The sequence below is a fragment of the Sus scrofa genome, chromosome 13 (genome assembly GCF_000003025.6).
Source record: "Sus scrofa isolate TJ Tabasco breed Duroc chromosome 13, Sscrofa11.1, whole genome shotgun sequence".
In the NCBI taxonomy this organism is placed as follows: domain Eukaryota; kingdom Metazoa; phylum Chordata; class Mammalia; order Artiodactyla; family Suidae; genus Sus; species Sus scrofa.
Window position 1 is genome coordinate 26,667,713 of NC_010455.5, and position 576,716 is coordinate 27,244,428.

Genomic DNA, 576,716 nt, shown 5'->3' on the forward strand with positions numbered 1-576,716 from the left:
GAGTGACCCAGCAGCAACATTAATACTTTCTCTTCCTAGGGCTTATCTACTGAAGCCATTGTTCTGTAGTTACTGTTCTATCTCAGGGGCTAGAGACCTAGCAATAGAGGCCTTTTAACCACTGAAAATCCTCTGGGAGAGCATTAGAGTGGTAATTTCACCCCTTTACTTGGTGACAGGGTTCCCTGAGTAGTGATATCTCCCTAAGGAGAAAAGTGCAAGGCCTTCTCATTTTCCAGCAACAAAGGAAGGAATTCCATAAACCAAGTTAGAAGCTGTGAGTTATTCTTTCTAAGCCAGTGTTATCCCAGAGTTGGAGCCTTGACTCTGCCCTGAGGGTCAGAGACCCCCTTTAATAGAAAACCTTACTTACTACCCTGAGGGTTTGCACCTCCCAACAATCCACTCCTGCTTCCCAGTCATCTTCAGACACCTGGGAGAGAGTCTGAAAGAAGAGCCTTCTGACATTTGCAGGTCCAAAGAGACTTTTGCTAAAGCTATCTAAATTTCTCTTCTCATCCAGACGATTTAATCAAACTTGGAGCACCTAAGCAGTAGTTTTTGTTTGTTTTACCCCTGCTTGTGTCTTTCACTGCGAGGGTTCCTTTCTTCCGGGAGGGGTGGAGATCAAGGGAGAATCAGGGAAAAGTAGGTTGGAGAAATCTGGCATCTGGCTTGTCACTCCCTTCCAGGAACCCTGGAGAGCCGAACTCCATTGCGCGCCAAGCTTCCAAGAGTGGGAGACGGGAGCCCTTGCTCCTCTTTGCCACCCTCCCAAACCCAACCTCTGGCCTGCGCTAAGCTCCCTGCGGGAGCCACCCGGCTGGTGACCATGCTGCGGAACCATCTAGTGTACGGTTAATGCCCGGCGTGTTCTGAATCCCTGACTTCATGTTTTAATACTTCCCACGACTTTTCACCTTTCCACGCTTTTCCTGAGGAGGCCGCCTGGCTAGGCAAATGCCTCCCGGTGACCTTTAAAGCCAGCGCTGCATTCAAATGCTGGGTTTTTCTCCTTTTGTTTAAATAGCAACAAAATCAACAAAATTCCTTCAAATTGGATTCCCAGAGAGAAGAAACTGTAGAGAGAGAGGAAAAAAAATATATATACGAATACATATTGAACACTTTCCCTATTCTTGCTTAAACTTGTGTCGGGAGATGGGGTGAGCCTTTAAAAGGGTACAATGCCCTCATCCCCGGGGCCCAGGACGCAGAGTCCTGTGAGGATGCGGTCCCTTCTCTCCGATTTCCCCCACTTTTCTGGGGGGAATTGTCCTTTGTCCCTACTGCTTACTCCTTCATCATCCTCTCTCCTGCTTCGGCGCTCGCCCCTTCCTACCGCCAGCCGCAGCGCAGACACTGGGGTCGAGAAGCTGCCAGGATGCCCTCCAGCACCACGCTCGCGGGAGCCCGCAGGTGCTCCCCGCCCCGCCCTCCCCGAGGCCCGGCCCCGGCGCACGCGTCATAGTGACGTATGTCTCGCGCAGGCGCATATCGGCCCTCAGCCCCACCCCCTCCCCGCGGCCCGCCGCCCGCTTGGTATTATGATTAGCGCTGGGTGCGGGGATTCGGCGGCCGGGAGGGAGTCTTTGGCGCCGCGGCCGCTGTGGACTGACGCCGCCTGCCAGCTGAGGTAGGAGCGAGCGCAGAGCTCGGTCAGGCGCCGCGGCCGTGGGCGGGGGTGGGGCCGGCCTCCGCCGCCTAGTCGCCTCGGCGGTTGCCGGGCTGGGCTCTCGGGCCGGGGCGCCCGCCGCAGGCGGAAAGTAAGTTGCGCGCTCCGCGCTCTCCGCGCCGGCCGCGTCTCGGGCCCGGACTGCGGCGGCCCAGACTCGGCGCGGCGGCGGCGGCGGCGGGGCCTGGCGCCTGGCGGCGGGCGGCGGCGGGGCCCGGACGGGAGCGGGCACTGCGGCGGCTGGCCGCGGGCGCACCGAGGCCCTGCCCTTGGGGCCGCAGCGGGATTGCGGCACCTCGGGAGGCGCCCGCATCCCCACGCCCCGCCCCGGAGCGGGCCGAGTGCGGCGTGTATTCTTCACCAAATGTGTTTTCCTTTCTCAAAAGATCTAGCAATCTGGCGCAGCAAGGGAATTCCTTGCTAAAACTGCAGCCGTACAATAGAATGGGGATATTGTTGTCTGTAGAGAAAGGGCATCGGGGTAAGGAAGGAGGAGCAGTGCCATTCCCAAGGGACAGCTAGAATTTTTCAGATTGGAAAACCTCCTTTCTTTTCCATAGTCATCGCCTGTTGATTTCTTTCTGGACCGTTTTGCAAAAGCCTTCCTGACTTTAACTTGGACTTGGGATCTAGGAAAGTGACAACCTTTTATCCTGGGCCGGGAGGGGTGGTCCTGGAGCTGTGCTGTTCCTAACAGTTGGATCAGATAAAATCCAGTCGCTTTATAGGGAGTTCGGTTCAAGTCCAGTATTGGAGAGGTGGGGTTTAGCAGTAGTCAACCGACAGACGTCTGAGAATATAGAATTTTTCAAACTGTCAAGTTACTTTTTCCTCCTTTCCATTTAATTGAGTACATTTTCACAGTCTTAGGAGCAGCTGGTAAAGCTGACTTAATGCGTTTCACGTTTTATGGTGAAAGGTGAAGCATGGTGAGCAGGTGATGAACTGCAAGTGTTTGGCAGCCTGTTTAATTTCCACCGGATTCCTATCAAGCATCAGCTGCTGCAGTTTAGGTTCCTTGTATGGGGTTGGGGAACTAGCCTCAAATCAGTCTAATTTATCGGGATCTGTCTCAGTGTACTTTAAAGCCTAGCGTTGTCAAGGTTTATGTAATCAATTTGTTAATTTATGATCTTGCTACATTGCTCTCCAGATTTATAAAATCATTCCCTTGAGGAAATCTGTCTTCAACGTCTGCTTAAATATTTCTGTTGGAATTGGATTCCTGAAGAGGAATGTACTGTACAAGTGGTGATTAAAGTGTTCTAATTAGACAAGTTTCTTTAAAAAAAAAAAATCATGTTGATTCTTCTGTTTGACTGTCTAATTGTTCCTCTTAGGAAAACAGACGACATTCCCATTTTACAGAACTAGAAATGAAAGAAATTAAATGACATTCCCAAGGTCACATATTGAAGCAGTGTAGTAATTGAAACTGCACTGTGCTAACTTTTCTTAATATTCCATCTTTAAGGCTTTCCAGACAGGGAACTTAGAGTGCTACCTTTCTATTTTTTAAATTTGCAAAATCGACTTTTATTGTTTTCTTTTGTGCAGAAAAGTTACTCTCACAGTATTAATTTTCTACTATTCTGAGTTTTTCTGTATTACTGCAGTAGGATCGATTTGTTTGAAACATACAAGAACCCAGATGTTATGTAATTTTTATTTTTCTAGAACATAAATAAAGATTGGGCCTTTATGGTTCAAATGTAATTTCAAAATCCTAAAATGAAGACTTTCAAATGTCCTTATTAAAATCAAAGGGCTTTCAGATATTTTTATTAGTCTCAAGAAATGCTTTTTGTCTAAACTTTCCTATAGGTGTTTCATACAGAAAGTGAAACTAAATTAAAAAAAAAGAAACCACCCTATTTTTTGAGATACTGAACAGCCATAGGTCTAAGTATTGATATAAACAAGGCTTGATTTCTTTCCTGAAGCAGCTTGTCCGAGCCTAAGAACCCATTATACTGCCCACGAAGAAAGGGTACAAGTATACTTTCCACATGGTCAGAATTACAGGATTTAAAAATGTAGATGAGGACCCCTAAAGACTTGATTTTACTGCATGTAAGCTGTTTGCTTAACAACCAAAAGTTAAGAGTTTTTAGCCAAGATGCTTTGATAAGAAAACTGTTACTCAGAATATAGGTACTTCCCAGTGTGCATGTATGTGCAGGTACAGTCTTAGAGCAATTTAGGTGGAAAAGCTGAGTGGTTTGTGGCAGTTTTGAAGGTAAACCTAACCTCTGATCTTTTATTCATGGAGCCTTTGGCTATTCTGGGGGCCCCGGGTTGGAGGGTAGCAATAGAAAAGTGAATAAAAACTAGTTCCTCCCTTTATGCTATTGTAAATTTTATTTACACTGAGGTAAACAATGACAGGATCAAGTGCTGTGGTGAGGCATTGGCAAAACTCCTGGGCAAGGAATGATCTGACTTGGGACTGCTTCATCTAGGAGGTGGTGGTGAACCCGTCTTGAAGGACAGGTAGAGGGCCCAGGCAGAGAAGAGGGGAAAGGGCTCCAAGGGTTGAGGGAGACAAGGTCAGGTGGTGGAAGAAGAGCTTAGATCCAAGTGGGTAAAAGGGGGTTGAGGAAGTAGAGACAGTGTAGCTATTTTTGTTTTTGTGTTTGTTTTTTTAAGAATCTGGAAAGGAAGGGGGAGGAGTGGGGCAGTAGCTCTGGGGATGGAAGGGGACATATTTGGTATTCTTTTTTAGTTTGGGAGCAGCTAGTGCAAAAACCTCTTGAACCTAGGGGCTCAGGAGTGAACACTGGAAATGTGTTGTCTGTTCTGGATGATCTGGAGCTGCATTATTCATGCTGTGGATCATTTCCTCATCTTGTTTTTCTGTATATCTGCTTTGGGTTGAAGCCTTACGTCCCATGGGAGAGCCTTTGCTGCTGGTGGTAGGGGAGGAACCTGACTAAAGAGGATTCTTGCTTTGCATTCCCTGAACATTTATTTCTCTCCTGTCACTTGCAGAGCCTCCTGAGATTCTGCTTTGGCACCTCCAGAGTTTGGCCTCTGCTCAGGTAGGCTCTTTCATGACAAAGCAGGCCTCTCTTCCCTCTCCTTACTTGTTATGTTGTATTCCCCAGACTGCTTCATGCGACTACTCAGCAGTTCCTTCAGAGTCGGAAGGCCTTGTCTGCACCATGATGTGTCTCAAAGCAAGATTGGGGAGAGGGGTGTCTGTCTTTCTGTCTCTTTAAACACAGACCCCACCTCAGTTATATGTTGGCCTCAAATGTAATGTGGGTTATGAAATCAGTGCTCCAGGACTTGTAACTGGTCACATCAAAGCCTCACTGGGCCTCAGTTTCTCAGTTGTTTACATGCAGTTATCTTTCTCAAACCCCAAAGACCGTCAGCTCCTCGAAGGCAGAAACCTCTTCTTTGATTTCTGTATCTCCAGGCTAGTGTAATACCTCATGCATAGTCAGTGTACCCAAGAAATGTCATGATGAAGAAACTTAAAAAATCTAAACTTTAATTTGTTGCCCATTAATGGAAACCATAACCCATTTTAATCTGTTTTAATTCAGATGGGTTGGATTGAAATTGTTTTTCAATTAGAATTCCAGAGCTAGCAGCGAATCTTCCACTCTGTACTAACATGCAGTAGATGCCCAGGAAATGTTTGCTCCTGTCCTGTATTCCTGGTCTGAGTGAATGGTCCCAACTGCTGCCACTCTCTACTGGAGTCATTATAGATTTCCCTCTTTGCTCTTTGCTTTGTGACACCCCCACCCCCTCCGCTGCCCTGCCCTGCATTTTGAGTTCCTGGATTCTGCTTCCTAGACCTGTCTCTTCCGTTACATCCTCATCATCACCTCCCAGATACAGGCTGCCCTCATTTTTAAGTCTTTCATCATTTGTCTGGAGACATTTTCAGTAGTCTCCTTACCTGTGTCCAAGCTCTAGTCTTACCCTTCCAATCTGATCTTCCCTTTGCTGCCAGAGTGGTTTAACTGTCATCTCTGATTGCTGTTTCCCTGCTCAGGATTCTTCCTTGGCTACTTAATGCCAGCTTTCATTTGTTCATGTAATACAGTGTATGTATATATTTTGGGCAGATGCTATATTCGGTGGGTCCTGGGATGCAGAGCTGAATAAAATGACATGGGCATTATGTCGGCTGAATTTTTCATGTAGTCTAGTCAGGGACACATTATTAATCACGTAATCACACAAATAATTACATAACCACAGTTGTGATAAGGGCCGTAATGGAAAAGGACATGATGCTGTGAGAGGACACAGGGAGCTGGTGTGCAGGGGTGTGGGAGGGGAAGGCAAGGTGATAGTCAGGAAGGTGACCTAAGCTGGGCCCTAAAACATGGTAAGGGCGAGCCGTATGTGAGGAATATCCAGCTGATGTGCATGGGATACAAGGACGTTTGGCTATCTGGCCCTTACCTACCTCTCTGACCTTGTCTCCTATGCTCCACATGTTTGCTGTCCCAGTCACACTAAGGCTTCTTGCCCACCACTGCCAGCTTCTTCCCAAGGCAGATTTAGGGGAAAGAACACCTCTTGTGGCATCCTTGTTCCAGTCAGAGATGTAAACAGTGTAGGGCAGCGGCCTTCCTGTTATATCCGGTACAGGCATTTAGGGGCAGTTTCATGGGCTAGTTAGAGGTGAGGGGATAGATGATACCAAAATGAGATGGGGAACTTAAATATACAGCCCCTCTCAAATATCAGACTCTCCTGGGAGGAAGCCAGTTGTGAAAAGCTGAGGAAAAGACTCCTTGGGTGATTTTGATTCTACTCACACCTTGCTAATGTGTACCATCCCATTTAGCTTTCATAATAACTGTCCAAGGTGGTGATTATCTTTGTTTTATAGATAAAGACATGCCTGTTGGCAGAAGTTGAGTAACTCCTCGGGCTCCAGATTCTGTGGTACTCTGTAGTGCTATGATGCTGCTCCTCATATTTGCTGAATAAATTTGATCATTTTAAAATCATTTTTAATGAATTTTGGTCATTTTTGTCTTTTATTTATTTATTTTTAGGGCCACACCCACAGCATGTGGAGGTTCCCAGGCTAGGGGTTGAATCGGAGCTGCAGCTGCTAGCCTACACCACAGCCAGAGCAATGCCAAGTCTGAGCCCTGTCTGGGACCTACATACCACAGCTCAAGGCAATGCTGGATCCTTAACCCGCTGAGTGAGACCAGGGAACGAACCTGTGTCCTCATAGATGCTAGTCAGATTCGTTTCCACTGAGCCATGACGGGAACTCTCTAATTTTGGTCATTTTTAAAGTGCGTCTCAGAAATTCCCATGTGGCGCAGTGGGTTAAGGATCCCATTTAGCAGCTGTGGCACAGGTCCCAACTGTAGTGCCAGTTCCAGGGAACTGCCACATGCCTCGGGTGTGGCAGACAAACAAACAAACAAACCATAAAGTGCATCTCTATGGTGAAGATAATAAGAAAAGTTGACTCTCTGGTACTTTGAAATGTGACTCTTAGCTGCTGTCCCAGCTTTTCTCTGATGGTCCCTCCCCTTCTATATACATCTTAGGTCATTATATTGTCTTCACATTGAGTAGCTAGGGAAAAACGAATAATGTATCTAACTAGGTTTAATATTCAGCCACATTGGTTCTTCTGTATTAAAGAAATTATATTTTAGGTAATGTAAGATTCACTATTACAGTATAACTTATCTAGGTACAGTTCATTTTAGATTTGGGACACTATACTAACGAATACTTGTTGGGCAGATTATGGAGCTAAAGTGTCCTGTATTCATGGATCTCTTTAAAGTAGCCCAAATATTATTGAAAAGTCGACTATAATTTTGTTATAAGACTCATTTCTGTATAAACCTATTTAGATTTGTAGGAAAGTAGTATGGGTAATAATGAGAAAGATATAAATCAAAACAAAAATTGATGTTTTATGGGACTTTGAACAGTGAACTGTGTAAATTGGTTTACATTTTCTGAGGACCTTTTTTTTTTCCCCAGCATTGGACGAAAGTAGAGCGATTGAACTTTAAAGTTTAGTTTTCTGTTTTACCTCATTTTCTACAGGTTAAACAGTTCTTTTTTTGGCATAAAGCATCATGAGTACTAGAGAAGAAATTTGGGATGAGAATATTCAATGTATAGTTTCAAGGCTTGATTTTTATCTTTTGTTCTTCTATTTTATGAGTATTTGCTGATCCTTTTGTGAAGGGAAATGCTTTTTCAGAAACAAATGAAGAGAATGTAATTTGCAGAGTATATTAAAATTGCAGGTAGGGTAAGGATAAATTTTTTAGAGCAGAAAATAGAACCTTCCTAAATTGTACTGAAATTACTTGCTTGGCGTTGGCTCTTCTGTGCCACTGGGGAAGAATCTTGCCATCACAAAATTGTATGCAAACTCTTAAAGGTGAAGTTATATTCAAGGTGCTATTCAATTTTAGATGACCAGTACTTATTTCACTGTTTTTTGAATGGTTATTTGTCTGTAATTTCCTTTCTCAACTTAAAAAGCAGTTTCTGAGCATTTCAGAAAGTTTTTGCTGGAATTATTTGTTCATAATATTTATTAGGTGGATCTTTGATGGCACTAGGGAAGTTCCTCTGTTTTAAATCTTTTTTTTTTTTTTTTTTTGCTTTTTAGGGCCACACCCGAGGCATATGGAAGTTCCCAGACTAGGGGTCGAATCAGAACTATAGCTGCTGGCCTATGCCACAGCAACTGGAAGTTCCTCTTTTGAATTGATTGCTGGGTCAGGTAACTTGCGTGGCATGTTAGAATTGGCAGAACAACAGAAATGTCAAATTGGATTCATTTTAGTGCTGTTGTTTCCATGGGAATTAGAAAGGCTTAGGTCAAAGGGAGGCATTGCATTATTGCAGGAAAAAATGCAGGCCCCAGGAGTCAACTTAAGCATCTCTTACCTGGGCGTAGAACTGGTGCATAGAAACTCCTTAGCCTGTTTGACCCTGCTTTCTTATCTGTAAAACGTAATACTTCCATTATATTCCTGGTTGTGAGGATAACTTATATTACACATGCAAAGAGTCCAGTGCATACATAGATTCACAGTAGTTGAATTGCTTACTTTTTTTGAAACCTGAATTAAAACTAGAATTCTAAAATGGTCATTTGTGGCAGTAAAAGACATTTTTAAAATTTGAAATGAGACAATGAAAGAAAAGTTGACTGTAGTTTTATTATAAGACTCATTTCTATAGAAACCTATTTAGTAGATTTGTAGGAAAGTGGTATGGGTAATAATGAGAAAGATATAATAAGTCAAAACAAAAATTGATGTTTTATGGGACTTTAAAGTGAACAGTGAACTTTGTAAATTGGTTTACATTTTCTAAGGACCTTATTCTTAGGTTGCTTTCATGTTAATACCTAGAGTTTTCTTCCTCTGTTGAGGCCTCATATCAGCTCTGATGTGAAGCTGCTTCTGTGCATTTTAAACTCTTTAATGACACTTTAATTAACCTTAAGTATAAGTCAGAAATATGTGGTGAGAAGTTCCTGTTGTGGCTCAGCAGAAACGAACCCAACTAGTATGTATGAGGATGCAGGTTCGATCCCTGGCCTCACTCAGTGGGTTAAGGATCTGGTGTTGCTGGTGAGCTGTGGTGTAGGTCGCAGATGCGGCTCGCATCTTGCATTGCTGTGGCCATGGACAGCTGTAGCTCCGATTCGACTCCTGTAGCTAGCAACTTCCACATGCCACAGGTGGGGCCCTAAAGAGAAAAAAACAGAGGTATGTAGTGCATTATTTAATCTGGCAAGTTTTCCATTGGTTTTGAGAAGGTAAGAGTTCCTCACAGTGCCCTAAAAAGGGAGCCACTAGGTAGTTTTCAGGATCATCACTCTTAACCCCTTTAAACTTATCTTGCTTCTACCCCACATCCTCTCTTCACCCATGCTGGCGTTCTCCTTTCTGAAGCCACCCAGCTGTATGCACTCACTCTCTGCTGCCTGTTGCCCTGCTTTCAGGAATGATGCGGGCTGCCCTGTCCTTTGGGATCCTGCCTTTAGTATCCTCTGCTCTTGCTTGACACAACTTGCCTAAGTTAACCTGTGTAATTATATGTAGATAACTTATTTATAAGATTCTAAAGGGACAACGACTCTGTTATGTTCTACACAATTAGGGCTCAAATATTTGCTAATAAAAACAGACTCTGTTCCTGTTCCTTCCTCAGCCTGAAGGAATTGCCTACCTTGTTCCACAGGGGGGGTATAATATTTCATTCAGTATGTTTTATTTATTCAGATTACATAAATAGGCTTTAAACACTACATTTTCAGGAAAATTGATTTATACATCTCCATGGAAAAATAAATTGGATGAATAATTATGTATAGAAATTCAAAATTTTGTTAACCTCTGCCTTTCCTAGATTATGAAGGCACATTTACTGCTTAAGATTTGAAAATAACAGGAAAGCGTAAAGAGAAAAAAATTTATAATCTTACCAATTTAACATTTGGTATTGTATATATGCAGACAAATTATATACTTTAAAAAATTGGGGTCACATGCAATGAAATTTGGTATGTGAATTTATTAACATTTTATTGTGACAATCTCCCATGAGATTAAATAGCTTCAAAATAATAGCTGTGTAGTGTTAATGTTAGGTATACCATTTCCTTATTGTAGACCTTTTGGTTGTTTCTCATTTTTTTTTAATATATAAATATCACTGAACATTGTTAAATATAAATGTTTGTCCTTGTCTTTATTTAAGACTTAAATAAATCTAGTAATAGGAATATTAAATCAAGGATATTAATTATTTTAAGGGTCTTGATACAGGTATTGCCAAATTGCTTTTCAGAAAGATAATTTGCAGTCCAAACAGTGTGAGAGACTCCCCAAGTGATTCTGCCTTTTAAGTCAAAGTCAATGAAATGTTAGCTGCCAGTATTTTTGTCCATGGATTAGTTCCCCCCCCCCCCCAGCATTCTTTTTTTCGACTGCTATTTCATGACCATCCTCGTCATAATATCATCAGGGGGTTAAAAAGATGATAGGGAGTTAAAATGAATTTTGACAGTGTTAATAAAAGCTTTGGAAGAGAGATTTAGATATGTTTTAAAATTCTCCATAATTCCAACTTGTGTTGCATTTTCCTGGCAAAGGAGTAATTGTGGGTTGGCTTTATTTATTTTGGAGTAATTTCTACACACCAGCTTGTGCTTAAGTCATTTATTATGTGGGCAGTTTACGCCAGGGCTGTCACTGTACTAATTTTTTAAGTCAGAGTTATCCTCAGGTAGAAATGGTGACATGCTTAGCATTTTTCATCACTTGATAATAAGAGACAATTCTCTTTAGAAATTTGAACGTAACTGTCTGTGCTGCTAGTCCAGGTTTTGTGGCTTGGATGCTAACCCCTTTTGCTCTTTAAATGCTAAGTACTACCCTCCATTAGTTAATAGATTGCCTGACTCCTGAATACATTCAAATTCCTTGCTATGTCCTGGAATGTAGCTTATTTTACTTAGAAGAAATAAAGGTTACTTAAACCAGCACTTTAGGGATTGATCTGCACTGATTGGCAACCCAGTCACTGCCTGGAGAGACTGGAGTTGGCTTTTCAGCCTAACATTCCTGGTCACCTCAATGGCCCCAAGTCCATAAAATTGACTGCCTGGAAGAAATTTTACAGAACACGCTTTAGTAGGTAGTTACCTCCCCTTGGAAAACACTTTATTAGACATTTGGAGGTACAGTTTTGCCTGTTATGACATTTCTTATAATAAGCGATTGGCTGCAGTCTTCTAATTTGTGGTTTCCATCTTGATTCCGTCCAGTGGCTACAATCTGATACCACCTGATAGCTAACGTGGTAATGTTCAACCCATCAGCACAGAATTCTGGATTCTTCCATAGTGGGGGATCTGTTGACTGGTTTGCGGTTTTTTCATCTTAGATTTATAGCTTATACTGATAACACCCAGGAGGAGTAGAATATTGTTTACTTTAGATGAAAAGAACAGCAGTGGCAACTGCCTGGCAGGGTTGTGTTTATTTTGCTTGCCCTGGAGGTTATTGATATTTCTGGAGGATTGAGTCTCCTGTCTCCTTGTCAACCTGTACATTTTTGTGATAGGTATTTTTGAAGTTTTAGCAGCAAGATCAGTATGGTAGTTTTCATGGAGAGAGTGTTAAGTTCCTCCACTTATAAGTTGGCTTTGCTCTAAACATGTAGTTGAGTCTGATATTTCACATGAGTAAGAGTTACGGTTTTCTTTCTTTCTTTTTTTTTTTTTTTTGGTGTTTGTAAAAGATACCAGGTGATTTCCATGTGTAACAAGCTTAAATACAGTTTTATTGTGGCTTTACCAATACTCATCTTTTAGCTGTCTGTATTGGAGGGAGGATTTTGGAACAGATTTTTTTTTTAAGCATGTGACTTGTTTGGGAGGGTTTTGTGTGTTTGAATATTGGTCATCTGGTTTAGGAGGGAAATTTAAAATATCCCAAGCAGAGTGTAGGGATGCTATAGAAGTAGCCGAATTTTTGTACATGGCCCTTTCTGTGTGATCTGCTTTCTCATTCCTTGGATTGGTTCATAATGATTACCCATGCGGAGCCACCTTTGTTCAGTGTGCTCTTCCCCACCTCTCCTGGGGAGAGGTGTGAGTAGGACACCTTTGTTTGAAACACAACCACACTGCAGAGGTGATGATGTCAGTGAAAAGCTATAAGTGAATTTTGACAAGAATAACAGGGTGAATTCCAAATTAACAGTAGGTTTAACAGAGGCTGGTTCTACAACTGTTTTCAGCAGCTTACAAAATGTGTGTAGGGCCACCCACACTTCCTTCCTCTTCTCCAGCCACACCCGCACACTTCGGTTGCTTCTCTCTTTAGTAAACGGGGAGACTATCAGTGTATTCTTGCAACACGTGCTAGTACTTGTTTCTCAAACGTGAATTTTTTGACTGGGTGGCCTATTTCATTTAGGTCCAGCCTAGTTATAAGCATGTGTGAGCACATGCGAAATGAGAAGACCACTTTAGAATGGCCTAACTTGCTTTGCACTTTTAAAAGATGCCATTTTAGCTATGTTGTTGCTTAAAGTAGTGATTTAGAAGAGTTTAGTGCTTAGAAAAATGTTCTTCAGGTAACAGAGGAAAAAGTAGTCATAAGACTTCATGTGCAATATCTTAGCTTTGTAAAGAAGCTAGATGTGTAGAATATATACTCAAACTTTAAGAGAGGTCATCCTAGATGAGATTATAGGTGTTTTTTGTTTTGTCTTTAATCTATGGTGCTTTTCTGCAATTTCCAAATTTTCTAAGGTAAACTTTGTATTGTTTTGTGAGAGAAATACTTAGAAAATTGTTATAGCCCTCCCCCCATGTGTATGTGTGTGTGTTATTTTCTAAAAATAATTGTGTCCAACATAAATTATACATAGAAAAGAATTTGGAGGGCTGTGTAACAAAATGTTAACAGCATTAACACGTTATCACAGGGTAGAATAATGGATGATTTTTTAAAAACTTCCCTCTTTTCCATTGTCCATTTTTCCTATACTGCACAGATATTTCTTTCATAATTGAAACAAAAACACTAAAAGGAAAGTAATAGGTCTGCTTTTGGGTCTCTGCCTTTGCCTTTAAGTCCAGATGTGACTTTTTTGCCCTCAAGGTTGCTAATTAAATAATACAATTGAAAAGAAAAAAAAAAAAAAGGAAGTTCCTTGTGGTGCAGTGGGTTAAGGATTTGGCATTGCTACAGCTGTGGCTTGGGTTTGATCTCTGGCCTGGGAACTTACCCATGCTGCGGGCTTGGCCAAAAGAAAAAGTTGCTTTGTTAGGAAAGCTATAAAGGATTATTTAGTCCTTTTTTGCAAGGATAGATTTGATAGAATGTCATCTTAGTATCATTTTAAAAGCAAATACTTAGCTTTTGTGGGATACTTTAGAGAAAAATCATCAGACTTTGATACCCAACTAGAGATTAATTTCTGTATCAATCTTTATCACCCATTTCCAGTTAGGTACATTTAAGGAAACTAAGCAGTAGAATTTTTCTGAAAACAGAAGCAGGATGATAGGTCAGTAAATTCAGTCTTTTGAAGTAGAAGACTAAAAGAATTTCTGCTTGGGTGGGGAGGTCACCATCAGTGTAACAATGAGATGGTGGTGGTAGGTAGTATTTATTGAATGTTTTCTCTTGCTAGGCTTTATTTTAAACAGTGCCTTTATGAATTTATTTAATCCTCACCACAATCTGTGAGGTGCTTTTACTACTAACATTTTCTAATATGGAAATGGATCATAGAGAGAGATGAGGTTTTGCTCAGGTTCAGTGGATAGTGAGCTGAGATTCAGAGCCAGTCGTCAGCCACACTGGATTACTGCACTGCCTTGCCAGAAACTATGGATAAAACAGGCTGTTGGAGAGGGAGAAGCAGGCACGGGTAATGGGAAGAGCTACTATATTTCACTTGGAGCTGAAGGAACGGGTAGGCCTTCCAGGGTTTACCTGTTGCTGGACGTGGGCCTGTGCCCATGACTTTGCTGGCTGTATCTGTGTTGTAGCTCTCTTTCATCTCTTCATCCCCTCATTCCTCGAAATAAACTTATTTTCACATCCACGTTTCCTTCTCTCTTCTTTCACGTTTCCTGCTTCTCCCAAGTTTCCCTGGGTGAACTCACTTGTAGTATTGTGTAAGTGCCTTGGCCTAGTTTGAATGTTTAGGACTTTTAGTTATTTGTGTGGTATTTTAGTGTTATGCAAAGGCCTGCAAGGCCATGTCAGTCATTTTTCCCTCACTGTGCCACAAATTGAGATATCAGTGATCCTCTTACATTCTCTCTGTTCATAGTTTCATTTTTACTGTCAGATGGAAAATCTCTAATGCAAAGGTGTTTTGTGTTCCCTGATGCTGGCATTGATTTCTGCTGGCCTGCTTGAGGCCATTGTGTTGCAAAGGTTGTCCTCCTTGGCTATTGGACTGAGTGTTTCATGAGCCCAGAGGGGACTTCTGCAGGCAGTTGGGCTTTGAAGCCAGGCTGAGCAGGATTGGAACTGCAGACTGCTACTTATTGGGCAGATTGAACCTCCTTGTACTTATCACGCAGGCTCCTAGTGAGAGTTCAGTGCAATGTGAATTTGTGCTTGTTACCCAGGAGGCATTTGGAAAATGGTGACTTTATTGTTGCTTATTGTTATTCTTTCCTCCTCCTTCCAGTGGAATAATTTTTTTATTTGTCTACCTTGACCACGTCTATGTATCTGTTCACTGTGAAATATCTGTTGACTTAAGAATCCATGAATGGGTTGTAATTCATAGAGAGGAGAAAGATAATGGGAGGGTCACTGAAGACACATTTTCCATTTTTACATGTTTGGATCCAGCTTAGAGTTTATATTTTAACTTTAAACACAATTAAAATAAACTTTTAAACTAAAAAAATTTTTTTGTATTTTCTTTTAGGGGAAAGAAGCAACCAACAAAATACAGTAATAACAAGGATTATTCACGGTGGCATTTGGAGGGTATGTCTTGGAGCTGGAAGAATCACCTTTATATAAGCCACATCTGAACAATTGGCATTGGTGTTCAGAATGATTTTCAGGCATTGCAATATCCTGAAAGATCAAAAATGATTTCATTATTTCCTATGCTACTTGAAATACACTTCATAGTGGATTAAACAGTACTTAAAAAGATGTTCAATAACAAGGATCTTTTTCCTACAACTTTGAGTTACTCGTAACTTCCTGTTTTTAGATATACAGTTGGAGTTTCATAGGCAGTGAAAAAGGGTATGTATACCCAAAAAAGTACCAGAAAATTAATTCTTCCATATGTTGTGGGTGAGGCCTGAAAAAGAAAAAGGAAAAGAAATGTGATTTTGTTTCTGAAGTTAATTTGCAGAAACAGTGTAGCATAGTGGTTAAAGCACCGATTTTGATGTCAGGGTAGCCCTGAGTTCAAATCCCAGCTCTTTTACACACTGGCCTGTAGCCTAGGCCAGTTACTAGGCTTCAAAATGATACTAATAATTCCTATCTCCGAGGGCAGTTGTAAGCTTTAAATGGGGTAATATAAAGCATTTGGTAGGTGACTAGCATATTGTACTCATTCAGTGAATGCTAGTTGATATTTGTCATTAATTACTGAAATATAAGAAACATTAATAAACATATTAACATTGGCTTTTTAAGCATAGATACGTATATGTGTGTCTATATATGCACATATGTGATTTTTTTGTGTGTGTCTTTTTAGGGCTATACCCACGGCATATGGAGTTTCCAAGGCTAGGGGTTGAGACAAAGCTGTAGCCACTGGTTTGCGCCACAGCCACAGCAATGCCAGATCTGAGCTGTGTCTGTAACTTCACCGCAGCTTACGGCAACGCCAGATCCTTAACCCACTGAGCAAGGCCAGAGATCAAACCTGCGTCTTCATGGATACTAGTGAGATACTAGTCAGGTTGATTTCGCTGAGCCACGACGGGAACTCCTTATATATGTATTTCTTGAAGTGACCCCCAAATACATGATTATTTCAGTTTGCATGGGAAAATGACTGTGCCTCTTTCATGGTATTTTAATTCTTAAGATATTGTTATCCTAAATTTAATAACCTTTAGAGTGGCCGAATGTTTGTAAGAGGTGTATGCTTTATAATAAGAATTCATTTGAATCTTAGCTGCAGCACTTACTTGGAACACAGTGATTTCTTGGCTGTAAAATGGGAATAACACTGACCTCTTTGGATTATTACGATCCAGTGACACAATCCAATTTGATGCATTTTGACCAAATACATATAGTAGGTTTTCAAGAAATGTTAGCTTTTCTTTTGTTCTTTTAAGCAAAAATGAGATGTAAAGGTTTTTTAATGCTAGTACCTTTTAAACTACTTTGTTTTATGTACAGTTTAGTTTTTTGGGATGTTTTCATCTAAATGGAATAAATAAGTACTGTTCTTAACAAAAAAAAAAAAAAAAAAAGAAAAAATGTGAAACTATATACTGGGAGCATCAGAAAAGACTTCCCTGAAGGGATGAATATACACAAGTAGGAAAGAACATCTTTGGAGATTGTTCTCTTTTCATTAGATTTTGTTATTTAATTATTTTAAATTTTGTTCAGAAAAAAATGATAGTGGGAGTTCAGTCTGAGATTCAAAGTGATGTCTTAATTTGTGTAATTATATACATTAAAAATTTTTTTTGTCATTATCATTTGTGAGAATCTAGTTCTGTATTTTAAGGTTTACCCTATAAGGTTGAGAATTTTAAATTCACTATGAAATGATGTCTTTAAAGACAAATGTTTTTTAAGACATAAATGATTTAAGAATACATGCTTGTCTGTTCTTGAAATATCAGCACATCATGGTAGGTTTTGTTTGAGATTTAAAACCATAATAAGGATAAGCATAATTGCTAAGAACAGTGATTACCAGTCAGCAAATATTTATTAAGCACCTACTGCATTCTAGGCACTAGTGTATAAGAGCAAACAATTGCTTTGTAAACATTTTGAAAAAAAAAAAGTAGCAATTTAAAATTCAACAAAATTTTAATTACCTGTGACATGTAAAACACTGTTCTAGGCATTAGGGGAGGTAGAAGGAAAAGAAATAGAACTGTAGAGTCCTTAAGAACCTTGTGGTCTCAAGATAAAGATAATGTATACAAAAACCTATTGGATAAGACCACCTGGGATGGATGTGTCCGTGGTGTTTTGGAGATACAGAGAAGGGAAGGTGATCTCAGCTGGGAGAGTTAGCGAAGACTTCACTGAAGGGATTATATAGGAAACAGTGCTAGTTTTGGAAGAATGAAAAAATTGTTGGTTTCTGTCCAGATGTCTATCCTATGTGTTTTTTTCTTGTCAGTCCCTGACTTGTTATTAAAGATGCCAATGGAAATTACTTTTGTAAAATTTTCTTTTAAAACATAGCTTATCAGAGTTCCTTGGTGGGTCAGTGGGTTAAAAATCTGTCATTGTCCTTGCTGTGGCTCTGGTCATTGCTGTGGCGTGGCTTCGATCCCTGGCCCGGGGACTTCCACATGCTGCGGGTGTGACCAGTATAAGTGAATAGTATCCATTCCAAAGCTTAAAAAAAAAAAAAAAGACACATAGCTCATTAAACTTGCCAGCTTTATTTCTGCCATCACCAAAAAATCGTTTCAACAAACTAATTTTTTATCAGCTCATAAAATTAAAATGGTGTTTAAATTCTCAACCTTTATAATGTAAACCCTAAATATTAAATAGGTTATTATAAATGCCCCTGACATTTTACGTCTCAAATTTACTTCAAGCTTCTCTGAAAATAAAACTTAAAAACAGAATGAAGCTCTAAGAGGAAAAGTCACAGAAACTTAATTTTGTCTCTCTTATTTTGTAGATGTCCATGGCAACATTGAAAATGAATTCCTTATTTTCACCAGATATATGAGAAGATTCATTTTAAACAGTCTAAATACTTTTTCTTCTGTTGGAACAGCATGGCAGGATTCAAGCGAGGGTATGATGGGAAGATTGCTGGATTATATGATCTGGATAAAACCTTGGGTCGAGGTCATTTTGCGGTGGTTAAACTTGCCAGGCATGTCTTTACAGGTGAAAAAGTGGCAGTAAAAGTTATTGACAAGACAAAATTGGACACTCTAGCCACTGGTCATCTTTTCCAAGAAGTGAGATGCATGAAACTAGTGCAGCATCCCAACATCGTACGCCTTTACGAAGTTATCGACACCCAGACCAAACTGTATCTTATTCTAGAGCTTGGGGATGGAGGAGACATGTTTGATTACATAATGAAACACGAGGAGGGACTTAATGAAGACTTGGCCAAGAAGTACTTTGCTCAGATAGTTCATGCCATATCTTATTGCCATAAGCTCCATGTGGTTCACAGAGACTTAAAACCCGAAAATGTGGTCTTCTTTGAAAAACAAGGTCTTGTAAAGTTGACAGACTTTGGTTTCAGCAACAAATTTCAACCAGGGAAGAAGCTCACCACAAGCTGTGGATCTCTTGCATATTCTGCACCAGAAATTCTGCTTGGTGATGAGTATGATGCCCCTGCAGTAGGTAGGTAACCTTCCAGTATTTGCCCTCTTGAATTTTTCTGGCTAGCGTGTAGTTGGTTATATTGGTTATTGTTTATCTAAAAGAGAATCTCTGTTAAATGGGTTAACAGATTGGGTTTCATGAATGCCATGTTTCCCTAAAACTGGCAATTTGTTTATTTTACCCTTTAGAGAGCTAATGGCCGAAGTGTATTTGTCAGCACAAAGGAAAATGAGTAAGTTACCTTTCAGGGTAACTTGTCACCTGCCCATTTTAGTTTTTTTAAGGTCTGAGTACTTTTCCTGTCTTCTTAGATTTCTTCTAGTCATCTCTTTCCTGTGAATACTTTTTAACAGTCATGAGACCCATATTAGAAAGGTGCTGTGAATATTACAGAGCAGTGTGAAGAATTGGTCATTGGAATAATTTATTGTGACCTTGAACAGTGTGCCTAACTTCTGTTTGCTTCATTTCCTCATCCATAAAATAGAATTAGATCAGATACAGGTGTCATACATTATCTTGTTTACTTTTTACAATGACCCATGCAGTGGTTATTGTCCATTTCATTGTGCAGGATAGGAAATTGATTTACAGAGTGCTTGCTGTGTGGTAGATTCCAGAAGAGTGGTAGCACTTGGCATTTCCAACGACCCTCTGCCTTCACCCCAACATATTTTTGCAATCCTACTCACTTGTCATGAGTAATTTGTGTTTTTCTTTTTTTGCTTTTTAGGGCCACACCCCCAGCATGTGAAAGTTCTCAGGCTAGGGTTTGAATCAGAGCTATAGCTGCTGGTCTACACCACAGCCACAACAACATGGGATCCAAGCTGTGTTTGTGACCTACACCATAGCTCATTGTATCACCAGATCCTTAAACCACTGAGCGGGGCCAGGGATCATACCCACGTCTTCGTGGACACTAGTTGGGTTCATTAACTGCTGAACTGAACCACAATGGGAACTCCTAGTTGTTCTTCCTTTTTTTTTTTTTTCTTTTTTTCTTTTTAAGGCCTCACCTGTGGCATATGGAGGTTCCCAGGCTAGGGGTCTAATCAGAGCTGTAGCCCCCGACCTACACCACAGTCACAGCAGTGTAGATCTGAGCCATGTCTGTGACCTACACCACAGCTCACGGCAACACCAGATCTTTAACCCACTGAGCAAGGCCAAGAATCGAACCCACAACCTCATGGTTACTGATGGGGTTCGTTAACCACTGAACCATGACAGGAACTCCCCTAGTAGTTCTTTATTTAGTTTTTTGAGGAACCTCTATATTGTTCTCCAGAGTAGTTGAACCATTTATATTCCCACCAGCAGTGTTGGAGGGTTCCCTTTTTTCCACACCCTCTTCAGCATTTATTGTTTGTAGACTTTTTGATGATGGTCATTCTGATGTGAGGTGACACCTCATTGTAGTTTTGATTTGCATTTCTCTAATAATTAATGATATTGAACATCTTTTCAAGTGTGTTTTGACCATCTGTATGTTTTCTTTGGAGAAACGTCTATTTGGATCTGACCTTTTTTTGATTGAGTTGTTTGTTTTTTTGATAAGGCTGTGTAAGATGTTTGTGTGTTTTGGGGATGAATTCCTTATTGGTCACTTCATTTGCAAAGATTCCCTCCATTCTGTGGGTTGTCTTTTCATTTTTTAAGTGATTTTCTTTGATGTGTAGAAGCTTTTAATTAGGTCCCGTTTGTTTGTTTTTGTTTTTATTTTCATTACTTTAGGGGTGGATCTGAAAAGATATTCCTGTGGTTTATGTCAAAGAGTATTCTGCCTGTGTTTTCCCCTAAGAGTTTTATAGTATCTGTCCTCACATTTAGGTCTTTATCTGTTTTGGGCCTTTTTTTTTTTTTCCCTGTGGTGTAAGATAGTGTTCTAATTTCATTCTTTTATGTGTAGCTATCCAGTTTTCCCGGTATCGCTTATTGAAGCGGCTGTCTTTTCTTCATTGTATATTCTTATCTCCTTTGTCAAAGATTGATCATAGTGCATGGGTTTATTTCTGGGCTTTCTATCCTATTCCACTGATAATACCATACTGTTTTGATGGCTGTAGCTTTGTAGTATAGCCTGAAATTAGGGAGCGATTTCTCCAGCTCGTTTTTCTTTTCCTTTTTTTATTGTCTATGTTAGTTGATGTACAGTGTTCTGTCAATTTCTGCTGTACAGCAAAGTGACCCAGTCATACACATATATAGATATTCACTTTTTTCACATTATCCTCTATCATGTCGGCTCTGCTTTTCTTTCTCAAGATTGCTTTGGCTTTTCATGTTTGTATACAAGTTTAATTATTTTTTTGTTCTAGTTCTGTGAAAAATACCATTAGTAGAGATAGAGATTGCACTGAATCTGTAGATTGCTTTGGGTAGTATAGTCATTTTGACAATGTTGATTTCTTCCAATCCAAGTTCATGGTGTTTCTTTCCATCAGTTTGTGTCATCTTGTCTCCTTCATCAGTGTCTTAGAGTTTTCAGAATACAGGTTTTTTGCCTTTTTAGGTAGGTTTATTCCCAAGTATTTTATTATCTTTGAAGTGATGGTAAATGGGATTGTTTCCTTAATTTTCTTTTTCATCTTTCATTGTTAGTGTATGGGAATGCAAAAGATTTCCATGTATTAACTTTGTATCTGGCAATGCAGTTTTTTTTTTTTTTAACTGAATTCATTGATGAACTCCAGTAATTCTCCCATTGTGTCCTTAGGGTTTTCTATGTATATATCATGTCATTTGCAAACAGTGATAGTTTTACTTCCTCTTTTTCAATTTGGATTCCTTTTATTTCTTCTTCCTCTCTGATTGTCATAGTAGGACTTGCAAAACTATGTTGAATGACAGTGATGAGAGTGGACATCCTTGTCTTGTTCCTAATCATAGTGAAAATGCTTTCAGCTTTTCACCATTGAGAATGGTGTTAGCTGTGGGTTGGTCGTATGTGTTATGTCCTTTAATATGTTGAGAAAGCTTCCCTGTATGCCCATATTGGAGAGGTTTTTATCAAAAATGGGTGTTGAATCTTGTGAAAAACTTTTTCTGCATCTCTTGAAATGATCATATGGTTTTTGTTCTTCAGTTTGTTAATGTGGTATATATCACATTGATTGTTTTGTGGTTATTGAAAAATCCTTGCATCCCTGGGATAAATCCCACTTATGGTGTATGATTTTTAAAATTTATTGTTGGATTAGGTTTGCTGATAATTTTGTAGTGGATTTTTGCGCCTATGTTCATTAATGATACTAATCTGTAATTTTCTTTTTTTGTGGTGTCATTGTCTGTTTTTGGTATTATGGTGATGTTGTCCTCATAGAATGAGCTTGGAAGTGTTCTTCCTCTGCAACTTTGGAAGACTTTCAGAAGGATAGGTGTTAACTCTTCTCTAAATGTTTGATAGAATTTGCCTGTAGGCCATCTGGTCCCGAACTTGTGTTTTTTGGAAGTTTTTAAATCACGGTTTCGATTTCAGAACTTGTGATGGGTTTATTCATATTTTCTATTTCTTCCTTTTCAGCCTTGGACGGTTGTACTATTCTAAGAATTTGTCTATTTCTTCTAGGTTGTCAATTTTACTGGTATATAATTGCTTATAGTATTGTCTTGTGATTGTTTGTGTCTTGTTGGTGTCAGTTGTAATTTCTCCTTTTTCATTTCCAGTTTTATTGATTGGAGCCCTCTTCCTTTTTTTTGTCTTGAGTCTGGCTAAAAGTTTATCAATTTTGTTTACCTTTTAAGAGAACTAGCTTTTAGTTTCATTGATCTTTTCTGTTGTTTTCTTCATCTCTATTTCATTTATTTCTGCTCTGATCTTCATGATTTCTTTCTACTAACTTTGGGTATTGTTTGTTCTTCTTTCTCTAGTTGCTTTAGTTGTAAGTTAGGTTATTTGCACTTTTTCTTATTTCTCAAGGTGAGATTGTATTGCTATAAAATTCCCTCTGAGAATTGCTTTTGCTAAATCCCATAGGTTTTGGACCAGTGTATCTTCACTGTCATTTGTCTCTAGGCTTTTTTTGATTTCCTCTTTGATTTCTTCAAAGAGCCATTGGTTGTTGAGAAGCACATTGTTTAGCCTCCATGTATTTCTGGGGGGTTTTTTTGCATTGTTTTTCCTGTGGTTGATTTCTAGTCTCATAACATTATGGTTGGAAAAAATGCTTGATATGATTTTATGATTTCAGTTTTCTTAATTTTTTTCTTCTTCTTTTTAGGGCCGCACCTGTGGCATATGGAAGTTCCTGGGCTAGGCATCAAATTGGAGCTGGAGCTGCAGCTGTCAGCCCATGCCACAGCCATAGCAATGCCAGATCTCAGCCAGGTCTGCAACCTGCACCACAGCTCATGGCAATGCCTGATCCCTAACCCTAACCTGAGCTGGGCCAGGGATCAAACCCACATGCTCATGGATACTAGTCAGGATCATTACTGCTGTGCCACAATGGGAACTCCTAGTTTTCTTAAATTTACTGAGGCTTGATTTGTGGCCCAAGATGTGATCTGTACTGGAGAATGTTCTATGTGCACTAGATTGAGAAGAAAGTGTATTCTGCTGCTTTCGGATGAAATGTCCTATAAATATCAATTAAGCCTGTCTGGTCTAGTGTGTCCTTTAAGGCCTGTGTTTATTGATTTTCTGTCTGGATGATTTGTCCATTGCTGAAAGTGGGGTGTTAAAATCCCCCATTATTATTGTGTTATTCTCATTTTGTTCTTTTATGTCTGTTAGCAGTTGGCTTATATATCGAGGTGTTCCTGTTTTTGGTCCATATATATTTATAATTATTATATCTTCTCCTGGGATTGATCCCTTGTTGTTTGTAATTCTTTAGAGAAGATTGTGAAAAATTCCCCAAGTCTTTGTCTGAAAATGTTATCATAGTTGAATGATGATTTGGCTGGGTATAGAAGTACATATTCAGAATCATTTTCTTCTCAACTTTGGAGATATTTTGCTGTCATCTTTTATTTCTGAAATTGTTGGGACAAAGTGATGTGAGATTAATTTTCTTTTCATTGTTGGTCTATACATTTCATTTATCCTGTAAAGCACAGTTCAACACTTCTGGTAATGCTCCATTAAGTGGTTTTTCTTGGGTATTAGTTTTTCTTTTTGATATACTTGATTCCTCTCTGATGCTAGTCATTTTTCCTATGTGTTCAGGGATTATTAGTTGTGTGTTTATCTCTTTTTTGAGCTTCCCTAATAGTTATGAATACAATGCCTCTGTAACCTCAAGTGGCTGTGGGAGAGAAGCAGAGTGTAGCTTGGTATCTGGCATTACTGTTGATAGACTGTTGGTACGTCTCTGCCACTGGTGCCCACGGTTACTCTTCCCACCTGGAACAAATATCTGCTTGTTCGTGCTTGGTGTGTTACAAGGTGGGAGGGATTTACTCATCCCTGTAATGGTTGTCTTGGTGCAATTCCTTCCTGATTCCAGTCTATATCTTCTAGAAAGGAGCACCACAGAAGTTCCTACCAGCTGGTTTCCTTTCAGTCTGATCCCGCGGGCCATCCGCCTTTGCTGTTACACCTAGGAATTTGGGGGAGAAGGAGAGCTAGCTCTTGCTCAGTGAGCTATTGGTTCAGTCACCTTTGTTGGCTTTCAAGAATGTGTATTAAATTGACTTCAGTGAGTTAGAAAGGAAAGGGAATAAATGATATGTGTGAAAAATCCTGAAATCTCTCATTGCAATCTTAGGAATTCCTGTGGTAGAGATTGCAGTGTAGCAGTGTATGTGGTAGAAAACTCATTGCTGGTAGTTTTATCACTTTAGGTGATGGAAGGTCAGGCAGCAGATGAACCTGTGTGTGCTGGAGTGGGGCACATCCGTGACTTGGCTCTGCTGGAACTGCTGGCCTGTGGGGTGGCTCATCTAGTGAGGCTCCAAGTGAACTTCTGAGTACCTGAAGTTTTCTTTTCCAAAGCAGCATTGGAAAAGACCTTCCTCTGCTTTAAAAAAAAAAACTAAAATATGCTTTAAGGATTTCTTCTTTATAGGAATTCTAAGGTGGGAAAACTATTTCTTAGATCATGGACAGAACTTTTCAGTTGTTATAAAACCCTGACGTTGTTTATGACTTCTTTTCTACTTCACTAAATTTTTAAAGATTATCTTCCAAGTTAAAATGAATTAAATTTGTTATCAGAAACTTTGTTATGTCACTTGAGATTCAGAGGCTTCCCCGGAAGTTATAGCTCTGCAACTGAAAAACCCCTATATTAGATTCTTTCTAGTTTATAGACAAACCATTTCAAACATAAACTCTTCAGTCTCTGCATTAGTTTACTGTTTGCTGAATTAATATCAGGAGATATCATTGAAAGCTAAATTACTTAAAACATGGGTCCATATTAATACATCTCCAAGGCTTGGATTTAGAGACAGTGTGTAAGCTTTTGGGGATAGAAACAGAAAATCTGTATACACTCTGCGATTTGTAGTCCAGCATTTAATGAAGATTATTCATTTATGGACTTATGAGGAGTGTCCTCATGCAAATGGATATGCCAAAAAAGAGTTCTTTCCATAAATCTGTATTTTTCCCTACATTAAAATATAACTCTTTGCTGGTTCTTAGTAAACTACGAATAGAGGGCAACATCCTCAGCTGCATAAAGAGCATCTACAAAAACCTACAGGTGGCATCATACTTAACGATGAAAGACTGAGTGCTTTCCCCGTAAGTTCAGAAACTAGACAAGGATGTGCAATGCCTAGCAATCTTATTTAGCATAGTGCTCAAAAGGCATACAGATTGGAAAGGAAGAAGTCAAACTATCTCAGTCTGTAGCTGACATGATTGCCTACGTTGAAAACCTCAAAGTATATAGCTACAGGAAAATTCTTGGGACCAATAAATGATTCGGCAAAATAATAGGATACAAGATCAACACATTAAAAATTAATTGCATTTCTATATAATAGCAAACGTGGAGACTGAAATTAAAAACCCAGTAGTATTTACCTTCATGCCCCCAAAATGTATACATCTAACAAAACACATAACAAACTAATTTATGCTAAAAATTGCAAAATGCTAATGAAAGGAATTCGAAGAAGACTTAAATGAATGGAGAGGCAAATCATATTCATAAATTGGAAGACAGTATAGCACAGATGTCAGTTCTTGCCCAGTTGATTTAATGCATTTCCTTTCAAAAGCCCTATAGAGTTTGAAGACATAGACAATATTCCAAAATTTGTATGGGAAGGCCAAGGACCTAGAATAGCTAAAACAATTATGCAAAAGAATAATGACACTGTTTTCCCAGTTGCTGTTGAGCCCCAGCCACACTGTCTGTTGTCACCTTTAGCTCCAGTTCTGCCTCAGGAAGAACTGGAGCTAAAGGTGTTTCCCAGCCCGTGGCCCAAGCCCTCACCTTCTCCTCACCCCTGTGCGTTCTCCCTCTGCACTTGACTCTTCTCTCTCTGCAGTGGGGGTGGTAATAGTTCCTGCCTTTAGTACTGTCGTAGGGATTAGATGAATGAATACCTGCGAAGTACTGAGCATAATGCCCGTCATAGTTGACCTTCAGCAGTGGCTGTAACTGTCTCAGCATCCTCCTTTGGAGGAGAAATGTCTAGTGTTTCTGTGGGGCAGCAGCGCTGCCAGCCCAGAGAGTTTTCAGCTTTCCTGGCCTCATTTTCCCTCCTGAGGTGTTCCCACCTCCTTTGGAAGTTTGGCCTGAGGGAATTTCTAAAATGTTGGCTCCTGGGCATGGAGGTGGTGGGGTGGGGGAGTATGGATGGGGGGAGCTGGCCCAGGACCTGTGTGCATCTGCTTTCTCAATAGTGTTTTTAGTTGTGTTTAACTTTCAGAATGTTAGTTTGTGCTTAGGGAATAGATTGACTTCTAAAGAGGGGATTTTTCTGTGTGTGTGTGTTTGTTAGATTTAGAAACAACTAAATGAAAGTCCTGGTATTTATTTGATAACTGGTTAGTTTCTTGGAATTTTAGAAGAGTTTTTCAAACCTCCCAAAAAAAGTAACTATTTTAATGCAGAAATACTCTTGAAACTGAAACCACTTATATTCACTTCAGGTTGTAGCCTTGGAACCCTTCGGCGAGTTGAAAACGTCATATCTGCTTGGGTGCTGTTTAAGCTTTGTATTTGTGGGAAGAAACATAAACCTGTAAGAAAAGACTAGTTTTCAAAACAAAAAAAATCAGCGGAACAAACTTGTAACAAATTTGGAATCCTTCTGGTCAGAATGCACATTGGCTGGACAGACTCAGAGCTCTGATTGGTCCTTGGAGTGACTGTGGTGTGTTTTAAGAACTGCTGAAGAATATGTGTGTCTGCTTAGGTCAGGGTGCTGGGCTTCATCACTCTGCTGTGTACTCCCTGAGGTGGGCCTGGCAGGATGGAAACTCTACCCAACTTGTCCTGGAGTTGTGACTGCCAGGATGGCTGCTTGGGGAATGCTTTCACCGTTACCTTGACACACAGTGTGGTTTACTTCCTTCAAGGGCTGTGGTGTCTGTCAGCCCTGGTGTCTCTGGTGTGTTAATGTTGTCTTTGGTAGAGGAAGGTGGAGAGCAGACATGGCACAGGGCAGGGCAAGGCCAAGGTCATCCGCATAGACCACTGTAGAACCGGTGCTTGCTTATAGCTGTGATTCCTGTTCGTGCCCTTCACTGTTTTTCTTAGTCCCATCATTCTGTATAACTCATTTTCTGTATAACCTACTTTGTCTTTGGAAAACATTGATGTGTCTTAGTTAATTTTTATTGACTTGTTATCCAGATGGTGATGTGTTTAAAATTATATCTAGTATAGTGTAAGTGCCTAATTTAATATTTTAAAATTTTAATTCAGAATTATTTTAAACCCTGGAGCCTTTTGGGAAAAAATGGTGGGCCTTCAGCATTTGTGGCAATGTCTGGTGCATAGGAAAAATAGACTGTATGGAGTGAGACCCTCCTTATAGACACACCTAAATTCTAGTGCCTGTGATGCAGCCAGGCATAGAGTAGGCACATTAGTTTGTGGATTAAAAAAAAAAAAAGGCTAAAAAAGAGGATGATAAGATGCAGGGAACACATGCCCTGATTGCCTTTTTCCTTTGGAATTGGATGGGGTGCTGCCAAGCCTAATCACTCCATGTGGCTCACTTGCTCCCCTTGCTCAATAGTGAGATCCTTGAGAGAGGGAACTGTGTGTGTGTTTGTAGTTTATCTATGTCCCATCCTCATCTCTTGGTAAACATGAAAAACTCTTAATGTTTGTTTAAATGAATAAATGTTACAGATATTAGCTAAATGAGAGAAAATTTACATTCTTGTAAACTTTACAAAGTTTGTGATTGCCCTCCATGGCTCTTCCTGATCTCTTTGGTCACATCATAATTCCTTTTTCCTGCCTTTTATATGTATATTTAATGAGTCCTAAACACATCATGAGTCAGATGAAAGCTGTTGTTCCTCATGTTGGAGTGCTGCAGAGGTACCTTTTCCAAAGTTTGTGGACCATCATGAAGCAGCCCTTTTTTAGATCTGATCTTCCACATTTATGGGGACCCACTACTTTTTGACAGAAAAGATGAGCACAGGCACTTTTGAAATAAGCTTTTGGGGTATAAAATATAAGTGTGCAATACTGACCTCATTTTTTCTGTGTATCTAACTCATATACTGTATTTGAAATTTCCTAGCTATGACTTGGGAACATTGTAGTGGAAAATTGGAGGTAAGGTTATAGACAGGCCTGCTTCCCAAAGGAACATCATGTTATTGTGGGTACAGTGTTCTTTTTATTTTTTAAAGTCAAAATAGACTTAATTTGTCGGTATTTGATTTGTTTGATAGGATTTTTTTCGAAACAATTTTATGTTAGTAGCAGAGTTTGTATATATTAACTTTTCACTGACATTTGGAGGTCCTTGTTATAGTTTAAAACAGACTTAACATGAATTGGGAACTCCAGTAGATGGCAGGGAAGCCCCCAGATGGTGTGATCCCTGTGTTCCAGGGTGCGATTCTCAGTTTTATACTCAGTAGTAATTAGTCTCTAGAGGACTGACACTGTTTTACCAAATTGTTAAGAGACTAATGTATATGAATACAGGTTGATTGATATATGAAATATTGTCAGTTCATTATAAGCTTATATTCTTGCATCAGAGTAGCTGTATTTTCCTAACTTTGCCTTTTTTTTTTCAGATTTTTAAAAAGATGTTATACCTAAGATCTTCTTTTAGTTATAGTGTAATAGAAGTTGATTGAATTTTTTTTTTTTTTTTTTTTTGTCTTTTTAGGGCCATACCCAGGGCACTTGGAGGTTCCTAGGTTAGGGGTCCAATCAGAGCTATAGCTGCAGGCCTACACCACAGCCACAGCAACGCTAGATCCGAGCCGTGTCTGTGACCTACACCACAGCTCACAGCAACCCTGGATCCTTAACCCACTGAGCGAGGGCAGGGATCCAACTTTCGTCCTCATGAATACTAGTCAAATTCATTTCTGCTGAGCCCTGATGGGAACTCCCAAGTTGACTGGATTGGACCTTTTTCAGCAACATTTGTGATTTTTTTTTTTTTTTTTTTTTTTTGTCTTTTGTCTTTTTAGGGCCACACCCATGGTATATGGAGGTTCCTGGGCTGGGGTCAAATCGGAGCTATAGCTCCTGGCCTACACCACAGCCACAGCAATGCCACAGCCATAGCCATGCTAGATCTGAGCCACGTTTGCGACCTACACCACAGCTCAGGGCAACGCCAGATCCTTAACCCACTGAGCGAGGCCAGGGATTGAACCTGCGTCGTCATGGTTCCTAGTCAGGTTCATTTCTGCTGAGCTGTGATGGGAACTCCCATTTGTGATCTGTTGACACCCTGGAGGTCACATAATTCTTGTTTGGATTTCTGCCTCAGCTCTAAAAAGGGCTCTTTCCAGTCTGGAACTTTAGTTAATCTATTCCTGTTACTTCCAAGGCTTTTAAAAACATGATTTCTGCAAATTATTTGTTTCTAGTTGCTGCAACAGGACCCTCAGTCTGCCACAACCCATTGTATTTCCCCTGGAAGCAGAAGAGTCCCCATGGTTTTAGTTTAGTCCTGATTTTTTTTTCCCATCAATCATCAGTTTGTGGGTGGGATACAGTGCTATCTGTCCTAAGGACAGTTGTATTATCAAGTTGTCAGTAAACAGATTGATAAAAACTTCTTGGATTTACCATCTAGTGTCAGTATTAAAATGAATTCACTGATCAGTAGAGGCAAGACTAGGTAGAGAATTTGTGTTCCCTGACTTTCTAACCTTTGGCCCTTCTAGCTGCTGTCAGGGGAATAAAGGGAGCAGCTTTTCATGTGGTTAGGAGGCTTTCTGCAGTTTTTGTGTTACTTTATGTAGGATAAATGAACTTCAGAATCCTTAGCTAACAGTGTCTCTTATCCGTGAGAGATCTTGCTATTGATTATTAATTTTTTTTACATTAGTTCTTGACTTGTTTCAAGCACAGTAGAGCGCCAGGAAGCAAGCAAATAAAGTATCCTGGGATGCTGAAATGGACTGCCCTAAGCCCCTGTACAAAGCTCTTGTATTTTGTAGTTATCATCCAGGGTCTCACTCAGATCCTTATTTAGTTAATTTTACATAAAACTCTAGTAAGTTCAATAAATTATTTTTGTAGTCTTTAGCTGATAGGTAGGTCACACAGGGACTCACTCCCTAGAGGCTGGCACACTGATAGCAACAAAAGAAGAGGAAGAATCATGAAGTCATAATTGAAAACTTTAAGAATATGATACGGCCCTTTGTTTGCTACCTGGCGTCCAGGTTTTTAGCAGGGCTTATGGATACTTTTGGGTAGGGTGAGATATATGCTTGCTATGGAAGCATCTCTAAAAGAGGATCCTAGCTGGAACTATTTCTTATAAACCAGTGGTGGTTACTTTCTCTCTAAGTGAATGAACAGAGATGAACTGTGGCAAGGCCCAGGACATAAAGGGCAGGGGTGAATCTCTCCTGGAAATTCATTACCAGCCTCTATGGTCTCATTTTGATTATATTTCAGCACCTGGCACAGTGCTTGGCAAAGTGGTGCTGTATACTTGTTGAATACATGTATTACTGTCCGCTTTACTGTGGCTCTATAGTGTATGGTCTGATGTTCAAGGGCACCCAGGTATCTTAGTGTGATTTTTTTTTTCAAGTTTTAAAAAATATTATTAGCATGGTTCTTTACCTATCAAGTGATGTAGAAAAAACAATGGGCCCTAATAATTTTAAATTCCTCTATTATCAGAAGTCATGAGAGAAAGAATTACTGAATAAATGATATTAGAATAATTAAATATTCCAGGAATAAGAAATGATAAATTCCCTACCTATGTCATATGTTATAACAAATTCCAGGTGAATTCAGTATTTGTATATGAAGAATTAAACCCCACCCCTGAAAGTTGAATATTCACAAGATCTTGGTCTATCTATTAAACAGCAATCATAAGGAAAAGATGATAGATTTGATTTCATTTTGTGGGTATGATGCACGTATGTTAAACACAAAATTGTAATGGAAACACTGGGGAAATAATTTATGATATAGATGATTACTTTTCTTATTCTAGAAAGAGCTCTTACAAATCAGTGAGAAAACTCCCCTAAAGTTGGTGAATTCTAGCGTGTGTAAATTATACCTTATGAAAATTGGGGGAAAATTATCAGGGCAGTGCAAATAAAACAAATCTTTTATATCTTTACCTATCTAATAGGCTCATGTATAAAATTGAGGAATTAATGCATATGTATGTGTATAGGGGGGAGCTTTCCCCAGGCTGCTAATAGAATCTTACTGTCATTACACATGTATTTCATACTCTGAAAAAGTAAATGTCAACTTTTAAAAACAGGAAATGTGTGGTTATATTTGAGAGAACTTTCTAGCTAAAGTTTTAATCTGAAGGAATCTCAAAGTTGTAATCCTTTGTGGAGCCAACCAGGTTGTAGGTTTATTGTAATCCCCAGAAAGATATTAACACATTGATTTTTCTTTTAATGTAGGAAAGTAAATTGGTGGGTTTTTTTTTGTTTTTTTTTGTCTTTTTTAGGGCCGCACCTGCCGCATATGGAGGTTCCCAGGCTAGGGGTTGAATGGGAGCTGTAGTCGCTGTCCTGCACCAGAGCCACAGCAATGCCAGATCTGAACTGCATCTTCGACCTACACCACAGCTCACGGCATTGCTTAACCCACTGAGCAAGCCCAGGGACTGAACCAGCAACCTCTTGAATACTAGTCAGTTTCGTTTCTGCCAGCCATGGCAGGAACTCCCAAATATACTGTTTCAAAGTTTATTTCTCTTTGTCCTCAAATGAGAATGTTAAAAAGTCTTTTAACAAGTTCAACAGTCTGGGATAATGCTGTGTCTTGTTAAAGGACACACCTTATTTTGATTTTGTAGCTCCCTGCCCAGAAAGCTGTGTTTGTTGCATTTTGAAAGAGAACCTGCAAGAGTCAGCATATGCAGGTGATTGTTATTAACTGGTATTTTAAAGGTTTATATATTTGTCTTAGGTTAGCACACCACAGTCTTATGCAAAAGAATCAGTGTTTTTAAAATCAGTTTTGAAAACATCAGAGTACACCATTAGCTATTACACTAAAGCATCAAGTTAGTGCAGACTTCACATTTATCTCTAGTCTGCATAATTGGTATTGTTTGCTTAGATAATTGAATTGGTCATTTTTATGTTTCGTACTGAATCTAAACATTGCAGCTTTCTAGATCTGAGCCTAACCTGTGAAATTGCTTTATATTTTTCATAATCATGTAAAATTGCATCTTAAAATGAAATCAAAGCCCCTGAGTGTCCATGATGAGGCAGGGCTCCAGTACACCCCCTCTTTGAAAAATATCCACATTGAAATTTGTAGCAGAGGAATGTACTCTCATGCATGTTGCTGGCCAACATCCTGATGGCCTTGTTTCCACATTTAAAAAGTATTTCTGGTATATTAACGTTTTAGATTTTGTAACTAATGTTATAATAAAATTGGACAAAAATTAGAAATTTTTCCCATAAGCTTGTAAAAAAAAAGTATTTAGATTTCACAAGACACTTTTTTAAAGGATGTAATTTTGGAAAGGTATGAGTTCGTAGCTGATTCTTGCTTCACCAAGACATATATTTATTTATTTATTTTGTCTTTTTAAGGCTGCACCCATGGCATATGGAGGTTCCCAGGCTAGGGGTCATATCGGGACTGTAGCTGCCGACCTACGTCACAGCCACGGCAACACCAGATCCGAGCTGCATCTGTGAACTACACTGCAGCCCATGGCAATGCCTGATTTTTAACCCACTGAACGATGCCAGGGATTGAACCTGCGTCTTCATGGCGGCTAGTCGGATTCATTTCCACTCAGCCACAACAGGAACTCCCAAGGTATTTAGATACTTGGAGGGATTTTTCTGAGGGTGGCAATTCCTAGGAAGTCAGAGCATCCAGACTGACTTTGTCTGGGAATGTACTGAGGTGGGTGATTTTGGTGGCTCTGGCTTCAGGGTCACCTTTCCCTTTAGAACCCTCAGGTTTGTCTAGAAGCAAGAACATAGAACTAGAGGGTTGTGGCCAGCAGCACTATCCTGATGCCTTCCCAGGCATTAGGGGACCCCAATCCTCTCCCTAGGCACTGTAGAAATAAGTTACCACCAGGAAAAAGGTCACCCAGGGAGTCTGTGGACCTATAACCCTGCCCCCCCCCCTTTTTTTTGATCACACTGTGTAATACTGTCAGGGATGCTTATAAACATCAGTGAGTTTAATATTTGAGTTTTCTTAATCCTTGAAGGAAGTTGTTTGCACTAAAAATTAAGTATTTCCTACTATAGCTATTAATGCTAAGTAGGGTGAGATTGGTCTATGCAGACATTAAGGGGATCTTGCAGAATGAAGGACCTCAGACCACAGGTTGAGAATCACTGGCCCACTGAATACAGACCATGTCTAGACTCCCCCCCCCCCTTTAAAATTAAAGTGTAGTTGATTTACAGAATTGTGCCAATTTCTGCTGTACAGCAAAGCGACTTAGTTATATACACACACACATTCTTTTGTTCTTTTCCATCATGGTCTATCCCAGGAGATTGGGTATAGTTTCCTATGCTATACAGTAGGACTTTATTGTTTATCCTTTCTAAATATAATAGTTTGCATCTACTAACCCCAAACTCCCAGTCTATCCCTCTCCCTCTCCATTCCCCCGTGGCCGTCCTCACCAGTGTCAGGTGGTACGTCATTGTAGTTTTGATTTGCAGTTAGTGATACTCAGCATTTTTTCATGTGCCCACTGGCCATCTATACATCTTCCTTGGAGAAAAGTCAATTTAGGTCTTTTGCCCATTTTTTGATTGGGTTGGTTTTTTTGTTTTTGCTGAGTTGAATGAGTTTTTTGGTATTTTGGAGATTAAGTCCTTATTGGTTGCATCATTTGCAACTATTTTCTCCCATTCAGTAGATTGCCTTTTTTTTTTTTTTTAATGTTTTCCTTTGCTGTGCAAAAGCTTGTAACTTTGATTAGGTCCCATTTGTTTATTTTTGTTATTACTATTGCCTTGGGAGACTGACCTAAGAAAACATTGGTACAATTTATGTCAAAAAATGTTTTGTGTCTTCTAGTAGTTCTATGGTGTCATGTAAAGAAATGTCTTTAAGCCATGTTTAAGTCTTTTTGAGTTTATTTTTGAAACAGTTAATTTCTAATTCAAGTAATAAACAAATGTTCTTGTGAGATAATTCAAACAACGCAGAAGTATATTTGATAAGAAGCATGAAATCCCTTTTGCTTTTTCCTGCTGGTCCTACTCCTACAATCTAGAATGATACATATAGTATTGTTTGCCCAGACACACTTTTAGAAAGAAACAGATAAGTAGTGGTGTCCACATTTTAGAGGAGAGAGAACTAAGACATGTAGAAGCCAGGTCACTTGGCCAAGAATATGTAGCTAGTTAAACGGCCCTGGTGGGGTTTGAACCTTGGTCTCTCTGATGCTTTAACCCAGGCATACTTTTTTCACTAGGCCATACTGAGAGAATTCTCACAGCTCTTAGGTTTTAGCCTGGCGTCTATAAAGTTCATTTCCTAACTGGTATCAGAATGACTTAGGAAGGAATGTTGAGCTGGAAGAGTGTCTACTGCTTGTCTGGTTTGGATGTGTGTGAACGTGTATAGTCCCACAGTGTGTGATTGATAACCTTTGGGTTCTTGAACTTTTCCCTGTTTTCTCTCCACTTGAAAAAACAAGTTTGCATAATGCCTTAAACAGCTGACACTGCAGCTTGTCCTTAATGACTCTCCCTCCCCTCACCCCACACACACTACTCTCAGCACTTCTTAGTCCCCTTTCCCTTTCAGCTTTTTATTTGAAGTACATGAAGTACACTCACTACCCATGTACCTTAAACCTCGACTTCTGCTGCTTTCTGCGGGGCTCTACCTGAACAGTATTTGCAGAAGTACTGCTTTGTCTTTAGTTTCAGGCTCACTCCGTTCAACACACTTCTGTCGAGCAGGCATTACCTGGGTGCAGGGGACATATTCTGCACTCTGGGAGCTCTGAGCAATGGAGGAAGACAAGAGAGCATCTGTAATTGCAGTGTATTATGGTGATGCTGAAACTACCAGGTAGCCCAGGTCGCCAGGTTGGCAGGCGAGCATGGGGAGATCTCAGGGAGGGTGAAGCACACGTTGGAATTGATGGGATTTCCCTGACATGGAAGTCAGAGGACCACAAAGTGTAGAGTCTGGGATAGGTGGGTGGTGGTGCCAGTGACCAGGTTAGAACACAAATGAGGACAAATAGGTTTGGGTAAAAGATGATAAGCCTCTTTGGGGCAACATTTATTTCTGAAGTCCCCAAGGTGTATTTAGGTGCATTCAGGTCTGGGAAAGAAGTTTTTTGAAGTAGGTGCGAGATGATGATATTCATTCTCACTCTTTTTTATAAAGAGAAGAAATGATTCCTTGTTAAATAATAAAGGTTTGCTTCTAACTGGAGTGTTGATAAACCAGGAATAATAGAGCTATTCTAAAACATGGACTTGTCCAAATTCTTTACTCCTCTTCTGCCTCACTCTTACACTGTTCAGATTACCTGACAGTTTTCTACTTTCCCTATGGTTTCTAGTTATGTCCCTTAGATCCAACTAGTTATCTTGTTCAGAGCAGAAAAGAATCTTTAGTAACCAGAGCTCTAGCTGATTTTGAACATAGGTGAGTCGTTCGTACTGTGTGGGTAGGAATTCACATCAGTAGACCATAGAGGTTAGGTTTCTGAATATCATACAAGAAGCAAAGATCCATGGAGTTCCCATTGTGGCGCAGCAGAAACTCATCTGACTAGCCTCAATGAGAACACAGGTTCGATCCCTGGCCTCTATGCCTTGCTCAGTGGGTTAAGGATCCAGCATTGCCACGAACTGTGATGTAGTTTGCAGATGCGGCTCAGATCTGGCATTGCTGTGGCTGTGGCATAGGCCGGTGGCTACAGCTCCAATTAGACCCCTAGCCTGGGAACCTCCATGTGCAAAAAAAGAAACAAAGGTCCTAGGTTTCATTATAGACCCCCTGGAACCTGCACACTTCTACTATAGCAGTACTTGCTATTCTGAGAAAGCATTCCCTTTAACATTAGTATTGGGTCATATGTCAGTTGCTGTTGACCGTAGTTGGAACTGAAAAGTGATTGCATAAATTCTGCCACTTGTGAGTGGTATTGTAAAAGGTGCTGGTCCCAAATTCATCTGTAGCGGTTTTAGAACATTCTGTTCCTGTTGATTTCATGACTTATTGCTACACTGATAAAAGAAATCCAGAGGGAAAAATAGAAGTTTCTACCTAAAACCTTTCTTCTGGTTTCCCTATTTTTATTACTTTCTAATCCCTCGTCATTCTTTTGCTGTCTAGATAGTTCACTTCAGAAATGATTTTTCAGAAAACCTCTCAGTAGTCGTGACATTCCCCCTCCACACCCTCTTGCAGTTACTTTTCCTCAAATTAATCATTCTTTTATTCTATTTTGTTTTCATTTTTTTCTTTTGTTAGCTTGCCTAAATGAACTTTGTAATATCAACTCCACTTCCAACTCTAGAAATAGCATAATTCAGTTGATCATCATAATTATGATGAATTGACCTACTGAATGTCAGCAGATGAGACGGGCGCTCATTTTTGAGATCTTATTTTCAGCTAGCCTGAAAGCCAGTAAGGGGATCAGTAATTCCCATCCTTTGTACTAACAGAGACTTTATTATCTTTCCACCTCACCCACAGTTCTATGAGTTGAAAGTTTTTGTTTTAATCAAAGGAACTGTATTCTATGAAGTGATATTTTCTTTTTCTATTATTAACCAAGGGTCTATAGCCAGGTCCAAAATAAAAACAAATGCTTCAGATAGTATCAATATTAGTATCATTTTTCAGATGGTTGATGTTTGTTAACCTGTGGACCTTTAATATGAATAAACAATTCCACTAGTATTTTTTAAAGTGAAAATAATGTAAAGTCCCCATTCCATGCTCTTTCTCTAACTTTCCCCACCCATCTTTACCTCTCCAGTTACAGACTTGGTGGATTCCCTTGTGGTCGTAGATCTCAAGTTGAGGCTATGATCTTATACTTTGTGAGTTCGTAGTTTTAGTAGCAAGTTATTTTTTTTAACAGAAAAGATAATTTTAAATATCCACTAAATGAATTTTTATTAGGACAAGTACCACCTCCCTTCCTTTGAAGCAGTTCTTAGTCCTGTAATACCAGGTGTCTAGTCCTGGGAACCAAACCCCTGAGTTATCACCTTTTCCACGCTGAATTACTGAAAAGGCCTTCCCTGTTTCTTTCCCCCCATCTCCATTAGTTTTTCTTCTTTGTGTTGGCTTTGGGCCTTCTTAAGCTTACTTGTTTCTATTACCCATTGTCTGTTTCTCACAATGAATTAGTAGCCCTGTAACAGCAAGGGAGTGTCTCATTTATTTCTGTGTTCACTGTCCAGAATAGAGCACAGGTGAACAGGAGCAGGGCAGCAGCAGCAGCCTCCTTGGGAGGGCTTTCTGTATGCTGGGCTCTGTCTTGTTTATATGGTTTCTAGCCCTTCTATAATGCCCAGAACATCTTTAAGAGGAAGCACCTCACTGTTACTAACTTGATTAAAGGCACACACACCACTTTGTGTTCCTTTAGTGACTATTTTTATCTTTTTCCTTTGGCCCTTAGGATGAAAGGTTAATTCTTTTGGATGCGATGGTAAACGGGATTGCTTCCCTAATTTTGGGGGGTGGGGGGTTGTGCCTGGGCTATGGGATGGAAATCCTGTGAAATCAGATTGTTATGATCATTATACAACTACAGATGTGATAAATTCATTTGAGTAATAAAATAAATAAAAAGGATGAAAGGTTAATGATTCAAAGACAAGAAATAGAGTAAGAAGGAAATACAAAGTATGGACAATAAGAAGATGGAATAAACGGGCCCTTGAATAATGTTGTCTCAGTAAGAGGGTCATTCACCCTTTCCAAAACTTTACTGCCTCAGTTCTTCTCCAGTTTAAATGCTTCAAATCATGTTATTTAGCTAGGTTTCTCAAAGTATAAGCATTTCCACGTTCAGAAATTATTTGAACCCTAACTGAAGTAAGTGGAAACATGTATATCTATTCCTTGTCATTTTTTTACTCTTCTAGTCATGCATCACTTCCTAACTAGCAGAGTGTGTTAGTTTGCTTGGGCAAATGATCTAACGTTTTCAAATAATGGACTTCCTTGTTGCTGTTCTTTTGGTTTTTTTTTTGTTTGTTTGTTCCGGGCTGCACCCACAGCATGTAGAAGTTCCTGGGCCAGGGATCGAACCTTTGCCACAGCAGCGACCTGAGCTACTGCAGTGACAGTGTGAGTACTTAATGTGCTGAGCCACACAAGAACTCCCTTTGTTGCTGTGGAGGTTAATACTTAACGGAAAAAGAAAGTTTCTCTAACCAAATAAGAATTTGGGGTCATTATTAGTTGATATTTATATTATTTGTTATGTTTTTAGATCATCAGTTTTGTATAATTGTGCTGTCAGATATTATCTCCACTTTAGCATAGAGAAAAAATAAAAACCCAAATTAGTTTACCCACAGTTAAATTATGAGATGGTGGAAGAAATAGTGTAACCAAGCTCATTTTATAGAAGTTATTGTTTTTTAGGATTTAAATGGAAAGATAGGAATATTCACATACATATGTATTAATGGTTAGAGTTGGTTATAGTAGTAGTATTGGACATTGTCAATATTTTAACAATAGGAGAAAGTTTTTATTTCAACTATCCTGATTTTTACATTTATGCATTTTTATAGTAAGCCATTTACCATACCCCCCTTCTTTGGAAAAGAGATAGCCAAGAATATATTATAAACAAAAACTTGAATTTCCCTGCTTGTGTAATGAACATGGGTGGGTTTACTTTACAGGTAATTTGTAGATTATGAGTATTTTGTAAAATGCAGGACACATGCATTAAAGAGAGAATAATTGTAATTGACGCTTTTTCATAGTGGTGGCCTGAGAATTGGAGCAGGTGACCAGAAATAGCAGATTCATATTGTACAAAGAGGGTTTAAGTTAAATATCAACTATATAAATTTCCTTTAAAAAGCTAATAAGGTATATTCCTAGAATTGAGATTATAAATTATTCTCACTGAATATTTAAAAAAGCAGGTTCAGTTAGTTACCATTACTCAGATTATTTGACTTTGAATGTGGATGGCCTCTGTTCCAAGATGGAGATAAAGAAGAGTGGGTCAGTGAGTGGAGGGGAGTCCTGAGCCAGTTTGCTGTAATTCATTGCTAGGGTAATTCCTGCATCCAAGTAAAGCCAGGCGACCTCTTAGGGAAGCTGCAGAGTCAAGGGTTTGAACTGGGTGATTCTCAGGTCCCTTTAATTCTCATTTATGTAAATGGTTTAATTTTAGCAGATATTTCCATCTCCTTCACTAATTTCTTTTTTTTTTTTTTTTGTCTTTTTTTTTTGTCTTTTGTTGTTGTTGTTGTTGTTGTTGCTATTTCTTGGGCCGCTCCCGCGGCATATGGAGGTTCCCAGGCTAGGGGTTGAATCGGAGCTGTAGCCACCAGCCTACGCCAGAGCCACAGCAACGCGGGATCCGAGCCGCGTCTGCAACCTACACCACAGCTCACGGCAACGCCGGATCGTTAACCCACTGAGCAAGGGCAGGGACCGAACCCGCAACCTCATGGTTCCTAGTCGGATTCGTTAACCACTGCGCCACGACGGGAACTCCCTCCTTCACTAATTTCTATTGGAGCATCCTTAGTAAAATTTATTGTTTGTATAAAAAATATCACTGTGTATAACTTAGGGGTTTCTGCCTTTCTTGCCATCTTTGTTTACTTTGGACCAAGTAAAAGATACATTATTAACAAGTTTTAGTTCTCATGAACCTATATAATTTTGGGTGTTGAAGCTTAAATGAAAACAACAGTTGAGTGTTTACAGATGTAGTGACAATGGCCATGAGGCCTTTTCCCATACTCTGTTTTGCTGGTCTAGAAAGCTTTTTAAAAATAAATACATGTTATTTTATTTATTTATTTAATATAATACGGAGTTCCTGGGCCAGGGATCAGATCCAAGCTGCAGTTGCAACCTGTGCTGCAGCTGTGGCAATGCTAGATCCTTTAACCCACTGTGCTGGGCTGGGGATCAAACCTGCATCCTGGCACTGTGGTGATACCGCCAATCCCATTGTGTCACAGCAAAAACTCCTAGAAAGCTTCTTGATGTCTTGTTATATGAATGTTCATATAATCATGGCTATACTTTAATTTCTGGAAAAAGGAATTACTTGTGTTGTCCTTTCTAAATGGAGTCATCCTTTTTTTTTTTTTTTTTTAAATCTAAGAAAAGCATCATTTTTCCATCTGAGTGATGGCTTTGTTCTTTATTTAGTGGCAAGAAGTAGGGGGTTATTTGTTATTACGGTATTTACCATAATGCTGGCGGTGAGAGGGTCCTTAGAAGTCAGCTAGCCCAACCTTAAAATCAGTACAGGAATGTCATATGCAGGAAATTAGGCAGGTGGTTACCCAGCCTTTGCTAGAATACCTACATCGATAGGAAACTTACTATCTTTTCCAGTGTTTTCATGGTTTTATTAAGTAACTTATGCTGTTTTTTAAGTCCAAGTGTGCCTCCTGGTTACTTAGACCTTCCGTCCTAGTTATTTCCTCTGAAGTAACGCATAACCAGTCTTTTTCCTCATTGACATCCCAGCCCAGGAGTATTGCTCTTCTCTCTGAGCTTTAATTTCTTATCTATGATGTGATCTGTTTATCTGACCAGGATTGAGGTTAAAGAACAACCTGGACAATTGTGACTTTAGGCAAAATTCTTCATATCTCAGAGTGTTAATATCTTAGTTTTCTCTCTAGTAGATAATGTAATGGGGAAAATAACAGTGTGTGTCTCTTGGTTTGGGAACCTTGTTGGGTACTTTCCAGTTGATGTTCTTGCCATTAACACATGAATTAATTTATTTCTTCATTGAACATTTATTGACCATTTGCTATGTGCCTGATACTTGCTTGGGTCTTAGGTGAATATAAAAACAGGGAACAAGACATATACCTTCCCTCCCTTACTGGGGCTTTTCTTCCCTAGATCTTTTTACTTTCAGTTATAAATGCTTTTAACTGTTCAAAATAAAATTAGTTTGGTAGTGTACTTTTACTCCTCTTAGTGTTTTTGATTTTCTAACTAATTCAGTATTTAACAGTATGTCTTTGATTTGTAGATATATGGAGTCTGGGAGTGATCCTTTTCATGTTGGTGTGTGGGCAGCCACCCTTTCAAGAGGCCAATGACAGTGAAACATTGACAATGATCATGGATTGCAAATATACAGTACCATCCCATGTGTCTAAAGAGTGTAAAGAGTAAGTACAAAAAGATACACATGTGGGTTATTATCTTTGTTTATTTTAATTTTTGAACTTAATATTTCTGCTCTTGTTAAGTATGTTTTGGGGAGTTAACCCCAGAATATGATTTGACATTTAATATTGGTGTATAGAATGTATTAGTCTGTGTTTTAGATATGCAATTTTTCAAGACATCCATCCATTCTATGCCTCTTACCCTCCAGGAGTGATGGTTACTTCCACTTGAAGAATTACCATAAGAACTGCTTTCCCTTTTTGCATGAGCAAAAAGCAGAACCACCTGGAATTATTTGGCATTCCAGAGACGAGTTAGGGGATTTTGTTTCCTGAAATAGACCATCAACACATCATTTTAGGATTTACAGAGAGTGTCATAATTTTATTCATGCACTCCTCCCCCCGGTTGACTAAAGAGCTCTGTTTGGAGAAGCTCCCCTGTAGCACAGCAGGTTAAGAATCTGGTGTTGCCACCGTTGTGGTGCAGGTCACAACTGAGGTGCGGGTTTGATCCTGGCCCAGGAACTTCCATATGCTGCTGGTGCGTCAAAAAAACAAAAAAAACGAAGAGCTCTGTTTTGGTTCATGTGGCTATGGGAAGAAGTACGTGCAAGTTATTTGGCATTTAAAGTATTACATAGTACTGTGATATGTGTAGAGATAAATACATAATAGAATAAAAGAACTGTTTGAAGTTCAGTATTTCACTGATATTGTGGGTGATACTTTAAAATAAAGTCAGCTGAGATTATAGCTACTACTTGAAGGATTTTGCTATAGAAACAGAGTTTTTGGTTTCTCCCATTGGCTGGTAAAAAGGAAATCTGATAGCTTGAAGATGCTTAACCGTCTTTGGCCATGGTTAAGAACTTAGGTATTCAAACACTCTGGGTTCAAGTACTTGCTTCTCAGTTTATTAATGATCTTAAGAATGGTGGATACCTCACAGGGTTATTGTGAAACTTAATAAATTACTGTGCATAAAACTCATGGCTTAGTCCTTTAGCACATAAGTAGCTCTCAAATGAATATTAATGATTATCCTCATCATAATCCTTATGCCTTTACTATTATTACTCGCTACCCCAGGAAGCAACGCCACGGGTCTGTGGGTATACATTATGTTAGGTGTTTGTAATTCAAGGAGTATCTCCATAGCACCTTCTGAAAAGAACTAAAGCAGAGTAACTTAATTTTATGTTCATATATATCGAGAAGAAGGGATAAAAAGTGTATGTAATAAAATGAACACTTTTGTACTCATTATCCAGCTTAAAAACAGCTCTAGGAGTTCCTGTCATGGCTCAGGGGAAATGAATCTGACTAGCATCCATGGGGACGCTGGTTTGATCTCTGGCCTCTCTCAGTGGGTTAAGGATCAGGTGTTGCTGTGAGCTGTGGTGTAGGTCGCAGACATGACGGATCTGCTGTTGCTGTGGCTGACATAGACTGGCAGCTGTAGCTCCAATTCAACCGCTAGCCTGGGAACCTTCATATGCCGTGGGTGCAACCCTAAAAAGACAAAAAAAAAAAAAAAAAAAAAAATTAAAAAAGAACAGTGCTAACATCTTAGAAGCTTACTTTTGGTGTCTTCCTCCTAGAGGGATTATCTTAATAACCATAGGACCATTCAGTTTTCTCTTTTATCCTATGTAACTTTTACTAAGTTTTGTTTTTAAGGAACTTGGCCATTTTATTTAAATTTTCAAATTTATTGGCCCCATTTATTTATAACATCCTCTGAAGTCTAAAGTGGGATTGCCACCATTTTTCATTCTGATGTTGATTTTTTGCCTTCTCTATTTTGTCTTGATCAGTCTTGTCTGAGGTTTGTTAATTTTTTAATCTTTTTCAAAAACTACCTTTTGTCTTTATTAATTTACTATTTTTTTGTTTTATGTTATTGATTCTTTTTTCTGTATTATTTCCTTCTACCTACTTCATGGACCAATAATCCTTTTGTTCTTTTCCTTTTTTATGTCAGATATTCACATCACAAATTTTCCTTTTTAACATAGTAGTTAAGGCTATGAATGCCTCCTAGTATCATTTTAGCTGCATCCCACTAATTTTGATGTGTAGTCCTTTTGTTATTTTTCAGTTCTGATTGTTTACCCTTTTAGAAGGTATTTAAAATTTCCAAATGTATAGAGTTTTTAGTTTTTTGTCACTCATTTCTAACTTAATTGCATTGTGATCCAAGAATATAGTCTGTATGGTACTAGTTTTTTTCAGATTGATAAGGCTTGCTTATGGCTTAGCATGGAGTCAGCTTTTGCAAATAATCCTTTTGTTCTGAATTCAAAGAATGTTTGTTTTCTAATTGTTGGGGTCAGTTCTCTATAAATCCTTAAGATTAAGCTTGCTAATTATGTTATTCAAAATTGCTTACATCCCTTCTGAGTTTTTTTGACACTTGACCTATCACTTACTGAGATAGTCTTCTGCTGTGTGAAAAGTATTTCATGGGCAACTAAAAAGTTATTACCCCATTAATACACCATAGTAAATTTATCTTTTTAATTCTAAAAAGTCCATCAGTTTTTGCTTTGGGTGTTTCGGGGGAATGTTGTTCCAAAAAAGTTGAAAGCTATTGTATCTTACTGGTGAATTGAAGCTTTGTATCACTATTTATCTCTAATAGTGCTTTGTGCCTTAAAGTCAGTCTGTGTTATCTAGATAAGTTTTAGCTAACCATACCAATCTTCTCTTGGTTAGCATTCATGTGCTGTATAGTTTTCCATCCTCTTACTTTAAATCTTTTATTGTCTTGTTTGGGGGTACATATTTTTTAAAAATTGGGAGTTGGATTTTTGTTTAATCTCCTCTGACCATCTGGGCATTTTTGGCTTTTAATTGGAGAGTTTATTCCATTTATATTTATTGTGTTCACTGATAGATGTAGAGGTATTTGAAGTCTTTGCATTCTGATTTTGCCATCATATATTTTAGTTCTTGCAGTGGTACCTTGGTTCCTTTGTATTTTTTGACTGTGAGGTCAAATTTCTTGTAATATTACATAGGGAGTTTGCATTTACTTTTCTACTAGTTGCCTAGGGGTACTTCCAGCCTGAAACCTCTTAAAATTAACTTATTCAATATGTATATCACACAGATATGATATCACTAATTTGGACTACAAACTTGTATGAGGATCAGCTTGTAGTTCTTAAAAGAAATTCTCCCACTCCACCTCCATAGCCAGTTTTGAGGCAGGCAGTTTTCCTTCTTGACATCTTAGCAGTAGATTTGTTTCTCATTTCTCATTCACCCTCACACTGAAGGGTGAATCAAGAACATCTATCAAGTTCTTTCCAAGAATTGCATCCCCCACCGTCAGTAGGCCTTACATGTTTTATTCTGTTTCATGCACTGAGTGTTTAAACAGAAACAAGCAGAAACAATCAGGCCAGAGGGCAGCTTTGTCCTTTGCCTTCTAAGAATCTTGCTTTTACTCTGTTTTTACCTGATGAGTAGTTCATCTGTCTGTCCTTCGGTCTGCCCTCCTTCCCTCACCTCCTCCCTCCTACTCTTCCTTCTAGCCAACACAATGCCTTTAAACAAAATATATGTCTTAAAATATATGGCATTTTGTTTGCTTTCATCAGGATGGTCATTCATTCTTCCTGAAATAGAAGTTGGCTCATGCACCCTATTCTGTATGTCATTGCTGATCATTGTATCTGGTTTTGCCACGGTTGGTATCTGTTGTTTTGCCACAGTTAGTTCAAGGACAGATGTTGGTACCAGGAGTTAATTCTAGATGATAGGAAACTGCGTTTGTGTGTTTGGCTTATCGGCATATCTGGTGGTTGTGATTTTTTTTATGAATTTTATGGCACTGTATTTTCTTTATTCCCATCTGCCTCACCACCTCCACTAGTGAATGTAATTAAATTGATGGTATAAGATTAGGAAACAATTTTGATAAATACAGTAACACACGGTTACTAATCCCCCACAGCTGTTTGCTTTAACATGGACTTGCTTTCCTTTCCAGCCTGATCACACGGATGCTACAGAGAGATCCCAAGAGAAGGGCCTCTTTAGAAGAGATTGAAAACCATCCTTGGCTTCTGGGAGTGGACCCTTCACCAGCCACGAAGTACAACATCCCCCTTGTGTCATATAAAAACCTCTCGGAAGAGGAGCACAACAGCATCATTCAGCGCATGGTGCTTGGGGACATAGCAGATCGGGATGCCATTGTCGAGTATGTTGGCACTCATCAGTATAGGGCCGTGGGCTTTGGGTCCTTGGAATGAGTTCTTTTAACATGTCAGGGCCCATGGACACTGTGTCATGGATAGAATTCCCACTTGGCAGGGGTTATGTCATTTATCTCTAGAGTTCCTGGCCCAGTGCCTGGCTCATAGGTTTTGTTGGTCTTTGTTTTTATTTTTGTACCAGTGAACAAGTAAACCATTGTTAGTGGTGTCACTGAGTCCCTTCCTGCAGAGGTGGATTGGAATGGACTTTTGTATCCCAGTACATGCCTTGTCCATTGCTATATCCTCTTCATTCCCTGGTCTCCCTCTGGTCCCCACAGAGAAGTAGGGACACTCAGGGCAATACCACAAGTCCTCTAAATCAGGGGTTGACCAGTCACACATTTTCATGAGTAAAGGTTTAGTGACTCACAGCCATACCCCTTTGTTTACATATTGTCTGTAGCAGCATTGTGCTGCAGTATCAGAGTTGTTGTGAGAGAGACCGTATGACCTCCAAAACGCAAAATAGTTACTGTCTGGCTCTCTAGAGCCCTTGTTGCCGTAACCTGGAACCCACAAAATGCACACATTATTAGTTGTATTCTTTAAAACCCAACCAGTTTGTAATAACCTAAGAAGTTTGGAATCAATGATTACATAAAGATGCACTTGCTTTAACATCATTTGATTCACTTCTATTAGAGGTCCATCTATAAAAATGTGAATCATTTCCACAAATGAAAAGTTGAAAGTTATTTAACCTGTTGGAAGAAACACTTGGGTATGCTGGAAAGAGGATATACTTTAGGGGGGGCAAAAAAAGTGTTCCTATCAGGAGGGGCACTCTGGCCTGTGTGATCTGACCCTGATAACTGACCTCAGGGGAGAGGAGGCTGGCTGCAGGCCAGACTGACCTCTGTAGCATGTCAGACTGTCACATGCGGCACTCAAGGATCTGGTTCCCAGGAGTTTCCATCATGGCTCAGTGGTTAATGAACCTGACTAGTACCCATGAAGACGCGGGTTTGATCCCTGGCCTTGCTCAGTGGGTTAAGGATCCAGTGTTGCCGTGAGCTGTGGGGTAGGTCGCAGAAATGGCTCGGATCCCACATTGCTATGGTTGTGGTATAGGCTGGCAGCTATAGATGCGATTCATCCCCTAGCCTGGGAATCTCCATATGCTGTGGTTGCAGCCCTAAAAAGACGAAAGACAAAAAAAGAAAATAAAAAGGATCCTGGTCCCCAGGAAGGTATCCACACATAGGACATGTATCTTTAGGGTACACTGGAAAGGATTTACAAAAATAAAGTCAGGTTCATGATTTTGGTTTAAGTATAGATTTTTACAGGTTTCAGAGTGTGTTATAAGCTTTCACAGATTGACCCATAGATACTGAGATGACCTAAACAGAGAAGAGTAGGACACTTGCCCTTTCTACCAAGGACAGTCACTTTACGAGTGTAGAAAATGATTATTTTTGAGTGAATGAAAGGTTCTTTGCCTCTCCCTGAAGTGGCTTAATAGTCTTGTCTTAAATACATGCATATTTGTATAGAACTATTTAACTCATGTAAATTCAATTATAAATCCAATAGAAGGGGCAGTTTGAATGCCTCAGGTGATTCCCTGAGCCCCAGTCCTTCTAGCTGGTGTCAGGCAGTTCTTGCCTGCTACCCATGTTAAGAACAGCTCCTCACTGCAGGGTGATTCCTGAGTTCAAAGGTATATTTGTTGGTTGCCTTCACACAAGCCTACAGCTTTGTCCAGTATTCGGCTGAGGAAACCACTCTTGAGAAGCCCTTCTGGCCCCCAGGTTTCCCTTCGGGCTCTGCCTAGAATCTCTCACTCAGCCCCACCCGCCCTCATTAGCTGTGGCCCCACTGCACATGTAAGAAGTGACCCCTGTATTGCTTCCTTTCTTAGTGTTCATTGTGTATATTCACTAGCTACAGAAGGTTCCAGAAAACCATAATTACATATTTCTGGACCTTGTGGATCCTCTGTGACATTACTGCCATGTCCCATAGCAGGCCAGCTGTAGGAGAGTAGCAGGGCCATGTGCCTGATGGGCATCGTGCCCTAGCACCTGCCAGCGCATTGCCAGCCAGACTGAATACTCAGAGAGCATTACTTTTGAAGTGGATGAATGAATGCATAGATTTTATTTAAAGAGGCTAATGACATGCTTTTAGTACATTAATAATTTATAAATGTCTAAAAATGCCAGTAAAGACAGAGTATAAAAATAAAACCTTTTTCTGATTTTTTTGATTGCTACTAGTGTTTCAGTGCACATTCATATAACTCATTTCATAGTTCTTTTGGAAGCAAGTAAGCCAGTTTAATAAACACTGACACAGACATTAAATTTTTGGATAATGCATACATCCTTGAAAGCTTCATTATCTTATGCCTTTAAAACTGATATCCAGCTCACTTGCCATCAACATTTTGAGTTTTCCTCATTAATTGAACATTTTTATGCAGTTGTTTCTTAGAATTTTAGGAATGATCTAAATCACTACAAGGATGTTTTTTCTTATATGTGTTTTTTCCATTATTTTGAAGATTCTAGGTCATTGGATTTCATTTGCTTGTATTTTAAGGAAAATTAGTTCTGTTTGTGAAAAAACAAACCTGCTGATGTGGCTTATATTCACTCTCCCTTATTTCTCAGAGCCCTGGAAACCAACAGGTATAACCACATCACAGCCACTTACTTCTTACTTGCTGAAAGAATCCTGAGGGAAAAGCAAGAAAAAGAAATACAGACCAGGTCTGCAAGCCCTAGCAATATCAAGGCCCAGTTTAGGTGAGAAAAAAATCTTCACTGATTTTAGTAAGTTAACATTTTGAAATAGTGAACTTTTAAAAAACTGTTTGCTAACTCTGTGGGGTGAGAGTACCAACTGTGGTTATAGGCTCAGTGGAGAGGCCATGCGTGGGCTCCCCACATGAGTGAGGAGGGTCTTAGTCACCAGGGATGCCTTTCTCTTCTGGGCTCAGTGGGGAGAGGGGCTGCAGCTGCTGGTTTGGAGAAGCAGCCTCAAGCCAGAGTGTCTGTCAGCTATTTCCATTAAACTCTCCCAGGTCTAACATGTATAAATGTGTTATTTTCTTTAATTTTTTCATTCCAGGAACAGGCTTCAGTATTTGGAATAATTTTAAAAAACATTCAGGACGTTTCTGTGGCATGATGTTATCTCAGGATTTCAGGAATTTCACAGTCAGATCAGCTAGTTGATTTATTAGCTGCCTGACCCTGGGAGGTTACCTAACCTCTCTCTGACACCTTCCTGATCTGTGAAGTGGGTGTCCTAATGCTGTTTACTCTCAGGGTTGTGGTGGGGGATAAGTGATCAGTATACGTGGAGTGCTTTTCTCCCTGTGTCTGCCTTCATCACTGTGAACGATTCGCTGTCTTTGTGAGCAGCAAGCTGCTCTCCTCTGTATCCCTTCCCTGCTCTTCCTGCCCTTCCTCCGACCTTCCGCTCCCTTCCCCTCTCCTCCCACTTTCCTACTCTTCTTTTTCTTCTGCTTTATTAGCTTTCCATTTAAAATCAAAGCTTGAGAAGGGTTACTTTTTTTGGTCACTATTACGAAATTTATTTAGAATTAGTCTTTACTCAAATAACGTAATCAATGGAATTGTAGTGCTTCAAAAAGAGTAGGATGCTCCTGATTCTAAGTAATTCCCTACTAGTAATTCCAACTATATATGAACATATGTGTGTGAATATGTAACAATAATAACTTTTTAAAGGAGGATGAATATTATTGGATTTTAAATTATTTGTAGTCAGTGTGCCATGAGTAGGTTGTTGCTTAGTATGGAGCAATAGAGATAAGAAAACATTCCTTTAAGGATCTGGCGTTGCCGTGAGCTGTGATGTAGGTCACAGACACGGCTCGGATCCCGAGTTGCTGTGGCTCTGGTGTAGGCCTGTGGCTACAGCTCCAATTGGATCCCTAGCCTGGAACCTACATATGCTGTGGGAGTGGCCCTAGAAAAGGCAAAAAAAAAAAAAAAAAAAAAAAAAATTCCTGGATGATCAAAGACTATTTAGAAGTCTGTTCTAACTGGAAGATGAATTTAGTAACTTATATCCTAGAGGTATTCTTGCATTATGAAAACTAGGCACTCTGTTGTCAGTTTGGAGGAGGACTGGGCCCCAGGGGGTGGAGGGGACTCTTGCACATGGGACAAACCAGAAGAGTGACAATGAGACTTAGTCCAGACCTGAGCCCTATAGAGCAAAAGAGCAACCCCAAAGCAGAGTCACTGCCACTCAGCCTGTAGCCACCCTAGTCTTGGGAGAAGGGAATATTTGCAGTTGAACTATTTTCTGTTCAGTGGAACAAATGAGAACTCAATCTGAAGTTGATCAGATATGTAAATGAGTCAAATTGGCTTTACTTTATTATAGAAATTATAAAGCTAACAGTAGCTATAAAGAAATATCAGGGAGTTCCCTTCGTGGCGCAGTGGTTAACGAATCCGACTAGGAACCATGAGGTTGCGGGTTCGGTCCCTGCCCTTGCTCAGTGGGTTGACAATCCGGCATTGCCGTGAGCTGTGGTGTAGGTCGCAGATGCGGCTCAGATCCCATGTTGCTGTGGCTCTGGCGTAGGCCGGTGGGTACAGCTCCGATTGGACCCCTAGCCTGGGAACCTCCACATGCAGTTTCCTTTTACCTACCTGGGGATTATGGAATGGAGATGCTCTCAGAGCTTGTCCTCCTCCTGGGACCCAGGGCCCACTGGCAGGTGGTAGATGTCTGCTTACTCACCTTCTCTTTATTGTCGAAACCCTAGACTTAACTCGGTTCCATTGCTGGGCGTGTCTTGGGGTCAGAGTGACCTGGGATGCAGAAACCTGGACTTAGTCAGGAGACGTGTTTAATCAGCATAGTTCTGGGGCAGGGAGTAGGTAAGCCAGGGAGAGCCAGCCTCAGAGCAGATACATTCTTTGAGTCCCGCCAGCGTGGGATGGAAACGTGTGTGCTGTGCTCCATCTGTTAGAAGAACCTTGTAAAGTCCTCTGGGAGTTGACCTCCACAGGGGAGGGGCCAATGCCCTCATCCTTCCAGAGAAAAACTAGGAAGTGAGGAAAAGCACTGAGGCCTGACTGCAGAGGCCCTCTCCATTCAACAGGCAGTCATTCAGAGGGCTTCCTGGGTTGAAGAGTGAAACCACTGCCCTAGGGGTTTAGTAACTACAGAACTCAGCCTAGATGTCACTGTCTTCAAGCCTGTGTGGCCTTGGGCAGGTTGCATACACTCTCTGTGTTTTGGTTTCTTTGACTCTTGAGGGACAATAGAATTGTGGTAGGATTAAATGAATTAAAGCCTGTCAGGCTTGGACCACAGAGCTGGTTCTAGTAAGCTGTCAGTCAGTGTGTACCATGCTGTCAATATGACTCATTTATAATTCTTGTTAGCAGTCTGTTGTCTTTCGTTAAGATAAGCCATGATTTTCTTACAGTGATGTGGCTGTAAAGATTGCTTGTTTAGTCTAGCACAGCGTTGGGCCCAGATATATTCTCAATAAATGTGAGCTGTTTAATAATTTGATTTACTCATATAAATAAGAGCCATTGGTTCAGAAGTAGTGATTAAGTTACTGGTACAACTATAGAGATTGCCAGTTTTGTTTCTGGGGGTGGGTTCTGAGGATGGTTTGGGCTTCTGTTAGGTTGGGGGTGGGGGGAGAGAGAGGCGCCTCCAACACCTTGTGCCCTGCCCCTCTCAAGTGGCAGGTCAGATGGACTCTCAGCACCTGCCTCCCACCACCGGACTTCCCCAACATTGGCCAGGGTGACATTTTGAGTGACTGCTTTTTGAGGAACAGCCTGCAAGGAATGTTGTGTACCATTTCCCAGGACCTCCAGTCTTACCCAGAATTGGCATAGTTGTATTGTGAGGACAGACGACTTGTCCAGAGACACTGCTTGACCTCAAAAACATTGAACACTCAGCTTTTATAAACTACCAAGCAGTCACCAGCAAACTGACTCATTCCATCCTTGAGAGAGAGGAGGAGGCTCCAAGTGGGGAAAGCTGTTGTTGTAAATTCCTACAGGTTTTTTTAAAGCAATAGATTTAATTGACAGATTTCTAAGGTAACCTAGTTGGTGTGAAGTGGAGGTGTCAGCGTAGCAGTGGTGGTTTTCCATATCTTTGGTGTCTACTATTCCCCTAGGGAGGGGCTAGTTGAGAATTCAAGGTGTTTTTTCACAACAGGCTGGAGACTTCACTTTCAAAAGTCTTTTCCTTTGGCTACCAAGCAGTGTTACTACTTAAGTGACTCCAGATTGGGGGATAAAATCAAAATTTAAATAATAATGGATTTTGCTATCTAGTACTCCTGTGTGGACATTTTAAAATATATGTATTTATATTTAGCTTAGAGGGTGCATTTTTTAATTGGTGAAGAAGAGATTTATATATGCCACTATTCACTGACTTTTCTCTCTAGTAGTCTCATATTTAAATTCATTAAACTATTTCCATTTATTTTTGTTAACACCAACTTTAATAACATCCTGTAAAATCTGGAGAACTGGAAATTTCAAGTGAATTTAGAAGCAATAATATACCTTCAGCGGTTGTGATATAAGGCTCAAAACAAAATGTTTTGGCGATAACTCCCTTGTACTTTTTAAAAAGGTTTTTCTTGTAGTATGAAACTTTATATGGAAATGATGTTTGCCCCCTTTTCAGACAGCCGCAATGAAGCTTTCATTTGGCCAACAAGCCACAAACTGAACCATGTTTCAAAACCACATTTGCCCTTCTAAAGTCCTTGTGATGTTTACAGGATGTTGAATGGGTTTGCAAGGCTGCTGTTTCTTTTTGTCTATCTATCTTTCTTTCTTTTTTTTTAAACTCTGTGGATGTTGTCCTAGTAAGTTTTATATAATGTTACTTGGGTAAAGTGTACATGTTATCACATAGCTTGCCTATTTTTTTTTCAATCTGTTACACAGGCAGTCATGGCCGACCAAAATTGATGTGCCTCAGGACCTTGAGGATGACCTCACAGCCACTCCTTTGTCCCATGCGACTGTCCCTCAGTCTCCTGCTCGGGCTGCGGACAATGTCCTCAATGGCCACAGGAGTAAAGGCCTGTGTGACTCAGCTAAGAAAGAAGACCTCCCTGAGTTGGCAGGACCCGCTCTCTCCACGGTGCCACCCACAAGCCTGAAACCCACGGCCACTGGGCGCAAGTGCCTGTTCCGAGTGGAAGAAGATGAAGAGGAAGACGAGGAGGACAGGAAACCCATGTCCCTCTCAACACAAGTGGTTCTCCGCCGGAAGCCGTCTGTGACCAACCGCCTGACGTCCAGGAAGAGCGCCCCGGTCCTCAACCAGATCTTCGAGGAGGGGGAGTCCGACGACGAGTTTGACATGGATGAGAATCTGCCTCCCAAGCTGAGCCGCCTAAAGATGAACATCGCTTCCCCAGGGACGGTTCACAAGCGCTACCACCGGCGGAAAAGTCAGGGCCGGGGCTCGAGCTGCAGCAGCTCGGAGACCAGTGACGACGACTCTGAGAGCCGCCGGCGGCTGGATAAAGATAGCGGCTTCACCTACTCCTGGCACCGCCGGGATAGCAGCGAGGGCCCCCCTGGCAGCGAAGGCGACGGCGGGGGCCAGAGCAAGCCGAGCCACGGTGGCGGAGGCGCGGACAAGGCCAGCCCCAGCGAGAACAGCACCGGCGGGGGCAGCCCCGCGGGGGGCTCGGGCGGCGCCCCTGGTGGCACATCGGGCAGCACGCGCCGCTGCGCTGGGCCCGGCACCTCCACCTCCACGCAGCTGGCGGCGCGCAGCGCCGGGGAGCTGGTGGAGAGCCTGAAACTCATGGGCCTCTGCCTCGGCTCCCAACTGCACGGGAGCGCCAAGTACATTCTCGACCCGCAGAACGGCCTCTCCTTCTCCAGCGTGAAGGTCCAGGAGAAGTCCACGTGGAAGATGTGCATAAGCTCCGCTGGAAGCGCAGCGCCCGTCCCGGCCATGGGTGGCATGAAGTTCTTCTCTGACCACGTGGCGGACACCGCGGCGGATTTGGACCGGATAAAGAGCAAGAACCTGAAAAATAACGTGCTCCAGCTACCTCTATGTGAAAAGACCATCTCTGTGAACATCCAGCGCAACCCCAAGGAGGGGCTGCTGTGCGCCTCCAGCCAGGCCAGCTGCTGCCATGTCATCTGATCCCGGCTGTTGCCGCTGTGCGCTTCCTGCTCAGAGCCATGAAGACCGGCTCACTTCACTGGTCCCTTTTTGGTTTTTACTATTTTAAAGCGGACAATTATTTATTACTTTTTCATTTGTTCGCCTGACGATGTGACAATGCATGGTCTTTGTGCATGCTGCTAGACACTTCTTTTCCAGCTGAAAAGTCTCTTGTGTACTTTTTACATTTATAATTTTAATGTGGATGATCAGGATTAAATTAAATGTATATTTGGAACCTAATATAAATGGAGCACTTAGAAATTTGATGTTCTGCACTTAACCTAGAGAGAAAGAAATGCTTTTGTTTCCTTGCGGAAAAACCTAAATTCCTGCCCCGACCTTCTGTGATATGGATATTCAGTGTTCTGAGGCACACTCTGGTGTCTGAAACAGAACCAAAGCAATAACATTGTGATGCCGACAGGCCTGGAGCCCACGAGTGTGTGCACAGGCAGTCTTTCTGAGGCCTGTGCACAGCAGAGTACAGTGAGCGTCTGCACTGACAACCTTGAAACCCTGATTTCAACATACCCACACCTGTTTGTCTTAAGCTATAGTGTGAAAAAAAAAAAAGTCTGGGCTCTTAAAATTTAATTGAAAAAGATTTTCTTATTTGTAATAGGTGAGATAAAGTGCTTAGATTTATAGGGCAGCTTCCCCCGTAGTGGTAAATCACAAGCAGACAATCTCATTTTGTAATGTGATGAAGTGAACTGATGATGTCTTAACTCTACTTATAGAGTGCGTGTCTGTCTAACAGAACAAGATGATGTTCCGTGTAAATTCCTTCCCAGAGGGCACACCCCAGGGTTCCTTTACAACCTCTTGTAGATAGAAGAAACTATCGGGCCTAACATGGAAAGCAGAGGTGCATGCAGATGTTGGCAAAGTCAAAACCCCATAAATTAAAAAAAAAAAAAAATTATTGGCATTTGATAAAAATTTGATAATTCTGTTTGATAATTAGGTTGGCTCCTTTGTCATTTCCATTCTTTTATGTCCTTTAGCTCAGTTACCTATGAAAATTGGCTGATTAAAAAATACACATAAAAGGATGAAATTCACACATAGAGCAATCAGAAATGCACAAAGCCTGCTTTGTTTTTTTTTTCTTTGATTTTTTTGTTTTGTTTTGCTGAAAGTATTTTTCACTTTGCCGTCCTGCCAAAACAATAATCAAAGAACTCTTGCTTTAAACTATTCTTGTACAAAGACTACTTTTGACCAGATAATCATCCTTTGTGGCTTTTATCTTGTAGGACCCAGTATCATTTTGGAACGGGCCAGATGCTACTTTTTCATGCCGTGCCTTGGGGTCTTAAAAGCAATGCTTAGTGACATTGGTGATAGGATGTGGCTGGGCCCCAGGGCCTTCCCACACTCATCAGCCTCCCCTCATGTCTCTGCAGTGACAGTCGCCTGGTCCATAGAGTGGGCAGAGCACCAAAGGACAGCATTCCATTGGTCATGTTTTCTCCAAATACACACTGACTCTGCTACTTTAGAATTCATGTATTTTACTCAGAAATCTGAATTTCACAGTATACTTAACTAAGCAAAGATGATACTCAAAACACTTTACTTTCTAGACCTAGGCTAGATATGTTTTAAGCTACAGCTCTAGTTCATTGTGATATTTATAATTGAAAGCTATGAGAATAGAAGTGTGGGTGAAGCCATAGAACATGTTTGCTTGAAATTCGTGAGCAGGGAATATCTTATAAAGGGCCAGAAATAAGATGTGTGGTTCACATAGATAGTGAGCGTAACATCTGTATTAAACGTAGGAGAGAAGTTTATAAAGGGCATTGGCAATAAACTCTTTGTTGCAGCTGTTTTCCAAGTAATGTAAATACTTTTTCCTGTGATTATGTATAGCCTTGGAATGGCACCTTTTAACTAACCCGTATGTGTTTGGTTTTCAATGATTTTTTATATTCAGATGTATATATGGTGCTCACTTTTAGGATCAGCAGTGTTGACCATTTATGCTGCATAGCTGTATCATAGCCTTATTAGTTGTGTGTGGTTGTTGACCCTCTGGGTTTACGAGATGTTAGTCTGAGTGGCGTCTTACTCATTTGTTCGTAAGTGAATGATTGTGCATGTGTCGTATGTCATAGTATGTCGTCATGTAAAAGGGAGGGAGCAAATAACCATTACATTAAGATAATATTGGACCAAACGACTTACTTGCTCTAAACAGTTTCTTGTACCCCCTTAACCTGTCCTCAGAAGTTGCATAGAGTTGCAGTAGTGTGTAAATTAAATATTGTGGAGAAACAATTAGTCTTGTATTTTTCTGTATGTGTGTATATGTATATATATATACATATATATATAAAATTATGTACTTCTGGCAATTCTGTCTGTATTTAAAATTGTGACAATCTTGACACCGATTTTAAGAATAGTCATGAGACTGAATCAAATTAGAGATATCCCTTCCAAGTAAGAATTGATGTCTGTTAAGAGGGTACAGAATTATCAGCTGATTTGGTTGGTTACTTCCACTGCTGGCTGATTTTCCTCATTGTGTAAACATTGACAGGTATGTGACAAATGGGAAAAGAAATCCGAATAATAAAGTGGCATATTGGTGTTCAGCAATATAAACTGTGTCCCATGTTCTGTTTCTTCTTGTGAATGCAGCTGGCCTAGTTAGACTGACGTTCTGCATGCTGTGTGCCCCTGCACTGCCAGATGTGATGGAAAAAATGCAGTTGTGACTGTTCTCACTTTAAACTCGTGATCACAAGTCTCAGGTGGGTCCCAGGACTGCCCATTAATTAAAATTTATTTCCCCAGTTCATCTGCTTTCTGCACTCAGCCGGTCCCCATGCTCCCTAATAAATAAACCAAAGCAGTTAGACCTGCCCCATGCTCACCCTTCTACCTTCCTGCCTTCCTAGGTATCAGCATGCCCTGCTCTTCCTCTTGTTAGTGTGGTTCAGTTCCTTCACCTGGTCATTCTCTTCTGCCCCTTGTACCACCAATCTTTGCTTCTCTACTAGATCATTTCTAACAGCAAACAAAGCACATGTGATTTTACTCCTTTCATTGTTTTTGTTGTTCTCTCTAGCTGTTGCCACATTTTCCTGTTCTTCTCCTCTGCATCCTCTGAATCCTTCCATTCAGGCTCTGCTGCTGTCATTTCACCAAAACTGCTTTGCTCAAGGTCAGCAGTGATCTTCATGTGCTAAATCCAGTGGTCAGTTTTCAGAGCATTGAGGGTTAATCCACATACCACATAATTCACCGATTTAAATTGTACAATTCAATGGGTTTTGGTATATTCACAGAAGTATGCAGCCATTATCATAAACCCAAAAAGAAACCTCATACCTGTTAACACATTCTTCCTTTCCCCTCAAATCCTACCCCAGCCTCAGCTGGGCAAACACTAATCCAGTGGTCAGTTCTAGTCCCATGTTGATTACTTATATTGTTAAGGACCCCACTTCTACCTTGCTGCTCTTCAGTCCACTAGCTCTACATTCTCATACCTGCTAAACTTGGAATAACCCATGGTTCAATTCTGGGTTCTTTATCTACATGAAATCTCTTGATAGTCCCATTCAGTCCTAACATTCATGTGCCAGTAGAAGCTCAAAATATATTTAGCCCACGTCTCTCCCAGGAAGACCAGATTCCAACTACCTATATTTGATTTCCTTATTTGGATGTGCCTAATAAGCACCTCAATTTTTACAAGTCCCAATGTCCTGATCCCCCTCAAATCCTTGCCCTCCTAATGTTCCCTATCTCATAAACGACAACTCTAAACCTTCATGTGTTTTGCATAAGTCAAAAATCTTGGTGTCAACCTTGACTCTTAATCTCAACGTCTAATCCAGCAAATCTTTTCACCATTCAAAAACTGACACTTCGTTGCCTCCACTGCTAACACTCTGGCCCATGACACCATCATCACTCATCTGGTCAACTGTAAGGCTCTTAAAGGGTTTCACCAGTTTTGCCCCTGTCTCTAATCTCCTTTGAGCATTGTGAGTGACCCTGCTAAAAGCTAGATCATGTCATGTTTGGAAAGGTGTTTACTTTCCAAATATTTGAGGATTTTCCATATAAGATTCTGTTACTAATGTCTAGTTTAATTTTGTTTTGTCAGAAATCATGTTTTGTGTAGTTTAAATCTTCTTAAACTTATGGATATAAAATATGGCCTAGCTAATGGCCTATCTTGGGAATGTTTCTCTGAGTGCTTGAGAAGTGCTGTGGTTGGTAAAATGTTCTGTGTGTTCTATACCAGGCCATTAACTCAAGTTGGTTGATAAATATTCAAGTCATATATTCTTACTGATTTTCTGTCTCATATATACATTACTGAGGGAGTGTTGATATCCAACTGGTTGTGGATTTGCCTGTTTCTTCTTTTAGTTCTGTCACTTTCAATTTATAAAATTTGAAGCTCTGTTATCAGATTTGATTGTTAAGTCTTCTTGATGAAGTGACCCTTTTTATCATTATGAAATGGTCCTCTTTACCCCTGGTAAATTGTTCTTTGTCCTGAAGTCGACTTTGTGTGGTATTGATACAGCCATTCTAACTTATTTTTGACTTGTGGGAGTATATTTTATTTTTGACCAATCTGTATCTTTATATTTAAAGTTGAGGTTTGGGGTTTTGGTTTTTTAGTTCTTTTTGTAGACAGCATTTGGTTGGGTCTTGTTTTTTTATCCATTCTGCAAATCTCTGCCTTTTATTTGGAGTATTTGCACTTAATTACATTTAGTGTAATTATCAACATAGCTGAGTTTAAATCTACCTTCTAATTGTTTTGTACTTGTTTCATCTGTTCTTTGTTTCTTTTTCCCTCTTACTACCTTCTTTGATTTAACTAAATACTTTTTATTGGCTGTGTGCCTCTTAATTTTTTTAGTGCCTGCTGTAGTGACATATATAGATATGTTTTTAAGGTAGATTGTGACTTTATACATACATAATCTACCCTAAAAATAATAATCCGGGAGTTCCTGTAGTGGCACAGCAGAATCGAATCCGACTAGGAAGCATGAGGTTGTGGGTTCAATCCCTGGACCTGCTCAGTGGGTTAAGCATCCAAGCGTTGCCATGAGCTGTGGTGTAGGTTGCAGATGCGGCTCAGATCTGGTGTTGCTGTGGCTGTGGTGTAGGCTGGCGGCTGTAGCTCAATTAGACACCTAGCCTGGGAACCTCTATATGTCAAGGGTATAGCCCTAAAAAGCAAAAAAAAAAAAAAAAAAACAAACAAAAAAACCCCCGCAGATTTCTGGAGCTCACTTGATCCTTGTACGGTAGGATATGCCAGGCTTCAGGCTTTGCTCTGAAGTCCAACAGGGACTGGGTTCCTCAGGCCTCTAGATCTGGCGAGGGATAGATGAGAAGGGGAAATGGAATCTGCTAGGGAGTCATTTGTATTTTTGAGGACCCTGACTTCCAAACCTCTCACCCCCAGCAAGATGTGAGAGGGTGGGAGGTTAGGAAGAGAAAAAACAGAATCTTGGTCCTTGTGAGTTTATAATGCCCTTGGGGAGAAAACAGGGGGTTTAATTAGCACCAGATGATGATCAGAGATGGTGACTTGTCCCAGGACATGAGATTCAGGAGAGGTCCAAGATGGGTGGGCAGGAGAGGACAGGGGATGGAGAATTGAGAAGCTGAGCAGGATTCAGGTCATCAGCTCCTGTGTGAGCCTCGGGAGACAGGCGTGGACTTTGCTGAGTGAGAAGAATCCATTGTTTTTGACTTCTTTGTCCCTTCATGGGGACTCCAGGATTTCTGGATTGGAAGACTGAAAGAATTGGAGAGCTGGGAGGCACTGCCTGAAAGAGTTGCCAGGGGGAACACCAGTGTGAGTGCGGAAAGGAGACAGATTCACTATCCCACTGTCATTCAGGGGCCCTGCTCAGAAGGGCCATCTCTTAGCTTAATGCTCTGTTTAGTTTGTTGTCTTGAAATTCCGGATAACTTTTGAAAAGAAGGCCTGCATTTTCATTTTGCCCTGCACCCCACATCTTATGCACCTGGCCGAGGGGCCCCCTTGTAGATCTGTATTCTGCAGGTACGGAGGAAGTGATCTCAGCCCTGAGCATGGGACGCTTTGGTGAGAGCAGAGCAGCCAGGGCCAGAGACAGAAGCCTGGAGCTATCTCAAGTGTAGTGAGCGAAAGCATTGAAGAAGCAGAGTGGAGGCTACAGAGTGGGAGAGCAGCAGGTAAGCTCAAGAACTTCTCACTGAGGCTGTGGTCTGGATCATCCGTGAGCAGCAGAGACTGCTCTGAGGTTGAGGGGAGTGGGGGGTTGGATGCAGGTCTTACAGAGGCCCGGCTGAGAAGAGAGGTGGGAGTGGTAACAGTGAGTGTGGGCGTTACTTTGATAGCCAGCGCCCCACAGAAAGGGATAGGCAGGCAGGCACATGGCCCACTTCCCTGTGGGGTCACGGGGCTCAGAAAGGTACAAGGCCTTCACGTGGGCAAAGCACTGGTCTGACCTCAGAGTCCACTTCTTAGGTTGTCCTCCTGGATGGGGAGAAGTGAGACAGTGGATGACCTTTGAGCTTCCAGCCTTCCGGAGAGCTGGGCAAATCAATATTAAAGCACTGGGCTATGGAGTCCATTTCCATACTGAAGCTCTAACAAAACAAATGTCTTTGCCTCTTGTTACCTTTCTAATACCTGAACAATTCCAAATTCTTTGACACCTACGGACCTGAGGGATGCAGACATGTAGATGAGACCAGGTGGGGCAGTTCACTGTACCTCATGATGAGAAGACGTTTGGAGTCAGGGCTTGAGACTTGTTCTGACAACATGCCCCAAGGCATTCCCATGTGCTGAAGCTTCTCTGGGTTGGAGGGATTCTCCCTGGGACCTGCCATCTGGGAGCAAATTGGTACCAAGGAAAAGTGTCTCTTGGTCCCTGGGATGCCTGTAGTCAGTTAGGAAGCTTCAGTGTGTTTGTGTAGGAAGCACAGCAAAAACCTGGACCAGAGGACACACAGTTTAGGTGGGAGTTAGCACATCATTGGGTTGGTTCAGATTATTAATGCAAATTCCAACCTGTATCCATCTTTCAATTGTGGCCCAAACGCCAGGGGCTGTTCAACCAGGGCACTGCAGACAGGCAGGGTGCCCTGGATGGCAGACGGTTGGACAGGTCCTGGAAGGCAGTTGTTGCTACTGTGCTTGGTCTCCCCATTTATTTAGTTGACTCCATCTGCAAAGGACAAGCCCCATGGTGCCAGTTTTGGGGATTGGAGGGGCAGAGATTACTGTCGCTCTTTGATCTCCCGTAGGGTGAAGACACATTTGGTTTCTGTTTTCCAAACCAGCAGCTGTGTAAAGGGCAGTGTGTATCTGTGTCTGCACTCCTGAGTTGCCCTCTGGTTCACTGTTCAGCGCTGTGACGATTTTCCTGGTACCGAGTAGATGATTGGCTGTAAGCTCTTCACACCTCGGGCTGGTTATGTGTGTGTGTTTTGCTTCCCCCATGAGGGTCAGCAGACCTGGACATGGTCGGCCCTGCCCTTTCTGCACCCTCCTGCATGGGCCATGGTGGCCTCGAGTATGAACAGATGACAATGGGTAGTAGAAGGAGCCGTGTGATCCTGATACTTTGTGCTGTGTTTTTCCCGTCCCCAAGGAAGTTCACCATCAATGTGAAAGGTCCAGAGAGAAGGCCACATGTTGTCCGCATGATCTGTGCCACAAGCTCAAGGGAGAATGCCACCATGCTTCTTTGACTTCAGTTGACAATGTGAGGCTCACAAGTCAATCAGCAGGAAGCTCAGAGTCCCCTCCCTCCTGGGTGGAGGTGACTCTTCCTCTGAACTGCCCAGGTATCCCAGGGGCTTCCACAGGGTTGGGGGAGATGCCACTTCTCCAGTGCTAGGCGTTGAGGGAACTGGAAAGTCTCTTCGGTCCTGCACCCTGTTGCTCCTCTGCCCCAAGTCCCGCTCAGGCCAAGGGGTGCTTGTCCAGTGCATGGGGCATCCTTATTGCTCCAAATCTCTGCCAGACCACAGAGGCCCCTGTGGGCACCGTGGTAACAAAGCAGCAGGGGAGGAGGCTGGCTCTGCAGGGCCATTAGCATCAGCTCCTTTTGGAGAGAAAGCAAGGCCTCTACACCCCACCCCCCACCCCGAGGTTCTCAAACTCTGGGGTGAGACAGTGCTCATTGGAGGCATCTCAAAGATATAGAGTCCTGGGCCAGACTGCCAACAACCCAATCCTCAGGCCTGGTGGTGGCACCCAGGCCTCTGCATTGACAAGGTGCAGAGGATTCTCTCCTGGAGCGGGGGTTCTGCAGCCACACCCCGAGGGCTCTGAGGCCCTGTTGCTGATGCCGGCCTCACTGCCCACCCAGCTAGCTCACAAGACCCCCTAACTCTGACTCTGAGAAAGTTGGGAAGAGCGGCATCCCATACCCTTCCCAGATGCCTACAAATGGGCTCTCAACAGGACCAAGGGAAGCACCTTCCCTCCTGGAGAGGCTGTGGCCCCTCGTGGTGGTGATGAAGGGTGCTCCCAGGCTGAAGGAGTCCTGAGGACACAGCTGCCCTGCAGAGGGCCATGTCTCTGCTCCAGGCCCTGGCAAGTGTTGGTGGCTTCTGCCTCTGTCAGGTCCCCTCTCTTTAGGCTACTCTAGGGTGGGTTGTGGGGCATGGAGGGAAGTCTTCAGACCTAGCTGAGCAGTGAGAAGCTCACCAGGCCCATTACCTGCTGTTGAACTGGTTTGGGGGGCTGTTCTTGCAGGACATGGGTGAAACTGACTCTTCTTCCTTCTTGCTGTCAGTATCCTGCTGGAAGGAGGGCAGGAGCTCAGGAGAGAGCTGGGGCTGGGGCCTGGTAGGGCTGCAAGCACCGTCTTGGCAGATGTGGGCCATGCTGCTGTGAGGACTTGGGGAAGAAGTATAAGCTCCTGGTGCCTCAGTTTTCTCATCTATAAAAGAGGGACAATATGAGGAAACTGAGGCCCAGGGGAGAGCAGTGGGCTCCCAGCCTCCAGCTTCTCTGTAGGGCTGGGTATCCTTAACCGTGTGCTTCTAGGTCCCTCCCCAAAGCCAGTAAGTCTGAGCTTTGGAGCTGCTGGCAGGGAGTGAGCGTGGCCACCACGAGGGAGAGAAGGGCTTATTGCCTGTCATCTGCTCCCGCCTAGGCCCAGGCCTGAGCATTGAGACCAAGGGGTTGCCATGTGGAATGTATTGGCCCAGCCCCTGCCCCAGGGGCCCAAGGAATGGCAGTGGCACAGGACTAAATGTAAGGCTGGTGGCATGAGAGGTGAGAGGCTGAGAAGTCAATCAGGCCAGGACCCACTGGTGATCTGTGGACTTGGTGACAGAGGAAGGGGAATTGGGGCAGGGGTGGGGAGGTGGCAGTCAGAGGAAGAGGCCTGGACTGGGGCCGTCCGCTTGGCAGGCAAGGCGTGGGGCTGTGGCCTGGCCCTGCCCAGCAGCCTCATGTGTGCAGTTAGAGAAGCAGCCCTGTCCCTGAGTGTCCAGCACAGCAAGGGCCACCTGTGTGGCTGCACATGCCTCCTCTGATTGGGACCCTCCCAGCAGGGATGGCAGGGCAAGGATTGTGTGGGAATCGGTAGTGTCACCTCCTTGTCTCTGGCTCTCCTCTGGTGACCGAGCCTCTCTCCTGGACCTACTGATGCAGCAGCTCCCACTGTCCCCCTTGACAGCCATCTGGTGACGGGGCTTAGGTGCAAAGACCTGGGTTCACCACAGTAAGGGCCAGGCCTGACATGCCCTTGAAGACCGAGGCGGGTGTGCACACAGGAGACTCAGGATTCCTGTCCAGCTTCTTCCTGCCGGGTGCTGGTCTGGAGATGCTGCTGCCTCAGGCTCCTCCTGGCACTGTTTATTTATTTTTCTTTTCAGGGCTGGACCTGTAGTAGCAAATAGAAGTTCCCAAGCTAGGGTTGGAGCTGCAGCTGCCAGCCTATGCCACAGCAACACCGAATCCAACACCTATCCACTGCATCTGTGACCACAGCTTATGGTAACGCTGGATCCTTAACCCATTGAGTGAGGCCAGGGATCATACCCATATCCTCGTGGACACTAAAGCAGGTTCTTAACATGCTGAGCCACAGTGGGAACTCCCTGGTGCTGTTTCTTGATGCACCTTTTCTTACCTGGGCCCAGGCTCCTGCCTCTGGGGTCCTTATCTATTCCATGCAGGTGGGTGCCTTCAGCTCTTGTCCGTTCTGTGGTTTGGGAAAGCAGGCTAGGAAGGATGAGAGAAGCACTTTCACCCAGCTGGAGCCCTCAGGGTGTCCAGGAAAACTGGGGGAACAACTCAGGGAAGTCCTGTGGGTCACCACGGGGGCTATATGAGGCTGAGGTGAGGCCAGAACAAGAGGACAAGGGCCAAGTGTCAGAGGGGAAGGTGCAGGGAACTGGCTGCTGTGGGGAGTGGAGCCAGGAGAGAGGGACCACACGGGCCGAGGGAGCACCCTCTTCACACATGAGGCCATGCATGGGACTGCATTGTCCTGCACGTCTCCCAGTTCAGTTAGGGTGACAAAATGTGCAGCAGTGAAGGACACCTGGTTCCTTCCATCCCTGCTCCTGGGCCCCTGCCAAGAGCCACACTACTGACTCAGCACTGGGACACAAAGAGAAGCTGTGGGGGCCTAGCAGGCCCTATGCAGCAACTCCGTCCTGCCAACCTCCCTCCTGACACGCCCTGACGGGTTCCCAGGTCCATCCTCTTCCTCCCTGTGGCCCAGGCGTCTGCCCCAGTGGAGGAGGGTGCTATGCATCCAAGCCGACCCCAGAGGTGCAGTCTCCCCCGTGAGTGACTGGCTTAGTCTAGGTTAAGTGATGAGGTTCTGCTGGATCAGACTGAGGAGGGGCAGAGGGAGTGCTCTGGGAAAGACAGTCACAAGTGTGGGGAACCCAGGGTCGGCGCTGTGGTTGAGCGGGGAGGGCCAGCTGGAGAGGCTGTGGACTCAGAGCAGGTGGGGAGAGGAGCTGAGGGGGGTTCACATCCAGAACCCTGCACCTCACACCCCACTGTACTTGTGACTGGTCCCCAAAGCCCAGTCTTGGGGAGATGGAGCTGGGTCCAAGGACCCACCTGAACTTTCGCTTTTCCCAGAAAATACAGGTCCCCAGGCTGGGATTGTGAGGAAGCTCTTGGGGACTCAGAACTAGAGTGGTGGCTGCCATTCCCTGGAGTTTTAAGACACGAGCGTGCTCTAGAAAGCATCTGTCAGGCATCGAACAACCCTGGAGTACTTGTGCATGGAGTGCCTTAGACCAAGGCAGGTAGAGCAAGACTGACCACAGATGTCCACGTTGGCAGACACAGTGGTGGTCTGGCAGGACCCACAGAACAACCTCGCATGGCAGACGGGAGTCTATTTTCTAGAAACACGTGTGCTGGGGGCGGGCCTGCCGACTACCCCTGTCTTGAGGTGAAGGAGGGAATCAAAGAGCCAGGCTCCAGAGTGGCAGAGACAGGTCTAGAAGCTACAAGTACCTTAGGGCCCGCCACCCTTCCCTGCCTTCACCAGATGGGTCATGGCACCTGTAGTTTTGTATGCAAAGGGACCATGGGCCTGTGGTGCCCTGGCTGTGAAGGCCCTGGGCCCTTGTGGGGTGGAGCTGGCTGTTTCTTGAGGCAGTTGGAACAGCTGGCAGGAAAGGAAGCCAGGCTCTCCCCAAGTGGGTTGGTTTATGGCTGGACCAGGGCCATCTGCCTGGTGGACCAGGGGCCATGAGCCTGTGACAGAGGTGTAACACTGCACAGGGACAGGCCCCCTTCCACAGGTGTGGGCCCAGCCAGGCACCAGGTATGGCTGAAAGCAGCCCCAGGGGTCCCTCCAGTCAAAGCAGAACCTCCCAAGAACCACCTGGGATTCGGTGGAAGCTTTGGAAGTAGCCCAGCCTTGAGCCAAGCCTGGCCCTCTGCTCCCCTTTAACAACCCGGCCCTGGAGTTCCCTTTGTGGCTCAGTGGTTAACGAACCCAACTACGAACTATGAGGATGGATTCAATCCCTGGCCTTACTCAGTGGGTTAAGGATCCAGCATTGCCGTGTAGTTTGCAGACATGGCTTGGACCCCAGGTTGCTGTGGCTGTGGTGGAGGCTGGCAGCTGTAGCTCTGATTCGACCCCTAGCCTGGGAACTTCCACGTGCCACCGGTGCGGGCCTAAAAAGTAAAACAAACAAACCCAACAACCCGGCCCAGGTCATGTTCAGAGCAGAGGGCCCGGCTCAGTCCACACACTGGAAGAAGAGTCAGACATGCTCGTGGCCTTTAATAGCTCTGCTACTACTGTTTTGGTTGATAGAGGAGCTGTTAACATTGCAGAATAGAACCAGAAAAGAGGTATTTCGAGTTCCAAGTGTTGGAAACACTGCCTCACTGTGCCTGTGACTCTCACTGGAGCGCGGCAGGAAGCCCCTTCAGAGAGGAGCCTGTGAGGGAACTGGGTGCGGGGCACATGCCTTGACCTGCCACCCCCCCACCATAGGCTGACAGTCACTGTGAGGAGTGACATGGGGAGCTGGTGGTTCATCCATGTGCGGGGCTGGAGCAGCAGTGGTTCTGGAGCATGTGGTCAGGCAGCTGGAGTGGCGGGTGGGGCTCAGGCGGGAACCTGGAAGGAGCAGGGCCGGGAGGGGCGGGACCTGCAGAGGGAGGTCTGCACTCTGCTGCACTCAAGGCGTCTTCTCCTTCCCACCTTCCCTCCATTCCTCCTTCAGGTTCTCAGCCACGAGCTTCATCTGCTGTTGAGAGAACACAGGACACGGGTGAGACACATGAGCCTGAGCCTGGCACCTCAAGGGCAGCGCGGGCCATACCCTCTTGGTTCTATAAGCTCTGTTGACCCAAGGAGCTATGACCTCTGATGCTGCCAAGGCTTCCCGGGAGTCCAGGGTTCCTGTTTCTGACCCAGAGGGATGGGAAATGATGGATGTGGGTGGAAATGTTGTGTAAACCAAGCTCAGCAGGGATTTTTAAAGACATTGCAATGAGAAGCAGCTGGCATGTCTTCCTCCTTGGACCTCCAGGAGCAGAAGGGGGAGGACAGAGCTGGGGGACTGGAGCACTAACTTGGGGCCAAGTCCTTGCTCTGCCGCTGCACACTGAGTGACCTTGGAAATGTGACTTCCTCCAGCCTGTGTTGTGCAATGCTGCACATTCTGCAAGATGGCGGGTGGGGTGGGGGTGTTTCTGTACATGAAGTCCCTGGCCCTGAGCAGATGCTCCAAAAGAACAGACATTTTTACCAGTCCTTTGTCCCAACAGCCACATCCAATACCACTAGGGACAGCTTGTGAAGGCCCAAAGGGACATGTCAGAAGGAAGGACCCTGTGCCCAGGATCAAGGCCAGGTGGGCAGAAAGTCCTGCTGCTCCATCCCTGGGGCCACACCTTCCCGCAGGCCCCAGCCACCTCTGTCCCATGGGAGCTGGAAAATGTGAGTACAGCTCTGCTCTATTTACTGACTCAATGAATAACCCCTTTGGAATTTGGCTTAAAACACACATACACACAGATTTTTGGTAACAGCTGTTTACTTGCAGGAAAAACAAAACAGCACAAACACTGCTGGTGCCCGGGGTACCTGGCTGCCCCTCTTGGGAGCCCCAAGCACCACATGGACTGGACAGGATGGCACACTCCCTTCACTTTCAAGGAAAGGAGGCCCTTTCAGACTTTAAATTGAAAGCCTCTGCCTCCTGCTCCAAACCATTTTCCTCTCTGAAGGCTCCTTAGATCTGCAGTATCCAGGGAGCCCCCCCTTCACTCCTGTCTCATCATTTCTGAGCCTGGTCTGTCTTCCACAGTGTGGCTTAGAGGTGGGCCCTGGGAGGCTGACTCCTCCTTATCTGGGTGACTTCTGATGGGAGAGGGTGCTGCGGGGGCGGGAGGAAGGCAGGCTCTTCCTGTAGGGGACACAGCATTTCAGCAGGCTTAGAGCAGGGGGTGGGCATAGGAGTTGACACTGGGCTCAGGCCAGACCTGTCCAAATGACCCTCAGCTGCGATGATTTATGCAGACTTCAGCCTGACGAGGTGATGGAGCCAGTGTGATTTAGTTCACAGTCCTGGGGAAGCAGAAAGGCCACGCCATCTGAATCTTTCTAGAAGTCATTTTTTGTATCTGCTACCTTTTCCATCACTCATGTTTCCTGTCCTCTCAGGAGCCCACATCGCTTGCTTGCTACTGATATAAAATACCTCCACGCAGGAAAAATGTAATATTTTACCCCAGCTTCATTGCAGACTCTTCTAGCTGGTGTCATTTAATACTTATGAGACCTTTTGAAATGTCTTTTTATAAGGTAGGGGGACAGAGAATATGAATCTATTTCCTGGTTTGACAAGTAACTGCAAGAAATTAAAAGCTAAATAAATTTAGCTAAACTAGCCCCATAATGAGGATAAAATATTCCCTAGTTTGTCATAGAATCTTCTAGCCACACCTCCCCCTTCACATGGGGAGGAAAATAATCCAAATGGGTTTTGACCAAATGGGTTTTGATGGAAAGGAGCCTTTGAGGCTCCCTGCAAAGTACAAATAGCTCCCCCACCTGTGTGTGGTTGTGGCCAGAGCCCCTCGCCGTCAGGCCAAGGACTGCAGAGTGTCCGGCAGACCTCTTGCCCACGGTAGCCAGGCCGAGGGGATCCACGTGATGGGCCCCTCTGCCCTGAACAACTTCCCAAGTGAATTATCTGACTTTTTGGAGACACCCCTTCTCTCAGGGCCAAGGTCAGGGGCTTGGCCCATGTGGGGAGTCCAGAACCCAGTGGGCTGGACTCCCACCCTGTCAGGGCAGCTCCTAAGGGCTGGGGTGTCCAGGACATCATGGGGTCACCTGCAGTGAACTGTGCTGCTGGAAGCAAAGCAGGGACCCATCCCCTCTTGCCTCAGCCAGTCTGCACAGAGCACCTGTCTCACTGATGCCCTTTCCTTATCCGTCCTAGAGCAAGGATGCTGCTGCTTTTTTTTTAAAAATTGGAGTATAGCTGACTTACCATGTTGTGTTGGTTGCAGGTGTACAGCAAAGGAAATCAGTTATAGATATATATACGTATATTCATTCCTTTTTAGATTATTTCCCCATGTAAGTTATTACATAGAATTGAGTAGGTTTCCCTGTGCTATACAGTAGGGCCTTGTTACTTATCTATTATATACATAGTAGTATGTATATGCTAACCTAGACTCTCAATTTATCCCTCTCCTCAGTGCCTCCTCTTTGGTAACTCTAAGTTTAGTTTTGAAATCTTTGAGTCTGTTTCTGTTTTGTGAATAAATTCTTTTCTATTACTTTTTATTAGAGTCTACCTATTAGTGATCTCATATGCTATTTGTCTTTGACCTCAATTATTATGATAATTTCTAGCTCCACTCATATTGCTGCAAAAGGCATTATTTCTTCTTTTTATGGCAGACTAATAATATTCCATTGTGTGTACGTACCATATCTTCTTTATCCATTCCTCTGCTGATGGACATTAGTTTGCTTCCATGCCTTGGCTATTGTAAATAGTGCTGCTATCAACACTGGGCTGCCTGTACCTTTTCAATTGACGGTTTTCTCTGGATATAGGCCCAGGAGTGGGATTGCTGGGTCATATGGTAGTTCTATATTTAGTTTTTTAAGTAATTTCCATATTGCTCTCCATAGTTGTTGCACAAATTTACATGACCACCAAAGAGTGTAGTTCCCTCTTCTCCATACCCTCTCTAGCAATCATTGTTGGTAGACTTTTTGATGATGGCCATTCTGACTGGTGTGAGGTGATATCTTATTGCAGTTTTGATTTGCATTTCTCTAGTAATTAGTGAAGCTGAGCATCTTTTCATGTGCTTTTTGGTCATCTGTCTTTGGAGAAATGTCTATTTAGGTCTTCTGACCACTTAAAATTTAAAAAAATTTTATGGCTGCACCTGTGGCAATGCCGGACCCTTTAACCCACTGCACTGGGCTGGGGATTGAACCTGTGCCTCTTCAGTGACCCAAGCAGCTGCAGTCAGATTCCTAACCCATTGTACCACAGCAGGAACTCCAGCTCTTCTGACCATTTTTTAACTGGGTTGTTTGGTTTTTTGATATAAAGCTGTATGAACTGTCGGTATTTTTTGGAGATTAATCCCGTGTCAGTTGCTTTGTTTGCAAAGATTTTCTTCTCCCATTCTGTGGGTTGTCTTTTCTTTTATGGTTTTCTTTGCTGTGCAAAAGCTTTTAAGTTTAATTAGGTCCTATTTATTTTTGCTTTTATTTTCTTTACTCTAGAAGGTGGATCCAAAAAGATATTGCTATGATTTATGTCAAGGAGTGTTCTGTCCATGTTTTCCCCTGGGGGTTTTATAGTATCTAGACTTACATTTAGGGTCTTTAATCCACTTCTAGTTTATTGTTGTGTATGGTGTTAGAGAATGTTCTAATTTCATTCTTTTACATGTAGCTGTCCAGTTTTCCCAGTACCACTTATTGAAGAGACTCTCTTTCCTCCACTGAATATTCTGAGCAAGGCTTCTTTTGAAGCCAAGGAGTGACAGGTCCTATAGCCTCATGGGTTGGGCCAACCCTATCCTACCTACCCCACCTGCCCTCATGGTGGATGGGGAGGCTTGGGCTCCGTGGCCTTTACCTGGCCTTCACCCAGGCCGTGGGGGAAGCTGGGGCTCAGCCTGTTTCCCCGTTTCTCCTGTACTCCCTATAGGACATGGTGATTGGAGGGCAGACCTATAACTTAAGACCTGTAGCTGAAGCCTCAGCAGCTAAGAGGAAAGGAGCTGCAACAGCCTGCCTGCCCAAGGTGAAGAGTTAAACTGGATTTGCACACATGGGGCAGGCATCCACAGCTCCTGTCTGAAACATAGGGTCAGGTATCATCTGGCCTTGAAATGGCTGCTCCTGGGTCAACCAGATGCTGTCCACTGCTCCTGGGTCTGGTTCCCCTCAGACTGTGGTCATGTAACTTTCCCATCCCCAGCGAGCTTCCCACATCCTCTCCTGCTGGTGAAACAGAGGCCCATGGCAGAATTAGCTCCAGAAGCACAGAATTTCCAAGCTGAAGGAAATTTGATGATCATTTGGTCCTGTGGCCACTTAAGAATCCCAAGATATTGTTTAATGCGGAATCTTGGTCCCTCCCTGAGATGCTAAGATGTCATTATGCTAGTTTGCAGAGGGGCCCAGGACTCTGAATTTTTAACAAGCCTGCTCGGTTTCTCCATGGGCAGCCCTGGGCTTGGGAGTCTCTGATTTGTCTGCCATTTTTCATAAATAAGCGAGCTGGAATCTCAGGCCACGATGGGCAGATCCAGTCTGCGGTATGGGCTCCAGTTGAGGGTGCCGGGGTGGAGTTGAGCACGTGCTGTTCCTGCCAGGGGCCCAGGCTGCCTCCTGCAGCTCAGCTCTTTGGCATCTTCTCTTTAGCTCCCCTTCCTGGAGAGTAGGGTAGGAGGCAGCAACATTATCCCCTTAAAAAAAATAGACTGTCTTCTTTGGGGATTCTCAGATCAAAACCTTATTAAAATATAAGCAGGTTAATAGTGCTGACATCTTCCCCATAAAAAGCATCAGAATGAAGAAAGAACAAAATTTTCCTCAACTCATGAATCATTAACACATTCAAGCTCCAAATGGCTCTTCAAAAAGCATAGACTGATTTTTGGCATCATTATTAGTGATGATTATATAGCCCAACCTTATTTTATTGCACTTCACAGATATTATGTGTTTTACAAATTGAAGGTTTGTGGCAATCTGGTTTTGGGTAAGTCTATTGGTGCCATTTTTCCAACAGCCTCATTTTTTAATTAAGGTATGTAATTATTGTAATTATCATGTTGTGAGCATTTTTTTAAAAACATAATGCTACTGTACACAATAGACTACAGTATAACATAAAGGTAACTTTTACATGTATTGGGAAAACAAAAATTCACGTGACTTGCTTTATTGTGGTGTTTGCTTCCCTGCAGGAGTCTGGAACTGAACCCACAGTATCTCTGAGGTCTACCTGTAACGGGAACCTAATCACTAAGTGTGCAGCCAAACGTGTAGCTTATTCTGAGAAAGGGTGAGAACTGGATCCCTCTTCCCTGCGTAGACATGCAGAAATGCTTCCTGAGGCCCGCTGTGTTTCCCACAGTCCTCAGACGGTGCTTCACCCCAGGCCTGGAGCAGAGACTCTCCCTCGCTGAGCCCACAGTCAGCTTTGGGGTCTTTCTAGTCACCTCACCCAGGAAGCCACAGCCAAGTAATTATACCATCGCTCCATTTTCAATCTGTTAGCAATTACTCCATCACCCCTTCCCCCAAAGGAACAACACCCACTGAAGGACTCTACGGGCAGCTCTTGGCTTTCATCTCCTATTTACTGGAGGCTGCCAAGCTATCTAAGTGCAGAGTTCAGGGTCTGGGGTAGAGCTGGGCTGCTGTTCTCTGGGGCAGCAGCTTTATCTATTTGTTTATTACTCAGTGAACTTTATTACATTTATAGTTGTACAGTGATCATCACAACCCGATTTTATAGTATTTATATTTCCACCCCCCCCCCAACCTGTCTCCTTTGGAAACCACCGAAAGATTTTCAAAGTCTGTGAGTCAGTATCTGTTCTGTGAAGAAGTTCATTGTGTCCTTTCTGGTAGATTCCACATGTAAGTGATAGCATATGATGTTAGTGTCTGTCTGACTGAGTTAACTTAGCATGATAATTTCTAGGTCCCTCAGTGTTGCTACAAATGCCATTATTTTTTTCCTTTCCTTTTTTTTTTTTTCCTTTTTAGGGACGCACGTGGCATTATGGAGGTTCCCAGGAGAGTCGTCTAATTGGAGCTACAACTGTCGGCCTACACCACAGCCACAGCCACAGCCACGCCAGATCCGAGCTGCATCTGTGACCTACACCACAGCTCACAGCAACGCTAGATCCTTAACCCACTGAGCGAGGCCAGGGATCAAATCCGTAACCTCATGGTTCCTAGTCAGATTTGTTTCTGCCGCACTATAATAGGAACTCCTATTTCTTTCCTTTTAATGGATGAGTAATAGTCCTTTGTGTATATGTATCACTTCTTCTTTATCCACTTTGTTGATGGACATTTAGGTTGTTTCCATGTCTTGGCTATTGTATATAGTGCTGCAATGGACACTGGAGTACATGTAGCTTTTTGAGTCATGGTTTTCGCTGGAAAACCATGAGATGCCCAGGAGAGGGACTCCTGGATCAAATGGTAGTTCTATGTTTAGTTTTCTGAGGAATCTCCATACTGCTTTCCACAGTGGTTGCACCATTTTACAATCCCACCAACAGTGCACTAGGGCTTCCTCTTCTCCACACCCTCTCCAGCATTTACTGTTTGTAGACTTTTTGATGATGGCCATTCTGGCCAGTGTAAGGTGGTACCTCATAGTGGTTTTGATGTGCATTTCTCTAATGATGAGTGATGCTGAATATCTTTTCAAGTGTTTTTTGGCCATCTGTATGTCTTCTTTGGAGAACTGTCTGTTTAGATCTTCTACCCATTTTTTGATGGGGTGTTTGTTTTTTTTTGGTATGGAGCTGCAGAAGGTGTTTATAAATTTTGGAAATTAATCCCTTGTCAGTGGCTTCATTTGCAAAGATTTTCTCCCATTCTGTGGGTTGTCTTTTTGTTTTGTTTAGGGTTTCCTTTGCTATGCAGAAACTTTTAAGTTTATTTAGGTCCCATTTGTTTATTTTTGGTTTTATTATCATTGCTCTAGGAGGTAGATCTGAGAAGATGTTGCTGTGGTTTATGTCAGGGAGTGTTTGGCGTATGTTTTCCTCTAAGAGTTTTATAGTGTCTGATCTTATATCTAGGTCTTTAATCCATTTTGAGTTTATTTTTGTGTAGGGTGTTAGGAAGTGTTTTAATTTCATTCTTTTCCATGTGGCTGTCCAGTTTTCCCAGCACCACTTATTGAAGGGGCTGTCTTTTCTCCATGGTATATTCTTGCCTCCTTTGTCATAGATTAGTTGACTGTAGGTACGTGGGTTTCATTCTGGGCTTTCTATCCTGTTCCACTGATGTATATTTCTGTCTTTGTGCCAATACCATATGGTTTTGATGACTGTAGCTTTGCAGTATAGTCTGAAGTCAGGGAGCATGATTCCTCCAATTCCATTTTTGTTGTATTTTTATTTTATTTTATTTTTATTTTTTATATCCCCAATACAATTTTTTTTTCTACTGTAAGCATGGTGACCCAGTTACACATACATGTATACATTCTTTTTTCTCACTTTATCAGGCTCCATCATAAGTGACTAGACAGAGTTCCCAGGGCTACACAGCAGTATCTCCTTGCTAATCCATTCTAAAGGCAATAGGTTGTATCTATTAACCCCAAGCTCCCAATCCACCCCACTCACTCCTCCAATTCCATTTTTTATCTCAGGATGTCTTTGGCTATTCTGGGGTTTTTGTGCTTCCAAACAAACTTTAAAATATTTTGTTCTACTCCTGGGAAAAATGTTCTTGGTAATTTGATAGGGATTTCATTGAATCTGTAAATTGCCTTGGGTAGTATACTCATTTTGATAATATTGACTCTTCCAATCCAAGAGCATGGTGTGACTTTCCATTTGTTTGTGTCATCTTTGATTTCTTTCATCAGTGTCTTATAGTGTTCAGAGTGCAGGTCTTCTGTCTCTTTAGGTAGGCTTATTCATAAGTATTTTATTCTTTTGGATGTGATGGTAAATGGGATTGTTTCTCTAATTTCTCTTTGTGATCTTTCATTGTTAGTATAGAGCAATGCAGTCTGTTTCTGTGTATTAATTTTGTATCCTGTGACTTTGCCAAATTCATTGATAGCTCTAAGAGTTTTCTGGTAGCGTCTTTAGGATTTTCTAGGTATGGTATCATGTCATCTGCAAACAGTGATAGTTTTACTTCTTCCTTTCCAATTTGGATTCTGTTTATTTCTTTTTCTTCTCTAATTGCCATGGCTTGGACTTCCAAAACTATGTTAATAGTAGTGGAGAGAGTGGGCATCCTTATCTTGTTCCTGATGTCAGCGGGAATTCTTTCAGCTTTTCACCATTGAGGATGATGTTAGCTCTGGGTTTCTCATACATGGCCTTTATTATATTGAGGTAGGTTCCCTCTAGACCACTTTCTGAAGGGTTTTTATCAGAAATGGATGTTGGATTTTGTCAAAGGATTTTCCTGCATCTATTGAGAGGATCATATGGTTTTTATTCTTCAGTTTGTTCATGTGGGGTATCACACTGATTGATTTTCAGATATTGAAGAATCCTTACATCCCTGGGATAAATCCCTCTCGATCATGATGTACAATCCTTTTAATGTATTGTTGAATTCGGTTTGCTAGTATTTTGTTAAGGATTTTTGCATCTATGTTCATCAGTGAAATTGGCCTATAATTTTCTTTCTTTGTGGTATTTTTGTCTGGTTTTGGTATGAGAGTGATGGTAGCCTCATAGAATGAGTTTGGGAGTGTCCCTTCCTCTGCGATTTTTTGGAATAGTTTCATAAGGATAGGTGTTAGCTCCTCTCTAAATGTTTGATAGAATTCACCTGTGGAGCCATCTGGTCCTGGACTTTTGTTTGTTGAAAGTTTTTTAATCACAGTTTCAATTTCAGTTCTTGTGATTGTGATTCATCTTTTTTATTTCATATTGGTTTAGTCTTGAAGATTGTCCTTTTCAAAGAATTTGTCCATTTCTAGGTTTTCCGTTATTGGCATACAGTTGCATGTAGTAGTCTCTTATGATCCTTTGTGTTTCTGTGATGTCTGTTGTGATTTCTCCTTTTTCATTTCTTTTTTTTTTTTTTGGTCTTTTTGCCATTTCTTGGGCCACTCTGCGGCATATGGAGGTTCCTAGGAGGCTAGGGGTCTAATCAGAGCCGTAGCCACCAGCATACGCCAGAGCCACAGCAACGCGGGATCCGAGCCACGTCTGCGACCTACACCATAGCTCATGACAATGCCGGATCCTCAACACACTGAGCAAGGGCAGGGATCGAACCTGCAACCTCATGGTTCCTAGTCAGATCTGTTAACCACTGCGCCACCACGGGAACTCCTCATTTCTAATTTTATTGATTTGAGTCCTCTCTCTTTTTTTCTTGATAAGTCTGGCTAAGTGTTTATCAATTTTGTTGTTTATCAATTCTTTTCAAAGAACCAGCTTTTGGTTTCATTGATCTTTTCTATGGTTTTCTTCATTTTTATTTCATTGATTTCTGCTCTGATCTTTATTTCTTTCCTTCTACTAACTTTAGGTCTTATCTGTTCTTCTCTCTCTAGCTGCTTTTGATGTAAAGTTAGCTTATTTATTTGAGCTTTTTCTTGTTGCCTGAGGTAGGCCTGTATTGCTATAAACTTTCTTCTTAGAACAGCCTTTGCCACATCCCATAGGTTTTGGAGTGTCATATCTTTGTTTTCATTTGCTTCTAGGTATTTTCTAATTTTCTCTTTGATTTCTTCAGTGATCCATTGGTTGTTTAGTAGCATGTTGTTAAGTCTCCACGTGCTTGTGGTTTTTTCAGTTTTCATCTTGTCGATAGTGTTATGGTCAGAAAAGATGCTTGATATGATTTCAGTTTTCTTAGTTACTGAGGCTTGATTTGTGGCCCAGAATGTGATCAATCCTAGAGAATGTTCTGTGTGCACTTGAGAAGAATGTGTATTCTGCTGCTTTTGGATGGAATGTTCAATAAATATCTATTAAGTCTATTTGGTGTAATGCTTCATTTAGGGCCTGTGTTTCCTTGTTGATTTTCTGTTTGGATGATCTGTCCATTGCTATAAGTGGAGTGCTAAAGTCTTCCACTATTATTGTGTTATTATCAATTTCTCCTTCTAACACTGTTAGCAGTTGCTTTAATATATTGAGGTGATCCTATATTGGGTGCATATATATTTACAATTTTGCTATATCTTCTTCTTGGATTGATCGTTTGATCATTATATAATGTCCTTCTTTGTCTCTTACAATATTTTTTATTTCAAGGTCTATTTTGTCTGATATGAGTATTGCTACTCCAGCTTTCTTTTGATTCCCATTTGCATGGAATATTTTGTTCCATCCTCTCACTTTCAATTTTTATGTGTCCCTAGAAGTGAAGTGGGTCTCTTGAAGACAGCATATATATGGGTCTTGTTTTTGTACCCATTCAGCCAGTCTATGTCTTTTGGTTCGGGCATTTACTCCACTAATATTTAAGGTAATTATTGATATGTATGTTTTTATTGCCATTTTATGAACTGTTTTGGATTTGCTTTTGTTGCTCTTTGTTTCTTCCCTTCTTCTCTTGTTTTCTCCTCTTGTTTTCTTGTTTTCTCCTCTTTAGTGTTGTATTTGAGTTGATTTTTCTTATTTGTGTGTGTATCAATTATAGATTTTTGGTTTGCAGTTACCCTGAAAATTTGATATAGGAGTCTATATGTATATGAGATTGTTTTAAGTTGTTGGTCTCTTAATTGCAAATGCATCTCCATTGTCCTGCATTTGTACCCTCCTCTTCACACAATGTCTGATTTTGGTAGCATATTTGTGCATGGATGATTTCTTACCTTTAGTGTATATATGCCTTTACTGGGGAGCCTTGTCATTTGCAGTATTTTTGTTTCTGGTTGTAGCCTTTTCTTTTCTGCCTAGAGTTAATATTTGTTGTAAAGCTGGTATAGTGTTGCTGAATTCTCTTAGCTTTTGCTTATCTGTAAAGATTTTGGTTTCTCCTTCAAATCTGAATGAGAGCTTTGCTGAATAAAGTAATCTTGGCTGGAGGTTTTTTCCTTTCATCACTTTAAGTATATTGTGCCACTCCCTTCTAGCCTGCAGAGCTTCTCCTGAAAAATTTGCGAATAACCTTATTGGGGTTCCCTTGTGTGTTATTTGTTTCTTTTCCCTAGCTACTTTCAATATATTTTCTTTGCCTTTAATTTTGGTCAATTTGATTAATATGTGCCTTGGGGTGTTCCTCCTTGGGTTTGTTTTATATGGTACTCATTGTGCTTCCTGGATTTGAGTGAGTGGTTCCTTTCCCATGTTGGGGAAATTTTTGGCTATTATCTCTTCGAATATTTTTTCTGTCCCTTTCTCTCTCTCTTTTCCTTCTGGCACCCCTATAATATGGATGTTGGTGAATATAACATTGACCCAGAGTTCTCTTAGACTGTCTTCATTTCTTTTCAATCTTTTTTTCTCTCTTCTGTCCCACATCAGTGATTTCCATTAGTCTGTCCTCTACCTCACTAATTTGTTCTTATGCCTCCTGTATTCTGCTTGTGGTTGCTTCTAATGAATTTTTAAATTTCAGTCATTGCATTTTGCATCTCTGCTTGCTTAATCCTTAAATCTTGTATTTCTTTGCTCAGTGTTTGCTGTAAATTATCAATCTTTGCCTCCAGTTTATTTCCAGTGTCTTGCATCATCTTCAGCATCATCAGTCTAAAGGCATTTCCTAGAGGCTGATAATCTCCAGATCACTTAGCTGTTTTTCTGTGTTTTTTTTTTTTTCTTGTTCCCTTATCTGAGTTATAGCTTGCTGCCTTTTAATTTTTATTCAGTTCTTCGTGTGGTCTCTTTTTAGCAGACAATAGAGTTGTAGCCTCTCTTCTGCTGTCTGCCCCTCTTGTGGCTGAAGTTGGTATGGGGGCTTTCTGTAGGCTTCCTGATGGGAGGAACTAGTCCAGGGCAGCAGCTTTAAAAGGAACTGGATTCTTAGGTCAGTTCAGCTCAGCAATGGTACCCAGGACAGCTGGCCCTGGAGTCCACTAGCCATCTGGTGACATCATAGGGTCACCCATCCCTACATGCACCTACCTCCTTCCATTCTAATTGGGCTGGGGCATGGCCTAGGCATGGGGGCTTTGAATGCACCCCCCCTCCCATGATTCGGTCATGCAGCTGGGGTGGAGAACCACTTCCTGGAAGGCAGCCACTTCCACAGTGCTAGCGACGGGAAGGAAGGGAGCAGGAACAGGAGCCTCCATTGTGCAAGCTATGCCCTCACTACCTGTCCACCTTGGCAACTGAGCATGTCTCCCCTATTTGTGTCACTGATGTACAAGTTACTGATGGGCCTAAGCCACCTTTTTGAGGTCAGATAGGGTCAGGGCAAAATTAAGCAAGAGTCTGGCAGTTCAGGTGACAAAGGAAAGTAGAGAATCAGCCTTTTGAAGTACCATGTTTTCACAAAAATGATTTTTTTATTAGATCTAGAGGAAAGTCCCTCAAACAAGCAGCATTCTGAACACGTTTTAATAGAACCATGAAAAACTCCAGCTCTGTCCTAGACTTGGCAGTGCTATCAGGCCCTGATAAGCCCCCAACAGGGTGGAGGGGCAGGAAGGCACAGGGGCAGCACCTGGGCAGAATTACAGCCACCCCCTCTCCTGTTGGAGGAGTTGGCTCATTTTACTATTTGACAACTGTAAAACTGTAAGAGTTGCTGACAGACTCAACAGGGCTCTGAACCCCACATCCCACCCCAGCCAGCTTTCCTGCCATTCATCCCTATCTCAGGAACAACTGCCACCTGGCTGTGCAGACCCAAACCTAGATACTACCCTGGATGACTCTCTGCTCCATCCAGGGGTCCTGTCACCTCCAACTGCCAAGTACACCCCACTCCTCATTGCCCAGCTTCGGGCTCTCACCCTTGCTCTGTTGAAACCATTTCCCAGACTCTCCCATGTCTGTCCACAAACTACCCTCACCATGTTTCAAGATAGGAGCCAGAACATGTACCTACAGAGCTTTCCCATAGGTCTGGGGACTGAAAGTCAAGCCCGCACTTTTCTCTCACTGCCTTCCCACCACTGCCCCCCTCCAGCCTTGGTTCTGTTCCCTAACCACCAGATCCTGCCTCCTGCTGGCTCTTCACCATCTGTCTCACCTGCCTTGCCTCTGAGGTTTTCTCCTCAGCCTGTCTCCTCCCAGAGAGGCTGTCCCAGATCATTCCACTCGGAGGAGCTGCCGGTCACCATCACAGGCCTCTATTTTAATTCCTGCACTTCCCTCTACTGTCTGTTTTTTTATTGTTTATATGCATGGTTTTTCTACTTTAAATGTTCTAATCCATCTAGTATCTGGCCTCATGACTCTACCCTCAGGGCCCATAACAGCTCTGGCACAGGGTTGGACTCCATAAATAGCTACGCAAGAACAGCCAACATGTCTTTGAGCCTGTAGCAGCAGTCAGAGAGATGACAGTTCAGCTGATAATCTTAGCAAGAGCAACATGAACAGGTAAAGCCTCCTTTATGGTGGGTGTGTAAATGAGACATATCCATGTTCTTGATGTCACTGTCACTCTGGATCATATGTGCTGGTCACATGTATGGGATAACAGAAAACACACCATAACATGGGCTGTGAGAAGTTACAGGGTTTCAGCATTCCAGATGGCCACCTGCCCTGATAACAGTGTAGGCCTGGGTCCACCCCTCAGATTATCACCCAGTGGGGACAGAAATCAGCCCCCCAGGCTCTCGAGTGGCTCTGGTGAAGGGGAAGGCTGTCTTCAGGTGGAGCTGGATGGAAGAAGGGTGATAGAGGAGTCAAGGGCCACCAAAAGGTTGCAAAATGGTCAGCTTGGATCAAGCAGAAAATCAAAACTCTTCCAAGAAGGTACAAACCCAGCTCCCAGACCTGGCAGCCAGGGCCGGGTTACCCAGGTAGGGAGATGCTGTGTCATGAGTTCATTAACTGCATGGGCTGACTAGGGAAAGTAAATGTCAGTTTAGTTTAAAAAAGAAAAAAATTAATGTCTACTTCCTAAATCATCTTTTTTGGGGAGGAGACCAAGACAGCAGGGTAGAGGACATGCAGCTCGCCTCCTCCCACAAATACATCGAGATACGTGGATAATCAGAACAGTTCTCACAGAATACCAACTCTAAGTAGGCAGGTCTTCTACAACTAAAGCTGCAAGAAAAATCCCCAGGTAACCAAGTAAGACCAAAGGGGGAAAAAAGGGGAACTGGGGTGGGTCCTGTGCCCCTGGGAGCAGGCTGTGAAAGAAGCAAGGTTCCTTCATTCTGGGACCCTCCTTTGCCAGCTAGGAGGTCTGCTGGGACAGATCGGCAGATACAAGGGTCTAGAATTTGCCTAAAAGGAGTGTGCCAGGCTGGCTTGCTGTCTAGCAGGATAGAGAGGGACCAGCACTGATGCTGCTGTGTCACCCCACCTCCCAGCCTGGGACACATGTCTGCTGGTGTGTGTGGTGCCTGGGTGCTGAAACTTGGGCTTTGGCAGACAGACCTGGAGAGGAGACAGCCCAAAGGGCCTAGAGTGTGCACACCCAGGCTACAACAGGGAGTACACACTGGGCAATGTGGGTCTACCCTAGGAACCCCAGTCAGCATACTCACAGTGGGATGCAGCTTATGTGGGCTTCAGGAGCTCAAACTTTGTGAGCGTGCATATACTGAAGGCAGGTGCAGCTGATACATGAGCTCTGGCAATAGAGACGAATCTGACTTTTTGGGCGCACACACCAGGTAACAGGTAGCATCACAGAGTCACATGTCCCAGTGGACAGATCCTGGGTAGAATCATGCTGTGTCTTCTTTCCCAGTGGGAGAGCTCCAGTCCTACCTACCTCACACTACAGCTTAGAACCCAATCTGGGAGCTTCTATTCCAACAACTGGTGAGCAGACCCTGCCCTTGACAGAGCTGTGACAACCACAGAGCAAACAGGAGGCCCTACCCAACATCCAGTGCAGGCTCCAGTCACCACAAGAAGGAAAGTCACACACCCCCATCAAGGGGACAACAATCAGCACACTCTGAACAAAGACATAGCAGCCATCCACACTAAATACAGAACTCATACCAAAAATACTGGACTTACAGAGTCTACACAGGGATGCTCCACATAAAAACAGCCTTTCAAGATCATAGTAGATAACTGTTTCTCCTCAATTCATGGAACCAGAGAAACATAAATAAAAAAGCAGAGGAACTATTCCCAATTAAAAGAACAATAGAAATCCCTTGAAAGAAAAAACAGTGTAACAGATATTTTAAGTCTACCAGACCCTAAATTCAAAAAGAAGTTAATAAAAATGCTAAACAAATTAAGAAAGACCATTGATAGAAATGCAGATCAGAAACCATGAGGAGGAGCCAATCAAAATTAGACAAATTCTGAGACAAAAACTGGGTTAAAGGCTTAAATAGCAATGTAATAATGCAGAAGAAAGGGAGTTCCTGTTGTGGTACATCAGGATTGGTGGCATCTCTGCAGTGCCAGGATGTTGGTTAAATCCCTGGCCTGGAACACTGGGTTGGAGGATCTGGCATTGCTGCAGCTGCAGCATGGATTACAGCTGTGGCTTGGATCTGATCCCTGGCCTGGGAACTACATATGCTGTGGGGCAGCCAAAATAATAATAATAATAATAATAATAATAATAATGCAGAAGAACAAATAAGTGATCTGGAAGAAAAAATAATGGAAATCACTCAATCAGAACAGCAGACCAAAAGACAAATTAAAAAAAATACATAGAGGATCTATGTGATAATATAAAATGTGCTAATCTATACATAATAGGGGTTTCAGAAGGAAAAGGGAAAGGGGGATCAAAAATTTAGCGGAAAACTTCACAAATCTAAGGAAGGAAAGGGATATCCAGGTAAGAAGCACAGAAGGTCCCAAACAAGATGAGTCCAAACAGACTCACACCAAGACATACTGTAATTAAAATGGCAAAAGTTCAATATAGAGAGGATTCTAAAGGCAGCAAGAGAAAAAAAAAGTCAGTCTCAAGGGAACCCTCATAAGGCTATCAGTTGATTTCTCTACAGAAACTTTGCAGGCCAGAATAGAGTGGCAAGATATATTCAAAGTCCCAAAAGTGAAAAGTCTGTAATCTACGATACTCTACCCAGCAAGATTATCATTTAGAATAGAAGAAATTTGTTGTTTCTCTGATAAGCAAAAACTAAAAGAATACAGCAATACCAAACCTATTCTAAAAAAATATTGAAAGAGCTCTAAATAGAAAACAAGCAAGAATCTATAGAAAAGGGAATATCACATTAGGAAAGGTAAATATATAGAAGGATTGAAGATCACTTAATAAGCCAGTACATAGATTAAAAAATGATAAAAAAAATTGTGAAAGCAATTATAACTACAATGAACAGCAAATGGATAAACATGAGGATCTAAAATAGGTCACCAAAGTCACAAAATGTGGAGGACAGCATAGGTCACATTGATGGCTTGGATCTGATCTCTAACCAGAGAACTCCATATGCCATGGGGCAGCCAAAAAAGAAAAATGAAAAAAAAAAACAAAAAAAAACCCCCATACGATAGACTCCCAGAAACCATTAAGCAGAGAACTCAAGCACAATACATAAGAAAACTGTGAAACCACAAAAGGAAAAACAAAAAGAAGCAAAAGCAGAAATACAAAATCAACTAGAAAACAAGATTAAAATGGCAGTAAATACAAAAATACATAATGCCTCTTAATAATTACTTTACATGTCAATGGACTAAATGCTCTGATCAAAGAGTGGATAATAAAACAAGAACTTGTGATATGCTGCATATAAGAAATCCTTAGTATGAAAGACAGACATAGATTGAAAGTGAGGGATGAAAATATTTCATCCAAATGGAAACAACAGGGATAACAATACTCATATTAGACAAAATAGACTTTAAAACAAAGGCCATAAAGAAAGACAAAGAAGGACACTATATAATGATAAAAGGATCAATACAAGAAGAGGATATTACACTTGCTAATGTTTAGCACCCAATATAAGAGCATCTAAATACATAAAACAAATACTAATGGACATAAATGGAGAAATTGATGGGAATATGATAATAGTAGGAGATTTTAACATTCCATTGACACCAATGGATGGATCTTCCAGACAAAAACTAAGGCAACAGAAATCCTAAATGACACAATAAAACAGGTATCTATAGGACCTACATCCCAAAACACCAGAATAGACATTCTTTTTAAGCCTGTGTGGAATATTCTCTAGCATACACCTCATCCTAGGGCACAAAACAAACCTCAACAAATTTAAGAGGATAGAAATTATTTAAAGGATCTTCTCTGACCACAATAGCATGAAACTAGAAATCTACCACACTAAAAAAAAAAAAGAAAAGAAAAGAAACTTGATTATATGGAAACTAAACCACATGATACTAATAAAAACACCATGAGTCAATAATAAAGTCAAAGCAGAAATAAAAAAAATACTTTGAGACAAACGACAATGAAAATACAACCATACAAAGTCTATGGGATGCAGCAAAAGCAGTTCTAAGAGGGAAGATCATGGTGATATAAGGCTTCCTCAAAAAATAAGAAAAACAACCTAATGTACTACCTAAAAGAATTATAATAAGAAGAACAAAACCTAAAGTCAGCAGAAGGAAGGAAATAATAAAGATCAGAGAGGAAATAGAGACTAAAAAATAGCCAGCAGCACTATTCACAATAGCCAAGACATGGAAGCAATCTAAATGTTCACCAATAGAGGACTGGATAAAGAGGATGTGGTACATATATACAATGGAATACTACTCAGCCATAAAAAATAATGACATAATGCCATTTGCAGCAACATGGAGGGACCTAGAGATTATCATAATAGGTGAAGCAAGTCAGGCAAAGAAAGACAAATGTCATATTGTACCACTTATATTTGGAATATAAAAAAATAATACAGCCTATTACACTGTTGGTGGGAATGTAAATCAGTGCAACCACTGTAGAAAACAGTATGAAGATTCCTCAGAAAACTAAAAATAGAATTACCATTTGATCTTGCAATCCCACTCCTGGGCATCTATCCAGAGAAAACCATGACTCAAAAAGATACACAGACTCCTGTGTTCATTGCAGCACTATATACAGTAGCCAAGACATGGAAACAACCTAAATGTCCACCAACAGAGGAGTAGACAAAGAAGAGTGGTACATATACACGATGGAATATTACTCAGCCATTAAAAAGAAAGAAATAACAGCATTTGCAGCAACATGGACAGGCCTAGAAATTATGCTAAGTGAAGTCATTTAGACAGTAAGACACCAACACCATATGCTATCACTTACATGTGGAATCTAAGAAAAGGACACAGTGAACTTCTTTGCAGAATAGATACTGACTCACAGACTTTGAAAAACTTATGTTTTCCAAACAAGACAGATTGGGGGGATGGGATACGCTGGGGGTTTAGGATGGAAATGCTATAAAATTGGGTTGTTATGATCACTGTACAACTATAAACATAATAAAATTCACTGAGTAATTAAAATAAATAATAAATAATACAAATCAACTTATTTACAAAGCAGAAACAGTCTCACAGACATTGAAAATAAACTTCTAGTTGCCAAAGAGGAAAAGGGAGGGGAAGGGATATATTAAGACTATATTAACAGATATACACTCCTACATAAAAAATAGATAAAACAATAAGGATTTATTGGAACTATATTCAGTATCTTGTAATAATCTATAAGGGAAGAAATCTGAAGCTGTACACCTGAAACTAACAAAATATTGTAAACATCTATAGCTTAATAAATAGAGTTTAAAATATCTTTTGAACCCTGTGTTTTCTGTATATTTGGGTTTCAGAGCACAATTTCCAAAAGTTAAAGGCACTCCAAAGGAAAACTTCAAACATCTTTCGAGAATATAAATTATTTCCATGGAGTTCCTGTCATGGCTCAGTGGTTAATGAATCTGACTAGAAACCATGAGGTTGTGGGTTCGATCCCTGGCCTCGCTAAGTGGGTTAAGGATCTGGCGTTGCCATGAGCTGTGGTGTAGGTTTCAGACGCGGCTCGGATCTGGCATTGCTGTGGCTCTGGTGTAGGTCGGCAGCTACAGCTCCGATTAGACCCCTAGCCTGGGAACCTCCATATACTGCAGGTGTGGCCCTAGAAAAGACTAAATAAATAAATAAATAATTTCCAGTTGAAATGGAGGCAGAAGCCAGTATGCCCTTATGCTGATGCTTCAGTAACAGGGAGCCACATACATCTGAGCAACTACAGTCAATGAGGGCTGTTAAAATCATTATCTATCTGCCAATGCTAGCGGCCATGAAGCTCACAAGTGGCTGAAAGGCACTGGATGCTAACAAAAAATAACAAAGTAAAACTGAGGAGAGAGTGACCCACCTCCCTGGGTTTGGGAAACATTATTAGGAATAAAAAGCCCTTATCAGAGCTGCTCATCGCCTCTGTCCTTTCATACTCCACCAGTGGGTACTGATATCTCCAAATTATGCCGCCCCCCCAAATGTGATCCTTCCCATTTATCCAAAGTTCACACAAAATCACAGAATGAGAAGTATAACAGACCCCCTCCTCAGGCACCCCAGGCCTCAGTGTGGAATGGATACACTCCGTATAGACTGTTTCCCATGGGCTATGGGACCCAGGCAGCGTCCCTGGGTCTCCATGCTTCATACATGGTCCTCTATGCCAGCCTCATGGGAATCTTGCCCCACCCCTGCACCTCCCCATTTCCTCCATTTCTAATTGTGCTTTTATGTCAAAACCTCTTTTTTTCTCCTGCTCTGTTGACATAACTTTTAATGTATATTACATTCTACTATGTGCATGTAACTTAATTAACAGTGACCGACACATTACATAGGAGGTGCTGTTCATATACTAACTCATTTGCTCCTCGTAACCGCTCTAAGACACGGCACTACTGACATTTTAAAAATGGAACTGAGGCACAGTGGGGTTGAGAAACCAGCCCAAGGTCACACAGCTCAGAGGAGGCTTGCACCCAGGCCATCTCCTGGGCTGCTAAAGCTGTGGCTGTCCAGCCCTTGCCTGATGGTGTGTCCTGACTCCGTGTTGGGTTTGGACTATCATCACATCACCCAGCTGTCCCCTGGGTTTACCTGTGCTGTGAGATTCAGCTTTGGACAGATCATGCTCCCATCCTGTGAAGGTTTGCCTGTGTTTTCAAAATTTTTGGCAGGGCTTAAGTTTTGTCTCATCCCAATTTTTGGTTCAGACTTTCTGCTGCAGAATCTTTCAACTAAGGGAGCCTGGCTTTAGAATACACCACAGTAACCCCATCCTGACCTGTAAGCAGAAGTTTAAGCAGGATTTTAAAAGTTGCTTAAAATTCTAGAAAGGAAATTTAAGAGTTAATTAAAAAAAAAAGCAAGAAATCCATGTGAGTGTGTTAAATAAAGGCTTCTGAAGGGCACAAGAAAATGGAAAACGTAGTGGGAAAATCACAGATGCTTGACTAGCTTAAAACATGGAAAAGAAGGCTAGTGATGGGTTGACTGCTTACAAGAGCATCTCCAAGGATGGAAAGCTTGAAGAATGAGCAAACCTAAATATGGCAGTGAAGTGCAATTTACTAAACACATACAGGGGGAGTAGGAAAGTTTGTAAATTATCCAGGACAAGAAAGGTTAAAAGGGATACCTTTATAAGATGAGGAAGGAAAATTGGTAACAATGGATGCTACTTAAAAGGCAGCTGCTGAGTCACTGAATGGGTATAATTTGGAAACAGCCAGATATGAAGAGTGGAGAGTAAGAATGTGGGCTCTGGAGGGCCTTGAGCATGTTTATAAATGGGCACAGCAGAGCAGTGGCCTGAGGCCAGGCTTAGGTGGACAGTGCCTTAATGCTGGACACCCAGGGACCCAGATCGGCATACCCATCCCCCTGTGTATGCTCAGGTCAGCATGTAGATGGAATCTGTAAAATAGAAGTGTAGTTGGAAATAATAATCACTGTCCATATCAAAAATAAGCAGTGACTAATCATAAGGAAATAAAAATGATATATGTAAAACCTTGATCAGTACTTATGGAATGGGCATCAGCTTTGTGCACCATGACCACATAAGTAAGAGGGTGACAAAGGCAAGAGTGACATGGAAGGGATGGCTCCAGGTGGCAGGACAAAAAAGACAGATGAAGGTGATACCAATCTTATGTAAGAAAGGGAAAAGAGCATTTTGAATTTTGGCAAATAATCACACAGAAATAGTGTGATGATGAGTCTGCTTCCAAATCAGAGGATTAATGACTAAGAATAGAAGAAGAAATAAAGAATTTCTCCAACAAACAAAAGCTAACAGAGTACAGCAATACTAAACCCATTCTAAAAGAAATACTGAAAGGCCTTCTCTAAATAAAAAAGAAGAAATAGGATGGAGGAAATCACAATTGGAAAGCAATCACTTAAATAAGCCAGTGTACAGATCTAAAAGGAAAAAAAAAAACCCTACTGTAAAACTGATGAGAAACACAAGGAATAGCAAAAGGACAAACATGAAGATGTTAAAAAAGGACTTCAAAATCATAGAATGTGGGGAAGGAAAGTAAGAAAACATAGACTTTTTTTTTTTTTTTAAATAATGTGTTTGAGCCTGTGTGACTATCAGGCTAAAGTAAGCTGATATAGGAAGGGGTTAACATGCTTAAAAACCAGGGCAACCATAAATAAAAACCAAACATTATATTCACAAAAACTAAAAAGAAAAGTACACGAGCATAAAATAAATGGAAATCATCCAACCAAAAAAAGAAAGGAACAAAGGAGAAACATAGAATCAATTGGAAAACAAGGTTTAAAATGGCAATAAATATATATTTATCAATAATTACCTTAAATGTCAATGGACTAAATGCTCCAATCAAAAGACACAGAGGGGCAGACTGGATTAAAAAGCAAGAGCCTACAATATGCTGTCTACAAGAGACTCCCCTTAGGGCAAAGGACCCATATAGATTGAAAGTAAAGGGATGGGAAAAGATATTTCATGCCAATGGACAAGACAGGAAAGTAGGAGTTGCAATACTCATATCAGACAAAAGAGACTTTAGGAGCTCCCATTGTGCTGCAGTGGAAACGAATCCGACTAGGAATCATGAGGTTGTGGGTTCAATCCCTGGCCTCACTCAGTGTGTTAAGAATCTGGTGTTGCCATGAGCTGTGGTGTAGGTCGCAGATGCAGCTTGGATCTGGCATTGTTGTGGCTGTGGCATAGGTCAGCGGCAACAGCTCCAATTAAACCCCTAGCCTGGGAACCTCCGTATGCTGCAGGTGCGGCTCTAAAAAGACGAAAAAAGAAAAAAAAAAATAGACTTTAAAGTGAAGGCCATAATGAAAGACAAAGAGCGACACTGTTTAATGGTAAAAGGAACCATTCAAGAAGAGGATATTAGAATTGTCAATATATATGCCCCTAATATAGAAGCACCCATATATATACACAAACACTAACAGACATAAAAGGAGAAATTGATGGGAATAAAATCACAATAGGAGACTTTAACACCCCACTCACATCAATGGACAGATCCTCTAGACAGAAAATCAATAAGGCAACAGAGATCCTAAATGGCACAATAGAAAAGTTAGACTTAATTGACATTTCAAGACAATACATCCAAAAAAATAAGAATATACATTCTTCTCAAGTGCACATGGAACATTCTCAAGGATTGACCACATACTGGGACACAAAACTAACCTCAACAAATTTAAGAGTATAGAAACAATTTCAAGTATCTGCTCTGACCACAATGGCATGAAACTAGAAATCAACCACAGGAAGATAAATGAGAAAAAACCTACTACATGACACTAAACAACAGGCTACCTAAAAAAACCAATAGGTCAATGAAGAAATCGAAAAGGAAATTAAAAAATACCAAGAAAAATGATAAGACACAACTACTCAAAATCTATGGGATGCTCCAAAAACAGTGCTTAGAGGGAAATTTATAGCAATACAGGCCTTCCCCAAAAAAGAAGAAAAATCTCAAATCAACAACTTAGCACACCACCTAAATGAATTAGAAAAAGAGGAACAAACAAAACCTAAAGTCAGCAGAATGAAGGAAATCATAAAGATCAGAGAGGAAATCAATACTGTAGAGACTCAAAAAACAATAGAAAAAATCAATAAAACCAAGAGGTGTTTCTTTGAAAAGGTAAACAAAATTGACAAACCTCTGGCCAGACTCACCAAGAAGAGGAGAGAAAAAACCCACATAAACAAAATAAGAAATGAAAAAGAAATCACAATGGATACTGCAGACATACAAAAAAAGTAAGAGAATACTATGAACAATTGTATGTCAAAGAATTTGACAACCTAGAAGAAATGGACAACTTTCTAGAGACTTACAGCCTGCAAAACTGAATCGAGAATAGATCAACTGAATAGATCATCACTAGAAATGAAATTGAATATGTAATAAAAACACTCCCTACAAACAAAAGTCCAGGACCAGATGGCTTCACGGGTGAATTCTACCAAACATACAAAGAAGAACTTATACCTATCCTCCTTAAACTTTTCCAAAAGGTTGAAGAAGAAGGAACACTCCCAAAGACATTCGATGAAGCCACCATCACCCTAATACCAAAGCCAGATAAAGATACTACCAAAAGAGAAAACCATAGGCCAATATCTTTTAAAAACTGAGGTATTTTTGGAGTTGCCACTGTGGTGCAGCGTGTTAAGGGGCAGGAGCCAGCATTGCTGCAGCTGTGGTGTAGGTCACAACTGTAGCTTGGATTCAATCCCTGGCCTGGGAATTTCCCTATGTCATGGGGGTAGCCAAAAAAAAAAAGTACTTTTTTAATGGCATCATTCACTGTAGTAACTAGATCTCAAGGAATGATGTTATTTTGCAAACTGAAATGCAGGAGGACAGCCTCCATCTAGATTCTGCTACAATACAGTCCTGGGCTGTTTATCAAAAGAGAGAAGTTGACAGTCTGATCCATTATCATCAGCCCAAGATACTGACACATCCAGTGATGCACAGGACACTAACCCAGTGGCTCGAATCATCCCGATGACCAACAGCATGTGCTCTGCAGGAGGCACTTCCTGGACAAGACTTTCACAGCATCACATACTCAGGAAACAGACCACTCTTGATCTGAAAGCAGGCAGTGGCCTGGGAGGGAGAGTAGGACCTGCAAGATACCCCTCCCTTCCTGTCTGGATGCCTGGGAGCCAAGGACAGAGGCAACAACCATCTCGTACAGTGTGAGTCTGCTGAGGTCACGGAGCCTCATGTGTGGCACCCAGGTCATGAAGGTTTGACGAGACATGAGACCCAGAGGGGTATGGGACCTGCCAAGGCTGCGACAATGATCTGGTCAACCCTCATCCTTAATGTGGATCCTAAGGTGATAGCTAGGGACACCGCAGCTTTCAGGGTTCAGTCTTGGGGGTGGGGTATGGACAGGCGTGGACACGGAGGGATAACAGACACCAGTGTCAGGGGCTGCTCCACAGAAACCCATCCCCCACCTCTGGCTCCTTTAGTGAGCCCCGAGTCCCAGAGTATGAGGGGGACACGATTTCACTGTGGCATAAAAAATAAACCCAGACCTTAGAAAATAAAAGGCTGAAGCAAACAGTCCACTAAATGAAATGCAGGAAACAGTTTACTGCCCAACACTAGGGTTTCAAACAAAAAAATTTTTAATTTAAAATAAACATTTTTCTTAAATATCAAAGGGGACTAGTGTTTAAGAAAACACTGATGGTCACCACCGGGAAAGAGACAGTGGGGGAGTCTGAGTGGCTCCCTCCAGGGGAGCTGTGCCCACAGCGTCTGCACCCGTTTTTGGCCCCCCGTCTGTGCAGGCACTTGGGCCCTTGCTCCCTGAAGAGGAGGCTCCCGCCTGCAGAAACAACTCAGCTATCACCAAAGAGGGAAAAAGACCCTCATAAAATGCAGATACATCTTCAGGCCACAGAGAAAGCAAATGAGTTTCCTATCACCCTTGCGATCCCAGGCAGAGCTGGCCCTTTGATAAACACAAATATCTGTAACCTCTATTCATATCAAAGTATCTCAAAATCAACATTATAACTAAAACCAATAATTGATACTCTTGACTATGATTTTATTTATTTATTTATTTATTTATTTATTTATTTGTCTTTTTGCCATTTCTTCAGCCGCTCCCTTGGCATCTGGAGGTTCCCAGGCTAGGGGTTGAATCAGAGCTGTAGCCACCAGTCTACACCAGAGCCACAGCAACGCGGGATCTGAGCTGCGTCTGTGACCTACACCACAGCTCATGGCAATGCCGGATCCTTAACCCACTGAGCAAGGCCAGGGATTGAACCCGCAACCTCATGGTTCCTAGTCGGATTCGTTAACCACTGAGTCACGACGGGAACTCCTATTGACTATGATTTTATTGCCTCTGTAGCCAACAGATTAACACGTACCCTCCCCCCTGGGTGAGCCCTGGCCCCTGGCTGGCAGGCATGGCTGTCTGGGTGCCCGTGGCTGTGAGTGGAATTGCCGGCACTGGTGCCCCTTCTCAAGTGCCTGGGTCAAGTCGGAGCCCGGAACAGTTGATCTTTTTCTCCATGAAAAATACCCTAAGTGCTAGGCAGGGACTCGAGCCTTCATTCTCTCGACTTCCTTTCCCTCAGAACAACTAATTCTCACTCACTCCCACCTCTAAGCCTCATGAAGTAGGACTAGCTTCTGCTTCGCCCCTACATCTTTCATTTCACTTTAATTCCCCATCACCCACACCCCTCCTGGGTGAGTGGCAGGCCCAGTCCCCAGAACTGATGGCCCACCCTGCACTGCTCTGTCCAGGGCACACTTGGGCAACCAGAAAATAGTCTCTGAAATCTAGAACTGAGGTGACACAACACTGTCCCAGTTGGTGACAAGAGGCCACTGAAATCCATCCAGGGTACCCACAGCGCTGAACCACCTTCTGCCAAAGAACTACTTGCCACTAACCTCTCCTCCAGGTGGAGATTCCAGGTCAGACATTTTAACAGGAGGAGTCAGTAGTAAGCTGGATGGTTTTAAAGCTCATGCCTATTTGTAATTGATTAAAGATAATATACAGGCATGAGGTCCCTCCTCATGTCCTTGGAAGATGCCCATCTCCCCCTACCCTCCGGCTTCCTGTGGACAAGGAGGGAATAAACTCTCCTGCTGCTCTCTCTGCCTTTGGAGCCCAAGGAACCAGTGTGATTAGAGCCCAGAGCCTGCTTGAAGAAATCACAGCATCTACAGCTGACACCCACGTACAGCCCTAATCAGACCACAGTGGGTTTCTCCTGAGGGTGTGAGTGCTTTGGGGGGACTTGGCCTGTGGTGTGTGTTGGTGTTAGATGGGCTGAGAAGGGGTTTTCAGGACTGCAGTGATTACCGAGTTTCACTGAAATTAATTCTGCAAAGAATCATGGGTTAACTGCTTAGTGCATTACACACGTGCTCCTCTTGGCCTTGAAGGGCGGTGCTCCCAGGATGCCAAGATCGGCTAAGTGTGGCTGGAGTGAGGCACTGAGAGGTTACATTGCAAATGAATGGGCTCATCCCTGTTTTTGACCATATTTCCAAGGACCGTTTTGGTTCCTTCTGAAATAATAGAAATATAGTAAAAGCAGGAGTTCCCTGGTGGCACAGTGGGTTAAAGATCCAGCATTGTCACTTGCTGTGGCATGGATTTGATCCTTGGCCCTGGAACTTCCACATGCCACAGAAGTAGCCAAAAACACCCGCCCCCCCAAATATAGAAAAAGCTAATTTATTGTTCAGTATGTAATATCACAGGTTCAAACTTTGTCCACACAATGGAAATATAAAAGTTTTGATTTTTCTCAGGCCCCAAACACATGAACTTAAAGATGTTCTTGGTGCTTTAGGTGAGGTCACTACTACCAAATACAGGTGGGTTACTGAAAAAAAGAATTCAGAAAGAGAATACAAGCTAGGACTAAAATGCTGTAGTTCTATCCACATGCATATCCAGTAGAGTGTGCCTAACAGGAGAAGCAGCGGTAAAACAGACTTTGTTTCACTGCAGAAAAGCAGCTAGTCAAGTACCCTCTTCATTCTAACTTCACTGCTTCTAGTCACTGTTTGTAAGCCTGAAAATGGAGCTGCAGTTCATGCTTAGAGAGCAGCAATGGGTTCCTTCTCTGTTTCCATCACAGCCACAGTTTAGGTTAAGATGTCAGCCGGCACAATCCTGTTTAAGCCCCATGGCTGCAGACAAAGGTTCTAACCCAAAGTCACAGTATCTCAGGTGGGTGAGAACTCAGCCTCCTTGCTTTGTTATTTAGAAACATGAGCTGATCCATCCAGTAGATGCTGAATTAAACATGCCTTCAACTATTCAGTTCTTCCTTTACCATTACTGTGTGAAGCCAAGAAGAGCAGAGAGCACAAGAGATAAGCTATTTGCTAACAGGGAATCTCCTGGTACAAGACATAAAATATAGATGATTTTTGCCTCTTACCCTGAATGACCTGCAAGTCATTTTGTTAAGAGGAGATGGGATAAATGTTTTATGAACACATGGCCAGGTTTTGGTGAAGTCATTCTGTGACACCTGGCAAAGCCCACAGCTGATCCACAGTTAAGTTACACGGCTCTAGGGGTGGGAAGCAAACCAGTGTTTCCATAAGTTGTTTCGGACAAGTCAAACAAGCTTGCACCAAATAAATAACCATGCCATTGTACCAAGTTATGGGAATGTATATTTCTTGCCCTTTGAACCAAGCATTCCAGGTAAGTACGTGGCAAGCCACCCAGATAAATGCTCTTATTTATACAGGCTTAATGAAAAGGGCATGAAAATCACTGGAAGGGAAGGGAATAACATCCATGATGATTAATAAAATAAGCTCGGGGACAAAGCCTCACCATCCTATTTTCAAAAAGGAACTGGCACCAGTATCAAGACATCTCAGTGTGCTAGAGAAGCCAGTCACTAGCACAGTGCAGCAGCCACATGTACTGGTCTGGGAGGAAGTGTACATGTGCTGATGGGAAATGGGACAGAACAAAACAGTGGGGTGAGTCAGAGCCCAAAGGCCTCAGCACAAGGTGACAACAGCACTTTCCCCACAAAGCCCTCCTCAGGTGCAAAGGCTCACCACAGGGGTGTAAAGAGAGCTCCCCACAGATCCCCTCACAGCTCATGCCCTGGAGGGAATGCTCTTTGTCCTCGGGAAGCAGAGTCCCAGGGACCCCACCGACCACAGGCTCAGCATGCTCTGTGCCATGAAGAACCTGCAGCTCCCAGGAGAGTGTGGGAGACCCCTGGGCTTCCGGCCAGGTTGACTGGCCCTCAAACCCACCTCTCGGGTCTCCTTTCCCAGACTTCCAAGTGGGCCCCCACCCCCGCCTCCTTCCCTGCTGCCTTTCTGTGGGCCCTCAGTGCAAGGCTGCTGGCAGGGGGCACACTGAGGATGGAGCAGCAGTGAGCTTGGCCCTCACTCCCCATGTCTGAGACCAGCGTGAGGACCTAGCTGCAGGTGGCTAGACTCAGGGTCCCATGGCTTTACAACCTGTGAATTCCTGCTGCTCTTCAAAGACACACATCACACCTTGCACGAAGACCCCCTGGCCTGCCACAGCAGGCCCCACCCTGTGTGCTCCTGTCGGGCTGTACCCTGGTGCAGAGGACGCTGCCCGTGGCGTCCTTACTAGATGCTGGGCTCCCAAGGGCAGGGTTACTCACCACGAGGTAAGCTCAGGTGGGGCCCCCCGCACGGGAGTGGTCAAAAGCTCTGAGCTGTGGCCCTGAATTGTGGGTAAGCCAAAGAGGCAGGCTGGGCGTCCGCCCTTCAAAGTGACACGAGCATATCCCTGGGGGGGACTACTTTTGTCCCCAGGAGTCCAAATTAGAGTCCCCTCTGCCATCAAACCTTCTTCCCCCAGGAGGCCAATTCTATACGGGGAGGAGAGCCAAGGGTGGTATGAGATGAACTCATGAACGACCTCCTTTTCCTAAGAATCAGAGGTCCACTTGGCAATTTCAGATGCTCTGAGTAAAACGAGGTGGGCTCTCAGGATGCGGGTCCCAAGCCTTGATCGGTAATCAGAAAGTATCTGAGGGGCTTTCATAAAATGAGTTTCCCTGATCCCACTTGCAATTTTCATGTCACAGGTCTGGAGAGGGGCCTGAGAATTTTTTTTCCTCAAACTTTAAATTGTGCTATTATTTAAAACTTCCAGAAAAACTGCAAGTACTGTATAAGGGTCTTAAATACTCTTACTCAGATTTACCAACTGCTTCCATTTTGCCCTGTTTGCTTATCATTCTTTTCATACTATTTTTTCTGAATCATTTGAGAGTAAGCTGCAAACAACACACCCCTTTGCCCCAAACACATCAGGATGTATATTTCCAAAAAACAAGACCTTTTTCTCATGTAGTATAGGAGAATGTTCCCTAACAATTTTGAAGGGTAAAGTGATGGCCATTTCCTATTTTATCAAAATTTCCAGATTTTATCACATTGATAGAATTCCATAAGTATAAAAACATATGGGGGTCCCTAATGTATTACCCACAAAATGATAAAACAGCAACTGGTCCTTCTGAGGAAAAGCAGACTGTGATGGATATGTGAGTTCCCTTGTGTTCATGGCAGATGTGGTGTTGATGAACTGGGACAGAAGAGGACCCTATCAACAAGCACTCAATGGAGATAAAGTGAGGAATGGGTCACAGGCAGCCTCTAAATGGTGCCAGTGAGCCCGGCCCCCTGGTAGTCACTCCCTGTGGAAGCCTCTCCCCCAGAGCATGGGCTGGACACTCTGACAACAGGACACAGCAAAGTGATTGGATGTCCCTTCTGAGACTAGGTGACGAGGGGATGGCATCTAGTGAGTGAGGGGATGTCTCTTTTGAGACTAGGTGGCAACGAGGCCATGGCTTCTGTCTCGTGGGCTCCCTGTCTCACTCGCTGGCTCTGAAGGGAGTTGGCTGCCTGGTGTGAGTGGCCCCGTGGAGGGGCGGCAGCGGGACGAACTGATGTCCTGCCCTGAGGATGCCCGCAGCCACATGTGAACCTGGGCGGGGAGCCTCTGGGTCAGAAACCTGCAGCCCTGGTAGACACATTGATCACAGCCTGGAGAGGCCTCGGGAGGCCATGTGCAAATGCACCAAGTGAGAGAGCGTGGACGTTTGTGTTGGGGTCAAATCCAAATGGATAAGATGGAAATCACAAAAACTCATCTTAAGTTAAAATACGCTTGACTTCACGGAGCTCTGGCCAGTGGAGTAATCAGAGGTCAAGGGACCCTGACTAGAAGGTGGGGGGTGGTCCTTTCTCTCTCTCTCCTCTCCTGCTCATTCAACCTCTTCCTCAATGAATCCTTTCAAATGCCTCTTAAAAATACACATATTTTAAAACATACACATGTGTTGTTTAAAGGAGCCAAGGACTATAGAAATATCATGAAAAAAAGATTCACCCCCAGCTGCTGTGCCCCAGTGCCTCATCTTAGGGACAGTTCCTTGTTAACAGTACCGATTTCATGGTCACTCTTTAGAAGTTTTTCTTTTTTTTTTTCTCTAAAATATCAGCATTGGGTAGTTCTGGAATATCTATCTTCTGCTTTTTAATACAAAGGGGATATAATACAGCCTGTTCTGCACCTTTTAAAATAAATCTTGGAGATGGCCTCCTATCAGAGATTGTTAAGACATTCTTTTTCTTTCGAAATGTCTGCAAGAATTCTACTGCATGGACAGGACAATTCATTAAACTAGCTTCCCTAAACCAAGATATTTAGGTTAGGGTATATGTGTCCTCTTATGAACATGTGAATATATCTGGGGGATAAATTCCTAGAATTCTTCCCAGTTTATCTTATTAAACAAATAAACAAAATCTTCCCTGTGTCCACCCCTTACCCACATGCTCTCCTCCAGCTGACACTAACTTTCTCCTTCCTTTCCAGCCAAACTTGTCAATAGAGTTGTCTACCCTGATGATTTTCTCACCTCTTGCTCCCCAACCCAACTGGCTTCTGGTCCTAGTAACTCACTGAAACAGCTCCCCTAAAGTTGCCTGAGTGTCGTTCTCTTATATCCAAGGGGCTTGCCCTGGTCTTCACTGGATGCTTTGATAGCTGACTTTGACATTTTGCAACTACCTCCTTCCTGACCCTTCTGCCCTTGACTCTGATGTGACCATTCACCTGGCCTTCCTGCCCCACCTCTCTATCTGATCTTCTGGCCAGCCCTCAAGAGCTGGCATTCCTCAAAGATCAATTCCAGGCCCTCTCTTCTTCTCATTTTTGATCAGTAGTGTCTAAGAAAACTCAAAATGTGGGTAGTGCAACTGAGGAACTGAAGTTTTAATCTAATTTGAACTAAGTACTGTGGCTAACGGCTACCATGGACAGCACAGCTCAACCTGTTCTCCCTAAGAGAGATCCCAGACACTGTAGTCTCAGGGCAGAGAAGCACTCGTTTCTATTTCCAGCCCAGATTTTCCTCTGAACTCACATAACACTCACAGAAGCAATGCTCACTTGACATCTTCCCTTGGATATTACTAAACCAATGAAATTAAATTTGAGATCATCTTAAAGCTAGGCTATCTCCCCCAATTAGTGAAATGCAGAGCTAAGGAATCTCAGAAAACCAAGTTGGGCTGACTCCATCTCTTGACCATTTCTCACCTTTGTCCTCTTCTCCACATCTTGACTACCTTCACGTGAACCCATCATGGAAACTGGTGGTACAGCCTCCTTACTGGTCTACTTGGATCCTCTCTGGGTACCCCTCCCACTCTACCCTCTATGCTAATGTAAATCTGAAGATGTTCCGCTCCATGCCTGAGCCCCTTCACTGGCTTCCTATGCTTCTGGGATAAAGGCACAGTCCACTGTGCAAGGTTTTATCTTGCCAGCCACTGGCCAGCTCTCCATGGCCCTTCCCCAAGCCCCGCAGCCACACTGGTCTTTCTGTCTCCGGCAGCTACCATGGTGTGCGTGTGTGAGTGTGTTGAGGTAGGGAGGGACTTTATCACTTCTTTTTAACCCCTTTCCTAGTTTTCAGTGTCACCATCCATGACTTTGGGAAGCAAACAAACAAAACTGCCCTGCTGGTCACACTATGAAGATTCCTAAAGAGCTGGCTCCTGAGTGATGGACACCATGGAAGAAAAGCACCGCTCACTTGCTTGTTCCCTTACGTGTCTCTATAACCCATGTCGCTTCCATACCAAAGCAGAACTGTGCTGATCTGCCCTTCAACAGCTCTCCTGCCAGCTGGGCAGCAAAGTCTGCTTGAACAGTCCCAGAGGGAGGGCACCCCTCACAAAGTAGCCTCCCTACCTCCCATTCTGGTTCACTTTGATGATTAGAAAGGTCTTCTTTGTATTTTTTTTGCCACCTCTATCCCATTGTTCCTTCTGGCCAAGTCCCAGGTCCCCCTTTTGGAGTCATAACAAAAATGATAGCAGTGAGAGCAGCCACCATTTCCTTTGTGCCTGTCACTTATGCCACTATGGTGCCAACCAGCCTTGCAACAACTCCATGAGCTGGAATCTTGTATTATTGCTAGTTTTTAACACAAGAACCTAAAACTTAGAGCAAACAACCCACCCTCAGTATCAGAGCATTCTGATCACCCCTGAATTCTTCAATGTCTTCACTGTGATGCAGGGCCTAGAATCTAACAGTACTCTGATCCTTGCCCCACTAAGCGTGGTCCAAGGAGCAACAGCTTCACCAGGGAGCCCGTCCTGATGAAGAATCTGGGCTCCATCTCAGACCCGCTCAATCAGCATCTGAATCTTAACATGATCCCAGGGGCACTCTAGAGTATGAGAGACACTATTCTCCATGTGCCCAGAATACACTGGAACTTATTAATTCATTAGACCAGTGAACAGTCATAAACACCTACCACTTGTGCCTGGCCCTATGCAGGTACTAGGGATCCTCAAGCCTCTCATTGCAGAGCTTGTGTCCAGCAGTGATATGTGTAGGGCCAGGGCCAAGAAATGTTGGGGAAACAAGGAGTTGGTGGTTGATTCTACTTGTCACTTGGGTGGCATGGGTCAGGGAAATTCCAGCAGCCAGCACCTGATCAAGCGCTCACCTAGCGAAGGGCTGTGCTGAGCAGTCACTGAGAGGGGCTTTCTGAGCAGGGGAAGCAGGACACCAAAGGATGAAGGTAGCAGAGAAATCTGGGGAGAGGCTGGGCAGGAAAGGTGGCCAGCATGGGGCCTGGAGCCCTCGGAGCCGCGCCCCTTTGTTCTGGACCTGACAGTCCCTGCAGCCTCTGGTTATATAAGCTTCTCCAGCTCATTTGTACTTGCAGCTGAGGAGACAGGCCTGCTTTTTTCACATGTACTTGGTTTGATCAGATTATTTTACCTGTACTTTGGTGATTGATTTTTTTAAAAAACATGCAAGTTTAACCTTCAGTTTAATCTGATTAAATTTTAACTCGGCCTTTTGGACGGTCACCACTGAAGCCTGCCATGATCTTTTCGAATGCCTTCATCCAGCACATCCCCCCATCTTCCCTTTTCCCCTTCATTTCATGCAGCCCTTCTCCCCCTGGGTGTGCAGTTTCCTGACAGTAGAGCTTCTTGAAAACTTTAATCTAGCAGAACGAGGTGCATTCCCTTCTACTGCTACTCAACACCTTCCATCCCCAGCTGGTGTCTACTTCTTCCTTCCTATGAGCCCATTTTTCACTCTAGAGGCTGAAAAATGCCAGCACTGTCAGTTTCCCCAGTAGTCAGGGCATGAATGAGTAACTAAATCCTGGCTGGTGGGGCTTGAGGGTAAGTCTGTTGGGGATTTGGGAAAGGTTTTCTTCCTTAACATAGAGAGACTCTCAAGAGCAGCACCACTGTTTTTTCCTCTTGCCTTTGGACATGTGTGCGCAGACGTGATGCCTGGAGCCGTGGCATCCACCCTGTGGTCATGATGGAAGCCAACACACTGAAGGTGGCGGAGAAAAAAGGCCTGACTGGTACTTTAATGACATCACTGCTGATCCCCTAATGCTGGGATAGGCCCACTTACGGATTTACTGTTGTATTAACGTCAAGTCCATTGAATGACTTGTATCTTTATATGGGAACAACCCAGAAACAGCTCAGGTTATGAAAGTTCCTAAATCTCATCATTGTTATATTCTTCTGTAAATTACCGGGCATCTTCTCAACTAAATGTGTCATGTCGACTGTCTATAATTCTACGTAGTCTGAAGGCTTTGTCTGGGCATATGTTTTTCTCCCTTAAATTATAATTTAAAGTTCCCTTGATTGCGCTGGCCAATTTTCTGACAAGTCCATGCTTTTCCGAGCAGCTCCTTAGTTCCCTTTCTTCTCAGTTACGAAGATTGGCCTTCTCTTATATGCTGAACCAGCTCTAGGCCCCCCTCTCATTAGGGGAACCAGCTCCAGGCCTCACACTGGCAGAGGGTCCAACACAGTCCAGATGCAACTTGAGGCACCTCCTGTGAGCTGACCTCTTCGTGGCCCATCTCACTCAGTCCCAGGACACGGCCGCCCTCAGGCACGCTGTCTCCTTCCCAAGCCACCTTGGTCCAGCACCCAGGGCTCTGGTCTCTGCTCCCCCTCCACCGTTCAGATCTCTTCCTTCCCGGCTGCCATCATCTGTAAAGCAACCTGGCCTGTCACGTCCCTGATAACCCATAGAGATCTGCTGTGCACACATGCCTAGGGGCCAAGCCGGTGGAGTCAGAGCACTTCTGGGGGTGGGGGGAAGGTGTGGATGCTCACAGGTACTGTAACTGCTTTTTTCGATCATACTTCATTTTGGGAGAATCGGGGGTGGGAGGGCTAGGGTGACTAGCAAGGCTGAAAGTGTTGGCATATTTGCTTTTACATCTTGGAAATGTGCACCAGAGAAACAATAACCTTTCCCCTGGGCAGTGCAGGCTGTACACATGAGTCTTCTTGAGTCGGGGCAAGTGGCCTGTGTGGTCAGTAGCAGGCGGCCCCTGACCTGACCTGGCTGTAATGTTCCTTCTTGTTCTCAGGCCTGGTGCACAGCTGCCTCTCGAGCAGGCCAGAGTCCCCCACCATGGGAAAAGCATCTGTCAAAAATACTCCCCCAGGAGCCCTGTGTGTTCCCTTTCCCCTCGAGTCAAATTCTTCCACCCTCACCTCTTGACTCTAAGCCTCCTTGGGATACTTGTTTTCCTGGCTTTCTACTTGAATTTTTTCCATCCTGCACAGGAATGTTTAATCCCTTCTAAGATGTTAGCGCCTAGACCTTCTCTTCGAGCAAGGAGATCAGTGAGAATTTATGGGAAACAAACAAAACAACCACTTTACACTTGCATGCAGGTTCCACATGTGACAGAGTCAGTTCCTGTGCTGGCCAAGAGCACGGAGAGGCTCCACTGTCACAGCATACCTGAGTGGGGTGGGGCTTGCTGAGGCCACCTGTGCTGGCAGCCAGGGGCATGTGCCTCCCCCCACCCCAACCCTAAGCATCTCTAATTCTCACGTTTCCCACTTGACAGATGAAATAACTGTGTGGAGGGCACATGCCAGCAGCTAATAAGAACAGCAGGCCACAAAGCCAGGGCTGCCTGGCACTAAACCAGTTTCCCCAGTCCCCTCCATTTCCATATGTTCTGGCATTCAAGAGAAGTATACTCCTCCATGACTTTCCTAAAAACAGCTGTTTTGATCTCAGGAAACTGATTTTCTGGACTTGCCAGCCCCCCTGCTTCTGCTCCAATCCAGTGGAGAAAGGGCCAGGCTGGGAGGGGGCTGCTTGTCTCCAGCCCAAAGAGGGTCCTCTCAGGACCCTTTTCTTCTTTCTATTTTTTTTTTTTTTTTTTTTTTTTTTTTTGCTTTTTAGGGCTGTACCTGCAGCATTTGGAAGTTTCCAGGCTAGGGGTCGAACCGGAGCTGCAGCCACATCAATGCCAGATTTAAGCTGCATCTGTGACCTACAACACAGCTCACGGCAATGCCAGATTCTTAACCCACGAGCGAGGCCAGGGACTGAACCCAAATCCTCATGGATGCCAGTCAGGTTTGTTACCGCTGAGCCATAATGGGAACTCCAGGACTGTTTTCTAACAGACTCTCCTTCTTTTCTTTTAGCTTTCTCAATATATAGATGTCAGATTTGGAAAAGCATGTTTGTAATTTTGATGGAAGTGCCATTTTATTGATTTGTTCTTTTATGGATCATGCTTTAGGAGCCTAAGAAATCTTTGCCTAATGCAAGGTCACAAAGATTTTATCGGTTTTTTTCCCCATATTTATGATCTGGGGCTTTACATTTAGGTCTATGGGCCATGTTGATGTGAGGTATGGGTCCGTGTTCATTTTCTTGCATTCCAGTTGCTCCAGCACCGTTTGTTGCCAAGACTCTTCTTTGTCAAAATCACTACAGCCTGGTGTCTGTCTGTTGCTCTCTCTCAAACTGTAGGTTCCTTTTTTTTTTTTTTTTTTTTCAAATTTCTGATGCTCCTTGGTGATTTCTTCACATTTTTGAAAGAAGGGACAAGGTGATCTGGATGGCTGCTCACATTTGGGAAAGAAGCACTAGGTGATGGAATGAGTGGCCTCCCGGGCTTTCCCCTCTCCTGTCCCATATGGCTCCAGCTCATTCTCCCCTCTGAATGGGGACGCAGACTGCATTTACTTACTAGCCTCTTTCTGTTTAGGGCATGTGTGCAGGTAGCAGGAGGTGACCTGCGGCCTGTCGAGCCCCAGGTGCTCAGGTTTAGCATCTTCCAGCCCCGGGTACTGTTGCCTTTTGTGGCCCCACTCTGTAGCTCTGAGAAGTCCAGGGTAACCTGGAGACAGAGATGGTTCCAAAGCTCCTTGCTGAGTGCCACCCTGATCTCCTCCCTTTAGGGAAGGGGAGCTCTGAGGAGTTGCCCTGCGCCCAGCCCCCAACAGACGCCTGCAGTGTGTCTGCTCTAGTTCTCTGTCAACCCTTCCTAGTCTGCTTTCTAGTTCACAGAAATTTCTCAGCCTTTTTTTGGTTAGCTTTGGTTGCTTGTTCTCCAACATCTTTAATGAACATACGCTTTTCTCATTTTTCCTTTGGTTGGAAATGGGCTTTGGAGGAGGCAGAAGTAATTGGGACATTTTGAGCTAGGAAGTCCCACTGGATGGTTGTAAGTGCTGAGGACGTGTGAATTCACTTTCCCACGGAACGTGCATGGGGTCATCCCCAGAGACAGACGGCAGAACTGGACAGATTGCCAGGCCAGCCAGTCATACTGTGCAGAGAAAGCTGGCTGGCTGGGAAGCCTGGGAAAGTCCTGAGCATTATGGTCTCATTCTCCATCTGTAAAACACTATGTCTTTAAAGGAGCTCTTCTGGCTGGGCAGCTCTGTGGGAGGGAGATGGTGAGCCAGGGCACAGCTAGAAGCCCAGGACGCTGTAAACCGCAAGTCACGTACCACTGACATGGTCAAGAATCAAGCCCAGAGTCTGTCATGTCAAGAACTTCTGTTCTTTTCCCTAATCATCTTCATGATGGGCTTCAGTCTGCCTCTATCTGTTTTCTGGACAAAAAGTTCACATACCTATGTATTTGTAATATCTAGTCAGTATCTAATAGTACTAGATTTAAAAAAATTATATCGAGAGATTTTGTATTGACCTTAAAAGCATCAATAATCTTGGTCCCATCAACTGGTTTCTTTTCTTTTCTTTTTTTTTTAGTTTCCATTGGAATTTTTTCTGAGTAGGACCAGCTAGCCACAGCATTTATGAAGAACTGCTGGAGTGAAGCACCAGGGACCAGCATCATCAAACATGCAATTTCTACCATCTTCGTGATCACTCATTTCGAAAAACAAAATAAAAAATCTAAAATTTCAGGTTTCCATTTAGACTGAAGTCCTGTCATTAAACCACTCCATGTAAAGATATCTTAAACTTTTAAATGGAGGGGAAAAGCAAACACAAAAATACAGCACAAATATCCTTCGAGGCTCACTTCTCTTATTAATGGGCTTCTGCTTCTGCTGTTAAGACTCTGTTGTTAATTTTGATCAGGCTGTTTACACACATTTTTAATTCCTTCAATCACTTCACAGACCAGCAGTTTCACCATTCAATTTGTTTCAGGCAAAATGGACTGTTACAAGAGATTCCAGACTATTATCAGGTTGGAAAAATGAATGAATTGAAATTGGGATGATTCTACGTGATGACTTTTTTGTTCTAATTATAGAATGGAGTCCTTTACATAAAAGTAAAAATGCTCAGTACTAGTATGACACATATAATAAGTAATATTAATACCAGTATGTTCCTATATTTCCCAACCTTTTCCTTGCAGTCTTAGAAGTGTCCAAAAGCCATCACATGTTTAGAGGCAGGTTTAACTGATGTTTATTCTTTGGTAAGTGCCAGGTGTGGGCACTACTATTTTTTTTTTTTTTTTTGACCATGTCCATGACATACAGAATTTCCCAGGCCAGGGATCGAACCCATGCCACAAGAGTGACAATGCCAGATCCTTAGCCTGCTGTGTTACCAGGGAACTCCTACTGCTCCTTAATCTGCATGGTGGCTTCAAGAAGTTGACATCCTCGCCCGCTCTTCCTGAGGAGGAAGTCTGGCTCTGAGAGGGAGGTGACTGTGCCCAGGGTGACAGCAGTGGCTGAGGGCACAAAGCTGCTAACACCCCCACCCCCAGGCTTTTCCCTCAGCTCAGTGGCCACAGAACTCAGGATGATAAATGGGCTCCCAGTGTACTGTTGCCTGGCTCGTTTTCCTAAAGCAAATGAGCACACAAAAAAAACCCCAATTTAATTCTCAAAAATCTATGAAGTATTACTCTTCCTACTGAAATCATGAAGTATTTCACAAAGACAGCATTGGAAAGAATGCTATAACTGCACCCCATCACAGTCCTGGCTTCTTTAAGAAATGAGCATTGCTGATACAATGGATTCCACCTTGGCAGCTCCTCTGGATCTCATTCCCCACCCCCACCCCAGAGGGGACCCCCTGCCTGAATTTGGTGCTTGTCATTCCCATGTGCCTGTCTTCCCCCAGATGTATTATGCCTAAGTGATGCACAGACTTACTTTGTATATTTTAAAACTTTATGGGTATATTCACCCGCATGGGGCTCCAGGGTGAACTGATTACCAATGTACTGATTCTCCCAGGAAGGCGTCACCTCTCTCAGCAGCCCTCATGCAGGATGCTGCAGAGACACCATCACCTTACTGGAGGCTGAGGGTGTCCTGGTCTTTTCCAAAGCCATGCCCTTGACCTGTGCCCTCCATCCCACAGCTGTTTCACATCCTGGCCCCACTGGCAGGGTGCCCCACAAGCCAGCACCCCTGGGCACCCTTAGCCAGCTCAAGGGTGATGCTGAGATGGGACAAGTGACCAGAGTTCATGTCTTCTTGAGCTAATTTAAAAACACAGCTTGATGTCCTCACTGAGGATAATTAGTCAGCTGACATCTCAAATGGGAAACAAATGCCTTACGATAAATCAGATCACCAAGACCTCATCCTCAGTCTGCCAAGGATTTCGGCTCTGCTCCTGACACACAAGAAGGACATTTTTTTTTTTTTTCCAGGAAACACCATTGCTTCTTTTCTTTTCTTTTCTTTTTTTCCCTTTTTATAGCCACACTTGAGCATATAGAAGTTCCTAGGATAGGGGTTGAATTGCAGCTGCAGCTGGGGCCTACACCACTGCACTGGATCCAAGCCTTATCTGTGACCCACACCACAGCTTGTGGCAACACTGGATCCATAATCCACTGATGGAGGCCAGGGATCAACTCTGCATCCTCACAGAGACTACGTCAGCTTCTTAACCTGCTGAGCCACAACTGAACTCCTGACATTTGTTTTACTTTAAAGCAAACCGCCACCTTCCACAGCAACCAGGATTAAACACGGCTTCTCTGTCCTGATCCCCAACCCCCGGAGGGTCTGCTAAGCCTCTAATCCATCCTGCTCAGTGTTCAAGTCCATGGTTGGCATATTCCTTCCTCCACTTGCTGCTCCAGCCCTGAACACTCAACCTTGGAAACAACAAGCACTAAGCAGAGGCAGGGTCCTGCTCAGAGCACAGTCATGGCTCTCAGCCATTCACTCAGGCAGCCAGAGCATGGCAGCCCCATGAGACACTTCATGTTTTCAAAAGAAACACAGCAACACTCGGTGTCAGGTATCAAACAGGAGCTGGGGAGATCAGTCTTTCTCCACACCTGATGCTTTCGGGCTAATCCCACTCAGTGGCATATCTGGTGAGATAAGCCTTCCTGAGGGGAATCGCTTTGACTGGGAGCAGAACAAAGGTCACCTGGGCACAGGGGGGATCTGGGGCTGGGCCGGGCTTGTGTGGGTGCGACAGTGAGATGCTATGGCAGTTTGAGGGGCTGGGCTGTTCCAGGTGTGTGGGAGAGAGAGAGGCAGATGTGACTTTCCACCCAATGGGACTGCAGTGGGTGAGGTGGGGCGCTGATGGCCTGGAGAACCCTGTGCCCCAGAAGCTGTGAAGAAGCATCTTTCTTGTACCACACGCCCCTTGTCTTATTCCAAACCCAAGGTAAATTGCAGAGTAATATTTTAGATTAGCCACACTTTGTCTTAAATAGGTTTGGTCAGCTCACCTATAAGCTTAACTACAGATGATCACATTCTTATTACAACATGTGTTCTGCACCCCAAATTAATGGCTACAGATCTTTTCAACCTACCAAGCATGCACTGAGCGTCTTTGGTGGGCACACCCTGGGGTATATTCTAGGTCCTCCCACCCCCAAATGACTCCCAACTCCTGGTATCCACACCTTGGACAACCTCCTCCCCTTGAGTGTGAGAGGAGCCTGGGACTTGCTTTGTGTCAACTGACTATGGCAACGGTGATGGGACTTCACTCCTGTGATAGCTGAGTTACAGGACAAAGGTGAAGGGGTTCTATAGATGTAGACAATGTTCCTCATCAGCTGACTTCAAGTCAGCCAAAAGAGACAACATCCTGAGTGGGCTGGGCTTCATAAGTCGAGATCCCTTTAAAAGAGGGCTTGGGCTGCCCCTGAGGTCAGAGACTCCGAGTACAGGGACCCTTCACCGCTGACTCTGAAGAAGTAAGCTACAGAAAACTTGACAGCCGCATGTAAATCAATGAAACTGGAACACACTCACACCATGTACAAAATTTAACTCAAAATGGCTTAAAGACTTAAACATAAAACAAGACACCATCAAACTCCTAGAAGAGAACACAGGCAAAACATTCTCTGACATCAACCTTACAGATGTTTTCTCAGGTCAGTCTCCCAAGGCAACAGAAATAAAAGCAAAAATAAACCAAGAGGACCTCATCAAACTAACAAGGTTTTGCAAAGCAAAAGAAACAATAAAAAAAATAAAAATACAATTTATAGGATGGGAGAAAATAGTTTCAAATGATGCTGACAAGGGCTTAATCTCTAAAATATGCAAACAACATAAACAATTCAACAGCAAAAAAGCCAACAACCCAGTTGAAAAACAAGCAAAAGACCCGAATAGACATTTCTCCACAGAAGATGTACGGATGACCAACAAGCATATGAAAAAATGCTTAACATCCCTGATTATCAGAGAAATGCAAATCAAAACTACTATGAGGTACCACCTCACACCAGTCAGAATGGCCATCATTAATAAGTCCAGAAGTAACAAATGCTGGAGAGGATGTGGAGAAAAGGGAACCCTCCTGCACTGTTGGTGGGAATGTAAATTGGTACTATCACTATGGAGATCAGTATAGAGGTACCTCAGAAAACTAAATACAGAACTACCATATGACCCAGCAATCCCACTCTTGGGCATATATCTGGAGAAAACTTTCCTTGAAAAAGATAACACGCATCCACATATTCATTGCAGCACCATTCACAATAGCCAAGACATGGAAACAACCTAAATGTCCACTGAAAGACAAATGGATTAGGAAGATGTGATATACACACACACACACACACACAATAGAATACCACTCAGTCATACAAAAGAACAAACTAATGTCATTTGCAGCAACATGGATGGAACTAGAGACTCTCATTCTAAGTGAAATAAATCAGAAAGAGAAAGACAAATACCTTATGATATCACTTTTATTTGGAATCTAATATAGGGCACAAATGAACCTTTCCATAGAAAAGAAACTCATGGACTCGGAGAACAGACCTGTGGTTGCCAAGGGGGAGCAGGAGGAAGTGGGATGGATGGGGAATCTGGGGTTAATAGATGCGAACTATTGCCTTTGGAATGGATAAGCAACGAGATCTTGCTGTATAGCACAGGGAATTATATCTAGTCACTTGTTATGGAGCATGATGGAGGATAATGTGAGAAAAAGAATGTATATATGTATGTGTCACTGGGTCTCTTTGCTGTACTGTAGAAAATTGACAAAACACTGTAAACCAGCTATAATGGAAAAAATAAAAGTCATTAAAAAAAAAAGTAAGCTATGAGGAGGGGCTTATGGTGATGACTACATGGGAAGGAACTGTGGGTGGCCTCCAGGAGCCCAGAGTAGCCCGCAGCAGACAGCCAGTAAGAAAATAGGGGCCTCACAGTCTTACTGCCACAGGAAGTGAATTCTATTCAGAAAACCTGAACCAAATCTTTCTCCACTTGAGCCTTGATGAGCCAAAGCCCTAGCTCATCTTGACTGCAGGGTGGTAAGACCCTGAGCAGGTGACCCAGGGAGGCCAGGTTCAGACTCGATCCCCAGAAATGTGAGATGAGAAAGGTGTGTTGTTTTAAGGCACTGAGTTTGTGCTCATGGTTACGGAACAAGAGAAAACAAAGTACCCAAGATAGAAGCTATTTATGCTACATTCTTTTTTTTTTTTTCAATTTTTAAGGTATTCATTTCTTTTTTTAAATTTTATTTTCCCACTGTATAGCAAGGGGATCAAGTTATCCTTACATGTATACATTACAATTACATTTTTCCCCCACCCTTTGTTCTGCTGCAACATGAGTATCTAGACAAAGTTCTCAATGCTACTCATATGCTACATTCTTGATACACTGAATACATGAAACAGGCAGAAACTGGAGATATCCAAACTTTTTATGGTTTTAAGTTAAATGAAGATTTAGAAAATATTTCATATTTGTGCTATAATTTTCATCTGCAAATTGACCCAACATCCTTTCAGTCTTAGGCATATTCAAATTTCTATGTGCGGCTTGGCTCTTTTGGCAAACTCTTCCTGGTTTTGCAGGATTTCGGTGGCTTCCTCTTTTAAGAAACTCTACCGTTTGCTGAACTCTAAGCACTAGAGTTCCAACCAATCCCACCCAGAGGAGCCCTGGGGAAACGGGGTGCAGTATCTTAATTAGGGGAAGGATGTGTGGGTTCCTGAAGCGGTTTGCAGGGAGCGGGCAGGGATGATGTGAAACTGGCCATCTCTACCCACGAGTCCCACTGACCCTCTATGAACTTCTGTGTTACGACTTTGTCAAGATTCAATGCTTTCTGTTAATGCATGAGAAACAGGCAAACTATTCCTTAACATTTTTCAATCTGCAAGCTTCTTCCAAAGGACTAGAGTTTCAACCTAAAATGTATACTTATCATTGCCTAATTTCTCTGATACTGCTATATTTTCATCTGCTACTTTGTCAAAGGTAATTAATTACCTACTTCTTCAGATCTGAAGAGAAAAACAATTTTCCTCTAATTTATTTCAAGTCACAGAGTAGTTAAAGTGAAATAAAGTTAACCATTCTTAAAAGTCTATTCTGGAAAAGGAGGAAAAAAAAGAAACGATAGCAATGGAGCAGGCCCCATCTTCAAGCCAGCAGGCTAACCACCGACCCTTACAGTGATAAACACACACACACTCAGTTATAGAAACAAAGCTCTCAGGGGAGTAGAGGCAAATCCCATCTGCCATGGCAACCACTCCTGGCCACCTTCTGGCACCTTCTCAACCGGCCTCTAGACAGAGCCAGGGCCTGGGTGAGGATGACATGGGGCCCCAGCTCTCATGGGGTCATGTCTGCTGCGTAGAGAGCAGGCTGCCTCTGGTCCTCTTCCACAGGGGAACTGCACCTCCCAAAACAAGAGGCCGGTCAGAGGTATGGGGGCAACCCGGGATGGCGGGGGAGCCGGTCAACACACCTGCAGTGTGTTTCCACTAAAAGCAAAGTTTCACTAAAAAATACCAGCCAAGTCCAGATGCCATTTAAAATCACAACTTAGGGACCTGAATTCTTAACCTGAGCAAAGGAAACCCCAAAACACTGCTTGTTACCGTGATGAGCAAGCAATTCTCCATCAGAGAGAATCCTACAACTATGTAAAAGAACCTTAGTTCTTCTAAAACTGATTTATTAACAGAGTTCATGTATTTAGTATATCTTAGAGGTTTGGATTATATTCTACAGTCCTTAGAATGATAATTTCTGTACTTTTTAAAGCACCAAATGAAAAAATAGAAACATAAGGGAAACCAGCAGTACGTGTTTTTTGAAAATGGGTTTGATTTTCAACCTAAGCACCTGCTCCTTTGAGGAATTCAAAGGTATAATTTCAGGGTCTCGCAAATGGACAATTTTAAGCAGCACTTACAATTTCGGCAAATATATATATCGTGTCCAAATCCGCTCCTCTTACTCTCCCGCACGTTTGGCTTACAGTGTGTTTAAGGCACTTCAAAGGTGCACACAGTGTCTGCTGATCGGGTCAAGCCCGCAGTCTGTGCCCTCAGGGGTGCAGTGTTTCCTGACCTCACCCACTGAACAGACTGCGGTGGGTACCCTGGATGCAGCACTAGGTCACCCTCCTGCCAGCTCTCCACTTACATTCTGGCTGTGGATTCTAGATACAAGATCACACAAGGTGTGAGAGTTTTGTAGCTCTAGATACTTCCTGACTGGTTACAATACCTATCCAACATCAATCTTTCCTTGCTCTCATATTATCTTAACTATGACATATTCAACGGTATCTAGTGACACTGATTTAAACACACATGTCACCACCACTGCCCAAATTATCCAGCATCCATGAAAGAGGACTAGACATGGAGGAGTCTGGGGCTGTGGCTGACAGGAGAAAAGAAGTGCTGTATTTGCTATTCTTACTTCCTTTCTAGCCCAGTATCTTTATCTCTCAGAAACGCATTTCCCCAGATATAAAATGTACATAATTAATACTACTATTAATTAGTATTAATTCATTACCGTAGGGAACTGCAACAGATTTTACCAGCTAACTTTGATATACAATAAAAGAACAATTACAACCAAAAAAAAAAAAAAAAGAAAAAACCATTCAAGAGCATACGATACGATGTTACTAAACTATGGGAATATCTTGTTAACAAAATACCAGACTAACAAAGCACTAGAAAGCCTAAGCGTCTTTAAGTGGTGGGGAGGCTGACCTTTTATAATTGTTTACCTTACATTTGAATATTATTCTTTATCTTTTCAGCATTATTATTCCTGAAGACCCACCCTTTAAGAAGAAAACTGGAGGGAGGAAGGGAATGAGATGGGTCCTTCATTTGTGTTAAGCAAGACACTGAGAGGCTACCATGCTTATCGCTTTGGAAAATGAAGAATAAAACACATGATGTTTTGTGAGGTTATCCAACTTTTTCCTGCCTCACAAAATCTACCATATTTAACATAAGCTGAGAGAAAGGTAAAGGGAATAAGAATGTTACACAAGTTTTTTTTTCCAACTGTATTTTACTAAGAAGTTGTTGCAAAAACTTTCCCCTCCCCGCTCCAAGTAATTTTAAATATGTTCTACTATTGTCATTTAAAAATGTATTTTAAAATATTACTATATTCCTGCTGGCCCCATATCTGAATCTGCAGGATGACACTACTTGGATTCCCTTACCTAGGTTGCAGTGGAATCTTCTATGACTGCAAGATGGTGAGTCCTTCTGCATTTACATTTTCTTAAAGGAAAAAGACATTCCAAGCCTGCAGCATAGTAAACTATTTTTGATGTGCTCTTGAAACCGTAAGGAGATGCATGTGTCTTTTAATCAGGGTACAATTTACATAACTAGCAAGAAGGCAACACTACTAAGCCCATCCCCCTCCCACCAGCCTCATCTAACCGAACACTCAGAAAAATCTACTCTAGCCTACAGTTTAGTTGCATGAGAAAATATGCTTTGAGTACAAGAATGCTATATTTGTGAAAAAGATGTTTTCTGTGACTGTTCCCGGGAGAAGAATATGATTCCAAGTGGTCTGAAGGATAACTTTTCTCTGATAACTCTTGAGTAAATGACTGCAATTCTGGGAACATGGCAAATGAAAGCTAGCACCTTCCTCTCACTGGCTTCCCTACAAAAAATGTTCCCTAACATGGGCATGACGAGGGGCTACAGCCAATTGCTGGTACGTGTACACTTTTTTGGTGTGTGCACTGAAAATCAATGATTACCTCCACATCACGTCTGTAGCCTTGGGCAGTAAGTGTTTTGATTTGCTATTACACTTAAATTTAGTCATGCTGGAAGGGAGTTGGTTATGGAAAATCCGACAGGCACAAATGCAGCATGACTAAGACCTTCATCCAGAATTTACTGGATGCTGCATTAAGAATCAAAGGGTGGCACAGCCTGCTCTGGTGCTGCACTTAATACTACCCTTCTGTCCGGTAATTTTCCTGTAAGAGAAACTTGCCTCTCCACTTTATTTATATTCCTTCAAAAGCAGATCATACTGATTTTGACCACTGTCTTCCAGCTGAGGACTAATTACTTTGAGTGTCCAGGAGACAAACGGGTCCTCGATGAAGGCAGATTAAGTGAGATTTACTCCTTCGGAGGCCCAGGAGGCGAGCAGAGGAGTGGAGCGCAATTTTGAAAAGACCTATTTTTCCTTTGGTTTTTTGTTCCCTAATCAAATCAGTGGAAATACACTTGAAGTGGCTCGCAGAGCAGGCTGGCAGGAGGGCTCCCGTTTGTGCTGCCTCTCTCTGGAGAGATGCCATGGTCACGGTGCTCAGAACACTGGAAAATAGATACTTGGGCTGCAAACGAGCAGACGGTCTCACACCTAATGGAGGCCCATTGAAAGTCGTCTCAGTCTGTACTGCCGGGCTGGGAACCACTGCATCTTGGAGCTTTTGAATCTCAGAAAAATTAGTTTCAAGGGGATTAGCTACAGGCCAACAGCCATTTCTAGGTGAGATTGCCACTGTGTTAACATGTAATTAACACACAAGAACTTCAGTTTTTTTTCTCTCTATAGTGAAGCTGTTTGATTTGAGCACCCTGAGCCTGTCGACAGGATAGGCTCAAGTATTGGAGGGGAGATATATGTATGTCTTTTAAACTGACAAGTCCAAGTAAGGAGGGTGTCTGGACTGCCACAAGCTGATGTCTGATGGCTTAAATAAGGTTCCTAAAACCAGGGATGAAAAACTACCCAGCCACACAAGCAACCTGTGAATGAATATCACACTCTCTCTGCCCTCCCACAATGATACTCAGGACGGCTTCACCACCCTCTAATCAAGTACACATGGCTGGACAGGGAGCCTGGGATTCGGGGGCGGGCTGCTGACAAGTGGCAAATCAGAAATGCTAGAGCAGGGAATTTCAAGAGTGTGGGAAGGAGGCCATGAGGGATGGCCGCCAGCCCCTGGTGGTTTTGCACCGTCCCAGGTATGACGGTGGACAGTGGCTCAGAACAGCCAATAGCCAGGCACCAGCGCATTTAGCAGCCAGCCTATGAAGGGCACGGTCCATGTTCTGGAATGCACTCCAGCACTTCCACAGTGACCACTCATCTCTCTAGTGAGGCCTTCTGGTGTCACTTCTCAGTCCCAGAGTATTCTCCTTTGATCAGATGAAAGAAACCATACACATGGCAAACAATTGTCTTTATTCCCTGCCTTGTTTGAACAACGAACATTATGTGCCCTATGATCTCAAACAAAACCTTTACTATGGCAGAGCCATAAAAAACGCCTATACTTGGGAAAACAGCCATCCTGATCTGGCAGGAGGCAACTTCTGTTCAAGCTCCCAACGCTCCACTTTCTGTTTCTTCTTTCTCCTCATCCTATTTTCTACTTTTCTCTGCCTAAGTCTGTCTATAAAGGAGGCCCCAGGAGAGGAGTGACAGAGTTTAGAACGCATGCACTTTTTGGGTCTAGTTCGATCTAAGACAGGCCCTTTGTTTGCCATCTAGTGTGGCAGCGTTTACAAGTGAATTCATTTATGATCATCAAGAGAAGGGGACCATTTTCTTCAGAGAACTGTGGGCTAAGCTGGCTGGAGGGCTGCAGTCCTGACAGCAGGGTCTGAATCAGATCCATTATCACCTCACCTGCCCTTACCAGGAAGTAGCCTGTGTGTCCCCTCTGCCCCCACCCCCGGCGCCCACAGGATCAGCAGCACTGGGAGGGCTTCACTGAGCAGGCCTGGCCTGTGTGGGCCTCTTGCTGCTGAGATGGGAGGGCTCTGAATCCCCCCAACCCCAAGCCCCCACCGCTCAGAGGGGCCGGCCTCTGCGAGGGATGCCGTTCTCAACACAGAGCTTTCCAAGCAGGAAGGCTGGCTAAGAGCACAGACCTCCAGGCCTGTGACCAACCCAGGAAAGTGTCTGAGAACAAGTGTTCTGAAGGTTGGAAGACAGAACCGGCAGAATAAAAAAGAAAAGGATGCATGAGCACCTGCAAAGATAAACTGAAGGAAGCAGGCTAATTTGTTAAATGGAAGTGAAGCAAAAGAAAAAAAAAAAAAAAGGATGCTGGAGTTCCTGTTGTGGCGCAGTGGAAACGAATTCGACTAGGAACCATGAGGTTGTGGGTTCGATCCCTGGCCTCACTCAGTGGGTTAAGGATCCGACATTGTTGTGAGCTGTGGTGTGATCCTATGGTGTGAGCTATGAGCTGTTGCTGTGATCCTACGTTGCTGTGGCTGTGGTGTAGGCCAGGAGCTGTAGCTCCAATTCGACCCCTAGTCTGGGAACCTCCATATGCTTATGAGAGTGGCCCTAAAAAAAAAAAAAAAAAAAAAGGGATGCATCACTTTGCTGTACAGCAGAGTGGCACAACAATATAAGTCAATTATACTTTAATTTTAAAGTCAAATAAAAAAAGCAGATGCAAATAGTGACACAAGAACAAAGAATGAAGGTGAAAAGGAGGGTATTTGGAAGACAACAAATTCAAGGAATGGTTACTCTGTGCACCATGTCCTTTTCCTTTCTTGAAAAACAGAAACAAAAAGAAGTAAGAGATGAAGATGGGGAGTGGGGAAGAGAGGGCAGAAGAAAGGAAAATAGCAATAGACACGCACACAGAGATTCTATAGAATACTCTACTTGGAGCTTAGTTCTACTGTGTTGAACTAATACCATTATTCTTATTAGAAATTCTAGGCTCTAATTGATTTCACATCTACTACTCAGTGAATTCTGCCCTGAAAGAGCAAAGACATCCTTCCAAGCGTGAACCCAAGAGGAACTAAAGGAACTAGCCAACAAGAGCCCCACTGTAACCTGCCACCACTCTGCATTTCCAGAATCCACTTGAAATCCAAATTAGTTTTGGCTGATTAGCATTTCAAGATGGCCTGTTTGGGGTTAAAATACAGTGAATAGCAATTATTTTTAAGGGATCAGAGGGCTGGGAGGGATCTGAGACTGCTCATTGTCAGAAAGCAGGGAAATCTCCAAAGTAGGTAGTTATTTTTCTTCTGCAAGATCTCCATGGATGGAATATTAAAAAGGAAGATTTTATTTCCTAGTGGTCAAGAAGTTCCTCAAAACAATAGAGAATTATGTTATTTATACCCATTTACTCTGGTGGAAAATGGTAGAAGAGCCACAGAGTTGCTGGCCTGGGCTTCCTGGTACTTACCCCATGAGCTTGTTCCTGAGGCCCCAAAAGGTCTGGTAACTTGCCCAGGTTTACTTAATAACAGTGAAGCTAGGATTCCTGAGACATGTACACCTGACTCCAAAAGCCATTCTCTTAACACTCAAGCCATGCACACTGCCCACCCTGCTCCTGGCACATTTTATGTCCTCAGAGGACCTAGATGCTTCATTTAAGGCCAAGATTTTGGTGCAGACTGAATAAAAAAGACAATGCCTTAGTGCACCGTTCCAACTGTAAATGTTTAATCACACTTTATTTTCACAGGAATGATTTGTACACAGCTATCCTGAATAAAGTTTAAACAGCTCAGACTTATGTTTTTGCAAAGGCTTTTCAGCAAAAAAAAAAAAAAAAAAAAAAAAAAGGTGAACCCATTAGTCCAAGAAGTCAAAAGAAGCAACCTGGATTTATTCTATCTCTAATCAGAACAATATTTATCACATGTGAAAACAGAGGGGGTTAGAGTATGTTTCCCAGACATCTGGCAGCTCATTTTCTCTCGTGCCTGTGACTAAAACCAGACTTGCAAATTAAAAATATGCCTATCATTTCTTTTCCAAGACAATTCCAACACAAGAGCCTGCAAATATACCCGCATGAACAATGCTTTAAGTAACCCGAATGAAGAACTAGAGAGAAACTTAAAATACATTTATTTTCCAAATAGCAAATAAGAGATTTTTTTTTTTTCTCCTAAATTGGTTTGGTTGCGGGCAGGAGATGAAGAATTTAAAGCTATAGCCCTGATAATGAAGTTACCTTTGGTCTATCTAAAAGTACTGCAAGTTATGGAAAGGAAGACAAAGACAGACAGATAGACAGACAGAAACAAAGAAAAAGGGAGAGAGAGAGAAAAAAAGAAAAAGAAAGAGGGAGGCAAGGAAGGAAGAAAGGAAGGAGGAAAGGAAAGAAAGAAGGAAGGAAATTAAGACACAAAGATTTATGAGGGAAAAATTCAATCTCCCCCAATCATATGTTTAGGATAGGAAAACCCATTAAACAGATTTTTGAAAGAAAATGAAAAGAGAAGATAATGTCCTTTGGAACTGAATTTCATCATTCGGTGGCATTTTATCAGGTCTGGTATTCTGCTCTCCCACTACTTTCTTCACCTGTTTACAAAATTTTTCCTCATCTGTAAATGTCATCACCAAGGACATCCGGTTAAATGTACAGAAAGCAGGAGATGTTTGAAACTCAACATTAAACCTAATTTCATGGTTATCCTGGGGAACTACAGGGGCAGAATAATCCAGGCCCATTCTCTAAATCCAACATGTGAACCACTTTGGGGATCAATGCAATAAATTAAAAGACATAAAGTTATGTCAAATATCTATTTCAAGAACCTAAAAACTAGCACAATAAATTGTGTATACTGCCAGTTAAAACCATTATCAGGGTGATTTCCAATTTCAGAGATTTTAAAGGGAAGGGCACCTACTGTGGGCCAAGCACTGTGTGAGGAACTTTCACAGAGTGATTTTATTTCATTTGAAACCAAATTCTACCTGTTTCTCCCTAAGCTTGAGAAAGGCAGTAAAGGGAGGAAGAAAGAACACTGGACCGGGAGTCAGATTCTGGACCCAGCTGAATTTTATTTGTCTGACCATTTAAACTTTCTGAGTCTCTGTTTCCTCATCTATAAAAAGCTAATGAAATAGGCCTACCCCCCCACCCCTGCCCTGCCCCAGGCTGTGTAAGGATTCCCTGAGATAAAGGATTTGCTAGTGCTCTGCTGACAGCCAAGCTCAGTAAGAATGCAAACTGTTAAGTATCATTCTATCCCAGGCCACACTGAGGCTGCACTCTGTAGATCTTTGCACAAGGCTCCATCTCTCGGTAATGACTAATTTTACAGTCTATGATGTAAAGAGATATCGAGAAGTATAAAAGGCTCAAAGTTGGTTCAACAATAGCAGTGGTATCAAAGTCCAAAGAATTATCTTAGACATTAAGTTAGAGGTATTAAGGCGGTAAAGAATTGATGGAAAAATGTAGACAAAAAGCCAAATCGTCTCTGGCTGCTCTTTATGGAGGAAGGGGTCGGGAGAACCAGGACTTCAGAGGTGGAGACCTGGGTGTGCGGCATGGGTTTTGGGATTTACCGATGCTTGATTGTATTTTTTAGGTTAAATTTTATTTTTTATGGCTGCACTCTTGGCATGTTAGTTCCTGGGTCAGGGACTGAATCTGAGCCTCAGCTGTGATCCAGGTGTGGCAACGCTGGATCCTTTAATCCACTGCACTGGGCTGGGAGCAACCCAAGCCACTGCAGTCGGATTCTTAACCCACTGTGCCACAGAGGGAACTCTGATGCTCTGATTTCAGATAGTTATCTAACAGTTTCTTTTTCTGCTTTGTTTTCCCCTTTTAACCTTTTACTATGCAGAAGTAGAGAGAATTATATAATGAACATCCATGTAGCTACCCATCATCCTGCTTCAACAATTATCAACTATAATTATTAACAATTATAGTTGACTGGGAGGACAAGATGGCGGAGGAGTAGGAGGACACGCTCGCCCTCTCCCACAAACACAACAAAAAAAGCACATCTACAGAATAAATGACTCGCATAGAACAGCAACCAATCACTGGCAGAGGAACCTAAACTCCAATAACGGCAAGAAGTTCATGACATTATTGGGCAGAACAGGACAAAAGAGGAGAGTGGGAGAAGGCGAATCCGAGCGGGACGGGCGCTCCCGAAAGGGAACTGCGGAGGAGAAAGGGATCCCGCACCCTGGAAAGTCACCTACCGGGGAAAGATCAAACGAACCGGAGGAATCTCCAGATGCAGAGAAGAGTGTAGCAGTAAGTTGGAGTACGGAAAAGCCGATCAAGAACCGAACGGACCATCTGAACTACGGGCACAGACACCAAAAATTGAGACGCCTGGGAGGGGGCTGGGCACTGAGACCTCGGCTCCGAAGGTTAATCCCTGAGAAAGGGCCGGGGGAAGCCTGGGCGGGAGCTGGGCACCGAGACCTAGAGACCTCAGCTCCAGAGATTAGTCCCCGGGCTAGCGGGGCGGGGCAGAGCGGAAACTGCTTGGGAGGTCTAGAAACCAGTTGACGGGGCAGAGACTGCCTGGGAGACTAGAAAACAAAGTTGTCGCAGAGGAAGGGAGCAATACTCTAGGAGCGGGGAAGTGGAAAGCGCATCAGAGGGAACCTGGGAGAAGAGCCTGGTCTGCGCCCGTGCTGGGGAGGGGAGAGAAGAAGGGGTGGGTCCCCATAGAATACCCCCCACGCCACAGGGAGCTTACAGGACCGCTAGCTAGCTGAAAGCTGTGCTTCCCAGTGCATCCCCTCCCCCCACCCCCGCCACGCCCTACGCTCTCATGGACCTGGGGCTGCCTGCCATCCAGGAGGGCTGGCCTCAACAATTGTCTGAAGCCTACCACCACAGGGGCTGTCCCTGCACAGGCCTGCTTGCCCTTTGGAGGGGCTACACTTCCGCAGAGCAGCACCAAACACCACCAGCCCCCGAGAAAAGGCCTGCAGCCCAGAAAAGCTAGAACAAGCTTAGCCAGGCTGTGAATAGATCGGCCTAATTCTCGGACGGTTTTTCTGAGTCCGGGTTGCCCCGGGGAGGAGCCTCTTCGGTTTCCAACGGCCCTGCTACCCGCCCAAGCCCCCAGGGGATGCTCTAGTGGACCAGCTGCATAGGACTGCCAGCTCCAGGCAGGACCCCCTGCAGCCCAGAAAAGCTGCAACAAGCCTGGCCGAGTCGGGAAAAGATCTCAGACGGTTTTTCTGAGTTGGGCTGCCCTGGGGAGGAGGGTCTTGGGTCTCCAACGGCCCTGCTACCCGCCCAAGCCCCCAGGGGGTGCCCCACTCCCGTGAAATAACTGCTCAGCACCACCAGCCCCCTGGAAGAGCCCCTGCAGCCCAGAAAAGCTGCAACAAGCTCGGCCAGACTGTGAAAAGATCCGCCTACATTCTCAGGCTGTCCTTCTGAGTTGGGCTGCCCTAGGGAAGAGCCTTTTAGGTTCTCAGTGACCCAGATAGCTTCTCCAGCCCCCAGGGGGTGATGCACCCCTGAAGAGCAGCTGCCCAACACCGCCAACCCCCTGCAAGAACCCCACAGCCTAAAAACACCAAAGCAAGCTCTGCATGACCAAGTGAAATCTTCTACCATCGTGGTGTGGACCTCTCAGTCCTGTCTGCCCTCAGGAAGTCCTCCTTTGCTTCAAAGAAACACTGTTAGCCCATCAACACTCCAGAAAAGCCACACTGCCTCAAAAAAGATTGACCAACAACGCCAGCCCTCAGGAAATATTCCACGGCAGTGACAAGGCAAACACTGCCCGATCACGGAGAGTACAACTCCCTCAGGAGAAAGAAAACAACAAGCAAGATGAAGAAGCTGAGAAAGCACCCCCAGTCAAACCAACAGGAGAACTCACCTAAAACAGTCAACAATGAAACAGATCTCTGCAGTCTGACAGACCTGGAGTTCAAAAGAGAAATAGTGAAAATACTGAAGGAATTAAGAGAAGATATGAACAGTAACGCAGATACTCTCAGAAAGGAACTAGAAAAGATAAGGAGGAGCCAAGAAAAACTAGAACATTCATTTGCAGAGATGCAAACTGAACTAGGGGCAGTAAAAACCAGAATGAATAATGCAGAAGAACGAATCAGTGATATGGAAGATAGAATAATGGAAATCACTCAATCTGGTCAACAGACAGAAAACCGAATCAAAAAACTGTAAAGCAATATAAGAGACCTATGGGATAATATAAAGCAGGCCAATCTACGCATAATAGGAATTCCAGAAGGAGTAGAAAAAGATAAGGGAATGGAAAATATATTTGAAGAAATTATCGATGGAAACTTCCCAAGTCTAAAGGATACTGGATTCAAGATACAAGAAGCACAGAGGGCCCCAAACAAACTGAACCCAAACAGACCCACACCAAGACACATCATAATAAAAATGGCAAAAGTTAGTGATAAAGAGAGGATCCTCAAGGCAGCAAGAGAAAAACAGAATGTTACCTACAAGGGAACCCCCATAAGAATATCAGCTGATTTCTCTACAGAAACACTACAGGCCAGGAGGGAATGGCAAGAGATATTTAAAGTGCTAAAAGGAAAAAATATGCAACCTAGAATACTCTATCCAGCAAGAATATCATTTAAAATAGAAGGGGAAATAAAAATTTTTTCCAACAAACAAAAACTCAAAGAATACAGCAACACAAAACCCAGGTTAAAGTAAATATTGAAAGGGCTTCTCTAAACCAAAAAGAAAGGAAGGAAAGGGAAGAAAAAAGAAAAGAAAAAAAAAAAAAGAAGAAGAGGAAAAACTAGGACTGAGGAAACCGCAATCAGAGAGCAGTCACTCAAATAAGCCAGCATACAGATTTAATCATGAACACGCTTCAAACAAAATAAAATTAAAAAGAAAAAAATAAAAAAGAGTCATCAAAACCATAAAATGTGGGCAAGGGATGTTAGGAGGTAAATAACCCTTTTTGTTTGTATGTATGTCTCTCTTCTTAATTTTAATATAGTAATGAAGTGTTTGAACTTACAGGACCATCAGGCTAAAACACACAATTATGGGAAGGGGTTAGCATACTTAAAAAACAGGGCAACCACAAGCCAAAACCAAATATTGCACTTGCAAAAAATGAAAAAAAAAAAATACACTCAACCAGATAATAACAGGAGACCATCCAACCAAAAAAAAAAAAAAAAAAAAAAAAAGAAAGGAAGAATGGAGAACCATAGAATCAACTGGAACACGAGGTTCAAATGGCAATAAATAATCATCTATCAATTATCACCTTAAATGTCAATGGACTGAATGCCCCAATCAAAAGACACAGAGTGGCTGAGTGGATAAAAAGGCAAAAACCTTCAATATGCTGCCTACAAGAAACTCACCTTACGACAAAGGATACATATAGATTGAAAGTGAAAGGGTGGGGAAAAATATTTCATGCCAATAGATATGACAGAAAAGCAGGAGTCGCAACGCTCATATCAGACAAAATAGACTTTAAAACAAAAGACATAAAGAAAGACAAAGAAGGACACTATTTAATGAAGGGATCCATCCAAGGAGAGGATGTTACTATCGTCAACATATATGCCGCAAATACAGGAGCACCCAGATACACACAACAAATATTAACAGACATAAAGGGAGATATTGATGAGAATACAATCATAGTAGGAGACCTAAATACCCCCCTCACATCAATGGACAGATCCTCTAGACAGAAAACCAATAAAGCAACAGAGATCCTAAAGGAAACAATAGAAAAGTTAGACTTAATTATATCTTCAGGACACCACATCCAAAAAAATCAGAATACACATTCTTCTCAAATGCTCATGGAACATTCTCAAGAATCGACCACATATTGGGACACAAAGCAAATCTCAATAAATTTAGGAGTATAGAAATTATCTCAAGTATCTTCTCTGACCACAATGCCATGAAATTAGAAATCAACCATGGGAAAAGCAAAGAGAAAAAACCTACTACATGGAGACTCAACAACATGCTACTAAAAAACCAATGGGTCAATGAGGAAATCAAGAAGGAAATTAAAAACTACCTTGAAACAAATGATAATGAAAACACAACCTCTCAAAATCTATGGGATGCTGCGAAAGCAGTGCTCAGAGGGAAATTTATAGCAATACAGGCCTTTCTCAAAAAAGAAGAAAGATCCCAAATTGACAACTTAACCCTCCACCTAAACGAATTAGAAAAAGAAGAACAAAAAAGTCCTAAAGTCAGCAGAAGGAAGGAAATTATAAAGATCAAAGAAGAAATCAATAAAATAGAGACTCAAAAAACAATAGAGAAAATTAATAAAACCAAGAGCTGGTTCTTTGAAAAGGTGAACAAAATTGACAAACCCCTGGCCAGACTCACTAAAAAGAGGAGAGAAAGAACCCAAATAACCAAAATTATAAATGAAAAAGGAGAAATCACAACAGATACAGCAGAAATACAAAAAACCATAAGAGAATACTATGAACAACTATACGGCAACAAGTTTGACCATCTGGAAGAAATGGACAATTTTCTAGAATCTTACAGCCTGCCAAAACTGAATCAAGCAGAAACAGACCAACTGAACAGACCAATCACTAGAAATGAAATTGAAGAGGTCATAAAATCACTCCCTACAAATAAAAGTCCAGGACCAGATGGCTTCACAGGTGAATACTATCAAACATATAAAGAGAAATTGGTGCCCATCCTCCTTAAACTCTTTCAAAAGGTTGAAGAAGAAGGAATACTCCCAAAGACATTCTATGAGGCCACCATCACCCTCATTCCAAAACCAGACAGAGATACCACCAAAAAAGAAAACTATCGCCCAATATCACTGATGAATATAGATGCAAAAATTCTCAACAAAATCTTAGCCAACCGAATCCAACAACATATCAAAAAAATTGTACACCATGACCAGGTTGGGTTCATCCCAGGTTCACAAGGATGGTTCAACATACGCAAATCAATCAGCATCATACACCACATTAACAAAAAAAAGGTCAAAAATCATATGATCATCTCAATAGACGCAGAAAAAGCATTTGACAAAGTCCAACATCCATTCATGATCAAGACTCTTGCCAAAGTGGGTATAGAGGAAACATTCCTGAACATAATCAAAGCCATTTATGATAAACCCACAGCAAATATAATACTCAATGGGGAAAAACGGAAAGCCTTCTCACTCAAATCTGGAACAAGACAGGGATGCCCACTCTCACCACTGTTCTTCAACATAGTTTTGGAAGTCCTGGCCACAGCAATTAGACAAACCAAAGAAATAAAAGGCATCCATATAGGAAGAGAAGAGATCAAACTGTCACTGTATGCAGATGACATGATACTATACCTAGAAAACCCTAAGGACTCAACCCAAAAACTACTTGAACTGATTAATAAATTCAGCAAAGTGGCAGGATATAAGATTAACATTCAGAAGTCAGTTGCATTTCTGTATACCAGCAATGAAATATTAGAAAAGGAATACAAAAATACGATACCTTTTAAAATTGCACCTCACAAAATCAAATACCTCGGAATACACCTGACCAAAGAGGTAAAGGACCTATATGCCGAGAACTATAAAACTTTAATCAAAGAAATCAAAGAAGATGTAAAGAAATGGAAAGATATTCCATGTTCCTGGATTGGGAAAATCAATATTGTAAAAATGGCCATACTACCCAAAGCAATCTACAGATTCAATGCAATCCCTATCAAATTACCCAGGACATTTTTCACAGAACTAGAACAAACAATCCAAACATTTATATGGAACCACAAAAGACCCAGAATCGCCAAAGCAATCCTGAGAAACAAAAACCAAGCAGGAGGCATCACTCTCCCAGACTTCAAGAAATACTACAAAGCCACAGTCATCAAAACAGTGTGGTACTGGTATCAAAACAGACAGACAGACCAATGGAACAGAATAGAGAATCCGGAAATAAACCCTGACACCTATGGTCAGTTAATCTTTGACAAGGGAGGCAAGAACATCAAATGGGAAAAGGAAAGTCTATTCAGCAAGCATTGCTGGGAAACCTGGACAGCTGCGTGCAAAGCAATGAAACTAGAACACACCCTCACACCATGCACAAAAATAAACTCCAAATGGCTGAAAGACTTAAATATACGACAGGACACCATCAAACTCCTAGAAGAAAACATAGGCAAAACACTCTCTGACATCAACATCATGAATATTTTCTCAGGTCAGTCTCCCAAAGCAATAGAAATTAGAGCAAAAATAAACCCATGGGACCTCATCAAACTGAAAAGCTTTTGCACAGCAAAGGAAACCCAAAAGAAAACAAAAAGACAACTTTCAGAATGGGAGAAAATAGTTTCAAATGATGCAACTGACAAGGGCTTAATCTCTAGAATATATAAGCAACTTATACAACTCAACAGCAAAAAAGCCAATCAATCAATGGAAAAATGGGCAAAAGACCTGAATAGACATTTCTCCAAAGAAGACATACAGATGGCCAGCAAACACATGAAAAAATGCTCAACATCACTGATTATAAGAGAAATGCAAATCAAAACTACCATGAGATACCACCTCACACCAGTCAGAATGGCCATCATTAATAAGTCCACAAATAACAAGTGCTGGAGGGGCTGTGGAGAAAAGGGAACCCTCCTGCACTGTTGGTGGGAATGTAAGCTGGTACAGCCACTATGGAGAACAGTTTGGAGATACCTTAGAAATCTATACATAGAACTTCCATATGACCCTGCAATCCCACTCTTGGGCATCTATCCGGACAAAGCTCTACTTAAAAGAGACACGTGCACCCACATGTTCATTGCAGCACTATTCACAATAGCCAGGACATGGAAACAACTCAAATGTCCATCGACAGATGACTGGATTCGGAAGCTGTGGTATATATACACAATGGAATACTACTCAGCCATAAAAAAGGATGACATCATGCCATTTGCAGCAACATGGATGGAACTAGAGAATGTCATCCTGAGTGAAATGAGCCAGAAAGACAAAGACAAAGACCATATGATATCACTTATAACTGGAATCTAATATCCAGCACAAATGAACATCTCAGAAAAGAAAATCATGGACTTGGAGAAGAGACTTGTGGTTGCCTGATGGGAGGGGGAGGGAGTGGGAGGGATCGGGAGCTTGGGCTTATCAGACACAACTTAGAATAGATTTACAAGGAGATCCTGCTGAATAGCATTGAGAACTATGTCTAGATACTCATGTTGCAACAGAAGAAAGAGTGGGGGAAAAACTGTAATTGCAATGTATACATGTAAGGATAACCTGATCCCCTTGCTGTACAGTGGGAAAATAAAAATTAAAAAAAAAAAAAAAGAAACACTAAAAAAAAAAAAAAAACAATTATAGTTAAGCCTGGTTCATCTGTCAGCCAGCCTCCTATCTTGGGTTAGTTATCTGTTATTGCATTAGTTATCTACTATTGTGTAACAAATGACCGCAAAATGCAGAGGTTTAAAACAATGATCATTGATTATTCTCAGGAATTTGGAAGCGACTGGGTCGCTCTGGCTCAGGGCCTCTCAAGAAGCTGCCTCAGAACAGAGGCGGAGGCTGCAGTCATCTGAAGGCATGACTGGGGCTAGAGAAGGGGACGACAAGCTACTGTCCACAGGCCAAACCTGGCACACTGACTGCTTTTGTAAATAAAGCTTTATTAGAGCACAGCCTCGGAGTTCCCGTCGTGGCACAGTGGTTAATGAATCCGATTAGGAACCATGAGGTTGCAGGTTCAATCCCTGGCCTTGCTCAGTGGGTTAAGGATCCGGCGTTGCCGTGAGCTGGGGTGTAGGTTGCAGACATGGTTCAGATCCTGCATTGCTGTGGCTGTGGCGTAGGCTGGCGGCTACAGCTCCGATTAGACCCCTAGCCTGGGAACCTCCAGATGCCACAGAGCAGCCTTAGGAAAAGTCAAAAAGACGAAACAAAACACAAACAAACAAAAAAAACACATCCTCTCCCTTTCATTTATGGATTGTCCATGGCTACTTTTACACTACAACAGCAGGACTGCGTAGTGGCCATAGAGATGGTACGGGCCCAACAGGCCTTAGATATTTACTACTGGACTCTTTATGAAGAAAGTTTGCCAACCCTGGATTACAAAATCTGCTTCCAAGACCGTTCATTCACGTAGCCATTGGTGGTAGGTCATGTTCCTAGTCACATGGGCCTCTCCACTGGTGGCCTGAGTGTTGGCCTGCAACCTCAGGAGTTCCCCAGGTGAAACTGAAAATGGAGCCCTTAACACGGAGCACGAGGAGAGATGGAAAAAAGGGGCAGACCACTCCAGACTGGCAGGGGACCATTTTCATAAACCGAGACACTTACAGATAAGGCTTGTCTTGGGTAGCTGCAAGACAAGTAGATCTATGCACCTGCCTGCCAGCAACTTAAAAGTTTCTATAGAGGCCTTAACCGGGTTTGGTCACGTGCACAAGATGGTCTCAACAACACATTTACTCCCTCAAGGCTGAGTCCCTGAAACAGCTCCTAGTGTTGGAACAGTGAGCAGAACACTCGCAGGGTAGGGGAGGGGTAAGTAGCCTGGACTGCCTAGGTCTGTCTCTCAGGTCAACCAAGAGTCATGTCCTCTGGATAAACTCCTCACAACACGGCAGCTAACTTTCTAAGAGCAAGTGATCCAAGTGGGAGATGAAGGCAGAAGCTGTGATGTTTTTCATATGACCTAGCCTCAGAAAAGACATACCAACATTTCTGCAGTATGCTATTGGTTACGCAGACAGACCAAGATAGAAGGTGGGATGGGACTCCACAGGGTATAAATACTAGGAGGCAGGGCTCTTTGGGGACCATCTTGGAAGGTAACAACCATGGTTAATGACCCTTTTCTCAGCCTATACTATCAGTGTTTGGGACAAGATCTTTTTCATAGAAATTACATGATGCAAGGAATTTCTGATACTTTATATTTTTGCACTTCGATCACAGCACGTACTCAATATTTATTGCTGAATTTTAATATCTGCATTTTTATTTTGACTAATTATGAATTCAGTATAATTTACTACTTATGTTCTTAAAGCCATTATTAATGTAAAGTGATTATTTTCCTTTAAGTTAGTATTTTGAAAAGTTCTTAAATTCAAACATTTCTGGTTGTCTACGTTCTATTCTTAGGAGAAAGAGGCAAATCACAGTATGTGTTCTTAGGGATTTACTTTAAAGGCTAAATTTCCTACTCTATCAATCACTGTATTTTCAGTCTGATCTCTTAGGTTTACATTTATTACATGATACAATATGCAATCATATCCCTGAGGTTTTGTAGCATTGGAAATCCATGGAAAAGAATGGTATTTATTACATTAAATAAGAGATGTTCCATTATAACAGTTTCATAATTAAAAACAAAAGTAATCTTAAAAAGCCTGTGGCTTCCTGACATGGTAAGTACTCAATGATGATTTCCTGAATCCCAAATCTAACACACAAAGGGCAATTTCAAATTCAAAGGACTAGAATTTAGTAACAAAAAAAAGGCACAAAAGGCTGAGGCTTTGCCCTATTATCCAATTACTGACTCATTCATTCAATAAATATGAATTCTGTGTCTGGAATAACTCTGTCTCTAAGAAGCTTCTAGTCCGGAAGTCACAGACCAATATTTTTGATTTTGATTAAGCCAATATTATAGTCTTTTAATATTCTAAAACATTTGGTAAAATTTTTTTAAAGTAAATAGATGCATACTTATTAGTCAACACATTTACCTGGAAAAGGAAGACCTGCCCTCACACATGCTGGCCCTCGACGCAATATAATTACTAATCTAGTACAGAATCTGAGGTTGGAACTCTTAGAACTTTTAATAACTTACCAGAATATATCATTCTTTTCTTTTTTTTACAGACTTTTTTTTTTTATGGCCACACCTGTGGCATATGGAAGTTCCCGGGCTAGGGATGAATTGGAGCTATAACTGTTGGCCTACACCAAAGCTATGGCAACGTTGGATCCTTAACCCTCTGAGCCCTAACAGGAACTCCATATACAGACATATTTTAATGACATAAGTATATATGGTCCAAAGCACACGGCATCACTTCCTCAGTACAGTGAACCAGAGGTCCTTCTCTATGGAATGGATCTCTGCTTCCAGGCCCCGCTGCCAACACTGTTTCTCGTCCTCATATGGTGACGAGGAAAATGCTAAATTTTATTGTTTCATGGCCTATTCAGTAATTTCCACAGATAAAAATAAATCTGGTTCTGACTTGGCCATGTTGCTTACATCTGGGGAAATAATTAAGATACACAAATTCTGAATTTTGCTTAGATGACCAGAGGAATGAGATAAGTAGCAATTTATACAGCTTGTTTACTAGGGAAGACAGAAATGATCAGAGGCTTTCTAGAGCTTTAGTGAAGCATCTTATTTTAGTGTCTGCATGCCACTGTGCACTTTAAAGCGTTTTTTTCTCTAGTGAGAACAGAAAATGAAGAGGAAAAAACCCCTACCCAAGAGCGGTAAGAAAAGGATTGTTCCAGAGTCTGAATTTGTGCAAAGTACAAACTACTTTAGAACTATATGGTTTGATTTAGGGTTTTTTATGGGCTTTTGGGAGCTACCCTTTTTACTGATATCAATCACAGTCAGCCTTTTTTATTTATAAGTGCTAGGTATGGAGTCCTTCTAAAGTGCTCGCATGCGCTTCCTCAGAATGTGTTCTCTTCCCTAGTGATCTCAGAAAGGCATATGACCTAACTGTTTCCATTTTTGCCAGAGTACCTATTTTAAGATTCCTCTTTTTGTGTCCAAGGGCATCATTTGTCGTTTACTTAATATATTAGCTTCTGAACTATGTATGAGTCAACAAACTCAGTTTGATTAAGCAGAGATTTAGTCAGAGTCCACAGGGCATCAGGCCCTGGGCTGGGTGAGGGGCTCAGGAGTAAGGAGGGCATCACCTGGCCCAGGGTGGAGGGGCGGATACACAGAAATGAGCACCAGGTCCACTGTGCCACACAGCAGAGGGGGATCTTCTGAAGAGGGAGGGTCTGTGCAGCTCACGGTGGAGGGGGGCGTATGGGTGGTCAGGGTTATGACACAGCACGGGATACATGAGCAGTACTAGACCCAAAAGCAACAGGCAAAGTGAAAGCAGAAGGGACTAGAGAGGTGCACAGGAGCCAATATTTGTTAGAGCATTAATCACTTCAAAGAAAGTCATCATTTATGAATTGGAGAGAAATCTACTGTGTGAAATATCAAGCCAACAGACCCCACCTCCAAGAATTGGTCTTAGGAGTCACAGCCCACGTAGAAGGCTTGGAACCATGGCTAGCTCGTGTCATCTCCTGTTGCATGCCACCTATCACCACCCCTGTTATCATTACTACCCAGCTGTGTTCGGGTCGTGAAAATAGGTGGGGATGCTATAAAGGCAGAATTCTGACTGGGCCTCCAATCTGACTTTATGGTACCATTTTGTCCCAGAATTCCCTCCTGGTCTGCCCAGTGAGGCAGGGCCCCCAAGCCTGAGGTGTCCTCCTCCTCCATCACCAAGCTCTCCTCCCCTTTCCTGCCCTGCTTCACACTGTGTCTTACTGTACTGTCACCACAGCCTCACTCTGCCTGTGTGTGTTAGGACCATTTGGGGAGACTATGACAAAGGAGGGTCAAGACACTCGCCCTGAAGGTACAGAGGGCTGTGAGACAAAGTCCTGACACAGGAGAAAGGGAAAAGCCAGCTCAGAGGGCACTCAAACACTCAAAACATTTTAGGCTTCAATTTACCTTTATCTACTGGCTCAGGCTGACTTGGGGCTTGACAAATGGACCATCCCCTCCCCAAGGACTGAGGCTCTGGCACTGATGGGCACTGGCTTTCTCAGAAGCCAATTCTTTATTTGGATTCAACATCTTTTTGCGAACTACATGTTGGCAGATCAACGTGATTACATATTCAATGGTGAAAAACTTTAGCATCCTCATTCTATGCTGTGAAACTTTTAACTTTCCATTAAAAAATGCTTATACAGCTGCCATAACTTGAGAGCACAAATACGCAGGGCAAGACAAGTTCAGAAGCTCTTGAGAAATGTTGGAAATGGTTTAAAAATAATTAACCCTAGAAAACAAAGACATCACTTAATGCAGGCTGACCCAGCCTACCTGCTGGTTCAAGGGGCTCACATTTGATTTGAGGCCCCAGAGGGCCATAATTAGCCATTGTAATGTCTTCTTAAATTCCTTATCTGGAGCTTCTGCTGTGGTGCAATGGGATCAGTGGCACCTTGGGAGTGCTGGGATGCGGGTTCAATCCCCGGTCCTGCACAGCTGGTTAAGGATCTGGCATCGCCACAGCTGTGGCTTAGGTCGAGACTGCGGCTCAAATGTGATCCTTGGCCTGGGAGCTCCATGTGCCGAGGGGCAGTCAAAAATGAAAAATAAAAAAATTCTTTATCCATTCTTTCCACTGATTTCTGAGGCTGTTCTCTCTCCATGGCTCCATTTGGACTCGCTCCCTGGCTTCTGCGGGTGCTTGGCTCCCAAGAGGGCTTGGCTGCTGATTTGTGCCGGTACTCAGGATGTGGTGCCCTTGTGCTCCAGCCCATCCAGTGAGCAAATGCCACCTGGATAAGAGTCTTTTCTATTTTTAACTGGATCTTAAAATCACTGAGAGTCGAAGGCATCAATTTGAAAAGAAATAAAAGGGCATCACTAGGATGATATTTACTGTCTAGAATTCTTTGTAAAGGTCTCACCAATAGAAGTCTAATCATTTGAAAATGCCCTTTGCAAAGCAAACAATTTTATTTTCCCCAGTTCGCCTCTCACCTTCAAGTATATCTCATTTGCTTACATATTTAGGAACGCCGCAGTTCCCCACCTCACACGGAAAAAAGAACTGCTCTCAGTACCCTTCCTCTCCACTGTGGTCCCCACACTCACCACTGCCCCCTCCTGCTGCGAGCTGGATGCAGCCCCAGGACCATGGAGGGAGCACTTCCCTATGTCAGGCTCCACAGCCACCATGCTGGAGTCACTCGAAATGTTGGGTAAAAAAAAAAAAAAGTACATTTCTGGGCCTTCCCATAGACCTTGGGTCCAGGCTTTCATTTTATAAGACAAAAAAAAAAAAAAAATGGAGGCTCAAAGATGTTACTGGCTTATTCCTGGTGGCCCAAAACTTGCTCATTCTCGGCACCCACCTGACCATGCTTGGGGTCCATCTTTGCTGGGACCTGAGGGTGGAGGGGAGGGGGTGTGGAGCAATAAAAAGAGTTTTTAAAATGTAGGTATCTGGGCCCCACTTTAGATTTAGGGGATCAGAATCTTCATAGTGCAGGGCCTAGCCACTTGCATTTTTTGAAGGTTCTACATTCAAGATGCACAGCCCAATTTAAGAACTGTCCAGTGAGTTACATTTTTCAATCATGTTTTGTTCATAAAATGGGAACTGAGTTGAAAAGAAAGCAATTCAAACATATATTAAACATAATATAAGAATTACTCATGGGTAATCATTTCTGTTGACAAGCTTGTTGTCAATTTCTCATCACTTAACAGTGAAAGAGTCCAGGGACAGGCTAGGCATTAATGAGATGTATTCTTAAATCTGTTTTCTGTATCTCCATTTTCGATCGGGGTCCACCAACTGACATGGCAGATGCTCTCTCTGCCTTTGTAATACTGGAGTAGCCCAGTGAGGAGAGGCTCCACTTGTTTATAAAGCAGACAGTTAAATGTCAGAGTGAGGAAAAAAGAAAAAAATTCTATATCCTAGAGATGGCACTAGTTGAGCAAGTAAACAGAAGACAAGTCAGTGAACGTGAGTCTGTGAAAAGCACAAGGTGGGTGGCCTTCCATGTCTAGGACCTTTCAGACCTTTCAGGACCTCTCAGACCTTTCCGGACCTCTGCACAGTGAGGTTAAGCAGGAAACGTGATGAAAATCTTCGTCTCCGACTGGCAGCAGCATAAACTCAGGTGGCCCAGACAGCAGTGCCAATAATACAGGAAAACTCTGGGCCAGCAAGAGAGAAAAAAGCAGAGAACCTTCTGCCCAGCTTCTCCTCTGGCCCTTTTATCCTCAGACTAATTTAACAAAAACAAGCCGTGGCAGCAGGTGCAGGGAGGAATGCTTTTGCTGGTTTGCAGTCAAGTCTCTAGGAAACCTCAGGGCTCATCTCAGCCTCCTGCCCCCTTGCTGGATCTGAGATGCCAGAGCTGCTGGTGCATGAATTGAAGTCACTGTCAGGGCAAGCTAGGAACATCCTCTTTGACGGCATTTGATAAATGGGTTGAAACCTACTGGACATCTCTGTTCCTCCAGAATCTTATCAGCAAAATCAGTACAAAAATCACATTTTCTTACACAGGGATGTTAATCAGAGCATCGCATCTATGTTCTCAAGAGAAAACACCACAAAGAGACGTAAAGCACTTAGATTTTTTCTTCATTTCTCAATGAAGATGAGCTTAAACACAACTTGTTTCGGACTTTAGACTGTGCTTTACTGTTGGGTAGGGCGTATCTGAAGACATGGGAACCCAGGCGCGGAGATGACTGGGGAGGCTATTTAATCACATCCATAGTCAACGCTCATAACCTCAAAGGCAAATACGACAGCTCTAAAGCAGGACTTTTAGTTAAATGTATTTAGTGACGTGAGACATGTTAACCACATCCAATCTCAAGAAAGATTCTTTGCTTTTTTAGACAAATACATGACAGCATGAAATCCTGAGTGAGACGAAAACTTTACCCAACAAGATGCCAGATCTCACTTTGACTTGGACTTAAGGTATGTATTCGGCCAGCCAGGCAGTTGCCTGCCCCAATCTATAACACTGAACCAGAAATGTAATCAATGGGGAAATCTGATTCACCGAAACTCTTCCAAAGACAATGCTGTACAATTAAAATATTTGCTTACACAATCCTGAAATTTTTTGGATGCTACATGCCCATCCGCACAATTTTAAGTTGACATTTAAAATTTTCATCATAACTTCAATAGTTGCAAATATATATTTTCTGGAATACTGTGAATATTGACACAAATAATAAGGTCACTCTTAAAAAGATATCTACAAGGTGCTAACCACCACAGTGATGTGATATCTGCCGTCACCCATTTGAAAGATACATGAACATGCTCTTAAGAAATGGTAAAAATTCTATTTTCCCTTTTTTTCCTCTTTGAAAAATTTTCTTTCCACTTCTTCCAAAGACTCTTATCCTACTAAAACACTTTTTTTTTGGCTTTAAAGTTTTTATGAGTCACTTTCTTATACTTTGATGCCATAATTTTATTCGTAAAATCGAAACTTAAAAAAGCTTTAAAAATTGCCTGTGACTAGAAGTCTTACCATAATTATTTAAAATTTTCTCTGGACTGATTGATCATTACAATTACCATTGGTGCAAAAATGATTAAAACTATATAAACATAGTACACATTTTTATAAACAATTACTGAACATAAATTTCTATTTCAGGATTCTGGTTCCTCATCTCTCTTCCCTTAATGTTTCTGTAGAAGACTGAGAAACTTTGGGGAGTGGCCCCAGCATGATTCTTGGACCTCTGTCTTGCTCTTTTGCTGAATGCCAGCTCTAGTCTTCATGTAACATTGTTTGAATACGTTTGCTCTGCGTAGTTTAGTTTTTAAACCTATTTGTTTGCTCCTATTATTAGGAATTTTGTTTTGTTCTGCCATCCTAAACTGGCATCTTTTATATTTATTTTACCTGGTAACTTCAAGCCTGAAGGAAATGCTGAGAGTGAGTCCTCTGAACTGCACCTCATGGCATTTGCTAAAGAAATACATTTTTATTTTCAGGACAATTGTCATTACCTGCTGCTTGAGTGCCTCCAAAGATTCAAATTCCAGTCTGGCCAGTTTCATCTGGATATGCCGTGGCTTATCAGGGATGGCAAATGCAAGGATGAACTTCAGAGCCAGGAGTGCGTGCTGAGAACAAGACACACATTGATGGGACACGTTATACCATGTAGGCAATGAAACACGTCAGCACCTAAGCACTGAGATCCTTTTCACTAATCTTGGGTCATTCCTAATTACTGGTCTGTGACATATCACAGGTCAACCAGGTCCACGAGTGTTATTTAATCCACCCTGCTGTGGCCCATTCAATAATTACTGACTTAACATTGCTTTATCCTTTAAAAACTAGTTATTCCTTTAAAATTACATCATATGCTATTCTTGATGAAAAATAAAGTTTATTCTGAAGTCTTTCACAAAATGTTTTCTTTTACCCGTGTCTTAATTCCCAATGTATTTAGTGTGTAACATTCATAGGATCCCTCTATTCTTTGTGTAATAACAGCCTCCCTTGTGCTGTGCTTTAAGCTGTTACATGAAACATGCATGTGCCTTAAACAGCAGGAGCTGAGAATCCTCTGCATTCCCAGTAGTGTCTAGTGCAGTTTCCTTCATGACATGACAATCGATTAACACTGATGAATTGATTGACCTCATGCTGCAGACTCCATATATTGGTGGGGCAGAAAAGTGTACAGAAATGTAGTGTCTCCTTTATACTATGTAAAGTGTATCCCTTGCAACTGGGGAAATTTAGAACCTGGCTATTTTATTTCCCTTCTACACCTACACCAAAAACGGCTTCTCTGTAATATACTAATATGAGGCTTATGATTACGCTTCTTTCTCTGTAGAAACAAGCCAACAGGACTGCTTCCCCTGATAAGCCTGCTTCGCAGATGCATAGTCTGGACCCTTGATGTTTCTCTAATTCTCTCTTCATCTTGTGACCCAGCATTGACACCCACAGAAACCTGAACCATCATAGGAATAAAGTTGCCTCTGTGATGACAGCATGGATTACTAAAAATTAAAAGCAGCCAAATAAATTTTAAAGATGGGAAGTAATTAAAAGGCATTAAGAAAAGCAGTGAAGGAGATGGAACAGCCTCTAAGAAATATGACATTGAATTACTGATAGAATAGCTGAAGAAAAAAATAAGTGAATTCCTTATTGTGATATTTTCAAAAGGAGGAGGAAGGATAAATAACATGTGGCTCTCTCCTGGGAGAAGCAAGATATAATGAAGGAAACCAGCATCAAGTCAGAACAAGCTGTAATTCAATACAAAGACTTGAAAATCAGCAGAACCCCAGGGCAGGCCAGGCACTGCCTGATATTAACAGGAGGTCTGGACTGGACTTGGGATGAGCAGTCCTCATTGAAATGCGACTGCCATGACCAAGGAAGGCACTGGGAGACACTGATTAGGTGTCCATAGTGTAAAAATAAGAAGATAACACAGAGAACATTGCATGTTGTCAATCTGAACTCAGTGAACTGAATAAACAGGAACCTAGATATAATCTTCAAGAATAAATGAGTAATTCAGAAAGAGCTATACCATATCATTATTTCATTCCATTGGGGTAGTGAGATATAATTTTATATAACACTTAAATCTTTTCTGTAGAAATGTGAGACAAGAAATAGATGAATTAGTGCATGAAAAGAAGTCTCCTGTACTTCTCAGAAACTGTGTCCTCACACTGCCAGAGCCCTAGCATGACCCAGTCGCTGGCCCCTTTCCATCTGTCCTAAAAAAAACCTGTCCCCATTTTCTCCTCTTGGAGTCTCAGTGGGAATTACTGAGATAGACGACCCTGCCGAGGTCTTCCCTTGCATACAGGGGACCTGTAAGATGTGTCATCTATTCTTGTGGAACCAGGTCTGGCTACTGAGTGACTGGGAGAGGCTGCCACAGACCTCAGTGCTCATGGTTTCCGTATGAGATGTTCATAAAACTCTCTTGAGTGAAAAACAAAGTTGGTATTCATTAGACAATATTAGTTAAAACAGGAAGTCATTTTAACATGGTTAAAACACTTAAGCCACAAGCTTTTGTGAGTAGTTCTCATAGTTTATTTTCTTAAAGATACTCTATAATACATGCTTTTAAAAGCCCATACGAAGAGAAATCATTTTTTGAACTATATTTGCAAAAGAAGTTCCTAGCAGACCTACTTCAAGCTTTTTACTTCCCACTGAACAACTCCAAGGCCCTACTCCTTGAAGAGCCCCCGCAAACCACACAGCCAAGTGCTCTTCAGCTGGCTGTCAGCACCTCCAAAAGCCAGGGGAAAGGAGTGCTGTGTTCCTCTGCTACTCATGTGGCTAGTGTACTGGGCACAGGTAAGCGCTGAAGGACACTGCAGTGAGAGACAGTGCACTAGGTGAAGAGATGAGTAATGACAGGCCACTGCAATGCCACACCTGAGTGTTACTGCTGAGGTACCCACAAGGGACCAGGAGCTCGGACCACCAGGTACCCCAATTTTCAGCAGGTCAGAAAGGGTTTCCTGAAGGAAGGAAGTCTGAGCAGAGACGTGATGGATGAGAAGGACTCAGCTAGGCAAGGAAAGGGAGCCAAAGTGTTTGCAGAGAGAGGACAAATGTACAAAGGGATGGGGATGCCGATGAGAGAGGGGCTGCAGAGGCCACCAGGAGCCCAGTGACAGAGGAGCCAGTGACCGGGCTGAGGAGTGAGAAGGTATGCACACAGGAGTGACTCGAATGGATCCCCTTACTTGTGGCAGGGGGAGTGGACAAGTGTGGAAGTGCAGGCAAGTCAACAGGGGGAGCTGAGCGTGTAGAGGAGCAATGGGAATGAGGGTCCAGGGGTGAGTGGAGGACTCCTTAGCAGACAGGCCACCATGACTCGCACACTGAAATGATAAGCTCAAGTGTGAGCTGGAGGGGAGAGGAGTCTATGGGGCTATACATTTTCAGATGTCTACAGAGTGTCTAGGTGGACATGTGCAGCATGCAGTGAGGTAGAGGGGTCTCGAGTTCACAGGAGGGCTGGAGGCAGGGATTTTGGATTCACTGATGCATGTGTATAAGTAGCAAATAAAGCCACAGGGGTAGACAAGGTTTGCAAGGCTATGCAGTGAAAAGGTGAGGCAAGACAATGGCAGAGGATGGAAAGGTGTGTGACGAGCCCAGGGAGGGCCTGGAAAGCAGTTTGAAAAGAAGCAGGTGGGGACTGAGAGAAATCTAAGATGTTCCAGAGGTATAGAAGCAAAGGGGAGGGAAAGAAAGGAGCCAGTCAAGGTGGGCGTTGGAAGGTCAAGTACATGAAGCCTGAGGAGAAATATTTGAGTTTAACCCCCCGGAGGACTCTGGAGGGAGTGGCTTCAGTGGCTGCAGAAGCAGGACTCCCACTGGCTGAGGGGACTGGCAGGCAAGGCAGGGGGAGGGCAGGGCTGAAAACAGGGTTCAGAGAGTCTGCCTGCATCAGAGACAGGAAGGACCAGGCGGTACCTGCAGGGAGGCCTGGGCCAGCCAGGCGTTTGTTCTTTAAAAGCCTAAGTCCTGAACATGTTGAAATGCTCTGGGAGAGAACTGAAAGCTCAAAGGTGAAGATTCTGGAAGATGTTCCAAGGCACAGAGCCAGGCAGCCAAGCCAGGCAAGGGCTCAGCCACAAACAGGTGGTCTGACACGCTTCCTGTCAAGGAGGGAGGGGCTGACCACGAGGGACAAAAGCATCTAAGGGCCTTCAAGATAAGAATTTGAAAAGATACGTATTGCTTAGAAAATGCGATTCAGTACTTCAGGTGAGGCAGGACAGGCAAGAATTACACACAGCGCTCTCACTGTGCTTTCACACAGTTAACTGCAAACCATCAGTGGGTCAGTGGGTATCCTTTCCTCAAAAGAAATCATCATAATCCTCAGCAGGAAAAAGAGTGCCTCAAGGAACAAAATAAAAATGCCAACTTCATTTACTAGGTTGGAAGAAAACACATCAACATTTTTGCAATGAAATTTTGTTTGAATGGCAGCACTTTGGGCAACCTCTTTCTCTTTAGTCTTTAACAGACTGGCATTACTTTTGTATGGGAAAAAGCACTTAAGTGAAAAAGAACACAGGGTTCCACTCCCCACTTAACAAATGAACTACATGTGCCCTGCCAGGCTCCTAGCCCATCTGGTCACCACTGCCCACATGCCCAGCCAACAGACCCGATCCAGACAATCTGCAGCTCAGAGAGTGTGGCTTTTAATTGTGAGTCCAGGAAGCTGGGGAAAGCCCTCACTTTGTATTCATACATCCTACAAATACAAAGAGCAATGATGCAAGGCCAGGCTGCTTAGATGGTGCCCTTCGTCCACCTTGCCTCTCAAAATCTTCTGTCACACCGATTTTTCCCTCCACTTCGCTAAATTCTCAGAAGTTTCACCAATATCATGTTTAAAAACTGAAAAACACCGATTTTTCCCTCCACTTCGCTAAATTCTCAGAAGTTTCACCAATATCATGTTTAAAAATTGAAAATACCCCCCAGAGCATTAAGGAGCATCACCATTCACAGACACTGATTAATTAATTAATAAGCTAGTGCTGGCAAATGCTCTCTCTCTGTACTTTCTCACTCCAAATAGTCTTGAGTACTTGGGAGTAGGAGGGAGAAGATACCACAGCAGCTTCAACAGCAGGGTATGAGCTGCAAGGAAGAAGGGTACCAACGGAGAGGAACCAACCCTGAACAATCAGGAAAAGATAAATTAGACCCCCTCCCTTTCTTCTTACTGGGTTCTTGTACCCAGGATCTAAAATTCAAGTTGAGCATCTTGATGGATTAAGTAAGCTTCTGTACTCCAGCCTAGAAACCTAAATCACATTTATAGCACTGTGTTTCAAAAGATCAATTTTTAAAATTTTGTTTATATTTTCCATACAGAAAATCTGTCTCAAGGCTGGGAACTACTTTATGCTAACTGAACTGAGAAAAAAATTGTAAAAAAGCATTTTAGCTATTTTTACTTGTTTTCATAAATAAAAGAAAACCTAAGATAAAATACAAATCTGCTCAGATTTGGAAAAAAAAAAAAAACACATTTGAAATGAATAATTGGGTTGGCTTTTGAAAAGAGAAGACATTCTATGGCCCATGATTATGTTTCTTCACCAATAATTTTCTCTTAAAGTGAAACTCACAAAATTTATCCTGAACAAAGTAAATGAGAACAGAAACAATAAGAGGTAGGGTGGGGAGATGGGCAGAATTTTGAAACTAATAAATACAAAGAAGCTGGCTATCCATAGCAATATGCTTCAAGTAATGATTATAGGGTGCCTCAGTTGAGAAAGGGGAAAGGAGAGAGCCAGAGAAAATTAGCACTCAGGAGCTACATGTTTTCTGGTGCCAGTGGTAAAGCACTGCTTACTCTGCCATCACTGTGTCACTTACCTGTGGCTACTGCAGGGCTGTCAGAGTCTTGGGAGTTCCCTGCCAGGTGCACACAGAGTAAGTGGAACCACTTTATTTTATAAAAACTAGAGAATTCATGATATGATTGACAGCAGCAGCTGTGTTTGTAGCAGTGTGTCCCCAACCCTGTCTCTTTTGAAATAGAAAATGCAAATTCGAGTTGAATTCCTGGAATTCTGAAAAGCTAATTTGATTTCTACAGTGTATGTCTGCCATGTTACCTTTTTCCATTCAGAGCCCACTGAATAAAAGAAAGCCCTCCAAAAATGCATCCTCTGCTGATTGTCAGACAAATTAAATGCCAAGTAGCAATTAATAAAAAATGATTAAGTGAGATGAGATTGAAAAAAATTATGGAACTAGGCTTTTAAGGAAAAAGATCCCTCAGGAATTTTCATTTTAAGATAGTGGATCAAGCAGGCACATCTACTTCTTCTACTTCCCCAGGGCCCCCTGAAATAACAGAAATATATAGTCTAAAAAGAACAAGACTGGAAAACATGAGAATTTGCCAGAACTTCTGAATATAGGACTTATGGAGTGGAAAGTGCTGCTCAAGTCTCCCAAGACAAAGACAGGTCCTCCCAAAGGAGACTCAGAAGGAGGCCAATGTCAGACTCAACCCCACAAAAGGAAAGCATTCAGACCAGGAGTCAGTATCAAAGTAAATGCATTAAAGAACTGCCTTCAGAAAAGGTGGGGCCATATGAAGCCCTTTCTCATGCCATGTTGTAACAGACTGACCATAGTTCTGCTCTTGCACCAAAGCCAAAGAGCTGTTTTTTAAAGAAAGCATGTGATCTTCTGGGAGAGCTCCTTGTGTGGGGTCACTAGACCCAAAAGAGGAGCCAAGCCCAAGGTTGTGCTAGACTCCTACTAAAGACCTGAAGGCCAGAGTGCTGTCAGAAAAATGGTGGGAAAGGAAGCTCAAATCTTGTCCCCCTACAGAGATACTGACTTAACAGCAAAATACAGTCCAAAAAGCCTTTGTGACAACATCAGAAAACAACTAAGAAGCTACAGTACTCTAGGCAAGCATAAAGCCAAGAACAGTTGCACTAAACTATGTAAGAAAAGCTATTGGATTTCACCTATGATAACCTTTTCTCCAAATTGGCACAGCTCAGCACAACTGGGATAAAACATCCAACTTGTGGCTTTTCCTTCAAGAGGTACTGAAGAGTGGAACATATATCCAATGTCCCAGCTTTTTGAAGGACTTCCCTAGGAACTGGTTGCTGTCACATTACTCAGAGCACTAGAGAGGATCCTGTATACTTTGGATGACTGGGTGGGTTGTGGGGAGGGCAATGAGGACAAAGGTGGGGTTGGAAGGTTACTGAAATACTAAAGAATGTACAGTACTGAAGCTAGACACCAGAGGAAGAAAGGATAACAAATTCCTGGGGGGAAAAAAAAGAAAAAAAAAAAAAAGCAGACCTTCCTCATTGGCAAACTACATGCATAAACCCAGAAAAGACACATCCCCAGAAAAGGTTTGAGACATTCAAAGAATCTCTAGCAGGGTTGACTGATGGAGGACTTTGCCTGTACAAAAATAGTCTGTAAAGACTGGGAGAGGTTGCTGTTTTTGCAAAAGCCCAAATCTCAACCAAACAAACAAACAAAAACAAAAAAACATGGAACATGAACAAACGGGAAATATGGCACAATAAAGAAAAATGATAAATCTCGAAAAACTGACTCTAAAGAAACAGAAATCTATGAATTACATGACAAAGAATGCAAAAAACAATCATTTTAAAGAAGCTCAATGAACTACAAAAGAACACAGACAACTAACTGAAGTTGGGAAAATGATGCCTGAACAAAATGAAAACATCAACAAAGAGACAGAAGTTATTTAAAAAGAATCAAACCAATTCTGGAGCTAAAGAATGCAATAACTGAATTGAGAACTTCATGAGATAGGTTCAATATCAAACTTGTTCAAGCAGAAGAAAGAATCAATGAACTCTAAGACAGGTCATTTGAAATTTTAACACAGAAGAGCAAAAATTTTAAAAAAAGAATCAAGAACGATGAAGATAGCTTAAGATACTTAATGGATGCCAGCAAGCAGCATTAATGGGAATTTCAGAAAGAGAAGACAGAGGCAGAGAGCTGATTTGAGGAAAAAAATGGTTGAAAACTTCCCAAATGTGAGCAAAGAAATGGACATCCAAATTGAATAAACCCAAAAAACTCCAACTATGATGAATTCAAAGAAGCGCACACTGAGCTACACTGTAACAGAAGTGTCAAAGGACAAGAGAGAATCTTGAATGTGGCAGGACATATGTCACATTATATAAAAAGGAGATTCCTAAAGGTTATCAGAGGAGTTCTTAGCAGAAAAATACATAGGCCAGAAAGAAATAAGATGATATATTTAAAGGACTGAAAGTAAAAACCTGGCAACCAAGAATACTATATCCAGAAAAACTATTCTTCAAAAGTGAAAGAGAAAAAAAGACTTTTCCAGATTAAGAAGGGATTTCATCACCACCACATATCTGCCTTATAAGAAATGCTAAAGGGAGTCCATCAAATTGAAATGAAAGGATTCTAGACAGCAACACAAAAGCATATAAAAATATAAAGCTCTCTGGTAAAGGGAAATATAGAGACAAATAAAGTATACAGTAATAGTGTTGTGTACATCACTTTTGATTCTTGGATAGAATCTAAAGGATAAATGCATACAAATAACTATAACTATAAAATTACATAATTCATAACATCAATAACATAAATTGGAGGGGATATATAAAAGAACAGACATTCTGTACATGACTGAAGTTTTCATCAGCTTAAAATAGGTTATTATAAACATAAGATATTTTATGTACTCTCCATGATAACTACAAAGAAATAACTGTAGAAAATACATAAAAGATAAATGAGAAAGGATTTAAAGCAAGTCACTACAAAAAAAAAAATCAGTAAAACACAAAGGAAGACATCAGGAGAGGAAGAGAAAGACAAAGTAACTATAAGATATACAGAAAACAATGAATAAAATTGCAATAATAATTTTGTTACTATCAGTAATTATTTTAAATATATATAGATTATATTCCCTGATCAAAAGATATAGAGAGGATGAGTGTATTAGGAAAACAAGATCAAACTACATGCTATCCATAAGAGATTCACTTTAGATGTAAGAACATAATAGAATAAAAGCAAAAGGACAGAAAAGGATATTCCATATAAATAGTAACCAAAAAAAGAGCAGAAGTGGTTATACTTATATCAATCAAAATAGACTTTAAGAGGAGTTCCCACTGTGGTGCAACAGGTTAAAAGATCTGACATTGTCACTCTGGTGGCATGGGTTCAATCCCTAGTCTGATGCAGTGGGTTAAGGAGCCCACCACTGCCACAGTAGCAGTGTAGGTCACAGTTGTGGCTCAGATCTGATCCCTGGCACAGGAACTTCTATGTCATGGGTGTTCCCCCCCCCAAATAGACTTTAAGTAAAACACTGAGATAAGAGACAAAGAAGGACATTATACAATCATAAAGGGTTGATTCACCAGGAAGATATAATAATTATATATTAAGAATATCACAGTACCCATATATGTGAAGCAAAAATGGGCAGAATTGAAGGAAAAAGTAGATGATAATGCAGTAATAGTATGAGAGTTAAATATCCCCTCTCAATAATGGATAGAGCAACTAGACAGATGCTCAATAAAGAAATAGAGAAGTTGAACAAGACTATAGACCAACTGGACCTAACAAACATACACAAAACACTCCATCCAATCTTTGAAAGCACACATGGAACATTCTCTAGGATAGATCATCTGTTAGACCACAAAATAAATCTTAATAAATTTAAGAAGACTAAAATCATATCAATTATCTTTTTAGACAACAATAACATAAAACAAGAAATCAAGAGCAAAAGGAAAACTGAAAAATTAAAAAGTAAGTGAAAATTAAACAAAACACTTTTGAACAACAAATGGGCCAAAGAAGAAATCACAAGGAAAATTAGAAAATATTTTGAGATAAAGGAAAATGAAAACACAATATACCAGCACTTATGGAACTCAGCAAAAGCAGAACAAAGAGGGAGATTTATAATCTTAAATGCCTTCATTAAAAAAAGAAGTATCTCAAATCAATAACCCAACCTTATTATCTCAAGGAACTACAAAAAGAGCAATTAAACTCAAAGTTATCAGAATAAAGGAAATAATAATGACTAGAACAGAAATAAATGAATTAGAAAATAAAAAGCAATAGAAAAAAATCAATAAAACCAAGAATTAGGTTTTTGAAAAGAGGAAAAAAATAAACAAATAACCCTTAACTTGAGTAACAAAGACAAAAAGGCTCAAATAACAAAGATCAGAAATGGAGACATTATAACTGTGCCAGAAATAAAAAGGACTATAAGCGACTACTATGAAGAATTATAAGCCAACAAATTGGATAGCCTAGAAAAACTGGATAAACTCCTAAAAATATACAACCTACAAAGACTGAATCGTGAAGAAATAAAAAGTCTTAACAGAAACATAACTAGTAAGGAGATTTAATTAGTAATTAAAAAGACCTCCCAGCAAAGACAAGCCCAGAACCAGATGGTTTCACTTGAGAGTTCTATCAAGTATATAAAGGGAAATTAATACCAATCCTTCTTAAACTCTCCCCCCAAAAATGAAGAGAAAGGAACACTGCCAAAGCCGTTCTCTGAAGTCCACATTACTTAAATATCAAAATCAGACCAACTTACTACAAGAAAACTAAAGACCAATATCCTTGATGAATACTAATGCAAAATCCTCAACAAGATGTAAGCAAACTGAGTTCAGCAGCACACTAAAAGGATTATACACCATGACCAAGTAGTTTTAATTTCTTGAAAGCAAAGATGGTATAACATATGCAAAGGAATCAATGTAATTTACCACATTAACAGAATGAAGGGAAAAAATATCATTTCAATTGGTGTAGAAAAAATATTTGACAAAATTCAATACCCTTCCATGATAAACACAATCAACAAGAAGAAAATAAGGAAAATAATTCAATATAATAAAGGCCATATATAAAGGCCCATAGCTAACATCATATTCAACGGTGAAAAGTTGAAAGGTTTTCCTCTAAGATTGTGAACAAGGCAAGGATGACCTCTCCTACTACTTCTATTCAAGGTATTACTGGAAATGCTAGCCAAAGCAATTAAAGAGCTGCTGTGGAAAACAGAATGGAAGTTAAAAGTAGAATTACCATATGATCTAGCAATCCCACTTCTGGGTATATATCCTACCCCAAAAAAGAAAAGAGGATCTTGAAGAGATATTTGTATACTCATATTTATTGCAGCATTACTCAAAATAGTCAACTAAAAGCAATTTAAATGTCCATCAGTGCCTGAATGGATAAAGAAAATGTATTATATACATATGGGAGAATATTATTCAGTCATTTAAGAAGAAGGTAGAGTTTCAGTTTTGCAAGATGAAAAAGCTCTAGAGATCTGTTGTACAATGATGTGTATATTGTTAACACTATTGTACTGTACAGTTAACAATGGTTAAGATGGCAAACTGTATGCTATGTTCTTTTTCCACGATTAAAAGACTCACAGGCCAAAAATTCCAGGGGGAAAAAAAAAAAGCCAAACAAGGAGGGGTACTGTTGTCCAGGATGGCAGACAGTCAACTTCTTCAGACTCAGAGTGTGGCCAGTCAAATCTCTGGCTGGCCAGTGTGTTCCCAACTCCTGTACCTTCTGGGGAATCTCCTCCTCTAGAACCTCCCACTGTAGGAGAGGCGTTCTGTTCTAGAGAACAGACCTGCATGAGACCACGTCAGCAGAGGGGAGCCATGGTAGCTCCTGTTCTCACCAACCCGACCAACATAGAGTGTCACATGGTTGAGGAGATATTGGGGGGAGCACATAAGAACTCAAAGTTTATGGCCCATATGTGCTATCTGAAAAAACTACTCAAGGAATTACTCCAGGAAAATGAAAATGGAATTTAAGAGGATGACATGGAAAATAAGAAACAGTAGTATCTGATCATGACTCATAAGAGGCTAAAAGGAAGCAAAAGATGATCCTTTGGATTCCAATGCTTAGAAGGTTCTCTTTTCAGAAACAAAGTGTTAGTCCTAGGGTTTTACTTCCTTCTCTTCAGGTTCAATAACACTAATTGGTTAAACACTACATAATATTCATAATATTATAATGTTCACTCTTCTGCTTTTATAATCAACTGGGATTATAATTATAATTATAATCAATCCCATTATAATTTTCAGTATGAAAATAATAAAGGAGCTAGCAAACATGGGGAGATGGCAAGGGCAGTGGAAACCAAAGGAAGACTCACTATGTTAACAGCCTCATCTTTAAGAAGAGGACACAACATTACCTAAAACTGACAAATCAAGAGACACGTGTTTTAAAATTTTTTGAAAGCTATAAGGCAATCTCTACAATAATTTACAAAGTAATATTATAATAAAAATTGAGAGGACAAAGTGGGAGATCAGATAAGTGGGATAAGTAATTCTTTCATGGCAACAGGTATCATTTAAGTTGATAGATCAAGAAAAGGAATACTTTACTTAAAGTTATAATGATGACTATGGGGGGAAACCCAAACCAGGAAGTGTTAGCAGCAATTGCTTCTGGGTAGTGAGAATAAGAACGGCGCAGGGGCTATTCTACAACATCCAAATATGGAAACAGTCTAAATGTCCACCAACAGGTGAATGGATAATGAAGATGTGGTACATATATACAATGGAATATTACTTAGCCACAAAAAAGAATGAAACAATGCCATTGGCAGCAACATGGATGGGCCTAGAGATGATCTTACCAAGAGAAGTAAGTCAGAGAAAGACAAATATTATATGAAATCACTTATATGTGGAATCTAAAAAATGATACAACTGAACTTATTTACAAAACATAAACCGATTAACCAACATAGAAACAAACTTATGGTTACCAAAGGGGAAGAGGGAGAGGGATAAATTAGGAGCTTGGAATTAGCAGATAAAAACTACTATATATAAAATAGGGAAACAACAAGGTCCTATCATATAGCACAGGGAATTCTATTCAATATCTTGTAATAAATTAAAGTGGAAAAGAATCTGAAAAGTATAAATACAAATAATCACTTTGCTGGACATCTGAAACTAACACAACACTGTGAATCAACTATACTTTAATAAAAAAAAAGAACGGTGCAGAGGAGACTTGTGCTTTTCACTTTATTATATTATTTGGACCTTGTGATATTGTCCTCCCATCCCCATATGCATGCATTACTTCTCTAAAGAAAACAAAACAATAGATTGTCTTAGTCCAGAGCAGGGTCAGCAAACTTCTCAGAGGCCCAAACAGTAAATATTTTAAGCGTTATTGCTGTGTCTCTGTCCTGACTATGGAACTCTGCCATTCCCTGTAGCGTGAAAGGGCAGCTGTGTGCTAACATCACTTCATTAACTTCATCAAAAGCAGCAGGAGGCTTTTGTCCTTTGGCTGGGGTGTGCTATCCTTTGGTACAGAGTGTGTACAAAGACTAGAAACTCAAATTATTAACCAATTAATTCATACAAATATTTGTTCAAAAAATGAGAAAGCTGGAGTTATTGTCGTGGTTCAGCAGAAACGAATCTGACTAGTATCCATGAGGATGCCAGTTGGATCCCTGGCCTTGCTGAGTGGGTTAAGGATCCGGCGTTGCTATGAACTGTGGTATAGGTCGCAGATGTGGCTTGGATCCAGTGCTGCTGTGGCTGTTGCTCAGGCCAGTAGCTCGACCCCTAGCCTGGAACCTACATACGACTCAGGTGCAGCCCTTAAAAAAAAAAAAAAAAAAAAAAAAAAAAGACAAAACCTCACAAAGTTTGCCTCAGTCTTAATTACACAATGAATGGGAATCTTCTCTGAAGGCTTCTCACAGCATCTTCTGGCCGTAACTCTGGTGAGTCACTGCTGGGTCCTGAGGGATACAGCTGAGGCAGGGCAGTGCCTGGGAGACCAGCACATCGTGCTCCTGACCAGGGTCTGCACCTGGCACACAGAGGATGCACACACAGGGATGATAGGGAGCCATCATCATCACAAAGAGCCTGGTCCTCTGGCCTGTGCACACGGGCTCTTTCCCAAGATCAGTCAAGCAAATGAGGAGTTGGACTTAAAAGTTTCATGGAAAGCTGAAATCTAAAAGAGGTATAAGGAGTTCTCTTGTGGCACAGCGGGTTAAGGATCTGGCATTGTTACTGCTGAGGCTCAGGTTGCTACCGTGGCATAGGTTAGATCTTTGGCCTGGGAATTTCCACATGCTGTGGGTGCTGCCAAAAAAAAAAAAAAAAAAAGAAAGAAAAGAAAAAAGGAAAAAGAAATGTATAGAGGAAAAAGCAATAGGAAAATAAATGTTATGAGAACCATCGAAACAATGAGAGAGATAAGAATACCTGATTACTACAAAAGCATGAAAAGTGTTTTCTTCCTCTTCCTCTCACCAATTAATGACACAGTGATTTGAAAAAAAAAATGCCAATCAGACTACATGAATAGCAGAAAATCATTTAAAAGGTTAAAGAATTAAGTTGAATGCCACATAGCCCTTTCCTTTTAAAATACAATCTCCATTGTAGGGGAGTTGCTAACAGAAGAGGCTCCTCACAGTTTGTGGACACTGAGTGATGAGGTTGTCATTTGTCACTGGTGTGAGAAAGCTGGCTTTCAAGGCTTTGGCAATGCCTGTGTCATCAGAGAACACATCTCATCCAGTGTTAAAGCTTGATGCCCTTACAATGATGAACTTTAAAGACACTCCCAGGTTCTCTCGGCTCTAAAATCTGTGCATTCCCCACTTGGCAGCAAGCTTGTAAAGCTTGCTACCCACCAGAAAGCTTGTAAAGCTTGTTCTCCTCCTGATCAGAAGCACATTTCACGCACAAAGCTGTTTCTAAGCCAGATTTGATGATTGTGAAAGGAAGTGCAATCTGTAGAGAGAGTTATGTTTTATTTGGAGTATGTTTTGTTTTTTCAACAATTATTTTGATCACTTGACAAGCAAAAAAATCAAGCAACATTTAATAAGTATGTGCCCAGAAATGTTCTCTAAGGCCTGTGAAGCAAAATGATATCCTGAGATTGCAGTTTCATTTCACTATATACTTACTTCATTTACTTTAATTGGACCCTCAAGTGAGACTTTAAATCACACTGGAGAAACACACATTTGTAACCTTTAAATCATGAGCCATGGTGACAAGCCAAGGTGCACTCCAGGGACCATAAGGGTGGTGGCTCTGCCACAGTGCAAGGACACAAAATCAGGCGGCTGGAATCACCTGCCTAATGCTTGGATTGCCAGCAACAGAGCTTATCCAGGAGTCCCGACACTTCAGCTGATCCCACCAGGCAAGGAGAGTGGGGCTTAGGAGACTGAGGCCGTCAGGATGTCTGACATGGCCAGGAAGAGCATTCTTTTCTACTGCTTAGGTATTATAATACACAGTATTAACAGCAGACATACTATATAGCCTTAAAATTAAGACCAGTAGAATAAGAAGAAGCTTTCCTTATTTTCAAGGCATATCACAGCACAAATTTAAAGTTTACAACATCAAGATTGCTCTGAATTATGGTCCCTAGGTCCATTCTCATAGAAAGAGGGACTTCTCAAGAGGTGAATCTCAAGAGGAGCAGCACTCAGAACGTGAGGGAGTTGTAGGGACTGCTGGAACACGCCATCCACATGCCCCAGCAGGACTGAAGGACTGATTCCCCCAGCCGCTCTCAGCTGAAGAGACCCGCCTTGTGGGTGGCCACCCCCTGCCCCTGAAGCAGCCCACACTCAATGGGCTAGTTCATGAGGAGCGAAGTCCAAAAGCCTGGCCACCTTGTCCTAACTTGGGACAACTCTGCGGGGCCAGCCTGAGGAATCAGCTGAGGTCTTTGATGAGACTGCAGTGCCACCCAGCTTCTTCCCCTGCTCATTCCTGCTTCTTTCTCTTTTTGGGTCTTGATTCTCAAGAGCTTCCCCTAATGAATGTCCTGCATACTAGTATCTGTCTCAGAGCTGGCTTACTGAGCAAACTGGTAGCAATGAGTCCAGGAGGCTCTATCCTTATTCCAGGGAACTGGAATTGCAAAATCACAAAAAGGTTTTGGAACTCCCATATGTGCAGCCAGAGCAAGTGAAAGAAAGAAAGCTTTCTGCTGTTGGTGGTTTTCTCTCCCAACTGTATAAGGCAGTTTGGCCACTGGGTAAACTTCTAAGATTTGGTATGAAATTATTTTTCCTACTCTGAAAGTAAAATCTACCCTCAAACGCTAAAGATTTGTTACTAATGAAATGGGCTGCAGGGCAATTCTAAAACAGGTTTCCCTATCACTCTCTAGGCTTGAAAATGTATTCACCTTTAAAAAAAAAAACAGCTTTATTGACATATCATTCTCCCAGTTAAAGCACACAATTCAAAGGTTTTTAGTACATACACATAGAAGTGTGCAAAGACCACCACAATCAATTTTAGAACATTCTCCTTACACCTCCAAAAAGATGGTGTTCTACCTTAGCCATCATCGCTTAACAACCCTCCATCTCCCTGAGCTCTCAGCAGTCGTCTACTTTCTGATTTGCCTACTCTGGACATTTTATATAAATGGAATCTTAAAATATGTGGTCTTTTGTGATTGGTTTTTCACTTAGCATAACGCTTTCAAGTTTCATCAACACTGTATAGCATATATTAGTGGTTCATTTCTTTTCACTGTCTAATAATACTCAATTGTATAGATTAATCACATTTTACTTATCCATTTGTCAGTTGATGGACATCTGGGTTGTTTCCATTTGGGGGCTATTCTAAAAAATACTGCTGTGAACATTTATGTGCAAATGTTTGTGTGGACATGTTTTCATTTCTATTGGGCATGTACACAGGAGTGGAATTGCCACACTGAAAAAGAGTGGCAGGGGAAAAGCAGGTGATATGGGGTTCTGGAAGGCAAATCAAAGGCGTTTTTAGGAGAGAGGAGGCAAGTCAGATGACTGTGTGTTAGCAGCCCGCTGGGCACTAGGGACCTTGAGAAGTGGCATTTTGGTGTAGTGATGGTTCAGGAGAAAATGAAAAAGAATTGGACACAATGATCATGGATAACTTTTTTAGAAGAGTTTTCTTTAAAGAAAAATGGAGAAAAAATTGGAGGGATGCGAGGTCAAGATGGGAGAAATAATGGCAGGTTTGTGCACTGGTGGGAATGATCCCATAGAGAAGGAATGAGATAGTGTAGGCGAGAGAGGGGGACTGCTGGGCACATGCTGGAGAGATGTGAGAATGGGGTCCACTGTGGAGGTGTCCGCAGTGGGGCACAGATAGTTTCCCTGCGGTTTGACCAGGAGAGGTGGTCAAACACATGGACACAGGTACAACTAATACAGGTGATGCGAGTTTTCCTCTGATGGTTCTAATTTCTCAGCAGAGTGAGAAGCAAGGTCATCAGCAGAGAGTGCTAAGGGGAAGGAGGTATTAGAGGATTGAGAAAAATAACGGGCCAAGAAAACACGCATGACAGCCAGACAGCATGGAGGGCCACTGAGGTCAGTGATTGGGAATTTAAACTGAGGCCAGTCACATGGCTAATACGGCAGTGCCAAGGTCAAAGGTATGCCCGGAGGTGAGGGGCTGAGGTCAGCGGGCAGACAGGTCAGTGGAGGAGAAGATTAAACAAGTTGGCTGCTATGGTAGTGAGGGACAGGCAGGGATGTGAATTAGAGAGAGGGTCTGCAGCCAGGCATTTAAATGCTCAAGGAATGGGGGGTGGGGAGGGGGAGACAGGATGCACACGGGAAATCAGCTGGTGGGCAGGAAAAGAGGGCCATCTCCCTGGGCATCCTCTGTCCCACTGTCCCTCTTAGGACCAGCTGAATGTAACTTATCGGACTGGCTGCTTATTCTTTCCCCCTTTTACCATCTGAGAGCCGCTCCTAGAACTGCTTGGGTGCTGCCTGTTTGAGCTTCTCCTTGGAGTCTCCCAAGTAAGCTGTGCACAGAAAATGTCCAAACATAACAATCAAACACCGGTTGCAAACTTTTTGTTTTCTTCGTTTTTTGGGCACCAGACCCTGACTCTAGGTCTTAGGGCACAAAGATGAAAAAGATATATACAAAATGAATTATGATAACCTGTGGTTCACAAGGCAGCATTTATTCTGCAGAGCAATGTGCCCCAGCACAGTGATTGTAGAACAAGGTCCAAGTGCAATAGGAACAAAGAATGGTGTTAACTCTAATTTCTGTTGCATGGAGATGAAAAGCAAAGAGAATATTCACATTTAAAAAACGTACTTAAGTACCTGCTACATGATGAAAATAATTAATTTCTTTAAATAGCATTCTATGTGCTACTTTTGCCCACTCCTCAGATAACTCCTCAGATAACTCAGGTTCCTCCCTGGGAACCATGCGCCCAGCAAGGAGCGACAGTCACCAACACCTGCAGAGCCATTAGGAGAAAAGGAAATGGCTACTACAGAAATAGAATCTTCAGACAGTGCAGTTTATAATTAATGGGAATCTTAACCTCGCTTTTGAATGTCATCTTTTATACAAAATGTGTGTATTTTAAGGCTCCAAAAGTTCTCTATCACACTGGCAGCACTAATTTTCACCTTCGAGATGCTAAACATCTGCTAAACCTGGGCATTCTCTCCACCTGTGCTTCAGTGTAAGCTTGTGTACACCTCCACAAGGGAGCAGATGCTGGGCTGTGCAGTCTTAGGTAGCGATGACTTTCAAGGCCAAGAGATGGAGGCAGATGTCCACCACTAGGAGAATGGGTAAGTAAATTCTGGTATATTCAAAAGATGGAAATTTATGCAGCAGTGTAATGCAATGAGTCAGATTTACATATGGCAACATGGATAGCTATCATAAACATAACACTGAGCACAAAATAATTAGGCAGCAATGCCGAGCCCAGATTCATCCACATAAATTAAAACACACACACACAAACAACAAAATTTAAATAAATGAGTGGTGGGGAAGGACATACACTATATACTGGCATGGCTGCCTATGCTGGGAAAGCAAAATATGCCTGTGCATCAGAGTAGGATCAACCCGATTGTGTGTGTGTGTGAGGTGGTGGTAGTCATAGGGAAAGGAATGGCAGTGCTCTTATGAAGGAAATGCAGTTAGTAAGTATGGATTTTTCATATTTGAAGCTTTCCAGTATTTCCAGCACTCGTAATCTTGCTCCAGAGACATCTATAATGCAATGTGACAAGGCACTCGACAGCCTATCACCATTCTATAAAGTTGCCAGGTTTTGATACAATCATTATCTCAGTGTATGGATGGTATCTAATAGGAATTAGAAAGCTAAATCAGCTAATGCTGGATCTAATGGAGAGTAAAGCTTGGAAATAAATTCAGAGAAAAAAGTACACTAAAAGACTTCTATAGAATTGAGTCTGACACCATGATGCATAACTTAGCACACTAAATACCACACAGCAGACACTGCTAACCTCACATATCTGAGCTCACCATGACAGGTAGAGCTGACTGCAAAATGTGCTCATGTTTCACTTTAAAATAACTGTATGCTTCCTACAGGCTCCTAGTTCACAACATGCTTTTTCTTCTCCATCTCCAAACTACAAATAATATCCTAAAATAAAACCAAACCACAAGGAGGACATCAGTACAGGTGGAAATCAAATGAACTCATGTATTCTGAGATGCTGCCACCTGCAACACCCAGTGCTTCAGAGAGAGCTGTACAATGGCAGATCTGGGGCCTGAGAGGCTTACGTCTGATCAGCCAAGACTCCAGGCCCCCCCTTTCCTGTTCTGATGGGAGTTCTCGTGTGATCTTGGAACAATCACTCAAGTTTCTCTGCCTCCCTTTCACTGAGTGACACTGAGTTTCTGGCAACAAAGACAGTGGATGAATGACTGTTGGAAGAAGGGTCAAGAACTCTATTTTGTCTCCAGCTTATTACCTATAAAAGGGGAGATTACAACAAATCCCCACTGGGCTACATATGACCTGTTACTTGTAAAAGAGAAATATGAAAACCCCAGAGACCTGTTACAAATGCTGATCTTGAAGTCCTTGTCAAGAGACCCCTTACAATGGACACTATTGTTCAACAAGATTGTAGAACAGGCAAATCTCCTTAAAAGGGCTGAGACAGACATGCTTTAGAAAAAGCTGTTCTAAGGAGAAGTCTAACAAAGATTCCACTCAACCTGTTTTCCCATTATCGGAAGGATGTTCTTAGCACAAGACAATGCAGCCCTCAAAAGTTTTCGAATTTAAACTGAGGTTATTTGGTTTGCTCCAGAAAATTCCTTCACATCCTCTTCTTACACACTATAACAATATTCTGAAACTACTTCTACAAAGAAAATATTTCTACATAAACTCTCCCATGAATTATGAATTCCTATTAACAAATGAAGAAGCAGTATATAGGAAATCCACAGTATTAAATCTCTCACCAGTTTTAAACCCATTTCTTGAACGCCATGAGCTTCTGAATGCATGTTTCTGCAAGGGTGAGACAAAGTCTCTGAGCCCCCTGAGTTGCGTGGAGTGAGCGAGAATGGAAGAACCTGAGGGTAGAATGGCAGCACCACTCAGTGCAAAGTGGGTAAACCCCCCTGCAGGCCATTCGGAGGCTGGCTGACTATGTCACTGTCTACCTAGTGTGGCACTTCTCTTCTTTTTTCCATGACTCACTTTCTGCCCAACCACTCTCCACCTCCTCCTGCCATGTCGTTTCATCTTTTGTTCTATTCTGTAGGCAGAATCTGGTCTAAGAAATTCATACAATTTGGAGTTCCTGTCATGGCGCAATGGAAACAAATCCGACTAAGAACCATGAGGTTGCGGGTTCAATCCCTGGCCTCGCTCAGTGGGTTAAGGATCGGCATTGCCATGAGCTGTGGTGTACGTTGCAGACAAGGCTCAGATCCTTCATTGCTGTGGCTGTGGCATAGACCAACAGCTGTAGCTCTGATTCGACCCCTGGCCTGGGAACCTCCACAGGCTGGAGGGTGCAGCCCTTAAAAAAAAAAAAAAAAAAAAAAAAAAAAAGAGATTCATACAATTCATAAAATAGAATTAAGAGAAGCTAGACAAAGAACAAACTAGACCAAATTAAGCAGAATGAAGAAAATAGTAACAGAAATTGCAGAAATCAGTAGAATAGAAAACAAATAATAGTGAAAAAACCAATGAAAACAAAAGTCAGTTCTTTGAAAGACCGATGAAGTTGATAAACCTCTAGCTAAACTGATTAAGAATAAAAAAAGAAGATACAAATTACAACATAAGAAAAAAATAGAAAATCTGAATAGCCTCTTGCATCTGTTAAAGACAATGAATTCATAGTTTAAGAACGTCTCAGGCCCAGATGGTTTTACTGGGAAATTATATCCAACATTTAAGGAATAAATAATACCAATCCTATAATAATACCAATGCTCTCTCAGGAAAAAAGAAGAGGACAATACACTTTGGAGGACAGTATTACTCTGATATAAAAACTTGACAAAGATATCACCAGAAAAGAAAGTTACAGACCAATATCCTTCGCTATCATAAAAAGTCCTTAGCCCAATATCAGGAAATCAAATCTGTACATACATATTAACTTTCTCATGTAAGACCAATCTTGCATTACTGAAATATACTTCACTACAACTGCTACACTGGTGACTAATAATGTTGAATATCTTTTCATGTGATTATTGGCATTTTACATATCCTCTGTGATTGTTCTGTCCTGTCATTGTGCTCATTTTTTATTGCATTTCTTTTCTTATTGAGTTGTAAATGCTCAACATCATTAGTCATCAAGGAAATGAGAGTTAAAGTCACAATATGATATCACTACCTACGAGAATGGCTAAAACAAAGGAAAAAAAACCCAAACTGATAAAAGCAAATATTGGCAAGGATTTGGAGCAACTGGAACTCTCAACCACTGCTGGTGGAAGTATAAAATGTTAAAACCACTTTGGAAAACAATTGGACAATTTCTTAGACAGTTAAACATATAATAAGACAGCTATTCCATTCTGAGGTATTCACCAAGAGAAATGAAGATGTGTATATGTGGAAAAGCATGTACAAAAATGTTCACTGCAGCTTCATTCATAATAGTAAAAACGTGGAAATGACCAAAATCTTCATCAGCAGGTGAATACATAAGAAAATAGTGGCATGCTCCAACCATGGAATACTATTCAGCCACATAAAGCAAGACACTTTATACAACGACATGGATGAGTCTCAGAAGCATTACACTAAATTAAAAAAGCCAGACACAAAGGGGGCACTCAGGGTGTTGTTCCATTTATACGAATTTTCGGAAAGGACAATTTCAATTTATAGTGATAGAAAGCACTTCAGTGATAGTCTTTGATAGGGAGTAGGAGGGACTAATTGCAGAGGGAAAGGAGGAAACTTTCTGGAGTGATGGAAAGAGTCTAAATCTTTCTGTGGTGGTAGTTACATGGGTGTATACAAGTGTTAAGACCCAATCAAACTAAACATTTAAAAGTGTGCACTTTATTGTATGCAAATTATATCTCAATCAAGTTGACTAAAAATAAAAATACTGCACAACAAAATGATGCAGAGAATCTTTAAGTCTTCTAATTTTATCTGTAATATTAATAATTTTGTCTGTTGCAATAGGCACAAGCCAAATTGTAAAGATACAGAGGAACTTAGAGCTTTCCATTGATCTATAGCATTGAAACTACAGGGAAAACCACTGACACTTTATTTAGCTTTCATCACAGCGGTGGACATCTTAGCATTGAGCCTAAGTATTCTTGTGAGTTGCCTGAGGAAGTGTAATGCAAGCATTTGGGGTCATATTTTAAGTTTTAATTATAAATCCTTTCAATCCACAAGCTGTTTACTTCAGAGCAAAATTAATTACTTTCCTGCTTTGGCTATGGTGTCTTACAATTTTTAGCAGTACCTTGTCATACACATTATATAATATCACTGTTTTAAAAAATCAGCTGTGGGCACTATGCTGGATGGGCAGATAATTCTAAAGGATTCCACACTGGTCTATTTTACGAGTTAGTGCCATAATTCACACAATTGTTTAAGATCCTACTGTGTCCCCCATGTGCAGCAAAGCAAGGGCACACAGCCCCTGGGAGATGCCGAAAGGATGAAGGAAGCAACTCTATCTAACCCGAAGACTTTCTGTAGCAGGAAATGCCCTGGAGAAATGGAAGGTTCTTGAGCAAGAGCCAAAGTGACAGAGCACACGAGATGGCAAAGAACAGGGAAATATTGGCCCCAAAGCACCCAGCATGTCTGCACATGGTTCTACGTGGACCCAGGACTGTAGAAAGGACTGATCTTATGGGGTTTCCAGCCCTTGCACAAAGTGAATATAAATCAAGCTTTACAAAGTTCACAGAGTGCCAGTGTGCAGGCAGTTGTAATGAATGCATCCAGGTTTCAAGCTAAGCAATCCCAGGAGGTCAGCCTGTGGTTGTTGGTATGGAAATCTCTTCTCAAAGCCTCTCGATAGGTTTTCAATTCTCTATCAAATGGCTTCTTCTCTGTGATTTGTCCTCCTGACAATTCTGTCAGGTTTATATTGACTTCATCTATTGATTCATCAAATCAATACGGCTTGATGGCACAAGACCAGAGAGAGCCTGCTACTACTCTCTTTTCTGATATTCCAGGTCCTATCAAGATCATCATTTCACCATTTGTACTGTTAGGAATGAAAACTTTAAGTTTCCGGAAGTGCCAAGAACTTTTATCTTTAGAAATGGAACCTCTCTAAGTAAGGGATGCCTGATGGTCACAGGGTAGATGTCACAGTCAAAGCCTTCTTCTCTGGGATCTCTTCTAAGAAAACTCATAGCCTTGGGTCTCTGACCCCTTAAAAATACTTCTGTACTCAATGTTTCATCTCTTAATGACCAAAAGTACTTAAATGGTCTCATAGGTGTTCACATAGTCTTTTTACATACTTAAGTCCTTAGACATATTTTTTACATAATCTAGCTCTTCCCTAGATTGACTGCAAGTTCCATGATGCCAGGGGCTTGACTGCTTTTTGATGGTTAGTACCACCTGGAAACACTCTTGGACCCATTATGGGTAGTCAGTCAATGTAAAGGCTAGAAAATGCAGGCACCGCCTTAACTTAAGAGAAGTATCAGTAATTATAATTGCATTTAAAAAATTACGTTATAGGAATTCCCATCATGGTGCAGCAGAAATGAATCCAACTAGGAACCATGAGGTTGAGGGTTCGATCCCTGGCCTCACTCAGTGGGTTAAGGACCCGGCATTGCCATGAGTTGTGGTGTAGGCTTGGATTTGTCATTACTGTGGCTCTGGCATAGGCCGGCAGCTGTAGCTCCGATTCGACCCCTAGCCTGGGAACCTCCATATGCCGTGGGTGCAGCCCTAAAAAAGAGACGAAAGGCAAAACAAACAAACAAAAAAATAAAATAAAAATAAAAAAATAAAGATAAAAATTACGTTATAGTCTATAGTTGCTTTCTCAATAATTGCCCAAAATGAAATAACCGAGTCCTTCAGCAGATGACTGGATAAACAAACTGTTGGGAACATCTATATAATGGAATATTATTCAGTGATGAGAATAAATAAGCTATCAAGTCGTGAAAAAACACGAAGGCACCTTAAATGCATATTACAAAGCAAAAGAACGCAATCTGATATGGCTAGATATGATATGATTTCAACTCTATGACATTCTAGCAAAGGCAAAACTATAGAGATAGTAAAGAGACCAGTGATAGCTAGGGATTTGAAGGAGGGAAAGGGAGGCATGACAAGGAGCTAAGGCACAGGATATTTCTGAAGATGGTAAAGCTATTTTTTTCTTTTTGGTTGCAGTATACAGCAGCTTAATGTGGTATTTCAGTTCTCAGACCAGAGACTGTATCCAGGCCATAAGGTGGAAAGCACCAAATCCTAACCACTAGACCACCAGGGAACTCCCTGGTAAAGCTATTTTGTACGATACCATAATTGTAGTATTATGCATTTGTCAAAACCCACAGATTGTATGATTGAGAGTGAACTCTAATATAAAGTGTAGACCTTAGCTAATAATAATGTATCAATACCAGTTCATCAATAGTAACGAATGCATATACTAATGAAAGATGTTAATAAGAGGGGAAACCACTTGGGGGAAGTGAAGTAACTCTGTACTTTCAATACAATTTTCTGTAAAACAAAAACTGCTCTAAAAAAATGACGTCTATTAATTTAAATATTATATTGTAAATCAAGATTGCAGAGCTTTAACTATTACACCTTTAAGCAAATATATTCTTTTTGCAAAATTATTTTCCATTAAAATATTTTTAGAAAGATGTTATAACGATTTCCTCTCTTACATAATACAGCTGTAATGGCCCAGAAAATGCCTCAGAAAACACTTTCCCCCAGTTGGAAACCTATTTAAAGTAACATCAAACATTTAATGCCAGTTTTAACTAACAGTGAAAGTGTATCCAATTTAAAAAGAAATATTAAGAAAAAAAGCAGAATAAATAAAGTACCTATTTTTTTTTCCTTACCACAAAGTGTATCATATTTGGGGAATATAAAGTTTCAAAATTTCAAAATTCTATGCTTAGGAAACAGAATGTTCCTTTCAAGTCTAGATTTTCTACCCTTGATGGGAAACCTTGTAATGCCCCTCTCCTGCAGAGGATGGGTGTTGAGGGCCTCTGGGTGAACATCGAGAATGTCAAAATTCTACACTGTAATCAGTTTTACTGATACATTCCATGGGTACTCCCACATTTTGATAAAATCCCCAAAAGTAAAGCCTCACAGTTCATTGAAATTGCTCTAATTGCTAACAATATGCTTCCAACACAATTTCAACTTATCCCACTTAAAACTCATGCCCTCAAGCAGGCTCTTGGTGCTTGGCATTTGCTATTTTCCCTGGTCCATTCAATCACCCACTGTCCTATTTGATTCTACACTTTCTCGTTTCTCTTCAAACATCTAACACGTCTCTTTCCTTTCTCATTTTTAGCAATGAAGATTTAGTTCATGGAGAGAACAGATGCTTTCAGAAGAGAACATATGTGAGCTTGCATCACCACTTATTCCCACTACCTGCCTGGACCCATACTGTCTGCTGTTCCCTCTGTATCAAGGTCCAACCTGTCCACTTGTGTTTGCTCTCATCTGCCCCTTTTACATAGTCCAGGGTATTGTTCTAGCTCCTCTCACCTCTGGGGAAGCTGCTGCAATGCAGTAAGTGGCGTCGTCAAGGTGTGGCTTTGAATCTGCTCCGATTCATTTTAAAAAATCCCTCACAGGAGTTCCCTTCATGGCCCAGGGGTAACAAACCCGATTAGTATCCATGAAGATGATGGTTAGAGCCCTGGCCTCGTTCAGTGGGTTAAAGATCTGGCATTGCCATGAGCTGTGGTGTAGGTCATAGACTTGGCTCGGATATGCGTGGCTATGGCTGTGGCACAGGCCTGCAGCTACAGCTCTGATTCAACCCCTAGCCTGGGAACTTCCATGTGCTGCACGTGCGGCCCTAAAAAGACAAAAAACAAAAACAAAAACAAACCCTCACATATACATCACTCATGAAATATTCTTGCCAAAATTGTTTAAATTTAATCTAATGAAGCCTCTAGATCTAATTTCCACTACAATATAGGGACAGAAGAACTTTTTTTTTGCTTTTTAGGGCCACATGCGGCATATGGAGGTTCCCAGGCTAGGGGTTGAATCAGAGCTACAATCAGAGCCACAGAAACGCCAGATCCGAGCTGATCTGTGACCTATACCACAGCTCATGATAAGGCCAGATCCTTAATCCACTGAGTGAGGCCAGGGATTGAACCCACAACCTCATGGTTCCTAGTTGGATTCATTTCCACTGTGCCACAATGGGAACTCTCAGTTTTTTCAAAAGAAAGAACAGAGGGAGGGAGAGGGGGAGGAAGGGAGGAAGAGCGAAAAGCAGGAAAAAAATAGAGAAAGGAAGAGAGGAAGAAAAGAAAGCGAATAAAATGAACCTTAAGGAAACAACCAGACAGATTCACACTGTAAAACAGTTTATAGGAAAACTGATTTAGATGCTTCATAAGTCAGTGTTATGGTCATTTCATTAAAGAAATATGTAATCAGGAGTTCCCGTCGTGGTGCAGTGGTTAACGAATCCGACTAGGAACCATGAGGTTGCGGGTTCAGTCCCTGCCCTCGCTCAGTGGGTTAATGATCTGGCGTTGTGGTGTAGGTTGCAAACGCGGCTCGGATCCCGCGTTGCTGTGGCTCTGGCGTAGGCTGGTGGCTACAGCTCCGATTCAACCCCTAGCTTGGGAACCTCCATATGCCGTGGGAGCGGCCCAAGAGATAGCAACAACAACAAAAGACAAAAAAAAAAAAAAGAAAAGAAATATGTAATCACAAACACACCTGAATAGATGCTCAGCATCATTAGTCATTAGAGAAACACAAGTGCAGACACCTATTTAAAATGGCTAAAATTGAGTTCTTGCTGTGGTGCAGTGGGTTGATGACCTGGCTCATCTCTGCGGAGGCACCGGTTCAATCCCCCACCTGGTACAGTAGGTTAAGGAGCTGGCATTGCTATAGCTGTGGCATAGGTTGCAGCTCTGACTCAGATTCAATCCCTGGCTCAGAAACTCCCATGTGCCTGGGGTCAGCTAAAAAAATAAAAAAGAATGGCTAAAACAAATAAACAAACAAACAAACCTACCTGACAATACCAAGTGCTAACAAGGATGTGGAACAACTGGAATTCACAGATTGCTGGTAGGCATGCAAAATGTTACAGACATTGTGGAAAACAATTGGCAGTTTCTTACAATTTCAGATATTCCCTAAACATATCAACAGCAATCCCATTCCTAGTTATTTTACCCAAGTCAAATGAAAACCCATATTCACACAGAACACCCTGGGAAAATGCTTACAGTAGCTCTATTCAAAATTACAAAGATCAGAAACAATTAAAATATCCTTCTACAGGGTAAAAAATGGTATGTTACTCAGCAACACAAAGAAGGTATTACTAAATACATGGATGAATCTCAATACTTTATGCTAAGAGAAAGAAAACAGACTCAAAAGGCTATATACCATATGGTTCCATTTATATGATATTCTAGAAAAGGCAGAAGTACACATCAGGGTTTGCCAGGGGTTTAGGGTAGGGGGAGGTTTGAGTACCGAGAATGTGAGCTCTCTTTTTTCTAATCTCTTTCTTTTTCTTAATAGAAAATTGTCAACATATGAAAGAGAGCTCATGGGCTCAAAAGAATCCATCAGACTTGATTATCCAAAACCAATGTTCCTGCAAGTCAATAAGCTTCTCTTGAAGGACTCAAAGCAGGAGAATAAACATTTCTCCAGAAATGCAGGGTTTTCTTGCTGGTGGCTGAAAGCTTCTTGGGAGACAATGAACTGAAACAGTCTCTCCCTGATTACCGTTTTAAGCTGGCTAAACCAAAGCTTTCACTAAGAGGCACATTCACAACTTCTGGTGCTCCACAATACATGTGTGTGTTAAAACAGCTCTTTGCTTCTGAATTCAGACAAACCAAACCAACAAAGACTGGTTAAAGAGAATGAATTTATACATAAATGAAATATCAACTATAATAAGAGAAATCACCATTTAAAATACAGCCTTTTAGTGTTATTTTAGAAGGAATATATACATTTGGCTTTTATGCTTAAAGGAATTTGCATTTATGGTCATGACAGATTCAGGTTGCCAAATAACGAAATGCTGTTATCACACAATAAAACAGATTTGGGGGCAAATCCTCCTGAGAAATACATCAAGAGGGAAGTTTAAATCTGTTTTCTCTCCAATTTCATCATCACCAATTATTCTATAAAGCTTTTTTGTCCTCTATTAACTTTTTTTTTTTTCCATAGCTGAATCCATGATATCTGAAAGTTCTGGGCCAGGGACTGAATCTGAGCCACAGCTGTGACCCAAGTCATGGCTGTAGCAACAGCAGAGCCTTTAACCCACTGCAACTGGGCTGGGGATTGAACCTGTGACTCCATAGCAACCCAAGCCACTACAGTTGGATACTTAACCCACTGTGCCACAGCAGGAACTCCCAATCACTATTTTAAAAAAGAAAGAAGATACAGAAAATTCAAAAGGAAAGAAATTATCCAAATCTTAATAGCCAAAGAGGGAAAAAACTGCTATTAACATTTAGATTAGAACCATCCAGGTCTTTTCCTATAGAAATGCATACATGTAAATATACACATTTATAAGCATTTCCCTTCACATTATATCATGGCCCTCTTTCCAATAATAAAGATTTATATACAGTTTTATTTTATAGTGGCCAAGTATGCCATTATAAAGAGAAGCCAACATTTAATCAACTGTCTAATGTTGGACAAATAGCTCCCTTTTGGTCTTGCACCTTATGTTCAATATGGTGAAGAACTTGTGAGTCTTCAGTCTTAGTTTCTTCCTTTGATGTCATTCTTACAGTAAAGGCAACCCTATCCAAAATATCGGCTAAATAGTCACCTATAATTCTGGTACTTTAACGGCTTTTATTTTTATATTAACATCCTGGATTTTGCTGAATTTAAATCTAAGGTATAACTTAAAGAGGGGATTTAACTTTAACCATTTCCCCCCAATGGCTAGCCAGTGTCCCAACACTACTCAGTAGCTGATGCATCTTTTCCTTCTGAAAGGAAATACCTACCATAACATACACCAAATTTGTGCCTATCTATACTTTTGACAGCTCCTGGACTTTCTATATATTCTGGTGCTGGGACCATAAGTTTTTAGTTACTGAAGCTTTATAACATACAATAGGGCAAACCCCTTCCACCACAATATTTTCTCCAGAAATGTCCATAGTTGTTTTCTCACCATTTCCTCCACCGGACTGACTCTAGAATCATATGTTTTGATGTACTGTTTATTCAATATTATTTTATTTTACATTAACTTGTATTGTCTGGTATTAGATTTAGTGATGTATTTCTTCTTTTAGCTTATCTACTTTTTTCCTAGAATTGTCATGTACTCAATCATGTCTCATTAAAAACCAAAAGGAAACAAAAGTAAGTTCCATAAAATAACTCTTGGTAGACCTGATGGCTGTCTCTTAATTTGTGGTTTATTCTTATGCCCAGTCTCTGAATGTTATTGAATTCTAGGGTGAAAACAGCTCCTGCTTCTCCTAGGCCAGCTCTTGTCTCTCCAGTTAGCAGGGTTTGGAGTGGTCGCTAGAATTTGTTGAAGTGAATTCTCATGTCAGTGCACCAACTTTCTCAGGAAGGGAAGTCATGGATTGGTTCCTGGTGTCTTCCTCAAGTTGGTCTGTCCTTCCTTCCTTCACGTGTTTTATCAGGTGAAAAGTCTGATAAATCACTGCCTGTAGGACGCAGTGGGCACCACTTCCCTACTAGCTCCTTGTGCCTGTACCTTACTTACAAGCCTAGCTCTGAATACCTAGATGGCCACAGTGTGGATTGTGGAAGAAGAAATAAAAGATGGCAAACCTGCTTGCTGATTGGTAAGTAATTTCCCTGGTCTACTCAACAGAGGCAGATCTCCTGAGGGGGCAGATTTGGGGGCCTATCTCAGAGAAAAGCCAATGGTCATTATGTTAAAATACCAACTGACTGAAAAGTCTATCAAAAAAACTCCTTAAAAAAATTTCCAGTCCCCGGAAGTTCTGGGTATGCTCTGAAAGGCAAACTACAATGGTTACCCAACTACTTATATAATTAGCACATTACTTAATTAAGAAGCTAGCCAATCTAAAACCCAAGAATGTAGCAAAAATTACCAAATTCCTAGGGCTCAATGATAAGGAAAGAACCAGAGAAGTAATGACCTTTAGTACAATGTGAATGGGACGTGTGACCTGAAGAGAGCTTTTAAAGAGAGAGAGAATACGAGAATGGAAGAGATGGGACAGGATGGGAAGGGAAAAGAGAGGAGGAGAGGAGAGGAGAGGGAAAGTCTATGGCTGCAGGCATTTGTAAGTAATAATATTAAGTAAGAGAAAAGTTAATTACAAATGGTTAAAATCAATTATAATACTGGGATTTGAAAGACTTCTGAAGAAAAGCAGATGAACTTTCCTTTCTATTCTCTTCTCCTCCAAAATCTCACCAAAAAAAGTCAGCCCACGGTGCCCAGACCCAGCCAAAGCTCAGGAAGCAGGGCTCTGGGACCTCTGCAGGGCCAGCTGAAGGTCTGCAGGAGGACAGGAGTCCCCTTGCCCCTCTCTCCCAGTCTGGAGAGCCAGCTTGCCCAGCCCAGTGACCACAACAATAAAAATGCCATTATACTGAAAGGGGAATCAGGAGATGAGACAAGGCAGGGAAGAGAGGAAAACTTCAGAGAGATGACACTGCCTTCATGAAACTAAGTACAGAGTATTAGTTTTAAAAGGAGGTGGATTTATTAATGATGGCCATTCTGACTGGTGTGAGGTGGTATCTCATGGTAGTTTTGATTTGCATTTCTCTTATAATCAGCGATGTTGAGCATTTTTTCATGTGTTTGCTGGCCATCTGTATATCTTCTTTGGAGAAATGTCTATTCAGGTCTTTTGCCCATTTTTCCATTGATTGATTGGTTTTTTTGCTGTTGAGTTGTATAAGTTGCTTATATATACTAGAGATTAAGCCCTTGTCAGTTGCATCATTTGAAACTATTTTCTCCCATTCTGTAAGTTGTCTTTTTGTTTTCTTTTGGGTTTCCTTTGCTGTGCAAAAGCTTTTCAGTTTGCTGGAGGGGCTGTGGAGAAAAGGGAACCCTCCTGCACTGCTGGTGGGAATGGAAACTGGTACAGCCACTATGGAGAACAGTTTGGAGATACCTTAGAAATCTATACATAGAACTTCCATATGACCCTGCAATCCCACTCTTGGGCATCTATCCGGACAAAACTCTACTTAAAAGAGACACATGCACCTGCATGTTCATTGCAGCACTATTCACAATAGCCAGGACATGGAAACAATCCAAATGTCCATCGACAGATGATTGGATTCGGAAGCTGTGGTATATATACACAATGGAATACTACTCAGCCATAAAAAAGAATGACATAATGCCATTTGCAGCAACATGGATGGAACTAGAGAATCTCATACTGAATGAAATGAGCCAGAAAGACAAAGACAAATACCATATGATATCACTTATAACTGGAATCTAATATCCAGCACAAATGAACATCTCCTCAGAAAAGAAAATCATGGACTTGGAGAAGAGACTTGTGGCTGCCTGATGGGAGGGGGAGGGAGTGGGAGGGATCGGGAGCTTGGGCTTATCAGACACAACTCAGAATAGATTTACAAGGAGATCCTGCTGAATAGCATTGAGAACTATGTCTAGATACTCATGTTGCAACAGAAGAAAGGGTGGGGGAAAAACTGTAATTGTAATGTATACATGTAAGGATAACCTGATCCCCTTGCTGTACAGTGGGAAAATAAAAAAAAAAAAAAAAAAAATAAATAAATAAATAAAAGAAAATTGGGTCCAGATCTGTTTAGGTAAAAAAAAATAAAATAAAAATAAATAAATAAATAAATAAATAAATAAAAGGAGGTGGGAACATTCAGAGAACAAAGAAGAGCTCTTGGATGCTAAACATTTGATAACAGAAATAAATTCAATAGATGAATTAGAGAATATTGTTGAGGAAATCTTTGCAAATAAAAACAAAAACAAAGCAAAACAAATAAAAAAAGCAGACAGAAAACAAGGGGAGGGTTAAATACACAACAAATGATAAGTCCAGATAATGCAACAGAGGTACAGAAACAGAGAAGTTAGAAGATGGGAAAAAGATGACTTTCAAAGAAATAACTAAGACATTCACAGAACTGAGGACCAGGAGTTGTCAAACATCAAGTTCCACTGAGGGGAAAGGAAAACAAAACAAAACAACAACAACAAAAAACCCCACTAATCTACAAAGGCATTTTACTTGAAACTTCTAAACACCAGGGATAAAAAGGAGACTGTAAAACTTTCTAGAGGGAATGAACAGGTCACATGTGAAAGGACAGGGGTTAGACTGGCATCAGCCCCTCTGGCAATGCTGGAAGCAATGGAACTGTGCCTTCCCAATTTGAATGGAAAATGGGCATGAAGATGTTTTCTGATAAACAGAAATTTTCTGATTCTGAAATTTCTCTCACGCACCTGCCAACTCAATGAAGGGGACTACGAAAGGATCTGGGAGCAAAGCACAGTCAATTCCCAAGAAGCTGGAAGTGAGGATGAGAACTATGCAAAACATTTAGTGAGTAGCCTGGCAGGAACAATAGGACAATGGATTCCAGGACACCCTCTCCAAGGAAAACAACAGAACACTGACAGGGCATCTGATGTGCTTAGCATACTAAGCTTAGGCAAGGAGCAATAATTGGTGCCTAGGAAACCATGCAAATAAAAAAGAAGGTACTGATCAACTCAATTATGTTTTAGAAAACATGACCATGGCACACTGCATGCTTATGTGTAAATAATATTTGCATAATGATATAATCATTTGAAGATGAGTTTAAGAAAAAGTTGTGATGTAAAAGTACACTGGGAGGATGGAGAAACAGAAGCATATGGTAGGTGTTATACATATAAAACTGAATGACTTTTGCTGTCCACCTGAAACTAACACAACATTGTAAATGAACTATACTTCAATTAAATAAAATAATTATGTGGTAGATATAAAAGCATTCCTATTAGATAGTAGGGAGTCAGTAAAACTGAAACACACATTATTTAGAAATGTACAGGTAACTAACAGAAGAAAGGGATAAAATGTTGAGTCACTGACTCTAGGAAATTAGAAAGGGACCTGTTATTTTACTGTTACTTTTATAAGAATATTCAGCTTTTAAAATTATGAATGTGCTATTTTCAAAATAAAATGTAATTAGAAAAGGAAACAATACATAGTTAATTATAAGCAGAGAAAGGTGAAATATCTAGTTTTCAAATTATGACAAGTACTAAAGCTGACACTAAGTTTGTGCCTTCAGAGAAGCATGGGAACTCAGGGCTGGAATCACATGGACAGTCACTCCATTTATGCCACCTGCCCCCCCCCCCCCCCCCCCCCCCCCACCCGGAACACAGCTACTCAGTGAATAGCTCTGCTCCAGGAGCTGTTCCCAGTCCAGCCACGCCCTATGGAGATGCAGTCAATGCAGATGAACAGGCTAATAGCCAGCCCTGGCCCCCGAGCCTCTCCTTTTCTGAGTTCTTACTTCTGGCCGCTCTCTGCTCCTTAGGGGACTCTCTCTGATTCCCAAACTGTGTGACCAAAACGTACCAGAGGAAACAGTTCTGGAGTTCACAACCCCCCTAGCCAGGAAAGCAGACCAAGACCAAGACCAGACCAAGACGGGCGCCCCCGGGGGGCAACTCCAAACCCTCCAAGGAAGGTTGCACAGTGGAGCCTGGGCTGGGTGCTCTCCAGCTCATCAAGGGTCAGGGAACTGGGTGGGGCCCGGCTCCCACCAGGAGCCCTGCTGCACCCTCTGCCCTCAGGGAAGGGGAGGCTAGCTTCCAGAAGACACGGGTAATGGGCAGGCAATCCAATAAACAGGACATTGATGTTAGAGAAAGAGGCTGTTGATTGAATTTATGTCTTAAGAGATTCAATTTTTGGCCATGTTCAAGAATTATTTAATCATATCCTCTCTTAGGAACAAATGATTTTATGCTATAAGCTTCCTGTGCTCTGGGCACTGAGGCGTGATCAGCACCAAGCGGCACAAAGCAGAAATCCAACAAGACTATTGTTTTTGAGGGACGTTCGTTTTCTTCATTGTCTTTGTTGACTGGTGGGTAGTTGAAAGAATGCTCTCCTAAGTGACACCTCCCAGAGTGAAAAAGATCTGCTTCCAGGCCCTCGGCCCTTCTCTCAGTAAGTTTAGTAACCATGCAGGTTTATAGTATTTGGGGATCTTACCATTTTTCCTTCAGGTGGCATGTTGTGTTCTTTTCATTTGCATTTCGTTGAGGGAGCCATATTTTGGCAACAAGATTCCCCCATAACAGTCTTGTAAGTACGGTTAGAGATGCACCCTGGGGTGACACTCAACACTTGACCTGGTTCCTAAACACGCAATAGACACAAACGACTAAAATCAATCACCCCGGTCCTCCAATTGCTCAGCGGACTCATAAGCTAATACTGTCCACACCTGATTACAGACATAGGAGCTGCACTCTCCCCAAAAGCATAACTAACTAAGTACTTAGATTTCCTATGTTTGCAGCATACTGCACTGCTGAGTAGGGACCGGGTGTGAGCTAAAGGAACTGATTACAGATACTGCATGGTGACCACTGAAGACATTGGGGCAAAAGAAGAGGCAGCAAGTTCACAGTAATGCTGTGGAGATGACACAGTCTGACAGGATGAACTCTGCAATAATTTTCATTTCAGGTGCTCAGAACATGTTGTGATTCAATTAGCTTAACCTTGTAAGTACATGCTAGAGAGAAGGAAAAATTGTGTGTGCTAAAGAAGCATTTTGCTACCAAAAAAAGATGGTGACTAAATAAAGGGCATAGAAAAAGTCCTTCTGGAGGAGTTCCCATTGTGGCTCAGAGGGTTAAGAACCTGAGACAGTGTCGGAGAGGATGTGGGTTCAATCCCTGGCCTTTCTCAGTGGGTTAATGATCCAGTGTTGCCCTGAGTTGTGGTGTAGGTCACAGATGTGGCTCAGATCTGGCTTTGCTGTGGCTGTGGTGAGGGCACCTACATCTCCAATTCAACCCCTAGCCTGGGAACTTCCATATGCTGAAAGTGTGGCCCTGAAAGGAAAAAAGAAAAAAGAAAGAAAAAGTCTTTCTCTCTCTGAGAACAAGAAAAAAAGCAGAAAGTATAGTGACACTCAAAAAATTAATAAGCTAGTGTTTTGTTCACTTTCTTTCTTTTCTGTCTTTTTGTCTTTTTAAGGCCACACCCTAGGCATATGGAGATTCCCAGGCTAGGGGTCTAATGGGAGCTACAGCTGCTGGGCCTACACCACAGCCACAGCAATGCCAGATCCTTAACCCACTAAGCGAGGCCAGGGATGGAACACACAACCTCATGGTTCCTAGTTGGATTCATTTCTGCTGAGCCACAAAGGGGAACTCCTTGTTCACTTTCTTAATATTGCTAATGGCACCAGGAATTAAATTGTTTCTTGGCCTGGTTCATTGACATACAGTGTAACATCTTTAAAATTGAGATTACTTAACAAAATTTAAAATCCGTTTTTATTCTCTCATAGTCATTAGTGGTCCTGACCAAAAAAGACTGTCTACAATAAATAAACAACTATCTAAACATTTACAAATAAAAACTTCCTTTCATTGAAGAGGTCTTCTATTATAACTAATCACAGTCCCTTATAAAAATGAATTATCCCAGGAGTTCCCATCGTGGCTCAGTGGTTAAGGAATCCGACTAGGAACGATGAGGTTGCAGGTTCCATCCCTGCCCTTGCTCAGTGGGTTAAGGATTTGGCGTTGCCATGAGCTGTGGTGTGGGTTGCAGAAACAGCTCGGATCCCATGTTGCTGTGGCTCTGGCATAGGCCAGCAGCTGTAGCTCCGATTGGACCCCTAGCCTGGGAATCTCCATATGCCACGGGAGCAGCCCTAGAAAAGGCAAAAAGACAAAAAAAAAAAAAAAAAGAATTATCCCATAAAATGCCCTCTGTATCAATATTTGGAAGTCTTTGAGTACTACTTCTTCTGATCGCCACAGCAACTCTATAAGCAGGTATCACTATGACACACAGATGAGGAAAAAAACAACTTGAAGCTCGGAGAAGGCCTGCTTATCATCACCCAGTTTTCAGGGAGTCGGGACTGGAATCAGGCTTTTGACAACCAGCCCTGTTCTCCTTTTCCTGCTGAACCTACTCACATCTCCAACAGCAAAAGTCTTGGCTGGTATGTGCATCTCTTTGCCCTCCATTTGTTCCTTCCTGTTCCAATAAAGATTCAGCCTGAAAATTACTGAAGTTACAACTTTCCATGTAAAAATAAGCAAAATATTAAAATAAGCCACATCCTGGTAGTTTGGAAGATGAGGGAGGAAACATTTTAGAGATCATATTTGAAAATCATCATGGTAAAGCGTAAAAGCTTGGTAAAACTACACACCCTTATTAACATTGGGCAGTAGATATTATCAGAGAACAAATACTTGCTATGTACTCAAATCAGTCTAGACCATGCAGAAGGCTAAAAAGCTACTCCAGTTCATTCAATAGAATATACTTAATACTAAAACCTGATTTTTTTTTTAAAAAAGGCCAAGGTCCTACTATATACCATAGGAAACTATAGCCAATCTCTCTGATAGACTATGACGGAAAGTAATATTTTAAAAAAAGGATGTATATATATATGTGTGTGTGTGTGTGATTGAGTTACTTTGTTGTACAGGAGAAACTGGTAAAACATTATATATCAATTATTATTTAATTTTAAAAGACCAAATTCACTTAAGAATATAGATGCAAAATTTTGGAATATACTACTAGCAAAGAGAATCCAGTAATGAATTAACTAAATAATACAAAATGACCAAGCAGGGTTTAATTCAAGAATGCATTAACAAATCATCATCAGGAAAGCAGTTGACATAATTTATCACCTTTGCATTTTTAAAAAGTAAAAAACAAAACAAACACTTACCAATAGAACATGTGCTAAAAAAATTGGAAAAATTCAACAGTTATTCTTAACTAAAACAAGCAAGCAAAAACACAATTACCTAAAACAGAAGTAGAAAAAACATGCTTAAATAAGATCAAAGCCATTACCACAAACCTACGACAACTTATTAAATGGTGAAATACTTAGGCTATTACCATGTAGGTCGACTAAGACAGGGACGTTTACTATTCAACATTGTTTTGGAGGCCCTAGCTACTGCACTAAGAGAAAATATAAATAAATGATGTATGTATTAGCAAAGAAGAGAAAACATAATCTGTATACAGAGTTTTAAGTATAAACTCAAGAAACAACAACCAATTATCACTGATAAGAGAGCCTGGTAGTTGTTGGAAACAGATTTTTCTTTAAGTTTTTCTTTATGCTAGTAAGGTATTCAGTACCACCCAGGTGTCATTTGTCCTTTTTCAGAGGGTTCTTAACAGCTTTGTGGCTGAAACCATGAGAAGCTCCAGTTGCCAAATTACGGTACCAGCAATAAGATTCAATTTGCCATGTGTTGACAAGGCAACTACTGCCTGGCATCCACCTGATGCCAGCCACTGTAAAAGGCAGTCATTTAAGAGGGGTTAAAATGTGAAAAAAAAAAATGTGCCCTTAGAATCAATGAAATGTGATGGTCTAACCCATTCAACTTTTCTCCTAAACTATAACTTTATAGGTATTGGTACCCAAACTACCCTCAAATGTAACTAACTTGGAGCTGGCATTTGTTCTCTTCTTCTTCTTCTTCTCATGGCCACACCTGAGGCATATGGAAGTTCCCAGGCTACAGGTCGAATCAGAGCTGCAGCTGCTGGGCTACACCACAGCCACGGCAACACCAGATTCTAGCCTTATCTGTGACCTACACAGCAGCTTGTTGGCAATGCCGGATGCTAAACCCACTGAGCGAGGCCAGGGATTGAACCTGCCTTCTCATGGACACTCATGTCAGGTTCTTAACCTGCTGAGCCACAACTCTGGGATTTGCTCTTTAAACTCTGAGCAGGCATAGGCATGCACACATACACATGCCCCTGTTACAGAAATTATCCCAGTAAGTATCTTAGCTTTATCAGTGTGTGTATTCTGACTTGGCTTAGCATAATCCATGAAGGTTTTGAAAGGCTGAATAAGCTTCCAGCTTACAGGTCAACCTAGGATAGTGGCCAAGAACAAGTAAAAGGTGAACTATGCCTAAAAGGTTTATGGGGAGTGGGGAGAGTGGGAGGGTGTGCTATAACAAACTGAATCAACTCAAATTTCTCAGTAGTCAGTCTATACACTGGGGTAGGAGGTACAAAATTTTATAAATTACAAACATTGTTTAAAAAAGTGAACAAAGTCTTATACTATTAAGGCCATCCTGAGAGATGAACTGTGGCTTTGGTAGAAAAACTAGAAGCAGTCCCAGCGCAGGACCCTGGTTCAGCCTCACCAGGCCTGCAATCCCAGCTGCTGTGTGGTTTACGGCACAAACCGTAGTCCTGCTCCTGTCAGATGAGTGGGGAACCTGGGGTGAAGGAGGGAGTGTAACAACTTAGGATGAGTCCTATCATAAGGGTGCAAAACGTGTTTTAAAATCACTGGGCCGTTTTGTGCTTCCTTCTTCTAACACGGTGGAAATGCGCAACAGAATCGAATCTACTGCTTTTACAGGTCAGATTACTTGATTTGAGTTGTCTGATACTCAGAAGATTCTGCTTGTTAGGCTGCAAGGATGCTCTGCCAAGCTTTTGACAGGTCTGAGCTGGATAGATGAGGCCTGCCAATTAAGCTTAAATGTTACCTCATTTTGTGTTGGGGTTCGTAGTTTAGGGACTCCAATGAGTTTATTGAATAGTAATCAAAATGCAAATAAAATGTACTAGGTTTACAAATAAAATAAGCTTTATAAGTTGAGTGCAATTAACACTTTTTTATATTAACAGGTTTTAGTAACTTGAATGGTAAAACAGGTATTTTGAGTAATCCTTTGCTTGCACGAAGCCAATGAAACACAAACACAACTTCACTGATGGAAAGAGAAAGAACCTGAGGAGTTGAAAAGGATCTGAGAAATCATGAGAAGAAAGCTCCTCAGATGGCACAGAACAGGGAGGAAAGGCTGAAAGAGGCCATAACACAACACCTAAGACCGAGATTCCCACACTGACGAGGAAGACAGTTGTATTATTCACCGTCCAATTATCTGCTGCATGACCAAATCTGCCTGGGGGTCGGTGGAAGGAAGGTGGGGGGAGATGATAGTGAGTGTTACGGGGAGGTTGGAGGAAAAGGGCCAGGATCCCCGCCAAAGAGCCAGCACAAGGTCCTCGCTCAGATGACTACCCATATCCCATCCTGCGACATGGAGCACCAGGAGGACAACACCACCAGTGTAGACAGCGGTTTCCAACTGATGATCTCCCCCTTTCGCCTTGAAAGCAGACTGAAGAGCATTAGCATTATGCATGCGGAAACCATTGAGCGGTTTTTTCTACTGCCAATAAAACCAAAGGGTTAAATGTTACAGGATTCAGAAATCAGAACAATATGGGCTCCCTCTAGTGGTTTAAAACATCTCTCCTCAGATAGTTAAGAGAAAATTTCTACCAAAATAAATTTGGTTGTTATTTTTATTTTATTGCCTAGTCCTTTTCCTCTTGGGAAATCCAAATCCTACAAAAAGTTTACTGCAAATAGTCCTCCCAGTAGAAGAGGAGAGGGGAGTAGGCCCAGAGACCAAATGTGATGGCCCCTAAGTCACAGAGCAAGTCTACCTGCCCTTCACAATCCATCAGAAGCTTTAGGAGCAATGAATGAAGGGGTAGGCACAGACAGAGCTAAGCTGAGTGACGGGGGCAGGGGTGGGGTGGGGAGGAGACCAGAGAAAGAGGCTTGTATTAGGCAAAGGGAAGAGAGCTGCACCGTGACATAAAAACATTAATTTTCTCAAGTGGCTATAGAAATCATCTCTGAGGAAATGAAAAAGGATTCGTTCCTAACGGGTTATAGGCCAATCCCAGCCTCACTCTGCAGGCTGCTATGGCTGCTCTGACAATTGGGTTTGTTTGAATTCTCCAGTGCTGTCATATACAGAAAGCGCTCATCATGCACAGTCATGCCTCCCATTACAGACCGCACTCCAGTGAGGCAGTTTTACGGCTGAAGTAGGAGGATTTTTTTACAAAGCTGAAGTTTTAGCAGAACACTACGGCTGCCATTTGCACTGAAGCTTTGAGTCTTGTTAGATAATGAGGCAGTGAGGTGCTGGGGATCAACAGGCAAAGAAAGTCGACACAAACAAAAAAGCCAAAGAAAGAGGAACCAAGAAAAAAGCATGAAATACCTCTACTAAGAAATGTAAATAACAATTATGAAACAGATGGGCAATGTAATTGGTACCTAAGTGATTACAGGTGTGTCTGTGATGATATCTATTTTCTGCCACTGCTAAGGGAAGTATTGTTTTGTTTCTTTTTAAATCAGGTTAGTTCACCTAGTTCAGAGCAAAAGGTCTTTTTGGAAAATGATTCTTAAATCAGTTTCTCAAAAAACCACCAACTACTTCAAATTCTCTTTCAAAGAGGATGATAAAAATCTGAATGATCTTTTGAGTTCCTTAAGTGCAATGACAGTTTCTCTGATTTGCTTTAGTAAAACTAAGGTAGAATACCTGAAAACAAAAGCAGCTTTCCAGTACGTCTGGGACCATGTCACCATAAGTAAAATTTTGTGACTGGCAACTGGGTTTCTTAATACTGAATAAGGTTTATACTAAAAAGTTCCATTTAGGAGTTCCCACCAAGGCATAGTGGGTTAAAAATCCAACTGCAGCAGCTTGAATTGCTTGCAGAGGTGCTGGTTCAAACCCCGGCCCAATGCAGTGGGTTAAAGGATCCGGTATTGCTGCAGCTGCAGCTGGATTCTATGTGCTGCTAGTGCGACCATTAAAAAAAAAAAAAAAAAAAAGAATTAAAAGTGCCATTTATATGCTGCTAGTGCGACCATTAAAAAAAAATGAATTAGAAGTGCCATTTATAGTTGAAAATAAATACAGTTAAATCCAATGTGTCTGGTAATTTCTATAAAATGTTCAATACCGGGTCCCTGGTCAGAATAAAATTCTCTCTCACATCATTTTTTCTAGGAAAACTCAGAATTGAATTAAAACTGCCTTAATCACCAGAGTATTTTTCCCTGTTTAGCCTGAGGGCTGCCTACTGGCTGGATTCCCTCAACATTATGTCATCAGCTGACTGATTGAGGAACAAGTGTCTTTCCTGCGACGTCGTCATCTCCAAGGGTTTACTCCTGTACCGGTGACACCCCACATTATGCCACATCAAAGCCCTTTACTTGAGGTATGCTTCAAAGCCTCACTCAGCCTCTCACCCATCAGGACTAAGATAAGCCATTTCCTTGTGTACTCTTTTCAGTCAATCGTTTGCAGGTCATAGAACCAAAACATCGTCATGTTGTGACAGATATTCCAGGATAGCAGGTGATACACACACACAGGCCAGATGCCAGCCAGTGGGATCTGCTTCAATCTGGCCATTACTCATTACAGTTTTCACATCTTTTATTTACTTTTATCAAAAGAATATCCCTCAGGCAGAGGTTATACCTTTTTTAATTCCTTCCATAGGGCCAGGATATTATGAATATGCAAAATAGGGACAAAAGATACTCGTAGAACAAATGAATTTTGTTTCAATTTGTAGCACAGATGGATGTACCTTGTTTCTCAAAAGAACTAAAAAAGGTAAAGAATTTAAGATGTATGTAATTAAAGAAAAAAAGAAAAACATTCCCTCCATTTTATGTTGAATAAAACATATAAGACACAGTGTTCCTGCAAAACTGCAATTTAATACACTTAACCATATGCTTGTTAATCCCCAACTTTTAAAAAAGAGAAAATGCTCTTACAGTATTATCTAGACCTTAATTGCCACAACCCTTTGATAATGCTATATTTATCCCAGAAATGACAACTCCTTTCTCTAAGTTGCTCAGGCCAAACTTGGGGGATCCAACCTTGAGGTCCTGCTTTTGTTACACCCCTCCTGCAACCTATTATACCTATTATCAAATTCTTTTGGCTTTGCCTTGAAAATATATCCAGAACCCAACCACTTCTGCCACCCTGACATTTACTACTCCATCTGAGGACTCCACTGCCTTTGCCCTTATCCCATCATTGTCACCAAAGCAGTCAGAATGACCCCTTAACACAGAAGTCCGATCACCCAGCCCCTGCTCAGACTCTTCAGAGGCTCTCGAAGCACTAGAATTACTCCAAAGTTGTGCCCTTGACCTGAAAAGCCTGACATGATCTGCCTTCCCGCCCCTTTGCTCTATTTCTGGACTCATGTCCTTCTACTCTTTCCTATGCTCACTCCGATCTCTGCTTGTCTTGAACACCCAGGCCCATGCCCACCACTGGTCCTATTCCAGATCCTGACTCAGTGTCACCCTCTCTGCACAGCCTTCTCAGACCAGACGCCCTACAACTGCAAGACCACCCCCATCATGACATTCCAACCTGCCTGCCTCACTTCATCTTTCCTCTTAGCACCTACCGCTTATACACACTGCATATTTTATTTACTTACTCATTACCTATCTTCCCCCTACAATATTTTCCATGAGGGCAGATATTTTTCTTCTTTTTTGTTTGCTGCTTTACCATCTCTGTCAAGAAAAATGTCTGGTATTGAGTAGGTGCTAATAAATCCTTATTGAATTACCTGAATGAGTTACAATTCCTACTTATTGGGAGAGTCTAGGAGTCACCTCAATTTCATAAGAAGACAAAATAGGTCAGTGCATTTTTGGCTAAGAGACTTGAGGCTGTTACCTTTCACCAGGAGTTGATGAACTTGTTTCTCTCTGCATCCCTCTGCCTCTTACCAGAGTCCGGATAAAGTAGGAAAAAAAAGAGATGAGGACTTTCCTGAAATGCTTTTTGAGGCAGACAGCATGGGTATTATAGTCCCCCAGCCCTGCTTTACAGGGGGGAGGAACAGGGGTACAGTGAGGCTCAGGCCCAACTGCAGTTGTGGGGCTCAGGGGGACCAGGTATACTCCTTGCCCAAGCTGCTTCCCCAGGCAGCCCCGCACACAGACAGTCAAGGTCATGAAGGAACTCACCGTGAGCCCTGCTATCGCTGGCCCCTGCGAGGTTGACACTGCCTGGACATCTTCACAGCTAAGGCTGAGCCCTTTACAAAGGGCCTGTGGAAATGAAACATCGCAAACCTCCGATGGTGGCTGCAGCATAGAGGGTCACTGCTGGCCAGGGACAATGAATAAACAAACCTAGGGATCTCCTCTGCGGTTCTAGGAACCATTCTGGCACTATTAACTGTGAGAAAGATGAAATGCCACCAGTACATGGGTCTGGTTTTGAAAAGAAAGGGAAGGGTCTAGAGTTAGCATGTGAATACTGAAGAAATACACAATTACCAACAAATGCTTACACACAATGTGGTCACACAAGGAGGAAACATTCTAGATGTCTGTAGAGGGTAGGAAAAAAATGTAAAGGTACTTATATAAGAATAACAGAAATAAATTACAGTTTGAGTATTTCACAATATTTTTCACAGCCAAGAAAAAGTTTCTGATGCTTAAGAGAGAACAAAAGTTGGGGGAGGGGGGAGAAGGAAGACAATAAAAAAGACTAAAAATAATTTTAAGATAAAAATGGTTTAATCCTACTGAAGGTACTTCTCCCTATTTTTCAAAAGAGACCAAACATCAAAAAGCGAGGAAGACGACCTTATCAAAATTGAAAAGTTTTGTTCTTGTGAAAACTTATGTGAATCTACAGACAGGGAGAATATATCTGCTAACCATGCATTCAACAAAGGACTACTTTCTAAGGAAAGAATATTTAAAACTCAACTGTTGAAAAAAAGAAATCCAGTTAGAAAATGGGCAAGAGACATGAACAGACATTTCACTGAAGAGGATACAGAGATGGCAAACAAGCACCTGAAAAGATGTTCAACATCATTAGCTATCAGAAAAATGCAAATTAAAACCAAGACAAGGTATAAATACAAACCCAAGAAGACGGCTAAAATAAAAATCAAGTGATGACACCACTGTGGCAAGGATGTGAAGAAACTGATCATTCACATGTTGTTGGTGGGAATGTAAAACGCTACAGCCACTCTGAAAAACAGGTTGGCAATTTCTTATAAAACAGAACATGCAATGACCATATAGCCCAGCAATATTGCTCCTGGACATTTATGCAGAAAAATGAAAGCTTATGTTCACTTAAAACCTGTAAAAGAGTGTTCATGGAAGCTTTATTCGTGGTAGCCCTAAACTGGAATCAGCCCAGATGTCCTTCCATGGGTAAATGGTTAAACAAGCTGTGGCGCATCCATACTGTGAAAAACTACTCAACAAGAAAAAGGAACAGCTATTTATGCACATAATAACTTGGCTGAATCTCAAGGGAATGGTGCTGAGTGAAAAAAGCCAATTTCAAAAGGATATGTACTGTATGAACTGTATGATTTAATTTACATAACTTTTTTAAGAGACAAAATTCTATAAATGGAGAACAAACTGGCAGTTGCCAGGGGTAAGAGATGGAGAGAGTGGTGGGAGGGGAGGGAGGTGGGTATGGTTATGAAAAGATGAGATTCTTGTGGTGACGGAACTGATCTGCACCTTAACTGTGATGGTGGACAGAAAAACCGACACAGGTGATAAAATTGTATAGAACTAAACACACACACACACACACACACACACACACACACGTGAGCACAAATAAAACTGGGGACATCTGAACAAGATCAGTGGGTTGTCTCCATGTCAATGTCCTGACTGGTGACATGGCTCTGCAGTTCTACAGAATGTTACCATTAGAGGAAACGAGGCAAGAGTACATGGGATCTCTGTGTATTACTTCTTACAACTGCATGCAAATCTGCAATCATCTTAATAAAAATGTCAATAAAAAATCATTAAGTCATCACCTTGATATGGACTGATTAGGCATCTTCTTCCAAGTGCCTGGGACCTAGTTAAGTTTGTCACTGTGTGCAAGAAAAAAGCTTGTAGAGTTGGAAAATGTACTTGATTCAATTGACAGTTAACGACACCTACCAGACTTACATAAAAGCTCCCCAGTAATCCTACTAAGTCAGCTAGAATTTACATTCTGCATGCTATTCATATCTCCAGCTAGACTGGGAAAAAAAAAAAAAGGTTATCTTTTTAAATAGTAGGACACCATCATATTAAGTTACAATCATACTGTTTTCAAGGTGATGAAAATTAACATCGTGTTTATCCACTTCACAGTTTAATTGCTAAACCAAATTAAATTGTTATAAGCAAGAATGACAGTTTGATTGTGACCAATGAGTGAATTTTTATAAGGAACATTCAAAATTTCATGATCACCTTAATGATTTCACTTTTAAATACTACAGCTTTAAGTGATACAAAGACAGTTAATGCAAAGAGTTGATGGCAATAAAATAATGGAGCACAATATGCACAAAATAAAGAGTATTATTATATTTCCAACATAATTTATACATTATGGCCCTTTAGCTTTTTTTATACTGCTTCTCTAGTAATACAAATTCAATTTTTTTAAACTCATAAAATATTGTCCATGTATCAATCTACTGATTTGACAGTATCTGAAAAATCTCAGAAAAATATTCTAACAAGCTCCTAGCCCTAGACTGACATTCCCAATTCTATTTAGTCTGAGAATGGAGTCTGCACAATCTCTTCCATATTAAATTACTAACATCTAATCCCTATCTCTGCCTGAAAATAATATTTCATAAAATAACCCTAAGCACCTCTCTGCACATGTAAATCATGACTGTGGGCACACACAGAGAGGATTTTGCTCAGGTCTCTTAGCATCACCGGCCTTCATTTCCAGGCTGCCAGCTTAGCTTCCATTTGCAGTTTTAGGATGTGAAGCCTGAACTGGCCCTGAGAGCCAAGATATCAGAGAAGCTCATGTCTGCAGAATGACAAGAACGTGATCTGCAGGCTTCTCTGAGGGAGGAAATGCCTTCTTGAACTCAGAAACCTCTCATGAACTGTGGGGGGGCCCCTCACAGTGCCCGTGGGGGTCAGGGCACTGCCCCCTCCAAGGTGTGCTCCCGGGCAGCACAGGCACATGGCAGTGAGGACCGTGGTACAAGGGCTCAACCATAAGAAGCACACTTTGTCACATAATTCCAGGGGTCACAAGCTCTGACTGTGCTTTCCTTAAAGAACAGCACAGACTGTGAGCTGGGGTGGGAGTGGGGAGAAGGGTGAGAGCCCCTGAGGGGAGGACAGGACAAGCGGCAGAGGGGAGGGCTGCAGCCCACGGCCCCTCACTTCTGCGGGTGCCTGAGCCTACCAGACCTCCTGCTGGCTTCCTGCATCTGGGTTCTATCATCCAACTAACAGGCATCTTCTGGAAGGGGGCCGCCCTCTCACTGTTTCATATTTTCCAGCATTGATCACAGCTCTGGGCACACGTCAGGAGCCAGACCAGACACTACAGAGAACCCTGGATCTGGCCCTTTTCATTGAATGAACATAATATAACACCAGGTAGTGTTCTACATACTTTAAAAATATTGACTTCTCTTTATCCCTATGTTGTAAGGGTGGTAAATTTTAACATGCATTATTTTACAGATCAGAAAGGAGGGACAAAGACGTTCGGTACACTGTCCACAGTTACAGAGTGTGAGTGGATCACAAAGCTAGCAGTGGAGGCAGTGAGCAGTGGGAAGGTTCTGGACATATCCTGAAGAAAAGGAGACAAATTTTGGGATTTGGGGTTGGAGTGAGATGAATCAAGGATGATTCCAAGGTTTTGGGCCTTAGCAACCAGGAAGACAGAGCTGCCATTTACGGAAATGGGAGAGATTTTATTTTCATTCTTCTTACACATTTACCTTTATTGAAAATATCATTAAAAAATATACCCTTAACTTCCTAAAAATACATTGATGGGCAACTTTCACTTCCACTGAGACCAAATAACCCTCCCACCTGAAACAACAACTGTAATATTATGAAACAACAGTCTTCAGAACACTGGATGTCAGGCAACATCCAGATGTTTCAGAACAACACTGAAGCAAGGGGAGCATGCAGTCACTCGAGCTTCCTAGAGAGTGTCCAGGATTCAGTGTGGGGAGGGGAGCCCAGGTGGAGGCCAGCAGACTCCCGGAGTTAGGGTGAGAGTCCAGGGAGAACACGGCACCAACTGTCTGCGGGATGGGCACAGAAGAGGAGAGCATTGCACACAGAACGTGACACCTGGAGAGGCCTGCAGCCAGCATCTCCCCAAGTATTCAGTGGACAACTGAGCAGCACGTGCATGGGAGGAAGGTCCAGGGAAGCAACATCCAAATGGGCTAGGTGGAGAACAGTGTGTGCTGCTCACACAGCACTTGGAATGGTGTCTGTTGCCCACCAGCCAGATGAGAAGCCCTAACTCACGAGTCATCACACAGGGTACTCACAGGTCCCAATTCAGTACTGGGAAATAATTAAGAAGGAGAAGGGAAACAGAAGTATACGACTGTGTGGGTCTCACACTGTAGAGCACACTGTGTATCCCTTGATATACTGGAGACTGTGGTAAAATAAAGCTGTGGCCTATATGCCCTAATTAACCACTGCAGTAAACCAAAGAGTTGTGACTATTAATTCCAGCAAAGGAGAAAAATATGCAGTCATACACATATACCCAAACCTCTATGAATTCATAAGGCAGAAAAGGGAACAAATAGCAGATGGGGCAAAGAGTATATAAACGGCAAGATGGCAGACTTAAATCGAACCATATCAACAACCAGGTTAAATGTAAATGCTATAACATCCCAATTAAAAGGCAGGGATTATGAAATTGGATCAAAGCATAAGACCTAGTCATCTGCTGCCTAAAAAAACACCCTTAAATATAGAGAGACAGAAATAAGTTAAAAGTAAAAGGATTTAAAAAAAAAAAAACTGGGATACCATGCTGACACTAGTCAAAGAAAGCCAGTTACTATATTAATGTCAGATAAAGCAGATTTCAAAACAAAGAACGGTAGGGATTAAAAGGTTATATTATAAAAATAAAGGGGTCAGTGAAGAAGACCAAAAAAATGTGCCTAGAAAATGACCTTCAAATAAAAAAAAAAATGCAAAAAGTGATAGAACTACAAAGAGAAACAGGAAAACACAAATTGTAATAGGAAATTTCAAAACTGTTCTCAAAAACTGATAGACGAGGTAGACAGAAAATCAGCAAGGGTAGAGACCATCAGCACCTGGACCTACTGGATGTTCACAGTCTGTTCTTCCCAACTGCAGCAGCATACAGCTTCCTTTCAGGTGCACACGGAAGATTGACCAAGCTAGCGTATTTTAAGTCTCAATCATTGAATAAGTATCAATCAATTTAAAAAGATTCAAATCAGACAAAGTGTTTTCTCTGACTAGAATGGTATTAAATTAGAAATCAGTAGCAAAAGATCGCTGGAAAATCCCCCAAACATCTGGAAACTAAATAGCACACTTCTAAATAGGCTATGGGTCAAAGAAGAAATCAAAAGGAAAATTAGAAAATGTTTTGAACTGAGTGAAAATGAAAATGACACTTGCCAGAATCAGTGGGATATCACTAAAGCACAATTTAGGAGGAAACTTAGCTTCCATCTTGGAGAAACTAGAAAGACAAGAACAAATTAACCCCAAAGTAAACAGACAAAACAATAAAGAGAGCACAAATCAAAGAAACAGAAACAGGCAAAGCACACAGAAAATCAGTGAAAACTAAAGTCTTATTGAGCTTTTAGAAGATCAGTAAAGTTGATAAATTTCTAGCCAGATTGATGAGGAAAAGAAGATACAAATCACCAATCTCAGGAATAAGAGAGACACATCCTGGCGATGGGAAAAAAGTGAAAGCATGCAGCTCAGGGGCTGCAGCTGAAGCTATGCTTTCATCTTAGAATCAGGGGAACACTGCCTGGGACATGTGTTATGGGAGCACATTAATTAAACCTCCACCCTAAATGGGGAGACCAGGGAAAACGGAACTGGTCCATGAAAGACAACAGGGTCTATGACAAGCAGGAGCTGGATGGGAGAAAAATCCCAGACAGAGGAAACTCCAGGTAGAGACAAAGAGCAGGAAAATACAAAATGCAGCTCTGCCTGTGGTGTGGTGTGCATGCTGAGAGGCTGTGATGATGGGACAGCGGTGATGGGACAAGGCAGGGAGCGAGAGGAAGATTACAGGGGACCTTAACTCCCCTGCTGATGAGGCTGGACTTCATTTTACAAGAAAGGGAAACAACAAGAGCTTTTCTGGTTCTAAGTGACACAGTCAGAACTGTGCTTTGCAAACACCAGCCCGCAGAGGAAGAAACTGAAGTCAAGGAGAGCAGCTAAGTGCCCACTGAACGGACCCCAGCGAGGCACCACAGCAGGGGCCTGGTGCCAGGTGGCCAGTGCCTCAGAAAGGAGGAGACTGATGGAGGGGTTTCTGGGGGCAGGACCAGCAGGTGGGCGACAAAGAAATCTCCAACAGAAAAAAGAAAACTAAAAAATGTTTCATGGTTTCAAAGTGAGTCACCATGACGATAATGATCTTAGCTGTTGAAAGAGAAAAATCCAGGAGAGAAGAAGGCATGAGAGTGGGGTCCCAGAGGAAGCAGAGTGCTGTGCTCTCCCCTGAACGGCTGTGGCTGTGTTGCGTGTGGAAGGGCCATGGGGAGATGCCCTCAGACAGCCAGAGGCCAGACTGGCAAACAGGGCACAGATTTACGAGGCGGCTGCACAGACAGGACAGCTAAGCCACAAGAGCAGCTACCGCGCTCTAATTACATCAAGCCCAGGCCTCGGCAGGAATTAACTCCCTAATACATCTTTTCCAGTTTTCAATCTAATTTCTTCTGAAGATTCAACATTTCACACAAAACCATTTTACTGAATGTCAAGATACATAACTGTCATAAACATTCCAACATTTTAATGCTAAAGCAAATTGTGACCTGGCTCTGTATTAGCAGTATTTACTTGTGGTTAGGTTAATTAGCCCCATTTATGTCTCCTGCAGAGCTTCTCAAACATCTATGGTAAAGGGTCAATTTTTTTTTTTTCTTTTTTTGGTTGCCCTGTGGCATATGGAGTTCCCAGGCCAGGGATCAGATTTGAGCTGCAGTTGTGCCCTATGCCAAAGCTGCAGCAACACCAGACCCTTACCTCCCTGTGTTCAAACCTGGGGGTTGAACCTGTAGTCTGGTGCTACAGAGACACCACCAATCCCACTGTGCCACAGCGGAAACTCCCCGAAGGGCTATGCATTATGGACATATCTATGGTCCATACCCCACCCCCACCCCCAGACCAACCAAATCCACATGTTGAAGCCCTAATCCCCAGTGTGATTGTATTTGAAGACAAGGCTCACAGGGAGGTAATCAGGGTTAAATGAGGTTCAGAAGGGTGGGGCCCTGATATGACAGTACTGGTGTGCCTATAAGAGACACCAGAGAGCTCTCTCTTTCTCTGCATGCACACAAAGAGGTCATGGGAGCACAAAGGGAGATGGCAGTCACCGGCAAGCCAAAGGACGTGGCCTCAGAATGGAGTCTACCTTACTGACACCGTGAACTTGGACTTCCCAGCCTCCAGGATGGTGAGAAATTCATTCTGTAGTTTAGCCACCTAGTCTGTGGTTTTGGGTTATATAGCCAGAGCAGACTAATCCATACTGCATGTGACCAAAATGAGCTTGCATGACACACAGTCAGTTGACCACGCAAGTTGAATACTACTCTAATTGGTCTATATCTTATTCAAACAAGATGAGCCCCACTGATTAAAGGTAGCCACAAGGTCAAAATGCCTTAGAAATTTCTAAATGCTTACCCTCTGTTTCTGTGCTTATCTCACCGTGGGCTAGTACCAAACATTTTGTGGACTAACACCAGCCTACAGACCATGCTTCAACTATCACTAATTTATATATAGTCCTCCTGTGATTTTTTTAATGTAATATTTAACAAAACAATATAACTCGAAATAAAGGCATGGATTCTAAGCACATTAGAAACCAGATGTATGCTGTGGGGTGAGGAGAATAACAGAGGGGCTCAGGATTCTCTCACATCATATCTAAGCGAGATCCCTCAAGACACTGCAGAATTCAGGCTCCTAAAAATGAACACCACTAAGCCTAGTTTACGATGCTCCTTGAATTCTATTTCTCTTTAGCTCTTCATCAGTCTCTGTAATCATATCCACACAGCACATTACAATTTGATTACCAACTCACAGCCGGAGTATTACTTCTTCTTCAACTGACAATACATATATCAAACTCACAAAACAGGTGCCCTCAAGAGACTCTGACTAGAGGGATGAGTGAATTAACTCCAAGATCCTGATGATGACACAAGGACCCTCTGGTCCCAGTGCAGAGATGTCCAACTTTCTATGGCCATTCCAGAGGATCTTTGATGGAATCTAATTCATACTTTTGGTTTTTATTCTGAACCACTCTTGGTTTGTTAGTTTGTTTTTTCCTATGAGGTTTGTTCATCTTCAAAACCTTCAGATAGCCTCTCTACCACAAATGGAAATCATCCTTTCCATTCAGAGGAAACAGCCAGAAATCAGAAGTGATCATCATGAGCTCAGGCTTGCATCATGCCTTAGCACACATGTAGGTACATGGGATTACAGATGTATTTTTTGCGAGCAGGAAGGCTGTGAAAAACTGTGCTGGCTGAATTTTACTCTTTTTTTTACGTCCAAAGAAAACATAATTGAATGTTAATGTTCTTACTTACTATAACTGTAGGGATTTTTTCTTATAATTCTTAGTTCTTCAAACTGTAGGACTCAATGAGGGAGAGCCAACATGGAGAAAAAATCAAAACTGTAAAGACCCCAAAGAATAACCATGGCAACCTCTAGTAACAGAGATGGCTTGCTGTTCACCCAAATAATCTCCTCTTCCTTCTGGGCACACAGTTGGACCACAACTCCCAGCCTTCCAGGGTCTTGTGGTCTCCTAATGGCTGTGGCTGATTTTCACAGCCAGTAGAATCTGAGCAGAAATGATGAGTGGTCCATAAAAATCCTCTCTCTTGCCATCCTACATGGCCCTCCTCCCCAGCTCCCACATTTAGGTCATTGGTCCATTTTGAGTTGATTTTGTATATGGTATTAGGTAGGGCTTCCACTTCATATTTTTGTGTGTAGATAGCCGCTGTTCCAGCACTGCTCTTTAAAAAGACTATTCTTTCCCTCCTTGAATTGTCGTGGCACTCCTGTCAAAAATCAACTGACCATAAATGTGAGGGCTTACTTCTTGACTCTCAGTTCTACTCCATTTATCTATATATCCATTCTTCTGTCAGTATCATGCATACTGTATGATACTGACTACTGTAGCTTTAGAGAAAGTTTTGGAATCGGAAAGTATGAATCCTCATGCTTTGTTCTTCTTTTTCAAGATTGTTTTACTAGGAGTTCCTGTTGTGGCGGTGGTTAACGAATCCGACTAGGAACCATGAGGTTGCGGGTTCGGTCCCTGCCCTTGCTCAGTGGGTTAACGATCCGGCGTTGCCGTGAGCTGTGGTGTAGGTCGCAGACGCGCCGATCTGCGTTGCTGTGGCTCTTTCGTAGGCCGGCGGCTACAGCTCCGATTCGACCCTAGCCTGAGAACCTCCATATGCCGCGGGAGTGGCCCAAAGAAATAGCAAAAAGACAAAAAAAAAAAAAAGATTGTTTTAGCTATACTGGGTCACTTGCATTTCCATATGAATTTCAGGATCAATTTCTGCAAATATGTTAGCTGGGATTTTACTAAGGATTGTGCTGAATCTATAGACCAATTTGGGGAGTAGCGCCATCTTAACAGTATTAAGTCTTCCATTTTGTTCTTTTTTATGATATGATAAATGTAATTGTGTTCTTAATTTCATTCTTGGTTTGTTCATGCTACTGTATAGAAACACAATTACACTGTTTTTGTATTCTGTATCCTTGTTGAATTCATTTAGTAGTCCTAATAGTTTTTTAAGTGGATTCCTTAGGAATTTCTATTTACTAGATCATGTCATCTGCAAATAGATAATCTTTCATTACTAAGCATGATGTTAACTGTAGGTTTTGCATAGCAACTCTTTTTTCAGCTTGAGGAAAAGGGATAAATTTTTAAATGCTGCCAACTGTCAAGCCTTGCATAGTATTTACAGGGGAACTTTGTGTTTGAGAGCTGGGCCTGGCCATAAAATGATATATAGTAGAGAACCCATAAGCTTACTTCTAGGAAAAATGCCAATTACAGAAATGGATTTAGCTGATCAAGATGCTCTGGACACAGCTGAGAAAGTCAAGAAGCTCTATACCCATGAAAACATGCTGAACGATAAAGGAAATGAAAATCCAAACCACACAGAGGTGCCACTTCACATTCACTAGGATGACTATTATTTAAAAAAAACAACAACAACAAAAAAAAAACCCCAGAAAATCAGTGTTGGTGAGGATGTGGAGAAATCGGAATCCTTGTGCCCTGCTGGTAGGAATGTAAAATGATATAGCTGATGTGGAAAACCATTTGATGGTTTCCCAAAAAACTCAACAAAGAATTACCATGTCATCCAGCAATTCCACTCCTATGTATAATACTCAAAGAGGAACTGAACCCAGGGACTCAAACTTGTGTGCTGATGTTCACTGCAGCAAATTTACAATTATGCTAAATGAAATAAGCCAGACAAAAAAGGAGAAGTAATTATACAAGTTCATTTATATGAAATGGCTAGAAATGGCAACTTCACAGAGACAGAATATAGAGGCCAGGTTAGGAGAGACTGGGTGAGAGGAGACTAGGGGGTTACCGCTTATTGGATATAGAGTTTCTGCTCAGGGTGATTAAAAAAAAAAATTTGGAAACCAAGAGTGGTGATAGATGCATAACACTGTGAATGTAATTCAATATCACTAAATCGAACACTTTAAATGGCAAATTTTGTTATAAAGATCTCACCACAATAAAATACACACATACATATTTTTAAAAATTAGGTCCACAGCTGAGTATACACACACTTCAACATCTCTAAAACCACAGCAATGTTTCGGTGTTCTTTTCTAGGGAAAGTCCTATGACCTTAATCATGTCACTGCATACACAGCACAAGCTCCTCTTATTCAGTACGTGACTATTCCCTTATGCGCAAGCCAAGAGCTTTATAAAATTCTCATGCACTAGAGATATGTCACTGTCATTATATAAATAACAGCATTCTGGCCTTTGTCCTCGAAGGCAGTGATGCTGGAAATCTACCCGAGTCAAGCAGGGTTCTTATTTGTAAGCCGCAAACACTAATTCTGTTTTACTTGGGCAAAGAAAGGTTTGTAAAAAGGATATCAGGCAGCTCACATACCCTTCAAATGGTCTTAAAAAACAGGGTTGGCTGCCGCAGAGCCAGGTGCCATGCCCACAATCACACACAGAGCTTACCCAGTAAGGATGCCAGGGCTACACCTGCAAGGCATACACAGAACACGCCCCACGACAGCCACTGCCTCGGCCTCCTTGCCCACAGTGGGTTCTGCACAGTACCTGCTTCATGGGGTCACTAGCTTTCAACTCGAAGTTTGGAGTGGCAAGATTATAACTGGCTGAATACAGATCATGTTCAGGCTCCAGAAGCAAAAGAGGCCAGGAAGGCAGCAGCTGGCACCCCCTGCTTTGAGAGTCAGAAGGGCCTCTGCCTCACAAGGTCAGGGGTTCTCTGGACATAGGAAGAGCGTTTAGAAACTTGATGATCAAAGAAAATGACATGTTCCCTGCACTGAGCCTTCAGGCTAACCAATGTGCAAAATGAACAATTTAAGCTAAACATGCCTGCAATGAGTTCCCAGCAGAGGAAGAAGCACCACCTAAAATATTAAGCAAGCAAGAGCTCTGTCCTTTGAGGAGTCACGAGGAGCTGATTATGTGGTAAGGAAAGCGGTGGGGAAGGGCTGCAAGGCTCCAACAAAGGCCTGCAAAACTCAATCTGACTTGAATACTAAAGACGTAGAGAGCCAGGGAAGGCTTTTAAGGAGAGAATAAGATCAGGTTTGTGTTTAGGATAATCATTTAGCAGCAGAGTGGGGTGGAGAGCCCCAAGCCGGGATGCACTTAAGATTCTGGCAAGAAATGGCAAGGGCCTGCTCCAAGGCTGTGTACGAGGCATTGCATGGACAGGGCTTGAGTCTGGATGAAACAACTGTAGATGTGTAGCCGTTTCATCCTGGGGAGTGGGGGTGTTAACTGCCACCTTCTGGTTGAGTCTAGTGGATGTGACATGAGCATGGTCGTGGATGGCCGACTGTGAGAGCGGGATGACATGCCAGTGGAGGCAGTCTGGCTGCAGATACCCAGCAGTGCTGGAGCAAAGTGAAGTCACAGGGAAGACTGCTCACCTGGGCAACAGTGGGTGCCATGGGGCTGACACGTCCCCAGAGTGCAGAGGAGGGAGAAGAGGAAGGGGACGAATCCAAAAAAGAAGCCCTGGAAGAAGGTACAGAAGGAAGAGCCAAAGAGGTGGGAAGAAAACCAGGAGACCAATCTCTCAGAGCCAAGAATGAATTTCTAGAATGAAGTGAGTCATGCGCCTCAAACAAGCGCTGAGCGTGGATCCCACTGAGTCATCCTCCCAGGCTTCTGGTCGAGCAGTTCTCCACATAGATAATGATAAAACACCACATTTCTGTACTGGCTATGTGAGCATGCTTCTAATTGGAAGGACATTTTCTACCCAGTTTGAAGACCTGGGTTCTTGTGGGGCTAGGGTGGGGGAGAATCCAAAGAAAATTTCAAGAAGCGGTTCTATCAAGTTTCTCAGTCAGCACTCCAACTCCCTTCACCCCATCCTTTTCCAAGGGGGTTCTAAGTTGTGACTTTAGTGTAGTTCTAGCACCTGTAGTCCACACATACCACTTACCTAGTATGGCTGCAGTTTTTCTGGAGCCCTAGAGACCAGGAAGGTCTCCCCAAGACACATCTTTTCTTCTCCAAGTGCCCTGGGCACTGCCCAGGTGCATCACTTGGGCCAAGGGAGAAGGGGGAGAAAAGGAAGCATGGATTCCCCATGCAGGCGGTTCACAGACGTGGGTTTCTAGCTCATCAAACTGCCCACTGGGCTCCTCCTGCCTGTGTCACAAATACTCAAGACTCTGCGGGACCAGAAGCAAATTCAGGACTTTCTGCCAAAATACAGTCAGTCCTCTTGGAGCATCCCATCTCAGTGCCAGGTGCTCCACCCAATACCCAAGCTGGAAACCTTAGGTCACTCCTGATATCCCCACTCCCCTGACGCACTCCACATCCTGCAAGTCCCTAAGACCTCTGAATACTGCTTTCCACACGGGCCTCTCCAGAAGAGCTGCTGCCTGCCCTAGTCCAAGCTCCCAAGATCCCTTCCCAGACCCCTGCAGGGGTAATTCATTTTCACTCCTAACCCTCGGAAACATTCTCCATCGGAGCACAAGACCCATCCTCCACTCTGCACCTCAGCCTTTTCTATCCATCTGGGTGACATTTGGTGCCTTGTAGACATACTAGGTAAAGCTCCAAGAGGCCAAAGACCCAGCCTGCCTCTGCTCAGGGCCTGGCACAAGGTGTAGAAGCACTGTCATCTGCTAGGTGAATGTCCTTCAGGGGACATGGTCAGAGGCCAATGAACTTGCTCTCTCTCCAATACCAAATAGCACTGTAACACAACTGGTGAGGAGGAACTAATGTAAAGGGAGTAGAGTTATTAAGTAGGAAAAGATGTTTTGTCTCCTCTTCTTTCCCAGTTCCTAAAATAAACCTGTAAGTGGTAGGGGAGCAGAGCTGACACACTTAGGAAGAGCAGAGGCCCACTGATCAAATTTGCTCCTCTTCAGTCAAACTTTTGTTCTTCTATTTTCAATATCAAAATGCCAGCTATAATATTTGGAGAAATTTATTGGAGGCTGGTTCCTCCAAATCTCAGGTTGTCTGGAAACCATTCCTTTCAAATTCCAGGATCTGCCGCCTCTATAATGTGCCAACATCATCTCTGTGCTTTGGAGTTATTTATTTTGTTTGTTTTGCAACAGAGTTATCACTTCTGGTTGCAAATGACAACATTCAATATACTCTAGCATATTCGCATAATATAGTTAGAAAGTATTAAATTAAAAAAGTTACTGAAATCAGCATATTTAAGGAAATAAAACCAATCGAATGATGAAACCCATGAAGCTTTAAAAAGGCTGCCAACTTATCTCTTCAGTCAGGGGTATGACTACCATATGGAGTGCAACAGTATCTTTCCTGTTTTAGACTGACTTTCAGAATTAGCAACATACTAATTGTCTTGTTCAGTCACCAAATCTTTAAATATCTTCCTATTTTATTAATCTCTCTAATTAACTATCATCTTGACAATTTCTTCCCTGGCTTTAGAGATACAGTGTTTATGATTACTTTTTTATTGCTTGACATGGTGCCTCTGCAGGGCGCTGCAGCTCACTGCAGCCACATGGAAGCATCAGAGTGCACAGCAACGTGGTGGTTCTAGCTGATGAACAAATCAGAGGGGAAAGCTGCTGAAAAGCACCGTCATTGGGAAGCAATTTCAAAAGACTGAGATAACTGGAGAAATTATACTGAGAGAACAGTGCATGCTGCCATTTATACAAAATTTAAAAAGGTCAAAACTAACTGGCAGCAGAAGTCAGGGAAGTGGGTCCTTTTGGTTGGTGGTGAGTGAAAATGGCAGAAGGGGCTTTTGGTACAAGGTTCTATGTCTTATGAATATATTCACTTCCAGAAACTCCAGCTTGACACTCATAACCAGTAAGTATACATACATTATAACTGAACAAAAAGCTCTGTAAAATAGTCTGAATATTAACTTAAAATATTCTACAAATATTATAGAATGTAGCATCTATATTCTTATTTCAGTTCTGCCTTAAGCAGTGATTAATAGCAGAGGTCCCTTAAATTCTCTTAGAGTCTATAATTATTTCTAACTTGCCTTTTGACTTCAACAATAGTGGAAAACAGAATACGTTTATAAAATACAAACATAACTACATACAATGGATATAATATACGCACATATGCACAACCCATGCTGCTCTTTAGTGGGGCTTGGGCAAAGTTACAAAAGATTTAAGTCACAAATTTACAGACTCCTCTAAGTGTAATGAATTTCTGGGAAATTTTTTCATATTTTGTTCAGTGGCTATATATTTGTAAAAATTCAATTTAAAAATGCCCCTTATCCAATTAAATGACTCTAACATGCACAGCATGTTCCTTATAGATGATACATTAGATACATCATATTATGATATATTAGATATGTTATATTAATAAGAATAGATTTTGTAGTGAATTAAGTATGAAATAGAATAAATATAGTGATAATCTAAACACAAAATATGCTGTAAACTTAACAGAAAATGAAGTATTCTTCTTTAGTTCATAAATGAATTATCATAGAATAAAACCATCCTAAAATATCAAAATAAATTTGATTTTTTTCTAGATATAAAATATTATTATGGAATTCTGGGTTCTCATAGGATAATAGGGCCATGCAAATCCAAATCTTTCCATACATCATCCAAAAACAACAACAAAGAGTTCCCTACTGGTCTAGTGGTTAGGATATGGTGCAATCCCTGGTCTGGCAACTGAGATCCCATATCAAGCCACTGCATGCAGCGACCAAAAACAAACAAACAAAAAAACCCAAAATAAAACCGATTGGTGAGGAGAAAACAAATGAAAACATGCCTACAACATAACTAGCAGATAGGGAATGCTGAGAACTTCATGATACAAGAAAAACAAGGAAACACTCAAATCTAGGAAGACCAACTCCAGAGCTCATATTTATGTGAGAAGTCAAGTCAGGGACTTTGAAAATAGGCAGAAAGAAAGAGTTCTAATGGTGTTGGAACACAGGTAAAATCACCCCCAGAAAGAGAAGTTTCCATTGTGAGTGAGGAACCACTGAAACCAAGTCAGGGATCTGGTGCATCAGAGGTTTCCTGGAGAATCAAAAAGATGGGGCTTGAAAATGAACAGCACCAGAGATGTAGTCTCAGGAAGGCACTATTGCTGGGAGAAAGATTTATAGAGGATCAGGCATCCACGTAAGCCAGTGATTAGGGGAAAGAAGATTTACTTAAAAGGTAGAAATCATGGTCCTGCAAAAATACTCCAGAGCAATAGTCACACTTCTCACAACAAAAAACAAGGTTCACATCTAAAAAAATTAGCATTTGTATGATATTAATTTTTCCAACCCAGGAGCATGGAATATCTTTCCATTTCTTTGAATCCTCTTTAATATCCTCGATTAATGTTTTATAGTGCTCAGCATATAAGTATTTCACCTCCTTGGTCAGGTTTATTCCTAGGTATTTAATATGGGGAGGGGGGGGAATTTTAAAAGGTATTGTATTTTTGTATTCCTTTTTTAATATTTTATTGTTAGTATACAGAAATGCAACTGATTTCTGAATATTAATCTTGTATCCTGCTACTTTGCTGAATTCGTTGATCAGTTCGAGTTCTTTTTGTGCAGAGTCCTTAGGGTTTTCTATGTATAGTATCATGTCATCTGAATACAGTGACAATTTTACCTCTTCTTTTCAAGGGCTTAATCTCTAAAATATACAAACAACTTATACAACTCAACAACAAAAAAACCAACAACCCAATTGCAAAATGGGCAAAAGACCTGAATAGACATTTCTCCAAAGAAGATATATAGATGGTCAACAGGCACATGAAAAAAGGCTCAACATCACTAATTATTAGATAAATGCAAATCAAAACTACTATGAGGTACCACCTCACACCTGTCGGAATGGCCATCATTAACAAGTCAACAAATAACAAATGCTGGAGAGGGTGTGGAGAAAAGGGTATCCTCCTACACTGTTGGTAGGAATGTAAATTGGTATAACCACTATGGAAAACAGTATGGAGGTATCTCAGAAAAGTAAATATAGAACTATCATATGACCCAGTAATCCAACTCTTGGGCATATATCCAGACAAAATTTTCCTTGAAAAAGATACATGCATCCCTGTGTTCACTGCAGCACTATTCACAATAGCCAAAACACATAGACAACCTAAATGTCCATCAACGGATGAATGGATTAAGAGGATGTGGTATATGTACACAATGGAATACTACTCAGCCATAAAAAAGAACAAAATAATGCCAGCGAAGCAACATGAAGACTCTCAGACTAAGTGAAGTAAGTCAGAAAGAGATAGGCAAATATCACTTACATCTGGAATCTAATATAAAGCACAAACAAACCTTTCTACAGAAAAGAAACACATGGACTTGGAGAAAAGTCTTGTGTTCACCAAGGGGGAGGGGAAAAGAGTGGGATGGACTGGGAGTCTGGGGTTAATAGATGCAAACTATTGCATTTCAAATGGATAAGCAGTGAGATCCTGCTATATAGCACAGGGAACTATATCTAGTCACTTGTGATGGAACATGATGGAGGATAATGTGAGAAAAAGAATGTCTGTGTGTGTGTGTGTGTGTGTGTGTGTGTGTGTATGGCAGGGTCACTTTCCTGTACAGTAGAAAATTGACAGCACAGTGTAAACCAACTATACTGGAAAAAATAAAAATCATTTAAAAATAAATAAATAAATAATTAAAAATGGCATTTAGAGTTCCATAATGGCTCACTGGTAATGAACCCAAGCAGTATCCATGAGGACATGGGTTTGATCCCTGGCCTCGCTCAGTGGGTTAAGGATCCAGTGCTGCTGTGAGCTATGGTGTAGGTTGCAGACATGGCTTGGATCACGCATTGCTGTGGCTTGGTGTAAGCTAGCAGCTATAGCTCTGATTCGACCCCTAGCCTGGGAACTTCCACATGCCATTGATGCAGCTCTAAAAAGACAAAAAAATAAAAATAAAAAATGGCATTTTACCAAATCAGGGAAAGAGAGCACTCTCAAATTAAGGAACTGAGTAAGCCACTCAATCCTCTTATCCTTGTCAACTAGTACTAACACAGCTAGTCCAAGAAAATTATTCATTTCAAAGTAAACAAAAAAACAGTAGACAACACCTACTCAAAACTACTATGAGAATAAAACAAACACTAAGAATCAAGGTATTTCAATTTTTCATTTTATCCCTCCCCCACACAAAATAAAAAATAAACAAAAGCCAACCAATTAAACAAAACATGAACCACATGAAAATGATAAGTCAGTATTTGAACCTAAATGAAATAATCTTAAATAAACACTTGTAACTGTGAAATGAAATCTATAAATAAAAAATTTAAAAACTCAAAACAAATTTCAAAAAAATGAACAATCAGGAAGATATAAAATGAGAGAGACAACCCATTAAAGAATTAAATAAAAAGACAAACTCATCTTAGAAAAGATGATTAAATTACAAAGAAGCCAAAGGAGAATGGATGGAAATGAAACTATAATAAGGAACATTTAAAAAAGGCTTAAAAAATCTAGAGGACAAAAATAAAATAAAGAGATGTCAGAATGAAAGAAAGGGATTGATACGAAAGACAAGCAAAGAAGATCTAACATAAATATAACTGGAGACCCTGAAGACAAACAAACAACAGAACACAGCTAATATTAAAAACTATAAAAAAGAAAATGTTCCCAAAATAAAAGGAGACCTGAACTGCATTCCATATACCTCTAATTTGGACCAGAAAACTCTGGAAAATATAACTATAAAATGATTATGTTTTAAAGATAAATTTAAAAAGTAATACTAAACTCCTGGGCCTCAAAGCAAAATGACCAAGTCACAGACAAAAGGAGAAAAGTCAGAACTGGCATCAGAGTTTGAGAGTAATAAAACAAAACAATATTGCAGTAGCTTTTCAAGAAACTTTAAGAAAATTTAACCAAAATTTTTTTCTTACACCAGCCATGTTGTCCTTCAAATATAAACGCTATAGGAGAACAGTCCTAAACATTCAAGAACTTAGGTACTCTAATTGAAGAATCTCTGGCTATTCAAAGTAGAGTTCATGGCCCACAGCAACAGCATTATCTGTGAATTTGTAAGGAATAAGAATCTACACCCCACCCAAGAGGTCCAAATGACTAGAATGCCCATTATTATTTGAGAAGCACTGTACTAGAAAACAAGTTTCACAGAAAAAGACATGAATAGGGAAACGGGCAAGATGACTGACAGCAAGAACTGAAGGGATTTAACTGCTTACCCAGGACTAAAAAAAAGATATACGTAAATGTTGGATATTCTGACAAAGTAGGAGTAATATAACTGAAATAATGAAAGGGGAAAACATTAACTGTCAAATAGATAATATATAATCAAAGGATGTTCTTTAAAACCAAATAGTAGAAGTCTAAGTAAAGGCAAAGAGAATTAAGGACATTATGGAAGATAAAAATATAAAAGTACAAAACAAAGCTTCCTAAATCCCTCCCATGAAAAATGAGAGCAAAGAAACATCATACAGAGAAAGAAACACAATAAATAGAGTATAATACCATAGTATATCAAAATAAAATAACATGGCAATGTTAAGACCAAAACACATCATGCATCTCAATTAATGCAAATTGGCTGAAAACATCAATTAAAAGTAAAATATTTCAAACTTTCTTGCAAAAGAAAACCCAATTCTAGTCTGTATGTAAGAGACACACCTAAATCAAAGTGATTTGGGAAGGCTAAAAATAAAGGAACACTAGCCAAGACACGGAAACAACCCAAATGTCCATCAACATATGACTGGATTAGAAAGATGTGGTATATATACACAATGGAATACTACTCAGCCATAAAAAGGAACAAAACAATGCCATTTGCAGCAACATGGATGGAACTAGAGACTCATACTGAGTGAAGTAAGCCAGAAAGAGAAAGACAAATACCATCTGATAATCACATATCCAGAATCTAATATATGGCACAAATGAACCTTTCCACAGAAAAGAAAATAATGGACTTGCAGAATAGACTTGTAGTTGCCAAGGGGGAGGTGGGGGAGTGGGATGGATTGGGAACTTGGGGTTAACAGATGCAAACTATTGCCTTTGGAATGGATTAGCAATGAGATCCTGCTGTGTAGCACTGAGAACTATGTCTAGTCACTTATGACAGAACATGATAATGGGAAAAAAGAATGTATACATGTATGTGTAACTGGGTCACATGCTGCACAAGAGAAAAAAAGTTGTATTGGGGAAATAACTATAAAAAAATTTTAAAAAATAAAAGAAAATAAAATAAAGGAATACTGGAAAAAACAGAAATATTAGGAAAGCCAGGTATACAACTTGAATATCAGACAAAGTAGACTTTAAGTTAAGAAGCACTAAAAATAACAAAAAAATATTTTTATAATGTTAAAGGCCACAATTTAAAATGAAAAATATAGCAGTTATGTTTTATACCAAATAACACACACTATATTCATAAACCAGAAACTACAGTAGATGCTTTTTAATAGGAATTTACCATTTAAAGGTGACTTTAACACCATTCTTAAACCAACACAAGTGGACAAAGAATAAGTAACAATTTAGGAGACCTAAACACTATGCTTAATAGGGTGGAGCTTATAGAGAAATAAGGACATTGATAACATTACATGCTTATTAACAATGTATCTTCTCAAGCATGCATGGAACATTCAAAATCATGATCCTATGTTAGGTCACAGAAATCTCAAACTCAAGTGGCATGTATGTATTTAAAAGACAAAATTCTGAATATTCTTTTAACTAAAAACTAAATGTGCAATACTGTTAATAAACTCTAGGCAAAAAGATTAAAAAATAAGTCGGTAGTGAGAAGTATGAGTGTTCTAACTTTTGACCTGACTTCAGCCCCATACTACTTAACAAATATTCAACTATTGGAAGATAAAACAAAATGACAGGTTCTCAAGAATCAACATATATTTTTAAAGTAAACTCCATTTTACTTTGGAGAAACATTTTTAACTTTATTTAAAAATTACAAAGCCTGGCTTAACTCTTATCCAAAGAAATCACCAAGGCCCATATCATTTTACCCTTAGATTTGTAAATTATTTCAGATTTTCCAAAATTTTTTATGAGAATGAAGGTAAAAATAAGGTCCTCCCATGATTCAGATAAAAATCTCTTATCTTCTGGTGTCTACAGCAGAATTTTTTCTAGCATCCACATTTTAAAATATGAAAAGTTAACATTTTATATTACTGCTTTATAACTACTATTAAAAAACAGACAGCAGGTCTCGAAAATAAAAATATAATGTGTGATCTCACAATTCTATCATTTACTGTAAGTAATTAAAAACATATTAATGAAAGAGCTGATAGCATTGTCACAAGTCCAGTGATGTTCTACCCCATAGTTAGAAATCCTCATATTGAGAGTTACCATGGATATGTCCCCAACTAGTACTCTACTGATTCCTCTGGCAGTACCCATGTGTGACATCATTTGTATCCTGCCAGCAAGAAGAAAATAGCCAAGATTAAAGTTTCAAATATTTCTAGAAGTACTAATAATGCAAAGAGGAGAGTAAAGGTCTAATAGTCAAAGGGACAGGGACTCAGTCTCTCTAAATAAATGGGCAACAGCAACCTATGCTTTGATGATTGCAAATGCTTTTCCTTCACTTAAACTTTGCATATAAATCCTCAAAATTTATATTAATGTAAAAATGGCTCACAATTCCTGTTATAGCTCAGTGGGTTATAAACCCCACTAGTATCCATGAGGATACAGGTTCGATTCCTGGCCCTGCTCATTTGGTTAAGGATCCAGCGTTGCCATGAGCTGTGGTATAAGTCTCAGATATGGCGTGGATCTGGCATTGCTGTGGCTGTGGCATAGGCCAGCAGCTGCAGCTCCGATTAGACCCCTAGCCCAGCAATTTCCATAAGCTGTAGGAGCTGCCCTAAAAAGAAAAATTTTTAAATAAAATAAAATAAAAATGGCTCAAAATTCTTCCTAAGGATTTAGGGAAAAAATTCAAACAGCCATCATCACTGATTTGCTATTTTCACTTAGTATGGAATAGATTTTACACTAAATATGAAAATATGGGCATGTGTCAAGGGAGGGGGGAGTAGAAAGACTGGAAATAGCATAACTAGGTCCCTGGAAATCCCGATATTTATAATAGGGCCATACAACAGTTCATCCAGTATAATATAATTTCTTAATTAATGACATCTCTATTTGCAGGCAGACATAAAATTCTTTAAACAAAGTTGTTTTGTTTTTAGATTTCATATCATATAGTAAAGTTGACTTTTTAGCATACAGTTTCATGAATTTTAATACTTGCATAGACTTGTAAAACCAGCACCATAATCAGGGTAAAGATCAGTTCCATCACCCTCAAAAATCCCTCATATTTTATCTTTATAGTCAGACAAAACAAAATTAATTCAATTTACATTATTTTAATGCTTTATGCCACAAAAGAGTAAAACAAAACAACTAAAATAATCCCCCCAAAAGCATCTGAGAATCACTGACCCAGGGATTCTAAAAAACACAGTGATAAGGTAAAATTTACATGTGTTCAGTCCCTTTTTCAGTACTTATAAAAAAAGAATTCATATAAAGTGTATGCCCTGCTCTAAAGGCACTGCTCTCTGATTAGGAATTTAGTGGTTCCTGTTCTGCAATAGATAGATGTTCTCTGCTCCGGATTTGAGGCCTCTGGCCAGACCCAGAGCCCCAGTCCAGGAAGAGCTTCATATACCTCTGCTTGCTCCCAGCCCAAGATACAGCTCGAGACCTCAGCAAAACAGCTGGAGAAGAATGGAAAAGAAGGAAGCCTAAAATAGGGGGTTGTCAGCAGAAAAGAGGTGGCAATACATTTCAGAGGATGGAAATATGAAGTGAAAGGGAGAAAAAAGCTGAGGGATATGCTGGGGTGAGGGAGAAAGAAGCAGTAGAAAATAAGAGAAAAGGGGGCTGAAAAACTGGAAGGTTAAAGCAAGTTCATTGAGGCTAAGCTAATCCACCCCTAAACTCTCTCTCCTGAGGATAAATTATTTGAAGTAGAATTTCTAGTTCAAAGAGTTTAACTATTCAGTCTCCTAGAGCAATAGAAATAAAAACAAAAATAAACAAATGGGACCTAATCAAACTTACAAGCTTTTGTACAACAAAGGAAACTATAAACACAATGTAAAGAACCCACAGAATGGGAGAAAATATATGCAAATGATGCAACTGACAAAGGCTTAATTTCCAAAATACATAAACTGTTCAAAGAACTCAACAACAACAACAAAAAACAAACACCCAATTGAAAAATGGGCAGAAGATCTAGAGACAGTTCTCCAAAGAAGAAATAAATGGCCAATAGGTACATGAAAAAATGCTTACACTGCTAATTATTAGAGAAATTCAAATCAAAACTACAGTAAGACACCACCTCAGACCAGAGAGAATGGCCAGCTTTAAAGAGTCTACAAGTAACATGGAGTTCCCATCGTGGCTCAGTGATTAGCGAATCCAACTAGGAACCATGAGGTTGCGGGTAGGGTCCCTGGCCTTGCTCAGTGGGTTAAGGATCCGGCATTGCCATGAGCTGTGGTTGGGTTGCAGACGTGGCTCAGATCCCGAGTTGCTGTGGCTGTGGTATAGGTGGCGGCTTCAGCTCCGATGGGACCCCTAGCCTAGGAACCTCCATATGCTGCAGGAAAAGCCCAAGAAATGGCAAAAAGACAAAAAAAAAAAAAAAAAAAAAAAAAGTCTACAAGTAACAAATGCTGCGCTAGAGAGGATGTGGAGAAAAGTGAGCCATCCTTCACTGTGGGTGAGAATATAAGTTGGTACACTCACTATGGAAAACAGTATGGAGTTTCTGAGAAAGCTAAGGATACAGTTACCATATGATCTAGCAATCCCACTTCTGCATATGTATCTAGACAAAACTACAATTCAAAAACATACATGCACCCCTATGTTCATAACAGCACTTAATTCACAATATAGAAGCAACCTAAATGTGCATTGAGAGATGAATGGATTAAGAAGATGTGGTACATACACACAATGGAATACTACTCAGCCATAAGAAGAATGAAATAATGCCATTCGCAGCAACATGGATACAACTAGAGATTATCTACTTTCACACTTAAGTCAGAAAAAGAAAGACATATATCATATGATATCAGTTGTATGTGGAATCTAAAATATGACACAAATGAACCTATCTACCATACACAAACAGACTCACTGACAAGGAGAACGGACTTATGGTTGCCAAGGAGAGGGAGCTAGGGGAGGGATAGAGTGGGAGGTTGGGGTTAGCAGATGTGAGCTATTATACATGGAAGGGATACGCAACAAGGTCCTACTGTATAGCACAGGGAGCTATATTCAATAAACCATAATAGAAAAGAATATTGTTTAAAGTATATATACATATATATTCATTCTCATATATATATGCGTGTGTGTGTGTGAATGACTAGGTCACTTTGCTATACAGCAGAAATTAACACAACATTGTAAATCAACTCTACTTCAATTTAAAAAGTAAATTTTTTTTAAAAGGAGAAAGACAAGTTAATTTTTCTATTTACAAGTAACTCTAAAGTTACTTAATCAGACTTAATGTTCAATTAAAGTTACTTAGTAGGACTCAATTGGTATAAAGTTTCAGCTGTGTGAGATGAATAAGTTACACAGACCTGCTGTACAACACAGAGCTATAGATAACAATACTTAATGTATACTCAAAAATTTTTTAAAAGGGTAGATCTCATGATAAGTGTTATCCCAATAAAGTAAATGCATACATAAAATACATAAATCAAATTAATTTTTTAAAAAAGTATACCTATTTCACATTTGCTTAAAATTTATGAAGCTTATTTAAAAAAAGAAAAACTCTTGAAACTCCCTAATCAGTGTATTTTTGTGAATTAGATTGCTGCAACTGATTCTTTTCCCATACCTGCATGATGATCTGTTCAAATGGACTTGGACTTTAGGAGCCATTCTAAAGAAATTCATCCTTATTTTAAAAAATTACTTTAAAAATACACAAATATACAGATTGCTCCAATGCTTTGGCTCCAGTCCAATCCTGGTACTATTCCTGGCAAAAAGCAGGACAAAATATTTGTTATTCATAAGAAGCTTTTGCTCTTCTTAAACTATAGGTGAAACCGATCCAAGCCTGAAATAACAAGCACACCAGTCATTACCTTTCAAACTGTCATTTCCTCATGCAAGGATTTCTACTATGCTGAAAAGGTCAAAACTGCTTTGTAAAATACAATTCAAGTCATAAATTCTAAAGTTCAATAACACCAGAGGTTGTCCTACATATGCATTCCTTTACGAAATTTTTTTTAAATTACCAATAGCATTCTTATTTGTACTAAACAACTAGGCGTAAAACAAATTCACTAAATTCTGCTCATGAATCCTTATTCTTATGTATGTTTTTGTTTATTTGCACATTAAATATCCCTGGGGAGTATACATAAAAAAACTATCATGTTGGCTGCCTCCATGAAAGAGAATTTTTTGACTGGAAGGTAGAGGGATTTTTTTTCCACCCTGTTTTTGAATCTTTCAAATTTTGAATCCTATAAATGTATTACTATTCAAAGAATAACAAAAAATTTAAATAAAGATCATTACTTCTATAAAGAAATACCTTTGTAGTTTCCATACTGCCAGCTAATAACAGAAACAAAGCATACCAAAAGATACTACCAGATATAAAGCCACATGGAGAGTGAGATCAACTACCACTGCCCAAGCAAAAGGTATATATGGGAGAGAAGAGCTTCTCCAAAAACTTGATTAAAAGTTATATGAATAAAACAAAAAGAACATAGAAAGAATGCTTGGAGCTGGTTCTTTCTCCCAGTGGTTGCAATGCTCAGCTGAATATCTTCTGCTGTTTCTGGATGAAGACTGTGTGTGGTGTGTGTGTGTGTGTGTGTGTGTGTGTGTGTGTGTGTGTGCGCGTGCACGCATGCACACATGCACACCCAAGAGAATGCAGCTAAGGTAATAGCTGAGGTCCTAATAGCACAGTCTCAAAACAGTACAATTTGTTGACCCAGACAATGCTCCAGACAACTCCAATGCACAGAGCCAAACGGCAGAGGTGACCACTCTGTAGGACGGCGCCTCTATCCCTACCCACTGTCCCAGGGTCCACCTGGAAAGAGACACCATGGAGTAGGACCTTGGAGCACCACAGCTTTGGAGTTGAATGGAAACAACCAAATAGGCACTGCTCCTGCTTAGAAGCATGAACGTTCTCCAAATCCAAGGGCACTCTTAGGACGGAAGAGAACGGAGTATTCCACTGCCCTGCTGCAAACCAGTGCAGGTCAGGGCAGTGCTCCCAGTCCATGAGGAGAGAAGGACTTGTACCGGGAGACAAATCAACTCCATCAGTAAGCATACTCATAGCTCAGCCAATACTGTTTCCCCATTCATAGACATTTTCAAGGAAGAAAGCAGCCTGTTGATTCACATTTTGGTATGAGCTCCAAACTTTTCTGCAAACTACTAACAAACAGTTCTCAGACCAGTCCAGTATGTGCACCATAAGGAGCCTAACTAAACTGTGATCAGTACAAATGACAGTTAAGTTTTAGTGACACACAGACCATGACAATAGGGAGAAAAGTCCTGAAAATCCAAATTCCATTAATTTCAGCTAACATACGCATTAATAAATTTGCTATCAGTTGATAAGGGCTGGAACTAGGACTCCTCTCAAAGACTTTAGATTATAAACCTTCTCTCTCTCCCCAAAGATTGATAAGTGGGACTTAGCACCCTAGCTGTAAAAAGTCACTGACCCTTATTTTAAAGCATAGAAACTGTAAGTACTCAATAAATATTTGTTACCCAATTGATAAATCAGCTTTCAATTGAATCACAGTTATACAGTATTTAGTTTTTTATATTTAAAAACTATTCTTCAGGTTAAACCTTTAAACAGCTTCTTGGCTTAGGATATTTTATATTCTATTTAAACATTCCTCATAAAAGTCAAATTCAGGAGTAAATTTAATATTCCAAGTTGTTTAAAAAGGTCCTTTTAGTTCTTTTAGTTTGAAATTACTTATTTAAAAATTACCAAGTATATATTTTATGGTTTTTAATTACTCCACTAACTGACATCAACCTGAAACCTCTCTTAATCATTCCTAACGTGTGCTTCCTATTTGTCCTACAAATCCTGCTGATTCTAGAAACACATGAAAAATATCTTGTGCCTTTAATAGGCTCAACAGCAGTTATTACTTTTCACAAAACTATTTGCATTTCTCTTCATGACCCACATTTAGAAAACAGTCTGAAAACAACAGAAAACAGCTGATCCTTGTTCGTAAGCATGACCAGTGAATTTGCAAATGTCTGAGAACAGTACCTCACCTCATTAATTTCCTCTCATCAGCAAAACAATATTCAAGACAATGGGCTCCTTTTATGTTGAAGTTATGAGAGCTCAAAAAAGAAAAGCCAAAGAAGGCTTCTTCTCTTATTCCTTTTAGCACTATCTCCAAAAATTCAATTATAAAATCTTATTTGGAGTTTGCAAAGAGCCACTTCCTATATAAAATCAAATTTTAGATTAATTGGTATTAGGTTGTTTCATTCTTAATTTCAGGGAAAAATTAGTTCTTTCACCTTGTAAACACATCCTGAACCACAGACGAAAGAGTTTCCAAAACATGTTTTTTAATAAATTTGTATATGCCTTAAATTTTATTTTTAAATGAATACAGAGTAAAAATCACTCATCTTGGTGTACAGCTCTTCCAGTTTTAACAAATGCACTGAGCTGTGAAACCACTGCCATACTTGGAATATAGAATGATTCCATTACTTCAAAAACGCCCTTGTACAAAAGTGGTTGACTACTTTTGTAGTCAATCAACCACTCACCTTACTCTTACTCCGGATCCCTGGCAATCACCCTCAGTAAATTTTATATTCAAATGCAGACTGGATGCATATTACAACAATCTATAGGACAAATCTAACACCAAAGAGCAGACAATGCAATAAGCTCCCCCCCCACCAGAGTCTTGCTCCCCTGCCTTCCTAAACCCTCAGTGGAAGAGTATCATTGACCCAAAAGAGAGCTGCTCTTTTTCCCTGCAGTTCCTTTTCTTCAACAGATTATGAAAGACTATTAATAAATTGCATATTTTCTGCTCTAATCTCAACACCCTTCTGCTGTAAAATACTTCCTCAACCTGAATTCCTTGTGCACCAATGACCACATCACAAACTTAATTATTAGCACAGATGGTGCCAATTAGTTATCCAGTGAAGTGCTGAGGTGGAAAGGATAATGGAAGCACTACAACCTTGTGCACATGTAGAGATGGTTCCAGCTGGGGCCCAATGACAGCAGCGTGGGGATAATCATATCTTTACATTTTGCAGCTCATCATCCACCTTGTGCTCCAGCTGCCAAGGGAGAAACCTGATCTTCAGGCTCAGAATAGTCACATCTTATTAAAATACACACACACAAAACATGACGTTTACATTCCTTCAATTGGAAGATAAAGGTTTTTAACTAAAATATGTAAGATAAAAAACTTTCTTAGAAAGAAATCAGCATTCGAAAACTTCCTTTCCCTTCCTCTCATGGCTCTTAACATCTTTGTAAATAGTCTACTTTTAGTAAGGTGTATAACATAATGGGATTGGGAACACATTTCATCAACAAGGAAGACACTATAGTGGTAATATCAACGTCTTACATTTATAAGCAGCTTGGAGTCTATATATATATATATATATAGACTCTAACCCTAACCCTAACCCTAACCCTAACCCTATATATATATATATGGCTGGGTCACTTTGCTGTACAGCAGAAATTGGCAGAACATTGTAAATCAACCATAATAAAAAAGGAAAGGAGTGATTAATCATGGTCTAGATGCTGACAAACATGAATTTAAGGCACTATTTTAATTGAGGGGAAAAGCAAGAAGATAGGCATCAAAAATGATTATCGAAATGCTCTGCCTGTGAACAGAGGTCTCCTGGGAGAGCCAAAGTGTGATTTCTTGTCTTTGTATTTCCAGTGTAGACAAGAAAACAGAACAGTGGAAATAAAATAAGTTATGTGAAAAGCACTGATGGATAGCTTAAAGAACAGGTCCTCAAGAACAATTATTCTGACAATTTTATTTTTCTGGCAGAAGAAATAAAGGCATAAAGAACTGGGACCAACAGGACTGGAGAGACCAAAAAAGCAAGGCCGGTTGGAGGATAATGGAAAAGAGGACATGGCATACCCTGGCTGGTCTTTTGTCCCTCATGGAAAGGTCAGAGAAACCTGGAGGCTCCCGGAAACCTTGAGACAGAGGAGAGTGGGGGCGTGGCCCAGGGCAGGGGCGTGGCCCAGGGCAGAGGACAGCCAATGCAGTTATCCTACCTCACAGGACCAGCTCCTAAGTCACAACCCACACAGTCCTCTTAACTTGAAGAGGCGGCTACTCCCCAGGAAATAAAGGACGGAAGTTCAGTCTCATAATGGTGAGATGCGGTTGACTCAATTTTCAATCTAGTCATTTTCATGTGTCATTGGAATGGCCAAGTGGAAGTGGCATTAATAAAGAGAAATTAATATTGCAGGTTAAAAGGGACCAATTTGGAATGAAATGTATACACACTGTACAGTTTTCATCATGAGCTCTGAGCCCTCCATCCATTTCTCCAGCCAATGGCCCCTCATCCCCAATTCATGCTCTTCACTCTCCCTAAGAAAACCTACAGATGGCTCCATTCCCATGGCACTGCTGCCTCCGGAGCTACTCCAATGTCCTGAGCTTTCTTCAAAGAGGTCCCCTGCCATAGAAGGCCTCACCAAAAGTCCTCCCCTTGGATTAGGTATTTCTCAACATCCCATCCAACACCATAAAGACTGCAGATTTCTCATGTTCTTAAAGTCTACTTTCAATATTTCTGAAGCACAACTTGCTTTCCATCTTAGGGGAAAAAAATGAAACCAAAAATGCTTTCTAATCTTCCCATTCTCCAAAGGAATAAAACAGAAAAGCAGAGAAAAAAGTAAAGTTTGACTTTGAAATGGTTTACGTATCTCAAAAGGAAGTTCACTGTCATGCAAGGAGACGGTCAGCAGGTAAATCCAAGAGGAAGCCGATGCTCATGGCCTGTCTGTAGTTGAGGGTGGGCAGCACCAGGCTGGGATATAATAGGAGCTATTACAGGGAGCAGGTAATTGACGAAAGGCCTTGAAAACATCTACTGAGAGGAGATCAGAGTGACAGACCTCAGAAACGAATAACCCAATTCATTTTATATTTGGACATTTGGAGTATTTACATTTGAATACTTTGAAATTATGACTCAAGAGTGTAGAGAAATTGTTGGGTTTTCCAATGCTCTTTTTTTTTTTTTTTTCTTTTTACTGTTGTACCTGCAGCATATGGAAGGTCCAGGGCTAGGAATCCAATTGGAACTGCAGCTGTGGCCTAAGCCACAGCCACAGCAACACAGGATCTGAGCCGAATCTGCAACCTGTGCTGTATCCTTAACCCACTGAGTGAGGCCAGGATCAAACCCACATCCTCATGGACACTATTTTGGGTTCTTAACCTAGTGAATCACAATGAGAACTCTGAGTTTTCCAATTCTTAATCCTTGTAATATCTTTTCTGAAAATGACTCCATTCTGAGTATAAACTGATCTCTCCCCCTCTAGAGGTGTGAGGTTTCCCTTTTCCTAAACTTTCTAGGATAAGAAACAGGCTAGGTTAACCACTGTTAATACCTTAAAAGAATGCAAAGTAATTTGCAAGAAAAAATGGACATCAAAAAAGTCACATTTAAGCAGATTATGTACTAACCATCAATTTGAAGGGCACTGGGTCCTTCAACGAAATATTTCCCACCAACTGACAAACTTAAAAGCCAGGCCCCTAATCTCATATTCCCTAAGGACAGAAAGCTCTTTTAGGTCCTATTTCCTCATTTACTGGCTCAGTAATTTCTCAGTTAATCAAAATGAGGAACCACTTAAAAATGACTATTTTTAATGTCTTATTTTAGCAAACATTTAAATGTACATTTATTTGCAAATCTCTTCATGTGGAGCCAAGGCCTTTCCTGAAGGAGTTTCTCAGTCTCCTAGGCATAAACAGCACCCCTGTCAAAGATTCCCAGGTTTGTTTTCTTTAAAGAATAGTGAAAACTTAAAGACACTTGTGAAACAGTATGAAAACAGAATCTGGAAGCTACCTATATTTTTATGATTTTTCCCTAATCTTTTATAAGTGACTCATCTTTATCCAATCTGATCATAATGTGTCTTTATGGAGTCTTTCCACAGGTTTTCATGGAAACAACGGCTCTCTCTATTTTAGCACATACATTTCATCAGTTTTCATTCCACTTAATTAAATTATGCCAATCACAGTAAGAAGACTACCACACATAAACAGATTTGGTGAGCACAGACCTCCTGAGTGGACATCTTGCCTGGGGGCCTGCCCAGCAGGCTGGGAGAGCCTGTGCAGGTTGGAGCACTGTCAGGAGGGGATGGAGAGCCCTGGGTACCTGAGCAAGGCTAGGAGAGGCCTTTTACTACAACTTATCTCTTGGAGATCCTGTCTGTGAACCCTAAAGCCAGGTATCTTGGTAATGCCTGGCATGCTGTAAACACACAATAAACATATGTTCAATGAAAGAATTTACCTGGACTATCTTTAATTTTTCCCCACACCAGTAAGAGAACATAGAGCAATGTTTCAACTGGCTAAAGCTCAAGAGGGGGACAGCCCATAAAAAGAACAGAAAACTACCAAGATTATTGTAAGAATTGAGGAAACAAAGGAGGAAGGAGAAAACTCAGTTCAGTAATTCCATCCAGGGAGTTCCATTGTGGCACAGCAGAAACAAATCTGACTAGTATCCATGAGGATGTGGGTTTGATCCCCGACCTCGCTCAGTGGGTTAAGGATCTGGCATTGTCGTGTGCAGCTCGGATCCTGCGTTGCTGTGGCTGTGGTGTAGACCGGCAGCTGTAGCTCCAATTCAGTTCCTAGCCTGGGAACTTCCATATGCTGCACCTGCGGCCCTAAAAAGCAAAAATAATAATGATGATAATAATAATAATAATTTGATCCAAAAGTAACCTAATCCAAAGGTCAAAAATCTTATTTATCTTTCCAGGAACCCAACACATCTTCTGCCACTGGGAAGTGGAGATCAGATGAAGAGTTTGTTGTGGGTTCCTTCCAGGCAAGTCTTTAAATTGAAACCTCAGAATTTAATCAGACTTTAATCAGGTCTCTCATAAAAGAGACTTTTATGAGAATAGAGATTTTTTTCTGAAATAAAAATAACAAATACCAAATACTTAATCTTGCCAAGCACTGTGGTAAGCATACCACATGCATTTATTCATTTACCTGCATAATAACTGTATTGAACTATTCACATTCATTCAAAGACACACAGCTTTTCAAACTGGAGCCAGGATTTGAATCCAGGGCCCATGTAATTAATCACTATGCCATATTGCCTAACTCAGTTCAAATTTTACTATTTTGCCTAGAGGTTTTTGTTAGTATATTTCCCAAAGGTGCAACAAAGTCTTTTTTTTTTTTTTTTTTTTTTTTTGTCTTTTTTTTGCTATTTCTTTGGGCCGCTCCTGCGGCATATGGAGGTTCCCAGGCTAGGGGTCGAATCGGAGCTGTAGCTGCCAGCCTACGCCAGAGCCACAGCAACGCAGGATCGAGCTGCGTCTGCAACCTACACCACAGCTCACGGCAACGCCGGATCGTTAACCCACTGAGCAAGGGCAGGGACCGAACCCGCAACCTCATGGTTCCTAGTCAGATTCGTTAACCACTGCGCCACGATGGGAACTCCACAACAAAGTCTTTAATTATAAAGTTGGGGTTAATTCTCAAATAAATGCCACTAACTCTATGTTCAGTAATTAAAAAAAAAAAAAACTATATGTAATTTATTCATTCATGCATTAACATTTAACAAGCAGTTGCTTAATCATTTGAAAACAAAGAGTTAAAGTATGGAATGGACACTTCTCAGTTACTGAATATTTATTATGGGCTTGTCCTTGTTTCTGCCCTTAGGAAGCTCAGTCTGGAGAAAGAGATCCATGACTGTGACACAGTTTTAGGAAATGCTAATAGCAACTTGCCGGAAGGGCTCTGGGATGTCCCAGGGTGAAAGGGAGCAGAAGGGGAGGGAAGGGGAAAAGGAGATTGTAAAGAATCTGATACTCAACTTGAGCATTTCTTCTGTGAGCCATGGAGATGTGCGTAAGGACTGCAGCAGAGGAGGAATACGATCAGAGTTTCACTTTGGAATAACCACTCCAGAAGGAGACAGCATGGGACAGAGGAGAGAAAGCATGAACACCGAACAGCTGGTGAGGATCTGCTTAAAAGTCTAGGTCAGAGCTGCAGGATGTATACCTGAAGTAAGTAAACTGTATGGCATGTGATTTATATCTCAACAGAGCTTTTAAATAAATAAGTCTAGATGAGAAATGGTGGGAGCCTAAACCCAAACCATGCCAATGGTAACAGGGAAGAGAGACTAAACAGAAATTCGGAAGTCAGAATGAGCAAGACTTGATGAGTGATGAAGAGGCTGAACTCGGTGTGGGAACAAGACCAGGAAAAGAGAAGAAAAATGGGATCATATCACAAGATGGAAACGGCGCCTAAGAGGAGGCGATTAATATGTAAATAAGAAACTTTAGCACAGACCAATTCAGGGTTATCACCACGAGCCAAGACCACGGAAATGCTTCCAATGAGCTGACAGAGACATATGAACCAACTGCTGAAGAATTAACTCATGAACAAGGGTGGTGCTGTGAAGTTATCACTTTTTACCTCCTCCTCTGTGCCAGACCTGGTGCCATCCCTTCCTGTGTACATTACCAATGCCCTCAGTTTACATCTGAGGAAGCAAGGTGTGCAGAGATGAAGGGAAGAGCTGAAATTCTAACTCATCTACTCCCTGACTCTGATACCCCAAGCTACTTCCATGCTGCTACACTGCCTGCTTAACCAATAATGATGGAATGAAAATAAAGATAACAAAAGCTTCATCCTGCCATTGCAGAGAACCTCGGCTCACATCCCTTGCACCTTGACCAACTGCCCAGCTCTGTGTTTGGCATCTCCCAGGCACAATCTTGTGCATATCTTGCCTTGTGAGAGTGGTAACAAGACCTGCATCTTTTCAGCACCTGCTCATGCCAGACACTTGTGATCAGGGTTATATATGTGTCTACTTTACTCTCAGAGCATCCCTGGAAAGGAAGCTGTACTGGCCTCAAGCAGCAGTCAAGGAAATAAACTTACAAGAAAAGGTGATTGGCCCATGGCCACAATGTATTAAGAGGCAGTACAGAAACAGAATCTCCATAGTTTGAAACAGTCATATGTAGATACAAACACCAATGTAAATCTCTATCAATCTAGAGACAGAGAGAGAGCAAGCACATATATGACAAAATGTTCAAATAAGTGACTGCTACTAAAGGGATATATAGGGATTATCTGCATTATGCTTGAGAATTTTTTTTATTATTATTATTTTCTTTATGTCTGAAACCATTTTTTAAAAACAGGAAAATAAAGGCTGTGAGTCAGGGCATAAAAGAAACATAAGGGCTCAGTCTACTCTCTGAAGACATCTTTAGTCATTACAAAGAGATGAGAATCAACTCTGTTTCTAAGCAGAACTAGAAAAAGTAATCAACTTACTTTTTTAAAAAACTGCAATTAGGTGATATTTCTAAAACTATCAATTAAATATGCACGGTACAGACTGGCTTGCTGGTCACCAGGACTTAACCATTAGAAATGCAGTGCAACTTCTAGGTGAGTAGTTAATACATTTTCACCTTAGAAGCACTGGGAACTATATGTAGTCACTTTATGATGGAGCATGATAACATGAGAAAAAAGAATGTATACATGGGAGTTCCCGTTGTGGTGCAGTGGTTAACGAATCTGACTAGGAACCATTAGGTTATGGGTTTGATCCCTGGCCTTGCTCAGTGGGTTAAGGATCCGGCGTTGCCATGAGCTGTGGTGTGGGTTGCAGATGCGGCTCAGATCCCATGTTGCTGTGGCTCTGGCGTAGGCTGGTGGCTATAGCTCTGATTCGACCCTTAGCCTGGGAACCTCCATATGCCACAGGAGCGGCCCAAGAAAAAGCAAAAAGACAAAAAAAAAAAAAAAAAAAAAGAATGTATACATGTATGTGTGACTGGGTCATCTTGCTATATATACAGTGCAGAATTCACAGAACACTGTAAACCAGCTATAATGGAAAAAATAAAAATCATTATAAAAAAAGAACAGCTTTTAGTAGGTGAATTGTTAGCATTCAATAGATTTGGTGCATTTGGCCAAATTTAGAATTAAAAGAAAATTAAATGCATTTAACATTAAAATGAAAGATTATCAAATGTGATATTTAGAGGATTTTAGAACATTTCTATTTTGAAGGAAATGGAGATCTTTGTGTAATTCTGCACTTAAAATAGTGATCCTTGAAATTACATCAAAGAAATGAAATAAATTTGTCTCAAAAGTGAGGATGATGATTTTTAAGGGAAATCATTCAGATAAGATTTAATCCTGTGGGCTGAACCTTATGAAATCCTCAATATTTGACTATTTTTAACCTAGAACATGGCATTTTCACATGACTTCATCATATGCTTTCATATATTGGTACGCTATTCTCTTGGTCTGTAATAAATTTTTGTGACTGTTATACAAATAAAAGTAGTATTGAAGTGTCATTAATTTTTAAAGGCAACACTAGATGGCAGTAAATACACAAAAGTTGTAACATGACAGTTAACAACCTGAAATAATGATTTTTGTCTTTGATTTTATGCTGCACACTCGATCATGCTTAAAAAAATTTTTTTAATTGAAAAAAATCCTGCAGAATCAAAAACCTAAATAAAAATTACAGTTTCCTGGCTTTGAAAATGTGAACCAGAAAAGCTACTGAAATGTTCAATTCATCCACAATTTAAATATGCAAACACTAATTCTCTCAATCAACTTTATAAAATGGTTACATTGTCTAAGTCTTCTTTGTTTGTTAACAAATTTAATTACATAAAAACAATTTTATTTTATTTTTTATGGCTATACCCACAGCATATGGCAGTTCCCAGGCTGAGATCCAACTGAGACCCAAGCCAAAGCTGTGCAACACTGGATACTTTAACCCACTGTGCCTGAGCCAGGAATGAAACCTGCACCTCTGCAGCAACCCAGGCAGCTGCAGTAGAATTCTTAACCCACTGTGCCATGGCAGGAACTGCAATATATTTTAAAAGTAACTCAATTTGGAAGGGGGTTAAAACAAAAAACAAAAAAAAACCTTTAAAATACAATAAATTGCTTTTTCCAAAAAAAGGCTTAAAATTATATAGGAATTTAATTTATTATACATGTTCATGGCTTATTTATTATGTGCCCTTGAATTAGTGAAATTTCTACTCTTTCATGGGCCACAAATATGAAAGTATAGCATGCTGTTTATTTAATATGCTACTGGGAAAAAAATTTTCTTTTTGTTTTTGTCTTTTGTCCTTTTAGGGCTGTACCAGTGGCATACGGAGGTTCTCAGGCTAGGGGTTGAATTGGAGCTGTTGCTACCAGCCTACGCCACAGCCGCAGCAACACCTGATCCGAGCTGCATGTGTGAACTACACCACAGCTCAGGGCAACGCTGGATCCTTAACCCACTGAGTGAGGCCAGGGATCGAACCCGCAACCTCATGGTTCCCAATCGGATTCATTTCCGATGCATGACGAGAACTCCAGAAAAAAAAGTTTAACTCAATAAATAGTAACACTTGAAACTACAGGAAAAAACAGGAAATAAAATATAATTTTAAGATTTTACTTCCTTACTTGAAAACACGTTTGGAGATCAAAGACAGAAATCTTATAAACAGAAAGAAACACATTCATCTGATTTGCTGATAGTTTTGATGAACTTTATATAACATTCTGAATTAGAACTTTATTATGATTTTTAAAAACAAATATGGCAATAAACCCAAAACTTCTATTTTCTAATGTATTTGTAAACTTTTAACTTTTTGGATTCATTACAAGACCAGATGGCATTCAGCTCAGGTCTTAGCAACACTAGACTAAAATTAACTAACTCACTAATTTTTTGGTTACTTCTAACACATTTTCTGAGCTTGATTTTGTTCTGACACACAAAATTCTCAATTTAGAAACCAAAGCTAGGTCCTCTCAGAGGTGAGAAAGTCAATAAAATAAAAATAAATACATCTTCAAATATATTACCATGGCAGAAAAAGAGGCCTTATTTTAATACCAATCTGAGCCAAAATATCCCAGCTTTTGATCAATAGTTTAAAAAAATCAGAAAATAAACAGCTACAGTTACTAAAAGCACTTAACAAACACACACCCAAACAGCCAAAACAATTTGAAAAAGAACAAAGATGGGGGTCTCATATTTTCTGATTTTAAAACTTACTACAAAGCAACAGTAATCAAAGCAGTGTGGTAGTGTCATAACGATAGCTATTACTTATTTCCAAACTCATCAAGCTGATTACATTAAATGTGTACCACTTCCTGTATGTCAATCATGTCTCAATAAAGTGGTTAAAAAAAAAAAAAGACAGACATATAGACTAAAGGAATAAACAGTCCAGAAATAAACCTTCATATATATAATCAAATGATTTTCAACAAGGGTGCCAAGACCATTCACTAGGGGAAAGAATAGTCTTTTTAACAAATGATGTGGGGAAAACTGGATATCCAAGTGCAAAGGAATGAATTTGGACTCTTATTTTACATAATATACAAAAATTAACTCAAAATTAATTGAAGATCTAAACTTAAGACCTAAAACTATAAAATCCCTAAAAGAAAACACAGGGCAAATTTTTCTGACATTAGATCTGGTAATGACATCCTAGATATGACACCAAATGCAAAGGCAAAAAAAGAAAAAGAAAACAGGTGAGGTTGAACTTTTGTGTATCAAAGGACAGCATCAACAGAATGAAAAGGCAACCCACAGAATGGGAGAAAATATCTGCAAATCATATTCCTAATAGGAGACTGATATGAAGAAAATATAAAGAATTTACACAACTCAACAACTGAAAAATCAATAATACAATTTTTAAAACAGGTAAAAGGGAGTTCCCATTGCAGCTCAGTGGTAAAGAACCCAACTAGTATCCATGAGAATGTGGGTTCGATCCCTAGCCTTGCTCAGTGGGTGAAGGACCTGGCATTGCAATGAGCTGTGGTGTAGGTCACAGATGTGGTTCGGATCAGTGTGGCTGCGGCTATGGCATAGAATGGCAGCTACAGCTCTGATTTGACTCCTAGCCTGGGAACTTCCATAAGCCATGGTGCAGCCCTAGAAAGACAAAAAAATAAAAATTAAAAAAACCAAACAAAACGGGCAAAGGACTTGAAGAGATATTCCTCTGAAGAAGGTATTCAAATGGCCAATAAGCACATGAAAAGATGCTCTACCACCTCACATTCATTTGGATGACTATTACCTTACCAAAAAAAAAAAAAAAAAAGAAAGAAAAAAGAAACATGTGTTGGCAAAGATGTGGAGAAACTGGAACCCTGTGCATTGTGGAGAAACTGGAACCCTGTGCAGGAATGGAAAATGGTGCAGCTGATGTGGAAAAATGATATGGAATTTCCTTAAAAAATTAAACATAGAATTACTAGCAACTCTGTCTCTGGCTACATAGTCAAAAGAGGTGAAAGCAGAGACTCAGATATTTGTACATCCATGTTCATAGCAACATTATTCCTAACAGCCCAAAGGTAAAAACAGCCATGTGTCCATCAACAGATGAATGGATTAAAAAAAAAAGTGTGATACATAGATAAAGCAAGAAGGAAATTCTGACACATTATAACATAAATGAATCTTGAAAATATTATGCTAAGAAAAATAAGCACACAAAAGGACAACTACTGTAGGATTCCACTTATATCAAGTTTCTAAAGTTGTCAAATTCACAGAGACAGAAAGTAGAATGGTGGTTACCGTGGGCTGGAGGAGAGGAGGATGGGAGTTTAACAGGTATAGCATTTCAGCTGGGGAAAGTGAAAAAGTTCTGTACGTAAATGGTGGTGATGACAGTATGAGTGTACTTTATGCCATAGAACTGTACGTTTGAAAATGGTTAAAAGGGTAAATTTCATATTATGTGTTTCTTACAGTAAAAAATTTTTTAAAAGGTTAAAATGGTAAATTTATGTTATATATGCTTTACCATAATAAAAAAAGAAAGAAACGGAAAGAGCAGTACACATATAATTATCACAACCTCCTCACCCCTCACCCTCTGACTTACCCCCGGTGGTCTCCATATTAGCAAAGATTTCCATATTAATAAATATTAGTAATATCACAGTTATCTCCTCATAAAAAACAAGCTCACACCAAAAATAAGCACTCTTCTCATAAGAACTTGGCCTTGGTAACCAAAGGAAATACTTCTTGTTTAGAGGTGTAAGTCTAAAAGTAACGGAATAGCCTAAAAGACCCCTAGCACGTTGGCTTATGGGCATGGATTTTAAGCTGAAAAACACCTTGCTTCCATGTTATGACTGACTCTAAATGAGCCCATGGCTGTGCTTTTGTCTCCTACTCTTCAGGTTGCCAGGTGGCCCTAACTTACATCCTAGGAGTAGATTAAAATGGGCCCAGAATGGGAGTTCCTGTTGTGGTGCAGTGGCTAACAAATCCGACTAGGAACCATGAGGTTGCGGGTTCGATCCCCGGCCTTGTTCAGTGGGTTAAGGACCTGGTGTTGCTGTGAGCTGTGGTGTAGGTTGCAGACGCAGCTCGGATCCTGCGTTGTTGTGGCTCTGGTGCAGGCCGGCAGCTACAGCTCCGATTAGACCCCTAGCCTGGGAACCTCCACATGCCGCTAGAGCGGCCCCAGAAACAGCAAAAAGACAAAAAAAGGGGGGGGGGTCAGAATTCAGAGTGAGACATCTCCACCAGCATGGAAGAAAGGACCTTTTAAACTGCTCTGGGAAATCAGAATTAAGACAGCCAGGACTTTCTAAAACATGCTAAGGAGGCCCCAGAGCTCACCAAAGGAAGAAAATAAAGATACCAAAGGGTCTGCTGTCCTCGGATGAAATCTGGGGATATCTCCTCCGCAGACCATTCACTTGGCATGTCCTTTACACTGTCCAGCTGTGTCTCTAATAAAGGTACTGAACTGCACAGCTCTGGGACAAGGGGGAGCATATGCATGCGTGCGTTAAACAGCCCTATGTTCTCGACTACATTCAGCAGCAGAATTCTTGAAGACAAAAATAAAAAAGACAGCTTTGTCTTTCCTTAGCCCCAGATTCAGTATCATATACATAGCAGCTCTCAACACCGAGTGTAATGTAATTAAGGAATGAAAAAGATGAGCACTTGCCACTCTGTGTTCTACAGGCAGAACTTAGAACATGTGATAAACTAACAAATATAGATATGTAATTAACACTGAATATGAATTTATCAAAAAAGAAATATCTTTCTTTTTCAAATAAAAAAAAACACTGAAATGCCCAGTTTCTTTTTAAATAGTTTATTAATTCAACAGTATTCTAAACACTGAACTGCATATCTATTATATTTTAGTCGCTGTTCTAGGCAGTATTTTGCTTACTGAGATAGAAGAGTAGACATCAATTGGCTCTCTTAAAGCTGATGGTGCACAGGAGAGACAGACAGATATAAACCTCAGGTAAGTGCAGGGCTTATCAGAGGGGTAAATGCCATGAAGGAGAATACAGGGCTTCATGAGACTAACAGAAGAGACCTGGCTGAGGTGGATCAGAAAGGCCTGGGAGTCCAGTGACATCTAAGCTGAACCTAATGAATACAGCTGTGTTAGCCAGGCCCAACAAGGGGACTTCATATGTGCAAATGTCCTAAGCTAAGAAAGGAAAAAAAACAAAAGGTTAATAAATAAGAAAGTGAGGCCTTCTACTTCTGCACGACTCTTCTGCTGAGTACAAACCACAAACATTCTACATCAACACAAGAGGACCTGTAAGGTAAAGAGAAGACAGACTGACCAGGGACCCCACGACCTAAGGAACAACATGGCAGTGAGTTTTTAGAGTTTTCTCTTTACCTCATGTTAGCCCAGACTATGTGCTGAGGAAGCTGGCAACCCAGAAATGAAAATAGGTGCAGACAATAAAAACAGAAGCCCCAAGAAAAGCTGCTCTCTCTAACCAAAGGAAAGGGGTGGTCTAGAGAGAGAGAAAACCCTTAGGAAGCACTCTATTCCAGACCAACAGCGTAGGAATCCAGCCCAGCAAATTCCAGGAGGAGTGCGTAGACTTACACCCTTGCCAGCCTATAACAAGGGGCCTAACCCTGCCAGAGAAAGCCAAGTAGGGAGTCCAGTCTGCCAGTCCCATTGAAGGTTAAGAAGCATCCCCCTTACTTTGCAGCAACAGGTTCCTTTTCTGCTTCCCACTGGGACGGTATCACAGGAATCTAGTGAAGTCAGGACTTCCACCCCCACCCAGCAGGAAGAAGGCCATTCCCCATCAGACTGTCAGTGAAGGCCACCTGGGAAGCAATAATGATGTATATGCTCCCCTCCCAGTAAGACATGCATCACTGGAAGCCTAGCAGGGAGCCAGAACTCCCACTTGCTCTGCAGCAGTAACTGAGACACCTTCCCTCACGTGACAACAGAATCCAAGTGAGGAAAGGGGACCTCTACCACGGACTGGCAGTAACAAGGTGACACTCCCCACTCCCAACCCTCACAACAGTGTGAGGAGGCCTGATAAAACATAAGACTTAGATAGGATCTAGGGTCTCTGAAAATACTACCCAACACATCCAAGTTTCAATCAAAAACACGGATCATAACAAGAACCAAGAAAATCTCAACTTGACCATAAAGATACAATCCATATACCCAAAGACTGAGACAGATCAGAGGCTGGAATTATCTGAGGATTTTAAAGCAGCCATGTTATGGACTAAATGTCTGCGTTTCCCGAATTCAGATTTTGAAGCCTTAATTCCCAGAGTGATGGTATTAGGAGGTGGGGCCTGTGGAAAATACCTATGTTGAGATGAGGTCATGAGGATGGACCCCTTAGGATGGGATTAGTGACCTTATTTGTAAAATATACATGAGATAGCAAGAAGGCAGCTGACTGCAAGTCAAGAAGAAGGCCCTAACAAGATTTATCAGGCACCTTGATCTTAGACTTCCCAGACTTTGGAACTGTGAGAAATGTAGGCCACAGTCTAGAGAATTTTGTTATAGCAGCCTGAGCTAAGACAAGTCACTGTAAAAATTCTTCAATCATCACTTACAAATCCTCTTTAAACAAATGGAAAAATGGAAAATATCAGCCAAAAAAAAAAAAAAGAAGTTATAAAATAAAACCAAATGGCACTTAAAGAACTGAAAAATGTAATAGAAACTTTGAAAAACTCAGTGGATGGGCTCAATAGTAGAGTGGAAATGACAGAGGATAGAATCAGTGAACTTGAGGAACATCAATAGAATTCACTCAATCTGAACAACAGAGAAAAAACAGACTGAAAAAAAAAAAAAATACAGAAGACCCAACATTCAGATCATCAGACTCTCAGATGAGAGAGGAAAAAAAAGAAAGAAGAAACAAAGAGAATATCTGAAGAACTAACAGCCAAACATTTCCCACATTTGGTGAAAAAATAAACCTAAAGATTTAAGAAGTTGAGCAAATCCTAAACAAGTAAACAAGCAAATAAATATAGACAAAGATCTACCATAACTAAACTTTGAAACCTAAAAATAAAGAAAAAAAAAAAAAAAAACATTGAAAGTAGCCAGAGAAAAAGGACACAGTACCTAAAAGCAACTACCAGTTTGAATAACAGAAGATTTCTCCTCTAAAATCTTGGAGATCAGAAGGAAGTGCCAAAATATTTTTCAAGTGCTGAAAGAAAGGAATTGCAATCCATAAATTCTATATCTTGTGAAACTCTCCTTCAACAATGAAAGGGGGGAACAAAAGCTACCAGATAAAGGAAAGCTAAGAGACTAAAGGAATCAGCTAAAGGAAGTTCTTCAAACAGGAAGGACATTGTGTTAGTTTTCTAGGAGTGCTGTGACAAAGTATCGTGAACTGGATGGCTTAAAACAGTAGAATTTATTGTCTCACAATTTAGGTTTATTTTGTTCAGATTGAGTGAATTCTATTGATGTTCCTCAAGTTCACTGGAGAATAGAAGTCTGAAATCACGAATTCTGAAGGCCCTGCCTCCTCGGCCACCTATAGGGGGATCTTTCCTCAGTGCTTCCCAGGTTCTGGTGGTTGATGGCACTCTTTGGTGTTCCTGGGCTTGCAGCTAAAGTACTTCAATTTCTGCCTCCCTCATCCCACGGCATCCTTTCCTATGTTTCTGTGTGTTCTCATAAGGACAAAAGTTATAGTGGATTAAGGGTCTACTCTACTCCAGTATGACCTCGCTGCAACTAATTACATCTGCAACAACTCTACTGACAAACCAGGTCACATTCTGAGGTGCTGGGGTCAGGACTACATCAGATCTTTTGTGGAGACACAATTCACAACAGAAATTACAAAAGAAACGTTTACAAACTGTATGGTTCTATTTACATAACTTTCTTCAAATGACAAAAGTGAGACAGCAAACAGATTCGTTGTTGTCAACAGTTAGAGATGGTGGGTTGAGGGTTAGGAGTGACCATAATGGGGTAGCAGGAGGGAGATCTCTGTGGTGACAGAGTTGTATATTGGTTGTGGTGATGGTTAAATGAATCTATACATGTGATAAAATGACAAAGAGCTACACAGACACTCTACCAACGTCAACTTCTCAGTTTCGAATTCATGTAAGATAAAACCATTGGGGTAAATTGGGTGAAGGGTGCCTGGGACCTCTGTACTATCTTTCCAACTTCCTGTAAATAATAATTATTTCAAAATAAAAAGCTTAAAAACAAAATAAAGTGAAAATTAAAGTCTCAATTACAGGCTAACATTTTCTGCAGAAAATATAAGATTTTTCCTTATATAATTTTTAAATAGAGGCTTATTTCTGTTTAGAGAATGACAGTAAAACTTGCTTTAATGCTATACAGAGAGACTGAAAACCTAAGAGGAGGCATGAGGGTTAGAACCTCAGGACAACAACAAAGGACCCTCAAGAACCTGTAGATTAAGTGAATCCACGAGGATCAGACCAGTACAATCAGCCTGCAACACCTGACGTTAGCACTTTGCAGGACAGTCTTGCAGACCCATTGTAAGTGAGACAAGCCAGGCCCTGGATACCCGATTAAGGCACTACCAGTACAAAAGAAAGCAGGGGCCTAATCAATGGGAATATACAGAAAGACTGGGCCAGCTAGAAGTCTAGAGAAAGTGAAGGCAAAAATCAAGAAGTGGATAGTACTGAATTTACGCAGCATTGCTCAGTTGTGGCAATGGATATCAAGATCTGGCTCACGACAGAGCTACACTCTGAGGGAAAGGATGGTTTCCATGTTTTCTACATTTCTAGAGGCAATTACTCTCCTCTAGCTCTGCTTCTAAATTTACCAAGAAATCTTCTAATAACCAATTCCACTTCTACTTTAACACCAACTATTATAAACACTGGAAAAGTCTCCTTACAGTAATTTAACCACCTGGCATTCTGGTCAGCTCCATATGAATCTCATTATTTTTAAGGATCAGTCAGTCCCCAAAGCCTAATTAGCTCTGGATTCACTGGCCAAGGCAAGCTCCAAGATCTGCAAAGGGCCAGATCCTAAATCAAGAAGATGCTCTGTGAGCCTGGCTAGCTGGTCATCCCCTGTCTAAGGTATCTCTGTTTCATTCTCTCACTTCCACAGGTGAGAAATCAGCATTGCAAATCGCTCTCCAAAATCCTGTTCAACTCAAAAATTCAAAACAGACCTACTTTTATCTGCCAAAGCCATTCTCTTTCCCTTCCCACTCACTGCTGTCTAAAATCATTCTCCAAAATGCATATTCAATATATAGCCTCTATCATGAACACAGATTCCTATTAAACACACTAAAAGAGCAAACAGAGTAAAGCAGAATATATTGCTTTTGCCACTACTGGAAATGTATGAGTTCATAATGTCATTTCTTCTGGTCAGTCCTAAATCCTGAGGCCTTAAGTATGTCAATCACCACTCTATGATCTTACTAAGTCGTGCTTTAATAAACTGCCAATACTGTTCTATTTTTTTAATATCTAAAAAACGAAAGGTCACAATATTCCTGACTACTGCAATCACTGGCAACAATAAAATTCCTGCAAATTCTCCCATTTGCAATTGGTTAATGCTTAATTTCCAAAATGTTACAGTAATCTGTATTCAGAAACATGATAAAGAAGACAAGTATCTAAAAAGTACACACACAGCCTACTTGTACTTTGTATCATGAGTCTTCCTACACATTACATTTTGGAGTTTAGAGTGCTAACAATGAATCCCACACCTGTTGCAAGCGAGACTTAAATCATGATCAAAAACCTTTCTAAGGATTTATTTTCTTAAGAAAGTGGAAATGACAGATCCCTTGAACAGACTGAAGAAACATATTAAATCCACAGAGTTCTATTTCAGGTAAGATTTATCTCCTTAACACTGGAAAGGCCAGCACAATGGCTGGAAAAGTCACTGTCCTGTTTGCATCATGGTGACTTCTTCATATACAGGCAATAACCAGGAATAAATAGCCTCAGTCCTCATGTCTTTCCATTACCAGAACTGCTTGGCTTTCTTACCAGTAAATGCATGTCGCTAATCTGCCCATCACTGACAGCCAGGGACATCACTGCCTTAGAATAACAGAGGCATCTTATGTACAGACTATTTAAAATAGGTTTAAATGTTCACTTACCTCCACTGCTACGACAATCAAAATGAGGTCTGCTTTTGAATCTGGAAAGAGTGCATTCACTTGCGGTGACATTCCAATCAGAGCACAATTAGTGACCACAGATATAACACTCATTGTTTCAAAAGCCAACTGAAAGAAAACAGAATGTGAATTTAAAAACCACATTGACGGCTTCCATATTTCCTTGCATTATCTAGAGTCAAGGAAAAAGCCTTTCCTTAGTTCTAAACATTCCAAGGACATGTAAAAGATTTTTCTCTATAACGCCATGGTTTCCTTTAGCTTAAAAAAGCCATACTATTAGAGGGTATTTCAGATACTTTTGGCTTAAATATACCAAATGGTATGATCCACCTTCCCAACTGGAGGTGGCCAGGGACCATTTGGAACACATCCAAGAATATACTGCTAAAGTTACTCTACTCCAGGTACATAAAAGGGGAGGTAAAACAGGGTCACTGGGGAAAATGCTCCACATTCAAAATCAGTTAGGTATGATTTCAAAGAGAGTTTATGTTCTGAAATGGTCCTGCTTTAACAGATCACACACCACATCTGGTTCAGCTTTCCCAAGGCACTGGTTACAGTGATCCCTTTTGAGCAGCAACTGCCAAATCATCTGTAGAACTTTAGAAACATACAGATGCCAAGCCCCACTGAGATGACTAAGTAGACTTGGGTCCAGGATCCCACGAAGGAGACTCATGCGTATTACTGAGTATGGACAATGGAGACATGGTGACCAGTGTACCTTCTTTTTTGTTTAACTCCCCATCTATCCCACTCCCTCTCCCTTGGCAACCATGTCTGTTCTCTATGCCTGTGAGTCTGTTTCTGTTTTGTAGATAGGTTCATTTGTGCCATATTTTAGATTCTATATATAAGTGATATCATATGGTATTTGTCTTTTCCTTTCTGACTTACTTCACTTAGTATGAGAATCTCTAGGTCCATCCATGTTGCTCCAGATGGTAATACTTCGTTCTTTTTTATGGCTGAGTAGAATTCCATTGTGTATATGTACCACATCTGCTTACGGCATTCATGTGCGGATGGACACTTGGGTTGTTTCCATGCCTTGGCTATTGTGAATAGTGCTGCAATGAACATAAAGGTGCATGCATCTTTCTGAATTACAGTTTTGTCCAGCTATATGCCCAGGGGTGGAATTTCTGGATCATATGGTAGTTCTATATTCAGTTTTCTGGGGAAGCTCTATACTGTTTTCCATAACGGTTGTACCAATTTACATTCCCATCGACAACGCAGAAGGGTTGTTTTCTCCATACCCTCTCTAGCACTTGTTATTTGTAGACTTGTTAATGATGGCCATTCCAAGCAGTGAGAGACGGTACTCTACTGTAGTTTTGATTTGCATTTCTCTAATAACTAGTGGCGTAGAACATTTTTTCATGTGCCTGCTGGTTATCTGTATGTCTTCTTTGGAGAAATGTCTATTTAGGTCTTCTGCCCATTTTTTGATTGGGTTGTTTTGTTGTTGAGTTGTATGAATTGTTTGTATATTTTGGAGAATTAAGCACTTGTCAGTTGCATCGTTTGCAAGTACTTTCTCCCATTTTGTAGGCTGTCTTTTAGGGTTTTTTAATGGCCTCCTTTGCTGGGCAAAAGCTTGTAAGTTTGATTAGGTGTCCCTTATTTAATTTTGTTTTTATTTCTTTTGCCTTGGGGGACTGACCTAAGAAAACATTTGTATTGTTGATGTCAGAGAATGTTTTGCCTATGCTCTCTTCTAGGAGTTTTATGGTATTTTGTCTTATGTTTAAGTTTTTAAGCCATTTTGAGTTTATTTTTGTGCCTGGTGTGAGGGTATGTTCTAGTTTCATTGCTTTACATGCAGCCATCCAGTTTTCCCAGCACCACGTGCCTGGCAGCTAATTCTAAATCCTTTCATGAGCTCATTGGCTATTTGCGTATATTCTTTGGTGAAGCATTTCTTCAAATCTTTTGTCCATGTTTCATTTAATTGTCTTATTACTGAACTGAAGAGTTTCTTTATATAATCTGAATACAAGTTCTCTGGCAGACATATTTATCATGAATATTTTTTCTCCCATTCTGTGTCTTGCCAATTTTTCTCTAAATTTGAAGAGAAAACTTCCTACCCATTTGGAGACTTAATTATCTCAATATTATTAGTGGACAGTCAATGATTTTCTCCACTGAATTGAGATTTCATCTATACCACATACTGAATTTCTGGACTTTCTCTTCCATTGGTCTGATTGTCTAATAATTCACCAACACCACACTACTTTATGAAATGAGGTTATATAACAAGTTTTAATAAGTAGAAATGAGGGTCCCTACTCTTCTTCTTTAGAGATCTACTGCTATTCTATTTTTTCTTTGTGAACTTGGCAATAATTTTACCTAGTTAAAAGAAAAACTTCCATTGGAATAGTGCTACATCTATAAACTAACTTGTAGATTAACTAATTTGTATATTAAAGGAGAAGTGATATATTTAGAATACTGAATCTTCCTATATTAGTTAGTTATTGCTGTGTAACAATCATCCCAAACTCTGTGGCTCAAAATAACCACCATTTATTTAGCTCATGATTCTGTAGGTGGACAATTTAGGCTGTGCCCATCTAGGCAAGTTTTTTGGTCTCAGCTGACATTGACTGGGCTTGCTCATGTACCTGTGATCAGCTAGTGGGTAAACTGGAGATATCACTGGCTTTACTATGCTAGATAGAATTTCTACTATTTCTACCATTCGATAAGAGTATTGAAAGTGCATTCTTCCATTGTTCCTAATCTTAGAAAGCATTTAACCTTTCACTAATAAGTACGATGTTATTAGCTTTAAAGCTTTTTTTACACATGCTCCTTATCAATTTGAAGTAATTCCCCTCTATTACTATTTTACTGGGAGTTTCAAAATTAATGAGTAATATGTTTTATCAAATGTTTTTAAGTACGGATATAATCATGTGATTTTTCTTCTTTGGATTATTAATACGGTAGACTACATTGTTTGATTTTTCAATACTGATCCAGGCTTGCATCCCTGGGCTAAATTCCATTTGTCATGTTGTTTAATTATTTTTATATATTGCTGAATTCTATGTTTTAATCATTGTTAAGCTATTGGTGTATTTATTCACAACAGATATTGGTGTGTTATTTTCTTTTTTATACTCTGTCTTGTTTTACTATCATAGTTATAGTAACTTCATAAAATGAATTGGGAAATATCCCCTCCTCCTCTGTTTTCTGGAAGAAATTGTGTAAAACTGGTGTTACTTCTTTAAATGTGAGAATTCACCAGTAAAACCATTTGGGTCAGAATATGTCTTTTGGGGGAATTTGTAACTGCATATTCATTTTCTTATACTTGTGGGGATACTCAAATTATCTATTCCATACTGGGTGGGTTGTGGTAGTCTGTATTTTTGGAGGAAGTGGCCCATTTCAGCCAAGTTGTCAAATTTACATGTGCAGAGTTGTTCATAATACTCCCTTATTATCTTTTTGAAGTCTGCAAGGTCAAGTGATAGCTGATATTTAATTTTTATACTAGTTATTTGTCTCTTCTTTCTTATTAGTCTTGTTAGACATTTGTTAATTGTATTGATCTCTCTAAAGAACCAACTCTTCGTTTCATTGATCTTCTCTATTTTCAATTTCATTGGTTTGTACCTCATTATTTCCTTCCTTCTGCTTCTTTGGGGTTTGTTTTGTGTTTTGTTTCTAGTTTCTTGAGTAGGAATTAGATTACTTATTCGAGAATTTCCTCTTTTCCAGTGTATGCATTCAGTGCTACAAACTTCTCAGTCAGTACTGCTTTAGCTATATCCCCAAAAGTTTGATATGCTCTATTTTCTTTTTCTTTTTTGTCTTCTTTTGTCTTTTTAGGGCCACACCTGTGGCATATGGAGGTTCAACAGGCTAGGGTCAAATCAGAGCTGTTGCTGCCTGCCAGAGCCACAGCAATGCCAGATCTGAGCCATGTCTGCGACCTACTCCACAGTTCACGGCAACACCAGATCCTTAACCCACTGAGTGAGGCCAGAGATCAAACCCGCAACCTCGTCGTTCCTAGTTGGATTCGTTTCTGCTGTGTCACAACGGGAACTCTGACTATTTTCATTTTTAATTAGTTCAATGAATGTTTTGACTTCACTTGACACTTTTTGTCTCATGATTATTTACAAATATGCTGTCTAGTTTTCAAGTGTTTGGAGATTTTCCTATTATATTTCTGTTATTGATTTCTAGTCTGATTCCATTTTGGTTGGAAAGCATATTGCATAATTTCAGTTCTTAAAAATTTTTAAGTTTGTTTCAACAGGAGATGGTTTATATTGTTGAATGTTCTGTAAACACTTGAAAAAACTGTATATTCTTTTGTTGTTAAGTAGAATGTTCTATAACATGGATTAGAGTCTGTTATTTAATAGTGTTGTTGAGTTCTCCTATACCCTTGATGATTTCCTCTCTAGTGTTCTGTCAATTGCTAAGAAGAGGATGCTGAAATCTCCAACTCTGTGGACTCATCTATTTCTCCTTTCGGTTTCATAATTTTAGTTCACACATTTTAAAATAGGTTTTATGCATATACCTATTAAGATTGCTACCTCGTCTTCATAATTTGACCCCTTTCATCATCATAGAATGTTACTTTCTGGTAATTTTCTTTGCTAATAAGTCTATTTTTATCTGATATTAATATATCAACACTTGCTTCCTTTTGATTAATTTTTCCACGTACATTTTTTTCTATCCTTTACCTCTCAATCTACTTATATCACGTTTTAATTGCGTTTCCTGTGGACGGCATATAGTTGAGCTATGTATTTTAATCCACTATGCCAATTTTTATCCTTAACTGATTTCTTTAGAATCTTTGCAGTTAATGTAATTAAGATATTGACTTAAGTCTACCCTTCATTTTCTGTTTTTTCATTTCTGTTTTCTTTTTCCTGTCTTATTGTAAGTTATTCAACATTTTTTAGTACTACATTTTGATTTGTTTTAAAGTGTATCTTTTATACAGCTTTTTAGAGGTTGATCCAGGTATTTATATGCATGTACACATACAAATATATATTTTATACGTGTGTCTATATATATATATGCACACATATATTCACTCTACTTGTACAGTCATTTAGTTCAAGTGAATTATAGAAATCTTGCCTTCCTTTACCACTTCCAATTTATAATACTTAATATTTTCTCTTCATATATTTAGAACCATTAGATTGCACTGGGTTTTTTAGTTTCAACTATCAAACATAACTTTATAAGAGGAGAGGGAAAATCTATTACATCTACTTGTGTTTTTGCTTATCATGATTTTGCTTTCTAACATTTCCAGATTTGTTCCTTAATCATTTCCTCAGTTTCAGGAACTCTTAGCCCTTTTTTTAGGATAGGTCTGCTGGCAACGAATTATCTTAGTATTCCTTCTTCTTCTGAGAGTGTCTTGATTTCCCCTTCTTTCTGGTAGGGTATTTTCTCTGAATATGGGATTCTGTATTGATAGTTCTTTTAGTTAAGCACTTGAAAAATATTGTGCCACTTTCTTTTAGCCTCCATGATTTCCAGCTTGAAAAACTGGCTATCATCTTGTTTTTCCCCTACAGGCAAAGATATCATCTCTCTCTTAGTGCTTTCAAGACTTTGTCTTTAGTTTTCATATGTTTGAGTATGATGTACTTTGGCATGAAATTCTTTGGGTTTATCCTGTTTGGGGTTCACCTGGCTTTTTAACCTGTAGTTTTAGGTCTCTTCCCAAATCTGATGAGTTTTGACCATTAATATTCCAAGTACTCTTTCAGTCCTTCCTTTCTCCTTTCCTTTTGGGACTCTAATAATAGGAATGCTAGATTTTTGTTGTTGTAGTTAGAGTCACAGAGCTCTCTGAAGCTACATTTACTTCTCCAGTCGATTTTCTCTCTGTTGTTCAAATCAGGTAATGGTAATTTTCTATTGTTCTATTTTCCAGTTTTTGCTTCTTTCTTCTATCCCTTCCATTCTGTTATTGCACCCATTCACTGAGCTTTTTTGTTATTTATTTTCCACTTCCAAAATGTCTATTTGATTATTCTTTAATATCTACTTCTTTGCTGGGACTTTCTAATTCTTTCTACTTTTTCATCTGTTTTAGGTGTGTAATTGCTTGTTTATTTTTTTTATAATGGCTGCTTTAAAATCTTTATATAATGGTTCCAACATTTGTGTCATCTTGGTGCCGAATGCTTTTTTTTTCATTCAGTTTCATATCATCCTGGTTCTTTGCATAATGAGTGATTTTTTTTTTTAAATTAAAGCCTTGATACTTGCGGTGTCGTAAGACTCCAGATCTTGTTGTTTTAGTTGGTTCCTCTGATACCATTCCAAGAGGAGAATAGGGGACAATATCTTGTCACTAGCAGGTAGACCTCCAGCTTTCTACATGGACACCACTGACACCCAAGGTGGGAAGTTCTGGGTTCCCACTAGACCACCACTGATACTTCCTTTGCTGAGAGGGGCATAAATGCTCTCATGAGGCCTTCTTGGGGGTAGTAAAAGTCTTCACTCTCCACTTGGCTTTCTCTGAAAACACTCCAGCAGGGACCTGAAAGGGAACCTCATTACTGCTAGGTAAGAATGAAGGTGGAAGTCCAGGCTCCCCGTACGATCTCCACTGTCAATGCAGTGGGGAGGGTCTCTTCATCCGGTGGGTGAAGCACAGCTTGACTGTCCTCCAAGAAAACTGCTAAAGTTTTACATCTGCAGGTTTTATGTCTGAGTTATAGCTTACCTTCTTCATCTCCATTCCCAATTTTAAAAACAAGAAAAGCAAGAACCAGAGAAAGTTAATGACCATCTGAAATTGCACAGCAAGGATAAAATCTAGTTTCCTCAAATCTCTCCACAGGGTTTTGTTTTGTTTTTTTAAGTCACGATGTCTCATTTTATTTTTTTAAAGAAATAATTTTTTCTTGGAGTTCCCATTGTGGCTTAGTGGTTAACAAATCCGACTAGGAACCATGAGGTTGCGGGTTCGATCCCTGGCCTCGCTCAGTGGATTAAGGATCCGGCGTTGCCATGAGCTGTGGTGTAGGTCGCAGACTCAGCTCGGATCCTGTGTTGCTGAGGCTCTGGTGTAGGCCAGTGGCTACAGCTCTGATTTGACCCCTAGCCTGGGAACCTCCATATGCCACAGATGCAGCCCTAGAAAAGACAAAAAAAAAAAAAAAAAAAAAAAAAAAGAAAGAATTCTTCTCAAATAATTACCTGCCATACACCAATATTAGCTGAAGGTTCTGAGAATGGACGTTTGAAGACCCTGCACATTTTTAAGGCATCTGAATTAACTTCAGTGAGATTATTTAGCACAGCAAAGGCGGCTGCCAGTGGGTAGACACAGGAGAAAAGGCTCACATAACCAAACTGCAGGAATAACTCCAAGTAATCATCGAAGGTGCCCTGGAAATGAAAACATAAACCACAAGAAGAAAACAGGTATTGTTTTAATGTCATTTAATAAGAATAACCTTTTGCAATATTATTCAAGGTATGGGCCTGTAACCAAAACAAACAAACAAACAAAAAACAAATTCAAAGAATTTCTCTCAATTCCTCCTTTTAAAGAACAGAATTTACTTAAATTCAAAGACAACTTTATATTAAAGTTCCTGAAATAAAGAATAAAAAAATGATATAGCTGCTCTTCTCATGCCAAATCATTGAATTATTACATTTTTTTCTAAGGTAAACAACAGCAAAGCTAAAGATGTTTGCTTCTGACCTAGTAAAAAGAAATGATCCAGTATCACTATTAGAAATCTTGTATGATGGTACCTTCACATCATGAGCACCCTAGAATCTCAGTTCCTGACACCCCCCACTAAAAAGCTGATTATACCTCTCCATAAAAGCAAATAACAACAACAAATGGCAAAATTTGTCAAAATCAATTTTTCAGTACCTTGGAAATCAACTAAAGGCCTGCAGCAACAAGGGCGGCATTTAGTCAAGACGAACAGCTCAATTTCATGGTATTTTAACTTATTCTAATCTCATGTCCTGATCCTCAGTTCTGCAGCAGATTCAAAAAGTAACAGCATGCATTCCAACACCAGAGGGAGATAGTAGGGTCACAGTTCTTTGAATGCCTCAAAGACCCCACTCAAAAAGCCTGTTTTACCTCACTGAGTCTTCCCGGTGCTAAAGCTTCCCCCTAGGGATGTTCATTGACAGTTTTAACATCAGTCAGCCTGAGGTAATGAGTAGCAGCTGGGGCAAACAACAGACTAGCCGGGGAGCTCAAAAGGCTTAGGAACCAGATATCCATGGGGGCTTGCAAAGCCCTGACATTTTACTGGGAATTGAGAAGATCAGGTACATGCAGAGGATCATACACAAGCTCAGCAAAGACCTGAGAAAGGTCTAAGGTCTCATCTCTGACTGACTCTGAGGCTCTGCACAAGCAGAAAGTGAATGCTCAGGCAGAATACAAACTTACTGCTTAGTGTTGAAGGCATGCCCTAACACAAAAACAGAGACCTGACAGACATCTACAGGACATTCAGCCCAACAGCTGAATACTTGTTCTTCTCAAGCGTGCATGGAACATTCTTCAGGATAGATAATATGTTAGACCATAAAACAATTCTCAACAAATTTAAAAAGCTTAACAATCATACCAAGTATCCTCTCTGACCACAGTGGAATGAAATTGGAAATCTATAACAGAAGGAAACTTTGGAAATTCACATACTATATGAAAATTGAGCAACATACTCCAAAAAAACACAATGATTTAAATAAGAAATCACCAGAAAAATTAGAAAATACTTTGAGGCAAATGAAACATACCAACACTTATGATATGTAGTGGAATCAGTGCTCAGAGGGAAATGCATGACTATAAATGTCTTTGTAAAAAAAAAAAGATCTTATAATAACTAAAATTTTCATCTTAAGAAACTAGAAAAAGAAGAGTAGACTAAACCTAAAGTAAGCAGAAGGAAAAAAAATAATAAAGATCAGAATGGAATGAATAAAATGGAGAATAAAAAAATAACAATGATCAATAAAACCAAACATCACTTTTTTGAAAAGATCAACAAAATGGCAAACCATTACCTAGACTGTGCAAGAAAAAAAAGATTCATATTACTAAAATCAGGAATGAAAGAGGGGACATTACTACTGACCTTTACAGTCAATAAGGTGAGGGGAGACTTATAAGGAAATACTATGAACAATTATATGCCAAAATAACATTAAATAACCTTGATAAAATGGATAAATTCTTAGAATGACACAAACTATCAAAAGTGACTCAAGAAGGGAGTTCTCTGGTGATGCAGTGGTTAAGGATTTGGTGTTGTCATTGCTGTGGCTCAGACTGGATCCCTAACCTGGGAACTTTTATATGCCGCAGGTGCAGCCAAAAGTTGGGGGGTGGGGAGGCAATCACCACCACCACCATAACAAAAACAAAAATTGACTCAAGAAGAAACAGAACATCTAAAGAGAGCTTTAACAGGTCAAAGGACTGAGTTAGCAATGAAAACACTTTGCACAAAGTAAAACCAAGGCCCAGATAGCTTCACTTGTGAATTCTGTCACACATGAGAAGAATACCAAGTCTTCACAAAGTCTTCCAAAAAGAACAAGAGGAAGAAACACTTCCCAACTCATTCTATGAAGCCAGTATAACCATAATGCCAAAGCCAGATGAAGACACCACAAGAAAACTACAGACCAATATGTCTGAATAGAGATACAAAAATCTGGAGTTCCTGTCATGGCACAGTGGTTAACGAATCCGACTAGGAACCATGAGGTTGCGGGTTCGATCCCTGGCCTTGCTCAGTGGGTTAACGATCCGGCGTTGCTGTGAGCTGTGGTGTAGGATGCGGCTCAGATCCCGCATTGCTGTGGCTCTGGCATAGGCCGGCGGCTACAGCTCTGATTCGACCCCTAGCCTGGGAACCTCCATATGCCGTGGGAGCGGCCCAAGAAATGGCAAAAAGACAAAAAAGAAAAAAAAGGTACAAAAATCCTCTACAAAATATCTGCAAGCTGGATCCAGCAAAGAGAGTAAAAGGATGTTACACTGTGATCAACAGTATTTATCCCAGGATTATAAGACTGGTTGAACATATGAGTATCACTGTGATACACATTAATAATAGAACAGTTTTATCAGTATACACGTATGTATATATAAATATATTTAACCATCTCAATAGACACAGAAAAAACAAAATCTAGCACCCTTTCATGGTGAAAACACTCAACAAATGATAGAGGAATCCATCTTCCTGAACTTGGATTAGGCAATGGTTTCTCAGATATGACACTAAGAGCACAAGCTACAAAAAAGAAAGAAACTGGACTTGGTAGAAATTTAAAACTTTTGTGGATCAAAGGACACCATCAAGAAATTAAAAAGATAACCCGCAGAAAGATATTTGCAAATCATATATCTGATTAAGACATTTATATTCAGGAGTTCCCTCCGTGGCTTAGCAGTTAACGCACCCAACTAGGATCCATGAGGATGTGGGTTTGATCCCTGGCCTCGCTCATGGGTTAAGGATCTGATGCTGCCGTGAGCTGTGGTATAGGTCGAAGATGAGGCTCACATTCTGCATTGCTAAGGTGAAGGCGAAGTCGAAGGACAGGAACAGTAGATCTGATTCAACCCCTAGCCTGGGAACTTCCATATGCTGCAGGTGCAGCCCTAAAAAGCAAAAAAAAAAAAAAAAAAAAAGAAAGAAAGAAAGAAAGAAAGAAAAAGAAATTTTTTTTCCGAATACAGGAAGAACTTTTATAACTCAATAACAAAAAGAGAGATCACTCCATTTAAAAAATTACCAAAGAATATGAATATATTTTTCTGCAAAGAGGAGGTACAAATGACCAAAAAGTACATGAAAGATGATCAATATATCTAGGCATTAAGGAAATACAAATCAAGTCCACGATGAAGTATCACTTCACACCTAGAATGGCTGTCATTAAAAAAGAAAACAAACAGGAGTTCTCCTGTGGCATGGGGGGTTAAGGATCCAGCACTGTCATTGCAGTGGCTTGGATTTCTGCTGTAGCATGGGTTTGATCCTGGCCTGGGGAACTTTCACGTGCTGCAGGTGCAGCCAAAAAAAAACAAAACAAAGCAAAAACAAAAACAAACAGAAGTTCTCTGGTGGCCTGGCAGTAAAGGATTCAGTGTGGTCACTGCTGTGGCTCAGGTTTGATCTCTGGCCTGGAAACTTCCACACACTGCAGGCACGGCCAAACAAAAAAAAAAAACAACAACAAGTGAGGATGTGGGACAAAAAGGGACCCTCAAATATGGTTGATTGGAATGTAGAATGGTACCACTGCTTCTTAAAATAGACTAGCAGTTCCTTAAAAAGTTAAATATAGAGTTAACATATGAACTAGCATATGGCAACATTTGTTCAGACAAAAAAACTTTTACAGAGATGTTCACAGCAGCATTATTCATAATAGCTAAAAAGTGGAAACAATCCAAATGTCTATCAACTGATGAATGGATAAATAAAATGTAGTATATCCATATAATGGAATATTATTTGACCATAAAAAATGGAAAACTGATGCATGCTACAGCATGAATAAAACCTTGAAAAATTACGTTGAGTGAAAGAAGCCAGACACAAAAGGCCACATATTACGTGATCTCATTTATACAAAATGCACAGAATAGGTAAATCCCCAATAACAGAATGTAGGTTGCTGGTTGCTAAACTGGGGGAGGGTGTTGTTCTTGCTAATGGATATGGGAGGGTTCATGGGGAGGGGGATGATGAAAATGTTCTAGAATTAGACAGTGGTGATGATGGTTCCACTTCGTGAATTCACTAAAATCTTCTATACTGTACCCTTGAAACCAGCTAATTTTATGGTATGTGAATTATTATCTCAACTTTTTAAAAAAGTAAAGGAAAAAAAGCTGAGAATGATGAGGAAGCTCTCCAGAGTCACCCTAGCATAAGGAGCAGACACATCAAGGAGGCCAAAGCCAAAAAAAAAAAAAAAAAAAAAAAAGAGTCCACAGCAGAAAATGGGGAAACCAGGGAAGAATGAAGAGACCCCTCTGAAAACTATATTTAAAAACTTTTCTGATGTTTAAAAGGTTTAGTCAAAGGAAGAAAGGAGCAAAAGTCATAATATATGCCCTTGATTCAGAGGTAAGAGATGAAAATGATAAGTAAGGGAGTTCCTGCCGTGGCTCAGTGGTTAAGGAATCCGACTAAGAACCATGACATTGAGGATTTGATCCCTGGCCTTGCTCAGTGGGTTAAGGATCCGACGTTGCCGTGAGCTGTGGTGTAGGTTGCAGACGCAGCTCGGATCCCGTATTGCTGTGGCTCTGGCGTAGGCCGGCGGCTACAGCTCTGATTCGACCCCTAGCCTGGGAACCTCCATATGCCGTGGGAGCGGCCCAAGAAATGGCAAAAAAAAAAAAAAAAAAAAAAAAAAAAAAAAAAAAAAAAAAAAAAAAGTAAGTAAGAGGCAAGTTATATAGTGATTTTTTTTTTTTTTTTTTTTTTGGCTGCATCCGTGGCACACAGAAGTTCCTGGGCCAGGGATCAAACCTGCACCATCACAGTAACCAGAGCCACAGCAGTAACGATGCTGGATGCCTAACCCACTGAGCCACTAGGGAACTCCTAGTGATCTTTAAAAATTGGAAAAAGGAGCCTGCATTGAAGTAGGATGCCTAATGCTGATGACTCTGACTTGTCACCTGAATAACATCAGCTCTCCTGGACAGAACCCAGTGACCTGCCACTCAGACACCTCCCAAGAGGCCTGCTGGTCACAATGCCCCAGTTCACACTGACCAGAGAGGGGCGGACCAGCTCTACATGCTGCAGTGATGGAGTGATGCAGCCAGTCCTCATGACAGCTCAGGACACAGTCGGCAGCTCCCAGCATCCCCACATGCTCTGATGATCATCTAGTACACAGGCAACAACACTTTCAGTTGAAGAAAAACACTTATCACAGTATTTTCAAGCAATATTAAACATTAATATTTTAAATGATTATAATTATTACTACTGTATCTCAGTCAGTCTTTCACCAAGGTATGCATATTGGGCTCAGCAGCTGAGAGCTTTAGTATAAATCAGACCTACTTTTAGTCGATTCTTCTCTTATTTTATATTTTACTAAAATAGGAGAATACCCAAACATAATTACAGAGTATTGGGAATGGCAGGAAGTGCTTCTTCCAGATGCTCTGGATATTTGGATTAAGTATGATTCCACAGGCTTGCCAAAGATTAATGCCAAACACATGTGCTGCGGGAGCTGGCAGGATGACGCTCAGCTGGGGATTCAGTGGTGAGCAGTTTCTAAACTCTGGTTTCATTTGGCTCTAGGAAGAATTTCCTTATGTTGTGTTGCAGCATACAGATGCAGTTTTAAAATATGTTCTGTAGTATAGCATCAATTTATTTCTCTGAAGAGTGAAGAAATCAAGAGTTGGGAAAGTGAAAATCTTAGCAATCAAGTCATTGTTACCACAATTCACTCTTAAGAAATCCTGATAGCTTATGCTCAGCTTTCAAAATGATGTTGTTTCACCTCGTAAAATAAAAGGTTGAGGGGTTCCTGTTGGGGCTCAGCGGTAACAAACCCAACTAGTATCCGTGAGGATGTGGGTTTGAAATCTCTGGCCTTGCTCAGTGGGTTAAGGATCCCACGTTGCTGTGGCTGTGGTGTAGGCTGGCAGCTACAACTCCGATTTGACCTCTAGCCTGGGAACTTTCAGATGCCACCAGTGGCCCTATAAAGACAAAAAAGAAAAGTTGAACCCCTGAGGAGATGTATGCAGTTTCTCTCACGTGTGCAACTGAGCAATCTCCAGGAACCATGCAAAGGTCTTCCTGGCTTTTTTAGTGCCCAGCCCCAGGGAGCCTCTTCTCTATACAGCTGTGTACCCCATATTCTGTGCTTCCATCTCACAAAAGTGCATGCTGAGTGGTAGTATTTACATGGTAACATTATCAGTGTTTTCTGAGCACTTGGGAGTTAATTTAGCAAACCACAGACATAATCCAACAGCAAGAAGGAAAAAAATGCAAATTTAACAAATTAAAAAAATCACACACTAAAAGCAAAATACATTAACCAAGACACTCTCTATAGCTGCAAGCTAGTAAAGACTAACTTACCTATTTATAAACTTAAAGACATTATGAAGAATACTAAAGCAGAAGATGTGGTACATATATACAATGGAATATTACTTAGCCATAAAAAAGAATGAAATAATGCCATCTGTAGCAACATGGATGGACCTAGAGATTATGATACTAAGTCAAAGACAAGTATCATGTGATATCTCTTATATGTGGAATCCAAAAAACATGATACAAATGAACTTACAAAAGAGAAACAGACTCACAGATTTCAAAATCAAGCTTATGGTTACCAAAGGGGAAAGGTGGCGGTGGGAAGGGATAAATTAGGAGTTGGGGATTAACAGATACATACTAATATATATAAAATAGATAAGTAACAAGGACCTACTGCATAGCAGAGGAAACTCTACTCAATATTCTGTAATAGGGAATTCCCTTCGTGATTCAACGGTTGGTTAATGAACCCGACTAGGATCCATGAGGATGCAGGTTCGATTCCTGGCCTTGCTCAGTGGATTAAGGATCTGGTGTTGCTGTGACCTGTGTTGTAGGTCACAGACGAGGCTTGGATCCTGCCTTGCTGTGGCTGTGGTGTAGGCCAGCAGCTGTAGCTCTGATTTGACCCCTAGCCTGGGAACTTCCATATGCCACAGGTTCGGCCCTAGAAAGAAAAAAATTCTGTAATAACAAATATGGGAAACAAATCTGAAAAGAATGGAGATATATATAGAGAGAGATAGATATCTATATATATATATCCATATATTCATTCCCTTCAGATTTTTTCCCATATAGGTTATATGTACATATATATGACTTAATCACTTTGCTGTACACCTGAAACTAACACAACATTGTAAATCAACTATATTACAATGACATATTATTTTAAAAAGGTATTAGAACATACACTATTTTTAAGAGAACTATGATATATCTTTGAAGCGTAAGTAATTTTACATATCTAATTTATTACGTGTATGAAAACAAAGGTTCAGTTTCCAGGGGACCCATCTCACTGGCTCCTCACACCACCCTGTGCAGAGTGTGTGCAGAAGAAAGTGAGGAAGAGGGCAACCTGCAGCATGGAGGTATGGGCTGCTCTTTTCCTAAAACTGTTCTTTAATCAACGTTACATTGCCAGGCTTTGGCTTAGCAACAGTCTCCACAATAATAACACGGAAGCCCTATCCCAGTGACTGAGAAAGGGAAATTATTAGCAAATGGTATAAACCTAGATAAAATATTAGCATATTTAACATAACAATGTGGATAAAAAATATTGAACTAATGGAGTTCATCATTTAAATGCAAACATGGTGTTCCATTAGGAAAGTTATTAATATAAATGAAAACATTAATTAAAGGTGACAATATGATGCTCTCAGCAGAAGCAAAAAAAAATTTTATTAAATTCAACATCATTCACAGTGAAAACTCTTCACAAATAAGGAAGAGAAAGAAGATTCTTAAACTGATAAAAAGTTACCTACCAAAAACATGGAACAAACATAATACTCAATGGTAAGATGACAAAAAAAATCAGAAACAAGATAAAGATTCCTGTTATAACTACTTCTGTCCAAATCATATTGAACATATTAGTGAGCCAAATAAGTAATAAAAAGTGTAAAAACTGAAACAAGAAATGATGGCCATTATTTATTTGTAGCTGAAATAACTATCTACACAGGAGTTCCTGCAGTGGCACAATGGGATTGACAGCATCTTGGGAGCACTGGGATACAGGTTCAATCCCCAACCTGGCACAGTGGGATAAGGATCTGGTGTTGCTACAGTTGGCCTAGGAACTCCATATGCCTCAGGGAGGCCAAAAAAGAAAAGAAAATTACTTTCTACATAGAAAACCCAACAAAATCCAAAAAAATATTGGAAATAATAGGAGTATTCAGCCAAGTTACTGGGTAAGAGATAGTAAAATCAATAGCATCCCCATATGTCAGCAACAATTCGAAACTATTTTTAAAGATCTACCACTTAGAGTGAAGAGGAGGGTCTCAAAGTATCAACCCACAGATAACTTTTCAGTACAAAGTGAAAAAGAACCTCTGCTATCCGCCTGTCACCCAGTCACTCACGTGATTTAACAAGGCAGCCCCACCCAAGGGACAACCTGACATCAATGCCCCCTTGACAGGGTACAACGGTCGTACACCTCCAAAATCTCGGGGCCTGAATCTTGGGAGGCAACAACAGAACCAAGTGGCTTCACAAAAGCTAATGCCTTGAAAAACACAAAGGCAGGGGGATTATTCTAGATCTGTACTTTTCAAACTTTTGGGTCTTCAAAGCCCTAAACTATTTAAAGAAAAGACACCAAAGATTTTTTGTTTATGGGAGTTGTTATACCTAGTGATATTTACCTATCTGCCATTATTAGAAATTAAAATGCAGAACTTTAAAAAATATTTATCTTTGATTCAACAATTAAAAGCATATTAACATATACAAAATAGTGTCTGAAAAAATGATTACATTTTCCAAAACAAAAAAACATTTAGCTCCTCAATGTCTAGCTCATTTACTGTGTAGCAATATGCTATTCTAGTTGCAATATCCATCATGAAAATTCAGCCTCACACAGCAGTACACTTGGAAGGAACTGGCTGTTCCCAGGAGTGGGAGAGCAGTGCCCAGTGAGGATCTGGGGGGCTACACAGCCCAGCCTTGTGGCTGGGAAGAACTGGGTCAAGAGACCCCAGTGGATCACCCCTAGTGGGGACATTATGGGGAATTTTTTTTTTTTTTTTTTTTTTTTTGCTTATACTCCGTCATCCTATACCTGCCATGTTTCCTACAGTGAGTGAGCAAGTACTACTATGATCATAATGTTTTTCAAGTCGCAGTCAAATTGCTTTTTCCCAAATCTTGGTAACATTGTTTTAGATTCATATATAGCACTCCAGGTGAGATTACAGAAAATATCTATTCTAAGCTCATGGACTGTAGTGAGGAGAAAACTGTAGCCAGGGGAAGGATCTGGGCATGGCAAAGAACGATCTAGAGCAAATGAGACCCCGAATCACCTCTCCTTTTTAGAATACATGGAGAGAGTTGAAACAGCCAATATCTGGCGTCACTCCCATGAAGAGAGTAAAGGAGGAACTGTAGGAGATGAGGAAGGAAAGATGGGTTTGATCATGTGGCCCTGAAAGCAGGTTAAGTTAATAAGGAGATGCACTGTCAACCCTAGCATGCACGCACAGGCCCAGGGCCCATGAGAGAAATTAGTACACATTTCCTTTACTGCACATCAGACAGCCCGGGTTGAATAACAGAGACAGAAAAGCAGAGTCTTCAGTCTTATTCTCGAGTTAGTCACCTAGTAATTAATAACACAGAGCTTCAGGTGCCTACTGTTGGCATGACAAGAGCAATGCCTGCCATATCTTCTGTCACAAATGTATTATGGGATGTCATGAAATATTAGAAAGGTAAGATCTAAGATTTTGTCATCTTATCAGCATCCAGTTCTTAGATGAATTAAAACTGCGTGGATGAGGGGCACGCTGTCTGTATTACTGTATACCATTCATTGAGCCTGAGGACGAGGGGAGGGGCTGGTCCAGAGAAGACTGTGAGTTGGGCTTTGGTCACTTTAGGGGGACAATGCTGTCTGCCCAGACAATTCAAAGAAAAAGAGGAGCTGAAAGCAGGTTCTAACTGATTACAGGAAAAGAAGCTAGAAAGTAGAGATAGCAATATGGAGAAGAATTATTTCAAGAAACTGTAATGGGCAAGAAAGAGACATGACACAAACAGAAGAGGATATGAGGGGTTTGCTTGGTGTGAAATAGGACGGAGAGAAGGGGGAAGAGGAGACACGGGAGCTTCAGGTGGGCCTGCTGAGACGTCTGTGTAAGAGCGGGAATGGGATGAAGAACTCAGGAAACACTGCTGGCTTAGTTTTTGTGAGAGAATGAAGGGGAAAAAAATACATAAGCCCCCGAATACCACTCCCCAGGACAAGCAAAGAAAGGATCCTGACACTATGAATCAGACTGAGTTTTTAACCAGTAAGCCAGCACTCAGCCAATGCAGGCAAGGTGGCTCCACATTCTGCCCAAGTGCTATTTTCTTCTCTTAACTGCCTGTGTACATGTGCTCACATGTGCATGTGTGTTGTGTGTGTGTGTGTATTTGTGTGTTTCTCTGACACTTCATGTATAAACATAAATAGTCCTGCTGGTCAAGATATGCTTTAAGTTTATACGTAAAATCATCCTCTCCCCCAAACACAGCAGTAACAGAAAACGGTAGTGCATAGATATTCACTTTAATCAAAAGATACATCATCACTCAAAAACAATAAAAAAATCACCTGCACAGGCAAGACTGGAATGCTAGATAGTAATCAGAAGCCTGTCCAAGCTCCCAGGGCACAGGCTGGCCAAGGTGGCCAGAATCTGAATCCTTGGGGGAGGGGAACCAAAGACACCCTACTCCTCTGGAGTGTAACTCAAACCAGGCTGTTTGAACAAAGCCAGGGCCGAGAGCAGTGGTCCCGTACCCCTAAAGGGGGTACCCCAAAAAGCTACAAGCGCTGCCCTCAATGTACAGGTTGTGTCAAGAGCATGCTACCCACTGGCTCTCCAGAGGCTCCAACATCACAAGATGGGAGGGGAGTTCTGGGCTATGGACACCTGGCTCTAGACTAGGGGGGCCAGGGAGGGAGCTGCAAAAATAAGACAAGGAAAAGTGAGCAGAGGGTAGGGGGAAACAGAATCGATTTCTGCTCAGGAGGAACATACAAACTAAAATTCTTAAGCATACAAGACAACTAAGAAAGTCAGCAAAGAAATTCAGTCCTTAGTACACTCATTCATCCATAATGAAAAACCAGACGGTGAAAGTTTAACAATAATGGATCCTCACTGAAGGATCTACTTCCCTAAGAAGAATATCATACTCAGAAGGAAGGTGCGGGAAGTAAGAAACGATGATCTAAGGCAAACGTGACCCCCCTCCAACCCCTCCCTCTCCCCCCAAAGAAATAATGAATATAGCCAGAGCTCAATAATATTTAAGAACCTCCAATGAGCTACTTGGAGTTCCTAAAAATAACTCCAATTCTCTCTTTAAGGAACGACTTTGTATGGACCATAGCATAAAGTAACATAAGCTATAAATTAATCTTCAGGTTGGCCTTCCATTTTCAGCCATGGGCTTCACTGTCTTCTTTGAGTCTAAAGTGCCAGGAGCAAACAACGCTGCTGCCCCCACGGTCCCCTCACCTCTCCCTCTGTGAAACATTCCCACACCCTCGACGGAGCAGTCTCATCATACACCGGGCTCATCCTTTGGATGTTAGGCACAACTTCAGGTCCAGGACACAGCATGTCAATGCACAGCTCCATCCTGTTAACTTTAAACGAGTTCCTGATGAACTACTGCCTGGAAAGCACTTACAAAACAGTCACATCTCAGACAGTGAGTGTGTACTTACTTGTTGTATACTGTCTGAACATGACTGGTATTCACGTTCAACCAGTGTTTAATTCAGCGATACTCAAACTTACCAAGTAGGTTCCCATTTCCTTTTCCAGAACAACTTGTTCATATAATGTTGCATCGATGTCTGCCTTTAAAGCCTGCACCTTTTTCTTCACCTGGACGTGGTGCTTCTTTTGGAGCCAGTAAGGAAGAAGGGATTCCACAATTTGGTTAAGGATCTGGGAGGTAATCAGGAGAGTGGCCAAACTCTAAAGAGAAGCACATACATGATATGGGGCTGTGTGGCTTAACAAAACCAAAGCACGTGTACATTTATGCAATAAAAAAATCAACCCTTCAACAAGCAGTATACTATTATGTTATAAAAACTAATATCGAGCAACAGAGATCCTAAAGGAAACAATAGAAAAGTTAGACTTAATTGATATCTTCAAGACACCACATCCAAAAAAAGCAGAATACACATTGTTCTCAAATGCTCATGGAACATTCTCAAGAATCGAACACATATTGGGACACAAAGCTAATCTCAATAAATTTAGGAGCATAGAAATTATCTCAAGTATCTTCTCTGACCACAATGCCATGAAATTAGAAACCAACCATGGGAAAAGGAAAGAGAAAAAACCTACTACATGGAGACTCAACAACATGCTACTAAAAAACCAATGGGTCAATGAGGAAATCAAAAAGGAAATTAAAAACTACCTTGAAACAAATGATAATGAAGACACAACCTCTCAAAATCTATGGGAGGCTGTGAAAGCAGTGCTCAGAGGGAAATTTATAGCAACACAGGCCTTTCTCAAAAAAGAAGAAAGATCCCAAATGGACAACTTAACCCTCCACCTAAATGAACTAGAAAAAGAAGAACAAAAAAGTCCTAAAGTCAGCAGAAGGAAGGAAATTATAAAGATCAAAGAAGAAATCAATAAAATAGAGACTCAAAAAACAATAGAGAAAACTAATAAAACCAAGAGCTGGTTCTTTGAAAAGGTGAACAAAATTGACAAACCCCTGGCCAGACTCACTAAAAAGAGGAGAGAAAGAACCCAAATAACCAAAATTATAAATGAAAAAGGAGAAATCACAACGGATACAGCAGAAATACAAAAAACCATAAGAGAATACTATGAACAACTATACGGCAACAAGTTTGACAATCTGGAAGAAATGGACAATTTTCTAGAATCTTACAGCCTGCCAAAACTGAATCAAGCAGAAACAGACCAACTGAACAGACCGATCACTAGAAATGAAAGTGAAGAGGTCATAAAATCACTCCCTACAAATAAAAGTCCAGGACCAGATGGCTTCACAGGTGAATTCTATCAAACATATAAAGAGGAATTGGTGCCCATCCTCCTTAAACTCTTTCAAAAGGTTGAAGAAGAAGGAATACTCCCAAAGACATTCTATGAGGCCACCATCACCCTCATTCCAAAACCAGACAGAGATACCACCAAAAAAAGAAAACTATCGGCCAATATCATTGATGAATATAGACGCAAAAATTCTCAACAAAATCTTAGCCAACCAAATCCAACAACATACCAAAAAAATTATATACCATGACCAGGTTGGGTTCATCCCAGGTTCACAAGGATGGTTCAACATACGCAAATCAATCAGCATCATATACCACATTAACAAAAAAAAAGTCAAAAATCATATGATCATCTCAATAGACGCAGAAAAAGCATTTGACAAAGTCCAACATCCAGTCATGATCAAGACCCTCGCCAAAGTGGGTATAGAGGGAACATTCCTGAACATAATCAAAGCCATTTATGATAAACCCACAGCAAATATAATCCTCAATGGGGAAAAACTGAAAGCCTTCTCACTCAAATCTGGAACAAGACAGGGATGCCCACTCTCACCACTGCTCTTCAACATAGTTTTGGAAGCCCTAGCCACAGCAATTAGACAAACAAAAGAAATCAAAGGCATCCATATAGGAAGAGAAGAGATAAAACTGTCACTGTATGCAGATGACATGATACTATACATAGAAAACCTTAAGGACTCAACCCCAAAACTACCTGAACTGATTAATAAATTCAGCAAACTAGCAGGCTATAAGACTAACATTCAGAAGTCAGTTGCATTTCTGTATACCAGCAATGAAATATTAGAAAAGGAATACAAAAATACGATACCTTTTAAAATTGCACCTCACAAAATCAAATACCTCGGAATACACCTGACCAAGGAGGTAAAGGACCTATATGCCGAGAACTATAAAACTTTAATCAAAGAAGATGTAAAGAAATGGAAAGATATTCCATGTTCCTGGATTGGGAAAATCAATATTGTAAAAATGGCCATACTACCCAAAGCAATCTACAGATTCAATGCAATCCCTATCAAATTACCCAGGACATTTTTCACAGAACTAGAACAAACAATCCAAACATTTATATGGAACCACAAAAGAACCAGAATCGCCAAAGCAATCCTGAGAAACAAAAACCAAGCAGGAGGCATCACTCTCCCAGACTTCAAGAAATACTACAAAGCCACAGTCATCAAAACAGTGTGGTACTGGTATCAAAACAGACAGACAGACCAATGGAACAGAATAGAGAATCCGGAAATAAACCCTGACACCTATGGTCAATTAATCTTTGACAAGGGAGGCAAGAACATCAAATGGGAAAAAGAAAGTCTATTCAGCAAGCATTGCTGGGAAACCTGGACAGCTGCATGCAAAGCAATGAAACTAGAACACACCCTCACACCATGCACAAAAATAAACTCCAAATGGCTGAAAGACTTAAATATACGACAGGACACCATCAAACTCCTAGAAGAAAACATAGGCAAAACATTCTCTGACATCAACATCAGGAATATTTTCTCAGGTCAGTCTCCTAAAGCAATAGAAATTAGAGCAAAAATAAACCCATGGGACCTCATCAAACTGAAAAGCTTTTGCACAGCAAAGGAAACCCAAAAGAAAATAAAAAGACAACTTACAGAATGGGAGAAAACAGTTTCAAATGATGCAACCGACAAGGGCTTAATCTCTAGAATATATAAACAACTTATACAACCCAACAGCAAAAAAACCAATCAATCAATGGAAAAATGGGCAAAAGACCTGAATAGACATTTCTCCAAGGAAGATATACAGATGGCCAACAAACACATGAAAAAATGCTCAACATCGCTGATTATAAGAGAAATGCAAATCAAAACTACCATGAGATACCACCTCACACCAGTCAGAATGGCCATCATTAATAAATCCACAAATAACAAGTGCTGGAGGGGCTGTGGAGAAAAGGGAACCCTCCTGCACTGCTGGTGGGAATGTAAACTGGTACAGCCACTATGGAGAACAGTTTGGAGATACCTTAGAAATCTATACATAGAACTTCCATATGACCCCGCAATCCCACTCTTGGGCATCTATCTGGACAAAACTCTACTTAAAAGAGACACGTGCACCCGCGTGTTCATTGCAGCACTATTCACAATAGCCAGGACGTGGAAACAACCCAAATGTCCATCGACAGATGATTGGATTTGGAAGATGTGGTATATATACACAATGGAATACTACTCAGCCATAAAAAAGAATGACATAATGCCATTTGCAGCAACATGGATGGAACTAGAGAATCTTATCCTGAGTGAAATGAGCCAGAAAGACAAAGACAAAGACCATATGATATCACTTATAACTGGAATCTAATATCCAGCACAAATGCACATCTCCTCAGAAAAGAAAATCATGGACTTGGAGAAGAGACTTGTGGCTGCCTGATGGGAGGGGGAGGGAGTGGGAGGGATCGGGAGCTTGGGCTTATCAGACACAACTTAGAATAGATTTACAAGGAGATCCTGCTGAGTAGCATTGAGAACTTTGTCTAGATACTCATGTTGCAACAGAAGAAAGGGTGGGGGAAAAAATGTAATTGTAATGTATACATGTAAGGATAACCTGACCCCCTTGCTGTACAGTGGGAAAATTAAAAAAATTATAAAAAAAAATAAAATAAAAAATGAAAAAAAACTAATATCGGAAAAGCTAGGTGTTAGAATGATGTTTCTAATTTATTGTTTTGCACAGGGAAGACAGACTGAAATACAAAAAGATTATAATACAAACAAGATTATAATTAAAAAATAAAGTAGTTATAAGTTGTCAGGAGAATGAATTAACTTGAAATTGTGTGTGTGTGTTTTGAGGGTCGCAGGGCTGCACTTGCAGCATATGGAAGTTCTCAGGCTAGGGGTTAAATTGCAGCTTCAGCAGCTGCTCTACACCACAGCCACAGCAATGCCAGATCCGAACCACATCTTTGACCTACACTGCAGCTTACGCAACTCCAGATCCTTAACCCATAGTGAGGCCAAGGATCAAACCTGCATCCTTATGGACACTATGTCGGGTTCTTAACCCACTGAGCTACAACAGGAACTCCAAAATTGTCTTTTTTATTATCTCATCCTGACTACAATATACGAATCTAAATGATGTCACCAACTTAAAAAAAAAATAGTTTAGCTACAAATTTAACATAAGTAGAATCATCTTATGTGTATATAGATTTGTACATTCTTTTCTCACTCAATATACTATAAGCACTTTCCCATGTCATTAATAATTTTTTTTTACTTAGCCCATGCACTGTTGTTGAATATACGCCTCATCTCTGATGGTTGACTAGGGATGGATTATTAAGGTTCTTGGCAAAGCTGCCCAAGTGGTTTCCAGAGGAACTGTGTCAATTTCCACGTTCCCCAGATATATATCAATGTTTCCATCACAAACCACCTTGCTTATATTAAAATTCTATGTTTTAAAGAGTGCTTCCCCACTCCCTGCCCCCTATTAAATAATGGAAACTCTCTAAAGCATAAGAAATGAGAAGTCAAACCCCAATAATATACTAGTGGTGGGACTGGAGAAGGTGTGTACAGCTAACCTATCAATTTCAAAGGTATTACTTCTCAGTTTTCAGAAAAAAAAATTTTAAAGTAGCATTATATCTAATGTAGTTACTAATGGAAATGCTGTGATGATCAATGTACAACTATAAATACACTACATTCATTGAGTAATTAAAAAAAGGAAAAAAAAAGAACACAATATTTAATTTTACCGTTATGTAAACTGTTAGAATCATAACTACAAAAACTTTTAACTTTCTGTTATAAAAATATTTTTCATTTCTTGAAAAATGATCCCAAGCTCTCAGATAAAGATTAAGAAGACTAGGCTTTGAGACTCTGCTTGCTAACGATCACAGGATATTAAATCCAGGAAGGAAAAGCCCTTACTGACAGCTGGCTCAAGTATAGAAGAGACAATTTAGAAAGCAATAATTTATACTCAATTTAATAATCTGTATTTAATTTATTATTCACTACTACTATGGGATCCAGGAATAGTAACACAACAAAATCATATGTGAGACTTTCTTGAACATTTCAGAAAAGATACAACACTGCATAAAATCTGCTGGTCTCTAAAGTTTAACAACTACTCACTTAAAAATGAAATGTGTAAAACATATTTAAGGTTATACTAATAACCACCAGCCTGAGACATGTACAAAAGTTCAATGAATGAATACATTTTTTGCTGTTAAAATTGCTTTTACAAGCTTTGATATGAACTGGGTATTTGATTTTGGTACCTACATGATTTATTTTGCAAGGTGGTTAGCGTCAACAAATTTCTTTCCAGTTGAGTACAACACACAGTGCAACTGCTAATGGCATTTTTTTTTTAGAATTGGGTTTAGAAATATAGGAAATTTAATAATTTCATTTGTAAAGATAATAATGGGGCAACAATTACATTACCTGGGTATAGGAAACACCTCTAAAACCTAAAAAATCGATACCTTCTCACACTCACCTGACGTAAGAGCTTCATATCCCTCAGGACAAAGGCAATGTAGAACAGTGAGGCAAAGCAATTTAGAAAGTTGAACTGCCAAGAAGAGATAGCAATAGTCAATGTTGTGTCACAGTACTTCATTACAACTGTAAAAATCGCATTTAAAGACGTAATGAGGGACTTCTAGTCCAGACATGAGGGCGCAGACTTGTTTCTCCTGCTCGCCTTCACTAAGCACATCTGTGAACTCTGGAGGTGATGTGAGGGGCAACCAAGGGAGAGTTCTGAAAGGTGCTAAGAACAACTGGTTTGGGACCTCAGGGCTGAAGGAACAGCACAGCACCAGCGTATCTTACGTTTTGACTAGTTTCTTACAAAAAGGGGTCCAAGGCCCAGTATCTCCTATCCCTGAGCATGTAACCTAGCCAGAGTCTCCGCTTAGAACAGGATTCCTGGAGTTCCAGTTGTGGCTCAGCAGTAAAACGAATTCGACTAGTATCCATGAGGACTCGGATTTGAGCCCTGGCCTCACTCAGTGGGTTAAGGATCTGGCATTGCTGTGAGCTGCAGTGTAGGTCGCAGACATGGCTCAGATCCCATGTTGCTGTGGCTGTGGTGTAGGCCAGAAGCAGTAGCTCCAATTCGACTCCAGCCTGGGAAATTCCATATGCCATACATGTGGCCTTAAAAAAAAAATGAAACAAAACAGGAAGCCTGACAACAGGCCAGCCCAGAAGCACTAACAAGAGAGACTGATCACGACCCGCACTGTCAATAAGCTTGGAGGGCATGTGCTCTCCTTTCCTTTTTCCCTGCTGGGCCTGCCACTCCCCAGCCCTGCAGAGAGATACAGGGATGGCCTGGCAGCACCAGCAAGAAGGGCCAACGCCCCAAAGCAGACTAGCTCCAGAAACCTCTTTGTGCCCATGTACCAGAGAGACACCTGGCTAGCTGGGTGGCACCAACAAGAGAGACCAGCCATAACAATCAGCCCTGACCTGCGAAGCCTAAGCCACGGCCTAAGGCTGCCCTAACCAAACACATAGGTTAGGGGAGGAGGGGAACCCACCACAAAAAGTGCCATTTCTTTTTTTTTTTTTTTCCTTTTTTCTTTTTGGCTGTGGCTTGCAGTGGCATGATGCAAGATCTCGGTTCCTGGTCCAGGGATTGAAACCCGGCCACAGCAGTGAAAGTGCCAAATCCTAACCACTAGACCACCAGGAAACTCCCACAAGTGCCATTTCTTCAGGTACTTGTAACCACCCCTCGTACTGATGGGTTCCCCTGCCCTAGCCCCATGCTGGCTGCTTCCTGCTTCGCAGCATCCCTTCTGAGACGAAAGACTGCTGCGTACAGCGTGAGCACTTCATTAGTGAGGGGAAGGGGAGTCACCAGAGAGAGTGAGCAGTAAGGTGATACGGCCACAGGGTGGGAGTGGGGTGCCAAGCTGGAGGAGAAATTGAAAAAGCAAAAGCTCAGGAGGGCTGAAAGCACTCTCCCCACAAGATTAAATAGGAAGGGAGAGACCCAACAGAGTGGAGGATGAACAGACTCTAAGGTATGAGTCTGTTTATCAGACATTGTAGCTGGCATTGTCAGAGAATAAGACATTCTTATAAATAACAAAATTCTTTAAGACAAATGGAGGTTTTACTTCTAAAGGCAAAAGCACCATACTGTAATCTTTGTAAATGAAACTTTTCATGCCTTACACTTACTCTCCACTTGCTTTCTCACACAGAGAATACGGAACACAACCTCCTTGCTGACTCAGCACCAACACTGTGAATATAAATGATTTTGCAGGGCTAGAATGAGGCCTTCGGAGCCTTTTTAGAAATGGATGGCCGGGTGCCCCATTTCTAATGTCCAAATGCTCTGACTGTTGAATTCTCATTATCTATGTATGAGAGGTTTTCTATTTCCTTCCCTGCTCTTGCCTCTATAAATTTACCTGCTTCCAGAAACCTAATCACCTCCTTAATGGTGGTTTCTGATCTTCTAAGGATGGAAAGACCAAATAAAAAAACTTCTCAGAATGACTTCTACGGGAATAAAGGATCTCTCTAAGTGAGGGCCTGGATTCCTCTCTCAGGAGTGAAGTACGTGGACTATGTGAACTCAATCCTGGAGGATAATTCAGAGGACTCTTTATGCACCTTTCCTGCTTCTCAGCTTTGTTACAAATGGCCGAGGTTGTCTCCTGCTTTCAAGCTGGTACCTCTTTGTTATTTATAATACTGGTAGAAAGAAGTATAATGTGTGAGCTTTTACAGAAACAGCAAGCAGGTTCCACAATACCTTCCCTCCATCTCTTTATTCCTACCCATCAAAACAGGCTGGAAACCTCTTGGCCTTTGGGGATTTCTTTGAAAAAATTTTTAAAAATAATAATTGAATGTTCTATCACTAAACAGATTGTGGGTAATTGGAAGGACTGTTGAATAAAGAAACATTCAAAGACGTCACCAAAAGGAAAATAATAGAAATATGTCTAGAAAGTAGTTTTTAAAAATAACTGGGAGTTCCCATTGTGGCTCAGTGGTAACAAACCCAACTAGTATCCATGAGGATGGGGTTTGATTCCTGGCCCTGCTCAGTGGGTTAAGGATCTGGTGCTACCATGAGCTGTGGTGTAGGTCAGAGACACGGCTCAGATCTGGCATTGCTGTGGCTACGGCGTAGGCCAGCAGGCAGCTGCAACTCCAATTTGACCCCTAGCCTGGGAACTTCCACATGCTATGAGTGAGGCCCTAAAAAGACAAATAAATAAATAAATAAAAATGAAATAACTGGAAATTGGCTGTAATACTAATTTCTATATTTAAGACCTTATACCAAAATAGATAATCAACAAGGACCTACTGCAGACACAGGGAATTCTACTCAATACTCTGTAACAACTTATATGGGAAAAGAATCTGCAAAAGAATGGATATGTGTATAACTTAATCACTTTGCTGTACATCTAAAACACAACACTGTAAATCAACTATAAAAAAAGGAGGTGCTCAATAAATATTAGTTGACTGCACACACAAAATGAAATAAAGTCTTATACCATGTGCACATTTGTAATTAGACTATTGAACATATATGTAAATATACTTACTAATCCTTGTCTGCTGGTAAAGAGTATATTAACTATCTGATATCTTAAATTAGAAGCAAGTCTTCATATTTATGCTCCTAAATATTAAACAGTATGCATTAATTTCATAAATACAGTAGAGTTGTACATAAAAGCTTTACTTACCACTAAAACTTTCAGAATTAGGTGATTCTGGTAGGCAGATTCCAGTCTGTGATTCTCTACGATATTAAAAAGGAGAGGTAATTTCTCTCAGGTAAGAGAGCAATATGGGGGTATCGTGCTGAGGTAAAGGGGGACTTGTGCTGAGGGCAGAGATGCCCACAGGAGAGCCTCAGTAAGCAGTGTTCTAGGCTGTCAACCATGGCTACTGCTTACAATCAAGAACAGCAAACAAAAAAACCCCTAAATTTAAGACACATTTTTCAAAGTACTGTAATAGTACTGTTGTTAGAAATTATTTTTTTAAATATTACCACAGCAAAGAAATGTAGGCAAATGATCCCACAGGCAGGCACCAGAAAAAGACCCTGTACAAGCAATAGTAGTAAAACTGGTAGCAACTTTTTAAGAGTAGGGCATTAAATAAAGTTTACAAGAATTAACTTAAAAAGGAAGCTCAAATTTCCACCCTCTTTAAGAAAAGGAGACACTGTGCAGGTTCCAAGACAGTAGGGCAAAAGGACAAAAAGGAAGATTATGAACCAAAGTATCGCTGTCACAGGCAGGCAACATGAGGCTGACCTGGATTTGAATCTCAACTCAGCCACTCAGTCACTGTCTGACCTTGAGCAAGTCACTCAACCTCCTGATACTCAACCTCCCTCCCTGATTACAAAACAGGGCTACAGGAGAAAACACCATCCTCCTCCTGGGGTATAAAACCTTAGCCTAGTATCAGCTTAAGAGAATCCCTCAATAAATGGTAGCTGTCATTATACGACTAATAAAAAAAATTTTAAATATCTTTGTGATGCATGAAGTTAAGGCCTAGACATCTTTCTAGGGATTAATATTGCATGTTTATTTGTTTGAGTGAATAAATCAAACGGCCTATTGAGACCGTTTTTAAACTACCACAGATGCACACAACAATACTTCACTGAGTTCAACAGCAATCTGCTACCCCACACAACTGCACAACTGGTTTTCAGATATCAGACATAGTTCTCTCGGCCAGAGAATCATGGAGATAATCCAATCTATTTTACCCTTAACATAAAACAGAATATAGACTAAGGAGCACAGGTTGGAATAGCCCAGCTCTACCATTTGCTGTCTGAACATTCTTAATTCACAGTACCTTTATCCATAAAATGGTGAAATAACTTCTACTCTGTGGTGTCCTGAGGAGGTGAAAATACAGTACTATGAACAGAGTGCTTAGGAGGACACCTGGACCACAGTAGCTAACACTCAATAAATGAGAGCGGTGATAGCCAGGATGTGGGGATCCGTGGAGCACCCAGAGCAAATGAACCTTTCCTTAGGTCTCTATAATTAGCCTAGAGCAACATCTATCTTCTCTGCAAGGCAGCAGTTACCTGAATCTAAGCAATATTTCCTACAGGCAAATAAGATATAAATACAAAGCATCAGGTCTTACCCCATGAAGTTAGAAACTCGGCAGCATATCGATAGAGGCGATTCATGATCTCGATCACGATGGCATAGATGATGCTGGGCACGTACAACAGGATACTCGTCCATTCGGACCCGCTGTTCTCGTGCAGACCCAAGGCCCAGTTCTCCATGTCGAAGTAAATCATCATGACAAACAGAGAAAAGTAGAGACAGAGGCACACAAACGGCAGAGAGACCAAGTAAATGCGCAACTGTCTCTTGTAGCTGGGATAGAGGGGCTCCTCCCTGCCGGTGACGGAATTGATCCCCAGGACCCCGTGATACCCCGGTCGGGGCTCCTCAAACTGTCTCTTCATGACCAGGGTCCCCCACCGGTAGGTCATACTGGCACAGCCACGCTTCCACACTTCCAGGATCACCGTGGACCAGATCAGGTTGAAGGAGGCGAAGATCACGTACTTGTCATAGTCTTCCCACACAAACAAGTAGTAAGGGAGCCCAATGACCGCCATGGGGATTAAGGCAAAAGTGAAATATTCCAAAAATCCAAAGTAAAGAGCGATTGTTTCTCCAAAGTAGCCACGAATACTGTCTACAATGAAAGAGGGGAAAAAAGACCTTACGTACAAACTACCAAAGGCTTGCTTTAAAAAAAAAAAAAATATTTCAGGTAAGCTTATTCACTTTTTAGTTGTGGGGATTATTTAATAATACTTTCATTTCTCAATCAGTGCGTGATGGTAAACCCATCCTTCATGAAGTATAAAGACCCCATGCTTCTGTATAGCAAGCTTGACACTTCTCCCAGCCTAGGGTCCGTCTGCTGGGGCTGCTCTGCCAGGCACCCTGGGTCTGCTTCCTCTTTACCTCCTCATATGGTGGGTATCTTTCTCCCAAGGGAAAACTCACCTCGTGCTTGTCCCAAATCTCCACCGTCCTAGTTTAAATTCAGCCGTGGCCAAAGAACCACCTTAATTTGGGGGTGTATTTAATTTATGCTACTCACTTTTCTCTCAATTTACTATTAGAGTTATAAAGGCTCTTTTCAAAGAACTCTCCTCATTCATAATATATGGCTCCCCCACCCAAAGGGATAAATTTTCATCAATGTGTCATAGCAAATTTTTCAACATACTGAAGAAACATGACTGAAAAGCACAAAACAATATTCAACATGTTAAATTCTAGAACAGCCATGGAATATATACCTTTATGTATGCGCTGGGCAGAAGACAGGCCAAATAGCATCACTGTTAATACTCTGTGAACTTGCCATAAGCTAATTAATCCCAAAGGGGGCCACAACACTGCATCCTTTGACAGCCACATCTACACGGGTTAGTGCCTAGACTGGAAAAGCATCTTGCACTAGGACCAGGGTGGGACACAGGGAATGAGGGAGGAGCAGTGGCTGGAGTTATTATTTCTTGGTTAATTACATGAAGTAAAAATGTTGCATTGCTTTCTCTTTTGTTAAAATAATGTGTCAGAACAGTCTATGAGGATGGCTTAGAGTAAACAAGGATATTATCTTTCCCCATCCTTAATTCTCCTACTGACTCAGGAGCATATTAAAACAGTAAGTATGATGAGGTCACCTCAAATCTGAACCATGTTAAAGAATATCCCAGCAATTTAAAAAAAAAAAAAAAAGAAAGAAAAAGGTGTTCATGGTCTTGGGCTCCTTATCAGACCACCTTCGTCTTGATCTCAAGGATAAGTTCAACATCTTCCTGTGCCCAGCCACTATCACCAGCCCCAACACTCACAGAGGCCTCACAACCGCAACCACAACTATGCTCAGTCTTCACCATCAACTCACTTTTCCCCCTCACTTTCTAAGAAGTAGCTACTGGATATTGTCACTTACAAGTCCTAGGGGCAACATTTAAATTTACTGCTACCTAAATGTTAAACAAAGTGAAAAAACGTCTTAAGTGCAACACAAAATGACTATCAAAACCAAAATTTTTCCTTTCAAAGAATATAAGAAAAAATTCACAATGCAATTTCAAAATTTGATCTTAAAAATAATTTTTGTTCGTTACCATATTATGATAGTTGTTTTCAGAAATGGAAGTTAGAAAGAAAGTCATTTTAGAGGAATTCCTTTAAACAAAGTGAAAAAGGAAGTGTACTTTCAAGAAAAACTGATAGCAGACCTGGGTCTCGGGCTGAGCCACTGTCCTGGCGTGGGCTGGGCCTGGGCGGGTCTTAGTGGGCCCTGGCCAGAGTCACAGCCGAAGGAGCCCTGGCTCGGCTGAGGAAGGCAGCAAGATTCGTGGCCTCAGTGGTATCTGCGACCAAGCTCGTACGCCTAGCGCAGAGTCGGGGAAGAACAGGAGTGGGCCAGGTGCCCGAAGGCTCAAGTAGTACAAATTCCACCCGCCCCCTACCCCTCTTTTCAGGAGGCCTGAAGGGGGACTGTGACCAGCCCATGGTCTCATTGCTAGCTTACTGCCTTTGACACCACTAATCCGGGAGAAGCAAGCTGCCTGCTGTGTTGTAAGCAGCCTTTTGAGAATCCCAGGTGATGGCAAGACTCTTGCCCATAGCCAACAAGGAACTGAGGCACTCTGACCATGATTGCTGAACGCAAAAACAAGATAAGTGCTGACGAAAATTAAACATTCAAGGCTCTCCTACTCAAAATGCCAAACTGACACTGAAAAACAGTTCTCCAGTCTATGAACAGGTACCAGCTGAATTAAGAGAAGCACACCTCCTCCCAAGAGCAGTACTCCAGCTATGACATCAGCCTGGGCAGGGTTCAAAGTAACCAAAGCAGAGAAGAAACAGTTCAGGAGCTGGCATGAGGTGTGGCCAAGGGCACTGTGGGTCCTCACTGACTGGCAGGACGCATGTCTGCTTCTACTGAGTATCAGTTTTTCCTTGTGGTCTCCTGCCTGTAGGGTGAATCCTCCAGCCTCTGACCTCAGGCCTTAAGGTTCTAGATGAGACATAGCAACACTGATGACATGTACAGTTTCCGCAGCAGGCTTTGCTGAGATTCAGAATATGGTGTGGGAACCCACGGGTGGAAACCCTGTAACATATCTTTTTCCCCACTTAATCTGGACATTCAAAATTCACCATTATGTAGCTGCACCAATGCTATGGAGCAAGACCAATAAAAAGTTGGAGATAAACTTGCAAAAAAAATAAATAAATAAAAGAAAATCTGATAGTAAAGCTTATGGTAGAAATTACCAGCTTAAATGCAATTCTTAGGCTGAAAAAAAAAATAAAATAAACCAAAAAAATTAAACATCCACATTGACACCAGTTTATACAAAGTAATGTTCAACACACACCAAATAAATTGATGGTTATTTTTCTAAATGCCTTCAGAGAAAATGGAGAAATCCAATAATACTCACTTATAAACTACCTTAAAAGACGTTGAAGTCTGTCAGTCTGGCCCTGAGAATGAGCACAGGTTGGCCCATTGCAAATGATTAGGTCTAAAGAAACGGAAATTTTCAACTACAAAATATTCATGGTCAAACTAGATTCTCATAAAATTTGATCTATAATCAATTTGACACATACTAATGAAGGTGACTCTGGATTGCCTGTGTCATGGGTGAAATTTAGTAAAAGCCTGTAATTCAGTCCATCTAAAATGGTATTAGAGGAAGTTCCCCCATGGTGCAGTGAGTTAAGACTCCGGCATTGCTGCAACTTCAGCACAAGTTCAATCCCTGGCCTGGGAATTTCCATATGCTATGGGTGTAGCCACAAAAAAATAAAAATAAAAATAAAATGGTATCAGAAATAAAAATCAAGGATACAATGAACTTCTCTGCAGAAGAGAAATTGACTCATACACTTCGAAAAACTTATGGTTACCAAAGGAGACAGGTGGTGGGGGAGGGATGGGCTGGGGGTTTGAGATGGAAATGCTGTAAAACTGGGTTGTGATGATCACTGTACAACAATAAAGATAATAAAATTTATTGAGTTAAAAAGACATTAAAAAAAGAAATAGAAATCAACAAAATAGGTCATTAAACCCATCTTATCCTCCTCACCATTTTTTTTTTCTTTTTTGCCCACGTGCAGCTGGTGAGCTCTGCCTAGCAGACCAGTAAAGATCTACCCAAGAGGGATGGCTGCAGCATCACTTTTCATTGGTCAGTCTTCCTCTCGTCTAAGGAGCAGGCACTGGTACTCACCTATGGGCTGATACTTTATAGTAAACCGAGTATACCAGGTGTCCTCCAGCTTCTTCAGGGCTTCATTGTCATGCAGTGGAAACACCTGAATCACAATGCCAGAGGTGAGCAGTCTCCTCACTGTGGATGGAATACATGAGATGGGTTTGAGGTCACTCATGAAACACTCCATCAAATGTTATCCAGACTGTCCAGAAAGAGAGGAGGGCTACACAAAGATCAATGCCACACTGCCTGCTCCTAAGGTGTGTATTCTTCTGCTCTTCCAAACGTAAATATCTTGACTACTTCCTTTGACTGTGAAAGCAATACAAGTTGACGTAAATTTTTAAACCTTACGGAAATGTACAGATGAGAACTGGAGATGTCCTTGTTATTCTCTCCCTGTCACACAAAAAAATAAATAACCACTACAAATAGCAATTTAGCATATAAGCAGACTTCAAAATATACATCCATAAATATATTTTAAAACAAACAAGGGACCATTCTCTACACATGGTTCTGTACACTTCTCATGCAGCATATGATCAATTTTTTCAATGCCAATATATATATAGAACATGAATGTCCTTTTAATGGTGTCATGTTATTCCCTTGTCTGAAATGCCATGACTTAACTAATCCTCTACTGGAAAATACTTGTTTCCTTTTTTTTTGCGCTATTATAAATAACGTTAAAATTCTTACATACACACCTTCCCTCTCCTGTCTACTATTTCCTTGTTACATACACTTAGAAGTAGAATTGCTAGCTCCAGGAGCGCATGGATTTTCAATCTGGGCACACATTACAAAACAGCCCCTAGAAAATTTTTACCAGTCTATTCTCCCCCTATAGTGAAGGTTAAGAGAATGTTTAGTTCTGTTGCTTCTTGTTGATGTTGAGTATTTTCAAAATGATTTTTATCTTTTCTGATCTGCTAATAAAGGCCTGTATTCACAAAGAGCAAATATCAAAATCAAAAAAGATGTCCTGCCTTCAGCAACCACTTGGTGTGATTTTTAACACTTGTGCACATATCTGAGGTACAGGACAGGCTTGGACCAGGGGCCCTTTATCGGGGTGCTTGCATCTGAACCCAAGTCTCCTCGGGCAACAGTGTACAAACTTATATAACGGACTAAAAATAACTGCATGCAGGCGAAGGTGGGGCAAGTTATGAACAATAAGATACAAAAAGTCACAAACCAAGTGCCACTCATGGAGCACTGGAAGCAAAAGCAGGGTAGTGCCCATGATCCTTGCAAACAGTACCACCGAGGGGTGAGCAGGCCACCTAAGACCCCACTCTGCTCTGACCAACCAATCCACTCCTACTCTCATCCCATTTAAGGGGCCATCTCATACCTCCCCACTCCACCCCCACCTGGGAGCAAGCAAGAGCACCTGTTACTTGTTTTTACTTCCTCCTGCTGCAGCACAAGCCCCAGTAAAGCCTTGCCTTGTCTGGCCTCTTATCAATTTCTATTAATTAATGATTCCAAGACCCCAGATTGGTAACAGAAGGACAAGCAAATTTAACCAAAGACAATATCCCCTAGTGATAATAAATGAAAACGGGGCATTCTCTCATCCATAATTACTTAGAGTGACTCAATGGGCAGGTGGGTCTTTAGGTCTTTAAGAGGAAATGTGTTCAGTTCATGGAGAACTCAAATGCAATGCCTTGTGCCATATTTGGGGAGATGGAATACTTTCCACATAAGTACCTAGCAGTCTTAGTAAAGAATATGGCTGCTTATAACATGGAATTTGCATCAAGAAAGGAAGCTTTGCAGCAGAAACGTATCTGACTAGAAACCATGAGGTGGCGGGTTCGATCCCTGGCCTCGCTCAATGGATTAATAAGCATCTGGCGTTGCTGTGAGCGGTGGTGTAGGTTGGCAGCTGCAGCTCTGATTAGACCCCTAGCCTGGGAACCTCCATATGCCAAGGATGAGGCCCTAAAAGACAAATAAATAAATAAATAAATAAATAAATAAAGGATGCTTTGTTGTTTTCATCCACTGATAAGTTTTGAGCACCTTAAGGTCTATCAGCTCATCTCTTCTGAGGGCTGCCTTCTTTCTCTCCTATCACCAAAGACAAACGATGAACCTATCAGGCAACAGGCCTCTCAGTGAGGGTAGCAGGTAAATGTCTGCAGCGTGGAAGAGAAACATGATTTAAGTTTTCAATGCAGAAATACTACATGTGACAAAGAGTATTCTCAGGACAATGCCCTATTACAAAATCTTCAGGGTAATTTAAAAGAAAGCCTTCTTAGAAACAAGAAAAGGATAATAAAGAGGAGATATCTGATGTTAACAACAGGAAAAAGTCTGGATCTCAGAAAAAAAGATTCTTAATCAATGGTTCTTATTACAGCTGCATCTCATACCTAAATTAAAAGAGAAAAAAAAAAAAGGCTTAACGCTAGGGTTGTGATAAAATACTCTTTTTCAATGACTGAAAAAAGTATATACTCAAAATATCAACAACCAGGGTAAAAAGGTTTATGGTTTAAATTATATCAGCCTCCAATCCTGTCAAATCCATTTTTTGGTATTTTCATCCCAAAGCATTTCGGTGATTTTTTTTTTTTTTTTTTTTTTTTAGTTACCATGAGTTTGAAAGCTGATCACCCACAGCGGTTGTGATTTTTCTCTTATTTAGTGATACACAGCTATACCTTATGCCTCCTTCTATTACTACCCTTTTCAATTACTGTGTCAAGTGTTTTAACTTTGAACTGACTTATGACATCTAAATTATTATTTTACTATTTCTCATTCTTTTTAAAGAAAAGACTCTGTTTAGCTATAGAAGACTTTCCAGGCAAGCAAAAAAAGCCACTTACATACTTCTAAAAATAGGACTGCGGACGGAGGAGCTCAGAGAGCATATAAAGCCCCAAGTCCTAAATTACTGGGCTTCTCCTCACCCAAAAGCACAGTGCCAAAAGCACAGTTCTAGTTTCACCTTCTAAAAATAGAGGCTGCTTTTTTTTTTTTTTTTAAATCCTTCCACTTTTTCCTTTCAGCTAAGAATGTAATGAACATGAGCCTTACCTTCAAAGGAAAAGATGATGCTGTGTGGGCCTATTTAAAGAGAGGGACAATTTAAACCAACATTTTTTTCCTTTAAGAATGCCGTATGATCTATTGTCAAGTACTACAGTTATGACGGCTATAGCCATTGAACAACTGGCCAAACTAACCAAAATCTAATTTAAGGAAGACTACAAGTAACCTGGCTCATAATAGGATCTTCTAAATTAAATAACGCCTAACAACATTAACAGTCTTTGGTTAATGTGACATGTTTACTTCAAGAGGAAAAGAGAACTCTCTCTTACAACCCCTTACCACATATCTGTGCAACAGGGAGGAGTGGGTTATGCTGCCCCCAATCCAGCAGAGGGTGATGAGGGCACAGAACCCACAGGGAGTGGAGACCCCCATCACGAAGGTGGGCCTCATCTGCTGCTGTACCCAGCAGCCCCTCCCAGGACCCACCTGGCTCTCGCACTCATGTGTGACCAGATCACTCCTGTCTTTAGAAGGAAAAAACTGCTTCTTGGGGATACCTGTGTTTTCAAATACAGTTTTATATCCCTGTATTATTTTCATCCCTGCTTAATATAAAAACTGAAAATATGTATGTGGTACAGCATAGTGTATGTGTAGATATGTAGATATATATGGCGCTTTACCCAGCAACACATACACATGTCAATGGCTTTACTGTCTTATATACATGCCTGCTACATATTTACTTGACATCCACTCTACTTCTCTCCTAAAGTCAATAAATAATTTTAGAAGACAGATTATATCTGACCACTCTAACCTATCCTTTTGTGTATAGAAGATATTCAGAAGTAGTTCCCATGATGTCCTAAAAAGTAATATGTATAAAAGACCTAACATGCAATTGCCATTCCCATCAATCAAAACATGATAATCATCTCATAGACATTTTGAGACATAGCTTTTACCTAAACTAAGTAACATCCTTTAGGAGAAAGTTAATACATCAGAAATCCTCAGCTCCCTGAGCTCCTCTTCTAAAGGAAATCTTGCATTAGGTTATAGGCATGACTATTAAATATAGGGGATCAACAGGAGGAAGCAGAGTATGAGGGAGTGAAGAGATGCCAGCTCAGAGACACCTGGAAAGGGGATGCCCCTCAAGATGAACAAAGCCGACCAAGCACCCGTGTAAGCAATTTCTCATTCTCCCGTTTGCTGTTTGATAGAAGAGGCCCTGAAGTGTGGCGCTCATAGCACTGCCAACTGCCCTAAGCTCATGTTTACGACACAAACTGCTCTCTATTTAATGAAAGCTTTCTATCAAAACACAGCATTATGACAAATAAAATGATAATGACTGGGTGTAAAATCAAATTAAACTTAAGGTGAATGAGAGTGTCTCATGAAAGCTAGCTCTCCCCAGGAGGTCAGAGATCACACAGGGCTGGCTGCAACCTCTCCTCCCAATCAGCCTCAGAAAAGAGGCTGCACACCCCTGCCCACCCCACCCCCAGAGTGGCCCCCGCAACACTTAAAGGCAAAGGTAAACCTTTCCATGTATTTGTCTGGATTAACTTTATGAAAATTTAGGATTTTAAGTTACTCGAAGTTTTATTAGTGTGAAATTTTGCACTCTGAAAATAGTTTGTACTTTATCATTATACACACACCATTTCTTCTTCAACCAAGCATTATAATCACATTTTCAAAGACAAAAAGGAAAGGGAATAAAGGCGAATTTCAAAATCCATCCTTCTTACTTTATTTTTATTTTTTGGCTACCTCCATGGCAAGTGGAAGTTCCTGGGCCAGGAACCCAGGCTACAATAGTGACCCAAGCTACAGCAGTGACAATGCTGGATTCAAAACCTACTAGGCCACCAGGGAACTCCAGGGAAACCTTACTTTTGATATGAGAGTAAAACCAAAAAACTATAAACTGAAATCACAAACTTTGAGAAGTGGCCTTCTAAGAGCCCCCATGCCCCTGCAACCTGGAGCTAAGCAGGAAACAGGCAGGGTTTTCCTGACCACTGAGGGATGGGAAACCACAGTCTGCTTGCCCAGAGGCAGGCAAAGAAGTTGCAGAGTAGACCCTTGAAGTGTGTCTGCTCCCTGCCTGACACCACAGCCAGACAAGACAGGTAAGGCTGGAGGGGAGAAAGTGTGGGTCTGCCATCTTGGTTAAAGAGCTGCCTGGTGGAACCCGGGGATGGAGGTAAGCAGCTCAGGAGCTATGGGTCTTGGTTGGCCAAAGACAGACCTAAAGGCCACACCCAGCAAAAACTTCTGTTAAGAACAGGGCTCCCAGAGTTCCCACTGTGGCTCAGTGGGTTAAGAATCTAACTGCAGTGGCTTGGGTCGCTGTGGAAGCACAGGTTCGACTCCCAGCCTGGCACAGTGGGTTAAGGATTCAGCATTGCCGTAGCTGTGGCATGGGTTGCAGTTGCAGCTCAGATTAGATCCCTGGCCTGGGAACTTCCATATGCTGTGGGTGTGGCCATTAAAAAATAAAAAAGAACAGGGTCCCTGTGGGAGTTCCTGTGTGGCTCGGCAGGCTAAGGATCCAGTGTTGTCACTGCTGTGGCTCTGGTTACAGCTGTGGTGGAGTTTTAATCCCTGGCCTGGGAACTTCCACATGCCATGGGCATGGCCACAAAAAAAAAAAAAAAAAAAAAAAAAAAAAAAAAATTAAAGAACAAGGCTCCATGGAGACTCTCTGCAGGGCCTAAGATGACTCATGGAGAACACAGGGCCAAGCAAAATCCAAGCTCCTGACCACCAGAGTTCCCAAGTGGAGGTCCCCAACATCCCCTCTTCTTCAACACACATGCTTGCTTCCAAAAATAGCCAGTCTGGAAAAAATAGGGGTTCATTAAAAATTAAGTAAGTGCGGGAGTTCCCGTCGTGGCGCAGTGGTTAACGAATCCGACTAGGAACCATGCGGTTGCGGGTTCGGTCCCTGCCCTTGCTCAGCGGATTAACGATCAGGCGTTGCCGTCAGCTGTGGTGTAGGTCGCAGACACGGCTCGGATCCCGCGTTGCTGTGGCTCTGGCGTAGGCCGGTGGCTACAGCTCCGATTCAACCCCTAGCCTGGGAACCTCCATATGCCGTGGGAACGGCCCAAGAAATAGCAACAGCAACAACAGCAGCAAAAGACAAAAGACAAAAAAAAAAAAAAAAAATAAGTGCCGCAAAGAAAGTGGCATAGAACTATGGAAAAATACTACAAGGGAAAAAAGGGAAACCACTTTTTTTTTTAAAGGCAGAGAAGAAACAGCAAAAATTACAACACAGAGCAATGAAAAACTGTGGAATTCTTCACAGAGTTAAAGAAATTAAAGCAAGCCACGCTTCTGAAATTAAAACTCAAAGAAGGGCTATGAGAGCTGAAGGTGGGAGCTTGCAAAAACAAAGTAAGATAAAAAAACTATTATAGATACAAAGTTATAATAAAAGCTAGCAAAAAAGAAAAGCAAGGAAAAAAACATAGCCAGGAAAATGGTAAACAAGCCTAAGAAAATTACCTAAAAAACTTTAAAATATTTCAGAGAATTAAATATATATAATTGCACACCTAAAGACAAGAATAGAGAAAATACAGCCAAATAAATCTTCAAAGGTAACTGGAGTAAATGTTTCTGAAATCATGGTTATCTTTAATATGTATACTGATAAAATGTATATCCAACAAAAAACTGCTGCAAAATAATTAACATCAACACATCTGCAGACACCTGGAAATGATGAGTATTTTCATTCAAATTTCCAGACATTTCCTAAAAGCCATACAGGTCAACAAAGAGGGCAAGCAAAAGCACCCATAACACATGTATATACAGCATAGCTCAGAGAGAGGGGAGACTACAAAATGCAGTTTACACATAGGTCAGGAAGTGAAGAAATCAACACTTTCTTAGTTCCTGAGTGCACTGTGGGACATTTTCCAGGACAGACCGTATGTTTGGCCACAAATCAAGCCTCAACGGATTTAAAGATTTATATTATAAAAAGTATACTCTGACCACAATGGGATAAAGCAATAAATCTATAACAGAAAGAAAACTAGGGAATTCACAAATGTGTGGAAAGTAAACAAACAAACAATGGGTCAAGGAAGAAACCACAGGGGAAATTAGAAAACACTTAGAAATGAGTGAAAACACAACATACCAAAACTTATGGGACACAGAAAAAGCAATGTTTGGGGGGGCATTAAATGCTTATATTTAAATCAAGAAACAAACGGACAACCTAACTTTACTATTAATGAGCTAGAAAAAGAACACTCTGAAGCCAAAGCTAGCAGAAGGAAGAAAATTAAAAAAAAAATTAGAACAGAGATAATCAAATAAAGAATACAAGGACAACGGAGAAAATTAAAGAAACCAAAAGTTGGTTCTTTGAAAAGATCAACAAAATTGACAAATCTTTAGCTAGATAAACTGAAAAAAAAAGAAGACATAAATTAACTAAATCAAAAATGGAAATGGGAACATTCTACCAATTCTGTAGAAATCAAAAGGACTGTAATAGCGTACTAAAAACAACTGTGTACCAACAAACTGGATAACCTAGATGAAATGGACAAATTCCTAGAAACAAAAAATCTACTAAGATTAAACCAAGAAGGAAGAGAAAATGTGCACAGACCTATGATTATTAAGGAGACTGAATCAGCAACCAAAAATCTCCTAACAAAAAAAAACCCCTCTGAACCTGATGCCGTCACTGGTGAATTTTAACAAATATTTAAAGAACTAATACCAATTCTTCCCAAACTTTTCTTTCCCCAAGATTTAAGAGGAACATCATTAACTCACTTTTTGAGTCCAGCATTACCCTAACACAAAACCAGAAAAAAGCACTACAAGAAAACTACAAACCAATACTGTTCATGAACATTAATGCAAAAATACTCAAAAAAATACCAGCAAACTCATGTCAGCAGCATATCATAAAACATATCATACAAGAACTATACACCATGACAAGCAGGATTTATTCCTAGAATGCAAGGATGGCTCAACATACTAAAATTGAAATATCTAATACACCACATTAACAGAACAAAGGGAAAAAAACCCCACATGATCACCTCAACTGAGGCAGAAAAAGCATTTAACAAAATTCAACACTCTTTCATGATTAAAAAACACCCAGTAGGAGTTCTTTAGTCATGCAGCAGGTTAGGGATCCAGTGTTGTCATTGCAGCAGCTTGGGTCACTGCTGTGGCTCAAGTTCAATCCCTGCCCCAAGGAATTTCCACATGCCACAGGCATGGCCAAAAAAACCCCTCAATAAACTAGGAATAAAGGGAAACTACTTCAGCATAATAAAATCCATGTATTAAAAGCCCACAGCCAGCATCATACTGAATGGTAAAAATGAAATCTTCCCTCTAGGATCAGAAATAAGACAAAGATGTCCACTTTCACCATTTCTATTCAACATGCTATTGGAAATTCTAGCCTGAACAATTACATAAGAAAAAGAAGTAGAAGGCATCCAAATTGGAAAGGAAGAAGTACAATTATCCCTGTTTACAGATAATATTATCTTACATGCAGAAAACCCTAAAATTTCCACAAAAATATTGTCAGAGCTAATAAATGAATTCCGCAAAGTAACAGGATACAAAGTCAACACACAAAAATCAATTGCATCTCTATACATTAATAGTAAACTATGTGAAAAGGTAAGTATGAAAACAATTCCATTTATAATAGCATCATAAAGAATAAAACACTTAGGAATTAACTAAGGAGGTAAAAGACTTGTGCAATGAAAACTACAAAACAATACCGAAAGAAATTAAACATAAACAAATGGAAAAATATCCCACATTCATGGGACTTAAGGTGTAAATACTACGTAAAGCAATTTACAAATTCAATGCGATGCCTATCAAAATATCGATGACACCTTCCACAGAAACAGAGAAACCCATCCCAAAATTCATATGGAATTTCATGGAACCTCAAATAGCCAAACAATCTTGAAAAACAAAACCTCCCAATTTCAAAACTTATCACAGAGCCACGGCAATCAAAATAGTGTGATTTACACTATATACAGACAGACTACATAGATCAGGGGAAGAGAACAGAGAACCTGGAAACAAAATCACCAGGTCCACTGATGGGGGAATAACAGTTTTTAACGATTAGTGCTGGGAAAACTGGATATCCACGTGCAAAAGAATGAAGTTACCTAACACCATATACAAAAATTAATTAATAATGGATTAAAAGCCTAAACATAAGATTTGAAACTATAAAACTTCCAATAGAAAACATAAAGGAAAAGCTTCAAGACATTATTGGCAATAATTTCTTTTTCTTTTTTTGCCTTTTCTTGGGCCACTCCCGCGGCATATGGAGGTTCCCAGGCTAGGGGTTGAATCGGAGTTGTAGCCACTGGCCTACACACAGCCACAGCAACGCGGGATCCAAGCCGCGTCTGCAACCTACACCACCACAGATCACAGCAATGCCGGATTCTTAACCCACTGAGCAAGGCCAGGGATTGAACCCGCAACCTTAAGGTTCCTAGTCAGATTCGTTAACCACTGATCCACAACGGGAACTCCTTGGCAATAATTTCTTACACCAAAAGTATAGCAAAAAAAAAAAAAAAAAAAAAAAAAAATAAGGCGGCAAAGGACTTGAATAGACATTTCCCCAAAGAAGACATATGCTCAACATCACTGATCATTAAGCAAACTTAAGGCAAAACTACAATGAGTTACCACCTCATCCTCATTAAGTTGGCCACTATCAAGTTATCAGGAAATAAAAACTGTTAACAAGGAAGTGAAGGAACTGAAATGCCTATACACTGTTGGTGGGAATGTGAAACGTTACAGCCACTGTGGAAAAAAGGATGAGGTGCCTCAAAAAAATTAAAAATAGAATTACCATATGATCCAGCATTCCATTTCTGGGTATATATCCAAAATAATTGAAAGTAGGATCTCAAATATGTGTATACCCAGGCTCATCATATACCCATGTTCAGCATTATTCGCAATGGCCAAAATGTGGAGGCAGCCCAAGTGGCCACTGATGGATGAATGAATAAACAAAATGTGATCTATACATACACTAGAACATTATTCTGCCTTAAAAGGGAAGAAATTCTGAATATGCTACAACACCGATGAACCTTGAGGACATAATACTAAATGAAATAAGCCAGTCACAAAGAGAAATACTGCATGATTCCACTTATTTGAGATAGAACAGAATACTCAAAAATGATAAAGACAGAAAGTAGAGAGATGGTTGTCAAAAGCTGGGGAGAGTGATTGTTTAAAGGGTATAGAGTTTCAGTTTTACAAGATGGAAAGAGCTATGGAAATGGATGGTGATGATGGTTGTACAATATTATATACACCTAAAAATCTTCCAGATGGTAAATTTTACATTATATGTACTTCATCACACAAGAAAGAAACTTATGAAATATAACAACCAAATGAAATGGGTGATCTATGATTGGATCTTGGTCTGAACAAACCAGATCTAAAATATATTTGGTGATAAGTCAGAAAATTCGAATATGGACTAGCTCTTGGGCGTCTGTCCTCCCGGGTCACAGTGACTGTTAAAAGGAAACCAGGCTAGAGGACACAGAAACATGTGTTTAAAGAATATTTTAGGCAGCAAAAGTGCTCAAACCTGGGTTTGAGGCAAAGTTGGAATTACACACTGTAGTAAATACTTTTGAGTCCACAAACTAGTATTCTCATTCAAGTGGAATTACACAAAAACCAGAAAGTTTCAAACTGCTTATTTGCATTCAGGTATTATGTCACACTACGAATCGTCTTAAGCCTTTCCATGTTTGCACAGGTTCATACCCAGTGAGATAAGAGGAGGAAGAGAGCCCCAGGAAAAGACCACGTCTTCCAATTTTATTCTTCCACAGATTTTCATTACACTACAATGTTTGGGCATAAAGTAAACTTTGCTATTTTTAACTGAGTAATATGCAAACATGTTCACACTGAATTTTAAGCTGACAATGCTGTCAGACTTTTATAAGCAGCAGAGAATGTAAAGAACAAACATATTGACCCAAAGGTGCAATATAATGCCAGTCTAATGGCAAAAGGTATGATCATAAAAAAATAAGTTACTGTAAAGTTGTGTTTTTCAATAAGAGAAAAAAAGCCACTGTAATTTGTTACTTATATCTACTAAGGAAAAAATAATTGCCTTAGAATGTATATTCATGAAGCTGGTTGATACGATGACTTACATAATGATTTTCCTGGATACAACTTTGCCTGAGGGTAACCAGGGATCATTTTTTCATCTCTGGCTCTAAGATTTTCAAGTTCATGTTTGATAATGAATTGCTGTTCTGCCATTGTAAGGAAATCATCATTATCATCTAAAATAAAACAAAATTCGCAGTTATTTTCTCAGTCTTAGCCAAAATAAAATTAATAACATTCCAATAACCTGAGATTACAAAATAATGATACAGACAATAAATAAGTAAGCAGAGTATAAAACTGGTAAATTAAATAGAATATAAACCTCCTCAGATATTTTGTAAGAATAAAAATATTCTGAAATGTCTTCACATAATACAATTCTTCAATCATTATACTATACTTGCTTGATCTCATTTAATACCAATAAGCAGAAGGCAATACAGTTTTTAATTCTATCAATATTTTTATCTAGGAATGGAAGTGAAGTTTTGCTTATACGGCAAATTTTCCTCCTTCAAACTCTCAAGCCCAGGAGTACCCTGTAGTGCAGTGGGTTAATGATCCAATTTGTCTCTGCGGAGGTGCTGGATGGATCCCTGCCCCAGTCCAGTGAGTTAAAGACACAGTGTTGCCATAGCTGTGGTGTAGGTTGCAGCTCCAGCTCAGATTCCATCCCTGGCCCAGGAACTTCCATATGCTGCAAGTGTGGCCAAAAAAGAAAAAGACAGAAAAAAAAAGAAAGCTCTTAAGCCCAGGCCATTCCCTTTTGGAGTTGAACATCCCTCCCATAAATGAGAGAGAAGAAAGTCTAAGTAAAGAATGTAGTTTTTTGACAAGTGAATCCTCTCAAATGAGGTGAATTTCACCTTAATCATTTATTTATTAATATATAAAAGTCCAGGGTGAGCGAATCTGAAGACATCTAATCACATCTAAGTCTAAAAGCCCTGGAAGTGACCAATGTGATTCTGAAATCAAACTCTCACTCTGATATCAGAGCCACCAAGGCTTTCTCTGTTCTTTCTAGAAACTCTTCTCTTCTGGAACCTCTGTGAGGCTAGAACCAGTGACCCTATCAGTTAACGGGGATTCAAAGATACTGAACCACTACTGTGTTTCTTATTATAAGGTTTTTCTCTATCAAGCCAGAAAATATTCACCATTCTAAGACTAGATATATAAATAAGTCACATGTGTCATCCTAACTTAGGTTCATACATTCCAGGTGTGGCAAAGTAAGGTCAATGGGCCAAATATAGCCTCACCTGGCTTTGTGAGTAAAACTTCACTGGAGCACAGCATCACCCATTCATTTCTTTTAGTCAAAGGCTGCTTTCATTCTACCATGGCAGTGTTGAATAACTGTGATAGATAATATTGGCCACTATAGCCTAAATTATTTACTATCAGGCCCTTTCCAGGAAAAGTTTCCTGACTCCTGATCTAGTCATCAAAATTTTTTTGATGAATTGATTCTGGCAGAAACCATTTTGGAACTTACCATCAAAACCTTTGAAGTTGTGTCGGGTTCCATACGTGAAGGCCCTCATGGTGTTATCATTGCACTCTTTTACCAATCCCACTGCTTCGGCCCCCAGTAACAATCTAATCTTCGAGGCACCAACAAGATATAAGTTCTGATTTTCAAGTGTTTCCTTCTCGTATTTATTTAACAATGGTCTAAACAACAGCTGGGCACCTTTGGAAACAAAAGATAAGCACAAACTTAATATGAGATTAACATAAAGTTTTCAAAAATGAAAACCTTCTAGATAAATGGTTCCAGGAGTTCCCGTCATAGCTCAGCAGTAACAAACCCGACTAGTATCCATGAAGATGCGGGTTCGATCCCTGGCCTAGGATCCCGTGTTGTTGTGGCTGTGGTGTAGGCCAGCAGCTGCAGCTCTAATTCGACCCTTAGCCTAGGAACCTCCATGTGCTGTAGATGCGGCCCTGAAAAGCAAATAAATAAATGGTTCCAGCATGGTAGAAGGAAAACACATGATATTAACAATTTAAAGCCATCTTACAAATAAATAAGTTGGTGATGGCAGTTCTCTAAGCTTTTTGAAATAAATGACCACGCTGGAAAATGTCATAATAAGAGGCAGCCAGTTACTCAAAATAGAAGTAGATACGAGATGAGAACCCAGTATTTATTAGATCTAGATATAAAGCTGCACTAAGGAAATATATGGACAAAAACCATGTGGTTTCATTTAAAAGTAACAGACCAAAATTTAAGAAAGTTAATTTGAAATAAAATAACCCAGTAAAAATGCCACTAATGTAACACAGTTATACTGGACTATAACAGATTTATTTTTATTTTTTAATAGTTATTTCCCCAATACAATTTTTTTAATTTATTTACTTTTTTTCCCCAATGCAATTTTTTTTCTACTGTACAGCATGGTGACCCAGTTATACATACATGTACACATTCTATTTTCACACATTATCATGCTCCATCATAAGTGACTAGACATAGTTCCCAGTGCTATACAGCAGGATCTCATTGCTAATCCATTCCAAAGGCAATAGTTTGTTTCTATTAACCCCAAGCACCCCATTCATCCCACTCCCTCCCCCTCCCCCTTGGCAACCACAAGTCTATTAAGAGATTTTTTTTGAATGTTAAATACAAATAAAGAGCAATATAATTTTGCAGTCTTTTTTTCTCTTAAATGTCTATATCCAAATAGGTTTAATAATATTTTTCTTAAATAGGTTCATAAAATGTTAAGAGTAGATATGGTGATTTGATACTGTATATGTAATTATTTTACTTGAAAGATTATTAAAAAAAAAAAAAATGGAGTTCCTTTCATGGCTCAGCAGTAGTTAACAAACCCAACTAGGATCCAGAGGATGTGGGTTTGATCCCTGGCCTCTCTCAGTGGCTTAAGGATCCGGGGTTGCAGTGAGCTGTGGTGTAGGCTGCAGATGTGGATCGGATCCTGCATTATTGTGGCTGTGGTATAGGCCAGCAGCTACAGCTGCAATTTGACCCCTAGCCTGGGAACCTCCATATGCTTCAGTGCAGCTCTAAAATAGCAACAACAAAAAAAAAAGGTTATAGGGAAGAGTTCCAAAAGTGGCTCATCAGTAAAAACCCAGCTAGTATCCATGAGGACACAGGTTAGACCCCTGGCCTCACTCAGTGGGTCAAGGATCTTGCATTGCTTCGAGCTGTGGTGTAGGTCGCAGAAATGACTAGGATCCCATGATGCTAAAGCTGTGGAATAGGTTGAAAGCTGCAGCTCTGATTCGACACTTAGCCTGGGGACTTCCATATGCTACAGGTATGGCCCTAAAAAATCAAATAAATAAATTAATAAACAAATAAATAAAGATATAGAGAAAAAGGAATTTTTTCTAGTTTTTAATTCCTATCTACACCAAACTTTTTTTTTTTTTTTTTTTTTTTTTTTTTTTTTTGTCTTTTTGCCATTTCTTCAGCCGCTCCAACGGCATACAGAGTTTCCCAGGCTAGGGGTTGAATCGGAGCTGTAGCCACCGGCCTACACCAGAGCCACAGCAACACAGGATCCGAGCCGTGTCTGCAACCTCCACCACAGCTCACGGCAACGCCGGATCGTTAACCCACTGAGCAAGGGCAGGGATCGAACCCGCAACCTCATGGTTCCCAGTCAGATTTGTTAACCACTGCGCCATGAGGGGAACTCCTACAACAAACTTTTTAAGGTACACTGTTTCTTTACTATTTATGCTCTATAGAGGGTTGATAGGAATTATAAAAATGCTTATCAGATGATAACAGGATAATGAGCAGAATTAATACTTCACTTCCCCAATGGATTAATATGTTAAGATTAACATATTATGGCACATATTATTATTTAGGTAATTTATAATAGAAGCATTAAACACTTTAATAAAAAATCAATAAGACATGGATAAGCAATGAGATCTTTCTGTATAGCACTGGGAACTATATCTAGTCACTTGTGATGGAGCTTGATGGAGGATAATGTGAGAAAAATAATGTCTATATGTATGTGTGACTGGGTCACCTTGCTGTACAGTAGAAAATTGACAGAACACTATAAACCAGCTATAATGGAAAAAATAAAAATCATTTAAAAAAATCAATAAAAGATATGTTCAATTTAAAGAAAACACAGATGGCTTTTAAATATGAAATCCAAAACGTCTTTTATATTAAGATAAATACAAAACAACACCAATATGCTATTTCTCACTTCTCATGCTACAAAGATCAAAAGTTTGGTTAAGAAATAGGTGGTGGAATTGCCAAAGCAATTCTGAGGAACAAAAACCATGCAGGAGGCATAACTCTCCCAGACTTCAGGCACTATTACAAAGCCACAGTCACCAAGACAGTGTGGTACTGGTACCAAAACAAACAGAAAGACCAATGGAACACAATAGAGAACCCAGAAATAAACCCAGACACCTAGGGTCAATTAATCTTTGACAAGGGAGGCAAGAACATAACATGGGAAAAAAGACAGTCTTTTCAGCAAGTATTGCTGGGAAACCTGGACAGCTACACGCAAATCAATGAAACTAGAACACACCCTCACACCATGCCACCAAAATAAACTCAAAATGGCTGAAAGACTTAAATATATGACAAGACACCATCAAACTCCTGGAAGAGAACATAGGCAAAACATTCTCTGACATCAACCTTACAAATGTTTTCTCAGGTCAGTCTCCCAAAGCAACAGCAATAAAAGCCAAAATAAACCAATGGGACCTAGTCAAACTGACAAGCTTTTGCACAGCAAAGGAAACCAAAAAGAAACCAAAAAGACAACTTTCAGAATGGGAGAAAACAGTTTCAAATGAGGCAACGGACAAGGGCTTAATCTCTAGAATATACAAGCAACTCACACAACTCAAGAGCAAAAAAGCCAACAACCCAACTGAAAAACAGGCAAAAGACCCGAAGAGACATTTCTCCGAGGAAGATGTACAGATGGCCAACAGACGCATGAAATCAACACCCCTGATTATTAGAGACATGCAAATCAAAACTACAATGAGGTACCACCTCATGCCAGTGAGAATGGCCATCACTAATAAGTCCACAAATAACAAGTGCTGGAAGGGGTGTGGAGAAAAGGGAACCCTCCTGCACTGTTGGTGGGAATGTAAGCTGATACAACCACTATGGAGAACAGTATGGAGGTATCTTAGAAAACTATACATAGAACTACCACATGACCCAGCAATCCCACCCTTGGGTGTATATCTAGACAAAACTTCCCTTGAGAAAGGCATATGCACCCACATGTTCACTGCAGTACTATTCACAATAGCCAAGACATGGAAAGAACCCAAATGTCCATCAACAGAAGATTGAATTAGGAAGATGTGGTATATATACACAATGGAATACTACTCAGGTATAAAAAAGAACAAAATAATGCCATTTGTAGCAACATGGATGAACTAGAGACTCTCGTACTGAGTGCAGTAAGTCAGAAAGAGAAGGGCAAATACCATATGAGGTCACTTATATCTGGAATCTACTATACAGCGCAAATGAATGTTTCCACAGAAAAGAAAATCATGGACTTGGACAATAGACTTGTAGTTGCCAAAGGGGAGGGGGAGGGAGTGGGATGGATGGGGTGCTTGAGGTTGATAGATCCAGACTATTGCCTTTGGAATGGATTAGCAGTGAGATCCTGCTGTGCAACACTGGGAACTATGTCTGGTCACTTATGGTGGAGCATGATAATGTGAGAAAAACAAATGTATACATGTTTGTGTAACTTGGTAACCATGCTGTACAGTAGAAAATTGACAGAACAGTGTAAACCAGCTATAGTAGAAAAAAAAAAATTATATAAAAACAAACAAACAACTCTCCCCCACAATAAAACTATCACCTCAACTGGAAAAAAAAAAAAAAAAAAAGAAGAAGAAGAAATTGGTGATGGATATGGTAGCCATGGAAGTGCCCTGCTCCCCACCAAGAACTCCCTTGAAAAGAATCTGCTGTGAGGAGCCATTGACTGGCAACCTCCTGCTGCCTATCTTTGGCCTCAGTACCCTTACACCTTGGCCATGGTACTATCACACCTAGGCCACAGTACTCTCACATCTAGGACATGCTCCCCAGCTGCTCCCAGCCATGGGCTGAACATGCAGGGGATAATGGAATGAGAGCATCCTTGCTCTACATGTGTTTCCTTTAAAGGGCAACGCTTCAGAACCAGACTGTAGACTGAAGCTCTTCCCATCCAATTCTCCATCCTTCCCTCTTTCCTTTCACAAGTGTCAGGCCTACACCAAAATCTGAAGGCTCTCAATGTCTAAGCCTGCTTCTTCCACCTTTATCTTTCCGCAGATATTCCTCCCAATAAACCTCCTGTGCATTAAATCCCATTTGGCATCTCTTGCTTGGAAGACCCAAACTGACATAGGGTGTGTGGGGAAAAGCAGTCTCAGACATTGTTGGGGAGTATAAACTGGTATATCCTTCACCAAGAACCATCTGTCAATACCATGTTTTGAAGAAGAGCAGTGCCCATCCCTCCACCCCCCAGGTAATGACTTTTAACATGTTCAAGCGATTCCTTTGTGATTTGTTTTCATGTCACGAAACAATAAGCTTTCAGAGTTATTTCTTTATTTTTGTTTTAAGCCCTGGCAAGTGAGGATTTAGTTCTCTTTCCAACCCATCTTTACCATTTCCATCACCCTATTCTCACAATACATTTATATCATCCTTTTCATTTCACCAATATTATTTTCATTATTGTAACTGCATACATCATAGTTAAGGCTTACAATATGCTATGATTACCATTTTCCCCAAAGTTGATAACTGTCTTGTTTCATCATTTGCTTAGTTTATTATGTACTTATTGGTAAATCAATCCCCCAAGCTCTGCCAATTGTTTAAGTCTTCCCTCAATACACAGCCATGCAAGCCTGTCAACATCTTAGAGAAATCTCTTCACTTGGCCCTCACACTCTGTTGGCAGCTGTGTGGATTCAGAATTCTAAATTGAAATAATTTTCCTTCAGAAATGAAGATATTACACCACTGCCTTCTAGCTTCTGGTGTTCGTTAAGTCTGATACTTTGTGTCTAACCTATTTTCTTTTTTTCTGGAAGTTTGTAGAATCTTCTCTTTCTCCAGGGTTCTGAAACTTTCCAATGGTAAGCCATTTTCATCCTCTTTTCATCCACGCATCCTGGGCATTGCATGGACCCTTTCAATCTGAAAAAGTATGCCTCAGTCTGAAAAAGTATGCATCAATCTTCAGCTTTTCTTTGATGATGTCTTCCTCTTCTTTTTCTCTGTTCCTCTTCTGCAACTCCCTTTATTCAGATGTGTACCTCCTGGACTAGTCCTAGTCCTCTAATTTCACTATTTTTTTCTCTCAGATTTTCCCATTCTTTACCTTTTTGTTCTACGTTTTGGGAGATTTTGCCAAAATTATCTCCTAACCCTCTTATTGAGTTTTTAAATTTTGCTATCATACTTTCATTTTATGAGAACTACTTTTTTTTCTAAATGATTATTTTATACCTTTCCACCATTGATTTGTAGATGGTATGTCCTCTCATAACTCTTGGAATCGAATTTTTAATTCTCTTTGGTTTTCTCCTGCAGTTTGCTGCTTTTATCTTTTTGTTTAGTTTCAGCTTTCACTTTCATGTTAGGGATTTTCCTCAGATGTTGATCTTTTGTTGAACTGCTCCACAAAAGTAGTTCTACTAGGCAAAACAGAAGTTCTGATGGTTTAGATGGAACTCATCAAAGCTGGCCTTTAATGCAAGGCAATCTGGCCAGGTCATTTTCCATGGGAAACTCCTTTTTTTTTTTTTTTTTTAAGTGGTTTTGCTTAGTTTTATTTATTTTTTTCCATTAAAAATTTTTTTATTGTTATTTCCCCAATACAATTTTTTTTCTACTGTACAGCATGGTGACCCAGTTACATGTACATGTATACATTCTTTTTTCTTACATTATCATGCTGCATCATAAGTGACTAGATATAGTTCTCAGTACTACACAGCAGGATCTCATTGCTAATCCATTCCAAAGGCAATAGTCTGCATCTATTAACCCCAAACTCCTAATTCATCCCACTCCCTCCCTTTCCCGCTCCACAACCACAAGTCTGTTCTCCAAGTCCATGATTTTCTTTCCTGTGGAAAGGTTCATTTGTGCCATATAGTAGATTCCAGATGTAAGTGATATCACATGGTATTTGCCCTTCTCTTTCTGACTTACTGCACTTAGTATGAGAGTCTCTAGTTCATCCATGTTGCTACAAATTATTTTGTTCTTTTTTATACCCAAGTAGTATTCCTAATTCAATCTTCTGTTGATGGACATTTGGGTTGTTTCCATGTCTTGGCTATTGTGAATAGTGCTGCAATGAACATGCGGGTGTATGTGACTTTTTTAAGGAAGTGTTGTCTAGATATATGCCATGGGCAACTCTTGATTTCTGTACCTTTAGTTATTCTGTCTTGGGTTGCTCAGATTCCCCAAAGAAAGATTATTCAAATTTCCTTCCAAGATGCATCTAGCTGCTAACATTGTAGAAACTTGAGGTATGAGATTGGTGGGAAAGAGCACAGAGGTAATAATATTCAATTAATTACCTCATTTTCAGTACAGAATCTGTTTTCAGCTATGCATAAATTCCCCATGGCAAAACCCATGCATCTGACCCTCTGCAGAGAATAAGGAGAGACTTTGCCTGAGTGGGGATCAATTTCTTAAATAGATCTCAGCTGATTCTTTTTTTTTTTTTTTTTTTATTTCTTGGCATGGCTTTTATTTTCACCTCTACAGGCCCCTAACGTCATTAACTCCTGAGTCCTCAGGAATATTCTACAGTGGAAACCTAACTGCACCTCAATTTTCTCCTCTCAATTTTTTCCTAGAGCTTAAGCTCTAGATTTCTCATCTGAGAAGTTACTTACTCCTTATCCACCTGTTTTCTAGCTTCCAAAATGGCGCTGCTGTTATATCTTCCCCTTTCTTTTTTGTTAATATGGAGTTAGGTCTTTTTTAAAAAAAATCCTTTTATTGTCATCTTAATAGGAGTTTTTAAGAATAAAAGTAAACACAAACGTTAAATCCACTACCTTTACCTGAAAGAACCAGAATACTTTGTTGGATTGTTCTTTTATGATTGCTCCAGCAGTACGGGAAGATGGCCATCCCCTCCCCCATGATCTTACACCACAGGAATTTTAAAGAACAGACTCTGGTCAAGTGAGACACCTCAGATTTCAGCAGGCAAGTATTCTTGTTTTTAAAGTTTTATTTTTTGTTTTTTGGTTCAACTGTATGAAGACAATAAAATTCCACCTTGATTAAAGTTTTAATGTATATGTATGTATGCATGTATTTAATGGCTGCACCTGAGGCATATGGGCATTCCTAGGCCAGGGATTGAATCTGAGCCACAGCTGTGGTAATGCCTGATCCTTTAATCCACTGAACCAGGCCAGGGATCAAAACTGTGCCTCTGCAGCAACCCAACCTGCTACAGTTGGATTCCTAACCCATGGTGACACAGTGGGAACTCCTCCGTTTTACTTCTTTTTTTTTTTTTTTTTTTTTTTTTTTTTTTTTTGTCTTTTGTCTTTTTGTTGTTGTTGTTGTTGTTGTTGCTATTTCTTGGGCCGCTCCTGCGGCATATGGAGGTTCCCAGGCTAGGGGCAGATTCGGAGCTGTAGCCACCGGCCTACGCCAGAGCCACAGCAACGTGGGATCCGAGCCGCGTCTTCAACCTACACCACAGCTCACGGCAACGCCGGATCGTTAACCCACTGAGCAGGGGCAGGGACCGAACCCACAACCTCATGGTTCCTAGTCGGATTCGTTAACCACTGCACCACGACGGGAACTCCCCTCCGTTTTACTTCTAAGAAAGCATTTCCATTTACACTTAAAAACTTTTTTAAAAAGAGTCTATTTAAATTTTGTGCAGTATTTGGAGACTTAGTAAAGTTTTAGGGGTGGTTATATACAGTTTTATGAAGGGCCTTCTCCTATAAAATGCCCTCTATGCTCTCACCCATATCTAGATCACTTTTTGCGCTACAGGGGAGGGCTGACCTTTGGTTTCTTTTATACAATCATTCCATACCACCCAAAAAGCATTACCAAATGTCACCTCTTTCTTACATGCATTGCAAGTATATATACAATTCATGTTTAAGTGTATTGCACTATTTTGTAACAGCTCTTTCTTGTTTTTATTACTCAATGAATTTTATTACATTTATAGTGTTACAACAATCATCACAACCAAATTTTGTAACATTTCCATCCCAAACCCCAGAGCCTCCCCCCACCCCTCAACCTGTCTCATTTGGAAACCATAAGTTTTTCAAAGTCTGTGAGTCAGTATCTGTTCTGCAGAGGTTCATTGTGTCCTTTTTTTAGATTCCACATGTATGTGAGAGCATTATGATGTTGGTGTCTCACTGTCTGACTGACTTCACTTTACATGATTTCTAGGTCCATCCATGTTGCTGCAAATGCTATTATTTCTTTCCTTTTAATGGGTAATGGTCCCTTGTGTATATGTATCATATCTTTTTTATCCACTCTTCTGTCGACAGACATTTAGCTTGTTTCTATGTCTTCGCTATAGTACATAGTGCTGCAATGAACACTGGAATACGTCTATCTTTTCAAGTCATGGTTTTTCTCTAGATAGATGCCCAGGAATGGGACTGCTAGATCAAATAGTAATTCTATTTTTAGTTTTCTGCGGAATCTCCATACTGCTTTCCACAGTGGTTGCACCAATTTACATTCCCACCAACAGTGTAATAGCGTTCCCTTTTCTCCATACCCTCACCAGCACTTACTGTTTGTAGACTTTTTGATGATGGCCATTCTGGCCAGTGTAAGGTGGTACCTCATAGTGGTGCTGATTTGCATTTCTCTAATAATGAGTGATGTTGAACATCTTGTCATGTGTTTTTTGGCCATCTGTATGTCTTCTTTGGAGAACTGTCAGTTTAGATCTTCTGCCCATTTTTTGATGGGGTTGTTTGTTTTTTTGGTATGGAGCTGCAGAAGGTGTTTATAAATTTTGGAGATTAATCCCTTGTCAGTGGCTTCACTTGCAAAGATTTTCTCCCATTCTGTGGATTGTCTTTTCGTTTTGTTTAGGGTTTCCTTTGCTGTGCAGAAACTTTTGAGTTTAATTAAGTCCCATTTGTTTATTTTTGTCTTATTGTCAGTACTCTAGGAGGTAGATCTGAGAAGACGTTGCTTTCGTTTGTTGGAAAGTGTTTGCCCTATGTTTTCCTCTAAGAGTTTTATAGTATCTGATCTTATATTTAGGTCTTTAATCCATTTTGAGTTTACTTTTGTGTATGGTATTAGGACGTTTTCTAATTTTGTTCTTTTACATGTGGCTGTCCAATATTCACAACACCTCTTATTGAAGGGGCTGTCTTTTCTTTTTGTATATTCTTGCCTCCTTTGTCATAGATTAGTTGACTGTAGGTGCGTGGGTTTCGTTCTGGGCTTTCTATCCTGTTCCACTGATCTATATTTGTTTTTGTGCCAGTGTTGTACTGTGTTAATGACTATAGCTTTGTAGTATAGTCTGAATTCAGGAAGCCTGATTCTTTAGCTCCATTTTTCTTTCTCAGGATGGCTTTGGCTATTCTGGGTCTTTTGTGCTTCCAAACAAATTTTAAAGTATTTTCTTCTAGTTCTGTGAAAAATGTTCTTCGTAATTTGATAGGGATTGCACTGAATCTGTAGATTGCCTTGGGTAGTATAGTCATTTTGATAATATTGATTCCTCCATTCCAAGAGCATGGTATGTCTTTCCATCTGTTTGTGTCATCTTTGATTTCATTGATCAGTGTCTTATAGTTTTCAGAGTACAGGTCTTTTGTCTCTTTAAGTAGGTTTAGTCCCAAGCATTTTATTCTATTTGATGCAATGGTAAATGAGATTGTTTCCCTAATTTCTCTTTCTGATATTTCATTGTTAGCATGTAGAAATGCTGTTGATTTCTGTGTATTAATTTTGTATCTTGTGACTTTGCCAAATTCATTGATGAGCTCTAACAGTTTTCTGGTAGAGTCTTTAGGGTTTTCTAGGTATAGTATCATGTCATCTGCAAATAGTGATAGTTCCACTTGTTCCTTTCCAATTTGGATTCCTTCTACTTCTTTTACTTCTCTGATTGCTGTGGCTAGGACTTCCAAAACTATATCGAATAGTAGCGGCGAGAGCAGATATCCTTGTCTTGTTCCTGATCTCAGCAGGAATTCTTTCAGCTTTTCCCCATTAAGAATGATGTTAGCTCTGAGTTTGTCATATATGGCCTTTATTATGTTGAAGTAGGTTCCTTCTAGACCACTTTCTGAAGGGTTTTTATCAGAAATGGGTGTTGGATTTTGTCAAAGGCTTTTTCTGCATCTATTGAAAGGATCATATGGTTTTTATTCTTTAGTTTGTTAATGTGGTGTATCACAATGACTGATTTTCAGATATTGAAGAATCCTTGCATCCCTGAGATAAATCCCTCTTGATCATGATGTACAATCCTTTTACTGTATTGTCAGATTCGGTTTGCTAGTATTTTGTTGAGGATTTTTGCATCCATGTTCAACAGTGATATTGTTCTGTAATTTTCTTTTTTCATGGTATCTTTGTCTGGTTTTGGTATCAGGGTGATGGTGGCCTCATAAAATGAGTTTGGGAGTGTTCCTTCCTCTGCAATTTTTTGGAATAGTTTCATAAGGATAGGTGTTAGCTCTTCTCTAAATATTTGATAGAATTTGCCTGTGAAGTCATCAGGTCCTAGACTTTTGTTTGTTGGAAGTCTTTTAATCACAGTTTCAATTTCAGGACTTGTGATTGGGGCATTCATCTTTTCTGTTTCATCTTGCTTTAGTCTTGGAAGATTGTACTTTTCTAAGAATTTGTCCATTTCTTCTAGGTTTTCTGTCTTATTAGCATATAGTTGCATGTAGTAGTCTCTTATGATCCTTTGTATTTCTGTGATGTCCATTGTAACTTCTCCTTTTTCATTTCTAATTTTATTGATGTGAGTCCTCTCTCTTATTTTTCTTGATAAATCTAAGGGTTTATCAATTTTGTTGATCTTTTCAAAGAACAAACTTTTGGTTTCATTGATCTTTTCTATGGTTTTCTTCTTCTATTGATCTTTTCTATTTCATTTATTTCTGCTCTGATCTTTATTTCTCTCCTTCTGCTAACTTTAGGTTTTGTGTGATCTTTTCTCTCTAGCTCCTTTAGATGTAAAGTTAAGCTGTTTATTTGAGCTTTTTCTTGTTGCCTAAGGTCGGCTTGTATTGCTATAAACTTCCCTCTTAGAACTGCTTTTGCTGAATCTCATAAGTTTGGGAGTGTTGTATCTTTGTTGTCATTTGCTTCTCGGTATTTTTTAATTTCCTCTTTGATTTCTTCAGTGATCCATTGTTGTTTAGTATCATGTTGTTTAGTCTCCACATCTTTGTGTTTTCTGCAGTTTTTTCCTTGTTGATTTCCACTTGTATAGCATTGCAATTGAAAAAGACGCTTGATGTGATTTCAATTTTTTTAAAGTCACTGAAGCTTGATTTATGGTCCAGAATGTGATCAATCCTAGAGAATATTCCATGTGCACTTGAGAAGAATGTGTATTCTTTTGCTTTTGGATGGAATGTCCCATAAATATCTATTAAGCCCGTCTGCTCTGATGCTTCATTTAGGGCCTATGTTTCCTTGATTTTCTCTCTGGATGATCTGTCCATTGCTGTAAGTGGCATGTTAAAGTCTTCCACTATGAGTGTTATTGTCAATTTCTACTTTTAAGGTTTTTTAGCAGTTGCCTTGTATATTGAGGTGATCCTATATTTGGTGCATATATACTTACAATTGTTATATCTTCTTCTTATAAAAATATAACATTATGTAATGTCCTTCTTTGTCTCTTATAATATTCTTTATTTCAAGGTCTATTTTGTCTGATATGAATATTGCTACTCCAACTTTTTTTGATTCCCCTTTGCATGGAATATTTTCCTCCATCTCTCACTTTCAATTTGTATGTGTCCCTAGAAGTGAAATGGATCTCTTGAAAACAGCATATACATGGGTCTTGTTTTTGTATCCATTCAGCCAGTCTATGTCTTTTGGTTGGGGCATTTAGTCCATTTACATTTAAGGTAATTACTGATATGTATGTTCTTACTGACATTTTATTAACTGTTTTGGATTTGTTTTTGTTGTTCTTTTTTCTTCCCTTCTTTTCTTGTTCTCTCCTCTTGTGGTTTGATAACTATCTTTAGTGTTGTATTTGAGTTGATTTTTCTTATGTGTGTGTATCAATTGTAGATTTTTGGTTTGCAGTTACCCTGAAGCTTTGATACAGGAGTCTATATATATACATATATATATATATATATGTGTGTATATATATATATATATATATATTCTATATATAGATATATGATATTGTTTTCAGTTGTTGGTCTCTTAAATGCAATCGTAATTATGGTGTCCTGCATTCGTACCTTCCTCTTCTCATAATTTTTGATTTTGGTAGCATTTGTTCATGGATGATTTCCTACCTTTACTATATATATATATGCCTTTACTGGTGAGCTTTGTCATTTGTGGTATTTTTGTTTCTAGTTGTAGCCTTTTCTTTTCTGCCTAGAGAAGTTCCTTTAGTATTTGTTGTAAAGCTGGTTTAGTATTGCTGAATTCTCTTAGCTTTTGCTTATCTGTCAAGCTTTTGATTTCTCCTTCAAATCCGAATGAGAGCCTTGCTGGATAAAGTAATCTTGGTTGGAGGTTTTTTCCTTTCATCACTTTAAGTATGTTGTGTACTCCCTCCTGGCCTGCAGAGTTTCTGCTGAAAAATCTGCCAATATCTTTATCAGCGTTTCATTGTATGTTATTTGCTTCTTTTCCCTAGGTGCTTTCAATATTTTCTCTTTGCCTTTAATTTTGGTCAGTTTGATTAATATGTGTCTCAGGGTGTTCCTCCTTGTTTATTTTATATAGCACTTGTTGTGCTTCCTGGATTTGAGTGAGTGGTTCTTTCCCACATTAGGGAAGTTTTCAGCTATTATCTCTTCCAATATTTTTTTGTCCCTTTTTTCCTCTCTTTTCCTTCTGGCACCCCTATAATATGGATGTTGGTGTGTTTAACATTGTCCCAGAGTTCTCTTAGAGTACCTTCATTCCTTTTCAATCTTTTTTCTCTTTTCTGTTCCACATCAGTGTTTTCCACTAGTCTGTCCATCACCTTGCTTACATGTTCTTCTGCCTCCTGTACTCTGCTGTGGTTGCTTCTAGGGAATTTTTTATTTCAGTCATTGCATTTTGCATCTCTGCTTGCTTAATCCTTAAATCTTGTATTTCTTTGCTCAATGGTTGCTTTAAATTATCAATCTTTGCCTCCAGTTTATTTCCAGTGTCTTGCATCATCTTCAGCATCATCACTGTAGTTTTTTTCTGGAGGCTGATAATTTCCAGCTCACTTAGCTGCTTTTCTGAGGTTTTTTTCTTGCTCCCTTATTTGAGTTTTAGTTCTCTGCCTTTTCATTTTTATAGGTTTTTGGTGTGGTGACCTTTTTGCAGACAATAGAGTTGTAGCCTCTCTTACTTCTGACATCTGCCCCCCTTGTGGCTGAAGTTGGTATGGGAGGGTTTGCTGTAGTCTTCCTGATAAGAGAGACTGGTGCCTGCCCACTGGTAGGTGGGGCTGATTCCTATCCCTCTGGTGGATGGTGTTTTGTTTCTGGGTGAGATTAGATGAGGCTATGTTCCTGGGGGTTCTTTACACAGCCTGTTTACTGTAGGGTAGGGCTGTGAGCCTACCTGTGATTGTTTGGCCTGGAGCTTCTCAGCACTGATGTGTGGGGCCAGATTTTCCCAAAATGGTCACCTCTAGAGGAACACACACTGATGAATATTCCTGAGATCTTTTCCCCCAATGTCCTTTCCCCACAACGAGCCAGAGTCACCCCTTCTTCCCCAGGAGATCCTCCAAGAATTTCAGTCAGGTATTATCGGATTCCTACGGAGCCTCTGCTTTGCCCAGGGTCCCAGTGCACATGAAAACCTGTGTGCCCCTTTCAAGAATGGGGGTCTGTTTCCCCAGTACTATGGAGCTCCTGTGCACAAGCCCCACTGGCCTTCAATGCCAGATGCTCCAGGTGCTCTTTCTCCCAATGCCAGATCCCCACATGTGGGAACCTGACTTGGAGCTCAGAACTCTCACTCCTGTAGGTGAGTCTCTGTAATACAATTACTTTCCAGTCTGTGGAAATGGAGGGAATGGAGTTGCTTATATAGTGTAACCACCCTTCCTACTGTCTTGCTGTGGCCTCCTCTTTTTCATCTGGAGGCCACATCAAGATGGTAGGAGGCACAATCTTTTTGAAAGTTTCCAGTCCATTTGGTTGAAGGTTGTTGAGCATTTGGTTTTAATTTTGCTGTTTTTATGAGAGAAGGTGAGTTCCACTCCTTCTATTCTGCCATCTTAATCCTGTCCAAAGCTCTTTCATTAGTGCTTTTTCCTATTCCTTCAATTTCTAGGCATTCACTCTCCCCACCCTGAGAGTAACATTCTTACAGTTGGAAACATAATTCTCCCTCCCTTAGCACCATAACTGACACAGAAAGAATACTCAAAAATACTCATTTGTTCATTTGACAAATATTTATTAAGCACCTACCATGCACCAGGCACTGTATACAGGTGCAGAGTTTATAGGTGTGAACAAAGTCAGTCACATTGCTTATAGTCTAACAGAGATTTACAATCTAATATTGATTTATGACCTCCTTTCAAGTCCTAGATAAGTAATAAAGAGCAAAGAAACAGACACATTAGTTTCAAAAATATATAAATTTAAAAACTCTGAAATACCTTTGAAAACACAGTTTTACTTACTGCACGTAACTAAGTCTGAATAGTATTTACTTTACTTACCTCCATCTTTCTTTTTAGTGATGATTCTGCTTTTCAGCCATTCTTTGGTTTCTTCCTTGACATCCTGAGCAAGTTCTATGACTACCAAGGGTGTGAAAGAACTCTCATGAGTATCCAGAGCTGATAAGGTCACTTTCATCTTTGAAAAACTTGCTGAAAATAAAATCAAATGCAAACATGGGTTATAATGGAAAAGATAAATATACAGACTGTGTTTGTATTTTCTTTTAATTAAACCTAATTCTGCATCTAAGACCAAAGAAAATTTCTCATGATCCACAAGGATCACCCAATGGTCCAAACATTTGTGAAAGCCAGCCCTGTACAAAGAGATGAGGGAACCCCACACTTGCCCATAAGCAGTTCAAAATACAGCAGGGGGGACCTTCAGGTAAGTGAAGCATAGCAGTGTAAAATGTGCTTTTACAAAGGATGTGACCTGAACAGGATTCAGAAGAATGAATAAGGGTTTGCCTGGTAGACAATGGATGGCATTTCCAGTAGAGGAAACAGTGTTCCCTTTCAAAATAATGATGAAAAATAGCCAAGAGAAGGACAAGTGACTAAGTATGGCTGGAGTATGAACTATGTAGTTGGGTGGAGGGGAAATGGGAATAAGCTTAGTATCTAAGTAGGGCCCCTGATTGTTAAAAATGAATTGGGCTTTGTCCAATAAACAACAGGAGTCACCAATTCATTATGAGGATGGAATTGAGACAGTCCAATTTCATACTTTGGCATGGAGTTGATATCCCCAGTATCAGCTTCCCTTCCTAGTGTCCCTAACATTCTCAGGGGTATCACCTTTATCTCTGTTATCAAGCTCAAAAAACACTGGAGCCAACCTGGAGACCCACAAATGGCATCAGTCCTAAGGTCTACTGGCCTCCCACTAAAATGTTCCTCATATGAATCTAACTCAATGATTCTCAACAGGGGCGATATGTGTAATTTAGACTTGTTTTAATGTGAGTTTTAATGACTCCAAAGTACAAGTGCAAATCAATTCTTGGGAACAATCACAAAAGCAGTGACCAACACACAGAACATCTTTCCTTTCTCTGGGGGAAATCATGATGTTGCAGCAAGCGGATCAAACAGATCCAGGTTTTCTACCTTGGGCTGATAAGAATCTGTTTTTCTCTAAAACACTGTGTCTTGTTTGGGACAACACAGGTATTACAAATAAATGTTAAATTCAAATTATACTACGGATACATCAGGAATTTTATTTCAAGGTATCTGCCAAATCAAAGTCACATGACAGGTTCTATAAGGGAAACCAGGTTAAAAAAGGACCAAATTCTCACCTCTAAATAGCTAATGATGTGATCAGGAATTATACTGAATGCAAGAATGATAACAGACAGCAATTAGAGCTATGGGAATTCAGAACACTTATGTGCAAAAGTTATGGGTCCAGCAAAGGGAGAAGCATGTTCTACACAGGGAAATTAACATGTGCAAAATCATAAAGCAAGAATAAAGAACACAGAAGACTGGCCTGACCAGAGCAGGGTGGCAGCACATTCGTAAGCCACAGCCATTTAAGGAGAAATTGTGCTGTGGTTTACATCTGACCTGAGTGCCAGTAAAGAGTCACTGTAGGTTTCTCAGCAGAGGAATGGCTATGTGTCAGAGTGATATAAATCTCAACAGGTAAATTTATTTTTATCTTTTTATTTTTTAATTTAAAAATTTCAACAGATAAATTTAGGCGGGTATTCTTCATGATATTCATGATAATTTCAACTCCCCTGAACTCCTGAAATTTTTCATAACAAACTTGTGTACCACTAGACTACACAGGCTTACTATCATAGTCTTTTAAATGTAAATATCAAATACAACAAATATTAATCGTGAAATTACTGAGAGTCAACCTGAAGGTACAAAAGTAAGTAAAGACTACATCTTGCTTTTGAGAAGCTCACCATCTAATAGCAGAAGCAGGATGCATCAGATCATTTTAAAAACACAGGCTAAGTATAACAGCAATGACCCTCTGCAGCAATACAACAGTAGCGACAGCCTGAGAAAGGAGAATTAAGTCTCTGGGGAGGGAGAATGAGAACCAGACAGCCTTCAACTTGGAAAAGACCCACAGATGACTCCAAGGTTTCTAAGGTGGGACGTGGGAAGAAAGGCTGTACATGAACAAACAGCAAAGATTGAAAAAATGGTGAGGTTAAGAGGACAATAAAGGATTCAAAAGGGCATATGTGGCCATGCATCAAAGGTCAAGGTTTTTTAGCCTTTCTGCATTGCCTAATGTGAGTTGTTAATTATGCATAATTACCAGGTCATAAAATAATCTGAGAAACTAAAAGCAGGTTTCGGTTCTCAACATGTATCAGCTTTCAGTACTATCTAGAAACTCAGAATAAATATTTGCTCATTGATTTATTCTCATATGAGATACTATATGCCTTTTACTACCTTAACAAGACTTCCAAATGGATTGTGATGATCATTGTACAACTACAAATGTAATACATTCGTTGAGTAATTTAAAAAATATATTAAAAAATAAAAGAAAAAAAAAAAGACTTCCAATTTTTGTTGTTGTTGTCTTTTTAGGGATGCACCTGCAGCATATAGAGGTTCCCAGACTAGGGGTCAAATTGGAGCTGTAGCTGCTGGTCTATGCCATAGCCACAGCAACGCAAGATCCAAGCGGCATCTGCAACCTACACCACAGCTCACAGCAATGCTGGATCCTTAACCCACTGAGCGAGGCCAGGGATCAAACTTGCATCCTCATGAACACTTGTCAGATTCGTTTCTGCTGAGCCATGAGAGGAAAGAGTTCCAATTTTTTTTTTTTTTTTTAATTTTATGGCCGTACCTGCAGCATATGGAAGTTCCCAGGCCAGGGATTGAATCCGAGCAACAGGTATAGCAATGACAGATCCTTTAACCCACTGCACCAGGCAGGGAATCAAAGAGTTCCAATATACTAAAGACAAAAATGTTACAATTTCTGATACATGAAGAGTTCTTACAAATCAACAAAACCAAAAAACTGAAATCACAAGTCACAAAGGAGAAATATAAGTAGACAACACACATTTGAAAAGATGTTCAAAGTTACTAATAAAAGAAATGCAAAGTAACAATCAGATATTTTTCCCTGTTTAGATTTATTGAAAGATGCATAGAACCGAGGTCTGACACAGAACCCAGGTGGCCATTTTCATACATTGCTAACAGGTACTGTAATTTGATAACCACCTCCACAGAAAGCAGAGGAGCAATATGAAAAACAGTATTAAATACTTATAACATTCAACACAACAATGCTAGTTCGAGAAACTTACACCAAGAATAGAATCAAATATGTATATAGAAGAAGCTCCTTATAGCTTTCTTTTTTCTTTCTTTCCTATTTACTTTTGAGTTTACTTAAGGCAAAGAAAAAAACCTACAACCTGAAAGTCCAGCAAGAGATTGGCTAAGGAATGGTATATCTATACAACAGAACCATTAATACTAGGTTCCAACTACACTAACATGAAGAATATTTCGTAACACGCTATAAGGTAAAAATGCAAAGTATAACCCTATTTATGAATATGTATAAGCCATAGTAATATCAAAATGACAATACTAGCTAATATTTGCTGAGGACTTAACTGAATGAAAAGCACTGGGCTACACATTTTTATGTGAATGAACTCATTTAATTCTCACACCAATCCCTTAAAGAAGGAATTTTAATGCTTTCATTTTACAGATGAGAAAATAAGAGGTAAAAGAGGTGAAGTAGCTTGTCCATATCACAGTCCCAAGCAGGGAAACTGGGATTCAAAACCAGGCAGCTTGATGACAAAGCTCACATTCTTAAGCATGTGTGTGTATACATATGTATTCATTACATGTGATATGCATGTGTACTATACACATGTCTATTCGTCACAGTATATGTGTTTAAAAAAATTCCATCAACAAGGAGTTCCCACTGTGGTGCAGCAGGTTAAGGATCTGGCAATGTCTCTGCAGTGGCGCAGGTTCAATCCCTGGCCAGGTACACTAAGTTAGGGATCCAGTGTTGCCACAGCTATGGCATAGGTCACAGCTGTAGCTCGGACGCCATCCCTAGCCCAGGAACTTCAATACGCCATGGGTGTGGCCAGAAAAAAAAGAAAAAGTTCCATCAATGATTAGTCAGATATATTTCTCCAAACTGCCATTTCTATGTAGTAGGATTTAGGATGATTTTTTTATTTTCTTCTTTACATTTTTCTTTTTCATTTGAATATTAGTGACTGGTATTTCTTATGATTAGAAAAAAATGGCTACTGTATTTGCAAAATAGTATAAAAGCCTCACATTTTAAACAGTAAGTGTAAAATACACACTATAGTAAAGACCAAATGATACTTTTAAAATTATATAATATAGGGAGTTTCCTTTGTGGCTCAGCAGTGATGAACCCAACTAGCATCCATGAGGACTCAAGTTCAATACCTGGCTTCACTCAGTGGTTTAAGGATCTGGCGTTGCCATGAGCTGTGGTGTGGGTTGCAGACATGGCACAGATCCCGTGCTTCTGTGGCTGTGGTGTAGGCCGTCAGCTGTAGCTCCAATTCAACCCCTAGCCTGGGAACTTCCATATGCCGTAAGTGCAGCCCTAAAAAGATAAAAAAAAAAAAAAAAAAAAAAAAAAAGTAATAGAAGATAATATTTTGCTTAATTTCTCCAAATCCCAATGGTATATAAAAGGAAGGGACCTGGTACATAGGCATGTCACCTCCTCTCCAGCTTCTATCCAGGAGACTGACAAAATCACCACAGAAGCTGAACATGGATAGAATTTTTAGAACAGAAAGAGCCTTCGGAGTCAATCAGCCCCCTGATCTCACTATATTATGTTAGTAAGACCCAAAGTTGAAGTTCCCACTGTAGTGCAATGGGTAAATGATTTGGCTTGTCTCCATGGAAGTGAAGGTTCAATACCCAGCCCAACACAGTGAGTTAAGGATCTGACGTTGCCACAGTTGTGTAGCTGCATGCCTTAGCTCTATCAAGTCTCACAGACTAACACATGTACCAGTGTAGCTTGATTCTGCTCTGAGCAAAGCAGTAGAGCCTGGCAAGCCTTGACCCCTTCAAGACTCCTGTACAGAAGATGCTCTTGGAGGTATCATCACTGCTTGTCTTCAGTTGCTCCATATTTGTAACATCCAGTGGGCCACAGCATACTTACAGAGCAGGTGACCTAAGATGTAGGACTCCCTCTTACACAACCTGTGGTCTCTTCTTCCTGTCCCTGCCAGCCTGTGCTCTCTGCTCTGGACATTTCTGTCACTGTGCAGTGACACCTCTGGGGATGCCCTCTGCTTGGGGGACTCCAGCCCCGTTCTGTGCTCCACATGCAACACCACTCTCATGGATCATGGGCCAGTGCAATCCAGGCTGGTTCTACTCCCACTTCCCCACACTGGCTGGCCCAATGGCATGAATACCAAGTGTAGCATGATGAAAATAACAAGCCTTGTGGCAGCCTGGGTTAAGTTGAGTTCTGCAATCCACTTTTACCAAAGAGTCTTAACAAGCACTTGTTCCACCATTCCCATGCACACTAGTTCCTGGGACCAAAATACCAGAAGAGGGACATGAGGGCTTTGAGTGTGGGCACAGCAGAGGGCCTCATGTTCTAATTGGAGCCAATCTAAAAACAAACAATGATTCAACATATAGACTTCTTAGGCACTCGAGGATAAGAGGATTTCTACCACAGGCAGTTTCCCCCTTTTATCCAGACTGTTAGCCAGGAAAGCAGCCAGGAATAACTACGAGGCACAGAGAGGCTAGGTTCTACAGGCCCTGGGCACAGGATCACTAGATTCCCACACTCTGGTCTTCCTCATCATGTGCTGAGCTGCACACAAGGCTGAAGGAGACCCACAAAGGAACTGAGTCCTTGTGGCTTTTACATTAACTGTAGGAATCACTGGCCTACAGTAAGAGCTAAATCCTGCACAGGGTAGTTGAAAGGCACATATGAAGAGAAACACAGTGGGAATTCAATTATGGGGGGTGGAGGAAGCATTCACACATTTTATCAAGAATTAGAAAAAAGTAATGGGAGTTCCCACTGAGGTGCAGCGCAGTGGAAACAAATCCAACTGGGAACCATGAGGTTTCAGGTTCAATCCCTGGCCTCACTCAGTGGGTTAAGGATCCAGTGTTGCCATGAGCTATGATGTAGGCTGCAGACGTGGCTCAGATCTGGCGTGGCTGTGACTGTGGCTGTGGCTGTGGCATGGACCGGTGGCTACAGCTCCGATTGGATCCCTAGCACGGGATACTCCATATGCTGTGGGTGCGGCCCTAAAAAGACAAAAAAAGAAAAGAGTAATGGACCCTTTATTCTCATCAGAGTTTGGGTAAAGAAAAAAAGTCAACGGAATTATAAATTCAAGGAGTAATAAGTAAACACATAAAACTGTCTGCAGGAATCATCTTGTTTCACACTCAAGGAGAAACATAAACCAAAATGACAAGATTACTCTCAGTCACAAAGCAGAAGAGGAACCCATCAGGGAGAGAAAAATGAAGGGCCACATTGATCAAGCTGGAAGAGGAGCAGGACTTCCCAGGAGAAAAGTTACAATTTTAACGGCCAGTGCTAGAAGAAAAAGGAAAAGGTGTAAGGCAACTTAGAGGCCACTTCTGAAACCTGGGCAGGCAGTTAATTAGAGAGCAATTGTGGGTGGGACACTCCCTTCTTGAGACCTAGGGCAGCGGCCTGTCACTTACACAAAGAACGGGCAGGTCTGAGAGTGGAACATCAGCGTTGTACCAACCACCCTCACTAGAATTTCCTAGTGACCCCCACAACACAGGGGAGCTGGTGAGGCCCATGCCCTGAGGAACATACCCAGGAACCTCACGGCCTCAGACCTATAGGAAGGTGTAGGAGAGCTGAGGCAGGACACAATGAAGATGGCCTGGCCACAGCAGCCCAGGCCCAGGCCTGATGAGACACTACATAGACAGTAGGCCACTCCTGCATAGAAGCCCTGAACTTTGCTGTGGACTGATCAGTGAGACGAAACAAGAATATTTCATTCTGTCTGTTCTCACTACCCCAGACATTGCCAAGATTTTGCTTATTTTGGCTGGAATAATGTCCGAAAACCTAGAATAACACGGAACCTCCTCTCCAAGCACAGTTACACAGCTGACACTCTAATATGTGGTAAAAGAATGAATTCACACAATAGAGTTCCCGTCGTGGCTCAGTGATGAATGAACCTGACTAGCATTCTTGAGGACATGGGTTCAATCCCTGGCCTCACACAGTGGGTTAAGGATCCAGCATTGCCGAGCTGTGTTGTAGGTTGCAGATGCAGCTCGGATCGGTGTTGCTGTAACTGTGGTGTAGGACAGCGGCTACAGCTCCGATTAGACCCCTAGCCTGGGAACATCCATATGCCATGGGTGTAGCCCTGGAAAGACAAAAAATAAAATAAAATAAAATAAATTTTAAAAATTAAAAAATAAAAAAGAATGAATTCATGCGATGATCATATCATCATTTAAAAAGATGTTTAAGGAGTTCCCGCCATGGCTCAGTGGTTAATGAATCCGACTAGGAACCATGGGGTTGCAAGTTCGGTCCCAGGCCTTGCTAAGTGGGTTAAGGATCCAGTGTTGTTGTCGTGAGCTGTGGTGTAGGTTGCAGATGCGGCTTGGATCCCGCGTTGCTGTGGCTCTGGTGTAGGTGGGTGGCTGCAGCTCCAATTGGACCTCTAGCCTGGGAACCTCCATATGCTGTAGGCAGCGGCCCAAGAAATGGCAAAAAGACAAAAAATAAATAAAAATAAAAAGATGTTTAAAATATGTATGATTGGGTCACCTGCTTTACAGCAGAAATTGGCACAACATTGTAAATAACTATACTTTAATAAATTAAAAACTGATAAAAAGATGCTTAAGGAGAATTTTTAATGATCCAGGAAAATGCTGGAAAATACAAAGGGAAGAAAAAGCAAAATACAAAGTAATACAACAATATGACCCCAATTATGTAATATGTACATTTGGATACATGGAAAATACAAAAAGAATTAAGAATTGCACCAAAATGTTAAGAGTTGATAAAAATTACATGGAGTTTTAATTTTCATCCTTATACTTTTTTCTTTCAAGTTTTCTGGCAATGAAAAAAAAGTTTCACTGAGTTCACTGTTGCTGTTTTTTAAGTACACATACTCTCCAATTTACCAGGACTTCTCTATCCCTTTCCATTATTCTAGATCTTTTCAATTTCATTCTTCATCTGCAATTCTGATTCTTTCAGTAACAGCTGGTCTAAATAGACATGATCTACCTTCCACAGTTAATTTAAAACTGTTTATCATACTCACTGAATAGGCCCTTAGAAACCATTTAGCTCTCCAGGTTAGTGTGACTTTAAATCGAAAGTAGCCCGTAAGAAAGATTTATAAAATTTTAATACAAACCACATAGAATTCGATTTCTAAAAACTCAAACTCCGCCAAAATTTAAGCGACTGTAATAGACTTTCTGAGTCTAAATAAACCTCAACTCTGAACGTTTAAAGTGTGGGACCTCTATATACCGTCTGGGCTGCTGAAATAGGGTTTTACAAAATGTAGCGAGCACCAATGCCGGCGCTGCGAAGGCTCCCCAGGGAAATTAGAAGCAGCCTATAGGAGGAGAAGCCTACTCCAGCCACATTTCTCAGGTGTCCCCCAGGCACTGCCCCTGATTAGCATCTATTACTTAAACTGTACGATCCGGCCCAGTCGAAAGCATGGAAACTCGATCACCCCGATGTGAAAGTGTGCAGAACTCTTCAAGTTTGCTCGGGTCATATCCATTCGGAGATACCGAACGCTCTCTGCTCCCCGACTGTCCCTGGAAGCCTGAATCATGGGGCCCCGTGAGCTGCTCCCTCCTCAAAATGCCCTTCACGAGGCTTCACTTACTCCTCCACCCCCACACCTTTTGGAGAGTTTGGTTCAAGCTCCCCAAACCCTCGGATGCTGACTCCACACCAGCCATCAGATTTCAGCCTCACCACGTATCTTCCATTGCTCAATCCTCCACTTTCAGATCGACATTCACTCCATAAATCTCGGCTTTCCGCAGCCTCTACCTGAGACTGCCACTCCCCCCCTCACGCCTCCTTTCCCATGCCCCACCCAAACATCAGCCAACCTCGGCGACCCTCCTGGTCTCACTTCCCCATTCCTGGGATTGCCATCCCCGGGAGGTACCCGGGGAAGAAAGGGCGGCGGCCCGAGGAGTCCTGAAGGCGTCGCGCCGCCGCCCGGCAGCCTGGACTCTACCACCCGCACTGCCCCGGGCTCTGCACAGCCGGGAGCGAGGGGGTTCAAGGCCCACCCTCCTTCACCCTCCACTCACCGGCTGCCTCGGCGCTCCACGTCTCCGGAGGCGTGCCCAAGAGCCGGCGAGACCCGGAGGCCCCGGGAGCTACGCTAGAGGCAAGGGGAGGGCCGGGGCCTGCGGGGCGGGCGCCGCCGAACCTGGGCGTGGCAGGCGTGGCGGGGCCTAGAAGAGATCAGGCGCAGGCGGGGCGAGACCGGGTGGGAGGGGCGGGGCTTAGCCCAGGGTCGCATCGGGAGGGGCGGGGCCTAGGGGCGAGTCCTTCCCCGCCGGGATCAGGTTGCTCCAGAGAAACGCGAGACAGGCCTAACTCGGCTGTCGCCTGGAGTGGAAGCGAGCCTCGTAAAGAAGAGGCGTGCCTTGCGGGATGTCACTCCGCGTGGGGGCGGGACCACTGTAGGAGAGGCGGGGCTTCGGGGGGCACTTTGTGAGGGGGCGCCCTGCAAAAAAATATTCCACTTCACATTTCCCTATTTTCCATCTCTTAAGGTCTAGAATCCAATTTTCTTGTCATTTTCAAATATAAGAACAAGTTTAATTTTAGTTGTAATTCACCTTCAGGTAGTGAAAATCCAAATCCAATTTATTATTAAAACCTCATATCCATCAAAGCCAAATTCCTTCCAGTGGTCTACCAGGTCTCCGAGCCCAGCCTCGCCCCCCTCTCAGAAAACTTATTACTCTCCCTTTTTCTCCACCCTAGCTATATTGGTTTCCCCGCTGATTCCATAACTCATCAGACACCCCCATGACCACCTACACCCTCGGATCTGTGCCCTGGGGGGTTGTTTCCTCTGCCTTAAAAGCTCTTTGTTACCTCCTTTCCCTCAAAAGAATCAAACCCTGGCTTCTCACTGACGCCCTTTCTGACCATCCTATTTAATATTTGCTCCCCACCCTGCCATCTTACTTTAGCATATTTCTTTTTTCCATAGCTCATCACCTTCTAACGTTTTATATTGTTATATTTATTGTTACTCTTTCCCTCGCGTGTAAGCTTCACAGGGGCAGGGATTTTTGTCAGTTTCATTGATGATACATTCTCCCTCTGTACAGCGTTGGAGTCACAGTAGGCTTACAATGATTATTAGTGGAGTGAAAGAAAACAAAGAATGAATGCTTCCTCCCTCTGAACACCGGGCTTAGCCCAGACAGATGCCAAAGAAGTGGGGCCTGCTTTTCCAGTCCCCTGACCACTTTCTCCAACTTGCAGCAGCTTTTTTCTATATTTTTTCCGGAGGTTTTAGCAGTAATCAGTGGGGGACATAGGCTGCAGTGCACTTTCTCCATTTCGGCCAGAACTGGAACTTATTAATTTATTAGATGAAAAAATGTTTTAATTTGTGTTTCTCTTATTATGAGTGAGAAAGAGACATTTGTATTTCACTTGCCATGGATTGTTTATGTATTTTGTCCACTCTTCTACTGGATGTAGAAACAATTTATACAGCAGTAAAAATAGTCCTTTTCTTAGAAATGAATGTCAAAATTTTTTTCTCAACTTGTCACATCTTTCGGCTTTTTATTTGCTTGTTTTTTGTTTGGTTTTGGTTTTGGTTTTTGGCCATGCAGACCTTTCCCATTTCTAATTGGTCAGTTTTGTTAAGCTTTTGTTTTACTGCTTACTACTTCTAGAATGTGTTGTAGTTAGAAAGGCCTTCCCCTCTCAGATTACTTTGAAAATTCCTTCATGGTTTCTTTCTAATGTTTCATGATTTTACTTTTTCCTCTTAAAATTCAACCCATCGGGAATTTGTTTTAGTGTGAGTTAAGGGAAACGGATCCAACTTCACTTAATATCTTGATAGCTACACATTTGCCCAACCTCATTTACTTAATCATCCATCTTTTCCCAAATGATTTTAAATGCCACTGATATCATATATTAAATTAACTTCTGTATTTTTTTACTTTCACAATTCATCATTTTCTTTCTTCAAACTCTCCAATATAGTCAGAAAAGGCCAACCCAACAGTTATTGAGTTCCCTCACTCCCATCATAGCTGTTTGTATAGCATCCACTGAAGCCTCACCCTAAGTAAACTATTCACTCCAGGTGATTAATTACAGAATATTTTTTCACTGCATGCCCTGGATCCACAGTATCCTACTTTCCCCTGGTGGTAAGGTCACCATTCTCTCAGGCCTAGCCAGGTCAGATCCAATCCCAGATTCCCATCTTGAGGACCTGATTCCTGCAACCACTTCCAAAATCAAATGTCAGACAAATTTCAGTATAAAAACCAGAAACCACTCTGTGTATTTTACAAAGGAAGAGTTTTTTTTAACATTTTGATAACTTTATTTTTTTATTTAATAATTTTTATTTTCTTCCATTATAGCTTGTTTACAGTGTTCTGTCAATTTTCTACTATACAGCAAGGTGACCCAGTAACACATACACATTCCTTTTTCTCACATTATCATGTTCCATCATAAGTGACTAGATATCATTCCCAGGACTATACAACAGGATCTCATTGCTTATCCATTCCAAAGGCAATAGTTTGCATCTATTAACCCCAAATTCCCTGTCCATTCCCCTCCCTCCCCCTCCCCCTTAGCAACCACAAGTCTATTCTCTAAATCCATGAGTTTCTTTTCTGTGGAAACATTCATTTGTGCTCTATGTTAGATTCCAGATATAAGTGATATCACATGGTATGTCTTTCTCTTTCTGACTTACTTCACTTAGTATGAGAGTCTTTAGTTTCATTCATGTGGCTGCAAATGGCATTATTTCATTCTTTTCCATGGCTGAGTGGTATTCCATTGTGTATATGTATGAAGTCTTCTTTATCCATTCCTCTGTGGATGGACATTTAGGTTGTTTCCATGTCTTGGCTATTGTGAATAGAGCTGCAATGAACATGTGGATGCATGTGTCTTTTTCAAGGGAAGTTTTGTCTGGATATACACCCAAGAGTGGGATTGCTGTGTCATATGGTAGTTCTATGTATAGTTTTCTAAGGTACCTCCATACTGTTTTCCACAGTGGTTGTACCAATTTACATTCCCACCAACAGTGCAGGAGAGTTCCCTTTTCTCCAGACCCTCTCCAGCACTTGTTATTTGTGGAGTCATTAATGACGGCCATTCTAACTGGTGTGAGGTGGTACCTCATAGTAGTTTTGATTTCCATTTCTCTAATAATCAGTGATATTGAGCATTTTTTCATGTGCTTTAGGGCCATCTGTATATCTTCTGTGGAAAAATGTCTATTCAGGGCTTTTGCTTGGGTTGTTGGCTTTTTTGCCATTGAGTTGTATAAATTATTTTTATATTCTAGAGAGTAAGCCCTTGTCCATTGCATCATTCAGAACTATTTTCTCCCATTCTGTAAGTTGTCTTTTTGGTTTTTTTTAAGGTTTCCTTTGCTGTGTTAAAAGGAAGAGATTCAATAAAGGGAATTAAGTCCTTCTCAGATCCTGGGGAAGCTTGGAGAAGCACTTGCAGGCTGGGTATCTTGGAGTGAACAACACTGACAAACTGGCTCACCATGGGGAGTTGCTTCTTTTGAGGCTACTGGAGTCACACCTGGGTTAGAGTCACAGCCACTGCCTGAATGTGTGGAATGGATACCTTATCCTGCAATCCCAGGATCTCAGAGTGGGATCAAGAGGCTGCTCCAACCACTACTGCCTCTTGACACCCAGAAAGCTTGAGAATAAAGACAAGAACTTGGGAATTCCTAGTGGCCGAGCAGTCAAGGATCTGGCTTTGTCACTGCTGTGGTGAGGGTTCAATCCCCGGCCAGGAAACTTCTACATGCCATGAGTGTGGGGCGGGGGGGGGGAAGAGGAAGAACTTTCTGCAAAGAAACCACATTTCTCTCCAGTGGGAGGGCCAGGAGCCACAGGAGGATGGTTTCCTAACTCACCTACCAGATCTCAAGTGAGTGCATCTAAGTAGAGATGCCAATGTTGTTTTTAGGTTTCCAACCCAGAAACCTAGCACCTCTTCATATAAATCTTGCCCATTTCTTATGAAGTTTATTCCTAGGTAATACCTTTTTCATTGCTAATGTAAATGAGATCTTTTCTTCCATGATGGCTTCTGTTTGGCTGTTACTTCTCCTTGGTGAAAAAATAGGCAGCTGGATGGATGCTCATAGTGCAGTCCTCCCTGCTCTCTGCTCACTGGAGGGCTGCTTCCTGCAAATATATGGTTTGTCTCCTTGTGTCCTCACTGAGCTCTGCCCTTTTTGCTTCTGCCTTCGTTCTCTATGTGCTGCTCCTCTGGCTGGGGTTTGTCTTCGTGCACCATGCACCCTGAGCCCTGTATCTTGGAGCGTCCACCAGCCCTATATAAGATCACCTCTCATGATATGAATGTTCTCTCTCCACTTATGCCAGTGTCCCTACTTATCCCCACTGCCATCAGTTTTGTGTGGTTTTGAGCTCCAGATGTCTCCTTGTTGTGTCAGAGATGAGTGTTTTAGTCAGTTCTGGCTGCTATAACAACAACAACAAAATTATAGACTGGAGATTTAAACAAAAAAAATTGGGGGGGGGATACTTTCCATTTTGATACCTAAAAATGAAAAGCAGAAAGTTACTTTCATGTATTAAAAGACCTATATCATCCTCCTAGAAGGAAATGTGTCAATTGTTTGCATCCTTCCTCTTAGTGTTGAATACAAACACCTATTTGCTCTAGTAGGTGGAATATCATATAAGTATTTTAAATATCCTGGGGAAGTGTTGTTTTATTTCAACTGTGTTTTTACCAGAAACCTGTAACACAGAGTAATGACCATTTGCCATCTGCCAAATAACCAAGGACACAATTTAACTCCCAGTGTTATTTCAATTTCTTGTCTTAGCAGGGAACAGGCTAAATGGCTTATGGGTCTTTTCTGTGTCTTCTGTGTATCTAATACATTCCTGGAATAAAGCCATTGGGAGTAATAGAATTCCTCTATGAAATTGCTCACCTGAGGAGAACTGCTCATCCTAAATATTACATTTTGATTAAGGTGATTACCTTCAGCTGTCAAAATCTATATCATTAGTGTCATGAACTACAAAGGGTATGACATTTAACCATACTCATGAGCTAATAAGTTAACTTGTCAGTTTCATAAACACTAACAGAAGACAAGGGATTCCTGGGTCAGAGATAAAGGACTTCATTACTCATTGTACAGCAGTCAGTGTGAGCTCAACATTGTGACAGCTCCCCCTTTGTCCCCAAGTCTCCTGGGCACAATGAGAAGTAGCACAGGTGGACTCTACACACTCACTGGGTTTGCATCACAGCTAAGAAACTGAGTTCAGGGAACCCTGGACTTCTAAGGGTCTGGTAGTCAGCTTGCTCACCCTTTGCCACTGAGGGAGACATTATCTTTATTACACTAGACAGAAAAGAGATCTGCCCTCTGCTCCAGTGGAAGAAACCAACTCCAACTCAAAGTTGTTTGCCATGCATGTGATGGATTCATGAGATAGATTAGGACAGCCACGCCAGTGCCTTTACACAGAAACTCCACATGGAATTATCCCCTAACGATTAGGAGTAGCCTTGCTACCAGCATGAATCCTGAGTTTTCCCAACACAAGTATATTCTACAACCTGCCCAAGGAGCCCAACCTCAGAGTTACACACACTTTGTAAGAGGACAGAAGATCATTGAATTTCTTTAATTTGTAAAAAGTTAAACTAGATAACACAAGAACTTCCTATCAAAGTAGGCAGTAGGTCTCTCTCTTGCTAGGCCCCAACCACTCAATTTATCTGCCCAGAGGAAATCAGTTTATTTTGAATTTCCTGGAGATTTTCTTTCTTCCTATCTATCTCTCTAGCTACACACACACACACACACACACACACACACACGCATGCACGCATGGGTTGGATGTGTATGTATACTCATGTTTTTCCTCTACTTGGAATTCTTGTTTATTCCTCCACACTTCCCCACTTACCAGAAACAAATCAAAATTAAACCAGATAAAAAATCTAAGACCACTCCAGGAGTTTCCATGTTGGTGAAGCGAAAACGAATCTGACTAGTATCCATGAGGATGCAGGTTTGATCCCTGCCCTTGCTCATTGGGTTGGGGATTCGGCATTGCCATGAGCTGTGGTGTAGGTCAAAGACTCAGCTCAGATCCCTCGTTGCTGTGGCTGTGGTGTAGGCCAGCAGCTGTAGCTCTGATTTGCCCCCTAGCCTGGGAATTTTCATAGGCCATAGGTACAGCCCTAAAAAGCAAAAAATAAAAAATAAATAAAAAATAAAACCCACTCCAGTTCCATCTAGTAACTTTCAAAATTCTTACATTCCCTTACTCATGCATTCTCCATTGGTGACCACTTACTGAGCTCAGACGCATAGGAAAGCAAGGCACCTATACACACAATTGCAAGATAAAGATTGCAGTTGACCCTTGACCAACACTGGGGTTACGGGCACCCACCACCAGCAGTCAAAAATCTGTGAACAGCTTTATAGCAGTCCCTCTGTATCTGCAATTCCGCCTCTGCAGATTCAACCAACCAGCTTTTGTAGTATTATAGTACATATTTATTGAAAAAAAAATCATATGAAAGTGGACCTGTGAAGTTCAAACTCGTGTTGTTCAAGGGTCAACTGCAGTTAGAGCAGGAAAATAAATGCACTATAGGAGACCAGAGAAGGGATAGATTACTTGGAGCTGGAGGCACTGCTGGGAGGATTGATGGCATATGTGACACCTGAGGTGGCTTTGATGAAAGGAGACGTAGACATGTGTGTGTTGGGTAGGGGTTAGGGAGTAGAGGCATAGACAAGCATTCAGGAAGAAGGGAGACATGAGCAAAGGTTCAGAGGCAGCAAAATAAGCATAGACTAAGTAAACAAGGAGCAGTCAATGGAACTGAGGAAGAAAGGGGAGGAAGGAGGAGTCAGTCATGGCAAGCATCAAATGTGATGCTGCTGCCAATTACACTTTCTTGAGCATGAGTACAGCAAAATGATTGCTTTGGTCCCACCACAAGCCAAGGGCCCCTGAATTCATGTGTAACAACTCTTGCATTATTTAGGACACCTTGTTGCTGGCATATACTTCCTTCGTGGCAAGCAAAATATTCTGAGCCCCTGAGCCCCCACTGTTGTTCACCATTCATATCCAGTGTTGGTGCTCTGAACCCTGCACAGCCCTAAACATCTCTTTGTCTTCTTTCACGTACCCTGGACACAATTTAAAATCCTTCCATCTGACATCTTCCAATATATCGTAGAGATATTTCTCTGCTATTTAAGTATTGTCCAGGATACCTAAGTCCATAGATGAAAACAGATTATGACTTTTGTAAATAAATATACTCCTTTAATCTATAAAATTAGAAATGGGAAATGAAATAGATGAAAGAGAAAATTGGAATGTTTTAGAGGTCTTTGACTTGATGTGACTCACAATTTTGGTTTATTTTGTTCCTATAATCTGGAATCTCTGACAGCTTCTTTTTGAGTAGCCCAGTGCATGGGAGGTAAACATTTTCATAACAGTGAATCCTTACCAAACAAATAAGAAACAAACAAACAAACAAAAAACCCCAAACCATAATAATGTTGTCTTAGTGTGGATTTCCCCAGAAATGGACCCTGAGATAAGGATTCAAGGCAAGCAGTTTGAGAGAAGAGACAGAGAGCACAGGTGGGGGAGTGACGAAAGGAGACAGGGAATAGAAGGTGTGTGGTCAAGCTGGTCTCTTTGTGGGTGGTGGGAGCTGAACCCCACCAGACCGAGCCACTCTGGGAACCAGTGGAGAAAACATTGCATGTCTCTTGCCTAATGGGTAAGGGAGCTAGCTGAGGACTGCTGGCTGGAAGAAGTTAGTTCACCAGTATTTTTAGCTGCAGTTTCTGTTGGGAGCACCAGGGGCACCAGCGACAATGAGATGCAAATGCTGGCCACTGGACAATCCTCAAGGGACAGGTAGGTTTTGCCTGCATCTGCTACAGGAATCATTACAAGGCCTAGGGAGTCCTTTGGTGCATATTCTACATTCAGGAATGTCTCCGGATTTAGGTTAAAACATCATCTTTTTGTTTTGTTTTGTTTTTTGTTTTTTTGTCTCTTTAGGGCTGCACTTATGGCATATGGAGGTTCCCAGGCTAGGGGTCTAATCGGAGCTGTTGTTACCAGCCTACACCACAGCCACAGCAGCACCAGATCCGAGTCATATCTGTGACCTACACCACAGCTCACGGCAACACCAGGTCCTTAACCCACTGAGTGAGGTCAGGGATCGAACCTGCAACCTCATGGTTCCTAGTCAGATTCATTTCTGCTGTGCCACTCCTAAAACATCATCTATAAGAGTACAGAAGTAGTTACAGAGATACACACACAGGATTGAAAGAAGATGTCTATCAAGTAACTTTCAGTTTGTGTCCTTTTAATGGACTGCAATAGTAAATTTTGTATACAATGAATTTAAATTTTTCCATAAATCTTGTCATTATCTTGTAATTAGTATAATTATTAGTCTAATACTTTTGTGTTAAAAGATGTACTTCATTAAATTTGCATATTTAAAGTATTTAACAATTTAAATATTTTATAACCCTGTTTTGACTTTTTTATTGTTTAATATATGGGGAACCTCAAAAACTTAAGCTGAGTCTCAGTCTCCACTAGAAAGATCTCAATTAAAAATAGGAATATCATGGAGAAGTTAGGGGCAAAACTAAGAAAAATGAAAGCTCCTAAAAGATAAAGTATAGGGCACTTTGCTCCCACCTAATAGATGACTGGAATAGCTGTCAGTGTGCCTGCACTGAGTGGTTTCTACTTGGGCTTCCAGACACTTGGTGGGTCAGAGATGGAGAATGATTGCCAGAAGCTCCACTTTGTAGAACTAAACCGATTGTGCCAAGTGATCCATGAACCTCTCTCATATTCTGCCTTTTTTAAAATGATTTTTATTTTTTCCACTATAGTTGGTTTATAGTGTTCTGTCAACTTTCTACAGTGCAGAAAAGTGATCCAGTCATACATACATATATACATTCTTTTTCTCACATTATTCTCCATCATGCTCCATCACAAGTGACTAGATATAGTTCCCATTGCTATATGGCAGGATTTCATTGCCTATCCATTCCAAATGTGATAGTTTTCATCTATTAACCCCAGTTTCCCAGTCCATCCCACTCCCTCCCCCTCCCCCTTGGCAACCACAAGTCTGTTCTTCAAGTCCATGAGTTTCTTTTCTGTGGAAAGGTTCATTTGTGCCATATATTAGATTCCAAATATAAGTGATATCATATGGTATTTGTCTTTCTCTTTCTGACTTAGTATGAGAGTCTTTAGTTCCATCCATGTTGCTGCCAAATGGCGTTATTTTTTTCTTTTTTATGGCTGAGTAATATTCTATTGTGTATATACCACATCTTCATATCTCGCTTTTTAAAATTGAAGTACAGTTGATGTACAATATTATATGTTATAGGTGTATACCATAGTTTTTCACAATTTTTAAAGGTTGTACTCTGTACATAGTTATTATGAAATATTGGCTATATTCTCCATATTATACAATATATCCTTGAAGCTTATTTTATACCTAATAGCTTGAATCTCTTAATCCACTACCCCTATATTGCCTCCCACTGTCTCCCTCTCTCCACTGGTAACACCAGTTTTTTCTCTACATCTTTGAGTCTGCTTCTTTTTTGTTATATTCACTAGTTTGTTGTATTTTCTGGATTCTACATATAAGTGATATCATACAGTATTTTTATTTCTCTGACTTATTCCATTTAGCACAATATCCTCCAAGTCCATCCATGTTGCAAATGGCAAAATTTCATTCTTCTATTTTTTTTTTTTACAAAATGTTAAGAAGAGAACTTTCTCAAAATATTTTTTATGCAATGCAAATAAAAATAATACAAATTGGAAAGTTTAGATTTCCTCTTAAAGGGTGTGACATATTCATGGGATTTTTAACTGTCAAAATCAAAACAATAAACACACGTAATATTGGCTATTCAGTCTCCTCAATGGATATGGATGGGATATGATAACAAATCTTTTCGTCCTACTGTAGTATTTCTGAAAAATGAAATGCTTATTAACATCAAATTGTGTATTAAAGGGGGGAAATATTTAACTCACAAGTATGCAGAGAGCAGCCTCTTGGCACACAGTGTGAAACAGTGGTCAAGGAACTGATTCCCAGAGTATGCTGGGCAGGAGCCATGTGGCCTCTGCAGGGTGAGACGGTCCTCTTCACAGGCATGTGAGGCTGCCCAATGGCCATTGAGTGGAGGGAAGTATTTCAGGTTGGTGCATGTAATACCTATTGCTGCCTAGAAAATTACTGACAGGCATAGCAACTTAGAACAACAAGTATTTATTATCTCGCAGAGTTTCTGAGAATCAGGGATGTGGGAGTGGCTTAGCTGGGTGGTTGTGGCTCAGAAACTCCTGAGGTTGCAGTCCATTGTCAGCTGGAGCTGCAGTCCTCTGAAGGCTTGATGAGGGCTACAGGATCTGCTTTCAAGGTGGCTTTCGTCTATGGCTGTTGGCAGGAGGCCTCAGTTCCTCATACATAGACCTCTTCATAGGACTGCTTAAATGTCCTCCTGATATGGCAGCTGGCTTCCCGCAGTGAGAGGGATCAGAGGACAGCAGGAGGAAGCTATAATGCCTTTAATCACCTAATTCCCAAAGTCATACACCATCATTTCCACTTTGTTCTATTTGTCAGAAGCAAGTCACTAAGTTCAGCCTACAGTCAAGTGGAGGGGAATTAGACTCCACCTTCTGAAGTTTGGTCAAAGAACTTGACCCACTTTTAAATCACTGTAGCACAGCTAGCCCAGGGATCAGATGACTCAGCCAGCTTGCCACGACATACTGGAGCACTCACATCCACACCTTTCTAGGTGTTTATGGTACATTCCTGTCACTCATGTTTAAGACATAGATCCCAATGCTGCAAATCTAAAGTTAAGGAATGAGTTTGTGATGAAACTATGGACAAGTCTACTGCTCTAGAGAGTAGAATCTGATATATCAGTACATCAAATATGAACCTGTTTAGATGCAGCCCAGTTCACTCAAAGAACTTCTCCAGCATTATTTTGTCATATCAATACAACCAGATGAGCTCACAGGAATGTCACTAGCTTAACTAAGAAAGCCTCGTGATGAGAGTTGGGGCTATAGTAGTGTATATTAGAAAGACAAGGAGAGGAGGATGCTGGGCTGGGGTGGGTGTGGGGGCTGAAAACACTGTTTCTGTACAATCACTCCAAAATGAACTAGTTTACAAAACTTTTTTTAAAGAAATGGTGTTTGAGCATATCCATCACTAGACAAGTTTATACTGAGTGGATTTAAATTTTGCAGTACTCATTACTGTTGTGTGTTTTGAGGGATGGGGAAGAGACAGTTAAAAATTATACTCCCAACTTATACTATGGAAAGAGTTTAGTGAAGCAGCTCCACTCAACCGAATCCATTTGGATAGCATTTTTCAAACCAGGGCAAAGCATAATAAAGAGATGGCATCTGATCAATGTTGGCTGAATTATAAAAAGCAATTGGCTAGAGGGCAAAGCATCACCCTTGGCTAGTGGAGAACTTGCCATATCTGCCTAGCACCAACTCATTCCACCTCCCCCTGACTTCCCCTGCCCCCAGTCAGCATGCACCCTCTCCTTCCAGGCACAAGAGTTTACGAACAGGAGTTCCCTTCAAGGCTCAGTGGGAAATGATCCCTACTAGGATCCATGAGGATGCAGATTCAATCCCTGGCCTCGCTCAGTGGGTTAAGGATTCGGCATTGCCGTGAGCTGTGGTATAGGTCAAAGATGCGGCTGAGATCCCACATGGCTTGTGGCTGTGTCTTAGGTTAGCAGCTGCAGCTCCGATTTGACCTGTAGCCTGGGAACTTCCATATGGCATGGGTGCACCCCTAAAAAAAAGAAAAAAGAATTTATGGAGAATGGGATCCTTCATAAATCCTCCCAGCATCAAAAGATACTAAGAGGTTTGCTTCTAATGTTCCCATTTTCTCATCATGTAGCAGAAGGGTGGCTTCACACCTGCCCCCCCCCAAATAACATGATGACTTCTTTTACTCACAATATTTTACTAAACAAAACTCTTTGAAAACAAACTTTTCCAATGCCATATTGCAGTGATCATCAACATTCATAATTATGACCTTGAAGGTCCATCACACTCTGAGGAACCTAATGAATAATTAAGAGAATGAAATGGTTTTCAATATGATTTCATGCTCAGTGTTTTTTGCATTCTAACACTTCTGATAGATGGTCATGGTTAATTGTCTAATTCCCCAGCCATACAAGTAGAGAGAGGATTTATTGTGTTTCAATGGCACTACCATAGTAAGTTTTTTGGGTAGTATTGAGCCAAAATCTGAGGTGTGTTACAAATCCTTAGCCAACTCTAGCACAGCCATGAACTGCAGCCAGAGGGAGGTTTTGGATAGCTGGAACCATTCAGAATCCATCCTTTTCCTTCTAGATTAACAAATAATAATAATTGTTGCACCTAAGGATTATTATAAGTAAAATCACATGCCAAATTATTGTTCTTATTGAGGAACCACTTGTTGCCCTTATTCATACTAACATGTTTAAAGAATTTGATAAATGATTGCAGTACAGGCCTTGCTCAAAAAAGGAGAAAAATCTCAAATCGACAACTTAAGCCAACACCTAAATGAATTATAAAGAGAGGAACAAACAAAACCTAAAGTCAGCAGAAGGAAGGAAATCAATAAAATAGAGATTAAAAAAATAGAAGAAATCAATAAAACCAAGAGCCGGTTCTTTGAAAAGGTAAGCAAAATTGACAAACCTCTGGCTAGACTCACCAAGAAGAGGAGAGAAAAGAACCCAAATAAACAAAATCAGAAATGAAAAAGAAGAAGTCACAACTGAAAGTACAGATATACAAAAAACCATGAGAGGAATCTATGAACAATTGTGTGCCAACAAATCTGACAACCTAGAAGAAAGGGACAACTTTCTAGAGACTTACAGCCTGCCAAAACTGAATCAAGAAGAAATAGATCAAATGAACAGAACGATCACTAGAAATGAAATTGAATACGTCATAAAAACACTCCCTACAAATAAAAGTCCAGGACCAGATGGCTTCACAGGTGAATTCTACCAAACATACCAAGAGGAACTTACACCCATCCTCCTTAAACTTTTTCAAAAGGTTGAAGAAGAAGGAACACTCCCAAAGACATACTATGATGCTACCATCACCCTAATTACGGTCCAAAACCAGACAAAGATAGCACCAAAAAAGAAAACTATAGGCCAATATCTTTGGTGAATTTAGATGCAAAAATTCTCAACAAAATTTTAGCCATCTGAATCCAACAACATATCAAAAAAGATCATATGCCGTGACCAAGTGGGATTCATCCAGGTTCACAAGGATGGTCCAACATATGCAAATCAATCAACGTCATACACCACATTAACAAAAGAAAAGTCAAAAACCCATTATCATCTCAATAGATGCAGAGAAAGCATCTGACAAAGAACAACATCCATTCATGATCAAAACTCTTACCAAAGTGGGTATAGAGGGAACATTCCTCAATATAATCAAAGCCATTTAGGACAAACCCACAGCAAATATAATACTCAATGGAGAAAAGCTGAAAGCCTTCCCACTAAAATCTGGAATAAGACAAGGATTACCACTCTCACCACTGTCATTCAACCTAGTACTAGAAGTCCTAGCCACAGCAATCAGACAAACAAAAGAAATAAAAGGCATCCAAATAGGAAGGGAAGAGGTAAAATTTTCACTGTGTGCAGATGACATGATACTATATACAGAAAACACTAAGGACTCAACCCAAAAACTACTTGAACTGATCAACAAATTCAGCAAAGTAGCAGGATATAAGATTAACATTCAGAAATCAGTCGTGCTTCTGTATACTAACAATGAAATACTAGAAAAAGAATACTAAAATACAATACCTTTTAAAATTGTACCCCCAAATATTCATCAAGGAAATTAAAGAATATGTAAAGAAATGGAAAGATACTCTATGCTCCTGGGTTGGAAAAATTAATATTGCAAAAATGGCCACACTACCCAAAGCAATCTACAGATTCAATACAATCCCTATCAAATTACCCATGACATTTTTCACAGAACTAGAAAAAACAATCTAAAAATTTATATGAAACAATAAAACATCCAGAATTGCAAAAGCAATCTGAGGAACAAAAACCATGCAGGAGGCATAACTCCCCCAGACTTCAGGCACTATTACAAAGCCACAGTCATCAAAACAGTGTGGTACTGGTACCAAAACAAACAGACAAACCAATGGAACGCAATAGAGAACCCAGAAATAAACCCAGACACCTAGGGTCAATTAATCTTTGACAAGGGAGGCAAGAACATAACATGGGAAAAAAGACAGTCTTTTCAGCAAGTATTGCTGGGAAACCTGGACAGCTGCACGCAAATCAATGAAACTAGAACACACCCTCACACCATGCCACCAAAATAAACTCAAAATGGCTGAAAGACTTAAATATACGACAGGACACCATCAAACTCCTGGAAGAGAACATAGGCAAAACATTCTCTGACATCAACCTTACAAATGTTTTCTCAGGTCAGTCTCCCAAAGCAACAGCAATGAAAGCCAAAATAAACCAATGGGACCTAGTCAAACTGACAAGCTTTTGCACAGCAAAGGAAACCAAAAAGAAACCAAAAAGACAACTTTCAGAATGGGAGAAAACAGTTTCAAATGAGGCAACGGACAAGGGCTTAATCTCTAGAATATACAAGCAACTCACACAACTCAAGAGCAAAAAAGCCAACAACCCAACTGAAAAACAGGCAAAAGACCCGAAGAGACATTTCTCCGAGGAAGATGTACATATGGCCAACAGACGCATGAAATCAACACCCCTGATTATTAGAGACATGCAAATCAAAACTACAATGAGGTACCACCTCATGCCAGTGAGAATGGCCATCACTAATAAGTCCACAAATAACAAATGCTGGAAGGGGTGTGGAGAAAAGGGAACCCTCCTGCACTGTTGGTGGGAATGTAAGCTGATACAACCACTATGGAGAACAGTATGGAGGTATCTTAGAAAACTATACATAGAACTACCACATGACCCAGCAATCCCACCCTTGGGTGTATATCTAGACAAAACTTCCCTTGAGAAAGGCACATGCACCCGCATGTTCACTGCAACACTATTCACAATAGCCAAGACATGGAAAGAACCCAAATGTCCATCAACAGAAGATTGAATTAGGAAGATGTGGTATATATACACAATGGAATACTACTCAGGTATAAAAAAGAACAAAATAATGCCATTTGTAGCAACATGGATGGAACTAGAGACTCTCCTAATAAGTGAAGTAAGTCAGAAAGAGAAAGGCAAATACCATATGAGGTCACTTATATCTGGAATCTACTATACGGCGCAAATGAACGTTTCCACACAAAAGAAACTCATGGACTTAGAGAATAGACTTGTGGTTGCCGAGGGGGAGGGAGTGGGGTAGAATGGGAGTTTGGGGTTAAGAGATGCAAACTATTGCCTTTGGAATGGATTGTCAATGAGATCCTGCTGTGTAGCACTGAGAACTATGTCTAGTCACTTATGATGCAGCATGATAATGTGTGAAAATAGAATGTATACATGTATGTATAACTGGGTCACCATGCTGTACAGTAGAAAAAAAAATCGTATTGGGAAAATAACAACTAAAAATAAATAAATTCATAGAAGGAAAAAAGAAAAAACGAAAAAATTATTCTACACCAGATGCCACTTCATATTCCAGTGAAGGCTTACTCCTATCTCTCTCTTTCTGCTCCTATTATTTGCAGATGCAAAGCCCTAGTCATAGAAGATTCAAAATCACAGTTTGTTGTCAAACTTTTAGATTCAGGAGAATTTAAATTCACACTTCTTTTATTATTAGGGAAACTGAACATCGTTTCATACATATAAGGGGTGACTTACATTTATTTTTCTCTCTGTTCTCACACTTCTCTCTGCTCATGACTTCTGCCTGTATTTTTAACTCAATTTGGAGACTTCTCCATTTTTAAAAGCTCTTTGTGTACTTGCCCTTATCTGCGAAATAACTTGCAAATAGTCTCTCCCAGTTTGTCATTTGTCCTTTGACTTTGCTTAGAGTGTTTCATTTTGTGTATTTGTTTCTATGTACTAAAATTTATCAATCTTTTCCCTAGCTTATTCCTGGATTTTGAGAGGTTTTCCTTACTTCCAAGTCACAAAGTAATTCACCTGTGCAATACCTCTTCTGTTTCCTGTTTTACACTTGGTTCTTTTATCCATTTGGAATTTATTTCAGTGTGAAGTTTAGATTCACTTTCATCCTTTTCCAGATGGCTTTCTCTCTGTCCTAATAACATTTATGAAATAGCCCATCTTTTCCTCAGACAGGAATAACTTGATTTATTTTTAGACATGAACTTGATATAATGCAGCACTCAGAGACAAAGAAACTAACATCAGAGAGAAATGAGATCCATAAATAGACAATTTAACTCTAGTGTGGAATAGAATGCTCCCTGACTATTTGGAATAGAGAGGAAAAGTGCCTACAATGGTGGGCATGAGTTGTCCTCCACTGGTCACTCCATACTGCCCAGTTGCAGTCTCACTCCTGCCTGCATCAGTGTAAAAAGTCCCTCCTAAATGCTTTTCACTTATGCTCCTTTGCCCTTTGAGTGGGTAGTCCTATGTCCTGCCTGAGTCTGACTGATACCAATAGCATCACAAATACATACCAACCTATCAGTAAAAAGGTAGGCAGTATGGTCCCATTCCATCATCCCCAAATTAGAAATTTTACAGAGTAAAGCTGAAAAACACTCAATTGGGTCACATCTCATTTGGAAATCCAGTGTGGCATAGTTGTCCTGATTATCTTCCTTATTCATTATGCAAGGGTCTGGTCTAATTTGCTATTGGTTCCACAAATCAGATCTGTATTCAAAAGTTTAAGGTTGAATTCCTCCTATGATACTAAAGACAATTTCACTAAAGGCATTCATGAAAGTACTGGTATTTTCTCTGGGAGTGATTGCTTTGAAGTTGGACAGGATCAAGTACAGGCTCTGGTATGTTTGCTTAAAAAACAAAACTCCTATTCCCATTGAGCCCCAAGTGGTACTTCCTGGAAACATTTCTTTACTCTAGTGTTTCTATACTTAGCTTTTAAAAGGCTCTTGCAAAGATTTTTAAATGCCTCTGCCTATTAGAAGTTGCTTAGCTGACCAGAGGGAAATTTGCATGGGAGCTTTATTATTTTACTGTTAAGTCAAGTTCAGAGCTATGATTCACCTTTGTTTCAGTGAATATTGACCTCGGGAATAAACTCTAAGTATCTCACTATGATATAACACAAACCCCAAAGGTTTCAGGAGTTCTATTTGCCATGCTTGTAAGAGGGACACTTTCCAGTTCCCTATTTTGAGCAGGGGTGATGGGGAAGGGGAGAGAGCAGACCAAGTGCACTCCTGCCTGGTGCCTGTCCTGCTCTTTCTATACTCTCATCTTACAGCAGGTGTCACTCTGATTCTAAATTTGTCTTTGAGTTAATAGATTAATAAATCAATGTTATGGTGAAAGGAACCTTAGAAGTCATCTAATCCAGGCTCCATATTTTACAGGGAAGAAGCTGCAGCTCTAAAAGAATGTCATTCAGAAAGCCCCGGTTATGCTGAGTCGGAAGTCTCTGCTTTCTTTATGTGGATCAGTCTGAGTGTTTACTTCCAGCCCAGTTCCCAAAGGGGAAATTGGTATTGGTTACACAAAATCCTTCCTTTTTAAGTATTGCAGAGTCACCCTTGTTTGCAAAGTAGAGACTAGCTTGTTGTGAAAGATGACAAAGAGGGAAAACACACTCTTCTTCCAAAGGAGAAAATTCTTTCCTACCTTCCAACTATTGATGTCTAGAATTCTGTCATTAGAGCATCATTCCTTCAGCTGTTGAGTCCAGCCCAGGAGACTGGACTACTCAGAATTCAAAGTATTCAAATCCCTCTACTGGTTAATTCCAAATTACTTTTCAGTCATATTCCCTCAGGCTAGGAGACAAACTGCAGAGTTTTGGATTCTGATGCAATCACTGTGGAGCAGTGTGACATATGCATAGACTTAACTTTTTGGATCTCAGCTTCTTCATTTGTAAATGGGGTAATAATAGCTCAGAATTCATGGGTTTACATAGAGATTACACAAACTTAATACATGAAAAGTGACAGTTATTTAACATTGAAGCTTCCTGGGGTCATTTATAGCTAAAAAGAGGCTGACCAAAAAACTTAAAAAGAAAAACCGGGGAACGAGATGCCCACATACTCCTGGGAATCTACATGCCATATGCACATAGAGATCACTGTGCATCTCTCACCTCTGAGAGAGCCTGAGGTCCTGTGCAAGAAGGAAATGAAGACCAAGACCAACATGCAAACCACATGTTCCAACACACACACACACACACCCCTCAAAGAAAAGCTGGGAGACTCATTTGATACAGGAGTATAAGGAAATCATTGTCCAGTTATTAGCTTATCATTAAACTAATAAAGCAGGATATCAGTTGCCACACATGACAAAAAATATAGACTTTAAAGAATTAGATTAGGGGAGTCATGAAACCACACAGCAGCAGCAACAATAACAGCAATGAACGGCAAGAACTATAGCAGAACTTGGAGAGGGAGGACAATAATCTGACTTCTGGAGTTTCCATAATATACTACATGAAATGTCCAGTTTTCAACAAAAATTATTTATCCAAAAATAAAAGACCCCAAACCAAAAAAACCCCAAAAACAAACAAACAAACAAACAAAACAGTGAACTATGATCCATACAGGGAAAAAAAAAAAAAAAGGCAGTCAATGGAAACTGAGGAAGCCCAGATGTTGGACTTACTGAACAAAGACTTTAAACCAACTATTATACAAACATTCAAAAAGTTAAGGAAAGTTAAGTATGAGGAAGATATCTCACCAAGTATAAAATTTACTAAAGAAACAAAAAATGTAAAAAATAATCAAGTCAAATTTCTGGAGTTGAAAAATGTAACAACTGAAACAAAAAAAATTACTAGATAGACTCAACAATATTTGAAATGGCCAAGAAAAATCAGCCAATTGAGATTTGAAGCAGAATGGGAAAAAAATGAGCAAAAATGAAAAGCATATCAGAGACATGCAGGAGAACGTCAATCATACCAAAATACATAATCCAAGTCCCAGAAGGAGAGCATAGACAAAAAAGGGTGGCAGAAAGAATATTTTTAAAAATACAGTCAAAATGTCACAAATTTGATGAAAACTTTAACCTATCTATCAAAGCAATCCAATAAACTCCAACTGCAAACTCAGAGGTTCACCACTAGACACATCAGAGTTAAACTGTCAAAAGTCAGAGAAAATCCTGAAAACAGCAAGAGAGAAGCAACCTGTGCAAGAAAGCCTCAATAAGATTAGCTGTTGACTTCTTCTCAAAAAAACATGGAATCAAAAAGGCAGCGTGTTGATATATTCAAAGTACTGGAAAAAAAAAAAAACTACTGTCAACTAATTCTATTATCCAGCAAAACCTCCCTGTAATAATGAAGGAGAAATTAAGACTTTCCCAGATAAACAAAACCAAGAGAATTAATCACTAGCAGATGTATATTACAAGAATGCTAAAGGGAGTCCTCAGCTGAAATGAAAAGACACTGAATAGGAACTTGGATCCCCAAAGCTATAATAGCACCAGGAAAAGTAAATATATATGCAAACATATAAGACAGTACAAATGTACTTTTCTTTTCCTATCTGATTTAAAAGACAATTGCTAGAGTTCCCGTCCTGGCGCAGTGGTTAATGAATTCGACTAGGAATCATGAGGTTGCGGGTTTGATTCCTGACCTTGCTCAGTGGGTTAACGATCCGGTGTTGCCGTGAGCTGTGGTGTGGGTTGCAGATGCAGCTCGCATCCCGCGTTGCTGTGGCTCTGGTGTAGCCCAGTGGCTACAGCTCTGATCAGACCCCTAGCCTGGGAACCTCCACATGCCACGGGAGCGGCCCAAGAAATGGCAAAAAGACAAAAAAAAATATAAATAAATAAATAAAAGACAATTGCTGAAGAAATAATTATAAAACTATGTTGATGCGTTTATAATGTGTAAAGATGTAATTTGTCTGGCAATAGTAGTACAAAGGAAGGAGGAGGGAATAAAGCTATGTTGAGTTTTGTTCAAAATAATTGTAGGTATGTTGTACTTTTGTATACTATTAAACTTGAGTTGGTATTAATTCAAACTAGACAGCTTTTGGTTTTTTTGGCTGCACCTACAGCACATGGAAGTTCCCAGGCCAGGGACTAAATCCAAGCTACAGCTGTGACCTACCCCACAGCTGCAGCAATGCCAGATCCTTAACCCAATGAGCTGGGCTAGGGACTGAAACTGCAACACTGCAGAAATCCTTAACCTGTTGTGCCACAGCAGGAATTCCCACAAACTAGGCAGTTTTAAGTTAAGATATTAATTGTAATTCCCAGGCAATCTCTAAAAAAAATAGCCCCAAAATACACTAAAAGAAATATGGGAATTAAAATTATATATGATAAAATATTTATTTAACACAAAAGAAGGCAGTAAAGCAGGAACAGAGGAACAAAAAAGACATCAGACATGCAGAAGAAAAAAAAGTAAAGTGGAGCTGGCTTTTGTAAAATGTCTTCATATCTCTCTTCTGGTTCTACTCTCACAGAGGGGCCAGGAGTACATCAATAAGGCAGAATTTCTTCAAAAAGTTTTTTTTTTTTTCCTTTTTGCCTTGCCTGTGGCATGCAGAATTTCCTGCCAGGGATGGAACCTGAACCACAGCAGAAACCTAAGACACAGCAGTGACAACCCCAAATCCTTAACTGCTAGGCTGCCATGGGAGTCTCGGGCTTCCTTTTTATTGTTGTTATTATTATTATTATTATTATTTTATCTTTTTAGGGCCACACCCTGAGGCAAATGGAGGTTCCCAGGCTAGGGTTCCCTATACCACAGCCACAGCAATGCCAGATCTAAGCTGTGTCTGTGACCTACACCACAGCTCATGGCAACACTGGATCCTTAACCCGCTGAGTGAGGCCAGGGGTCAAACCTGCATCCTTATGGATGATAGTCAGATTCATTTCCACTGAGCCATGATGGGAACTCTGAGCCACGACTGGAACTCCATCAGGCTTTCTTTTTATTTTTTTAAAGATGATTTAAATTAATGGAAAGACATCTCACGCTCTTAGATCAGAAAATTTACTATTGTTTACATGGCAATACCCCCAAATTGGTCAATAGATTCAATGTAATCTCTGTCAGAATTTTTTTTTTTTTTTTTTTTTGCATAAAGTGATAAGCCTATCTTAAAATTCTCAAGAAAATATAAGGGATTCAGAAGAGTCAGCTACCCTGAAAGAGAAGAACAAAGCTGGAGGGTTCATACTTCCTGATTTCCAAGCTTCCTGCAAAATAGAGTAATCAAGAGAGTATGGTACTGACATACAGATAGACACATAGATCAATGGAATGGAACTAAAAGTTCAGAAATAAATCATTACATTTACAATGAATTGATTTTCTATAAGAATGCCAAGACAATTCAATGGAGAAAGAATAGCCTTTTCAATAAGTGATGCTCAGACAATTGGATATTCACAAGCAAAAGAATGAAATTGGACTCTTACCTAATACCATATAAAAAAATTAATTCCATGAGTTCCCGTGGTGGCTCAGTGATAATGAAACTGACTAGTGTCCATGAAAATGCAGATTTGATCCCTGGTCTTGCTCATGGGTTAAGGACCCAGTGTTGTTGTGAGCTGTGGTGTATGCTACAGACACGGCTCAGATACCACATTGCCGTGGACGTGGTGTAAGCCAGCAGCTGCTGCTCTGATTTGACCCCTAGCCTGGGAACCTTCATATGCCACAAGAACGGACTTAAAAAGCAGAAAAAAAAAAAAAAAAAGAATTAACTCCAAATGAATCACGTATTTAAACGTAGTCATTGGGGGTTATGAAAATATTCTAAAAGTAGATAATGGTGATGGTTGTCCATCTCCATGAATATATTAAAAATCACTGGACATTATACTTTAAATGGGTAAATTTTAGGGTTTGTGAATTAAAGCTCCATAAAACTAATTTAAAAAGATTTAAATGAGATTCTAGAGGAAAATTTAGTTGGATATTTCCATAATCTAGAGTCAAAGAAGGCCTTTCTAAGCAAGCATGTTACCAAGTTAAAAAACATGACAAAAATGATTTACAGACTCTATTAAAAATTACTTTTATAATTTCTATATAAAAATACAACTAATAAAATTTTGGAATAAATACCAGGTACAGTGTTAATAATATCCTTAATATATGAGTAGTAGTTGAAATCATTAAGAAAACTACCAATGCCCTAATTAAAGACATAGGTAAACAACATGAACAATTTACAAAATAAGAAACAGAACTGGCCTAATAGGATATAAAATATCCGTCTACCTTGACAGGCAATTATTTAATGCTAATTAAAGCACAATGAAATTCTTCTTTCAGCCATTAGAGTAGAGAAGGTTCAAAAGAAGCATAATATCCATAGTTGGTGAATATGTGGGAAAATAGGATTCTCATACATTTCTAGTAGGAATGTAACTTGGAATAACTGTACTGAAGGCAGTTTGGCAACATAAATCACACGCTTAAAAATATGTGAATACTTTGTTTCCTTTCTACAATTATATTCCAAGAAATGGTACAAGAGGTGTTTAAAGTGTGTGGACAGGTTTATATTTTCTTATGAAATCTTGTGAAAATTAAAACCGCCAAAGTGCCTAACAATAGGAGATTAGATTTGGCTTTAAAACTGTTTAGAGGGATTTTAGAGCAGACAATGCTGGTGGTCTACCCAGCAGCTGTTCTCTCTTCATTCCTAGATTCTATGAAGTCCTAGGACTCAGGAACATCTGACCCCCCTGCCCTACCCCATGCCCTCAGACAGAAGCTGGCTGAACATGGAAGTGGTTCATGGATAAGCGTGTCACTCTATAAGAGTCACTGAAAATGCAAACCATTTTCTGGGGCTTTTGTACAGCTTTTAGAAATATCACCTCTTTTCCTGGCCTTTGTCATACCGGATATGAGGCCTGGAGATTGGCATTCATCTTTACTGTATCTGAAGATAAGCCGATACCAAGGAGGGGCAGTGAAGAGAGGATTACGTGGAAATGGAGCCAGATCCACTGAGTTTTTACAGCCCTGAAGCTCCTCTCCTTCCAGATGTTAAACTATGAAGCACTAAATCTATCATCTGAGCTGGATTAAGAGAGGTTTTCTGGAATTTACCATCATAAGCCACATGAACTTTACTCCACATTCCCCGACCCCCACATGAAAAAGAAGGATTGTAAATAGAAAATGGCTTTTATTTTCTTCCTCCCTCTGTCTTTAAAGTATTTTGTTGGGTCTTCTTTCCCCATCCCTGGACATATTAGGCAGGCACCGTAGTCTTTTGGATGGGGATTGAATTCAGGAGTATGAGCTTGAATTACATTTTTATTCTGACTTCTAACTGAAAGTTAACACAACCTATACCAGGAAATGTTGTGATGGAGGGGTCCCATGGGTTGAAGTCTCCAATGAACCACAACTGCTTCTTGTGAAAGAGTCAGCACTGGATGCTTGCCACAATGCAAGGCATGACCGCCAGCCAAGGTAAGAGAGATCTGCTAACACAAATGATACCAGCTAAGTGAAAAGTTTTTGCCCTTTTCCTTACACTCTTCTCTTCCTCTCCTTTGACTACGGAAGGGCCGGAAGATGGGATGGCAAGAGAGATGGTCATGGTCATTGAATTCCCAATGCTAGAACAGGCACTGACTAGTCAGAATGAATGCCTCCCATAAACAAAGATTGCTCTGGACTTGTGGAAGAAAACTGGCCCAACCTCTGACTTCACTCTGTGGCCTATGGATTTTCTTCCTTATGTCTCTAGGTTCACAAATACCAGTTTGCTCTAAGCAAAAGAATTGAGTTGCAGCCTGAGGCACCAGGGATGAAGGATGTTACTTTGGTCACTGACTTTTAAAAAAATTTAAGTACAGTTGATTTACAATGTCATGTTAGTTTCTGGGGTGCAGCAAATATATACACTCTTTTTCACATTCTTTTTCATCATGGTTAATTACAGGATATTGAATTCAGTTCCCTGTGCTATACAGTGGGACTTTGTTGTTTATTTATTTTATATACAGTAGTTTGTATCTGCTAATCCCAAACTCCTAATTTATCCCTCTTCCACCCTTTCCCTTTGGGTAACCATAAGTTTGTTTTCTATGTCTGTGAGTCTGTTTCTGTTTTGTAAATAAGTTCATTTGTGTTATATTTTAGACTGCACATGTAAGTGATTATATGGTATTTGATTTGTCTTTCTCCTTCGGACTTACTTAATATGATAATCTCTAGGTCCATCCATGTTGCTACAAATAGCATTACTTCATTCTTTTTTATGGTTGAGTAGTATTCCAATGTATATATGTACCATATCTTCTTAATCCACTCATCTGTTGATGGACATTTAGGTTGCATGGCTATTGTAAATAGTGCTGCCGTGAACATGTGGGGTGCATATATCTTTCAAATTATAATTTTCCTGGATATACGCCCAGGAGTGGGATTGCTGGATCATACATTAACTCTATTTTTAGTTTTTAAAGGAATCTCCATATTGTTCTTTATAGTGACTACGCCAATTTACATTTCTACCAATAGAGTAGGAGGGTTCCCTTTTCTTCACACCCTCTCCAGCATTTGTTATTTGTAGATTTTTGATGAGGGTGTAAAGTAGTACCTTATTACAGTTTTAATTTGCATTTTTCTAATAATTAGTGATGTTGAAAGGAGCCAGGTGGGAGCTCACAGACCAGCCCTGGAGCAGCATGGCTGCCTCAGTGTACAGGCCCAGAGGCTTTTGGTCCAGAGGAGGTCCCACCAGTCCTTGGCCCTTCATTTAATCCTTCATCTAGACCTTCATCATCTGTGTGCTTCCCTGGCATGGTCCTCTCCTCCGTCTCCAACTGTGATGGCCACTGACTCCTGGCCAAGGACTGCCTCTTCGGGCTGTGGCACTTCTGTATAGCCTCCAACCAGACTGGGCCACACTGCCTCTGAGCCTGAGTCAGGCCTATGTACCCTGCCTGGCCTGGGGCATGGTCTTGACCTGCAACAAGGCCATCTTTACCATGGAGGTTACCATATTTTGCCTCCTCATGATGCCCCAGGTGTTCAAGGACCTCCACTCATGGTGCAAGTGAATCATGGGCTCCATCTTCTTCCTTGTCTCTTTCATCCTTTCTTTTGGGGGCTCTTGAACTCTGTGATCTTTCTCACGATGCAGCTCATGTTTATCAGCCTCACCCTGATGTTCTGGAGTGAGTTCATGGCCTCATTCCTCTTATCCTGAATGCCATCAGTGACCCCACATCAATATCCATATCAATAGCATCACCCATCCATGGTGTCAGCCTATGAAATTTTAGGCTCTCTTTCAAGGACATCAAGTTCTACCAGATAGTGTGGTCAAGACAGGATACTTCAGGAGTTCCCATCGTGGCACACTGGAAACGAATCTTACTAGGAATCATGAGGTTGTGGTTTCGATCCCTGGCCTTTCTCAGTGGGTTAAAGATCTGCTGTTGCCGTGAGCTGTGGTGTAGGTCACAGACATGGCTGGGATCTGGCATTGCTATGGCTCTGGTGTAGGCCAGCAGCAACAGCTCCGATTGGACCTAGCCTGGGAATCTCCATATGCTGCAGGTGTGGCCCTCAAAAGACAAAAAGACCAAAAAAAAAAAAAAAAAAAAAAAAGGGATACTTCCAACATGTGACCTTGGAATTGCTACCTCTTAGCCTTTGCAATCGCCAGGTAAGCGCCTCAGGGTTAGGGTTAGGTTTAGGGTAGGGGTACCACTTATTAGGATGTTGATTTTACAAGAAGCAAAATATTTTAAAACCTTTTCGTGAATCCATCCTGGGATGGGAATAGTCTTGGAAGTAGGTCAGGTAACTGGTGCCAGGCTGGCTGTATAGTCAAGTATAGTTCACACCTGTTTATTGACTCTGCTAGGCTATGGACTCTCGGGTCCCTGGGACTTCTGAGTTGGTAAGAATAAAACATTCTTCCAGTGAATGGTGTCCCTTCAGTGCCTAGGACTTTGTTCTACCAGCTCAGAGGGACTTTGTGCAACTTACCTGCTTTAGCTTTGATCACAAGAGGGAAGAAGAGTTCAGATTTCTTAGATATAGTAGGTCTTCAAAACATTTGACTTTATTGAGCCCTGCCCTTTGGGGGACCCGACAACCCCTGGATAACCCCAGCTTCCAGAAGCTGGCTGTCCCCTCTGGAGACTCTCCCTGTGAATCCTGCCTTAAGCCCACCTGACTTCTAATGCACTGTCCTCTCTGAAAAAAAAAAAAAATTACTGATGTTGAGTATCTTTTTATGTGCCTATTGGTCATCTGTATGTCATCTTTGGAGAGATGTTTATTTAGGCCTTCTGCCCATTTTTTGATTTGGTTGTTTTTTGTTATTGAGTTGCATGAGCTTTTGTATATTTTGGAAATTAAACCCTTGTCAGTCACATCACTTGCAAATACTTTTTTTTTTTTTGTCTTTTTAGGGCCACACCCGCAGCACATGGAGGTTCCCAGGCTAGGGGTCCATTTGGAGCTACAGCTGCGGGCCTACACCACAGCCACAGCAATGTTGGATCCAAGCTGTGTCTGCGACCTACACCACAGGTCATGTCAATGCCGGATCCATAACCACTGAGTGAGCCAGGGATCAAACCTGCAACCTCATAGTTCCTAGTCAGATTCGTTTCCACTGTGCCACGATGGGAACTCCTACAAATACTTTCTGCCAGTCTGTAGGTTGTCTTTTGGTTTTATAGTTTCCTTTGCTGTACAAAAGCTTCTAAGTATCATTAGGTCCATTTGTTTATTTTAGCTTTTATTTCTATTGCCTTGGGAGACTGACCTAAGAAAACATTGGTATGATTTTTGTTTGAGAATGTTTGCCTATGTTCTCCTCTAGGAGTTTCATGGTGTCACATCTTATACCTACTTTTTTAAGCCAATGTAAGTTTATTTTTGTGTATGGTGTGAAGGTGTGTTCTAACTTCATTGATTTTCATGCAGCTGTCCAGCTTTCCCAACACCAACTGCTAAAGAGACTGTCTTCTCTCCTGTATATACTTGCCTCCTTTGTCAAAGATGAATTGACTGTAGTTGTGTGGGTTTGCTTCTGAGCTCTCTATTCTGTTCCACTGACCCATGTCTGTTTTTGTGCCAGTATCACAGTGTTTTGATGACTTAACTTTGTAGTATTGTCTGAAGCCTGGGAAGGTTGTGCCTCCAGCTTTGTTCTTTTCCCTCAGGATTACTTAGGCAATTTTGGGTCTTCTATGATTCTATATAAATTCTAGGATTATTTGTTCTAGTTATGTGAAAAATGTCATGGGTAACTTGACAGGGACTGCATTAAACCTGTAGACTGCTTTGGGTAGTATGGACATTTTAACAATATTAATTCTTAAAGAGCTTGGGATATCTTTTCATTTCTTTGACTCACCTTCAATTTCCTTTATCAATGTTTTATAGTTCTCAGCATATGTCTTTTAACTCCTTGGTCAGGTTTATTCCTAAGTCTTTTTAAATGAGATTTTAAAAGGGTTTTTTTTTTTTTCATTTCTCTGATATTTCATTGCTAGTGTAAAGAAATGCAACAGATATCTGTATGTTAATCTTACATCCTGCTAACTTGCTTAATTTGTTAACCATTTTGAGTAGCTTTGGTGTGGTCTTTAGGGTTTTCTACACATAATACCATGTCATCTGCATATAATGACAATTTTACCTCTTCCTTTCCAATTTGGACACCTTTTATTTCTTTCTCCCTTCCTCTCCCCCACCCCCTTTTTTGTGTGTCTGATTGCTGTGGCCAGGACTTCCAGTACAACATTGAATAGAGGTGCTGAGAGTAGGCATCCTTGTCTTGTTCCCAATTCCAGATTTTAGTGAGAAGCTTTCAGCTCTTTACCACTGGGTGTTATGCTGTCTGTGGTTTGTCATAAAGAACTTTTATTATGTTGAGATATGTTCTCTCTATACCCACTTTGGTAAGAGTTTTTATCATGTTGGGTGTTGAAGTTTATCAAATGGTTTTTCGGCATGTATTGAGATGATCATGTGGTTTTTGTCGTTGGCGATGCAGTGCATCACATTGGTTAATTTGCATAGGTTAAACCATCTTTGTGGTCACTGACTTTTATATCTTTTTCAGGAAGCAAAATATAGGCTTAACATTAATTCCATGAGGCATAGTGATCACAGACTCTGAAACATGATTTAGAAAAGCTTCTAACAATCGTTCTCCTTTTACATGTATACACAGTGAGATCAGAGACAATTTTTTTTTAATGTCATACAAAGATTCCAATAAAAGGTAAGGACTTTAACTCTTTACAGTTAACTAGTTAAAGCCTAAAAGGGAAAGCCTCCCCTTCAATTTTTTGCTAGTATTTTTGTAAACAAAACCTTAGAAGAGAATACAGTCATTAAAAATTTCCATTCTAAGAATGCTTAGATGCAATTCATACCAAGAAATGTGATCATCACAAGGTTCCTTATCCAATTCTGCTTTTCTCTAAGGAGCTCCAGAGATGTGCAATTTCTGATTTTGGTTTTTTAAAAAAATCAGGACAGAGATGTCCAGAAATAGTCTGGGAACAGCAATGATTCTAACAGTCCTAAAGCTGTAAGAAGCGGGGAAATGATAGCAAAATAAACTGTGCATTTCTCAAACTCTCTCCATAAAGCAGGGACTTCAATTTCCACTGTCCCACATTAGATGCAAAATGGATGTCAAGTTGTTGGAGGATGAAGTAGATATTGTTTGTTTGGGGCTTCCTTGTATCCATTTCCCTTTCTTGTCTGCCCCTCAGTTTCCTTTATTAGGATTACCTTTCATTCATTGACCAGTTACTGAAGTTCTCCTCCTCCTCCCACTATCCTCTCTGCCTAGCTATAAAAGGAAGGGATTTGACTCAAGTCAAAGCAATTCTTTGTTCCCTCCTTAGAATGTGAATCTTGAGCTGAAGAACAGACTAAAAATGAATTTAATTCCACCTAACTCATAGCGCTTGCCCACATTCTTCCTGCTATGAAAGAGCTATTGAGTGTCTTTCTGGGATCTAATACGGCCTTATTCTAGCCCCATTATCCAGTCTCCCATCTATTCTATAGCCCCTCGTATCCTTCAGGTACCTTTCTTCTGGCTTCAGATGGCCCATGGGAGTTGCAATGATTGAAGAACTGAACTGATACAGTGTCAGTGTCTCACAAATTTCATCTTTGAAAGCAGCTGTGTTTTTATTTATTGTGTGAGAAAATTAAAGATCTAAACAAATTACACGCTCTTAAGCTTTCCTATAAAATGTGTATTCAATCTGGAAAGTTTGATGTTAAAAATGAGTATTTTGCATTTATATTTACATTTTGAGTTTTCTTTCTCTTTTGCCTACTGGTGCCACTTCCATCAGGTAAAACCCACTGTAAGAGCACACAACCACTGCTATGTGAAGAGTCCATGGAAAAACTATGAACTATTATAATAGCACAAGTTATGCTGGAAATACTAGCTTTAAAAATTCCCTCTGTGAGTTCCCATTGTGGTGCAGCAGGTTAAGAATCTGACTGTAGCATCTTGGGTTGCTGCAGAGGGGCAGGCTCAATCCCTGGCCCAGCAAAGTGGGTTAAAGGATCTGGTGTTGTTAACACTTTCACTCAGATTCTGTCTCTGAAATTTCCATATGCTGTCAATGTAGCCATTAAAACAAACTGCCTCTGGAGAACTTGAGCTAGCTAGCTAGCTATCTTGCTTAAGGTGTATTTTTAAAGTCCATGGGAATAGGAATGGGAGCTCCCATTGTGGCTCAGCAGTAATGAATCTAATATCCATGAGGATGTGGGTTCCATCCCTGGCCCCACTCAGTGGGTTAAGGATCGGAGTTGCCATGAGCTGTGGTGTAGATCACAGACACGGCTCAGATCTGGCATTGCTGCAACTGTGGCATAGACAGGCAGCTGCAGTTCCGATTCAGCCCCTAGCCTGGGAACTTCCATATGCCATGGGTGCAGCCCTAAAAAAAAAACAAGAAATAGAAAATAAAATAAAGTCCATGGAAATGGAAGGTTCACCAAGGCACAGGAAGGGTCAAAAGCTAATATAAAAAACTGTTAAGATATATCTAAAATCACAAAGCAAGCCTTCAAAGAAAAAGCAGCTGCTTGGAACAAAGAAACATTTTACAGGGACCAGAATCATGGAGGAATGTTGTGTGAAAAAAGCCAGACACCAAAGCTCATACTCTGTTTTTTGGCTGCACCCTTGGCATGTGCTAAGTTCATGGGCCAGGGATGGAACCTGCTCCAGGGCAGCAACATGAGGCACTGCAGTGACAATGCCAGATCCTTAGCCCACTGCACAGTATGGGAACTCCCTAAAGCTCATATTCTTGATGAATCTGTTTATGTAAAGATCAAGACCAGGCAAAACTAAACTGTGGTGTTATAAGTGAAGAGAGGAGCTAGCTTTAGAGAGGAGGAGTAATGACTGAACGGCATGTGGGGGAGGTTTTAGGGATGTTTGGAATGTTCCACTTCTTGACCTGGGTGGTGGTTACATGAGATTTTGCTTCATAATAAAGCACTGGGCTGGATATTTGTTTTGTGCACTTTTTTGTACACGTATTTCAATAGGAAAAAATTTAAATGAGGGGAGAAAGGCAATATCTTTTAATTTTTTTTTTTTTTAGTTTTAAAGAAAAATCTTGGCTTTCAAGCATGGTGATTCTTAAGGCAGCTTACTACAGAAAACACAATACATTTTTCTTTATTTACCAGCGTAATGTTACCCTTTTCATTTACTTTCCCCTCTCTTTATCAACACTTCTCTAAAAAAATACACTGCTCCTGTTCAAAGATAGAGTAAGAGGAAATCAGTGAAACCCTTGGGATTTACTGTTTGGCCACCACCTAGTCTAAGGGTGATTATATTATTCAAATCATTATGAGTAAAGCTGGGTAATGCTCTCATTGTAAGCAACACTAGAAACATTGCTATCTTCATTTTTATAATTCCCAACTTGGGATGTTAAATTATATAATGATAAAGAATTTTTATCATGTGCCTTCAGTGTTATTTACTGGGTTTTTTGTTTTATTTTCAGTACATTTCATTCTAATAACTCCAAAGAGGCAAGAGCTTGCATAGATGACAAAAAAATCATATTATTGTAATTAAAGTAATTTACACGTTAAAGAACATTTTCAGTTAAAATAGTACTATATTTCTGTCACAAGTTCAGGGTTTTTAATTCAAATCCTGATTTATATGCTCTTCAAAATGTAAACATTGGTTTTGGAATTAAACCTATATTTTGAGTGCTGAAGAATAAGTCAAAAGGTAGTACTTAATGTCCCTTTGTTTTCTTTCTCTCAAGAGAAAAAAAAGTCTTCCACCCGAATAAAGGCTAAATTTCAGCGATAATTCAAAAAAAATAAGAAAAGATTAATAAGAATTTCAGTTACAAGGAGCATGAGACATCTCATTCTGGATTTGGGGGGTTGAACTGTTAACCTGGCAATCACTTTTCTATCTAGTTTTGGGTGACTGATTTGTTAATGATACTAAAGTAGCAGACAGCAATACACACATTGCATGAACTACTGAAACTGGAAGACACTTATTAACAATCCATTTCCTCACCTGCAGTTGAAGAAATTGTATTAAATCAGAGATGTTATTAAAAAGAGAGGAAGAGGAGTTCCCATTGTGGCTCAGCGGTTTACAAACCCAACTAGTATCCATGAAGATGTGGTTTTGATCTTGCCCCACTCAGTGGGTTAAGAATCTGGGGTTGCCATGAACTGCAGAGTAGGTTACAGACGTGGCTTGGATCTGGTGTTGCTGTGGCTGTGGTGTAGGCAGCAGCTGCAGTTCCAATTCAATCCCTAGCCTGGGAACCTCTGTATGCTGGACATGCGGCTCTAAAAAAAAAAAGAGAGAGAGAGAGGGAGAGAAGAGTAGTTAAGCAACACCTTCAAATTTCAAAGGACAAAGGCCCTAAAGGTAGCCTTAAAGATATCTTCATCAGCACAGATTAAAAAAAAAAAAAAAAAAAAGTCTTCATAAACTGATTTGCAACATCTATTAAAATAAAATAAAAATCCAGAGCGGTTATATTGCCCAAGTCAAATTCCTGAAAATTCATGTGTTGTGAAGCTGCAAGCCAACTCTTCTGCTGCATGCCTTCCTGGATTGCCTGGTCCGTTAATCTCTGTCAGAGTGTTCTATTTTCTCCTAGAAAATTTGCTTAATAACATGGATTGTACTTATGTGGGTATGTTTACCTTGTGATAATCATTATGATCTGTGCTGTGTACTTCAATTTAAAAGAAAACAAGCCAAAAAATAAGTAAATAAATAAAAGAAAACAAGCCTTATTTGAGATTTACTTTCATAAATCATTACCACACTTGATTTTATAACCAGGTCTCTATTTTTCCAATGCTTTCATGGGCTTCTCTATACCCGTGTACCTCTACAGAAAGATGTTAGACCTTGTCATCTGTTGCTTTGTGTATTTTTAGTTGACTTGTGTTCATTTCCTTTCCCCTGTGAAATCTTAATTTCTTGGCCTGCCATTTCTTTTGTAACTCTCCTATATCTAGATAGAGTGGTTGATGGTGTGTTGATAAACCAGCTCTCAATAAAGAAAAAAAAAAAAAAGCCCTGATTTGAAATGATTGCCAATTTCTAGGGTGTAAATACTCCCAAATTCAAAGTCTCACAAGGTTTAACATCCAGCTCACAAAATTCTTTTTTTTTTTTTTTTTAATGGCCACACCCACGGCATATAGAAGTTCTTGGGCCAGGGATGGAACCTAAGGTGCATCTGTGACCTACAATGCAGACGCGGCAACAGCAGATCCTTTAACTCACTGAGCCAGGCCGAGGATTGAACCTGCACCTTCGCAGCAACCCAAGCCACTGAAGTCAGATCCTTAACCCACTCTGCCACAGAAGAAACTCCACAAAATTTGAATATTTAACAGTAGACTCTCATCAATCCACAAGAGCTGGCTCCATAAGCAGTAAGCACTAAGATCATTGCTAGTTTTGCACTGACTCAGGCAGTATTTTCACTAACTACTCGTTCACTCATACCACGACAAAGTTCTTCCAGCTGCAGGCAAACACAATCATAACATATTTCAGTGTGGAATCAATGATGGGTGAAAATTGTTCCACTCTGTGCATCCCTGCAGAGCTCAAGCTAAATAAGCCAATTTGCTGAATTACTTAGAATCAAGTATTTATTGCATTACAAACAGATATTTCCCACTTCTCAGAAAATGTGATAGAGCCAGGTCATCAATTGCTGTTTGTATTCTGCCACAAGCGCAGACTAAACGGAATGGATATTCAATAAACTGTATCAAACTGAAGGATACATTTCCAGAATGGTGAAGGGGTAAATAAACAGGCAACATAAATGTCAAAGGGAATTATGGGTATGAACACTTTCTTTCTGCTACTGTGCAAACCTGCTCCTGATACAAATGTTCAGTGGCATAATGACTACATAGATGAGTTTTGCTCTTGTAAGTTCAAACACAGAAAGGCAACTGACATTTTCAATGTCAACATTTTGGAGGGCAACATTTCCCCTGGCTTATGAGGATGCTTATTATTTCAGCATGGACTGATCAGAAAAAAACAACCAGAATGAAAGGTAAAAGATAAAAATTCCCTCTTAAAAATGTTGATTCTACTGCAAATAAAAATCTAGGACTCTTCTACTATTATTATGAAATGATGTGGAAGGTGGAGGAAAAAGAGGCTTTTAAAATTCTCTCCCCAAATCATCATGACTTCAAATTTCTTGGGGTCAGGGGACATGACCACAAATTGAATGCTAGCCTCTCGGGCTTTGTCCTTCCCTATCCTTCCTGCCTCCAACTTCAGAGACATCTGAGATTGAAATTGGACTGTAACTTCTGTGCTTTTCTTCTCCATCAAAGTTTAGGTTTCCTAAGAAGTCATGAAAAGTATTAGAAAGACATTAGCTGCAAACCAAAACTATAATGAGGTACCACCTCACACTGGCCATCATCAAAAAGTCTACAAACAATAAATGCTGGAGAGGGTGAGGAAAAAAGGAAACTCTACTACACTGCTGGTGGGAATATAAATTGGTACAGCCACTATGGAGAACAGTATGGAGGGTCCTTAAAAAAACTAAAAATGAGTTGCCATATGATCCAGCAATCCCACTCCTGGACATATATCTGGAGAAAACCCTGATTTGAAAAGATATGCTTCTATGTTCATAGAAGCACTATTTATACTAGCCAAGCAACCTAAATGTCCATTGACAGAGGAATGGGTAAAGATGTGGTATACACAGACAATGGAATATTACTCAGCCATAAAAAAGAATGAATTAATGCCATTTGCAACAAAATGGATTGATCTAGAGATTATTATACTAAGTGAAGTTAGAGAAAAACAAATATCATCCAATATCATGTATTATGCAGAATGTGAAAAAAATATACAAATGAACTTATTTGTGAAACAGAAACAGACTCACAGATTTTGAAAACATAGTTATCAAAGGGGACAGGTGGTGGGGACGGATGAACTGGAGGTTTGGGGTTGGCTTATGCACACTGTGGTATATGGAATGATTGGCTAACAGGGACCTGCTGTATAGCACAGGTAACTCTATGCAATCAATATTCTGTGATGATTTACATGGGAAAAGAATCTGAAAAAGAATGGACATCGTTTATGTATATTGTATAGCAGACATCACTATACTGTATAGCAGAAATTATCACAACATTGTAAATCAACTATATTTCAATAAAACTTTGAAAAAAATGAAACCCAATGTATCGATTTGTTTTATGGCTTAAGCTTTTTGAGTTATCTAAAAATTGTTTGCCTGAGTTCTTGAAGATTTTCTCCATTTTTCTAAAAGTTTTATGGTTTTAGATGTTACACTTAAGTCCACGATCCATTTTGGGTTAATATTTGAATAAAGTGAGAGGTTTGGGTCAAAGGTTTACGTTTGTTTGTTGCCTATGGACATCCAGTTGTTCTAGCACCATTTGTTGCAATCACCAACAGTTTTTAATGTATTACTGGGTAGCCTCTTTTTTCTTTTTCCTATTTTTAAAATTGAAGTACATTTGATTTACAATGTTGTGTTAGTTTCAGGTGTACAGTGAAGTGATTCAGTTATACATATACATATATCTATTTTTTTCAGATTCTTTTCCCATATAGGCTATTACAAAATATTAAGTAGAGTTCCCTGTGCTATACAGTAGAGCCTTGTTGATTATCTATTTTATATATAGTGGTGTGTATCTACTAATCCCGAACTCCTAATTATCCCTCCCTGCCACCTTTCCTCTTTGGTAACCATAAGTTTTTTCTTTCTTTCTTTTTTCTTTTTTTGGCTTTTTAGGGCCACACCCATGGTATATGGCGGTTCCCATGTCTGGAATCTACACCACAGCTCTCAGCAACACCAGATCCTTAACCCTCTGAGCAAGGCCAGAGATCAAAGCTACAACCTCATTGTTCCTAATCAGATTCTTTTCTGCTGTGCCACGGTGGGAACTCCCATAAGTTTTTTTTTCAAAGTCTGTGAGTCTGTTTACATTTTTTAAGATAGGCATTTGAATCATTTTTTAAGATTCTACATATAAGTGATATCATATGATGTTTGTCTTTCTCTGTCTGACTTACTTCACTTAATATAATAATCTCAAGGTCCACCCATATTGTTACAAATGGCATTATTTCATTCTTTTTTATGCCTGAGTAATATTCCACTGTATATATGTACCAATACTTGGAGAAAACCATAATTTTCAAAGATACATGTGGAGTTCCCGTCATAGATCAATGGTTAATGAATCTGACTAGCATCAGTGAGAACACGGGTTCCATCCCTGCTCTTGCTCAGTGGGTTAAGGATCCGGTGTTGCTGTGAGCTGTGGTGAGGGTCACAGACGTGGTTTGGATTCTGCGTTGCTGTGGCTATGGTGGAGGCCAGTGGCTACAGCTCCAATTGGACCCCTATCCTGGGAACCTTCATATGCCACAAGTGTGGCTCTAAAAAAAGACAAAAAAAAAAAAAAAAGACAAAATATAAAAAGTTCTCAAAACTTAATAGCGAGAAAATGTGCAAAAGACCTAAATGAACAGAAATTTCATCAAAAAAGATAAACACATGGCAAATAAGCATATGAAAAGATGCTCAACAGCACGAGTCATCAAGGAATTGCAAATTAAAACCATAATGGGACAACACTACCAGCCTATCGGAATGGCTAAACAAAAAATAGAGACAACATCAAATGTTGGTGAGGATAATGGAGAAATTAACTCAATTATATTGGGAACAGAAAATGGTATATCCACTCTGGAAACAGTTTGGCAGTTTTTTAAAAAAACACTAAATTCCAACTATCATATGACCTAGCAGTTACAAATTATAAATGCAAATTCTTGGGCATTTATACCAGAAAAAAATGAAAATTAGGTTTCACATAAAAACCTGTACACAAATGTCTATGGTGGCTTTATTTGTAATATCCAAAAATTGGGAACAACCCAGATGTCCTTCAACAGGTGAATGACTAAACAAAGTGTGGTAATTCAACCATGGAAAACTATTCAGCTATAAAAAAGAATGAACTTTTTGTTCACATGACAAGTATATGAATCTCCGGAAAATTATTCTGAGAGAAAAAAGTCAATCTCCAATGATTACACGCTGTATGATTCCATTTATGTAATACTCTCAAAATGACAAAAATAGAGATAGACTAGTGGTTGCCAGAGGTTAAGGATGGAGGGGTTTTGTGTGTAGGAGAGAAGCAGGTGTGGCTATAAAAGGCAATGGAGGGATTCTTGTGGTGATGGAAATGTTCTATATCTTTATTATATCAACATTAATATTCTGATTGTGACATTGTGCTTTTAGTTTTGCAAAATGCTACCACAAGGGGAAACCAGTAAAGGATACATGGGGTCTCTGTATTATTCTCACAAATGCATGTGAATCGGCAATTATCTTAAAAGTTAAAAAAACAAAACTTTGTAAAATTTTTTTTGTGAAAAAAATTTAACTCAATAAGTCAACTACCTATTTAGCATATGAAATAGCGCATCATACACTGGTGGGGTAAAGGGTTATTACTATACAATATGAGGGTGATTCAATTATCTACTGCTATATGACAATTAATGCAGTGGGTTTAAACAACCACTATTTTATTCTCTCACAATTCTGTGAGTCAGGAGTTCAAGCTCATCTGGGCAGATATTTTAATTCACTTGGTATTGGCTGGTGTCATTCACTCAGCTGATTCAGGTGACAGGTTCACGGGCTGAAAATGTTAAGACTGCTTCACTCACAAGTCTGGTGGCCCTCTCTCCACCTGGATAGCAGAGCTTCCTCACAGCATGGCAATCTCAGGGTAGCCAGACTTTTGCCACAGCAGTTGATTTTCAAAAGGAAATGTATAAATGGGTGAATAACGAAGCTACAGATATCTTTAAGTTCCAGCCTTGGAAATTACAGAGCATCACTTCTGTCACACTCTATTGGTCAAAACAAGCCACAGGTCAGTTGAAGGGGATGAAAAACAGACTCCGATTCTCACTACTGAGAAGTGGCAAAGAATTTGTGGCCATCTTATTCTACCATAGGGGGGCAATTAATTAACTTTTTGAAAAAATATTTTGTGGAAAGTCTTTTTTAAAATTAATTATTTAATTAAAAATAGATATTGAGCTATTCAGGTTTTCCACTGTATCTGGCCAGTTTTGGCAAGTTATGGTCTCTAAATGTTTTATCTTTTTTATCTAAGTTGCCAAATTTATTGGCATAAGCTCTTTGTGATGTTGCCTAGATATATTTCTTATGTTGCTAGGCTCTGTAGTAATATCCTCTTTTCTAAACCTGATATTATTTACTTGCACTTCTTTTTCCTTTGATCAGTTAGCTGGAATTTATCAATTTTATATCAAAGAACCAACTTTTGGCAATTTCATGGATTTTTGCTTTTTCTACATTTGCTCTGGAGCACTTTGCATATTAGTACATATAGATTTACCTCATTTTTCTTAATTGCTACCACAGTATTTCATATCATGGGAGAGGTGGTTTACAGGATTTTATTGAATCACAGGCATCCTTATTAAATTTTCTTTGGTATTAGAATACTGGGGGGAAACACTTTTATATGTCTCTATCTGCATGTGAGAAAGGCCAGACCCCCAGAAGTTAAATTTCTGGACCAAAGGGTACATTAATCTTACACTTTTAACAGGTAACTCTCAAACAATTTTCCAAATGGCTGTTATCAATTAGCACTCCCGCCAACTGGGTTGAAACGTTCTCCACTAACCCAAGTTCTTGCCAATATTTAGAACTATGAGCCTTTTTCATTTATATTATCATGGTTTCAATTTGCATTCCCTTGATTACAAATGAGTGTGAGCATCTTCTGGCTGTTTATGGCCTGAGAGAAAACTGCGGGAATATTTTTTTACTGTTTTCTCAACTTTTCTTTATAAATTGAAGAGATTAAACCATGGTTTTCTAACATGGCCAGATTTTCCTGGTCCATCCCATATTTTTGCATTGTGCTTCAGTATCATTTTTCACACAGATGTTTCAAATTTGGATGTGGTTAAATTCATCACTCTTTTCCCTTAGGGCCTGGCTTTTGCATCTTGCTGAAGGTCTTTTATCAGGTTCTGAGAGTTCAAGTGACATTAGCTAGTCAGAGTCTTGTATCTATGGGGGGCAGCGCCAGCCCTGAGCTCTAGAATCTAGCCCCTAGAAGAACATGCTCCTCTTCCCCTACCCCACAATGGTGGAGCTCTCTACCATTCATGCTTTACTCCAGACTTTAACAGCCATTCTGTCACGCAACTCCTATGCTCACCCTCCACACGCACTTTGAAAATGACAACTTGGAATCACAGAACGTTAGAAGAGACCTTGGGGGAATCATCTAGTCTCAAACTCTCATTCTCATAGATGAAGACTATGAGATTGAGACCCTGCTGTCTAACATGGGAGCATCAGCCACACAGGGCTTTTAAAATTTAAATTAATTAAAATTGAAAATTCAGTCACACTGGCTAAATTTCAAATGCTCCATCGATACATGTGGCTTGTGGTTACTAGAGTAGAAACTGGGGATTTAGAACATTTCCATGGTTTTATTTAAAGGGCAGTCTGCTAACTAGCAGCAGCAGGAATATAGGCGTCACTGGGAATCAGTTAGAAAAAGAGAATCTCAGGCCCCACCCCAGACCTACAGAGTTAATCTGCCATTTAACAAAATCCACAGGAAGTTTGCATGCAGATTTGAGTCTGAGAAGCTCTAATCATGTGGTCCCTCCCCCACCCCAACCCACCAAGATCAATAGCTGATTGGTACCAGCCCCCTCCCCGATCCAGCTACCATTTACCTTTACATCCCATGTCCTTATTTCCCTGCCACGCTTGCTTTCTTACTGTTAAATTACAGAACTTTATAAACATTTATAGTGCAGCCAGGCCATAGAAGTCCTCAGAAAATCCTCCATCCCTCATTCTCATTCTTGTTTGCAAGTGCTAGCTTGGCAGATTTATGATAAAGGCCCAGACTCCTATGATGGCTATGGTATTGTTCAGCCTTTCCCCTGGGGAATCACTGCTGAGGGGGGCTAGAAATTAAAGACAACCTTGAAATTTTCGGGAGTTCCCTGGTGATACAGTGGTTAGGACTTAGCACTTTCACTGCTGCAGGTTGGGTTCAATCTCTGGCCTGGAAATAGAGATCCCACATCAAGGCGCTGCACACCACAGCTGATAAATAAATAAATAAATAAAAGCCAACCTTGAAACCAACGAGGCACCAGTCATCAATCATATGGTAGCACCAGTCATCAGTTCTATGGTACACTTGATCTTGGTTGTATAAGAGAAGCATTAGTTCTTTGGACTCTACAGCTCCAAGGTAGAGCATGCAGAGCAGGCCATGTATTCGCCTTGAGGGCTCAAATTAGGCTGATCCCCCAAAGTAAGTACTGCTTAATCAAGGTAATTGGTTAGCACATTGCCAAAGAGAAACTGATTTGGAAATAAGGCACCAGGTTGGCCTGGAATTCAGGGAGGTCTGCTCTCAGGGCATACAGGGAGACAGTGATAGAGATGATCTGGCCTAAGCAGTGATTGAGGCTGGTGTAGAAGGAGCTGTCCAGGTACAGGTTGCATCAATAGATGTTGGCCTCATTTTCTCCCAGGAAGACATAGTCCAAAGGCTCCAGGGTGGTGTGGAAATGTGGATAGAGCATCAGGGTTCTTTCACTGCTGGCAGCATCCTGAGGGCTAGGCAGATGGTTGATTCCAGTTTCAACTTCTTGCCAAAGTCAAAGACAACTCCTCTACCAGCAACAAGATGAAGCCTGGGCCAGAGCTACCCCCAGATTTGCAGAAGATCATGAAGTCCCATAGCCCTACACACTGCACTGTCAATTTCTGGATAAATATCAGTACCGGATCAATGATTTTTTTAAAACTGTGCAGTAGCCACAGGCATCTATGAGAGCAGACTCCATGTCCAAGACTTCTGAGGGTGCATACTCTCTAGTCCAGTTTTCTGAAGGTGCTGCCATAGTTGCTGTCACATTCTTAGGTTTTGATACTAGAATCAGCACCACTGGATTGGGACTGTACTCTATGCAGGAGAGTCCACAATAACCAGTTTGGCCCATATAGAGAGTGCCGCCAGAAGGATATGATCTGATAGATGGAGATGGTATGCCCAAGGAATTATGAGTTGCTTTCCCACCCCCCACTAAATCACAGAAGGCACCACCCCCATCCTAAAGGAACTTTTAGTGTAGTTGGAAGAATATTCAAAAATGTCCATTAAAAAGCCATAACAATTAGACAAGTCTGAAAATCTGAGTACCAGATAAGTGACATATAGTTTGGATTATTGGGACTCGGAGGAGAGAAAAAGGGGCTGCAGTGACAGAGAAGAGTTAGGAAGAGTGATGAACTGTGTCTAAAACAAAGCATAATATATTAGCGTAGGTTCCTTTAAGGCACAAGCCCTATTTCAATTCACTGTTTCTCAGTGCCTAGAACAGAGCGGGCACTTAGCAGGCGAAAGGTAAATACAAATTAATGACTAGTAGAGAGTGATGCAACTACAAAAGCAGGTAGAAGCTGATGAGGAAGACTCGAAAACAGGTCAAGCGTTGTTGCTATTTACATTAGCGATCCCCTTCAAGAACTCTAAGTACCGAAATGCTGACTCTTTACCTTCTCCTAGGTGCATAGAGCGTGGGGTGGACGGAAATTGCTGGCTTTGGTCATCATTGTAACCCCAGCGCCTGGAGCAGTGTCCCGCACATTGGTGAATATCGAATGACTGAGTCCTAGGAGTCGCCCTCTCCCCTTAGCCACCCACCTGTAGGAAAGGGCCGGCCGCAGGCCACAGCTCCTTCATCAAAGCTTTTCCGTTCGCTATTGCAGCAACTATCGAATACTACCTTGGCTCTTCAGCGGAAGGTAGCGCCTCAGTCCCGAGGGAAATGCTAGGTACCCGTCCAGTGTCCAGCACGTGACAATAAGTATCAGAGAATGAGGCATTAATACAGTCATTATGGAAATTAGTTACCACCTAACTCAACCAGGGAGTCTCACCGGTTCCTCCAGGCTGACAGTCTTGCGCAGCGACCGCACCAGAGCGCGTCAGACGGGATGACGCAGGCGTAGCTGGCGGGTGGGGCGGGATAGCTCTCCAGCGCACGCGCGCGGCCGCACTGCGAGGTCAGGCCAGAGGACAGTCGACGCATGCGCGGCCCGCGGGCTTAAGGGCGGCTGCAGCCCGGCGCATTCCAGTCGGCCTGTCAGCCGGCTTTGGGGTGCGGCCTGACGGCTGCGCGGCGACTGCGGCCATGGCAGCAGAGGAGGAGGAGATGGACTCCGCGGATGCCTGTGAGAGGTGAGGGCGGCGGAGGCCGCGTGGGGGTTCGGGAGCGCGGGCACCCCCGAGGACTCTAACCTATCTGGCCGCTCTGGAGTCCGACCCCGGTACGAGTCCGCGCGGAGCCCGAAGGAAAAGCTCTCACCCCGGCGGGCGCCCTTCGGGTCTGAGTGTGACCCCAGCCGCGCCGAGACGCTCTTGACCTCCGCGCGGGGGGCCGCCCGCGAGGTCAAGGAAGCGGCTCCGCGGGGCGAGCGGCAGGGGTGGCACTTGGACGCGGGCTGGTGGTCCACTGAGGTCTCTTTGGGACCAGGGACGGCTGCGGACCCCAGCCCTGCCCCAGCGCGGCAGGCGGGGTGAGCGGCGTCCCAGCCCCTAGCTCGGGCAGGGGAAACGGCCGACTCCTTCTGTCCTCTTCTTAGCGCGGCTTCTGTCCTCAGGTATGCGCTGTGCTCAGTCCAGCCCGGGGGAGAAAGAAAGTGCCGCGAGGCTAACCCTCTCCGGAGCCTGGAGGAAGTGGTGGCACTTCCTACGGGGCAGTGTCCTAGTTCACGGCTAAAGCCGCGGGTCACAGGGGGTTGTGGGGAAGGAGGAGCCCAGAGTGGGGGAAAGGGGCTCGGGGATGTCTTTAGGTTTCAGAAAATGTTTAACTTACACTTTATGAAAAGAACGTTAACACGGTATGGATAGCCAGTTCACAATCATCTCTCAAACGGAGATGATTTCATCCTTTGGTTCCAAGTGTTCTGGTGTTACAGGAGAAAGGTGTATGTTTGCTTTTCAGAAGACACGTGTGTAGGAAACTTCATGGAAGTGGGAGGACAGAAGTCTAATAGGAAGCTTTTTTTTTCCTTGAGATTTTTATTTTATTGAAGTATAGTTGATTTACAATGTTGTGTTTCAAGTGTAGAGCACAGTGATTCAGTTATGTATACTTTATGTGTTATATAAAATATACTTAAAATATATAAAACTTATAAAAATATGTGCTTTATCAGATTTTTTTCCATTATAGGTTATTGCAAGTTACTGAATATAGTTACCTGTGTTACTTGTGTGTTATGGAGTAGGTCCTTTTTGTTCTTTTTTTTATATATTATAGGGTGTATCTATTAATTCCAAAGTCCTAATTTATCTCTCACCTTGTTTTACCTTTTGTTAACCATGTCTGTTTTCTTTGTCCTTAAGTCTCTGTTTTGTAAATATATTCATTTCTGCCATTTTTTTAGATTCTAAATATAAGTGATGTCATATGATACTTGTCTTTAATTTCCTTCACTTAGTATGGTAATCTCTAGGTCCATCCATATTGCTGCAAATTGCAGTATTTCATTGTTTTTTATGGCTAATATTCCATTGTGTGTACACACACAACACACCTCCCATATCTTCCTTATCCATTTATCTGTTGATAGACATTTAAGTTGCCTCCATTTCTTGGCTATTGTGAATAGGGCTACTATGGACATTGAGGTTCATATATCTTTTTGAGTTAGGGTTTTCATCTTTTCTGGTTGTAAACCAAGGACTAGGATTGCTGGATCATATGCTAATTATTTTTAGTTTTTTAAGGAACCTCCATACTGTTTTCCTTAGTGGTTGTACCAATTTACATTCCCATCAACAGTACAGAAGGTTCTAATGGGAAGCTTTTTCATATACAAATATAAGTTTAAGCAAAAAAAAAAAAAAAAAAGGAGTTCCCTGTAGTGGTGCAATCCTGGCCTTGCTCAGTGGGTTAAGGATCCGGAGTTGCTGTGAGCTGTGGTGTAGGTCACAGACGGGGCTTGGATCTGGTGTTGCTGTGGCTGTGGCTGTGGCTGTGACTGGCAGCTGAAGCTCCGATTAGACGCCTAGCCGGGAACCTCCATATGCCCTAATAAGCAAAAAAAAAAACCCCAAAAAAACAAATATACTAAGTTTATATGAATCTTTTCTACCTATAACTTCATACAGTTGTCAGTAGATGAATAGCAGTTAATTAGGGGAAAAATTAAATTGCTGTGAACATTACTGCCTTATTTCTCAAGGTTAGTCATTTATATTGGAAAGTAAATAAACTTCTGTGCTTCCCCCCATATGTGTTTAATATTTTGACAATTCTAGTTCAGATGTTGGGAGAAATTTGCATATGAAATAACCTAAATGACAGACGATAATGTGGAATACCATGATAGACAGGAGTATTTGGAAAGAAGGGAAAATTGTGAAATATTAGAAATTAGGTTCTTCGCTGGAGTTTTGTTTATATGATAAATAGGTCTGTTGTTTTGGTTTGTTGATGAACTTCCTTGTCATATTGAGGTAAGATGCTGAATGTCATGTGAACACAAGTAGGAACTTGTAGGAAGTGGGAAGCTTGTTACTACCTAGTTTGTGGCAGCATTTTTGGCTCTGAGACTACTTTTATGAGACTCTTTGGCTTCATGTTGTTGTGGGGCTTGGGAGTCCAGGGCACAACTGTGAAAGGAGTTCATGGTTTTGGGTGATAGCAGGAGATCACTGGGTACAGATTGTAAAACATCCTTAGCCCCTTGATGAGATGGATCACCTTGGACTCTTGCCAATACACTTGATCATTATACAAGCTGGTATGGCCTTCTGAACCATACTAGGCAAGTACCTGTTTGTGCTGGGTGTTCCCTAATGTTCATATTAAACCTAAGGTTGACCTTGTGTGCTCAGTATTACTGTTCCCATTTTTCAGTTGGGACTGCAACTGGGACTACTGCTAGTGCCCCATCAGCAAGTAAGAGGGATAGAGTGGATCCCTCTAGGTGTTTGGATGTAGTCTAAGGAGTTTTCCCCATGTTTTTTGCTGCCTCTCACTGAGATTGGGCCTAGTAGAATGTTTGGTTCTTGTTTCTCTTGCTTATTCTACTGACACTTCACTTCATTATTTAATCCTTCATTGATACAGAGGTCACTTTAAATTTTTGTTTGTTTTTGTTTTTCTAGGGTCACGCCCACAGCATATGGAAGTTTCCAGGCTAGGGGTTGAATTGGAGCCACAGCTGCTGTCCTACACCACAGTCACAGCAACTGGGGATCCAAGTCACATCTGCAACCTACAGCACAGCTCATGGCAGTGCTGGATCCCCAATCCACTGAGCAAGGCCAGGGATCGAACCCACATCCCCATGGATACCAGTCAGATTTGTTTCTGCTGCACCATGACAGGAACTCTTAAATTTTTTTAAATAGGTTTATCAATAGTAGAACTATCCCAAGAGTCAGGTGTATTGTGGGAAAACTGAAGTCTTGAATTAAGTTTCCTATTAAGTTCAGATTTAGATGGGGAGATGACATTAACAAAGGAAACGGTTATAAAATGGTCCTCTGAAGGCTTTTTGGAGTATATGATTCTTGTTGTTTCCTTTATAACTTTCTTAAGTGAATACAGACATGCCTAAGGAGCCATTTGGCTTTCAACATCTAACCATTTTCAGTTGCAGTGCAATTGAGAAAGCTAAATGTAACAAGAGTTGGGTGTACTTCTGTGAATTGCTGCAAAGTTATCCCAGAGAATGGTTTTTGTTTTTTTTTTTTTTTTGTCTTTTTTTAGGGCTGCACCCCCAGCATATGGAGGTTCCCAGGCTAGGGGTCTAATCGGAGCTGTAGCCACCAGCCTACGCCACAGCCACAGCAATGCCAGATCCGAGCCACGTCTGCAACCTACACCACAGCTCATGGCAATGCTGGATCCTCAACCCTCTGATCGAGGCCGGGGATTGAACCCGAAACCTCATGGTTCCTAGTCGGAATCATTAACCACTGAGCCATGACGGGAACTCCCCAGAGAATGATTGTCAGTTGCGTTTAGAGGAAAGTTGTAATGGAATTGCTGTTACAGTGTAGACCATAGAATAGGTAGTTTGCAGTGGTGGTCTGGAGTTATTGCTAAATTTTCAGGAAGTTTCCCAGCCATTGGCAGCTTGAACTCAGCCATGGTGGGATTGAACCCACGTCTTCATGGATACTAGGTGGGTTCGTTACCACTGAGCCACAATGCAAACTCCTCTTCTTCCCACTTTCTAAATGTATTTTTCTCCAAGATTGTATCTCCATCTATGTTTTCATTTTTGCCTTGTTTACTCACACTCTTTGAACTATCCTCTCTGTGGAGAGGGCTGAAATCTCAGGATGGAGCCTCTTCAGTAGTCTAGTGATGTTTCTAGATTCACATGTTTGCAATTGAATCCTCAAATGTAACATGTGAGACCAGGATCTCATCTGCACCTCATTCCCCTCAACTAAGTAATACAAAAAGCTCAGTTCTTCCTCCTGATGGCCCTGTTTTTATTACTTAGTTATTTAGGTTCTTATGGTCATCCAGGTTAAGAACTCAGGCACTATCTTTCCCCGACCCCCTTCATTGCTCCAAATACCAAATCTTTTACCAAGTTTAGTAGGTTCCAAGTGCAACATCACCTTTCCATTTCCACTGTCACCTGGGAACCACCTGGTTTAGACCCATGTTACTCCCTTTTCTGGGTTATTGCACGCTTTGGTAACATGTTCTGTTCCTTTTCTTTCAATATAACTTATTTTATAAGTTACTTCTATATCCCCAAGAGGAACAATCTTGTTTGTAGCAAAGCTGCTCAGTGGCTTTATTTTATGTCCTCAGCCTTCAAAGCCCTATCTTTGGAGTCTTATTTCCTCCCTTGGGCTCTAGCCAAGCTGTATCTTTCATTGTTTCCTAAACATGTTCCTTACTAACCTCCTGTTTCCTCGTAACTTGGTTCAAGTTGTTTTCTCTGACCCAAAACAGATTATCTCCCTTCTCTAAAGGTCCATAGGTTTTTCTTGAACTTTCTTTGTGGCACCTATACCATGTTTTATAGTATAGTTTTTGTATTTGTTTTGTCAGCTCATTGAGGACAAAGCTTTTTATCTTACTCAGATGTCTGGTAGAGCCTAAAGGGACTTTATAAATAGAAAGCTTCAATAAATTTTAAAGAATTAAACACTTCAACTATTGTAAACTTATGCTGACACAAACATTAAGATCAAAAACTTAGTACTTGATTAATCATTTTCTATTTTTGACTTAAGTTTTTTCATCCTGAGATATCCAGAGGACATTAGAAGATATATAAGAAATTCAAAGTTTCAACTTGACTAGGGCAAGTTTGAATAATAAGAATCATGAACTTAAATTGTATTGAGGAGGTTGGAAATATTCTTTTCCTTGACCTTGGATAAACCAACAGGGAACCATGCTTCAGTATTTTGCATTACAGACCAGGAAATGCAGATTTCAGTCCTGTGACAAAGAACTTAAGATTTTAAAATCCCATGGATGATACACTTAGTAAAAGCAACATTGAATAATATATTTAAGAATTACAGGTATCTCTAAGTGGGTCCTTATGTATTTGACTAATTTTATTTTTAATAGCCATTTAGAAATAGTGTATCGCTTTTTAGTCTTAACTCCATAGTCCTATGATTTCTTCTCCTGATTGTGAATCATTTTTTAAAAAGTGTAGAAAGGTGATTTTATTAAACCTCATTATTCAGTTTGAGACTTAGAGTTTTTAATTTTTATTTTATCTAGTGGATGAACTTATTTTGAAATTAATGCAGAATGTCAATTGAATTTGTTAAATGAGTAAATCTAAAAGTAACTTGTAGATTCTTTGATTATATATATGTTGTTGATGCTCTGACTGATTCCATTATGGTTTGTTTACTGTAGGAGAGAAAGTAGGAGACAACTGGTAGAAAATATTCCTAGCACATGGCTATGTCTAAACACCTATTCTCCAACTCTAAGTCTTTAAAAGTTACAAGTTAGGAAGGTAACATTTAAAAATTGTATAAATTAAAAAAAAAATAAAAAAATTATAGAAAGTGTAAAAAAGTAAAAATTACGGGTTAGAAATGAAAAAAAGTTAAAAGAATACTAATTAATGTGTTAAAATATATTAGAGGACCTGTGTTGTCATTGATCTAATGGTTTTGGTAATTCAATCACTAGTATCATTTATTTAAAATGACATGTTAGTCACTTAAATTATGATTGTGTGGGACATACTCTTTTTCTTTCTCTTTTCCAGGATAGGATTTAAGAAGTCATTTCCCAGGAAAGGAGTTCTTGATTTGCCCAAGTGTGATAATTTTCATTTTGGAAGTTTTCAGTCATTTGTTAGTTGAGGAATTATTTCAGAGGAACATGTATATTCATACTTCTAATAAATTAGGATTTTTTTTTTTTTTTTTGCTTTTTAGGGCTGCACCCGCAGATGTGGAGGTTCCCAGGCCAGGGGTCTAATCAGAGCTACAGCTGCCAGCCTACACCACAGCCACAGTAACACTAAATCCCAGCCATGTCTGCAACCTACACCACAGCTCACGGCAATGCCGGATTCTTAACCCACTGAGTGAGGCGAAGGATCAAACCTGCGTCCTCATAGTTACCAGTCAGGTTCATTTCTGGTGAGCCACAATGGGAGCTCCTTGAAGATTTATAATAAAAATCAAAACCTCATAGTTTAAATAAGGTAGAATACTGTGCTTAAAGCACTTAGAGAAGTTTATACAGAGAAATAATAAAGGTAGTTTTTCTCTCTTGACAGTATTAGTATAGGGATGGAGACCATTTTAAACAAAATTGTAATATAATGAAATTCTCTTTACTTATAACCTAATTCGAAATGTTATTTAAGTGGCCAAGAGTGTGTGGAAATTGGAAATTGACCAGACTTCGGTATATTTTCTTCAGAAAACTTTGAAACCTCTTTCACTGTTTCACAATATTTGCAGATTGTGCAATTCAGATTTAGTAATACTATAGATAGTCAAATGCCTTAGAGAACAAAATAAGAACTACCAGGAAATTTAAATGTTGATGGCCTTAGATACAATGCTAATAAATTTTTTTAAAAAAAGATTATATTGAAATTTAGAGGAAAAAATTCAGTTTTATCTCTCAAACTTGGGACACTTAAAATCAGATTCTTAATAAACTCTGTTAATGGTAAGCACATCTTGTTTGGCTTTCCTTAGAGTTTCCACCTCTAGTGTAGCGTTTTAAGGCATTTCTTATTCAGAAGTCTGCTCACTAAAAAGATTCTTCATATCTATTATAGGTTATAAAACACGATTATTTGGCTTTTTGATTAGAAGCTTTAGGGTTTAGATACTCAGCCTTCAGTTCTCAACTCTTGGGGCTGTGTAGAAAATCTTGGGTGAACATCAGTAAACCTTCCTGTTGTCATAGATGTAGTCCCTATAATGAATGGCTTATCTTTATATTTGACACTTTTGTGTCTTCTGAAATTAAGGCCTCGGCAATGTGTGATGGTGTTTATTGTTTATCTGCTTAAATAAATCACAGAACTTAATTTTTGCTTTTGGCTTTATTTTCCAAAATTCTGAGGAGGCAGCCCTGTATCTTGTTCACTGTATTATAGCTACGGTGACTTTTATTTTTACTTTGGATTTTATGACCTTAGAATTATGATTGGATATCTGACAGCTGTAGTCTTGTGTCTTTTGTTCCAATCTCATGTCCTTAGTTCCAGGCTTCCACAGACTAATCCTAGAAATGCAGAACAACTTTGAATGGCATAGGAGATCTTATGGAAGAGTTAGAGGGTTTCTTTGAAGGTGAGGTCAGTTTACCCCAAGACAGGAAGTGACATTGGATGGGTGTTTTAGAGGGTTAAAGCAGTGGAAGTGGGAAGTTTGCAGGGACTTGTGAACAAAGCATGATCAACCACAGAATGGAAAGGCTAGACCCCTGCTTTTCACTCTTTAAAAATGTTCTTTTGAAACTATTATGTGCCTAACACTCAGTCCTGTTGAATAAGAAGTGAAGGCAGTTTATATAAAACATTGTCATCTGGTAGGGCAAAAATTGATTAGACAAGAAACATTATTGGGACTTAGGGGAGAGAGATGTCTTTACAAAAGTTCCATTAACAGCGAAAAATACTATGTTTTGTTAAATATAGATTTTTCAGTTTAAATATATTTTAGAAAAATTCAACTTAAAAATATCTCCTTGGATGAAAAAGCTGCAGTAGAAATCTGGAGAGTATTGGTGCCTCTTAGGGTTGAAGAGCCCTAATTTTTAATGTTTAAGGCAGTAGCCTTGCAAACATGAAAACATTATTTTGCCCCTTCTCTTTAAGTTAAGCCCATCACTGGGAGGCAAAATGCAGGAAAAGACAATTCTATCCTTTGACAGTTGTTTTTGGGGTTCTTCTGTGGCATAGTGGGTTAAGGATCCAGCAATGTCACTGCAGCAGCTTGGGTCACTGCCCTGGTACAGATTGGATCCCTGGCCTGGGAACTTTCGCATGCTGTGGGCAAGGCCAAAAAAAAGAAAGAGAGTTGGTTTTGTGATGAGTGGCAAATAAGTGAAGTAGGCAGGATTCCTTTATTACCAGGTAACATATCACATTTTAAACTCCAGTGCCTTGCACATCATATGTATTCAGAGATTGAATTGTTTTTCAATCTCTCTGTTTTAAGACTGAAACTAAGATTGTATTTCTGTTTTCCTTGCCTCAACATGTCTGATGTGAGTGGGAACAACAGTTCAGCTCACTTTTTGTTGTTTTATTGTTACTGATCTCTAATTCTCTTTGGCAAAGAACTGTGCTATTATTTGGAGGATACTTGTTTAAGAAAATTAATGAGATTGAGTTGTAAGTAACTTTCTATTGATACTAGTTTATATATTTGTGGCCAAACATGGACATTCATGACCATCTGATCAAGGACTTTTTTTATTTTAAACTCCAAAGAGTATGAGATTCTTTTTAATTGCTTAACAATTGAAAAAATTGTCGAATAAATTGAAAATTTCATTGCTAAAGCCTTGAATTGCTTTTCCTTGATAATTTGTAATTGGGTATATATATATATATATATTTATCAATATAATAGGTTTATATATTTACAAATTAATATTAGTAACGTTTGACATCATCTTTATCTTTGGTAATAAGTTATAGAGAACACTTGTTGGGTATGCCTAGAGGTCTTATCTCCTGTTAATCCAGAAGATTTGAAACTGGCAGCAGAAAACAATAGAGTTGAGTCTTATTATAATGTAGGCTATTAGGGATCTTCTATCAATCTTTTTTATTATTGAGGTATAATTAACATACACCATTATATTAGTTGCAGGGGTATAACATAATGACTTGATATTTTTGTATATTGCAAAATGATGATCACAGTAAGTCTAGTTAACATCTGTTGCCATGCATAGTTACAGAATATTCTTGTGATGAGAACTTTTAAAATTTAATCTCTTAGCAACTTTCAAATATGCAGTACAGTGTGATTAACTATAGTTGCAATGATGAGCATTACATCCCATGACTTATTTATTTTATAACTGGAGGTTGTACCTTTTTTTTTTTTTTTTTTCATTGATACTAGTCAGGTTCTTTTTTTTTTTTTTTTTTTTTTTTTTTATTTATTTATTTTCCCACTGTACAGCAAGGGGGTCAGGTTATCCTTAGATGTATACATTGCAGTTACAGTTTTTTCCCCCCACCCTTTCTTCTGTTGCGACATGAGTATCTAGACATAGTTCTCATGCTATTCAGCAGGATCTCCTTGTAAATCTATTCTAGGTTGTGTCTGATAAGCCCAAGCTCCCGATCCCTCCCACTCCCTCCCCCTCCCATCAGGCAGCCACAAGTCTCTTCTCCAAGTCCATGATTTTCTTTTCTGAGGAGATGTTCATTTGTGCTGGATATTAGATTCCAGTTATAAGTGATATCATATGGTATTTGTCTTTGTCTTTCTGGCTCATTTCACTCAGGATAAGATTCTCTAGTTCCATCCATGTTGCTGCAAATGGCATTATGTCATTCTTTTTTATGGCTGAGTAGTATTCCATTGTGTATATATACCACCTCTTCCGAATCCAATCATCTGTCGATGGACATTTGGGTTGTTTCCATGTCCTGGCTACTGTGAATAGTGCTGCAATGAACATGTGGGTGCATGTGTCTCTTTTAAGTAGAGCTTTGTCCAGATAGATGCCCAAGAGTGGGATTGCAGGGTCATATGGAAGTTCTATGTATAGATTTCTAAGGTATCTCCAAACTGTTCTCCATAGTGGCTGTACCAGTTTACATTCCCACCAGCAGTGCAGGAGGGTTCAGGTTGTACCTTTTGACCCCCTTCATCCATTTTGCCTACTCTCCACCTCTGGCAACCGCCAGTTTCTTTTAGCTATGAGTTTATTGTTGTTTTTAAAGATTTCACATGTAAATGAGATGATATGAATTTGTCTTTCTCTCTCTCTGACTTATTTCACTTAGTATATTAACCTCTAGGTTCATCTATTTTGTGCAAATAGCAAGGTTTTTTTATTTTTTATTTTTTTATTTTTTTGGCATTTGGCTTTTTAGGGCCACACCCACAGCATATGGAGCTTCCCAGGCTAGGGATTAAATTGGAGCTGTAGCTGCTGGCCTACACCACAGCCACAGCAACACTGGATCCATGCCGAGTCTGTGACCTACACTATAGCTCATGGCAACACTGGATCCTTAACCCTCTTAGCAAGGCCAGGGATCAAACCTGCATCCTTATGGATACTAGTCGGGTTTGTCAGCCACTGAGCTGCAATGGGAACTCCCAGTTTTTACGGCTAAATAATACTCCGTCATACATACATGGCATATTTTTTCACCATTCATTTTTTTTTTTGTATTTTTAATTTATTTTTATTACCATTCTTTTTTTTTTTTTTCCTGTCTTTTTGTCTTTTCTAAGGCTGTGCCCACGGCATATGGAGGTTCCCAGGCTAGGGGGTCTAATCAGAGCTGTAGCCACCAGCCTACGCCACAGCCACAGCAACATGAGATCCGAGCCGCGTCTGTGACCTACACCACAGCTCAGGCAACTCCCAGATCCTTAATCCACTGAGCAAGGCCAGGGATTGAACCCACAACCTCATGGTTCCTAGTCAGATTCGTTAACCACTGAGCCACGATGGGAACTCCTACCATTCATTTTTTTTGATGGACACTTATGTTGTTTCCATATCTTCTCCATTGTAGTAATGCTTTAGTGAACTTGGAGGTGCATATATCTTTTCAAGTTAATATTTTTGTTAAATACCCAGCAGTGGAATTGCTGGATTGTATTGTAGTTCTATTTTTTTGAGGAACCTCCATACTGTTTTCCATAGTGGTTACACCATTGTACATTTCCACCAACAGTGTGCAAGAGTTCCTTTTCTCCATATCCTCTCCAACTTGTTATTTCCTAACTTTTTGATAATAGCCATTCTAACCAGTGTGAGGGGATATCTCACTGTGTTTTTAATTTGCATTTCCCTGATGTTAGTGATGTTGAGCATCTTTATAGGCCTGTTGGCCATCTGTATGTCTTCTTTGATAAAAAGTCTATTCAGATCCTCTGCCCATTTTTTTAATTGGACTGTTTTTTTGCTATTGAGTTGTATGAGTTCTTTATATATTTTGGATATTAACTCTATATCAAATTTATGATTTGCAAATATTTCTCCCATTCAGTAGGTTGCCTGTTCATTTTGTTGATGGTTTCATATTCTATGCAGAAGCTTTTTAGTTCGATGTAGTCCCACTTATTTATTTTTGCTTTTTGTTGTCTTTGCTTTTGGTATCAGATTCAAAATATCAGCGAGACCTGTGTTAAGGAGCTTACTGCCTATGTTTTCTTTTAGGAGTTTTTCGCCTTCAGATCTTCAATTAAAGTCTTTAATCTGTTTTGAGTGTATGAAGATATTGGTCAAGTTTCATTCTTTAGTGTGTTGCTGTCCTATTTTCCCAACACCATTGATGAACAGGACCCCATTGTATGTTCTTAGCTCCTTTGTTGTAAATTAATTGATTGTATATGCATGGGTTTATTTCTGGGCTCTCTATTCTGTTGCATTGTTCTATGTGTATGTGTTTATGCCAATACTATTACTGTTTTAATAACTATAGCTTTGTAATGAGATTTTAAATCAGGGAGTGTTATGTCTCCGACTTTGTTGTTCTTCCTTAACATTGCTTTGGCTATTTGGGGTCTTTTGTGGTACCATACCAATTTGAGAATGATTTATTCTATGTCTGAAAAAATGGTGTTAGAATTTTGATAGGAATTGCATTAAATTATAGATTGCTTTGGGTAATGGGGACATTTTAACAATATTCTTAACAATCTGTCAGCATGGAATATCTTACAGTTTCTTTGTGTCTTCAGTTTCTTTTATCAGTGTCTTTGGGTTTTCAGTGTACAGGACTTTTAACCTCCTTATTTAAATTTATTCCTAGGTATTTTATTCTTTTTGATGAAATTGTAAGTTAGATTGTCTCTCTCTCGCTCTTTTTTTTTTTTTTTTTTTTGTCTTTTTGCCATTTCTAGGGCCACGCCCGCAGCATATGGAGGTTCCCAGGCTAGGGGTCAATTGGAGCTATAGCTGCTGGCCTACACCAGAGCCACAGCAATGCGGGATCCGAGCCGCGTCTGTGACCTACACCACAGCTCACGGCAACGCCAGATCCTTAACCAACTGAGCAAGGCCAGGGATCCACAACTTCATGGATCCTAGTCGGATTCGTTAACCACTGTGCCATGACGGGAACTCCTTTATTGTTTTCTATATGTAGCACCATGTTATCTGCAGATAGAGGCAGTTCTTCTTTTCCAGTTTGGATGCCTTTTATTTCTTTTACTTGCCTAGTTGCACTGGCTAGGACTTCTAATATTGTGTTGAATAATAGGGATGATGGTGGGCATCCTTGTCTTGTTCCTGATCTTAGAGGAAATGCTTTCACCTTTTTACCACTAAGTATGGTGTTAGCTGTGGACTTGTCATATATGGTCTTTATTATACTGAGATTTGTTTCTTCAAACTTTGTTTTTTAATCATAAAGGAATGATGAACTTTGTCAGATGCCTTTTCTATATCTGTTGAGGTGATCATGTGATTTTTAGCCTTCCTTTTATTTTATTTTATTTATTTATTTGTTGTTTATTGTTTTTAATGTTTAGCCTTCCTTTTAATAATGTGCTGTATCACATTGATTTGCAGTTGTTGAACCATTCTTACATCTTTGAAATAAATTTCACTTCATCATGCTGTACGATCCTTTTAAAGTATTGTTGAATTGTTTGCTCATATTTTGTTGATAATTTATCTATATGAATTATCTATGTCCATCAGTGATATTACCCTGTAGTTTCCTTTTTGTGCGGTGTCCTTGTCTACTTTGATATCGAGGTAATGCTTGCCTTATAAAATGAGTTTGGATGTGTTCCCTTTTCTGTTTTTTTGGAATAGTTTGAGAAGGATTGGTGTTAATTCTTCTTTGAATGTTTGGTAGAATTTACCAATGAAGTTGTCTGGTCTCATACTTTTGTTCGTGGAGAGTTTTAAAATTACTGATTTGGTCTCCCTACTAGTAGTCATTCTGTTCAGATTTTCTGTTTCTTCATGATGAGTCTTGGAAGGTTGTAGCTTTCTAGTAATTTATCCATTTCTTCTACGTTTTCTAATCTTTTGGTAAATAATTGTTCATAGTGTATGTCTTACGATTCTTGGTATTTCTGTCCTATCTGTTGTAACCTCTCCTTTTTCATTTTTGATTTTTTTTAAACTCAGTGGATTTTATCATAGTTGTACAACCGTCATCACAACACAATTTTACATTTCCATCCCAAACCCTTCCCCCATCCCCCTAACCTGTCTCCTTTGGTAACCATAAGTTTTGCAAAGTCTGTGAGTTGGCTTCTGTTCTGCAAAGAATTTCATTATATTCTTTTTTAAAGATTTCACATATAAGTGATAGCATACGATGTCTGTTTCTCACTGTGTGATTAACTTCACTTAGCATGATAATTTCTAGGTCCATCCGTGTTGCTGCAAATGCTCTTATTTCGCTCCTTTTTGTGGCTGAGTAATACTCCATTGTGTGTGTGTAGGACATCTTCTTCATCCACTGCTCCGTCAGTCGACATTTAGGTTGATTCCATGTGCTGCAGTAAACACTGGGGTACATGTATGTTTTTCACTAACAGTTTTCTGTGAATAGATGCCCAGGAGTGGGATTGCGGATCATATGGGTCAAATGGTAATTCTATTTTTAGTTTTCTGCGGAATCTCCATACTGTTTTCCATAGTGGTTGCACCAATTTACATTCCCACCAACAGTGTAAGAAGGTTCCCTTTTCTCCACACACTCTCCAGCATTTATTGTTTTTAGACTTTTATATGACGGCCATTCTGTCTGGTGTAAGGTGGTACCTCATTGTAGTTTTGATTTGCGTTTCTCTAAAAATTAGTGATGATGAACATCTTTTCATGTGTTTTTTGGCCCTCTGTATGTCTTTGAAGAATTGTCTGTTTAGATCTTTTGCCCATTTTTTGATGAGGTTGTTTGTCTCTTTGGTATTGAGCTACAGGAGATTATTATATATTATGGAGATTTTTTAATCCTTTATCAGGAGTTCCTGTTGTGGCACAGTGGAAATGAATCCAGCTAGTATCCATGGGGATGCAGGTTCAATCCCCACTGGCCTTACTCAGTGAGTTAAGGATCTGGCGTTGCCAGGAGCTGTGGTGTTGGTCGCAGATGCGTCTCAGATTCCTTGTCACTGAAGCTATGGCAGCAGCTGTAGCTCCAGTTAGCCCTCTAGCCTGGGAAGGATGTGGCCCTAAAAAGAAAAAAAAAAAAAATCCCTCATCGTTAGTTTCATTTGTAAATATTTTCTCCCATTCTGTGGGTTGTCTTTTCATTTTGTTTAGGGTTTCCTTTGCTGTGCAAAAACTTTTAAGTTTAATTAGGTCCCATTTGTTCATTTTTGTTTTTATTGTCATTACTCTAGGACGTGGATCTGAGATGATACTGCTGTGGTTTACATCAGAGAGTGTTCCTATGTTTTCCTTTAATAGTTTTATAGTATCTGATCTTATATTTAGGTCTTTAATCCATTTTGAGTTTATTTTTGCTAGGGAGTGTTCCAATTTCATTATTTTACATGTAGCTGTCTAGTTTTCCCAGCGCCGCTTTTCGAAGGGATTGTCTTTTCTCCACTACATGTTCTTGCCTCCTTTGTCATAGATTAGTTGACCATAGATGCATAGGTTTAATTCTGGGTTTTCTATCCTGTTCCACTGGTATATTTCTGCTTTTGTGTCAGTGCTGTACTGTTTTGATGACTGTAGCTTTGTAGTATAGTCTGAAGTCAGGGAGTCTGATTCTTCCAGCTCCATTTTTCTTTCTCAGGATGGCTTTGGCTATCCTGGGCCTTTTGTGCTTCCAAACAAAATTGAAAATATTTTGTTCTAGTTTTATGAAAAATGCCAATGTTAATTTGATAGAGATTGCGTTGAATCTTTAGATTACCTTGGGTAGTATAGTCATTTATTCTTTCAGTCCAAGAGCATGATATATCTTTCCATCTATTTGTGTCATCTTTGATTTCTTTCATCAGTCTTTTCTAGTTGTGAGAGAACAGGTATTTTGTCTCTTTAGGTAGATTTATTCCTAGGTATTTTATTCTTTTTGATGCAATGGTAAATGGGACTGTTTCCCTAATTTCTCTTTCTGATCTTTCATTGTTAATATTTAGAATGCAGTCAATTTCTGTGTGTTAATTTTGTATCCTGTAACTTTACCAAACTCACTGCTGAGCTCTAATAACAGTTTTCTGGTAGAGTCTAGGATTTTCTAGGTATAGTATCATGTCACCTGCAAATAGTGATAGTTTTACTTCTTCTTTTCCAATTCGAGTTCCTTTTATTTCTTTTACTTCTCTGATTGCTGTGGCTAGGACTTCCAAAACTATGTTGAATAGTCGTGACAAGGATGCACATCCTTGTCTTGTTTCTGATCTTGGAATTCTTTCAGCTTTTCCCCATTGAGAGTGATGTTAGCTGTGGGTTTGTCATATATGGTCTTATTATGTTGAAGTAGGGTCCCTCTGTGCCCACTTTCTGGAGGGTTTTTAGCAGAAATGGGTGTTGGATTTTGTCCAACTTTTTTTCTTAATCTATTGAGATGATCATATGATTTTCATTCTTCAGTTTGTTAATGTGGTGTATCACACTGATTGATTTGTGGATCTTGAAAAATCCTTGCATCCCTGGGATAAATCCCACCCAATCATGATGTACAACCCCTTTAATGTATTGCTGGATTTAGTTTGCTAGTATTTTGTTGAGGATTTTTGCATCAGTGTTCATCAGTGATATTGGCCTATAATTTTCTTTTTTTGCAGTATCTTTGTCTTGTTTTGGTATCAGGGTGATAGTGGCCTCATAGAATGAGTTCGGGAGTGTTCTTTCCTCTGCAATTTTTTGGGAACAGTTTCATAAGTATAGGTGTTAGCTCTTCTCTAAATGTTTGATAGAATTCACCTGTGAAGCCATCTGGTCCTGGACTTCTGTTTGTAGGAAGTATTTTAATCACAGTTTCAATTTCAGTACTTGTGATTGGTGCATTCATCTTTTCTATTTTGTCTTGGTTTAGTTTTGGAAGATTGTGCTTTTCTAAGTATTTGTCCATTTCTTCTATGTTTTCCGTTTTATTGGCATATAGTTGCATATTGTAGTCTCTTATGATCCTTTGTATTTCTTTGATGTCCATTGTAACTTCTCCTTTTTCATTTCTAATTTTATTGATTTGAGTCCTCTCTCTTATTTTTCTTGATAAGTCTAGCTAAGGGTTTATCAATTTTGTTGGTCTTTTCAAAGTGGCTTCACTGATCTTTTCTATGGTTTTCTTCTTCTATTGATCTTTTCTATTTCATTTATTTCTGCTCTTACCTTTGATTTCTTTCCTTCTGCTAACTTTGGGTTTTGTCTGTTCTTTCTCCAGTTGCTTTAGGTGTAAAGTTAGTTTATTTGATATTTTTCCTGTTTCCTTCTTTGAACTGGTTTTGCCACATCCCATTAAGTTTTGGATTGTTGTGTCTTTGTTTTCATTTGCTTCTAGGTATTTTTTAATATTCTGTTTTATTTCTTCAGTGATCCATTGGTTGTTTAGTAGCATGTTGTTTAGTCTCCATGTGTTTGTGTTTTTTCCAGCTTTTTTCTTATTGTTGATTTCCATTTGTATAGTGTTGTGGTCAGAGGAAATGCTTAATATGATTTCAATTTTTTTTTTCTGCTTTTTTGCTTTTTAGGGTCGCATCCTCAGCATATGGAAATTCCCAAACTAGGGGTCAAATCGGAGCTCTAGCTGTTGGCCTAAACCACAGCCACAGAAACACCAGATCCATGCTGCATCTGCCACCCACACCACAGCTCACAGCAACGATGGATCTTTAACCCACTGAGTGAGGCCAGGGATTGAACTCACATCCTCATGGATACTAGTCAGATTCATTACCACTGAGCCACAATGGGAACTCCTGATTTCAGTTTTCTTAAATTTACTGAGGCTTGATTTGTGGCCCAGAATGTGATCTATCCTAGAGAATATTCTGTGGGCCCTTGAGAAGAATGTGTATTCTGCTGCTTTTGGATGGAATGTCCTGTAAATACTAAGTCCATCCGGTCTAATGCATCATTTAAAGCCTGTGTTTCCTTGTTGATTTTCTGTCTGGATAATCTGTCCATTGTTGTAAGTGAGGTGTTTAAGTCCCCCAACATCATTGGGTTTTTGTCAATTCTCTTTTTAAGATTGTTAGCAATTGCCTTATATATTGAGATGAACCTCTCTCATGTGCATATATATTTACAATTGTTATATTTTCTTTGATATCCTTCTTCAACATCCTTTCAAGGATCTTCTTGATCCATTGATAATTATGTAAAGTCCTTCTTTGTCTCTTATTATATTCTTTATTTTAAGGTATCTTTTGTCAATATGAGTGTTACTATTCCAGCTTTCTTTTGATTTCCATTTGCATGAAATATTTTCTTCCATCCTCTCAATTTCAATTTGTATGTGTCTTTAGAAGTAAAGTGGGTGTTTTAAGACAGCATGTACATGCATCTTGTTTTTGTATTCAGCCAGTCCACATCTTTTGGTTGGTGCATTTAGTCCATTTATACCTAAGGTGATTATTGATATGTATGTTCTTATTGCCATTTTATTAACTGTTTTGAATTTGTTTTTGTTGGTCTTTTTTCTTCCCTTCTCTTATTTTGTGGTTTGATGACTCTCTTTAGTATTGTTTTGGACTGCTTTTTCTTATTCATGTGTATATCTATTGTAAGGTTTTTGGTTTGCTGTTACCGTGAAGTTTTGATATAGGAGTCTATATATATATATAAGATTGTTCAAAGTTGTTGGTCTCTTTAATTGCAAATGCATCTCCAGTGTTCTGCATTTGTACCCTCCTCTTCTCATGATTTCTGGGTTTGGTAGCATATTTATATGTGGATGATTTCCTACCCTTACTATATGTCTGTCTTTACTGGTGAGCCTTGTTATTTGTGATACTTTTGTTTCTAGTTGTGGCCTTTTCTTTTCCACCTTGAGAAGTTCCTTTGATATTTGTTATACAGCTGGTTTAGTGGTGCTAAATTCTCTTTTGCTTGTCTGAAAAGTTTTTGATTTCTCCTTCAAATCTGAATGAGAGCCTTGCTGGGTAAAGTAATCTTGGAGGGTTTTCCCTTTCATCCCTTTAAGTATATCATGTTGCTTCCTTCTGTCTTGCAGAGTTTCTGCTGAAAAATCTGCCAGTAACCTTATCAGGGTTGCCTTGTATGTTATTTGTTCCTTTTCTCTAGCTGATTTCAGTATTTTGTCTTTGTCATCAATTTTGGTCAGTTTGATTAATTTTTGTCTCAGGTGCTCCTCCTTGAGTTTATTTTATATGGTACTCATTGTGCTTCCTGGATTTGAGTGAGTGATTCCTTCTCTATGATAGGGAAGTTTTCTGCTGTCATCTCTTCAAATATTTTCTCTGGCCCTTTCTTGCTCACGTCTCCTTCTGGCACCCCTATAATATGGATGTTGGTGTGTTTAACATTGTCCCACAGTTCTCTTAGATTGTCTTCAATCTTATTTCTCCTTTCTGTTTTGCTTCAGTGATTTCTACTAATCTGTCTTCCACCTCATTTATGCATTCTTCTGCCTCCTGTATTTTTCTATTGGTTGTTTCTAGTGAATTTTTTATTTTATTTATTGTATTTTGCATCTCTGCTTGCTTAATTCTTTTTTTTTTTTTTTTTTTTTTTTGTCTTTTTGCTGTTTCTTTGGGCCAGAGCCACAGCAACGTGGGATCCGAGCCGCATCTGCAACCTACACCACAGCTCACGGCAACGCCAGATCATTAACCCACTGAGCAAGAGCAGGGACCAAACCCGCAACCTCATGGTTCCTAGTCAGATTCGTTAACCACTGCACCACGACGGGAACTCCTTAATTCTTAAATCTTTTATTTCTCTGTTTATTGTTTCTTATGACTTATCAGTCTTTGCCTCCAGTTTATTTTCAAGATCTTGAATCATTTTTACTATTATTAAAGTCCTTTTTATGGAGGTTGGTAATTGCCAACTTAGCTGTTTTTCTAGGCTTTTTTCTTGTTCCCTTATCTGAATCATAATTCTCTGCCTTTTGATTTTGTATAGGTTTTTGGTGTGGTCTCTTTTTTGCAGGCAATATGGTTGTAGCAGACACTTCTGGTGTCTGCTCCCCTTGTGGCTGAATTTGGTACAAGGGCTTGCTGCAGGCTTCCTGATGGGAGGGACAGGTGCCTGCCCACTGGTAGCTGGAGCTGATTCTTATCCCTCTGCTGGGTGGGCCTTGTCTCTGGGTGAGATTAGAGGCAGCTGTGTGCATGGGGGGGGGGGGTGTTTAGAAAGCCTCTTTGCAGATGGGTGAGGCTGTGTTCCCATCCAGTTTGTTGTTTGGCCTGGGGCCAAAATGGCCATTGCTAGAGGAGTTCACTCTGATGATTATTCCCGAGACCTTTGCCCCCAGTGTCCTTACCCCACAATGAGCCACAGTCATCCCCAGTTTACCCAGGATATTCTTTAAGAACCACAGGCAGGTCTGACCCAGATTCCTATTGAGTCTCTGCTTTGCCCTGAGACCCAGTGCACATGAAAGCCTATGTGTGCCTTTCAAGTGTGGATTCCCTCTTTCTCCCAGCACTGTGGAGTTCCTGCACACAAGCCTCATTGGCATTTAATTCCAAATGTTCTGGAGGCTCCTTCTCCCAATGCCAGATCCTCATGCATGAGAACCTGATGTGGGGCTCAGAACTCTCACTTGCATGAGTGAGCCTTTGCGATGTGGTTACTTCGCAGTCTGTGGGCCACTCTCCTGGTGGGTATGAGGTTGCTTATATCATGTAATCACACCTCCTACCATCTCTATGTGGCCTCCTCTTTGTCATCTGGAGTAGGATATCTTTTTTGATAGTTTTCAGTCTATTTTGTTGAAGGTTGTTCAGCAGTTGGTTGTGATTTTGTTGCTTTTATAAGAGAAGGTGAGCTCCAGTCCTTCTTACTCTGCAGTCTTAATCCTGTCCTCATTTTTGATTTTTGAGTGAGAAAACTAAAGATTTGTCAGTTTGGTTTATCTTTTCAAAGAACCAGCTGTTGGTTTCGTTGATCTTTTCTGTTGTCTTTTCGGTCTCTATTTCATTTATTTCCACTCTCATCTTTGTTATTTATTTCTTTCTACTAACTTTGGGCTTTGTTTCTTCATTTTCTAGTTCCTTGAGGTATAAAATTAAGTTGTTTACTTGATTTTTCTACTTTGTTTTTTAATCTTCATGCTAGCTGTAGTAGTGATTAATCCACTACCTTTATATATATTTACCTTAACTAGTGAGATTTATACACTTCATATGTTTTCTTTTAAGTAATTAGTGCTGGGTTTTTTTCTAGCTTAAATAAATCTCTTTTACATTTCTTGTAAGACTGGTTTTGTAGTGATGACCTCCTTTAACTTTTGCTTGTATGGAAAACTCTTTCTCTCTCATTTAATTCTGAATAACTTTTCCAGATAAGGTGTTCTTAGAATTATTTTTTTTTTCCTATCGTGACTTGAATATATCATGCCACTCCCCTATGACCTGCAGTTTCTTCTGAAAAATCAGCTGATAGACTTATAAGGCCCCTTGTTTATGAAAAGTTGTTTTTCTCTTGCTGCTTTTAAGATTCTTTCCTTGTTTTTAAATTTTGGCATTTTAATTATAATGTGTCTTAGTGTGGGTCTCTTTTGGTTCACCTTATTTGGAACTCTCAGGGCTTCCTGGATCTGGATGTCTGTTTCTTTTCCGAGGTTAAGGAAGTCTTCATTTTTCAAATAAGTTTTTCGCCCTTTTCTCTCATCTTTTTCTGGGACTTCTAAAATGTGGATATTACTCAACTTGATATTGTCTCAGAAGTCCCTTAAGCTGTCTTAATATTGTTTTCATTCCTTTTTCTTTTTGTTGTTATGCTTGGATGAGTTCTCCTGCCCTTTGAGTTCACCAATTTTTTTTCCTGCTTTATCTTGTCTGATGAACGCATCTAGTATATTTCTTAGTTTGGTTATTATATTCTTCAGTTTTGTGATTTCTGTGTGGAACTCTCTTATATTTTCTGTCTCTTGGTCTGAGTTCTCACTGTGTTCATTCTTCTCCCAAGTTCAGTGAGTATTGTTATGAACATTACTTTATCAGGTATATTACTTATCTTTATTTCATTAAGGGATTCTTCCTCCTTTTTAAAATCGTGTTCTTTCATTTGGAACATATTTCTCTGTTGCTCCATTTTGTTTGATTCTCTGTGTTGGTTTCTGTGTATTAGGTGAAAAACAACTATCAGTCTTAAAGGGCTGGCTGAGGAGATGAACCTTATTGTTCAACCCTGCCCTAGCTCTTGGTTGTCTTTCAAACCTTCGTGATTATCCAAGTAGGTTATTTTCTTTTTAATGCCTCCCAGTAGTCGAGAGTGGTAGTCAAGACTACCACTGTCCCAAAGGGGAGGATCTCAGTCAGCACCTAGATTCAGGCTGATGGGAAGCCAGGTCTTCAGGCATCAGTTTTTACAGAATGCATAATCCCTACTGGCCCCCACATCTGGAGGTGTCCCTGGGCAGCAGTCACACACATCAGGGCCCGGTCCCATGAGAATACCTCTGTAGTTACTAATGTTTGCCTTTAATGTTTGTCAGGCCAAAGCTCCTGGTCAGGTAAACAGGCCTCTTTCTCAGAAGGACTGGGGTTGTGTTTCAGTTAACTTCAGGGTCCTGACAGTGGTAGTCTTCCAGGACCTGTCTTTCTTTCTTTTTTTTTTTAAGAACTTTTTTATTTTTTATTTTTTAGACCTATTTTATTTTATTATTTATTTATTTATTTTTGTCTTTTTGCCATTTCTTGGGCCGCTCCTGTGGCATATGGAGTTTCCCAGGCTAGGGGTCTAATCGGAGCTGTAGCTGCCAGCCTACGCTCGAGCCACAGCAACGCGGGATCCGAGCTGCCTCTGTGACCTACACCACAGCTCACGGCAACGCCGGATCGTTAACCCACTGAGCAAGGGCAGGGATCGAACCCGCAACCTCTTGGTTCCTAGTCGGATTCGTTAACCACTGTGCCAAGGTGGAACTCCGGACCTGTCTTTCTGATTGTTACAGTCCCATAGGACTCAGGAACACAAGCCCAACAACTGCCAGAGGCAGGTGATTAAAGGGTGTCCTCTAGGTGGCAAACATAAAGACTGGGTCATAAAACATATAAAAAAGCAGTACCAGACATGTTGGGAATCTCCCCTTTGGGAGACACAGAGGCTCTCTGGAGCATGTGGGCAGAGGGAGAGCAGGAAGATGGTGCCCACCGGTCTCCATCCCTAGAGAGCATCCCAGCTTCCCCTGCCCCTCAGTCAATGCTTTAAAATTAGGAAATGAGTCTCTTTCACATAAAGCCTGGGTGCTTTCAAAGGGCTGTTTCTTTGTTGGGTAAGTCTGCACATAGGTCCTTTAATTCCTCAGTTTGCCACAACCCCATGTGTTTTGTGGGCTTGAGCCCCATTGGTTTTCAAAGCCAGACATTTTGGGGGCTCATCTTTCAGGTACCAATCTTAAAAGATGGGGTGCCTGATGTGGGTTATGAGCCCTTTGTTCCTCAGGGAGAAGCTCTGGGTTTTGAGTTCCCTCCTGATTATGGGTCTCTTCACCAGGGTGGGGTTTATGGCAAGATTTTGTCTCACCCTTTCCTACCTGATTCAGTTGGGTTTCTCTCTGGTTTGGCTGATGTGGAGGGCTTGCTCTGCCCGTTTTTAGGTTTTTGTCAAAGAAATTATTCCTTATGTAGCTGTGTGTCTCTGGGCAGCAAGGTTAGAATCTTCCGTCTTGAACTGGAACCCCAACATTCATTTTTTCACATAGTATCTCCATAGTTTAACCCACATGCTGTGAAAACTTGAGCAAATGCATCTGTTTACAGTCCTTTCCTTTAGTCCTGTGTTTGTGTATGTGTGTGTACACATACATATGTGTTATGGAACTTACTGGGAAGTTTTTATATGTAAAGATAAAGCGATAAGAAACTTGACTAGCAGATAAAAAGGGGTAACATATATGAAAAAAATGCGAGTTACAGTGTCTATGATAACACTCCTAAATTATTCATTTTGTTGATTACCCTTTTCTTGATTCACTTTTTTGACATTTATTAGTTTTGCATTTTGTTTTAGGGGATTTAGGCCTGTGCCTTGCCCTTATCCTATCCCCTGATAAAGAACCTGTGGTACTATGAGAGCTCTCTGCCTATAGAAATGAACCTCATTTGCCTTCCTTCATTCACTTCTAATGTTTCTTTTTCTTTTTTTTTTTTTTTTTTTTTTTTTTTTGTCTTTTCTAGGGCCGCACCTGTGGTACATGGAGGTTCCCAGGCTAGGGGTCTAATTGGAGCCGTAGCTGCTGGCCTACACCAGAGCCCAGCCATGCAGGATCTGAGCCATGTCTGCAACCTACATCATAGCTAATGGCAATGCTGGATCCTTAACCCACTGAGCGAGGCCAGGGATCGAACCTGCCACCTCATGGTTCCTAGTCAGATTTGTTAACCACTGAGCCATGATGGGAACTCCCAACTTCTAATATTTCTAATGACTGAGGCCTTTTTTTCACACACACAGTTAACAAGAACTCACCTGGCCACCAGCCAGTTACTGTGTTTGACACTGGCAATGTAAGAATGACTTTTAACATGAGGTTAGCATTCATTGTGCTCAGAGTGCAGCATGGCAGATAAACATGTAAACAAATAACCACAGCAGAAGTAACTGTATCTGTTACAAGGGCCAGGAGAGTGACTAATGACCTGCTCTTGGCATCAGGATCAGGAACAGTATCTCAGAAAAGGCAAGGTATATTGGACAGAGGAAAGAGCTGTGCAGAGCCACAGAGGCATAACATAACATGAAATTTAGGAAGTTATGAGGTACTGAAAAAGTACAGTGTGCAAAAGAAGAGTGGGTAAGCTGTGGATGGATTGTAAAGCATCTTCTGTGCAGGTCTAAGGAATGTGACTTAGACATTTTAAGGAAAGGGCTTTAAAGTCACTTAGAATTCAGTACACCTCTACTTATGTCTCTTACTTACTAGCTATATACTCCTGGACTTGGTGCTTAATACTTCTGAACCACAGTTTTCACATCCATGAAATGGATATTGCAGCTTGGACTAAGAATATCTTAGATTGTGAGTGACTTACTTATTTAGCAAACATTCTTATTGAGCACCCATTATACATAATGCCCAGCGGATTCTGCAGGGAAGGAAATGTAGTAGAATGAGCCTATGAAACTTAGAAAAAGTTGGCTGCTGGATCAGTCCATCCAAAACTTAACACATTTCTCTATTCACAGCTATTCTTATTCATGTGTTCTCTGTCATTATTAGTGGCACCTCAGACAGAAACCTGGGAATCCTCTATTGTACCTTTTTTAATAACCAGTTATCAAATCCCACCTGTTTTACCCTTTTTTTGGTATAAAGTTTTATTGTGATTAAATGTTTAAGTTTTTTGCCTGTTCATTTGCTGAATTTTGATATATGCATCCATGTAATCCAGTTGTTAAGATGGAGAACTTCACTATCGTCCACTTGTAATTCATTGCAACCGGTACACTTCAGATGAAGCAATACCTTTATTCATTCATAACATGAATGCATATTAATATGCTGGATTTTGGGGTGGAAACTGAGAATGCAGTGCACCCTTGCCTTCCAGTATCTTACAGTTGGATGAAGATACTGATGAGTAAATATGAACTTTACAGCACAACTTGAGAATTAAGAAAAGAGAGCTTAAGTACACAGTGATAAGTAAAAGGCTGGAGCAAGGCTGAGTTTCCCCTTGTAGGTCAACCTGACATAGCCTTACCTTTGAGGCAAGAAGCAGTACAAAATGGCAATTCTTTATCAAGTCCTATCTTTGAACTCTCTCTGAATCTTAAATAAAACTTTATTTCAATGCCTTGTGTTAGTGAATCATTGTTGTTGTCATCAGTATATCATCTACTCTTTATTGAATGTTTCTACATGTCTTATCCTGGGACATGCTTAATGCTTTAGAAGAGAGAAAGCAGTGGGGCACAGAAAACTGGAGGGGCGCTCTTTTGGGATGTGGAATACCAGCAGCCACCAGAGCTCAGAGGAAACTAAGAAAGGGTTTTCCCCTTAGAGCCTCTGTCAGGAGTGTGGCCCTGTTGATACTGGATTTCAGCCCAGTGACTGGATTTCAGACATCTGGTCTCCAGAATAATTTTCTGTTGCCGAAGCCACCAAATTTGTGGTAATTTGTTAGAGCAGCCACTGGAAATAGTGCACCTGTTTTCTCACAACATACGCAATATACTTCTTTCTGTGGGTGTGCTCATGCCCCTTCCTTCACTGGAAATGCCTGAGCCATCGCTCCACCTGTTGTAATATACTATTTATGTGTGACCATCCAATCCACAAGCAACTTCCTGATCCCTTCAGGGAGAGTTAATCACTCTTTCTTGGTTTGGTAACTGATTAGTAATATGTCCTAACTGATTAGAATAATTTCTCAAAGATAGTGCTCAATAAATAATTGTGGAATAAATTAATTCTATCATGAATTACAAATGTAAAGTCACCTTTTTTTATTAGACCTTTTGTTTTATTTATTTTTAAAATTGAGATATAATTAACATATAACATTGTATAAATTCAAGGCGCACAGGGTGTTGATTTATACTTTTATATATTTCAGTGTGATTCCCATCATAGCTTTAGCTAACACCTCTGTCACATCATGTAATTATCTCTTTTTTGTGTGTGGTGAGCACATTTAAGATCTAGTTCCTTAGCAGTTTTGAAGTCTGTAATAGAGTATTGTTGATTATAATCACTATGCTGTGCATTAGATCTCCAGAAGTTGTTCACCTGCTAGTTGTAAGTTTGTACCCTTGGCCTGTTTTATTTTTAAATATTCCTCCTCTTCTTGTCTCTATTCCTATTGCCAAAGCCTTCCTTCTGACCCTTACCTTCCTTTCATCTGGGGTCTAAGGTAGTTGGTTTCTCCTTTTTCTCTAATTCATTTTCTTTCATGAGAAAGTTTTTTTTTTTTTTTGTTCCCAGGCCATGGGTCAAACCCATGCCATACATGTATGTTTGTGTGACAGTTCAGTATGGTTGATAAAATGTATAGCCTATGCAAATATATCTCTCTGCTCTTCCATTACATTCAATGAATCCCCTGCCCTGGGAAACTAACTAGGTGACTGTATTCCTTAAAAAAGGGTAAGAGGTAAATAGACCTAGCACCAAGGGACAGGATAGAACCGGAGCAGAAAAAATTCCACCCTAGCCATGAGGGACAATTTTTTTTTTGCTTTTTAGAGCCTCACCCATGGTATAGGGAATTTTCCAGGCAAGGGGTTCAAATCGGAGCTGTAGCTGCTGGCCTACACCACAGACTCAGCAATGCCAGCTCCAACCCGTGTCTGTGACCTACACCCAGTTCATCGCAACACCGGATCCTTAACCCACTGAGCAAGACCAGGGATTGAACCCACGTCTTCATGGATTCATTACTGCTGAGCCACAACAGGAACTCTGAGGGACAAATTTTGATCATCATTGCTTTCTATTGAAATATTTATAATCTTTCAATAGAGGGGAATTGATAAAAGAAATTTCCACATATTAAAATATAAGGGAGTCATTCTGGCTTCTATATGAATTAACTCGAGTTTTATATTAGTTAAAATAGCCTGTTTGTGGCCTATCAAAACAAAAAACAAAAACCAAAAACCCTGCACCACAGCAGTGACCCAATCTGCTGTACTGACAATGCAGGATACCTAACCTGCTGTGCCACAAAAGAACTCCAAGAAAGATCTCACTTTATTTATTTATTTATTTTTTCCCACTGTACAGCAAGGGGATCAAGTTTTAAGTGATACTGACCGCATGCTTAGCCCTTGCTGTCTGGTGACTGCTCACACCCTATATTATCTTAGATTCTTAAGATATGCCTGTGGTCTGCTGCTCTGCTGGGAGTTGAAGGCTCACCTTCTTGGTTGGCTACAGGCACAGTGTGTCAGTTCCAGCCTCCCCATAGCTTTCCTCACCTCTTGCCCAAGGCCTGCTTTCTTATTTTGTTTAGCTGTCTTCTCTCAGATGTGGGGTCATTCTTAGCATCTACTGTTTGGTGGCATCCAAAGCTTTTCCTTTAGCAGTTAGCCAGTTCATGCTAGGTAGATTGTACATGAGCCCCTTCTCTGCATTTGTATTAGGAATATATTCTCTTAACCATGAAAATCGAAGCTTTGAAAATATGTATTTTAAGAAGATTTCTCTCAACCCTCATAGTTGGCGTATTTTATACTTGTGAACCTATGATTGAAATGATCATATGGTCTTTGACTTTTCTGTACTTCCACCCTGATAAGAGGCTGTCTTACAGTGGTGTGAGGGAACGACTTTTTTTTTTTTTTTTCCTTTTTCTGCTCACTTTCCGTCTCTGCTTGATTATGTGGAATCTGACTATCCATGAAGGTAAGATGGACTTTGCGATCTACTTGTAGATTCTCAGGTTGAAGGTGGGTATCTGTATCTCAGTCCATTATCACAATGCTTTGGGTCTACCAGAGGAATTTATCACATGCATAGCATCATCATCACACTGACAGTAAATTTTCCATTCTGCTTTTCTTCTCCCTGTGTAACTGCTGGGAGTTGAGAAAAGCATTAACTCACCTATATTTGTATTTTGTTTTTGATACTCTAGGTCTGGATGGCTAACTGGTTGGCTTCCCACATGGTGCCCTACATCGACGTCACACCTTAAAGAAGCTGAAGAGAAAATTTTAAAATGTAAGGTTTTCTTGTTATAAAACTGAGCTATTTACTGAAATAGGTCCAGTATATTGCATTGCCTTAAAACTGAAGATAAGATTCTGTGGTAAGTTATTGGCAGAAGAACTTCTTTTCCTTTTTTTCAGCAAGTACATAAATGTGGGAAAAAGGCAGGGGGTCTGAAACTTTTTGGTCTTGTGTCCCTTTTATACTTTTAAATTAGGAAGTACCCCAGAAACTTTGTTTAGAGATTATAACTATCAATATTAACCATTCTAAAAATTAAAACCAAATAACTTAAAACATGTCATTTTGGGAGTTCCCATCATGGCTCAGCAGTTAATGAATCTGACTAGGAAGCATGAGGTTGCAGGTTCGATCCCTGGCCCTGCTCAGTGGGTTAAGGATCCAATATTGCTGTGGCTTTGGTGTAGGCTGGTGGCTACAACTCCGATTAGACCCCTAGCCTGGGAACCTCCATGTGCCACAGGAGCGGCCCTAGAAAAAGGCAAAAAGACAAAAAATAAAAAAAATAAAAAATGTCATTTTGGGACTTCCTGTCATGGCTCAGTGACAGCAAACCTGCCTGGTATCCATGAGGTTACAGGTTCAATCCCTGGCCTCGCTCAGTGGGTTAGGGATCCAGCATTGCCATGAGCTGTGATGTAGGTCGCACACTAGGCTTGGATATGGCATTGCTGTGGCTGTGGTGTAGGGGGCAGCTGCAGCTCCAGTTCAACCCTTAGTCTGTGAACTTCCATATGCCACTAGTGCGGCCTTAAAAAGACAAAAAAAAAAGTCATTTTATTAATTTAGTTTAAAACAATAGTAATAAACCCACCATAGGTTAAAATAAATAACATTTTTTTTCTGAAAGTAACTACTTTCTAAACAGAAATGGAGCAAGAAAAGTAACATTGTTTACAAATTTACAAATCTCTTTAATGTATGGTTTAACATAAGGCAGCTAGATTCTCATATCTGCTTCTGCACTCAGACTCGTGGTAATCACTTGTCAAGTGATCTGTGGAAAACTCCACTGTGTACGCATCAATGAATGAGAGTGAAAAGGGCAAACAAAGTCTTAGATTGCTATGAATTCAGTTTTGACCTTGCAAGATCTCCTGAAAGGTCTCAGGGACTCACCAAAGGTCCCCAGACTATGCTTTGTGAACAGGCTCTAGGTGCTGCAAAGCAAGCAGCCTTGTCTAGTAGAACAAATACTGACCTTGAACCAGATAACCAGATCTAGGCCCAGGGCTCCAGTGAGGGGCTTCCAGGATCTTGGGCAAGTCCCTTTTCTTGGCCTTCTGGGTTTTCCCTGTAAAACCCAGGCCAGGCGGTTGACCCTTTGACTTCTTTCTAATTCTAGTTTGTAGGATTCTTTATGTTTACATTTGTAGTAGTACAGAAACCTTTTTTTGTTTCTTGTGAGCATTGAAATTTACCCACACTTGTACTGTCAGAGTATTCCCAGGTCTCTGTGGGTATTCTTTCAAGCAGGAGTGTTTACGGTACCATTTTGTTTAGAGGAAGATATTAAGTTGTACAGTTCACATACCTGATTATTGTGTATTTATGTGCAGATATTTGTCCACACCTGTTCTTCATCCTCTCTGCCACAAATGAATTTTTTTTGTGCTTTTGAATGACTGGGGAGTAAATGACCATAACTAGATATATCCACTGAAGGGACAGTTAGCCATTTTACATGGGCTTTTTAATATGAAAAGGAATTTCTACAATGTATGGTTGGCTAATCTTGTCTTTACAAAGCTGAGAAAGTTGTCATTGCAGTTTACTAAATGAAAAAAATAGTTGTCAGAAGATGAAAAAGGGGTGCTAGAACTCAATTCATGCATTTAACAAACATTGTTTTCCTACTGCAAGGTTCTAGGGATGCAAATAGAAGTGAGAATTGGCTCCTGCTCCAGGCTCAGACAGTCGAAGCAAACAACTAACACAGTGGAGTGAGCTCTTTATTAGAGGTCACAGATGGTTTTGGTGGGAATCCGCAGACATCTGTGTTCAAAATGCTGATGTGCTTTGGCTTGGCACTAATGACAGATCACCACTTTTTCTAAACTGGCCGCATTTCTCCTCGCTCAGATGGCATGGGCTCTGTTGGTATTCTGAACAAATGCTGGGCTTCCCCTTCTGCCATTATGTGGTACAAAACCAGAGATTATTTCTTTGGTTAAAGGGTAAAATTCCTGTATCTCCAGGGTTTTTCCACTGCAGATGACTATCCACAAATAATTAGGGGTAGATCTAAAGTGTAGGTATTCAGTTGATAATTTAATGTAAAAGAATATCAGATTAGTTTCATCTTTAGTCAATTTTGGGGAAATTTAAATATTTAGTTCTGTAGCATTGAGGGCAAGTAAGATTTTTTTTTAATCTACAAAATTGTTATTTGCTCTTTCTAGAGAAATTGTTGGATATCAACTCAGACTACTTGGCACCTCATGCTGAGGAATTCCTACCATACCCTGCCACCTTTTTTTTTTTTTTTTTTTTTAACTAAACTTTATAATGACTTAAGATTTCAGTTACATGTTTAATACATACACTATTATCCTTCCCTAAATTCATTATGACTTTTTAAGGAAAAATATTTCTTTCTGAGTCTGACTTCAATCTTCAGCTTCATCTTCAGTTGTTCTACACATACAAGATAGTATTCTTTTGTTACTGTCTGTAAAGCTAGAGACCTTAAAATAATGGATTCAGTGACCACTGAGTTCCTCCCAAATACCCTCAATTGATAGATAAGGAAAGAAGTCCAGAGAATTAACATGACTTGCCAAAAGACATAGGCCGCAAGTACTTGAGACTTGTCTGAGAGAGATCTTCCCATTAAGACAGAAAATATGGTAATTAAGAATTACTTCAATAAAATGTATGCTTTTTTTTTAGGACTGACCTAGTAAAAGCTAACACCATATAGATGAATACCAGATGGTTTCTAGTTTATTAATTTCTTTTTAAAAATTATAGTTGACTTACAGCATTTCTTCAATTTCTGTTGTACAGCAAAGTGACCCAGTCACACACATTTCCCTGTGCTCTACAATAGGGCCTCATTGCCCATCCATTCTGAATGTTACAGTTTGCATCCACCAACCCCAAACTCCCCATCCATCCTGCCCCTTCTCTCCTCCCCCCTGGCAACCACAAGTCTCTTTTCCATGTATGTGAGTCTATTTCTGTTCTATAGATAGGTTCATTTTTGCCATATTTTAGATTCCACATATGTGATATCATATGGTATCTGTCTTTCCCTTTTTGACTTACTTCACTTAGTATGAGAATCTCTAGTTCCATTCATGTTGCTGCAAATGGCATTATTTTGTTCTTTTCATGACTGAGTAGTATTCTCTTGTGTATATGTACTACATCTTCTTAATCCATTCATCTGTCGATGGATTTAGGTTGTTTCCGTGTCTTGGCTATTGTGAATAGTGCTGTGATGAACATAGGGGTGCATGTATCTTTCGAAATTGTAGTTTTGTCCAGATATATGCCCAGAGGGGATTGCTGGTCATATGGTAGTTATATATTTAGTTTTTGGGGTACCTCCATACTATTTTCCATAATGGTTGTACCAATTTACATTCCAACCAAGGAGGGGGTACCCTTTTCTTCACACCCTCTCCAACATTTTATTTGTTGACTCGTTAATGATGGTCATTCTGACCAGTGTGAGGTGGTACCTCATTGTAGTTTTGATTTGCATTTCTCTAACAATTAGTGATGTTGAGCATTTTTTCATGTGTCTGTTGGCCATCCATATGTCTTTGGAGAAATATCTGTTTAGGTCTTCTGCCCATTTTTCAGTTGGATTGTTTTTTTTTTTTTTTTAATTTGTTTTTGTTTTTGTCTTTTGTCTTTTGAGGGCTGGCATATGGAGGTTCCCAGGCTACGGGTCTAATCGGAGCTGTTGCTGCTGGCCTACACCACAGCCACAGCAACAAGGGATCCGAGCCGTGTCTGCGACCTACACCACAGCTCATGGCAATGCTGGATCCTTAACCCACTGAGTGATGCCAGGGATTGAACACGCAACCTCATGGTTCCTAGTCGGATTCTTTTCCACTGTGCCACGATGGGAACTCCGGATTGTTTGGTTTTTGTTGTTGTTGAGTTGTATGAGTTGTTTATATATTTTGGAGATTAGGCCTTTGTCTGTTGTATCATTTGCAAAGATGAAAAAATTCTGTGGATTGTCTTTTCTTTTTTTTAATGGTCTCCTTTGCTGTGCAAAGGCTTTTGAGTTTAACTAGGTCCCGTTGGTTTATTTTTGTTTTTATTGACCTTATTCTAGGAGGTGGATCAAACAAGATGCTGCTGTGATTTATGTTGAAGAGCGTTCTGCCTGTGTTTTCCTGTAGGAATTTTTAAGTATCTGGCCTTATATTTAGGTCTTTAATCCATTTCAAGTTTATTTTTATGTACACTGTTAAGTGTTTTAATTTTATTCATTCAGGTAGTTTATTAATTTCTGATTGCTCTGAGAATACTCCCCTTCTCAGAAGCAGTGATGCTAAGCAGAATTTCTCTTTTATGTTTTCATTAGGTGTCCCCTGCATATACAAAAAAGGACCTGTTCGTATATCTAATGGAAATAAAATATGGACACTGAAGCTCTCTCATAATATTTCAAATAAGATTCCCCTTGTCCTCCTTCATGGTTTTGGAGGAGGTCTGGACTTTGGGCACTGAATTTTGGAGATCTTTGCACCAATAGACCCGTCTATGCTTTTGACCTGCTGGGCTTTGGACGAAGTAGTAGACCCAGATTTGACACTGATGCAGAAGAAGTGGAGAATCAGTTTGTGGAATCCATTGAAGAGTGGAGATGTGCCTTAGGATTGGACAAAGTGATCTTGCTGGGACACAACCTGGGTGGGTTCCTAGCTGCTGCTTACTCACTGAAGTACCCCTCAAGGTAAGTGATGGAAACAGAAGAGAGGCACCCAAGTGCTAGTGTCTAGTTCCCATCTTTGGTGGTTGTTGGCGTCTGAGCCTTGTAAGACAGACATTTTCTCAAAGGACCCTCTAGACCAAACAGCCATAACTGATTGCCAGTTTAGTAGCAGAAGTAATGATGTCAGGTTTTCCTATTATATAAGTTTGAGAAAGAACTTTCTATTTGTACTTAGAATGTACACAATTTAAGCCACAAGTAAAAATTGTGCTGTTATTGTTTACAGTTATCATTATCATTAGACCTATGGATTCAGAAGGCTTTTCCTAACCTTTTCCAGGTTTTAGGAAGCTGTAGTAGGAAACCAGAAAGTTAGAAATTACAGATGTAGCCACTAGCGTTAGCTTTATGGCTTTAAACAAATCACTTAATCTCTAAATTTTTGTTTCCTCATCTCTAAGCTACAGAAAATATCCCTATGTAGAATATCTTATAGAATATTTATTTATTTATTTATTTATTTATTTATTTATCCATCTCTTAGGGCCATACACGCGGCACATGGAGTTTCCCAGGCTAGGGTTGAATCAGAGCTGTAGCCACCGACCTACACCACAGCCACAGCAACGAACGATCTGAGCCATGTCTTCTACCTACATCACAGCCCACGGCAACACCGGATCCCAACCCACTGAGTGAGGCCAGGGACCAAACCCAAGTCTCATGGATGCTAGTCGGGTTCGTTAACCTCTGAGCCACAACAGGAACTCCTTAGAGCTTTTAAATTATCCTGTGCCCTAACCTTTGTTGCTATAGAATTCTTTTTCAGAGTCATTGAATTAATGAGTATTTGCCTCAGAATCTTTGTAGCATCTCCTTTATTTACCTTATTTTCTCATGCTAATTCTTATTTATGTTGCTAATCTGAGAAGAGGTCACATTTGAGTGCTAAGGAAATAGAAGAAAAGCTTATTTTTGTTTTGTCCATCTTTTGGAAAGAAAAAAGATCAACATTTTTATGTTGCCCAGTGCATCTTTCCATTGGACTAATGACTAATTCCAAATTGCAACTGACTTTGACATTGAGGTCTATGACTGGGATGATGGTCATTTTCAGAGTGCACATGAATACCTGTCAGGCTACCCTGTTGTATAACTCCAGGTGTGCTGTCAATACAGAATTTGCCAGGTAGAGTACAGCCCTGTGTACCAGAGGTTATCTTCCGCTGGAACAGCTTACTTTCTCTCTATAGATTCTTTGACTGAACTTCAGCATCTACACTTGTATTTTTCTGGAGAGGCATAATCTTGTGTGTGCTGGGTGGCAAAATAGTTTTGTCAACTGGCAGACTTGCACTTTCAAAAGAAATCTAGATTTTCTTGTTCTAATTGGCTCTTGGGGGTTACTGTCCTTTATTGAGTCCTATGCTCATTGACAAACAGCTAGCTGTATTTGTGGGGGTTGGGCTGCCTTTGTTTCTTATCAGGTGTTCATTATGTGTGCTTGTGGTATTTATTCCCTGGCAGTGTGGCATGGGACTGTGGCCTAGGCTTTGGTTATGAAACCCTACATCTTAGAATCCTGACCTTTCATGGCTATCTACTATTTAGGTCTATTGGTAAGCTTTTCATTTATAGTTGTGAATTCTCTAAAAAAAAGGAGTGTGGGGGGGGGCTTCAGTCATTCAGAAGGGAGTGATCACTTTAAAACTATCTATATAAGAGAATAACAACATATTTTGAATGACATGGGGAGCAGAACAAGTATGTAAAACAAAGCCAATGATCCCTGCATTAGACTGACTACATTTTAGAAAATGATTTTTGAATGTTTGGGCCTAATACTAGAAAAAAACTAAAGTACTGTTTTTTAGGACCAAGAATCACTAAGTATTAGCAATAGATGAATAAGAGAATGCTTGAAATAATTAGTATATTTAAATTGGCTGATTGCTACCAAATCAGCACATGTTGGAGATTCAAGCTTATATTCTGAACTGAATAAAAATTAAATTATTGAACACGAGTTAATTTTGAAGTAATTTGGTTCTTTGGATTTTCACATATCCCAAAGGAAGAATGAAGTCCAGGAATTCTCATTGTGGCTTAGTGGCTTAAGAACCTAATTGGTATCCATGAGGATGTGGGTTCCATCCCTGGGCTCAGTCAGTGGGTTAAGGGTCTGGCACTATTGCACACTGCAGTGTAGGTCTCAGATGTGGTTCAACTCTAGCCTTGCTCTGGCTGTGGTGTAGGCCAGTAGCTACAGTTCTGGTTTGACTCCCTAGCCTGGGAACTTCCATATGTCACAGGTGTGGCCCTAAAAAAAAAAAGGAGAATAAAGTCCAGACAGAACACTGTGCTTGGCACATGGTGGGTGCCTAGTAATATTTTTTGACTAGATTAATTTGAGAAAGAGTGTTGTAAACTAAATTCACCTTTCACTTTATAATTTTGTGTTCTTTTTTCTGCCTTCTCTTTCTATTGTTTAAAAATATCAAGAGCTAGTCACGTTATACATCTTCCTTTTCTTTGTGGGAAAAAAGTTGGTTGCAGACATGTAGGTGTAAACAAAGAAAAATTTCAGTTTTATGTTTTGACCAATTATTTTACATCTTAAGTTACTGTGTCTCATAAAAAACAAATTATAATTGAAATAAAGTTGGGATCATTTTGTGTGTATATGTGAGAAAAGATTAGTGAGAATGCTTTTTTAAACATATACGTAACACATACGCTTACTTTGTGTGATTAGTAAGTATAGACCAGATAATACCCCAGTGTTGCACACAGTATAAGAAGGCAGGTGTTAACCTCTAGGGTGTCCCCTTGCCCCCAGCCTTTTTCCTATGTTGCTTTTCAGGAGGGCTTTCCTTGAAGCACTTCTCTTACTGGAGAAGAAAGAGGTAAATGAATAAGAAGGTCTGTATTGTTTCTAGGTGCATCATCTCCTTGTTGCAGCAGTTCTTACTGTCCAGGTATTTTTCCAGATTACTATTCGTGGTCCCCATTTTTGTTAATTTCTTCCTTACAGAAATTTTATCTGCTTGATCCCAACTAAGCAAATTCACATAAATTTACATAGATGATCTCATGTTATGGTTAATAGAGCAGTTCAGTAGGCTTACAGATTCAACTGTAGTTACCCACAACTGATTGCTACCAGTGTAAGTGTCCATAACTACAGCAAACCTCATATTGAGTGAGCTTTAGCTGTTTCTTCTAGTTGCACTCATACTAAGCAGACTGGTGGTTGTCAGGGTGGCCATCTGTGTGATCTGGGATGTTTTACCTGAGCCAGAAAAGGTGCTTACCCCTTAATGCAGTGGAGTGGTCTGTTTGCTATCAGCTAAGCAAGTAGGAACTACCTACTCTAAATGTCACTTATCCAGCTTTCACTTGATTCAAGTACCTTTTTTAAAAATTGCTTTTTTTAGAGCTGATTTGAGAAGGAGGTACAGAGATTTCCCATGTAATCCCTTCTCTACAAGTATCTTTTTTATTATGCTGTCATGAGATTAAGAGTTTGAGTTTCAGAAAGATGTGGGGTTGGGGGGTAAGAGGAGGGAAAAAATGGTCTAGTAGAGACCAAATGAGATTCAGTTAATTTCAATTTTTCACTCACTGTGATCTTTTCTTTTGTCTCTCTCTTTTTTTCTCTTGGTGGAATTTGAGAATATTATTTTTTTCTTTGCCTTCTCCCATATAACAGTTATAATCTTTACTTTTTTCTTCCTAAGTAAAACAATAGTTCTTTAATTTCTGTTATTTCCTTGCATGGAGGAAAAAAACCCACAAAGGCATTTTTTTACTTGTTGGGATTTATATCCCAATCCACCTATTTCTGCTCTTTTATGGGTAGCCTCATTCTTTCATTCTTTTTTTTTTTTTTTTTTTTTTTTTTTTGTCTTTTTGCCATTTTTTGGGCCGCTCCCATGGCATATGGAGGTTCCCAGGCTAGGGTCGAATCGGAGCTGTAGCTGTCAGCCTACACCAGAGCCACAGCAACGCAGGAACCGAGCCGAGTCTGCAACCTACACCACAGCTCATGGCAACACTGGATCCTTAACTCACTGAGCAAGGCCAGGGATTGAACCCGCAACTTCATGGTTCCCAGTCGGATTCATTAACCACCGAGCCATGATGGGAACGCCTTTCATTCCTTATTTTTATAATACAGTTTGGGGAAAAAGAATTAAAATGCCTAGTTTAATGGAGTTGTTCAGGAAGTATTCTAACGATAGAAAAAAAAAACTAATTTTTTCCAATATTTGGTACATTAGGTCAGCCTGTGTGCTTCATCTCTATGAGCAGCAGAGTGCCACTGTCCAAAAAGTTGCTCCGTAGCCAAAATTGTGGCAGGGATCCTGTATTTTTCCCAGATTCTTGATACTGATTAAAAACTAAATATCCAGTAATTGTGATACTGTATGTTAAAGTATGTGGATGAGTCCTCCATTGAAATATTGGTGACGAATGAAACACTCTAACATTGTAATCCAGCAGGTTGGTTGTGTTTAAGTAATGTTGAGTGGCTGTGTGCTTGTAAGACTTAACAGTGCATTGGGGGAATAGGCAAAACCACATGAGAGGCATGACAGCCATGGTAACTGCTGTGAAGGGGAAAGATGGGCAGCTCTGTGAGAACTCTTGATGAGAACTTGATGCAGTCTTAGGGTCCATTATTGTTCCTTAAAGAAGTATAATTTGAGCTGAGGGTGGAGGTCTCAAAGGGAAATAGCAGGAGAGCATTCTAGGCAGTAGTGACAAAAATTGCAACGGCTCTGTGCTAGGGGGACACCTGGGCCATTCTGGAAAGGCTATGTGGTTGTGGGCTCAGAATTTATGAAAAGATTAATAGATTACTTCAAATGGAGTCACAAACCCCATGTTCCTTCCCCCCAAACCATCATAGTTCATCTCAGTTCTCTTACCAGGATGTGTAATAGTTAGAAATGTCACCTGTAATTTTATTGGTAGATTAATATGCTGCATCACAAACAGGACCACTGTGTGAGGTGTCTTAGGCTGCCATTCCGTAAAATCAGTGTCTGATCACCTTGGTGGAAATAGAGGGAGAGTAGAGTAAACCAACAATAATATCCAGAGATGCCATCTCTTTTCTTCCATCTGTGTGCTCAGTTTTTCCTTTTTAATTTTCCTTCCTTTCTGGTTCCTGGATCCCATACATAATAAAATTTTGAAGATCCACATTCAACAAGGCAAGCCAAGACTATGGCAAAAACAATATAATCACTTCACTAGAGACATGTGACTTCTTCCCTCAAGTTTTCCTTTGTCCTGCCCCTTCTTGGGTTAGCAGATCAGGAAGATCCTAGAGCAGATTGGGCAAGAGCCCATCACAGATTTGTAGCAAAGTATAATCAGCCTTTCAGATAGAGTATGTTTTAGTAAAGAGTTCTTTTTTCTCTTTAGGTAAGTCAATAGTGAGTAAGACTAGCTGTTTCCTAAAATCACTCTTTACTGCCTTCCACTCGATGGCTGTTTCATTAATTCCACTTGTACCTCTGCCATGTTTCCCTTCTCCTCCCCTCCCTCAAATCTCACTGTAGGCTGTCATGGGAGGAATTTAGGAGGCAGTCAAAATATCAGCGATAACTATCTCTGCCAGTAAAGAAGCAAAACAAAACAAATTAGTTTTCATTCCCCTTTCTTCTACACTATTAGAAAATAGTCTCATAAAACTTTTAAGCCGTGAAGATACTTTTAAGTATATGGAAATGTCACATATCAGGTATCTTCACACAGATTCCTAGTTACAGTCTACAGATCTTCTTGATGCTTTGAGATCTAGAATATAGTGGTAGTAAGACTGGCTTAGAGTTGATAAGAGTTAAACTTTACCTTTACTAATACATTTGTCTTACATGGCTTGGCCTATTCTTAGGAAACAGAGCCTTCTAGCCTGCTGACTTTTTGGCATCTGTTAGTACACTGGATTTGGGAAAGAAGGATCTTAGCCCTAGCTCTGCATTAACTGGTGTTAGGTCCTAGAGTGAGTCACATGATGCATCTCAGCTTTCTTCTCACCTAATGAGATGAAATACTGGGTTGAGTATTCTCCAAGGGTCCTTGGAGGTCTGTGCTCTGGGTTGGTGTTCTGAAGATTTCTGTTTGAGAAAATATAGTCAAAGCAGAGGAGTCACTATCAACTCATCCTTATCTGTGCCAACAGAAATGATTGAAAAAAAATACATTAGGAGTAATAGCTATGTGTCCGTATGTTCTGGTTTCTATTTCAATTAAGACTTAGGAAATTGCCTTTAGAATGAATATCACTTTATCCTTGGGAGACTTCTGCTGGCATTTGTTGGCTATTTTGGCTACAGTTGAGTATCATTTTAGGTTCAGGACATTTATGTTTAGTTTAGGACCTTTATGATATATAATACTGTGATGCAGCCACAAGCAGTGGTTCTGGTTTTCCCTCATCAGAAAAACATTTCATAAGACGGAAAAATTAAAACTATTAGTGGTATGAAACAATTTTATGTAAGCTTGGACTGAAGCTTTTTTCTATCCCTTTGATCAGTATAGAGAAGAAAATTAGGAAAGGATTAGGAACAGACTCTAATGTCAGCGTCCCATGATGTGCCAGGTAGGGTAAATGTGTTCCTGTTCATCCAGCTGAATCTCAAACTAAGAGGTGTATATTTTGGCCCTTATTGTTACATTATCTTCATGTTTGTGAACAGTTCATTAAAGTCCTTTTGAATCCACCTGAAGTCTTAATACCTCTTAAAATTTTTAAGATGATTTGGTTCATAGGAGATAACTATTGTGGTTGTCCGAAGTTATTTTGAGTATAATGTTAATCTCCAGTCATTTCTGCAGTGTCAACCTTGCATACATGGAACCCTTGGATTCTTCTGACTGATTAGTGATCTATATACTCTACCAGAGTGTAATTTAAGCAACAACAGATGCTGTCTTTTCTTGTTTCTCAAGAATAACCCCCATTATCATATACCCTTTCATACGTCTGTTGTTATTCACTTTTAGATAAATTAAAAATTAAGCCATTTTTCTACCATACACCTCTCAAATCCTACCACATCTCATCAATTAAGGTGCAATAAGAGCATGATGTAACCTGTTCAGTCATTAGTTTTCTGTTTAATGTAAGATTTTTTTTTGTCTTTTGTCTTTTTAGGGTCACACCTGCGGCATATGGGGGTTCCCAGGAGACTAGAGGGGTCTATTTGGAGCTGTTGCTGCTGGCCTGCTCCACAGCCACAGCAACACTAGGTCTGAGCCACATCTGCAACCTATACCACAGCTCACAGCAATGCTGGATCCTTAACCCACTGAGTGAGGCCAGGGGTGGAACCCGAAACCTCATGGTTCCTCGTTGGATTTGTTTCTGCTGCTCCACAACGGGAACTCCAGTGTAAGATTTTTGAAGGAGGTTCTACCTTTACTTCATAAATCGTGTGAGTTCTTTATAGTCCTAGGGTGAATATGACAAATGAATTTAAATTTGTTCTTCCCCCAACAGGGTTAGTCATCTCATTTTAGTTGAACCTTGGGGTTTTCCTGAGCGACCAGACCTTGCTGATCAAGAGAGACCAATTCCAGTTTGGATCAGAGCCTTGGGAGCGGCATTGACTCCCTTCAACCCTTTAGCTGGTCTCAGGATTGCAGGACCCTTTGGTAAGTGTGTATATCAGTATCCTAGGAAAGCAGACTGTTTATAGATAGCAATACAGGAGTATTTGCTGGTCACCATTGTCAGTTAAAAACCTTAGAGACAGACAAAAACCCTGAACCTTGCTTTTTCCCCACATCCTCTAAAAAGTACCAGTCCATGCATAAAGATGAATGAAACCACACTCTTCCCTTTCAAGAGGAGTCTTTACGTTGTAAACTGCACAGATACCTAGCAAGCAAGGGAGGTGGAAATGGCTAAGGATGAAGGCAGGAGACCTTGAACATTCTGCAGAAAGCCAAGCAGGTAGAGTGTCTTGGGGAAGTTTATCCACCAGCACAGGCATGATAGGACGTGACATGCTGGGGAGCCTTGGCCAGTTGCTGATAGCCAGCTGGCAGGTCCCAAAGCCTGACCTGATCGAAGACCATGGGACAGTAGGAACCATCTCCCAGATTCCTTTCTTACTTCATAATGTCAGAGTATTAAGAAGATAAAGTTGTCCTTTTCCACAAAGATTTGGGAGACTCCTAATTTGTGTTTTCAGTCACATTTTGAGTTTAGTTTCAGATTTAAGTTCGCTTGACTCTGAGCTCCTCTGTCTCAACCAAGGGAATTTCCTTCCTTTGTTGTCACAGTTGTTGCTGGTCTGGATCTCTGCCTTTCCCTCTTACAGCTTGTCAGTTAGGAGGGTTTTTAGCTGAAAGTAACTGAAGACCTAAGTGATTGAAACCATAAGGCCTTTTAGTATTTCCTTAACAAGCAGTCCAGAGACAGGTAGTTTTAGCCTTTTTTCTAGAAGCTAACTCTTTGATATTAGGGTTTAGGTCTATGATTCTCTTGCCCTTTTACCCCACGGTTAGTAGTTGCTCTGGCAGGAAGCATCATCTCACAAAGCAGCACTCCGAGCAAGAAGAAAGGAAAGCATGATGCTCTTTGTCAGGGAAGAAAACCTTCCATGGTAGCTCAGTAGACTTCTTATGTCTCTGCCCAACCCCAGTTCTCCCACCAGCAAAGAAGAGATTTCTATGACTGATCAATCCTCCTTTGTTTCCAGGGACAGAGTGAGCCACCTGCTTTCTTTGGCACGTTACTGTCTAATTAGCATAGAAAAGTCAGGTTCTTGGAGTTCCTGTCTGGCTCAGCAATCACGAATCCGTCTAATATCCATGAGGATGCGGGTTCAATCCCTAGCCTTGCTGAGTGGGTTAAGGATCCAGCTTTGCCGTATGTTGCATATTTGGCTTGGATCCCGAGTTGCTGTGGCTGCGATGTAGGCCAGCAGCAGTAGCTCCGATTCGACCCCCAGTCTGAGAATTTCCATTAAACCTCAAGTGGGGCCCTAAAAAGCCAAAAAAAAAAAAAAAAGTCAGGTTCTCTTAGCAAGAAGGGAAGAGAGGCATGGTGGGTGAGTAGGTGAGTGTGGAGCAGCCAATGCTGCATAGGTGACCGTGAATTCTGCTACCCCTGCCCAGGCCTGGCCCCTCCTTGCCCTAGTGTATCGCCTTGGGCTGTGGACAGCAGGAATCAGAAGAGGGTACAGGGGCTGAATTGGTGACCACACCGCACTCCCTCCGTGCTGGTGTCAGTAGCCTCTTTTCAGCCCCCAGTAGAGCCACACCTTCTTAGGTGCTTGGTCCTCCTTTGATGAACTGCTTCAGAGCTTTATAGTCCTGAGATATAAGTGGATTTTGCTTGATCACAGTTACACAGGTAGCACTTATGGGGAAAGTGAAGCATGAAAAGAAGTTAGGAGATAGTGATGGGGGAGGGAGGATGCCTAGGAGGGGCCTTTTAAAGCCAGGCCCTCTGCCTCCCAGCATGCTCGCCGTGGTGGCGAGGGTTTGTAGAACGTCCACTGTGTCATGAGAATTCTTGGTGGAGCTGTGGCATTTCCTCAAATAGAGGAAGATGGGCACAGTACAGAAGTAAGACCTTGCTAGAATAATGGGCTAAGAAAGCAGAAAGGGAAACTGGCCAGTCCCTGGGCCCCAGAAGGGACAGTAATGACCAGACAGGGGTTCCTGTTCTTCATCCTCTTTCCTTTGGGGGCCTTGCCCCTGCCTTTTACCTCAGGGTGGCATCATGGGAGTCACTGTGCCTATGGCCTTAGCAGGGAGTACTCCTAGTGTCCCAAGCAGAAACTCTGAAGTAGTTTTCTCAAAGAAATATTTATATTCCAGCTCACTTCATTTAAATGCTGATGTATTGTAATTGTGGAAGAAATGCAAGTTAACAGTTAATTTTACGTGTGAACTGCTCTGTTCACCTGCCATGTTTAATGGAATTTATTTTCCTTCACAAACAAGTCTTAGGCAACTGTTTTTGAGCTCCTAAAGCATATCTGTAAGTCAATATATGACAGTCTTTCATTCTTATTTTAGTCTTTCTTTAGGTAACTTGAGAGCAGCTTCTAGACTGTGTGCTCTTTTCCATCTAAAATGCATTTATGCTACATGCATTCTCATTCTACAGGCAAACACTAGAACCTTCTGTATTCGTGTTTAAATTAATTATATTTAAAATGTTCATTTCTTTTAGGTTTAAGTCTAGTACAGCGTTTAAGGCCTGATTTCAAACGGAAGTATTCTTCAATGTTTGAAGATGATACTGTGACAGAATATATCTACCACTGTAATGTTCAGACTCCCAGGTAAAGGTTATCTCAATTTACTGTGTTTGTGTTTTAGACTTCTTTTTTGAAACTATGTGATTAGCCCAGGAGTGTTTTATTGGTATGTAAATGACTAAATTTAAAAGGACAAGTAGTTAAATGACTTAATACTTCTTAATTTATGCATCTATTCATGGAGTACCTACAATGTAAAACATCGTGCTGGACTCTGATGAGAGATTAAAAAGCAAGATGTGGAGTTCCCACTGTGGTGCAGTGGGTTAAGGAGCTAGCATTGTCACTGCTGAGGTGCGGATTCGATCCCTGGCCCAAGAATTTCCATATGCTGTGGGTACAGCCAAGAAAAAAAAGCAAGATGTACGTCCTTCCCCGCTAATGTGCCCTTTAGAGGAAAAATTGAGGGAAGTCTTGGTCTTGGGCATCTCTTGGAGGTGGTTGGAGTTGAGAAGTAAAGAAGCGTTTCAAATAAACAGCATTCCCAAACCGAGTATGAATGTTTTACCAAAAAAGAAGTTCTGGATTGAACAAAAGTAAATGGTTTTCTGTACCTTGGATCTTCTTAGAACTTTTTATTATGCCAAAGGTTTTTAAATCTCCCAGGTGTGTGGGAGATAGCAGGCAGCTTTTTTCAAGTTTGTTTGATGATTGCACCCCTCTTTGGCTCAGCACCTCTTTAGGACTGGGCATTAGCATGAGAAATACTGCTGCCCTGGTGAGAAGTAGGTGAGGGGAGAGGGGAAGGGGATTCTGCATGAAATTTGACAGTGTTTAGGAGAGAGAGAGACCATAGTAGCTAGAGGGAACAAGAAGGACAAACAAAGGTATTTCTTTTTTTTTTTTTTTTAAGGACTTACAGATTTGGGTACAAGGTACCAGTGGAGAAAACAGAGCCTGATAGAGCCTGGACATAGTTAGAAGCTAGGAGGGGCCTGGAAGACAGAGCCTAGTGTCTGTAGGGAGAGAGTGGAATGTGGTGCTGCAAGCCCCAGTTCTCGTGCTGTCTTCTTTACCACAGTTACTGGAGGCGTTTGTCCAAAATGTCATGCCTGAACCCTGTCTCTGAGACTCCGAGTCAGCAGTTCTGGGCTGTGTCTTGAACAAGCGCTTCAGGTGATTTTAGCATAGGTGGGCCATAGACCATACTCTAAAGTGGAAATGGTACCACATTCTTTCTAAGACAGAGACTTAGGGAAAAAACTGAGAGGTGAGATGTAGAGGCAGCCTCCTTCACTCTGGTTTTTTGCCTCGCTCACTTTTGGCAGAGAATATGTACACCTATGCTATTAAAAAGGTTGAGGCCATGGGAGCACTTGAGGTAGAGCTGTAGCTTCAGTCTTTTTTAATAAAGTAGGTTAGATGTTTTCTAACAAGGCGAGGGACGCTGGAGAGGTTTGGCATCCCCAAGAGATCCATGTTTTGTGATTCACCAGGCAGTCAGTCACACTGTATTGACTTGTTCCAACAGTTTTCAGTGGTCTTTCCCAGGGACAGCATCTGTTTTCCTGGATAGTCTTAGTGTTTTAATCTTCACCTACTCACATTTCATGATTACATGTGCCTTTGTAGTCCTAGTTTGTTGACTTTCTTGTGGAACTTGAATTCTTAAAAGGCAATTCAGAATTATGCATAGTACCACAAGGAAAGCAGAAGTGACAGCAAAATGGATCTGTCCTAGGAATTTGCCAGATGTTCTACACTATTTTATATGACAGGTATGACCACAACAGAAGACACAGGATAGGCTCAAGAAAAGAAACTTGAATATACTTAACAGATCCTGAAGAGGGAGTCACTGAATGCCATGAAGGGCCACAGGGGACCCATCAGATTTTGGTCAGGTGGCAGGAGATGGGAGTGGAGGGGATGTCCAGGCTGGAGCCCTTATTGGGTCCTGCGGGAAAGGCAAGGCAGTGTAGCACGGACAGTTTAGAGATGGCTAGTTGAATAATTTCGGTGGACTCTAAGATATAGGTTGGTTACTAGTTGCCTGGCATGTGGCCCTGGGATAATTAAGGCAGAAGAACATTGCCTCCTGCGATGTGCAAGCTGAACAGAAAAGGCCCAGCTCTGGATTGGTTAGTTCCCAAATAAAGGCATTGTACTAGTTGGGTCCTTCACGATCTCTAAGAATTGGCTGGCCAGCTCCGGAAGGCAGTCTCTACCCAGCCAGAAAGTTATTTAAAGATGTCAAACATCATAATGTGCAGAAAATAAAAAGTAAAGCCAATACACAATACTTAATCTGAATTTTTTCTTGGTACTGGTTTTGCCATTGCAGGTAAAAAACTGGTGCCATGAACAGGTGGAAATTCTGCCTCCAAATAAGTTTGGGAGATAAAATATACTTTAACTCTCCCCTCAGGAAGTTTAATAATTTTATGATCAGGACTTAAAGTTGCATGTTTTGATTTGGAAAATGAAAACTTTTTGAAGAGTTTAAAACATCCCTGTTTATCTAACAAAAGCATGTATCTTCTGTGGGGTCTAAACAGAAGCATATATCTTGTGTGGAGTTTGTTCCTTACATTTCCTAGTAAATTTATTTTTATACTTAAACTGTGGTTTTTTCTTAAACAGGGGAAAAGCTAGATAGGGGTGTGTTTTGATAGAGGGGGGTGTATGATCCATGCTCATCTCCAAAAGTCATACCTGTGATTTTTCTCCTTTCCTTTAAGTGGTGAGACTGCATTCAAAAATATGACTATCCCTTATGGATGGGCAAAAAGGCCAATGCTCCATCGGATTGGTAAAATGAACCCTGACATTCCAGTTTCGGTGATCTACGGAGCCCGATCCTGCATAGATGGCAATTCTGGCACCAGCATCCAGTCATTACGACCACATTCATACGTGAAGACAATAGTAAGTGTGTGGCTTGTTTTTTGGTTTTCAGTTGTAGGTGAAGTCTGTCCTATGAGCTTTGCTTTCAGTGAGGCTGCAGGTCACCCCTGTGCTTTCATATCTGAGCTGTACCTGCAGCCTTGGTCAGAGACCTGCTGTCAGTTGTGATGGGGGCATGTCTAGACGAAGAATCTTCTTAGAGGCCTTGTCTGACCCTGGAACCATAGCATCTCCAAGGTGGGAGAGACTGAAACGGACAGGTCTTGTAGCACCTCAACCCACTCCCACCTCCCAAAACAGCACATTTCCACTTTGTGCAGTGTTTCTGTTGGCCCTATTGTTGGTCAGTTTAGGATGTTAAAATTTTAGTTAGGTTCACTAGATTTTCTCTATTCTCAGATGGTTTGTTGGAAATATATAATAGTTGCCACAGATTAGTGTTGCTTACTCTTTTATGGTTTTTTTTGTTTGTTTGTTTTAATTTTGTGGGTTTTGTTTTTGACTGCACCCTCAGCATGTAGAAGTTCCAGGGCCAAGCAGCAACCCAAGCCATAGCAGTGACAACACCAGATCCCCAACCCACCGAGCAACTGGGGAACTTCTTCTTTTATGTTTTATTTATGTGTAGCTATTCTCGCTTTTATCGTTCAGTGTCTTTGTGTCTGTCATTGTGTTTTATTAAATGCTTTTGCTCACTGAGCATCTGATGGCTTTTCCTTTCCTAGGCCATTCTTGGAGCAGGACATTATGTGTATGCAGATCAACCAGAAGACTTCAACCTAAAAGTAAAGGAGATCTGTGACACTGTGGACTGAGTGCAATGCAGATGACATAGGAAGCCCGATGGCTGATCCAGTTCCTCAGCAATAATCCCCAGTCTGCAATGAAGAGTAAGGAATCCAGCATGAGAACCAGGCACTCTTCCTGCCTGTACTTTGCACATGTTTTCTTTATGAAGCTACTCACACATTTAAACCAGTTGGTGCCTTCTAGACGATTGGCTTTCCTTTCTCCTACACAAAATCAAAATATACAAGACCCTCCAAATCTAATAGCTTTAATAAAAGGTTATTTGTCCCTCTGCTGTACTGAAAAATTGTAATTTTTCAACTGAGAATTTAAAAAAATTTCTATCTAACTTTGTCAGGTACTTTTTATATTGCAGTCTGTATTGCCAATTTTAAAAAGTGATTGCTGGGCTTATTATTTTATATACTGTAAAGGTGCACTTTATTTTCCTTGCTTATATCTAGCATCGCTAATAACTGATTTAATCAAAGTCAGTGTGTTTTTATGTAAAACTTTGTCACGTTTTTAGGGTACTTCATTTTTGAAATGGGATGATGAAACATTGGTTTTGGTTAAAAAGATGGGAGTTGATTTCTAGCATTGATTTTTCTGATTTTTTTCTGTTCTCAAGTTGCAAAGCCATGTTAAGTATTTTAAATATTATCCATCCTGACATAACTGTAGTTTCTAACTACTTGGAATCTTCTATGTGTGCTCTATTCTGTACTTCCAGGGAAACGTGACATTAATACTTAAGTGATTCAAGTACTGAAAAGCCTTAAAAGTCTGTCCTTTTCTCCCCTGTTAATACTGTTCTTCTTTTCCATGAGCCAGGATGAGCAAAAGACACAGATTTCCTCACTGAGGGAATATTAAGACTGTTACCTTTCAGTAAGCCACATCATATTTTCATCTAACTCTTGTAGATGGGTGCTAAAACTGGATGACATTTTTACCACTAAAATATAAAAACCAGTGGTGCTGTTATGTCTCATGGCACCAGAAATCAGCTAGCACTTTGTTTTTTGGGTTTTTTTGAGAGTTTTGTGTTGATTACATAAGTTACATACTTGAATTAATATTATGAAAATTATGTAAGGCTGATTGAGCTATTTAACAGTACCATCAAGTATGGCACTTTCTTGATGTTTTAATACAAGGAAAACTTTTTTGAAACTGTGAAAAAACTCCACGTGGTAACTGGCTACTACTGAGAAGCCCCTCCGCAAAAGAAAATTGAATAGGATGGTCACCAACAAGGCATCTTGACCTTGTGTTTTGCTTAATGTTGTTTGTCTAGGAGAAAGGAGGTTATGTAAATAAAACAGTGAACTAGAGCAAATATAATGACTTCATGGTTTTCATTGTTGCATTTTTAAAATGGTTAATTAGCACATTTTTAGTTGTTAGGAAGTGTAAGGTGGTATTGCTATTGATTAACTGTGAGAAAAAGCTTATGTTCTGTTTTCACCACTATCTCCTCTACAGAAAAACAGGCAAATTATACTGAAGTATTACAAGTAGCTCCCCAGTGAGCAGTTTGTCTCGCTTGTGGGCTGGACTAAGTGCGACAGGTAACATGAGAGCCAAGTTAGTTTTTTCTACCTTGAGAACAAAAGTATCCTCTACTTTTTAGTTAGTATCTTGAATGGCCAGATTCAGATCTGTAAGTGGTACAAATAGTTTGTGTGATTTGGGGTATTTTATTTGACAGTTTCCAGTCTCTCTCAATTATCCTTTGCTGGGTGAATGACAGTTTTCAGTCGTACAGGAGGGTTTTAGCATAGGAAATGTGGTCCTAGCCCTCGGAGGGAAGTTACTAGGTTCACTTAGTAAGTGGGGCTTCTGGCCACAGGTGTGCCAAGTGATTCAGGGGTACACCCAGGTGTCAAGTGGAACTTACTTTCCTTTGACTGATTTTGCTCTGTATGAAAAATATTGTCATAATTCTTTTTAAAAGGTAAATTTTACCTTGGGCTATTACTGTGTATGTAATTTTGTGAAATTGAGCTAGCACCGAGGATCATAATCCTTGAATTCCTGAAACTAAGCGGGTCCTAAATGTTTTCTTTTAAAAAATCTATTTCAGTATTTGATCTTTGCTAAATTATGCACAGTGTACTTTATTTTACAGAATAAATTTCACTATGATAGTCACAATAAGTCTGTGGTGTGACCCTGTTTATACTAGGACCATGGATCACTTAAGTGTTTAGTAACACCTCTGGGCATTCCAAGGGAAGGCTGCTCTGCAGTGTTGTAACCTCCATCCTTGGTTTTACCTGTATCCGCACATCCCCAGGTATGAGTTCTATTTTCCTCTAAAACTAATTTTAGAACAAACAACCACTGTAAAGGCCTAGAAGCAATCAACACAGTGGTAAGGCCCACAACTAGCACAAAGACTGTCCCATTAAAAGGGGCAGGAAAAAATAAATAAGATAAAAATTAAAACTGGGAGTTCCCGTCATGGCTCACTGGACACAAATCCAGCTAGGAACCATGAGGTTATGAGTTTGATCCCTGGCCTCCTGCAGCAGGTTAAGGATCCTGCGTTGCCGTGAGCTGTGGTGTAGGTCGCAGACATAGCGTCTTACAGCTGCGATTCGACCCCTAGCCTGGGAACCTTCATATGCCGTGGGTGTGGCCCTAAAAAAGACACAAAAGACAAAAAAAAAAAAAAAGATTTCTATTTATAGAAAGATGTATAGTGATCTCATTCAAAATGGCAAGATGCATCCTTTTATTTATTAGTTATTCATTCATTTAAAAAATGTTTAGAGTCTGTCTACCAAGTGCCAGGCATTATTCTGGAACCCCATGGAGAGATCTGTTAAACTACATAGGTGAGGTTGGAGACAATTTTAAAAAGAGAGAGAGAAAGACATAGCTTTGGAAAAAACTGACAAATATTTTAGACTTTGAAAGTGATTAAGCTTTTTCCATTTTAGCAAAGAAATCTTTCTGGTAAAGCAAAATATATTCATTTAAATTTAGCACACATATTGGGAAGTTATGGCTGCATGACAAAGTACACAAAGCACCTGAAATACAAAACTGAATAGTGTAAAAGTAGGATGCCAGACAGTCCATGCATTTGTGTGATTTGGGGCCTAAGGTCATGAGTATTACCTTTACCATACCCATAGCCTGTCAGTCTCCTCAGCAGGGTCCTCTGGCATGTATGCAGATAGATTATGTGGTCCTTATAGCAGGTTCCTTCTACAAATGATTAATTCTTCCAGAATCTTGTTTAGAAGTAAACAATCACAGAAATTATTGGGTCAAAAAAAAAAAAAAAAAAAGAATCCTAGCTAAATGCCAGAGAATTGGTAGGATTAGGAAATTACCCTCTTGTCACCTGTAGTGAAATAATGGATCTTGGCTGCTGAAGGGGTTAGATGAAAAGTTGATGGGAAATGTTTTATTGGATGGTTCAGGTTAATAACATCTGAACCCCAGTGAGCAACTTTAGTGTTATTAAGAAAGGAACAACCAGAAGTTACATGCCTCTGACGTGTTGCACTAGCCAGAAGCCGACACCAGCCATGATGAACTGTTGCCTGAAACAAACAAACCTGAATCTGAGCCAGCCTTTTACATCTTACCTTCAGTTTGTCAAGGCACGGGATGTTGAGGAACGTGTTAAACATCACACTTAATTCACACTTAGGTCCACAGGACAAATCCACTTCCTTCAACAAATTGAAGATATAACATCAAGATGTTGGTGGTGGGACTTAAAAGATTGGAGAAACTTAAAGGCCTTGTTTGGGTCCTGATTTGAACAAAACCAACTTAAAAAAAACAAAAATTGGAAACAAAAATTGAAGATAGGTTAGGTATCAGATGACATTAAGGAATTATTAATTTCACTGGGTGAAATAATGGCATAGGGACTATATGTTGGTGTTTTTTTGGTTAAAATTATGACTAGGATTTACCGGAAAATATTCCTGAAGAAAAAAAGGCAAGGGGCAAGAAATAGATAAAATGAGCACAATAGGAGTTCCTGTCGTGGCGCAGTGGTTAACAAATCCGACTAGGAACCATGAGGTTTTGGGTTAGATCCCTGCCCTTGCTCAGTGGGTTAACGATCCGGCGTTGCCATGAGCTGTGGTGTAGGTCGCAGATGCGGCTCGGATCCCGCCTTGCTGTGGCTCTGGTGTAGGCTGGCGGCTACAACTCCAATTCGACCCCTAGCCTGGGAACCTCCATGTGCCGTGGAGCAGCCCAAGAAATGGCAAAAAGACCAAAAAAAAAAAAAAAAAAAAAATATATATATATATATATATATGAGCAGAATATTGTTATGCTGAAGCTGACAGATACATAGACACTATATAATGGATTTATTATTCAAATTCTCTGAGTTTTCTACATGCCTGAGAATTTCTCTAATAGAAATTTAAAGAATAAAAGAAACTTGGGGTGTTGCCAGTATAGACACCTTTTTTTTTTTGAAGAAGTAAAAGCATACAAAAGTGGTTAATAGATGGAGCAGGAACCTTATGATTAACTCAGCACGGGGGAAATGAAGGAAAGAATGATTGGGGTGATGTATCAGCAAGGCTGAGGGCAATAGGAATGCTCATATACTAGTGCTGGGACTCTAAGTGGGTGTAGGTAATCACCCTTTGAAAAATAAATGACAGTATATGGTAAAACTATATGTGCTCCATACCACTGACACAGCAGTTTTGTTTCCAATATTCAGTCCCACAAGTACTCCAGTGCTAATGTGCAAAGACAGCTACAAGATGTTCATTGCAACCTTGTAATATTAAATATCTGTAACCCAGTATAAGACTGGTTCATTCCACACTGGAATATTTTGCAGCCTTAAAATGAAGTGGCTCTCAATATATCCATGTATCCAGTCTTCAGGTTGTGTACCTTAAACTTCTGCTACATGTCAATAAACTTGCAGTATAGCTGGGAAAAATGAGGTAGGTGTATCTATAAGTGACAATACAAAAAATTTCCAAAATACCTTTAATGAAAAAAAAAAGGACAACCCCCCAAGATCAGAATAGTATTTCATATATATGCATATGCACACACACACACATATAAACATATGTATACAGAATATACTTACCATGTATAGAGACATTTTGGGGGGGGTAAATATGTGATGAGTTTGTTAGTGGTGGTTCAGCTCTGAAGGGGACAGTTTGCTCTGTTGTATATGCTTTTGTAAATTTTGGATCCTTGGGTATTCCCTGTGTTCTAATAAAAACCCTATAAAATATAGAAAAAAACTCTTGGTTACATATGAAATAGATCAGGAAATAGCTAAGGGGGCTTACTGGCTCTGGTGTTCTCTGTGGATGTGCAGACCCAGATTGAGGGAAGAGGGACAGGTGTTCAGAGTATGGGAGGCTGTAAATCTCAGCAATTTAGTTGCTGAAAATTGAGGTATGAAGTTAGAACTGGTCTTTGTTTGCGCTAAGATAGAAACACAGTCCCAACATGAAATTGCCCTCTTTTGCTTAAACTTATTGAAAGGAGGACCTGAATTAGAATATATATTTCTGTCTTCCTATCTATGAAATTCCACCTCTATTTCTCTCCCTATCTCAAATGTATTCCCATATTTCTCCTATTTCTTCTAAAAACTCTCTTTAGGAAAAAAAAAAATTTTTTTTTTTTTTGGTTACACCTGTGGATGTGGAAGTTCCTGAGTCAGGGATTAGACCTGGGCCACAGCAGTGACAATACTAGATCCTTAACCCACTAGGCCACAGGGAACTCCCAGAAATTTTTTTTTTAGTATTATACTTAATTAGAAGTGAATAGAATATATCTTTTTTTTTTTAGTATTATACTTAATTAGAAGTGAATAGAATATATATATCTTAATTAGAAGTGAATAGTATGATTTTAGGATTATTTAATTAGATTAACTCCCAGATTTAAAATTGAAAAACATTCTTATCAAATAGTTTACTAAAGAAATGGATAAGGAATTTTATTCCACCATATATTTTAATCCTTAAAAAAATTTCTGCATACTCACTTAAGGCTTACAAGGTTCCATGAAATGCCCATTGGTTGTTGGAAAATTTAGAATAACCCAATCCTTTTTCCTTATTAAGCATGGCATCCATCTTAAGAGAAGGGTCACGTAGCTGACATGTGAGGGCTGAGAGTTCTAAATCAGGTTTGTCACATTGGGTGACTCAGACATTGTTATGGACACAGGTATGAAAAGCTGAGTGACTGGGCACATGTCCTCTTTGGAAAAATTTGACGTATTTGTCACAAGGACCAGGATGGAGGGATAAGTGTGTTACAAACATCACTGCTAGGTTTGTTGTGTTTCATAATGAGCTGTTTCCTAGTGTTTACCTAGGAATGTTTTTATAGTTGGCAGTTACAGCAATGGAAACAATTAAATGTTGAGACCAAGATGCCAGACATGAATGACTGGTATTTCCCCTTCCTGTGCCAACCAGCTTGCTGTGTTTCTGCTGATTTGCAAAAACCCCAATAGAGCTTTCACATACCTTTATTCAGGACTTGAAAATGTGGCTTTCTATGGGGTTGAGGGGGCAAGGGGGTGAGGGAGTTCCAGAGAGTAAAAGATGATGGGAGAGGGAGGCCTCGTGCTGCTCTGCAGGAGACTATGGAGGGGCAGCTGTCCTGTCTCTGTGTGACAGGACATATTGTATGAGTTTCAGTGATGATCTCAATGAGCAAGGCACCCCCTCTTTGCCTCCGAATGACTTCGAAGCTTCACATGGGCAGCACCAAAGACGTGGACAGCTGACACGTCTTCCATGGCAGCCAAAGACAAGACACGGAATTTTCAAGTGCAGCCCTGCTTCAGCAAACATCTGAGCATGAGGTTTGGACTACCCCAGCTCTCAGAGCAGCAAGGCTCAAACTCTGTGCTTGAGTCATTGAGGCTGCTTGGTACAAGTACAGAGGTGAGGCGCTACCCCCAGGAGACTGAGATGCTGCAGATCTGTGGGCGGGGCCTGGGAATCTACATTTTTAACAAAGCCACTTCCAATACATCTGCCATAGGAGTGTTGCTTTTAATTTGATTGGACTCAAACTGCTACAAACACTATCTCTTGGTGGCAGCTGAAATCACAGTTAAATTATTTTATCCTTAGCTATAGTCTGGCCCATACAGCCAGCCAGGAATTTGGGCAGAGATTATATCCAGACTTCAAGGCTCCCTTCCTGGCTCTCCCCTTTCCAGGACTCCCATCATTTTGTGGGGATTGTGTTTGCCCTGAACTCTGTCCTCTGGTTCTTAAAGCCAGAGAGATGGCTGGTCGTCTCCCTAGAGTTCTGGGCCCTGGAATGTGGTATTCCCTCAGGCTAACAGGTGGGAAAATGCAGTTCTCTGTTCCAAGTATCAAGTCCCTTCTTGAATCTGCTTGCCTTTGTTCATTCTCTAGTCCCTTCAGGATGTTGTTACCTGGTCTTGTCTAGTTCATAGTTGTTTATAGATGGGCGGGTAGGCCCCTCAGCTGTACTGGAAGCAGAACTCCTGGATCAGGCTTGGAGATCACAGTTGTCTAGTGTTCCTTTTGTACAAACTTGAGACCTGGCTAGGGAGAGGCTTGTATTACTGAAAGGCATACTTTCACCTTGTTTCTGTACTTAGTAATCTATGGAGAGTTCGCTTTACTGTGGAAATATAACCAGAATTAGCCAGTGTAGGAAAAGTGATGTGGTATTTGCACTGGCCTCAAACCTAGCTGAGATGAAAACCAGATATAGTCTGCAGTCAATATCCTGTCTGGAAACTGCCGTTTTATCTCCTCTCCCCAAAGCAGCTTCCATCCCTTTAGCTTTGCTGGCCTCGCTCACTATGCCCACCGGTGGCTCCAGAGCCTGCAGGGTTTTGTTGGTCCATTATTTCGGAGGCCTCTGTCCTCTCTAGAATTATATTTCTCATACTTCCGTTTGAAGCCATGCTGGTTCATTGTTATCTAATAGCCATAGTGCTATACATTTTTACTAAGCCAACCAAAGCAAAATGCTTAAAGTCTTGAGAAATCCCAAATTCTCATAAATAGGGAAGGTTCCCACAACTTCAGGTAGTAAAGCACCCAATATTCTGCATTGCTCAGAACCCCATGGCACTGACTATAGAATAAGAATAGTGAGCTCTTACAGCCTGGAAGTAAGCAAAAATCTTGAGGGATGAATGCTTTTAAACTTCTGCATTGCTTATGGAAACACTTCATAATTCCCCAAACCTAACCCATCATAACCCTCGAAGTAATGCTCCCAATGCATTCCCTCGATACTTCCACTCCCTAATGCTGATAAAAAAAGAATTTGAAAATAATAAGCTGACTCTAATAAGGGGTTTGTTTACTAATGTAATGGAATTTATTTATAAATATGATAGGGAATTTGGTACATCTCATTCTTGTGACCTGTGAGTTGAAGCTGTGACAGCCACCTCATCCTTCATTCATCTTTGGCCTGTGGGATCAGGAGCCAGTTGTTACGGCAGAAGTCACTCACATACCTTTGAGCAACTTCCCCTATTGGAGCCACAGATGAGAACCGAGGAAGAGGAATAAGGCCTGAGTGCTCAAGGTGGACACCAACAAGACCTGCATGCAAAGCCCTGGATGTCCAAAGATTCAGAGCCCTTAGCATCCAAGCAGCTGGCATTCTCATTGTACTTCCAAACTGCTCTTTTTAATGTGTGGCTTAGAATTACACGTAAAAGCAAGGGTTTCCTGGTCCCTAACTTCTTTGTGGGAGAGAGACTGAGCAGCAAGGAGCACCAAAGAATAAGTCAGTCCATTTTAAATATAAGCTTTTTAAGTTTTCATGGCAACTGTAACCATCCTGGCCTTGAGTGAAGCTCCCAAGGGATCCACTCTTGTAGAAGATCAGTCAGTCCCTTTCCTGATAACGAAGGGTAAAAAGAATGTTTAACCTCATTGTCCTTGTGATGAGCGTGGTGGAGAATATGCAATCAGGAAGCAGGTGTGTTTGAGGAATGGAAAGGTCATCTCAGATGACTGGAGGAAGATGGGGTTCTGGAGGTGAGGACAGGAAAGCTCAGCACTTTTACAAAAGCTGCCACAAATACCTTATCCCATCCTAACGGTCTGTTCTGGGTACCTCATAAGCTTTTGGATTTCATCCTAAGGACAGTGTACAGATGTGAACGTGTAGATGGAGAAGGTGGGGCATGAAGCCAGACGTGTTTGAAAAGCAACTCCAGAAACCATCTCCATTTTGCAAAGGAGGAAAATGAAACTCAAAGTGATTTGCCTAAAATCACACAGCTAAAGAGTGGTCAGCCAGGATGTCGGAACCAAAATAGCCTCATTCTCTTTCGAGTTTTTTTGTTTGTTTGTTTTGTTTTGTTTTTTCCATTTGGACTTCCTTTTGCATAATGTTGCCAAATACTATGAACAATAGTGTAGGATGCAGGATCTTTATAGACAGCAACAGACACAGCAAATGTAATTTGGTTATCTAGCTAAGTTTGATCAAGATTTCACAAAACTGCCAGCACTTGAGCAAACCAGAAGTACATTGGCATTTTCAGAATGATTACAAATTTTCCTGAGATAGAAGGTGCACAAGCAAATGTTATTACAGTACAGGCCCACACTGTATTCAATGCCACAGAGACTGCAGTCGAGAAAATGAGTAAGGTGTACACTCCGTCCTACTGGGTCATAAACTCTTTGGGAATCTATTTTTGCTTATCATTCTCTTGTGTATTTTTGTTAACTATACTGTAAGATAAAGATACTGCATTGTTGCAAAGGGAAAAAGATTGCATCTGGCCTGGGGGATCAGGAGAGCTGAAGCAGGAGGTGGCATAGGAAGCTGGTGTTTAAATACTATCCACCTTTCATAAAAACTAACATTATGGAACACTAATAGTGTGCAATAACCTTTGCAACATTATTTTGTTTAATCCTGATAACAACCTTGGGAAGAAGTACACTTACTTCACAGATTTAATTTGTCAGAGCAGATGCTACAGGTGCCCTCACCGTGTGGCTTTGGGGGAGGGGTCAGCTCCTACTGTCACTGGCTGCCAGCTGGTTACCCTGACCTTTCTCATGAGGACTACTATTGGCCCACAGGAGAAGCCTCACCTGGAGACGTAATGTGGAAGGCAAAGTCAAGGAAATCTGACAACAAGAAAATAGGAAAAATAAGCTGATGAGAGACATGACTCTTGGGTTTCCTGGATTGACCTTTTATCATGAACATTTCATTAAAAGAGACTCTTTAAAATTTTTATTTTAGTAGAGAATAGAAAATGGTTCATTTTAAAAATGAATTGCTTTAAAGTGCCTCCAGGTGATGAGAAGAAATAATGGGGGGAAAGTCACCCACAGACATCACCTAGTGAAATTTCAGGCCTTAAAGATGTCAAGAATCCTTGGCTAAATCCTACAACTTTCTAGAGGGAACATGCACACAAAGTTTGGAAGGAAAATGATTCTGAACCTAGAATTCTATGCCCAGTTTACTGGTATTATGTTGAGAACAAAATAACAATGCTCTTGAACATGCAAAAACCCGACTGGACTGGATGTATAATTTGTGGCACTTGGTACAAAATAAAAGTGTGGGTTCCCTTGTTTAAAAATATTAAGAATTTTAAGGAGTTCCTGTCATGGCTCAGCAGAAATGGATCTGACTAGTATCCATGTGGACACAGGTTCAATCCCTGCATCGCTCAGTGGATTATGGATCCAGCATTGCCGTGAGCTGTGGTGTAGGTCGCAGATGCGGCTCAGATCTCACGTTGCTGTGGCTGGCAGCTACAGTTCCAATTCGACCCCTAGCCTGGCAACCGCCATATGCCACAGGCCCTAAAAAAAAAAAAAAGGAATTTTAAGATGACAATAGCACAACATTAAACTAAGTGTGGAACTCTTCTGAAATGCAGGGCCCAAGGGAACTATAGGTTCACATGAACATGAAGATCCCATGAACCCAGAAATCTTGTTGCCCAGGAGATCTTTCTGGAAAAACAGAAAAATTAATTTTAAAAAGGGGGTAAGGAAATAAAGTGAACAAGATGAAACACAAAATACCCTCCCAGCAAAACTATAAGAAATCGTCGTAACTATAATGTTCTCTGTGAAGCTTAAATAGTGACTTCTAAATATGCTATAAACAGTAGTGGAAAAATTATTTTTAAAAAATCATACGTGAAAATTTGATGTCAACAAAATAAGAGAGATGGTGGGGGTAGGAGAAAAGTAAAAGCATTATAAATGACTTCTTTGGTTCAGGTCAGAGAACGTATTAGATACTGTTCACTTTTGCTAGAAAATTTTTTAAACTGATTTTAAATACTTAAAGGAAAGCACTAGATAAAGACAGGATTTCAAACTTCAAAGTCACTAGAAGGGAAGAAAGGAATAAGAAAACTAACAACAACCATAAAAGGAAAGAAAATATAAAAATCCTAAATATAAAACAAAATACAATACAAAATAAGTTAGAACATATTAATTACAATAATAAATGTGAAAGGGTTAAAATCCTGTGATAGGCTGACCCCAAAGCTGTCTACTTCAAAACCCTGGAAAGTGTAAATATGGGACATGGCAAAGGGAGATTAAGGTAGCAGATGGAATTAAAAATTACTAATCAGCTGACCTCAAAATAGTGAAATCACCCTGGACTCTCTGGGCAGGCCTCATGTCATCAAAAAAGCCTTTAATTGTGAAAGAGGGAGGCAGAAGAGTCAGAAAGCTGCAATGAGAGAAAGACCAACCAGCTAGTGCTGGCTTTGAAGATGGAAGGGGAATACAAGACAGTAGGAGGAGTCTCTAGAAGCTGGAAAGGGCATGGAAATGATTCTCCCCTAGAAACACAGCCCTGCTGACACCTTGATTTTAGCCCAGTGAGGCCCTCTTTGGACTTCAGACCTCCAGAACTGTAGGATAATAAAAGTTGTGTCATTTTAAACCACTGACTTACTGATAATTTGTTACAGCAGCAGTCGGAAATTATTATACTCTCAGTTAAAAAGATAGACTCTCAAATATTAAAATCAAAACTAAAATAAAATAGGAGTTCTCACTCTGGTGGAGGGGGTTAAGGATCCAATTGCAGAGGCATGGGTTTGACCCCCAGCCTGGCACAAAAGTTTAAAGGATCGTAAGGCAGCTGTGGCTAAGATTCAATCCCTGGCCTAGGAACTTCCATATGCTGTGGATGTGGCCACTAAAAAAAAAAAAAAAGAAAAAGAAAAAAAAAAGAAATTAAGATAAAAACAAAACTATGGAGTTTAAATTCATCAATTTATAAACAAACACTTCACTAAACAAATTGTGAAAGTTTATTTATTTGTTGAAAAGTACATGTGTTTTTTTAACAAACTGACAAATAAAAACCATACAATCCTCTCAATAGATGCAGACAAAGCCTTTGACAAAATCCAACACCCATTTCTGATAAAAACCCTTCAGAAAGTGGGCATAGAGGGAACCTACTTCAACATAATAAAGGCCATATATGACAAACCCACAGCCAACATCATTCTCAATGGGGAAAACTGAAAGAATTCCTGCTGAGGAGTTCCTGTCGTGGCACAGCAGAAACGAATCCAACTAGGAACCATGAGGTTGTGGGTTTGATCCCTGGCCTCGATAAGTGGGGTAAGGATCCAGCATTGCCATGAACTGTGGTGTAGTTTGCAGATGCGGCTTGGATCTGGTGTTGCTAAAATGAGTGATGTTGTACATCAAAACCACTGTGAGGTACCACCTTACACCAGCCAGAATGGCCATCATCAAAAAGTCTACAAACAATAAGTGCTGGAAAGGGTGTGGAGAAAGGGAACCCTATTACACTGTTGGTGGGAATGTAAATTGGTGCAACCACTGTGGAGATTCCTCAGAAAACTAAAAATAGAATTACCATTTGATCTAGCAATCCCACTCCTGGGCATCTATCCAGAGAAAACCAGGACTGAAAAAGATACATGTATTCCAGTGTTCATTGTAGCACTACATGCAATAGCCAAGACATGGAAACAACCTAAATGCTCATCGACAGGGGAGTAGATAAAGAAGTGGTACATACACAATGGAGTATTACTCAGCCATTACGAGGAAAGAAATAATGGCATTTGCAATGACGTGGATGGACCTAGAAATTATCATGCTAAGTGAAGTCAGTCAGACAGTGAGATACCAACATCAAATGCTTTCACTTACATGTGGAATCTAAAAAAAGGACATGATGAACCTCTTTGCAGAACAGATACGGATTCACAGACTTTGAAAAACTTATGGTTTCCAAAGGAGACAGGTTGGGGGGTGGGGGGAGGCACTGGGGGTTTCGGATGGAAATGCTACAAAATTTGGTTGTGATGATCGTTGTACACCTATAAATGTAATAAAATTCATTGAGTAATTAAAAAAACTATTAGATTTGGGGGAAAAGTACATGTGGTTTGCTATACACCTGAAATATTTTAAATTGACTTCAATTTTTTAAAAAAGTATGTGTTGTGCATTTAATGTGTATGGGGCAGTGAGCTAACAAAAAGTGAACAGTACAAACTCCTTGTCCTCTTGGAACTTAAGCTGGGATGAAGAGCAGTTTAAAATGACTTATTTGTGGATACTAAAAATGAGGATCTTCAAGAGTTGGTGAGAGTCCCTGTGGGCCCTGGGAACAGGGCAGGGCTTCACTTACTTGGGGCCCTCTGTGCTGGGATTCACGGCTCCATAATGAAACATGCTGGCCCCCACCCCCGCCCCTGCTGCTTTGCCCTCTTTTTGTCCCACATGACCTCATCCCCTCACCCCTGGGTGGTCAGGACAGATGGTAGAAACCAGAACAGGAAGCAGAGGTGCTGGCCCGAGACTAAAAGCCCCCATCCCCCACCCCAGCCCTGGACCATCTCTGGCCTAGAGCTGCATTCCAGGCCCTCAGCTGTGGCAACGCAGACAGCACACCCACCACGTGAGCCAGAGGCCTCTGGTTGATGTTCCATGGACAGGGGGTATCCCCTGAATCATAGGACCTATTGTTGGGGACAGGGCCTCCTTGGTGTGGTCACTCCTTTCGAGGGGTGATGGTTTCCAGAGCGAGAGCTGATGTTCCAAAGCACAGCCTCCAGATGCTAAACCAGGACCCTAGGGAGGCCTCAAGGACACCAAACAGCTGCCAGAAAGGCCCCTGGGCGCATCCTCATGCAGGAGGTGTTTGTGGGGTGGGGTGGGAGGGTTGGTCGAAATTTGGGAGGTGGGATAGGAGAGGGGAAGAAGGCAAAGAAAGGCAACTAAGTAAACCAGCAGTGAGTGAGTGAGTGAGTGACAGCCATGAGCCATATGTGTTTCCATGACCCTTGTGTGACCCTCTCAGCCTCAGAAAGAAATCACCTCTCAGACCACAGTCTCAGCACCCATCAAAAGCACTCATTGGGTGAGGTCTCATAGATCATTTCACTGATCCTCACACATGCATGAGGAGGCGCTCTCACCACCCCCACCCCTCAGGGGACAGGGTCCAGAGTGACTATGTGGTTTGCAAACTGAGATGAGATCGGAGCCTGTGGACAGTGTGGGTGTGTCTGAGCCATAAGCCATATATAAATGAATGGGGGTGGCTGTGTGCCATAGGACTTTACAAAACCAGGTGGCCTGTCTGTGGGCCATAGTTGGCCAACCCCTAATTTAGAGTCACATGGATGGATCAGGAGAAGCCAGGGTGAATAGGAGGCATGAAGTATTAGGGTTAGCAGGGCATTGCCTCATTTTCCTCGGGCTGTATAAATGACATCCCATGGAGTTGTGCAGTGCACAGACTGCATAACCATACATGAGAGTCTTGAGGGTAAGATGAAAAGAAAACAGACCTTCCCATCTAGACTGTCCAACCCTGGGAATGGCTTAGTGTCTTAGGTAGAGGCCTGTTTCTTGGTGGGTGGGAGTGACAGATTATGAAAGGGCCTTGGGAGAGAAAAGTGGGCAGGCAGGCACTTAACTTGCCAAAAGGCAATGTACTCCCAAGGTTCTCAGCGGTTGTCAGGATCATGCAATATCTTATTCCCCAGAGGGTGAGGAAGACAGACCCACCTGGAGTCCTGGTCACATGGAATGTGGCCTCCCTGTTTCTTGGGCCTTGGAAGCAGGGCACAGCTGAGTCAGCAGGACAGAAGGAAGACCCTCGTGAGGCCGAGTCACACATCTAAGAATGGGCTAGGAAGGTCATAGTTCTCGCTTTCTTGGCATTCCAATCCTGTATTCCCAGAGAGCTGGGCTCACAGCCTTGGCCACTCTTGGCAGCAGCTGCCATACCAGATTAAAGGCAGAACAAAGTGCAGGAGAGAGATTGAAGCAGGTCCTGCTTTGAGCGACTTTGACCAAGACTGGATAATAAAGATGCAAAACCCATTTGTTTTGATAAGCCCCAACCTGTTGGCAAAGACCATCACGAGGAGTTCTGCTCTAGACAAGGGAGTTGGGCTAAATGATGTAAGGCTAGAGGAATGGACTTGGAGCCCAAAAGGGAGATGTTAGTGAGAGCAAGGGAGGTCCTGGTGGGAGATGTGGAAGGCCACAGCTTTGCAAGGTCCGGCCTGCTTTACAGGGCCACGGGCCTCACCTGCTAAAGGAAATACCCAGGTCTGGCTCTGGTGGAAACAGCAGCATCTCCACTGGGTCCTTTTAAAATCCTGGTCTTGGCAGTGTGGTACTGGTACCAAAACAGGCATACAGACCAATGGAACACAATAGAGAACCCAGAAATAAACCCAGACACCTATGGTCAATTAATCTTTGACAAAGAAGGCAAAATATAAAGTGGGAAAAAGACAGTCTTTTCAGCAAGTGGTGCTGAGAAAACTGGACAGCCACAAATCAATGAAACTGGAACACACCCTCATACCATGCAAGAAAATAAACTCTAAATGGCTGAAAGACTTAAATATAAGATAAGACAACATCAAATTCCTGGAAGAGAACATAGGCAAAACATTCTCTGATATCAACTTACAAATGTTTTCTCCCCTGTCAGAAGCAGAAAATAAACCAATGGGACCTAATCAAACTGACAAGCTTTTGCGCAGGAAAGGAAACCAAAAAGAAAACAAAAGGACAACTTACAGAATGGAGAAAATAGTTTCAGATGATGCAACTGACAAGGCTTTAATCTATAAAATATAAAAATAATTTATACAACTCAACAGCAAAAAAGCCCCAACAACCCAATTGAAAAATGGGCAGAAACCAGAATAGACATTTCTCTAAAGAAGATATACAGATGGCCAACAAGCACATGAAAAAATGCTCAACATCCCTGATTATCAGAGAAATGCAAATCAAAACTTCTATGAGGTACCACCTCACACCAGTCAGAATGGCTATCATTAATGAGTCCACAAATAACAAAGGCTGGAGGGGGTGTGGAGAAAAGGGAACCCTCCTGCACTGTCGGTAGGGATGTAAATTGGTACAGCCACTATGGAAATCAGTATGGAGCTCCCTCAGAAAACTATGCATAGAACTACCAGATGAGCCAGCAATCCCACTCTTGGGTATATATCTGGACAAAACTTCCCTTGAAAAAGACACATGCATCCTCATGTTCATTGCAGCTCTATTCACAATAGCCAAGACATGGGAACAACCTAAATGTCCATCCACAGATGATTGGATCAAGAAGAAGTGGTATATATACACAATGGGATACTACTCGGGTATAAAAAAGAACAAAATCATGCCATTTGTAGCAACATGGATGGAACTAAAGACTCTCATACTAAATGAAGTCAGAAAGAGAAAGACAAATACCATATGATTTCACTTATATCTGGAATCTAACATAGGACACACATGAATGTTTCCACAGAAAAGAAAATCATGGACATGGAGAACAGACATGTGGTTGCCAAGAGGGATGGGGAGGGAGTAGGAGGGACTAGGAATTTGGGGTTAGTAGATGCAAACTGTAGCCTTTGGAATGGATAAGCAATGGGATCCTGCTGTGTAGCACTGGAAACTATGTCTGGTCACTTGTGATGGAGTATAATGTGAGAAAAAATAATGTACACATGTATGTGTGACCAGGTCACCTTGCTGTACTGTAGAAAATTGACAGAACACTGTAAATTAGCTATAATGGAAAAAATTTAAAATCATTATAAAAAATCAAAACAAAATCAAAAAAATGGAAAAAGTAGCATTGAACAATATAAAGATGAATGGGAAAATGCATGCTAGTGATTAAATGTAAAATTTTTCCTTATTGAAAAAAAAGGAGAAAAGAAAAGAACTTAGAGTCACCGTGCTGCACCAGTGGAATCATACTTGGTCATTAGAGTCTATGTTGAATTAATATTGCCTGATTAATTTGTGGATAACATTATAAAATAACTTTTTTGTGATTAAAAACACTAATTTGTTAAAAGTAAGCATTTAAAATATCCTGCCATATAATATATCACACTGCTTTAGTCGTTCTTTGTATTTTCATTTATCAGGTGCTATAAAGATCAGAAGAATCCTGAGCTTCTTTTGGCTCCCAGAGAGAGGCCCATATACCTCCATCAGATTAATCAATAAAGGTGTGCCAAAAGTGGAAAAAATAAAATAAAATAAATAAATTAAATTAAAATAAAATCCAGGTCTTGGGAGTTCCCACTGTGGCTCAGAGGAGTTACGAACCCAACTAGTATCCATGAAGTTATGGGTTCGATCCCTGGCCCCACTCAGTGGGTTAAGGATCTGGTATTGCCACAAATTGCGGTATAGGCCGGCAGCTGTGGCAGCTGCAGCTCTGACTCAACCCCTAGCCGGGACTTCCATATGCTGCAGGTGTGGCCCTGAAAAGAAAAAAACAATAAAATAAAAAGCTATCCAAGAGTTCCTGCTGTGGTGCAGCAGGTTAATGATCCAGCATTGCCACGCTGTAGTGTAGGTTGCAGCTGTGGCTCAGATTTATTCCTTTCCCCAGGAACTTCCATATGCCATGGGTGTGGCTAAAAGACAGAAAAACAAAAACAAAAACAAAAAAACTCTCCAGATAAAGAAGCCTCTCACAGGTTCTGAGACCCAGACAGGTGGGCTTCTGGACTGGAGGTTTCCAAAACCAGTAATGTCGCAGGATGAGGTTGGGGTCTTGATAAAAATTCTGAGGCCCAGACTCCCGAATCAGATTCTCTTGGCATGGAGGCCAAAGATCCATATCTGGGGCTTTAAACATCCAGCCTGGTTTGGGAATCCTGACCTTGGGGACCTCGGGAGATTACTGCTGACCCAAGAGCCGAGCTGTGGTGACTCTCCTAAGCTGCCTGCACTGCCCCACTTCTCCTGGCCCTTTGGCCTGAAGGCGCCACAGTCCAGAAGAGGGAGATCAGGAGCTCCCAGTGAGGGCGTGCATGGTTCCTGCCTCCAAGAGTCCCCAGTGCAATGTGGAAATCATGGCACCAACTACATGCCCCTCCACAGCCAAAGTCAGGAAAAGTAGCCCTTGAATGGCAAAGCAGAAAAGTGGCTAAGAATTGTCTTGCTGTTTGTTGTTGGTGGTGGTGGTTTGTGTGTTTTGTTATTTGGGTTTTTGTTTTTTGTTTGTTTTTGTTGTTGTTGTTTGCTTTTTAGGGCCGCACATGCGACATATTGAGGTTCCCAGAATAGGGGTCAAATTGGAGCTGCATCCACAGCAACACAGGATCCAAGCCACGTCTGCAACCTACACAACTCATAGCAATGCCAGATCCTTAACCCACTGAGTGAGGCCAGAGATCAAACCCAGCTCCTCATGAGTACTAGTCAGGTTCATTACCACTGAGCCACAATGGGAACTCCTGTCATGTTTTGTTTTTAATTGATGTTGGTGAAAATCCAAAGGGGCCATGCCAGGCTACTCTCAAAGTCAGTGGGTACAAGGGATCATTTGCCTATATTTGCATGTTTAAAATTCCATCAGCAAAGTCATAGTATATAGAGAAAGAGAAAGGAAAGGGAATGAAAGCTTCAAATTGAAGGATAAGAAAATATGCTAAAATACAAAATGAATATGGTGATTAAGTGCGCAAAGTTAAAATAACTTCAGCCCATATCCATAACTAGACACACAAACGTGAAGTACATTATAGGTTCAAATGAAAATCTATGGTAATGAAAAGAGGATTAGAACTAGAAAATCATCCAGGCAGAGCATTTTTTAAACAAATCAAGGTTATAGGACTCTTCAGTGTTTGTGGACTCCTCCAGGGAAACGCAGAAACCTGGAGATCTTCGGGGGGGAGATTTTAACGACAGATGCAACTTCTTTAATGGTCGAATAGTCCTCTAACCATTAGAGAAATTGAATTCAGAATTTAAAAACTCCTGAAAAAATAAATCTCTTCTGGTTTCCACTCTGACATGTACAGAACTTGAAAGTCATTACTCTCATCCTTAAGATTTAAAAAAAAAAAGGGAAAGTCAATGACTTTCCCTGGACCCATCACAGAACAAAGGTCACAGGACAAAAAGCTGTTTGGAAACCTGGAGAGAGAAGCAAATCCAAAGGATCCCAGCCAAGATCTGCCTACCTGGGCAGAAGCACATGGTAAACTGGGGCAAATGGTCTTCAAAGACAGATTAGACAAAGGGATATTGCCCCGAGTAGAAAAAGTGCCTACACTTGTGATGGGGAGACAATGCTGACCCCAGAGATAGCACTGGAAAGACTATGGATAGGCAAAAATGGACAGAAGAATGCTCAAAACAGGAGTTCCCATCGTGGCTCAGCGGTAACGAACCTGACTAGCATCTATGAGGATACAGGTTCGATCCCTGGCCTCGCTCAGTAGGTTAAGGATCCTGCGTTGCTGTGAGCTGTGGTATAGGTCGCAGACTCAGCTGGGATCCAGAGTTGCTGTGGCTGTGGTGTAGGCTGGCAGTTGTAGCTCTGATTCAACCCCTAGTCTGGGAAGCTTCGTATGCTCCATAGGGTGTAGCCCTAAAAAGACAAAAAAAAAAAAAAAAGAATGCTCAACACAGTTGGGATAAAATATTCAAGTTCACTACTGATAATAGAAAAGCAAATTAACCCCCTGAGATGGGTTTCGTAATTTCTTGCCAAGCTGGCTGGAGCAAAGACTCTCTCTGGTGGCCACGTCACACTGTTATATCCTTTCTGGAAGGCAGTTTGTCAGCTGATGTCAAGAACCTTAAACATTAGTGTGCCCTTTCACCTGGTAACTCCAGTTCCAGGAAATTGCCCTAGTTGGGGCCAAAGTTCACACACAAACATGTTTGCCTTACACTATGACACGGGGATGCCAGAATATGCAAACTGCTGGCAAGGAGCGAGTGTGTAAACAGCTCATGGTCTCTATTGCAATGGATGAGGAGCAGCCATTAAAATTACACTTAGCAGTTCCCATCGTGGCTCAACAGAAATGAATCTGACTAGTATCCATGAGGATGTGGGTTCAATCCCTGGCCTTGCTCAGTGGGTTAAGGATCCAGCAGTTCGCAGGCATGGTTCAGATATGGTTTTGCTGTGGCTGTGGTGTAGGCTGGTGACTACATCTCCAATTCAACCCCTAGTATGGGAACTTCCATATGCCATGGATGCAGCCCTAAAAAGACAACAACAAAAACAAAAAACTACACTTAGAGGGAGTTCCCTGACAACCTAGGGGTTAAGGACCTGGAGTTGTCACTGCTGTGGCACAGGGTTGATCCCTGACCTGGGAACTTCTGACTGCCATCGGTGTGGCCAGAACAAATAATAATAGTAATAATTACACTTAGAGTTCTCGATGATATGAAAAATACTCATGGTGCAGTTTTTTTTGTTGGTTTTTTTGTTTTTTTTGGCCACACCCATGGCAAATGGAAGTTCCTGGGCCAGGGATTGAACCTGCAACTCCACAGCGACCTAAGCCACCACAGTTGAATTTTTAATCTGTGGCACCACAGCAGAAACTCCTATGGTGCAGTCTTGGAACAAAGAATGAAAAGTTGTATAATCACCTATTTTCACTTCACTTAAAAAAAAAAGCAGTTGAAAGGAAACACAAAATTTTAAGAGTTTATCTGGGTGTAGCCAGCAGGGAGATTGGGTAATACAGATAAATATTCTTAAAACTAGAATTTCAATAAGAAACAAGTAATTTTATGTTGACTTCTACAAATCTTTTTTTGTGGAGCTTAAAAACCTTTTTTGGACTATAAGAGTAAATCAACTCAATGAAAGTTAATTAACTTGAACAATGTGCTGAAATAATTAAATTGATAAGAAAACTCATTGAATTTTTAAAAAGCCCTAAGACTACTTACTGTGATTTTATAAATTGTACAGAGAAAATTATTTTAGTGATGGGAGGCAAGGGAGAAAGGGGTGGACAATTAGCTTGTGTCAAAACAAATGTGTGTGTGTGTGTGTATGTGTGTGGTGTGTGATGGAAGGATTCCTTCATGAATTCACATCAGAGAGCTGTTCTTTTCCATTTTTCTGTCCCTTTAAAATATTTTAAACACAGGAAGAATAGCAGAATTGTAGCACTGAGAAATAAAATATTGCCTGCCATATGAGTAAGCAAAGATGTCACAGTCATCAGCCATTGCAGCCACCTCCAAGGAGGAGCCCTGAGGGAACCCAGGGAGGAAACAAAGAATACCCACCATCCAGCAGCCACCAGACTGCAGCCACTCCCAAGGTGAGCCCAGAGGAAACTCAGGAGGTGAAAACACAGGATACTGGCCCCCGATAGCTGAGGTGCACATCAAAGGAGGGATTTTGGTGAGCCCAGACCTTTGGTCTCCCCATACATGGAAAAGTGCTAATTTCTTAACCTGAGACATCTAGTTGTCTGTTACTAGCAGTAATCTTTTGTTCCTACCACCCGCATTTTTTGCGCAACTCCTATACATCCTAGCTCCCCCCTCGCCTCCTCGAAGCAGTTTTCTCAGGGTTACTTGAGATGCTGGGCTTAAGTCCTCGGTGTTGCCCACCGAATAAAACAACTCTCAACTTTTCAGGTTGTGCATGCGTTTTTTTTTTTTAGTGGCCATAACCCATTCCTAGATTCAACACATGTGAGCATTTTGCCGTATTCAGATTCTTCTGGTTTTAAGGAAATAAACATTGTGGACACATTTGAATTCCCTCCTTAACCCCACCCTCCCCTGCCTCCTCCCTCCCCCTCCCGCAGGTCATTCTCTCCACCCCGCCCGCCCTCTTGCCACACACACACATGTTGGTTCACTGCTTTCCTATCATATGAGAGAAGCAGCCCTCAAAATTCTGGCCATGAACTTCATTTATTTGTGCATTTATTGAGCATAACAGGGGCTTCAGGGTTGTACCCACCACCAGCCTGGCCAGGTACCTCCCTGCTGTGATCCTGTGACCCTGTCCTTCCAAGGGCAGCCCCATCCAGGCAGAGGCCCCAGACCCTCTCCCTGCGTGGCCCCATGGGCTGTGTGGCCTGGAAGAGTCTTCTCTGCAGGACAGCCTTGGGAAGTGGTGCATAACTCGCCTACCGCACTGTCCCCAAGGCAGTTTCCACTTGGGTTTGTTGTTAAATCACAGCAAATGCAAAGGGAGGAGAGGTGGACAGCCTCGCCAGGGAGGGAGAGCCTTCCCCAGGGAAGTGACACGGAGGCCAAGTCCTGGAGGCTGAGGAATAGTCAACAGATGAAGAGGGAGAAGCCCCTGTGAGGCTGTGTGTGGCAGGATGAGGCCAGGTGGGGCTCCTGAACTATCTGAAGCCTGTAGTCAGGAGGCAGGAGCAGAGGGGGGAGTGGCCTGAGATGAGGTCAAAGGTGGAGGTGGAGGCAGGGGTCAGACAGTCTAGGCCTTAAAAGATTTTTCTTACTGTCAATGGAGAGGGTGTAACCAGAGTGACATTTACTTATATTTTTATTTATTTAAAATTTTATTCTTATTCTTATTTTTGTCTATTTAGGGCCTCACCCATGGCATATGGAGGTTCCCAAGATACGGGCCCAGTTGGAGCTGTAGCTGCTGGCCTACGTACACCACAGCCACATCAACATGGGATCCGAGCCGTGTCTGCAACCTACACCACAGCTCCCAGCAGCACCGGATCCTTAACCCACTGAGAGGGGCCAGGGATGGAATCCGTGTCCTCACGGATGCTAGTCGGTTTTGTTTAACCCCTGAGCCAAGACTGACTTTTTTTTTAACTGAAGCCTAGTCGATTAACAATGTTGTGTTAATTTCTGCTGTACAACAAAGTGACTCAGTTATACATACATACATACACACACACACACACACACACACACATATATATATATACACACATTTTTAATAGTCTTTTCCATTATGGTTTATCAGAGGATATTGAACATAGTTCCCTGTGCTATACACGAGGACCTTGTTGTTTACCCATCCCGTATATACTAGTTTGCCTCTGCTAATCCCAAACTCCCACTACATCCCTCCCCCATGGCAAACACAAGTCTGTTCTCCAAAATGACTTATTTTTATTTTTATTTTATTTACTTATTTATTTTGTCTTTTTGCCTTTTCTAGGGCCTCTCCCACAGCATATGGAGGTTCCTAGGCTAGGGGTCGAATCGGAGCTGTAGCCGCCAGCCTACACCACAGCCACAGCAATGCGGGATCCGAGCCGCATCTGTGACCTACACTACAGCTCACAGCAACACCAGATCCTCAACCCACTGAGCAAGGCCAGGGATAGAACCTGTGACCTCATGGTTCCTAGTTGGATTTGTTAACCACTGAGCCAGGACTGACTTATTTTTAAAAGTCCCCCCTTGGCTGCATCATGTGGAGATGACCCTGGAGAGGGCATTCTGACCTCAGCCTGTGTGGCAGAGAATAAGGGCTTCCCCAAAGAGGGCCATGGCTTAATCGCTAAAACCTGTGAATGTGCTGCTACATGGCGAAGGGAATTGAGTAGCAGATGGTATCAAGTTGCCCATCAGCTGATCCTAAAATAGGGAAAGGAACCTGGATTACCCAGGTGGGCCCAGTATAATCACTGAGGCCTTTAAATGTGGAGGTTGGGGCAGAGTGCCAGGGCCAGTGTGATGTTAGGGAGGCTTTAGCAGCTCCTGCTCTTTGAAGGGAAAGGACAGGCCGGCCACTGGGCAAGGAGAGCAGCAGCTTCTAGAAGCTGGAAAGACCAGGAAACGCATCCTCTCCTTGAGCCAGGAAGGAGCATTGCCTTGAAAACGCCTTGAGCTTGCTCCAGGGAGATCCGTTTCAGATTTTGGAACTCCAAGGCTAGAAGAGAGTGAATTTGTGTGTGGTTTCAAGCCTCTAACTATGTGGTCAGCTACACAGCAACAAGAGGAAGCTCACACACCTGGTGGTTCCAGGACATCTTTGAGGAGGTAAGTTGGGGAGCAGGGAGCATCTGAGGGAGGGGACTTGATCAACTATTCTCTCCGGTTTTTTGTGTGTGTTTCTTTGCTTGTTTTTTAGGGACTTACCCGCAGCATATGGAAGTTCCCAGGCTAGGAGTCGAATCTGAGCTATAGCTGCCGGCCTACACCACAGCCACAGCAACTCAGGGTCTGAGCTGCATCTAAAACCTACACCCCAAGCTCCCAGGAGCGCTGGATTCCAAACCCTCTGAGCGAGGCCAGGGATCAAACCCAAATCCTCGTGGATACTAGTCGGATTTATTTCTGCTGTGCCGCAATGGGAACTCCAGACTGTTCTCTTAAGATAACTTGATCCTGGGGTTTGGAGAGCTGGAAAAGGCTCTGAAAAGAAAGCCCTGAGCCAAGAGCCCCAGTGGGCCCTTGGACCCTAGGAAGTAGGAGAAACGAGGGAGAAGACTGTGTTTGCAGGGAAGTAAGGAGAGGACGGTCTTGGCCACCTCCCAGCAGGTGATTGAGAGGGAGGTGGAGGGTGCCCACGTCTGCCCAGGGCATCTGTATGCTGAGCTCACAGGTCTTCACACATTTTATATAAAAAGAATCCATGTTTCAGAGTCTGGGAGAAAGCCCTTTACCCACAGAAGAAGAAAGGTAAGAATTGCATCTGATTTCTTAGAAACCATGAAAGCACGAAGAGCGTGAGGTATTTCAAGTGTGGAGAGAAAGAAACCACCAACCTAGAATTCTTGGGAAATTATTCTTCAAAAGTGAAGCAAGAATACTTTCTCAGACCGACAAGAACTGAGGGTATTTGTTACCAGGAAATCTGCCTTGTAAGAAAAAGCTAAAAGGATTTCTAAGAAGGAAAATAAAAGGTCAGAAACTCGGGTCAACAAAAAGTAAGGAAGAGCATCAAAAAGGAGTAAGTAAAGGTAAATAAACTTTTTTTTATTCTTGACCTAACAGATAAATTTGCTCAGCGTAATAGCGACGATGTATTTGGTATATAACCGTTCAGGCCACACAGCTGAAAGAGGAGCATGGAATAGCCAAACCCTTGTCAGTTTGGAAGGCGAAGCCCTGCTGAGAGCTTTAGCCCTACCTGTGGTGTCAGCCATCACTGGGTCTGTGGCAGCTAGAGCTGAGCTGTCCAGATCCCTCTCAGGAAGCTTTTCTCCAGCTGGAGGATGCGAGCTGGGCGTTTGTTTACAGCTGCTTTGCCCGAGGTCAGACCCCAGCACTTGAGGCACCTGAGCCAGCCAGGGGCATAAAAGCCTGGCCATCATTGCTGCGGAGGCCTTTAGAAGAGCAGAGCAAATCTTCAGACCGGGGAGACAGTCCTTAGAGAGGAAGGCTGTGACCTGGGGCCGAGGGAGCCCAGCTTTGTGTTCCAGGTAATATTTTCTCTGTGGTGCTTTTTTCCTTCTTTTCCTTTTTTTCAGTCTTTCTTAGGGTTGCATCTGAAGCATATGGAAGTTCCCAGGTTAGGGGTCAAATCGGAGTTAACAGTTGCTGGCCTATATCACAGTCACAGCAATGCGGGATCCAAGCTACATCTGCAACCTCCGTCACAGCTCATGGCAACACTGATCCTTAACCCACTGAGCAAGGCCAGGGATTGAACCCGCATCCTCATGGATACTAGTCAGGTTCATTACCACTGAGCCACAACGAAAACTCCTGGGCTGCTTTTCTTTTTAGCCCTGCAAAAGGAGGCTGAGGTTTCCCCATCTTTAATGCTTGTTTTGGGTTTTGTTCTTTCTTTTGAAGGTGAGGTGAGAGTGCCTACACGTGTGTGTTGTCATACGGGAGAAGCAGAGTTCATGGGCCATAGATTGCTGGGGAATTTACATCCCCCTACTCTGGCTGAGCCGTGCTTGAGTCTCTGGCTGGCTGTACGTATCACCTTCCTGACCCTTCTGCCCCCAAATGCCTGCAGGGCGCAGAATGAATTTGGCACAGAACGTGGGCAGGGCTACCACATGATCAACTGATTCATAGTCCAAGAGGGAAACTGAGAGTATCTACTCAAAGGGCAGGGGAAACATTTGTCGCCATTCATCACACCTTCCACCTGGCTCCTGCCTCGACTTGTGAGAAGAAAAGCGGGTACTTCATCTGCATCTACACTGTGGCTTCTGGTGATAATGAAGGGGGTGGGGGTGGGGGGCTCAGGCAGCCCTGAGTGAAGCCTCAAAGCTACAGAGACCATATAACAATAGGGCTGTGGGCAGTATCCATTTTTCCACATGAATCCCTGAACATTTTATCAGAAATTCTGCCTACATATGCAAAGATTTTAGGATTTCAGCTCCGCAGGTAAAGAGCTTGGAAGTCACTCTTCTGTTCTAGTCATATAACTAAACATCCAAATAGACTGAAGAGTCAACAGCTCCTCTTGGATCATAAGAGGGGAGGGCACAGTCAAACCACGGCCCCTGCAATGGGCGAGGCAAACAGGTGAACGAAGGGAGTGCTGGCCTCTGTGACTGGGGACTCGTGTGTGGAAACCACTGTGGCAGCCAGTGGCTGGGTAGGAAAGTCTCAACAGAATTTATTGAATTGTTGGAGCTCAGTGTGGACGACTCAGTTAATAATAAAGGTGTCCCCGCCCCCAGCCCCCCAACACTGTGAGAATGACTTCAGGAGCTCTGCTGGATTCCCACAATAAATAGGAGAAAAACCATACTCCAGCTGCTAGCAGGTGGAGGAGGTAAAACCATTTTGCAAAAATGCCTGAACACTGGGTTCTTCTTAACAAGGTCTGCTCTCAGGAGAAACCAATTTAACCAGAGCCTAACCTGCTGGGGTACTAGCAGAGCCTAAGGGACCTGGGGAAGAGAAATACCCAGCTCCAGCCAACTCAAGTTCTTGTCCCACCTAAGGCGAAAAGAACCAACAAACTCTTGGCAAGTGGCCAGACCAGGAGCCCAGGATCCTGAAGCAGATAGACCTAATCACAAGACAGTCACACACTCCCCCCCGACACCTCACCACCCCGTTGCTAAAGGCCTATTTAGAGCAATTTCTTTTACCCAGTACAACATGTCCCGTGAAGAAGTAAAAAGTACAAGGCATGCTGAAAGACAACAGGCTTATTAAAAGATAATATAACATGAACAAGCGCTGGAACCAGACATGGCAGGGATGTTAAAGTTTAAACCCACTAGGATTCATACACTAAGGGCTCCACTGGATAAAAGAGACAGCATGCAAGAGCAGGTGAGCAATGGAAGTGGAAAGAAATCCTAAAAAAGGTTCTATGGCTAAAAACTACAAGCAATGAAGAATACCTTTGATGGGCTTATTAGTAGACTAGACATGGCAGAGGAAAGACTCTCTGAACTTGAGTTTATCATGGGTCCTTGAAAAGCAAAAAGGACAAAAACTTAGAGCATCCAAGAACTGTGGGACAGCTACAAAAGTGTAGCAAATGTGTGATAGGAATAACAGAGAAAAGGACAAAAAAATTTGAAGAAATGATGTCTGGGAACTTTCCAAAACAATTTCAGACATCAAACCATAGACCCAGGAAGCTTAGGGAATAGCAAGCATGATAAATTTCCCCTCTCCACCCACCCCCAAGAAAAACCCTGTACCTGGATGTATTTTCAAAGTACAGAAAATAAGAAATTTCTGAAGTCAAAGGAAAAAAACACTTTACCTATGGAAGAACAAAGGCTAAGAATTATACCCAACTTCTCAGAAACCATGCAAGCAAGAAGAGCATGAAGTATTTAAAGTGTGAAAGAAACCACCAACCTAGAATTCTGTACCTTGTGAAACTATTTTTCAAAAGCAAATAAAGACTTTCTCAGGAAAATTGAGGGTATTTGTTGCTTGTAGATCTGCCTTGCAAGAAAATGCTAGAAAGTTTTTTCTACAGAGAAAAATAAGATGGGTCAGAAACTCAGATCAACATTAAAGAAGAGAAGCAAGGAAGGAATAAGTAAATGTAAAATAAAAACTTTTCCATTTTTTAAGTTTTATAGAAGTATGGTTGATTTACAATGTTGTGATAATTTCTGCTGTACAACAAAGTGATCCAGTTTACATATGCACACATCCTTTTTCAGAATCTTTTCCCATATAGATGATCACAGAATATTGGGCAGAGTTCCCTGTGCTATACGTAGGTCTCCACTGGCCAAAAATTCCATATATCTCAGTCTGCACATGCCAACCTCAAACCTGCCATCCATCCCTCCACCTTCACTTGTCCCCTGTAGTAAGCATAAATTTGTTTTTATAGTCTAGGAGTTGCTTCTGTTTTATAAGTTCATTTCTATCCTTTTTTTAGATTCCACATATATGACAGCATATGATATTTGACTTCACTTAGAATGATCATCTCTGTGTCCATCCATGTTGCTGCAAATGACATTATTTCATCTTTTTATGGCTAAGTAATACTCCACTGTATATGTGTACCACATCTTGTTTATCCACTCATTTGTCAGTGGATATTTAGGTTGCTTCCTTGTCTTGGCTGCTGTGAATAATGCTGCTATGAACATTGGGGTTGGTATCTGGTCTTTTTGAATTATGGTTTTCTTTGGATAGATGTCCAGGAGTGGGATTGATGGATCATGTGGTAGTTCTATTTTTAGTTTTTTGAGGCACTTCCATACTGTTTTCCATAGTGGTTGTACCAATTTACATTCCTACCAACTGTGTAGGAGGGTTCCTTTTCTCCACATTCTCTCCAGCATTTATTGTTTGTAGACTTTTTGATGATGGCCATTCTGACTTGTGTAAAGTGATACCTCATTGTCATCTTGATTTGTATTTCTCTACTAATTAGTGATGTTGAGTATCTTTTCATGTCCCTGTTGGCCATCTGTATGCCTCCTTTGGCGAAATGTCTATTTAGATCTTCTGCCCATTTTTTTTTATTGTTGGTTTTGTTTTGTTTTGACATTGAGCTGCATAAGTTGTTCACATATTTTGGAGATTAATCCCTTGTCAGTCGCTTCTTTTGTGAATATTTTCTCCCGTTCTGTGTGTTGTCTCTTTGTTTTGTTTATGCTTTCCTTTGCTATACAAAATCTTTTGGGTTTAATTAGGTCCCATTTGTTTACTTCTGGTTTTATTTTCATTACTCTAGGAGGTGGATCTGAAAAGATAATGTTGTGCTTTATGTCGGAGAGGTTCCGCCTGTGTTTTCCTCTAAGAGTTTTGTGGTATCCAGTCTTATACATAGGATGAGCATCAAAGAAAGTATAAGTAAAGGTAAAGTAAAAACTTTTATTATTCTTAGTCTAACAGAGAAATTTGTTCAAAAGTAACAACACTGTATTTGCTGATGTATAATCGCCTTATGTACATATATATATGCTTATATGTAAGTGCAGTGAGTGGTGGCAGCAATGAAACAAGGGATGGAAAGGAGGAAATAGGATGATTGCTTTTATTAGCGTAAAGCAAAACAATGCAACAGATTTCTGTCTATTACTCTTGTATCCTGCTACCTTGCTGAATTCATTTATTCTAAGAGTCTTTGCATACTTTAGGGTTTTCTGGAGTATCATGTCATCTGCAAATAGTGACAGTTTTACCTCTTCCCCTCTGATTTGGATATCTTTTATTTGTTGTCTAATTGCTTTGCCCAGGACTTCCAACAGTATGTTGAATAGAAATGGTGAGACTGGGCATCCTTGTCTTCTTCCTGAATTTAGCAAGAAGGCTTTCAGCTTTTCATTGTTGAGTATTATGTTGGCTGTGGATTTGTTGTAAATAGCTTTTATTACGTTGATATAGGTTTCCTCTGTATTGACTTTGGTGAGAGGATGATTGTTTTTATAAGGGACTCATACTACTATAAAATGATATAGTAGTTTTAGAAAGTAGGACTTGGATTAGCTATAATAGTATACTGTAAACTCTAGGACAACAATTAAAAGTAAGAAGGGAAGTATAACTGATAGGCTAAGAGAGGAGAGAAAATGGAAGCATATAAAATGCTCAGTTAAAACCACAAAAAGCAGGAGTTCCTGTCATGGAGCAGTGGTTAACAAATCTGACTAGGAACCATGACGTTGCAGGTTCAATACCTGGCCTCGATCAGTGGGTTAAGGATCCGGCATTGCTGTGAGCTGTGGTGTGGGTCGAAGATGAGGCTTGGATCCTGTGTTGCTGTGGCTCTGGTGTAGGCCTGTGGCTACAGCTCTGATTAGACCCCTAGCCTGGGAACCTCTATGTGCTGTGGGAGCAGCTCGAGAAAAAGGCAAAAAAAAAAAAAAAAAAAAAAAAAAAAAAGACAAAAAAAGCCCAAAAACAAATAAACCACAAAAAGCAGATAAAGTGGAAGGCAAGAATGAAGAACAAGGGCAACAAATAGAAAACAGTCATGAATATGGCAGATATTAATCCAACTATGTAAAAAATCCCTTTGAACATCAATGGTCTAAATATTACAATTAAAAGATTATCAGAGTGGATCAAAAAACAAGACCCAAGGAGTTGTGGTGCAGTGGGTTAAGAATCTGGTGCTGTCACTGCAGCAACTCAGGTGGCTGATGTGGCATGGGTTTGATCCCTGGCCCAGCAACTTCCTGTGTGCGGCCAAAAAACAAAACAAAACCCAACTATATATTATCTACAAGAAATTCACTTTAGAGACATACAGATTAAGACTAAATTGATGGAGAAAAATTTACTATGCTAACACAAATCAAGAGAGCAGGAGTAATTATATTCAGACAAGACAGACAAAATTTAAAGCAAAGTTATCAGGAGTGAAGGGCATTACATAATGATGAGAGAGTCAATTATCTGAGAAGAGCTGCCTGTCCTTAATGTGTATGTACCTAATAACAGAGCATCAAAATACAAGAGGCAAAAACGAATAGAACTGCAAGTGAATCTCATACTTCAAGTGTTAATAATAAAAACATAATTGGGAAATTTCTTCTGCCTTTTTTTTTTTTAACAAAGAAAGCTCAAAAAGCAGGGGAGAAGAAAGGTAGAAGGGTCAGAGAAAGTGATGTGTCTTCTCTAACTCAACCCAACAGGCAATTTCCCCTGTTACCCCAGTAATATCACCTTTGCATGCACGTGCAATGGTGCTAGTAAGCAATTAAAAGTCTGGATTTGCAGCCTTTGCTGATTTCTGTGTTGTAAACATTCAACAATACCAAGCTACTAAGGTGCCATTACTGAACACAGAATTGGCAGGAGATGGGCAGCATCTCACTGTTGTATATAGTATTTTCACCACACACATGATAAACATGTACAACTTCAAAGCACAGAGAATAGAAAAATGTGGTGAAGTAATTAGGAAGTGATGAATTTGAGCACTACCTTTGTTTTTAATATCATTTAATTGTAAATTTATATAATTTAGTTTTACAATGGTTGTGTTTAACTACTGGCTCATGTAATTCCTGAACACTTAATAGCACTTCTCATGGGCCAGTGAAGATCCGGGTCCATCACAGTGCCACACAGATGGCCATTTAAGCAACTCCAAGTCACTTCATTGTGACATCCTAAAGTGCCACTAGGGTTGAGTCTGTGGACTCAGATACAATAACAGGTGATTTGCGCGTGTCCCTCTTCCCCTGCTATGCTCTGTTCTGCACTATCTGGAGGTAATATAAGATGAACTTCACTTCCTAGAGGGAAAAAGCCTAATGTAGTGGAAAGAGCACAGGCTTTGGAGTTGAAAACAGCAGGGTGTTTCAGTCTGCCATTCATTTGTGGAGTGACTCTGAACCTCATTCTGTTTTTCTCTAAAATGGCAGTAATAGCGATTACTTCACAGGGTTATGGCTATTGACAGAGATTATTGACTCTGAATGGTATCCGATACCATTCTGAGACCCTTCTACAGAGTTGTAGAGTTTTTAGCCAGATACATACCTCTTTGGATGAAAGATGACTTTTCCCAGCCTCTGTTGGAGCTAGATAAACAGGTCCTAATTGATGGTATAAAAGTGGAAGTGATGCTTGCCATTTCCAAGCCATACTCATAAAAGGAAGGAACATGCCTGCCTTTCTCATGTTTGCTTCCTGCTGGCTGGAATGCTGATGTGATGGCGGGGGCAGAAGTAGCCAGCCAGCCAATGTGGGGAAGGCCTCATGTCGAGAGTGGCAGGGTATGTAGGTGGTAGAAGGAGCCTGGGGTCACCTGGGAATTGTGGGGTCACCTTACCAGCCCTGGACCATCTGTTCAGCCTTTTAGGAGTGACATGACTATTATTTAAGCCTTTATTATTTTGAGTTGTCTTAAACTTTTTTTATTGTGGTAAAATATAAATAACACAAAGTTTACCATTTTAAGCATAGGATTCAGTGGCATTAATTACATTCACAACATGTGCAAACCTTCACCACCATCCATTTCCAGAATTTTTGCATCATTCCAAACAGAAACTCTGACCTCTTAAACAGTAATTCCCCATTTCTCTCTCCCTCTGCCCACCCAGGTAACCTCTAACCTACTTTCTGTCTCCATGACTGTCACAAGTCTGGGTGCCTCATATATGTAGAATCATATAACACTTGGCCTTTTCTTACCTTTTTTTTTGTTTGTTTGTTTTTTTAGGGCCAAACCCGTGGCACATGGAGGTTCCCAGGCTAGGGGTCACATCAGAGCTGTAGCTGCTAGCCTATGCCACAGCCACAGCAACGTGGGATCTGAGTCGCATCTGTGACCTACACCACAGCTCACAGCAACACTGGATCCTTAACCCACTGAGCGAGGCCAGGGATCGAACCTGCAACCTCATGGTTCCTAGTTGGATTCGTTTCCTCTGCACCGTGACGGGAACTCCCAAAAACTTGACCTTTTCTGTCTGGTTTATTTCACTTGGCATAATGTTTTCCAGTTTCATCCATGTTGTAGCATGTATCAGAATTTCTTTTTTAAGGCTGAATTACATTTCATGGTAGATATATACTATGTTTTTTTTAATCCACTCATCTGTCGATGGACATTTGGGCTGTTTTCCCCCTTTTAGCCACAGGGAATAATGCTGCTATGAACATTGGTGTACAAATTATTTGAGGTCTTTTTGTTAGAGCAGTAGAACCAATGTATTAATACGAGTCTGAAATTAAATAATGCATATAAATTGTTTTCACAGTGACTGGGTTTTTGTCTCCTCCCCAGTCACTCTTTTTTGAGAGTAGGCCAAGTGGTGAGATGAAGTTTGGGGTAAAACCAGTGGTGCGCCAGAGCTCATTCCAGCGCATGATAGCCAATGATTATTTAGTAAATTTCTGAGCTGGCTGTTAGAATCTTGGTACCTGAAATCAGCCACAATGGGGGTATTTACACCATGGTAATTGGCAAACAGTACAAATCAGGGCTTTTTGGTTTCTGAGAGAGCTGGTGGTTGAACATTTACTAGCATCCCACTGGGGAAAGCCCTTCCTTGCTGGAACAAGACTTTGTTATGACTCAGTCTTAGGTGTAGGAGATTGTAAAGATATTAACTCCATTGCATGAGAATGTGGATTGCTGTATGCGAAGATTATGAAACAGACATTTATTTGTGCATGTAAGTATCTACATACTTTCTGAAACCTCCTTAAGGTAACAGCAGGCACTGCTAGATATGCTGAAAGTTGAGGGCTAAGAAGTGCAGGATTCTTTGTGCTCTGTTGCCTGCCAGGCCACACCTGGAGGTGTTGTGTTACCATGGCTATTCATAACAGTGGACCCTCCATCAGCCCTGGGTCCCTGACAGATAAGAAGTCCAGCTGACCTGTGATAGGTAACACAAAAAAGAAACAAACGTCTGTACTCTTAAGCCCCTGAGATATTGGAGTTCTTTGATCTGCATTGTCATCTAGCTTATCTTGACTGATAAATCTCCACATGGAGCTGCCTGGGGGTAGCTATCTATGTAAGGAAAGAGTGTTGGGCTGCATGGAGGTGGCACTTAAATCTCTGGGGCTAGATAAAGTCACCAAGGGAATGAGTATTAATAGAAAAATAAAATAGGTTCATCAGTGTGTAGACATTCCAGGGATGAGGAAGAATCGGGGAGTCAGGGGGAAGCCAAGAGAATGTGAGGTCCAGGAAGCCAAGTGAAGATAGTGTATCAAGCAAGAGATAAGTGCCCATCTGTCAGGCATGATCCCAAGTTGTCCTGGCACCAGCAAGGTCTCTGGTGCCCCATGAAAGATGGGGTGAGAGGCCTGGTTCACAGTATACCAGCAGCAAGAGGCAAACCAGAGAGAGGATTTAGGTGCAGCTTTTCAAGGACTCGGGGCTCAAAGGGAAGGAGAAATGGGGCAACTGCTGGGAGGGAAGTGGGACTAAGAGAGGGTGGTGGTTTTTTTATTTTATTTTTTATTAAGAATTTTTAAAAATTATAGTTGATTTATAATGTTGTCAATTTCTGCTGTACATCAAAATGACCCAGTTGTACATATAAATGTATACATTCTCTTTATCACAAGTGATTAGATATAGCTCCCTATGCTGTACAGCAGGGTCTCATTGCTTATCCACTCCAAATGCAGCAGTCTGCATCTACTAACTCCAGACTCCCAGTCCCTCGCCCTCCCTCTTTGCAACCACAAGTCTGTTCTCCAAGTCTATGAGTTTGTTTCATTTCTGTAGAAAGGTTGATTTGTGCCGTATATTAGATTCCATATATAAGTGATATCACATGGTATTTGTCTTTCTCTTTCTGACTTCACTTAGTAGAGAGTCTCTAGTTCCATCCGTGTTGCTGTATGTGGCATTATTTTGGTTCTCTTTTATGGCTGGGTAGTATTCAGTTGTGCATATGTACCACATTTTTTTTTTTTTTTAATGGCAGCACCTGCAGTACATGGTAGTTCCCAGGCTAGGGGTCAAATTGGAGCTGTAGCCACCAGCCTACACCACAGCCACAGCAAAGCAGGATCCAAGCCACATCTGCGACCTACACCAACTCCAGATCCTTAACCCACTGAGGCCAGGGATCGAACCAATATCCTCATGGATACTAGTCAGATTCTTTTCTGCTGAGCCATGATGGGAACTCCCCTGTACTACATCTTCTTCATCCATTTATGGACATTTAGGTTGTTTCCATGTCTTGGCTATTTTTTAAAGGCTAGAAGAAATAAGACTGTGTCTGTGGTGTGATGAGGAGAGTTACTAGAGTGCTGAGTATGAGGAAGGGAGCGGGGTCTGGGCAAGAGGTCCCTCTACAGTAACTGGAGGTATTGGGAACTGAGGTGGGGCTCAGAGGATGGGGTTGAGTGGGGCTGGGGCTTCCCTCCAAGGGCTTTTGCCTGTTCCGTGCAGTAGGAAGCTGGTTGAAAGTGAGAGGCGGGGAAGGGAGAGGCACTGGAGTTTGAGGGTCAGTAGAAACCAGAAAAGGCAGAAACCCCTTGAACAATGTCAGAACTGAGGTGGGGGCAGGGCTGCCACTTTACACAGGAAGTACTTGGACCTGCTGCCTTTCCTCCAGCCACTCCCTGTGCAAAACCCTCAAAGGGAGGAAAGTGAAGTTGTCTTGGCTGCTTTCTGCCCCATCCAGCCTCAGGACAATGGGATCTCAGAAGGGAAACTATCAAGAGTGGATAGTGAGGCTAGAACCAGAAATTATTCCTCTTAGACTGCCTATAGTCTGATGGATGTAGTCTGCCATCCAGTAGTCAATCAACAAACATGCAGATTATTTATTAAACACCTACTAAGCTCCAGGCACTGTGTCTCCTACCAGACTAACTGCTATTTAATGTGACTGGAGCTTAGTCAATGATAATTCCCTAAAGAGAGAGCAAGTCTTAAGAGGAGGTGGTAGAGCATCTTAGGAATAGGCTTTAATAAGACAGCCATTGTTTGTATTTTCTTGGAAGGTTTGTATTTTCTTGGAAGAAGGGAACAGCATCTGCCAAGGCCTCAAGGGATGAATCATTCAGGCTGCCGACCATACTTACCATAGAGGAGGGTCCCCACCAAGCGCTGCCAACTCTGCTTTCCTGGTCAGACCCACTCTATTCCTTGTACACACCTGCCTTTCCTCACGCTGTTCCCTCTGCCCAGTGCTCTCTGCCCTGGTTCTTTGCATGGCTGATTCCTTATCTCTTAGGTGTTATCTAAAACTCTTTATTTAGGACTCTCTCCAGAGTACCTTGGTAGTCTGCCTGGAAGGATCATCTCCTAATCCTCTGTGGCACCCTCCCATTTGCTGTTCTTTTATTTCCCCCCAGCCTTATTGAAGTATAACTGACAAATAAAATCATAAGATATTTAAAGTATGCAACATGATGACTTGATGTACATACATATTGTGAAAGGATTTCCCCCAGGGAGTTAATTACCGTATCCATCACCTCACATATTTACCTTTTCTGTGTTGGGGGGAACATTGAAGCTCTCTCTCAGCAAATGTCAGTTATACTCTAAGTGCTATGAACTAGAGGCACAGTCTTTCACATCAGATCCTCAGACCTTATTCATCGTAAGCTGAACATTTATACCCTTTTACTTTTTACCAACCTCTCCCTATTTCTCACACCCCCAACCCCTCCCTGGCAACCACTTTTCTACTCTGTTTCTCTGAATTCACCTTTTTTTTTTTTTTTTCCAGATTCTACATGTGATACCATAGAGTTTTTGCCTTTGTCTGGCTTGTTTGACTTAGTGTAATAACTGCTAAGTTCCTTCTGTCATTACAAAAGGCAGGATTTCCATCCTTCTTCCTTTTGTTCTTTCATTAGCTGCTAAGTTCCTTCTGACATTACAAATGGCAGGATTTCCGTCCTTCTTTCTTTTGTCCTTTCATTCTTTCTTTTTTAGGGCTGTACCTGTGGTATGTGAAAGTTCCCAGACTAGTGGTCGAATTGGAGCTGCAGCTGCTGATTTGAGACACCATAACTCATGGCAACACTGGATCCTTAACCCACTGAGGAAGGCCAGGAATCAAACTTACATCCTCATGGTTGCTGGTCAGTTCATGGATACTGGTTGGGTTCTTAACCAGCTGAGCCACAATAGGGACTCCAGGATCACCTTCCTTTTAAGGCTGAATAATACTCCATTGTAGATATACACCACATCCTCTTTATCCATTCATCCCCTGTGGAATACTTTGTTCAGCTGCTCTTGGGTGAAGTCTCTCTGGCCATGCCCAGCACATCCCCTCTTGTTCCCTCTTCCATCTCCCTTCTCTGCACTTATTCTCTCTGATAAAGTTTCTACCTTACTCACTTTTCCACGTCTCCTACCAGAATACAAGCTCCATGAGGGCAGGTTCTGGCCTCTTTTATTCACTTCTATATCCCCAGGACCAAAGGCCCAGCATGAGTATGTGCCCACTAAATCCTTGTTGCTTCAAGGAGTGAAGGCATTTCAAGGTCAGAGAGACTGTCTCCCTACTCCATGGTTCCTCCTGACCCTGCTCGTTTCCCTTATAGCCCACATCACTCTGGGAAGGTTTTTTATTTTCATTCTCTTCCCATGGAGTAGAGGACCCATGGGGCTAGTTTTTCTGCTGATCTTGTTCATAGTGGTTTCCTCCAACATCTGGAAAATACTCAGCACAGAGCAAGAACTAAGTGTGCAATGAATGAAGGGAAGAACGAATGAGTGGATGCACACTGAGGGAGCAGGGGTCACCCTGGGTGCTGGTGGGGTGTATAGGAGGGAGGGGCTGGCCCTTTTTTTAATTTTTAAATTTTATTACGGTATAGTTGACTTGCAATGTATTACTCTCAGATGTACGGCAAAGCCAATCAGTTATACATACAAATATATCCATTCTTTTTTCCCATGTAGATTTTTAAAAACTATTGAGTAGATTTCTCTGTGCTATACAATAGGTCCTTGTTAGTTATCTATTTTATACATAGTAGTGTGTATATCTTAATCTCATCTCCTTAATTTATCCTTCCTCTCTTCCCCACGGTTTCCCCTTTGGTAATCAAAATTTGATTTCAAGATCTGTGAATCTGTTTCTGTTTTATAAATCAGTTATTTTGTATCTTTTAAATTAGATTCCATATGTGATTTCATTTGGTATTTGTTTTCTCTTACTTCCCTTAGTGTAATAATCTCTAATTGCATCCATGTGGCTGTGAATGGCATTACTTCATTCTTTTTTATGGCCGAGTAGTGTTCCACTGTGTATATATACCACATCTTCTTCTTTTATATATTTACTGATTTTTATTTTTTCCATTATAGCTGATTTACAGTGTTCAGGCAATTTGCTGCTATACAGCATGGTGACCCAGTTACGCATACATGTATACATTCCTTTTTCTCACATTATCATGCTCCATCTTAAGTGACTAAATATATTTCCCAGTGCTATACAGCAGGATCTCATTGCTTATCCATTCCAAAGGCAATAGTTTGCATCTAATAACCCCAAATTCCCAGTCCATCCCACTCCTTCCCCCTCCGCAACCACAAGCCTGTTCTTTATGACCATGATTTTCTTTTCTGTATACCGCATCTTCTTTTTTTTTTTATTTTCCCACTGTACAGCAAGGGGGTCAGGTTATCCTTACATGTGTACATTACAATTACAGTTTTTCCCCCACCCTTTGTTCTGTTGCAACATGAGTATCTAGACATAGTTCTCAATGCTATTCAGCAGGATCTCCTTGTAAATCTATTCTAAATTGTGTCTGATAAGCCCAAGCTCCCGATCCCTCCCACTCCCTCCCCCTCCCATCAGGCAGCCACAAGTCTCTTCTCCAAGTCCATGATTTTCTTTTCTGAGGAGATGTTCATTTGTGCTGGATATTAGATTCCAGTTATAAGTGATATCATATGGTATTTGTCTTTGTCTTTCTGGCTCATTTCACTCAGGATGAGATTCTCTAGTTCCATCCATGTTGCTGCAAATGGCATTATGTCATTCTTTTTTATGGCTGAGTAGTATTCCATTTGTGTATATATACCACCTCTTCCGAATCCAATCATCTGTCGATGGACATTTGGGTTGTTTCCATGTCCTGGCTATTGTGAATAGTGCTGCAATGAACATGTGGGTGCACGTGTCTCTTTTAAGTAGAGTTTAGTCCAGATATATGCCCAAGAGTGGGATTGCGAGGTCATATGGAAGTTCTATGTATAGATTTCTAAGGAATCTCCAAACTGTTCTCCATAGTGGCTGTACCAGTTTACATTCCCACCAACAGTGCAGGAGGGTTCCCTTTTCTCCACACCCCCTCCAGCCTTTGTTATTTGTGGACTTATTGATGATGGCCATTCTGACTGGTGTGAGGTGGTACCTCATGGTAGTTTTGATTTGCATTTCTCTTATAATCAGCGATGTTGAGCATTTTTTCATGTGTTTGCTGGCCATCTGTATATCTGCTTTGGAGAAATGTCGATTCAGGTCTTTTGCCCATTTTTCCATTGATTGATTGGGTTTTTTGCTGTTGGGTTGTATAAGTTGTTTATATATTCTAGAGATTAAGCCCTTGTCGGTTGCATCATTTGAAACTATTTTCTCCCATTCTGTAAGTTGTCTTTTTGTTTTCTTTTTGGTTTCCTTTACTGTGCAAAAGCTTTTCAGTTTGATGAGGTCCCATGGGTTTATTTTTGCTCTAATTTCTATTGCTTTAGGAGACTGACCTGAGAAAATATTCATGATGTTGATGTCAGAGAATGTTTTGCCTATGTTTTCTTGTAGGAGTTCGATGGTGTCCTGTCGTATATTTAAGTCTTTCAGCCATTTGGAGTTTATTTTTGTGCATGGTGTGAGGGTGTGTTCTAGTTGCATTGCTTTGCATGCAGCTGTCCAGGTTTCCCAGCAATGCTTGCTGAATAGACTTTCTTTTCCCATTTTATGTTCTTGCCTCACTTGTCAAAGATTAATTGACCATAGGTGTCAGGGTTTATTTCCGGTATACCACATCTTCTTAATCCATTCATCTGTTGATGGACATTTAGGTTGCTTCCATGTCTTGGCTATTGTGAATAGTGCTGCCGTGTACATCAGGGTGCATGTATATTTCAAGTTATGGTTTTCTCCAGATATATGCTCAGGAGTGGGATCACTGGATCACATGGTAGTTCTATATTTAGTTTTCTGAGGAACCTCCATACTGTTTTCCATAATGGTTGCACCAACAACAGTGTAGGAGGGTTCTGTTTTCTCCACATCCTCTCTAGCATTTATTATTTATAAATTTATTGATGATGGCCATTCTGACCAGTGTGAGGTGGTACCTCACTATAGTTTTGATTTGTATTTCTCTAGAAATTAGTGATGTTGAGCATCTTTTCATGTGCCTACTGAGGGCCAGCCTTTCTTGTTTTAATAAGTTATGAGAAGTGTGAAAAAGTTTTGAGATATGCATGAGGACATGTGTGTAAATATTTAATACCCACAGAAAAATTCGGTAAATGATGGTCAGCATATTTTCAATTTTCTTTCCATCCATCCATCCCTCTTACATAGGTGGGGGCTTCATCAAGAAAATCCATAATTTCCTGGCTGCAACAAAAGGCAATTCAGAGGGTCTCTAGGAAAACTTATTAATTATACAGATGATGAGATTTCTTAAGGTTTATGGCCAGTTAGTAACTGGCCTAAATCGCTTACTGTGACTTTCACAGAGGATTATAAATTGCCTGGTTCTCCCCAGGGCTGGGGCCTGGGTGGGAAAGGCTATGCCTGCAGTTCTAGTGCTTATGGGACATCGCAGCTGCTAACTGCCTCATCCCTGGGATTCAGAGACCTGAGCCTGCTGGGGGGAATTGTTTCTCCCCACTCCCAATACCTTCGGACCTCCATCCACCCCCAGGACTGGTGGATGGCCCTGAGATCCTGAATTTGGGGGTCTTTCTGGTACTGGAGCCCAAGGCAGCTTCTGAGGCACTGTTACGCCTCTGAGTGGTCACCAGTGGGTGGTGGGGAGGGCCCCTAGGGCAGATGTGCAGGTCCCTGTGTCCAGTCATAAGTGGCTTTCCTACATGGTTCTGGGAAAGCTCATATACATCTTTGTAGCTGTAGGGAGAAGGTTTGGAGAAAAATATGATTCAAGAGGCTTAAGTGTGGCCTGGGGACTGGCAGCTTGAGGGAAAGGATGGTAGGAAACCCACTTAACAGGGGAATAGGATCTGATTGGGGTGGAGGATGGTTAACTCCAGAAGGCGCCTGGCCCAGGCACCGTGCAGTGGCTCTTGAGCCAGGAAAGGCAGGGGAGTTAGGGGGTAATTTTACGCCGAGAACCAGACTGGAGTTGAGGACACAGTGTATCACAGATGTGTTGGTGGGAGTCAGGAAGGCAGGGATGAGGGACAGGGCCCCTCTGAACATCCCACCTGATAGTGTCACCATGCTGCTCAGTCAGCCATTGCTTATTTGTACCCTGTCTCCACTCCCCACTTCTCTCCCACCTCAACCCCCCACCCCCCACCTCCCCTGGCTTAGGGGAGGAAGGCAGAGAAAGAGGTTGCATCTCTCTATGGCTCAGAATCCCTGCGAGACGGGAAGAGACTTGTCTGCGCCCCAGATTAGCAGAAACTGTTAAGTCCTAGGACACTGTGATGGACAAGGGTGGAAGTGGGGGCCTGTGGAAGTTCTGCTGTGATGCAACAGGATCAATGGTATCTCTGCAGCTCCAGGATGCAGGTTTGGTCTCTAGCCTGGCACAGTGGGTTAAAGTTTCTGGCAGTTGCCACAGCTGTGTGGCATAGGTGGCAACTGTGCCTCAGATCTAATCCCTTGCCTGGGAACTTCCATATGTCTTGGGGTGAAAAGAAAGGAAAAGAAAGGGACCCTTTGGTCACATTAGGCTCATGTTCACCGAACTGAAATTTTCAGACTCTAATTCTGGATATTTGTGAGGGAGGCTCTGCTGGGAGCCCTCCTGTAAGTCGGAAGGTGGAGGCTGCACTTAGTTAGGGGTGTCACCCCTGGCAGGGACATGTGGTGTGTTTAATTCCTGGGCATTCACATCCCTGAGTTACTCAGTCGTGCAAATATAGGTATCTCAAACCTACAGAGTAGGGGAAAGGAACTCAGGTTTATTGAGGGGCTGCTATGTTTTTTCTTTAAAATAGCAGATATGTGTGATTTTTTTCCTTTAACCCCCAACCATCCCTTCCCACAGGTATTATTATACCTATCAGGAGACAGAGGCTCAGCTGTTGCTTAACTGACTGAGAACAAGGATTCAGACCAAGACGGGCAACTAACCAGGGTTCTTTGCTACACAAGGTTCACAGCCCCTATGCTTGCAGGGGCCATGCAAATAACTCAATGGAGGAAGCAGGTCAGGGAGGGAGGGAGAATTTGTGAGAAAACTAGCTCAGGAGTGATGACATGGTGCCTGCCCTTAATTAGAGGTAGTAATAAGAGCAGGAGGACTGCTTGGCCCTGTAGGAGTATAAGCCAAAGTTTCCATACCCTTAGGTTTTCAAAAGAAGCCAGAAATCTGGATTTTTAATGATATTCTCTATTTAAAAAATATCTTTCCTTAGAGTTCCTGCTGTGGCATAGTGGGTTAAGAACCCAACTGCAATGGCTCTGGTCGCTGCAGTGATATGGGTTCGATCCCTGGCCTGGTGAGGTGGGTTAAATGATCCAGTGTTGCAGATACAGCTGCAGCTCGGATTAAATCCCTGTCCTGGGAACACCCGCATGCTACAGGTGCAGCCATAAAATAAATAAATAAAATATCATTACTTAAAACACTCTGCTGGTCAAAAAAAGATGCATTTTTGAGCCAGCTCTTAGTTGTGAGTTGCAGGTTTCCAGGTGTACTAGTCAGGTGGGAGGAGAGCTGTGTGTGACAGAGACCTGCCCAGGGTAGCATAAGTGTGCAGGACTTGGTTCTCTCTCTACACTGTTCCTTCTTCCTCAGGAGAAAGTCTTAGGCTTCTGTGACAACTCCATGGTGCTGCTGCTAGAGACCCAGCCTTGCTTCATCTTTCTGCTTCACTCTTTTGCATCTGTGGCTTTTATCCTTATGCTCCCAGGGTGGTTACAGCACTTCCAGGCATCACTTCTTCGTTTCAGCCAGGAGGAAGGGAAAAATGGGAAAGGCATAAGCTACTTGGGTCTGTCCCTTTAGGGAAATGATAGATGTCCTGGAAGCGTCACGTGATACATTTTACTTATATCTCATTGGCTAGAATTGGTCTCCTGAGCCTCTTCAGCTGCAAGAGAGTCTTGATCTTTTTTTTTTCTTTTTATGGCCACCCCTGCGGCATAATGAAGTTCCCAGGCTAGGGGTCAAATTGGAGCTGCAGTTACTGGCCTATGCCACAGCAACATGGGATCTGAGCTGCATCTGTGACCTATGCCGCAGCTTGTGGCAATGCCAGATCCTTAAACCCACTGAGTGAAGACAGGATCAAACCTGTACCCTCACGGACACTACATTGGGTTCTTAACCCCCTGAGCCACAGTGGGAACTCCAAAGGGAGTGTTTTTTAAAATAGAAACCATTGGTAATAGAAACCATCAGGACAAAATTAGGATTTCATTAGTGACTAACAAAGGGAAAATGAATATTATATAATGGGGTCTTCCTCACTGTGTTAATTTCAGAGTGGCATTGACTGGTAGCAGCAAAGGAGGTGCTATAGCTCTGTTTGGTAACAATTTTACATTGTTCCTCCTTCCTCTGAGTCTCTGGCATTTGGGATATATAACCTGTGTTGGTGTTTTTATTGCCCAAATCTTCCTCTCAATAAAGGCATCTCTGGAGCCACCCAGATCCTTGGATAAACTAATCTGCATGGCAAATTCTATCCCCTCAAGTTGTTTGCTTTCACCTTTTAATGTAATCTGACTTCAGTTTTGCCTTTTTTCTCCATTTGTAGATTCCCCATGACTATCTCCCTATCATTGTATATTTAGTTATAATTTTTGAACATTCTTTAGGAAGTATCACTTCAACTGACATTGAGCTGACAATGAGGTTGGTTATACAAACTACAGATTACACACTGTATCAGTCAGGGCAGTCTTGGTTATGCCACAGTAACAAAGAAGCCCAAAACCCCAGGGCTTAGTTTCTTACTCATTCACATGTCCATTGTGGGTCATTATGGATAGAGAAAGGCTCTGCTCATAGTAGTCCTTCAAGAATCAAAGTCTAAAGGAAGCACTGTCATCTTAAACATTGAAAGTCATCACACCAGGGGGAAAAGAGGTCTCTGGAGGAACTTACACTGCAATTTACTGGCCAGAATTGGTCATGTGTCCTCAAACAACCACAGGGGCCCAGGAACACAATCCCATCATGTTCACAGAGGACCCTGGAGTTTGGGGTGAGTAGATACAAACTATTACATTTAGAATAGATAAGCAATGAGGTCCTACCATATAGCTCTACCTATTGCAGAGGGAGCTATATCCAATGTCTTGGGATAGACCCTGATGGAAAATGACATAAAAATGTATATATATGTATAACTGGGTCACTTTGCTCTACAACAGAAATTGGCATAACAATGTAAATCAACTATACTTAAAAAAATAAAGAAAAGGAGCTATTTGGGAAGCAAACAAGGTACTCAATGTGTGTAAGCAAGGCAAGATCAGGGGTCTTTGGGGTCGAAGTTGGCTTCCGTGGCTCTTGGTGCAAACCTCCACCGGTAAGGCCAGTCTGTGGTAGTAACTGCTCTTGAAGGAAGCCATGTCTCTCTGAAACCTGCTTGCTTCTGGTTGGTGTGAGCACAGAGAAACCTAGAGCCTGGCTTCAGCATTTCCAAGTAGAATTTCCCCCAAGTAAAAGAGAGTGTTCTACGCTCTTCCCTTCAGCTAATCTCTGCGGTCCTCTTCCCTCACATACCCTCTAGATCATCTCACTCAGGAACCACCTCCAAATCCTTTCCACAAAAGGTCTCTGACTGAGCATGGGGGCTGCGTGGCACTGAAAGGAACAGGAAATGACCAGGATGCGGTCCCTGCCCACCTGGAAGCTAGAGAGCTCCCCCCTGTGTCCTGGAACCCAGTCACTGGTGATGCTTTGGGAATTCCCTGGTCCGATCACATTCCTGGTTACCCACAAGGACCTTCTCCTTCAAGAGGCCCCACGTGGCTATGTGACATGGTATGAAATTATGAAATTAGCTGTGAAGTAGAGGCCAGTGTGAGGAGCTGCCCTGGAGATTTATCTGTCTTGCCTCTTTCCAGATGGGAAGTGTTTTAGAACTTGACCTGTTTGTGTTTCAGGATTGTGTCTGGACTGTATTAGTGAAGGGAAACTTACTGCTGTTGTCCTTAATTTGTGTCGCTACGAGGAGGTTAACACCAGGCTTGACTATTTTATTAATTTAGGGCCACACCCATGGCATATGGAAATTCCCAGGCTAGAGGTCCAAGTGGAGCTACAGCTACTGGCCTATGCCAGAGCCACAACAATATGGGATCCGAGCTGCATCTGTGACCTACGCCACAGCTCACAGCAATGCCAGATCCTTAACCCACTGAGCGAGGCCAGGGATGGAACCCACAACTTCATGGATACTAGTCGGGTTCGTTACCACTGAGCCACAACACGGACTCTCAAGGCTTGACTGTTTAAAGAGAGAAACAGCTATTACTGGAGAGCATGGACTCTGAGAAGGATGGTGAATGAAACCATCTCTGGCTGTCATCTGTGACTCACAGTATGTCTCACTGGTAAGTGGCAAGCACATAATGTTCACATGTTTGTGCTCTTAGATCTTGATAAGAGAGGCTCCTTTAGAAATGTTGTGTGGGAAAAGGGGGAGTGAGCCTGGCAGGTAACCAGATGAAAGGCTGTGGACAGTTATCCTGGCTGCCTCTGCCCACTGGACAGAACATAGCAATCAGCTATTACCTCTCCAGAATTTGAACCAGGAGATACAGACTGCCCTTTGTGCTAGTGGGTGGCCAGGCTGGTGTGGCCCTGTTACAGGGACCTGGGCTGGTTGGGCCAGCTGAGCAGGAGGGTAAAGGAAGGGGGAGGAGACAGAGCTAGCTGGCTCCTCAGGGCCTCTGCCCTCTGGCCCTGCGTGCAGCCTCCCCTCCCATAGCTCCCCCTCCCTGCAGGGTTAGAGGGCTGCTAATCCTGGTGACCCCTGACCCTGGCAGTGTGCATCATTCCTGGCCTTCCCATCATGACCTCCAGAGTCAGGCTGATGAAAGAACCACATGACTCTCTCAAGCAGCATCATTCTTCCTGTAAATCAGCTGCCACCTGATCAAGGCCCAGCACAGTCACCGCCCAGCTCACCTTGCGCAATCTTGTATTAAAACAGTAGCACCTCTGTAGGTATTTAATCCATTATTTGGTGTGTTGAGCTCTGGCCTTGGTCCAGTGTATGATAACATGGGCCTTTAAAGCTTGTAGAATCCCCCATTGTTGCCAAGTACAAACACAAAGCATTATAATTACTATTTGCAACAAGACCACCTGGGTGCATGATACATGATTTAGTGACCATCAGGGCCAGAACTCCACAGCCAGAGGTGAGGACCAGTAGCCTCTGGCTGCTTGGGAGCCTGATGGACATGCACCTACTCAGGCCTCCCCCAGATCTACTGGCTTAGATACACATTTTAACAAGATCTGCCCCTGCTTCACCCCTGTTGCTCACACATAAAGTCTGAGAAGCACTCATTCAGAAACACATTCCATTTCATAAACAGCATTTTGAGAGTTCCGGATAGTTTGCATATTAAGAAAGGGGGGGATGAGGAGGTGGACTTGCCAAGCACACACGTTTACAAGAGAAGAAGGGTCCACGTGGTGGTGCAGAATATGGGCCTGCCTTCAGATGCCACTGCATGACCTGGATGGCTTCCTCACCTCCCTAGGATTCGACTTCCTTACCTGTGAAATGGGAATAATAAGAGCATCTGCCCAAGAAAACGGCTATGGGGATTAAATGAGAATAACATAGAAAAAGCTTGGCACCCCATTTTTACTACATAGGAGCTACTGTTATTTTGCATTATCAAAACAGCTACCATTTATTTGATGTTTACTGTGTGTTAAATATTTTGCTAAGCACTTTAAACCACACTTGCAGGTATTATCAGTCTACTGAAGAGGAGACAGAGGGTCAGAGTAGGTCGAGGTCTTGAGTTAAGATACTGCTTCCCTAAGGCTAGTAGTGTTTTTTCTCACTAAATCCCATTATCTCCCCAAGATCTAGGGAAGAATTTACCAGATGCCAATCAAAGAGGAAACAAATTTCATGGCTGTTGCTATGTTAGGATAAGATAGGACATGGCCTGACCTAGAGTAAAGCATGAATTGGCTATGTATATCCTTTGCCAATTTATATTTTCCTTGTTGCTTTTTAACTTAGCTGCATAATGTGACTTGAGCAGTGACTGGTCTTCCGTAAATATTTAATAAATATTAGCTCTTATTTGGAGTTCTCAGATAATACCAGTAAGTGATACCAATAAACAATTCCAAACTGTTTTTCAATTACATGAATTTCAAGTATCTTTTCCCCAGTCTGTGACTTATCTTTGCATTTTTAAACTGATATTTATTCTACAAAAGGTCTTCAGTTCCAATATTACCAGATTTATCAGTATTTTCCTTTAAGGTTTGTCTTAGTTAAGAAATCCTTTCCTACTCCATGATCATAAAGATACTCACCTATGGTATCATCCTGTATTTTAAAATTTTGGTCTTCTCATTTAAGCCATTTTTAACTTTTTTTTTTTTTTTTTTTTTTTTTTTTTTTTTTTGTCTTTTGTGTTTTAAGGCCCATACCCGAGTCATATGGAGGTTCCCAGGCTAGGGGTCTAATTGGAGCTGTTGCTGCCAGCCTACACCACAGCCACAGCCACACCAGATCTGAGCCACGTCTGCAACCTACACCACTGCTCTCGGCAACGCTGGATCCTTAACCCACTGAGCAAGGCCAGGGATCGAACCTGCAACCTCATGGTTCCTAGTCGGATTCGTTTCCGCTGTGCTATGATGAGAGCTCCCATTTTTAACTTCTTGATGCTTACTCTTCATCCCAACATCAGCCACCCTTTCAAATGTGTTTGGTCTGTATGCTTGCATATGCATATAGCCTTGTAGAGTATGCAGGGTGGTCTTGTGTCAGTTTCTCATTTACATAATGGAACTTTTTCCAAATATCATCCAGGTTCTTAGCTTGATCTGCGTGTGGTTCTCTAGCTAGATGTTTTGGTTCTGACTGCTGTGTATTATTCTAAAGTGTGCACCATCACAGTTTACTTAGCTATTTCCCCTGGTTACAATTTAACAGCCTGCCTCCAATGCCCCAACATAAAACACTGACAAACCACCTGGGGAATTCCCGTTGTGGCTCAGTGGTAACTAACCTGACCAGTATCCATGAGGACGTGGGTTTGATCCCTGGCCTCACCCAGTAGGTTAAGGACCCGTCATTGCCGTGAGCTGTGGCGTAGGTTGAAGACATGGCTCGGATCCTGCATTGCTGTGGCTACAGCTCCCATTCGACCTCTAGCCTGGGAACTTCCATATGTTGCAGGTGCAGCCATAAAAAGACAAACAAACAAAAAAACCCCACCACCACCTGGTATTCTGTGAGAATTTCTACAGGACTTATGTGCCCAGGGGTGGGATTGCTGGGTGATGGAGAAAAAGAGTCTGCATTTTGCTAAATACTGCCCGAGAGCTGTCCAGAGTGGTAGTTGCAGCATTTAGCTCCCAGCAGAGCAGGGTGCCCACCTCCCCTATTTCTCACTTCACCCTTCTGGTGTGTGTAAGAGGACCTCTTGTTTGAATTTGAAGTCGTCTGATCACTGCTGACCTAGAACTACTGCATGTACTTGGCCATTTGGTCTCCCCTCCTGAGTGTTGCCTGATCACCACTTTCCATTTATTTCCTCTTAAAATTATACTGTTGTTCATTTGCAATAGACTTGCTTGAGAGCTTGGATGGGTATCCTTTGATTTTCAACACTGCAAATGCCTTCTCTCAGTTTGTCATTAGCCTTGTGACTTTCTCTCTGTCCTTTAATGAGACATGCAACTGTTTATATATAGTAAAACAAACCAAAAACAAAACTAGCTGAGCATATTCTATGTGCCAGCACCATGTGAGGTCTTAGCTTCCCTCTCCTTGGAGCAGGTCCTGAGATAAGGACATGGGTGGAAGGGGTTTATTTGGGCTTTGAAGGCAACAACTGTGGGGGTGTGATCTGGGGAAGGGGAGGCACCCAGTAAACTGTGTGTTATCCAGCACTCCATACTAGGGGGTTTCATTCTGCTGGAGGCTCCTAGGACTCAGAGTCATCCTACCCATGAAGGAGCCAGGAGGTTTACACACTGTTGCTGTCAATCATTTGTTGTGCGGGGTTGGGAGGGTGTCAAATCCCCAGCACTTCGGGCTTGCTGCTGAGGCAGCTCGGTGAGCTGTAGTAGCAAGAGAGAGGTCTCAGCAAAGCAGTGCAGGTACTTGCAGTCTTCCACTGCCCCCCAGGTGCATCCTGAAGTGGTGAAGGGGGTATGGACAGGGCAGCAGGAGGGCCTGCTACCCTGCTGTGTGACACACTCATCACCCCCATCATCCCCAAACCAAACATCAAACAGAAACAAACCCAAAGCTCATAAGCAGGCATGATTGTGCCCATTTTTTTAGCCTCAAGGGTGAAGTGAATTGCCTGAAGTTAGTGGCCCAGCAGTGGATTCAAACAAAGAATGCCTTGGGTGAGTTTCTAAAATGCAGGTTCCACACCTGGGGTGATGCTCAGAGGTCTACATTTTTAACAAGGGTCTGATTCGGGTATTTGTATTAGTGATCTATTTCTGTAAGACAAATTGCCCCAATACTTAGCAAGTTAAAACAAAAACAGAAGTTCCCCTGTGGTGCAGTGGGATAAGGACCCAGAGTTGCTGCAACTGTGGCACAGGTTCCATCCCTGGCCCAGAAACTTCCATGTGCCACAGGCACAGCCAAAAACAAACAACAAAACATGATCTCCTACAGCTTCTGAGGGTCAGGAATCCATGGTAGCCTGGCTTAGAAGTTCTGGCTCAGGGTCACTCACAAAATTGCCATCAATATGTGATTCACTGTCAAGTTCGCTCATGTGTTCCTCATGGGTTATTGGTGATGGAGCTGTTTAAGGTCTTGACTGGTGTCAAATACCCTACATGAGTGATAAAAAGGGGTCAAACTCAACACATACACAGGTACCACTGGGGAAATCTGAACCAGGTCCTTGCTGGAATACATCAGTGCCAATACCTTGGTTGTGATGTTGTACTGTAGTTTTGCAAGATGTTCTCACAGATGGAACCTGGGTAAACAGCACACCAGGTCTCTCTGTATAATTTGTTAAACTGTATATAGATATACAATAATCTCAAAAAGTTTTTTTAAAAAGTCTCAGGCGAGAATATCTGTAGAGGCTTTATTCATAATCACCTTCAACTGCAAACCACCTCAAAGCCTGTAGAACCAAAGAAAGCGTAAACAGATGAAGGTGTGTTGACATAATGGGACAGTATAATGAACATGGATTGTTTCCTTAATTTCTTTTTCTGAATTTTCATTGTCACTATATGGAAATGCAAGAGATTTCTGCATATTTTGTATCCTGCAACTTTACCAAATTCATTGATGAGCGCTAGTAATTGTCTGGTATATCACCTTTAGAATTTTCTATGTATAGTATTATGTCATCTGCAAATAGTGATAGTTTTTCTTCTTCTCTTTCAATTTTTATTCCTTTTAGTTCTTTGATTGCTGCGGCTAGGACTTCCAAAACTGTTCAATAAAAGTGGTGAAAGCGGATATTCTTGTCTTATTCCTGATCTTAGAGGAAATGCTTTCAGCTTTTCACCATTGAGAATGAGGTAGCTTTGTCATATATGGCCTTTATTATGTTGAAGTAGGTTCCTTCTGTGCCCATTTTCTAGAGAGTTTTTATCATAAATGGGTGTTGAATTTTGTCAAAAGCTTTTTTTCCATCTATTGAGATGACCATGTTTTTTATTGTTCAGTTTGTTAATATGGTGTATCACACTGATTGATTTGTGGATATTGAAGAATCCTCACATCCCTGGGATAAATCCCAGTTGATCATGGTGTATGATCTTTTTAATGTATTGTTGGATTTTATTTGCTTGTATTTTGTTGAGGATTTTTATGTCTAGCTTCAACTGGTGATAGAGGCCTGTAATTTCTCTCTTTGTGGTATCTGTGTCTGGTTTTGGTATCAGGGTAATGGTGGCCTCATAGAATGAATGAAACACAACTATACATATGAGTGAATGCATGTAGTGTGGGGTGAAAGGAGCCAGGCACAAAAAGTACACAGAGTGCGAGTCCATTTATATAAATACAAACCCCAGCAAAACCAGTCTGTTGTGAGAATTCCGGAGAGTGTTACATTGTGGGGGGCTGACTGATGAAGGGATGCAGGAAGAGGCTTCTGGGGACCTGGTGATGTTCCCTCAGTCATCTGGGTGCTGGTTACATGGCTGTGTCCTGTTTGGGAAATTCATTGTCATACATTTATGATATGTACACCTTTCTCTAAGGCTGCATCAATAAAAGTTTAAAAAATTTATATATGTATATATTTTTGTCTTTTGTCTCTTTTAGGCCCACACCCATGGCATATGGAGGTTCCCAGGCTGGGGTCTAATTGGAGATGTTGCTGCTGGCCTGCGCCAGAGCCACAGCAACACCCGATCTAAGCCATGTCTGGGACCTAGACCAGAGCTCATGGCAATGCCGGATCCTTAATCCACTGAGCGAGGCCAGGGATCGAACCCGCAACCTCATGGTTCCTAGTCATATTTGTTTCTGCTGTACCACTATGGGAACTCCAGAAGTTTAAAAATATTTAACATGGACTTGGGGGGCATTATGCTCAGTAAAATAAGAGAAAGACAAATGCTGTATGATTTCACTTATATGTGGAATCTAAAAAATACAGCAAACTAGTGAGTATAACAAAAAAGAAATAAACTTACAGATATAGAAAACAAACTAATGATGACCTATGGGGAGAGGGAAAAAGGGGGAGGGGCATTATAGGAGTAGGTTTATTTTTTTATTTTTTTACTACTCAAATGAATTTATCACATCTGTAATTGTATAATGATCATCACAATCCAATTTCACAGGATTTCCATCCCACAACCCAAGCACTTCCCCACACCCCCAGAACTGTCTCCTCCAGAGACCATAAGTTTTTCAGTGTCTGTGGGTCAGCATCTGTTCTGCAAAGAAGTTCAGTCTCTCCTTTTTTCAGATTCCACATGTCAGTGAAAGCATTTGATGTTGGTGTCTCATTGTATGGCTGACTTCACTTAGCATGATAATTTCTAGGTCCATCCATGTTGCTAAAAATACTGGTATTTCATTCATTTTAATGGCTGAGTAATATTCGACTGTGTATGTGAACCACATCTTCTTGATCCACTCCTCTGTTGATGGACATTTAGGTGGTTTCCATGTCTTGGCATCAGAGTACATGTGTCTTTGTGAGTCATGGTTTTCTCTGGATAGATGTCCAGGAGTGGGATTGCTGGAGGAGTAGGTTTTTAAGAAGTACTATTCTGTCTAAAATAAGCCAAGCTACACGGATATATTGTACAACACAGGGAATATAGCCAATATTTTATACTAACTGTAAATGGACTATAACCTTTCAAAATTATGAATGACTATGTTTGTACACCTGTAACTTATATTGCACAGCAACTATATCTCTAAGAACAAAACAAATTTTTAACATATAATACATTTATACCTAGTGTTAATTGAGTACTCCATGCCAGGCCCTTCCCTAGCCTCTTTATGTGCATTTTGTCATTTTAGCTTTTGAGGAGGTTTCTATTGTTTGCCCCATTGTCCAGTGAGAAAACTAAAGTGAAGGGAAATAGTTTGCTAGGGCCACCCAGCTGCCCTGGGAGGATCTGGAAATCATCGATGCTCATAATCACCTTGGGCTCATAGACAAGGCCAAGCTGTTAGCAACGTCATGGAAAATTGTCCTGATCACTCAGCAACAAATGATTACCCTGGTAACACTAAACATGGCCCTTTGCCCAAGGGAGGGGGCCCCCTACAAAGAACACTTGTGAAATTCAAGCACTTTATCTTTGACTGAGAGCCAGGGTAGGCCCAGGGTAGGGGCTGAACTGTTAATTGATAAACACTGTAATTAAGTAGGGAGGCCTCGGTTCACACCACAGGGATTGTAGTTGACCATGGAAGTGTGAAAGTGACCATGATTAATGAACTTGCTAATAGCATTGTCCTGTTAATGACATTCTTTCATGTTTTAGTAGGAGCACATGTGGTGATTGCAAATCAGCCAGTGGGCAAAGCCATGTAACTTTAACTGTTTCATTTCTACCCTGGAGTCCCATTAGGGTGAGGAAAACATTTTAGTCATTCAGGGCTTTTTCTCTTGCCCTCATCTCTGGGAAGAGCACCCAGGGGGAGAATAGGTTTTGTCCAGGCCTTGGTGGTAGTGAGAGGGCATCTGGTTCTGGGTTGTCATGTGTCCACCCTGATGTCCTTGGATGACAGGCTCCAGATGTGACAATGCAGGGTGACCTCCTGGCACACTGACAGCTGCCGTGATACCCCTGTCCCTCCATGGCTGGCAGTCCTCTTCTGATCGCCTGCTGTGTTCTCTGGTCTTGACCATGAGGCTTTGTCACTGGTGCCTTTGTCACTTGCTTCAGTGCCTCCTCAAGAGGGACTAGGCATGATGAGTATACTGGCTACACCAGGTGCCCTTGGTGCCCTGTCCTGAACTCTTTCTCTGGGCCGGTGCATTCGTCCTCCAGATGCTTGAACACTGAAAGCCAAGACTTCTCAGCTGCCCTCAAGAATTGTCCTTGGCCAGGAGTTCCCACTGTAGTGCCATAGGTTAAGGGTCTAGCATTGTCTCTGTAGAGTGTGGGTTTGATCGCTGGACCAGAGCAGTGGGTTAAAGGATCTGGCATTGCTGCAACTGTGGCCGAGGTCACAGCTGTGGCACACATTCAATCCAAGGCCTGGAAGCTTCCATATGTTGTGCGTATGGCTGAAAAAGAAAAAATAAATTAATAAAATAATAATGTCTTAAAAAAAAATTCACCTTGGCTGATGGGAGACTCCTGACCTGGGAGGGGACAGTTAGGTCTTCCTCCTCAGGGCAGCCCACAGCCAGCACTGACTGAAGAGTGTACAAAGCCCACCTCGTTGCTTGAGAGTGACGTGATGTTCTTTATCCTGACATCAAGCACACTCTTTGCCAACCCTGATTCTGCAGTTCTCCAACACCAACTGCATGACCAACACCGTGTTCTGTTCTGACACTGGCTCCCCAGAGCCAGACTCCATTGGCTTAAAGGTTCAGTTCATAGGACTGCCCTTACTTCAGATGCCACCTTCACATGGGGTGTCCAGCACCCACCCTTCTGCCTGTCCTACTACACAGGTAGGGGATCCCATGACCTGCCATAGGTTGAAAATTTTCTAGAATGAGGCACAGGAAAGTGCTTTACTTACTATACCTGCTTTATTATAAAGGCTACAACTCAAGAAGAGCCACATGGAAAAGATGCAGAGGGCAAGGAACGGGGGGGAAAGGGATTAAGGGGTATGGAGCTTCCATGCCCTCCCTGGGCCACCACCCTCCCAGGACCTGGATACATTCACCAACCTGGAAGCTCTCCTCCCAATCATTCAAGGGGGTTTGTGGAGGTTTCATCACATGGGCACCATTGATTAAATCATTAGCCATGGGTGATTGAACTTGATCTCCAGCCCTTCTTTCCTCCTGGGAGGTTAGGGGTGGGGCTGAAAGTTCCTACCCTCTAATCATGGCTTGGTCTCTCTGGCCACCGACCCCCAACCTGAAGCCATTATTCATCACTCATTAGCACACCAAAGACACTCCTCTCACCCCCTTGCCTCTCTACTCCTCACAGCTCTCAAATCAGTTCTATTGGCTAGGACACGTGGAGCCACAAATATGACAACCTGACAAAAACCAGCTTAAATAATTTCTGGATTACCCACCTAGAAGCTGGGAGGATGGACAGGCTTTAGATTTGGCTTAGTCTAAGTCCCAACTCTGATTCCCTGGGTTCCTTTGGCTTCAGCCTCTTCGAGGTATTGGCATCATCTTCTGTTTAAGCAGAGGTAAATCCTAGACCGCTACAGGCATCACATCTACAGCTCATATTCAGGGGAAGAGAGCCATGCAATAGGGATTTGGGAGGACTTCTCAGCAGAGCATGGAAAACTTGCTCCCGCATCTACTGATGAACCTTGCTTTGGACCTCAGGGGCCTGAATCTGGCCACTTGCCCATTTCCGAACCCATGGAGCCCAGGCCTGGGGATGGGGTCCGCTTCCCTCCCCAACCCTTGGGCTCTTTGTAGGAGGAGAGTGCACAAATAACACATGAGCGTTCTCCTGGAAATGAGGGAAGGGGAGCTTCATGCAGGGGTGAAACTGAAATGACTCTGACCCAAACCAGCCTAAAGCCAGATTGGCCTTGAACCCACAGTTTTTACATTAGAATCACTCACCTGGTGTCTGGGGCTTACTGAGGCTCATATTCTTTGTGTCTCAGTGCAGAAGGAATTCAGTGAGAGGCAAAATGATAGGCAAGAAATAGATTTATTAAGATGGGATGCTTGTGAGAGAAGCAAGATGACAGCTGAGGAGGCTCTGCCCCAAGGATTAGGTGGGCTACATTTTCATAGTCCAAGGAAAGTGGGGAGGGGGGAAAACCACCCTCTTTCTTATTCATCGAGGGGACCACGAGCTCCTCCTTCATGTCAGGTAAGAGTGTATTTAACCCTATGAGGTGAAATGAGGTCGGTCATGGTGCTTATTCAAATCAGCAGAAGGGTGGTAACATACGCTAAATATGTTGAACCATCTCAAGTTTCCATGTAGTGAGGGTCTCCACTTTGGAATGTCATCTTTCTCTTAAATTCCAGTCCTTGGTCTTAAGGATCATTATCTTGCTGAACCTGAATGCAGGCCCCATTTTATCTTTCACTGAATAACCTGAGGCATAATTTATGCTTTTTTTTTTTATGGTTTTATAGTTAAGCAAGCCTGCTTTGTTCCATGATGTTCTGATGGCTTTCTTGAGCCATTATTAACTTATAGTGGTCTCCTAAAATTCCCTAGGTTTCCCTCTCTATGGTCCTCTACTGGGACTTCTACAACTACCTGTGTAGCTATTCTACTCTATCTTTATCAGGGGGACAGACGAAAGTGTTCATACACGATACTGTTGTTCAGGTGACTGGGGTGGGGGCAGGGCACAGGTGGCTTTCCCAGGAGCTCCTTCTCAGATTTAGCATCAGCAATTTTATGTCGCTCAACCAAATCCACTCAGATGCTCTGTGAGTGATCATATGTGTTTAGCTCTAACCAGATGGCTTGAGGTTCTCATTTCCCAACATCTTCACTAGCACTTGGTATTATCTATCTTTCTATTCTCATCATTGCTTTAATTTGTTCTCTTTTGAATTCTGGAGAGATTTGCTTGTTTTATTCTCTAGAGTTAGCCATTTCATTTCTTCTCCAGTGAATTACCTATTCACAGACTGCAGATTTTCTGGAGTATTTCTTGCCTATTCCCTCCATATTCTAGATCAAGTCAACAAACTTATTCTGTAAAGGGCCAGATATTAAATACATCAGACTTTGCAGGCTGCATGATCTGTCACAACTACTCGGCTCTGCTGATGTGGCACAAGACCAGCCATAGACAATTCATAAATGAATAGCTGTGTTCCAGTGAGACCTTATTTACAAAAACAGGCAACCAGCTGGATTTGTCCCTGCGGGCTTTAATTTGCCAGCTTTTATTCTACATATTAATCTCTTCATTTTATTTTAATTGAAGTATACTTGATAACCACTCTTATTAGTATTAGGTGTATAGCACAATGATTTGACACATATACATTATGAATTGATCACCACAATAAGTCTAGTAACCATCTGTCACCACACAAAGTTATTACAATATTGTTGACTATTTTCCTTATCTGTGTATTACATCCCCATATCTTATTTTATAACTTGTTTTTACCTCTGAATTTCCTTCACCTATTCTACACAACTCCCCATTCCTATCCCCTCTGGCAACCACCAGCTTGTCCTCTGTGAGTCTGCTTCTGTCTTGTTTTGGGGTTTTGGGGGTGGGTGGGTTGGTTTGCTTTTTTCTTTTTATGGCCGCACCTGTGGCATATGGAAGTTCCTAGGCCAGGGGCTGAATCAGAGCTACAGCTGCCGGCCTATGTCACAGCCATAGCCACAGCCGCAGCCATGGCAACACTGGATCCTTAACCCACTGAGAGAGGCCAGATATTGAACCTGCATCCTCATGGATACTATGTCTGGCTCTTAACCCACTGAGCCACAACAGGAAATCTGTGCTTCTGTTTTGTTTTGCTTGTTCATTTGTTTTCTAGATTCTGCATCTAAGTGAAAACATGGAGTATTTATCTCTTGCTGTCTGATGTATTTGCTTAGCATAATACCTTCTAGGTCTATCCATGTTTTGCAAATTGAAAGAGTTCATTCTTTTTTTATGGTGCGGTAATATTCCCTTGTGTCATTGTATATGTACACTACGTCTTCTTTATCCATTCATCTATTGATGGACATTTAGGTTGCATTCACATCTTGGCTGTTTCAAATAATGTGTCTATGAACAACAGGGTGCATATATCTTTTTGAATTCATGTTTTTGTTTTCTTTGGATAAATACTCAGAAGTGGAATTGCTGGATCATATGGAAGTTTTATTTTTAATTTTTAATGGACCCTTCATACTGGTTTCCACAGTGGCTGCATCGATTTACATTCCAACCAACAGTGCACGAGGGTTTCCTTTTCTCCACATTCTCACCAAGACTCGTTATTGTCTTTTTGAGAATAGCTATTCCAATAGGTGTGAGGGAATATCTCATTGTGGTTTTGATTTGCATTTCCCTGATTAATCCCTTCATTTTAGACAACGCAAAATCTTTTCCAAGTCTTCCGCCCAGCTGTTAGCTTTGTCTAAAGGCTTTTCTTTCTTTCTTTATTTGAACAAAATCCTTAATTTTGATGTAGTCAAGTGTATCCAATTTTCATCTGAAGGTTGTGCTTTTTGGATTATGTTAAGAGACCCCTCTCCTCCTCCTTCCAACCCCACAAAGATTTTCTGCTCCTTTCTTTCCTATTAACTCCTGGTTTCTGTGAGCTTTCCTATGGAGTGAGGCCTTGGACTTCTCAGGTGTTCCCATTCGTGTGGACTGTGGGATGCAGCTTTATCTTTCTCCCTGTAGTGAGCTCCTCTCCCCATACCAGCAACCAAAGCATCCATCCTTTTCCCACTGATCTGTGCAGATGTTGCCTTTACTTGGAAAGAAGAAAAGATAAGTTGAAAGGCTGACCTCTCCAACCAAATGCTTGTCCTCAGTATTTGCCTTGCTCACCACATGCAGACCGACTGGCCTCCTTCTGTTCCCCCTACACCCAGGGCCTCTAGCCTCAGGAACAGTGCACAAGCTTTATGTGAGCCATCGGTTTGCAACCATGCTCAATTATTAGTCTAATCCATTTTACCCTCCTTCACTAATCAAAGCCATTTTAAGAGTTTCATAGGAGTTCCTGTTGTAGCTCATCAGGTTAAGAATATCACATAGAGTCTGTGAGGATGCAGGGTTTGATCCCTGGCCTCGCCCAGTGGACCATCTGGCATGGCTGTGACATAGGCCAGCAGCTGCAGCTCCAACTCCACCCCTAGCCTGGGAACTTCCATATGCTGCAGGTACAGCCCTAAAAAGAAAAAAAAAAAAGGACTGGCATGTCCCCCAAGCCACATGCAGCCTAAATAATGAGAGGTTTGCAGGAGCTGTTTTTTAGGAACTTGGAGTCAGCTGTGTTGAGTTCAAGATGCACCACTTGAGACTGGATAGGACCCCTGACCCTCCTGGTGGACATGTGTGAGTATCATTCACTGAGCCTTTGACCACACAGACCTATAGCTTAGTTATGCCTGTGTAGATGGATGATAACTGCACGTTTCTCCATAATACCCACACCTCAGACTGTGCTGCATCTTCATTCATTATTCCTTAAATACCTCCATCCCCTTAGCTTGGGAAGGCAAATTTGAGGTTTCTTCTCCCAGCTCCTTGCTTGGCTGCCTTGTGAATAAACCTCTCTTTGTTGCTAGCTTGGCATCTCAGCATTTTGGCTTGCTGAGAGTCCAGCAAGAGCTTGGTTTGGTGACACTTTCTTTGCATGGGCTGTTCCCTCTTTGCATGAAGGGCACTTCCCATGCTTCGGGTCTCACCTCAAATAACAACTCCTCGCAGGTGTCTTACTTGAATACCCTCTCATCTGCTCTGCCACTTAACCCAATTGGAAATTGCCATATTTTCATTTTCTTCCCTGTTTATTGTCCATCTCTCCCTATTAACAATGTGTATTCCAGGCTGGCAAAGACCTAAACCACATTATTCGCCAGTCAGGTCCCCACCCTGTGCCTGATGCATAGCAGGCCCCAATTAGAGTTCTCAGGAAAACAGAACAAATGAGCAATTGTAATTGATTTTTCAGAGGCAATGGGTCATTAGATTGTGCCAGTGTTGTCCAATAAATTCTCTTACCCTCTTTGACAATGTACAGAATTAGAATGAAGGTTTGTCCTTCAACCCCACTCTACACCTTTAGCGCTTGAGAAAACATCTCAGGAGCTAGAGTGTATTTATCACACCTGCGTTTATTCACAGTTCGATGAGAGCCCTTGTTAACTCCCTTAAAATGTCTGATTGAATTTCATGTGGAAGCGAATGCCACAGATTAAATATATGTTGTGTTAAGAAGCTTCCCGTTTTATCACAGCCTGTGCTCTGCCAGAAAAGCATTCTGCATGTTAATTAAGATAGCTGGGGGATTTTTTTTTAAAGATTTCTTTTTCTCTCTTTAACTTTCTAATGCATTCAGAGAAAGGGAACTAAGGCAACTATTTGCAAAGCTGTAAAAATCAGTGTCAAGTCAGATAGCTTGCGGGGTCCCAGTGTGGTTCAGTGACAGGCCAGGGCCCTGTCATCATGCGTCAGCGGCAGGCAGATTCTGAGAGCTGGCTGCAAAGGAGCTGGGGGAGGCTGCAAGGGGGAGGTTCTGACTTCTGGCTGCAGTAGGAACAGCGCCCTTTTGGCTAAGATGGAGATTTCACCCAGGGAACAGTTAGGCCGGGGCGGGGGTGGGAGGGAGTGGTCACATCCGAGAATTGCAGTGGACAAGATGAACTGGGATACAGAGGAAATGGAACAAACTGACCTTCTTCCCAGTTAGAATGTCAGCGTCGCCGAGACAGTGTGGCAAGGCCAAGAGGGCACTGCTGATGCCTGTTTTGGCTGCAGTGACATAAGGGCGCATTGGTCTCCCTAATGGGCCCAGATTCAGAGGTTGTATGGTGACATGAAAAAAAGCAGAGACTTGGAAGTTCTTCAGATGTGGGTTAAAATCCTGGCTCAGCCACTTGATTGGACAAATCACTTACTGGTCCTCAGTATCTTCATCCATGAAATGGGCCTGGGGTCACTGCTGGCTCCGGGAAACACAGGTGCAGCGGGCACCTGGCTGGCCTGCAGCAAACAGCACTTGCTGCTGTTATGTGAAGACCCGTGCTCACTTCTTGCTAGCAAGGACCCAGGGCAATGCTGGATGTTTGATTCCCCTTTCACCTCCCTGCCTCTCTGCTCCAGCTCTCACTCACCTTTAAAAACACAGCCGGCCCTTTAAAGGCAGAAAAAATGTCAGGATGACCTGGGGAATACTTCCAATCATTTGCACAATCCTAGTACGCTCTGGTGAGGGGAAAATACCGTCACACAAATAGTTCCCGAGTACTGCTCCGTATTTGGGAACCCTGACCTGTAGCCTGGGAGTCTTGCAAGATCACAATAGTGTTCCAGCTGGTGATGCTGAAAGCACAGCAGATGTCAGTCTGAAAGCCCTGCAGAGTTTCTCCTCCCTTGACACCCTGTCCCAAGCCCTGTGTATTGCGGTGACTTTCCCAGCTGTGACCAGCAGGGGGTGGCACCCCTCTCTTATCCATTTTCGCCATCCTCCGGGTAGGGTTCACACCTTCCCAAACGGATCAGACCTCCCCTCAGCCTCCGCCTCCCAGCAGCCCCCCCCACCCCCACCGACCCCCGAATGTGGCCTGTCTCCTTCCTCCAGTGGTTGATGGGCTGTAGGGCGGGCCAGTGGCTGTGAGCTGGGTTGGGGTCTCCTGCCAGGCCCTGGTATCCTTGGCCCTTGGCCTGTTGGCCAAGCAGAACAGGCCATGGGAGGAGTTCCCGTCGTGGCGCAGGGGTTAACGAATCCGACTAGGAACCATGAGGTTGCGGGTTCGGTCCCTGCCCTTGCTCAGTGGGTTAACGATCCGGCGTTGCCATGAGTTGTGGTGTAGGTCACAGACGCAGCTCGGATCCCGCGTTGCTGTGGCTCTGGCGTAGGCCGGCGGCTACAGCTCTGATTCGACCCCTAGCCTGGGAACCTCCATATGCCATGGGAATGGCCCAGGAAATAGCAAAAAGACAAAAAAAAAAAAAAAAAAAAAAAGAACAGGCTGTGGAGAGATCCAGGCTGGTCCTTTTTCCAGCTGGGATATAAAGGCATCATGTGTCGCAGATCTGGGATGACACACCCTGAAGATGTGCTGTGCTCTAAGGAGGTGACACGCCTCTCATCCCACAGAGGTGACACACCCCTCACGGGTAATATGGCCCACAGAGGTGACACACCCATTGGAGCTCAGCCCTACCCAGCCACTTTGGGCACCAGAACCTTGCCTGTGGCACAACAGGCCCTGCAGTACCCCCCTACAAGCCTGCCACTCAGTTCGAGGTCCTACAGCCCAGAGAACGCTCCATAGCCAATAACAGAGGCCTGGGCCAGCCCGGTTCTGATGCCCCAGCTTGAAGGTGGCTGCCACCCCAGAGGCAGGGTCCCTACTCAGGAGGAAGGGGGCCTCCTGAACCCTGGCCCTCCTGCCTTTTGGAGGCTGTTGCTGATTTCAAGTCCAGCAGACAGAACTAGAGCCAAGAATTGGTGAGCGGGAGAGTCATTTATGATTTATGAATAAAGAACTAATTTAATCCTGGGTTTCGCTTGGGCCTCCATTTAGTAATTTTTTCCATTCCTTAATGGCTTGAGTTCTTTATCAGGCTGTGACAGAGGGGAGCAGTGAGTCATCACACCAGGTATGTGAAGGGTGACCTATATACCAGGACCCAGGAAGCAGGTCCTGAGAGCTGGGTGTCAGCACACTACCTCTGCTGGGGCAGCATCCATGTTGTCATCCAGGTGGCAGGAAGGAGGCTGGTGTGCAGCTGTCCAGCGAGGGTACCCTGTGGAATTTGTGGGCTGGATTATAGCAAGGCCTCTGCTTGTTCTTAGATTGGATGTTGGGGAGATGGGGATGATAGGGATCTAGCACCCTCCCCACCCCAAACAGGCCACCTTTAGCTGATCTATGAATAAGACAAGACCTGGGCATCAGGCTGCCTCATCCCACTAAATCCCATAGCCACTTTCTGTCTTTATGACCCCAGGGGTGAATCACTGCATTGCTAGGAGCCAGAAAAACTGTGAAGGCTCTCACCTCTTGCCTGGCTGCCTGAATCTGTTCTTTAAATCTGAATCTATTGTCTTCAATCTGTCATTTCTTTACTCGTATTTTCTTGTCTTTTCTTTCTTTTTTATTTTTATTTTTTGCCCTGCCTGCCCCATATGGAAGCTCACCAGGCCAGGGATCAACTGGTGCCACAGCAGCAACCCGAGCTGTGCCCAGCCCTCTGAATAGTCATAAGGACTGTCATTTTAACCTCATTTTGCCTAAAGGAAACTGGGGCATCGAGAATTAAGTGATACCCCCCAGTCTGCTTGATAGCCCCATCAAGCAGAGGAGGCAGAATTCCAGCGTACATCTCTTCATGTCCAGGTTTTCAAATGGATTTTTGTAAAGTTTGGATTTTGATTTTCTTTTGAGAACACTACAATTTAATGGAAAACAGCAATGCTTTTATCTTATTAACTTCATTACCACAGTGGTTATATGAGAAGGAAATCAGGCACTGGAAGTCATCCACTCTGCTGGATTAAAACTCTCTATTTGGGGATGAGAGTTCTGCTGAAGGGGTTTAAGGAGAATCTGCTTTTTTTTTAAAAAAAAAAAAAACAAAAAAAACAAAAAATAACTTGCAGAGTAAAATTCACAGTGAAGTCTGAAGTTTGCAGGCTCAGAAAGGCTCCAGGAAGGAAAGTGTGCCTGCATCGTTTATTTTTGTAACATTTAATTTTAGCAGTCATTATTTACATCAACACTTTGGAATATTTTGAAGAATCAACAAAGCCTTCTTAGAGCGGACTGATCCTCTGCTTGCAAGATTGTGTGGTGTGTGTGGTTTCTTTTTTTTTTTTTCCGGCTGTGAAATGGCTTTTTAAATTCCACCTTTCAGAAGGAGGAAACATTGCTGTTCAGATAAGCGAGGGGAGAGGGGAGAGTCTTCCCTGTGTGTGAGGGCAGAGGACATTGTCCTTGGGACGCTCCAGCCCCTCCTCTTAGAGGAGAAGGATAGGCGGGGGGCTTTCCCTCAAGGTTAAGTGAACCTGGGTGGATTCCCACTTCTCTGTGTTTTCATGGGGCCCCTGGGTGAAATCAGGGGAAGGGGTGCATTAGAAAGCCCCCTCCAGTTCCATGAGAACGTGATTCAGGACATCAGTGAGAAACCATGCACGTTAAGTCAGCTCTTCCCTACAAAGAGGTATCTGGGGACTTTCCAACTGCCTTAGGAGCAGTAGCGAAAAACCCCAATCAATTAGCCATATCCACTGACTGAGATGGACAATGTCTCCATCTGGGAATGGCTGGGGAAGCAGAGCCTAAAAGGAGATCCATCTAGCAGGGAGGGACGATGAATCCAAGGACTGGGAAAGTTGGACTGGCTGGGCCACACGGGGCTTTGCAGACGGGGGTCTTAAGGGCCAGGGGCAGCGGAGGCCACCCCTGCCTCACAGTCCTACCCGCAGCCTCATCAAGACGGGCAGCAGCTGGAGGAGCTGCTCTCTACCCACGCAGGAGGGAGGAGGCTTTGCCTGCAAAACCTGCAAGTCATCCTGCGGGGCTTCGAGGCTGCAGGCAGGTCGGGGAGGGGAGCTTCTCACAGGTTTCTCTTTTCACTTAGAGCTCCCTGGCAAGCTTTCAGCACAGTCTGATCCATGGCTGATCAGACTCTGGACTTTGTCCATCACAAGCACAAGCATTCTGTCCCCACAGCATAGGCTGGTGCCACCCTAGTTCTGTCTGTGGATTCCAAGCACTCAGCAGGTCCACTTTCCTGCAGTCACAAGTGCTTAGAATGCATTTAGGTGGGTCCATGAAGCATTTGCTAGATACTTTTGCTGTCTTAATGGAACTAGACACCAACCTCTGAAAATTAGGAAATTGCGCATATAAGCCCAGTCTTCCTGCTTTTCTTGAAGCCAGAAGCTATGGGGACACTGGGTTGAGTCCTTCCGTAGTCATGGAGGGAGCGTGTCATCCCCAGAGGCCCCAGTCCCCGCTCTCCCATTTCTCAGGGCTGCTCCAGTCAGGGAGCACTCACCTCACACCGGCAGAGGCTGATGGTGAGAAGTGGCGCACTGGCTCCCCAGGCAGGGGACCCTTCTCTGCTCCAGCATCCCCCCACCCACCCCCGGCCATCATGGCCCTTCCCACCCTGTATTGAAATGATCTATTTACTCTACAAGGGTGGTGACCATTTATAGGCAGGCATTGGTTTAAATTTCCTTCCTCTTGCCTGGGGTCAGAGGATTTAATCACTCTGGAGACAAATTTTGAGGTGTGATTCTCTGCCTCCTTGATCCGGGAGGCTGAGTGGATCCAGTTATTTATCTTGTTTTGAAGATGGAGAAACTGAGTCTCAGAGCATTTTCCCCAGGGTGACACAGCTAAACACGCGAGGGAATATTCCTCCAGCCCAGCCTCCCATTGGAGCATCGTCCACTGCAGGGACAGCCACTGCGTATCTCCTTTGCAAAGGGACTCTGGTGGTAGTGTAGCTGCAGGGGCAGCAACCCAGGGCACAGTCACAGGCACACAGGGCCCCCAGAGTGCCCTTCATGAGAGCTCATGTGCAGATGCTGCCCCTCAGCCTGGAGCAGCTGGAGCCCTGCTCTGCCTCCATGTTCAGAGGACTTAGCACTGAATGGGTGATGACTTGGAGAGGGTCCATGATGCTCGCCCTCATTTCCAGTTCAAGACCATCATTCAGGAGCCACTCCCTCTGCAGGACAGGAAGTGGAAAATGGGCCAGGAAAAGACAGCAGGCTGAAGGACTGTTAGGAAAGCTGCTTTCCTCCTCCAGCCTCCTTTCCAGTATATTCAGAGCTGTCCTCAGGGTCCCAGGGCCAGAAGGCTGCACTGAAGCTCTGGGTATCTTGGAGGGTTTCACTGGCATGGAAGATGCCTTTGGGTGTCCGAGAGAGATTCCTGAAGTCTTTGATGTTGAAACACTAGTTGCAAGCCCAAGGAGTGGGGGTGTGTGTGTGTGTGTTTAGGTCAGGGGATAGGTGTCCCTCCATAGGGCTGAGGGTCAAGTTGTCTTCAAGTGCCTCCATGTTCCTCAGGGAGGGACAGAATTCCTGATTTAGGCAGTGCTGGTTGACCAGCTGTCCAATAACAGGAAGCTCTATGTATGAAAATAAGAAGGTATTCTGTTGTTGTTTTGTTGGTGGTTTTTTAGCTCTGCTGTGTCCTTTTTTTTTTGGTTGCAGGGCTTCAGGTAGCACAGCACCTCTCTGTCAAATGGGGACACTCACTCCTACCCTGCCTGCCCTTCCGTTTCCTTGTGACCTCAGCTGGGATGGCATTCACATTGTGTAGGCATTCTACAAGCTGTCCAGGGCTTTGCCAAAGGATGAAGTCCAGGCTTAAAGCCAAATCCTTCATCACAATCATCCGAGGCTCAGCAGGCTGGGTGAGGAGGTGGCCTTTGCCGGAACTGTCTGTCCAGCCTTCTTTTCACGTCCTCTACAATCGGCGTTTTGGCCTCGGCCTCCTCATGCGGGGGTAACAGGAAGCTGCACACCTTCTCAGACTGTCAAGCAGGCTGGAAGATATCATGATTTTTACCTTAAAACAAATATTTATATGATTGCATAGATGGCAAATGGCCCTGAATTTAGTGATAAAACAAGAGCCAGGAAATGCTGTGCTTGTAGAGGGACGGGGAGTGGAGGTTGCTTGGGCGGCTTCCGTAGAGGCCTCAGGGACTTCACATCACCTTCTGCCATTAAAGACATTTTTATGGAAAATGTGAGAAACTCTCTCAAAGTAGGGGTGCTCTGTCCTGGGTCCTACAGAAGGAGCAGCAGGTGGAGGAAAGACCTGACCCTGGGAGCACCCTGCAGAAGGGTGGTTCCTTCCAAGGCTGTAAGGAGTGCAGACAAAGAGATCAGAGGAAGGAGAGCTCTGTCTGGGTACAGTGATGATGATGATCCAGGAGACTTCCTGGAGAGTGAAAGGGCAGGAAGTGATATCTGGGGAGCCCAGGAACACATACTCAGAGTGCGAGTCGAGCTTGAACGTGGGCGGGAGAGCAGACCTGGGCAAGGGTTTGGAGAGCGGCGACACCGAAGATGTGACTGGGACCCCAGTGAGGAATCTGGGTTGAATACAACAGGTCTTGGAAGTCCCGGAAATTATTCAAGCAGCAAAATGACAGTCCAAGGTTGCTCTAGGGTGTGACTTTCATGTTGGAGACAGATTGCTAGTTGTTGAATATTCTCTTAGCTCGAACACAGCACATTTTACAACCTTTTTCTTTTCTTGCTCTCAGTGAGGAACTGTGGTCTAGAGGCCAAGTACCTCCCCTCACGGTACCCAGCAATTAGAGTATGTTGAATAGCAAGAGTCACAAATCATTGGGACAGGTGCATCCTGGCAGGTCCTCCAGAAGTTGGGTGCCATGTATTATCGCACACTATTATCCTGGGACATGAATCTTTTATTTATCATGAACTACTGTGTAAGTCTGAACAGAAAAGAATGCCAATAACCCCCTTCCTCACTGTTTGTGGGGTGGTTTGGCCCCTCAGATCTTCTTGCAGGAGATTTCAGATCTTGCTGAAGAATAAGATCCACACCACACTGAACTCATGTCTGGTCTTCCACCTAGAATGGAATCAAGGTAAAATGCAGCGGGGTTGCAGCTAGAGGCTGGCGCTGGAGTCAGGACCCCGTACTGGGCAGGCACAGAGCATCTGTCACATCTCAGCACCGCCCCCTCCTCACCCCACACCCAAACCACCCTGACCCTCATCCTATCTCTCCTTGCGCTTCACAAGCTATAGCAGGTGTGAATGGCAATTTAATCTCGAGGCCACGTAAAGCGTTCATTAATTGACTCATCAAGGATTTATTAAGTGCCAGTACCAGCTGAATTCCTCAATTGCTCTGGTAGGTGATGATCGAGGCGAGGCTGCCCACGCTCACCGAGAACTGAGGTGAGATGTGGAGCAGGCTTAGCGAATATTCCCTCATACACGCAGATGTCGGGTGAGCTACACGCCGCAGAGAAGCGGCCAGGGCGCTCAGGGGAGACTGCACATGGTCAGGGTCAGCTCAGAGGGACAGATGACAGGGAAGAGCTCTCTGAGGATGGGACGTGACTGCTCAGAACTAGAGGAAGAGAAGAAGTTGGGCAAAGGAAGCAGAGGCTGCTGGGGGGAGAGGAGCATTAGGAGTGAAGCTCTAAGTGGCGCCCCCAAGCTTGGGCACTGTGAGAAACGCAGGGAGGTGGGTGAGGGTGGAGCTGGGACCCGTTGGAGCAGTGTGGGGTAGGGAGGAGGCATGACAAGACCAGGTCTGTACCAGGCTAGCCAGCCCAATCACATGCCACTGCTGCCGACAGAGACCACATATGGGAGCGAGGAGTCCCCGTGTCAACTGTACTGCCCTCCAGAGGAGCAGACAGATGACTCTGGGCTGAAGCTTGGGCTCTGTCCTTCTCTTGAGGCCATTGTGGTGCACACACTGTCATGGTCCCAGTATGAAGCTGGGGGTGGGAGGGAGGGGACTTGGAAGGCCCGAGGAAGAGAGTTTGCGGGATTCCCGTTGTGGCTTAGCGGAAATGAATCCGACTAGTATCTGTGAGGATGTGGGTTGATCCTGGCCTCCTGGATGGGATATAGGTTGTTGCAGCTGCAGTGTAGGTCAAGATGCGGCTCATTTGTGTGCTGTGACTTGTATAGGCTGACAGCTGCAACTGCAGCTCTGATTTACACTAGCTGGGAACTTCATATGCCACAGTGACCCTGAAAAAGCACACACACCACAGGAAAAAAGAAGAGGCATTGGTGAGGCTGCTGCTGGTTGAGCCCCATCCACTTGCCCACCACACCACCGAATGAGCAGGATGATGGTCCCATCGTCTGCCAGGAGATGGGAATAAGCATGGGCTCTCCATCAGGCGGTCCTCAGGCCAGCTGTGCTGTGCTGGGAACCAAGCGCAGACACAGCTCCCACTGCTTCCAAGCAACTTTCCAAGCCCGTGCAGCAGTGGGATGTGCACCATGCAGAAAGGAATAAAGTCACATTAACATCTCTTGAGCATTTTCTGTGAACCAAGCACTGTGCCAGGCATGTGTGGATTGCAGCAATTGTGCCCCAACGAGCCACTTCCACCACCCCTGTCCCTCCCCACCACCATGGCCTTGGCCATGGAACTTACTTTGGCTATGGACATCAGCAGAAGAGGTGCAAGCAGAGGCTTGATGAGTTCTTGGTGTGGATGCTTCCCCTCTGGGAACCTCATTGAAGATGGGCACACCTGGACCCCCAGGAGGGCCCAGGCCCCGGCGCTTCATGCCAGACACTGCAAGCATCGTGACTCTCCAGACCCCCCTGAGCCTCAGATGGTATGCTTCGTGGTATCATGTATGACCGCAGAACCACCCGCTAGCCCAGTCTACTGTAGACTAGAGCATTAAAAAAAAAAAAAAAAAAAAGCTCTTTTAGGCATCCTGGTTTTTGGGTGGTTTTTCCACAACAGTAGCTGATACAGTGCCTAAATCCATGGTCTCGTCTGCGTGAGCACGATAATGCTGAAAGGAAAGTGTTTTCCGCCTTGTAGATGATCCCGATGCACTGGAAGTAACTTACAAAGTCAGGCTTGCAAACCTGGGTCTGTCTGCACAGCTTCTGTTCTGGCTTTTTCCATTGCCCCCAATGAGGGACAGTGTCAGTCAGGCACCAGAAGCGAGGTGAGGGTTGGCCTGCCTTTAACCTGCCACAGCCTAATGAACGCCTAGCTCTGCCCCCGGCAGCCTGGCTCAAGGTTCCTATGGTTTTCTTCTTCTTTGTCTCTGCTTTTGGACTCTCCTGTTACCTTCTCTTTTATTTTTATCCATACTGAGCACAATCCTTCTTGATATTATTGCTAAGCAGCACAAGCATAAGCATTGCTATAAAAAGATCTTATTAATGATTGTGGGTTGTAAAGAGTCTGGTCAAAAGTTGCTCCCAGGCAACCTAAAATCATGCCTCAGGTAGCCTGTCCTTAACCATCAGTTGCTCTACCAGCTACTTTTCACCAGCACCACGCCTGTGTCAGCTTCCCCTCTCCTCTGCCTTCCTCCACCCTTCTCCCCTCCTTCTGGGAGCACCAATGGATGTCCATTCCTGCCCCCATCACTCCACTCCTAACTCCCCAAGGCAGCCCCATCAGGCCAGGGGGTCTTTGGTTTAACCAGAGAACTCTCACTTTAGAAAGAAAGTTGTGGCTCAATGTAGCAGACCCTCTGCCCACCCCCACCCCTTGCATGTGTATGCCCAGAGAGGGGACCTCAGAGGACACCCTCAGATCTGTCATTGTACAACCAAGGTCCAGAGCCCAGAGAGATGGGGTGACTCGCTGAGGGCCCAGCTATGGTCAGAGCAGGGCCTAGAAGGCAGAGTCCTCCCTGTGTGAGTGTGTGGACTGAGTGGTGCTGGGTCAGAGGACCTGGACTGGCTGTCATTGTCCCCGGCCTGGCATGGACTTCCTAGGCCAGCCGAGGTGAGGCTGCTGACATGCTGACCTGTGCTCCTCTCCTCCCAGCCCCTCGGTCCCGTGGTCATGCACACGTGCTCAGCCCATAAATATCTTATTTTGTGTTCCTGCCAGCCCCCACTAATAGGGCTAATGCTTCCTGAGGAGCAGCCCAAAGCTGCATTAGTCGCAGATGTTTGATTGATTTAAAACAAAGAGCCTGACCACCAACCGCTCTCTCTGGTTTCTCTTCCTGCCACTTTGCTTGCAGGGTTATCTCTGAATGCAATTAAGGGCTTAAAAGTACATTTTCAGGAAGATGCAGAATTGATGAGGGAGCTGGCCCCTGTGGGTGCCTCTGATTGTTCTAGTTCAGGGAAGGGAGCTGGACCCTGCCTGGAGTTGTGTCCACACCCACGAAGTCTTGGATCTCCAGGGTCAAATCCACCCCCAGGAGCCCAGGGAGATTTGGTGGGAGGGGCTACCTTCTCTGGGGGACTGCTGCCACTTCCTTGGTCCTGGGCTTTAGAAGGCCTAGTGACTTTGGGGAGGTCTCTGCAAGGGAGCTGGGCTTCAGGGCCCGCAGGCTGCTCTGGAGGTTGCCAGCTATGGAGCTTCCCACCTCTCTTCCTGTGAGGCTGGGCTTGTCCAGGACCAAGCCTGTGGAGCTTGGGGCTCCAGGTCTCTGTGTGTGGGGGTGAAGGGGAGGGCAAGTGTCACGCCACTGATGGGGTCCTTCTGGGACAGAGCCCTGGTCCCCAGAGCCCTGCGGTGTCATCCTCCAGCAGCATCATCGTTCTCAGGCTCCTATGGTCTGAGCACCTCTCAGCCACGGGGATCACTCTGAGTCCTTCCACGTGGGCAGAGTGAGCCATGCCTGCAGGAGTGAGAGGATGAGGTCATCACACAGAGGAGCTCAGGTGCTCCTCAAACACCTTCCAAGGCCGCTGCTGACTGCCCGGTGCTATGCTGGGGTGGGGGCTGAGGTGGAGTCGCAGCCTTGTCAGGCTGGTCTGCAGCCCCAAACCGTAGCCCAAGGGATCGGGAGACTTGCTGCCATATTTGAGCTGCCACAGCTCACAGGGAACACGGGAATGAGAAAATGGGATTTACCGGAATATCTTTTTGGAACGGTTTGCAAGGTTGGGAGGAAGCGTCTGAGGTGGCAGACCTGTGGTTGGAGAATGTCCCAGGGAGGCCCAGGGCCAGAGCGCATGGTTGAAGGGCAACTGCTTTGCAAGCGTTGGGTGGAGTTGGGAGCTGGTGCTGGGCTGGCCCTCCCCTGTCCTGCTTCTCAGCTCTCTTCATGACACACCCCTGCAGGGAACAAACTGTTTGAAAATGGCTGGTTTAAAGGGACACCACATCCTTCACCTGTGCAGGCTGGGAGCTCTCCCCAGTCCCCTTCTGGCAGCAGCACAGGAAGGAAGGCTAGATTGCCTTCTGCCAAGTCTCTGCGCAGGGTTTCACCTGGATGCGCTACTCCAGCTGGGCTGGAGGAATGGGCCAGGTGTTGACAGCTGGAGGTGCAGAGAGAAGGCCTTTCTGCTAAAGGTACACGGGAAGAAATGAGAGTCGGTGGAGGAGGTATGGAAAACAGTAAATATTTGGTTTGTTGAAGCACCTGGTGAGTGAGAAGAGTGGACACATATAGTGGTAGATTTCAATGTCTTGCTAAGACATTCGGGATCCACTTTCTAGCAATGGTGAGCCATAGATGGTTCTAGGTGGGGGGGGCAGGCATGTGCCGGCCTCCTGACCTCCACTGCTCTCTGGAGGAGTGCCCACCTCCCACTAAACAGGCCCCTGGGTCCTTTCTTCTCATTTTAAACACTGTCACAGTTCCCCATTTAAACCAAATCCTCTCTCAAACCCTGTCCCTCCGCATTGCCCTTCCTCCCATCTCTTCCCTTCAGTATCAAACCAATTAGAGGTGAGGCCCCTGACACCTGCCTACTCCTCACTCCCAGGAGACCTCAGACCATTTCAATCTGTCTTTCCCCTTCATTCTGATCAAACTGCTCCCTCAAGGTCAGCCCATGGTGCTCAGTGCAACAGACGTTTCTCACTTCTCCCGAGCCTATCTCTTCCACAGCGTCCAACGCTTTTGCTCACCTCCATCTCAGAAACCCTTTGCCTGGATTGCCACGACATCGCCTACTTCTGTGTCTCTCCAGCTTCTCTGATGACTATTTTCTGCCAATTGAAGGTCTTCTGGGGGCGGCACTTAGGCCTGCAAAGGAAGACATGGCCCTCTCATCTCTTCCCCTACCGGACCCATTCAAACCCACAGCTTTAAGTGCTATTGCCAAGACACATTGTTTTCTGTAGCTTAGATCTGTACAGTGGCTGACATTTCTCTTGCAATCTCAAAGCATTTCAGAGTTCATACTGGACATGGGATGCCTCCCAGCGCCCACAAAAGCCCCTGCCTGGACCTTTTCCGAATCTCGGAGAGTGCAGTTTATTCCTCCAGTGCAAAGGTTAGAGACACCTTGTACCTCCTCCTCTCTCCCCAAACCCTCCCCGTGGCCCAGTCCTTCCCTGGAATGAATGATTGTATCTCCTAGATCTTTCTCACATTGCTTTTCTGTCTCCATCGCTCTCTGCCCCTCTCCCCCATAAGTCAAGCTGCCCTTGTCTTGCCTAGACTCTTGCTCCCACTCACCCTTGCCACCCTCTTTGCCATCGTTTTCACCTTGCAATCAGAGGAATCCTTCCACAGTGAAGATCTGATTATGTCCCACCTTTGCTTATGACCCTTGCCCGGGTCTGATCTCCTGCCCGTGGCTGCAGATCTTGCTGATCTGGCCCACTCTGCCAGTCTCACCACCACCCACCCCACCACACCCCTTCCCGGGCAGCCTCACTGGCCTGTGTCAGCTCTACTTCCTCCCAGCCCTGGGCTTCTTCCATGCCAGGTCCTCTGCCTGGAACATTCTCTTCCTCTCTTCCTTCTTCTTAATTCTTCCGTTCTTGATCCTAATGCAGTCACACTTCCCGAGCACAGTCCCTGAGTGCCCTCCCCTGGCCTGCAGAGGTGAGTTTCTATCTATGTGTGTTTCCTCCTGCCATAGATGGGAGTGGGGGCCATGTCTGGCTCACATCACCATTGCCCCCCATGCCCAGGTGGTATGTGGCCACCGTAGCACTAGACAATGGCCACGAATGAGGATTCCATGTGAGAGTATTCTAATCCAGTAACATTAGGATTGGTCAGTTCACTGAGCATAAAAACCAGTAGTTCATTTTTTTCCTTTATTGTAAAAAAATTTTATTAGAATGTGATGATTACAATTTGGTTTAGCTTCAGGTGTACAGCAAAGATCAGTATATTATATACATCTATCCATTCCTTTTCAGCCCTTATTCCCATATAGTTAGCACAGAATTGAGTAGAGTTGCCTCTGCTATACAATAGGACTTTGACTACTTACCCATTTTAATATATTAGTATTTATATCCAATCCCCACCTTTAATTCATTCTCCCCCATGTTTCCCCTTTATAAACCAAAGTTTGGTTTTAAATCTTTGAGTCTGTTTCTGTTTTGTAAATAAATTCTTTGTATCTCTCTCAAAATTAGATTCCTTGTATTAGTGGATCCATATGATATTGTCTTTCTCTTTCTGACTTACTCACTGGTATGATGCTCTAGATGCACCCATGTGCTGCAAGGGGGCATTATTTCATTCTTTTAATGGCGATAAAATTCCATGTATAATAAGTACCAATCTCTTCACCCAATCCTCTGTCGATGGGTATTTAAGTTGCTTCCATGTCTGGCTATTGTGAATAATGCCAATGTATCTTTCTAATTATGGTTCCTGCAATAGATACCCAGGAGTGGATTGCGATCATATGTAAGGTAGTTCTATTTAGTTTTGAAGGGCCCTCCCATACTATTTTTAATAGAAGATGGAATAGAGACAGAAATCTCTAGAGAAATTCCAAGCCAACATTCAACGGCTTATCTCCGTCCTCAAGATGCCTTCTTGAGGGAAAGAGTGGCATGTGATTATTTATTCCTTTCTCTCACAGAAGGAAGTTATGTATTTAATGCCATGTTTGGCAGTATAAAGTGTTTTTGGAGGCCAAGATTCTGGCATCAGAGCATCTGGTTTGACTCCCAGCTTGCATTTGAACAGGTTCTTTGAATCTCAGTTTTCAAACTTTAATTATGATCAGAACACTTATTCCTTAGGTTATCCAGGAAGATGCTGGCATCCGATGATCCTTGACAGAAGCCATGTGGGACCGACTGCCCTTCCTTCCTGACTCACAGTCAGAAAGTCACTGGTTTCATCTCCCTTTCCCAGATTTACATCCTCTTCATTATTCCTTGAACAAGGTTGTTGAAGACCCATCCAGGAGCTTTATTTCAGCTTCCCCCCCATGCCTTCCTGGGTCTCACTTTGGTCTGTCTCCATTCTGCACAGATTCTAGAGAGGAGGTTGAAGAGAGGAAGATTTTTATCATCAGGGGCTTTTGCTAACCATACAATTGGGTTTTCAGCAGTGATTCATGGAACTGCCTTTACCGCTGAAGTTGTAGATCTTTTTTAGAAATTATTAGCAGGCATTTAAACAAAAACAGCTTTTAATAATTCACCGGAAAAGAGATATGGCATAATATCTCGTAGCAGTAATCTCAATGCCGGAATAAGTATTCCATTTATTTTTTTCTCCTTCAACATAAGAAAGACCCAAATCTCTGAAAACTGAAAGAAAGCAGATCTAAGAGGGCATATTACCAGCAAGCAGAGTATGATTCTGCACTAGAGTGAGAAGTGCAGGACAATTCTGAGGACCCGCTTTTTGAATAAAGTGGAATCATTTGAAGCAAAAGTAGGGCAGGGGGCCTCTGTTAGGATGTGTCATGTAAGCTTTGCTCCTCAGGCTCTGCTTTGCTTTAGCTTCAAGGCCTCATAAGTGCATGAATGTAGCAGGCCCCACAGCTGCACCCAGGGGGATTAATGAATTCCTCCCCCCGGGAGTGGCAACTCTCCACACAAAAAAAAAAACCCAGGGACCGGGAGGGATTGGGGGGATTTAATCCCAGCCTCCTAGCTCTCTGTATACCAACAGAGGTGTGTTCCTATACACTCTCAAAATCTCCCCCTGGGAATTCCTGCTGTGGTGCACTGGGATTGGCAGCATCTCTGGAATGCTGGGACACAGATTTGTCCAGGTCCGGCAGCAGTAGTTAATGATCCAGCATTGCTGCAGCTGCAGCATAGTCTCCAGTGAGGCCTGATCTTATTCCTGCCCAGGAACTTCTGATACCACCAGGATGGCCAAAAAAAAAAAAAAAATAAAAAAAATAATAAATCTACCTAGAAGCACCTTGTTCATTTCTAACGTGTCAACTTTTGGGGGTTTCTTCTCTTCCCTTCTCTTACTTCCCTACACTTACCGGTGTTTCCTGAAGCACCTCCAAATCAACCCCTGCACCCAAGTCTAATCTCAGGTCTTTTGGGGATGACTGGGCTGAGACAGGGGTGGAAATCTAACCCAAGGGTCGCTAAGGAGCAGGTTCCCCCAAGGGGTGCCAAGGGCTCCATCCCTTGGGAACCCCTGCCTGGCTGGGGGAGGAGGAGTCTGGAGTGTTTGTCTCCCCACTCCCACCCCAGCTTGTTGAGGGCTGACCTTGGGACAATAAGCCTCCCTCTTTCCTACCTCTATTGCTCTGGCCAAGCTCCTTGTGTCAGAAAAGCCCCAGGCAGGCAAGAAGAAAGGCAATTCGAGAGGGGAAGGTGTCAGCTGCTGAAACTGTCTACTGCAGGTGGCCGAGTATGGGAACAGTGCTTTGACAATGCTGAGAGAGGTGCCCTCCCTCCCCTGTTCCAATAAAGTGGCAAAAAGGTGGAAGGGTGGGGGCAAGAAAGCAGGAACAGAAATGGAATGTGGCCCACCTATGCATGAGGAATTCGTTACGGCAGTAGCTTTGCAGGGCCAGGTGTGGGTGTAGCTGGCCATCATCACTAGCCCTAATTGAAGCAGAAATCTCCAAGACATGGCAGGTAAGGTTGAGGCACAGCACAGCAGCCACACTCAGGATGCCCAGGCTGAAACTAGAGGATTTCAGAGGCCCGAGCTTCCCTGCACCTTCATAAAGCAGGCAAGATTTCTCAGGTGCCCTCCCCCTCTCATCTAGAGGCCCTTTAGACTGTGACAGCCCCTCCCTCTAGCCTCCCAGGGCCCCCTGTCTGGTCTCTGGCTGCCCTGCAGTTCCTATCCGCAGATCAAACTCTTTCTCCAAGTAGATAGTCCCCCCGCCTTGAAAATTCACTGCCCTCCCCCAAGGCCATTGGCTGCAGGAGGTGAGCCAGGGCCTTATTTCATACTCAATTGTGAAGGCTTGGCAGCTTTAAAGTTCTCTTGGGATACTTTAACCTAAAGGGGAACTTAGCACCCAAAGGAGAGGATAGCTTGCAAACAAGTCCTAGGGTAAAATGCTTGTAACACTTATGTCGAATAAGCCAGATAACCTAGTGGGGGAGACTGTGAGCTCTGAAGTAAGGATCCTCGGTTCAAAACATAGTAACACCTCCTTCCTACAAAACCCATAGCATTGGTGTAAACTCGAGCAAGTTGCTTAACTTCTCTGAGCCTCGGTTTTCTCCTTGCAGAATGAGATATAGTCTTACCCTTGTGGGGAGGATTACGTGAGTTAATACAATCAAGGGCTTAAATGTCTCTGGACCCAGTAAAGCTCAGTGTGTGTCAGCCAAGTTACTCTTGGTCTTCAAGTTCTCAGAAGTGGGTCTTCTCTCTGACTTTGGGCTGGTTATAACAAGTTTTTATGACGAACAATAATCCAACAGGCCCTTTTAGGGGCACCTAGCCAGCCCAAGGATTCTGGGAGGTCAGGATGACTCGAGCCTGAGAAGCAGGCAGGGCTCTCATTTCCCATGTCTCTGAGATGCTGCAGAAGCCAGGCCTTGAAGATTCCACCCTCACAGACATGGCAGGGGGCGCAGGGACCAGCTTTCTGTCTCCCTGAGACCTGGCTCAAGTGGGACTTCAGTCCCTGTTACCTCCCAGGTGATGTTCTCAAAGGCCATCCAGGCCTCAGATCTGAGATTCAGTGAAAATGGCTAAATAAATCCAGCCAGAGGGGCTCAGGGAGGGTGGGAAGACCGACTTTTACTTCTTAGTTTGCATGTGTAAATTCCTCTTTCTCTCTCTCTATGATGATGGATAACAGTCTCTTAAGAAAATCTTGGAGTTCCCGTCATGGCTCAGCAGTTAATGAACCTGACTGGCATCCATGAGGATATGGGTTAAATTCCTGGCCTGCTCAGTGGGTTAAGGATCTGGCGTTGCTGAGAGCTGTGGTGTAGGTTGCAGACGCGGCTCGGATCCCGCGTTGCTGTGGCTCTGGTGCAGGCCGACGGCTACAGCTCCAATTGGACCCTAGCCTGGGAACCTCCATATGCTTCAGGTGCAGCCCTAAAAAGACAAAATGACAAAAGAGAAAGCAAGCAAGACTTGTTCCTTGGTTTTATCTTCCACATTCTCCTTAATGGCCAACACCCCTGCCCTTGGCAACTCTGGTTGATGTCCTTAGAGGCCCCTAAGGAGAAGGTGGCTGAGGCGCTGAGGTGGAGGTCGGTTTGGTACTGAATTGCAAGAGTCTGCCCCGTGACTTAACAATTATACTTGAAGTTTCCAAGTATTTTGAAGATGAATTATAATGTACAGTTTTCCTTTTGAGGGAGCTGGAGGAATGAGCACTCAGGCTCCTGCTCAGACACAAAGTCTCACAGGGTTACCATAAGACCTTAAGCTTTCTGCTCTGTACTTACCATTAGGTACTGACCGGCAGTTAATGACCTTAAATTGCAACATGGGCATTTCTGTGCAGTGATCAACCAGCCCCAAGTGTGAAAATGGGCTGCCCCAGAGTTTCCAGGTCATCCTACTGGCAGAGCCACCTTTTCGTTCTGAAGGGTAGAGCAAAGAGATGTCTACTTGGGAGTTATTTTCCCCCTGGCTTCGCACCTGGAAAGAGGGGGAGGAAATCAGGCCCAATTTGCTCAAATTGTTCCTCACAAGGACAAAGGTGCTGTAGTGGACTTGGAATCCCATAGTCTCAATAGATTATTAGCTACAAAGTGGCCCTCAAAGATATGTACACATCTTCGAGGACAGAGGAGTAAGTGTTTAGTATAATACCACCCACGGTGAGCAGGTGTGGTCCCAGAAATGTGGAAGGCTGCCTGGGCAGGAGACAAGTGCCTGGAGAGTGGAATTGACTAGTGATTAAGAGCTTGTGCTGCCAAGCAGACTTAGCTTGTCCTAGGTCAGTTTCTCAGGACCCAGACTCTGAGACAGAGATGAACACAAAGGAGTTTATGGGAGTTTATTGGGAGTTTATTCCACCCTGTCTGGTGGAGGGAGGTGATGGGATGTGACAACTCGTACATTTGAGCCCTGGAGTTGTCCCAGTGGAGGCAAGCTGCTCCAGGAATGGTATAGGACACTGGGTGCAGCAGCTCCCTTTAGCCTAAGGGAATCCCTGGAGAGGAGCTCAGCTGTGAGTACCCAGCCAGAAGGGGAATCAGAGCAGTCACCACATCATCTATTAAAGGTTTATGGGAGTTCCTGCTATGGCTCAGTGGGTTAAGAATCCAACATAGTGAGGACACAGGTTTGATTCCTGGCCTGATTCAGTGGTTAAGGATCTGGCATTGCTACAAGCTGCAGCATAGGTCGAAGATGTGGCTCAAAGCTGGTGTCACCATGGTCAGTGTAGGCCTTAGCTGCAGATTTGATTCAGCCCCTAGTGTGGGAACTTCCATATGCTGCGGTGCGGCCATAAAAAGACCAAAAAAAAAAAAAAAAAAAAAAAAAAAGCGTTATGGACTGAGTTGTGTTCCCACCCCACACTACACTAACAAATCCATAAGTTGAAGCCCAACCCCCAATGTGCTATTTTTGGAGATAAGGCCCTATATCCAGTAGGATGTGTATCCTTATAAGAGGTGGCAGAGATACCACATACCCCTCTCTCTCTCTGCAAGAGTACAGAGGAAAGGCCACATGAGGACCCAGGAAAGGTGGTTGTCTACAAGCCAGGAAGACAGGTCTCAATAGAAACCAAGCCTGCCTCCAAAGTATGAGGGGAAAAAAGTCTGTTGTCTAAGCCATCCAGGCAGTGGTATTTTGTCAGGGCAGCCCAAGCAGACAATGTTACAGGTGTATTGATATTCACCTATATCCCAGTGTCCCTCCCATAGGGAATTACATGCCCACCCTTCTGAGCTGAGACATGACCAGAGGTTGAGCCTATGAAATATGAGCAGAAGGACATCTGGGAACCATGGTTACAAAACAACACTATTAATCAGGACAGCTCATACCTTTCCAGGGGTCAGTGCTGTGAAGACTCATTTTTATTGCCATAAAACAGCTCAGCTGTTGCCAGGCCTGCTGAAGTTAACCTGCGTAACACAATGGCCTTAAAGATGTGAAGAAGGATATATATCCAAGCACAACTCAGAATCATCTGAAAACGAAGCAGAGTAAGGGTGTATTTCTTCCCTTGATGGTAAAATACATTACAAGACGCCTGTTGTCTGAACAGCATGGTAATAACAAGGGAATAGGTGAAACCAAATAAGGAAACTAAAAATATATCCCAGTATATATTGTACTGTAGTATAAATAATGGGTGGTATTTAGGTGGAATAAGCCCAGGATGTTTTATTTGATAAGTTAGAGTGGCGTCACTGATTATCCATCAGGAAGGAAGTAAAGTTGGACTCTTACATGCCACCTCATACTAAAATAAATTCCTGATGTACTGAAGACCTAAATGTTAAAAAAATAAAAGTATGGAGTTCCCGTTGTGGCGCAGTGGTTAAGAATCCGACTATGAACCATGAGGTTGTGGGTTCGATCCCTGCCCTTGCTCAGTGGGTTAAGGATCCGGCATTGCCGTGAGCTGTGGTGTAGGTCGCAGACGCGGCTCGGATCCCAAGTTACTGTGGCTCTGGCATAGGCCGGTGCCACAGCTCCGATTGGACCCCTAGCCTGGGAACCTCCATATGCCGCGGGAGCAGTCCTAGAAAAGCAAAAAGACCAAAAGAAAAAACAAATAAATAAATAAAATAGAGTTCCTGTTGTGAACAATGCATCAGCAGTATCCTGAGAAGCTGGATCAGGTTGATCCTGCTGGGGTAGGATCCGTATTGCACAGCTGCGGCTTAGGTCACAACTATGCTGGATCTGATCCTGCAGAGAACGGCATATGCTGAGGGCAGCCAAAAAAAAAAAAAAAAAAAAATTGAAGCTTTCATTTCCAGCAGATGCAAAGCCTATCCTCCCAGTTCCTCTCAACTAAAAATATGCAATACATTTGCTTAGGACGACTTTGAAAGGTGGAAAAAATGCAGACTGGCTAAGAACCTCAGTGGTCTGATTCTCCTCCCACGTCCTCTGGTGGTGTCCCAGGGCTGGGCCAAGAGTGAAGTAATTTTCTGTCCCCTATCGGGCAGAAGCAGGAGGTGGCGCTCTAGTTCTCCTGCCAGGCGGGGAGCCTATCTCTTTCCCCACTGAGAGGAAGCAGGCATCCTTTCCCCTGTGGGGGATGAGATGGGAGCTGATGTTCCATCCCCTGCCAGTAGAGGGACGCAGTGCTGCGATTCTCCTCCCTGGGTAATAAATGTCAAGGCAGTTCAGGCATGTGCTGATCCTCTAGCAGCACAAGGTTTCATGAGGTGGTGCCAGGCAAGGCGTGTCCCACCACCCTTCACTCGCTTCCCTGGGTGTCAGCTGGCCCAGTGGAGGGCTGGTCCGCTATCCCCACCTGGCATCATGAAGTGGAATGTGTGGGGAAGGTGGGATTGGTTGGCCCTCTGCCTCCCTCATTTCCTCCCCTGGTGTCTGCAGGGCCAGGTGGGGAGCTGAACTTACACACTTACTTGAGATAAAGAGGTGGTGCAGAGCAGTACCCTACTCTCCCTGGCGCTGGAAGCTCTCCAGGGGGGCCAGGGGGCAGCTGAACATCACCCCATCTCTCTGCAAGGAGGCAATGAGAATCAGTGCTCTACTTTTGCTGAGGTGGTACCGGTGGTGCCCAGAAAGGAGCTCTGTGTGCCACACCTGCCTGCTAAAAAATAAGCTTCAATAGGGTCCAGAGTCTCATAATATCCGAAATGTCCAGGATACAATAGAAAAATCACTCATTACACCAAGAATCAGAAAAATCACAGCGCTAAATGAGAAAAGAGAATCAACAGACATGAATACTGAGATAAACTAGGTGTTGGAATTATACGATAAAGACTTTAAAGCAATCAAGCAAAAAAAAAAAAAAAAAAAAAAAAGACTTTAAAGCAGCCACCATGAAAAAACATCAAAAAGTAAGTATTAAAACATTCTCACAAAACAAATTTAAAAGATAGAAAATCTCAGCAAAGAAAAATACAAAGTGAAATAAAAATTATGAAAATCCAAGAGAAAAATCTTAGGTGAAAACATTTTTAACTGTGAGGAGTATGTTTTAACTAGACAGGTCAGAAATGCAAACTTTTGGTTAAGTTTGTATGGTGCCCACAGATAATATCAAACTTAACAGTGAAAGACGAAACTCTCCAGATAATAAGAAGATGTGCTCTACCATTCATTCAAGCAGAGAATCAAGAAAAAATTAAAAGCATGCAATGAAGAAGAAGTAAACAATTCTACTTGCAGATGATTTGATATAAATAAAATCCTAAGAATCAAAAAAATAGACAACTTATTGAGTCAGCAAGGTTCAGAAAAAGCAATAAGAAAACCAATGTACTTCAAATCTTGAGTTGAATTGGATTTTCTCACTACTTTGTGCCAGAATTTGACAAGATAACAATTAAAAATTACCATAATGGAAGACGAATAATACTATAGGATTATTGGGATGATAAAACAATAAAATACATAGTATATATATATAAATGCCTATAACAATTCCTGCTATGTAGTAAGTAAAAAGTTCATGATATATAGTAGTGCCATGATTTGAAAAAAAATCATTTGTATTTCATGCACTAGTAATGAGTAATACAAAAGTGAAATTAAAACAAATTTACATGAGCATTAAAAATAATAAAACTAGGTAAGGTTAAAAAAAGTCCAAGACTTGTACAGTGAAAACTCTAAAACATTGTTGAAAGCAGCTTAGGAAAAAATGATATAAATTGAAAGATGCCATAAATCAGAAGACAATGTTGTTGGAAATACTGCCCAGGTGGATCTACAGATTCAATACAATCCTCATCACAATTCCAGCTGTTTTATTTGTAGAAATTGACAAGCTGATCTTAAAATTCACATGGAAATACAAAGGACCTAAAATAGCAAAAGCAACCCTGAAAAAGACAAAGTTCCCAATTTTAAAACATCCCACAGTGTTGCAGTCATCAAGACACGACTTAGGAATAGACAGGCAGATCAATGGAATCAAATTGAGAGTTGAGAAATAAGTCCTTCCCTTTATAGACAATATATTTTGACACCGCTACACTTCAGCCTCTCCCTTCCCTTTCATCCTGTTCCCTTGCCCAGCATACAACCAAGCCTCTCTCCCTACCTGGCATCAATGAGCAGAAATGTAAGACAATTTGATGGGAAAAGGAAGACTTTTCTTTTTCTTTCTTTTTTCTTTCTTTGGCCACACCTGAGGCGTGATTGTAAATTCCTGGGCCAAGTATCGAACCTATACTACAGCAGTGATCTGGGCTCTTGTGGTGAGGATGCTGGATCCTTACCCACTGTGCCACAAGTAAACACCAAAAGGATAGCCTTTTCAACAAGTGTGCTGGGACAGCTGAAAGCAAAAGAATGAATTCAAACCCTATCTCATCCATTTACATAATTTAACTTAAAATGGATTATAAGCCTACATATAAAAGGTAAAACTATAAAACTCTTAGAAGATAAAATAAGACCAAATCGTCATGACCTTGGATTAAGCAGTGGTTTCTTAGACATGACACTAAATGTGTAAGTGAACAAAAACGAAAAAAAATTGGACTTCATCAAAATAAAAAAACAAAAAACAGGACACCATTGAGAGAGTGAAAAGAGGAGTTCCCATCATGGTGCAGCGGAAACAAATCCGACTAGGAACCATGAGGTTGTGGGTTTGAATCCCTGGCCTCACTCAATGGGTTAAGGATCCAGCATTGCCATGAGCTGTGATGTAGGTCGCAGATGTGGCTCAGATCTGGCAGCTGTAACTCCAATTGGACCCCTAGCCTGGGAACCTCCATATGCCTAGGGTGCAGCCCTAAAAAGCAAAAAAAAAAAAAAAAAAAAAGTGAAAAGACCAACTCACAGAATGGGAGGAAATGTTTACAAATCACATACCTGATAAGAGAACTGTGTGCAGTATATATTTGTAAAAACTCTTGCTACTCAACAACAAAAAGGCAACCCAATTTAAAAATGGGCAAAAGATTTGTGGTTTGGGGTTTTTTCTTTTTTTTAAATTTTACACACACACACTCCAAAGAAGATATACAAATGATAATAAGCACATGAAAAGATGCTCAACATCATGAGTCATGAAAGAAACATAAATCAAAATTACTGATTTTGCTACAATGGTAATTGTATTATAATATATCAGATTAACTTAAATTTACACAGTGCTATATGTCAAATACATTTCAATTAAAAGAAGAAGAAACTTGGAAGTTCCTATTGTGGCACAGTGGAAGCAAATCTGACTAGTATCCATGAGGATGAGGGTTCCATCCCTGGCCTCCCTCAGTGGGTTGGGGATCCAGCAACGCCATGAAGTGTGGAGTAGGTTGCAAATGTGGCTTGGATCTGGCATGGCTGTGGCTGTGGTGTAGAACGGCAGCTCTAGCTCCAATTCAACCTCTAGACTGGGAATTTCCATGTGCCGCAAATTGGGCCCTAAAAAGCAAAAAAAAAAAAAAAAAAAAAATCTTATGTACTCTAAAAAAGCTACAGGAAGATACCACTTTATATCAGAGACAACAGCAACAGATATTGTTGAGAATGGCTATAATCAGAAAGATACTAATAGCAAGTATGGGTGAGGAATGCAAGGAAATGGAACTCATACACTAGAAATATGAAATGGTGCAGCTGCTTTGAAAAACAGTCTGTCAGTTCTTCACAATATTAAACATATTACCATATGGCCTGACAATTCTACTCCTAGGTTGTATACCCTAGAGAAATGAAAACTTCAAGGTGGACATGAGTGTTCATACCAGCATTATTCATAACAGCTAAAGAGCGGAAACAATTAACTTGTATATTAATGATTTTACAAATATTTTTCTTAATGGTCAAAATGTGCAAACCAGTGTTTTATCAGCAGATGCATGGGTACACAAATGTGGTCCATCTGTATACAGTGGGAAAGTATTCAGCCATAAAGGGGAAAGTACCTTTGCATGCTGCTGCTTGAATGAACCTTGAGAACACCATGGAAAGTGAAAGAAGCAGACACAAAAGTGGCTCCTGTCCTCCTGGAGCTGGCCTGGATGTTCTCCTTAGAATATGCAAATGTTCACATCAATAGCAGACAAGACTTCTCAGTGACCATGACGGATCAAAATAAAAACAGGGTCACTCCCTAGTCCTGTCTCAACACAGACAAAATGTGAGCATTGTTCAAACCACAAAGATGACCAAGCATCCCCTATTCTGGCTGATGTGAGAGATGTCTCCTTCTTTCCTAATTACTCTTTGAGCCTTAGTCTAGTCTGCCATCCTTCTAGATGTGATTTATTAAGATACCCAGTCAGAGACTGGTCCTAACTTCTTGACTGCAGCCAGTCCAGAGCAAAGACCAGCTTCCTCAAACCCTCCCCAAAGCCTTAAGTCCTTCCAAACACCCTCTTACTTGGGACGGCCCATGTTCCACCCATGTGGGGCGCTCTCCCTCCTTGCAATGTATAGTCAGTCAGCTTGTTAAATTGCAGGGGATCCCGGAGGCCTTTGGCTGCAGCACATTGACCAGCCTTCAGCTGTCCCTAAGCCTCCAGCTGTGGCTCCCCTCAGGGAACACACCTGAGGGCTAAGCTGACTTCCCACCCTAAAACTTAGTTTGCAAGAAAAAAATTGCTTTCTTTTCTGTATCAGATTTAACCTGTGATTCCAAGCCTCCATTCCACTAGGCAGGAGAGCAACTTCTAGTCTTTCCTAGGATTCTCCCCACCTCACATGCCCATGGTTGGGTCATCTGGGAGCATCTGGGGCTTGACCATTGCTTACTCCACACAGATTTCCCCAATTCCTTGGCCTTGTTGGCAGGACCCTGCAAGTGTGGTATTCTCTGTTGCTGCTCCTGAGCAAGGCTCGTGCCTAAGAATCCTTTGGGCGGCTATTATGGTTTAATCTAGGACACCACTATGTAATCATCACTTTCTCGGGCCTTGGGACCTCCTGAGCAAGTGGAAAGGAAAAGCTTTAATTATCCCTATCATTCTCCCCAAACACACCTGTAGATTCTCTACACCAGCTTTCTATTGCTGCGTAACGCTATGTCTGTTAACTTAGCAGCTTAAAACAACACACATTTATTATCTCACAATTTCTGTGGGTTGGGAGTGGGGGCACAGCTTAGCGGGGCCCCTCTGCTTAGGGTCTCACTAGTCTGCACTCCAAAGTGTGTGTGCTCTGTGGTCTCGGCTGCCTAGGTTATCCTCCCTTGGGTGGTAAGTCCAAGAGGGAATTCTGTCACTGTGCAGGGACCACCATGGGTCCTGGGAGACCCAGGAGGCCATGAGAGGAGAAGAACTGTGCAGACCCTAGGTTTGCAGGTTTGCAAGGCTGCAGGCCATTGGGCCGAAGGTTTCAGTTTCCTACCCCAATGCCCTCATCAAGGTCTTCAAAGCCAGCATTGGATTAGCATGGAATAATTTTCTACCTGAATTTTCTCGCTAGAGAAGGTCACTTGCTGAGATATTTATGGCTGGACTTAGTCCTCAAATGAGCTGATCAAGGATCAGGTTAACAGCTGATCAGGTCACAAGATGGAATGATATGACCGGCCATAAGAGAGGACAGAGGGGAATTCCTATTGTGGCTTGGTGGGTTAAGGACCTGACACAGTGTCCATGAGGATGCAGGTTTGATCCCTAGCCTTGCCCAGTGGGTTAAAGGATCCGGTGTTGCCACAGGCTGCAACATAAGCATATGGAAGTTCCTAGGCTAGGGGCCGAATCAGAGCTGCAGCTGTGGGTCTATACCATGGCCACAGCAACACCAGATCTGAAGCACATTGCAGGGAGCGCCCCATATGAGGGAACGTGGGGCGTCCCCATAAGAGGATGTTTGAAAGGATTTAAGGCTTTGGGGAGGGTTTGAGGAAGCTGGGCTTTGCTCTGGACTGGCTGCAGTCAGGAAGTTAGGACTAGTCTCTGATTGGGTATCTTAGGGACAAGAACATGTTCTGGTTTTCCTCATGGACCTGTCAAATCTGTCCTCCATGCGAGGATTCCTTTTCTGCAACTTAACCTATATCAACTTTTTTTTTTTAGGGCTGCGCCCATGGCATATGGAGGTTCCCAGGCTAGGGGTTGAATCAGAGCTGCGGCTGCCGGCCCACACCACAGACACAGCAATGTGGGATCTGAGCTGCATCTGCAACCCATACCACAGCTCACAGCAACGCCAGATCCTTAACCCTCTGAGCGAGGCCAGGGATTGAACCTGTGTCCTTGTGGATACTAGTCAGATTTGTTTCAACTGTGCCACAGTAAGAACTTCAACAAATAATTAAAAAACATTTTTTATTAAAGTATAGTTGATTTACAGTGCTGTGTTAATTTCTGCTATACAGCAGAGTGACTCACTTACGCACATATATGTTCTTTTTCATATTCTTTTCCATTATGGTTCATCATAGGATATTGAATACAGTTCCCTGTGCTATACAGTAGGACCTTGTTTTTTGTTCATCCTATATATAATAGTTTACATCTGCTAATCCCAAACTCCCAGTCCTCCCCCACAATCCCCTCTCCCTTGGCAACCACAAGTCTGTTCTCTATGTCTGTGAGTCTGTTTCTGTTTCATAGATATGTTCATTTGTGTCATATTTTAGATTCCACATATAAGTGATATCACATGGTATTTTTTTTCTCTTTCTGACTTACTTCACTTAGTATGAGGATCTCTGGGTCCATTTATGTTGCTGCAAATTACATTACTTCATTCTTTTTTATGGCTATGTAGTATTCCATTATTTATCTATCTATCTGTCTGTCTATATCTATCTATCTATCTATCTATCTATCTATCTATCTATCTATCTATATCCTGAGGGTCTTATATTTATATATATATATTACATCTGCTTAATCCATTCCTCTGTCAGTGGACATTTAGGTCACTTCTGTGCCTTGGCTATTGTGAATAGTGCTGCTATGAAATATTGGGTGCATGTATCTTTTTGAATTATAGCTTTGTCTGGATATATGCCTAAGAGTGGATTGCTGGATCATATGGAAACTATATTTTTTAGTTTTCTGAGGAAACTCCATACTGTTTTCCATAATGGCTGCACCCAAAAAATAACTTATATAAAATTAAAACCCACTGTGTTAGCCTGCTAGTCCCCAGTGGCCATAAAACATGCATGTGGCTGAATATAGCCTATAGGCCACCATGGAGAATTCAGGTAGTCCATGCTGCCGGATGTATTATGCTGGGATTCTCAGAAGTCCACCTTAAGATGTGGATTCATGTGTAAGGTGTTTAAGGTAAGTGTTCCCAGGAAATATTGATAGGGGAGTAAGGAAGCGGGACACAGAAGGGAAGCAGGCCAGGCAGAAAGTGGTCCAAGAAGCATAGTTCCAAGAAGGTAGCTTTGCCTTGTCCTGCAGGATGCTCTTGCTGCAGGATAGGTCTTGCCTCACATTATCCCACCCGGGGGCAAAAGCTCTGAAGGGTCTTTACTCCTGTACTCACAGGTCATTTGCTAAGGGCTGACTCTGGGGGGAGGCAAATATCCAGGCACCTCCTGTTCCCCATGCACACAGGCAAAGGGGCTCCAGAAGCCAGAGGGCAGCTTCCTAAGAAAAACTAGCTGGTGCTGGCTGTTGGGAATGAAAGCACATGGGGGGAGCCAGTGTGTGGGTGGGTGGGGAAGCCATGCAAGGAGCACCCACTGCCCCATGAAGGTAAGTGGGTGTATGATGGGAGCAGTCACCTGGAAGAAACTGATCTTGAAAATTGTGAGTTTTAGGGATTGACTCTCCCTAAATCAACTCTAAAAGATGGCATAGGGCAGGCAGTACTAATAACTAGAAGCCAGTTCCTTTATGACTAATCTTAGCAACCAGAGACAACAACACCTGTCTTTCTTTTTTTTTTTTTTTTTTTAAATAGGGCTACATCTGCCACGTATGGAAGTTCCCAGGCTAGGGGTGGAATTGGAGCTGCAGCTGCTGGCCTGTGCCACAGCCACGCAGGATCTGAACCATGTCTGCAACCTATACTGCAGCTCATGGCAACACCAGATCCTTACCCCACTGAGTGAGGCCAGGGATTGAACCCGCAGCCCCATGGATACAAGTTGGGCTCTTAACCGTCTGAACCACTATAGGAACTCTGGCAATACCTATTTTAAGATGTATTAATGAATTCATGCCATTTGACCCAACAGCAAATAGACCTCTGATTCTCCAAACAAATGAAATCCAAGCCTGAAACCTAAGGGCCATTGCAGATTGAAGGAGATGAAAGATAAGGCACAAACTATGACCATTGTACTAACCCTGTCCTTGTTACAAGAATGAGGCTAAACTCTCAGCCAGCATGTTTGGAAAAGAGAGGGAGAGTGGTGTAAGACCCTCTTTCCACCTCCCAGCTGCCACCCCAGACTCCACGAGAGTTAGGGCCTGGTGGCCCCCAGCACCCTCGGGGGGAACAGTCCCCCTGTATCTCTGCACAGGGCCCTGGAAGGTCTTCTGCCATTTTGAGACCAGAGAATTTTAGATCCCCCATCAGGGAACATAATGGCTTTCTTGGCACTCAAACGGACAGGACTGGGCTCTCTTTGACTTTATGTTTTTTTGGGTTAATGACTCTAGCCTAACGTGTTCTGAAAGCCCAGTTGCCTGCACTAAACAAATATTCTCAGTCTGCCCTTAAGTAATGAACTCAGCAATTATTATTATTATTATTATTTGCTTTTTTTATGGCCACACCCATAGCACATGGAAGTTCCCAGGCTAGTGGTCAAATCAGAGCTGCATCTGTTGGCCAACACCACAGCCACAGCAACACAGGATCTGAGCCGTGTCTGCAACTATACCACAGGTCATGGCAATGCTGGATCCTTAACCTGGGGAGTGAGGCCAGGGATCAAACCTGCATCCTTATGGTAACTAGTTGGGTTCCTTACTGTTGAGTCAAATGGGAACTTCTGAACTCAGCACTTTTGAGTTCAGTTCCACAAACATGTATTGAGCACCTACTATGTGCCTAACATTGTGATAGCTCCTGAGGGTAAAATATTAAGATTTAGGGAGTTCTTTGTTTTAGAAGTCCAGTGGAAAAAAACAACTTGTGTTCAGTTAATTCCACTCCTATACTATAGAGGAATTTTTGGACCAAAGGTGAGTTTAGAGTGAGTCAGAGGTTTTATGTATGTTTGTTAAAGAAAGGCTGATGGGATGCAATCATAGAAGGATGATGAGCCCTTGCAAGGCTATAAAACGAGAATTCAAGTAAAGCCCTTAGGTCAGAGAGAGAGAGCGAGGAGAATTTTACTGAGCTGAAAGAGCAAGAGCTAATCTGGAAAAACCTGTGTGCATTAGATCAGGAGCGATTTGAGGAATTAACTGACAGATATGCACCTCCATATTATTAGTGGTTTTTCTCCAGGGAATGGGATTTTAGTTGAGTTTAATTTTCTTCTTCTTTTTTTTCCTCTCTTTAGTTTCTCCCTCCCTCCATTCCTTCCTTCTTTCTTCTTTCTTATGCTCGTTAGTATTGGACACATTTTCTACCATATGCCTCTGTTTACTGTTGAAATAAAAAGGCCTTATTTGAAAAATGAAGCCCACTGAGAATATAGGCGTGCTGTATTTGGGGCTAAAGGTCAGGCCAGATTTTGTTTGTTTGTTTGTTTATTTGTCTTTTCTAGATCCGCATCCAGGGCATATGGAGGTTCCCAGGCTAGGGGTCTAATCGGAGCCATAGCCACCGGCCTACGCCAGAGCCACAGCAACTCGGGATCCAAGCCACATCTGCAACCTACACCATAGCTCACGGCAACGCCAGATCCTTAACCCACTGAACAAGGGCAGGGATCGAACCAGCAACTTCACGGTTACTAGTCGGATTCGTTAACCACTGAGCCAGGTCGGGAACTCCGGACAGGCCAGATTGATGCCAAACATGAGCTAACTCTGCAATGCCTCCCTACCCCCACTTCTCCAGCTCTCTCCCCCAGGCTCCCAACATCTGCCTGTATTCAGGTTGGTGGCAACAAGTCAGAGGAACTAGTGTCTGCTTGAATGAATCCAATTTTTAAATGTCTATTCATTAATATAGACGATGAACCCAGATGCATATTCTTACCATTTTTTACCTCTTTGGAGAATCACAAAATAATTTTTTTAAGAATGAAAATAGGAGTTCCTGTCGTGGCGCAGTGGTTAACAAATCCAACCAGGAACCATGAAGTTGCGGGTTTGATCCCTGGCCTTGCTCAGTGGGTTAATGATCCAGCGTTGCTGTGAGCTGTGGTGTAGATCGCAGATGTGGCTCAGATTCTGCAATGCTGTGGCTCTGGCGTAGGCTGGTGGCTATAGCTCTGATTAAACCCCTAGCCTGGGAACCTCCATATGCCTCGGGAGCAGCCCTAGAAAAGACAAAAAAATAAAAATAAAATAAAATAAAATTAGGAAACCAAGAGATCATCCTGACCACTTACTAACATGACTTTTTTTTTTTTCAGAGAAAATTTGCCTTCAGTAAGGCATCAATGTAGCCTACATGGGGTAAAGATCTAAAAAAGAATGGATATATATGTATATGTATGGCTGATTCACTTTGCTGTATACCTAAAACTATTACCTTTTTTTTTTTTTTTTTTAAGAGCCACACCCGTGGCATCTGGAGATTCCCAGGCTAGGGGTCTAATCAGAGCTACAGCCGGGGCCTACGCCAGAGCCACAGCAACTCGGGATCCGAGCTACGTCTGCGACCCACACCACAGCTCATGGCAATGCCAGATCCTTAACCCACTGAGCCTGAGCCAGGCCGGGGATTGAACCCACAACCTCATGGTTCCTAGTCAGATTCGTTTCTGCTGTGCCACGACAGGAACTCCTAACAACATTTTAAGTCACCTATACTCCAATAAAATTTATTTTAAAAATGGCATCAACGGCCCATACTTTCATTCTATATCATAGAGAAGCATCCAAGAAAAGGTGATAAGGGCATCAACAACTCTGTTATGAAGGAGAAATCAAAGCCAAATTATTTATGTGTGTTTAAAACAGAACAGATATCAAACTCTGACTGCTCCCAAGGAGTTAAATCCAGCAGAGAATTGTGTTTGTTGTTCTGTCTGCTTCATATCTGAGAGTTTGGTGTTTGTGCCCTGGGCTAGTGCTTTTCAAATTTTAGGTCACAACCCATTAGCTATAAAGTCCATTTACTGAACTGAGAGCACCAGTTTTTACAATGAAGCAGAGTAGAAAATAGCCGAGTGCGTGACATGCAATAAAGGTAAGTGTTGTTTCACGGAGTCGTGTTTGTGTGTGTGTGTGTGTGTGTGTGTGTGTGTGTGTGTGGTGGGATGACGTGTCAATGTATTTCTCATTTTGGTTTGAGGTTAAATTTGGAATCACTGCATGGACAATCTAATGGTGCCGTGGTGGCCCACGTTGCCTTGAGTTGCTTGTAGGATGCTTGGAACAGCCTGATTAGAGTGACCACCCATGGTGGGAGACTGCCAGGGGTTTGGGTGGGGAGAAGGATTTGGAATGGGTGACCTCTCTGTCCCCACATTAGGAATCGTGATTCTGGAATTCAACAGGGTTGTAACAGGCTGGTCAGTATGCTGTGACTGTGCAAGTTTTAAAAGTATTTAGGTAAATAAATGATCATGGAGTTCCCTGGTGGCCTAGAAGTTAAGGATCTGGTGTATCAGTGCTGTGGCTCGGGTTCGATCCCTGGCCCAGGAACTTACACATGCCTCAGGCAGGTCCAGAAAAAAAGAAAAAAGAAAGAAAATAAATAATCACAATCATGACCCCATAATGAGCCCTGCAGGGACTCAGAGTTCCTCTCCCAGGTGTCTAGAGATGACCACAGAGGACATTAGATTTTTACAAGGCTCAGTCCCATCTGGCTTCTTCTCTGGCAGGGTATGAAGCCCTGGCATTAGAAAGCCACCCCTTCAATGCCACTTGGCTCACCCACTCCTGCAGGTGGGCACAGGAGCCAGGGAGCCGGCAGATAGGCCAGTCACCAAGTCTGCAGAAATGGGGCAGTCTCTTCTTTGGAAGAGTGCATTCTGGCTGCAGCAAAGAGAACTTGAGGGCTTCCAGCCTTAGGAAGGCAGCTTTGTCTCTCCCTCCATCCTTCAGTCTTTTCACTCTCAGGAAGTGCCACCTCCACTAGAGATCCCGGAGTTCCCTCCCCTGCTCTTCCCTCCCTACTGTCAGCCCATCACCCAGCCCTGTCCACTCTGCTTCCAGCTGGAGCCCTGGTCTCTCCCGTTCTTTCCTTCTCACCTCGGGCACAGCCATCACCATCGCTTGCCTGGATGGCCAAAGTCACCCTCTAAGTGGCAGCCCACTTCTCTAGCTCCCCTCCAATTCAATTTGCACTCCATGGCCTGACAGGTATTTTTGGAAAGCAAAATCAAATCTTACCATCCCCCTGTTTAAAACCCACCAGTGGCGTCCTGTCCCATCATCCTCAAGGAAACCTTTGGACTCTGATTACTGCTCACCTTGCCCTCCTCCTCAAACACCACCACAAAGAATCCCAGACTATGGCTGGAACTGGCAGGTAATTCAGTTCTGCTCAAAATCATGGTTCATGCTGTCTTGACAGTGCTTGTTCTGGATTTAGTTTTTCTTGCTCCCTCCCTCCTTCCTTTCCTGAATGTCTGCCTTCCTTGTTTCTCTGTTCTTCCCTCCTCTCGTCTCTTCTCTCTCTCATTCATTCATTCACTCACTCACTCACTGATTCACTCATTCTGCTGTTTTCAATCCTGAACGGAGCACGTCCTTTCCCATCTTGAGATCAGGACTAGAAGACGACAGTAAATGTACTTAGAATGAGGATCCAAAATCCATTCCTCATAGTGGCATTCAGTTTCCCCAACAATCAAAGTGAATACGTTCCCTGTGACTCTGTTTGGACCCTGTGCATCATCGGAGAGTCGACACACAATCACAGTCAATGCCCTCCGCAGAAATGAGGGCCTGTGAACTAGGTAACAAAGACCGGAGCCTCTGATGGGGGGCCCTGGGCGGTTACATCAAAGTGGAGGACCAGACCCAAGAAATCAATGAAGTGTGAAGTGCCGTGGCTCACTCCCGAGGCGCCATTTAGCACCTCAGCCCTGGGTTGCAGCAAAGAGAAAATCTTCTGGAATCGATGCTACTATCATTTCACCAAATTACAGTATTGTGTGCTGAAAATGAGCCATAAATCAACCTCAGGCTTCACTTGCTGGAGGAAACAGCTTTGCTGTGAGAAAGCTGGCAGCTGGAACAAATTTCAGGAGCTCAGAGGGCCCGGGCCCCTCCCACAGTTATTCTCCACCTGGAAAGGCAGGCGGGAGATCTGGAGCAAGGGTCCTGAGCCCACGGCTTCGCTGGAGGCAGGCCGGTGGTCTTGGGGGCGAGGGAAACGTGGCACACAGCTGAAATCAAACAAAATCTGAGGATCTCCAAATCCAGTCAAGCAGAGGTTGCTGAGAAGAAGCTGGGAGCGCCTGGCTTCTTGAGTAACCCGCAGCCCACTCACAGGCCTTAATTTGATTCTTCCCAGCATGGGCTGCCTGGGTGAGCTGGAGATGTGCCTGTGGATTTCAGTTCCGGAAGCTGGCTGGGAGGTTGGTGGGAGGGAATTCTTTTTTCTTAAAATTTTTAAATTTTATTTTATTTTATTTAGAGGGCCTGAGGGGTTGTCAGAAGCGCCAGTCCAAGCACCTTGAGATGAACCAGGCTACCCAGCTGAGGGAGGTCCTCATGTGGCATCCACTGGGTGGGGCCTGGGCAACCACTTTGCTGTTCACAGAACATACATGCCGAAGGGCACAGACAACAGCCTCCACTTTTTTTTTTTGTCTTTTAGGGCCACACCCGCAGCATGTGGAGGTTCCCAGGCTAGGTGTCAAACTGGAGCTGTAGTCGCCAGCCTATGCCACAGCCACAGCAGTGCAAGATCCAAGCCATGTCTGCGACCTACACCACAGCTCATGGCAACACTGGCTCCTTAACCCACTGAACAAGGCCAGGGATCAAACAGGTGTCCTCATGGATACTAGTCAGGTTTGTTAACCACAGAGCCACGATGGAACGCCCATCCTCCGCTTTTTCTAATCCTCCGTGATCCTAGCAGAGTGCACAATTCCAAAATATATAACTACTGAGATTGAGAAGTATCTCCCAAAGTCTTCTGATTGCCAAGACTGAAAGGGAAAATAAATTCAGGTCATGCCATTCTAATTATCTCAGTATTTATCTGCTCCTAAATTCTAAAAGGAGTTTATTTCAATGGGATGTTATCTGAGGGACGTTGGAAAGCATAATGAAAAATATTTCTACATGGCTTCTATAAAAGATTAAGAACTATTTTTAATCAGCTCTACTATTGACCTTCTGTGAACCTATTTCTTCAGTAAGTAGGAATAGTAATAAAGACATTCTTTCCATTACAATTGGGATATCACAGCATTGCTGTGAATTTTAAAAAGTTAATATAGAAGAATACCTTTTCCAAATGGCAAAGTGCTGTGTGAGCATCCTATCACCTTAACCTAAGACCACCGACAGCACTCCCCATGGTGGGCAGGCAGCTCAGCTCTTGTCCAAAGCCCTGGAATCCCACTCCACTCCTCCCCTATCCCCAAGGGCAGGGAAGGCTCTGTTTGGATACTCCAGAGAGTCTCTCTTAGGAAAGCCTGTCTTCCTTCTAAGTGAAACCTCCATTTCTGCTTTCCGTGGAAGAAAAAATAATTACAAACGGTCCCACTTCTTGAGTGTTGTCCATGTGATAAGCATGCTTGACCTTCATGATTGCATTGAGTCCCCTCATGTGATGGAGAAGGTGCTGTTAGCTCCACATATTTCACAGGGGAAAACTAAGGCTTGGAGAGATTAAGTAATTGGCTCAGGGTCCCAATACCAGAGAGATGTGAACCCAGGGTGATTTGACTCCAGACACCATGTACGGTTAACTACCAGGCTGTCCTTCCTCAAAGGGGGAAGAGAAGTGAGAAGAGAACACAGCAAAGGGTTTGGCAATGGATAGTCAGAAAGTGTGGCTTTGTTCCCAGACTGCTAGAATTGACCTCTACTCACTCACTAAAATCCCCTGAGCCTCTGTAATTGGGCAGAATGCAGTTCCAATCCACTCACTGTAGGTCTATGTAATGCTCTACAGTTTACAGCATCTTCCCAGCCTAATCCCTACAGCAACTCTGTGAAGCAGAATCATTACTCCCATTGTACAGATGGAGAAACCAGTCTCAGGCAGCATTGCTGTGTATTTCTGAAAGTTAACACAAATAAGGGCTTTTTACAATGGTCAAGTGCCATGTGAGTATCATCATTATGTCTTTACCTTGACTCAGGCTTGCTCAGAATCGCCTGTGTAGCAGGTGCTCCAGCTGCGTCTGAAATACAGCTCCTAGGGCTCCACTTTCAGCTCTTTCAGGCTGCCTTCATGTGCCTTGTATTTTTGGACCCAGCTGCCTGTGCCTCAGCCCAAAGGGCTCACTTCCAGGCTGGCTCCAACCAGGACTTGTCTGCCTTGTGGAGATGCTGAAATTTCTAAGCCCCTCCAAGAGATGTCTCCCCAGGTTTAACTTCTAGGTGCATACCCTTATGTTTGAAGAAAAACAACTATGGTCCACTGCTGGGGAGGACTCTTTCAAGTCTCAAAGTCAAAGTGGCAGGGAATTTTCAAGGTCCAGGGAAAGGCTTGAATCTCCAAGACCAAAAATCACACCGAGTTAGAGACAGGATAACACCAAAAACCAGAAACCAAAACCAAAACCACCCACAAAAAACCCACAAAGTAAAATAAATGAAAAAACTCCCTACCTAAACAACCAGAATGAAACTGAAGACTATAAAACAAAACGAAAAGCTATTAGAGACAACACAGTCTCCAAAATGACAAAAGTCTAGGCTGCATTTTGCAGTGAGACTTCTCGTCAACAAGAGCGGGGTTGCTGGAAGACAAAGTCAGTGCACGTACAAAGTCAAGATTGAAGAGTACCGAAGTCTCTTATTCACATCTGCTAAAAATCCTCATCATGGAGCAAACAAGAGGCAATTTCTCACTCTTCTCCTATTATCAGAGGGGCTGTCTTTTGACTAGTGGGTATTGTGAGTTAGGTCTGTGAACACTTCTTAAGTGATTGTCAAAGAGCTTTTCTCAATTGGTGAAGAAGTAAAATGTCCAGTGTTGGTGAGGATGTGGGGAAATGGATTGTCTCATTGCTGGAAGGGGTGAAAAGAGAAGAGCTTTCGGGTCATATCTCTGTACCACGGGTTCCATATCTTGGGATCCATCCTGCATAGATGCTCACACATGAGCCCAAAGCTGCTGGCTCTTCACCACCTCCATTCTTGGGTAATGACTCACAGGGTCCCTGATCAGGGGATATTTGAGGAGACATGAGTGGTGGCTCTGGGGACCCACCATTAAGTCAGCCTTTCTGTGTGTCACTCTCTGACCTCATGCACCATCTAAAGCCTCGTGTCCTGCCTCACCCTATGAGTCAGCCTCCACCGTCTGCTTCCAGGAACAGAGGACGTGGAAACAATCATCAAGCCCTTATGCTGCCTCCCACCCGCACCCCCATTCCAGTGCTGGCCTTGTCACTCTGTCTGATACCTAGTGTTGTGGCTTTGCTTCCCTCCCTCAAAACTGCAGAATGTCCTAGATGGTTCTCAGGTCTCTGCAATGGAAAGATGCAGGCCTAGAACACCAGGTTAGTTCTACCTAAAAATATCAGAGCTGGAGTTCCCTTTGTGGTATAGCGGGTTAATGATCGGGCTTATCTCTGTGGCATTGCTGGTTCGATCCCTGGCCCAGTGTGCTGGGTTAAGGATCCAGTATAGGCTCAGATTCAACCCCTGGCCTGGGAACTTCGACGAGTCACTGATGTGGCTGAAAAAGAAATAAGATAAAAAAGTAAAAAATGTCAAGACCGCATTGGAGTTTCTGCGCATTTCTACCTGGAGCTTGGCCACACTGAGCCACTGCAAGTCCCTCGAACCCAGACATTCTCTTTCCATCTGTGACTTGGCTTGTTTGGTTCCTTTCACTCCTCATAGACGCCTTCCCTGACCTCTTGAGGCTGGGATTGGTCTCTGCTCTGTTCTCCCTCAGGGCCCCGTGTGTACATCCATCAGAGCTGCCAGCGCTCTGTCAGGCATTGTTTGCTTGTTTTTATCCTTTGCTGAGAGTAAAGCCACCTGCACATGGCCAGAGCTGTATTTGTTGAGGGACTGGATGAGTGATGCCCTGTCTATGTGGGTTCTGCCCTCAGCATCTCGCCTTCTCTTCCGTACCAGCTGAAACACCCTCAAGGCAAATGACAAGGATGGACATTTGGGATATGACAGAGCTTTGGACCCAACTTCCTGTGGCCTCCACTGTGGCCTGTTATCCTTGTCTCTGGGTCTCCCACCTCTCTGGCTCCCTGGGTTGGAACACAGATCTGAGGCCAGGTTGGGAAAGAGACCTTGTCTTGACCTATAGGTAGTCTCTGATGTTTTCCAGTCATGTCCTATTTCTTTTACTGCCATTTTACTTGGTTCCTTCTAGGCAATCAGCTCCTCCCCCATGGGAACCTATCGGATCACACAAGACAGAGAAAACTGGAGGTAGTCTGCCCCGCGGACATTTGCAAAGGTCATTTACCCACAGTCTCTGCCATTTCTCCCCTTCTTCCTAAGGGCAGTACTCCCGATTCTGTTTCTCCTCCACAGAGTTCTCCAGCCCGACAGTCTCCCCAGTGCTGATCCATAGCCCCATCCATCAAGGAAGCCCCAGGGAATCTTGGCGGCCTACTTTTCTTTCCTTCCTTTGGCTTCCCCGGCCATCCAGGAATGTGCCTGCGGAGAAGGATCACCAGAGTCACAAGCATCTTCCAAGCATCTCCCAGCCCTGAATGTAGCTATAGGAAAGCCATGGGGAGGCCTGTGTACTGTGTACCTTCTGTCTTGGACTGTATTATTTTTTTCATTTGTTTGGTTTTTCAGCTGTTCACCTGTTTTTTAAATTGAAGTATAGTTGATTTACAACATTGTGTTAGTGTCAAGTGTACATCAAAGTGATTTATATATATATGTATATATATATGTGTATATATATATACATATATATACACACACACACCCAAATACGTATTTTCAGATTTTTTCCATTAGTAGTAATACAGTAATAGTATTGTAACAGTAATTGTATCCGTTTACTATAGGGTATTGAAAATAGGTCCCTGTGCTATACAGTAGGACCTTAGTTTTTATCTATTTTTTATATGTAGTAGTTTGTTGGGACCTTTTTAAATAAACCTTTGTCATTTTTATTTATTATATCATCACTGTAACATTTATCTCTTAGTTTAATAAGAGCCTCTTTTTTAAAATTCAAGTACGGTTGACTTACAATGTTGTGTTAGTTTCAGGTATACAGCACATTGATTCAGATGTATAATATATACATATTTTCAGATTTTTTTTCTCTTATAGGTTATTACAAAATACTGATATAGTTCTCTGTGCTACACAGTAGGACCTTGTTGTTTGTCTATTTTATATATAGTATGTGTATCTGCTAATCCCCAACTCCTAATTTATCCCCACCCCCTGCCAAGCCATGTTTTTTACACTGGCAGGATAGATAGACACACCTTGAACAACTTTGAAAACAAATATATAGTTAAAAAAACCCCAAAAAACTCCAAAGAGGAACAGTTAGAGCGTATCCCTCCTCATTCTTGTCTGCACCATGGGTTCCTTGTCTTTGAGATGGATGGAGAGAGCAGGCAGTCAGGCTGGCCTCCGGGAATATATCGTGAGTCATCATCAGAGATTGGGGATCTGCTGGTGGGGAGGAGTGTCTGCTCCACTGATGGCTGGATGCTGGGGCTACCCCACAAGACTGCTGTGACCTGTCCCCCAACACTGGGCTGTTCCACATATGCCCATTTGTTTGGGCTCCTAAGTCTAGCTAGTGGCAGCCCATTGGAATCAGTAGGTGGATCTGGGATGGAGATGGGGTGATTTCCATTCTGATGCTCTACCAGGATCCAAGGGAGTAAGGACAAGAATTTCCTTCTAGTGCCTCTAAGTTCCTGGCTCTCTGAGGCTGGAGACAAGGCAATTTAACCTCCCAGAGCCTTCTTTAACCTCATCCTAAGAAAAGGGATGTCCCAAATGTACCCATCTCAAAGGGCTTGTATGAAAACCAAAAAGATATTTATAAGAAAATGCTTGTCAACCAGAAATCAGTGAATCTCAATGTATGGTCCTTGGGCTCCAAGGGGCCCTGAAATCCTTTTGATGCATCTCTGAGGTCAAAATAATTTTTATAAGAACACTAAAATTTTGTTTGCCTTTTTCTCTGGATTGACCTTTGCACTCACTGACGGTGGAAAAGCAATGGTGGGTAAAACTGTTGGCACCTGGGCATGCATCACGTCAGTGGCACTACACTGTACTAGTGGTCACTGTATTCTTCATCCCCTTGAACTTGAGAAGGAAAAATGCCAGTTGCAATTAGGAATATCTTTGTTGAATCAGTAAAAATATTAATGTAATTGAATTGTAATTCTAGAATACACATCTTTTTAATATTCCGTATGATGAAACGGGAATTATACATAAAGCACTTATGTGGCATTCTGAAGAGCAGTGTTCATGTCCAATGTTTTACCTCATTGTTGAGGACAAAATGATTATAAGATAATTTGAGTTTTGAGATGAACTGGCCACTTTTTTCATGCAACACCATTTTTACTTAAATGAACAATTTTCAGACTTAGGTATTTGGCAGGCATTTTCTCAAAAATAATCAAGCAAGGAGTTCCCATTCTGGCACAGCGGGAACGAATCCAACCATGAAGTTTTGGGTTTGATCCCTGGCCTCACTCAGTGGGTTAAGGATCCGGTGTCGACGTGAGCTGTGGTGTAGGTCTCAGACTCGGCTCAGATCTGGCGTTGTTGTGGCTGTGGTGTAGATCAGCAGCTATAGCTCTGATTCAACTCCTAGCCTGGGAACCTCCACATGCCACAGGTGTGGCCCTATAAAGACAAAAGACAAAATATAATAATAATGATGATGATGATGATGATGATGATGATGATGATGAAGTGAGTCTGTCCCTTGGAGGAAAATAAATGACGGTATCTGTTACCAATGATAAGATGAGAACTTTCATGCAAAAACTAGAATTTGGGGAAATCTCTGTTTTCCTCTCTGAGCTTGACAGTTTCCCAACACTTAAACACTTTTCTCATGAGATTGATGATGCTTTTTTCACATACACAATGAAATGTCACAATGTTCAGAAGTCTGTAATATGTTTGTTGAACTGATGTTTCTTAAGCAAACAATACTTTGTGCTACACAATCATGCCTGGGTAAAAAATCCATTGAAAATGGAGGACTTAATGTAAAAGTGTAAGATTTTACAACCATTTGGTGAATTTTAGTGTACTATCAAAGAATAGCCACAATTTTCTGAAAAGGCTATTTTGGTATTCCTCTTTTTTGCAACTACATATCACCCTCAAACAAAACATTTTGTTACGGATTGAATGCAGAAGCAGACAGATAATTCAGCTGTCTGCTAAGCCAGACATTAAAGAACTTTGCAGAAACGTAAAACAATGCCACTCTTCTCCCTACGTTTTTGTTTTCATAAATATGATCATTTTAGGAAAACATTATTTTATATTAACATGGAATGATTTATGATATTTTAAATAAAATAAATATTTTAATTTCTATTATGGTAAACATTAGCAGATAAAACTCATATAAAAAATGCTCTATTAGGGGAGTTCCCTGGCTCAGTGGTTAGAAACAAGATTAGTGTCCATGACAATTCAGGTTTGATCCCTGCCCTTGTTTAGTGGCTTAAGGATCCAGCATTGCTGCGAGCTGTGGCACAGGTTGCTGATGTGGTTTGGATCTGGCATTGCTGTGGCTTTGGTGTAGACCAGCAGCTACAGCTCTAATTTGACCCCTAGCCTGGGAACTTCCATATGCCACAGGTGCAGCTGCAAAAGTTTTTTAAAAAATGGTCTATTAGGGTCTTAAGAAATTGTAAGAATGTAATGACAGTCAAAGTTTGAGAACCACTGCCATAGAATACAGTATACATTTCAGGTTTTTAAATCATTATTTCTCTTCCATTTCCAAAATGGACTTCTCATGGAGATCTCAGACTACAGCTTCTATTCTCAGAGGAGTACCCTGTTTGTTTTCATTTTCCAGAACAAGATTGAAGAGCTTTCCCTAATACTGAGGGTTCCAATAAAGCACCCCCCCAATCTTTCCTAAAAATCTTTACTGATGCCAGAAAATAGAGTCTTAAGGATGCACGTCTTTGATTTATTTTAAAATTGTTCCCAGTGTCATGAGTTCTGCTCAGGCCGCCCACAAGCAGAGGAACCATTTAGTTTTGTAGAAGGGAAATTTCCACAGCAGAGTCCCTCTTCAAAACACACGTGAGAAGTTCCCACTGTGGCACAGCAGAAACAAACTCGACTAGTATCCATGAGGATGAGGGTTCGATCCCTGGCCTCACTCAGTGGGTTAAGGATCCTTTGTTGCTGTGGCCGTGGGGTAGGCTAGTGGTTACAGCTCTGAATCGACCCCTAACCTGGGAGCTTCCATATGCTGGCGGTGTGGCTCTAAATAGACCAAAACAAACAAACAAACACAAAAACCCTCAAAACAACAACAACAACAGACAAAGAAACCCAACCAACCAAACAAAAATAAGACATGAGATCCTTTACCGTCCACATAGACTGAGGAACAAAGAAACCCCATCTGCAGCAAATGATGGGAATGAAAAAGACGTGCAGGGAAAAGGCAAGTGGAGAGATGGAAAGAGTAATGTCTGCACCCTAGCCCAGCTGCAAAGTTTCCTGGGCCCCAGCAGCATTCCCGTGAGTCATCCACCACCCACTCCACCACTGCCAAGCCCCAGCTTCCACTTGCTTGTTTGATTAGGTGAGCTGCTAATCAGTACCAGAAATGACTCCCTTAGTAGCTTCTGCGTGGCACATACTCAGGAAATAGAGTAATTTGTTGTGCTAAATGGATGACAGATAACTTTGCATCTGATGGCTGCAGCAAATCAATTCTCCTTGGGCTTAAGCAGAACCCGCTGGTGTGTGTGAGCATGCGTGGACTCTGGCTGATGCTACCTGATTCCACGCAATAAAGCCCTTGGAGGCTGCAAAACACAATTAATTGTCCTAGAACTTTTGAAGGAGTCACGTTTCCCTGTTACTTAGGAAACTCTGGCTGAGTGGGTGGGTGAAGTTTTGTTGTCCTGACTGCTTCTGTCATTTCTTTATGCTTTTGGAGGAAGATTATTTTCAAACTCAGAATCTTTACTGAGGAAGACAAAGATCATCTATCACTGTACACCTGCCTGTTTCAGAGTTCTTAATCTGAGGTAGGAGAACAAAATTTAGGAACCTGCGGATATGTATGGGAAAGAAAATTACATCTACATTGTCACTCATCTTTAACTGAAAATTAGCATCTTTTTCAGGTACTCAGGTAGTAGAAAATCACAGTCATATAAGCAAGATCCACCTATAAAAATTAAAATAAATGAGTCATAGGTATGAAATGCACAGTGTGAGGAATATAGTCAATAGCTATGTAACATCTTTGTATGGTGATATATCATAACTAGATTTATTGTGCTGATCATTTTGAGGTGTATAGAAATATTGAATCACTATGATGTGAAACAGGAACTAACACAGTGTTGCAGATATTATATATCAAAACCAAACTCATTTAAAAAAAAGACATCAGATTTGTGATTACCAGAGGCAGAGTGTCTGTGGGGGGAATTAGATGAAGCCAGTCAAAAAATACAAACTTCCAGATATAAAATAAGTACCAGGGATGTCATGTACAACCTGATAAATATAATGAACACTGCCGTATGTTTATATGAAAGGTGTTGGGAAGGAGTTCTCATCACAAGGAAAATTTATTTTTGTATCCATGTGAGATGATGAATGTTCACTAACCTTATTGTAATAATCATTTCATGATGCATGCAAGTCAAATCATTATGCTGTACACCTTAAATGTGTACAGTGCTATATGTCAATTATATTGCAATAAAACTGGATGAAAAATATTTTCTATAAAGAAAGCAAAGTAATAGAGGAGGTGGGTCAAGAGAAATTTAAGATGGAATACAATTAACATGTTTGTGGTTTCTCATTTTTTTAACATTAAAGACGTACAACAGGAAAAAAAATGATAGATATTTCTATGTCACACTGAAGTATTGCAGATATCTGTAAAAATTATTTGAGCTCATCATTCTTTAAATTTATGGCAGTCATTAGACCCTCTACACCTATATTCCTTTATTAAACCTTTTAAGATTTTGGTAACTGCATTTCTATTTAATTAGTGCCTTTCATTTTGTGCATTTAAAAACATAATTCTAAGAATGGATTGATAGAATTCATCCAGGTACCAAAAAACAAAAAACAAAGACAACCCCCAAGCTAAACATGGGTTTAATGTACTTTCTTAGAAGCATGATAACACACAAGAAGCAGAGATTCAGTAAAAATACTATAAATACGACTTTATTGGTATTTAGGGCAGATTTTATTCATAATATTACTCTAGTTATATATTGCTGGATAATGAAACACTCTGAAGCTTAGTGTCTTAAATTAACAAGAATCTAATTTATTTTGCATCTGCATCTTTAATTTAGGAAGACCTCGGAGGCCATATCCCCTCTCTGCTGGGAAAGCTTGTGGCAGAAACATCCCCTCCCAAGATGACTCACTCACCTGTTCAGCAAGTTGGCCCTGGCTGCTGACTGAGAGCCCAGCCAGGGCCATCAGCCAGGGCCTCTGCTTCACTCCCCGGGTTCTCTGCACTGCATTCAGGCTCCCAACTACATGATATCTGGATTTCAAGAGATTATTTGGGATACCGAGGCTGCTGTAGCTTATGACTTCGGCCTGGAAATCCAGGCAATGTCCTTCCCCTAGATTTTCCTTTCAGGCTGTCTAAGGATTCAGCCAGGTTCAGGGAGAAGGGGACTTCCATCTCTTGCTGGGGGGATGCTGAATAATTTGTAGGCAGCTTTTATCTACCGCAAATATGAACATGACTGCCTTTGGAATTTCTTCTTTATTAAATCACTTTTAAAAATTGAAGTCCAGTTAATTTACAATTTATGTTAGTTTCAAGAGTATAACAAAATGATTCAGTTATACACACATACACACACATATATACTTTTTCAGATTCGTTTCCCATATAGCTTATTATAAAATATTGACTATACTGGAAGTTCCCACTGTGGCTCAGTGGTAACAAATCCGACTAGTAACCATGAGGATGCAGCTTCAACCCCTGGCCTCAATCAGTGGGTTAAGGATCCTGCATTGCCATGAGCTGCAGTGTAGGTCACAGATGTGGCTTGAATCCTGCATAGGCCAGCAGCTGTAGCTCTGATTCAACCCCTAGCCTGGGACTTTCAGATGCCACAGGTGCGGCCCTAAAAAGAAAAAAAAAAATTGAATATAGCTATGCCGTATTTCCTTTTTACTTATCGATTTTATATATAGTACCATATATAATTACTGGGAATAATCCCAATCCCCCAATTTATCCCTCCCACAGTGTTTCCCCTGTGGTAACTGTAAGTTTGGTTTTGAAATCTTTGTCTATTTCTGTTTTGTGAAGAAGTTATTTTGTATTATTTTAAAATTAGATTCTACATATTAATGATCTCATATGACATTTGTCTTTCTCTGGCTTACTTAGTATGATAATCTCTAGGTCCATTCATGTTGCTGCAAATGGCATTATTTCATCCTTTTTAATGGCAGAGTAATATTCCACTGTGTATATGTACCTCGTCTTTTTTATCCAATCCTCTCTTGATGGACATTTAGGTTGCTTCCATCTCTTGGCTATTGTAAATAGTGCTACAGTAAATACTGGTGTGCATGTAACTTTTCTAATTATGGTTTTCTCTGGATATATGTCTAGGAGTAAGATAGCTGGATGGTGTTAGTTCTATTTTTAGTTTTTTTAAAGAACCTTCATGGTGTTGTCCATAGTGGTTGCCCCAATTTACATTTCCACCAATAGCATAGGAGGGTTTCCTTTTCTCTACACCCTCTTCAACATTTGTTATTTGTAGACTTATTGATAATGGCCATTCTGACTGGCATGAGGTGGTATCTCATTGTTTTTGATTTGCATTTCTCTAATATAGTGATGTCAAGCATCTTTAAATGTTTTTTTTTTTTTCTATTTTCTTTGAGGAAATGTCTGTTTAGGTCTTCTGCCCATTTTTTGATTTTTTTTTGTGTGTGTGTCTTTTTAGAGCTGCACTTTCAGCATACGGAAGTTCCCAGGCTAGGCGTTGAATTGGAGCTGCAGCTGCTGACCTATGCCACAGCAACGTGGGATCTGAGCCATGTTTGTGACCTACACCATAGCTCTTGGCAATGCTGGATCCTTAACCCACTGAGTGAGGCCAGGGATTGAACCCACATCCTCATGGATACTAGTCGGGTTTGTTACTGCTGAGCCACAATGGGAACTCTTGTATGTTATTATCTGCACGAGATATTTATATATTTTGGAGATTAATTCCTTTTGTTTTATGGTTTCCTTTGCTCTGCAAAAGCTTTTAAGTTTAATTAGATCACATTTTTTTATTTTTGCTTTTATTTTCATTACCCTAGGAGGTGGATCCAATAAGATATTGCTGCAATTTGTGTCAGAGAGTGTTCTATGTTTTCCTCTAGGAGTTTTATAGTATCTGGACTAACGTTTAGGTCTTCATTCTATTTTGAGTTTGTTTTTGTGCACAGCATAACAGAATGTTCTAATTTCATTCTTTTACATGTAGTGTCCAGTTTTCCCAGAACCACTTCTTGAAGAGCCTACCTTTTCTCCATTGTATATTCCTGCCTCCTTTGTTGTAGATTGATTGACCACAGGTACATGGGTATATCTCTGGGGTTTCTATTCTGTTTCACTCTTCTATATTTCTATTTTTGTGCCAGTACCATACTATTTTGATGACCGTAGCTTTGTACAGTCTGAAATCAGGGAGCCTGATTCCTCCAGCTCTGTTTTTCTTTCCCAAGTTTGCTTTGGCTATTTTGAATCCTTTCTATTTCCATACAAATGTAAATTTTTTGTTCTAGTTTTATGAAAAATGCCATTGGTAATTTGACAGGGATTGCACTGTATCTGTAGATTGCCTTGGGTAGTATAGTCATTTTGATAATATTGATACTTCCAGTCCAAGAGCATGGTATATCTTTCCATCTTTTTATGTCATCTTCAATTTCCTTCATCAGAGTCTTAAAGTTTCAGAGTACAGGTCTTTTGCCTCTTTAGATAGTTTTATTCCTAGGTTTTACATTCTTTTTAATGGGATGGTAAATAGGATTGTTTCCTTAATTTTTCTTTCTGATCTTTTGTTGTTATTTTATAGGAATGCAAGAGATTTCTCTGTTTTAATTTTGTATCCTGCAACTTTACCAAATTTATTGATGAGCTCTAGTAGCTTTCTGGCAGCATGTTTAGGATTTTCTATGTATAGAATTATGTCGTCTGCAAACAGTGACAGTTTTACTTCTTTTCCAATTTGGATTCCTTTTATTTCCTTTTCTTCTCTGATTGCCATGACTAGGACTTCCAAAACTATGTTGAATAAAAATTGTGAGAGTGGACATTCTTGTCATGTTCTTGATCCTAGAGAGAAATGCTTTCAGCTTTTCACATTGAGAATGATGTTATCTGTGGCTTTGTCTTATACGGCCTTTATTATGTTTAAGTAGGTTCCCTCTAGGCCCACTTTCTGGAGAATTTTTTTTTTTTAATCAGAAATGGGTATTGGATTTTGTCAACAGCTTTTTCTGCATATATTGAGATGACCATATTTTTTTGACCATATGTTTTTTATTCTTCAGTTGTTATTGTGGTGTATCATATTGACTGATTGTATATATTAAAGAATTCTTGCATCCCTATGATAAATCCCACTTGATCATGGTGTGTGATGCTTTTAATGTATTGTTAGATTGTTTGCTAACATTTTGTTGAGGATTCTTTGTGTCTAGATTCGTCAAATATATTGGCCTGTAATTTTCTTTTTTTGTGGTGTCTTTGTCTGGTTTTGGTATCAGAGTGATGGTCAACCACTCTTATTGACAGAGATTATGGGGGCACAAGTGGAGAGGGTGCACAGAGAATTATCTGGAAGGGTTTCTTGGCAGTTTGTAGGTGATCACCTAAATTTGAGGTGATTTTAAAATTTTTTCTTTAAAAATTTAAAGAAAATTTAAATTTAACTTTGTGTCATTTTTGTTGTTAGAAAATAACTGAGCTTATATCATTTTTATTGTTAGACAAAGCAGATATTTTCATTTTGATGAAAAGCATGATGCAAATAGCTAACACTTTGTAATCTATAAGAGAGAACTAATGAATGTCTTCATTTTTATAATTTTTATTTTCATTTATTCAAGACAGTTGTACTGAGAACCTGTTTGTTCTAGGCTCTGTTGTATGTCTTGGAACCCATCAGTGAAGAGAAGCATATCTATGAAGAGGTCCCTGCCCTCATTGACCTTATGTCCTGGTTTGGGGCTGGGGTAGGGGGGGTGGCTCCTGGTAACTAAAGTTTAACTTTATTGTTAAGGGTACCAGTGCTCCAGTTCTGCAGTTATGCAGAACTGTCTGGGAAGAGCTCCCTCAGCTAGCGTTTGAGCCAGTTTTAGTCTAGATGTTCTAATGTCCTCCCCATTCCATCCCCCTTTCAAGGTGGAAGATTTACAGAATACAGATCCATGCAGGAGAGAGACAAAAATCTTTAAACCACACACACACAAAAACAAACAAGATCCCATTCATTTAAAAATAACAACCTACTCCTCAGGTTTGCATTCAATCTCTCAAGAATGGAAGTATTTTTAACAAAGAGAAGGGCCCAATATTTTCTTAATTTAAAGTCTCATGAAAACAACTTGTTAGGATGAATATTGTACTGTGTTAAAGGGTGCAGGGGAGATTTATGTTACCATTCTCTCTACTTTTGTATTTGACTGAAAGTTTCCTTTAGAAAAATTATAACATCAATCTCATTTTGGTAACATTTCTGGAGTGCCAGAAAGGAATATGTAGTTACTTTAGAGGAATATGTGTTTAAGTCAGATCTCAGAAAAATTTCACAGATGAAGTCATTGAAAATGGGCTCAGGAATTCCCATTGTAGCTCAGTGGATTAAGAACCTGACTAGTATCCATGAGGGTGTGGGTTTGATCCAAGGCCTTGCTCAGTGGGTTAAGGATCCAGTGTTGCCACAAACTGTGACTTAGGTCACAGGTGCAGCTCAGATCCAGTGTTTCTGTAACTGTGGTGTAGGCTGGCAGATGCAGCTCCAATTCAGCCCCTAGCCAGGGAAATTTCTATATGCCATGGGTGTGGCCATAAAAAGAAAATGAGCTCAAAATTTCAAATTGCAAAGCTCACAGGAATCAAGATGTCAAGAGTGAGTCAATAGAGAAAAGAAATAATAGAATTGAATCCTGCAATTACATTTAGATGATGTAGTAACTGGATATAGAACTTAAATCAACTATGCTTAAAGTACTTCTAAAGAAAAAGATGACTAGGAAACGTGAAAAATGATACTCTATTAAAACGGTCTTCCATATTTGAGAAAATAACCAAATAGAATTTCTAAAAATTAAAGATGTAGCCATGGAAATCTCAGTGGATAGGTTAAACAGGAGATTAAACATAGCTGAAGAGAGAGTGGATAAGCTGAAAGACAGGTGAAAGAAGAACACAATACTGACAAACAGATGGAAAATATATAAGTTAAGAGACACAAAAGAACATGAAAAAAATCTCATGTCTAATTTTAATTTTAGAGACAAAATAGAGGCCAGAGCAGAGAAAATATCCAAAGAGATAATAGCAGAGAATTTTCCAAAGTTGATTAAAAAAAATAGATCCTAAGATTCAGAGAGCACCATGAAATCCATGTTGCACACGTAAAGGAACTGGCAGAACTACAAAGACAAAACAAAAAAAATTAGAAGCTAACAAAGGAAAGGACAGATTACCTACAAAGAATAACTGTTAGAAATTCCCATTGTGGCTCAGCAAGAACCTGACATTGTGTCCTTGAGGTACAGTTCGATCCCTGGCCTCCATCAGTGGGTTAAGAATCCAGTGTTGCTGAAAACTGTGGCATAGGTCACAGGTGCAGCTAGGATTTGGCATTGCTGTGGCTGTGGCTATGGCCTGTAACTGCAGCTCCAATTTGACCCCTAGCCTGGGGACTTCCATATGTGACAGGTGTGGCCCTTAAAAAAAAACGAAGAAAAACTGTTAGATCAACTATAGATTTTTCACTAAGAGCAATAAAAGCAAAAGACAATGAAATATTATCTTTAAGCTGCTGAGAAAAAAATAGCTATTACCTTGGAGTTGTAAAATACTTAATCCCATCATCAAACACAAGGGTAAAATAAAAAGATTTATAAACTAACAAAACTAAGGAATTTATTTTCCAGAAACCTGATCTTAAGGAACTTATAAATAATGTCCTTTTGTACAGAAATTGAACCCAGAAGGAAGAATTGAGCTACAGTACAGAAGGGGACTTAAAGATCTAGTAAACCTGGACTGCCAAGGGCAGTTGTAGAGGTTGAGAACTCTACAGAGGTGCCACATCTGGGGATGCCAGTTATATGGTAAACAGTGTAGCTTGTATGTTTATTATGTATTCTTATTATTGTACAGTGTATGTATACTATTGAATTATTTGATTATTTATTCCACAGATGGAAATAAAATGTTTTGAGAAGGAAATTCCTTTTGCTAAATTGCACAGTGGTGCTATATGGGTTAGTAGCAGCCCTACACAAACATATGGGCAAATCTGAACAAATATTGATTGTATGGGATAACAGAAATGGAGGTATTACTTTGTAATATAAAATAGAAGAAGATAAAATGACATTTAAGAAGGGACAGGTTGTCAGATGAAAAACATTCCAAGGTCCTTCTGCTCTTCTGGAGTACAGAGATTTGTAAAGGTTGCCTGTTTAAAAAAAAACTTTATCATATGAAAAATTTTATAGTACAGCAAAGGTGCTAATGTGCAGATCCACATGCTCTGTTGGGGTAGACACCTGTACCTGCTTGCTTACCAGCAAAAGGAGAAGGGATGAAAAATAGAGGGCATTATTCAACTTCTGTGAAGGCAGAGACGTGGAGCTCTCCACCTGGAGTTGCATCTGCCAGGCTGCCCTGCCCTCCTCCAAGCCCGCCCCCCCCCCCCTTGCTACATTGCACTGGTCCCACTGAGCTGCTTCAGCTTCTAGAGTATTGCTTCCTCCAAAGGCTCTGGAAGTGACTGTCCAGAGGCTCTGGCAACCCAAGGCTGTCTGGAGGGCTGGGAGGTCAGCAGACTGAAGCCTAACCCCCATGAGCTGCAGCCCATTACTTGGGAGGCTCTTTGTGAACCATAGCCACTCAAATAAAAATAGATTTTTTTTTCAAAACCCACACTGTCTAGCACAAAAGTTTCATAAGGTTGCATACATATGTCATTTATTCGAAGTTTAACATGAAAAATATTACTGTGTCTTACTTAGGGATATTTTTATATGTAGGGAAAATATAGATATCTGCATGGAATTGATCAAATTTAGGATGGTGATGATTACTGCTAGGGATATGGGAGGAGTAAACACAGGCCTTCAATTGTATTTGCAATGTTTCATATCTTACATTGAGTGATGGGTGTGTATATTATTGTTTTGGCTTTTTTGGTCTACTTGAAATACTTTATAATATATCAAGGCAGGAGTTCTCATTGTGGTTCAGTGGGTTAAGGATCTAACATTGTGTCTGTGAGGATAGGGGTTCTATCCCTGGTCTTACTAAGGTGGTTAAGGACCTGGTGTTACTGCAAACTGTGGTGTAGGGCACAGATGTGGCTCCAATCTGGTGTTGCTATGGCTGTGACATAAGCCTCAGCTGCTGCTCTGATTTGATTCCTATCCTTAGAATTTCCATATGCTTCAGGTGTAGCTGTAATATCTATCTATCTGTCTATCTATCTAGGCAGATATGAATCTTCATATTGGGGAAGTTCATCATGTATCAAGCAGTGTTATTAATAATGTATTGACACTTAAACATGTCATAATGGAATGATAAAACATCAAGGATGAAAAGAAAAACCTAGGAGTTCCCATCATGGCTCAGTGGTTAACGAATCCGACTAGGAACCATGAGGTTGCGGGTTCGATCCCTGGCCTTGCTCAGAGGGTTAAGGATCCGGTGTTGCTGTGAGCTATGGTGTAGGTTGCAGATGTGGCTTGGATCCTGAGTTGCTGTGGCTCTGGCGTAGGCCCGCAGCTACAGCTCCAATTAGACCCCTAGCCTGGGAACCTCTGTATGCCGTGGGAGCAGCCCAAGAAATGGCAACAAGACAAAAAAAAAAAAAAAAAAAAAAAAAGGAAAGAAAAGAAAAAAAGAAAAACTAAACAGTATCAGAGGGATTTGAGAAAAAAATAAAGAAAAAATGACATTAGTTTTAAAAGGGACATGGCTTTAAATACAGAATTTTTTAAATCTTATAATAATGAACAAATGTATTTATTCCATTAATTTTGTAAATGCAATTATCAGCAATTAAAAAGTGTAAATAGAATTAAAGAGGGAATTAAAATATTACATAGACCATTGGTCAATAAAAAATAGAATTAGCAGCATAACCAATTCTAATATAAGGAGCTTGGAAAATGCCAGTCCATTCTAAGAAGTAAAATGCTGAACAGACTAAAAAAACAACAACTCTTCTAGAATCTGTAAGAGAGGTAAGGACACAGGGCAAGTTATAGCCCCCAAGATCAGAAAGACAGACAAACACAGGGATTCTTGGCTTTGTGAACATTGACAAATTGATTCTAAAGTTTATATGGAGAGGCAAAAGACCCAGAATAGCTGACTAAATATTGAAGAACAGAGCTGGAAGACTGATGCTACCTGACATCAAGTCTTGCCATAAAGCTTCAGTAACCAAGACAGTGTGGTATTGGCAAGGTAACAGATAAGTAGATCAATGGAACAGATAGAAAACCCAGAAGTAGACTATGTAAATATAGTCAACTGGTCTTTGTTTTTGTTTATTGTTTATTGTTTTTCATTTTTTCTTTTTTTTTTCCTTTTTAGGGCCACGCTTGGGACATATGGAAGTTCCCAGGCTAGGGCTTGAATCTGAGCTGCAGCCACAGGCCTACACCATAGCTCACAGTGATGCCAGATCCCCAACCCACTGAGTGAGGCCAAGGATCAAACCCACATCCTCATGGATACTAATCAGATTCATTTCTGCTGTCACAATGGAACTCCCTCCAGTGGTCTTTGACAAAGGAACAAGGGCAATGCAAGAGAGCAAAAATAATCTCTTTGACAAATGGTGCTGAAACGACTGGACATCCATGTGCAAAAAAAAAAAAAAAAAAGATAAAAAGATCTTACACCCTTTATAAAAATTAACTCAATATGGATCATAGACCTAAATATAGAATTCAAAACTATAAAACTCCTTGAAGATAACACAGGAGAAAACCTAGATGAATTTGGGCATGGTGATGCCTTTTTAGATACAACACCAAAAGCACAATCCATGAAAGAAATAAATGATAAATTTGACTTCAATGAAATTAAAAACATTTGCTCTGTGAAAGACAGTCAAGAGAATGAAAATACAAACCATAGACTGTGAGAAAACATAGGCCAAAGATACATTTGATAGAATGTATCCAAAGTATATTAAGAACTTTTAAAACTCACCAATAAGAAAATAAACAACTTAATTAAAAAATAGGCAAAGATCTTGGAGTTCTGGCTGTGGCCCAGCTGGTTAAAGATCCGGCATTGTTTCTGTGGCAGTACAAGTTCAATCCCTGGCCTGGTACAGTGAGTTAAGGATCTGGCATTGCCACAGCTGTGGCATAGGTTGCAGCTGCATCTCAGATTTGATCCTTCCCTGTGTCTCAGGTGTGGCTGAAAAACAGAGGCAAAGATCTTAACAGACACATTACCAAAAAAAGATGGTAAATAAGCATGTGAAAAGATGTTCCACTTTATATGTCGTCAGGGAAATGAGTATTTTAAAATACAACGAGATACCAATATGCACCTATTAGAATGTACAAAATCCAGAAAACTGACAACATCAAATGCTGATGAGGATGTGGAGCAAGAAGAACTCTCATATATCGATGGTGGGAATGCAAAATGGTACGGCCACTATGGAAGACAGTTTAGTGTTTTATTTATTTATCTTTTTCAAATTTTATTTTTAGTTTTGTCTTTTTAGGGCTGCACTTGCTACCTATGGAGATTCCCAGGCTGGAGGTTGAATTGGAGCTATAACTGCCAGCCTGTGCCACAGCCACAGCAACATGGGATCCAAGCTGAGTCTGCAACCTACACTACAGCTCACAGAAACACCAGATCCTTAACCCACTGAGCAATGCCAGGGATCAAACCCATGTCCTCGTGGATACTAGTAGATTTCATTAACCACTGAGCCACAACGTGAACTCCTATTTACTTTAAACTAAGTATACTGTATGTTCCAGCAATCACAATTCCCAAAACTTGAAAGCAATCAAGATATCCTTAAGTAGGTGAATGGATAAATAAACTGTGCTATATCCAGGGGATGGAATATTATTCAGTGCTGAAAAGAAATACACTATCAAGTCATGAAAAGACATGGAGGAAACTTAGATGCTGATGACTGAGTGAAAGAAGCCAATTTGGAAAAGGCTACATACTATATAGTTCCAACTATATGACATTCTGGAAAAGGTGAAAATATGGATACAATAAAAAGATCTATGGTTTCCAGGAAGGGATGAATAGGCAGAGCAGAGGATTTTTAATGTGGTAAAAATACTCTGTATGACACTACAATGATGGATACCTGTGATTATACATTTGTACAAACCCACAGAATGGTTCGCACCAAGAGTGAACCCTTAGGTAAACTATGGACTTTGGATGACTATGATGTGTCCATATAGATTCATCAATTTTAGCAAACACATACACTGGTGAGAGAAGTTGATAATATGGGAGACTGTGCATGTGTTCCTGAATGCAGTGGGCATTTGGGAAATCTCTAAACTTTCCTTTCTACTGTGCTGTAACCTAACACTGCTCTAAATAAAAGTCTTTCAGGAGTTCCCATTATGGCTCAGTGGGTTAAGAATGCAGCTAGTATCCATGAGGATGAAGGTTCAATCTCTGGCCTTGCTCAGTGTGTTAAGGATCTGGCATTGCCACAAGCTGCGGTGTTGGTTGCTGATGCAGCTTGGGATCTGGTGTTGCTGGAGATGTGGCCAGCAGCTATGGCTCCAATTTGACCTCTAGCCTGGGAACTTCCATATGCCTCAGATGCAGCCCTAAAAAGACAAAAAGTATTTAAAAATTGGTCAACTAAATTTCTTTGAAATTTTGAAAGTTTCAAAAATGCATCGGGAGAATTGGAGATTACAAACAAAATGAATGCAGAGTATAATTGTTTCAACTGACTAGCCTAATCTTGGTATGAAAAGTAGACAAAGACAATACAAGGAAATAAAATTATATACAAAATCACTTCTGAATGTCAATGTAAAAATTCTAAATAAAATATTAGCAAATCTAGTCCTCTAGATACTGCAGTCATGATGCATATATATCATTCACTGCCTGTGAACTATCTCGCTTATGATTCTCAAATTAATCTCTGTTAATTAACTCTCCCCTCAACTTTTTACTGATACTGGTGTCTACTTATATAAAATATTGCAAAATACTCAAGGTCATAGTTAAAGAAAACTGTCCTGAAATGAAGGAATATTTGAAGCTGGAGATTAAAAAACTTAGCCACACTCTTTTATCCCTGTGTTTCACAATGATCCATTCTTTTTTCCCTGTTTAGAATTTTACTTATATTTTTATAATACTTTTCCTCTCCTCTTTTTTCTTGAGATCTGCCAGATCATTTTTCATCTTCTTTTGTTACCATATCTCCCCCTTCCTTGAAGATTCATTATTTCTCTTTCTTGTGCTCTTTTTTATTAATGCTACGTATGAATTTTGTTTCTTTGCATGGAGAAGTGTTGGTTCACATATATATATATAGTTCTTTTTTTTTTTTTTTGGTCTTTTTAGGGCCGTACCCTCAGCATAGGAAGTTTCCAGGCTAGGAGTCAAATCGGAGCTGCATCTGCTGACCTACGCCACAGCCACAGCAATGCTGGATCCAGGCCACATCAACACCCACACCACAGCTCAAGGCAATGCCAGATCCTTAACATGATGAGTGGGGCCAGGGATTGAACCCTAGTCCTCATGAATACTAATTGAGTTCGTATCCACTGAGCCACAATGCACACTTCAGTTCATAAATTTTCCTCTACTTTGTTGCATGTTCTCGGGCATGAATTATTTATCATTATTTATCTGCTTTTTGTTTGTCATGCTTTTATCTTTATACTTGTGTCACCTTTGTAGAGGTTTCATACTGTTAACTTTCATGTTCTTCTTCCTTTTTTTTTTTTTTTTTTGATGGAGATGAATGCTTTCTTGGCCAGCCCTTTGTTGTAGGAGTCAAGCTGTGCTTGGAGAAGGGATCAGGGGAATGAACTGGGTCAGAAGCCACTTGCATTTGGGAGGATGGTTTCTATACACTTTTTTCACCAACACTCCAGCCAGGGGAATGGATTTGCTTCAGGTTAACAGAAAGTCCCCCTGTTTTGTGTTGAAACTCAATACATTTCTTGCAATGATCAATAGTTCTTGTCTTCACTTGACATCATCAAATGTAGGGCTGCTTGTTTGTCTTTATCCCCCATCCTATCCCACTGAGAGCCTGCCTTTTGCAGAGATATGGTGTATAACATCTTGTGGAGCAACCCAGGACCAATGGGACCAGAAGCTGGTGGGTCAGTGTTGCCCTCTTCCATTCTGAGCCACAGCAATTCCAAAGCACTTTCCTCCTGCCCCATTCCCTCCTCCTCAGTTCCTTATACCTATTCGATCTAAACCATCAGATATAAACTCTATGGCTCCCACGTTTAAGATGGCAGCTCTTCTTGAAGCGTGTGGTTTGAAATTTGGGTTATTTTTTTATTTTATTAAAGATGCAGCTTTCTTTTCTGTCCTCTTTCTCCCCATTGTTTAGTTTGATTTCAGAGAGAATAGGCACAGTGATGCCCTCCTCTTTTAATTATTATTATTAAAAAAAGAAATCTTCCCAAACTTTCATCTTATCTGATTTTTTCTATCTGTAAGGAAGCAAATCAAATTCTGTGCTTCCCAGGTCACTGTGCCTTAGACCAGCCCACAATGTTTTCTTTCTCTCCAGTGATATATTTATGAAGTCCCTGAGCACATGAAAGCCACATTTATAAGCTATTCAGGTCATTGCAAAATGACTATATTTGGGAAGCATATATTCTGCTGCCCCCCAACACATACACACGAACATATTTAAAGTACATTAACGGAGTTCCCGTCGTGACGCAGTGGTCAACGAATCCGACTAGGAACCATGAGGTTGCGGGTTGATCCCTGCCCTTACTCAGTGGGTTAGCGATCCGGCGTTGCCGTGAGCTGTGGTGTAGGTTGCAGATGCGGCTCGGATCCCGTGTTGCTGGGGCTCTGGTGTAGGCCGGTGGCTATGGCTCCAATTAGACCCCTAGCCTGGGAACCTCCATATGCCGCAAGAGCGGCCAAAGAAATAGCAAAAAGACAAAAAAAAAAAAAAAAAAAAAAAAAGTTAAAGTACATTAACACACAAACAAATGAATGGGAAATGGGAAATTCAGTAACCTATTTTCATTTATAGCTGCCCCTTGCATCTCACCCAAGGTCACAGCCATAGCTGTCCTGAAATTGTTTTTTCCCTTTGAAACCAGGCTTTGACTTTTCAAAAATTTTAATGATTTTCATATAGGCATTCACATCAAGGGGCACAAAGGTCTTTCTGACACTTCAGAGGAGACTCATCCCTGGTCCCACTCTGGCCTCTCTTTGGGAAGCAGCTTCTCTGCCCAGCAACATCTTGGGCTTGAACCTGTCCTCACCACAGCCTTGGTGAACCAACCTCCTGGCTTGTGTTCTAGCCCCTTGAGGGTAGAAGTCACTTTGTGAGCATCTGCTGCCCTGGGGTGAAGGAGCCTTTTCCCCAGTGAGGAGGAAGTGGTTGCATGTGGGATGTGATAGGGAAGGGATGATAAGGCAATTTTCACCCATCCATTTTGGAAACCACTGCTTCCAGATGTTTAGAGCACAGTGGACCTAGGGCATAAAGAGGCAACTGTTGAGGCCTTTCATTTTACACTTGAATAAGTGGAAAGATTGAGGAGGCTTGTCTTTTTCTTTTCTTTTCTTTTCTTTTTTTTTTTGTCTTTTAGGGCCACACCCGTGGCATATTGACGTTCCCAGGCTAGGGGTCGAATCAAAGCTGTAGCCACTGGCTTACACCATAGCCACAGGTCTGAGCCTCATCTGTGACCTACACCACAGCTCACAGCAATGCCGGATCCTTAACCCACTGAGTGAGGCCAGGTATTGAACCTGCATCCTCATGGATCCTAGTCAGATTAGTTTGCACTGCACCACGACAGGAACTCCAGGAAGCCTGTATTGATGGGCAGTGGTTGCTCCTGTTACTTGGTGCAAGAGCTATTTGAGAGGGATGGAGACACCCACCCAAATCCAGAAATCCACCCAAATCCACACCCCATCAGCCATATTGCTGCCTTTGGGAGACAAGGTGGATAGGAGCTACAGCCAAGCCTTTCTGCAGGCCCACCAGGCCCTCCCTGCATGCAGGGTAAGGCCTGTTTCAATGCCAGAGTTTTTGCCATGTGGGGATACAGTCCTTTTGTTTCCAGCATACCTGAGATTCTTTGGAGGAGCCAGGAGACTACATGCAGGTACCCCTACCTCTTTGGCGGTGAAATCCTTGCCATAATCCCCTGGAGCATGGTGATTAGGGGTAGGACTCTGTGTTGGACCACCTGGGTTAGAGTCCTGGTTCTACCATTTACTTCCTGTGGGAGGGGGAAATTAGCCTTTACCCTTCTCTGTGCCTGTTTCCCCTTTAGTACAATGAGGACAATCAAATGCAATATCCAGCAATAAACCACAATGGGAAATAATATAAAAAATATGTAGATATATCTGAATAACTTTGCTGTACATCTGAAACTAACGTAACACTGTAAATCCACTATACTTCAGTAGAATAAAATTTTTAAAAATGAGGACAACAATAATAATACAATCTCATGGTGTTGTTGTGAGGGTTAAATGAGACAATCTATGCCTAAAGCACACTGACTGGCATATAGTAAATGCTCAAGAAATGTTTGTTTTTCTTGTTATCGATTATCTAAGCACAGAGTTAGGCTTTTCGTATGTGTGATAGAAACTGATTATGGTGCAACTCAGTGGAGGAGCATTGCAAGATGCCTTGTCGAGACAGGACAGAGGCCAGGGGGACTTTTGATGGAGAAACAAGGCTGGAGGTGTCAGGAAGTGTTGGAGGAGCAGCAAGCTGCACACCCAGGCCCATTTGAGCCCAAAGCTTCAGCACCACCCACCTGTTGGTATTGTTTGTGGGGGAAATAGTCTTTTTTATTTTAATTTCTAATAAATAGTGAATACTTTGTTAGTACAAGTAAGTCCAGTAGAGTATTTTAGACACACATACACACACACACACACACACACACACACACACACACACGCATAAACAGAGGACTTTCCCCCCCTCATTTCAGGGTTATTATTATTATTTTTTTAATTCAGGTGTTCTAGAGCATCCATAATTCATTTTTTACAATTAAATAAGTTTCTAATCTATCTGGTTTTTGTTTGTTTTTTTGGTGGGAAAAATAAGATGGGGAGCCAATGCTTTTTCCCCCAAATGATCAATATTATCCCAGCACACATTATGGAATAATGTCTTTCCCACACTGATTTAAAATTGTATTCATTTTCATTTTTTTCTCATATAAGCATTTTTTTATTACTCAAATGAATTTATCACATCTATAGTTGTATAATGATCATCAGAGTCCAATTTCACAGGATTTCTATCCCACAACCCAAGCACATCCCCCCACTCCTCAAACTGTTTTTCAGTGTCTGTGAGTCAGCATCTGTTCTGCAAAGAAGTTCCGTCTGTCCTTTTTTCAGATACCACATGTCAGTGAAAGCATTTGATGTTGGTATCTTATTGTATGGCTGACTTCACATAGCATGATAATTTCCAGGTCTGTCCATGTTGCTAAAAATGCTGGTATTTCATTCATTTTAATGGCTGAGTAATATTCCATTGTTTATATGTACCACCTCTTCCTGATCCATTCCTCTGTTGATGGACATTTAGGTTGTTTCCATGTCTTAGCTATTGCAAATAGTGCTGCAATGAACATTGGAGTACATGTGTCTTTGCGAGTTGTGGTTTTCTCTGGATAGATGCCCAGGAGTGGGATTGCTAGATCAATGGTAGTTCTATGTTTAGTTTTCTGAGGAATCTCCATACTGCTTTCCACAGTGGTTGCACCAATTTACATTCCCACCAACAGTGTAATAGGGTTCCTTTTTCTCCACACCATCTCCCGCACTTATTGTTTGTAGACTTTTGGATGATGGCCACTCTGGCTGGTGTAAGGTGGTACCGCATAGTGGTTTTGATTTGCATTTCTCTAATCATGAGTGATGTTGAACATCTTTTCATGTGTTTCTCGGCCATCTGTATGTCTTCTTTGGAGAACTGTCTGTTTAGATCTTCTGCCCATTTTTGGATGGGGTTGTTTGTTTTTTTGGTATGGAGCTGCAGGAGATGTTTATAAATTTTGGAGATTAATCCCTTGTCAGTCGATTCATTTGCAAAGATTTTCTCCCATTCTGTGGGCTGTCTTTTCATTTTGTTTAGGGTTTCCTTTGGTGTGCAGAAACTTTGAAGTTTGATTAGGTCTCATTTGTCTGTTTTTGTTTTTATTGTCAATACTCTGATAGGTGGATCTGAGAAGATGTTGCTGTCGTTTATGTCAGAGAGTGTTTGGCCTATGTTTTCCTCTAAGAGTTTTATAGTGTCTGGACTTATATGTAGGTCTTTAATCCATTTGGAGTTTATTTTTGTGTATGGTGTTAGGAAGTTTTCTAATTTCATTCTTTTATATGTGGCTGTCCAGTTTTCCCAGCACCACTTATTGAACAAGCTGTCCTTTCTCCATGGTATATTCTTGCCTCCTTTGTCATAGATTAGTTGGCTATGGGTGCGTGGGTTTAATTCTGGGCTTTCTATGCTGTTCCATGGATCTATATTTCTGTCTTTGTGCCAGTACCATACAGTTTTGATGATTGTTGCTTTGTAGTATAGTCTTAAGTCTGGGAACCTGATTCCTCCAGCTCCATTTTTCTTTTTCAGGATGTCTTTGGCTATTCTGGGTCTTTTGTGCTTCCAAACAAACTTAAAAATATTTTGTTTGAGTTCTGTGAAAGATGTCCTTGGTAATTTGATAGGGATTGCATTGAATCTGTATATTGCCTTAGATAGTATATTCATTTTGATACTATTGACTCTTCCAATCTAAGAGCATGGTATATCTTTCCATCTATTTGTGTCATCTTTGATTTCTTTCATCACCGTCTTCTAGTTTTCAGAGTACAGGTCTTTTGTCTCTTTAGGTAGGTTTACTCCTAGGTATTTTATTCTTTTGGATGCAATTGTAGACGGATTGCTTGCTAATTTCTCTCTCTGCTCTTTCATTGTTAGTGTATAGAAATGCCATCGATTTCTTTTTTTTTTTAATGAATATGTGTACTTTATTTTTTTATTTTATTTTATTTTTATTATTTTCCCACTGTACAGCAAGGGGGTCAGGTCATCCTTAGATGTATACATTGCAGTTACAGTTTTTTCCCCCACCCTTTCTTCTGTTGCGACATGAGTATCTAGACATAGTTCTCAATGCTATTCAGCAGGATCTCCTTATAAATCTATTCTAGGTTGTGTCTGATAAGCCCAAGCTCCCGATCCCTCCCACTCCCTCCCCCTCCCATCAGGCAACCACAAGTCTCTTCTCCAAGTCCATGATTTTCTTTTCTGAGGAGATGTTCATTTGTGCTGGATATTAGATTCCAGTTATAAGTGATATCATATGGTATTTGTCTTTGTCGATTTCTGTGTATTCATTTTGTATCCTGCAACTTTGCCAAATTCGAGGATGAGCTCCAACAGTTTTCTGGTTTAGTCTTTAGGATTCTCTAGGTATAGTATCTTGTCATCTGCAAATAGGGATAGTTTTACTTCTTCCCTTACAATTTGGATTCCTTTTATTTCTTCTTTGATTGCCATGGCTAGGACTTCCAAAACTATGTTGAAGAGTAGTGGTGAGAGTGGACATCCTTGTCTTATTCCTGATCTCAGTGGGAATTCTTTCAGCTTTTCCCCATTGAGAATGATGTTCGCTGTGGGTTTGTCATATATGGTCTTTACCATGTTGAGGTAGGTTCCTGCTATGCCCACTTCCTGAAGGGTTTTTATCAGAAATGGGTGTTGGATTTTGTCAAAGGCTTTTTCTGCGTCTATTGAGAGGATCATATGGTTTTTATTCTTCAGTTTGTTCATGTGGTGTATCACACTGATGGATTTGCAGGTATTGAAGAACACTTGCATTCCTGGGATAAATCCCACTTGATCGTGATGTACAATTCTTTTGATGTATTGCTGGATTCGGTTTGCTAGTATTTTGTTGAGGATTTTTGCATCAATGTTCATCAATGAAATTGGCCTGTAGTTTTCTTTTTTTGTGGTATCTTTGTCTGGTTTTGGTATCAGGGTGATGGTGGCCTCATAGAATGAGTTTGGGAGTATCCCTCCCTCTGCAATTTTTTGAAATAGTTTCATAAGGATAGGTGTTAGCTCTTCTCTAAATGTTTGACAGAATTCGCCTGTGGAGCCATCTGGTCCTGGACTTTTGTTTGTTGGAAGTTTTTAAATCACAGTTTCAATTTCATTTCTTGTGATGGATCCATTCAAATTTTCTGTTTCGTCTTGCTTTAGTCTTGGAAGATTGTACGTTTCTAAGAATTTGTCCATTTCTTCTAGGTTTTCCATTTTATTGGCATATAGTTGCATATCATAGTCTCTTATGATGCTTTGTATTTCTGTGATGTCTGTTGTTACTTCTCCTTTTTCATTTCTAATTTTATTGATTTGAGTTCTCTCGATAAGTCTGGCTAAGGGTTTATCAATTTTGTTGATGTTTTCAAAGAACAAGCTTTTCATTTCATTGATCTTTCCTATGGGTTTCTTTGTTTCTATTTCATTGATTTCTGCTCTGATCTTTATTTCTTTCCTTCTACTAACCCTAGGTCTTGTCTGTTCTTCTCTCTTGAGCTGCTTTAGATGTAGAGTTAGGTTGTTTGAGCTTTTTTCTTGTTTCCTGAGGTGGGCTTGTGTTGCTCTAAGCTTTCCTCTTAGAACGGCTTTTGCTGTATCCCATAGGTTTTGGAGTGTCATATCTTTGTTGTCATTTGCTTCTAGGTATTTTTTTAATTTCCTCTTTGAGTTCTTCAGCTATCCATTGCTTGTTTAGTAGCATGTTGTTGAGTCTCCATGTGTTTGTGTTTTTTGCAGATTTTCCTTGTTGTTGATTTCCAGTCGTATAGCATTGTGGTCAGAAAAGATGCTTCATATGATTTCAATTTTCTTAAAGTTACCAAGGTTGGATTTGTAGCCCAGGATGTAATCAGTCTTAGAGAATGTTCCATGTGCACTTGTGAAGAATGTGTATTCTGTTGCTTTTGGATGGAAATATCTATGAAGTCCATCTGGTTTAATGTTTCATTCAGGGACTGTGTTTCCTTGTTGATTTTCTGTCTGGATGATCTGTCCATTGCTGTAAGTGGGGTGTTAACATCCCCCACTATGATTGTGTTATTGTTGATTTGTCCTTTTAAGGTTGTTAGCAGTTGCCTTATATGTTGTGGTGAACCTATGTTGGGTGTGTAGATATTTAAAATTGTTACATCTTCTTCTTGGATTGATCCTTTGATCATTATGTAATGACCTTCTTTTTCCCTTAAGATATTCTTCATTTTAAAGTCTATTTTGTCTTTTATGAGTATTGCTACTCCAGCTTTCTTTTGATCCCCGTTTGCATGAAATATTTTCTTCCATCTTCTCACTTTCAATTTGTATGTGTCCCTAGAAGTGAAGTGGGTCTGTTGTAGACAGCATATATATGGGTCTTGTTTTTGTATCCATTCAGCCAGTCTATGTCTTTTGGTTGGTGCATTTAGTCCATTAACATTTAATGTAATTATTGATATGTATGTTCTTATTGCCATTTTATTAATTGCTTTGGATTTGTTTTTGTTGCTCTTTTTTCTTTCCTTCTTCTCTTGTTCTCTCCTCTTGTGGTTTGATGACTATCTTTAGTGTTGTATTTGAGTTGATTTTTCTTTGTGTATAAATTGTAGATTTTTGGTTTGCAGTTATTCTGAAGTTTTGATATGAGTCTATATGTATATGAGATTGTTTTAAGTTGTTGTTCTCTTAATTGCAAGTTCATCTCCAGTGTCCTGAATTTGTATCCACCCCTTCTCATGATTTCTGATTTTGGTGACATAATTGTGCATGGATGATTTTGTATCTTTACTGTATATATACCTTTACTGGTGAGCCTTGTCATTTGTGGAATTTTTGTTTCCTGTTGCTGTCTTTTCTTTTCTGCCTAGAGAAGTTCCTTTAGTATTTGTTGTAAGGCTGGTTTAGTGTTGCTGAATTCTCTCAGCTTTTGCTTATCTGTGAAGGTTTTGATTTCTCCTTCCAATCTGAATGAGAGGCTTGCTGGGTAAAGTAATGTTGGTTGGAGGTTTTTCTCTTTCATCACGTTAAGTATATATATCATGCCACTCCCTTCTGGCCTGCAGAGTTTCTGCTGAAAAATCTGCTGATAGCCTTATTGGGGTTCTCTTGTATGTTATTTGTTTCTTTTTCCTAGCTGCTTTCAATATTTTCTATTTGTCTTTAATTTTGGTCAGTTTGATTAATATGTGTCTTGGTGTATTCCTCCTTGGGTTTATTTTATATGGTACTCGTTGTGCTTCCTGGATTTGAGTGAGTGGTTCCTTTCCCATATGAGGGAAGTTTTTGACTATTATCTCTTGGAATATTTTTTCCATCCCTTTCTCTCTCTCTTCTCCTTCTGGCACCCCTATAATACGGATGTTGTTGTGTTTAACATTTTCCCAGAGTTCTCTGAGACTCTCTTCATTTGTTTTCAATCTTTTTTCTCTTTTCTGTTCTGCATTCATAATTTCTTCTATGTCCTCCACCTCGCTTATTCGTTCTTCTGCCTCCTGTATTCTGCTCTGAGCTGCTTCTAGTGAATTTTTTATTTCAGTTATTGTATTTTGCATCTCTTCTTGTTTTAAGTTTTATATCTTGTATCTGTCTGGTCAGTGTTTCCTGTAAGTTATCCATCTTTGCCTCCAGTTTATTTCCAATGTCTTGCATCATCTTTAGCATCAACAGTCTAAAGTCTTTTTCCTGGAGGCTGAAAATCTCCTCATTGCTTAGCTGATTTTCTGGGGTTTTTCCTTTCTCCCTCATCTGAGTTACAGTTCTCTGTCTTTTCATTTTTATAGGTTTTTGGTATGGTGACCCTTTACAGATAGTAGAGTTGTAGGCTTTCTTACTTCTGGTGTCTTCCCACCTTGTGGCTGAAGTTGGTATAGGGGCTTGTTGTGGGCTTCCTGATGGGAGGGACTGATGCCTGCCCACTGGTAGGTGGAGCTGATTCTAATCCCTCTGGTGGGCGGCTCGGATCCCGCGTTGCTGTGGCTCTGGTGTAGGCTGGTGGCTACAGCTCCGATTGGACCCCTAGCCTGGGAACCTCCATATGCCACGGGAAGTGGCCCTAGAAAAGGCAAAAAGACAAAAAAAAATAAAATAAAATGGGAATGATGATATCTGCTTGATCAGATTGTTGCAAAACTTAAATGAGATTATCTATGTAAAACACTTAGCATCATGTCTGGAATTTCATAAATACTTGTAAATGCTAATTTCTATTATTACCAGTTTTATTAGTACTGTTCCCATCTTGTATTCTGCCAGTCAGGGATAAAAAAAAACTAAGCGTGTGCAATTTAATTAGAAGAGGATATGCAGATCTGAGCATGAACACTTCCAACCTGACTCAGGTTTGACAAGAGCCTTAAGAGATTCCTATCATAACACAGACCTAGAAATTGTGGGAAAGGGAAAATAGGAATGGGTGATATGCAGAAACATAAATTCTCCCTCCCATGCCTGGGTATGGAGGAATGGAGCAGAAAAGGAAGAGCTTATCTAAGGACATCATGGCATCCTTCTGTCCAACTCGCATGCTGACCTGCAGGGAGAGAGCTAAGAGGCATCTTGGGGCAGCTCTGTTGGAGGGTAGCTCTGGAGTGGATGTGGGGATAAGGTGGTATTCTTAATCATTTCCCTGGTGCTTCAGATGGGTGGGAAGGGTAACATTTCTGAGGCCCTGGCTGGGCCCCACCTAAATGTTTGGGGCCGTCTGTACCTGTGGCAAATTCTGCTGGAAAGGCCTGATCCAAGGAGGGTAGACACCAAGGATGAGGTGGGAGCCCCTGTCCATCAAGGTAGAGTTCAGTAGGTCCTGGCAGGCAGATAATCAGGGCAGTCCAGGCTGCTGCTCTTATTGCTGCATCCTTGGCAGACTGTGCCCCTAAACCTAGTTAGCATGATGGGTATGGAGTGAGGATTGAGCCAAATGCACTGGGGTAGAGAAGGGGCAGGTGAGGGCAGGGAGGTGATGAGCAAATGGCTTCCTTCCGCCACACCCCTGGCACCATGGGAAGCAGGCAAAGCAGGCAATGAACATGGTCCCATGCCTGCCCCTTACCAGCTATATGACAGTGGCAATTTATTTCCTTTCCCTGGGTTCAGTGCCCTCATCTTTCATCTGGGGAGGTTGGATTGCATCCTTTCACTCAACAAATATTAATCGAGCATCCATGATGAGCCAAGTGCTATTCTAAGGCCTTGGAGATGTACTTGTGAAAAGGATAAATGTTATCAATGAAGATTAGATTTGGCCCTAAGTAACACAAAACCCAAAGAACAGCAGTTTAGATAAAATAGGGGCTTTGCTTATTTATGTCATTTAAAACAAGTCTATAGATTCCAGATCAGAGCTGGCACAGTGGCCTCATAGTCATCAGAGACACAAACTTCTTCTTTTTCTTTGGTATACTATCCTTATGCTATTCCATCATCAAGGTCACCTTCATGGCCCCAAGATAGTTAATACAACACCAACCATTGCATCACTTATCAGGCATGAGAAAGGAAGAAGGCAAAAGAGAGCCTCTTAGAGCTAAGAGCTTTCTAAGAAGCCCTGCAGAATTGTTTCTTACACCTAATTGGCCACTTTATCAGCAAGGCAAACTGGGAAATGTGGCTTTGTAAGCTAAATATATTGTCACACCCAGCACACAGCAGTTCTGTTTATAAAGATATCAGGGAAAAATATAACCCAGAAACCTTAACCATAGGAGATAAGTTCCCTATTCTCAGTGGGTTCATGTTCCCGCAGGGAAAGTGAGAGAAAAACAAGAAAACAAATTAAAGGGTAATTTCAGATGACAGTGAGCTCTTTCCAAAAAACAATACAGTGATGAAATACAGAAGGTGGTAGGAGGGTGATGGGAAGCCAGTGTGATTGGGAGGACAGAAAATATTCTTGAGAAGAACAAGGTCTTTTTTAAAAAAAATTATTGCAGTATAGTTTATTTACAATGTTGTGTTAATTTCTGCTGTACAGCAAAATGGCACACTTATATGTTCTTTTTCATATTCTTTTCCATTATAGTTTATCACAGGATATTGAATATTGTTCCCTATGCTACACAGTAGGACATTGTTGTTTATCCATTCTATATATTAATAGTATATATATATAGAACCACAAGACTGCTTTCTATATCTGTGAGTCTGTTTCTATTTTATAGATATGTTTGTTTTTGTCATATTTTAGATTCCACATGTAAGTGATATCATATGGTATTTGTTTTTCTCTGTTTTACTTCACTTAGTATCATCACCTCTAGGCCCATCCATGTTGCTGCAAATGGCATTACTTCATTCTTTTTTATGGCTGAGTAGTATTCCATTGTATATATGTACCACATCTTCTTTATCCATTCCTCAGTTAATGGACATTTAGGTTGTTTTTATGTTTTGGCTATTGTAAATAGTTTTGCTATGAACATAGAATTGCCTGTATCTTTTTGAATTACAGTTTGTCTGGGTATATGTCCAGGAGTGGGATTGCTAGATCAAATGGTAACTCTAGTTTTAGTTTTTGAGGAACCTCCATACTGTTTTCCATAGTGGCAGCACCAATTTACATTCCCGTAAACAGTATAAGATGATTCCCTTTTCTCCACACCCTCTCCAGTGTTTATTATTTGTGGACATTTTTTTCTTGTTGTTGTTGTTTTTAGGGCCACACCCATGGCATATAGAGGTTCCCAGGCTAGGGATTGAACTGAAGATTCAGCTGCTGGCCTATGCTACAGCCACAGCAATGCCTGATCCGAGCCACATCTGTGACCTACATCACAGCTTATGGCAACACCAGAACCTTAACCCGCTGAGTGAGGCCTGGAATCAAACTCACATCCTCATGGATACTAGTTGGGTTTGTTACTGATGAGCCATGATGGGAACTCCATCTGTGGACTTTTTTATGATGATTATTCTGACTGGTGTGAGGTGGTACCTCTTATAGTTTTGATTTTCATTTCTCTAATAATTAGTGATGATGAGCATCTTTTCATGTGCTTATTGGTCATTTGTATGTGAGAAGAATAAGTTCTCTAAATAAAGTCAGTCAATGATTATTTTTAAAAAAGAACAAGTTTTAAAAACACTTCTCATTGTGACATTCTGTGATTTGAAGTATCTGAGCAATCTCCCCCACACACAAGCCCCATCAAAGATGAAAACAATGATAAAAAGGAGATTTTCTATAAGCAAAATATATCCCCTTTCTATAAACTCTTAATTACTCTTATTCCTTTCAACTTTATCAGATTGTCCTAAAGGATGTATCAGATTCCTGTAGCAGCAAGAGATAATAGCCTAATTCAAATGGCTTATGTATTAAGGAAGTGTAGCATCTTACAGAGCTGGAAATCCAGAAACAAGTGTGGACCACGATGTTATTCAGAAACTCTGTGATGTCACCAAGGACTTGGGCTCTTTCTGTTTCTTGGCTCTGTCACCCTCAAGTGTTGGCTCCGTCATTTGAATGATAGCAAGATGATAGCAAGTCACCACTCTGACCATTGTTCTGTTGTAATAATGTCTAGATGGAGAAAAAAGACAGTCATCTCCCTATATGACTATTGATCTTTCTTCAGGTTCACTGATTCATTATTCTGCCATCTTAAATCCATCATTAATTTCCCCTGTGGTTTCTTCTTTGACCAATGAATAATTCATAAGTGTATTGTTTAAGAGTTCCCATTGTGGCTCAGCAGGTTACTAATCTGACATAGTCTCTGTGAGGATGTGGGTTTGATCCTCGGCATCAGTCGGTGGGTTAAGATCTGGCATTGCCACAAGCCACATGTAGGTCACAGATGCGGTTTGGATCCAGTGTTGCCATGGCTGTGGTGCAGGCCTGCAGCTGCAGCTCCAATTTGACCCCTAGCCTGGGAACTTTCATATGCCACTTGCGTGGCTGTAAAAACAAAAAGTCCATGATTTTCTTTTCTGTGGAAATGTTCATTTGTGCCATATATTAGATTCCAGTTATAAGTGATATCATATGGTATTTGTCTTTCTCTTCCTGACTTACTTCACTCACTATGAGACTCTCTAGTTCCATCCATATTGCTGAAAATGGCATTATTTTGTTCTTTTTTATGGCTAAGTAGTATTCCATTGTGTTTATATACTACATCTCCCTAATCCAATCATCTGTCAATGGACTTTTGGGTTGTTTCCATGTCTTGGCTATTGTGAATAGAGCTGCAGTGAACATGCAGGTGCATGTGTCTTTTTTAAGGAAAGTTTTGTCTGGATATATGCCCAAGAGTGGGGTTGCTGGGTCATATGGTATTTCTATGTATAGTTTTCGAAGGTACGTCCATACTGTTCTCCATAGTGGTTGTACCAGCTTACATTCCCACCAACAGTGCAGGAGGGTTCCCTTTTCTCCACACGCCCTCTAGCATTTCTTATTTGTGGACTTATTAATGATGGCCATTCTGACTGGTGTGAGGTGGTAGCTCATGGTAGTTTTGATTTGCATTTCTCTAATGATCAGTGATGTTGAGCATTGTTTCAAGTGCTTTTGGCCATCTGTATATCTTCCTTGGAGAAATAATTTATGTCTGCCTAAAAAGCTAGTCTTAACATTTTTTTGTAATGCAAATTACTGGTGACAAATGATCTTTTTTCCCCCTTTGGTCTTAAAAAGTCTATTTTGCATTAATTTTTGAAAGATGGAGGGGCATAAAATTCTAGGTTGATTTTTTTTCTCCTTTTAGTGCTTAATGATGTCACTCTATTGTTCTTGGTTTACATAGCTTCTGAACAGAAGTCTGTGAGATTGTTCCTTTTATTCAGTTGCCTTTAAGATTTTCTTGTGCTGTCTTGTGGTTTTCTTTGTGTTTACCCTGTTTAGCACTTAACATCTTGGATCTATGGACTTATACTATTCATCAAATTTGGGAAATTTTGGCTGTTTCTTCAAATATATCTTCTCTCTGTTCCATTCCCTTCTCAGACTCCCATACACATATGTTAGATTCCTTGCCACTATTCTATTATTTTTAAGTCTTTTTTTTTCCTCCTGTGCTTCATCTTAAATAGTTTCTATCACTATGTCTTCAAGATCAATGAACATTTTTCTTCAGTGTCTAATCTGCTGCTAATTCTTTCTAGTAAAATTTCATTTCAGATACTTTATTTTTTTACATCTTCCATTCCTATGCTTTTTTTTTTTGTCTCTGCTATCCCTTGAATGCTTGAAGACATTTAAAGTAGTTGTTTTAAAGATCTTGTCTGTTAATTCCATCATCTCTCTCTTGCCATGCCTATTTCCATTGTCTGAATTTTTTCCTGACTTTGGGTCATACCATCCTGTTTATTCATCTCTTTAGTAAGTTTTGACTGGATGTTATAAATTTTGACTTTACATTGTTGAGTGCTGGATTTTGTTTAAAGGGTGTTGGACTTTTTTCATGGCACTTAAGTTACTTGCAATGAAGCTTGATCCTTCTGAGGTTTGTTTTTAAGCTTTTGTATTTTCTCAGGGTGGGTCATATATAGGTTTAATTCTTAGATTAGCCCTGCTACTAAGTTGTGACTCACCTGGGGTCTCCATTAAAGACCTGAGAATCTGAGTAGTCTCTATTTCAGCTGATCAGAATCTGATCATCTCTCAGCCCTGTGTGAGCTCCATGAAGTGTTTTGCTTATGGCTACCTAGTTTTCCTTAGCTTCATGAATCTTCGTTCTATATTTATGTGATTTGGTAATCAGCACAGATTCAGGGGATCCCTGTACACTTCTCTGGAACTATTTATTTAAGGAGCCTCTTTGTCCAGCCCTATGTCTTGAATTTCCAGTTCCTTCATCTTTTCTGAATGACAACCTCTGTCTCTTCAACCAGAAAGAACTATTCTCTGCTTGGATTTTCTTCTTTGCAGAAAGCACTTCCAGACAGAAAGACAGGGTGATAATATGCTCATCTTTTTTGATCTTCTTCTCAGAGCTTCATGTTGCCTAATGTCTAAAAATGGTTGCCTTGCCTATTTTGTTCAGTTTCCTAGTTCTTAACAGTGAGAGGATAAGCCTAGTCCCAGTTACTCTGTCATGGCTAGAAGTAGAACTTCCTAATATCTTTTTAATACCCATATCAATTAACACTATTCTGGCTACACAATTTAAATTTTTTAATTAAAAAATTGACAAAAACATCGATTTACTGAACTATTACTCATAACAATTGCATGCATTCGTGCCTTCATGATGTGGTACTAAACACCATGGAAGACTGCAGTTTATGGAACAATCTATTCCTAAGAATCCCATCTCATTAAGATGTAAGAGAGATTAAAATGTATTCACGAGAAGCACAAAATAAGATTAACTGTGCATACAAGTGTGGTTTAAATGCATTTAAAACAAGTCACACTTTCACAGGCATTTAAATAAGTCTGATAGGGTCCCCTAGGAGGTGAGAGAAGGGAGGTAAGCAAGTCATCTTGGTGGCAGAGGCAAAAACCCAGAGTCAAGAATTGTTCCTCATTTCCATAAATGGTCACCTAGGGAATTTGGAAAAACCGATCCAGAAAAACTAATCTACTATATTAAATATTCCTTCACAGATTCTGTCAGGGCATACAGTTCTGAGGGAACTACCATGAATACAGCATTCACAAAGGAAATCTGTTTACGTATTCTTGGAGTGTTTGGAAAGTTTTTAGCTTTTGCTTTGTCTGAAAGTAAACAGACACTACGTGAGTTTTTAAAAACATTTTAAAACCCCTTTTCTATTGAAGGCAATTCCCTGTGAACTTTTCCTTCTCTGAAATCCCAAACAACTCCTTAACATTGCCCGGCCCTGTGACATCTCCACGCTCAACTCTCCATACTCTTCTCTTTACTGCTATCTACAGTTGGCCCCAGGGCCTTTGCACATTCCTGGAAAGCTTCTCCTCTCTTGCCCACCCCCTTTTTGTTTGAATACCTTTTTGTCATCTTTTATGTTTCAACCTAACTGCCTTGAAGAAGTGTCCCCTGATCATCCAGTTTAATAGCCCAAACCCTTTAAAACTCCTCTATAAGTTTCTGTTCTTTCCTGTCAGAGAATGAGTGCTGTTTTTTTCCTGGCTTGTTTGCCCTCAGATTCATCCCCCTACCTTTCCCCTGGCTGACTCTGTACCTCTGGCAGACTGACTCCTGTGGACTGCATTTCCCAGACTTCCTTCCCTCCTGACCTCTGTAGAGACTTGGCCTTTGGGAGGCAATGATGAATGTTAGAAAGGCAGGAGGAGGGAGCAAGGTTGGGTTTTCTCTCTTTTCTATTGGCTTTGATTTTATCTGCACAAAGACCAAAGTTCCCTGTGCCTTCCATTCTCACTACACCTCCACTCATTCCATGGTCCCAGTCCTCCTCGGGCAGCTCCTATCTTGGTTCTGGCTCCCCTCTTTCAAATGGCCCCCAGGTTCTGGACTCTGATAACATCCCCTCCTTTCTTTGACCCTTTGTTGAATGGCTTCCTGCTGCTAAGAATCTCTGGGTTCCTTCACTGTGCCTGACTTCATGTATGTAGCAAATCTCCTGCATTCAATTTCCGTTGGTCTATGTACTCAGAGTGTTTTCTTTCTTCCTGGTATACCTGCATCTCAAATTGTAGATATAAATGTATCAACTGCTGTGTCTTTTAATCTACTATCTGAATACCTCCCTCTACCCCTCCCACACACTCCATGAAAAAAGGAGAATGTCTATTTCATTCACTACAGGGTCTCTAACATCCAGTATAGTGCTTGGCTTTGGGAAGTTGCCCAACTAATATTTGTAGAATAAATACTTGGCAGTCATGAGACCAAAATTATCATCAGTCCCAGGTAACTTGATCAATCCCAGGTGACCTGACTATTTTCTTACCTCAGCTCAAATTCTATAGATCGTTGAGAGGAAGTCATAGCAAACGATCCTTCATAGTTATGAAAAGGAAAAGTTTAACTGTGGGGAGACCAGAATGATGAGCCTTGCTGCTCTTATTGTTTTCTCTTCTTCTTCTTTTTTTTTTTTTCTTCAAATTCTACTTTACTGGAGAGAAAACTTTCTCATTTCCCATTTCAGCTCACTGAATTATTCATCAAAAATGTTCCACTGGTATTTCCTCCTCTGTCAGAGTTTTGCTGTTCCAGAAACACTCTGCCCTGGAGTTGCAATCAGAGCAATTAGTAGCCCCTTGCGGGACCCAGCCTGTCCACGCCCTCAGCTTCCCAGCCTGAGCTATATGGATGGAGAGCCAGCCTTGCCTGGAGTTTATTTTTCTGCAGGAGTGGGGCCGGCCTGAGCTTGTAGCCCCATTGAACCACCAGTCTCCCCCCTCCTCTTTTGTTGGGAACAGCAGATCCAGTAACCATCTCCCTAAGAGCTCAGGAGTTCTGCTAACACTTTCCCTTGTCTGACTAGTTAATTCCTTTGTGCCTCAGTTTCTTTGGCTCCAGAATGGGAAGGGCAGCCCTTGCCCACTTGCCTTGCAGTGTCATTGGGGTGGTATGGGGTCTGCCTTAGCCCTGAGCAATGTCCACATTGGGATTCTGCCAATTGGTCGAAGATTCCTCCGAAAGTCAATTTGCCTTGAAGGTTGATTTCTCTTCAGTAGGAATTCCTGTTTTGTTACAAGTTTATCCCGGTTACACCACCTCCATCCCTGGAAGGGAGGATGAATTCTGCATTCCCCTGGTGTGTCTCATCTGCAAAATCCATCCTTGGGGATTTGTGTCTGTGTCCTGGTCAGGGCAGTGAAAGATGGAAGAATCACACAGCAGCTCTGTGCACAAAATAGGAGAGAGTATGCTTCCCACCATTATAGATGTCTCTGGGCTTTGTCACCTTAAGTGATACTGTCAGCAAGGGGGCACCTAGGGTGCCAGCATGGAGCTACAGCTCTGTGACACTGAGCCCCACACTTCTCCTTTGCCACAAACCTGCAAACCCAAACCGCTTTTCTCCTGCGAACACCTCTCTCCTTTGCCAGCATCCCTGACAGGCTGTGCCACCAGGGGGCACTCGAGAGACTGGAAGTCTGGAAGAGGATGATGCCGGTGCCCGTCTGCTTCCTGCTCAGGGAGCAGCACCTCATAAGGCTTCTTCTTCTCCTCAGCAGTGGCAGCTCCTTCCCAAAGCAGCCACTGAATCCATGCTGTAGTTTTTGTGTTTTCCATTTTGCAGAATTAGCTGTGTAGCTCACTTCCGGGCCAGACACACTGCACAAGCTGTCATCTCCTCCTCAGAGTCTAGATCTCAGCCCCTGGGGCAGCTTCTGAGCACAGAGACACTAGCACCACCTCCCCCCAGGATACCTGGGCCTTAACTCTGCCAGGCACCCTCCAAAAATCCTAAGTGTTCTAATAATTCTGATCTCTTCCTTTGGTGCCTGCAGCCCCAGGGGAGGGGCTGCTCCCAGCGGTTGCTCTCCTGTAATGTAATACCTTAGAGTTCTTGTGTTGTTGCCACCTTCTTCTTCTTCTTTTTTTTTTTTTTTTTTTTTAGGGCCACACCCCTGGCATGTGGAAGTTCCCAGGTTCCCAGGCTAGGGGTCAAATCAGAGCTGCAGCTGCCCAGCTACACCACAGCCACTGCAACATAGGATCCGAGCTGCATTTGTGACCTACACCACAGCTCATGACAATGCTTGATCCTTAACCCACTGAGCAAACCAAGGATCAAACCCACATCCTCTGGATACTAGTCAGGTTTGTAACCTGCTGAGCCACAGTGGGAATTCCATCTCGTTGCCTTCTTAATGTCACAGTTTACAATTTTCACTGTAACATTATATGTCAATTATATCTCAATAAAACTGAGAAAAATAAAGATTCCCATGAAATCATTAAAATATCCTTCATATTAAATTCTCTGTTCAAATACTGGGTGGTTTCTGCCTCCTCACAGAAGGATCCAGAAGTGGACCCCAGGCATGGAGACAGGGATGGTGGACAGTGGGGGATAATGAAGGTGGACAGAGCCTGAGGTGCACAAAGGTCTACTGGACCAACCCCAAGCTCCTGATTCCTTCAAGGTCAAGCTTAAGTTCTCTGGCATCTATGGGGACTTCCGTTTTAACACCCACCTCACAATCGTCTCTTCTTTCTCTACATTTATAGCCCTGATGGTCAGTACCACTCACCGGGCCTGGGGAAGAGGTCCTAGAGGAATAGATATGTTCTCTGCCTTCAATGGGATGTCAGAGTGGGGAAAAAGCCCAGTAGTGACTAGTTATCTATCCATCTCTATCTCTATCTAGCTATCTAGCTATCTGTCTATCTATCTAGTAATGGTTCCTAGTAGGTGTTTGATAAATAGTAATTGAGTGACTGAATGGCTGAATGCCTGGATATCTCCTCTAAGACAGTGGGGCAGGGAATCTGGGGCAGGGCTACCCATCGCTGATTCCCTCTTGTGTTCTTGATGCCTGTCGTACTGTTTCACATGTGCTAGTCACTTATCCTTGGGTGAATTTATAGCTGTGGAAATGAGGAAAGATGTAGTGGAAGGAAAACTAGAACATATAAATATTCCACAGATGTGAGTCTTAAACCAGTGTTGCCCCTGCTGCCTCTGTCCCCTGTGCCTGGTGTCTGCTACCTGGTCCTGGAGGTGACTCCCTTGGTTCAGCACCATGTACTCTGCCAGCCCTCCCTGGCCCAGCTTCACCAGGAGCTGTAAAAACAAGCAGTTCCTGGACCAAGTAGCTGGTCCAGAGCTCTCTCCTCGAATGATTTGAACCTGGGACCAGGAAAGTCTTGGGGTCCCTGAAGGTCAGAAAACAGAGACAAGCCAGTCCACTTGGGGCCACCTTTGCCAGACCAGGACCCCTGCCAGGCAGGGCTGATCTCCTTAATCTCCCAACACCACTCTGTATGAAAACCACCTATGGAAATGGGCCTTGATACAAAAATCAAAGAGCTCTGCAGTGTTGGCAGCTCGGCTGGGCAGACTCCCTGGAAGCAGACACTGAGCCTGAGATTAGCTTAGCATGTGGAACTTTAATTGGGGATGCAGGTGGGATGGGGGTTGTTACCTGGAGGGGGAGGTTTCAGGTGACTGACCCTGTGGGGCTCTGGAGGCAGGGTTCCGAGTTGTACCTCTGTGTCATTGGATGGGACTGCCCCCAGGAGCAGCAGAACCTTGGATGGGGCAGTTTGCCTTACTGGTGGCATCTCCAGGAGGGTGGGCATCTGGGGGTATCTTCAGGCCTCACTCCAGTGCCTGGGGGAGTAAATCGTCGTGTCTGAAGGGGACTTTGGGGAGCACCTTGAGGAAGGCAGTCCATGCTCCTTGCTGAGCAGCCCCAGGCAAATTGGGGAAGCTTCCTCTTCCTCTCTCACCCCAGATCATCCTTCTTCCCGCAGCCCCCGCCTGCCTGCAGCCCCGCGTTGCATTAGCAGCTGGCTGCTGCTGTCAGAGTCTCTGGGAAGATAATCTATCCGGAAAAGTGCGTGCGAATTACTAAATCAATAAACGCTGCTAACCTCTCGATCCGCTGCCTCTCTGCAGAGGGCCCTGCAGCCCTGCAGCCTCTTGCTTGAATATGAAAGAAGCAGAATATGCTTAGTGGGCATAACTCACAGGCCAGGAAGGGAGGGGGCAGCCATGCTCTCCAGGACCCCGTGGTTAAAAGACACCCCTCCTCCACCCTTGTTTTCTGAGTTTTAGCATTAACAGAGGTAAATGGTGAGAAAGCCATGGGGCTTGCATGTGCTCAGCCTTCAAAACCTCAGCCCAACACAGAAGCCACCTTAAAAGCCTGGCCTCAGCATCCATCTCTGTGAGGTCTTTCCTTCACCAATTCAGGGAAAGGGTGCAAATTTTCATTTGTTTAAGGCAGGAAATTTGGGCTGTTCATCCAAAACCATCCTAAAGAAGAAAGCCATGTATCATTTTAATGTTCAAGTTCAAAATTAAAAGAGACTATGCTAATGATTAATAACAACAGCAAAAACTTGCATGGTGCTGCTTGCTTATTTCAGGCAGAGTGTGGTTGACAGCATTCTACATAAGTTTACATGTAGGCTTAATATGATTATGAAGTGGCAATTACTAAAATTGTTACTGTCATCTCCCTTTTACAGATGATAAAACAGAGGCACAGAGATGCCAAGGTCACACAGCTAAAACAGGGAAGAGCCAGGATTGGACCTTAGGGCCTAATAGGTCACTTCAATTCAACATAGAGCAGTGGCAGCATCACTTAGAGGTATTCATTTTTTTCCTTCCTCCCTCACTTCAAGAAGGTCACAGAGCCCCCCTGGGCCTTTTTCCCAGCAGAAGGGAGAAGGTGCTCAGGGACAACCTTTCCTTCAGCTTTTTGTGCAGGGCTGTACTATTCTGGAGCAATTAAATTCAAGCTTTCTTACCATACACCTCTGTGGACGCTAAGACTGGGAAAACAAGAGGTGGAGGAGGGCTGTCCCATGTGTGGGGATTCCAGGGAATTGGGCCATGCATGCAGCACCTGGGTCTTTTTACCAGAGGGCTGCCCTTGACAATCAGCTTTGCCTGTTCTTAGGGAGACCCAGGAATGTCCCTGGGGAAGCCCTTGGCCAAGGACTGACCAGTGATGGGGTGGGAGTCCCTCGTCTCTGGGCAGGGGGGACATACCAGGTGTGATCAGCACATCCAGGCCTTCCCTTCCCCTCCCCTTGGGAGTTTCCAGGGAACACTTGATAATACAGCACATCCCGACAATTCCCCATCTCCCCCTCTGCTTCCAGGAGGCCTTCCTAAGACACCACCTTCCAGGCTAATGGGCCAAAAGCATCTTCTGAGCATGGTAGTGCTAGAGCTTGGAGGAGAGACAGTTGGGGGAGGGGAGGGAGGGAGCAAGCACCCCAGACTCTTCTCCTGCACCCTGGTCTCCTACTGGCACTGCCCGTTGGCAAGAGTTCACTTCTGCCACATTCTGCCGCCCAAAGCACATCCCAAGGTCCATCTAGTTTCAAGAGGTGGGGAAATTGACTCCAGGGAGAAGGGCAAAGCTGGGCCATTTTTATAGCCTCTGCATGATCCATGAAAAGTACCCCCTGGAAAGGTCCCCAGTTTCAAGTTACCCAATGGCACCCATCAGCTTAGTGGACTGCAGCGGAATGGATCTGGGCAGTCTGATACCTGGCCAGGGGTCTGAGCCCATCACTCAACAATGTTTTCCTGCATGAGAACAAAGCCTAGGGCATGTCATGTGCAGTAAATGTGCAGTGGTTTTAAATTTGCTACCACAGATATGCAAGAAACATCTTATTTATTCTCCAAGAAATAAATGAACCTAGGCTGAGTTCCCACGGAGTTGAAGGGAAATTTGACTCCCTCCTGCCAGAGGCTGCAGAGGTCTTTGTGTTGAGCAGGAGCACAGCATTCTGGAAGAGCCTTCTCTCTTTGGCTCCCGGTGGTCCCGGCTGAGACACCCAGTGAATGAGCCTGCTGAGGCTGCCATGCGGCCCCCAAACCTCAAGGGCTGGGCTTCCCTGTGTACCCCAAATTCCTTCCCTCTGGGGAACTGGGAGGTTCCCATCCTCATCTTCATACACCTCCCCCCACCAGTTCCCATTCCCTTTCCAAATTAGGGGCTTGCTCTCTTTTTGCAAAAGTTATTCAAGATAGAACTAAAGACCATGGAATCCTTGAGTCTGGTTTTTTACACTCTCAAGTGCCATGTTTATCGGTTACCATGTTATTCTTCTCAGACTTGGAGCATTCCTTAGGATGTCTTAGGGGAGTTTGGATATCAATACAGGGAGGGAGAAGAGAGCATGTGCCCCCCTCTTAATGCCATGCTAACAGCTCTTCATGACCCTTCCCAATGATCTGTAGAAGCAGGGAGTAAGAAACAGCATCCTACACAGAGGCCCATTTCTTTCATCTGGGCTTCCTGTCTTGCTGGAGAAATCCTTTGCAGAAAATGCCTTTATTTTTCACCTGGCTCTCCTCATAAACTAGCTCATGCTTCCACCAAACACGAGGCTACTAGCTCTCCATAGTCTTCCATTCCTACCCAGAAATGGAGCCAGATCCCACAGTCAGGGTGCGTCCCATGGCTGTGCTGTCTTGAATATTGTGTGGGCCAGGGAGACTTGGTGTTCTGGAAGAGCTGCAGGCAAGTTGCTTCATGTGTCTCAGAGTGTCCACTGGGCTAAGACGGAGGAAGGGCACCAGAGCACCTCAACCAGACATTAGCAACCGTCGCCTCCCCTCCACCCCCATGTCCTGAGGGCAATCCTGCCTCCATGGAGGCCTGCAACTTGACCCAAGGGCTGGCCTAGGTTCAGTTCCCACCCAGCTGGCCAGGGCCTGCTTAGATGTCCTTCAGCCCAGCCCTCATTACCTGCTGGGCCCTGTGACAAAGAGGTGGTGACAGCTCCCCACCAGAAAACTTTTGATGATACCTGGGAACACAGTGGAGGAGGGACAGAAACTGATGCTCAGATGGTCTGTGATCCTCCCTGCACACCTGCGTCTGCTCCATCCCAGGTGCTGCCACCTGCTGGTTCATGAAAAGGAGGCATCGTCTCGGCAGGTGGTTCTCCATCTGCCTCCCCGCCCCATGTTTCTCTTCTCTGCCTTTCTTGGCCCTGCTCTGCATCCTATTGGTTGGGGGGATGGGGGAGCAGCTCTCTTGCCCCCCTGACTCCCAGTTGGATTTGGTCAGAAGGAGACCCTGGCAGGAGATGGGGGCATGCAGAGAGCCATTGGCATGCTCCTTCCTGCCTCTGTCTCTCCCACATCAGTCACACAGCCCCTCCCTGCCTGGGGCGCTGTGGGCCCTCAGGAAAACAGTTTCCTGATGTCGCTGTTCTCTGGATGGCTCAGCATCCCTTGTTTGTTCCCTTCGCCCACCCGCCGCTCAGAAAGTATCCCTTTCCTTAAAGCCACTTCATTTGAACCATCTGGGGGTGAATTCTGTCTCCAGTACAGACCCTGAATGATAAAACGTGATGGCCCCTCCTCTGAAGGGAAAGCAGGCGATGCCTGTAAGTGAGTGTCTGCGCTGCCTGCAAGCACTGCCCAAGGAGAAGTCGGGTGCACGTCTCACTGTCAGAGGCACACCAGCATTTGGCCTCTGCTGGCCTCCCGCAGAACCATGTGCCTTCCCCCCACCCCTGCTGTGATCTCCATTAGGGTGAAGGAAATGTAATCTGGGGTCAAAAAGTGTCCTGTTCTCCTTCCTGCAGGCCGTGTGGGCGGGGCCAGTCACGCTGCCCGTGAGCCTTAGTTTCCTCTTGAAGAAGCAGGCAGCAGGGCTGCTGAGGAGATGGGTTCAAAGATGCCAAGGTGGACGGAAGCAGGCTGGACAGGCCCACGGGGGACAGAAAGACTCCAGGGGCCACCTGGAGGCCAGGGACTTATTCATGGTAGCCAATGAGCATGGATGGAGCTGGGCACCTTGGCAGGACTGAGGGGCCCCAAGTGCTCAGAGGTCAGTCAGATAGGCACCCCATCACCGACAAATAACAGCCTGGCCCTGAGCTGAATGCTATGGCGACTGCAGGTACCCAGTGCTGGCCAGCTGAGCGGAGGCACCACAGAGGGGATGATGTGCGAGCCAGGCTTTCTCACAGGACTGAGAAGTTGGGGAGGTCATTCTAGGCAGAGGGACTCTGCTTGCAGAGCCCCAGGTTTTGCAACCTGGAGCTGAGGTTGCACTCACTGGGGATGAGGAAGCACAAGGGATTATGAGACCAGTCATTCATTGTCTGGGGTGTTGGTACAAAGTGGTCGGGAGAGGTGTTGGCTTGGGTGGGAGAGGCAGTGTTAGGATTGCATGGGCTCTTGGGAGAGCTTGCCCAGAAGCAGGGCTGGAAATGAGGATTGCAAGGGTGTGCTTGCTGGAGAAGGGCAGTGAGGGCAGCAGGAGGGGCCAGGGGGAGCTGTGGAACCACGATGTGGCCTCACCCAGGGACTACCTTCAGCCAATCCCACTAGGATCTCTGGAGCACCACTTAGTCTGGGCTTATGACCAAGAACCATGGGCTGCAGGGCCAGGAAGTGGGCAGAACTCTAGGGCCAGGTAGTTCCTGGTCGACCCAAGGCCACTCTCTGGGCAGCTAGTGCCCTGGTACAGGGCATCTGGGCTGTGCTTAGACAGCCTTCGCCCTCCTGTCTCACAGGCCCTCCCAGCTCCCTTCAGGTGCCTTCCCAAGTCTTTCGGGACCTGGGCTCCCATAGCCCCTGTGAGCACTCTGGGTGGTCAGAGAGATGTTCTCCTCAGATCGGGACTATTGGAAGGAGTGAGCGTGGCCCCGCAAGTAGAAAAATTAGGGAAGGCTGGCTGTGACATGGCTGCCAGCACAGCCCTCCTGAGAAGCAGCGAGGTCTGATGTAGGTGGGTCACAAGGGCACCCTGACCACAGGCTCTTCTGTATGCAGTGCGGGGCTGCCTGGCCTCACTCTACCTTCTCCGGGAGTTGGATGCTCCTTTACATAAGGTGAAGTATCAGGGACGGGGCACACAGCAGGCCTCAGAGAGCATTTGCCCTGTGCATCTGTTGTGTGGCTTCTGACCCAAGTTACAGCTGAACAGGGTTTCAACTGAGTGGGTCTACTTATACATGGATTTTTTTTCAGTATATTCTGTGCAATGTTTACCCTCTGCAGTTGGCTGAATCCTTGGGTGCCAAGGGCCAACTCTGGGACTTGAGCATATGAAGATTTTCCTATCCACCTTGGGTCCCCAAACCAATCCCCCACAGATCCCAAGGGACTATTCTTTGTAATCACAGATGCTTGGGCCTGAAGCCAGCAGAGTTCAAACCCCGCAGAGAACTAGAAAACTCCTCACCCCACTCCCTTCCTCCCCTCACTCAGCCCCAGATATCACATCTCCCCTGGGTTCCCACGAGAGCGTCGGTGATCAATTGAGAGATGATGGGGCCAGAATGAAAGAGCTGGGATCCAAACTCTGCTGGTGCCCCTACCTGGGTGGCTTTCCTCCTGATAGATGGAGTCTAATGGTCATGGTGGGCCTTTACTGAGCATCTGCAGAGGCCCAAGCACAGTCCGTGAATCTTCATGGAATCCATTACAGACAGGAGACTTGGCCCAGAGAGGTTAAATAACTTGCCCAAATCATCAGGCTAATGAGTGATGCAACTTGCATGGGGACCCCAGTGGAGCCAGGATCTGCCACCCTCAAGCAGGTGGCTCTTGGGCTCCCAGGTGGGATAGAGGGTGGGCCCACACGTCCTTTTTGGAATTTCCTTGGTCTAGTGCAGAGCACAATGCTGTTTCATGTCTCTACTCCACACAAACTGTGCACCTTTGATCCCTGTCATGCTCTAAAGCCCTCAACTGTGTCACCATAAAACCACAGGTCCTGGCTCTTGCCTATCTGTCCAGTCCCATCTCTCTCCATCCCTGTCCTCACTTTTCACTCTCAGGACCCAGCTGTGGTGTCTCAGTCCGTCCTGCTTGATTCATTAAGTCCCACCAAGACTTGGTTGTTCAGCTCATTTTACTGAACCTTCCGTCCAGCCCCTCTCAGCCCCCTGCTCTAGGCTCCTTCTGCATCCTGGACTCAGCCCCATCTAGCACACGCTGGCCGGTCACGGTCTGCTTGTCCAGCTCCCCCACTAGACGGAGCGCCTCTCAGAGCTGGCATGCTCCCCCCATCCATCCCTCTCTAGATGCCATCCTTGGAACCAGTGCAAGACCCACTACCAGGAAGTACCCAACACATGATGAGACCCCACCAATGACTCGGAAAAAAAGATGAATGAGTGGCCAAGCCTCAGGGCCCCTTTCCTCCATCCAGGTCTCATTGTTGGGCTTTCCTCGAGGGACCTGCCTCGGCAGAGCAAGGGAGATGCTGCTCAAGGTGCTGTGTACAGGTGGCTTCTGAAGTGGCTATGCTCATCAGATCAGGGCAGGGGGGTGCCTACCTCACTCCCCAACCACGTCCCATCCCTCCCCACCCTCACCCCCTGCTGAGGACCTGGAAAGCGGAAACCTCATCAGGTGGATAACAGGGCCGACCCTAGCACTTTGGGAGAAAAGGCAGCAAAGGGGGAGAATTCTCATTCTGGGATGGCCAGTTCTGTGGGCCACATGTCTGACCCCACCCCCACACACCTGAGTCAAAACCCCTCCCTCTTGTTCTCTGGAATGTCCTAGGTTGAATTTTGCAACCTTAATGATGCCATTGCTAAGCTTTCATCCTTGACATATGAGCTCTGCAGAAGCACTTTTTAAAGAGGATTTTGTTGTTTGTTGGGGTGGTGGGTTTTTTTTTTTCTGTTTTGTTTGTTTGTTTGTTTGTTTGTTTCCCTGTGAGTGGCATCTCGAGTTTTTGACAAGACTTTGCAAGAATAAAATGGTTCCAGAATGAAGGACAAGAAGAATGAGAAAGAGAGGGAGAGAGGGAGGAGGGAAGAGTGACAAATGGTTGGATATTCAAGGCTTGAAGAAATTGTCCCTGTCCAGGTTTTGGCTCTTTTCTTTCTTTTGCAAATGAATAACTGAGGCTCCCAAACAGGAAAAGAAAATCTGGCCAGTTTTTCCTCAGTCAGCCAGTGACAGAGCCAGAGCCCCAACCTGGATTTTAGGGCACTACCCCAGGTGGTCTGATGCTGGGGTGGGCTGGGAGGTCAGGTCAGAATCACGTGATCCTGGAGTCCACCCCTCCTTCTGGAGTGAGGGTGTGAGGTGAGGTGAGGTGAGGCCACCACATTCCCACCATCACCCCAATAACCAGGTCAGGGTCGACAGTGCCCCCCATAAGATGCAGTGAAAATCTTAGTCTTCCTTCTCTGCCTGCCTCCCCACTTTACAAGGGTCCCCTCATCACCAAGAAGGGCCCACCCCATGGCATGGAGCCTGAGGTCCACCTGCTCGCTGAGAAAATAAATAACTAAGGTTAAGAACAAAGAGCTCTCAAGTTTCAGCCAAGGTGCAGGCTAGAGCGGGAGCTGTCTTTTGCCAGGAGGTAATGGCTGTAAATCAGACCACACTGGATGGAAATTCTGCTGCGTTTTGAATCCATTTGGTCTTATTGCTTGTTCAGCTTCTTAATGCATTAATGATAAAACATCAGGGTGAATATGAATTCCCCCCCCAAAAAAAATTGCATTTAATCAATACTGCACTTACTCCATTTGGTTGTGACGAAGTGGTAAACAGGAGTGAGGCGGCTCCTGAGTGCGGAGCTCTTCTCTGTCTGGAGGCCTTTCCCAGCACCGGGAGGAACTGGGGGTATCAACTCCCAGGAAGGAAGCAGCCAGCCTGGAGGCCCTATGGCCAGGCAGCCAGATACACAGTCAGGTCTTCTCGCAGGAGTCAGCAGGATGGCCCCCGCTGGCCTTAGGTGAACACCCTTCCCTCTTTGCCTGGAGTTTTCCCACCTGTGAAATGGGGCTACAGCATTAGCCTCACACCCCCAAGGCAGAGCATAACAACAACTATGGGATGTGGGAGGTATTTGGTTAATACAGTTGCCATGGTGAGAAGCAAGCCAGTTTATCGATGTCCAGTGCTCACGTGGTGCTGGCCAGGGGAAATTCTCCATGAGTGTTAGTTATTATCATTTTATTTTATTTGCCTCCACATCCTAGCCTCCTGGGATCCCACAGCATTGTCTCCAGCAAGGAGCTGCTTGCCTGGCTTCCAAGTCTTGCCTCCTTGTTTTATAGAGAAGGAAATGAAAACCCAGAGAGGTTAAGTGATTTGCCTAAAGTCACACAGCTGGCTAGAGGTAGAGTTCAGTCTTTCCATCCCTGAACTTCTGAGCATGCCTGACCTAAGTGGTCTGGGATGGCAAAGACGGGGTTGAGGGTTGGGGGATCTCCTAATTGGGATATTCTGTAAATATTGGTTCAGCATTGATTTAGGGAAGGAGCTGAAAGAAGGAAAGAAGAAGCTCGTTAGCAGGAATCTGGCCTCCACCTCCCCCTTTGGCTAAACTCACACTCTTCCTTTAAGGAGACCCACCTAGAAATATTTTTAGTATTTTTCAAACATTTCTTCAACAAATGCATGCTGCATGACCACCTCTGTTAGCTGCCAGGCCACTGCATCATGTCCCAGGTGCCTAGGAAGCATACCCACTGACCCCAAGCAACTTATCAAAGGGTGCCTTTCAAGTGTATTTGGCTCAGTGACTTTGTTCCGAGAAAATCCTGTAAATACCATATACCTCATTCTGCTTTACCTCTTATAGCCTGGCTCCCTGGTGCTGGCACCGTCTGCCTCCTTACCCAGCTCGACCCCTGGGCAGCTGCTCCCTAATCTATAAACAAAAGCACATGATCCAATGATACTCTGTTCTCAGGCCTAATACCAAGTGTTCTGGAAGATTCAGTGAAGTCAATGGCCCCAGAAGTTTGCTGATTACCATGGTAGACATTTAAGAGATGCTCAATAAAGCCTTCTTGCTTGGTGCCCTTCAGATGGCTAAAGGCTGGAACCACATCCCCTCCAAGCCAGCCCTGCCTTGTTTCCTCTTCTTCCTCACATGATACCCCATGTTATCTTAGTTCTCTCTCCAGGACAGTCCCCAGTGGGTCCATCTCCAACCAAGAGGCTTTCATCCCCATTCTCACTCTTGTCCACAGTAGAGGGTGGGGGTGAGGGTGAGGAAGGTCATAGTACCATGTCCCCCAATACCATCAGTGAAGGGCCAGAGGAAGGGTGGGGGTGACCAGTCAGACTGGCAGGCCTCCCACCCTGAGGCCTGCTGTACCCACGGTGTTACCACTTCACCACGTGCCTACCAAGACCTGGTCTGACAAATAGACCGTGGGACCCAGCCAAGCTGGAGGCAGGTTTCAGCCACTCCAGACTGCTCACAACACCAAGACAGAGTTTCTTATTTTATCTTTTATTGAACTATAGTTGATTTACTATGTTATGTTAGTTTTAGGTGTATAGCAAAGTGATTCAATTATATGTATGTATACTTATATAATTCAGGTGTGTGTGTGTGTGGGTATATATATATATATAATGGAATTTGATATATATAATTCTATCCTATATTTTATATATATATTATGTATATAATGCATGTATACTTTTTCAGATTCTTTTCATTACAATGTTGTGTTAGTTTCAGGTTTACAGCAAAGTGATTCAGTTTTTTTACATATATGCATATATATACATAAAATTCAGGGTGTATATATATATATATATATATATATAATGGAATATAATATATATAATTCCATTATATATATAATATATATAATTCCAACATACATATATTTATATATATATATATAATGTGTGTGTGTATATATATATATATTTTTCAGAATCTTTTCCATTATAGCTTACTACAAGATACTGAATGTAGTTCCCCATGCTATACAGTAGGGCTTGTTGTTTGTCTATTTTCTATATAGTGGTTTGTATCTACTAACCCTAGATCCTCATTTCCCCTCCCCCTCCCCCTTTCCCCTCTGGGGGCTATAAGTTTGTTTTCTGTGGACCAAGCCAGAGTTTGAGCTGCCCATAGGCCTCATGGGAAAACAGAGCTCGGTGTCTGGGTGCTGCCCTCAGGCCTCAGAAGAGGTCTTCTCCTGGGCGGGCTGTCCACCCCAACAGGGGTGACGCCCAGCTCAGCAGTAGGGCTGAGTCTCACCCACACCGGAAGGGTCGGGCTCATGGCAGCCGAATCCATTTGCAGAGGAGGGGCTGTCAGAGCCCCTATTTGTCTTCTTGCCGCCAAGCTGCATCCTGCATTAAGGTCTCGGCAGCCTTCCAGCAGAGTTTTGCTTTTAACTTTATTATGGGGTTGGGCAACTTGGGAAATCTGAATTCTATTGACACATTTACAATCCTCTTGCCTTTCAGCCCGTGGAGAAAATCCATCTCATAGATGCAGTGTCCTCCTGAGCTCTAGGCCTCTGGATGGATAAAGGCTTCATCCTGCTGGCTGGGAAAGGGAAGGGTCCCTGGGCAAAATGTTTCCAATAATGAATACCTCTGCCCTGGGGCTCCTTTTCCCCTTGGCCCTTCCACGGAGCAATTGTCCCGACACTCCTTTGCTGTAGCTCTTTGGGACACTTTGTTTCCTTCAGTACCACCATCAGAGCCATTTTGTCTATCAGGCCCACGAACTTTCCCAGGGCCCACGAGCTGCAAAAATGTCCCAAGGGCTGGGAAAAAAAAATACCTGTTGGCGACACAACCAGGAAACAAAACATCATTTGAAATTCAACAGCTACACAATGTAGCATTTTGTTGGCCAGTCAACTTCAACTCAATTGGTCAAATGGCCCTGGAACATGGCGCATGTAAAAATCTCTGGGTGTGAAATGTGGATGTGTTGTATCTAATGTGGGATGAGACCCTAAAAAGTCAGGAGGAAACAGAATCCAGGCCACGTAGTTGCAGTGAGGGGATGGATGTGGGGAGGAAGACATGTGGGGTTGGGGCAACCCAGGGTTTAGCTGCAGCCGGGGGTACCACCACCTTTTGGGACAGAGGGGAGAGGATGTTCCCAGACCAGGCTCTAGGGGTCACCTGTCGGCCCCTGGAACCACGGCAGGAAGGCTTGTAGTGGGGCAGGCTGGAACTTTGAAGGAAATACAGTCATTGCCTGGGACACCACCCAAAGCAGCGGAGGGAAGATGGGGAGCAACCCCTGGCCTCTCCCTTCCTCTCCCCTTCCCATCTCTCACCAGGGCCTCTCACTAGCTGCACCTCACTGGAAGCTCAAGAGGGGGAGCTCCTGGGACACTTATCTGAGGGATTTATTCCCCTATGGTACAGAGAAGAGTGGGCAGGGCAGAGATTGGAGAACAAAGAGGCAAATGGCCCTAGCCAATATTTAACAGGGACATCGACAAGTAGAGATGTCCTGCCAGAGAGGACATGGAGGACAAAGGTCATGGAGCCCTCAGGTGCTGTTCATATACAAAGAGGGAAGGAACTTTAATGTTACCTGAGCCGGGATCTTCAGGGCTCAGTCCAGGGAGTACTTTCTTTGAAGTGCCAAGAGAGGAAGTGGGCTGCCTTAGGAAGCAGGGAAGGATGGAGATTATAGATCAGATGGCCTTGCATCCCTTCCCTGAGATCATGACCCTGCCTCTTCCATCACAGGACTGAGAGTGGGGCCATGCGCTGGCTAGACTAGAATGCTGTCCCATGCAATGGTGAGACGTTTCTGCTGTGATAATGGTCCATAACAAACAGCCCCCACAGCTCAGTGGCTTACAACAATTATACTGAATTTGTGCCCTTAGTGTGCCAACTGGCTGTGGTTTGGCTGTTTTTGGCTGGGCTCAGCGGCATCTGGATGAATCAGGTTGAATTCTAGGCTTCAGATCAGGGTCAGGGTCCCTCCACAGATCTTTATAATGAAGCTCAAGCTAAGAGACAATGGCTTTATGAACATGTCTTCTTGGTGGCAGAGCATGGAAGTTCCAGGAAGACTGGCAGATGTGTGCCTTGTCACTTAGGGCCTCAGCTCAGAATGGCGCACTTTCACTTCCATCCTCCTTCCATTGGCCCAAGCAAGTCACATGGCCAAGGCCCAAGTTGAGGAGAGAAATTCTGCCCGTGGAAAAGTCATGTCGAAGGAAGGAGCAACTGCAGGGCAAATAACACCGTCTATCACAGATAACAAGAACCTTTGCACAGTAACAGCACAGTGACAGTATAGCACAGTGGTTAAAGACGCAAACTGAAAGGAGTCTGAGTTCCAGCTCTGCTTACCTCTTGGCAAAATGACCTTGGGCAACCTTTCTGGACTTCAGTTTCCTCATCTAGAGAATGGAAACACTAATATGCAGATCGTCCAGTGTTGTTGTGAGGGTGAGCACAGGAGGCAGATGTAAAATGCTGAGCTGAGTGTCTGGCATCCAGTAAGTACCTAATAGATGCTAGCTTGTTTGTTGTTCTGAAGAATCTATTGAAAATTGTGCCTTCTGGGGACAAGGCACGCAGCAAGGTGAGGGGAGGATCATTTCAGGGAAATAATTTGAAAATCTCCGCATGGTAGGCTCATGAAAAAAGGAAATTGCTCGGTAACTGAGTCATCCGCGGAGCTCTGGGAACAGAAAGCCTGCAGGCTGGCACTGTTCTCCACTGCAGAGTTGACAGCTTGTTGGAGGAGGGCTGGCACTAGGTAGGGGGAAGGGGGGGCGATTTCCTCTCCTGGTTGCTTGCTCTGGCTCACCCATGGCCCCGTGCATGCAGAGGTCCAATTTCTGGAACAACCTTGGCTCGCTTGTAGGAATGCTGGGTCCCGGGAACTCCCGGCTGCAACTTGACAATTCAAATACATGTATTCGCTTCATCTTTTAAAGAAAGATTCAAATCCCTCTAAAACATGCATCGTTCTGCATCATTTTTTTATTCTTGTGCCTCCCCAAATTAAGCCCTAAGCTGTTGAAAGGGGTAAAAATAAATAATAGGAAAAGAAACTGGCAAGATCAGACTAGCAGGTCAGAAGTCCCCCATCCTGAGAGGCCCTCGGTTGGGGTGTTTGGGTGCAAGAGGGTGTGAGTTTGGGGTTTCCCCGTGGCACAGTGGTTAGGACATAGCTATTGGAGAAAGATTGCCTGAGTTCAAATTCCCTCTCTTCGGAGTTTCCGTTGTGGCTCAGCTGTAACAAGCTCATTTAGTGTCCATGAGGACGCAGGTTTGATCCTTGGTCTCGCTCAATGGGTTAAGGATCTGGCATTGCCCAGAGCTGTGGTGTAGGTTGGATCCCTCATTGCTGTGTCTGCGGCCTAGGCTGATGGCTGTAGCTCAGATTAGACCCCTAGCCTGGGAGCTTCCATGTGCTATGGGTGTGGCCCTAAAAAGACAAAAATAAATAAATAAATAAAAAATAAATCCTTTCTTTGTTTCTCAAATATGTGACTCTGAACAAAGGAGCCCTGATGATTCAGAAGACTCATCAGTTAAAAGGGGCCGTGTTAACTCCTAATACACCGGTTCTTGTGAGATTACATGAAATACCCTGGCTTCTGAAGCAGCTGTGGGCTGGAGCTACAGGGATTGATTTTCTCTGTAAGTGTTCAAGGCAGTTGATAAGCACTCCATTCACCAAGTCAAGCATTTTATTCCCACTTGGAAAACCGTGTTTGCTTTGAAGGGGGACGGGGAGGGACAGGGGACGCATGGGGAACAAAACACCAGTGCAGGCCAAGTTCAGCCAGGTGATACCTGTCTGCTGGCTCTCAGCTTTGGAGGCACAGTACTTTGATTTGTTGATATATCTGTTTGTGTTCCCCCAAAGCAGATCCTGAGATGAGGATTCATATGAAAATATTTTATTAGGGAAATGATGTTTTAGAAAAACTGGTAGGGGAGTTCCCATTGTGGCTCAGCGGATACGAATCCGATTAGTATCTATGAGGATGCAGGTTTGATCCATGGCCCCAATCAGTGGGTTAAGGATCTGATGTTGCCATGAGCTGTGGTGTGGGTCGCAGACACAGCTCGGATCCTGCATTGCTGTGGCTGTGGTGTAGGCCAGCAGCTGTAGCTCTGATTTGACCCCTAGCCTGGGAACTTCTATATACTGCAGGTGTGGTCCTAAAAAGCAAGAAACAAACAAAACAGAACAAAGCAAAAAAAAAAAAAAAAAAAAAAAAAAAACTGGTAGGGAAACGGGGAAGTGGACCAAGAGGCAAGGCTGTGACGCTAAGCTTGGAGGGTAAGGTTGGCTCCGTCCCACTGGACTATGTCATAGTTCAGTGGATCTCCAACAGCGACAAAGTAACTGGCAGGATTTATCAGTCATTGATAGCCCCCAAGAGAATGCAGATTCCCATTTGGCATTTCCAGCTGTCCATGCATTCAGGCAAAGTGGGTTTCGGCAGCCTGAGCTCCATCCAGCCTTAGGTGCTGGCTGTTGGAAAGAAAGCACGAGGGACTGGGTGCACGCATGCATGACGAGGGGATCTGAGGGGTTTGGGGAGAGCATTAACAACAGCTGGTACAACATCCAAAGGTGACAGGGTGCTGGGGACTGGCTCATGAGCAGCGAATTCATAGCAGATGCCGCATCTCCATGGAGAAACAGAACCAACAGGCTCTGCAGGTTCTCGTGTTTGGGGATCAGCCCATGTTCTCCAGGGAGGAAAGACATACAGAGGTGGTAGAGCGTGGATGCACTCAGCCAGAGGATGGCTGCATTTCACGATGGCTGAATCCTAGAGCTTCAGCGGTGACAAGAAAAGGATGGGAGAGGTGTCCTTGGGTCAGGATCCCACCTTGCCCTGGCAGGGCTGGAATTGAACTCTCCTGCCATTTCAGCAGCAGTGTGGGGTCGTTAAGATGCATTCTGTACTTGGGAGTCAGAAGGAAACCCTGGCTACTCCCTGCACCAACTCTGTCACCTTGGGCAAAGTACCTGAGCTCTTTGAGCATCCTCGCCTAAGATGTGGCTGAAATGACTGTCATTCTACTGTTTGTGGAGTAGGTTCCGAGCCCGGGTCCCAGACCACTACCTTACAGAGTCAAGGAATTCCTCCTTTGGTCCCGTGGAGACTGTCGCTCAGAAAAGAGTGGGTGACAATGGTTATTGATTGCATCTTCCTTCAGGGCTCACCTCCCCAATTTTGAGGCTCACCTTCCCTATCTTTTTTTTGAGGAAAAGGGATTTGTCTCACTCAACTCCTAATTGAGTCCTCCTCAAAGCCTGTCCCCTGCTGCCCTGGGTCAGGCTGCTGCCTCCTCTCCTGGCCCCTCTCCCTCCTGAAACTACCAGCCCTCTGCTTTCTTCCCCCCAAGTGCCACCAACAGGATGCTCCTGTGTGTCATGGACTTTTACTGGAGGCTTGGGGGTGCTGAGGGGAGTTCATGACAGAGCACAGACTAGGAACCAACTCGTCGTGCTGTCCTGGAGATCCCAGGCTTGAAAACAGCTGGTCCTCCCCACCGGCAGCTTTTACTGGCCCTGGGTCCCCAGGGCTCACTCCCCACCTCCCACCATGCTGGCCGCCCCCAACAGCAGGGCCTGTGAACCCATCATGCAGCCAGAGCAGCTCCCTGCTGTGCTGTCTTTACCCTTTTCTTCCTGGGCTGAGCACAGGGGCCTCATTTTTCTCAATCATCAAAAAACAAAAAGAGAGAGCTCCCCTAATTTTTCACTTGGGTCTTGTTTTACGTTGTTTTTTTTTTTTTTTCTTAACAAAAATGCAGCCCAGCCCAAGAGGCTATGAGGGATTTTTCTTTCCTAACAAGTCTGGTTCAAAGGGCAGCTTGGTTTTAGCAAGAGCATGACTTCCCATCCCTAATTGCTGCAAACATTCCCGCCTGCCTCCTGGTTCCCCCTGCCCTTCCCACCCCTGACACACACGTGCATGTGTGCAAGCACACGCACGTGCACACACCACACACACACACACACACACACACACACACACATGCTGACTCCTGTGCCTGTATCTCTTGAATTCCTCCAATCAAATCAACTCTGGGCTGGAGCCCTCCTGCCTCTTTAAGGTGACTTGGCATTTTTCTGCATGGATCCATTTTGCTGGCTTTATGGCTTAACTGGCAGAGGGATGTCTTCTTTCTTTATTTCTGACTTCTCCCAGGCACATCTCTGAAACCTCCCACCCCACTTTCCTCCCCGCAGGTGGGGGTGGGCTGTAGAGTTTATCCACAGTAACCAGCACCCACGGCCCCACTCCTGCCACTCTCCTGTTTTCAGATGCTGCCTCTAGGCTTTACCCCACTGTCACCTGCAAGGCTTGGGGATATTTTAAAACATTTTTATTACAATAAGAATGTATGTTTATTGCAGAAAAAAATAGAAAATATAGATGAGCAAATCAAACTCAATCTTAAGGCACAATGTAAAACTAGTCTCTGTTAACATTTTGATAAATATTCTCCCAGGTTTTGAATGTACATGTATATCAGTCAGGACTATCTTGGTTGTAGGTGAGAGAAACTCAAACCCCTTGTTAGGGGCTTAGTTGTATTCCCCTATCCTCTCCATATTCATGTGTTAAAGTTTTAACTTCCAATATCTCAGAAGTCAGGTATTTGGACACAGGGTCTTATAGAGGTAGTTTGGGTTAACTGAGGTCATTGGAGTGGGCCCTCAGCCAATATGACTGGGGTCCTTATAGGAAGAGATTAGGACACAGACAAGCAGAAAAGAGCATGAGAAGACACAGCCAAGAGAAAAGCCTCAGAGGAAACCAGCTCTCTTGACACCTGGATCTCAAACTTCTAGCCTCTGGGATTGTGAGAAAGTACATTTCTTCTTCTTTTTTTTTTTCTCCCTTTTCTCCCTTTTTCTTTTTTCTTTTTATAGCCACACCTATTGCATATGGAAGTTCCCGAGCCGGGGGATGAACTGGAGCTGCAGCTGAGGCCTACACCACAGCCACAGCAACACCAAGATGCTTAACACACTGAGCCAGGCCAGGGATCAAACTTACATCCTCACAGAGACAACATCGGGTCCTTAACCCACTGAGCCACAACGGAAACTCCATGAGAAAGCACATTTCCATTGTTTAAGCCACCCGGCCTGTGGCCCTTTGTTATGGCAGCCCTAGCAAGCTAATGCACCCCTTCCACTAGCTGCAGTCCAGAGCAGGTATTTGCTTGATGGCTCATATACCTGCAGGAACAGCTGGAGTGGAGCTGGGGTGCAGGTGGGCCACATGGAACAGCAGGGATGAGGGATTTGAAAACCACTGGGAGCTCCCATTCTGATGCCCATCCCTGCTCCTCTCCAGCTCTGTCCTCCCAGAAGCAGCTCTCTGCACCTAGCAGGAAACAGCTCCCTAGTTGCCAAGGTACAGCTTTGCCACCAAGGAGCGATGGGCCTTTGGTCTCACTGCTAGTTTATAAAATCCTAAGGAACAAGTTTTGATTGGCCAGCTTAGGTCAGAGCCCACTCCAAGGCCATTCAAGTTTGTACAGAACAGCAGGGCCATCTCGTTAGCCCTTCCACGCCACTCTCTGGTCCTGTTAATTGAACCCTGTCTTCAGAAGTATCATTCAGGTCACGTTGCCAAGGAGCCCAGCTAAGACTAGGGTGAGAGAGGCAGGGCTTCATAAGTGCCAGATATATGGGGTACCAAAAAACTCAGTAAGCAAAGGAAATAATCTTCTCATGCAATATTAAAAGAGGATCAAATCAGCCAATATGGCCACAGGCTGTCTGCCTCTTTTAGGAAGTACAATTTTATTAGGAGGGTTCAGCCATCCTGCAATACTTTGCTACTATAACAAGAGAGTCCGCCAAAGAGAAACTGAACTTCCCTGAGACACCTCTGACTTTGGTACTCTATTAGTCAGGATTCTGCAGGGACACAGAACCAACAGGATGAATATATATATATACAGAGAGGGAGAGGTTTGATTTAAGGAATTGGCTCACACCATTGCAGAGGTTTGGCAAGTTCAAAATCTGCAGTGGAGGCAGCAGGCTGGAGGCCCAGGGAAGAGTTCATGTCCAAAAGGGCTCTGCTGAATTTCTTCTTCTCCCAGGGAGCAAAGTCTTTTTTTAAGGCCTTCAACTAATTGGATAAGGCCCACCCATATTCTAGCGGGTAATCTGCTTTATTCAAAGTCTACTGATTTAAACGTTAATCTCGTCCACACCTATGATAATGTTTGACTAGATGTTTGAGTACCACAGCCTAGCCAAACTGACACAAAATTAACTGTACCTGGCACACTTTATTATTATTGAACTCGTGATGGGTGCTTTATTCTCTATGCAGATATTCTTTTCCTCCACAACAAGGAAATAGAGCCCTGCATTTGAGAGAAGAGAAATAAACTGTGATTTCTGTCTCTTTGCTTGCTCTGGCATTTTCTAGCCTAGTACTTTGCACAAAGGTGACACGAAATGTTTGATATTTGATGAAGAGCTATTAATGTGGCTACTTTTTTGGCCTCAATTTAAAAAAAAAAATCTTGGGGAGAATGTCAAACATTTTCAAGACTTTAGGAGGAAACTGGTTACTTTTCAGAAGTCAAGTACAAAATAATTCAGGAAAATCAGAAAAAAATAAGAGTCTTTTCAAGGATATTTTCTCTTGTTCTTCCAACTCATGCCTTAAAAATCAGCTTCCAGCACTTGACCTTTGAGAGAATCCTGTATATGGAGTTCCCATCTTGGCACAGCAGAAATGAATCTGACTAGGAAACATGAGGTTGCGGGTTCGACCTCTGGCCTCACTCAGTGGGTTAAGGATCCGGCATTGCCGTGAGCTGTGGTGTAGGTCGCAGAATCGGCTCAGATCTGGTGTTGCTGTGGCTGTGGTGTAGGCTGGCAGCTACAGCTCTGATTAGACCACTAGCCTGGGAACCTCCATATGCAGCAGGTGTGGCCCTAAAAAGGAAAAAAAAAAAAAAAATCCTGTATACAAGGAATCAAAAACCGAGGTAGTCTTTCTCTGTGGAATGTAGGAACTGTTCCTCTTACAATTTCTTTCTCAAATCCTTAATCCTAGTAATAATGAAAATGATTTAAAGATTAAGACACAAATTAATCCTGTCTGAACAACCTGATATTATCATGTTTAATTTCAAATTTAATTATTTTGGTATTTAATTACAAAACAGTTAATTACTTGATTGTAATTACGTGTCTTTTTAAAGTAGGAAGAGGCCAAAAATCCCTGATAACGGGCTACCCACAGGCATAGCCATTTTCCACTTTATCTCCTACATGCATCAGCCCTGCTTCTTGATTTTCCTGTTGCTTAAGCATTTCCTATTTGTTCTTGGTCTCTTCTTTATGCTCCCAAAACCAATATCCAAAGGCACATTCTGCTCTTGTGTTCTTTGCTACAAGCAGGCCCTCCAAAGCCTTGTTGCTTGACTATGTCACCTTAAAGAGCATCCCTCTGTCCACCTCCACCTTCTCAGGCCAGGAGCTTGTGTGTAATCCTTTGAAGTCTCAAACTTCAGTTTGTTCAGTTGTCACCCTGCCTGTGGGCATCTAATACCAGGATCAAGCAGGCATTGTCCAATCCAGATGGATGCTCCTCCTAGCTCTGCTACAGGGATGCGGGGTTTGCCAGCTTTATCCGCTTGGGATGAAGGGTCCTCAAGGAGATGCCAGCATGGTCAGTGCCCAGGGGGTCAGGGAGCTGGCTCTTTGCCCACTGGTTCCTAGTCAGGTTCATTAACCACTGAGCCATAACGGGAACTCCCTCTATTTGTCCACGGGCACAGAAGAACTTCGACCTTTTCACCAGTGGGATGACTCTACCACATCCCTGCAACAGGGCCAGGCAGCTTAAGAAGATGCCTGAAACAGGCCACGGATCACATGCGAGGGAACCGGAGAACCACACCCCACATCCAGGAAGCAGCCTGGTGATTATCACAGCAGCAGGTTTTTCAAAAGAAACCCTTTAATCCAGATTTCTTTATGAGAAAATTTCAGATTTTAAGACACTGTAAGCCAACTCAAGTTTTTTTGGTTTTGTTTTCTCAATACCCATGGGTCAACCAAAATATAACTGGGGGTTGGCCCCTCCCCACTTGAAGTCATAGCCATTCCAATCCTGTGGGGTGTGGTGTGGGGGCTGTCTTCCCATCTTCTGTTTACATGTGAGGATGATAAACAACAAGGACTTACTGTCTAGCACAGGAAATTATATTCAGTATCTTGTAATAATATCTTATAATAACCTATCATGGAAAATAATCTGAAAAAGAATATGTATATGAAAAAGAATATATATATACACACATATATATGAAACTGAAGCACTTTGCTGTACACCTGAAACATTTTAAATCAACTATACGTGAATAGGAAGAAGAAAAAAATGTGAGGATAGACTACTTCTGGCTTCCACTTGGATGTAGAAAGCAGGACAAACATCACTCCCATCCTTACAATGAGAAAAAAACCTGAACATTGTGCAAATTTACAACTTCCCTTGAACCCATAAGAAAGCTAAAGACACTCGGTAAATGATTAAAATCTAAAGACAGGCATCTCCAAGGAGAGATGGGGTTTGAGCACTTGCTTGCCTAGAACAGACATCATCAGATGGCAAGTAAGAACAATTTACTTTAGGAGTTCCCATCATGGCTCATCGGAAATGAATCTGATTAGCATCCATGAGGACAAAAGTTTGATTCCTGGCCTTGCTTGGTGGGTTAAGGATCCGGCGTTGCTATGGCTGTGGTGTAGGCCAGCAGCTACAGCTCTTATTCGACCCCTAATCTAGGAACCTCCATATGCTGGGCGAGTGGCCCTAAAAAGACAAAAAAAAAAAAAAAAAAAGAAGAACAATTCACCTTAACTTTCAGTGACTGCCTAAAGGCTATGTGCAAGGTAGTGTGAGAATATGGGACCCCTCCCTGGGAGCCACATTCGCAAGGGACTTGGTCCCCACTGGCAGGCTCCTCTCTCCTGACCTTGCAGATGCTCGTAAGAAAGATCAAGAACAGAGCAAGAGTTCTGAGAATGCATCCTTGTGGTGCAGCTCTTAGGCAGGGAAACAGCAGCTCTGCAGAAAAGGCCAGCAGTCATTCCCCATGGAACAGCATTAAGCCACTGTGGGAAAGGCAGCAAACTGTACTATCTTCAGAGCATCTATGGCAGCTGGAGGAAGAGAACAGAAAATAAAGAAAAACCAAACCAAAACAAAACTCCACCCCTGAGAAAGAGCCTGAAAAACATCCTGGACTCAGACTATGAAAGGTCCCCTACAACTGGGGCACTGCAGTCCCCTAGAAGACCCCACTCCTGAGGCACAGAGTACCGTGCCTGCCTAAGACTGAGTTTGCATCTGAACAACACCCTTCTCCCTCCCACATGCTATGTCAAGGACAAGTGTCAGGTCACAAGTGTCAAGTCCCTCTGCTAGGAGAGGGACAAGAATGTGGAGAGACATCTCAGAGGTGCAGGCACATAGGAATTCCTAAAGCTGAGGGTGGACAGACATTGAGAAAACCCTTCTGGAAACAATTTGAATGTCCTACATCTGGGAAACAGATAAAGCGTAGTACCTTGTACAACAGGATACTGAACAACAGCACAGAGAACTGAACCCCGAATCACTTGATCACATGGGTGAATGTCACATGCATTGTGCTAATTCCTACATATTATAAGATTCCATTTTCATGACATTCCTGCAAAGGCAACACTATAGGAATAGAAAACAGATCAGTGGTTCCCAGTAGCTGGGAATAGGGTGGGAATTAAACCACAGAGGAGAATGGGGAAATCCTGGGTGGTGATGAGAACTGTTCTTTACTGGACTGCGGTAGAGAGTCCATGACTACAATTTTCTCAAGGCTTGCAGAACTTTAGACTGAAAAGAGGGATTTCTACTCTGTAAATTATACCTTAATAAAATAAATGGAATAAAACGAGGGTCATCAAAATATCAGACCAAGCACCAGTCCATATCTTCTGACCACCTTTTAAGTTGGCTATGCTGTCCTAAGAAAATTAAAAGTCAGGGAGTTCTCACCGAGGCACAGTGAGATCAGGAGTGTCTTGGGAGCACTGGGATGCAGGTTCAATGCCCGGCCCAGCACAGTGGGTTAAGATCTGACGTTGCCGCAGCTGCAGCTTGGGTCACAACTATGGCTCAGGCATCAGGCCCTGGAGCAGGCAGGCAGGAAGGAATAAAGGAAGGAAGGAGGAGAGGAGAGGAGGGGGAGAAGAAAGGAAGGAAAGGAAAATGAAAAGTCAGAAGCAAAGAATGGGCACATGAATTAGTCCTTTTAACTGGAAAAGAGAAACTCAGCTCAGTCTAGCTTAGGCCCAGGAGGAATTTGATGAGAGGACTACATCACCCACAGACTGGCAGCCTGGGCACCAGGGACTCATTTCCGTCCCTTGACTCCCTCTCTTCCCAGGTACCTCCTCTCTCTCTGCACACTGGATTCCTCTGAGCATGGCTGCCAGCTTCACCCACAAAGAGCAAGTGCATACCTTTTCTAATTCCAGTCCCAGGAAGAACTCTGATTGGCTCAGCTGAGGTCGGTCAGCCGTGGCCAAGGAGCAGGGATCTCAGACTGTCACCTTCCATTCCACGTGGTGGGAGTGGGAAACAGATGCTCTTCCCAGAAGGTGGAATGCTAAGCAGACAAGACATTCATTGTCTAGTGCAGCTCAGCACCATCTTATTGCAATTAATTTTCTTTTTTAGTTCACCCAGAGGTTGGAGGTCTACTTCTGGCTATAGTTCATTTCAGTTTTGTGAAATGAACAAGGGACTACTGTAGGGAAGGAAGATGACTACGGCAAGGTTCTTCCTTCAACTGCCCCCTACACCCCAGTCTAATGGGGAGACAGACTCATTACCAAATCCTGCAATAAATGCTCTGGGAGCAGAGCGGGAGGGGGCCACCTAATCAAACCTGGGGTTTCAGCCAAGGTTTCCTAGAAGAGGTGATTCCAGTGCAGTTTGAAGGTTGAGTAAGAAGGAAGGACATTCCAAACAGAAGTGTGGGATGCATGAGTACAGCGGAATTGCTCTCACAATGAATGTATTACACATCTCTCAATGGGGAAATGTCAGGTCTTTTAAGAAAACGATAGAATACTTCCCCTTTTTGTGTGTGATTGAGTCACTCTATTGCACAACAGAAATTGAAGACACATTGTAAATCAACGATACTTTAATTAAAAAACTAAAAACAAATGAAACAAAATGGAAACAGACAGATACAGAGAGCAAACTTGGGGTTGCCAGAGGTGAAAGGGGCAGGGTATTGGGGAGAAAAGATGAAGAGGATTAAGAGATACAAACTTCCAGTTATAAAATACATATTAAGTCATAAGTATGTAGTATATAGCATAAGGAATATAGTGAGTAATACTGTAACAGTTTTGTATGGTGGCAGACCTTTACCTGACTCATGGTGATCACTTCCTAATGTATTTTCTTGTTGCATCACTATGTTGTACCTGACACTAACATAATACTGTATACCAACTATACTTGAATAAAAATAAGTACATAAATGAATAAATAAAATACATTTAGAAAAAAACAGGGAAAAAATTAAAAGCACTTTTTAGTTTTCAGAACACTAGCAACTTTTTTTTTTTTTGGCTTCTCCAGAAGCCTTACCTAACAGAAACATTACAAAGAATATAGGGAAAGAAGGACAAACTTCTGAGAAAAGAATGAATGGATTTCCTTCGACAGTGCTCAGCCCACATGCCACTCCTGCCCCAGTCTCAGGTGTATGATGGGCCTCCAGGTAGGTTTATGTTTCAAGGTTGGGGGTTGGTGAGATGCATATGGTGGAAGCAGAGAGTGGCCAGGAATTTCCAAGTTGCTAAGCAATGCCTGTGGGACCTAGAAGGGGTAGGGAAGGTGGATAAGAAACTATAATAAAAGGGAGTTCCCATTGTGGTGCAGCGGAAATGAATCTGACTAGGAAGCATGAGGTTGAGGGTTCGATCCCTGGCCTCACTCAGTGGGTTAAGGATCAGTGCCGTGAGCTGTGGTGTAGGTCACAGACATGGCTCAGATCTGGTGTTGCTGTGGCTCTGGTGTAGGCTGGTGGCTACAGCTCCGATTAGACCTCTAGCCTGGGAACCTCTTTATGCTGCTGGTGTGGCCCAAAAAAAGGACAAAAGACAAAAAAAAAAAAATAGAAAAGAAAAGAAACTGTAAGAAAAGGGAGGATAGGGAAATGGAGTTCTAATGAAGTTGAAGAAGCAAAACATTAGGAATAAAGGCAGAAAGCATTGGAGGGATAGAGATCAAAGCCTGAGACTGAAAGATTTCTGAGATTGTGCAGTACTCGGAGGTGGTGTGCTCTACAGTATGCAGTCATGTCAGTGATTTGCCAAAGGAGGAGGTGAAGCAGTGTTATTGGAGCTATTAGAAGAGGTCAAAGACCTTAGAGACAAAACATTTGATGTATGTTGACATGAAAGCTGAAGCCATAAGGTTTATGGATGAGTCTGGAGTAGAGAAGAAAACCAAGTGACAGGTGCCAAAGTCTTCAAGAAAAGAGAGTAAGGAGGATTGTGAAAGTTAACCACTGGGAGGGGAGGTGAAGGTGGAGCTCAACAGTAGGAACATCAAGAAGGAGGTGTTGCATTGGAATGGAAGAGCAGTGTCATGAGCAGCTGCAGAGTCAAGGGGAGACAGCCATTGCTCCCCTGATTGCAAGGCAAGATGGAAGAAAATGAGCAGCCCACATTCAGGAGGTACATGGCACAGCCTTGGCAAGGATTTAAGGAGACATCACAGAGAAAAAGTTTTTAATTAATTTTCATTGGAATATAGTTAATTTACATTACTGTATTATCTTAAGGCATACAGCATAGTGATTCAAGTTTGTTTCTTTTGCTTTTTTTATTTTGTTTTTGTTTTTTTTGCAGATTATGTTCCGTTATAGGTTATTACAAGATGTTGGATATAATTCCCTGCACTATATAGCAAATCCTTGTTGCTTATCTATTTTATGTAAAGTAGTCTGTATCTGTTAATCCCATAGCCCTAATTTGTCTTGATCGCCCCTCCATCTTCCCTTTGGTAACTATAAGTGGTTTTCGTCTGAAAATCTCTTTCTGTTTTGTACATAGATAAATTTGTATTTTTTTTAGATTCCACATATCAGTGATATCATGTGGTATTTGTCTTTCTCTGTATGACTTATTTCACCAAGTGTGATATTCTCTAGGTTGGTCCATGTTGATGCAAATGGCAGTATTTCATTCTTTTTATGGCTGAGTAATATTCCATTGCATATATATACCACATATTCTTAAGCCAATCCTCTGTTGATGGGCACTTAGGTTGTTTCCACGTCTTGGCTATTGTAAATAGTACTGCTATGAATATAAATGTACACTATCTTTTCAAATTAGAGTTTTCTCCAAATATATGCCCAGAGTGTGACTGAAGGGTCGTATGATAGGTCTATTTTTAGTTTTATAGGACCTCCATCCTGTTTTCCATAGTGGCTGCACCAACTTACATTCCCACCAACAGTGTAAGAGGATTCCCTGTTTTCCACAGCCTCTCCAGTATTTATTATTTGTAGACTTTTTGATGATGGCCATCCTGACCAGTGTGGGGTGATACCTTATTATGGTTTTGATTTACATTTCTCTAATAATTAGCAGTGTTTAGCATCTTTTCATGTGCCTATTGGCCATCTATATGTCTCCTTTGGAAAAGTATCTTTTTCCATCGTCTCCCCTTTTTTTGACTGGGTTGTTTGTTTTTTTTTTGATTAAGTTATATGAGCTGTTTGCATATTGTAGATATTAACTGCTTATCAGATATATTGTCTGCAAATATTTTCTCCTACTCCATAGGTTGTCTTTTCATTTTGTTGATAGTTTCTTTTGCTGTGCAAAAGCTTAGAATTTTGATTACCTCCCATTTGTTTATTTTTACTTTTATTTCTTTTGCCTTGGGAGACTGATCTAAGAAAATATTGCTCCAAGGTATGTCAAAGAATGTTTCCCTTATATTTCCTTCTATTATTTTTATGGTGTCATGTCTTACTTTTAGGTCCTTAATACATTTTGAGTTTATTTTTGTATATGGTGTGAGAAAATGTTCTTTCAGTCATGTATCTGCTCAGCTTTCCCAACACCACTTTTTGAGGAGACTGTCTTTTCTCCATTGTATAATCTTGCCTCCTTTGTCATAGATTAATTGATTATAGGTATGTGGGTTTATTTATTTTGTTCTATTGATTCATTTGTCTGTTTTTGTACCAATACTGCATTATTTTGATTTTTATAGCTTTGTAGCATAGTCTGAAGTCTGGGAGGATTATGCTTCCTGTTATGTTCCCCACCCCTGCCTCCCCCCTCAGTATTGCTTTGGCAATTCTGGGTCTTCTGTGGTTCCATATAAATTTTAAGCTTATTTGTTTAGTTCTGTGAAAAATGTCACAGGTATTTTGATAGAGATTGCATTAAATCTGTAGATTGCTTTGGGTAATATGGCCATTTTAATAGTATTAATTCTTCCAACCCAAGAGCACAGAATATCTTTCCACTTCTTTGAATCATCTTCAATTTCCTTTATCAGTATCTTAGTTTCCAACATATAAATCATTCACTCCCCCCTTAATTAAGTTTATTCCTAGGTATTTTTTAAGGAAATTTTAAGCAGGATTTTTTAAACATTCTCCAGTAATTTCATTATTAGTGTAAAGAAACTTAATGGATTTCTGTATATTAATCTTGTATCCTGCTACCTTGCTAAATTTACTTATTAATTCTAATAGATTTTGTGTGGAGACTTTAGGGTTCTCTATATAGAGTATCATATCATCTGCAAATAGTAACAGTTTTACCTTTTCCCTTCCAATTTGGATTTATTTCTTTTTTCTTGTCTGATTACTGTAGCTAAGACTACCAATACTATGTTAAATAGAAGCAAGACAGAGAATATTTGCTGAACACCAGACACTGCCTGGATGTGCAAATCAGCTCATTGTCCATCAAACTGTGACACAAAGTGTACCACTTTCTATGGGTAAGATGGTGTCAGGTGTCATGATGATCATTTTCTCAATTTAAGACTAATATGCTTAATCTAACATGCATGCATATAAAAATATATAACCAACATATCAACCTGGAGAATTCACAGATATTATTCCTTTGAATGAGGCTACATTTTAAAATGGAGTCAATTTTTAAAAATCAACTAAGTAATAAGACAGATGGGAGTTCCTGTCATGGCTCAGCTGAAATAAATCTGACTTGTATCCATGAGGAAGAAGGTTCAATCCCTGGCCTTGCTCAGTGGGTTAAGGATCCAGTGTTGCAGTGAGCTGTGGTGTAGGTCAAAGACATGGCTTGGATCCAGTGTTGCTGTAGTATAGGCTGGCAACTACACCTCTGATTTGACCCCTAGCCTTGGAACCTCCATAAGCTGAGGGTGCAGCCCTAAAAAGACAAAAAATAAAATAAAATAAAAAGACAGATGGTTCACAGATAAGGGGCAAAGTGTGAAGGTGGAATGCAAATGCCCCAAATGTGGGAAACCCTGGATTGTCTCATTTCCTCTGGACAACAACACTATGGATTAGATCTAGCTGTCATTCCCTCCTGTTAATCAGGACAGCTCAGATATCTAACCACTGTAATACACCATAGCTCCAACTCATACTAAGGAAAGAAGTTCCAGGTCTGTGCTGCAGAGGGTTTCCACAGCTCTTGGGCAGGCACAGGTGTCACAGCCCAGGATGGGCAGATAGGATCCTGGGGATTCACAAGGGAGACTTCTATCCCATCACACATCATGCATCTTTACAATGAAGTATTTTGGATGTTGGTTCAGCCTGATTTCTTCTAGAAAAAAAGTATATTAAAAAGCCTCATTGTATCAGACACCTGTGCTGCCTCAAATTCTCTCCAGTGGCCACAACCATGCCCAGCCTCCACTACCATGGGTGGCAACTTGGATCTGCCACCTGAGGTCTCTGGCTGCTCCCATGACTTCCAGACTCAGATGACCTTCCACATTGTTGAGTATGGGATCATACTTCCACAGTGGCTCCTGAAGGAGTCTGGTGATGCAACCCGGAAGCACAGGGAAATTAACCCCCTCTGGAGAGAACTTTGACTAATGAGGGACAAGAGATGATGGACAGCCAGAAGATAAATCCCTTCTCCATTCCTCCACATTGGACTATTTCTAGGCATGGCCTTTCTGCATAATCTGTTCAGAGACTTCCCACATGGAAGAATGACTGGCTGTGTCTTTCCTTGAAGCAAGGCCTGCTCAGCAATGAACCACCTTATATTTCCACCCCTCCTCTGGGCCATTCCTTCCCAGCACCACTTCCTTTCCCCTCACTCTTGCTGCCCTGGGATTGTACCTTCCAATAAAGCAATAGCACTTACATCTGGCCTCATGATCTCTCTTCAAGAGAACCTGAGCTATGTGAATCCAAGTAGGGGTTGTTGTTTTTTAAATTCTCATCCATAACAATTTTAAAAGTCAGTTTCAAAGTTATAGTGGGCTACTCCCCTCACCTTAAAGGCTGTCCAGAGGAACAGAGTGACTCACTGGCAGAGGCTGGGAAGTGGACCACCTGCATGGGGAGAGGAGTAAGAGATACCACTATGAGTCTATAGATACTTAGCATTCAGGTGGATGGTCCGGCTAGATGGCCCACAACCATCAAATGTACAGAGAGAAGGCAATTGAACATGACCAAGCAGAGCTGAGAACAGTAGCTCCAAATGTTGCGTGGCCCTCCACTACTGGGTTCTGGCTAACCCTGCCCCTGCTTGCTAGGCTGTGGGATAGTAGGAAGCCCCTGGACTATTCCCATTAGGTGAAGGAGGGGCAGCCCCTTGTGGAGAGGGAACTTTGAACTGGATTGTGATTGAATTCCCTGATTAGACTAACGTTTTTATTGGATTAGACTGGCCTTTGCTGGAGTGGACTGAATTTAGTGTTTCTCCTGCCAAGTGGGAATGAGAGCTCATTAAAGAAAGTACATGCAATTATTATTATTTTTAAGTGCAGTTGGACTCTCCCAGGCCCCACTTTAATTTGGCTAGGAGCCCTGTCCTTGACTATGAACTCCGAGGAGAGCCAACCAGACTCCAGCACTTGGATAAATGGGGTTTATGTTTCTGTGGCAGGAATAATGAGGTCTGGGGTAAACTACCAAGATGCTGTTTAATGGCCAAGTCTACACAAGCGGCCAGCCGTGTGCTCCTGGCCACAGAGATCACGAGAATGAATGAAATGTCAGCACTTCAAGTATGTTTTTATAAGATGCTTCCCTGTTTAAATCCATTGTGGCCATAGTCCCAGTATCACCATTTGCTGGTTGTTATGTAAGTGCAGGGGGGATGGGGGATGTGCATGGGTGTGCGTGGGTGTGTGCACGCGTGTGGCGTGTACAAAGTAATGGTTAAGAGCCCAAGCTTTGTGATCAGACAGATCTGGCTTTAGACCCAGCTCTGTCACTCACCAGCAATGCAAGTTTGGGGTGAGTTCTTAACCTTTCTCACCTGAAAAGTGAGGATAATCCTACCATCTGTTGTGAGAATCCACATTCCAGCCATCATATACCTTCACAATTCCTGCCACACCCACATCCCACGTTATGCAGACTGCTCTCTACTCCAGCCCTGCTCCAACCTAGATTGAGTTCCTGCCTAGCTCTTTACTGCAAGGCAGATTGAACCTGTGGATTCCCCACCCAGGCCCCTAGTCCACTGGCCTCTAGGTGGATTGGCCCATAGAAGGCACTGGCAGGAGGTAAGAACTCAGAGGGAGAGAGGCTGGGGTATTTCTCCCCTGCCTTCCTCACTTGGGTCCCTTTGTTCTGTCCCCTTGGTGGCTCCAACTCTCAGTGGGGCCCAGTTCCCTCCCTTGACCCTTCAGGCCTCAGGTGGTATCAGCCACTGCCTGGGGATACTCTCAGAGACTTCAGTATTCTTTTTAAAAAAAAATTTTTAGGGAGTTTGTATTGTGGCTCAGCAGGTTACCAACTGGTGTATACACACACACACACACACACACACACACACACACATATACGCCACATCTTCTTAATCCATTTATCTTGTTGATGGACATTTAGGTTGCTTCCATGTCTTGGCTATTGTGAATAGTGCTGCAATGAACATAGGGGTGCATGTATCGCTTTGAATGTCTCCTGTCCTAGCAACTTCATCAAGTTTGGCCATGGAGACCAGGGAGAATTCTTCTTCTCACCTAACTCTGGGTGATACACTTCTAGATTACTGTTTAAGTGGTATTTTCTTAAGAAAACTTACATTTAAAAAATCTACATGATTTGCTTTATGGGAATGTTATGTCTCCATGTCACTGTGGACTCGATATGCTGGTTTTAACCTTTCTAGTCGCATAACTTTAAAAATAAATGTGTTCACCATATTCCACCTACAATCACTTCTGATACCCCTGCAGCCTGCGGCAGCCCCTTTGGCAAGGACCGAGTCACTCTCTGTGAAGTCGCTCGGTTCAGGGACACTCACATTTTTGTCTGCGTGCTGCCCCTAAAATAAAGACACATGAAGTCACAGGACGGCAGCTCCAGACATGCGGCTGGCACACCCCAGGCGGGAACGTGTTCCTTCTCAAACCATCTCTGCTCTCCACATAAAACATGACATATTGTCCTGCTGCTAATAAAGGCTGAGTGCCTCCCGTTGCGATGGAGCTCTGCACGAGAATCATCGCCTCTCCCTTGCAGAAAGGGCAAAGAGTACATTTCAAAACAGAAATTATCTGCCATCACCCCAGTGCAAACACGAAGTCTTTCTGAAGTCCGTCTTCAAATGACAAGGATTTAAAAAATAAATTTGGTGGAATCTTGCTGCGATTTTCCTGCTGAATCGTTAAGACAGAACTCTTTGTTAAAAAATAGAATATGCCCAGAAAGCTGGGTTCAACCTCTTAAGCATCCTTTCTCCATTCTCCTGCCCCAGCTCTACCCACCAAATCTTCTGTCCACACACACACACACACACACACACACACGCTAACTCACAGTTGCACACGCACACAAGCACATGTGCACATATACACACTCACACCCACACGCCCTTCCCAAGTGCAGTGGCAGTATGGCAGGTCCATCTCCCTGCCCTCTAGCATCAGGGAGCTGGCTGCCTTCTGCACAAATTGCCTCCAGAACAAAGCAAGTTGGCCTGCGAGAGGATTTTTGTCATATCTGCTGGAGCAGTGCTGCCCAGGATCAAGCAAGACTGATGACAAAACTTATTTTTAAAAATTCTTTTTTTGCTATTTAAGCCACGGCAGATGAGGAGCTGAATGGAGATGTGCAGAGAGGTGCCCTGCTGGGTGCCCTAGAACTTCAGCTTGGTTATGGGAACAGAGGGAGGGAAGTTGACTTTAAGAAAAGAAATGCATTTTGGTCATTGGAACCTTCCTTCCTTTCTTTTTTTGAAGCAAGCCTGTCTTGCATCCAAATGCCTGTGCTTCCTTTTCTCTGCAGAGGTGAGCAAAGCCTCTGCAGAAGAGTGAGCTAATGCAAGCAAGAGAGAAACACAAGAAATTCTTATGACCTCCCTGGCAGCTGGGCATCTCTGCTACATGGAGGTGAGAGGACTGCAGACCCCCAAGTCCACAGTGAGGGGTAAAGTCCCAAGTCCTCCACAGATCTCTGCAAATTCCTGGCACTTAATCCCTCTGACCCCGGACCCCTCCACCTCTGGAATCCAAAGTGCTGCCTCCTTCACCCCGCAGCAGCCCAAAATATCAGCCCTTTCCCCGATTTCCATAAAAGAATCCACTCTTGTTGTTGCAGGAAGGGGACCCTTCCAGGGCCTAAGAATGGGCTCTTGTCTAACACTCAGCAATGAATTGTCTGAAGAGACACACATGCTGACAAAACAAGAGACTATTGGGAAGGAGGGCCCTGAGGGAGAGCAGCAGTTTAGGGAACCCAGGAGAACTGCTCTGCCACGTGGCTCTCCAACTCTGCTTTTATGGGAATGGGGTTAGTTTCCAGGTTGTCTGTGGCCCGTTGCCTTGCTCAGCCCATATGTGGTCAGGCTCAGAGTCCTTCCTGGTGGTGTGCACATTGCTCAGCCAATGGGTTCCAGTGCCCAGGATCCTGGGAGGTTGGCTGTCTCCTCCCTCCTATTGGCTCCTCTCAAATTGTCCCGGTTAGTCTTCAGGGCAGCACCATGTTCCTTAGCAGGGCCTTCTGTTGTGAGCCAACTCCTGCAAGTGGCTATTATTGTGCCAGGCCAAGGTGGGCAGTTTCAGTCAATGGTCCCCTAACGTTACCTAGTACAATGCTCTCCCACATAACATCCTCAGTTTACCCCCAACATGGCATAAGGCAAGGGGCGTTTTGCAAAAAGATCCAACTCTTCATTTCAATGGGAACTTTTAACCCATCTATTCCAGTACTCCAATAGACATTCTGATCTTTCACATACAAAAATCCTGATCAGAGAACTCCCTAGGTATATATGAGATGAAAAAGTACAGATTTCTTATTTAGAACACCAGTCATTTATTTCAATATCTAAAGCAGCATCCAAAACATTCTAAGTTCCCAGTGCACTGTGAGTTTCTCCAGTCGAGTAGAGCATCCAAGTACCTTCTCTCTGAGGGTAAAACACACAAAAGAACAAAAACCAACCACAATAATGCGGAGGACTGAATGTTTATGTTGGATGTTGCAGCCTTAATATGGTGGTATTTGGAGGTGAGGCATTTTGGAGATAATTAAGTCATTAGAGTACAGCCCCCATGCTGGGATTAGGTTTTTTTTTTTGTTTTTTTTTTTTTTTTTGGTCTTTTTAGGGCCACACCTGTGGTATATGGAAGTTCCCAGACTAGAGGTCGAATCAGAGCTGTAGCTGCTGGTCTACACCACTGCCACAGCAATGTGGGATCCAGGCTGTGTCTGCAATTTACACCATGGCTCACGGAAATACCAGATCCTTAATCCCACTGAGTGAGGCCAGGGATCAAACCCACATCCTCATGGACACTACTGCTGAGCTACAATGGGAACTCCTAGTGTCCTTTTAAGAAGAGAAGAGAGCTAGCCTTTTTCGCCTTGGCCTTGTGAGAACACAACAAGAAGGTGGTAGCCCTATATAAACCGGGGAAAGGGCCCTCACCAAGAAACAAGTGTGCCAGCACCTTGATCTTGGACCCCTAAGTCTCCAGAACTGTGAGAGATAAATGTTAAGCCATCCAGTCTATGCTCATTTGTCATAGCAGCCTGAGCGAAGACAAACAACAACAAAAAGGAATGCTACAGCAGTGTCTCTTGAGTGCAGGAGTGAGAGATGAAGTTTTAAAAAAAAACCCAAGTGGCTAACTTTTATAACTCACTTCTCAGAATTTGCTGAGAAAAGCTAAGAGGGCTGGAGACAGGGATGGGAAGTATAGCTTCCCCACGCTGGCCAGAACTTAACATGGTCCAGGGGCCATGCTCTGCATCATTTTAAAATTTAATTCTATTTCTACCAAAGTAATACATACGCATCTTAAAAAGCCAAATAGTCTGCTAAAGCCAGTAAGAAAAACAGCTTTCCTCTTCTCATGCCTCCCACCCCAAATTCCAATTTTTTAGCAAACAGTTTTTTATTTACCTCCATTTTTTTGAGGGAAAGGAATTACACTATTGTGCTGATTTTTCCTTTTTTAGACATAATCTCTTGCCTTCCTGCTGTGATGAGGGTTTCAGCACATACACCTTCACATTATCTCCTTTGTCTCCTACTTCCCCATGGAATCATACATATCACTTTTTGGTTAAATCAATATTCAATGACTATATTATTTTCACTAAGTAAACCTTGGTCAACTTGCTCCAGGAAGTAGTACATTTCCTTTCATGTATGACTTTTTGTTTTCCCTGGAGTTACTCATTGACTTTTTTTTTCTCTTGCATACTTCCACGCACACATCACTAAACCTCCAGAAGAGATGTAAAATCCTCCTTGATATATTCGAACATATCAGTTCTGCCTGTATTTTGGAGACGGCTTCCTGGAGCTGTCCTTCTTTCAGATCCAAAAGGGGTTAGTAGGTCCCCCTTCTTGCTGTCCAGTGGTCATCCTGGAGCTTCACTCACCAAACTTTGACTTCCCTTTGACTCTCTTTGGTGTTAACTCCTGTTTCTGGATCCTATGGCTTCATCTTTCTTTGTTAATTCCCTTATTTTGGTGTCACTTCACTAGCATCCAGAGACTACCTCTGGTTGTTTGGCTAGGTATAATTTTTTAGGCTGGAAATATATTTTGCTCAGCATTTTGAAAGTCTGGTTACCTTATCTTCTAGATTCCAATGTTGCTGAGATGATGAATGCTACTCTGACCTTTAATCAGTTAGAAAATGTAACACTTAATCTGCTATTCTTGCCCCCACTCTCCCAGAGGGGTTTTTAAAATCTGCTCTCTATCCCTGAGATATTTAAAACTTCATGAAAATGTGCTTGGGGTGGGTCCCCCTCCCCCTTTTAAAATAATTCATTGTGATGGGCAATTCCTGAGTCTGTTTAGTCTGGAAAATAATTGTTTTTTTTTTTTTTTTAGATCTGGGATATTTTAAAATATTGTTTTCTTGGATCAATTTTTCTTCTCCTTTCTCTTTGTTCTTCATGGAATACTTTTTATTTTCTGTTGGACCTCTTATATTGCCTTAGTGTTCTTTATCATGCTTTTGAGAGATTACCTTGACTTTAGTCCCATCCTTTTTATTGCATTTTATTTCTGTTTGTTTGTTTTCATTTTCAATATTTCTACTGTCCTCTGAATACTCTTGTCCTATAGATGGAGTGCCTTCTTTCCCCTCAAGGGTGGGGGGACAGTGTCTGTTTGCTTGGTGCCTTGTCTTCTCTTTTTTGTTTTGATATTTGCTTTCCACACTGAAGTTTTTCTTGTGATCTTCGCCTGTCCCTTTATACTGGGAAGGCTGCATCAAAGGTTAGTGGAGGCTCATTATGTGGGGATGGGCTTGCCAAATGGGGCTTTGTTGATGATGGTTGGACTCTGCTGTTCCTTTAGAAGATGCTCCAAAATTCAGTGTATTTGGTCTTTTTTCTGGTTTCTGGCTGCAGGATGTATGCCTAGAAGTCAGCATTCTGGGAGCCTACTTGGGAAAGAGGACTGACTTGGGCTCAAAGCCTGGCAATTGCACTTCATCTTGTTTCTGTCTGGGGTCTCACCTCCATCCTGTGCTGTGCCTGGCCTGTGTTGAGAGCTGCCTGGATCAGCTCTAGAGGGTAAAACTCCAGGCTCCTGCTGGGGTGGTGTAGGCGTGGCTCAGGCTGTTTGAGGGAGGGATTTTACAGCCCTTCAGACTTATCCATTCTCTTTCTCTCAGCTCTTTCACCTACCTCCACCTTCAGTGATGCCTGGTCCTTCAATTCCCAAGCTTTTTCTAGGAGTCTGCAGCATGAATGGTTTTGTTTCTTGCTAGCATCGCCCCTCTGCATGCTTTTAAAAGCAGAGAAAGTTGAGCACTAATTAGGTTTTACTCTGTCTCTTAGTCCCCATGGGTGTATTCAACTATTTATTGTTTGAATACAAATTCTGGTAAGTAGTTTCTCTGCATTATCTCTTTGGCATACCCTCACCACCCTCTGAGGTGGGTGCTATCATTAACCCCATTTAGAGATGGAGGAATGGAGCCTCCGAGGGATAAGTGAGCTGTGTTAAGACATAGTGCTGTGGACGAACCCAGGCTGCCTGACCCTGAAGCCCTTGCCCTGAACCATCATGTGAGGCAGCCTCATGGGGATGCAAAAGCAGGAGATGGGGAGCAAGACGGTAAGAAGAGAGAGAGAGCCTGGAAACTCCCCTCAGTGTCTGCCTTTGGCTTAAGTCTTCTATTGAGTTTTGCAGTGAAAACTTGTTGCACAGAAGTTTTAGAGGATCACAGGTGCAGTGCCTTGGAGGAGAGTTGTGGCTGGCCCAGGCACCTCACACAGTACCTGAGTTTAAACAGGACTTGAAGAAAGCAGCATTCCGAGATCAGGGGCATTCATACTCTGCACATTGTTATCACCTGGAGAATCTTGAAAAACCCAGATGCCCAGGGCCCCTAGCCCTCCCCCTCCCCAAACCAAGGAAATCAGAATCCCCAAAGATATGGAACTCAGGAATCTGTATTTTGTAATGCTCTCCAGTTGATTCTAATGCGTAGCCAAGTTTAGAACCAGTGTTAAAGTCTAGGGTTTGCCAACTGTAAAGGGCACTTGAATCACCTGGGGATCTTATTAAAAGCAGATTCTGATTCAATGGGTCTGTCCAGCTCCCAGGTAATGCTGCTGGTCCCAGGACTGCAGTGCATATACCTCAAGGCCCATTGACAACCCTGAGCAGGTACAACCTTAGGGAGTTCCTTCCTGGGAGGCAGCATTCAAAGGTGGCGTTAATGTATGAGTATCAAGTTCATAGCTAACTTCTTTTTCATAGTCACTATAAAAAGTCATGCATTGCAAAAACGGATATAAACTCTGTAACAAAGCTCTTCTAAACAATGTAGAAAGAATATTGGTGAGTCGAAGCTTTTATGCATTTGGAAAGTGTATATGTTACCGAAGATTCCATAAGGCAGGTGGGGGGGGGATGGTTTATACCTCCCTTAGGTGTATAACCTAAACAACCAGATGAGCATCCCAGGTGTCCCCAGTCTCAGAACATCAGGACCCCTCACTCTGTGGCTTTTCATCCACTCAACTCCTCCAGCCTCATTCTTGCTGAGGCTCCTTTCAAGAGCAACACAAAAATCCCTCCTCTCCTATCAAAAAGAATAACCTACTCTCTCCCCTGAAAATAACTACCTTCATGCCCCCAACACAGATCAGTGCCTATTTCCAAACAAAGACAGTTCTGTTTCTTAAAGGAATTTTGATGGTTAAATATTCCTTCTTCATTAGACCGTGAGGAGAAATCTGGGTTTACAAAAATAATGATGTTTTTGTGCATTTCTGTGTGATGATTAAAGAATCCCAAATGCATCCCAATGGGTCCAAGCATTCAGGGAATTTCCAAGGCTCAAAAATGACCTTTATTTACTCATTCCATCTTCCTCCCACCCCCACCTGGCCTCTCCTATTTGCTCTGCTTTTCTGCGTTTTTTCCACTGCAGATGTGCGCGTCGTATATCAAAGGGAAAGAATAGTTCAAGAGGAAATCTGTACTGTCCTTATTTTATAAATTGGGCTTAATAATTCATCGAACAGAGAATTTTTAGCAACAAGGTTTGCATATAAAAAGGAAACATGCCTACCCTAAATAGGCATCTGTTACTCTTGCTGCAATGCTGAGTGGGGACAAAAAAGACCAGTCCCATCCAAGAGCATCTTTTGGATTCACTAAGGACATCGTCTGTAGCCCATTAGGCGAAAGTGATTTTAGAGCAAGCTTTGCAAGGAAAGGAATTTAAACCACACCCTAAATGTCTTTTTTGTCACTGCAGAAATCCACCTAGAGGTCATTGTGACAAACATACATTCTGAAAATGTCTGCAGATTGTAGGTCTTTGCATTTCCTGGTCTTAAACTGCCACCTATCCAGACCCCCCTCTTGCCCCGATTACAAAACCAATGACATCTTGCAGGCTCAAGGGTCCTCAGGTCTCCACATACACACACAAATCTGTTTATAATGTATAAAAAAAATCATTCACACATGAGCTGTGCTGCTTATGCGTGGCTGGCTGGCTTTAAATATTTGTCACTCCAACTTGCTGATATGGGGGAAGGGGAAGCTGGTAGATGAAAAGGGAAGCAAATTAACAGAAACCTTTAATTGCCTAGGTTTTCTGCCTTGAATATTTCTGCAGTAGCTCTCGGGCAGGTAGCAACATCAATGTTTTCTGACCTGACAATGGATAAGTTGCCAGGGAGCGAAGACCCAGCAAAAGAAGCAACTAATACCTTTTCTTTTCTTTTCTTTCTTTCTTTCTTTCTTTCTTTCTTTTTTTTTTTTTTTTTTTTTTTTTTTTTTTTTTTTTTTTTCCATTTTATAGACAGCATCTGTCTCTGCGCCTTAGGGGAAAAAATGGTTTGAGAATTAGCTTTGCTAATTTCTTTTTCCAAAATGGTTTTACCATGTCCTTTGCAGATCCCATTCAGTCAGGGGAGCATCTGAATAAACTGAACTTCCCTAATGTTTCCAAAATCTGCAATTGTGTAAAATCTTTCTCTTGAAACCAGCACATTCCATTCCAATGACATTACCTAGGTGTGTTTTTTTTCTTCTTCTTCAAGGATGTATTTCCTTTGTTCATAAAGATTCTCTTGTGTAATGACACCCAGTCTTGGGAAAGAAAGTGGGCACGTTCATTCTACTTGGAGGTATATGGACAGAGCCCATCTTTCTGGAAGATACATGACCCCTTTAACAGTGTGACATACTTTGACCTGGTAATTCCACTGCTAGCATTTGTCCCAAGGGGTAGTCATGGGGTGTCAAAGATTGCTGCATTCTGGTGTCCATCATTTATAATAGCAAAAATTGAGGATCAACCTAAATGTCAAAAACTAAGGCTAGTGGAAGTTCCCATTGTGGCGCAGCAGAAATGAATCCAACTAGCATCCACGAGGACGTGGATTCGATCCCTAACCCGACTCAGTTGCTTAAGGATTTCACGTTGCTGTGAGCTGCAGTGTAGGTCGCAGCTGAGGCTCGGAGCTGGCGTGGCTGTGGCCGGGAGCTGCAGTTCTCATTTACTCCCTAGCCTGGGAACTTCCATTAGCCACAGGTGCAGCCATAAAAAACAAACAAAACAAAACAAACAAACAAAAAACAGTAAGACTAGTGATAGGTTATGGCAAATTCCTACAATGAAATACCATGCAGTCACTATAAACAGACTTAGAAATATCTGCTGATGTGGGGAGATGTTTGTGATATACTGTTAAATAAAAAACAGAATGTATATTATGATAGCTTTTGAATTTTCTTTAAATAAATCAATTTTATTACGTATATATGTTGAGAAAAAATACAAAAGGATTTTCAACAGTTTTTTCAATGGCATTTTGGGGTGGCTGAGAATATGGGGGACTTTTAGTTTCTTTATTAAGTTCTATATTTTCCTAATATATCACTTGCAGTCAGAAAAATAATAAATCAGAAACAAAGAATCAACTGTGGAAATCAGAGTGTATGGGCTGCTACATTTAAACTAAAAGGTGCTAGGAATCTGTTTAAAATGCAGGTGCCCTTTATTCGATCAGGACATTCCATTTGCCAGGCCAAAGTCATGACTTTGATGCTTTAGGTGTCTTTGTAAACTGCCTTGGAGTTTCAGATGAACTGAAATGATGGTGCTTTAGATTGAGGGAGGTGAAGAGCATCTCAACCAATGCTTTTGAAACAGGAGTCTGGGACTCTTGCGATTGAGAAATAACTAGCGGTGGGGTAAGATGTAAACAGCAACTGAGATCAATAGCTGGGTGACTTAACCTCTCTGTGCCTCGCTTCTTCCGGAAATTGAAGATTGAAATCTACAGGGCAGAATGAAAAGGAAAAAGAATGAATAATACACTACTTTCCTGGGTTGCCGAGGGTGACAGGAGTAAATCCAAGAGCTCAGAACCGCGCCTTGACGGTTAAGCTGCAACCTCACCCTCTGCCTGGCAGAGCAGAGCCCCTGCAAGCTCTGCTCTACTGGAGGGGGTGGGGCGGGGGAAGCAGGCAGGAAGACCCCCTGGAAATGCAAATGTGCTCTGACCTCAGTGCGGGGTGGGGACCCTGTTTGAAGCAGAAACAATAAGCGCGCGCACGTAGCGCGCTCCACGTGTACGCCCACCCCCCTGCGCGCGCACTCGCTCCATTTGCACGCACACGCACGCCCCGCTCCCGCCCCCGTGGGAACACGGGGCTCCGGACCCGTCAGCCTGTCAGCCGCCTGCTTAGTGGATAGACTTGGGCTTAACAGGCCGATCTGACACGTTCCTCGCTCTCTCCAGGCCAAGGCAGAACGAAAAGGAAAAAGAACGAAATAAGACAGAGCTTTCCGTATACTGCCGCCTCCAACAGCCCCTTGCTTCCCAAACGCTTTTTCAGGGTCACTGCCCAGCCTGAAAAAGCCGGGACGGTAGGGAGGAGCAAGGAGCGCAGTGAGAGAGGGGTGTGTGGGCGAGGGCAAGACCAAAGTTCCCTTCTTGTAGTGTCCCCGCCATCCCGCTCCCTAGGGTGACCAGCGCGCCGGCTCAGGTACCCGAGTGAGGGGCCAACGCACAGTTCAGTTCCCACTGGCTCATCAGCCATGGCGAGGAGGGAAGCTCGCTTGGGAAGCTGGCGGGGAGACTGCTAGAGACCTTCTAGAGCAACAGTTTCAGACGTTCGGCATCCCGCTGGTCCACGGCCACGCCCGCAGGGGACCGCAGTGGCAATGAGCAGTGCATTTCCTGCCTCCCCTTGGACTTCACATCAGCCCCAGGCCCCATCTCCTTGGTCCATCTTACCAGGGTGATTCAAAAAGGCCTTTTAAAAAGAAAACTGAATTCGCCATTGAGAACACTTATATGAAAAATTGATCTTCGCTTTTGTTTTTATGATGGAAACATCAGGCACACAAATCACAAAAATTTTATATAGGCTCAAAATTGCTTTCAGCAACTCAGAGCTCTTCAAAAAACAAAACAACACAGAAAACAGTCTTAAAAGTTTTCTCTTAGGCATCCTGTGGAATGTATTTTAAAACCCTGAATGTTAAAAGTCCGTTGTCATTACCAACAAGGTGAATTTGACCAACTGAACAAACTTAGAAGAAAGACAAAAGTAGAATAATCAGATAAGAATGTTAAAAGCCCAGTAAGTATTTTGTAGTTCTTAGTCCTATGTTTGAAAGTCATTTTTTTATTCTTTTTTTTTTTTTTAATCCATACATTGAAGTCTTACAGATAATGGGGTCTCCCTTTAGAGCTGATTTGACCCCACTCCCCTTTTGGCAAAACTTTTATTTTCACTTCCTTTGTGATCGCAACAGGTCTGTATATTATCAACATGCCTCATTTTTGGCACAGCAGCCTCATTAATTATGTCAGCAGAGAGCTGGCACTAGGACTCCTCAGCGCCTGATTATTCCCATTTCTTTCCTGCTGGTGTTGTTGCCCCTGAACCACCAGCCTACCATGGGCAGCCCTCATTTCCCCTCTGCCTTCTCAGCCCGGTTCCCCACTCCTAAGCTCATTTGCCCACATCCCAACACTACAAAGAACAGAACATGAGATCCAGGAAGAATGATACAGCCGAACTCTATAGGTAGTATTCGTATTGAGCCTGAAAGAGAGCTACTCCTGGACCACATCCCAGGTCCTTCTGTCCCTCTTTGATAAACTGATGATGATGATGATGTGATGGTGATGGTGATAACAGTAATTACCACTTCTTGGGTGCTTACTGTGCATCCTGGGCATAAAAGAAAAGCAAAGTACCTCTCATACCTAAAACAACCCTAGAGGCAGCTGTCATTATCAATACCATTGAACAGATGAGAAAGATGGAGGCTCAGTGAGTTCAGGTCTCAGGACGAGGATAGGCAGGCCCAGATAGCTCTCCTTTGGTCAGTGCATGCCAGGACATTGGGGCAGCCCCCTTTCTCACAGCGTACAGCAGTGTTGGCAAAAATGATTAGTGTGAAATTTGGGGATCACTTCAGAAAGTTAAATAGAATCGTGTGACTGAACAAAAGGCCAGAGAGCCATCTCTGAGAGTGTAGGTTTGGGTGACATAGCTCAACAAATAACATTTCAAAGACAAAACAAAAAGCCCTGATGATGGTTTTATTTTTGGTTTTCCAAGCTTGCAGTAAAAGCCTGAGATTTTGGCCAGGAATTTCCCCTTGAGGCCTAACGTGCCTTGCCTACGGTCATTCCAGAATTAGGGCACAAGTGGTTGTTTTCATAGACATTGCTCCTAATTTCACCATCATTCAGGCGTCCATATTTTCTTCCTGAGTGGCACCTAGCATTTGGGTTGACATTCCGGGGAAAACCCTTCAAGGAGCTGAGGCTCACCCCACCGTGTTGAACACCCCAGCGGAAGTGAGGTGTCCCTTGTCTAACCAGAGGGCTTGGCCCTCACTGTTCAGAGACATCTAGAATATGTCAGCTTTATATCAGGCATGGAGCTGAGGCACTGCAAAATAAATAATCAGGATCTCCATTCTATGTTACTTAAAATTAGTGTTTTAAACACATCTGAACAGCTGACTCATGGGGCAGACAGAAACCAGGCAGGAGGGACGATTCATATCCTGTGGGAGGAGGCTGACAGCAGGAGGGATCCAGATGCATTCCCAAGAGAGAAGAGAACGTAAGGATGAGATTTGTCATCCATTATTAAAGATGAAGAGACTGTCTCAAGAACAGATAGAACAGGTGCCCTGTCCATACCACCGGGCAAAGCAAATGGCTTGCAAATTACACAACCTGATATGTTTTCTGTGAAAAATTCAAATCCTACAGAACTATAAAAAAGTGGCAGTGCCCTTTCCCTGCCCCCCCCCCCAATTGCACTCTAGGGAGAGATACTACTGTGAGCAATTTAATATTGAATCAAAGGAAACTAATGCCTCTTTCCTAAACATGAAAAAAAAAAAAAACAAAACAAAACAAACAAAAAAAACCCCAAGCAACGTGCCCCAAGTAAAATGAAACCACTAAGTTTATGCAGGCTCAGCTAGCTGGGTTATAAGCTCCTTCCTGTGGGGTTCCTTATTCGTGTTTAACTTCTCTGCATGGGAAGAAATCCCTAAATGGGTAATATTTGCTTGTCACATGGAATCCAGGACTCCAGTGGCAGTCACCAGTCACCAGGCCTTTTTCTCTGGCGAAGGCGTGAATAAGTTCTGGTTAGAGGCCAAATATGTTCATCTGGTTGCTGCCACAGTCAAGCTGTAGCCAACATTAATGTCTTTATGTTAAGTTAGTTTATCAGATTAGTCACCTGCAGAACCTTGGGGAATGGATTAAGTATGTGTTAGGGCAAGAAGAGAAACGCATCAATCAGTGTCAGCCTGAGGTATTGTGATAAGGGCTCCGGGCAGCTGGAATTCTGGGGGAATTTGAAAAGGAAAGAAGGAGCCATGGCTCAAGAGGTTCAGGGCATAAACTTCACTCACTTTTCAATTTTGCCTTGGAGCTAACACAGTAATCATTAGAGTATAAAGTTAGATTTGGATTGGTTTTGATTTATACTGGTACAGATTTATCAAATGACTTTGCCTCCATCAAAAAGTCTACAAGCAATAAGTGCTGGAGAGGTTGTGGAGAAAAGGGAACACTCTTACACAGTTGGTGGGAATGTAAATTGGTGCAACCACTGTGGAGATACCTCAGAAAACTAGAAATAGAATTATCGTTTGATCCAACAACCCCACTCCTGGGCATCTATTCAGAGAAAACTATGACTAGAAAAAAATACATGTACCCAAATGTTCATTGCAGCACTATATACAATAGCCAAGACATGGAAACAACCTGAATGTTCACCGACAGAAGAGTGGATAAAGAAGATGTGATACATACACACAATGGTCAGCCATTAAAAGGAAAGAAATAATGGCATTTGCAGCAACATGGATAGACTTAGAAATTATCATGCTAAGTGAAAGTCAGACAGTGAAAGACCAATGGGTCATATGCTATCACTGACATGTGGAATCTAAAAAAAAGGACATAGTGAACGTCTTTGCAGAGCAGATACAGACTCACAGGCTTTAAAAAACTTATGGTTTCCACAAGAGACAGGTTGGGAGTGGGGGGATGGGCTGGGGGTTTGCCATGGAAATGATATAATATTGGGTTGTGATGATCGTTGTACAACTATAAATGTAATAAAATTCATTGAGTTAAAAAAAAAAAAAAAACTTTGCCTCTACACATCCTGCTCCAGAACCTTGCTTTCAAGGGATTTGAAGGCTAAGGTGGGGTGGCCACACTGCCAGAGGCCCCTAACATTCATTCTCCCCTGCATGGTCATCATAGAAGAGACCGCTTGTCCCAGCCTCCTTGCTCAGCGTGGCCCTGTGACTGGATTTTGTTCCAGGGTAATGAGTGAGAGTGCTGTGTGCAGTTTCTCTGCAATGCCCTGTAGTGTAGGCTGGCTTCCCCAAAAACTGACACCAACACAGAGATTCAAGGGCAAGCTGTTATTGGACAAGTGATTCCTAGGAAGCATGAATAGCCAGCTAGGAGGAAGTAGATGCCAAGATGGGATTAAACACACGAGGATTTTATTAGGGGAAATGTCAGATGAGCCTGGGAGACTCATCCGGAAATCTTGGAACCAAGCCAGCATCAAAGGTGTCCCAATTCTCCTAGGAACCTGCCTTGCATCCCTGCTGCAACCAGTCATTGAGTGCCGCCCGCCCCATGGGAAGCTCAGCCTTGTTACAAACAGCCATGGCTTCACATGCAGTAGTTGGCCTGGGTCACTGCGCCCCTCTGGGTGGAGGCAAGTCTGCTAGGAGCATGCTCAGCCCACCGCCCTGAAGGGGGCAGAGAAGGAGAAATTACAGTGCTTTGGCGGCCGGATTCCCTCCATGGGGACCTGCTGGGGCCCTCTGGGAGACTAGGAAAACCCCCTCCCCACATGAGGGGTGTGGAAGTTAGACAATACAGTTCCCACCTTCTGGAAGCCCCTAAGTTGCTGGGCTTCACTACAGCAGCTAAACTGGTACCAAAAGTAGCCCACGTTCAAGTCCAGGAAGTTGCCAACAAACTGAACATGTAACTGATCAGAGTTATGCTTGTTTTCTCTCCACACTCCCTTCCGCTCCCTAGCACCTCATCTGCTGGAGAACTGGAAAGTGTGAAATGCCTTCAGAGTGAGAAATACAGAGCAAGGGATTCTGGGAAAAACCAGGTAGAACAACCCCTCCTCCCCCCTTAAGGACACACTCCCATGTCCCTGATTGTAACCATTTCTTTACAACCTTGTGTGAAAACTTATGATCAAGAGGGAAAAAAAAGACTAGAAGGAAGTACACTATAGCAATAACTGGCGGTCGTAAAGTGGTGGAGTTACAGATATTTTTCTTTTATTCCTTTCGAAACTTTTCCATTGTAAAATATGATTTTTACTTCTTTAAATGTTTATCATAAAATATGATTCTTACTTCTTTAAATGTTGATACTCTTCCGTATGCTTAAATCCATCCATGATAAAAATTATGTTTTAATTTTCAAAATAGTTGTTCGCCTTACCTTTCCCACATGTTCTGCCTTAGTAGCCCCTGTTTTCTGGTCTTTCCTTCATTCTTCCTGCCTCCCCTCCAAAAAAAGGCACCATCAGCCCCCAGTCCTTGGTGGTTTATTAGGATATGTGTGATCTTGGGTAGATGGCGAGCCATGGTTTTCCCTGGCTGAGCAGTTTCCCTCACTGAATCTAAGGGGAGTTGGTGGTGCGGTCTCTCCTGAGAGGAAGCTGGCAGATGAAATATGGCCTGAGTTTGTAACCAGTCCTCTGAAAAAAATGTCACTTCCTGCGGCAAAACCAACTAGTTAGTTATGAAATCTAGTCCCTCTTCTCCCTGGGAACAGCAGCAGGACCACGTTTCTCAGATTCCCTTGCAGTCTGCTTGTCCATGTGACAGTTGCAGCCCATGGGTATGAATGGAAGTGATGGCACTGTTTCCAGAGCTCGAGATGGAAGGAACCTGGGTCCCTAATCACCACTGGGGAGGGGAGAGCCCCCAGCTGGCAGGAATACCCATGCTGGACTTTACGCAGCAGAGAAATAATTGTGTTAAGCCACAGAAATGTGTGCTTGACACAGAAGCAAAACTGTCACAAAGTGTACACAGCACATCTCTCAGGACGAACACTCTCTCACTGTTCATGCTAAACTGGCCTTAACTGTCCTCTGAATCCACATGGTTTGGGATGAATTTACTGCAGGGAGCAATGGAGGGAGCCCCATTTTTTAAAGACTTGCAAGCTGACGTCTTCTCCAACCGCAATAGCATAGGGAGATGATGCCCTTGATGTTCCCAATGAAGTCTCATAACATCGTCCAAATGTACTATCACTTTCTCCAGTGGAAGCAGTTTGAGACAGGGAGCCTGGATTATCTGTCCCACTTATTAGCAGGATGATACGGGAATCTTGCAACACCCTCCAAGCCTCAGAAAGTATCCAGTTCATTTAGAGACAGCGAATCACCACAATAACTAGCTGTGGCTTGAGTGAGATTAACTCATTTAATCTACACAGGCACCGGTGGTGTGGGTGATTGTATCAGCATTTTGGAAATAGGAGGAGTTCCCATTGTGGCTCAGTGGTTAACAAACCCGACTAGCATCCATGAGGATGCAGGTTCGATCCCTGGCCTCGCTCAGTGGGTTAAGGATCTGGCATTGCTGTGAGCTGTGGTGTAGGTTGCAGATGTGGCTCAGATCCTGCATTGCTGTGGCTGTGGTATAGGCTGGCAGCTACAGCTCCCAATGGACCCCTAGTCTGGGAACCTCCATATGTCACGAGTGTGGCCCTAAAAGGCAAAAAGACAAAAAATAAAAGAAAGAAATAGGAGAAACTGAGGCACCAAGAGGTTAAAACATTGTCCAAGGCCACCAGCTAGTACATCCAATTCCAGGGCCAGAAGCGAAATTCTTGGGATTCTAAAATGCTGCAGTTGGAGTTGTGGCACAGTGGTTAACGAATCCAACTAGGAGGTCGCGGGTTTGATCCCTGGCCTTGCTCAGTGGGTTAAGGATCCGGCGTTGCTGTGAGCTGCGGTGTGGGTCACAGACATGGCTCGGATCCCGCGTTGCCGTGGCTGTGGTGTAGGCCAGCAGCTATAGCTCCAATTAGACCCCTAGCCTGGGAACCTCCATATGCCGAGGGAGCGGTTCAAGAAAAGGCAAAAGGAAAAATATAAATAAATAAATAAATAAAATGCTGCAGTCTGCACCAGAAGGAAATCTTTCTTTGGTGGCAATGCTCTTGGTGCTGGCCTTGTACCATGCCTGGACCTGACCGTTTCCTCCTCCCCCAGCCGTGCTCCCATCCTGCTCCAGACCACCTTCTCTCACTGACTGATGGCTCCTGCCCTGGAAATGTACAGCCTTGTCAGGGATGGCAAGATCTCCCTCTTCCTTGATCTGCTTAATCTGATTAGACGCAAATTATAATAGGCCTTGAATCTGAGAACTTCCTTTTGCCAAATGAAATCCCCTGAGATCTCACACAGACCTTGATTTATGAACACCAGACTCCTTCAGTCCTCTGTGATTTTCTTTATTGAAACCATACAGTGCCGGCTCTCAAGCATAAAAGAGCTGGTGATCAAATCTTGGTTTCCTGCGAATTCGGGGAATTGAGGCAACATCAGAGGTCATGTGTTTCAAATGCAGGGTAAATCACCCCGCCTTGACTCACCAGCATAGCAATTTGAAAATGACAACCAGACAGACCCTGGCTTTAATAGGACACTTGGCTTAGTATTGAAATACTAATAAAATTCTCTGTTATGACTATTTTCAGTAATTCAGCATTTCTCTTCCAGAATGCCTCGTCTACTATGAATTTCCGGAACCATTATGAGGATAAAAATATAATAATAATTTATTTTTCCTGCAATTTATTAAACATATTCACTATGTTCCAAACATTGTCCCAAACAAAAAATCTCCTACTTACCAGTTCATCCCTAATTTAGAGATAAGGAATCTGACAGAGTTGTTGCCTGTCCAGGGTGTGGTAGGCAGAATAATACCCACCCCCCCCACCGCAAAAATGTCTACGTCCTAATCCCCAGATCCTGTGATCTGCAAGGCAGAAGGGACATGGCAGATGTGATTAAGGTAAGGACCTTGAGATGAGCAGATTATCCTAGATTATCTAGTAGATCCAATATAATCAAGCACAAGAGTCCTTATCAGGGAAGGAGGTAAGCAGGAGAGTCATTAAAAGAAATGTGACAGGGAAGCAGAGGACAGAGTGATGTGGGGCCACAAGTCAAGTCAAAGATCTAAGAAGCTGAAAAAGTGAGTTCCCGTCGTGGCACAGCACAGTGGAAACGAATCCAATTAGGAACAATGAGGTTGCAGGTTTGATCCCTGGCCTCACTCAGTGGGTTAAGGATCCGGTATTGCCATGAGCTATGGTGTAGGTCACAGACGCAGCTTGGATCTGGCTTTGCTGTGGCTGTGGCGTAGGCTGGCAGCTACAGCTCCGCTTAGACCCTTAGCCTGGGAACCTCCATCTGCTGTGAGTGTGGCCCTAAAAAGCAAAAAAATAAAGAAAATAAAAATAATAATTAAAAAAAGAAGCTGAAAAAGGCAAGGAAATAATTTCTTCCCCAAAGCCTCTGGAAGGAATACGACCCTGTCAACACCTTTTAGACCTATGACCTCCAGAATCGTAAGATAATAAATGTGTGATGCTCTAAGCCACTAAGTTTGTGGGACTTGTTACAGCAGCTGTAGGAAGTGGCTACATAAGGTCACATAGATGCTGAGTGCTAGGGGCAGGGTATGAATCCTGCTCCCTGTGGCTGCACCTGCCATGCTCTTTATTTATAGGTTAAATAGCCTTGACCTTTTTAAAATACAGTGTTTATATTACAGCAAATATGTTATTAAGAAACAAAAAGTAAATCCCAAACGGCTTTTTTTTTTTTTTGATTTTTTTTTCCCCACTGTACAGCAAGGGGATCAGGTTATCCTTACATGTATACATTACAATTATATTTTTTCCCCCACCCTTTCTTCTGTTGCAGCATGAGTATCTAGACAAAGTTCTCAATGATACTCAGCAGGATCTCCTTGTAAGTCTATTCTAAGTTGTGTCTGATAAGCCCAAGCTCCTGATCCCTCCACTCCCTCCCCCTCCCATCGGGCAGCCACAAGTCTCTTCTCCAAGTCCATGATTTTCTTTTCTGAGGAGATGTTCATTTGTGCTGGATATTAGATTCCAGTTATAAGTGATATCATATGGTATTTGTCTTTGTCTTTCTGGCTCATTTCACTCAGGATGAGATTCTCTAGTTCCATCCATGTTGCTGCTAATGGCATTATGTCATTCTTTTTCATGGCTGAGTAGTATTCCATTGTGTATATACACCACTTCTTCCGAATCCAATCATCTGTGATGGACATTTGGGTTGTTTCCATGTCCTGGCTATTGTGAATAGTGCTGCAATGAACATGCGGGTGCATGTGTCTCTTTTAAGTAGAGTTTTGTCCAGATAGATGCCCAAGAGTGGGATTGCAGGGTCATATGGAAGTTCTATGTATAGATTTCTAAGGTATCTCCAAACTGTTCTCCATAGTGGCTGTACCAGTTTACATTCCCACCACAGTGCAGGAGGGTTCCCTTTTCTCCACACCCCTCCAGCCTTTGTTATTTGTGGACTTATTGATGATGGCCATTCTGACTGGTGTGAGGTGGTAGCTCATGGTAGTTTTGATTTGCATTTCTCTTATAATCAGTGATGTTGAGCATTTTTTCATGTGTTTGTTGGCCATCTGTATATCTTCTTTGGAGAACAGTCTATTCAGGTCTTTTGCCCATTTTTCCATTGATTGATTGGTTTTTTTGCTGTTGGGTTGTATAAGTTGTTTATATATTCTAGAGATTAAGCCCTTGTCAGTTGCATCATTTGAAACTATTTTCTCCCATTCTGTAAGTTGTCTTTTTGTTTTCTTTTTGGTTTCCTTTGCTGTGCAAAAGCTTTTCAGTTTGATGAGGTCCCATGGGTTTATTTTTGCTCTAATTTCTATTGCTTTGGAAGACTGACCTGAGAAAATATTCATGATGTTGATGTCAGAGAGTGTTTTGCCTATGTTTTCCTCTAGGAGTTTGATGGTGTCCTGTCGTATATTTAAGTCTTTCAGCCATTTGGAGTTTATTTTTGTGCATGGTGTGAGGGTGTGTTCTAGTTGCATTGCTTTGCATGCAGCTGTCCAGGTTTCCCAGCAATGCTTGCTGAATAGACTTTCTTTTTCCCATTTTATGTTCCTGCCTCCCTTGTCAAAGATTAATTGACCATAGGTGTCAGGGTTATTTCCGGGTTCTCTATTCTGTTCCATTGGTCTGTCTGTCTGTTTTGGTACCAATACCACACTGTTTTGATGACTGTGGCTTTGTAGTATTTCTTGAAGTCTGGGAGAGTGTGATGCCTCCTGCTTGGTTTTTGTTTCTCAGGATTGCTTTGGCGATTCTGGGTCTTTTGTGGTTCCATATAAATGTTTGGATTGTTTGTTCTAGTTCTGTGAAAAATGTCTTGGGTAATTTGATAGGGATTGCATTGAATCTGTAGATTGCTTTGGGTAGTATGGCCATTTTTACAATATTGATTTTCCCAATCCAGGAACATGGACTATCTTTCCATTTCTTTACATCTTCTTTGATTTGATTAAAGTTTTATAGTTCTCGGCATATAGGTCCTTTACCTCCTTGGTCAGGTGTATTCCGAGGTATTTGATTTTGTGAGGTGCAATTTTAAAAGGTATCGTATTTTTGTATTCCTTTTCTAATGTTTCATTGCTGGTATACAGAAATGCAACTGACTTCTGAATGTTAATCTTATATCCTGCTACTTTGCTGAATTTATTAATCAGTTCAAGGAGTTTTGGGGTTGAGTCCTTAGGGTTTTCTATGTATAGTATCATGTCATCTGCATACAGTGACAGTTTGATCTCTTCTCTTCCTATATTGATGCCTTTTATTTCTTTTGTTTGTCTAATTGCTGTGGCTAGGACTTCCAAAACTATGTTGAAGAGCAGTGGTGAGAGTGGGCATCCCTGTCTTGTTCCAGATTTGAGTGAGAAGGCTTTCCGTTTTTCCCCATTGAGTATTATATTTGCTGTGGGTTTATCATAAATGGCTTTGATTATATTCAGGAATGTTCCCTCTATACCCACTTTGGCGAGGGTCTTGATCATGACTGGATGTTGGACTTTGTCAAATGCTTTTTCTGCGTCTATTGAGATGATCATATGATTTTTGACTTTTTTTTGTTAATGAGGTGTATGATGCTGATTGATTTGCGTATGTTGAACCAGCCTTGTGAACCTGGGATGAACCCAACCTGATCATGGTGTATAATTTTTTTGGTATGTTGTTGGATTTGGTTGGCTAAGATTTTGTTGAGAATTTTTGCATCTATATTCATCAATGATATTGGGCGATAGTTTTCTTTTTTGGTGGTATCTCTGCCTGGTTTTGGAATGAGGTGATGGTGGCATCATAGAATGTCTTTGGGAGTATTCCTTCTTCTTCAACCTTTTGAAAGAGTTTAAGGAGGATGGGCACCAATTCCTCTTTATATGTTTGATAGAATTCACCTGTGAAGCCATCTGGTCCTGGACTTTTATTTGTAGGGAGTGATTTTATGACCTCTTCAATTTCATTTCTAGTGATCGGTCAGTTCAGTTGGTCTGTTTCTGCTTGATTCAGTTTTGGCAGGCTGTAAGAGTCTAGAAAATTGTCCATTTCTTCCAGATTGTCAAACTTGTTGCCGTATAGTTGTTCATAGTATTCTCTTATGGTTTTTTGTATTTCTGCTGTATCCGTTGTGATTTCTCCTTTTTCATTTATAATTTTGGTTATTTGGGTTCTTTCTCTCCTCTTTTTAGTGAGCCAAACAGCTTTTTGAAGTGAATATGAGATGTCCAAAAATTACAGTAAAGAAACAACTAGAGAGCATTAGAGAATTAGGTTATCTCTATCTGGTAAGCTGGTACAATGATGAATGTTAAACCACAAAGTCACAGGAAAAGGATAGATGGTTTTGTTGATGGTGGTAAGGAAACTGGATTTTTAAAAAGTAATAAAGAAAAAAAGGGGGGAGAAGATACCTGCTGTGGCACAGTGGATTAAGAATCCGACTGCAGTGCTGCGGCTCAGGTCTGTGTGGAGGCACTGGTTCCATCCCCGGTCTGGCACAGTAAGTGGGTTACTGGATCTGTTGTTAGCACAGCTGCAGCATAGGTCGAAGCTGCAGCCTAGATTCAATCCCCAGCCCAGGAACTTCCTTATGCTGTGGATGCAAGCCATAAAAAAACTTTAAAGTGCAATAAATATGTAAACCTGGAGTCTTATCTCCCATCCTGAAAAGGAAGACTCCAGATTGATTAAATTTCCAAATGTAAAAGGAAAGATAGTAAAGCCAAAAATACATGAGATTATTTTCACAGCCAAGAGCTGGATAACAATAAGTGCCCCCGAATCAATAGATTCGATAATACTAAGGGAAAAGATTTCTGTTCAATAGATAAAATGATAAACAGGTGTCAATCTGGGAAAAGATGTTTCCAATGATTTAAAAAGATTAATTTTATATCTACAGCAATTGTCTGCAAATTAAAAAGACAGGAAACCTAATAGAGAATAGGCAAAGGATATGCATAGTGAATTTATAGATGAGATTCTCAAACTCATTAATAATCAGAGAAATGCAATTAAAACAATAGACATAATATATTACACCCATCAGAAGAGAAGGAAAAAAGGAAGGTAATTAACAAAAGGGCTGATGAGGTTTTCAGGGGCTGGGAAATACTGTGCACTGCTGGTGGGAGGACAAACTGGGGCGAGTGATTCAGGAAATTTATCTAGTATATGCCTTAGGACAAGTGACCCCGAACCTGGGTAAATAGCCCAAAGATCTGCTCATATAGTTCTGTAAGGCTGTTCATGTCAGTACTGATTTGGTGGTAGTTAAGTTGGAGGCAAGCATTTAGCAACACACTAGCTGTATAGCCATATGTAGGATCTTAAAACACAGTGTTGAGTGAAAAACAGAAGGAAACAGAGCAAGTTCCATTACCCAGGACTGTATATCCAGATTAAAAGACAAAATGACACTATATGTTCTACAAGGAAATATACTTATCAGAGGGCTTTTATCAAACACATTGAAGAGGGTGGCTGTGGGAAGAAGGGAACAGAAGAGATCAGGGATAAAAAGAAAAATCAATCAATCAAACAGGAGCGATAACTCCTGCAGAGCAACGATGCTGATATGCTGTGACTTGAGATCGTTCTACACTTAAAATAATAGAAATAATAGGGTTTTCAGGGCGGGGGGATACTTTTTCTGCAATAAGCCATGCCAAACTACAGGAGCTGGTCCCGGGGGAGCCACTTTTTCCTGTCATGTTGGTTAGAAAAAGTCAAGTATTGACAGGTACCTAATATTCCCGATTCTCTAAAATACTTTGCAGGTTAGAAAGAATGGAAACAGAGTAACTTGCATCTGGAAAAGATTTCTTAAAGTCAATCCACTTAAAATGAGAACCAAATTGTCATTTCTAGTAGAGAAAAAAAATTAGAATGCTATCTTTTTTTTTTTTTTTTTTTTTGGCCATGCCCATGGCATGCAGAAGTTCTTGGACCAAGGGTTGAACCAGAGCCACATCAGTGACACTGCCAAGTCCTTAACTGCTAGGCCACCAGGGAACTCCAGAATGGCATCTTTTTTACTTTTGAAAAAGTGAAACTAAAATTAAGAAGCTACATTTTGTCTCAAATTTTACAAAATTGAATTTTCAATGCAACCAACCCTGGTCTGCTATAGTGCTAGTGTTCAGAGACAGCCACTGTGCAATAAATATTTATCAAATGAATGAATGATTGATGATCATCCCGTAGAAAGAACAAAGAATAAATTGTTACTTTCTCCCCAGAGTTTTCCATAATTCTTAATTTTAAAAATTGAAGTATAATTGATTTATAATATTGTGTTAGTTTTAGATGTACAACAAAGTGATTCAGTTATACCTATATTTTTTTCAAATTATTTTCCACTGTAGGTTATTACACGGTATTGAATATAGTTCCCTGTGCTGTACAGCAAATCCCTGTTGCTTAACTATTTTATATAGGAGATTGTATCCATTAATCCCAAACTCCTGATTTATCTCTCTCCTCTCCCTTTCCCCTTTGATAACCATAAGTTTGTTTTCTGTGTCTATGAGTCTATTTCTGTTTTGTATAAGCCTTATTTATATTAGTTTTGAGATTCCTCAATGAGTGATATCATGTAATATT

At 41.7% G+C, this 576,716-nt stretch overlaps 3 protein-coding genes and 2 long non-coding RNA genes across 16 annotated transcripts; 3 read left to right on the forward strand and 2 right to left on the reverse strand.

The window, feature by feature from the left end:
* Positions 863–1,414, reverse strand: LOC102166555. The gene is made up of 2 exons (XR_306751.3): positions 1,298–1,414; positions 863–1,079 (listed from the first exon to the last, which is right to left on the reverse strand). It is a non-coding gene; the product is annotated as an uncharacterized LOC102166555 (long non-coding RNA).
* Positions 1,496–56,754, forward strand: SNRK (SNF related kinase). Of its 7 annotated transcripts, none has more exons than XM_013981529.2 (9): positions 1,504–1,636; positions 4,667–4,716; positions 15,125–15,186; positions 18,062–18,181; positions 18,277–18,750; positions 41,545–41,686; positions 45,690–45,902; positions 48,579–48,713; positions 52,890–56,754. In XM_013981529.2, exons 4-9 carry the CDS (start codon positions 18,109–18,111, stop codon positions 54,112–54,114), a joined length of 2,262 nt encoding a protein of 753 aa, XP_013836983.2. In that variant the 5' UTR covers positions 1,504–1,636; positions 4,667–4,716; positions 15,125–15,186; positions 18,062–18,108; the 3' UTR covers positions 54,115–56,754. The 7 variants fall into 7 exon arrangements, 6 of the variants coding, with proteins under 6 accessions (XP_020927373.1, XP_003132191.1, XP_013836983.2 ...); XM_021071716.1 differs by lacking the exon at positions 1,504–1,636 and adding an exon at positions 1,697–1,766; XM_021071714.1 differs by lacking the exon at positions 4,667–4,716 and having other exon boundaries at positions 1,496–1,636.
* Positions 66,386–338,451, reverse strand: ANO10 (anoctamin 10). Of its 6 annotated transcripts, none has more exons than XM_013981531.2 (13): positions 338,371–338,451; positions 287,057–287,209; positions 271,594–271,791; positions 270,131–270,265; positions 258,846–258,965; positions 254,690–255,259; positions 253,249–253,304; positions 250,011–250,085; positions 244,198–244,380; positions 231,753–231,944; positions 224,496–224,624; positions 135,203–135,319; positions 66,386–66,882 (listed from the first exon to the last, which is right to left on the reverse strand). In XM_013981531.2, exons 2-13 carry the CDS (start codon positions 287,193–287,195, stop codon positions 66,814–66,816), a joined length of 1,983 nt encoding a protein of 660 aa, XP_013836985.2. In that variant the 5' UTR covers positions 287,196–287,209; positions 338,371–338,451; the 3' UTR covers positions 66,386–66,813. The 6 variants fall into 6 exon arrangements, with proteins under 6 accessions (XP_013836985.2, XP_020927377.1, XP_020927376.1 ...); XM_021071718.1 differs by having other exon boundaries at positions 338,135–338,392; XM_021071717.1 differs by lacking the exon at positions 338,371–338,451 and adding an exon at positions 296,459–296,787.
* Positions 338,619–386,048, forward strand: ABHD5 (abhydrolase domain containing 5). The gene is given in 8 exon segments (NM_001012407.1): positions 338,619–338,671; positions 366,818–366,903; positions 371,465–371,592; positions 371,595–371,836; positions 379,335–379,489; positions 382,026–382,137; positions 384,795–384,981; positions 385,686–386,048. Coding segments are annotated over 8 exon segments (1,047 nt in total). The 5' UTR covers positions 338,619–338,624; the 3' UTR covers positions 385,776–386,048.
* LOC106505585 lies at positions 409,484–414,038 on the forward strand. Its single transcript, XR_001300145.2, has 3 exons — positions 409,484–410,060; positions 411,018–411,445; positions 411,822–414,038. It is a non-coding gene; the product is annotated as an uncharacterized LOC106505585 (long non-coding RNA).

Excerpts from the sequence above, each read along its gene's own strand:
- SNRK (XM_021071714.1), top strand. The coding sequence starts at position 1,548 with ATGATTAGCGCTGGGTGCGGGGATTCGGCGGCCGGGAGGGAGTCTTTG. Across the intron at positions 1,637-15,124 it reads GACGCCGCCTGCCAGCTGAG|GGGAAAGAAGCAACCAACAA; the intron begins GTAGGAGCGAGC and ends ATTTTCTTTTAG. Across the intron at positions 18,751-41,544 it reads GTATGATGCCCCTGCAGTAG|ATATATGGAGTCTGGGAGTG; the intron begins GTAGGTAACCTT and ends TTTGATTTGTAG.
- ANO10 (XM_013981531.2), bottom strand. The coding sequence starts at position 287,195 with ATGAAAGTGACCTTATCAGCTCTGGATACTCATGAGAGTTCTTTCACA. Across the intron at positions 255,260-258,845 it reads TATAAAGTATCAGCCCATAG|ACAGTATTCGTGGCTACTTT; the intron begins GTGAGTACCAGT and ends CTTTCATTGTAG. Across the intron at positions 250,086-253,248 it reads TAATTCTGAAAGTTTTAGTG|TTCAACTTTCTAAATTGCTT; the intron begins GTAAGTAAAGCT and ends TCTTCTTGGCAG.